The sequence below is a fragment of the Leguminivora glycinivorella genome, chromosome 27 (assembly GCF_023078275.1).
Source record: "Leguminivora glycinivorella isolate SPB_JAAS2020 chromosome 27, LegGlyc_1.1, whole genome shotgun sequence".
Lineage (NCBI taxonomy): Eukaryota > Metazoa > Arthropoda > Insecta > Lepidoptera > Tortricidae > Leguminivora > Leguminivora glycinivorella.
In genome coordinates this window covers 6,843,459-7,289,268 of record NC_062997.1, presented here as the reverse complement: position 1 = coordinate 7,289,268, position 445,810 = coordinate 6,843,459, and the positions used below count along the sequence as shown (strand labels likewise).

Genomic DNA, 445,810 nt, shown 5'->3' with positions numbered 1-445,810 from the left:
GACAGATTTTGGCATATCGAAAAATACCTTTACAGATTTCGATAAACTCACACCCATAGGGTGTGAAATGATCAAAAATCGCATTATTTTTGAGCTAGCTCTTACCGTTTCCGAGATAATACGAAAAATGTCATTTTTGCTTAAAATCTGATAAATTGCACTTTTAATATCGACTTATACTAAGCATGTTACTAAAATCATAATTTTCTACAAAAAATGTTAAAATGTCATTTTGAGCTTAAAATCTGTCAAAGGAACAGTCTTGTGTAAAAACTGTTAAAATTCCATGTCATTTGGCCAATAAATTGGAAAACGACACTTAGGCCAAAAACTGTGAATTTGTGTCATTTTGTAAAAATCTGTCAACTTCAAGACGTGATAGCTCAGAAACGATTAGAGATATCGGAAAATGGACTTCAGATTCGAACTGTCGGTGGTACTTTAGTACCACACGAATTATATGTTTCCGTATCAAAATGACTTTTTTTTTTTATTTTGGACAACTTTTTTTTTCAAAATTGACATTTTGACAGATTTTGACATATCGAAAAATACCTTTACAGATTTCGATAAACTCACACCCTATGGGTGTGAAATGATCAAAAATCACATTATTTTTGAGCTAGCTCTTACCGTTTCCGAGATAATATGAAAAATTTCATTTTTGCATAAAATCTGTTAAATTGCACTTTTAATATCACCTTATATTAAGAATGTCACAAAAATCATAATTTTCTACAAAAAATGTAAAAATGTCATTTTATGCCAAGATTTTGTCAAAGTAACAGTCTCGTGTCAAAACTGTCAAAACTCCACGTCATTTGGCCAATAAATTAGCAAGCGATACCTTAGGCCAAAAACTGTGAACTTGTGTCATTTTGTAAAAATCTGTCAACTTCAAGACGTGATAGCTCAGAAACGGTTAGAGATATCGGAAAATGGACTTCAGATTTGGACTGTCGGTGGTACTTTAGTACCACACGAGTTATATGTTTCCGTATCAAAATGACTTTTTTTTTTAATTTTGGACAACTTTTTTTTCAAAATTGACATTTTGACAGATTTTGACATATCGAAAAATACCTTTACAGATTTCGATAAACTCACACCCTGCGGGTGTGAAATGATCAAAAATCACATTATTTTTGAGCTAGCTCCTACCGTTTCCGAGATAATATGAAAAATGTCATTTTTGCATAAAATCTGTTAAATTGCACTTTTAATATCACCTTATATTAAGAATGTCACAAAAATCATAATTTTCTACAAAAAATGTAAAAATGTCATTTTATGCCAAGATTTTGTCAAAGTGACAGTCTCGTGTCAAAACTGTCAAAACTCCACGTCATTTGGCCAATAAATTAGCAAGCGACACCTTAGGCCAAAAACTGTGAACTTGTGTCATTTTCTAAAAATCTGTCAACTTTAAGACGTCATAGCTCAGAAACGGTTTGAGATATCTGAAAATGGACTTCAGATTTGGACTGTCGGTGGTACTTTAGTACCACACGAGTTATATGTTTCCGTATCAAAATGACATTTTTTTTTAATTTTTGGACAACTTTTTTTTTCAAAATTAACATTTTGATAGATTTTGACATATCGAAAAATACCTTTACAGATTTCGATAAACTCACACCTATAGGGTGTGAAATGATCAAAAATCGCATTATTTTTGAGCTAGCTCTTAACGTTTCAGAGATAATATAAAAATGTCATTTTTGCATAAAATCTGTTAAATTTCACTTTTAATGCAGTCTTATACTAAGACAGTGACTAAAATCAAATTTTTCTGAACAAAATGTTAAAAAATCATTTAGAGTTAATATCTGTCAGAATGACACTATGGGTTAAAAATGACAAAGAGTGTCAAACTGTTAAATTAACATTTTCTGTCAAAACTGTCAAAATGACATGTTTGATCAAAACTGTCAAAATGATATTTTGAGAAACACTGTCAAAATGACATTTTAGTTCAAAACTGTCAAATTGACATTTTCTGTCAAAACTGTCAAAATGATGTTTTCTGTCAAAACTGTCAAATTGACATTTTCTGTCAAAACTGTCAAAATGATGTTTTCTGTCAAAACTGTCAAATTGACATTTTCTGTCAAAACTGTCAAAATGATGTTTTCTGTCTAAACTATCAAATAGACATTTTCCGTAAAAACTGTCAAAATTACATGTTTGCTCAAAACTGTCAAATTGACATTTTCTGTCAAAACTGTCAAAATGATGTTTTCTGTCTAAACTATCAAATTGACATTTTCCGTAAAAACTGTCAAAATTATATGTTTGCTCAAAACTGTCAAATTGACATTTTCTGTCAAAACTGTCAAAATGATGTTTTCTGTCAAAACTGTCAAAATGATGTTTTCTGTGAAAACTGTCAAAATGATGTTTGGTCAAAACTGTCAAATTGACATTTTCTGTCAAAACTGTCAAAATTATGTTTTCTGTCTAAACTATCAAATTGACATTTTCCGTAAAAACTGTCAAAATTACATGTTTGCTCAAAACTGTCAAATTGACATTTTCTGTCAAAACTGTCAAAATGATGTTTTCTGTCAAAACTGTCAAAATGATGTTTTCTGTGAAAACTGTCAAATTGACTTTTTCTGTCAAAACTGTCAAAATCTGTCAATTATCATTAAGATAAATAATATTATGAAAAGAAATGACATCATTTATAACCAAAACCAAATATGACAAAAGTCTGTCAAATTTGACAGTTTGACAGATACTGTCAACAACAATTATAACATATTAATTTTACACCAATATATACATACAAAATATGAAAATTCCATCAAAACTATAAAAAAACAACTTTGTATGAAAATTGGTCAAGTGCGAGTCGGATTTTACGTTTTCCATACTAATCGCTCATGAGCGCCTGAATTTTTGAAATAGCAACCATTTGGTACAAAATAGTAAAAGTTTGCTATTTTTGGTACATTCATGACGTTATATCTCGGAAACGGTAAGAGATAGAGCAAAATGGACTTCAGATTTGGGCTTTCGGTGGCACGTTAGTGCCACACGAATATTATGTTTTCGTATATATAGACCTTTTTTGGACCGATTTGGACAAAAAAATTTTTATGAAATAATCTAACCCGGGTCTAAAATTTTTGTTTATTATCCGATTTTCATGAAAAAAATTGCATTCGATGCAAAATTACTTAAATTTTGGGGTAGCTATAAATCCAACACCCTTAAAAGAAAACCAAAGCGGAGAAAAAAAAAACAAAAACAAATGTATGGGAGGTACCAGACGCAGGATCATTTCATACCAAAAGCGAAAGACCAGAGATAGATCATGTAAAATAAAGCCCCTATACCAAGTTTGAAAGAAATCTACCGAGGACGGTACCTATAACCTAACCTAACCTAACCTAACCTAACCTAACCTAACCTAACCTAACCTAACCTAACCTAACCTAACCTAACCTAACCTAACCTAACCTAACCTAACCTAACCTAACCTAACCTAACCTAACCTAACCTAACCTAACCTAACCTAACCTAACCTAACCTAACCTAACCTAACCTAACCTAACCTAACCTAACCTAACCTAACCTAACCTAACCTAACCTAACCTAACCTAACCTAACCTAACCTAACCTAACCTAACCTAACCTAACCTAACCTAACCTAACCTAACCTAACCTAACCTAACCTAACCTAACCTAACCTAACCTAACCTAACCTAACCTAACCTAACCTAACCTAACCTAACCTAACCTAACCTAACCTAACCTAACCTAACCTAACCTAACCTAACCTAACCTAACCTAACCTAACCTAACCTAACCTAACCTAACCTAACCTAACCTAACCTAACCTAACCTAACCTAACCTAACCTAACCTAACCTAACCTAACCTAACCTAACCTAACCTAACCTAACCTAACCTAACCTAACCTAACCTAACCTAACCTAACCTAACCTAACCTAACCTAACCTAACCTAACCTAACCTAACCTAACCTAACCTAACCTAACCTAACCTAACCTAACCTAACCTAACCTAACCTAACCTAACCTAACCTAACCTAACCTAACCTAACCTAACCTAACCTAACCTAACCTAACCTAACCTAACCTAACCTAACCTAACCTAACCTAACCTAACCTAACCTAACCTAACCTAACCTAACCTAACCTAACCTAACCTAACCTAACCTAACCTAACCTAACCTAACCTAACCTAACCTAACCTAACCTAACCTAACCTAACCTAACCTAACCTAACCTAACCTAACCTAACCTAACCTAACCTAACCTAACCTAACCTAACCTAACCTAACCTAACCTAACCTAACCTAACCTAACCTAACCTAACCTAACCTAACCTAACCTAACCTAACCTAACCTAACCTAACCTAACCTAACATAACATAACATAACATAACCTAACCTAACCTAACCTAACCTCTAACCTAAAAGTGGGTAAAAAATGAAAAAGTGGGTAAAAAAAAAAAATGAAAAAGTGGGTAAAAAATGAAAAAGTGGGTAAAAAATGAAAAAGTGGGTAAAACATGAAAAAGTGGATCAAAAATGAAAAAGTGGGTAAAAAATGAAAAGTTGGGTAAAAAAAAATGAAAAAGTGGGTAAAAAAATGAAAAAGTGGGTCAAAAATGAAAAAGTGGGTCAAAAATGCAAAAATGGGTCAAAAAAAAAAAAAAAAAAAGTGTGTAAAATGAAAAATTGGGTCAAAAATGAAAAAGTGGGTAAAAAATGAAAAAAAAAAAAATGAAAAAAAAAAAAAAAAAAAAAAAAAAAAAAAAAAAAAAAAAAAAAAAAAAAAAAAAAGTGTGTAAAATGAAAAATTGGGTCAAAAATGAAAAAGTGGGTAAAAAATGAAAAAAAAAAAAAAAAAAAAAAAAAAAAAAAAAAAAAAAAAAAAAATGAAAAAGTGGGTCAAAAATGAAAAAGTGGGTCAAAAATTAAAAAGTGATTTAAAAAATGAAAAAGTGGGTGAAAAATGGAAAAGTTGGTCAAAAATGAAAAAGTGGGTCAAAAATGAAAAAGTGGGTCAAAAACGAAAAAGTGTCTAAAATGAAAAAGTGGGTCAAAAATGAAAAAGTGAGTCAAAAATGAAGTTCGGTGAAAAATGAAAAAGTGGGTCAAAAATGAGAAAGTGGGTCGAAAATGAAAAAGTGGGTGAAAAATGAAAAAGTGGGTCGAAAATGAAAAAGTGGGTGAAAAATGTGAGTGAAAAATGAAAAAGTGGGTCAAAAATGAAAAAGTGGGTCAAAAATTAAAAAGTGGGTCAAAAATGAAAAAGTGGGTGAAAAATGAGAAAGTGGGTCTAAAATGAAAAAGTGGGTCAAAAATGAAAAAGTGGGTTGGTTTGCTCACTGTCAACCTAACACGCTCCTCCTCGCTTCGCTCGTCGTCGCACCTAAACGGACTCTGTCACATATAAGTTTTCTGAGTAGCATGGGTATTTTATCTAATATAAAACATTTTTTCAATTTCCAAATTGTTATTTTGACAGATTTCGTTAAATCGATAGTCACATTATTTTTGAGCTAGCTCTTACCTTTTCCGAGATAATATGAAAAATGACATTTTTGCATAAAATCTGTTAAATAGCACTTTTTATGTCGTCTTGTACTAAGAATGTTACTAAAATCTTAATTTTCTACAAAAAATATTAAAATGGCATTTTGAAACAAAAATCTATCAAAGTGACAAAATTCCATGTCATTTGGCCAATAAATTAACAAACGGCACCTTAGACCAAAAGCTGTGATCTTGTGTCATATTCTAAAAATCTGTCAAATTCAGAATGTCATAGCTCAGGAACGGTTATAGTTAGAATAAAATGATTTTCACATTCCCACTTCTTATATGTTTCTGTATCAGACTGACATTATTTTTTTTCATTTTTGAACAACTTTTTTTTCAAAATTGATATTTTGACAGATTTTGGCATATCGAAAAATACCTTTACAGATTTCGATAAACTCACACCCATAGGGTGTGAAATGATCAAAAATCGCATTATTTTTGAGCTAGCTCTTACCGTTTCCGAGATAATACGAAAAATGTCATTTTTGCTTAAAATCTGATAAATTGCACTTTTAATATCGACTTATACTAAGCATGTTACTAAAATCATAATTTTCTACAAAAAATGTTAAAATGTCATTTTGAGCTTAAAATCTGTCAAAGGAACAGTCTTGTGTAAAAACTGTTAAAATTCCATGTCATTTGGCCAATAAATTGGAAAACGACACTTAGGCCAAAAACTGTGAATTTGTGTCATTTTGTAAAAATCTGTCAACTTCAAGACGTGATAGCTCAGAAACGATTAGAGATATCGGAAAATGGACTTCAGATTCGAACTGTCGGTGGTACTTTAGTACCACACGAATTATATGTTTCCGTATCAAAATGACTTTTTTTTTTTTATTTTGGACAACTTTTTTTTTCAAAATTGACATTTTGACAGATTTTGACATATCGAAAAATACCTTTACAGATTTCGATAAACTCACACCCTATGGGTGTGAAATGATCAAAAATCACATTATTTTTGAGCTAGCTCTTACCGTTTCGAGATAATATGAAAAATTTCATTTTTGCATAAAATCTGTTAAATTGCACTTTTAATATCACCTTATATTAAGAATGTCACAAAAATCATAATTTTCTACAAAAAATGTAAAAATGTCATTTTATGCCAAGATTTTGTCAAAGTAACAGTCTCGTGTCAAAACTGTCAAAACTCCACGTCATTTGGCCAATAAATTAGCAAGCGATACCTTAGGCCAAAAACTGTGAACTTGTGTCATTTTGTAAAAATCTGTCAACTTCAAGACGTGATAGCTCAGAAACGGTTAGAGATATCGGAAAATGGACTTCAGATTTGGACTGTCGGTGGTACTTTAGTACCACACGAGTTATATGTTTCCGTATCAAAATGACTTTTTTTTTTTAATTTTGGACAACTTTTTTTTCAAAATTGACATTTTGACAGATTTTGACATATCGAAAAATACCTTTACAGATTTCGATAAACTCACACCCTGCGGGTGTGAAATGATCAAAAATCACATTATTTTTGAGCTAGCTCCTACCGTTTCCGAGATAATATGAAAAATGTCATTTTTGCATAAAATCTGTTAAATTGCACTTTTAATATCACCTTATATTAAGAATGTCACAAAAATCATAATTTTCTACAAAAAATGTAAAAATGTCATTTTATGCCAAGATTTTGTCAAAGTGACAGTCTCGTGTCAAAACTGTCAAAACTCCACGTCATTTGGCCAATAAATTAGCAAGCGACACCTTAGGCCAAAAACTGTGAACTTGTGTCATTTTCTAAAAATCTGTCAACTTTAAGACGTCATAGCTCAGAAACGGTTTGAGATATCTGAAAATGGACTTCAGATTTGGACTGTCGGTGGTACTTTAGTACCACACGAGTTATATGTTTCCGTATCAAAATGACATTTTTTTTTAATTTTTGGACAACTTTTTTTTCAAAATTAACATTTTGATAGATTTTGACATATCGAAAAATACCTTTACAGATTTCGATAAACTCACACCTATAGGGTGTGAAATGATCAAAAATCGCATTATTTTTGAGCTAGCTCTTAACGTTTCAGAGATAATATAAAAATGTCATTTTTGCATAAAATCTGTTAAATTTCACTTTTAATGCAGTCTTATACTAAGACAGTGACTAAAATCAAATTTTTCTGAACAAAATGTTAAAAAATCATTTAGAGTTAATATCTGTCAGAATGACACTATGGGTTAAAAATGACAAAGAGTGTCAAACTGTTAAATTAACATTTTCTGTCAAAACTGTCAAAATGACATGTTTGATCAAAACTGTCAAAATGATATTTTGAGAAACACTGTCAAAATGACATTTTAGTTCAAAACTGTCAAATTGACATTTTCTGTCAAAACTGTCAAAATGATGTTTTCTGTCAAAACTGTCAAATTGACATTTTCTGTCAAAACTGTCAAAATGATGTTTTCTGTCAAAACTGTCAAATTGACATTTTCTGTCAAAACTGTCAAAATGATGTTTTCTGTCTAAACTATCAAATAGACATTTTCCGTAAAAACTGTCAAAATTACATGTTTGCTCAAAACTGTCAAATTGACATTTTCTGTCAAAACTGTCAAAATGATGTTTTCTGTCTAAACTATCAAATTGACATTTTCCGTAAAAACTGTCAAAATTATATGTTTGCTCAAAACTGTCAAATTGACATTTTCTGTCAAAACTGTCAAAATGATGTTTTCTGTCAAAACTGTCAAAATGATGTTTTCTGTGAAAACTGTCAAAATGATGTTTGGTCAAAACTGTCAAATTGACATTTTCTGTCAAAACTGTCAAAATTATGTTTTCTGTCTAAACTATCAAATTGACATTTTCCGTAAAAACTGTCAAAATTACATGTTTGCTCAAAACTGTCAAATTGACATTTTCTGTCAAAACTGTCAAAATGATGTTTTCTGTCAAAACTGTCAAAATGATGTTTTCTGTGAAAACTGTCAAATTGACTTTTTCTGTCAAAACTGTCAAAATCTGTCAATTATCATTAAGATAAATAATATTATGAAAAGAAATGACATCATTTATAACCAAAACCAAATATGACAAAAGTCTGTCAAATTTGACAGTTTGACAGATACTGTCAACAACAATTATAACATATTAATTTTACACCAATATATACATACAAAATATGAAAATTCCATCAAAACTATAAAAAAACAACTTTGTATGAAAATTGGTCAAGTGCGAGTCGGATTTTACGTTTTCCATACTAATCGCTCATGAGCGCCTGAATTTTTGAAATAGCAACCATTTGGTACAAAATAGTAAAAGTTTGCTATTTTTGGTACATTCATGACGTTATATCTCGGAAACGGTAAGAGATAGAGCAAAATGGACTTCAGATTTGGGCTTTCGGTGGCACGTTAGTGCCACACGAATATTATGTTTTCGTATATATAGACCTTTTTTGGACCGATTTGGACAAAAAAATTTTTATGAAATAATCTAACCCGGGTCTAAAATTTTTGTTTATTATCCGATTTTCATGAAAAAAATTGCATTCGATGCAAAATTACTTAAATTTTGGGGTAGCTATAAATCCAACACCCTTAAAAGAAAACCAAAGCGGAGAAAAAAAAAACAAAAACAAATGTATGGGAGGTACCAGACGCAGGATCATTTCATACCAAAAGCGAAAGACCAGAGATAGATCATGTAAAATAAAGCCCCTATACCAAGTTTGAAAGAAATCTACCGAGGACGGTACCTATAACCTAACCTAACCTAACCTAACCTAACCTAACCTAACCTAACCTAACCTAACCTAACCTAACCTAACCTAACCTAACCTAACCTAACCTAACCTAACCTAACCTAACCTAACCTAACCTAACCTAACCTAACCTAACCTAACCTAACCTAACCTAACCTAACCTAACCTAACCTAACCTAACCTAACCTAACCTAACCTAACCTAACCTAACCTAACCTAACCTAACCTAACCTAACCTAACCTAACCTAACCTAACCTAACCTAACCTAACCTAACCTAACCTAACCTAACCTAACCTAACCTAACCTAACCTAACCTAACCTAACCTAACCTAACCTAACCTAACCTAACCTAACCTAACCTAACCTAACCTAACCTAACCTAACCTAACCTAACCTAACCTAACCTAACCTAACCTAACCTAACCTAACCTAACCTAACCTAACCTAACCTAACCTAACCTAACCTAACCTAACCTAACCTAACCTAACCTAACCTAACCTAACCTAACCTAACCTAACCTAACCTAACCTAACCTAACCTAACCTAACCTAACCTAACCTAACCTAACCTAACCTAACCTAACCTAACCTAACCTAACCTAACCTAACCTAACCTAACCTAACCTAACCTAACCTAACCTAACCTAACCTAACCTAACCTAACCTAACCTAACCTAACCTAACCTAACCTAACCCTAACCTAACCTAACCTAACCTAACCTAACCTAACCTAACCTAACCTAACCTAACCTAACCTAACCTAACCTAACCTAACCTAACCTAACCTAACCTAACCTAACCTAACCTAACCTAACCTTTTTTTTTTTTTTACGTGGGGAATGCGTTTACGCATACCGCCGGGTCTGAGGTGGTGTGCGACCCGGTCGGTTATGTGGGGCTCGAGGCTGTAAAAGGGCCCCCTACCCACTAAACCCCACGGTGTCCTCTCACCGCTTTATGTGCGGGGTCCCGGGAAGCTGTAAAGGGCGTCCGCGACCCCGCAGCGGCCATCCTGGATCAGGATACGTCACTGGTCAGGCTATGAGCCGACCGATCCTCGCCTTGGGAGCGCTTCCCGGACACAGGGGTCGCGCTCTCCAACTCGAGAGCCAGCGTATTGGGCGAGGGCGCTCTCATGCGTCGCTCGCCCGCCGGCTGTCGTTAGGGTGGCAGGTTCCGCTCGTGAGCGGCACGTCTGCGGCCTGTGCGGCGGCGGCGCATCGGGTTTGCCTCGGCCTGGGTTTCCCGTTCGCGCTCCGCCGCCTCCTTCTCTTTGAGGACGTGCTCGCTGAAAGAGAGCAGAGCCTCCCACCCTTCTTCGCTAGCCACGATGGCCCGCACCACCGCCGGCAGCGACAGGTCTGGCCCCACCCGGGCCACCACCTCCCGCCGCTCCGCCCCCCATGCCGGACACTCGGCCAGCGTGTGCCAGGCCGAGTCCTCGCCAGCTCCGCACGCGTGGCACTCCGGTGTCGGCTCTCTCCGAGCGACTTTGTACAGGTACGAGCCGAAGCAGCCATGGCCCGAAAGTACCTGTACAAGCCGAAAGGTGAGCACGCCATGCTCACGGTCTAACCATTTTTGGAGCACTGGCCGTATCGCTTCGATGGTGCGGACTCCTGCGCTTGGGCGCTCAAGCCTGGCTGACCACCGCTCTACTGCTGCCTGGTGAAGTATCTCTCGCTGCGCTCTGATCTCCTGGGGCGCTGGCCAGAGATCGCGAGCTAGAGCCTCCTTACGCCATACGAATAGGGAAGCCAGGATTTGCGCCTCCAGATCCCAGGGTAGGGTTCCCGCTAGGGCGCAAGCTGCTTCAGAACCTATTGTCCTATACCCTCTTATCACTCGCTGCGCCATCACTCTCTGCGGTCGCCGTAGCTGTGATATGTTCTTATCACTGAGTGCGTCAGCCCACGCTGGGGCACCGTAGAGAGCCATTGAGCGCAGGACTCCCGTGTACAGGCGGCGGCATGATGCCCTAGGCCCACCCAGATTTGGCAGTATGCGCCCAAAGGCCGCAGCCGCTCGCACCAACCTGGGCGCCAGGCGCTCAAAGTGTGCTCTGAAGTTCCACTTGCTGTCAAGCGTGACACCGAGGTAGAGAAGTGTAGGCCTGACAGCAATAGGAACCCCCCCACCACTATCTCTGCGTCAGCAGGTGGCGCTCTTCGCGCTCCATAAAAGCAGACAGCTTCCGACTTTGGAAGCGCTACTTCCAGGCCTAGCCGTCGAATCCTGCTCACACAGTGAGCGACAGCCGCTGTTGCCAGCACGGCCGCGTCGCGGTAACTGGGTCCCATGGCCATCACGAGCGTGTCGTCTGCGTAGCAGATGACTGAGACTCCACGCAAGTTTTCCCCCTTAGGACCCAGTTATATCCTATGTTCCACAAGAGTGGTCCTAGGACCGACCCCTGTGGAACCCCACACGTCATTTCCCTTCTTCCCCACTCCTGTTGTGCAGGCCAGGTAATGCACCTCTCACTGAGGTACGCCTCTATGATGTTATACAGGTAGAGTGGGACCTGGTGGTACCGCAGCGCTTCTTTTATTGTCTCCCAGGGGAGGGTGTTGAAGGCATTGGCAATGTCTAGTGAGACTGCCAAGACCACGTCACCCTGGGACACGGCCTCCTTGGCTAACGTTTTTACCTCCAGTATCGCGTCGACGGTGGAGCGCCCCCTGCGGAATCCGTACTGTGAATCCGCTAGGTTTGGCCCTTCATTATCCATGTGTTTGATGAGGCGGGCAGCGATCACACGTTCGAACAGCTTGCCCACCTCATCAAGAAGGACTATGGGTCGGTAGCCGGAGGGAGAGTCAGCTGGTCGCCCCTCCTTTTTAAGCAACACCAGCTTGCCGGACTTCCACTCTTTTGGGAAACAACCCTGCTCCAGGCAAGCATTTAGGACCCGCAGTACCCTCGCCTCTAGGGCGCCCAAGGCTAAAACCCATGCACGGCCCGGAATGCCGTCGGGCCCGGGGGCCGTGTTCTTCCCGCGAAGCCGGTTGACCACTGCACCTAGCTCTGGAGGGAGTATTGGCGGAACGACTTCCTCCTCTGTGGGCCTCACCACTGGCGGCGCCATTGGAGGCGGCTGGTGAGGTCCCCTTTCAGGGAACAGCGCCGAGACTACGCGAGCAACGAGGTCCGGCTCAAGCGTCTGCGTCACCGGGGGAGCCCATGGCCGCAGTTTGCTCCTCACCAGTTTGTAGGGCCTTCCCCATGGGTCGGAATTGAGGGTCTCCAGGAATTCGGCACGACTCACCTCAATTGCCTCCCCAATGGCGACCGAAAGCCCTAGTTTAGCAGATTTGTATCTGTCGTACTGACGCTGCTCCTCGTTCTCGTCTCTTCGCCTACGCCTCCTGAGACGCAGGTAGCGGCGCCGAGCGGCTATACAGTTTTTTCGCAACTGCGCGAGCTCTTCGGTCCACCAGTAAACGCGTCTTTTTGGTGGTACGCGTTTTGCCCGGGGCATGGCCGCGTCGCAGATTTGCGTCATGGCCTCCCGGAGCCAAGAGGCTTCCTCCTCCACCTCCAACGCTCCTTCCGGCGCGGGCAGCCAAGCCTGCACAATGGCCGCCTCCTTTAGCAGCTCGCGGTCGAGTTTTGTCAATGCCCATCTCGGGCCGCTCTCGGCTGGGCCAGTACGCTGTGGGTTGTTCTGGGTCTGGGAGGGTGTCACATCGAACCTGATGTACCGGTGATCCGATAGGGTTTCCACCCCCACCAAGACTTCCCACCCCTGAACACGGCGCGCCAGGGGAGCACTCGCGAAAGTTATGTCCACGATGGAGCCCCCCTGTTGTCGCACGCACGTGTTAGCCGTGCCCTGGTTAATAACTGCCAGCCCTGACGCGACTGCCCACTCCTCCAGGGTTGCGCCTCGCGCATCTGTGGCCGGAGAGCCCCAAGCCGTGGACTTGGCATTGAAGTCTCCGGCAACAATTACCGGGCGCGGGGAAAGCTGGCCGACCCGAGCCCCCACCTCGTACAGGAATTGCTCGAAGTCAGCCAAGGAGCGGTTCGGCGAAAAGTACACCGCCACGAACCAAATCCCCCGTAGAGCGCTCCCACGTAGCCCTTTCCTTTGAAGGCACCGGAAGGCGGCGGTGGACCACCCGCCGCCGCCCGTGTCACTAGTGCCACGCTCTTGTCGTCGTCTCCCAACCAATCGTCACGGGGAGGGATCGTGTACGGCTCTGCCACTACTGCGACATTTATCATCCACTGTGCCAGGGACTGGAACAAGAGATCCTGAGCCCTAGCACAGTGGTTGAGGTTCGTCTGCAGAATCCGTAGGGCCATTTTTTATTCCGTGACCATTGGATCCTGCTCCTGCACATCCGGTGTTTGTGCTGGCTGGGGCGCGGCCTGGCGGCCAGCTCCAGCTTTTCTCCGTGGTGGCTTCTGGGCTTGTGATTTGCACACTTTTGAGTCCAGAGTGTGGTCCGCTGGTTTCCCTACTTTAGAGCAAATCACACAGCTCGGAGTTGCAGAGCAGGTCCTCGCCGTGTGGCCTGGTTTCCCGCACCGGTAGCAGGTGTCGCTGAGGTCCGTTTCGCTGGTGCATTGTGCCCTGACGTGGCCCGTTTCCAGGCACTTGAAACACCGCATGGGTCTCTTCTCCAGCAGCTTTACTGCAGCTCGTACCCATCCCACCTGGAGTCTTCCCTTGTCAGCCTCCACTACTTTTTTGGCTGCCGCGATTGGACAGCGGAGCCAGATAGATCCTAGCCCGGATGCATCCTGCTGGATCTCCCCGTTTTTATCTGGCTCACTTCACAGCCCCCAGTCTTGGCAACAGCAGCCACTACCTCGCTGCAAGAGACGGAGTCGTCGAGTTGCGTTAGGCGTAGCTCCGCGCAGATTGTGGGCCTGGATATTTTGACCAGGTCCTCCCCGAGCTTTTCGCAGAGCTCTTTTGCCAGGGAGTCGGCCTTTTCGCCACTATCGGATCCTGGGACCTCGAGGAGCCTGGCACCGGTTGCCGCCTTCTTGAACTTGATGGCGTTAATGCCCAGGCTCTTGAGGTCAATGTTCTCCTTGGCCCTGATGAGGACTTGTCCATACGTCACCCCTTTTGCTTCGGCCTCCGGCTGTAGGGTTAGGACTACAGCTGACGAACGCGGAGGTCGAAGTTTCCTACTCTTGGGCTTGTTTGGCTTCTTGGGCCGTGGCTGAGAGCCCACTTGCGTAATTGCCCCCTTACTTTTCTTCCGCGTCACCGCAGACCACTCCTCATTTGTGTTCGCGGGAGCCGGAGGCAGTGGCCGAGGACCTGGCGTCGCGGAGGATGGAGCCGCTGCTGCTGCCGCTGCTGGCGTTTTCCCCCCTTTTTTCTTCTTTTTATTTTTCCCCTTTTGGGGCTCCTCCGTCAGGTTCGGGGGACCTCGCTTCGGAGCCGATGCGGTACCCCGCTTGGAGGCCGGTGTGGGACCCGGACCTGGGGCCCGTGGGGGCTCGGGCTGTTCTTGGCGTTTCCGGTCAGCGTCCAGCGGGGGCCGCATTGGTTGAGACGGAAGTAGCCTACCTTCGCGCTCCAGGGCTCCCAACCTCTCGTCCAGCATCCGCCCCACCCTGGCCGCGACCGCACCGACCAGCTCGTCCACATCGGAACGTCCGGGGGGGCAGCGGCGGGCTGTGGTGCCTCTTTGGGTAAGGACGAGGGCGGGGCCTGCTTCTTGAAGTGGGCCCGGAGCTCCGTTTTCAGCTCCTCCACCTCAGAGCGCAGGTCTTTTACCTCCGCCCTCAAGTTGGCATTTTGCCTCTGCAGGCGTCGCGTCTCTTCGGAGGAAGTAAGCTCCTTCAGGTCTTCGACCGCTTCCCCGATTGACGCGACAGCCAGCTTGAGGGCCCGAACGAAGGTCCCCTTTAGGTTGGCGGACCCAGTGGCCACCAACTCCACCGTCCTTAGGCTGCTTTGCACCCTTTGGTGGAGCGACGCCGCACTGTTGTCCGCTCCGTCCGTGTCTGGCGGGCCCAGAACTGCCCCGCCACTCTTGGGGGGCTTGCCCGGCGCCAGCGTCCGCGTGAGGCTTGCCAGCTCCTCCTCGGCCTTGCGCTGGAGCTCCTCCCGTCTGAGGCGGTTGAGCTCCCGCTTCGCCTCGGCAAGTCCCGCGTCGTGCGTCGAGCCCCCACTTCGCCCTGAGTCCGACTCGGCACCCGCATTGGGAGTGTTGGCGCTCCCAGTGCCGTCGGTCACGTCCGTCTCCTGCGTTCTGGCTGTCGGCGAGCGCGAGCTGAGCCTAATACGCTCGATCAGGACGATAGGTGTTTGGCCCAGCGTATCAGGCTTGTTTCTGGGGCCGGTGCGGCGCCCCCCTCCTTTGCCTTTCTTGCCTCTTTTGGCAGTGGCAGTGCCCAGCAAGAGTCCCGCGTCGCTCTCTGAGCCGGAAGAAAGCGCGAGCTCATCCGCAAGTCGTTTCTCGGGCCTCGAGCCCCAGAACTTCGAGGGCATGTCTGAGGTCGAAGGCGCCGCGTGCGCCTTTTGGGGACCCATTTCCACCGAGCCTTCCGAGTCGCCGGTGTCGGTCGCCCCTTCGCCAAACAAGTCGCGTCTGTCAAGCCTTGATGGGGAGAAGTACTCCTCTCTCTCAGGCGACATGGACGCCTCCACTCCGCGGGTGCCGTGAACCTTCCCCGTGAAGATTCGCGTTCGGTTCGGCGTGGAAGGACGCACAAACTGCCTGAACCCTGTGGGTACAGGCGCATCCTCTGCCCCCGTTTGCGTGTCGGACGCGGGATAGCGAATATAACGCCCGAGCGCATCCCGCAGTGGGCGGTACCCCGTTGGGACGGGCTTAGGCGAGGGCAGGGCAAGCCCGGGTGAGGACGGGGTACCCACCGCCTCCTCGCTGACCGCATCTCCTCCTCCGTGTGCAGGCTTCGGGGAGGGCTCGGTCCCAGCCTCATCCACGTCACCTCCTCCACGTATCCTAAGCAACAAATCCGGTTCGTGAGCATCGGTAACCGTTGAACGCTTGCCAGTGTCGTTGGAGTTGATCCTAGAGTGGTGTGCCCCCCAGAATACGACGGGCGGCATGTCACCACAGTACGGGCATCTAGTACGGATGCCCGTTCTGTGGTGACACGGAGGATTGAGACCTCCTGGGGTAGTTGTACGCTAGGTTGACCACTCATCTTTTGCTATTTTTAAGGGGTATGCCCCCCTTTGTGCGGCGCTTGTGACTGGGCTCCCCCCAGCCACGCATCCCATCGGCACGCCGCAAACCTTGGGATTGGGGATTTTTATGGTGGTTTACTCCACTTGGCCTTCCTCTCAGTGAGGGAGGCCCCCGGTCCGCTCAGTGCGGGTTGCGGGTTGCCCGACGGTGGCCGTAGCCACGACGCCGCGCCAGGCGGCCTGGGCACGCCTCCGGTAGCTCATAGAGCCCCGACTCCATCCCGGGGGACACCTGGCAGCTCGCACTGTGCCCTCTGCTGACTTCAGAGGGACACGCGGAGCCGCCCCCGTGTGCTGCTCTTAGTCTGGCCTCTCGCCTCAGGCCTGTCCGGTTTGGGAGGCCCTGTCCGGCATAGCCCTGAGGGTCCTGGAGGCACGCAAGCCCCTTCACCACGGCAAGGTGGCAACACGTCGAAGGGGAACCTAACCTAACCTAACCTAACCTAACCTAACCTAACCTAACCTAACCTAACCTAACCTAACCTAACCTAACCTAACCTAACCTAACCCTAACCTAACCTAACCTAACCTAACCTAACCTAACCTAACCTAACCTAACCTAACCTAACCTAACCTAACCTAACCTAACCTAACCTAACCTAACCTAACCTAACCTAACCTAACCTAACCTAACCTAACCTAACCTAACCTAACCTAACCTAACCTAACCTAACCTAACCTAACCTAACCTAACCTAACCTAACCTAACCTAACCTAACCTAACCTAACCTAACCTAACCTAACCTAACCTAACCTAACCTAACCTAACCTAACCTAAAAGTGGGTAAAAAATGAAAAAGTGGGTAAAAAAAAAAAAAAAAATTAAAAAGTGGGTAAAAAATGAAAAAGTGGGTAAAAAATGAAAAAGTGGGTAAAACATGAAAAAGTGGATCAAAAATGAAAAAGTGGGTAAAAAATGAAAAGTTGGGTAAAAAATGAAAAAGTGGGTAAAAAAATGAAAAAGTGGGTCACAAATGAAAAAGTGGGTCAAAAATGCAAAAATGGGTCAAAAACGAAAAAAAAAAAAAAAAAAAAAAAAAAAAAAAAAAAAAAAAAAAAAAAAGTGTGTAAAATGAAAAATTGGGTCAAAAATGAAAAAGTGGGTAAAAAATGAAAAAAAAAAAAAAAAAAAAAAAAAAAAAAAAAAAAAAAAAAAAAAAAAAAAAGTGTGTAAAATGAAAAATTGGGTCAAAAATGAAAAAGTGGGTAAAAAATGAAAAAAAAAAAAAAAAAAAAAAAAAAAAAAAAAAAAAAAAAAAAAAAAATGAAAAAGTGGGTCAAAAATGAAAAAGTGGGTCAAAAATGAAAAAGTGATTTAAAAAATGAAAAAGTGGGTGAAAAATGGAAAAGTTGGTCAAAAATGAAAAAGTGGGTCAAAAATGAAAAAGTGGGTCAAAAACGAAAAAGTGTCTAAAATGAAAAAGTGGGTCAAAAATGAAAAAGTGAGTCAAAAATGAAGTTCGGTGAAAAATGAAAAAGTGGGTCAAAAATGAAGAAAGTGGGTCGAAAATGAAAAAGTGGGTGAAAAATGAAAAAGTGGGTCGAAAATGAAAAAGTGGGTGAAAAATGTGAGTGAAAAATGAAAAAGTGGGTCAAAAATGAAAAAGTGGGTCAAAAATTAAAAAGTGGGTCAAAAATGAAAAAGTGGGTGAAAAATGAGAAAGTGGGTCTAAAATGAAAAAGTGGGTCAAAAATGAAAAAGTGGGTTGGTTTGCTCACTGTCAACCTAACACGCTCCTCCTCGCTTCGCTCGTCGTCGCACCTAAACGGACTCTGTCACATATAAGTTTTCTGAGTAGCATGGGTATTTTATCTAATATAAAACATTTTTTCAATTTCCAAATTGTTATTTTGACAGATTTCGTTAAATCGATAGTCACATTATTTTTGAGCTAGCTCTTACCTTTTCCGAGATAATATGAAAAATGACATTTTTGCATAAAATCTGTTAAATAGCACTTTTTATGTCGTCTTGTACTAAGAATGTTACTAAAATCTTAATTTTCTACAAAAAATATTAAAATGGCATTTTGAAACAAAAATCTATCAAAGTGACAAAATTCCATGTCATTTGGCCAATAAATTAACAAACGGCACCTTAGACCAAAAGCTGTGATCTTGTGTCATATTCTAAAAATCTGTCAAATTCAGAATGTCATAGCTCAGGAACGGTTATAGTTAGAATAAAATGATTTTCACATTCCCACTTCTTATATGTTTCTGTATCAGACTGACATTATTTTTTTTCATTTTTGAACAACTTTTTTTTCAAAATTGATATTTTGACAGATTTTGGCATATCGAAAAATACCTTTACAGATTTCGATAAACTCACACCCATAGGGTGTGAAATGATCAAAAATCGCATTATTTTTGAGCTAGCTCTTACCGTTTCCGAGATAATACGAAAAATGTCATTTTTGCTTAAAATCTGATAAATTGCACTTTTAATATCGACTTATACTAAGCATGTTACTAAAATCATAATTTTCTACAAAAAATGTTAAAATGTCATTTTGAGCTTAAAATCTGTCAAAGGAACAGTCTTGTGTAAAAACTGTTAAAATTCCATGTCATTTGGCCAATAAATTGGAAAACGACACTTAGGCCAAAAACTGTGAATTTGTGTCATTTTGTAAAAATCTGTCAACTTCAAGACGTGATAGCTCAGAAACGATTAGAGATATCGGAAAATGGACTTCAGATTCGAACTGTCGGTGGTACTTTAGTACCACACGAATTATATGTTTCCGTATCAAAATGACTTTTTTTTTTTTTTTTATTTTGGACAACTTTTTTTTTCAAAATTGACATTTTGACAGATTTTGACATATCGAAAAATACCTTTACAGATTTCGATAAACTCACACCCTATGGGTGTGAAATGATCAAAAATCACATTATTTTTGAGCTAGCTCTTACCGTTTCCGAGATAATATGAAAAATTTCATTTTTGCATAAAATCTGTTAAATTGCACTTTTAATATCACCTTATATTAAGAATGTCACAAAAATCATAATTTTCTACAAAAAATGTAAAAATGTCATTTTATGCCAAGATTTTGTCAAAGTAACAGTCTCGTGTCAAAACTGTCAAAACTCCACGTCATTTGGCCAATAAATTAGCAAGCGATACCTTAGGCCAAAAACTGTGAACTTGTGTCATTTTGTAAAAATCTGTCAACTTCAAGACGTGATAGCTCAGAAACGGTTAGAGATATCGGAAAATGGACTTCAGATTTGGACTGTCGGTGGTACTTTAGTACCACACGAGTTATATGTTTCCGTATCAAAATGACTTTTTTTTTTTTTTTAATTTTGGACAACTTTTTTTTCAAAATTGACATTTTGACAGATTTTGACATATCGAAAAATACCTTTACAGATTTCGATAAACTCACACCCTGCGGGTGTGAAATGATCAAAAATCACATTATTTTTGAGCTAGCTCCTACCGTTTCCGAGATAATATGAAAAATGTCATTTTTGCATAAAATCTGTTAAATTGCACTTTTAATATCACCTTATATTAAGAATGTCACAAAAATCATAATTTTCTACAAAAAATGTAAAAATGTCATTTTATGCCAAGATTTTGTCAAAGTGACAGTCTCGTGTCAAAACTGTCAAAACTCCACGTCATTTGGCCAATAAATTAGCAAGCGACACCTTAGGCCAAAAACTGTGAACTTGTGTCATTTTCTAAAAATCTGTCAACTTTAAGACGTCATAGCTCAGAAACGGTTTGAGATATCTGAAAATGGACTTCAGATTTGGACTGTCGGTGGTACTTTAGTACCACACGAGTTATATGTTTCCGTATCAAAATGACATTTTTTTTTAATTTTTGGACAACTTTTTTTTTCAAAATTAACATTTTGATAGATTTTGACATATCGAAAAATACCTTTACAGATTTCGATAAACTCACACCTATAGGGTGTGAAATGATCAAAAATCGCATTATTTTTGAGCTAGCTCTTAACGTTTCAGAGATAATATAAAAATGTCATTTTTGCATAAAATCTGTTAAATTTCACTTTTAATGCAGTCTTATACTAAGACAGTGACTAAAATCAAATTTTTCTGAACAAAATGTTAAAAAATCATTTAGAGTTAATATCTGTCAGAATGACACTATGGGTTAAAAATGACAAAGAGTGTCAAACTGTTAAATTAACATTTTCTGTCAAAACTGTCAAAATGACATGTTTGATCAAAACTGTCAAAATGATATTTTGAGAAACACTGTCAAAATGACATTTTAGTTCAAAACTGTCAAATTGACATTTTCTGTCAAAACTGTCAAAATGATGTTTTCTGTCAAAACTGTCAAATTGACATTTTCTGTCAAAACTGTCAAAATGATGTTTTCTGTCAAAACTGTCAAATTGACATTTTCTGTCAAAACTGTCAAAATGATGTTTTCTGTCTAAACTATCAAATAGACATTTTCCGTAAAAACTGTCAAAATTACATGTTTGCTCAAAACTGTCAAATTGACATTTTCTGTCAAAACTGTCAAAATGATGTTTTCTGTCTAAACTATCAAATTGACATTTTCCGTAAAAACTGTCAAAATTATATGTTTGCTCAAAACTGTCAAATTGACATTTTCTGTCAAAACTGTCAAAATGATGTTTTCTGTCAAAACTGTCAAAATGATGTTTTCTGTGAAAACTGTCAAAATGATGTTTGGTCAAAACTGTCAAATTGACATTTTCTGTCAAAACTGTCAAAATTATGTTTTCTGTCTAAACTATCAAATTGACATTTTCCGTAAAAACTGTCAAAATTACATGTTTGCTCAAAACTGTCAAATTGACATTTTCTGTCAAAACTGTCAAAATGATGTTTTCTGTCAAAACTGTCAAAATGATGTTTTCTGTGAAAACTGTCAAATTGACTTTTTCTGTCAAAACTGTCAAAATCTGTCAATTATCATTAAGATAAATAATATTATGAAAAGAAATGACATCATTTATAACCAAAACCAAATATGACAAAAGTCTGTCAAATTTGACAGTTTGACAGATACTGTCAACAACAATTATAACATATTAATTTTACACCAATATATACATACAAAATATGAAAATTCCATCAAAACTATAAAAAAACAACTTTGTATGAAAATTGGTCAAGTGCGAGTCGGATTTTACGTTTTCCATACTAATCGCTCATGAGCGCCTGAATTTTTGAAATAGCAACCATTTGGTACAAAATAGTAAAAGTTTGCTATTTTTGGTACATTCATGACGTTATATCTCGGAAACGGTAAGAGATAGAGCAAAATGGACTTCAGATTTGGGCTTTCGGTGGCACGTTAGTGCCACACGAATATTATGTTTTCGTATATATAGACCTTTTTTTGGACCGATTTGGACAAAAAAATTTTTATGAAATAATCTAACCCGGGTCTAAAATTTTTGTTTATTATCCGATTTTCATGAAAAAATTGCATTCGATGCAAAATTACTTAAATTTTGGGGTAGCTATAAATCCAACACCCTTAAAAGAAAACCAAAGCGGAGAAAAAAAAACAAAAACAAATGTATGGGAGGTACCAGACGCAGGATCATTTCATACCAAAAGCGAAAGACCAGAGATAGATCATGTAAAATAAAGCCCCTATACCAAGTTTGAAAGAAATCTACCGAGGACGGTACCTATAACCTAACCTAACCTAACCTAACCTAACCTAACCTAACCTAACCTAACCTAACCTAACCTAACCTAACCTAACCTAACCTAACCTAACCTAACCTAACCTAACCTAACCTAACCTAACCTAACCTAACCTAACCTAACCTAACCTAACCTAACCTAACCTAACCTAACCTAACCTAACCTAACCTAACCTAACCTAACCTAACCTAACCTAACCTAACCTAACCTAACCTAACCTAACCTAACCTAACCTAACCTAACCTAACCTAACCTAACCTAACCTAACCTAACCTAACCTAACCTAACCTAACCTAACCTAACCTAACCTAACCTAACCTAACCTAACCTAACCTAACCTAACCTAACCTAACCTAACCTAACCTAACCTAACCTAACCTAACCTAACCTAACCTAACCTAACCTAACCTAACCTAACCTAACCTAACCTAACCTAACCTAACCTAACCTAACCTAACCTAACCTAACCTAACCTAACCTAACCTAACCTAACCTAACCTAACCTAACCTAACCTAACCTAACCTAACCTAACCTAACCTAACCTAACCTAACCTAACATAACATAACATAACATAACCTAACCTAACCTAACCTAACCTAACCTAACCTAAAAGTGGGTAAAAAATGAAAAAGTGGGTAAAAAAAAAAAAAAAAATTAAAAAGTGGGTAAAAAATGAAAAAGTGGGTAAAAAATGAAAAAGTAGGTAAAACATGAAAAAGTGGGTCAAAAATGAAAAAGTGGGTAAAAAATGAAAAGTTGGGTAAAAAAAAATGAAAAAGTGGGTAAAAAATGAAGAAGTGGGTCAAAAATGAAAAAGTGGGTCAAAAATGCAAAAATGGGTCAAAAACGAAAAAAAAAAAAAAAAAAAAAAAAAAAAAAAAAAAAAAAAGTGTGTAAAATGAAAAATTGGGTCAAAAATGAAAAAGTGGGTAAAAAATGAAAAAGTGGGTAAAAAAATGAAAAAGTGGGTCAAAAATGAAAAAGTGGGTCAAAAATGAAAAAGTGATTTAAAAATGAAAAGTTCGGTGAAAAATGAAAAAGTGGGTCAAAAATGAAAAAGTGGTCAAAAATGAAAAAGTGGGTGAAAAATGGAAAAGTTGGTCAAAAATGAAAAAAAAAAAAGTGGGTCAAAAATGAAAAAGTGGGTCAAAAACGAAAAAGTGTCTAAAATGAAAAAGTGGGTCAAAAATGAAAAAGTGAGTCAAAAATGAAGTTCGGTGAAAAATGAAAAAGTGGGTCAAAAATGAGAAAGTGGGTCGAAAATGAAAAAGTGGGTGAAAAATGAAAAAGTGGGTCGAAAATGAAAAAGTGGGTGAAAAATGTAAGTGAGTGAAAAATGAAAAAGTGGGTCAAAAATGAAAAAGTGGGTCAAAAATTAAAAAGTGGGTCAAAAATGAAAAAGTGGGTGAAAAATGAGAAAGTGGGTCTAAAATGAAAAAGTGGGTCAAAAATGAAAAAGTGGGTTGGTTTGCTCACTGTCAACCTAACACGCTCCTCCTCGCTTCGCTCGTCGTCGCACCTAAACGGACTCTGTCACATATAAGTTTTCTGAGTAGCATGGGTATTTTATCTAATATAAAACATTTTTTCAATTTCCAAATTGTTATTTTGACAGATTTCGTTAAATCGATAGTCACATTATTTTTGAGCTAGCTCTTACCTTTTCCGAGATAATATGAAAAATGACATTTTTGCATAAAATCTGTTAAATAGCACTTTTTATGTCGTCTTGTACTAAGAATGTTACTAAAATCTTAATTTTCTACAAAAAATATTAAAATGGCATTTTGAAACAAAAATCTATCAAAGTGACAAAATTCCATGTCATTTGGCCAATAAATTAACAAACGGCACCTTAGACCAAAAGCTGTGATCTTGTGTCATATTCTAAAAATCTGTCAAATTCAGAATGTCATAGCTCAGGAACGGTTATAGTTAGAATAAAATGATTTTCACATTCCCACTTCTTATATGTTTCTGTATCAGACTGACATTATTTTTTTTCATTTTTGAACAACTTTTTTTCAAAATTGATATTTTGACAGATTTTGGCATATCGAAAAATACCTTTACAGATTTCGATAAACTCACACCCATAGGGTGTGAAATGATCAAAAATCGCATTATTTTTGAGCTAGCTCTTACCGTTTCCGAGATAATACGAAAAATGTCATTTTTGCTTAAAATCTGATAAATTGCACTTTTAATATCGACTTATACTAAGCATGTTACTAAAATCATAATTTTCTACAAAAAATGTTAAAATGTCATTTTGAGCTTAAAATCTGTCAAAGGAACAGTCTTGTGTAAAAACTGTTAAAATTCCATGTCATTTGGCCAATAAATTGGAAAACGACACTTAGGCCAAAAACTGTGAATTTGTGTCATTTTGTAAAAATCTGTCAACTTCAAGACGTGATAGCTCAGAAACGATTAGAGATATCGGAAAATGGACTTCAGATTCGAACTGTCGGTGGTACTTTAGTACCACACGAATTATATGTTTCCGTATCAAAATGACTTTTTTTTTTTTATTTTGGACAACTTTTTTTTTCAAAATTGACATTTTGACAGATTTTGACATATCGAAAAATACCTTTACAGATTTCGATAAACTCACACCCTATGGGTGTGAAATGATCAAAAATCACATTATTTTTGAGCTAGCTCTTACCGTTTCCGAGATAATATGAAAAATTTCATTTTTGCATAAAATCTGTTAAATTGCACTTTTAATATCACCTTATATTAAGAATGTCACAAAAATCATAATTTTCTACAAAAAATGTAAAAATGTCATTTTATGCCAAGATTTTGTCAAAGTAACAGTCTCGTGTCAAAACTGTCAAAACTCCACGTCATTTGGCCAATAAATTAGCAAGCGATACCTTAGGCCAAAAACTGTGAACTTGTGTCATTTTGTAAAAATCTGTCAACTTCAAGACGTGATAGCTCAGAAACGGTTAGAGATATCGGAAAATGGACTTCAGATTTGGACTGTCGGTGGTACTTTAGTACCACACGAGTTATATGTTTCCGTATCAAAATGACTTTTTTTTTAATTTTGGACAACTTTTTTTTTCAAAATTGACATTTTGACAGATTTTGACATATCGAAAAATACCTTTACAGATTTCGATAAACTCACACCCTGCGGGTGTGAAATGATCAAAAATCACATTATTTTTGAGCTAGCTCCTACCGTTTCCGAGATAATATGAAAAATGTCATTTTTGCATAAAATCTGTTAAATTGCACTTTTAATATCACCTTATATTAAGAATGTCACAAAAATCATAATTTTCTACAAAAAATGTAAAAATGTCATTTTATGCCAAGATTTTGTCAAAGTGACAGTCTCGTGTCAAAACTGTCAAAACTCCACGTCATTTGGCCAATAAATTAGCAAGCGACACCTTAGGCCAAAAACTGTGAACTTGTGTCATTTTCTAAAAATCTGTCAACTTTAAGACGTCATAGCTCAGAAACGGTTTGAGATATCTGAAAATGGACTTCAGATTTGGACTGTCGGTGGTACTTTAGTACCACACGAGTTATATGTTTCCGTATCAAAATGACATTTTTTTTTAATTTTTGGACAACTTTTTTTTCAAAATTAACATTTTGATAGATTTTGACATATCGAAAAATACCTTTACAGATTTCGATAAACTCACACCTATAGGGTGTGAAATGATCAAAAATCGCATTATTTTTGAGCTAGCTCTTAACGTTTCAGAGATAATATAAAAATGTCATTTTTGCATAAAATCTGTTAAATTTCACTTTTAATGCAGTCTTATACTAAGACAGTGACTAAAATCAAATTTTTCTGAACAAAATGTTAAAAAATCATTTAGAGTTAATATCTGTCAGAATGACACTATGGGTTAAAAATGACAAAGAGTGTCAAACTGTTAAATTAACATTTTCTGTCAAAACTGTCAAAATGACATGTTTGATCAAAACTGTCAAAATGATATTTTGAGAAACACTGTCAAAATGACATTTTAGTTCAAAACTGTCAAATTGACATTTTCTGTCAAAACTGTCAAAATGATGTTTTCTGTCAAAACTGTCAAATTGACATTTTCTGTCAAAACTGTCAAAATGATGTTTTCTGTCAAAACTGTCAAATTGACATTTTCTGTCAAAACTGTCAAAATGATGTTTTCTGTCTAAACTATCAAATAGACATTTTCCGTAAAAACTGTCAAAATTACATGTTTGCTCAAAACTGTCAAATTGACATTTTCTGTCAAAACTGTCAAAATGATGTTTTCTGTCTAAACTATCAAATTGACATTTTCCGTAAAAACTGTCAAAATTATATGTTTGCTCAAAACTGTCAAATTGACATTTTCTGTCAAAACTGTCAAAATGATGTTTTCTGTCAAAACTGTCAAAATGATGTTTTCTGTGAAAACTGTCAAAATGATGTTTGGTCAAAACTGTCAAATTGACATTTTCTGTCAAAACTGTCAAAATTATGTTTTCTGTCTAAACTATCAAATTGACATTTTCCGTAAAAACTGTCAAAATTACATGTTTGCTCAAAACTGTCAAATTGACATTTTCTGTCAAAACTGTCAAAATGATGTTTTCTGTCAAAACTGTCAAAATGATGTTTTCTGTGAAAACTGTCAAATTGACTTTTTCTGTCAAAACTGTCAAAATCTGTCAATTATCATTAAGATAAATAATATTATGAAAAGAAATGACATCATTTATAACCAAAACCAAATATGACAAAAGTCTGTCAAATTTGACAGTTTGACAGATACTGTCAACAACAATTATAACATATTAATTTTACACCAATATATACATACAAAATATGAAAATTCCATCAAAACTATAAAAAAACAACTTTGTATGAAAATTGGTCAAGTGCGAGTCGGATTTTACGTTTTCCATACTAATCGCTCATGAGCGCCTGAATTTTTGAAATAGCAACCATTTGGTACAAAATAGTAAAAGTTTGCTATTTTTGGTACATTCATGACGTTATATCTCGGAAACGGTAAGAGATAGAGCAAAATGGACTTCAGATTTGGGCTTTCGGTGGCACGTTAGTGCCACACGAATATTATGTTTTCGTATATATAGACCTTTTTTTGGACCGATTTGGACAAAAAAATTTTTATGAAATAATCTAACCCGGGTCTAAAATTTTTGTTTATTATCCGATTTTCATGAAAAAAATTGCATTCGATGCAAAATTACTTAAATTTTGGGGTAGCTATAAATCCAACACCCTTAAAAGAAAACCAAAGCGGAGAAAAAAAAAACAAAAACAAATGTATGGGAGGTACCAGACGCAGGATCATTTCATACCAAAAGCGAAAGACCAGAGATAGATCATGTAAAATAAAGCCCCTATACCAAGTTTGAAAGAAATCTACCGAGGACGGTACCTATAACCTAACCTAACCTAACCTAACCTAACCTAACCTAACCTAACCTAACCTAACCTAACCTAACCTAACCTAACCTAACCTAACCTAACCTAACCTAACCTAACCTAACCTAACCTAACCTAACCTAACCTAACCTAACCTAACCTAACCTAACCTAACCTAACCTAACCTAACCTAACCTAACCTAACCAGTCACGTGCCACCCTGCGTCGTAGCAACATCTTTTTCGCAAAGCTCCGCAGTTAAAAATTCGTGGACGTGGCAATTTTCATCCGATCGGCCTCAAACAAGTGTCGCGTGGTGCGGAATTACAAGACCCATCGAACGGATTACAGTGCGTGAAGGTTTAAGTGCAGTGGAAACCAAAAATTGGCAAAAACCGTCAATTTTAAGGTTAGGACAACCTAAAAGAGTGCATAGAACAGAAACGGACTGTGACATCTACACGTGCAATATACCAGCAGAAGCAGCTTGCAGAGAGCTATCCAACGACACCTCAAACGCACCTGGGCACCGCAACACCGAGGCACAATCACCAGAAAAACAAGAACCACGTGGCCACGAGGTCAGCGAAATAGAGCAGCTGGGAACTTCACATTCAGCACAGGAAAACCTCTCATCGGACTCATCCAATTGGTACTTTGTTTTGAATTTTTGGACTTATAGTTTTGGAAAAAATTTAAAATCAAAATTGAAACTTTAAGTGTTAATAAAAGAAAATCTTCAGTCAGACCATATACTTTTTATTGTGATTCCTGTTGCGCGCTTGGACAAAGAACTGATCTTCAAAGTTCCAGAGACATATAGACATTAGTGACCAAGAATTTTGAGTTTTTCAAAAAATTTTGAAAAAGTGACCTCCTGTAAAATTTTTGTATAGGAAAAAGTCTGTTAGATATAAGGTAGTATAAGTCTCTAGATTTAGATATTTTTAGTAATTTTTCCGGATTTTTGCAGCTTACGGTTTTCGAGTTACAAATTTTTAAACATTTTTTTCAATTAAATCGAAAACAAATAGAAAAAATCAATTTTTTATAGTGTCAATAGCTTTAGAATCCATATTTCATCACCCCCAACCCCAAACGCCATCCCTCTAGCATTAAAATCAAAAGGAAACCAAATTTTCGGCCATTTTGTTTTTTGATACCAAATTTGAAAATTTAAATAACTCGGGAACCGTGTGACGTACAAGATCCAACTTTTCACAGATCATATTCATTTTTAAGGCCCTACTGGTTGTGTGTGGTTTTAACCTTGTATCTCCAAAAAATTTTTAGAGGCCATTTACCCCTCAAAACGCGTAGAGGAGATAGAGCCACACACCCCAGAAAAAGTCCGGTCCTTCTACGACCTTTGGTTGCAAAGTTAGAAGCCGTCAAAGTCAAGATCTGACAGTTGGGCGGCCATCTTGTTTTTACTTAGCCATCCATAGCTCGGCAACCGGAGGTCCTACGAAGACGGGATTTTCGAAACTGAATTAAGGGCATACAACTCTACCCCTCCACAACATAAAATCCAAAAAGGAGCTGTCAAAAAATCAGATCCGGAAGACCAGCCCGGCGGACAGAGCGGGTCCGACATCGCACCTTTGCCGAAGACCCGAGGTCGCTGCGGCCTCTAGAACCGGAGATATCGGCAATCAAAGTTGTACTTTGACAGTTCGGCCGCCATTTTGAAAATTTTTAAACCTAAATATCTCCGCTTCCCGTGGCCGCAGAGGGCAGCGGTTTTCTCTGTGGGGTCGACAGGACACTCCTCTTTACGCTTGGCAACCTTCCGGAAGTTTTTGGAAACTTTTGGAAATTGGAAATTTCCAAAAATTTCCAAAAATTTTTTGAAAACAAGCTCGGTCAAATTGTGGAGCTTGTTGAGCCTTGAAAAACGAGCCCAAGCACGAGTGATTTGGACCAAAAACGCCGGAGATATCCATAGATACCGAAACGGAAACCGGAAACCAGACCTGAAACCGGATATTTCAAACCACCCTAGCTCCGGCGTTTCAACTCACGGGTACCCCGTGTTTGGTATCGTTAGAAAGGGCTCGGGGAGAGCTATCCACTGGAGCAGACATTTCGGTTTCTACGTAGAGTCGAAAAATTTTCGACCTGGGAAAAACCGCCAGAAATCTTGTAGTGATAGTATATTAGTTAATAAGACTGAATTAAAGAGTCTGCGACTCTATATTAAGAAAAACCTCTGACTCTACTTTTTCAAAATTTTAGCTTTATTTTATTATTACTTTTTACAAACCTACCCATAACCTAGACAATTTACCTCCCCTTTACAGAGGTAAAAACTCCAACTTATCCCCTCGACATCCATGAGCAACAGCACAATGCTCAGAACACCAGCGAAAAACCCGGTCCCCAATGCCTCGCCTAAAAAACCGGAAAAATCTGAAACACGACCATCAGTAAGGCGAAGCATTGGGGAGTGGGAATTGGGTAAGACGTTCAGCATGTCACCAAGTCCGGAGTCCGCGGGGACGTCGGGAGCAGGCGACAAGGTGAAGCCAGCTCCAGAGGCCCCCTCGGCGCCGGCGGCGGAAATCACTACACCGGAAACTAAGAAAGCCCAAAGCATCACACAAAAGGCAAAAACAAAAGTGACCAAGCCGCCGGTGACAGAAACTTCCACCGTCCCGACAAAAAAGTACGTGAGTAGACTTTCAGAAGCCAAGGCCAATTTGGACAAAGCAAACGAGCGTCTAAAGGAATCGGGCAATATCAAAACAATAATTAAAGTGGAAGTAAAACAAGCCCTAGAGCGACTATACGCACTAGTAAAGGAGGCGGAGGCAGAACTGGCTAGAGAGAGAGGAAAAGGGACCAACGCGACAAAGCCGGCGACTCCAACAGAGCCAGAAGACAAAACCGCACAACCGGATCCCACGCTGGAAATAGAATCGAGAGAGAAGGATGTGAGAGAAAGATTTAACAAAATGGAAGAGTATATGAAAGAAAACGAAAGGAGAATGATAGAGAGTGAAAGAAGACAGAGTGAACACATAAAAAAGATGGATGAACTGAAGATAGCGCTAGAGGAGCACAAGGAGAACATGAAAGGGGCCACATATGCCAGCGTGACAGCGACGCGTCCAAATCACCCTCAACGAAGCACTCTGCACTCGGTTGTAGTCACATCAACCGATGAAACGGAAACTGGTGAGGCCGTACTGGAGAAAGTCAGAAAGACAGTCGACGCGAAAGACGGATGGATAAGAGTGGAGAAAGTGAGAAAAGCCAAAGACAGGAAAGTAATCATGGGATTCGAAACCACGGAGGAGAGAAAAAAGGCACTGGAAAGGCTTTCGAAAGAAGGAACAAACTTGTGCGTAGAGGAAGTGAAAAACAAAGACCCCCAACTGATCCTCAGAAACGTCCTACAAATAAATACTGACGAAGATATTAAAAAAGCCCTGAGGAATCAGAACAGGGGGATTTTCCATGACCTCAGCACAGAAGAGGACCGCGTGGAGATCAGGTATAGGCGGAAAACCAGAAATCCACACACAAGCAACATAATAATCAGTGTGTCGCCGTCCATATGGCGTAGAGTGATGGATATTGGCAGCGTACATATCGATCTCCAACGAGTCAGAGCCGAAGATCAATCCCCCTGGTACAGTGTACTCGCTGCTTGGGATTCGGGCACGGCAAAAGGTTTTGCAAAGAGGCGGTCGACCTCTGCAGCCATTGCGGTGGGCCGCACCTGAGGGGCGAGTGCGCTGACTACCTAGCTAACATACCCGCGACCTGTAAAAACTGCGCTAGAGAAAAACTCGATCATCAAGAGCATAACGCGTTCAGCAGCGAGTGCCCGTGTCGAAAAAAATGGGATATATTAGCACGAGCAAACGTAGCATACTGCTAAGGGCACCCAAACACAAGCCAACAAATATTTAATAGCCCAAGCAAACCTCCAACGGTCCAAATTGGCAACAACTGAACTGTTGATAGAAGCAAAGCGGCGGGGAGTTGCAGTGGCACTCCTACAAGAACCATACGTGGGGGCTGCCAGGGAGATGAGAAGTTACAGGGGCGTTAGGATCTTCCAAAGCACTGATATAGGAGAAGGAACTGTGAAGGCTGCAATAGCAGTCTTAGACCAGGACTTAGACGTCATTCAGTGTCCAAAACTCACCACGAATAACATCGTCGTGGTGAGGATCCGAACCAGTGCGTGGGAAGTCACGCTTGTCTCCATCTACCTGGAATGTCCACAACAAAACCACCCAATTGGACCAGACCTGAACCACCTCGCCCTGATAGCTCGAGAAACCGGCTCCAGGACATGGATCGTGGGAGGCGACGTAAACGCCAAAAGCATGTGGTGGGGAAGCCCGGTAAATGATTACAGAGGTGAAGAGCTGTCCGGAACTCTAGACGAGCTAAATATGTCTATACTAAATAGAGGAAACATACCGACCTTCGACACTGTCCGAGGGGGAAAAGGTATCAAAGCTTTGTGGACATCACGGCCTGCTCAACGGACATCCTCAGCTTGATGGGCGAGTGGAGAGTAGACGAAAGCCTCACGAGCTCGGACCACAACGGCATACTTTTTGAAATATACCTGCAAAAATCCAAAGGCATTACAATAAACAGGACTACTAGAATCTTCAATACAAAAAAGGCAAACTGGCCAGAGTTCTGTGCAAAACTCGGCGAACTGACACTTGAACACAAGCTAACACAAACTGAAATAGTAAAGATAATTAACACAGAAGAATTAGAAAAAGTCACACAAAAACTCACACAAATAATTACAGAAGCATGCAAGAAATCAATGCCACTAAAGAAAACCAAAGAAATACTCACCGTGCCGTGGTGGTCCGAGAAACTCGCAGAGATGAAGAGGGAAGTTGCAAGAAGAAAACGTAGGATCCGATGCGCAGCTCCAATCCGCAGAGCGAAGGTTGTTGAAGAGTACCTAGAACAAAAAGAAAAATATGAGACAGAGACAGCAAAAGCTCAGACAAACAGTTGGAAGGAGTTCTGCTGTAAGCAGGATAGAGAGAGTGTCTGGGATGGCATCTATAGGGTAATAGGAAGAACCATACAGAGAAAAGAGGACAGACCGCTGGAACAAAACGGCGAGGCACTAGACGCAAAAGGCTCTGTTAAATTGTTAGCAGAAACCTTTTACCCAGAAGACCTCACATCCAGCGACAATGCGTTCCACCAAAACATCAGGCAGAGAGCTGAAATGGTGAATGCACAGGAGCATGTGGGACCAAGCGACCCACCGTTCACCATGGAGGAACTAAAAACTGCCAGTGAGTCTTTCAACCCTAAAAAAGCTCCTGGAGACGATGGCTTCACCGCTGACATATGTCTTCAGGCTATAAGATGCGTCCCGGAACTATTCTTGCAGCTTCTGAACAAATGCCTGGAACTCAACCACTTCCCGGAAATATGGAAGAGAGCCACGGTAATTGTACTGAGAAAGCCTGGCAAAAGTGACTATACTGTTCCGAAAGCGTATAGGCCAATAGGCCTCCTGCCAGTGCTCGGGAAAACCCTTGAAAAAATGTTGGTGGCCCGCCTCAGGTTCCATCTGCTACCGAACATGAGTACCCGCCAGTATGGATTCATGCCGCAAAGAAGCACCGAAGACTCCCTCTATAACCTAATGCAATACATCCGCAGTAAAATCAATCATAAGGAAATTGTCACAGTGGTATCCTTGGATATAGAGGGAGCCTTCGATAGCGCATGGTGGCCAGCGATAAGAGTCCGACTGGCGGAAGAAAACTGTCCGCTGAACCTGAGACGTACTTTTGATAGCTATCTCTGCAATCGGAAGGTGATTGTCAAGTACGCAGGAGAGGAGTACGCCAAAAGCACAAACAAAGGATGTGTCCAAGGGTCAATCGGAGGCCCAATCCTTTGGAACCTCCTATTGGACCCCCTCCTAAAAAGCCTAGAAGCGAAGGGAGACTTTTGCCAGGCTTTTGCAGACGACGTGGTCATGGCATTCCACGGTAAAACGGCCCTGGAAATCGAAAGGCGTGCAAACTCTGCTCTTGAATACGTTCGGGCGTGGGGTGTCGATAACAAATTAAAGTTCGCTCCGCAAAAAACAAACGCGATGACGATCACTAAAAAATTAAAATACGACACTCCTCGCCTGACCATGGGAGGGATCGGGATAGACATGTCTGACGAAATAAAACTGTTAGGGGTTACTATAGACCGGAAGCTCACCTTTAATACCCACATTTCAAACGTCTGTAAAAAGGCTACTGGCGCGTATAAACAGTTGGCAAAGGCGGCAAAAGTGAGTTGGGGACTTCACCCAGAAGTCATAAAAACAATATACGTGGCTACCATGGAACCCATTGTACTGTACGCCGCCAGTGTCTGGGCACCAGCTGCCAATAAAGAAATGGCAAAAAGGCAGTTCGAGGCACTACAACGCGGGATAGCCCAAAAACAGTGCAAAGCCTACCGCACTGTCTCCATGAACGCAGCGCTTGCGCTGGCCGGGATGATCCCTCTTGACCTCCGAATCCGCGAGGCGGCCTTGTTATACGAGGCCAAAAAGGGAATATCCCGACCGGAGCTGGCGGACAGAGAAGTGGAGCGCATGGCCCCAGCAATGAAAGCACCTCACCCAGCCGATTATATCACGCTGGGATTCCTCAGCCTGGAGAACAGAGAAATGCTGGATCAAAACTGTAATTTTGATGTTCGCATTTTTACAGACGGGAGCAAGATCGAGGGCAGGGTGGGGGCCGCACTATCCATATGGAGTGGCGATGTTGAAACAAAAGCCCTCAAGCTTGCTCTCCCCAAGTACTGCACCGTATTCCAGGCTGAGCTCCTAGCACTATGCGAGGCGACTCGAGCTGTAGCGGGGCATAGCGCGACGTCCTTTGGTATATACAGTGACTCCAGAGCTGCTCTGCAAACAGTCATAAACCATCGTTGTTTCCACCCGCTAGCTGTAAAAACGAGAGATCACATCAAATCAGTATCTCTCCAGAATAAAGTATTAACCTTGTTCTGGATCAAAGCACATGCGGGATTGGAAGGCAACGAAAGAGCCGACGAACTAGCCAAAGAGGCAGCCTTGAGATTCAAAGGACGTCCACACTACGATCTTTGCCCGGTCTCCTACGTAAAGCGAGAGATTCGAGCTGAGACGCTTGAGGAGTGGGATCGCAGATATAAAACGGGCAGCACTGCCTCGACAACCAAGCTGTTTTTCCCGAACATAGAAGCGGCGTATCGGATAGTGCGAAAAATTAAACTGGATGGAATAACCACACAATTACTCACGGGGCACGGCGGATTCTCCGAGTACCTGAACCGCTTCAAGTGCAAGGACGATCCGTCGTGTTCATGCGAACCCGGGAAACCGGAAAGTTTAATACACATCCTAACAGAATGTCCCCAATTTGGAAAAACTAGACACAACATTGAAGCCGAGATAGACGAAATTATCAGCATAGAAAACTTCAGTAATATAGTATGTAGTGATGAAAAAAGGGACAAGTTTTTAAAATATTGTGTAAAAATAGTGACAATTGTAGTAAATAAAAATAAGTAGTTATAGATAAAAATATGATAGTCATATATTTTTTGATAAAAATATTAATACTGTCATATGCAAAAAATTGTAAATAAATAGAAATGTAAGTAAATTAGAAATAAAGGCAACCAATGTTAAATAAAAGAAATAAAAATACACCCCAATAAACTCCCGCAAATCCCCCAATGTCCTATATCTGACTGCCAACCGTTGTATTTTACTTACACCATTACAAAAGATAAATAAATAAAGATAAATATAGTTAGCTGAGAATCCCACTCAGAATAGTAAGAAAGATGATGTATGAATGAAAGACTTGTATGAAGCATAAAAGTGCGAGAAGAATAACTGCGAGAACTGGAATGAATGAACAATAGATAGAAAAAGACTCCGATAATGTTGGAGGAACAAGTTAAAAAAAAAAAAAAAAAAAAAAAAAACCTAACCTAACCTAACCTAACCTAACCTAACCTAACCTAACCTAACCTAACCTAACCTAACTCAAAACCTAACCTAACTCAAAACCTAACCTAACTCAAAACCTAACCTAACTCAAAACCTAACCTAACTCAAAACCTAACCTAACTCAAAACCTAACCTAACTCAAAACCTAACCTAACTCAAAACCTAACCTAACTCAAAACCTAACCTAACTCAAAACCTAACCTAACTCAAAACCTAACCTAACTCAAAACCTAACCTAACTCAAAACCTAACCTAACTCAAAACCTAACCTAACTCAAAACCTAACCTAACTCAAAACCTAACCTAACTCAAAACCTAACCTAACTCAAAACCTAACCTAACTCAAAACCTAACCTAACTCAAAACCTAACCTAACTCAAAACCTAACCTAACTCAAAACCTAACCTAACTCAAAACCTAACCTAACTCAAAACCTAACCTAACTCAAAAACCTAACCTAACTCAAAACCTAACCTAACTCAAAACCTAACCTAACTCAAAACCTAACCTAACTCAAAACCTAACCTAACTCAAAACCTAACCTAACTCAAAACCTAACCTAACTCAAAACCTAACCTAACTCCGAACCTTACCTAACCACTCTATTTGTAAAATCACCACATGATTCTGAGGAAAATTTTAATAGCGCCATTTATCTTAAGAGCGGTGCCATCTACCGGACAGGTCGTCGGAATTCCCATTCATGCGTTACCTTGGAGACTCCTCTTTCGGATATCTGTGATGTCTGACGGAATTATTGTCTACGATTACATCCTGTAATGCGATCAAAACATTTCTTTAAATCAATTAACGTTAGATTCCAAAACGTTTCGTTTGTTCCGCTATGTTTAACTATTTCGTTAGAATTCTGGATGATGTTATTAATAATACCTTTTTTTTTTATATAGTTTCGTGTTTCGTATATTGAATTTATGATGATTGTTTCAATTATTATTAAATAATAATTTATTGTATCATAATACCCAACCGGACGTGCTTACTACTAGCGCCCTCTAGTGACGAGTAGTAACTGAATTCCTCGAAAGATGTCTTTATCAACTCTGTTTTAAGTTTTTCCTAATTTAGCTAAGTCCCTCGGCTACCTTTTATGAATCGTAGGGATAGGTCGTCAGACATGCACATTATTCTGTAGTTATCGTTCGTTACCTTCGGTCCTACTAGATGGCGCTAGTAGTCTTCAATATCGAACTCAAACTAGCAGCATGTAAATTTTTCCTATAGCTTAACATTTCCAAAAGTGTGTTTTGCCCGACTGATGATGATGAATGATTTTTTTTTTCATTCGTCAATAATGTGTTAATCAAAATAAGTGGAATATAGTAAAGCTAATATAAAATAAATCATTAATGTATCGCTAAATGTCGCCACTAATCCCATAATATCTATAGAAACTACTCAGTTTTTTGTTACAACTTTTACAATGTCTGCATTTGGTCTGCATCGACGTCCTAAACGCCGCTGTGTCCTTTATATTATGACCTTTGGAACAAGTTTTCCAAAAAAAAAATCGTAATAGCTTACAGCTTCTCAACAAATTTTCATTGACATGTGCGGTTTTACAACAATTATGCCGCCTTGTAAATGAAACAAATAAGTAATTACAAACTATAGGAATGGAGTTGAATAGTATTGAAAGTTAATTTGTATTTCACTCTTTCCTTAGACCTGGATGGACATCTGTCCATCACCAGATCAGTAGCCCATTTCTCAAACCTGAAACTTACAAACTTCTTTCAACTTGTGACATTGGAGCTGTTGTTGAACTACTTGTAATTTCTAACTTGTAGCTTCTCTTTTCCGCACGTGTATCGTCAGGTATTACACTACAGCAAAAATTAAACCTCGATTTGGACACTAAATCCAAAATGAAACAACAACGAACATTTTGGAACTGGAATATTTATTAAAATATTATTTACAAGGTATTCAAAGTCTCATAACTACACTTACGGCAAACTAGAGTATGTACGACAGTAGGTACGTTATTGCTCGGCCGCGGCGCGGCGAAGGCAGTACGCAGCAATAACACATAGCTCCGCGCGTCCCTCCGCAAGCAGCAATCATTGCATTACTTAATAATACATACATTCGGAAACGCATCTACAGTTATGTACAAAGCATTTATTATTAAAAATACCTAAACATTATTTATTTTAATAAACTATATTTGGAATAAATTATTTTATTTAAACATCATATACAGAGTGCTTATATACATCGGTGAAGTGAACAAGGTTCAGTTAAACCTACGTATATTTATTAACAAATTAAACAGGCGTTTTAATTCGATAGATACAATACGTAGGAACGACCGAAGTCAATTCATTCAATCAAAATGTAAAAAAGATCTAAAGAATTCATTGAATGTTACACATTTGTAATAAATTGCATTTTGATATGTTTTCGCTGTAGATTGGTGCGCGTGTCAGTCGCAATCTCAGCACACTAACTATTAAGGACAACTCTCCCCGGTCTCCCCTCCCGCCGCGAGCGACACAGGCACTAAGCTATAGTAAAACGTAATATTAGGTACAATTTATTCACTTCGACCTTATTATGCTATCCTTTCATTGTATTACAGACAATCTTGGAAAAAAAAAAATAGTGAGACCAGTGGCCCATTTCTGAAAGCTGAAAGTTACAAGCGGAAGTCTCTTTTCAATTTGTCATATTAGACAGTGACTACTACTTGTAAATTGTAACTTGTAGCTCCGAGAAATGGGTCCCAGAGCACCGCCTATAGTATATCAGTAATTTTGATTTTAGATGTGGGTTTTATTTTACAAGGGGGCAATGTTGTTTAACCGCACGTGGCGTATTGATAATCGAGCAAACGAAAGATTCCAACATTGAAACGCGAGCGTAGCGACTGGTTCAAAAAGTGGAATCTGGTTACCAGGGTTTAAACGCAGGTTAAACAAAGTTTGCCGCCGAGGGGAAAAACAATATATAATATTAATTGAATAATCAACTGCAATAGGCGTTACTCTCACCTTTCACAAAACATCATTTTTGTAAAATCTCTAATAGATATCAAATTGTTCGCAATGTAGGAATCAAATTCATTTGGAATGCAAAATACAGGAAATATCTTTTTACAAAGTATAGGAATTTGGAGTCGAACAGTAAAAAAAAAAAAAAAAAGTTAATTTGAATTTCACTCAAATACCTCAGGACTAGGGTAGATCCATCGTCAGATCAGTGGCCAGTTTTCAAACGTGAAAGTTACAAGTTACAACTTGTCACATTGGATATTTGTAATTTGTAACTTGTAACGAAGAATGGACCGCTGGATGGTACAATTGTACTACATAGTCTCCAACTTACATCATGTATGTCAAGTTTGATCACAATAGAATAACGGATGGTTTCACCCAAACGTACAACTTACCGGGTGGGGTTACTCTAAAAGGTACAGTGGGGCAAATCTTGGGGGGGGGGGGGGGGGGGGGGGGGGGGGGGGGGGGGGGGGCAATCGTAACTAATCCATTTTTTCCATTATTACACTATGATGTTGAGATCTACATGTATCCTCTGAACACGCCTACCATATATAACCGGTGGACACTATTTAATAATACAAACATTGTAAAACATGGAAAAAATTGATCAATTACATTTGCCTCGGGATTTGCCCCGCCTAGTCCGCCTACCTTAACACGAAAAAAAAAACTTTGAACTCTTCAAACTGAACAAAATGTTTACAGTTACTTGCAAAAATTGATTTTTAGTTAGACATACCTATTGCGAATGTTTGCGTGTGTAAAGCGCGATAAGTAATAAAATAGGACATTGAAATACTTCATAGTGTTTGAAGTCATGAGACAAAATGATCGTCTGAGGAGTACAAATTATCTGAACACGCTTTTATGCTCATAATAATCTTATTTACATATGTTTGCTCTCGTAGATACAAACGAACGAACCGACACGCCCACCCGGTACATAGCGAGTTAAACAGTAGCTTCAAATGTGACGTTTTCAACTAAAAGGTACCACATAGTCGCTTACCGGCCGAAAGCTCGCATACCTAGTGCCGGTTATAGCGTCCTTATGTTCAAGTGAAATGGTGTAACCACATCTATCCGCACCGATTCTTATGATCTTTTATTTTATTCATGTATGAGAAATCGCTCCTTAGTATAAAGATGCTTACGCCCCGGTGTTTTCAGTCAAAGGAAATAGTAAATCCGATGTACTTAGTATATGTTTAGGAAACTCAAGGATAGAGGGCGTGAAAAACAATAGGCTAGTTTCCTACAGTTAAAATAATAAAATATTTTATACAGTGCATGAAATAAAGCAACACATAATTAGAAGAAAAATATGGACAGCAGTAGTTTAAACATAATTTCTATTTAATAGGTCAAAGTGTTATAAGGTGCTATAAGGAACCTTTAGGCATGGAAAGTCACATGAAAAGTTGTTGTAACTTAATAATAGATGGCGCTGCATTCGAAAATCTTGACTAATAACTCACATAGTATTGAATATACTCTATGGCTTACGCGTCGGAAAATTGAACGCATGCGCACGCATGTTTATAGTACCGAGCGATTTCTCATACAAAAATTAAATTAAAAATCATCATGAGACGCGAATTGATGTTGATGCGGATATATGGGTAACCAGTAACCACTCAAAGTGTGGTATCTTTCTGCCCTAGCTTCGAGCTCAGACGGTGAGGCTGGTGATGAGCTGCTGGCACAGCTTGCCGTACTCGCGCTGGTCGCCCGAGATCCTCCTCATCTTCAGCCCCTTCTTCTCGCACGCCTTGTTCTCGCACAGCACCAGCTCGATCTGGATCCCCCCCGAGTACTCCAGGCTCAAGCCGGGCCGCGTCTCGTCGTTCTGACTCTCCACGAAGATGTTCTGCGGGGGAACCCTCGTGTTTATAGCTTCTTTGAGTAACTCCACTATCCTCTGCGAGTCTAATTTAGAACACACCGTGGACAACATCACTTCGTAAGACTCCTGTATGCAGGAGACTTTTTGCGGACTTAATAATATAGGTATCTTATCATCCGGCCGGCAAATGTCAGTCAATCTTAAATCCATAGTGGATTTCTGCAGTTTATCTATCTCCTCCCCTTCATCGCATTTTTCTAACCTGTCCCTTGGGAAATACTCCTCCTGAACATCGCCTAAGATACCCTGATTTGAGAAGGAAGATCTAGGAGTCTCTCCTTTTTCTGAGAAGCTCCCGCGACCCAAATCGCTTCTCTCTGAAAAGGACGAGCGTCCGTAATCACCGCGCTCCGAGAAGCTTCCTCTATCTGAGAATGAGAATGATTCTCGATGCTCGGAGAAGCTCCCCCGGTTCTCACTGAACCCGGAGCTGACGGAGACTATGTTAGAGTAGATGGAGTGTACGTTCTGTTCGCAGTTGGGCGAGTCGTTGCTGAGTGAATCGTCGCTGAACCCTAAGCTCTTCTCGCTGTTCCTCCTGCTCTTTTCCTCTTTAGGACTCTGCATGTCTGCGTCCCTGTCCTCCTCGTGCGGGGCCTCGTGGCTGGGCTTGCGGCCGATGCCGCGCGTGATGGAGGGCTCCAGGTCGGAGGGCTCGGAGATGACGAGCTGGGGGAGGAGGGGGGGGTGGTAGATGGGGGGGCGGTCTAGGCTGTCGTCGCTGTCGTCGGAGGAGGCGACGAGCGTGACCTCGGAGCCGAGGCAGTCGGTGAGCGAGATCTGCGGGTGCGCGGACGCGTACGCCTGGAACTGCTGCTGCAGGTTGCGGCTCATCTCCTGCACGAGAAAAACACATACATAGGTAATAGGCTACTCGCCTCCTAGTCAAATCAGCTTCTTTTTAAGAACTCAACGAGGATGCGGTGTGCTGATGACGGGAGGACTAACGGAACTGACTTGTTCCGTCTATTGTCCTTTGAGTCGTCGGCAACCCGAACCCTCCTTGGAACTTGTACACTCCTGTTTACTGTGTATTTTACACAGCAAAAGAGAATGTACAAGTTTCTAATGGGGTGGCAACGCGCATGTGACACTCTTTGAGTTGCAGGCGTCCATAGGTTACGGTGACCGCTTTCCATCAGGCGGGCCGTACGCTTGTTTACCACCGACGTAATATAAAAACTGTCAAAACGAATTTGAACGACTTGCTAATATGGAATTAATATGAAATCGAATTGAGTGACGTCACGGTCAACTCGTTACTTTATATATTTTTACTTGACTTGTTAAATAGAAATTGGAATTAAAAACAACTTCTGTCGATGTTTTTCTTATAATTATCTGATGCTTTATTTCGTGAATGGTATCAAATATTTTCATTTTAACTACAGTCAAGTTCCCTATTGGTAATGGGTATTGGATACATACATGATACATACACAATTACACAGGTAATTTGATTTGTGTTTCTTGTCACATCTCCCGTAACCGAATAGCGTTTCAAACGCCGCAGAAACGTGGTCTGGCTCTGTCGCGCCAATACGTAAAAGCGATAGAGATAGATTGCATGTGATTTGGTGGGCACTAGTGGACTTTGCTTAGATGCCGGTTACACATTACGACAGGTTTCTGTAGGCCTAGCACATGATGGCCGCGAGAGTATGTCGCCGCGAGATCGATGACACGTCTACTTCTAACTGTATCAATGACATAAGGACATACTCTCACGGCAGTCATGCACTAACCCCGCTGGCGTAGTACGCCGTTTTGTTCAGGGACCTGCGACAGACACACACACACACACACACACACACACACACACACACACACACACACACACACACACACACACACACACACCTGCGTGAAGCCGAGCTGCGAGCAGCCGTTGTGGATCTCCTCCTGGATCATGTCGAGCGGGGAGCTGGGGTTCGAGATCGGACTGTTGTTTAAGGACCTGAGAACACACATATGTACATTTCAGAATTCGTCAAAAAAAATGTTAAAATAAACCCCGACATAGTGGACCGATTTTCATGAAACATGGCTAAGAACACTCCCGACTAACTCAGCTTTCAAACAAAAAAAACTAAATCAAAATCGATTCATCCGTTCGGGACCTACGATGCCACAGACAGACACACGCACAGACAGACAGACAGACATGTCAAACTAATAACACCCCGTCTTTTTTGCGTCGGGAGTTTAAAAAAAGTAAATCTCAATCGGTTCTTCCGTTCGGCAGCGATGATGCCACAAACAGACACACAGCCAGATGTGGCGGGCGACTTTGTTTTCTAAGGTGCAGTGATAGTCCCAGCTAGCGTATGAAACAGACCGGTGTTCACAAACAGCACCCGGCCACGAGTGAACTCGTGTAAAGGCCGCTGTACACATGGGCCAACGGTTGGACCAACCCTTGGACCAGCCCCTTGGCCAAGGTAAGAGTCGCTGTTTACACATTGGTGAACGAATCACTTGGCATTGACTCTTCATAAAAGATGGACGTAGAATGGAAAAGGCTAGATAATTCTAGGTCATGCACGTTGTCAGCAAAATTTAATTAATAAATAATAACCTCGTGATAAAATTAAATCATCTGAAATATTAACATTTTTTTTAATATTCTGATAAGGACAGTTTCATTTTCTTTCAACCCCTTACTTGCCAAGAGTGGTACTGAAGCTTTAGTAGTTTCATGTGCTCTGCCTACCCCTTTATGGGATACAGGCGTGATTGTATGTATTGTATGTATGTATGATAAGGACATTTATCTTTTTAACCCCCGACGCAAAAACGACGGGGTGTTATAAGTTTGACGTGTCTGTCTGTCTGTCGGCGTCTCTGTCTGTGGCATCGTAGCTCCCGAACGGATGAATCGATTTAAATTTTGGGTCTTTTTGTTTGAAAGGTGAGTTAATCGGAAGTGTTCATTATCTTAGTCATGTTTCATGAAAATCGGTCCACTCGGTCGGCAAATATTAAATTTCACTGCAGTCCGTCTGGATGACGACCAACTAAATGAGGCGCCAACGTGTGAACAAAGTTGGCCATGTGCTCTAATACTCTTTGATGTGTAGACAAAAACCCGGCACCAGTGGCGCCAACTGCCAACATACGGCCAAGTGCCCCAAGGGGCTGGTCCAAGGGTTGGGCCAACGGTTGGGCCCGTGTGTAGAGCGGCGTTGAGACATGGATACCTGTGCACGTGGTGGTGTGGATGCAGCGGCGGCAGCATGTGCGCGGCGTCCGCGTCGCCCGCGCCGGCCGCGGCGTGCCGCAGGTCCAGCGGCGTCGCCGTCGCCTGCGGCGTGCCTGCCGACATCACACGGTCACGTCTCCTGTCGGCTTCATCACTATACGACATTATACTACTAACGGCCATTTTCACTATTTGGGACCCCCATGAGGAGGCACACTCGAATGTTATGACAGATGGCGCCACCCTATTAGTCCATTGCACAGATAAAGAATTTCATACGTGAGAGCGAGAAGATAATATTTGTTTTCTTTCTCTCACATATGAATGACAGTGACATGCCTAGACACTGGCACAGGCGCCGCCTGGCGGGATAAAATGTCAGCGTGCCTCCTCATTACCGTAAGTTGTTAACAAAAATTAACTCACTGTCAGTTTTGTGACGATAACTAAGCATTAAATTTCAATAAAAATATGGTTTCTGTGTTAATTACATACAGTTTAAGCGATAATCTACATTCAGAATGTAAAAAAAGTAAATTTTTAGATCGATATTATGCTTAATTGTCGTCACAAAACTGATGGCGAGTTAATTTTGTTAACAACTTACGCTAATTGGGCGATCCCAAATTCTGAAAATGTCCAAACAACAAATCAAATCCGATGGAGCCGGTGGAGTGTGTCCCACACCTCACCCACATCACATGACGATCCTGCCAGTGCGGCCTCGCGCAGCACGGATCAAGATTTTTTGTGCAATATTTATGACTTTTTGGAGCGGTAAAAGTGTGTGTTACGAGTGTTAAAATTGCTAGTAAGGAGGTGTGTGCTGAGCCCCTCGGTGATCTGGCGGAGCGGGGAGCCGGTGTGTGTGTGTGTGTCACCTCTGGTGATGGTGCCGGTGTGCAGGTAGCTGAGCCCCTCGGTGATCTGGCGGAGCGGGGAGCCTGTGTGTGTGAGTGTGTGTGTGCGCGCGTGTGTCTCTCACCTCTGGTGATGGAGCCGGTGTGCAGGTAGCTGAGCCCCTCGGTGATCTGGCGGAGCGGGGAGCCTGTGTGTGTGAGTGTGTGTGTGCGCGCGTGTGTCTCTCACCTCTGGTGATGGAGCCGGTGTGCAGGTAGCTGAGCCCCTCGGTGATCTGTCGGAGCGGGGAGCCGGGCGGGGCGGGGGGCGGCGCGTACTCCCCGCCGTACTTCAGCCCCAGCCTCAGCGCCAAGTCCTGCGATCACACACGTTTACGTCACATTTGTGTCCACATACACTAGTTTTCTTTCACACGCGGAGAATAAATAAAAGATAAAGTTAAACAATAATTTAGATCATACATATGGAGGAATAAAACCAAAAAAATTATTAGAGTCGTACTGATGAGATTCATTGTACAGGGTGTATTTTGATAGCGGGTCAGTGAGGACAGCTACCAGATAACGTGCGGCTACGCGAAAACGGTCTGAGAAGGTTGCGGTTACAAATTTTAGAAAAAACATACAGAATGCGAGAAAAAGGTCATTTTTCACAAATTTTTTTTGACGCCATTCGATCCCATTCACATCAAGGATCAAAAGCTTGTATGGGACCAAAAACAAACGTTTCCCATCAGATTTGTATGAAAAAATATTTTGTTTTTATTTTCACATACATTTTAATGAACGAATGGAATCAAACGATTCCATTCCTATCCCGTAGTAATACTTTTCTAGCGGTCAACTTAAGGTAATATACTAAAAGGATACCTTACCTTACGAGCATGTACCTACTCTATATAACCGTGCCTTGTAGCGAACACACTTCAACTAGAGACATATTGGTTTTATTCATATCCTTCCCAACGCCCTCCGTACATGGCGACCGTGACAGGGCTCGAACCTGCAATCTTCGGTCTCTCTCGGATTCTACTGGCCTCCGTACAGGATCTCTCCCAGTCAACCTGCAGTGCTCCAGCGTACCTGTGTGAGCAGCATGTGCGGCAGCTCAGCGCGGGTCCTGGAGGGATCTCTCCCAGTCAACCTGCAGTACCTGTGTGAGCAGCATGTGCGGCAGCTCGGGCTCCGGCAGCGAGGACAGCTCCAGCGCGGGCGGGGACGCTCCGTGGACCGGCGAGTCTGCAGCACATTCATCAATCTTTATTCTCACACTTGGAAGGATCTTTTTGGAGGTTTTTGACGACCGGTATGTTTGATGTCAGGTTGTTTTACACGAACACTATTTTCACATGTATAAGTTTTCACATATATTTTTTAATTATGAATGGGCTTACTCTTGACCACAGACTAGCCAAAGACCTACGATGGAGTGAGCTCGCCCAGAAGATACCTGTTCACCCTTGATTTGAAGGTCACGGGGTTATAATAACACGTAGAACAAAATTACGCAAGTGTTCATCATGAAACGGACCCAACGCAGCATGATGCTAGCCAGCCATGTAGCCGGCGCTGATTTTCTACGAAATTAATACGCGATTCAGTCCCGTTTAATACTACAAGATCAAAATCAAAAACATTTATTCAGTAAGTAGGCCACCGGGGCACTTTTACATGTCAACATTACAATAACTAATACGGATTTAACAAAATTTAAAAGCTACTTTAAATTTAATATAAAAAATGGTGAAAAAAAAAATACAAGGGTGTGTAGGAGTGTTCAGGAGTGTGTAGGGGTTTGTAGGATTGTGTAAGGGAGTATAGGAGGGTGTAGGAGTGTGTAAGGGCGTGTAGGAGTGTGTAGGGGTATAAGAGTGTGTAGGGGTGATAAGGAGGATGTATTAGGGGTGTGTATGAGCTTGTAGGAATATGTAAGGGTGTGTAGGAGCCTGTAGGGATGTGTACTTTTACAAAAATATGAGAGGTGTGTATTCACTGGGCATGAAGGCCAAATATAGCTAAGCGTAAGTGTAGACGCAATTATTGAAGTCCCGTTTAACACTACAAGTAGGATGTGTAGGAGTGTGTAGGGATGTGTAACGGTGTGTAAGGGGTGTGCACTCACTGGGCATGGAGGCGGCGGGCGTGTGCAGGCGCACGTCGTGCGGCGGCGACGCCCCCGCGCCCGCCCCCGCGCCGCGCCGCTCCAGGCCACGCTGAAACACATACGCCGACATTAATAAACAAGTTACGAGCGATTTTCTGTTTCTCTGCTACGATCCTGACAAATCGCTACCACTTAACTCGCTTCCATTACGTTCCTCATACACGCTCGTCGGTTTCGGGTACTTCTGAGTTGGCCATTCGTTCGCCTGTCTTCAAATCCCAACTCTCCGTTCATAAACCTCTTTTCGTAAACCTTCGCTACATACACAAACCAACATTTTAACCCCAAACACTAACGTTACGTTGTTCGCAGCGTTCTTTAGACAAAATTCTGTTTCCATAGCGGCTCGAAAGAGCGAGTAGCGCTGAGTACCGTCTCGCGTGCTACAAACACTGTACTCACCTGTAGTTGCTGGTCACCTGTAGTCACTATACTCACGGGCGAGTAGCGCTCGGCGTGTTCGCGAGCTACACACACACACACACACACACACACACCTGCAGCTGCTGGTACTCGAGCCGGGCGGACGCGAGGTCGTGCGCGGCGCGTGGCGGCGAGCACTCGGCGCGCCGCACGGGCGAGTAGCGCTCGGCGTGCTCGCGAGCTACACACACACACACACACACATTATTGTATAGAGTAGGACTATAACTCTCTCTCAATGGACCAATGGGCTCAATGAGTCTCTGCCAATGGGCATTTTCGCGAAAAGACATAAAACAATATTTTTTTAAATGAATGTTTATTGTTTATCCTACTCAGAATCACGAACCCTATTTCTATCCTACTAGGTAAAAAGGCGTCCCAAATTTATTTTTTCCACTTCGTTACCATCTCAAACAGTTAGCGGTTACAAAGTGGAAAGTATACAAAATATAAAAAAAAACTTTGGGATTATTTTTTATCTCTTGTTTTTTTGTCCTTTATTTTCGTTTGTCATTTAATTAAAAATTATTGATTGCAATTTTATTTTTTCCACTTCGTTACCATCTCAAACAGTTAGCGGTTACAAAGTGGAAAGTATGCAAAATAATAAAAAAAACTTTGGGACCATTTTTTTATCTCTTGTTTTTTGTCCTTTATTTTCGTTTACCATTTAATTAAAAATTATTAATTGCAATTTTTAATTTTAAATGAATATTTACTAATCATGAAATGATTATATTATATGGTTACTAAAACATATCATTTTAGAGGCAGTTAAGTTACGGTGAAACTAATGTGTATGACACTATTTGAACATTAGTAGTTCTTTGTAACACCACAAAAATCAGGTAATGTTAAAAATACTGCTTCAATAATCTAAAATATAAAACCTAATAAGTGGTATATCCGAAAATATTTTATGGTACATATATTAAAGAAACTAGGGTAGGAATAAATAGGCACTATAAACAGCTTTTTAATTTTTTCTCTAATTTGTAAGAAATATTTTCGGATAAAACAGTTTAAATCAAAAAACTATTTAAAATAATCAATCGCCATGAAATAAGCTAGTTAAAAGCGAAAAATTAAATAAACTTGTGACTTTACAAACGTGCACACACACTAATGCAAACACTAGACACACACACACATCTAGCTACTGTGCCAAAACTGTGCTACATACTATTATAAACATTTTCGTTTTTCAACCTGAAAATTTTAAGAAAAACTTAAATACACTTACAATTTCGATTAAGTTTCCAAATACCGAAGAAATCGGCCGCGAAGTAAAAAAATCTTAATTCAGATTATCTTTTCGTATTTTCAAAATAAATAAAATCGATATAACAGGTATAATTGACAACGTTTCAAAATTTTCAATGTCCCTAAATCGAAACCGTTTCGAGATATACGCCTGTAGATCACATAAATAATTCTTTTTATTTTTTTTTCCGTATTCTTAGTAAAAATTCTTAAAAATAGTTTAAAGCGGAAGTGACGTCACATAGCTGATTCCGAGTTGCCACTATGTATAACCAAAAAAATTTCCACTTGGTATGTCACTTGAGTTTGAGAGTGACACTTATCACCATTCGTAGCAAAGCTATTAAAAAATTCATGGCTTAGTCTATGGCTCGTAGTCATTCACTATTACTATTTTTTTTATTGGTTGACAGTGACAATTGACAGTCAGACATACCGGACTGTTTAAGCTGACTGTTAAAACTTTTTTTTAGAAATGATTTTTAACCGACTTCAAAAAAGGAGGAGGTTCTCAATTCGACTGAATGTTTTTTTTTTTTTGTATGTATGTTCCTCGATATCTCCGAGAATTGTGGACCGATTTTCAAATTTTTTTTTTGATCGAACGGGTATAACCCCGAGATGGTCCCATTGGCACCAAGTCAAGGTCTGATGATGGGATCCTGGAGAAATCGAGGGAACTCTTCAAATGTTATAGGCACATGTAATGTTTTTAGTGTATTTTTCAAAGGTAAACCAGTATTTACGCCTGATGGTAATAATTTTATGTGGCTGAGCTGATGATGGAAGGTCAACTCCTCAATGGTTAGGAGTTAAAGGATAATTCTTTCACTAGTGTACATGTATTCGGACTGATACGTATAATATCAATAGGAACCACTAAAAATCAACAAATAAATAAACTTTTTAACAAAAAATAAAACCGCCTTCAAAAATAAGCGCGTTACAAAACACGGAGAAACTAAAAAGCAAAAAATAATAAACCTTTGAATTCAGATTTCTTATCGTATTGCAATAATCTAAACATCCAAATTATAAACAAATCAATTATTTTTGGAGTCGGTGCCAGCCTGCGTATGGTTGGGTGGGGCAAACAGGCAATAGCAAGGCGACGAACAGGTCTGGTACCGACTGCAAAAATAATTGATTTGTTTATAATTTGGATGTTTAGATTATTGCAATACGATAAGAAATCTGAATTCAAAGGTTTATTATTTTTTGCTTTTTAGTTTCTCCGTGTTTTGTAACGCGCTTATTTTTGAAGGCGGTTTTATTTTTTGTTAATTTAATATTGAGATCTTTCAAACCAAACAATAAAAACCGGCCAAGAGCGTGTCGGGCCACGCTCAGTGTAGGGTTCCGTAGTTTTTCGTATTTTTCTCAAAAACTACTGAACCTATCAAGTTAAAAACAATTTTCCTAGAAAGTCTTTATAAAGTTCTACTTTTGTGATTTTTTTCAAATTTTTTAAACATATGGTTCAAAAGTTAGAGGGGGGGGGACGCACTTTTTTTTCCTTTATCAGCGATTATTTCCGAAAATATTAATATTATCAAAAAACGATCTTAGTAAACCCTTATTAATTTTTAAATACCTATCCAACAATATATCACACGTTGGGGTTGGAATGAAAAAAAATATCAGCCCCCACTTTACATGTAGGGGGGATACCCTAATAAAACATTTTTTTCCATTTTTTATTTTTGCACTTTGTTGGCGTGATTGATATACATATTGGTACCAAATTTCAGCTTTCTAGTGCTTACGGTTACTGAGATTATCCGCGGACGGACGGACGGACGGACGGACGGACGGACGGACGGACAGACAGACATGGCGAAACTATAAGGGTTCCTAGTTGACTACGGAACCCTAAAAATAGTACTCAAAAATATGAAACGTTGTCAATTATTAAATTTGAAATTCCAGGCACATTTTAAGACTCGTTCGAGTTTAAACCGCCACCGCACCGACAACAGAAACAGATATTTACCCATGTTCTCCTGTACAGTGGCCAACAGCTGCAACTTGACTCGCTGCGGGCCCGAGTACTTTCTCTGGCGGTTATTGTGCGGCTGAGTGTACTGCGCTTGCGGCGCGGTGTTGGTCGCTTGGCTCTGGTAGGCGACGGGCGTCCCGCTGGTTATGGAGCCCGGTATGAAGCTGTAGTTGTACTCGAGGGTGGGGACTGGCGTCCCGCTCACTATCGACCCTTGGTTCGTGTAGTTGGAGAGTTGCGGCGTGATCGGAGTGCCGGAGGTGATGGAGCCGGGTTTGGGCGCGGGCTCGGGGGGGGGCGGGGCGCGGCGGGCTGTGGTACCCGGGGGGCGGGTACTGCCCCATGGAGGGGGGGAGGTAGTTCCGCTTCATGCGAGCTTCCACCTCCATCACTAACTCTGGGCTTATTACTACAAGTGGGTTTAGCCAATTAATATAAATAAAATGGCAGCCATGCGAAAATTAGCCGTCTATGAAATATTATTTGTAAATAACAAATTCGACTAAGACTTTCTAATTTAAGGTAGAAAATTAATCTAATATTCTACAGACGACTATGAAATGAATATCAGACTGAATTATCAAAAACATGACTAATACTTGATTGAATAATAATCAATTTCTCAAAAAGGCTAGCACGATAACTAATCTCTACAAATGGAGTGCAAAAAGCTTTTTAACCCCCGATGCAAGAACGACTGTCTGTCTGTGTATGTGTGTCTGTCTGTCTGTGGCATCGTAGCTCCCGAAAGGATGAACCGATTTGGATTTAATTTTTATGTCTGAAAGCTGCGTAAGTCGGGAGTGTTCTTAGCCATGTTTCATGAAAATCGGTCTACTACGTCGCGGTCGGGGGTTTTTTCCTTGATATTTGTCAGTGAACACTGAACTAGCGTGACGCGTTCGTGCGTTTCCGTAACAATACGAAGGAAAATCTTTTCGCACTACATCTGTAATTGTATTAAAATATTTAAAATACATTAGTTTTTTTTTCTGCTAGCCTAAAAATATGACAAATCATATATCAATATTTTTGTTGATATTCAGTTTGATAATAAAAAAAAAACAAGAATACATCTTGACTTTTAAGGTAATTACAATATTTACATTAAAAGTCCTAAAATACTCAAAACAGCAAAATAATTCAAGCAATAACTACAAAAAACTGTCAAACAACACAACTAGACAACAGACAAAAGTACCATATATTACAATATCAATTGAAGTGTATAGTCTAGCATCCCACGACGTATGGCGCATGTCATGAATCTTTTCGTATATGGGAAGATAGGTACAAGAAATCGAAGTTGGTTGCCACATTATTATTCATTCCTATTTTATACTTTGCGTACCACGTTTCCAGGTAAATCTTGTTAATACACAATTTTCTTAGACATAAAAACTTACTCCTGATTCAATATTTTCGAGCATCCAACAGAAAAAAATACGAGTCAGAATCGACATTAAACAAAGTATTATCTACGCCAAATCTTAATTAGGATCAGTTTTCAAGGATCTCGCGGTTCTCGAGCTGTGGCAAAATGCCTGGATAACACTAGGAAGAAGAAAAAGATTAATCCTCTTATTCATAAAAAAGTTACTACACTAATAGTTAAAAAGTGTTTGTCCCTTTCTCACAAAAACATAAGTCAGCAAGACAGAAGGGGACAAAACACTTTTTAACTAACCAGGCAGGCAAGCACGGTGGCGTGATAAACGATATAACGTCAGGCCGTCCTTTTCCCATTATTAGTAAGTGCGATAGGGACGCACCGAAGCGATAAAGTTTATCCAACTAGTGTGCTACACCCGCAGTTCTGTAACTTATTAATGAATAAAGGGGTAAAAATAGTCTAACATAAAATATGGCAATAAACTTCTATTTCATTACTCATTGTTAAAGCTCAAAATTATTTGTATATTACTTCGAACTCCTTGATAACAATCAGGGACCTCTTTACTAAACATCAATAGTTGTAGTAAACAAGTTGGTGATCAACGTGGTGGGATGGCAGTCTAGTTGTGGGTACCAAGCCGCGCTCGTCTTACCGGGCGGGCGCTCCGTGACGGTGAGCAGGCCGGTGCGGCGCACGCGCATGTTGGCCGACGACGCCGGCGACGTGGAGGGCTGGGGGTCAAACATACGTGTAACACACTACACTTCCCTTACTTACAGGGTTCGAGGATAGATATCAATGGATATATATCAAGATATATACAGGGTGCACGGTAATTAATGGACAACCTTTTAACCACCAAGAGGGCACCTTATACTGGTCCAGAAAATCGACTTTTAGGTTTAGTAAAAGTCGCCTGGTTTTCGAGATTTTCACACTTTTTAAAATTTTAATACTACCTAAATTTTTAAAAAGTGTGAAAATCTCGAAAACCAGGCGACTTTTACTAAACCTTAATGTCGGTTTTCTGGACCAGTATAAGGTGCCCTCTTGGTGGATAAGAGGTTGTCCATTAATTACCGGACACCGGACACCTTACACAGATCAACTTCGCCCCAAACTAAGCAAAGCTTTTACTATGGGTGCTAAGCGACGATATACATACTTAAATAGATAAATACATACTTATATACATAGAAAACATCCATGACTCAGGAACAAATATCTGTGCTCATCACACAAATAAATGCCCTTACCGGGATTCGAACCCATATCAACCGGGGTTCGACGATATATATCAATGGATATAAATATCCGATATTTATCATTTGTTTATAAATATTGCAATACAAAAATGATTTAAAAAAATGTGACATTGTTAAAAATATAGTTTTTTTTGTGTTTGTTACTGTTTTTCTACTAAATGTTATGCTTTTTTGTATTCATAAATAATGCAACAAAATAATACTATGCCTTCCATACAAAATGGATATACATATATCAAAGTTGATATATATCCGATATATATCATAAATATCCGATATGTTGATATTTATTATAAATATCGGATATTTTCGAACCCTGCTTATTCCTCTATGGAGCTAGTGAACTACGAGCTATCGGCTATAAAAACGAACACAAGATAATCACTCCCGTGTGAATAAAAGAGACACGGCGATGTTTGTAGCTACACAGCGGTGAGCTATCAATATCGTCTATCTAAGAGTAATATTAAGTTCAGGAATGTAATGTGTCTCACCATGGGCCCGGCGGCGGTGTTGGCGGCGTCCTCGGTCGTGGCCATCGTGTGCCGCTTGCTGCTGCCGCGGTTCATCATATACCTGCGCAAGTAAAAGTCGCGAGTTACGTCACGTCCATTTCCTATGTTTCTCATTTAATCTATTTAAGTAATATATATTGGCTTGGCACGCTACCGCGTGGCTAGATACTAACTTTTGCCCGCGGCTTTGCTCGCACTTGTGGAATGCTTCATGTAAATGTAATCCTCCCATTTTAGGGGAAGTGGGGGGTTAGAAAGATACAAAAGTAGTCTATGTCACTCTCCATCCCTTCAACTATCTCCACTTAAAAAATCACGTCAATTCGTCGCTCCGTTTTGCCGTGAAAGACGGACAAACAAACAGACACACACACTTTCCTATTTATAATATAAGTATGGATTATAGTACGGATTTGTACCTGCATATGTCTTCTGTCTGTTCCGCGTCTTCTTGCGGCGCGGGCGCCCCACTGTCCGACACCTGTCAATTAAAACATTCAATTTAAACTCTTTTTCATACATATTAGCAGAACAAGTTCAATGAAAGCTTGTAAAGATTTTGTTATGGATCAGCGGTGGTGGCAAGTTATTCCAGCAGTAGTGTGCCAGTTATCTGTAGTACTTACTGAACTAATCCCTAAATGGGATAATTTCGCCTTTGTACAAATGAGCGCTGGTGGCCTAGCGGCAAGAACGTGCGTCTTTCAATCCGGAGGTCGCGGGTTCGATCCCCGGCTCGTACCAATAAGTTTTTCAGAACTTATGTGCGAAATGTCATTTGATATTTGCCAGTCGCTTTTCGGTGAAGGAAAACATCGTGAGGAAACCGGACTAATCCCAATAAGGCCGATAGCCCACTTTCATATGTTTATCATATAAATATGATCATAGGAAACATGCCGTCCTTTTTGAAGAAAAAGGGAAGCATACAGACCTGCGATCATATTTCTATGATAAACATATGATAGTGTACTATCCGCCTATGGCCTAGTTACCCTTCGGGTTGGAAGGTCAGATGGCTGTCGCTTTCGTAAGAACCCAAAGCGGACCCCAGCCTCCCACGAGCCGTGGCAAATGCCGGGATAACGCAAGGAGGATGATGATGTGTGTGTGATTTTTCTCCAGTTTTTTGTGTTTTTTATAGGGTCGGTGGCGGGGGCGAGTTATTCCAGCAGTGGTTGTCTAGTTATCGGTAGCACTCACGTGGTGCGGCGGCGCGCTGTGGCAGCAGGCGCGCTCGCGGCCGCGCGGCACGTGCGCGCCGCCGTCGGACGCGCGCCGCCCGAACGTGGACGCTGCAACAAACACATGTAACGTTAACTATGGGACACTATGACCACATCTCGGACATTGGCGATCAAATATATCGTCACTACTTTTAAATAACTTGTATCTTCGTCTGTCAATGAAAAGAAAATTGTAGTAAGTACGTACGGAATGCATATAGACTTACTGCGTTTTAACTTTGAGAAGCAGCGTGAGATACGAGATTTTTTCAAAGTAGTGACGATATGAAAGAGGCGCGTTCCTAGCACACAGTCTAAGCTCGTGTAGGTGAACGCGTACCATGCTTGTATGAGTGAGATATGATAGGCCTAGCACATGATTGATGCGAGAGTATGTCGCCGCGAGATAGATGACACGTTTTCTTCTAACTGTATTAATGACATAAGGACGGGTAGTCCATCTCGAGGCAATCATGTGCTAACCCTGCTGGTACTGAATAATTTTTAGAGAGCTACCCACGAGCCTCATAATCAGATACATGGAGATGGTCAAGAAGCTCCTGAACAGCGGGAGGATATTAGGATCGTAGGGGGTAATTAGATGCTGGTCTTTGACACTGGAGGGTGCCACGCGGGGAGCGGCGGGCTAGTTGACACTGGAGTGGTGTCACGCGGGGAGACGCGGGCCAGTCGGACCTACCTTGGCTCTGCATGGCGATGGGCGGTTTCAGCAGGTGCTGGTCCTTGACGCTGAAGTGGTGCCACGCGGGGAGCGGCGGGCTAGTTGACACTGGAGTGGTGCCACGCGGGGAGCGGCGGGCTAGTTGACACTGGAGTGGTGTCACGCGGGGAGACGCGGGCCAGTCGGACCTACCTTGGCTCTGCATGGCGATGGGCGGCTTCAGCAGGTGCTGGTCCTTGACGCTGAAGTGGTGCCACGCGGGGAGCGGCGGGCTAGTTGACACTGGAGTGGTGTCACGCGGGGAGACGCGGGCCAGTCGGACCTACCTTGGCTCTGCATGGCGATGGGCGGCTTATTCATAATTCATAATTCATAATTTATTGCATAATAATCATGTGGTACAAGCAGGTGTTACAATAAGGTAAGTTCACACATGAACCCTGTTAGGGCACAGCAAGTATTCCTTAAAACTAAATTACAGCTAGGAAGTGCAGGTACATTCATAAAAATTACAATTATTATTCGCATTTACCACTTATGCTTAAAGCATAAGGCTAAGCTGGTTTTATATAGTTTTAGTACATTTTATAATTGCATTATATTCAATAATTATTTATCAAACGACTTCAAAAAAGGAGGAGGTTCTCAATTCAACTGATTTTTTATTTTATTTTTATCTACAATTATTATTGGTAATATTTTAAACTATTTATATTTAATTTCTCATGTACAGAGCAACTTTAATAGATTCGCAGGCCTTAAGTAGGTATGTAATTATATTGAATATAAATTAAATTATTAATTATTTATTTGGCTAAAGATTCGTCTTCTAGATACTCGTCTATAGAGTAATAGCATTTTTTGATGAGTAAGTCCTTTAGTTTGCTTTTAAATACTTTGTCTTCTTTTTCATTAATTATAATTTCGGGCAGTTTATTTGCTATAAGTATACATCGGTAGTACGGGCCTTTTTTAAACATTTCTAATTTTGATGGCAGGCTTCAGCAGGTGCTGGTCCTTGACGCTGAAGTGGTGCCACGCGGGGAGCGGCGGGCTAGTTGACACTGGAGTGGTGTCACGCGGGGAGACGCGGGCCAGTCGGACCTACCTTGGCTCTGCATGGCGATGGGCGGCTTCAGCAGGTGCTGGTCCTTGACGCTGAAGTGGTGCCACGCGGGGAGCGGCGGGCTAGTTGACACTGGAGTGGTGTCACGCGGGGAGACGCGGGCCAGTCGGACCTACCTTGGCTCTGCATGGCGATGGGCGGCTTCAGCAGGTGCTGGTCCTTGACGCTGAAGTGGTGCCACGCGGGGAGCGGCGGGCTAGTTGACACTGGAGTGGTGTCACGCGGGGAGACGCGGGCCAGTCGGACCTACCTTGGCTCTGCATGGCGATGGGCGGCTTCAGCAGGTGCTGGTCCTTGACGCTGAAGTGGTGCCACGCGGGGAGCGGCGGGCTAGTTGACACTGGAGTGGTGTCACGCGGGGAGACGCGGGCCAGTCGGACCTACCTTGGCTCTGCATGGCGATGGGCGGCTTTAGCAGGTGCTGGTCCTTGACGCTGAAGTGGTGCCACGCGGGGAGCGGCGGGCTAGTTGACACTGGAGTGGTGTCACGCGGGGAGACGCGGGCCAGTCGGACCTACCTTGGCTCTGCATGGCGATGGGCGGCTTCAGCAGGTGCTGGTCCTTGACGCTGAAGTGGTGCCACGCGGGGAGCGGCGGGCTAGTTGACACTGGAGTGGTGTCACGCGGGGAGACGCGGGCCAGTCGGACCTACCTTGGCTCTGCATGGCGATGGGCGGCTTCAGCAGGTGCTGGTCCTTGACGCTGAAGTGGTGCCACGCGGGGAGCGGCGGGCTAGTTGACACTGGAGTGGTGTCACGCGGGGAGACGCGGGCCAGTCGGACCTACCTTGGCTCTGCATGGCGATGGGCGGCTTCAGCAGGTGCTGGTCCTTGACGCTGAAGTGGTGCCACGCGGGGAGCGGCGGGCTAGTTGACACTGGAGTGGTGTCACGCGGGGAGACGCGGGCCAGTCGGACCTACCTTGGCTCTGCATGGCGATGGGCGGCTTCAGCAGGTGCTGGTCCTTGACGCTGAAGTGGTGCCACGCGGGGAGCGGCGGGCTAGTTGACACTGGAGTGGTGTCACGCGGGGAGACGCGGGCCAGTCGGACCTACCTTGGCTCTGCATGGCGATGGGCGGCTTTAGCAGGTGCTGGTCCTTGACGCTGAAGTGGTGCCACGCGGGGAGCGGCGGGCTAGTTGACACTGGAGTGGTGTCACGCGGGGAGACGCGGGCCAGTCGGACCTACCTTGGCTCTGCATGGCGATGGGCGGCTTCAGCAGGTGCTGGTCCTTGACGCTGAAGTGGTGCCACGCGGGGAGCGGCGGGCTAGTTGACACTGGAGTGGTGTCACGCGGGGAGACGCGGGCCAGTCGGACCTACCTTGGCTCTGCATGGCGATGGGCGGCTTCAGCAGGTGCTGGTCCTTGACGCTGAAGTGGTGCCACGCGGGGAGCGGCGGGCTAGTTGACACTGGAGTGGTGTCACGCGGGGAGACGCGGGCCAGTCGGACCTACCTTGGCTCTGCATGGCGATGGGCGGCTTCAGCAGGTGCTGGTCCTTGACGCTGAAGTGGTGCCACGCGGGGAGCGGCGGGCTAGTTGACACTGGAGTGGTGTCACGCGGGGAGACGCGGGCCAGTCGGACCTACCTTGGCTCTGCATGGCGATGGGCGGCTTCAGCAGGTGCTGGTCCTTGACGCTGAAGTGGTGCCACGCGGGGAGCGGCGGGCTAGTTGACACTGGAGTGGTGTCACACGGGGAGACGTGGGCCAGTCGGACCTACCTTGGCTCTGCATGGCGATGGGCGGCTTCAGCAGGTGCTGGTCCTTGACGCTGAAGTGGTGCCACGCGGGGAGCGGCGGGCTAGTTGACACTGGAGTGGTGTCACACGGGGAGACGTGGGCCAGTCGGACCTACCTTGGCTCTGCATGGCGATGGGCGGCTTCAGCAGGTGCTGGTCCTTGACGCTGAAGTGGTGCCACGCGGGGAGCGGCGCGGCCAGGTTGGTGTGGGGCAGCATGGACACGGCTGGCGCCTCGCGCGACGAACTTTGCTGCAAGTTCAAAAAAAATGGGGTTGCCTTAAATCTTGATAACCTCTAGCAAAAGACCCATTTATAGGTCTGATTAGTAAATAGGGATTTACCCAGTGTTATGAGAATATCATAATTAAACTGCAACTATAGGTATACAGGAACCCGCATAACTTGAACCACGCGTTTCTGAGGCCAAAAGAAAGAAAAAATGTTAAATGAATAAATTTATTATAATTTATATGAATTTTTTTTTTTAATTTATTGTCACATAAAAAGTAAATTTTATCCATAAGGTTGGCAATTAAAATGAGTTTCTTGATTTCTTTTTCTAAAAACCATCTTTTTTTTAGTTTTTCTTGTCACATTTTGACATCTATCAATGACTACTGTGAGACTATGCTCCACAATTGCGCATCAGCGCCGTTAAGAAGACCTTTTGTACTGAGTAACAATACGGAAAAGTTTTTTTTTTAATTGGCAATAACTCTGAAACTAGAAGAAATCTAGAAAAGTTTATAGGACATTTTAGTCTTAAAATGTGACCAAGAATATGCTGTTAAAGTTATTTGGGTTCCTCGTGAGCACCTTGTATATGGAACGGTATCTCTGAATAATAACCTCACCACTAAATTGAAATTTTGAAGAAATTCCCGACATAGTGGACCGATTTTCAAGAAACATGGCAAACACTCCTGACTAATTCAGCTTTGAAACAAAAAAAAACCTAAACCGGTTCATCCGTTCGGGAGCTACGGTGCCAGTCAGACACACATACAGACAGACAGACACGTCAAACTTATAACAACCCGTCGTTTTCGCGTCGGGGGTTAAAAGATCAAACTGAAAGTATATCACCGAAGCCTTCTGAATGAGTTCCGTTTCCATTTTATCGACAAGTAGGAACTGCTTTCACTCTAACGTTCTTAGAGAAATTAATTGTATTTGATGTAAAGTTGACGGAATGGGCTAGTTTCCTACTAGTCAAATCAGCTCCTTTTTAAGAGCGCTATGACAAAAAAAGGCGATATATTGTAAAATGCACAATATTTATCGACAAAATTGTACACTTTACTCATACTAAAAGACAGTGAAAGTACTTGTTTCAGTTAGAACATCTTATTAACTGTCGGTTAAATAAAAAACATATGAAAAAAAAAGCTTTTTCAATTAGTAATGATTGTTTTTCTGATGCTCGTTTAGGAAAAACCGCGTGAAGCACAGAATTCGGAGCTCTTATTATGTACAATTTGATAAGATCACTCTCATAAATGAGGTAAATTTAAGTTCCAAATATCTTGTACTTAAGGCCCATTAAACAATATTTATCATTTAATCCTTTGAAATTGAGAAATTGAAAGTAAAACGAACTCAATAATGTCTTGAAAATACATCGAAACAAGTGATCATTTCTCCGAAAATCTACATGTTATCGAAGTTATTTTAGTATATAAATAATCTGCACAATGTGCTTAAACTGCTGTTATCCATTTGTCGTTATAATATTTTATCATGATTTTTTGCCAATTTTTTGAAAACTAGCCTTCCTGTCGCTATTTTACCGGCGACGGACGCCTGCGATTTCAGTGCCGCGCCGGAGCTCGAGCAGGTGAGACGTATGTCGCTTTGGTCTCCGAGTTTTCATCGCAAACGTCGAGAATATTTATTGTTGTGTGGGTCGGACGCCTTGTTTCTACACGGGCTATCCTCGCATTGTGTGTGTGTAAACAGCGACCAACGAATTTGATCCTAGACCCGTAAATATTTGCTTTTGTAATACTTTGTTATGTTTGAATGTTAAATGTTAAACGTATTACAACGTTGTGATGATAAAAATGTGAAAATTACAATACGGTCAAGATGATAAGACACATCAAGATGGTACTCGGGATCTGATGATGGAGCCAGAAGGTGGTCACCAGTACCAGTGAACCATGTAAGTAAACGACTTCGTGTTTAGGCTCGTTGGGTTCGTCTCAACAAGACCTTTGACAAGAGGTGGTACTCAGGGTCTGATGATGGAGCCAGATGGTGGTCACCAGTACCAATGAACCATATAACTAAACCCAGAGATGGGGAAATCGTAATCGATTCCGGATTACACGATTACTTGATTTTACTTTGTAATCTGACACTACTGGGTGTCAGATTACTTGTAATGTAATCAAGTGAAACGGTAAATTACCATTACATGTAAAGGAATCACTAATCATCTATACAATCATTACTATTACCAATAATTCGGAATCATAGTCGATTCAAAATAACTGAAATTATTGACTTGATTACTTTCAGATTACGAATATGTAGTACCTCAGATGACTGTCACTTTGACACAAAAGTCATCATGGGTGTCGTAAAATAGGTTTTAGGGGTGCTGATTCCAAAATTAATGACCAATGTGGAATCTGACATTGCTGACTGTCACTTTGACACAAAAGTCGTCATGGGTGTCGTAAAATAGGTTTTAGGGGGTGCTGATTCCAAAATTAATGACCAATGTTCAATCTGACATTGCTGACTGTCACTCTGACACAAAAGTCGTCATGGGTGTCGTAAAATAGGTTTTAGGGGGTGCTGATTCCAAAATTAATGACCAATGTGGAATCTGACATTGCTGACTGTCACTTTGACACAAAAGTCGTCATGGGTGTCATAAAATAGGTTTTAGGAGGTGCTGATTCCAAAATTAATGACCAATGTTCAATCTGACATTGCTGACTGACACTCTGACACAAAAGTCGTCATGGGTGTCGTAAAATTGGTTTTAGGGGGTGCTGATTCCAAAATTAATGACCAATTTGGAATCTGACATTGCTGACTGTCACTTTGACACAAAAGTCGTCATGGGTGTCGTAAAATAGGTTTTAGGGGGTGCTGATTCCAAAATTAATGACCAATGTGGAATCTGACATTGCTGACTGTCACTTTGACACAAAAGTCGTCATGGGTGTCGTAAAATAGGTTTTAGGGGGTGCTGATTCCAAAATTAATGACCAATGTTCAATCTGACATTGCTGACTGTCACTCTGACACAAAAGTCGTCATGGGTGTCGTAAAATAGGTTTTAGGGGGTGCTGATTACAAAATGAATGACCAATTTGGAATCTGACATTGCTGACTGTCACTTTGACACAAAAGTCGTCATGGGTGTCGTAAAATAGGTTTTAGGGGGTGCTGATTCCAAAATTAATGACCAATGTGGAATCTGACATTGCTGACTGTCACTTTGACACAAAAGTCGTCATGGGTGTCATAAAATAGGTTTTAGGAGGTGCTGATTCCAAAATTAATGACCAATGTTCAATCTGACATTGCTGACTGACACTCTGACACAAAAGTCGTCATGGGTGTCGTAAAATTGGTTTTAGGGGTGCTGATTCCAAAATTAATGACCAATTTGGAATCTGACATTGCTGACTGTCACTTTGACACAAAAGTCGTCATGGGTGTCGTAAAATAGGTTTTAGGGGGTGCTGATTCCAAAATTAATGACCAATGTTCAATCTGACATTGCTGACTGTCACTCTGACACAAAAGTCGTCATGGGTGTCGTAAAATAGGTTTTAGGGGTGCTGATTCCAAAATTAATGACCAATGTTCAATCTGACATTTCTGACTGTCACTTTGACACAAAAGTCGTCATGGGTGTCGTAAAATAGGTTTTAGGGGGTGCTGATTCCAAAAGTAGTGACCAATGTGGAATCTGACATTGCTGACTGTCACTTTGACACAAAAGTCGTCATGGGTGTCGTAAAATAGGTTTTAGGGGTGCTGATTCCAAAATTAATGACCAATGTTCAATCTGACATTGCTGACTGTCACTCTGACACAAAAGTCGTCATGGGTGTCGTAAAATAGGTTTTAGGGGGTGCTGATTACAAAATGAATGACCAATTTGGAATCTGACATTGCTGACTGTCACTTTGACACAAAAGTCGTCATGGGTGTCGTAAAATAGGTTTTAGGGGTGCTGATTCCAAAATTAATGACCAATGCGGAATCTGACATTGCTGACTGTCACTTTGACACAAAAGTCGTCATGGGTGTCGTAAAATAGGTTTTAGGAGGTGCTGATTCCAAAATTAATGACCAATGTTCAATCTGACATTGCTGACTGTCACTCTGACACAAAAGTCGTCATGGGTGTCGTAAAATAGGTTTTAGGGGGTGCTGATTCCAAAATTAATGACCAATTTGGAATCTGACATTGCTGACTGTCACTTTGACACAAAAGTCGTCATAGGTGTCGTAAAATAGGTTTTAGGGGGTGCTGATTCCAAAATTAATGACCAATGTTCAATCTGACATTGCTGACTGTCACTCTGACACAAAAGTCGTCATGGGTGTCGTAAAATATGTTTTAGGGGGTGCTGATTCCAAAATTAATGACCAATGTTCAATTTGACATTTCTGACTGTCACTTTGACACAAAAGTCGTCATGGGTGTCGTAAAATAGGTTTTAGGGGGTGCTGATTCCAAAATTAGTGACCAATTTGGAATCTGACATTGCTGACTGTCACTTTGACACAAAAGTCGTCATGGGTGTCGTCAAATAGGTATCCGGAGGTGTTTGAAAACTAATGACCAATTTGGAATCTGACACTGTTGACTGTCACTTTGACACAAAAGTGATCATGGGTGTCTTCAAATAAGTTTTCATGGGTACTGATCTCAATATTAATGATCAATTTGGAATCTGACATTGCTGACTGTCACTTTGACATAAAAGTCGTTATGGGTGTCGTCAAATAGGTTTCCAGGGGTACTGTGCAATGTCAGGTTCCAAATCGGTCATTACTTTTTAAATCATTTCATTAATTTTGGAATCAGTACCCCTAAAAACTATTTGACTACACCCATGATTCCTTTTGTGTCAAAATGACAATTAGCACTGTGAGATTCCAAAATAGTCGTTAATTTTGGAATCAGCACCCCCGGAAACCTTTTTGACGACACCCATGACGACTTTTGTGTCAAAGTGACAGTCAGCAATGTCAAGATTCCAAATCGGTCATTAATTTTCAAATCAGCACCTCCGGAAACCTATTTGACGACACCCATGATGACTTTTGTGTCAAAGTGACAGTCAGCAATGTTAGATTCCACATTGGTCATTATTTTTGGAATCAGCACCCCTAAAACCTATTTTACGACACCCATGATGACTTTTGTGTCAAAGTGGCAGTCAGCAATGTTAGATTCCACATTGGTCATTATTTTTGGAATGAGCACCCCCTAAAACCAATTTTACGACACCCATGACGACTTTTGTGTCAAAGTGACAGTCAGCAATGTCAGATTCCACATTGTTCATTAATTTTGGAATCAGCACCCCGCAAACCTATTTGACGACACCCATGACGACTTTTGTGTCAAAGTGACAGTCAGCAATGTCAGATTCCACATTGGTCATTAATTTTGGAATCAGCACCCCCTAAAACCAATTTTACGACACCCATGACGACTTTTGTGTCAAAGTGACAGTCAGCAATGTCAGATTCCACATTGTTCATTAATTTTGGAATCAGCACCCCCGCAAACCTATTTGACGACACCCATGACGACTTTTGTGTCAAAGTGACAGTCAGCAATGTCAGATTCCACATTGTTCATTAATTTTGGAATCAGCACCCCCGCAAACCTATTTGACGACACCCATGACGACTTTTGTGTCAAAGTGACAGTCAGCAATGTCAGATTCCACATTGGTCATTAATTTTGGAATCAGCACCCCCTAAAACCAATTTTACGACACCCATGACGACTTTTGTGTCAAAGTGACAGTCAGCAATGTCAGATTCCACATTGTTCATTAGTTTTGGAATCAGCACCCCCGCAAACATATTTGACGACACCCATGACGACTTTTGTGTCAAAGTGACAGTCAGCAATGTCAGATTCCACATTGGTCATTAATTTTGGAATCAGCACCCCCTAAAACCTATTTTACGACACCCATGATGACTTTTGTGTCAAAGTGACAGTCAGCAATGTCAGATTCCAAATCGGTCATTAATTTTTAAATCAGCACACCCGAAAACCTATACTCGTGGTATATGCACTTGAAATGTGAAAGTGAAAATGCTAGAATGACATGTAAACCACGAAGTTGTATAGTCATATTGTTCATTGGTATTGGTGACCACCATCTGGCTCCATCATCAGACCCTGAGCACCATCTTGAAGTAATTAGAATTGTATTTGTCTTATTTTATCATCATATTAATATATACTTTACTCTAATACTTACCATATAACAAAAGCAAATATTTGGGGTGGGATCTACTTTTATAATTATTACTTTAATTTTTTAAATAAATTTTAACATAATTGATATTATTTCGCGCTATATTCTCGTATTTTCGTACAAAATAATGTTTATTAGAAACCAAAAGTTTATATCGAGATAGTAGATTAATGTGGTTGTTATCAAAATTCCATAGAAAGGATCAAGATTGTTTTGTCCATTATTGTAGTGCGAGCGAGTGATAAGACGTGCTAGAAAGGGTCGGCATATTGGGCTCGCGCGGTGGGTAAAATACCTAATTTCGCCCGACGCCGAAATGTTATAACGCTCTTAAGAACTGTCAAAACGATTTGCTAATATGGAATTACTATGAAATACTGAGGAGTGACGTCACCGTCAATTCATTCACTTTATATATTTCTCTTTGACTTATTAAATAGATATTATGTTTAACCATAACTACTGTCCATGTTTTACTTCTAATTATGTTGTGCTTTATTTCGTCCACTGCATAAAGCACTGCATAAGGGTGGACATGTTCAAATATTTAGGACACATAGTGACGGCAGATCTCAAAGACGATAAAGACATAGAGAGAGAACGGAGAGCTTTGTCGGTCCGGGCGAATATGATTGCCCGCAAGTTTGCGCGATGTACCAGGGAGGTGAAAGTTACACTATTTAGAGCATACTGCACCTCACTGTACTCATGTAATATGTGGCTGTCATATACGAAACGAGCCTACGAAGCTCTCCGCGTCCAGTATAACAACGCGTTCCGGGTGATGATGGGGCTGCCGCGCTTCTGTAGCGCATCAGGGATGTTCGCTGAAGCCAGGGTCGATTGTTTCTATGCCACCATCCGCAAGAGAGCAGCATCCCTGGTGCGCCGGGTGCGCGCCAGCCCCAACATCGTCATGAAGATGATAGGGGACAGGTTGGACTCCCCCTTTTTGCTACGCTGCAGTCGGCTACATGTGCCGTACTCAGAAAAAAGAAAATGTACATAGTTATAATTAATTATAAGTATTCTTAGGCTTAAGCACTAACACATATCTTAGAATTCAGTTATTTTTTTTTTTTTTTACTAACAAATATTATGAGTGTAACTTGCTCGAAATAAATGATTTATTATTATTATTATTATTTGTTTGTCTTTTCCATATCTCGGGACCATGGGGTCCCGGACCTTTGGGAGGCATGCGTGGGGCCGAAGCCAACAGCACAGAGGCCCTTTAAGACATTTTAATCTAAAGGCAAGGGATACACGTGGCGGATACCATCCCCGAGCGCACAATGTGATACACCCGAAGATGGTCCCCGCCAGGTGCAAAGACTATTGCAGTGCAACACTTTTGTGTTGCGATGGGAACTAAGATCATAAGGCTATTGTTTTGCAAATTGGATGGACTGGTTAATGGGCTATGGGAGGAGACTATCGGACACCTGCCGTGACAATTAGTCTCGGAATTGTAGAAGACAGGCGGTGACTTGCCAACTCATTGAGTGGGCCCTGCAAAACGGCCGCACGCACGGTGCGACAACAGAGCAACACTTGAAGAGAGGCTAAGAGGTTGTCGAGAGGTGAGACTGCGGTAGCCAGATCCCGGTGATCCGTTCAGCAGGCCGCCGGCGTTATGACATTTTACACTTCCAACCTGGAGCATAGGTCCCGCTCTTGCGAATCCACTCTGGCCGGCCGGTTAAGGCAAGCTCAGAGGCGAGGGCCATAAAAAAGGGCCCTCTGGAATAGGGGTCCGCGGTGTCGCCACTCACCGTCAGCTAGCCACAAGCTGCCCCCGCGGGCTTATTATTATTATTATTATAAAATATTTTTTAATACAGTTGCTCAAAAAGTGCCCGTTTTTTGGCTGTTTAGCGTGCGAGAAGTTGTATTTTACGAACTAGTGCGTAAAAAGTATACGTTCCATTTTACGACTACTGACCGAGTTGTTTTCATATAAATCTAGTTTACTACGACGGAATAAAACTATAAACATACTATTAAGTGATTAATATTTAAAACGTTAATATTTCATATGTAATTGTTTACTTTGAGTCATACTAAACATAATTTATAAAATGGTTTATACTTTGAAAAACCGGTCATAATGAGTCGTGTAAACAGAACATGATTGGAACGAAACGCGTCTTCTACTGTCAAAGTAGAGGCGTCTACCATGTTTTAACTTAATGCACGTTCAAAAACCTCAATATGTTACGCGATTTGGCATAATTATTTTACGTTATTTGCAATACGTCGGGGCATAAATGGATCGATTAAATTAAAATGTAGTTGTACATTAAACAATCGTCCCAAATCGTAAATGTTTATGTTTTTATGGCACCCAATGAAATAAATTATGTTAGATGAATAACAAACTCGAAAATATGCATGTAAGTTTAAAAGCTTCAAAAATACGCCTTTCAATTGTCAAATAATCCGTCAATGTCCATGCGAAAATTGATAGTTCGGATTGTTTTATTTTGTTGTTGTAGTGTTTTTTCGCAACTGTATTAAAAAACGTCGTTCGTCACACGTGCGAGAATGTCATGCTTCACTCGTCCCGAGATTTGCCACTCGCGTGCCGCTCGTGGCAAAATGTCTCGGGACTCGTGAAGTAATGACATACTGCTCGCACTTATAACGAAATGTACTATTATTTCAATTATAGGAAACTAGCCTATTCAATAAACACGGTGTAGTAATACTCACAGTGAACTCGGAGACGTATAGCGGCGCGTTCCGTCCGTCCGCCGACGCGGCCGAGCCGAGCGCCGAACCCACGTCCATCATCTGACAACATACCACCACTTCAATAGCCTATCATCTGGGCAGTTTCGCGAGAAGAATCACCAAAAAAATTTTTTTTATACGTAAATTTTATGTTTTTCCTACTTATAATCACGAGCCCTTTCGATCTAGGATAAAAAACGAGTGACAAAAAAATGGTCCCAAAATTGTCTATTATTTTGCATACTTTCTACTTTGTAACCGCTGAACAAAGTGTTTGAAAAATAGTAACGAAGTGGAAACATTAAATTTGGAACGCTTTTTTCTGACTAGTAGGATCGAAAGGGCTCGTGATTCTGAGTAGGAAAAACCTTAAATTTACCTAATTTGGAAAAATAAGTTTTTGAATCTTTTTTCGCGAAAATTCCCATCTGGCAACACATAAGAGGTCGTATGTAGGCCCGAACCCGATACCCTGTATATTAAAGACACCACCTTTGACATCCTTCCTAATAATAATAGATAGATGAACATTTCATTAAAGTGTCAAAAGGGCCTCTACGCGTTGGCTTCGGCCCCGCGCACGCCTCCCAAAGACCTGGAACACCATTGTTCCGTGATGGGATAGGAATAGATAGATGATAGCTTTATTTGAATGCTGCAACAACACACAATTACAAATACATGAAATCTGTGACCATAAGTATGTGTTTTCCATTCGCTTGTACAGCCGTCACAACAACCGATGTAGGCTGTAGACTGCCTACTCAGAATACCTACCTCTTTCGTCGCTGCAAGTGCTGCAACTATCATCTGGAAAGATGCTGTGGCCAATGATGATGATGAAATATGTCCGGTATGGTAAACCTCTTTTTTGTTTCTTCAGTAATATCTTTTTAAACTGGACTTTATTAGATTGCTTACTTTTTATTCGTCTTACAGGTCGGGTGGAGGGATGTCATTCCAGCATTCGGTCGCGAGATATCGGAAACGGGCATAATGTTTGTACGTCGCAGTGGTGTACAGAATACGCACCTGGTCGTGTCGCGGCTGCGGGCCCACCGTGTGGCGCCGCTGCGGGTCCGCGGGCCGCGCCGCCGCCGCCGCCGCCGCCACGCCGCCGCCCGACCCGAACTGCAAGGACAATACCACATTATTACTGATGCCGGGACAAAAGGGGTTGCGACCACGAAAATCAACAAAAATTAGTCACCAAAAGCGAGTAAACGATTAGCTGTCGGCGATAGAAGTGAACAAGAGATAGTCACTCCCGTGTGAATAAAAGAGACGTGATAATAGCGCTCACTCTCTCTTTTATTTACACGCGAGCGATTATCTTTTGTTCGTTTCGTGTGTGTAGCTGTCAGCTATCGGCTATAAAATTACTCGCTTTGGGTGGGACCGGTGCCATAGCTAAATAAAAAAAATTGGTTAAGTAATCATATAATCTGGTTACAACATTTCATGAGAAATAATTTCGGTTGGCAACAATGGAAACTGCGACCTGTAAAGAAGAGTATCCAAATACAGAATACGAATCAAATTAAACCGTAAACCTAAGGCTACCGGCTGTGGTCAATTAAAACGGGATTTAATCGAGTAACATTTTCATTTGTGTCACTTAATTTCAAACTTGGGTAAACCCATTCTGCTTTAAGGTTGAATATATTAAAAAATGATCTGAAAGATAATCAACCTTATAGCAAAATGGATTTACCCAAGTTTAAAGTTAAGCGACACATTTATATCTGCGTCCAACACCATGCACGGGCCAAATAAAAACTTAAATAGCCGTTACGCGATTAAATTCCTTTTAATTTAATATTACGAATAAAAATCGCATCATTCAAAACAATATTTAAAATTATACCTGCTCTAAGCTATCAGTCCGCTCCGACAAGTAATCCACAGCATCAGGTAACACCAGACAGTCTTGCGACGAATCTTCAGCGTCCATTTGCTCGTCTGTCCCACTCTAATAGATAAAAAAAACATTATGAATTACACAAATACTCATATGGTACGGCTACACACATCGCAATAACGCGAATATTCATTATAACGAGTATGTAACCGAATATTCGCGAACACTTCGGCACTTCGCCCGAAACCGCTGTGATCCTGACAGGGTTGCCATGTAATGTTAGATGATTGGGGTGTGCGGACACATGTAGAAATCGTAGAAATCGCCTATGTGATAAGATTCTAAATAGCAAAATGAGGTTATGTAGACAGGTTCTAGGTGCACTTTAAAGCTTAAGCATACCTTACAACTCGTGAGGTCTAGCGCCCCGCCGCCTTGGTCTTCCGTTGGCGACTCCAACGAGTCTGAAAACATACATCGGTCATAAACACACTATTTTTGTCTATTTTTAAGTTTGTCAAGTTTATTTTTGTCAAGTTTTTTGTCTATTTTTAAGAGTTTCACTACTATAATGTACTAGCTTTTGCCCGCAGCTGCGCTCGCGTTTAATTCTAAAATTGCGAAATGCTCTCCACACAAACATCCTTATTAGCTTGGTATTATGTGTTAAAATGTCAAATATTATTATTAGCGACATCTAGCCGAGCGTTCCCCAAAAGTGTAATGCCATCTAGGCCACCGTGCCTTTTTTTATGCTGTCGAGATACGTTTTTTTCTTAGACTTTATTTGTCTATACGGAGTTACATTGTCTTTGGTTATACTGTACCCCAGAGGGTTACAGGATTGAAGGCAGGAAGGAGTCACCTCTGTGTATCCGCTGGCTGCGCTGCTGCACCTTGTCCACGAGCAGGTGGTAGATGGCCGAGATGTGGTCGAAGCGCTCCTCCTGCACAGACTGCAGCGGGAAACCGCACATTATTATCATTTCATTTCGAATAACCTAACCACAAAATTAAACTTTTGAAAAAACCCCCGACTGCGACATAGTAGACAGATTTTCATAAAACATGGCTAATAACACTCCCGACTAGCTCAGCTTTCAGACAAAAAAAGACTAAATCTAAATCGGTTCATCCGTTCGGGAGCTACGATGCCACGGACAGATACACACACAGACAGACAGGCAGACAAACAGACATACAGACATACAGACAGACACGTCAAACTTATAACACCCCTTCGGTTTTGCGTCGGGGGTTAATAAAACAGGACATTCTTACATTTCTTACACAGATTGACCGAGTCCCACGGTAAGCTAAAGGCTTGTGTGATCAGATGATTCGAATCGAAGTTCGAATTCTGGCAGGATCGCCATGTAAGGAAACACGTTTAGGTTGTCGTGAGAGGGCGCTGTGTGAGGGGGAGCGCGGGGAGGATGGCTCGGGAGCGGTACCTGGTGTATGAGGGCGGGGGTGAGCCCTGGCAGGGTGAGCATGTGGGCCAGCACGGTGTCGTGTGAGGGCGCCGCCGTCACGCCGGCCGGGTGGCACGTGCACGCTCCCGTCGAAGGATCTGTCAACAGATAGACAAGTGTTAGCACCTTTTTTTTTTTTCAAAATATAAATGGGCTTACTCTTGGCCACAGACTTGCCAAAGGCAAAGACGTGGCCTACGATGGAGTGAGCTCGCTCAGAAGATGCCTGTTCACTCTTAATTTGAAGGTCGCCAGGTTATATGAACTCGGAAATATAGCCGCCGGCAAGGAAATCCACTCCTACCAGCAATATTCGCAGCAAAAGATAAGACTATCGCAATCTGTCTAACCCTTTAAGTACCGCATATTGTTCCGTATTTGGCCGTTATTAATTCGACTCTACTGACATACCTGTTGGTTTAGTAGTGTATAGTTTACATTTGAACAAGTATAGGGAACTTAACTGTAGTTAAAATAAAACATTTGATACCATGCACGAAATAAATCTGATAATTATAAAGAAAACATAGACAGAAGTTATTTTTAAATCCAATTCTAATTAATAAGTCAGGTAGAAATATATAAAGTAACTGAGTTGACCGTGACGTCATTCAATTCGATTTCATATAAATTCCATATTAGCAAGTCGTTCAAATTATTTTTGACAGTTCTTAAAAAGAAGCTGATTTGACTGGAGGAGGCAAGTAGCCTATTGCATGCGTCATAATATATGCGGTAAGAGGCGAGGGTGCGAAGAGCCTGTCCTTACATTCTGGGCATGAAAAGAGTAGAAATCATTATAGTGTCGTATCTTTTAAATATGTGTCAGTGAACGAGACAACACAGCGATGTTGCTACTTTTTAATTTCTACTCTGTTTTAGAGATGCATGTAGACCATGTAGTTTTGACTCCACATTTCATTTAATTTTAAAATATTGGTTCGGCCATCCCGATATTGTGTGCGTCCTCGATTATCAATCAGACAATATTTATATTGTAGAGGAGATTTAGGCACTATATTTGATCCTCTAATTCTCTATAGTTTAGTCTTAATACTTTGTTCAAACAACTTTGGAAAAAATTAAAACATTAATCAATAGAACAGTATTCATTGTGTTTTGTTCCATATTTGGACCAAATTCAATATATTTAAATTTAATTGCCAATCGCAATTCTCGTTCGCATATGCGCACATACACAGCCATGGAAATGATGCACAATAGCCCAATTAGACCCAGAGCCCAGGCCCGCCAGACCTTCCTCAAATTCTCAAGGATGAAACTTTGGGACAATGTAGAGTTCATATCGGCGGTTAATGTGTGCATATTTTCTAGTTCGGCCCATCGGCCAATTTTTTGCTATCAAGTGATGAAGGTGAAAAAAAAAAGTGCTTACTTTCCTTAAATTCTCAAGGCTGATTTTTATATATGTGTTAGAGCACGTTGTTAGAAATTGGTTATCATAAATGCCAGACCGTTTCCGCCGGCCATAACATTTACCAGACGCGACAAAGTTGGCAAAAAACGACTCTAACTTACCTCATTTTCTCAAGCCTGATTTTGATATATGATACGCAGGGACCTGTAACTAGACCGTTTGTAAGCAGCCAGACCAATCGGATGGACCCAACCATCCGCCAGACCGACTTAAAGTTTCGATATGAGCATTAGTAGAATTGAAATATTCCGGGTCTATAAAAGCTAAAAACTTGAATTTTCTACATTAAGCTACGTGTATATTGTATACTTGACGTAATAAGCGACTTTCAAAAATTTTACTTCTAAGGAAATAAAAAAATGAAAATTTATATGTGCAATGGTGCAAGATTAATTTTAAGCTATGAATTTTATTTACACTGCGTAAGTACATGTGTATTTTATTATAAATATAACTTTTACCAGACGCGACAAAGTTGGCAAAAAACGACTCTAACTTTCCTCATTTTCTCAAGCCTGATTTTGATATATGATACGCAGGGACCTGTAACTAGACCATTTGTAAGCAGCCAGACCAATCGGATGGACCCAACCATCCGCCAGACCGACTTAAAGTTTCGATATGAGCATTAGTAGAATTGAAATATTCCGGGTCTATAAAAGCTAAAAACTTGAATAACGAATTGAATTTGATATTATAAATAACGTAAACAAGGAAAAAACAAATTGGTACAGTGCATTATAAATTAAATATTTATAATAAAATACACATGTACTTACGTAGTGTAAATAAAATTCATAGCTTAAAATTAATCTTGCACCACATATAAACTTTCATTTTTTTATTTCCTTAGAAGTAAAATTTTTGAAAGTCGCTTATTACGTCAAGTATACAATATACACGTAGCTTAATGTAGAAAATTCAAGTTTTTAGCTTTTATAGACCCAGAATATTTCAATTCTACTAATGCTCATATCGAAACTTTAAGTCGGTCTGGCGGATGGTTGGGTCCATCCGATTGGTCTGGCTGCTTACAAACGGTCTAGTTATAGGTCCTTGCGTATCATATATCAAAATCAGGCTTGAGAAAATGAGGTAAGTTAGAGTCGTTTTTTTCCAACATTGTCGCGTCTGGTAAAAGTTATGGCCGGCGGAAACGGTCTGGCATTGATGATAACCAATTTCTAACAACGTGCTCTAACACATATATAAAAATCAGCCTTGAGAATTTAAGGAAAGTAAGCACTTTTTTTTTTACCTTCATCACTTGATAGCAAAAAATTGGCCGATGGGACGAACTAGAAAATATGCACACATTAAACGACGATGTGAACTCTACATTGTCCCAAAGTTTCATCCTTGAGAATTTGAGGAAGGTCTGGCGGGCCTGGGCTCTTGATCTAAATGGGGTCGTCCAGTTACAAGTGTGTGTGGGTTCAAGAAGTTGCGACAGTCGTATCAAATACAGATCGCGCGGCACGTCCGATCTCTTTCCTTCCTGTGGTATTGACGATAGGCGCGAGCGGGACGGGCTTCTGACGGTGCTGCGAGAGCCAGCGGTGCTTGGCTCCGGCTTCACCGCTTCATTTAAATCGCCGATTCGGCCATCCTGATATTGTATGCGTCCTAGGTTACCCATGAACAGTTCATATGAATCTTCATGGCTAATCAAAGGTCTATCTACCTTAAGTATAATCTACCTTTGATTGGCCATTTATTTTGAACTAGCGGCCCGCCCCGGCTACGTATGGGCATCAAATCATAAAACTGGTGATGCCATCGCGGTTTTTTTTGTAGACCTGTATAAGAGGTGAATTTACACAATACTTTGTTTTGTTATATCTCAATCGGTATGGAACGCTGTGGCCCATTTCTCAAAGCTAAAAGTTACAAGCGGAAGTCTCTTTTCAACTTGTCATATTAGACAGTGACTACCACTTGTGATTTGTAACCTGTAGCTTCGAGAAATGGGCCCCTGGGGCCCGTTACTCGAAAGGTACAAGCCTCGTCTTGCAAGTGCGCGATATGTCAAATCGTATGGGTTGTCATGGAAACACACTTGTAATACAAGGGTTGTACCTTTCGAGAAATGGGCCCCAGGTGACCCCTGGTGTAGTGCGAAGACAGTACAGACCTGTGGGCGCGGGCGGGCCTGGCCCCTGGTGGTGCTGCGCGAGCCAGCGGTGGCGGGCGACGCCGCGCAGCGACAGCCGCCGCTCCGGCTCCACCACCAGCATGTGCCGAATCAGCTGCTCGCACTCTGCAACACACAAACAGCTGTAGCCAATCAAACAACTTTATCAAATTGCTCACCTTTAGTCCGCTTTCACATTATACGATCCGATATCGAATGTCGGATGGATTCCAATGGAAAAAATCAAAGATGGCACCTATGGGATATCGGTCCTACATCCGAAATAATAATGAGTTGGGCAAAAGCGCATAGCCTTCAGAGATAACATATTACTTTAACATATTAATTTAATTTAGTTAATTTATTATGTTAATATTAGTAATAATCTATGGAATGTATTTCCGGCAATAAAATAATTTCATTTCATTTCATTACTGAAAATCAGCGTTGTGACACTAAGTTCTCTGACACGTACTGAGAAGCATCCTTTTTGGAACAGCAAATTGAACACATTAACCACTGTTTCTGCTTAAACGTAACGTGTTTTTTTGAATAAATTTCATTTCATTTTATTCTCTTCAATTTTCAACGGGCACTGCAGAATTTTTCAAACCAGGGGTAGAATTTTTCAAAATCGCTTCTTATCTCTTGTCTCTTGTAAACTTTATAAATGCAATCTATTTAGTGTGTTAATTTCAACTCTCTAGCACTGATAGTTTCGGCTCTGTGTTGATAAATCAGTCAGAGGTATGTATAAATTTATTTCAAGTGTAAAAGAGCTCTTGTGGCCTAGCTGAGTAAACGTTTGTATTTTCCCAAGTCCTGCAATGCAAACAGATACCTTGCGACATGAAGTAAGGGATCCGGAACTTGCCGCCCAGCACCACCGCGCGCAGCTCGTGCAGCGTGCCGCCGTCGAACGGCAGCGCGCCGCACACCAGCACGTACAGAACTACGCCCAGCGACTGCAACAGACACCACATATCATAACATTCATAACCTAACCACACAAGTTGAAATGATTTCCATCAAAGAACACTCCCGACTAATTCAGCTTTCAAACCAAAAAACTAAATCTAAATCGATTCATCCGTTCATGAGCTACGATTCCACAGGCAGACACACACACACACAAACACAGACACAGACAGACAGGTCCAACTTATAACATCCCCTCTTTTTTGCGTCGGGGGTTAATATAAGTTCGCAGTAAAATTATTTTTGGTACAGACGTCATCAAATATATCGGAGCTGCCACAACTGTACCTGATGGCGACTGTATCTGCCCCTCTAGCACAACTTGCCTTGTCGCACGCGAGTGCACACTTGAAGTCGCGCTTGATGTATGGACTCGCGCGCGACAAAGCAAGTTGTGCTAAAGGGTCTGATGGCGACTGCGTAAGCTTGTATCGCTGTTCGGTTTTCCACAGGCAATGAATATTCATATTATCTAAAAACCAACATAGATGTGTTGTTTTATCGTAATTGCAATGGCCACTTCTTTCCGCCTTTAAATCTACGCGTTACAAAACCCCACTGTCCCATAAATGGCACACACTCGCCCATATATCCTCCTTGGGACCATCGTATCTCCAGCCTTGTAATCGTCAAGGCCCTGCGTTGCATAAGGAGGACTACCTTCAGTCTGCCCACAGTCCCACATATGGCACACTCACCCATTTATCCGCCTTGGGTCCGTCGTGCCGCCGTCCCTCGAACAGCTCCGGCGCTGAATAAGGCGGGCTCCCGCACCACGTGGCCAACGCACTGTTCCACATATGGCACACTCACCCATATATCCGCCTTGGGACCATCGTATCTCCAGCCTTCTAATCGTCGAGGCCCTGCACTGCATAAGGAGGACTACCTTCAGTCTGCCCACTGTTCCACATATGGCACACTCACCCATATATCCGCCTTGGGACCGTCGTATCTCCTGCCCTCGAACAGTTCTGGTGCGGCGTAAGGCGGGCTCCCGCACCACGTGGCCAACGCACTGTTCCACATATGGCACACTCACCCATATATCCGCCTTGGGTCCGTCGTATCTCCTGCCCTCGAATAGTTCTGGTGCTGCGTAAGGCGGGCTGCCGCACCACGTGGCCAACGCACTGTTCCACATATGGCACACTCACCCATATATCCGCCTTGGGTCCGTCGTATCTCCTGCCCTCGAATAGTTCTGGTGCGGCATAAGGCGGGCTACCGCACCACGTGGCCAACGCACCACCGCGGACGTACTCGTTGCTGAACCCGAAGTCTGCCAGCTGAAACGCGAGACAATGTTAGAAGATCACCCGAATAACATAAAAAGTTAAAAACTTGTGGCTCTGAGTCTGTGCGCTGCCGACCATCGCGATATTCTTAGAAATCGCCAAAGTCCAAAACACTTTTACCCTCTGCTAAATTGGACACCGCAAAATATGAATATCGGAGTAATCGGAGTTACGTGACAATCAAGGTTTTTGTGGAAGAGATCTCTATCTTTAGCGATTGAAATACATATATGTGTTTCCATGTTTGTTTCTGCGGTTGCGCAATATAGTGAATTTGTATTGTATTGTATTTGTCTTTAGTCAGTTACTGCCTGGTATAAACTATTCCATCCCGCTCTCTCTACAGCTGTCTCACATACCTTGATGTTCATGTGTGTCGCGTAGAAGGTTCTCGGCCTTGAAGTCTCTGTGCTCTCTGTGCTCCCCCCCCCCCTACACTACCTGCTGCATCCCGCTCTCTCCACAGCTGTCTCACATACCTTGATGTTCATGTGTGTGTCAGCACTCAGCAGCAGGGCTCAGTGCACGCCCCCCCCCCCCCTCCGCACGTGCAGTCCCCGCTACACTACCTGCTGCATCCCGCTCTCTCCACAGCTGTCTCACATGCCTTGATGTTCATGTGTGTGTCAGCACTCAGCAGCAGGGCTCAGTGCACGCCCCCCCCCCCCCCCCTCCGCACGTGCAGTCCCCGCTACACTACCTGCTGCATCCCGCTCTCTCCACAGCTGTCTCACATGCCTTGATGTTCATGTGTGTGTCAGCACTCAGCAGCAGGGCTCAGTGCACGCCCCCCCCTCCGCACGTGCAGTCCCCGCTACACTACCTGCTGCATCCCGCTCTCTCCACAGCTGTCTCACATACCTTGATGTTCATGTGTGTGTCAGCACTCAGCAGCAGGGCTCAGTGCACGCCCCCCCCTCCGCACGTGCAGTCCCCCCACACTTCCTGCTGCATCCCGCTCTCTCCACAGCTGTCTCACATACCTTGATGTTCATGTGTGTGTCAGCACTCAGCAGCAGGGCTCAGTGCACCCCCCTCCGCACGTGCAGTCCCCCCACACTACCTGCTGCATCCCGCTCTCTCCACAGCTGTCTCACATACCTTGAGGTTCATGTGTGTGTCAGCACTCAGCAGCAGGGCTCAGTGCACCCCCCCTCCGCACGTGCAGTCCCCGCTACACTACCTGCTGCATCCCGCTCTCTCCACAGCTGTCTCACATACCTTGATGTTCATGTGTGTGTCGAGCAGCAGGTTCTCGGCCTTGAGGTCTCTACTGTGCACGCCCCCCCCTACACTACCTGCTGCATCCCGCTCTCTCCGCAGCTGTCTCACATACCTTGATGTTCATGTGTATGTCGAGCAGCAGGTTCTCGGCCTTGAGGTCTCTGTGCACGCCCCCCCCCCCCCCCCCCCCCCCCTACACTACCTGCTGCATCCCGCTCTCTCCACAGCTGTCTCACATACCTTGATGTTCATGTGTATGTCGAGCAGCAGGTTCTCGGCCTTGAGGTCTCTGTGCACGCCCCCCCCCCCTACACTACCTGCTGCATCCCGCTCTCTCCACAGCTGTCTCACATACCTTGATGTTCATGTGTATGTCGAGCAGCAGGTTCTCGGCCTTGAGGTCTCTGTGCACGCCCCCCCCCCTACACTACCTGCTGCATCCCGCTCTCTCCGCAGCTGTCTCACATACCTTGATGTTCATGTGTATGTCGAGCAGCAGGTTCTCGGCCGTGAGGTCGCTGTGCACGCCCCCCCCCCCCCCCCCTACACTACCTGCTGCATCCCGCTCTCTCCACAGCTGTCTCATATACCTTGATGTTCATGTGTGTGTCGAGCAAAAGGTTCTCGGCCTTGAGGTCCCTGTGCACGACCCCCCGCGAGTGGCAGTACCCCACCGCCGACACCATTTGTGAGAAGAGGCGCGCCGCTTGCGGCTCGGGCATGCGCCCTTTTGACACTAGGTGATCTGGAAGACAATTTCGCTTGTTGAATCGTTTTATTAAACCAAAATGTAGCCTACTAGCATTTTTCCCGCGGCTTTGCCAGCATACTAATCTAATCTTGTTTCCCATACAAACTTTGGACCCCCATTTCACCCCCTTAGGAGATGAATGTTGAAAAATCCTTCCTTAGTGCTCCTCTACACCGTATAAGGAACCTACGTACCAAATTTGGAATCTCTAGGACCAGCGGTTACGGTTCTGCGTTGATATGTCAGTCAGTCAGTCAGTCAGTCAGTCAATTTTGAGATACTGACGTGACGGTTATGGTTTAACACTTTCGCTACCAAGAACCCGACTGTCGGGCACACCGCTCGTAGAAGCGTAGCCGATTACATGGGTTTCCCCGTATGTAGCGAAAATGTCGTAGCGCCGCGTAGAGCCCGGTTTCGAAAGTGTTAACTTTTATGTACCATTATTATTATGTATAAAAGACATATTAAAATAATATTTAATTATAATTGAAACTGTATATTTTGGTTTAAAGAGGCAATAGAAAATGGGCGAATCAACTTTTTGACCGACATTTTTGGTGTCTCTGGCGTTACTCAAAATGTCTCTGGAGTTACCAAGAAATCGAACTTCTAATGAACAAAGTTTCAGTTTATTGGATTTAACAGTTAGGGTTATGTTTTAATATACAGGGTAAAGTAAAAATACCAATAAAATTCATTATTTAAGGGTGAAATTTCACAACTATGTTAGGAATGTGCGGACAGATTTGAGTCGGTCAAAAAGTTGATTCGCCCAAATACGTATAATATTATATTAATAAGAATCCACGGAACGCAGCGAGCACGGCATCTGCAGACTAAAAAGATATTTTTTAAATTTTAATTTAAAAGTGAATATAGACGTGGCATTACGTATAGGAGGAGGTATGTTGTTCCAGCATTTCGTAGCAGAGTAACGAAAACTGCCACGATTTTATATATTTAGACAGTGGAACTGTTGAAGACGTGTTTAATGTCACCATGCTTCATATGCTATAGTCCAATTTATTCCCGATGGGATTTCAAATGAAGGAACTCTTTCCACCAGAGATATGCTAGGTGGATGTGTTTGTTATCCACCAAGTAAGTTCATTGTTCCACAAAGCATAGCGCTAGTGGGAACTGGTTCGACTAAGCTGATTAGTGGATATCAGGAGCAACGTAGCGTAGCACATCTCTGGTGGGAGGGCACCCTAAGGCATAGAAGGTAAGCCAAATACACGCCATACAATAATAATGATATTGGGTCAGTATAAATATCTATGCATACTTAATATTATAAATGGCAAAGTGTGCGTGTCTGTTTGTTTGTCCGTCTTTCGGTAACGGAGCGACGAATTGACGTGATTTTTTTAAGTGGAGTTGGTTGAAGGGATGGAGAGTGACATAGGCTACTTTTTGTCTCTTTCTAACGCGAGCGAAGCCGCGGGCAAAAGCTAGCAATGTATATAACTTACCGAATATTTCCCCGTTCGGAGCGTATTCTGTCACTAGGTATATCGTGTGTGTGCTCTCCATCACCTGGAACAATAGCATAACGATCATCTATACTCTATAGAATCATCTCCTTAAATATTGTCTGTTATAAAAATTACACTATGTACAGTCGCCATCAGATATATAAGAGCGCCCGAGGTACTCAAAAATATCTGAACACGCCTCTAACGCCTAGGCAATAGAGGCGTGTTCAGATATTTTTTGAGTACCTCGGGCGCTCTTATATATCTGATGGCGACTGTATTAATATGGGTCACTAGTTAATGTGAATACAACGCTTCACAACGAAGAGCGTCAACGGTAACAGACGTTAGCTCTCTGTCGGTCTGGCTGATGCAGGGTCATCCAAACCCAGTACTGGGTCTCTCACCTGGTATAATCGGAATATTTATTTTTAACAAGCAGAAACGTCTACTAACGATTCTAAACATTTTTATATTATTTCATTTATTTATTTATTTGTTGTAGTCATGTACAATAAAATTAGGATGTTACATAATAAGGTACAAGTAAGGCCATGACACCCTGGAAGGGCATGCAACAGAAACTTAAAACTAGACTAAAAGCTAAACTTTAGGTATTTTTATACATATAATAACAATTAATTTAATGATTTAATTTGATCACATTCAATAAATGCAATTCATTTAATATTATAATATTATTTGAAAGATTATGGTATGCTATCCAAACTATTGTCATTAAGGAAATCCTTAACCGAGTAATAGCATTTATCAATTAGTAATTTTTTAAATTTGATTTTAAATAATTCATTTCTAGGTTCTAATTTGATTGTATTAGGAATTTTATTAAATATCAAAATGCATTTATATTGGGGACTATTTTTACACATTTCTAAATTAGTTTTTGGTAAAAGGAGTTTATTCCTGTATTGCGGTAGACCGCAATACAGGAATAAACTCCTTTTACGAGATAAGGAAAATACTAGAGTATTTTCCTTATCTCGTTTTAATACGAATAAATCTGAATTTTCCCGGGAAAAAAGCGCAGCCTGTAATATATAAATGCAGGGTAGGGTTAACAGCCTGTATTGGATAAAGTATGGGCGGCAACTGTTCGGGATCCGGATATTAGCTAGGATACGAACACATTTCTTTTGCATCACGAACAGCTGATCGGCCTCGGTGCTGTCCCCCCAAAGCTCCACGGCGTAGCGGAGCCACGCGAACGCATATGAGTAATAGGCTGATAACGCACATTTAAAATTTGTATTTCTTTTTAATACACTAAGTGCATATAGAAAACTAGACATTTTTGTTTTAATTTTTTGGATATGTCCTTTCCAATTAATTCCGGAGTCTATTGTTATGCCTAAAAGGTTGAATTCTGTGACTTCCTCTATATTACACGAATTGCTTTCTAAATTTAACTCAATAGGTTTTTTTTGTGCAGGTTTAAATTGTATAATTTTGGTTTTTTTAAAATAATTTCTAAATTGTGGTCACTGAGCCAGTTTTTTACCGTGAAAAAAATATTTTTAAGCTGATTATTACATTCTAAACTATTATTGCATTTAAACAAAAGAGAAACATCATCGGCAAACATAACGCAGCTCGTGTTCGTGTCTATGTTTTTTGGCAGGTCGTTTATATACGCCAAGAAAAGGAGACATCCACAAACGCTTCCCTGGGGGATAGAACAGGTTATATTTCGCATGTTTGACGTAACTGTTTTAATAGCTTCAGATTTTTCGTCATAAAATTCTATTTGTACGCATTGCATACGGTTTTGAAGGTATGATTTAAACCAGTTATGAGCGAGACCGCGTATTCCCATGCCATACAGTTTATAAAGTACATAATATTTCGTGGGATACTTTATCGTACGCTTTCGTCATATCCAACAGAAGCCCTACACTATATGATTTATTGTTTATATGCTCAAAAATGTTTTGCATATATTTATAAACCGCTAGTGACGTTGAATGATATTTTCTGAATCCAAATTGGTTTTTATCTAATATGTTAAATTTCTCTAAAAAGTTATAAACACGATTTATCATACATTTTTCGAAAATCTTTGAAATGGTCGGTAAGAGGGCTATCGGACGATATTGGGTAGGGTTTTTGCATCACCGCCTGGTTTTAAAATAGGTTTTATTTTTGCGATTTTTAGTACATCTGGGAATTTTCCTTCGTTAAATGATTGATTGATTAACCATGTAAGAGGGGTCGCTAACTCTGTTGTACATATTTTTAATAGGACTGGTGGTATTTCGTCCATACCGGAACTATACTTATTTTTGAGCTGCTTTATTAATTTAATTATTTCGTTTTCTGTGGCGGGTCGTATGAATATCGAATTATTAACGGGGGTATGCACACAATGCGCGCGCGACGGATCGGCGCCGGCTCCAAGGTCCGTCTCGCCGACCGACGCGAAGTACTCATTAAACACGTTAGTTATCAGCTCCGGCGATGTTACTAGCGCGTCAGCTGTTTTGAGAGACATGTTTTTGTACGCGCTATTCTTCTGTTTTTTTTTATATTATTTATTATGGACCACATAGTTTTCATTTTATTTTTTGATGTATTCATAGCTCTGGCGTAATTAATTTTTTTGGACATTTTTATACTACGTTTAAGAATCTTTTCATAATTTTTATAATGGTTACGAACTACTTCATTTTTATTTTTATTTGCCAAGACTTTGAGTTGCCTTTTATGTCTACAAGAGATACGCAAACCTTTTGTTAGCCATGGTTTGGCGCGGTTTGTAGTTGAACATTTAATGCGCTTTTGGGGTACATGTTCATTTAATAATGTTTGTAGCGTACAATGAAATAAATCATAGTTAACATTTATATTATTGTTTAGAGAAAACATGTTATTCCAATTGATCTCACGTAATGCTAGTCTAAATGATGACATATTTTTTTCGTTAAATATTCTTTTTGTGGCGTAAAAATTATTTTGGGTTTTTTTTACTTGCATGTTTTGAATTTTATACATAACACTTTTATGGTCTGATATGCCGTGGTCCGTAACTTCAATTGAATAAGATTTAGTGTTGGTGAATACGAGATCTATACAGGAACTAGAATTATTACTTTGTCGAGTTGGCACATTTACGACTTGTACTAAATTATTACTTAACATTTCATCCGAAAGTTTTGTCGTGGTGGTATTATTTAAAAGCATATTTATATTAAAATCTCCAACTATAAGTATGTTTCGTTTTTGTTCTTTCTGTTTAATTTTTTGAAGTATGCTATTTAGACAATCGAAGAATACATTAATGTCCCTATCTGGTCGATAAATATTTATTAAAATTATAATTTGTTCTAGAATTTCAACAGCACAACACTCAACTATACACTCCCGCGACATTTCTGCGATTTCTGGTATTTCACGAAATTTAATGTCTTTTTTTGTGAGTATTGCAACGCCGCCGCCTTGGTGATGTTGACGGTAGTAAGATGCCGCGAAGTCGTACCCGTCGATGGAAATCGAATCCTTCTGCATTGATGAGATCCAGGTCTCTGATAGACAGGCTATGTCGACGTTTTCATCTCGTAGGAATGTCTCTATGATATCACATTTTGTTTTGTTGATTTTGAACCTTAGTGCATGCATATTGTAGAATACTCCTGCCTTCCCTTTCTATAATGTTTGTCCTCTCAGTCGCTTAATAAACTCGTACAAGTTCACACGCATATTTAATTTATTAAAATCCAAAAACCCAAAATTAGTTAAAGTGCACCTTATTACAATCACCATATGGTCGCAATCGAACCGGATGACTGAGCGCATCGGACACCGGCGGGCTAGTGACGAGAACAAAAGGCAGCCGCATTCCAGAGATAAGAAGCGAGCAGATGCTAACGAATTGCACATCAAACTAATAAGATTGTTTCATTACTAACGAGTTTTATTGCAAAAAGTTGTAACAACGTTTTAAGTGACTTGTACGTGAACTTGCAGTGTTTTGCTAATGAAAAATGACTGAAAAACAAAAACAATTGCTTTCTGTGCTTGAGGATGGTGCTACAGTACTTAGAAAAACACAGATTAACTTGAAGAAATGCCCAAAGGAAAGATTAACCAAGGGTTACATCGAGTCTCGTGTTAAAATTATTGATGAATACTGGACTACGTTTAATAATGCACATCAAGAGTTGGTTAAGGTGACACCGACGGAACAAAAGGGTGTTTTATCATACTTTTTGAATGAAGAGTTTTTTGTTTACGAAGATTTATACAACGTACTCCGGGGAGATTTAATGGATAAACTAGCAAGTTTAATGCAAGAGACTTTGATGGAAACTTCAGTTGCTAACTCAAGCTATGCTATGGCAGGGACACAAAACAACTTTGTACGTTTGCCGCGGATCGAGTTACCTACTTTTAGTGGAAGTTATGAAGAGTGGCCCGCGTTCAAAGATTTATTCATTTCACTCGTGCATAACAACAAGATGTTAAGTGACGTACAAAGGCTACATTATTTGAAGACAAGTGTTACCGCCGAAGCTGCGTCGTTATTGAGGCACATCCAAATTACGTCAGATAATTATTCACAAGCATGGATGACTCTGAAAACAAGGTATGGCAATAAACGATTAATTTTGAACAATAATTTAAAGAAATTAGTTAACCAGCGCAAAATGACTACACAATCAGCTGTTCAATTGAAAGTACTCCTAGATACAACGTCAGAGTGTTTACACAACATTCAAAACCTGAATGTTTCTGTTGACTCTTGGGATCCACTTGTGATATTTTTGCTCGTTCAAAAATTGGACCCAGAGACGCATAAAGACTGGGAAGAGCATGCGTATAAGAGTGACTCTGAACCCTTACCGAAGTGGAATGATTTTAAGGAGTTTTTAGAAGCAAAGTTTCGTACGCTGGAACTACTGTCAACGAATACAAAAGAAGTTAAGACAAACAAGGAGCGAAGTACATGCCATGTTGCCACACCTACCTTTGAGAACAAGAGTTGTGTAATGTGTAAAGAAAGTCATACATTATGTCACTGCAAGGAGTTCACCAAGATGGAACCTAAGGAGAGAAGCGAATATGTCAAGAACAACAATTTATGTTACAACTGTCTAGTACCAGGGCATTCAGCAACAAAATGTCGAGTACCTGTGTCCTGTAGAATATGTCACCGACGCCATCACTCCCTTCTACATCAACTCAAGCAAGCTGAGCCTGTGGCCACCTCGAGCCCCTCACAACCACTGGCTTCATCATTACATGTTGTAGAAGACATAGAAGAAGTGCAAGCAAACACAGTGATCGCGTTACATCTCACTACTAGACAGAAATCAGCACTATTAGCGACTGCTGTGGTGGAAGCAAGAAGCAATCAAGGTCACATCATTCCACTGCGCGCGCTAATAGACCAAGGTTCCGAAGAATCATTTATAAGCGAAAAAGCGGCTCAACTGCTCAAGCTTGACCGACAACACGTAAAAGGAAGCATCACGGGCTTGGGGCCTATGAGAACAGAAATCAACCATGTCTGTGAGCTGCAAATCAAATCACAGTGGGACAAAACATTTGTCCTACCGGTCAGAGCTTATGTAATGTCGAAACAGCTGACCAAGAAGCTACCAAAGAAGCATATCGTTCAACAACCATGGCCTCATCTACAAGGATTACAGCTAGCGGATCCTAATTACAACAGCTCGGGACCCATAGATCTCTTGCTTGGAGTCCGAGTGTACGCTAGAATACTGCAGGCAGAACTAGTCAAAGGTCCACCAGGTACACCATGCGCACAAAGAACCGACCTGGGCTGGATTCTTTTTGGAGAGAGTGACAGCACACCACAAGAAGATTCTTACCTTGTTATGCATCATCAGGTCGATATAGAAGACACACTGAAATCTCTATGGGAAATAGAAACAGACAGTAAGAGAAAATACACCAAGGAAGAACAGCTATGTGAAGAAATCTATGAAAAAACAGTCACTCGAAACCAAGAAGGAAGATACATCGTCAAGCTGCCATTTAAAACTGAGAATCCTAAAGTACTTGATGGAAATACAAAAGAAATAGCTACAAAGAGATTTATGCAACTAGAAAGAAGATTTAAACGTTCGCCGAACCTGAAAACTGAATACATAAAAGGTATTAATGATTACATCGAAGAAGGACATCTAGAAGAAGTACCTGAAAAGGAAAAAGAAGATAGATCAGTGTATTTGCCCCACCACGCAGTAATTCGCGAAGATAAAGAAACTACGCGCACGCGTATTGTTTTTGACGCTTCCTGCAAGGGAACAAACAACGTCTCATTAAATGATGAACTAATGATCGGCCCACAGCTACAAGATGACTTAAGAAATCTTTTGATGAGATGGAGACTTAGACGCGTTTGCTTTGTAGCAGATGTCCAGAAGATGTACCGCCAAATATTGGTGACTAAAGAAGACGCAAATTACCAACGCATCCTTTGGCGACAAGAAGAGTCTGATGAGTTGAAAGAATATCGTATGCTCCGAGTCACTTTCGGCACCGCTCCAGCTCCATACTTAGCGGTCAAGACGCTTCAGAAGATTGCTATCGATGAAGAAGAAAAACAACTCAATGGACATAAAACTAACAAACACACCGAAGTTGCAATCAAAACTATAAAAGAAGACTTTTATATGGACGACTTGCTGTCAGGGGCAGCAACCAGTGAAGAAGCTATTGGAATAGCTAATGAAGTAGTACGTATCCTGAAACAAGGCGGATTCGAACTAACCAAATGGTCCTCTAACAACATCCAATTTATGAAATCCATTGATGAAGATAAAAGATCAGCGAATGCACAAATAGAACTGAACCTTGATGGAACTATAAAAGCACTTGGAGTTGTTTGGAACCTTGGTACTGATCAATTTCAATACAACCTGTCACTACCTCCTATATCAACGACTATAACTAAACGTGGGATATTGTCAGATGTGCAGAAGCTTTTTGATCCACTAGGCTGGATCGCACCGAGTACTGTTATGGCAAAGATGCTGATGCAAAAATTATGGCTTGAGAAAGTCTCATGGGATGAAAGTGTCAGTCCTGAGCTGGAAGAAGAATGGAAACAAATAAGAGATGATTTTGAGAATGTCAAGGATATCAAAATGGATAGATGGCTTGGAACGACAGATACAGAAGAAGAAAGTATACACTTACATGGATTTAGCGACGCATCTATGCGTGCATACGCTGCCGTCGTGTATATAAGAGTTAAAAGCAAGAACAAAGTAACAACCAAAATCATTGCTGCACGTACGAGAATTGCGCCCTTGAAAACAATCTCACTCCCGCGATTAGAGTTATGTGGCGCCTTACTCCTGTCTAAATTAATGAAACAGATTGGACAGGCGATGAGAATACCAACAACAAACATGTTCGCATGGACCGACTCTTCTATAGTCATCGCTTGGCTTTGTGGAGAACCCAATAGATGGAAACCGTTTGTAGCCAACCGAGTCGTAGAAATCGTCGAGAACCTGAACAACAAACACTGGTATCATGTGCAGTCTAAAGACAACCCCGCAGATATCGCTTCGAGAGGGATGAACCTGTCCACACTTAAGAACTGTGGTTTGTGGTGGCACGGCCCGAGCTGGTTATCTGAAAAAGAAATACACATTAGTAAACATGAAAACTATACAACAAATGAAGAAATGAAAGTTGAGAAAATTAAAACTTACCTGAACATTGAAGACCTGGAAAAACAAGAAAATGGAATAACTACACAATTTGAAGATTTTGATAACTTAACTGATTTACTGAAGACTATTATCTATTGTCGAAGATTTTTAAATTTCAAGAAAAATCCAGATGGCATCGATAAAGATATCACTGCAATGGAATTACAAGACGCCATGAATATATGCATTAAAAAGGTACAGCAAGAAGAGTATCAAGAAGAAATAGATCGATTGACATTAGATAAACAGGTGAAAAGAAAAAGCTGCTTAAGATCACTCGCCCCATATATAGATGAAAATAAAATCCTCAGGGTGGGCGGTCGCCTCAGACATGCAAATGTTGATGAAGACAGAAAGCATCCAATCATTTTGGGACACAAGAACTCATTAGTGCCACTAATAATTGCTGATGCACATTCAAGAACACTTCATGGCACTTTGCCTGAAATGCTATGCTACTTACGATCTAAGTACTGGATATTACGATCAAAGTCCTTAGCCAAGAGACACATACAGAAATGCCTTACCTGTGCAAAACAGAATGCTACGTCTAAGCCTCAAATTATGGGAGATTTACCGGAGGCAAGAGTCACTCCTGCGAGACCATTCCTACACAGTGGAGTAGACTTCGCCGGACCATACCAGATATTGACGTCTAAAGGCCGAGGAGGAAAAACTGTGAAGGCGTACATAGCCATTTTTATTTGCATGGCTGTCAAGGCTATTCACATTGAACTAGTGGGAGACCTTACCTCAGAGGCATTCATAGCAGCATTCAAACGCTTCGTCGCTAGAAGAGGAAAATGTACTCACCTGTGGAGCGATCAGGGTAGAAACTTCGTAGGCGCTAACAAAGAACTTGTAGAAGCCTGGAATGAAGCTAAATTGAAATTTACCGGACCAATAGCTGAGACTCTTGCTATCGAAGGCACACAATGGCACTTCATTCCTGCTTATAGCCCAAATTTCGGTGGCCTTTGGGAATCGGGCGTCAAATCGATAAAATACCATCTAAAGAGAGTTCTGACAACAAATCTGACGTTCGAAGAGATGACGACGGTACTTCACGAGATCGAAGCCTGTCTAAATTCACGTCCTCTATGCCCGATCGATAACTCAGATCCTGAAAACGCGGAAATTCTCACTCCAGGACATTTTTTAATAGGTGAAGCCCCTAATGTTGTTCCAGCAGCAGATTATAAAGAATGCAAAATACATACCCTGTCACGCTGGCAACTCACGCAGAAACTGTTGGCAGATTTTTGGCGTCGATGGCAAGATGAGTACTTATCCAGACTGCAACAAAGACCTAAATGGCTGAAAAAAGAGAATGACTTTAAAAAAGGAGATATAGTACTTATTAAAACTGATAACTTACCTCCAGGCAAATGGTCACTGGGCCGCATTATGGAGAAACACCCTGCTGAAGATGGTTTTACTAGAGTGTACAGTGTGAAATCTGGTAGTGCTATAGTGAAACGTTCTGTAACTAAATTATGTGCGTTGCCCGTTGATACTGATACATTGTAATGTCAATTTGATTCAATTTAAATTGTATTATTGCAAAGTTATGAAAAGGACATAAGAGTCCTTTTGGTGGGCGGTATGTTTTGTTGATTTTGAACCTTAGTGCATGCATATTGTAGAATACTCCTGCCTTCCCTTTCTATAATGTTTGTCCTCTCAGTCGCTTAATAAACTCGTACAAGTTCACACGCATATTTAATTTATTAAAATCCAAAAACCCAAAATTAGTTAAAGTGCACCTTATTACAATCACCACATTTGTTTTTAAGGCTTTGCGTATTCTGAATCAATATTTTGAATTCATGTGCGAAAGGAATTACGCGTGCCGCTGTTATTCGTTTCTGAGTAGGGTGGAGGAGTCAATGTATGAATGTAGGTATTGTTTCACTATTTATTGCTTTTTGAGTGTCGTCTGATTTGTTCCTTGTTATCTCGAGTTTTGAAGTATCCCTTTCAATATAGCTGTTATGTTCTGGGACGAATTCTTTTCCATTTTATTATTTTGCCTTATAATAGCGTAATGTCCTTCCCGGCGAGCTTTCACGAGTTCGGTTTTAAGGTGTCGTCTGTGATCCAGCTCCGTACTGTCCATAAACATAGAAACAGCAAATCCCGTATTCCTAAACAAATGGGAATTTTCAAGTATGTAATTTGTCATTCGCTTGCTTAGCAGTTCTATTTGTAGGGGGCGACGATATCCTTTTTTTCCTATCCGTGAAACTCCTTCAATGAAACCGTTTATATTTATGTTTAGCAAGTTGTAGAATACATCATCAAGTCGGTGGCATAACTCCGTCTCCGTTTCATATTTATGCTCATCCATTCCGAAAAAGACGATTTTTCTACTGTTTTTTTCATTGCTTATTTTTGGACATTGAATTTTCTCATTTAATTCAAGAAGTTCACGTTTTAATTCTAGATTTTCCTTCTGTATTTTCTCAATTATGGTAGTTGCATTATTTATCTCTGTTTTTAAGAACTCTTGTTGTGTATTTATGGTGTTTATTTTTGCTTCAACATCCTGTTTTAATGTATTTACGGTACTATTTATTGCCAATTGGAAGGTTTTTTTCATTTCTGCAAATATGGTCCTATTATTATTTTCCAGTTTGCTATCGAGTAATTTACTAATTTCTTCTAGAGTAATTTGCTGGCTGCTGCTAGGGGTCTGGACGGAGGGAATTCTATTTTCGGTTACATCAAGTTCAGAGTATTCTTCTTGATTCAGGAGCTCGTCTACTGACATTGTGGTATCATTTAGCTGCACTGTTGCTGGGGCTCGTATCGGGGCCCGTATAGGTGTACTGTCGTCTGTTTTCCTGCGCGTAATTCCTTGGTTGCATGTAGGACATCGCCAAGAGCCAATAAGCTCATGAGCGTGTTCTCTATAGTAGGCAGATGTCATATGGACGCACCTGTAGTGGTATGGTTCTTTGCAAGCTATGCATATTAGTACTTCTAATTGGCTTATTTGGTTGTGACAGCTGAGGCAATTCATTTTGACGAATAAATCTTTCGATTTCACGCTTTTGAACTTGGTTGATTGGTTTATTAGGCTTACGTCCCTTGCTCCTGTGTCAGTGTCCGCCTCGATCGTATGTCAGCGGCCGCAGCGAAGCGAACGGTAGCAGCGGCGTGTACCGGTTTCGTGTGACTCATCGACTTATCGCCGCGAATATTGCAGAAGACGTTACTTTTAAAATGTTTTTTCACATAACTTCAAATCTGTTAACTCTTTTTAAAAACTGTTTTTTTGCATTGTGTTCACTGGTTCACTGGCTTTAAAATAAGATATAATTTAGGTACGGCACTTGATTTTTTGTACTTAAATTAATTTAAAAGCAAAGGAGAGACGTATAACACGACTTTCTTGCGCTAGCGGCGGCGGACCGGAATTATATAATATTAAAGGAAAAAATGGAAAAATGTACGCTTCCGGCGGGACTTGAACCCGTATGCTCTGCAATCCGTGCAATGCTCTTAACCAATGGAGCTACGGAAGCCGCGCCGGACATCGCAAATCTTTCCATGCCTTTCCTTATGTACACACGTCTAGGGGTGACGTCTAGCGGCAGAGGATGCGGGTTCAAGTCCCGCCGGAAGCGTACATTTTTCCATTTTTTCCTTTAATATAAAAATCGGAATATTGTTTGTGGGTGCCGCAGTCTCTTAATAATTACTACTTGTGTATCGGTACAGCCTGGCCCGATGCAGGGTCACCCAGACCCAGTGCTGGGTCTCTTACCTGGTATAACCGGACTATGTGTGGGTGCCGCAGTCTCTTCATAATTGCTATTTCTCTGAAGGTCTTCTTCAGGTTGTCTTCGTCCAGTCGGCTTTTGTCTATTATTTTTATCGCGACCTGAAAATAATGAGGAAATTAGACATTTCGTTTTTGAGACCTTTATTAATCGAGAGTTTAATAAATAACTACATACTTGTTCCTGAGTCATGGATGTTATAGCACCCATAGTACAAGCTTTGCTTAGTTTGGGGCTAGATCGATGTGTGTAAGTCCCCCAATATTTGAGCATTTCTTTTTTTTTTTAATAAAATAAAAATAATTTCGCCACTTCTATGAAATGTGATATTTTTGAAAAAAATTGTGGTATTTCTACTCAGAATCACTAGCTTCTTCAATCCTAGTAGTTAAAAAAAATGTCCCATACGAGTTTTTCTTACTTTGTTACCATTTTCCATACATGTTGTGTGGGGTAACAAAAGAGGAAAGTAACAAAAAGGTATGGAAATTCTGGGACACTTTTTGTCTCCCTGTGAGATTGAAAGTACTCGTGATTCTCAGTACAATTGACCTAAAATTCCCTAAAAAAATCAAAACAAAAAAAATGGCAAAAAAAAGAAATGCTCATTTATTTATTAGTATTTTTAATTTTTTTGGAATTATTAAAGCAAACTATAGGTCTGGCTTTCTGTTGCTTATTTTTCTGTTATTTCCTGTATAATATGACTGCTTGTTTCTAAATAAAGAGAATAACCACAAAATTAAAATTTTGAAAAAACCCCCGACCGCGACATAGTAGACCGATTTTCATGAAACATGGCTAAGAACACTCCCGACAGTCCCGACTAACTCAGCTTTCAAAAAAATCGGTTCATCCGTTCGGGAGCTACGATGCCACAGACAGACAGACAGACAGACAGACAAACAGACAAACAGACAAACAGACAAACAGACAAACAGACAGACAGACAGACAGACAGACAGACAGACACGTCAAACTTATAACACCCCTTCGTTTTTGCGTCGGGGGTTAAAAAATAAATAAATATTGGAGGACACCTTACACAGATCAACCTAGCCCCGAACTAAGCAAATCTTGTACTATGAGTGCTAGGCGATAATTAATAGGATTAAGTAATCCATACTTAATATTATAAATTGGAAAGTGTGTGTGTCTGTTTGTTTGTCCATTTTACCGGCCGCTTACCATGAAGTGTTCTCGTAAACTAGAACTTTCCTTTGCTAATCCGCGAATAGATAACGTGCAAGTCAATCAGTGCTAACCTGTTATAATTACTTGCGTATTTTTTACATGCAATTAATTTTCCCACCCTCCCACCGCAAAAATAAAAATAAATACGCAAATAAATATAACAACCCACCACCAACAATACCAAACTCGACACGTGTTTCGCCTCTCTACGAGGCATCCTCAGGAGCTGATGTTGACGGTCCGAAGTCCCGCAACTGAATTAATTGCATGTAAAAAATACGCAAGTAATTATAACAGGTTAGCACTGATTGACTTGCACGTTATCTATTCGCGGATTAGCAAAGGAAAGTTCTAGTTTACGATTAACATGGGTTTCCGCAAAGTAACGCCTGATTCCATCGATTATATGTGTTCTGTCTGCTCGTTTGCCTCCTTATGGAATCCATATTATAGAAAAAGAAATTTTTCTTACACTTTGGTGAAGTGTAGCGATTATTAGGTCATGTCTGGCTCGCTAAGGTCTCCGTTTGACCTCGGGCCGGGTCAGGGCTTTACCGTGCCGAGGGGTGCATTTCGTTGCAGCCAAATAAAATATAACTTAACCAATACCGAGCTTATCATATACAGGAAGACTCATGTTATCAGATTTCCACCAGAGATGCGCTATGTGGATGGATATCCACCAATCAGCTTACACTGAGAGAAAATACAACCAGTTTTCATGTTCGTTCAACAAGTTTTTTGGTTAAAATAGCGCCTACGTGCTCTTTGGTTCAAACAAGCTACTTGTCATTTGAATCGGCAATATATTTGAATCAACAAGTCGATTTTATAAAAACAACCTGACACATATTGTTTTAAACATACGTTTGGCTGATTCAAACGGATAAACCGCAACAAGTCGAACTTGTTAAATTCACAATGCAAATTTCTCTCAGTGTACGAACCCGTTCCCACCAGCGTTAAGCTTAGCGGTTCGACTAAGCTGATTGGTAGATACCGAACACACTCAGCGCATCTCTGGTGGAATGGCACCCTGAAGGGGTTACCTCTATCCGTTTGTCAAAGAATATTTGGTCAGATAGTACTGTAGCGCTACCACGAATTGGACACGGATGTTTCGCTGGGCTGGGTAACTTGCCAACTAATATAAATCACTAGCTTTTGCCCGCGGCTTCGCTCGCGTTAAATTCCAAAATTGCAGAATGCTTCATACAAACTTCCACCCCCATTTTAGGGAAGTGGGGGGTTAGAAAGAGACAAAGTAGCCTATGTCACTCTCCATCCCTTCAACTATCTCCACTTAAATAATCACGTCATTTCGTAGCTCCGCTCCGTAGACGTTACGGACAAACAAACACTTCCCCATTTATAATATTACTAGCTTTTGCCCGCGGCTTCGCTCGCGTTAGAAAGAGACAAAAAGTAGTCTATGTCACTCTCCATCCCTTCAACTATCTCCACCTAAAAAATCACGTCAATTCGTCGCTCCGTTTTGCCGTGAAAGACGGACAAACAAACAGACACACACACTTTCCCATTTATAATATTAGTATGGATAGTAAGTATGGGTGTATTTAAAATCACATGGCATTTGTCGCACGGTCCGTACAGGCCTTAACACGAAAGCTCGACAAGGCCAGTTTGGGAGCTTCCGCGGCACAGACACACAGGTCAAGGCGAGCGGCGAGGCCGGCTGGAAGACATCCCTTCAAGGGTTAAGGCCGACTTTAATTTACACTGTTGCCCGGAGCGACGGCGTATAATCAAGGCAGTACGATAGCACTCTTTATTATAACTGTGATCAAAGTACCTATCAATATCAATATAATCACAAAATTTAAATTTTGTAAAAACCGCCGACATAGTCGACCGATTTCCATCAAACATGGCTAAGAAAAAAACACTCCCGACTAATACAGCTTTCAAACAAAAACAACACGAAATTTAAATCGGTTCATCCGTTGGAAAGCTACGATGCCACAGACAGACAGACACCAGGTCAAACGTATAACTAACATAACACCCCGTCGTTTTTGCGTCGGGGTGTTATGTAGAGAATTTTATGAAGAATATACTTCTCCCAGACATCGTGATGATAGCTTTCACGGTTTTCATGGAAATATTAAAAAACTGAAATCAGGGATACAAAAGTGGGGAAAAGAGGGGAAACATTGACACCTCGGCGTGTTTCTACTTCCATATTTTCTTATAAACCTATAAGCTATATACATGCCAAGTTTCATGCTTTCTGCCAGACCGGACTGTACATCTGGTTAAGAACTCGGACTAATATGCATTTTTTTGTAGCACCTACCATATTCGTGCATTAGCTTGTTGAAGTTCGATATAACTCAGTACTTAATGAAATAGTTAATACGTTTATCAGTGGTTTAATTTCTGAATTTGGTCAAAGTTTATCAAGCTACTGGTTTTTGCCCAACAGGAAATACCTTTTTACCAAGTTTCAAGCCTGTAGCTTGAAATAAAACTTATTCCCCAGAGGTACAAACTTCAGCCAGTCTCATTTTAACTCCCTTAAATGATACAAATATAAAAACTCTGAAATTAGTTTTATTCCATTTTAATATTACCTTTATAGTCTTTATACGAAGTTTCAACTTTCAAGCTCATATCCTCAAAATAAAAGTAGATCCTCATACCAACTTTGGACACCCATTTCACCCCCTTAGGGGATGAATTTTGAAAAATCCTTCCTTATTGCGCCCGTAGACCTTAAAAGTAACCTAAGTTCCAAATTTGGCTTTTCTAGCACCAGCGGTTTGGGCTGTGCCTTGATTTAAGTCAGTCAGTCACTCAGGACTTTGCCGTTTATATATATAGATAGATAACGTGAAAACTAAAAATAGTGCATGATATCAAAAAATATTATATGACCTTTTTTATTGGGAATTTCATGAGCAGTATTTATTTCATTGACAACCTTTTCTTAGGACGCTAGTGTGCGCAAAGCACCTTACCCTAAGGTACCAAACCGCATTTCTTTTTTTTTTGTTTCTGTTTGACCGAATCAATATGTTTGGGACTTCTTCCGGTCCTAGATTGACTTGTGGGTACCATCGGCAACACTGTTAGCTGTACATTTGTAGTCCTTATACAAGGACATAAAGTCTACCGATGGTTAGTTAAGAGTGTTGCTATGTGTACTAAACTGGGTACGCATCTTAGACAACATCCATGTCTCAGCAACAGGAACAAATATCTGTGCTGTGTCACACAAATTAATGCCCTATTACTAGGATACCAATTCAGAGAGCGCCGTTTTGCAGTCAGGGCCACTAACCACTAGGCCAGAGTAGTCATCGTGAGTTTTCAGTTGGTCTCGGTTGGATAAAATGGACATATTTTTCAGAAAACTGTACTAATATTTGTTCAATCATAACAGAGCACCTAAAAGTCCCAGCATTGAGTTGACTTGTATAGGAAACCCCTGAAAGTAAAGTTGGTAGTGAAACTCAGCAAACGTTTTTTTGTAGCAAAAGTTCTGAATGGCGAGTGTTTCGTTGGCGACAGTGGCAGTGAACGACCGCTGGAACCGCCTCGTTATACAAACGTACCCCGTTTTCCTTTCGGATGTTAATAATTTCATAACCAAAAAAACCGACATAGTGGACTGATTTTCATCAAAATGAAATCTAAATCGGTTCATCCGTTCGAAAGTTACGATGCCACAGATAGACACCGACAGACAGATAGGTACGTCACAAACTTAAACCACCCCGTCGTTTTAATTAATATTAATAACATTAATAATTTCACGGAAATTATAAACTGAAATAGATACCATACACTAAAGAAAAAGCGATCGAGCCCACTGGTGGCGAAACGGGAATTCACGGAAATTGTTTAACCAAAGCTTTAGCAAAGAATATGTCGTTTTTAGTCTGGTTTTAGTGTCACGCGGACCGAGCGCGTGGAACGATCCGCACTGGACTAATATTAGGGATTGCAGTACCGGTACTGTTTGAAAGAACCGGAATTTTCGGTACCGATGTAATATGGAACAGGGATTTCCCGGGATTTTCGGTACTTTCGGGACTGGTCTAATTACTTTGCTCTTAAAAATCGAAATAAGATATCATATATTAAAGAAAAAATGACGAGCACCACCAGTGGCGAAGGCCGGATTCGAACCGGCGTCTTTAGCAATCCGGGCTAACGCCATGAATGCCTAGGCCACCTCGCCACAGCGGAAGGCGTCGTAGGGGTTAACAAAAAATAAATATAAGGAACCACCAAAAATACAAAACTCGACTACCGACTAGCGGGGCTAGCTAGGGTACCTATCGTCGCGTGGCCACGGCTGTCAGGCTGCCACTGCCAGTCTGACACCCGCTAATAAATAGTGATAGGCGTGTGTTCTATGCCTATTTTTAAACTGTATGAATGATATAAACAGAATTAAATGTAATGTGTAGCAATGGCAACCTGTCACTGCAATGTCACAGTTTCGTTTTCTTTCAACCCCTTATTTGCCAAGAGTGGCACTGAAGCTTTAGTAGTTTCATGTGTTCTGCCTACCCCTTTATGGGATACAGGCGTGATTGTATGTATGTGTGTAGCAAAAAATGCCATTAAAAAGTATTTCACGAAAGTACCGGGATTTTCAACTTGATTTCCCGGTTCTTTGCTTGACTGAAAATCCCGGGAATTACCGGTATTTCCAGGGAGCGTTTTAGAGAGGCGCGGACGACAACATCAACCTCATACAGATCGGTCCCGCAGATCGCTCCGCGCGGACGGTCCGCGTGACACTAAAACCAGGCTAAGGCACTGGTCCCACCGCGAGCTAGTAAACTATGAGCTATCGGCTATAAAAACGAACAAAAGATAATCTCTCCCGCGCAAATAAAAGACACGGCGATACTGATAGCTCACCGCTGGCCGAGTAGCTATAAACATCGCCGTGTCTCTTTTATTTGCACGGGAGTGATTATCTTTTGTTCGTTTTTATAACCGATAGCTCATAGTTTACTAGCTCGCGGTGGGACCAGTGCCTAAGGGTTAATAATCCCACAACACAAGCCAAGCTTACGGTGGGACAAATCTATGTAAAATGGTCATATAATATTTATTTATTATTTATGATTGTTTAATTCTTGCGTCTCGGGCTAAGCTCTGAAGAAATGACTTCGAATAGCAGGATCCTTTTTAACCCCCGACGCAAAAACGACGGGGTGTTATAAGTTTGACGTGTCTGTCTGTCTGTTTGTCTGTGTGTGTGTCTGTCTGTGGCACCGTAGCTCCCGTACGAGTGAACCGATTTCGATTTAGTTTTTTTTGTTTGAAAGCTGAGTTAGTCGGGAGTGTTCTTAGCCATGTTTCATGAAAATCGGTCCACTATGTCGCGGTCGGGGGTTTTTTCAAAATTTTAATTTTTTATTGAGGTAATTGAGTTGCAGGCGTCCATAGGTTACGGTGACCGCTTTACATCAGGCGGACCGTATGCTTGTTTGCCACCGACGTAGTATTAAAAAAAAATGGAACCCTATAAATTAAAGGGCTGAAAGAGGCACAACAACATACAGACCAAAATCATTGGCGAGTGGCATCTTAAATTGGAAACATGTATCAGAATTCTGAATATATATAAGACATTTCTTACTTTACTGCATTATTATTATTAGGACTGCAGTAAACCGTGCAGATTGGAGAGCTTTGGTACACAAAATAGCGACTTCATTGTGGTCGCAACCCTCAGCCATGAGGAAGAGGAATTAAAAAAACTTTTTTTTTATTTACAAATGGGCTTACTCTTGGCCACAGACTAGCCAAAGGCGAAGACGTGGCCTACGATGGAGTGAGCTCGCCCAGAAGATGCCTGTTCACTATTGATTTGAATGTTGCCGGGTTATATGAGTTCGGAAATATGGCCGCCAACAAGGAATCCTAGGCGGTGCGCATAAGAAAAGAAGAAGCAAAGCGCTTCGTGCGAGTACTAAAACACCGTCTAATAAAAAAAAAATATTTCATGATACATATCGACGACAACAACGTACAAGGCGCAATCTGCGATTTTTTCTTGTAGCAGATAGCACCTTGTACGTTGGTGGGTAAGGTGCAATTTTCTGGAAAAAACAATTGCAGATTGTACCCTATACGTTGTTGTCGTCGATATCATGATTTGTCGGAAAGTCGGAATCCACCCTGTAATTATATTAATCAAATGCGGCTTTGAAGTGTGAGTTTTCCATGGCAATCTGAACTAATATTGCTTTTGAAAACATTTATATTGATACTGGCAGAGTGCACTGTTTATTTTCTTAGCGCCTGAGGCCAAGCTATTTATCATTACTACTAATATTATAAAGGTAAATGCTAAAATAAAACTGTATGCTTATCTGTCAACTCTACATGGTTGAACCGCTGAACCACACACACACACAATCACGCCTGTATCCCATAAAGGGGTAGGCAGAGCACATGAAACTACTCAAGTTTCAGTGCCACTCTTGGCAAATAAGGGGTTGAATGAAAACGAAATTGTGACATTGCAGTGACAGGTTGCCAGCCTCTCACCTATGCCATAATCTAAGTAATCTAACCCATATCCCACAGTCAACCTTTACGACACCCACGGGAAGAAAGGGGGTGGTGAAAATTTTAACCCGTCACCACATGGGACCGCTGTACCGCTGAACCACTTTAGATGAAATTTGGTATAGAGATTTTTTGATGCTTGAGCATGATGAGAAGGAAAGGCAGTCAAAATGGTGTGGAGGTAAGCATGTTAGCCACTATAGCCGGAGACCTGAGTTTGATTCCCGGCTTCACCAACAGTAGAAGTGGTGTAGTGATAGGGACGCCTGCCCGGAAACAGGCGGGCTGTCGACCGCACGGTGCTTTCATTCAGCCCAACTCTCCACCAGTGGACTTGATCACTTTTTCTTTGGTGTATGGTATCTACTTCCGTATATAAGGCGGGAGGAGTTTCATTTCTTCTTACCAGTTGTAATTCATTAGTTTCTAACCCCCGATGCAAAAACGATGGGGTGTTATAAGCTTGACGTGTCTGTCTGTCAGTCTGTGTGTGTGTGTGCCTGTCTGTGGCATCATAGCTCCCGAACGGATGAACCGATTTAGATTTAGTTTTTTTTGTCTGAAAGCTGAGTTAGTCTTGAGTGTTCTTAGCCATGTTTCATGAAAATCGGTCTACTATGTCGCGGACGGGGGTTTTTCAAAATTTTAATTTTGTGGTTAGTTTATATAGACCTTGAGACAAATGGAAGGAGTTAGGGGAGGCCTTTGCCTACAAAAGGCATACAGACAAAAACTAGGAAATATAATATATTATGAATGTCAACAACAAAATGAAATGTAACAAAACGTCTGAAATAAAGGCTATTTTATTTTATTTATTTTATATTTATATAGACCTTGATTCCCATCAACTTGCTAGATTTGAGTGAGTTGTTGTCGAAATTTTTCACACAACAAGTTTTTGGTGTTGTTGTGAAACAGGCAGTGGCTTGTTAAACATAAATAATAGTTATAATAAAAACATAAAAGAGGTTTATGTATACTTCGTTTCTTTTAAGATTAGAATTATCTGTCAAACGGGTAAACAAAGAAGCAGTGGTCGTAGACCTTCCTTCTTCGATTTCGGCCGATACCACTGATTTCTTGGAACTTATAACGTATAATGACTGAACTATGTACATAAGTTCCAAGAAATCAGTGGTATCGGCCGAAATCGAAGAAGGAAGGTCTGCGACCACTGCTTCTTTGTTTACCCGTTTGACAGATAATTCTAATCTTAAAAGAAACAAAGTATAGGTATACCCACAACACCCACACACATGCTTATGAACACAAAATTCCCTAATATTTTTCCAAATTTCATCTGTAATTAATCCTTGGGACTTTAAAAGAGTGCTATGAGGTGACTGTACAGAATATAGTATGGATTTTTAAATATCTTACCATAATGATTATAAAGTACAGTCAGTCAAAAATGCCACTATGATACATATCGTTTAAACAGTGTGATGAGCACATATTATATTTGTTCCTGATGTTACACATATGTATGCACATATTATGTTTGTTCTGGATGTTTTCTATGTAATATATATAAGTATTAATATATTGTGTATATCATTGTCTGACTACCCACAACACAAGCCTTCTTGAGCTTAGCATGGTACTAAGACTGTGCAACAATGCCCTATAATGTTTATTTTATTGATATTTCACATATAGAACAGTAAAGAAAATAAGTTTTTTTGCAAAAATGTCATTTTTGGCACAAGCTTTTATTGCCGACTGTACCTCTCTTCCAACAGTCATTTACTGCTCTCCGAGGCGTTTTTAAAAACCCCTTCTATGGGGATACGACATTTCCTAAAAGAGTGCCTGTGACCACCCAGCTCCATGATACCATAATATTGCATTGTTACATGATTTACATGTGTGCAAAATTTGAGCTCAATCGGAAACCGGGAAGTGGGTCAAATTTTATTTATCTTCTACGTTTTGACCCAAACTAACATACTAACAAGGCAAGTCGAATAAAAGCTTGTAAAAAATGTAAAAAACTACAGCAGATTTTGCACAGATAATCCCAGAACTAGTTCTGCGACTTGCAGACATGGATAATTGACGTAGACAGCACACTCGGACACTTAGCTGACAAGCACACCGAGATGTGGCAACCATGATAACTTGCAGAGCTTTGATAGACCCCCGCCTGTTTGACAAGTATGGGGAAGTGCTCCTACTTGTATGTTTAACAATACTTACATAAAGGCTGATACAGACTACAACTCACAAAAGTGGCAATATAATGGACAAACTTCCTTTACTGCACAATATTATATAATGCAGTACTGTACACATTGTTTGATATTGCATTTATGGGCTCACAATATATAAAGATAAACTTTTGATACTGTAAAATATTTTGTAATACCAAAATCACCTACACTTTCAATAAACACAACAGACAAATTTTAAACCAATTAATAACTAAATTCTCCAGTCTCACTATTATCTACTTCGTGGCACAATATACACATAGTGTTAATTAATAAGGAAAACATTCAAGTAAATTAAATCTCAGCAATGATCATTTGCAGGTTATGTTCTTTGACATACCAACAACAATCTTTTGAGAAAAAAAATAACAAGGAGTTTTGTTATTCTGATTTTTTCTTTATCAACCATAGATAAATGTAAAAGTGGTACACAATACTCGCATACTCAGTACAATAATTGACTTAGGACATTGAAGTAGTCAATTGACAATAATTGAGATCGTTTGCGAGGTCAAATAAGAAAAAACTGAGTGAATTTCCCACACTTTTTTTGAAGATACACTTTTACAGATTAGAAATGGCACTATTTCATTTAACAACCATGTCAAAAAGATGCTGCGGAGCAAAATAAAAAAGTAAACAAGGACCTAGCAAAACGAGTTGCGTAGTTTTTTTTAGCAACAAAAACCACGGTCCGATGTATAAAAGACAGTGTTTTGGATGGAAACCTGTTCCGATTGTCAAACCTGGCGAAGTTTTCTTGATGGAAAAAACCGAGCTCACGACACTTTACACTAAACTTCACATCGCACAAATATGTAGCAACAGCAGCTGAAACAGCGTAATAACACTAATTTAAACACTAAAAGAGCACTCGGAGACGATACGCACCTTACATTTCGTTATTACATGTGTAGCTAGTTTGACCACCGCGAAATTCCCCGTTCCTATTGTCTTTTCTAGATTGTAATTACCGACTCGGACTAGTTGATCTATCGGGAAATGCTTTGATTTGGCCATTGGTTCAAAATTGTTGGCCATTTTCGTGGAAAATTAAGAAAATCGCTCGGTGTCGCGACGTACCGAGCGATTCTTTAGCTACTGTCGTTTAGTTCAGCACTTCTACCACCGCGGCAGCACTGCCGCTCACGTCACCCGCCGAGGGAAGCTCAAGTGCGTAACAACACATTTCATTAATAAACACATTAATTTATTGTACAAACTTTACTGTATGCCACATTATCACTACTTTTTGACATTTTCACATCAGAAACACTTCTCCGCAGCATCAACGTCGTTAACTTTATTGAACACTAAACCCTTATCAGCTTGTTTGTTATCATTTCAATGGGTTGTACTTGAACGTCACTCAATTACGAAAAAAATAACTCGATTCACAACATTTACGCGCTACAGTGATCTCTTTCACACCCATTCATTTTTCATACGTTAGAAGGAGCAAGACGTTTGATGCCCAGTATGTGACGTCATGCGTCTCTGCTTACGTCATACGCGCCAATTTTCAAATGGTCGTACGTCAAAGAGAATATCGATTTTTAGGATGAACTGCACATTTTTTAAAGTTCAAAGCTCACGAGTTTTTTCTTTCGTTAAAATATTTGCATGTATTTTTTTAACCGACTTCAAAAAAGGAGGAGGTTCTCAATTCGACTGAATGTTTTTTTTTTAATTATTTTTTTTATTTTTTTTTTTGTATGTATGTTACTCGATATCTCCGAGAATCGTGGACCGATTTTCAAAATTTTTTTTTTGACCGAACGGGTATAACCCCGAGATGGTTCCATTGGCACCAAGTCGGGGTCTGATGATGGGATCTTGGAGAAATCGAGTGTGAGCCAAGCCAAGGCTCAAGAGCTCAGTCACAGGGTTCCATCATTTAATCTATTGCTTCCAGTTTCATGTGAGGGCATGTCCGTGGCCCTCGAGCTCCGGTATGGGGGTTTATCATTTAAACCACTGCTTCCAGCTACATTTGCTTTATTACATTGATTGCTTCAATTACAGTGTCAAATAATAATCAGGAATATAACATTAATCAAATCATTAATCATCTACTATCAGTAGTTACAATCCGTACAAAAACTCTTATAACCTAAAAAGTGAAGTGCCGCCAAATCTGACGTTTACTGTTGACATTCGTTAAGCCCATGCACAGATGAGCTACGATCAGTATAAGGCTATATATACAGAATGTTATTCATTGTGATGCTTACAGCTTCGGCCGTCCTTATTATAAAGTGAGCCCTCTCACTAAACATATTCACCTCAATAACAATGGTAACAAACGTACGGGTACCTATCTACGCTTAATGTCTACATTCATTACTACAGTATCAATCCACAGACATTCATTACTACAGTATCCTTCTCCTAAACCTTATTAAATAATCAGTATAACACATATACAAAATCTTAAATTCTTTCGTAACCTTATTACAGTTATTAAATATACAAGAGCTATCAGTTTAACACATATAAAATCATCAGCCTTTTAATCTCATAAAATCACAAATCAAGATCACTTTTAATCTGCAGTTACCTATCTTTCATTAATATATTAAGGAACTTAAATCATGCTCTTCTAGACAGTTTATGAGTAAGTAAAAATCAACATCAATACAGCCTGTCCTAATGCCTGCTCTAAACCTATGCATAACTTTTTTTTGTAATATTCAACATATTATAAACACTTGCATTACCTACATCAAGTAGCTGTAACAGCTTGCATTTCGTTGAAGTTTTCCAATCTAGCAACTAATTTACAATCATAGACTGCTCCAAGCAATTAATACAAGTAGGTATAAACGACCATTAACAACTGCAGCCTGTCTTCAAGGCCTACTCAACATTCTGGCAAATTAGATCATTATATTCAATGCGTGTCTTGATCAATCGCAACCCTCGGTCTTTCACAGCTTTCAGGAACTGTTCTTATCACATTAACAAAGTATATATATAAATAATAATCTCAGTCCGCTTTCAAAGGTCAGTTCTAAACATATTAACGAATTATGTATCATTAACAATGCCATAGGCAGTTTGAATTTTGTACATAATATAAAGTGATTAACACTCAGTTTTTCCACAAATGTTCTAATCATATGAACAAAGTATTATCATTAACTATTTCAGTCTGTTTACAATACCTGTTTTATAACCAGTATGATTATCCATTTTATCAAAGTATATAAAACATCATTATCAATCTCTGCCCACTAGGCTTGTTATTTAAGTATTGACTAAGTATAATATATCATTAATAGTCACATTCAGCTTACAAAGTCAATTCTAATCATATTATCGAGGTTTTTATATTATATCATTAACTATCTCAGTCTGCCTTCAAGGCCGGTTCCAAAGTATAACATATTAGCAAAAGTATATTTTCTAATTAACATCACAGTCTGCCTGCTAGACTAGGCCTGCTCTTATCATATTAATAAAGTATATTATATCACTAATAATCAGTCTGCTTACAAGCCTGTTCTAATTATATTAACAAAGTATATATCATTAACAGTCAACCTAAAGGCCTGTTCTGAACATATTAATAAGAGATATTATACCATAAACATCCGCAGTCTGCCTTTAAGGCCTGCTCTTTTCATCAACAAAATATAATTTGTTATGGCCCGTTCTTGACTAATCAAGGCGGTCTGCCAATCAATCAATTAAATTATGGCCTGCTCTAGACTGGTGTGGCCTAGACAGTCTGCCATATCGGCCTGCTCTAGAATGTCAAGATGGTATTATAGCCTGTTCTAGACAGTCTGCCTTCACGGCCTGCTCTAGAATGTCAGGCTACTACCCAAACCTGTTCCAGACAGTCTGCTCCTTCATTCAACCTAATCAATCAATATAATTTTATAATTTGGTATGGCCTGCTCTAGACTGGTGTGGTCTAGACAGTCTGCCATAACGGCCTGCTCTAGAATGCCAAACTGGTATCATAGCCTGTTCTAGACAGTCTGCCTTCACGGCCTGCTCTAGAATGTTAGGCCCAACCCAGTCAGGACCTGTTCCAGACAGTCTGCTCCTTCATTCATCATAATCAATCAATCAAAAGGTATTAACCTTTTCAATCTTATATGTTTGTTATGGTAAATAATATCATCATCAACAATCAGGGCCTGCCCCAGACAGTCTGCCTTTAAGGCCTGTTCTGAGCAGTTTTCCAACATAAATTTACCTATCAATATTTTGTTTAAAATTTGATTCACGCAACAAGCTTACATTACAAGAATCTTCGAATCGACATAAGTTACAATCTATACATAGCTTTGTTTGTTTTACCTACTATCATGGCCTGGTCTAGACTACACACTGCCATAACTCGGCACTCAATTAAGATTTTACAATATGTATATAAAGACTAGTATAGTCGTGCCAGCTATTAATCTTATAACATTGAATCTCGACACTCTCAATCAATACACATATAGAGAGATTCGCTTCCTTATCGTGTAAGTACACGGCACTGCAGTACGGCGACTCTGCGACCCTGATCACCAGCAGCTTAGCACTCGGTCCGCTGGCAGTGGCTCCACCATCTATCAGATTTAACCTTCTTTACATCAGTGTGCTCTTGCAGCGAGGCTCTTCCAAATAATCAATTTCATCCGATCAGCCATATTACCAGCGTTGGAACATAAAACAAATAGAAACACATTATACTATTGTCAGTACCTAATTCTCGTTCTAGCCACAGACATTAAAAATTCGATCAGACACAGTCGATCATCATCATTATAATTCGTCTAGGTATAAGATTATTACCATCATTATAATCCATCATCGATTTTATCTGGTTATTAACCCTGTTATATACATCGAAACAAACTTTCAGTCAACATAGAAAAGCATAGAAAAATCACCCTCAAGAGACCTGCTACTTATTGAGTATAGTACCTTAAAACCTAAAATTATCAGTATTGAAATTGAATCAGTAATCAGACGTCATGGACATCAGTCTCAGTAGATACTCTCAGTATTTTAATCAAAGATTCATATCATTAATTTAATACAATGACATTCATACTAATTTCATTTATCAACCTTGAATATATTTAGAAAATTAAGTATTATATTCACAATTTCCGTTACTTTTAACGCCTTAATTGCCAAATTGGCTTCGTAATTGCAGTTTCACGTGCTCTGCCTACCCCATTTTGAAATACAAACATGGCGTTATGTAAGTTTATCAGTAAATATTAATTAAATGCAACATCCCTGGGAATATTTTGGGTAGCTATTGAAATCTTGTAGCTATTAGTAACCTTTAATGAAACAAAACTTCTTAGGTACCTATACAAATATTCAATGAACTTTCCTACGTATTACATTCTCTCTCTCTTGCAGTTTTATAACGTTAATTGTTTATTAACCCGCAGATTCATAATGGCAATAATCAACTACTTATTGGAATCGGAAATTTCAGAAACATCTCTTCAACCTCTGGCTCTGCAGCGACTCACGAGGGCGCAACAAACAACATTATTCAGACAAAATCAAAATGAACCTCTGAAGTCTTTGGCCGGAGCCGAAAACGCTATTTGCATACCAGCCATATTATTTAGAATAAGTTCAGTTACTTATATCTTATTCATTTCTTCTTTTTGTTACATTGGTACAGCCGTCGAGCTCTATTTGGATGTAAACAGCACTCTTCTAAATAAAATGTAACCTTCAATTTTGTATTCGTTGGTTACCTTAATACGATTAAATTTACCTACTTATTTCTGGTCATCACTGAGTCTCCATCATACAATAATTAATTACACCAAATATTATGATCAAAAGTTGATTTCATGATGCTTTATGAAAAATTAAACCAACTCCAAATTCCTCCCTTTCTGGCTTATTTCGCAAGGTTTCTTTATATTAAAATGTCATTTACCGTTAACCACATAAGTACATTTAAGTCACTCTGGAAACTCTAGATTTTACCTTTTTTTGTATCATTGGACTAGGTACTAAGCCACCAAAGACAATGTACGGCATATCGACACCACACAATAAAATCACTGCAACAATCATCTGCTAAGATGCTGTGGCCAATGATGTATCAATACAACAGGAATCCGAACAAATAAATGTATTAATACCAAAACTTGGTAGTACCTAAACAATTTGAAGTAGATACTTCTATTTACCATTGTTACTTTTTTTTTAAAGTCCATTTTCAATGATAATTGAATAAAAAAAAGTTCTGCAAACAAGCATGGTTTTTTTGATATTTAATTTAAATTACTTATATAACTTGATATTTTTTTAAATTTTAATAAGTAGGTACCTACAGGTCACCTGCTTTTACCTTTACTAAGCACTGTATACCTTGAACTGGCTTGTAATTTTTACCTTTACTAGGCACTTGCAATTTTAAATATAGTTACCTAAAAGTTACGACCTGGTAGTTGTGTTTACTTAAAATACATCAATAATTACTCTGTCTATTAACCTGAATCTACCATACTATAAATTATTTGTGTTCTTTTCTAGAATAATTCCATAGAATTACTGACTCTCTAACATGTTGGTAGTGGGGAAAAGTAATGTGCATACTCAATCCCTTAAAACAAAAACTAAAAAAAGAACCGGGTTATCACTAAACCTTTTATACTTACATACATATTTGATCATCAACATAGATAAATATCACATGGTAATATTCAAAGGCATACTTTCGTGATGTACATTGTACAGTACCAAAATTCGAAATGGAATCAGAGGCCAATTGTCCTGGATGAAAATGATGATGCTTTAAAATTGTAACCTTTGTTTTTGGAGTAACCTTTTAGAAATTTAGTGTTAAAAGATAGTGACACCATGAAATGGTTGTGTGTCTCTTTTACACTCATGTACTGTTTATATCATTAGTAACATTACTTAACTACCTTTGTATGTAACCCCGTGATTAATCATGCCAGTTATCCATATCAGTCGGTCACAAAAATCATTAGTGAATCAATGAAGAATTTGAAGTAATTAATAATATCCATAATTGAGGAGTAATCAATTCAGGAAAACCCATTATATCTTTATATTGCATAAATATTACTCATACTTTCACAAAATTCAGGCTTGATAGTATAAGCGGACCTTTGATTAGCTTACTACACAATAGGTAATAGTCTGGAATAGAGATCTGATTCACTCTACCAGTTTTAATATGTCACTACCAGTACCGCTACACATTTGGAATTCTTATCATCTGTGATTTTATTTATTCACTTTTTACTTGCCTACTCTCCTTAAATTATTAAATAAAGCATTCAACATCAACTATGTACATTGTAGTATTCATTTGCCTAGATCTCAAAATATTTATAAATAAATATTGCGCTACGGAATCAAAACTAATTTCTTTGTACCTTATACCTCAAATAACTGATACATATATTTTATATATAATTATGTACATGAACTATCTATTGAGCTATGTATTCTGATTTATGAACCACAGTTTATATATTCTATGACCTGTGTGCCGCTTGGTAAAAATCTCTTTATATTGAAACCCGACATAGCCTGCTAACAATTTAATTTAGCATGCTACTGCTTGAAGCTCTTTTCTCATTTTTCATAATAGCTAAAACTTTGGATTGTTAATCTATATCATTATCTTTGTTATATTTCATCATACATATATATAGGTACTATATAACCAATGTGTCTGAACTAAAAAAAAAAACTTTTCAGTACTTTTCAGTAAACCATCCAAAAGAATAAATATACATTCAACTTACATGTGTTAATCAGTTTTCTCTGAGTACCTGCACTGCACCAGAATACTGTGTATTCTGTCCAATGCCATTCTTACCATCTAGCATTTCATATCCTTATCAACATGTTCAAGGCTTGTGCTGATGACATAGTTAGTTTCACCAAAGAGCTAATGCTTCAACCCTTAAGTTACCTCTCATCATACATCAACTGTTTGATTCCTTGAGTTGTTCCTTTGTGTATGGCAGCTTCTCATCTCACAGCCCAAAAACAAACAATACAAAAGAAATGGTTAATAATTTGATCAACTGAAAACAAAGTTATGCCAAACAAAAACCTTTTGGTTTTAAGTAAACAAAACGATCTGTCTTTTGCTCCTCTTATCGAACAAGTTAATGAAATCTTGTATCATTTATACACATATTTTCTGTAGTTTCTATTATCAAACCAACTTTTAGAAGGCCAAGTGACGTTTACGCACCTTGTGGACATTAGATCCTTTATCCAACTTCTGAGATGTGAGCCAAGCCAAGGCTCAAGAGCTCAGTCACAGGGTTCCATCATTTAATCTATTGCTTCCAGTTTCATGTGAGGGCATGTCCGTGGCCCTCGAGCTCCGGTATGGGGGTTTATCATTTAAACCACTGCTTCCAGCTACATTTGCTTTATTACATTGATTGCTTCAATTACAGTGTCAAATAATAATCAGGAATATAACATTAATCAAATCATTAATCATCTACTATCAGTAGTTACAATCCGTACAAAAACTCTTATAACCTAAAAAGTGAAGTGCCGCCAAATCTGACGTTTACTGTTGACATTCGTTAAGCCCATGCACAGATGAGCTACGATCAGTATAAGGCTATATATACAGAATGTTATTCATTGTGATGCTTACACGAGGGAACTCTTCAAATGTTATAGGCACATGTAATGTTCTTAGTGTATTTTTCAAAGGTACACCAGTATTTACGTCTGATGGTAATAATTTTATGTGGCTGAGCTGATGATGGAAGGTCAACTCCTCAACGGTTAGGAGTTAAAGGATAATTCTTTCACTACTGTACATATATTCGGACTGATACATATAATATCACTAGGAACCACTAAAAATCAACAAATAAATTAACTTTTTAACAAAAAATAAAACCGTCTTCAAAAAAAGCGTGTTACGAAACATGAAGAAACTAAAAACTTTTTAACAAAAAATAAAACCGCCTTCAAAAATAAGCGCGTTACAAAACACGGAGAAACTAAAAAGCAAAAAATAATAAACCTTTGAATTCAGATTTCTTGTCGTATTGCAATAATCTAAACATCCAAATTATAAACAAATCAATTATTTTTGCAGTCGGTACCAGACCTGTTCGTCGCCTTGCTATTGCCTGTTTGCCCCACCCAACCATACGCAGGCTGGCACCGACTCCAAAAATAATTGATTTGTTTATAATTTGGATGTTTAGATTATTGCAATACGACAAGAAATCTGAATTCAAAGGTTTATTATTTTTTGCTTTTTAGTTTCTCCGTGTTTTGTAACGCGCTTATTTTTGAAGGCGGTTTTATTTTTGACGTGATAACGTCTAATAACTCGTTACTACGGGCAGCATGCACGAAAAAGATGACGTCATTGTCCCGTTTCGCAATATAGCTTTAGCGCCATCTATTGGCGCGCGTTGGAACTAAGCGGCTGATCGATGCGCTCGGTATGGTTATAGCGTGTGGCCTGAGTAAAGCACCACAGCTGGGACAGATGGCGCGCCCGTGTGTTGTTCTCGTTAAGCTGAGTTTAGACCAGCAAGTTATTGCTGCAAGTTTTGAGACGCAACTATAGGTAAGAGTGAGTGGCAAATATCTGCATCTCTTTCTAGCATATACTTCTGTCTCAAAACTTGCAGCAATAACTTGCATGTCTAAACTCAGCTTTACAAAATTAATTATTTTAATTTATACGACTTTTTACAGAACATATCCCGTCTGAACTCATCATAGATTTAGAATTATTAAACTAGATTGTGTAGTTAGGTCAAAAAGTGTGTCCACATGAGAGGTCATTGTTTGGGCTGGTGTCCCTCTCGCACTTACTGACAATGTAAACATTATTCAGTGAACGTCGTTTTTAATTATACAAATCTTTGATTTATTGGCATCAAAATAATTACATTGTAATTTTTAACTTCTGATTAGCAGAAACGTCTGCAATCGATGCCACTAGGCTTAGAATAAATTTAAAAGTGGAAAATGTCTGCCTTGGGTGAGACTCACGGCCTCTGGATCGATACTCCAGCGCTCTGCCAACTGAGCCACCAAGACTTCAACCAAGCCAGCGAAATTTTCCACTACTAAGGTCAATGGGACCCGTAGCGACATCTACCGTAAGAGTGTTAAACTTCTTAAACGGCAACCGGAGTTCCAAGTCATATTGGAAATTCACCAGTTACGATGCGCTAACCATGCTAAATTTTTAACTTCTGATTAGCAGAAACGTCTGCAATCGATGCCACTAGGCTTAGAATAAATTTAAAAGTGGAAAATGTCTGCCTTGGGTGAGACTTGAACTCACGGCCTCTGGATCGATACTCCAGCGCTCTGCCAACTGAGCCACCAAGACTTCAACCAAGCCAGCGAAATTTTCCACTACTAAGGTCAATGGGACCCGTAGCGACATCTACCGTAAGAGTGTTAAACTTCCCGTACCGTAAGAAGTTTAACACTTAACACAAGTCTCACCCAAGGCAGACATTTTCCACTTTTAAATTTATTCTAAGCCTAGTGGCATCGATTGCAGACGTTTCTGCTAATCAGAAGTTAAAAATTTAGCATGGTTAGCGCATCGTAACTGGTGAATTTCCAATATGACTTGGAACTCCGGTTGCCGTTTAAGAAGTTTAACACTCTTACGGTAGATGTCGCTACGGGTCCCATTGACCTTAGTAGTGGAAAATTTCGCTGGCTTGGTTGAAGTCTTGGTGGCTCAGTTGGCAGAGCGCTGGAGTATCGATCCAGAGGCCGTGAGTCTCACCCAAGGCAGACATTTTCCACTTTTAAATTTATTCTAAGCCTAGTGGCATCGATTGCAGACGTTTCTGCTAATCAGAAGTTAAAAATTTAGCATGGTTAGCGCATCGTAACTGGTGAATTTCCAATATGACTTGGAACTCCGGTTGCCGTTTAAGAAGTTTAACACTCTTACGGTAGATGTCGCTACGGGTCCCATTGACCTTAGTAGTGGAAAATTTCGCTAGCTTGGTTGAAGTCTTGGTGGCTCAGTTGGCAGAGCGCTGGAGTATCGATCCAGAGGCCGTGAGTTCAAGTCTCACCCAAGGCAGACATTTTCCACTTTTAAATTTACATTGTAATTATTTTCCAATTCTTTGAAATGTATCGAAACCCTAGTTTGAATATAACACTAAAATAATATAAGAAGTTATAAAGTCAGGTAATATATATATATAAAAAAATACTACTATTATGGCTCATTAACACTGGCCACACGTGCGAGAGGGACACCAGCCCAAACAATGCCCTCTCATGTGGACCGTTTTCGATAGTTCAGAATAGCGAAAACGGTCACCTTTTTGTCTCAGTAATAACCCTTTAACGCTCAAAAATTTTTTTCTATTTTTTTCTGGTTTCAAGCACATAAATGAGTTCTTAGGGGTAATATGAACCACAGAAAAATAATAAAAAAAATATTTTGTGTGTTATGTTTTGGAAAACATATGCTAAGTATACTTGACATTGCCCAACTTTCAGCAAATAACTTTTCATAACCAATGTTCAGTATTCTTGACATTGCGAACGGATTAGAGAGATAACTAATTTTAAAAAAAAATGAGTTTTTATGTTAAAAGTATTTATGGAGTAACTTTAAACGTCGAAATACAATTTATATTCACTTCCAGAGTCAGACTAAGCTAAGTTGGCAGTAGTTTTGATAGATCCACATGTTCAAGGGTGAAGTAACCGTCATAATTTCATTGAAGTTTGACGTATAAATGACACTTGTGGAGTTTGTGCCATCAAAAGAGCTGTCAACTTACCTTGGTTTGATACGAGGCATAATCTTAATTTGCAATTTGAACCCTAAATGTTTGTTTTCCCAACTTTGCAATACCTACATTACATGTACCGTAAAAGATATACACCAGCAAGGGTCACGTCATGTACCATCGTACCTACTGAACTATAAATCATAAAACTCGTGTATTTTTTGCATTATTCCAGCATTTGGCCACGGCTCTTGAAAGCCTGGAGTCCGTTTTTTGCAACCAATCACAGGTTTTGGCGTAGACACTAGTTTCATGAAAGCGAATGCCTGTGCTTCCACTCCAGACGGTAAACTAGGGCTAGTTGGGATTAGTCCGGTTTCCTGAATGTGTCTTTCTTGAAAGTCTAGGAACTACCGTTTGCCTTTCTGACAAATGCAATTGGTTAGGCTTTGCCCTGTGTTTTATCAGCTTAATTGCTAGTTGTAATATCGGTAAAGCCTAGCGGTAAGAACGTGCGAATTTATTTGAATCTGGAAGTCGCGGAGACATAATCATTTGATATTAGCTGGTCGCTTTACGCTGAACAAAAAAATTTTTAAGGAAACCGAATTAATCCCAATAAAGTCTAGTCTGGTTTTCTAAAAGTTAATGCTTATACCAATCATTGAGATTAGTTGATGCCATAAACCACGATAGGTCAAGGATGATTATGACTGCTAGTTGTAATCTAAATTTCTTTAGGGGCATGGTATTTTCCGTAGCAGCGGCTTGTTTCCGATACAGCAACCATTCAGTGAAACATTGAAAATTTCAGATACGCCAGCACGTACAAATACAAAAAACTTTAAAAGCCTCATTTCTTTGTTTTGTTTTTCGGGAAACATTGATGTCTGCCTCGTATTCTGTCATTGAAAAAGAGTGTCAGTAAAATCGCTTTGAGTGTTTATGTTCTCGATCTTTGTCGGCAGAAAGTGTTCGTAGTGATAGAAAAGTTGATCATTTAAACACTGGCAATGAGATTTATTAGGGTAGTTCTCAAATTACAGGGTTAAAGTCGTTTTTTCACCTGAGAAAAAGAGAAGACAAGGTGCTTGACTTCATCATCTGAACTAAATTTAGTCCTTTAAGAACATAATTATGGTATGGTATCTTGTCTGATCTCGCAATTGAAATGTCAGATTGATTTATATGCTCTTCTTCATTATTGCTGCCAGATAAGGGGGTGTTACTCTAGAGGCTCGAACTCCAGAAGTTCTTCAATTCTCCATTTTATTTTGCTATAAGGTCAAAAACTAGACAAAAACACATGCATCATTCAAAAAACACCCACGCACAGTGTCAATATATAAAACACATTACAAATATATAGATTATATCGAAACAAACATAAAAATGTATATATGATACGTCTTCACTCATGGTAACTTTATCTTCGCAATGTTAAAATTACTTAACAGCCTAACAATAATGTACTTTGTTCATAGCGGCGCAATGCTAAGTATACTTAACATGCGTACCAATAAGTACATTTCTAAGAATCTCGCAAAGCTAAGCATACTTAACACGCATATTTGTAGCTCTGTCTAGTGTTCATTGGGCGTCTATATTATTAGAAATATATAATAACATAAAGAAAATATACCTAAGAACACATTGTAATGGTGTGTAAATAAATATCTTTGTTATAAATATTTTTTAGAAATTTATAATTTTCTAGTGTCCCAAGGCTGATTGCTGTCACTTCGTGATCCTGACAATAACTTTCGAAATATATGCGCCTGGGCAATGATTTCAGTTGTCGAAGATACGTTAGGGTTTACACTATTATTTTATTCATAAAAGTACTGAAATAAAGTGAAAATTATGTTGCAATAATTTTTTGAATCTCGTGTTAAGTATACTTGACACTGCGAGTTAAAGGGATAAGGTTCAATTTAGTATGGCAAAAAATGTGATTCCGCTGTCCCCTGTCTTTGGAACTCACTGACAATGACATTTGGGCCGCTAAACATGGTACAATAGGGACTGAGCTCACACTTTTTTGCCATACTAAATTGAACTTTATCACCGGTGCAGAAAGGCGTTCTTGTCAGACTAGTAAAAGTTTTTGGCTTAACAACTCAATCTAGCTTAATATATATAAATCTATGGCATAGAACAACATGTCGGGTCCTTATATATAGGTCTAAGGTTTTATTTGAAAATTGAAATGGTCATACAATGCCAAAAATTGTAAGTATTTGCAATATTACTTTCTATTATAGTAAAACATATATTTTTTAAGGATTATAATATATATACGTATGTTTTTTCATAGCCAAATCTGGTCTGCTTTGGCAAACATTGCCATCATTGCGGTAAATGGATGGAGCGAAGAGCTTTGAGGAAAGATTGTAAGTATTCACTTCTGATAATTGTGTTAAAGGTTTTTTATCTATCTACTCACACCAGTATTCCCAAAAGTTATTGGCAAATCACTAGAAAGAGTGCAGAGGAAGTTCTGTAGGCACATTTACAAACGACTGTACGGATATTACCCATATATGTATCCATCTCTATTCGTAACAGGAATGGTTGGTCTTCTAACTCTAGAAACCAGACGGAAACTGCTGCATATTATGCATTACCGCCAACTGTTTCACCATAGAGTAGATGACGCATCCGTGCTTGAGAGAATGGGGCTGCAATCGCCAAGAGCGAATGTGGTGGTTGGCATGCCGGGCGCGGTGCCGGCGCGGCGGCGGCGGCGCCTGTTCGCGGCGGCCGGCGCACCGCTCGAGCCCGAGCTGCTCTTAACCGCATCATGTTGGAGACAGACGATATTGACATATTTGCTGATAGTGTTGGTGTGTTTTACAGAAAACTCTTAAGGTTCATAGACTCTACACTCCTTAGGTGATTAATGTAATAACCATAGTTTAACTTTTAAGTGTGTTTGCTTTTATTTATGTCAATTTAACATGTATATAATTATATTACCACATAAGTGCTTTGGTGAAATACTGTTAACTTTTGTGTATTTTTAATAAATAAATAAATAAAAAAACGTGAAAAAAGTCCCAGAATCGGGCCCCTTTTGCTATACTCTGACCGCCCCTGTCTATACTACTGTAATGTTTGACGTTATCACGTTAAACTACCGTCCGTAAACCGACTTTACAGACAACCAATTTTTTTGTTAAAAAGTTTATTTATTTGTTGATTTTTAGTGGTTCCTATTGATATTATACGTATCAGTCCGAATACATGTACACTAGTGAAAGAATTATCCTTTAACTCCTAACCATTGAGGAGTTGACCTTCCATCATCAGCTCAGCCACATATAATTATTACCATCAGGCGTAAATACTGGTTTACCTTTGAAAAATACACTAAAAACATTACATGTGCCTATAACATTTGAAGAGTTCCCTCGATTTCTCCAGGATCCCATCATCAGACCCTGACTTGGTGCCAATGGGACCATCTCGGGGTTATACCCGTTCGAACAAAAAAAAAAAATTTGAAAATCGGTCCACAATTCTCGGAGATATCGAGGAACATACATACAAAAAAAAAAAAAACATTCAGTCGAATTGAGAACCTCCTCCTTTTTTGAAGTCGGTTAAAAAGCCAAAAATAATAAACCTTCGAATTCAGATTTCTTATCGGATTGCAATAATCTGAACATCCAAATTATAAACAAATCAATTATTTTTGGAGTCGGGGCCAGCTAGGGGCAAACAGGAAATAGCAAGGCGACGAACAGGTCTGGAACCGACTACAAAAATAATTGATTTGTTTATAATTTGGATGTTCAGATTATTGCAATCCGATAAGAAATCTGAATTCGAAGGTTTATTATTTTTGGCTTTTTAGTTTCTCCATGTTTTGTAACACGCTTTTTTTGAAGACGGTTTTATTTTTTGTTAATTCTAAATGTTTTATGTGTTCTGCTGTAAAAGCGCTAACAGACGACACAACCGGCCGCGCCAATTTGCCCAAATCTTGCCCAAATTTGCGCCAATCAACCAAGTGAGGTTGACTTTGAACCTGCCTATAAACCGACCACGTGGAAATGGCAGACCACCCACCACCTCGCTGACGACGGTCGAAAGAGACCTTAAAGAAGCTCAAATTGACACAAACGCCGCACAAAATCGTGCTCATTGGAGATTGCGGACGAGGAGGGCCGACCCCAAGTAAATGGGACTAACGGTCTAGGAGAAAGAAGAAGAACCGGCCGCGCCAATGTTCTTCCATAAGTGAGAGCGATAATAAGATTTATAGGTACTATGGATATACTTTTCTCGGTCTCATGTATGGAAGCATGTTGGCACGGTCCGGTCGTGTGTTAGCATAGCACAACAATGGTGCAGTGCTAGTATAGTATTCGCTACGCTCGCGGTTCAATGTTGGAATCTTTCGCTTGCTTGGGTATCAATTTTGGCACGTCCTGTTAGGCCGTTTTCACATTATCCGATCCGATATCGGTTGTCGGAAGGATTTCAATAAAAAAATCCAAGATGGCGCCTGTAATATATGGGATATCGGTCCTACATCCGATATCGGATCGGATAATGTGAAAACGCACTTAAACAACAACTTTGCCTGCTTGTAAAACACACACAAGTAAAACAACACCTAATTGTGAGGAACTTTATTGTAATATAATATGTGAGTGTGTTTAGTAAAACGTCTCACTTCGTCGGTTACCATTAAGGCGATATTTACTTGTATCTTTATATGAATAAACCAACAAAGCGGCTTTACAGCAATCGACAAAATGGACGTTTTCCCGTGCACACTCACATATCTTATTAAAAAAAATGTAAAAACAAATAATAAATGTACATAAATGTGTCCTTGAACAGAAAAGGGTCAATTTGCTCCCTCATGAATAAAGCTAGGAACACACTACGCGGACGTCCGTCGTAAATCGACCGCGGACGGGAATCTGGACAATGGAAATACACATAAAGCTAGGAACATACTACGCGGACGTCCGTCGTAAATCGACCGCGGACGGGAATCTGGACAATGGAAATACACATAACCGTGCAAACTATCGGTCGACGGACGCGGACGTGGCCTTGAGCGCACGGACGTCCGATCGAAATCTGGCTCTCTGGATGTTTTGTTCCGTGCACACTGATAGGTCGCGGTCGCGGTCGTTTTACGACGGACGTCCGCGTAGTATGTTCCTAGCTTAACCGTGCAAACTATCGGTCGACGGACGCGGACGTGGCCTTGAGCGCACGGACGTCCGATCGAAATCTGGCTCGCTGGATGTTTTGTTCCGTGCACACTGATCGGTCGCGGTCGCGGTCGTTTTACGACGGACGTCCGCGTAGTATGTATGTTCCTAGCTTAAGATGTAATTTCCGAATGGGTAAGGTATTAATTAAGTACCCTTTCCAAATGGGACTTTTCTGTCCCGAATGAGAGTCGTTTCATGATGGCCAAGCCTTTATAGCGCCATCTATGTATCCCCTTGACAGTTGCTAAAGCCATTCATGTGCCATTCATAAACTACTCAAACGTGGTCATCGTTGTAATTGTTGTAACTTACGTATCTAGTTCAGCTACTCGCCGTCAGATGGCGTTATAGTAAGAAAATTGGTTGTCTGTAAAGTCGCTTTACGGACGGTAGTTTAACGTGATAACGTCAAACATTACAGTAGTATAGACAGGGGCGGTCAGAGTATAGCAAAAGGGGCCCGATTCTGGGACTTTTTTCACTTGTTTTTTTGTTCTTATTTGAAAGAATGCATTAAAATAAGCATCTTTTATAAATTAAAGTTTTTTTTAAAACCTACTAATTTAGGAGTTTGAGTGGTGCAAAGTTGCAAAATTTTCCCGTAGCATTACTAAGGCGCCAGAGACAGAAAGCAATATCGACGGCGGAGCCCCGCTTATTACAGAAACTGCACAGAATAGGAGCCTTCGACCTTTTGAAGATACCTAACGAACCTAACCTATATAAAAGTCGTCATTTTGTATCCTAGACCGTTTGCGAGACACGCGTTAATTTTATTAAAGTGCTAGTGCCATTTACTAATCTTAGAACCCTAATATCTCAGTAAATATTAATGGAAAAGAAAAAGTTTATATAACAAAACATCCTTATTTAAACGTGTTCTATATGATTTATCAATATTAACATAGGTTATATTAGTAAAAAAAATCATCGTAATTTTTTTAAGTCTCTGGCGCCTTAGTAAATACTATGGGAAAATTCGCAACTTCGTAGGTACTGCTCTAACTCCTAAATAAGTAGGTTTTTCAAACAACTTCATTCTATAACAGATGCTTATTTTAATGCAATCTTTCATGTTTTTAAATTAAAAACACTCAAAAATAATAAATGCAAATTTTTAACAAAAATTTTCTAAGTCCTAAAATGGTCCATACACAAACCACTAAACTTGCTCTTGCTTGGTGGCCTTGAGGAACGGGACAATGACGTCATCTTTTTCGTGCATGCAGCCCGTAGTAACGAGTTATTAGACGTTATCACGTCAAAATGCTTACCTTTAAAACCGTGATATCGCCTATCATTACAATCAAGTATGTATTATTTATATAGGATTTACAATCTCTCGATTTTTTTTCGCCACCTATTAAATAATAAATATTATCATGATTCATAACTACACTGATGATGTCTAAAAATTTTTTTTAGTGTTTATTGACGAAAACACGCAACAATATATGGGGAAAATATGATTTTGGTCACTTCCAGGCTGCGAAACAGCGCCATCTAGTTTTAATCCTAAAAGGTCCATACATTTCAGGAGTACGCTTTTTTTGTATGGGCTTTGATTACAATGCTCATTTTGTGTCAAATGAAAAATAGTTATTTGTTTTACAAGGGGGCAAAGTTGTTGAGCCTTTAACCGCACGTGGCAATATTGAAGCCCGAGTCCCGAGCAAAGGCACGAAGGTTAAACAAACTATGCCGCCGAGTGAAACACAACATTTTTCACCACACCAACACGAACAAATACTGACTATAAAACATCAAACTAAATAAATCACATCCATCAATATATTCAATATTTATGATTCAAAATCATCATTTATAGGTACCTACCTAAATTCTACCTACCTGTCAGCTTAAGACATCAAGTTAAAATTTGTATGAAATTACTTTGCACTCTTGTGGATAAAATGCAATTTTGCTATCTGTTTTCGAATAGCAAAGTAAGCCTTTATCAGTTGGTGTGGTGAAAAAAAACATATCGTTGGTCGATTGAGTGAATTCGGTGTTTGATTCTCGTTTGATTCGGTGAATTTATAGCTGTTTAAGTTTATAGCTCCAAATAAAATTGCCTTGATATGGCCGCGATTTTACAATGATATCATAAATGATTCATATCGAGAAGAGGCTTAGTGCAGCGGGGCAAATCTCGAATGGGGGGCAAATGTAACTGGTCCATTTTTTCCATGTTTGCATTATTAAATAGAGTGTCCACCGGTTATAAAGTACATTATGGTAGGCGTATTCAGTGGATACATGTAGAACTCAGCATCAGAGTGTAATAATGGAAAAAATGGATTATTTACAATTGCCCCCCAGTCAAGATTTGTCCCGACTCCCGCTGTACGTTATTTGTATACCTAGTTGTTGTACAGTTTATCATGTAACTATATTTTTTGCTACAAACAGTTTTTCTTAAACTTTTTCTTAAGCACTAAGGCATCACCCATTCAGGGTCACTTGGAGCTGTCAGTGTCTCTCGGAAACATCTGTAAATAAATGCATACCACGCAGGTGCACACCGTAAAGCGAGATGCATGTGATAGACGTATCGATCTATTTAAAAATAAGCTCAGGTGTGAACACACCTTTAGACGTCAGCCCCTTGCTATCCTGAGTATCCTGCCTCCTGCCAGTCCTGACACGCGCTGACGCAAAAAATGTCAAACTTGAATGAATCAAGCAGCGCGTATTTTATAGGATTACTAGCTTTTGCCCGCGGCTTCGTTCGCGTTAGAAAGAGACAAAAAGTAACCTATGTCACTCTCCATCCCTTCAACTATCTCCACCTAAAAAAATCACGTCAATTCGTCGCTCCGTTTTCCCGTGAAAGACGGACAAACTAACAGACACACACACTTTCCCATTTATAATATTAGTATGGATGCGAGCATTTCTTTTTTTTGCCACTTTTTTGAAATGTGATATTTTTTTTTTAAATGTATGCTATACTCTGTGTTATGTTATAACCTAATATTATTGTTTAGACACTCCTTAAGTTCATTTATTGACTTAGTACTTTAGCGATAATGTAATGACCCAAACACATTAAGTAATTCTTTATTTACATATCTCATATTGATAAGCTACCGCTTCCGATCCAAACATAAACAAAGTAATTAGATAATTTAATTAGTTGTAAGTAATGTTTGTTTATGCCACGAACTCTGTCTTAGCCTAATGAGATTGTGCCCTATAAATATGTAAGTCATTTCCGAATTAAATCAGTTCACTCTGAGACATCAGACTGTGTTTTACTCCGCTACTCGTAACATCTGTCAGTAAATAAGAACAAAGAAAACTATAAGTATCCTTTTCTCTAGCACCCTAAAGAAAAGGATGCATATAGTTTTCTTTGTTCTTATTTACTGACAGACTTGTTTGACAAAATATATTTCTACTCAGAATCACTAGCTTTCTCAAACCTAGTAGTAAAAAAAATTGTCCCATACGATGTTTTCTTATTTTGTTACCATTTCCCGCACATGTGTGGGGTAACAAAAGAGGAAAGTAACAAAAATGTATGGAAATTCTGGGACACTCTTTGTCTCCCAGTGAGATTGAAAGTACTCGTGATACTGAGTACAATTGACCTAAAATTCCCTAAAAAAATCAAAATAAAAAAATGGGTTTTAATGTTTCTCAAATAGGTATATGTAGTATGATAAGTATTGAACTGTTGTCATTACGTTCGTTGAAATAGTCATCACATCAAAGTAAAGTAACACATTGCAGGCGGCAACTCGACCAAAGAACTGTAAGGTGCATTAGGGTAATTCCGAATGACAGAAATGCTCGGGTAATTCCGAATCGGAATCTTGATATGATGGAAATAATGGTGATTTTCATGCGACTTTCGAAATTAGACGACTTTCGGAATTACCCAAATGCAAGGTGCATTTTTCATACAATAAAGGAATTTCATACAATATTGTAGGGCAGCCCTAGGCCGGGAAGTAAGTATTTATTTTTAATTTCCAGTCTAACCCCCTTATTCATAAACGTACACTAAAGTTATCAAGCCGATAAAGTTCGTCTTTCCCTTTCTATCACACCAATACGTCGGAAAGGGACAAACGAACTTTATTGGCTTGATAACTTTAGTGAACATGAATACAAGGGTTAGTGATTTGTGATATAACAATAACATCTAGGTACTTAATATAAACTAGGTACTCAGCCGGCAACTTCTTATTTCTCGGCCTTTAATATATTAGTTAAGGTAAACTCGCCGTCAATAGAAATTGTCAACAATGTAAACAAACTTTTATATAAAATATCAATATTTTAGCACAATTATAAAGGTTGAGGATCATAATGTGAGATGATTTCATTAAATAACACATGGATTTAGCCAGTATCTGACAGGATGTAGGAGTTAGAGTGGAAATTAATAGTTATTTGTTATACAAGGGGGCAAAGTTGTATTTTAACGCCGAGTGTGGAATTGAAAAACGAGCAAGTGAAAGGATTCTATAGTTGAACCACGAGCGAAGCGAGTGGTTCGAGAATAGAATCCTGAACTTGCGAGTTTTTTAACACACGAGAAGTAAAATACATTTGCACCCGAGTGTAACACAAAACTTTTCCCCTCACTATAGCGAGAAAACTACAACGCAAAAAATGCGTTTATCACTGCTTCCAGTAGTTCCACAGGTGGTAAATCATCTTTTCCCCTCACTAGCTCGGAAACACGAGTTTTGTCCTTTAATACCAGCGGGTAAAAACGCATTTTATCCACTAGTGGGTAAAGTAATTTGACCTTGAATAAAGTCAAATTAACTGCTTTAAAATTGATAAAAGTAGGTGAATCTAGTAATAAAGATGATTTACCACCTGTGAAACTACTGGAAGCAGTGAAAAACGCATTTTTTGCGTTGTAGTTTCCTCGCTGTAGTGAGGGGAAAAGTTTTGTGTTACACTCGGGTGCAAATGTATTTTACTTCTCGTGTGTCAAAAAACTCGCAAGTTCAGGATTCTATTTTCGAACCACTCGCTTCGCTCGTGGTTCAACTATAGAATCCTTTCACTTGCTCGTTTTTCAATTTCACACTCGGCGTTAAAATACAACTTTGCCCCCTTGTATAACAAATAACTATTATTACTAGATTCACCTACTTTTATCATATTTTAAAGCAGTTCATTTGACTTTATTCAAGGTCAAATTACTTTACCCACTAGTGGATAAAATGCGTTTTTACCCGCTGGTATTAAAGGACAAAACACGTGTTTCCGAGCTAGTGAGGGGAAAACGAACTTTATTGGCTTGATAACTTTAGTGAACATGAATACAAGGGTTAGTGATTTGTGATATAACAATAACATCTAGGTACTTAATATAAACTAGGTACTCAGCCGGCAACTTCTTATTTCTCGGCCTTTAATATATTAGTTAAGGTAAACTCGCCGTCAATAGAAATTGTCAACAATGTAAACAAACTTTTATATAAAATATCAATATTTTAGCACAATTATAAAGGTTGAGGATCATAATGTGAGATGATTTCATTAAACAACACATGGATTTAGCCAGTATCTGACAGGATGTAGGAGTTAGAGTGGAAATTAATAGTTATTTGTTATACAAGGGGGCAAAGTTGTATTTTAACGCCGAGTGTGGAATTGAAAAACGAGCAAGTGAAAGGATTCTATAGTTGAACCACGAGCGAAGCGAGTGGTTCGAGAATAGAATCCAGGCAGGCAATTATGGTCGCGCGATAAGTGATAAAATAGCAGGCCATCCCTATCGCACTATTTGTAAGTGCGATAGGGACGGCCTGATATTTTATCGTCTATCGCGCGACCATGCTTCCCGTGCTGAACTTGTGAGTTTTTTAACACACGAGAAGTAAAATACATTTGCACCCGAGTGTAACACAAAACTTTTCCCCTCACTATAGCGAGGAAACTACAACGCAAAAAATGCGTTTATCACTGCTTCCAGTAGTTCCACAGGTGGTAAATCATCTTTATTACTAGATTCACCTACTTTTATCAATTTTAAAGCAGTTCATTTGACTTTATTCAAGGTCAAATTACTTTACCCACTAGTGGATAAAATGCGTTTTTACCCGCTGGTATTAAAGGACAAAACACGTGTTTCCGAGCTAGTGGGGGGAAAAGACATTTTGACTACAAGGTTTGTTTACATTGTTCACAAATTCTATTGACGGCGACTTTAGTTAATGTACTATTAGACACAAACATCCCGACAGGTAAGTACGGGGACTACGGGGTACTACGAATTAATTAGTCGAGTTCATAAATATGTGTACATTTCTTCACCTTAACTCGTTGCAATAAGGTGAAAAAATGTACACATATTTATGAAATCGACTGTACCAAAAACAAGCCCTCTGTCAGCCTTAAAAAAAACTCCAGGTAAAAAAAATACAAACTGCCACGTTTTTAAATTTGACAAATGTCACGAAGCGGAAGTGTTAACCTCTTTTGTGTTGGTTGCGTCGGCGGGGCAGTAATATCGGGCGTGTAGCCGCGGCCGCGGCAGACGTCAAGGGTAGTTCTATCATTTCGTGCAAATCATATGTTTGTTGATATAAAACATATACTAACTCCTAAATTCATTTCAAATATTTTTTATATGTTGCGTAAGGTTCATAGGTATACTTTGCATCTAAAATGAATTATATTATTGCAATATAAAATATATAAATAAAATATAAACATGCTAAAACTTCATTACCATTACCAGTTAGAACCTAGATTTATAGATTCGAGAGCAAATTACATAACTATTACATGTACTGCTTTAATTTAACCTCATAATTTAGATGAAGTACCTATAAGGGAAAAAAAGTTTGGTGGTTTATACAGTATTAACATTGATATTTCTATATCCACCGCTTCAAAATATTTTTGTACAGAAAATAATTTCATTACCATAAGTTTAATTTGCATCAATGGAATTGGCCAGTAGGCATTGCAAGTGTTATTCTATACGACGTTCGCTCTGACCGCGATCACCACGTCAGTCGGCCAGTAAACAGTGAACAGGACGAACGTGTGCCATTTTTTTATAAAAAAATATATCGCGCCGGAGATTTGGATTTGGTACGTTTTTTCTTCATTACCATTTGCACTGTTTTGCTATTTAATTGTTACGTGTTTTATTGAACTATGAATATTTAAATAATGACTATTCTATTCGGAAGCTTAGTGAATAAATATACCTAGAATAGCATTTGCTTTTAAAGAGTTAATCGACAAAAGGTAAAGAAAACTCATTACCATTCTTTTCATTACCGTAATTTACTGTTTACTATAATAAAGAGAATGGTAATGAACATAAAACGGTGGTAATGAATTGCAGTATTAAATTCATTACCATCATTTTATGTTAATTACCATTCTCGTTTATTAGCATGCTCCTGACTATTGAAAGTAACAAGTAAATATTCAAAACTACGTTTTCAGTAGGTATATTCAAAATAGAACATGTTATTATTAATTACTGTTTCTCTTTTTTTGTGTTTTTGGCTTTTTTATTTGACACTTCATTACCATCATCGCATTTTCATTCCCATAAATATCTATCATCATTACCATATTCTATACTTCATTACCATTTCTTTTGGAAAAAATCTTTTGTTAATAAATCGGTAAATTTTGCGTATAATAGAAAATGCATTATTGATAAATGTTTCTTTTTCATAGTTCTTACCATTACCACACAAAAAAATGGAAATTAAAAAATTCTCCCAAAATTTGCCGATTTGCACGAAATGATAGAACTACCCTCAAATTAGGGACTTCCGAGACTGCAAAAAAATGCAGGGGAACGCAACCCTTGGTGCGATGCAATTAATAACCTAACTTTTATTCGCGATTAGCGGGCCGTTCCGGCCTCGCATGGGGATTAAGGCACCATAAGGGTTATTTTTGTAACCCTAAAATGGGTATGAATAAAATAAAAATAATAAAATAAATAAATATTGGGGACACCTTACACATATCAACTTAGCCCCAAACTAAGCAACGCTTGTACTATGGGTGCTAAGCGACGATATACATACTTAAATAGATAAATACATACTTACTTACATAGAAAACATCCATGACTCAGGAAAGTCAGGAACAAATATCTGTGCTCATCACACAAATAAATGCCCTTACCGGGATTCGAACCCAGGACCGCGGCTTAGCAGGCAAGGTCACTACCGACTGAGCCAGACCGGTCGGTCGTCAAAATAGTAAGTTTCCTTAAAATATAGACATGCCATCGCAGAGTTTTCTAGCTCATCGTAGTCATCATCAAACACCGAACTTAGATATTAACCTGTAAAGCGACGAATAAATTCTGATTGATGCCATACGACTAATATAAATCATCAAACACGAGAACTATTGATTAGCGCAATGAAACAATAATGTTTTTAAGTTTACCATATATATTGAATAATAATTTAATTACTTTTTAAATTGGAGACCGTTTTATTAGACAGGCGTCCGGTTTTTTATCTATAGCCCAGTATTTATTCCATCACTTTCATCAAAATAGACCAGTTCATTTTAGATTCCATTAACTCTCAAATGCAGTAACGCAGTTAATGACCAACAGCACAAAACGTAGGGTCGAGGTAGACGGGCAGGTAATAAACTATGTCGACGAGTATCTGTATCTGGGCCAATTAGTCTCCTTCAGCCATAGACAGGACAAAGAAGTCTTTCTTTCTTTCTTTCTTTTCTTTATTCTTCAATTTAGGCATTAACATAATGCTCTTATGAAAGTCAAGGGTACATTTGTACAAACATAAATAAATAAATTAACCAATTATCCTAACTGAAAATACAATTTAAATTAAATAATTATGCATATAAAGCAAAATACATTATTTTGGTTTGTCACTTAAGTACATTTTCCATATATCCCGGTCTGTGATATAGTCCTTAACTTTATAGTATGCCCTAGCAATGAGCGCCCCTTTTACAACGGCTTTAAACTTTGCGTCTGTAAGATTACAAATTTCTAGTGGAATTTTATTGTAGAACTTTGTACAGTTTCCCAAGAAGGACTTTTTCGTTTTTACTAGTCAACAGGAAGAAACTTTAAGCTTACCCGAATTTCTGGTAACCTTTGCTTTCTCAGAGTTTGTTGGAAAAGCGTACAAATTTCTCCTGACATACATAATGACTTCGAAAATATATAGGGACGGCAACGTTAAAATGTCAATATTTTTAAAGATTTCTCTTAGTGAATCTCGTGTCTTTAAATTATAAATTGCTCTTAATGCTCGTTTTTGTAGTATAAATATTGTTTCTATATCGGCTGCAGAGCCCCACAATACAAGACCGTACGACATCAAACTATTAAAGTAGGCGAAGTAAACCAGTCGTGCCGTTTCTACATTAGTTAACTGTTTCATTTTTTTGACTGCAAAAGCAGCTGAGCTCAATCTATTTGCTAGTGTAGTTACATGAGATCCCCATTGTAATTTTGGGTCCAGCGTTATTCCTAAAAACACCGTTGTTTGCGCAAAGCCAAGAAGCTGACCATTAAGCTTGATATTCGAGACTAAATTTAGATTAGAACCAGTACATAAGGAGAATTTCATACACTTGGTTTTCTTTGGGTTCAACATTAAATTATTTAAGGTCAGGTGGGGTAAGGGAAACATACTTCATTTTTTATATTTTATATCAAGCTCTAATCACTTTATTTAATGTCGTATGTTCATCTTGACCAACACAAAGTATGCTTCTTTAAGTCTGCTTTCTAGGGTTAAATGAATTTTTAAACTAGCTTTAATGCATGTAGCTGAAAATTGATAAAATGTTTAGGCTGGTCCTGCCGTTTCCCTTTCCCGAGTTTTGGGGTAAGGGAAACACTTCTCTAAAATCTCAAAGTATTGGCGCTAGTGCGGATTATACTGGAAATGTGAATTAAAAAAAACATCACCAATCAAATGGAGATTTTGATTCTTTGACATATAGTTTAAAATAGAAAATATTTACGTAAATTGAAATTCGGGGTAAGGGGAACATATGGGCTTGAGACAGGGGTTGTTAACTAAAAAATATAATTATTTATAACGATTTTTTTTTACATGTTTTGTTCAAAAATTCAAATTTCAGAATTGCAAATTTCAAAAAGATTTTTACTTATTAGTAATTATTCGTATTTAAAATACTGAAGCTTGGATCAATACAAAATTTCTGTATTTATATAATATGTGTCTCTGAAAATGTTTATGACTCCTGGAATCGGGAAAAGGAAACATATGTTCCACTTAACCCGGCTATGGTAGTTCCCGTTACCCCGGTATGTCATTTGTAGGTTGTGTTATTAATCACGTTGAATTTACATATTTATAGTATAGTTTTCTCAAATTCAAATACATAACATGAAAATTCAACATATAAAGTAATATTTACAGATATCAAAAATCTTCGGACATAACTTTTTGCTTCACAAATCACTACATAAATAATACTCGTCCAACTCGTGGTCTTGTAGCACGACAACAGATTTTTTGTTTTTGTCAAGGACGCACACTCCTTAGACCTAGCGCTATTTTTGTTTTTGTTTTGTAACTAAATCCTAGGTAGTACCTTACCGACCAACAAATGACCCAGCTATAGTCAATGAATTCAGAGTTACCGATCAGTGTTTCCCTTCCCCCATAGTCCCCCTTACCCCACCTGACCTTACAGAAAACCAATGGCCTACCTCAGAGAGAGTGTTGTTCACCTCAACTAATTCGGTATCTCTTCTATTCACCTTAAAAAGTAAAGAAGTGTCATCGGCATACATGACAATGCCAGATTTTTGGCTCACCATAATATATGGCAGGTCATTCACATATACCAGAAACAGAAAAGGGCCTAAAATCGAACCCTGTGGCACACCCATCTCTACCACTTTATCTGTTGAAAAAGCGCCATTTACAGTCGAAAGACGAATCCAAAATGCATGGAGGAGCTATTGGTCCATGAAGGAACTGATGAAGGGCGACCTTCCTCTGACCTTGAAGCGGAAACTCGTTGACATGTGCATCCTGCCCGTCCTAACCTACGGTGCTCAAACGTGGTCACTCACCGAGGCGCAAAAGACCAAATTGAAGGTTTGCCCAAGAGCTATGGAGCGCAGCATCCTAGGAGTAAAACGGATTGACCGAATCCGCAACTCCACGCTGCGCTCAAAAACACGCATTACAGATGTTGGGGTTAAGACCGCTAAACTGAAATGGGACTGGGCAGGCCATGTCTGCCGTATGCACCCACAGAGGTGGGCTAAAATAGCCACCGTATGGGTGCCGCAAGACGGGCGGGGATCTGGCAGGCCCAGGCGGAGATGGCGGGACGACCTGGACGTGTATCTCAGCGACTGGCCGGAGATCGCTCATAACCGGGACGAGTGGAAATCGAAGGGGGAGGCCTTTGCCCAGCAGTCGTGGGACACGGTATAGGCTTTAAATAATAATAATAAGGGCAACTTGTGGCGAGCTGAATGGGAAGTGGCGTCCCTTGGGTCCCATGCCCCCGAGAGTCGGTCAGGCCCCTCCCTCCGGCTTGCCTTCACTGGCCGGCCGGAGTGAACACTGAGCAGGGGCCGCAGGACTCTCACCTCTGGCTTGCCTTAACCGGCCGTCCAGAGTGGGGTGCCAGAGCTATATGCTCGCAGGGTGGAAGTGAAATATGCATAAGACGCGAGTTGGCACAGTGGCTGTTTCGTACAGACTGGGTAGAAAGCGGCGCACACCTCTCCGCACCCTGAGCCGCTCACGAAATGTTGTCCCCTTGTCGCTCCGTGCGAGCGGCCGTTTTCGGGGACCCAATAGTGAGTTGGCGAGTCACCGCCTGCCTATTTTGTCATGTTTTATAACATATGAGCAAGGCAGGTGAAATAGTATTTCCGATAGTACCGGTTACCAATCCACCAGCAACTCAAGTCTCAACCTAATAGCCCGGTTTCTTTTTGTGCCATTTTCTTACAATAGTTCTACATTAACCGGGGCTTGTCCTTGCGTGCATTACTATAGTGCAGACAGGGATAATCGCCGGTTAGTGTCACATTACTTTTTAAATTAAACTGTCTTAAAGGGCCTCTGCGCTGTTGGCTTCGGCCCCACGCACGCCTCCCAAAAGTCCGGAACCCCATGGTCCCGGGAACTGGAAAGGACATACAAATAATAATAATAATAACTCTCAAATCAACACGAACAAAACACTAAGTAACTGTAAAACATTAAACTAAATCGATTTATTCAATATGATTCAAAATCATCATTAAATTCTACCAGCCAGCTTAAGACATCAAGTTAAAATGTGTATGAAATTACTTTGCACTTTTGTTGATAAAATGCAATTTTGCAATCCTTTTTTTTTTTTTTTTTTTTTTTTTATTTATTGAACATAGTGCAAGCTTACAGTCTGAACCAATACACCTACACATTAACAATACATGCAATATAATAAAAATAAAACATGCTTAGGTAAAATGTCGTATAAATGTCGAACAAGTCAAACTAATCAAATAAACAATTAAGACTTTACGAAGAATCAAGAGAGCCTTTATAACCAGTTGGTGTGATGAAAAATATTGTCAATCTTACAATAGAAATTTATTTCATACAAACTTAAATAAGTGCAATATAATACTAAGAGAAAGTTATTTCATAATTATCCAAAAGGTTTCGTAGCCAGGACTTAGTTAAAGTGCACGTGGCGTGTAAGCTGCAGTTTAACTTTTTTTCTGATCTCGTGTCCCTCCTCGTCGCGGGTCTAATCAGTAATGTGTTCATAGCAGCTTGCCAAGGAAGTGTAGACTTTAACTGTAAGCGGTAGTGAGTATATTTAAACAGAAGCTCTACCATCAAAAAACAATTTTTATTTATTTTTATTTTTGCTGTGTGCCCACAAGTAGGTATGTTACTAATTATTTACCTACTAATTTTTGGCAGAGTATAGAAACTAAATTAATTAGTAAAATAACTCTACATCCAACTACTCTAATTACTATACATGAAGTTCAAAAAAAAATCAGTCGTGTAAAAACGCCCTAACGTTCAATTATCAATAGAAGATCTGTCATACTACGTTACGTTTTTTTCGCAACTTTTGCGCTCTTTCCAAGACATGCCATTCAGTATTTAATAGCGTTGCAGTAATGTTCAAATTAGTATAGCAGCTTTGACTGCTTAGAAGTTTTTTTTTTGTCATCCCTTAAATACATCGTTAGGGCGTTTTTTGGAGTTATTTGCTAATTATGTTGGCATTTCCTGCACGGCATCCGGCTCACGGAGCGAAACTCGGCGGAAATGTGTCGGTAGCTTGACACTTTTGACAGCTAAGTGGTAATGGCGCGAACGCGGGCTTAACTGAAAGATTTATCATCTTTGCCCGAAATTTAACAAATTTTGAATGATTCACGGGTAGTGTAATAGTGTTTTCATCACACTAAATGTGCTATTGTAAGCAGGCGGAGCGTGAATAATAGAAAAATCGTCCTCCCAAGGGAGTTATGAAATTTCTATTACTGTACCACTGTACTTAACTTTTTTACATCTATTTTACATATTTTTTACATTGCGAGTGTGATGAAAAACTCGGGGAGTTACGAATATTGCAAACTCGAGTCTAAATCGCTCCGGCAAGCCGTCGCGATTTAACTTACTCTCGTTAGTAATGTTCTACTTCCTCCCCTTGTTGCACAATGTACTATTAATGTGACTAGACTTAGGGCCTACCTACATGGAGGCTATATACATGGAGTTGTCGGCTCGTAAGCTGTGCTCGTATGCTGTGAGTTACATTATACACAGCAGAATTTTGGGATTACATTAAGCTAATTAAACTCGCAAGCGAGATCTTGTATTGTATATACCATTTAAATAAGCCATGCATTTAAAAGGATTATTTGAAAAAGCCATGTGTAAAAGGTTAACAAGCTATTTCGAAAAGAAAAATATATTGAAACCAAATCAGTTTGGTTTTAGGAAAGGTCAATCAACAGAATTGGCTTGCTTTCACTTCATCAAGCATATATCAGAAGCCATAAACGATAAATTACCAATAACATCGGTTTTTCTTGACTTAAGTAAAGCCTTTGATACGGTTAATCACACTATTCTATTGAGAAAACTTGAAACATATGGAGTTAGAGGTTTTGTGCTTACTTGGCTAAAAAGCTACTTAGCAGACAGAAAACAGTGTACAGAAATTCAAAGATTCGTCAGTCAGGGGAAAAGTATTGAGAAACAAAGGTTCCGGTCTGAATTTCGTGAAAATAGATGGGGAGTTCCTCAGGGCAGTAATTTGGGCCCGTTGTTGTTTCTGATCTATGTTAATGATCTTCCCCAAGCTACAACACAAAAGTGCATATTATTTGCGGACGATACTACACTAATGATTAAGGGGGAGAACGCTTTAACATATGAAGCTGAAATAAATAAAGCCTTGGCTGATATCAGTACATGGACCAGCAATAATAATTTAAATATCAACCTGACAAAAACTGTATACAGGGTGTCCCAAGACCATGGGACATGAAGGGAAAGTACCTAAAATATCACAGATAGGATATATTGCTGAAAGAAGACTTTATTTTATTTTTAAAACTTGGTAAAACTGCATTCAAAAAAAAATTTTTTTTTTTTTTAATGTATGGACAAATTTTAAGGCTAAGGAGTCTGCCATGTAAAATGTTAAAATTCATGGTCTTCCTTTTATCTCCGACACTATGTTATTTAGAGAAAGATAATCTTTATGATGAAGCCTATCGATCGGTATGACAAAATTACAGGATGTTTTTTTTTTCTCGTGTAGCGGGTTTGATTCCCGGTTTAACCATGTAATTATTTAAAAATCTATGAATGGAGTTTTACTTAGTTTTAAAAATAAAATAAAGTCTTCTTGTAGCAAAATACCCTATCTACGATATTTAAGGTACTTTCCGTTCATGTCCCATAGTCTTGGGACACCCTGTATACACAATTTCATTCTTATCAAACTGATCCTGGCCAACTTGACATCAAATATAATGACATCGTAATAGAAAAATTGGATAATGTGAAATTTTTAGGATTAAATATTGACAAAAACTTAAACTGGAAACGACACGTCGAAGTAGTTTGTTCCAAACTTGACGGATTCGTATTTGCTCTAAGGAAAATTAGGAATACGGTATCTATAGAGGCTGCAACAACTGCCTACCATGGATATGTAGCGTCTGTACTTAATTATGGCCTATTACTGTGGGGTAATTCAGTCGACATTGAGAAAGCGTTCGTTCGGCAGAAAAAATGCATTCGTGCGATAGCCAATGCCTGGATCATGGACACCTGTAAGCCACTGTTTGAAAAATTTAATATTTTGCCTTTACCTTGTATGTATATAAGAAAAGCGTGTCTATTTGTAAAAAAACATCCAGAACTTTTTAGAAAGAGGTGTGATGTATTGCCAGGAAATCAGAGAGCGCAATATAAAGACTTATTATATCAGCCTCCCTCACATTCCACTATATACCACAGGAATGCATATAACATGTGTATAGTTTTATTTAACAGCCTTCCTGATGAACTCAAAAAAATTGATTGTAAACAATTTAATAATAAAATTACCAAATGGCTGTCCGAAAATTGCTTTTATAGTGTAAGGGAATTTTTGGAACATAAATTATTAAACAAGTAGTATATTTCACATTGTGTACGTTTCGTGACATTTAACTTTTATAATTCTTAATTATTAATTCATGACTTCCATTTTGCATATTTTTTAATTTTAACGACTAGTATTAATAACGTTTTGACAGTTGCATTTTTTTTTATAAGTGGATGCCTTTTTATTATGTAAAAAACCCACCAACCATATTATCTTGTTTTAATTTAAGTTTGGTATTATTGTTGTAAAATTTTAATATTGTAATATTGTCAATTATTTGCATGTCGTGTTTTCGACTGAATACTGATACTTTAAAAACCTTCTATCATCCTGTACCATACGTATTCTGGCAAATAAAGAAATTCTATTCTATTCTATTCTATTCTATTCTATTCTAAGCCTTTAAAAGCTGATTTAGAGCTTGATTGTCTTAGCTTAACTATCAGCTTCTGCTGAGACCTATAAGCTTTTTGACCAGACGGACCTCGTGACCCTGGCCTCTTAGCCGGTGGTCTTGTTTTTGAATGCAAGTGGTTTATTTGTGTGATGAGCAACTATTTGTTCCAAGAGTCATGGATGATTTTCTGAGTAGGTACCAGTGGCGTGGCGTGAAAATTTTCGTTGATAAAGCCGGAGAGGTTTTCAGGATCTGTTTTGTATGAACTTCTACAGATACTGGAGAATTTAAGGGAACCCGTAGGGAATCGAGTTGTATCGACGCCCCGCCACTGGTAGGTACGCACAACACAAACCTTCTTGAGCTTACTTTGGGACCCATGCAGTCAATCTAATAATCTCCTATTTAGTAATTTATAAATTATTTATTTATTTCGGGCAAAACCAACAAAACGAAAAGCATGATGCATTCAAGGGATACAGCGCGTGTGTCCGGGAAACGCCGTATGAACGAATTGTACAATAAAGAGGACGTCCGCGTCCGTCGGAGAAAGCGGGAGGACGGTTCGTATTCGTACTAAATACAACACCAAACGGCTATATATTATTATATTAGGTATAGACATGTTAACTCCATATACCTAGAGTATATACAGATAAAGTGTAAGAAAAACCGGCCAAGAGCATGTCGGGCCACGCCGTTCCGTAGTCTCTCGTATTTTTTTCAAAAACTGTTCAACCTATCAAGGTCAAAAGAATTTTCCTAGAAAGTCTTTATAAAGTTCTACTTTTGTGATTTTTTCATATTTTTTAAAGTTATGGTTCAAAATATAGAGGGGAGGGAGACACTTTTTTTTGCTTTTGGAGCAAATATTTATATCAAAATAGTACATTACGATACAAGTGCGTAAAAAAGGAAGTTCGAAACGAGTGGCGATAAATTAAAACACGACCGAAGGGAGTGTTTTAAATCGACACGAGTTACGAATTTCCTTTTTGCATGTGTATCGTACGACGTTTTTCAGTACAGATGACCCTCCGAAGTTTCGACCTGGCATATAATGAACCACTTCTCGCACTAGTGCGTAAAAAAAAACACCATCTGTACTGAAAAAATATTTCCGTAAACCCCTATTCATTTTTAAATACCTATCCAACAATATATGGGGGTTGAAATTTAAAAAAACACTCCCTACTTGACAATAATATTAAGGGTTCCCAGTTAACTACGGAACCCTAAAAAACGTACCTCAGGAGTCGAGTGGAACCATAAAAAAAATGTACGATCGACTAAATGGAGCTACACATTTGGCTGATTCTCGGACACACAATTTTAACACCTATCTAGTTAAGAATATGGGTAGGTATAATGTATAATATCCATCATGCTGAAATAAGTCAAAAATAATTCAAGATGGATTTTTACTACCTTTGACGACGAATAGTACGAAATTGGATCCCTGAATTAAAATAGTATTTATTTTTTCGATTTTGAGATTCTTGAGTAGTTAGGTACCTGCCGTTGTCTAGCCAACACAAATTCAAAATTGCCAGAAACAATTGTGAATGATCCATCAGATCGAATTTGATTTTTTTTTGCATATTATTAGACATAGGTAAGGTCACTAAGATGCATTAGGGCAATTCCGAATGACAAAAATGCTCGGGTAATTCCGAAAGGGGAATCTTAATATGATTGAAATAATGGTGATTTTTATGCGACTTTCGAAATTAGATGACTTTCGGAATTATCCTAATGCACCTTACTTACTTTAAATTCATTGAAAACCAGCGGTTTACTTTACACCATTGTTTACAGATTTTACAGTAACGAAACGAAATCAGGCTCGACTTAAAAAAAAAAAATTCAACAGCTCCTTACATCTTTCATCCAAGTGGAATTGTTGTTTTTTTTTAAGGAATAATAAAACTCCACTTTACGGACGACTGGCCACTAATAGAAACAGCTAATATCAACTCACAGATAAATGATAATACCAAAACCCAAAACTAAAGCCGGAACCGAAAAAATGCCCCATGATAGGTCTGTGCCCATACGTGACATCACAACTGACAAAATCACGTTTCCTTTTTTACAAAAAGGCGGCCTCAGACTAGCGGAAGCTGGACAATGTACCGGACATCGTGTGTAAACATCTTAATATCGTGGATTTATAACACAAATATCACCGTGTGTGCTCTATACCTGCCTTTTTGGTGTGTTCATATTACAAATATTAAGTATAATGTTTGATTCAATCAATTCAAATTTTGCTGATATGTGTTGCCATGCCTGCTCCATTTTTTTAATTGCCATGTTTTTGCGGGTTCAACTTTCATTCGTCAAACTCTACGAGCTATAAGTAGAGCATAATTAAGGCACGCCACAGACAGTCTTAAAAATTCAATCTTAAATAGTACATTACGATACAAGTGCGTAAAAAAGGAAGTTCGAATCGAGTGGCGATAAATTAAAACACGACCGAAGGGAGTGTTTTAAATCGACACGAGTTACGAATTTCCTTTTTGCACGTGTATCGTACGACGTTTTTCAGTACAGATGAGCCTCCGAAGTTTCGACCTGGCATATACACGGTGTTTCCGGTATCACTCAAAACCTCAGACACCCCAACTGATTTTTATTTTTTTAAACTCATCTAGAGTATTCATCTTTTAATCTGATTGTTACTTTTTTTTTAATTGAATTTTTAATTTTCTGTACAGCTCTACTTGACTTTTAGCTCTACACTCAATAAAATAATTGCTAACTACCATCATACACCATAAGACTATTTATTTGTGTACGTTACTGCAACGACATAAGGTTTACCAATAGACAGCTAAGATGTCACTGTAAAACACTTTAAAGCTTTGTCACAGTAAACTTCAAATTGGACAGGTAATCGCAGTAAGCAAATAAACTCAATATTCAAAATGACAAGGTTGTAATTAGGTACGAGTTCAATTTGTTATGACTTATGATAAACATTAAGATTAAACTGACAAACAACGTCAAACTAGTAGCGGAAAAAATAATCGTCCAAGTAACCGGCCAGTATTAATACCCCTAAATACTGAAAAAAGGTAAACAACCTCTAGCAATGCGATATACACAATGTTGTATTACGAGTACAATAGAATGGGCACGTAAAAAATAACTAATAATACTAATTTAAATAAAAATATTACCCCCATCAAGATATAGCTCAATCGATTCTACTCTCGATTCTGAACAATGTGTTTTCAGGTTTTTAGTGTTAAGTGAAACACGGTGTAATGAACCACTTCTCGAACTAGTGCGTAAAAAACCGACCAAATGTACTGAAAAAAAAATTGTATGCAACCTGTCAGTTCAAGCCTTGGTTCAAACTGACAGAATTTTTAGATTATAAATCTTCTAATTTTTTTATAGTACATTACATCAGAGGCCGGGAAAATGAGGATAATCCGTTTTCACGCCGAGGCATGTATAGTGCTTTTCTCAAACATACAATGAAATAAAAAAAAAATGCTCTAAAGGACAATATTTTACAAAAAAAAAGTTACTTTGCAGGCCTACGCCTAAAAAATAATATGAAATCCCTTTACAGTCCTCTCGAGTTGTTGCGTCCAAAAAGCGATACTTCCCAGCCCATTTTAAGGAACGTAAAGACAATATTTCATTGCATGTTTGAGAAAAGATTATGATTCCCAAGTTCTAGCTTTTTTTCTTAATATTTCGCATTTTCAGTGACGAAGTCGAGCGCTCGAAATTCAATAATTGTATCTCCCTGCATTGGCGCATTACATATACTTTACTATCGCCACCTTAAATAGGAGGAAGCAATAAAAAACAACATTCATAAAAACAAAACAGTGATTCATTGATCGGCTAAGCTTATAAAGAAACAAAACGCAGGATGAGGCAAAGGATGTAACTTTAACAGCCAGGATCACACTGCTTTCTTTACAAACCTCTTCCGCTTACAATAAAACGGACCAAAGACATCTATTATATTATGCCATTATTTTTTTAAACGGCGTCCGCCCGTCTCGGGAAGTCAAATTTGGTGTTTTGTCGCACTTCCGGTCCGCGGTATTGTAGGGTGCTTCCGGTTGGACTTCAATGGTGGATTGTTACATGGATTTAGGTATTTTGACCGACTTTTGTAGAGAATAATGAGCCATTCGGGACAGGATGAAGGTTTTAGCATATTGGAGGCACTTCCTAAATATTTATCTAAATGCAATCATTTATATTACGATAATTGGACCCTGTAGAAAATTTCTATCACTTTGATGCATCATTTTGACTGTCTAGAGAGCTAGACTAGACTGTGGAATGGAATATCTCTATGAACCTATATCTGAATTATACTTATGCATTTAGTCAAATTAAATTATAAAAAAACTCATTCAAATTTTTAATAACGGACGTTAAATTTCTAATTTTCCAAATTACCGCGTAAAAGAAGTCAATTTCGTAATTTCCGTGTCACCCGCCATTTTAAAAATACATTTGCGCGGGAAACCGAAATAACGCAGGAAACAACGTCCTTAATTATTTTCGCCGGAGAAACACAACACACATTGCGAATTGTATACAATTAAAATTAATCCCTATAAATTTACACGTTAAGACTCAACCTGTAAATAATTTTAAACGCAAATACGTCGTTTTCGAAAACGAAATGATCCGGAAACGATTAGTTTTAGAGCCGCACGCTGACAGGCAGGATGTAAGAATTCATTATCCTCTTCTTAAAAACAATTTTGCATCTCCCTCGCACTTGGTACTAATCTGTATAGAGTGAAAGAGCTGGAGCATCCCGCATCCGGCAGACGCTCGCAAATCCTTAACCCATACAATAAGGCCATATTTAACTACACCATAGTAAGTTATTGTATACATTAATCCCTAGAGTTAAGGTTTATTTTCAAATGTGTGGAGTGTAAACTTATACCGTTATAGAATTAGAATCGACTAGACTTTGGCTCCCATTGAATTTTGTGTTTGAATGATCGTAGCGTAGAACGAAATATCAAATCATTCGAGTCTTGAATGAGCCCGGGTGCGGACGCGTCGTCATTTTGAGAAAATATCGTTCGTAAATAGTTTCATTCAGTTTGATATATTGTTGAATGGTTTACACAACTGTGTTGTACTGGAATTATTGGTGAAGTGTGTGTTGAAAGGATTTTCTCGTGTCATTTTATTTGAATGGTGAGTTAGCTGAATTTGTTTTAATTTAACATATTTTATAGCCAAATTTTTTTTCGCCATTGGTCCCATAATAAAAGTATTTTATGTTGTTATAAATAAATTTCAGGACTGACCATTGAACTTGGCGCCCATGTTTTTCGATGAAGTGAACAACCAAGGCATATATAATATTATCATGTTATTGAACTTGGCTCTCATTTCACATTTATATTTTTGATGGACTCTCATTATTGTTGTTAAAATTGGGCGTTTAACATAACACCGGCAAAAACTAGGCACTTTACATCTGCAACTCTGGCTATTTAAGCTTTAGGCTCGCCGCACACAGTCTTAAAATTCATAATCTTAAAAAAGACTTGTATGCAATCTGTCAGATCAATCTGAAAATTAAAAAAAAACTTTCAGTACGAATTGAGAACCTCCTCCTTTTTTTGAAGTCGGTTAAAAAAAATCGACTTGTATGCAATCTGTCAGATCAATCTGAAAATTCATAATCTTAAAAAACAAGAGTGTCTGTGGACAGACGAAATTGTATGGAACTACGTGCACTCTATCTGATTTTTGTAAGATTATGATTTTTGAGATTATGATTTAAAGGATATAGGCGTATGTATGTATATATATGAATTTTAACTGTCCGTTGCCAGCCTGACTTTAGAAAGTCACTAAAGTATACTTCCAATTGTATTTTACACACGTAACAAGAACGAGGGAACAAATGTTTCCCGCTTACCTACACTTCTATTGTCTCTGGCCGGATGTAGAAAGCGCGGGAAACTAAGATGGCGGGAAAATGCGACAAAGGCTGAGCCATATTGAGAATGTCCAACACTTCATTACTTACATACTTATTAGGATAAATGAACTTACATGTCTGTCCCTATGTAGGCATAGATCTTTAAAACTATTACTTATAAACTGAAATAGATACCATACACTAAAGAAAAAGCGATCAAGCCCACTGGTGACGAAGCCGGGAATCGAACCCGGGTCTCCAGCTAACGCGGCTGACGTGATAAACCGCTACACCACCTCGACCGCCGCTCGGGCGGTGTGGTATCTATTTCAGTTTATAATTTACTAGCGTTTTGCCCGCGGCTTCGCTCGCGTTAGAAAGAGACAAAAAGTAGCCTATGTCACTCTCCATCCCTTCAACTATCTCCGCTTAAAAAATCACGTCAATTCGTCACTCCGTTTGGCCGTGAAAGACGAACAAACAAATAGACACACACACACACTTTCCCATTTATAATATTATTATAGATATATAGTGGTGTTACTACTTAAAAAAAACAATAATTATTTGTTATACAAGGGGGCAAAGTTGTATTTTAACGCCGAGTGTGGAATTTGAAAAACGAGCAAGTGAAAGGATTCTATAGTTGAACCACGAGCGAAGCGAGTGGTTCGAGAATAGAATCCTGAACTTGCGAGTTTTTTAACACACGAGAAGTAATAGTTATTTGTTATACAAGGGGGCAAAGTTGTATTTTAACGCCGAGTGTGGAATTGAAAAACGAGCAAGTGAAAGGATTCTATAGTTGAACCACGAGCGAAGCGAGTGGTTCGAGAATAGAATCCTGAACTTGCGAGTTTTTTAACACACGAGAAGTAAAATAGATTTGCACCCGTGTGTAACACAAAACTTTTCCCCTCACTATAGCGAGGAAACTACAACGCAAAAAATGCGTTTATCACTGCTTCCAGTAGTTCCACAGGTGGTAAATCATCTTTATTACTAGATTCACCTACTTTTATCAATTTTAAAGCAATTAATTTGACTTTATTCAAGGTCAAATTACTTTACCCACTAGTGGATAAAATGCGTTTTTACCCGCTGGGATTAAAGGACAAAACAGGTGTTTCCGAGCTAGTGAGGGGAAAAATACATTTGCACCCGAGTGTAACGCAAAACTTTTCCCCTCACTATAGCGAGGAAACTACAACGCAAAAAATGCGTAAATTTAGCACTGCTTCCAGTAGTTCCACAGGTGGTAAATCATCTTTATTACTAGATTAACCTACTTTTATCAATTTTAAAGCAGTTATTTTGACTTTATTCAAGGTCAAATTACTTTACCCACTAGTGGATAAAGTGCGTTTTTACCCGCTGGTATTAAAGGACAAAACACGTGTTTCCGAACTAGTGAGGGGAAAATCAAATTATTTAACCGCTTGACCGCCAAGAACGTTTAAAACGATCGATACTGCAGCCAAATACATTTTTTATTGCTGCTTTTTTTCTAGTGACGGATACGGCTTGACATACTATACTTGATTATATTCATGACTAACTCAGCCGCCGAAGGACCTGCCCTTAAACAGCGCCATCCGCAACTTAACGACGTTTACATAATGAATGCGGCCATATTTAATAAACAATACTCGGTAAAAACGTCTCGTCAAACGGAAGTCGCCGGACAGCATGACGCGGATATCCGGAGTCTGACGTTAAACGTCAAACTTTGGGTAAGGGTGTTAGCGCCCCTGGCAGGCAATTATGGTCGCGCGATAAATGATAAAACATCTGGCCGTCCCTATCGCACTTACTAATAGTGCCATAGGGACGGCCTGATATTTTATCGTCTATCGCGCGACCATGCTACCCGTGCTGGTTTTTGTGGTAAACGGTAAAATGGCGGATGCGAGGGATGGAAACGATCTATTAAGCATTAAAAAGTTAATAGATTTATGTACAATTAGTTCAAACAGTTTTTCAAATATGAATTTTGAGGTTTTTTCGCGATTCAGCAGTTTGCGCACGATTCCACGTTCTGAAACACTCGCGAGGTTTCAATATTGAAATCTTTCGCTTGCTCGGGTATTAATATTGGTACGTGCGGTTAAACAACCATTTTGCCCCCTTTAACAAATAACTATTCTTCGTACGAAACAAGTAGTCAGCAACTCGCGCGAACGTTCCATTCCACATTGAAATAGTTAAATTGGAAGGAAGCGCCACAAAAATCGGGAAGTGACACAACGGACCGGATCCGGAAGCCGACAGCGCTGTGTGATGTAATTACAGCGGAGGTATTATACCACTGGTGGCCGGTATGTGTGCCGGCCTTGCCTACCAAGTACAATAGCTATTTATTCAATACATACATGGATTTCGGTACTTATTCGAATAAATAAATAAATATTTAATTAGTTATGCTCACGTGTCGATATTAATGTTAAGTATGTATTATTATTTGGCATCAAATATGTTTGCAATATTTTGCAACTTTTTCATTAGTAGCTTGTGTCACAAGGGAACAAAATGACATTAAGTAATTATGTACAGTCTTTTACGACACGAAGGACGCTTTAATAAAGGTATGTGAGGATGAACCCAAGGTGAAATGATTTTGCTACCATGTGACACACTTTTTAATTAAAACTTTAAAAAAAAAAGTTAAAAATAATGTCCCAAAACAGCAAAAAGAGCCACCTTGATCCCTTCTAGCAAGTAAGAAAAGTACCATTTTGCTCCCTCTTAGCAGGGAAGAAAAGGCTTTTTTCCGAAATGGTGATGTCATAAACCTATGCTGGATGTTGGCCTGTTGGCGCTAATTAAAAAAAAACCCTTGTCAGTTGCCAGCTTCATTAGAAATGACCTGACGAAGAATTAAAAATCGCATGATTTGATCCGTACATACTACGTACTGTTAAAATTGTTGGAAATTTGTTTAAATATGGAAATGTATGTTCCAGAGCTGCGCACCGACCGCCATCATGCCGACGCACGCGCGCTGCGACCGCGTCCCCCCCGCCGACGGCACCCCCTGGGCCGCCCTCGACCTCACCCTGCAAGACGACGACCTGCCTATCGGTGCGTACCTTACTGTTCCACTCTGTGTCCACAGAACTGCAGGCTACAGTCTAGTCTAGCTACAAGAGCGCTGCGACTGAACCTGATGGCACCCAGGGGCGTCCTAGCATACAAGACGACCTGCCTATCGGTGCGTACCTTACTGTTCCACTCTGTGCTCCACAGACCTGCAGGCTACAGTCTAATCTAGTTACAAGGGCGCTGCGACTGAACCTGATGGCACCTAGGGGCGTTTAGACTTCACCATACAAGGCGACCTGCCTATCGGTGCGTACCTTACTGTTCCACTCTCCAGGCAACAGTCTAGTCTAATAGCTACAGCATAGAGGAATAAGTAACAAAAGAGTTGTAACTCCATACATCAGTAAATACAAGTTATTTGTAGTGACATCTAGCGTCATCCACGCGTCAATCTCACGCCAACTAGCGTAAATTATCAATACTGCTACTTGTCAATAGATGTCGCGACGAACAGAAAGTCTGCAGAAGATGCAAAGAAAATTCTCAACAATTTTTAGCTAATTTTACAATAGTATTAATCAGTACTCTGTTTTCAATTCCTTCTACACATCTTACTCAAAAATATGCCCCATAGCACCTTAGTCCGGTGTAATAAGAGCGTAATACCATATTTTTGAGTCGATTTCTTCGATACTTATTTTTGCACTTGACTGTAATATAACTCTTCTAAAATTCAGCCAAAAGCTTATTCCTATCCATTGTGTCCGCAGATCCCCGCCGCTGGAACCGCCAGCAGGTCGGGTCGTGGGTGTCGCGGCGCGGCGGCCGCGCCGAGCGCTTCCCCATGAACGGCAAGGCGCTGTGTCTCATGTCGCGGGACATGTTCCTCGCCAGGGTGCCCGGAAAGGGCCACGAGCTATACCAGGTAACCTCCCAGATGTTTACTATTGGTTACCGTGACAACAAGGCGCTGTGCCTCATGTCGCGGGACATGTTCCTCGCCAGGGTGCCCGGGAAGGGCCACGAGCTATACCAGGTAACCTCCCAGATGTTTACTATTGGTTACCGTGACAACAAGGCGCTGTGTCTCATGTCGCGGGACATGTTCCTCGCCAGGGTGCCCGGGAAGGGCCACGAGCTATACCAGGTAACCTCCCAGATGTTTACTATTGGTTACCGTGACAACAAGGCGCTGTGCCTCATGTCGCGGGACATGCTCCTCGCCAGGGAGCCCGGGAAGGGCCACGAGCTGTACCAGGTAACTTGCCTGATCTTTACTACTGACACCTGCTGTGCCAGGCAACCTCCCTGATGTTAACCATGACGATAAGGCGCTGTGCCTCATGTCCCGGGACGTGTTCCTCGCCAGGGTGCCCGGGAAAGACCGTGACCTGTACCAGGTAACCTCCCTGATGTCTACTATTGACTCCAGCTGTGTCAGGTAAAGTTCAAATTCAAAATATTTTTTACTGGCTTTTGCCAGCGGCTTCGCTCGCGTTGAATTCGAAAATTGCGGAATATTCCATATAAACTAACTTCCACCTCCCCATTTTAGAGAAGTGGGGGATTAGAAAGAGAGAAAACATAAGCCTACGTCACTCGCCATCCCTTCAATTATCTCCACTTAAAAATCACATCAATTCGTCGCTCTGCTTTGCCTTGAAAGACGGACAAACAAACGGACACACACACTCTCCCATTTATAATATTAGTATGGACAAAGCCGCTTAATAATCGTGAAATATTTCCTGTTCTATATATTTACCTTGTATGTTTTTCCGTCTCAGGACTTCAGAAGAAGGCTGGTGAAGGCTCTGGCGCTTCAGGACCTGCTTGAGAAGATGGTGCCCAAGTGAACAACTTCTAGTGAAGTCGAGGAACACATTTATTACGGTTTAAGAAAACCCTTTGTCAGAAAATAACAGTAAAATAATGTCACTAAGAAAGAAAATAGTAGATTGCGCCACACGGGAGCAAAATGACATTAACTATTCAATAAATAAAATTGATGGATTTGATTTAGTTTAATGTGGTAGTATTTCGTGTCGGCGTGGTGAAAAATGTTGTGTTTCAATTGGCGGCAAAGTTTGTCTTCGTGCCTTGAAACCCTCGCAACGCTCAAGATTCCACTTTGCTCTCTCGTAACAGGGAAGGAGAATCTCCTTTCCAAATGGTTGATGTGAAAATAATTTTACTAAAAAGTTCTGATATTAGATAATAAGTAAAAGTGTTAGATAAGTTAGTAAAACTTAAGTTCTTCCAACTTGACAGCTGACACAGATGTAGTGCGAAAAGATTTGCCTCCGTATTGTTACGGAGACGTACGAACGTGTCATGCTATTTCAGTCAGTCTCAGCATAGATTAAATAGGTATAAGATGATCATATTACCATCCCATACATTAAAATGCGACCGCCTAAGAACGCGCATACACTTCACCACACATAGCTGGCGCCACAAAAAATGCCTTGTTGCCATCGATTATTTGTAGATTGGCGTTAAGTGTCACTTTCAAGCCATAAATTTACAAGTATGATCGAAAGCTACAAGACATTTTTTTGTGGCGCCATATGTGTGGTGTAAAAAAAAAATCGTTGTCAATAGAAATTGTCAACAATGTAAACAAACCATTATATAAAATATCAATATTTTAGCATAATTTAATTATTTTAAAGGTTGAGGATCATAATTCGAGATGAATTGATTAAATAACACATGGATTTAGCCAGTATCTGATGAGTTAGAATGGAAATTAAAGACATTTTGACTACAAGGTTTGTTTACATTGTTCACAAGTTCTATTGACGGCGACTTTAGTGTATGCGCGTTTTTAGGCGGTCGTATTTTAATTTATGGGATGGTATGATCTTCTTATATTTAATCTATGGTCTCAGTATAAGATGCTGGCATTGTTTGAACTAGCACGACAAATACGAACGTTTCCGGAAAAATACAAAAGAAACCCATTTGGCACTACATCTGTATTGTCAAACATCATAGCACTAAAGCCTGACCAGAATTATATGACTACTGTCAGGAGAGCGCTGTTATTCTGATGTATGCGGTGACAGTATAGTATAGTATGAAAAAAATAGTTTTATTCAAATTCCGCAAGTAGTCATTATATTTCTGGTCAACCGTATCATACAACTCTACTTGAGTTGTTATTTGTGGGGTATTTTACATTTTCCAATTTGTATAACTCTGATTCTCACTTAGTACTAAAATAATGTTATATTTGTGCCGTTCCCGAGCAAAAGCTACCACTTGTCACTTGCTTTAAGGGCAAGGACAATGTTTTACTTGAAAACGTCACATTTTTCGAAAAATAAGGGTGATTTTTGTAACTAGACTAGCTGATGTTTTGTAACTATGTGCATCACACGAATAGTTCACACCTTATCATAAAGGAATAAGTATGAGAAGAGTTGAAACTCCATACACCAGTAAATGCAAGTTATTTGTAGTGACATCTAGCGTCATCTACGCGTCAATCATGCATCAAATAGCGAAAATTATCAGTACTACTACTTGTCAATAGATGTCGCGACGAACGAAGAGTCTAATGCTCACCAATTTTTAGCTAATATTACAATAGTATTAATCAGTATTATTTTCAATTACTTCTGCTTGTAATATAAGTTGTAAACTGTTTTAACCCTTCAATGCATAGTGATGTATATATGCATCATGTATTTTTCTCTATTATAATAATAATAATAATAATAATAATAATAAATCATTTATTTAAGACCAACGTGGATCATAGTGTTAGTAACATAAATAATCTTAGTCTAGTGTTAGTTTATACAGAAACTTAATAGCTAGGTTATCTATTCCTGCGTGCGTGCAACAAGCAGCAGGCATTCAAATATAGGCAGTCAAACCTATTCGCTAACATATTCAGAATACTGTTGGAGCTAGCCCGGACTCTTCGCACAAGCGATGTCGCTCGCTTGCGCATGGTGGTGTAGAAGCAGTCTACCCGCGCCTCCGCGAACATCCCCGATGCACTGCAGAATCTGGGCAGCCCCATCAGTACTCTGAAAGCGTTGTTGTATTGAACACGCAGAGCACTGTACCGTTTATGAGTATAATCAGCCCACAGGTTGCTTGTGTAGAAGGTTGTACAATAAGCCCTAAACAGGGTGATCTTAACATCTTTTGTGCAATGAGCGAACCTGCGAGCTATCATATTGGCTCTGACGGACAACGCTCTGCGTTCGCGTTCAATATCAACGTCGTCCTTAAGGTCAGAGGTTACCATGTGTCCCAGGTACTTAAATTGTTCTACGATTCGTAGCGGACAGGTATTCAGTCTGACGCATGGAAACTTGGGTGTAGGTTTACCTTTGACCCTAAAAATAACGCATTCGCTTTTGTTAACATTATACACCAACCCATGGCTAGAAGCGTATTTCTCACATATAGAAATGAGCCTAGCCAGTCCACACGCCGAGGCACTCAGCAACACCATATCGTCGGCGTAGCTCAGATTATTTACGCAAACTCCATCGATATGGCAACCGATACGGGTGTTACTGAGCTCCTCGATCAGCGCGTTGATGTATAAGTTGAACAACCTCGGAGATGTTAAACCGCCCTGACGAACACCACATTCCAGACCGTATGGCTGTGAAAATGAGTCCGACCATTTGACGACATTAACTTGGTTGTGGTACCAGAATTTAAAAATTCCACATATGTCAGGTGGCAAGTTAATGTCATCTAGTTTCTTCCACAAGACATTATAATGCACCAGGTCGAATGCCTTGGAAAGGTCTAAGAAACATGCATAAACAGCTGTTCGCCGATCTGTGTAGTACCTGACGGTCTGTTTCAGTGCCAATATAGCGGATTCAGTTGAAAGGCCTGGTTTAAATCCAAATTGATTATCATGAATATTCAGACATCTGTCAAGTTGGAAATTGAGCAGACCGTCAAGTACCTTAGCTATTATGGTGGCAAGCGAAATAGGCCTATAGTTACATTTATCGCTCACATCACCTGTTTTGTTTTTTACGATAGGAACCACTACCGTTTTCATCATGTCAGCCGGCAAGTAAGTGTGTCCTATGCACAGCGAGTAAAACATTGCGAGAACTCTACTCACGTGCGGGCCGGCATGATGCAGGTGTTCCACACTGAGACTGTCGTGGCCGGGCGACTTTCCTTTAGAAATAGAACCTAACGCCATATTTACATCCTTCGCTGTGATCTGAGCGGTCGCCTCCCGTCCACGAGTCCCCGAGTCGGTCATACAAGTCATTTGTGATGGGCCCAAAGGTGACTTAACTGTAAAGTGTTTCCTAAATACTTCAGCTATGGACCCACTTTCGCTCACCCCATCAACACTCACCGGCAGGCCAGGCTTACCGTTCAATCTGTTGGTGGATTTCCAAAAACTACGGAAATCGCGTTTAGAATGGTGTTCCGCAATAATATTCATCTTTATTTGCTCCTGGTGTTTTTGACACCATTTTAAGCGCGACTTGAAAACTTTTCGACTTTCTACCATATCATCGTAAATACGCCCCGACTTAGGTTCTCCGCACCATCTCCACAAATTAAACTTACACCTAGCCTCTCTGTGAGCCGCACTAACATATTTATTCCAACCTATTACACGTTTTTTATTTTGAATTAACTTCATATCATAAGAAATACTTGCAGCATCACTCATGGCGGTTACAATTTCTGTATAAAACTTGTCAATTATTGGTAAATGACTCGGGTTGTTACACAAATGGCCAGAACAATCCCGGAGTAATTCTGGAAAATCTATCTTTTTTAAATTATCATGACATCGATTGCTATACAATTTTATTTGTTCCGAGTTTCTTTCTCCCCATATCACTTTGTTTATTACTAAGTTTTTATGACAATTTATTTTAGGTTTAACATAATTAAAATTACACTCTATAAATAATGGAAAATGGTCGGACCACATGACATCGAGTTGAACGTAAACATTAGTAATAGAAGGCACGGCAGATCTAGTGGTTACACAGTGGTCTAACCACCTCTTCGATCCGTGCGCTTCACTTATAAACGTATAAGTCCCAGACCCCCGACCCAGGACTTCGACGTCCGCACAGACCCACTCTTGATCATCACAAAAACTTGCCAGTTCGTTGTAAAAGCGCTCACCTGGGTGTGCATTATAGTCTCCAAATATGTACACAGATTCGGCGTCACTATTATTAACAATAGCACTTACCAGAGCGAGACAGTCTGTAAATTCAGTCAAATTGTCCGGTTTGTCCGTTGGCATATAAACATTCAGTACCAGGAATGACCTTTGCCCGATCGACACACTAATACCACACACTCGCGGATTACCACATTGCACTATGGATACATTATGAAATACCGCTTTATTCCAAAGTAGCGCGACGCCTCCGTATGGCCGGCCCTGCAGCATACCGGCCGTCGCATCAATCGCCGATGTTCCAGTATAGCCGAAATTAATATCGATACTTCCTAGGAATGAGATATTGTCTGGCATAAGCCATAACTCTTGAAGTGCAATTATGTCCGAAGATTGACATAATTTTTGTACGCTATCGATTGACCGTTTAACTCCCTTACAGTTAAATGTAACTAATTTATTTTATATAAAGATTTATCTCCCATTTAATTGTTCATTTGCGCCGTCGGGGATCGTGCTGACAGTCCCCTCGAATTTTCTCTGTTTAAAATTTACAAATCTTCTAAAAATAATGCCTTGTGGCCATAGCGACTCATCCAAGAACAGGTCTAATTTACTTCTAGGTACCCAAAATTTATACGCGTTGTGATCCTTTCCTTTTCTAATCAAAAGTTTTTCGAGAGTAATTCGTTCTGTAGTCTTATCGTAAATATAATCCGCTATATTTTGCTCTGTTGTTTCCGGGTGTACCTTTGTTATGAATATTGGTAACTTCGTATCTGCGGCCTTGAACTTTCCTCCACTAGCGCTAATAGCACAGCCTGTTTTGCCTAAATACCTATAATTTGAATTAGGTTTCGATGCCTTGCCGGCTACTTGCCATTCACCTCCCTTCTTTAAAATGTCGGAAAAAGATTGTCGATCTGTTAATCTATTATCATTTTTGCACTCAGAGCTATTTGTTATGCCGGGTGTATGCGTTATCAACACCTGTTCGCGCGCTTGCGTATCAATAGGACCGCTCTCGCTGCCAGCCGGCACAGGCGGTGACGTCATCGTGTCCGCGGTAACTACCTGCGCGACAACCGTATTATTTTTCTGGCGGGCCGGCGTTTTTGTATGTTTTGGAGAGTTTAGATGTGATTTTGAGTTTGATAATATTTGTTTCTCAGTTCTCGCTTCGTCAGATTTCCCAGTTATCGATTTGTAACCAGTATTGTCTAATTTACAAGACGACTGTTGTAACGGTTCTTTAGTTAAATTAAGCGATGTCTGTGATTTCGAATATTCATTTTTGCCATCCATCGACTCTTGGCTAAAGGTGGATATACCGACAGGTCCACTGTCGTGCAACCATGCTCCTCGTCTTACATTTACATTTCCAAAAGGCGATTGAGGCATTGACGTATACTTCATGTTGTGAACATCATTTTTTAATTCCTCAAACCGTAGGTTGGTCACATAATTCGTTTTGACTAATTCCAGATCTCTTTGAAGCTTAGCTAGGTCCTTTAAGAGTTTCGTGCAGTCGAGATGATCCAAATTTAACGGTGGCAATTTCTCCAAGTTTCGAGCGACAAACACAGGCACCTTTTCACTTTCTACTGATTTAAGTAAGGACACAATGTCTTCCAGGTCTCGTACTTCCTTCCCCTTATCTTTCCGTGTGATGTTTCGCTGATCCGTCGTAATAGACTCGAATAACAAGCCTTTGGACTTTTTAATTTCCTCACTTGAAAACGCACTAACACATAGACGAATTAAAGTATCATCATCAATTAGAGAAAGTTTATTCTGTATGAATGCTAATAATTCATCAATCACGATGTTACAAACGTTACACTTTATAATATTCGACATTTTTCACGACGCTTCGTATCGTTAGCGTTCGCGCATCCAATCGCTACCGCTGCGCGCATGCGACTATTGACAGCATGTCAAAATTCAAATAAATCTTTGTCAAGGTCATGCATTTAAGGGTTAATATTACATTTTTTGGCAGACGAGACCCTGTTGAGACCTAGTATCGAGTAGCGGTACTGATAATTTACGCTAGTTGACGCGTGGATGACGCTAGATGTCACTACAAATAACTTGAATTTACTGATGTATGGAGCTACAACTCTTCCCTTGCTTATTCCTCTACGCACGTTACTAATGAAGTATTTGTTGTAGTTCCTATTAACATTGAAGTTTAAATGTTACTTAGTTTTAACTGTAAATGCATCAACGGCACTTTTGTAAGTAAAGCCTCACCAGTAATAGGTATATGACTATTGTCCAGAGGGCGCTGTTAATCTCATGTATGGGGTGACAGTTCAGTATAATATGAAGATTATAGTTGTAATGAAATTCCGCAAGATGGCGGGTAGTCATATATTTCTCGCCAGGCTTTGAAACAATGGGATTGGTAACTGTTAATGGTTTTTATAGATGGCGCCATCATAGCTTGTGCCTGTCTCAAGTTTTGTTTTATAAGGTTTGGCTTATAGAATTGGAATCCAGGTATAAAAACCGGTAAGAAGCATACATTTTGTCATTTTTCTAATAGGTGTTGACAGGGCAAACTATGTTGGTATGGTTCCACCTGCGGGCGTAGCATACTTCGATAAACTTTATCGCATCGGTACGGTGGTGCGTCCCTATCGCACTTACAAATAATGCGAAAAGGGCGGCTTTACGTTATATCGTTTATCACGCGAACGTGCTAGACTGTATTTAGACCGGCTAACCCCATTGAGTATAAATTGATTGTATATTGGATCTGTGTTTTATTTTCTTATAATGTATGATTTAGTGATATTAAAAAACACCAGGAAATAAAATCTGTCACTTTTTTTGGATTGACAGTTAAACCTATGCTGGTGACATCTGCATACTTTGATTTACACAGTATTAATAATTTTAGCGATACAATAATAATGTAATATTTAGTATGGCATCTAGTCAAGGCTGTAATATATTACTTTCAGTACATTTCTGTTTTATTTTATTTATTATGATCCAACTAGTGAATACCTTTTTTATTTAAACTTTATTGCACAATACAAGAAAAGCACAAATGGCGGACTTAGTGCCAGGTGGCATTCTCCTTTTATACGAAGTGAGAAAAAAAGCCCAATATTTGAAAAAACAGAATATATTTCTAAAAATACTCAAAAAGTTTACAATAAATAATCAACATACATTTATCTCATATCTTACATCTATTTTATCTCTCACGCATACTATCCTATTGCTAATTTTAGTCTAAAAAACCAATGTCAATAAAAAAAAATTCAAGTTTTTTTTTATTTGACGCCTTATTTATGGATATGTTCTGTGAGTTTATAGACTATTTCTAATTAAAAATTGTTTCTCATTTTTCTTACACAATTTTAAAATTAAGTATTTTAATCCGAAAAAATAAAAACATGAACTTATAATGTGGCCGTGTGGTAATATCTATTTACTAGAAATTAGGCGAAAACAAAAAAGGGTATCGATAAGACTTGACTTCACGGATTATTTGTTAGAGCCATCCTAACCTACGAGAGATTTGACGGTTTGACTGCGCAACTTTTAAAATGAACACTAGGTAATCTATAGTATTAAAATCACTGCGAACTTAGCCTGGCCTAATTATACGAATAAATATAACAATGGTGCACTCTAAGGTAGTTTATTGACTGTTTTTGCCAGTGGCGTGTTTAGATCTATATAGGTAATATTCCCCAGCTTTTCTGTACTCAACGGTTGAAAAAGTTTGTAAAAGCAACTAATAGTGTCAAGTAGTAAAACTGTCTCTTCCAGGTTTTTTAAGCATGATACATCGTCAGTAAGCACTGACTGACCACCTTCATGTATCTCTCCCAGACGCTCTTCAAATCCGCTTCTCTGAAAATATAAATAGTTGATGTGAAAAACTGTTCGGTCACTTATACACGGTGCTCGTGAGCATTGCGAGAGATTTTAACCACGCATTTCTGAGGCTAAAGGAAAGATTTTTTTTTAAATTCACATGAGGAAATTATTCCAAAAAATTTTTTTTTACTGTTTTCGATTGTATTTTCACATAAAAAGTAAATGTTATTCATAAAACTAGCACTTCAAATGAATTTTGACGTTTTTTTTTTCTAAAAACCTCATTTTTGAAAGCTTTTTTCGTACTTTTGGACATCTACCAATGAGGATAGTGAGACTAATTCTCCATAATGGGTTGATGCCATCCTTAAAAAAACCGGGCAAGAGCGTGTCGGGCCACGCTCAGTGTAGGGTTCCGTAGTTTTTCGTATTTTTCTCAAAAACTACTGAACCTATCAAGATCAAAACAATTTTCCTATTAGAAAGTCTTTATAAAGTTCTACTTTTGTGATTTTTGTCATATTTTTTAAACATATGGTTCAAAAGTTAGAGGGGGGGATGCACTTTTTTTTCCTTTAGGAGCGATTATTTCCGAAAATATTAATATTATCAAAAAACGATCTTAGTAAACCCTTATTCATTTTTAAATACCTATCCAACAATATATCACACGTCGGGGTTGGAATGAAAAAAAATATCAGCCCCCACTTTACATGTAGGGGGGGTACCCTAATAAAACATTTTTTTCCATTTTTTATTATTGCACTTTGTTGGCGTGATTGATATACATATTTGTGCCAAATTTCAGCTTTCTAGTGCTTACGGTTACTGAGATTATCCGCGGACGGACGGACGGACGGACGGACGGACGGACGGACGGACGGACGGACGGACGGACGGACGGACGGACGGACGGACGGACGGACGGACGGACGGACGGACAGACGGACAGACATGGCGAAACTATAAGGGTTCCTAGTTGACTACGGAACCCTAAAAAGCCTTTTGTACTGAGTAACAATAAGATTTTTTTTTCAATTGGGCATAACTCTGACGGCCTGGCCACGGACTTGGTCTAAGCGGCAAGCGGGGCGGCGCGCGGCGCGGTAGGGAAGCGCGGAGCGGGGAGCATGCCACGTACTTCGCAGTCGCGGCAGCGGCATCGAGCGGAGGGGACGGATTCAAAATGGTGTTATCCAAAATTGCTCGTCAGTTTCTCGAAAGCAGCACATATTTCAGGCAGGATATTTTAAATCTGAGAGAAGGAGTACACGAAACTAACAGACGTACACATGGCGAATTTACAATTTTGTATGAAGAACACAGAAAGTACCCGGAGAAATTTTACGAGTACGCCAGAATGAGCATCGAACCCTTCGATTACATATCTCAATACTAAAACAACTATAAAATTCTCAGTATCAAATATTTAAAATAACTAAAAACACTACTCTCTGTATATAATAATTAATGGCACTTACTAGTATGAAAAACAGCCTTTTGGTAACGTCAAAATCACATTCAAAAATGTATACCTAATCATAAGTTACCCATCTAATATTTCCGGGATAAGCGCTTCCGCGAGTCCATTTCGCGAGCGAATCGTCTAATATTTTTTGGTCGGAAGCGAACCGCCCGATACGTGCCGCTAATATCGCTGGTCGCGCCGCTGTAAGTCGTGGCGTCGTCCACTAGCCCGGTACGTTTGTTTCCCCCGCGCGTCGCACCGCGCGCCGCTGCCGCCCGCCGCTCGACAAAATTCGCGCGCGTTGTCGCCAGCGGCGGTGGTTCGTGGCATCCTAAATGCGTTTTTAGGCTTTTGTTTCTCCCGCTCACCGCTCGCCGCTGCCGCTGCCGCAATTCGCGCGTGTCCGTGGCCAGGCCGTGAAACTAGGCGAAATCTAGAAAAGTGTATATGACATTTTAGTCTTAAAATGGGATCAGGAATATGCTCTTAAAGTCTCTTGCAATGCTCACGAGCACCGTGTATACTTATATCAAGTAAACGATCTACTTAGCGTGTCAAATGAACTCTGTCAAATCCACTGAGATGTCCGTCTTTACTCCCAGCTTGTAGTTCGGGCGTCAATTTTTGTAAGTTAAAGTCAACGAACACAAAAAATGCCTCGTTACGTGATATTGAATTGCAACAATACAAAAATTATGAACACTAGGGCCGGAGACATATTTCCAAGCAAGTAACAACTTCAGTATAAAATCTGACACATTCAATATTGAAATTTGACACTGGCTGAATACAATAGCTTTCATTGACAGCGCTTTATTTTATAAGTTTAGTTCTCTGAATAGCCGTGTGGCGCTAGTCGTACGAAATGTCGACGTTGCTCACGTCTCACGTTTACTTACCGGTGTTAATGTTATTCCAAAATATATGATAGTATATCACAAAAAGTATTCCTGTTTTCTATAGAAATAGATGAACTTATTTCTTATATCTAAATATAGTCTTGTGCTGTGACACACACGCTGTGTCAGTGTTACCTGAGTACATCCATCTGCAGCGCGCACTGCTCGTACGCGCTCAGGAACTGAGCCAAGTCCGTGCGCGGCCAGCCGCCCGCCCGCAGGGGCTCCACACACCTGCCGGTAACATTAGAGTAGTGTCTGTGTGTGACACACACGCTGTGTCAGTGTTACCTGAGCACGTCCATCTGCAGCGCGCACTGCTCGTACGCGCTCAGGAACTGGGCCAAGTCCGTGCGCGGCCAGCCGCCCGCCCGCAGGGGCTCCACACACCTGCCGGTAACATTAGAGTAGTGTCTGTGTGTGACACACACGCTGTGTCAGTGTTACCTGAGCACGTCCATCTGCAGCGCGCACTGCTCGTACGCGCTCAGGAACTGAGCCAAGTCCGTGCGCGGCCAGCCGCCCGCCCGCAGGGGCTCCACACACCTGCCGGTAACATTAGAGTAGTGTCTGTGTGTGACACACACGCTGTGTCAGTGTTACCTGAGCACGTCCATCTGCAGCGCGCACTGCTCGTACGCGCTCAGGAACTGGGCCAAGTCCGTGCGCGGCCAGCCGCCCGCCCGCAGGGGCTCCACACACCTGCCGGTAACATTAGAGTAGTGTCTGTGTGTGACACACACGCTGTGTCAGTGTTACCTGAGCACGTCCATCTGCAGCGCGCACTGCTCGTACGCGCTCAGGAACTGGGCCAAGTCCGTGCGCGGCCAGCCGCCCGCCCGCAGGGGCTCCACACACCTGCCGGTAACATTAGAGTAGTGTCTGTGTGTGACACACACGCTGTGTCAGTGTTACCTGAGCACGTCCATCTGCAGCGCGCACTGCTCGTACGCGCTCAGGAACTGGGCCAAGTCCGTGCGCGGCCAGCCACCTGCCCGCAGGGGCTCCACACACCTGCCGGTAACATTAGAGTAGTGTCTGTGTGTGACACACACGCTGTGTCAGTGTTACCTGAGCACGTCCATCTGCAGCGCGCACTGCTCGTACGCGCTCAGGAACTGGGCCAAGTCCGTGCGCGGCCAGCCGCCCGCCCGCAGGGGCTCCACACACCTGCCGGTAACATTAGAGTCTTTATATGAGCTCTGTCTAGTCTAGCTGTCTTCACTTTCCATCAGGTGCGACTAGGGTCAACCGCCGATCAGTCCATAATAAAAAAAAATTATATAATCTCTAGACCTTATAAGACAAAGTCCCCCGCCGCGTCTGTCAGTGTGTATGTGTGTGTGTGTTCGCGATAAACTGACAGAGATATAGTAAAACTACCCTGAGACACTGACATATTAAACATGTAAAGTCGGGTAACTCACGTAAAATTGTCGAAGGTCGCTCGACATGTTTCGCTCCGTAACGAGGAGCATTTTTATTGAGCACGCGCGATGCCGACCCCCGCGTCGAGTAAATGGTCGCAGCGAGCTGCGGCCCGCAGTCTGCGTCGGGATACCATCGGCATCGCGCGTGCTCAATGAAAATGCTCCTCGTTACGGAGCGAAACGTGCCGAGCGATCTTCGACAATTTTACGTGAGTTACCCGACTTTACATGTTTAATATGATAGAGATATAGATAAATATGAGCAGAGTAATTCTTGAGGAAGGTTTAGGCATATATAATTTGTAGAGATTTTGTTTGAATTGGCTGAAATATGACGATATTTTCTAATCGAGTCGGACAAAATCCCGTCGGAAGAGCTTTAATCGAAAACGCTGCCCAAACCGTTTGAGCTATATCAAAACAATGTATGGCGAAATTGTGTCTCTTTTATAGATCTACAAAAAAGTTCTCGATGGCATATGCCTATCTTTTACGGATAACATACTATAACCATTTTTATCATGATCTCCGTGCGTAGCCGGGGCGGGCCGCTAGTTATAATATTTATAAACACACTAGCTTTTGCCCGCGGCTTCGCTCGCGTTAGAAAGAGACAAAAAGTAGCCTATGTCACTTTCCATTCCTTCAACTATCCCCATTTAAAAAATCACGTCAATTCGTCGCTCTGTTTTGCCGTAAAGGACGGACAAACAAACAGGCACACACACACTTTAACATTTATAATATTAGTATGGATAAGAATTAGGCTTGTGTCGTTAACGAACTATGAACTGTTAGGAATAAAATCCCATCAACGACCGAAATGAACTGAATCTTTCCAGGCTCTGAGATTCGGTCTTTGCTCATTTAGTTCAGTATAGGATCGGCGAGCGCGAGCGGTTTGGATCGAGAACGAGTGTGTGACTGCGCCGACCGAGAGCTAATTAGCAGAGCAACAAAAAAACGTCAAGTTTTCATATTAAACTTCGGTTACTTACAACCTTTGGGCCCGGAATGTTACTATCTGTGGACTATTCGTATCATTTTGACACTATTCGGTCTCATTCGTTCTGATCTTTCCGACCGCAGTGGTCGCTGGTCTGGCTGAACTAAATGAGCAAAAGACCTAAAAGAGCGAACTAGTTCGTGGGAGCGATTGAACGATATCGGAGCGCTCCGATCAACGAACGAAACGGCACAAGCCTAACAAGAATGAATAATGTCTTGTACCTCTCCAGCAGATCGATGAAGAGTGATCTCAGTTCCCTCCCGCGGTGCAGGTTGCACGCCAGACCCACCAGGGCTCGGGTGTATAACCTGCAAATAATAGCATGGAGGTAAGGGGGATATTAATAACGAGTGTTATAATTCACGACAGCCGCAGGCAAGGAATACGGCACATGTTTAAACAGGATTTTCAATGTTTTGGAGGTACATTCGCCATAGCAATCGGGTTAAAAGCTTTCGGCGACTGATTTTATAACAATTACTTCTTAATTAACCTAACCACAAAATTTAAATTTTGAAAAAATTCCCGACATAGTGGACCGATTTAAATCAAACACGGGCCACGGCTAAAAACACTCCTGACTGTCAGCTTTAACAAAAAAAACTAAATCTAAATTGGTTCATCCGTTCGGGAGCTACGATGCCACAGACAGACAAGCACGTGAAACTTACAACACTCCTTCGTTTTTGCATCGGGGATTAAAGATAGACTCATATTAACATAAACGCACATGTCTGTTGCTATTGCTAACATTTAATATTTACTTATAAACTGAAATCTAAGCACAAGGTAGTGCGCAGGCCAAGTTCCAGAAACAGGCCGTGCACTACGCATTAAAGTTCAAATTTAGAAGTATTAATTTTAGATATTTTCAACCAAGTACCTACGTATTTTCACAACTATACCATATTTTAAGTTGCATCTAAACGTGGCATTGGATTGGCTTTCAGCCCTATTTTAGGCGAACAATTATCCGATAGCGGAACTTGGTGCCCTTTTAACAGGTATGTTTTGGTGGGATATATCATACACGAAAGAAAAAGCGACCATGTCCACATTTAGTTTCATTACCTGAAGTTTAGCTCCAGCTCCTGATATGACTTCTCCAACAGCTTAGGTTTGAGACGCATACATATCAAGCTGAAACAAAGGATACAATATAAACAACACATATAAACTCATTATTTACATATTAATATTAAAATGTGACGTACTTCAGTAAAAGGTACAGATGTGGTGCGAAATGTTTTCGTTCGTGTTATCACGGAAATTCACGAATGTGTCATGCTAATTCAGTCGGTATCAGTACAAGAAGTACTGACGTTGACCGAACAAGCACAACAAATGCGAACGTTTCCGAAGAAATACGATGGAAAACTATTATGCACGACATATGTCTGATGGCGACTGTTCGACGATGTCCATTTTTTTGTTCGTGGAACTGTATAGATGTAACTGTACAGGTAAAGGAGTGACAGAGACACACTCACTGTTTGTGTTCTTTCTCCTTGTCCAGCAGGATCCTGAGCTCCCTGAGTTCTAGCAGGAACTCGCGGTCCATCTCCGTGTCGTAATACTCTGGGCCGGTGCACGAATAAGTCCAGCTCGTCATTATTGACTGCCGACAGAACACAATAGCGTTACACCTCAACAGATATAACAATAAAAACTATAGTAAATTGTGAGGGAGGTAAGGGGAATATTGCAAACGAGTGTGTTATGGCTGTCGTGAATCAAAGACTCGAGTTTGCAAAATTCTTACCTCCTGATGTTAGTAACGACATTGTGTCGTGAATGTTAGTGTAGTGAATTATTGACGTGTAAATTGATTTTATAAATAGATTATTATTATTATGTCCCGTTAACGCACCTGAGCGCAGTGGTAGAAGTCGTTGAAGCAGAGATATTGTAACTTCCGTTTGGTGGTCTCGAACCGCATACACGCTATGAACACTACGGCGCCGTACTTCCTGTGAACAGAATAGACGAACAAAACACACATTTATTCACTTCCAATTACTTCAAGGTTTCATCATGTGGTATACTGTGGTACGGTGTGGTATTTTCCAACAGTGGCACTGAAACTTGAGTAGTTTCATGTGTTCTGCCTGCGGGATACAGGCGGAATTGGACTTATATTGGCTTACGGTTCTGACAGTAAGAATGTAGACCTGATGTTAGCTACGATGTTGTCGATTTCCTCGACTCCCCTAAACACTTGATGCATTGTACAGCCGCCTCACAGCTACCTCTCGTCATGGGAGTCTCACTTTGCCAACGACTGCGACAGTAAGAACGTAGATCTGATGTTAGCCACAACATTGCCCGGCGTTTCCTCCACGCCCCTGAACACTTGACGCATTGTACTGCTCCCTCACAACTACCTCCCGTCGTGGGAGACTCACTTGGCCAACGGCTCCGACAATAAGAACGTAGATCTGATGTTAGCGACGACGTTGCCGGGCATTTCCTCGACTCCCCGGAATACGCGACGCACGTTATCGAACTGCCGCCGGCAGCAACGCAGCGGCGCGCCGGAGCGCTCCGCCACCTGGCGGCAACGGGGCGTTGTTAACATCAAGTAGGACATTCCACGAGAACGTCGCTTACGAAATGCTTTTGCCTTGTATGGCAGCTATTTCAATCAAATCCATAAAGCTCGAGAAAATATTCGAAGTATTAGAAGAATTGCATTTCGTAAGCGACAATGGGGCGTAGTTAGCGTCAAGTTGGTTTTGTAGCTTTGTTATTAGTTTTTATGCCACTTTAAATTAAAAGTTATCAATTTTACTTCCATTAATGTCCGTTGGACGTTATTAGAGACCGCCACTAGTATAAACGTGTAAAGGTTGTGTAAGTGTAAGGGAGCATTTTTTGGTATGGAGTTGGCGTTCTTCTCCTAGTGAGTATTATATTCTTTGATCAAAAGGCTACCTACTTATATTTATACAATAGGCGATATTTCAATATGAAATCGATGTTATCGAAAACCGACAATTTCATTGAGAACATCATAATTTAAAAAAGTTAACTATAGGTATAGGAAACAGAGTCACTTATACACGGATATTTACTCCTTCCAAAGACAACTAAGTTACATAGAATAGATAATACAAACTATTTAACTATTTACCTCGTCCAAGTCTTTCCGGTGCCGCGACGAGAGTTTTCGCCCGAGCAGCTCTCTGATCACTGCGTCGTCCAACTCGTAATACCTGTTCCACAGAACGGATCATATTTATTAACCAATTGGTTGAGTGTTTCATTTTCGAAAACGTTACTAACTCGATGTGGCGGCGAAAAACTTTGTCAATTTTAAAATGACACGCCTGGCGTGTCAAATGTCGCACGTAAAAAACCTTGATGACACGCCTCTCGTGTCATCCACACAGAAACGGTTAAAAAGTAAATTTAATATGAAGTCGACCTTTACGCTTTCTAAACAACTAGCCGGAAGAAACGGAGAATCGGAAATTATGGAAAGCCAGGGGAGAGGTTTTTGACCAGTAGTGGGACACTCCAGTGCGCTAAGAAAAAAGTCAATTGGTTGTTGGTTGTCATCTTCTATGCGTTATCCCAGCACAGTAAAAAGTGTGCAAAATCACCGGGTTGATTGTACTCACTTCTCAATGAGCATCTGTTTGGTGGCCTCGTCGATCTGGAACACCATCTGCTCGGACAGCTTGGTCGGCACTGTGAGGAGTCGCTCTAGAAGTGCGAATGTCCTATAAACATGAATTTTCATTATTTGTGGTGTGTACTATAGACTAGTGGTGAGCAATGTACCCACGAAGGGATTGGATCTGGTCCTTCAAAACAGTGTGTGATATGGCCAGATTAGGCCTATAATTTACGCTAGTTGATGCGAGATTGACGCGTGGATGACGCTAGATGTCACTACAAATAACTTGCATTTACTGATGTATGGAGTTACAACTCTTTCCTTACTCATTCCTCTAAGGTTATATGCAGGGCCGGATTAAGGGTAGAGCGAGTGGAGCGGCCGCTCTAGGCGCCACATGGTAAGGGGGCGCCAAAATCGAGAATGTGGAAATATCCATAAAAAAAAATATACGTTGCGTGGGCGCGCACATATAACAAAATGGCGAGAAGAGTCGGGAATTAATCCAGCTATTGAAAATCTAGAATTGTAATTCAGATTAAGTGGAAAGTTGCACCACATTGCCAATATATATTATCCCAACACTCAGGGTGCTGTTGCAAGGGCGGGCGCCGTAAATGGAGGATTCTCCCTTGACGAACCACAATGTTGAACGTTGTGCGGCCGAACAACAAAGTTACGTCACTATCCAAATGCAAAAATATGAATCTATCCGTTAGTCCAAAGCGGAGTTCCTCATAAAGCCAAAGGCGCAAAACGTCTCAGACAGGCGCAACTTTGTGTGTCATAGGAGATTTATATGGAACATATTTCATCTTCCCCCACCTTGTCTTACATATCTTGTAAAGTGTACAGAAAGTACTAATCTCAAAAAGTAGTTTAATAAAAGCACTAGTAGACCTGTAGTGATCCAGCACATCGCTGGCGATGAGCTCCACGGAGCGCCCATCTGCTTGGCGACGCGCGCTGGTGCAGCGTGGACACCGCTTCACTTGCTACGGATACAACACGGTTGCTGACTTCAGATTCTATTATTGACCGGAGCAACAGAGTGGGGATTTAACTAAGGGCCAGTTGCATCAACCATATTTGACAGACACAGTCACGCATCAGACATCTATGGAACTTCCTTCATAAAATTTAACGAACGCTTTAATGATGACAGACGGTTTGGTGCAACCAACCCTAAATATGATTCTGTATGTTCTCTTTTTCAGGTTGTAATTCTCTATATTCACTACCATTGTCACTACCAGTGAGTTCCTGTAATTGGCTTCCCGTATCTACTATGTTTTATATACTTATGTCATAGCTGTTGGATCTCCAAATAAATAAATATAAATATATATTCTCAATGATATTTTGTAACTAATTCAATGATCAACCAACATTTTTTTTATATAAACTTTGTTATAGTTACTTAAAGATGTTGACTATGTTTTTTTTTTATAAAAGCATCAAAAAATTTCATGATTTGTCCTAGGCAAAACATTAGGTAATATTTATTGATAGCGTATCTTCTTCGTTATACTAAAATCAGACTCTGATATGATCACCTGGTACTGTAAGCACTGATTTTATAAATAATCTACCATCTCCATGATTGCTGTAACTATTTATTAATAGATAAGATTGATGGAAATCAGTGATTAGAAAACCAGCTTAACACTTACATGAGCAACCTTCTATCCATAGCTGGTATATTTCAGGGTCTATTAGAGTGTAATTACTAACGAATACATCCACTTCTGTGTACATTTTGTATTTATTTTAATTTTTGTACGATAGAAAAACACGGCGACTTTGAAAGATCTGTCAAGTTGTATTTGACACATTGACAGATTACGTTGCGTTCCGATCACTCGCAAATTATCAAACAAACATTTTCCAATCATGTAAAACCTGGTCAAACTCACAGATTAAGATACTTCAAAGTTTAAAAAATTGGCGGAAAACTTTACAATTTCTTCAAAATTTTAATTTAAATTCATCAAATCTAATGGAATAAAATTCAGATAGTTATTGACAAGTATTTAAACGCATAACTTGTGATGTTGTGTTCTGAAACAGGATTGTTTGAATCAGTAATTATTATTCCTTTAATTTTATATATCTGGCAAATTATTTTTTATTTATATCATCAGAAATCAAAATATTTATGATAATATTTCCCTTAATCAAACAATATATTATGTAAGAACATTTAAATAAAAACAAGTATTATAAACAGATTACTGAGTGAAAAAAAAAAGTTGTGCGGCGACATATTTTTTTTTCGAACGTATTCATTCACAGCAAGCAATTGATTTCTTTCCGTGAACAAGAAAAATTACGATTTTTAATTAGGTTTATTTTGTAAATAGGCCCGTAAGTACTTCATTTCCGTACGTTATAATATATCTTACAAGCACACAACAACTAGTACATGAAAAACTTATTTTCATCGTGATTAATACGCCTTCAAACCCCGATGTTTTTGTGCCCAAAAATAGATGATCCTTACATGCATAGTATAGTGTTTAAAGGCCTCGGATCTCTACGAAAATTGAGTACGGCTACTAGACGACGGAGAAAGCAATTTTGTCGTGTTTGAAACATCTCAAAACTTTGCAGGTTTAGATATTTACACCGGGTTTTTTTTTAGATAAATCGAACTTTTTATGTGCTTGCCTCCAGTACGCGCTTTCTTTGTATTAGGCGCATAACATAACATAGAATATAGTTATGTTATCAATTTCAAATTACGCTTTTTTATAAAACCGGTGAGCTTTGTGTGTCTACCTCTGCCTGCTTTATAAACAGACCTTTACAAGATCCATGAACATGGTCAAGAAATGAATGAAATAGAACTTACCGCTGCAGCATAACAATCTGCATTGATTGTGGCCTCCAACACCTGAGAATGATTCTCTGTCCACAGCTGTTTCTATCTAGTCTGATTTGGAGTTGATTGTGGCCTTTTGTATCTTATAAGTATTAGGTGCTCACAGACGGTCAGCTAAATTGTACTCTACAATACAAAAATAGAAAAGAATCTAATTCAAATTAGATCCTACACTTTAATACACTCCTGTTCAGGTGCAACCAGCAATCAAGCCAGGCAGGCAAGCATGGGAAGAGCAATAGGGATGCACCAATGCAATTAAGTTTATCTCACTAGTGAGCCACGCTACGCCCGCTGAGTTCCAACAACATACCATCACGCCTGTATCCCATAAAGGGGGTAGGCAGAACACACGAAACTACTAAAGCTTCAGTGCCACTCTTGGCAAATAAGGGGTTGAAAGAAAACGAAACTGTGACATTGCAAATTATTTATTTCTAAACCAATATCAAACTTCTGTCCACAGAACAATGTCCGACTCACCCAGCCCGGAGGAAACGAAAGCTGCTCTAAAGCTGGAAGAAATGTCGCCACTATTTATAAAAACACAAAAGGAAGAACCAGTGACCGACGAAGAAATGATATCAGAAGACACAGATAATGAATCAGCAACGGAGAACATAATAAAGTCGGAGAAGTTGGAGCCGGAGGATATGTTAGAGAGAGAGGACGTGATGATGGAGAAGGAGGACATGATGAGTATGTTTGCGAGCGTGTGGGTGAAGGTTGAGGTGGAGGAGGCACGGGGTGAAGAGTTGCAGATCAATGAGAGTACGGAGAGGTGAGTTCAATACTGTCACTTAATAATCTCGTCATCCTCCTTACGTTATCCCGGCATTTGCCACAGCTCAGTTTGGGGTCCGCTTTGACAACTCATTTCAAGGTTTGGCGTAAGCACTAGTTTTTACGAAAGCGACTGCCTTCTGACCTTCCAACCCGAAGGGTAAACTAGACCTTATTGGAATTAGTCCGGTTTCCTCACGATGTTTTCCTTCACCGAAAAGCGACTACGTAATAGTGACTAATGACAATCGGGAAAGTGTGTGTGTTTGTCCGTCTTTCACGGCAAAACGGAGCGACGAATAGACGTGATTTTTTTAAGTTGAGATACTACTGAGATAGTCGAAGGGATGGAGAGTGACATAGGCTACTTTTTGTCTCTTTCTAAGGCGAGTGAAGCCGCGGGCAATAGCTAGTTTAATAATATATCCAAGTTGTGTGTAGGTTTTAATTTTTTTTCTGATTTCAGTCCCGAGCATCAACACCTCCCAAAGAAACGCCCAAAGAACCTCATGTGCGACCAATGCGACTATCGGACAGCTAACAGAAACTGCCTCGAGCTGCACCTCCTCAGGCACAAGACCGGCATGGAGTACTCCTGCCACGCCTGCGACTACAAGTCCAAATACCAAGGCGGTCTCCGGCGGCACGTGGCCATAAGACATCCCGAGATGAAAGGAGACATCCCCACGGCCAACGGGAAACCATTACCTCTACACCTCTGCTCGGAGTGCAACTACAAAACATTTTACAAGTGGAATCTCTCCAGTCACAAACGGAAACATAAACTTTTAAATCCATTTAAGTGTGACTTCCCGGATTGCAACTTTGAAACCTTTTACAGGCACAACTATATCAAGCATAGCCGGGCGCACACACAGTCAGTCGCTTTCAAATGTGACAAGTGCCCGTTCACAACCAAATTTGAAGGGCATATAACTAGACACTTAGAGAAGGTACATAATGAAGTGACAGAGAAAGCATATAAATGTGATATGTGCGATTTCTCTACTAAAAATAGATGGAGATTGACTATACATGTTAATCGAATGAAAAAAGGAGAAGCGTTGAAATGTGACTTTTGCGCGTACGAGACTTTATTCGTATGCGCGTATAAAAAGCATAAGGTAGAGCATTATGATGAAATTTCTGATAGAGCTAGGGCCAGGGCTAAGAAAGCTAAACAGCAAAATATTCAGGAAGCACCAGAAAACACTCAGACAGATTTAGACGACTTTGAAAATGATATAGAAGATGTACCAAGTGAACCGAATTATAAGAAATATAATTTAAATCCGAATTGCGTCGATTTTAAAAACATTCAAGTTTTAGAGACGGATGATCAAGAGAAACCTTTCCAATGCCACATGTGCGCTTACGCTTCTAAGTTTAAAGCGTCAGTGCAAAGGCATTTTCAGCGAAACCACACCGGAAGTCACAACAGACCGTACCAATGTGTGAACTGCGACTTCTCAACTAAAACTAAAGACCAAATCGCTTTACATAACAAGAGAAGTTTCTCCGATAAAAAACTTTGCTGTACCGATTGTAAGTTCAAGACTTCGTACAAATGCCAATTTGCTGTGCATCAAAAATGTCATTTTCTGTACCAATGTACCATTTGCAGCTACACTTGTAAGCGCAAATATGAGTTACAACGACATTATGGTATTACGCATCTCGGGATCGGTATCAAATGCAGATTTTGTGACTTTAAGTCTTCTAGAAAGGACAGCATACTGCGCCATGAGACGAGACACACCGGGAGCAAGCCGTTTCAGTGTGAGCACTGCGATTACAAGTCTGTAAGGAAGTCGCTGTTGGACAAGCATGTGAAGCGCTGTCATAGCCATGTGAAGAAGGTGACTATAGTCAGTGAGAGTAAAATACAGAATTTGAAAATACCGCTGGTGTTACAGAAACCTGTAGATGTCTGTCAGAAAAATGAGCTAAAAGACCTGCAAGAAGTGTCGCCATACATGTCCAATACCGATGAAATAGGGGGTATTACGCAAACCTCGATGTAGGGGGCGCCTCTAGAGTTACTGACCTACTCCATATCATGGCGTAAGGGCGCCTTTCCACGAGAGATGTGCTACGCTACGATGGATGCGTCTGATATCAAAGATTAAATATAACAAGATCATACCATCCCATACATTAAAATGCGACCGCCTAAGAACGCGCATACACTACACCACACATAGATGGCGCAACAAAAAAATGTCTTGTAGCTTTAGGTTAGGTACTTGTAGATGGCGTTAAGTGTCACTTTTAACTTAGAATTATGGCTCGAAAGTGACGCTTAACGCCAATCTATAAATAATCGATGGCAACAAGGCATTTTTTTGTGGCGCCATCTATGTGTGGCGTAGTGTATGCGTTCTTAGGCGGTCGCATTTTAATGTATGGTATGGAATGATCTTATATTTTAATCTATGCTGATATCCACAATCAGCTTAGTCGAACCCGTTCCCACTAGCGCTATGCTTTGTGGAACCACAGAATATATAATAGTAAATGGTCAAGGTGGAACAATGAACATGATTGGGGGATATCAAACACATCTACAAGGAAGGCACCCTAATGATCGCGTAGAGTTAGATAACTCTAGCGTTGGTTGAAGTTTAAACCTTTAGAATACTTTTGACATTTTTTCGTCACGTTGCTTGGTTGACTGCATCGATCTAAACTACCTAGATGCACCATCACGGCTTAGAATGTGTCCGCAGCAAATTGTGCTTGAAAATGTTCTAAGCACAATTGGGCGGTCAGTAGCGCTTCATCCGCCGTGTCGGCAACATGCCTAAGTGCTCCGTAAAAAAGTGCAAAAATAACACCTTATATACGTTAAAAAAGGATGACGTATCGTATTTCAGGTAAGTAATTGTTAATAATTTTATAATGTTATGCATTTGTGGCCAAAATGGCTTCCTAACTTACTAAAAACATTTATTTTCTAGAATAATTGAAGTAAATTCCTTGATTTGGTCTTACGCAGTTTGTCTCTTTCTCTCGCGCTATACTAGTAATGAGCGGACGGCGACAAAAGATGGTTGAAGTGGAACATAGTTAAAAATGGAATGATGGAGTCGCTAATTTATATTTTTTGTAAAAGAAGCCTATTTCATATTAATAATGTATGTATTTATTTATTATTATGGACCAATAAGTCTGAAATAAATGATTTCAATTCAATAACATTAATACATATCTTATAAATTACTTTAATTATAAAAAGAAACAACCCGGGAATAGCAAATTCGTTTTTAAGTAATAAAAAAGGTTTTTATTCCAGATTCCCAAAACAAGACGTTGAAAGGGAAAAATGGCGCAAGATTATAGCTGAGGAGCGGAGAGAAGATTTACCCACACAAATCTTTGAAAGAAATTACGTAGAATAATAAATTAATGTCATCATTCAATTCTTCTTTGTTTTAATAGCTACTTAATTCATATTCTCCAAGTGCACCATCCCTCACACACACCACATACAATCCCTCAACTGTTTACCTTCACATAATCGCTACACATCTCACTACACGCACACACACACATGCACACACGTATGTATATATATATATATATTATTATATACAGGGTGTCCCACGGTGATGCCACATGGAGGGAAAGTACCTTAAATATCGTAGATAGCATATTTTGCTGAAAGGAGACTTTATTTTATTTTCAAAACTTAGTAAAAGTGCATTCAAATTTTTTTAATTTTTACTATGAGGCCTTATACAGGGTGTATTTTGATAGCGGGTCAGTAAAGCCGGTATGAGATCCCGTAGTCCTACATGAAAATAATCTAAGGGGACCATCCATCAATTTCAAATTGATGAAAAATGGCATTTACAGATTTTGGAAAAAATATACAGGGTGCGAGAAAAAGGGCATTTTAACAAACTTTTTTTTTGGTGCATTGTCTTGAGTTGACTCCTAAGCAATTATTAATACTGAATAGGAGTGGAATCGATTGGCATCATAAAAATACCATGTGGAAAAAAAAATTCATACAAATTGTATGGGAAAAGTTTTTCGTGATTTGTGACTTTTCTAGCCAGACATTTTTTTTTGGTCCCATACAAGCTTTTGATACTGGATAGGAATGGGATCGATTGGCGTCAAAAAAAAAAGTTTGTCAAAAATGCCCTTTTTCTAGCACCCTGTATGTTTTTTCCAAAATCTGTAAATGCCATTTTTCATAAATTTGAAATCGATGGATGGTCCCCTTAAACTATTTTCATGTAGGACTACGGGATCTCATACCGGCCTTACTGACCCGCTATCAAAATGCACCCTGTATAAGTCCTCATAGTAAAAATTAAAAAAAATTGAATGCACTTTTACTAAGTTTTGAAAATAAAATGAAGTCTCCTTTCAGCAAAATATGCTATCTACGATATTTAAGGTACTTTCCCTCCATGTGGCATCGCCGTGGGACACCCTGTATATACCTCAGTTGACTCTATTTAATAATGCAAACATTGCAAAACGTGGAGATATTGATCAGTTGCAATTTTCCCCCAGTCCAAATTGTCCCGCCGTACCTTATATATTTTTTTGTTTGAGATAATATCAATAAAAATATCATACAGTAAAAACTCATTTTTTTTCGCTTAAAATACGCAAAATCTCGAAAAATGTTATACCAAACGTTTTGTTCCTTAAGAAATTTTCTATCTAATAGGATTTTTTAAAACAGTTTTTCGCAAAAATACCGCAAATTTCCTCATTCTCGCCTTTCATCTCATAGCGCGACTCCCATGATGCCTCTGTCCATCCTCGTTCCCAATGTAAAAATGGCGTTTAGATTGTTGCAGCGCGAACGAAATTAAACTTATGTTGGTTGCAATAAGACGTAGATTTGTTTAAAAATATGCACACCTGCGATCTGCGGTAATAAAATTTTATGGCTTTCGCGATGATCACATTCATTAATGTCATAACCGCCAATTGCTTGCGTTTGAAATTGAACTTAAGTACTAAGAAATAACGTTGTTTTTGTAAAAAAATGAAAGTAGTTTTTACTACATTGCGAAGTTTTCGTTTGTCAACTAGACGCACACATTTGCAACTTAGCGATCGGACACTTTTGAGTGTCAAATTTGTAGGTGATAGTGTATCTAGGAAAGTTTAAATCGATGGTTGACTGCTTCAAGTGTATTAGGGATTTTTTTATCAATAATTCCAACATGAAATCTGACAAAAAAAGGCCTGCACAAGACCCTTTGTGTGGTGGAAAGTCACATTTATAAAACACACAACAGTTTTATCTTTGTCGTCTATAGGCGACTGTGGCGCTTGAAACGGGGCTGTTCTCAGAAAGTATGTTAGCATGTCCTAGTGACACATTATATTATACATGCATTTTATAAGGAGTCGTGACCAATGTGAATTTGATGTTAATGATTGCCATATTTTTAACCGACTTCAAAAAAGGAGGAGGTTCTCAATTCGACTGAATGTTTTTTTTTTTTTTTGTATGTATGTTCCTCGATATCTCCGAGAATTGTGGACCGATTTTCTAAATTTTTTTTTTGATCGACCGGTATAACCCCGAGATGGTCCCATTGGCACCAAGTCAGGGTCTGATGATGGGATCCTGGAGAAATCGAGGGAACTCTTCAAATGTTATAGGCACATGTAATGTTTTTAGTGTATTTTTCAAAGGTAAACCTGTATTTACGCCTGACGGTAATAATTTTATGTGGCTGAGCTGATGATGGAAGGTCAACTCCTCAATGGTTAGGAGTTAAAGGATAATTCTTTCAGTAGTGTACATGTATTTGGACTGATACATATAATATCAATAGGAACCACTAAAAATCAACAAATAAATAAACTTTTTTAACAAAAAATAAAACCGCCTTCAAAAATAAGCGCGTTACAAAACACGGAGAAACTAAAAAGCAAAAAATAATAAACCTTTGAATTCAGATTTCTTATCGTATTGCAATAATCTAAACATCCAAATTATAAACAAATCAATTATTTTTGGAGTCGGTGCCAGCCTGCGTATGGTTGGGTGGGGCAAACAGGCAATAGCAAGGCGACGAACAGGTCTGGTACCGACTGCAAAAATAATTGATTTGTTTATAATTTGGATGTTTAGATTATTGCAATACGATAAGAAATCTGAATTCAAAGGTTTATTATTTTTTGCTTTTTAGTTTCTATTGATATCGTTTCTTATAGTTATGGAATGATTTTTTTTAATGAGATAAAAGCAAACGAGCGGCCACCCGAAACACCTGCAGAAACGATGGAGGTGCGTTGCCGGCCTTTAAGATGTGTATACGCTCTTTTCTTGGACCTTTGAAGGTCTTATATAAAAATAAAATAAAATAGCCTTTTATTTCTTGCTTTAAAAAATTGAACAATTTATAATATTTATATAGTTTTTATATCTTTTTAATATCTTGCAAGAACCCCGTCTTCGCAGGTGAAGGCCTCCTCCAGATTTTTCCATTCGTCGCTATCTTGGGCTATTTGCATCCAATTTTGACCGGCTATACTTTTTATTTCGTAACTTGAAGGTCTTATAATGTATAAATAAATGCATTTAAAGAGGTTGTGCTGGCACAGCCAGAAACATTAAGATTCATCGACTTGAACTGTAATAAATGCAGTATATACCTACATAATTATTATTGATTGTGAAATAGATATATTTTTACATTTAGGTAGTTAATGGACTGCATTATTTATAGTCTGCTTTGCCTAAATGTTGACTGGTAGAGAATGCTGTCTGGCATTAAGTCCGCCTTTTGTACTATAAGTTTTTTCTTTCTTTGTGTACAATAAAGATTAAATAAATAAATAGTCATAGGATGTTTCAAAAACAGAGTCAGATGATATATTTTCATTTGATTGTTGATTGAGTTACTTACCTTAAAATGTAGGATCGGGCAGCCTTCTGAATATCATATGTCCAGGAATATTAGTATGGATTTAATCATCAATAACTTCCTAATTATGTGAGATACAGCTTTACAAAAATGTAGAGTAAACCACAGAATATATAACAGTACAAGTACAGAAGGCTCACTCCTTTGATGTTCTCAAAATGCCGCCATTATAAATTCTAAATTAACAAAGGGACCGCGAGCAGCCGACATTAAATTCTATTGCGCCGCGCGAAGGTCGACACAAGTGAATGGGCCGCGAACTCGCGGCCACTGGCATGTACTTGTAGCGCGGCGATAGAATCGCGGAGTGAGCCGCCCGCCCCTGAGTAAACCAATATTATGTGATAATTTAATGATAATCCAGGATCTAAGTTCCATTCTATTGTAAGATCTGTTATTATAGGAACTAGGGGATCCTGTATTTTCACGAGTTGGGAAGTAGCGGCGAAGTTATTGAACTATGTTTCCAGTAGCCTGTAAATATCATAGGATGTATATTATTATATTACTGATAAATCGATGTCGATTTTGCCATAATTATTTTTATTGTTAATTTGGAAATAAAAGTATAGATATTATTCTCAAGGATTATTTTATTTATCTTCCTTGTTGCGTTGGTATATATCTTTCCCCGCATTTACCCATTTGTGCCGTGGTTTCAAAAACGATAGGTACTATCAAAGTCACTTAAGAAGAATTGAAATCTACGTCAATTTTAAACTTTAATACAGTATGACAAAGTCTCATATTGAGGTCAATCTTATGTCCAGTCTCAGTTGTGCCATTTTGAAAGTATACTTTTTGAAACCATATGCATCCAAATGTTAAAAATCGTGAAAACTACAGAAACCGATCCAAAGCCGGTCGTTATGGTTTTCCTAATTGAAATGAGAAGGGCTCTTTATTATTTTTCTCAAACATGGTATGAAATATTGATGTTATGTGCCTTATAATTGGCAGCGAAGTATGACGTTGCAGGTGCGGCTAGGACGATTGATAGATAATGGAATTTCATACAAACCTTGCAGGCCAAGGCCGGCAAAGTCCTCTTTTTTAATTTCCAAACACAGATAATTGTGACATAACATCCAGGTATTTAGCCAATTAAAAAAAAACTATAAGGGGCTTTATAGACGTGCCGACTGCAACTGGTACGGGCCCTAGACAATATTTGATTTTAGGTGCGTTTTCATACAAAAAAAATGTTTTTCGTTTTTTTTTGAATTTTTTTTAACTTTTTGTTTTTTATAAGCGTATACGGGGCATCAAAGGGGAACGAAAATTCGATTATTTTTGCGCTACGACGCACCGTTTAGGAGATACAGCCATCCAAAGTTACTATTTTCAGTAAACTTTATTTATTTCATACCATGTTTGAGAAAAGCACTATACATACCTCGGCGGGAAATGGGGTTGCCCGCCTCAGACCTATCCGGCCTCGCTTCGCTCGGCCGTCTATATATCTTCGGCCGGCAACCCCCTTTGTCCCGGCCTCTGTAGTAATGTACTATCACACAAACCTTTTGAAGCTTGGCCGCCACGACTGTTTTACGTAACCCTTTTTTCGACAAATTCACCAAAACAGAGTAAAATGCTCTTGGAAAAAATACAGCAAGAGGGGTTATAACTGCGTATCTCATTGCTAAGATCGCCGTGACAAAGACAAAGAGACAGATTAATTATAATTAATCCGTCCCGTCATTGGCTTCGATAAGTTTAGTTGTCTTTTATAGATGACTCTGGCGATCAAAGATCTTATCTTTGCCTTTTTTATAAATGAGTGCCAACATATTCAGGAAATACGTTATTAAAGTAATAAAAAATAAATAAAACAATAATGAAAGGACAAATTACCTTTTATTAAAATTTTATTGTGCATATTTCGGTAAATGTAAAAAAATATGGCAAAATAAAACGTTAACCGAGCGTGCGTCCATAAAAAACCGCTCTCAGACAATGCTTTAAAAAAGAGCCCTATAATTATTAACATTTTTATACATTTGACAAAAATAATGTCTCATTTTTTTTAATGATAAAATTTAAGAGACGGAAGCGGCCATAGACTAGAATTGTAATGCGTCGGTGTTGCTATACCACATTTATTATAACAAATTAGTGAAATTGGATCATTTAATCTGTTTTACACGTGAAAGCAACTTTAAAAACTTGTTTGAGAAATAACAAGTAGTATCCACAGATATAGCGGCATTAGAGAGAATATACAAGTAAATTGAAAAAGTTAAATGAGGTATAGCATAATATGAACTCATCTGTATTCTCAATCTACAACGACTTTTTTCATACATCTCGAATAACACTTTTAATTCATCATTCACAACTCAACACGTCGATTTGACACATTTTATTTCACAAGCAAATTGTCGAATATTTATTAAATGTCATACAGACATATTTGACGTGAATAGTTTTTTCCCGGGCAAATGAGTTCATAACTTAAAACAACCGATCGCGCCTTCAAAAGCGAATTTAAATCAGCAACATTTTTCGGACCTCACTACACTGGCAACATTATTCAGTTGCCAGTGTAGAACCGTCCAGGTGCGTCAACCTTTCTCTCGTTTAATATCATAATTAATCACTAAATATTTTTGTATTAATTAATTATTACATATATTCTCGTTCTAAATCTACGCAGCAAGACTAGAATTTAATGGCATCTACGTATAATTACTATATATCCATTTTTATACATATGTATAGATCGAATAATATTAAAGTATTTAAAAACAAATCATGCCAAATTAAAAGCAAGAGGAAATTATTCTCATTTCCATTTCAAACAGTTTGTAGTAAGAGTTAAGATGAAAATAATAGTTAGAAATGCATTGAAAAATAAGTTAAATGCTACCATGTGAAATAAATACTTTAATATTATTATTTTTAACTTTGAAAGAATAAAAGTGCAACATCGATACCTTGAGATACATTAAAAACCACAGTAGCGAAATACCTTCAATAGTCCACATTTTAAAAATATCTTTTTTTTTATACACTCCTTCAAAAAGGATACAAATTACTCATCCCTGCAATTTCGATCAAAATCCAACTTTCTATTAATGAAAGTTAGAATACTCCTTTTCTCAAACTTCTAGCCACTTCAATGAAAAGCAAAGTTTAATATTATGCAAGTTTTTTTCTCGGAAACTCGCTAACAATATATTCACTCTTAAGCCACGATAGATATTAAGTAACAATTTGATAATAACAATTTATTTTGAACATTACACCTTGTAATTAAAATAAATACTAATGACCAAATAAACCGAAAAATACTCAAATAAATAATCTCCTTTTTTAAATATTAAAGCAAACCTCTCTGTACATTTTTTCGTAAAAAGAACTGTCATTTCAACTGTCATGATTTTTAAATCAGTAGCACCTAAAATTAATTTTAGCATACAACTATTTTTATTTCAAAATATGCATCTCTTTCTAACCACATAATTATTAACGTACGCGCGAAAGAGACAAGACTAGGGGTTAATATGGACACCGAGTCAACAGCTCAAGGAAAAATTCGATTTGACATTTACTGTCAAAATCTTGACGAGAAGTTAGGCTATAGCTATACAAAACTAGCACCTGTCAAATAAATAATGAGCGATAAGTCTTAAAATTTAAATAAGCCAATTAAATTAAATTTAAACACTATATACATTTTGAGATGCGTGACATGTACTTGCATATCGTCACAACTTAAAAAAAATCTCGTATCTCACGCTGCTCCTCAAAGTTAAAACGCAGTAAGTCTATATGCATGCCATGCATACTTACTACAATTTTCTTTTCATTGACAGACGAATATACAAGTTTTTTAAAAAGTAGTGACGATATGAAACCATTATATTAAGAAAAGTACGGTTTATGCCGTCGAAGGTGGCGAAGGAATATCTACACGGACTATCTACACGGAATATCGTCACGGACTGGCAAAAGGTTTAAAATCGCTTGACATTTGCCAATCCATAAGTAGTCACAAAAACTTCGCACGAATGACGAAATAATATCATTGTAGGAAATATGTAAGAAATATTATTTCCATAAACAAGTACATGTTTACTTATATTTTAAATAATTGGTTTACAATAACCTCCGTGTGCCACTTTAGTCAATATATTACAATTGTTGTATCATGCAGATCAACGTAGGATTCACACAGTTTCGTATCACGTATAAAAACGAAGTTTTCACTTCATACATACAGAAATCACTGTTTATGCTCAGTAGAGATTGCTAAATGAAACACATAGTTTGTAGTTGTAATAATAATCACTAAAACGACGCAACTCACTTCATAGCGGCCCATTGTAATATCCGGCAGATCGAAAGTATGTATCTAATGTTTTGAAGGTCACATTGAACCAACAAATATAGTTGCTTACGATACCCGAAGGGCAAGCTACTCAGAAATAGGAGCCCAGCGTATCAGTGATCTACAGAATGATTTTCATCACGATTTGCCGCTTGCATATTGTAACAAATTAAGCGCATCGAAATCAAAATCAAGCTTCGGCTTGTGATTTTCAAATAATTACAAAACAGTTTGATTGCTGTATTTGTTTCCTGCCACAGAATCTCTAGCAAAACTATTTCAGTACCGCTTGATACCTTCGGTAGCTTCATCTTACCATTTTAGATTTTAAGTTTTTTTTGTACCAGGCTATAAATACATATAAGTATTAAAAAGTTGGCAAATCTTTACATTTTTTCTATCCAAACATCAGTGGCCTATTTCACAACAACAGTGACAATTCGTCACTACTTTGAAAAAATCTCGTATCTCATGCTTCTCCTCAAAGTTAAAATGCAGTAAGTCTATATTCATTCCATACATACTTACTACAATTTTCTTTTCATTGACAGACGAAGATACAAGTTTTTTCAAAGTAGTGACGAATTGTCACCCGACAATGCCACTTCGCCGTTCATTGCCCGTTCAACAAGGAAATATTGCTGCTGAGTAACAATGTTACTTATCAACCCAGAAATAGGCACAGAATTAACAGTGTCAAGGTCACTATGATGAAATAGCCTACAGTTGTCAAAATGATCCTTTTTGGATTAAGGCCCATCACGATAACTAAGAAATTATTACATTGCAATATAATATAGCTTGGGAAGTCAAGTCCTATATTACCTATAACTGCTCCACCGTGCAATATAAATATACATAGTTTCATAAACATAGGCGATCTAGAAGTGGTGAGAGCGTTTCTAATTATTAACTTTTCCTCAGAATTTAAATGTATTTGCGTCAAAAAAGGTTTTTTTTTAAATTTTATAAACTTGAAAAGAATTTTTGCCTTGAATACATACAGAAAAAAATAATAAAGTAATCAAATATGACCATTATGATATGTCTCTAATACACTGCAGTACCACTTCTAGAAACTAATCTTTATGTAGCCACAAACGCATATGCCATACTTAATACAGTTTTCAAAATATAAAAAATGCTTAATTTTTTTCATTTTATCTTTTTTATATTAAATGTAATAAAATTTGCATTCATAGCGTATTGGAAGCATATACAAATATTCCGAATAAATAATCCAAACGCTTAGTCGCCACTGTCAGCTATACATGACAAAGGGTACCTACAATTTTAAGTGAACCTTCATATTGTGACAAAAGTTTAAAATAAACCCCGAGCTTCTAACCGAAACGATTAATATTCATTAAAGAGAATTAGAGTTCAATTTTATCTTTTTTTTTTGCTATTTTGTAGAACCTTTAGGATGCCAAGAATTCTTAAATTCAGTCACTATCGCGCCAAAGACAACTATAGGTGACATGGCGGACGCTGTCAAAGTAAACTTTACAGGTTTAAGGGTCCACCCACATCTAGCATCTCGCGAGCGTAGCGCCGGGCCAACTGTATGAAAAAAGACGCGGCCCGACGCGGCGTCAGGCTTTGCTATACAGCTGGCCCGACGCTACGCTCGCGAGACGCTAGACGTGGGGGGACCTAAGTATTAGCTTACTTGCGCCCGAGACCTTTTAAAAAGTACGGGTTTCAAAAATCAACATGAGTGAAACAAGCCTTAAGCGTATGTTTGGTTTTATAGCAATATTTGGCGGTGACATTCGCTTGGAAGACCAATATAATGTAGATTAGCTTTTAAATTGCAAATATGTGACACATGTATCAAATATAGCATAAGCGTTGAATTCGGCTTTCCCTTATTAAGCTATTAATTAACATTAATAACGTAAGGTTTATCCTAACTTGAGGTTAGAGTCGATCACATTTTTATAATTTTAACATTTTATACCGTCGGCGGTACCAACTCTTAATTAACAGTAGTTCATTGGAAAATTATACTACTAGCATCTAGTACGTCATTCAGTGGTCCAACAATACTAATATTATAAATGGGAAAGTGGTACGTTGCTCATAAACATTTGAAATTCGCACTAGTTAAATCATGGATGTAGCAAACAATTGGTATTCTCCAGAGATGGGCATTAATCGATTAACTTTTTATTCGACTAATTGACAACGTTTCATATTTTTGAGTACTACTTTTTATTGTTTGGTTTGAAAGAACTCAATACTAAAAGATACACGTATTTTTTTATTTTTCCAAAAACTGCTATTTTAATGAGAAAATCCCTTCTTATTACTACTTCGAGCAGAAAGAGCGTAAGTTACAAACGTCAAGACAACAGCTTCGTGACGTCACATGTGTTGTTTCATGCACCTAAGAAAACGACAAAATCATTTCTAAAAAAAAAGTTTTAACAGTCAGCTCAAACAGTTCGGTATGTCTGACTGTCAAGTGACTCAAGTGTCACTGTCAACCAATAGTGAATGACTACGAACCATAGACTAAGCCATGAAATTTTTAATATCTTTGCTACGAAGAGTGATAAGTGTCACTGTCAAACTCAAGTGACATCCCAACTGGAAGATTTTTTTGTTATAGTGGCAGCTCTAAATCAGCTATTTGACGTCACTTCCCCTTTGAGCTATTTTTAAGATTTTTTATACTAAAAATACGGAAAAAAAAATTAAAAAAATTATTTATGTGATCTACAAGCGTACATCTCGAAATGGTTTTCGATTTAGGGACATTGAAAATTTTGAAACGTTGTCAAATTGACAACGTTTCAAAATTTTCAATTGATTTAATCGCGATTAACGTAACTATTTATCGTTTTTTTCAATCGATTAAAGTAATTAATCGTTAATCGATTCATTTTTGTCTAACTTTCGTAGTCTCAATCAAAAGAGTATTGTCAGTCGAGATTACTCTTATCGCAACTTACGTTTATTAGTTCAAAACGTAACAATTTAAGTTTGGAGTATAGTGTATACATTTTGATCATTTAGTTTATATATGGTCGTGACTGTACATAAAGGCGTTTCGCTGTCGAATCTCAGTGTCAATCTCAATACATAAAGAGTATATAACGATATACTGTGTATATGTTTCGACATATTGTGTATATATTACGATATACTGTATATGTTAGTGTTAGTTTTTAAAAGTCCTCCGCTGTGTCACAGCTGTTTATGGTGTCCTGAAATGAGAAACGATTATTAGATAGTGAATTATTTTGATTTTTATCATATATACCAAAGAAGTTAAATAATAATATTTAGAAATATGACCGTATTCAAAATTCAAGCATTATAAACATTATATAATTTAGGGCCAGTCGCATCGACCACGTTTGACAGACACATCATCGTCGCAGAGGTCTGTGGAACTTCCCATACAATCAAATTAAACGAACGCTTTAACGGCGACAGACGGTTCGGTGCGACCGGCCCTCAGCACGGAAAAGTAGTTTTATTACGGTTAAAATTAACAATAAATCCAATCGAGTCAGCGAGATCCGTCAACGGATAGCGATTCGCTTCACTATCTGTTGAAGGATTATTTGATTAGAAAAGGTTGTAAATGGTTGGGTTTGGTGATAGTGACCTATGGCGCGATAGAGAGAGGCCGGAACCTCCTGGCTCGCGCGGCGTTGTGCGGCGCCGGCTCGGCGGGGGCGGTGGGTGGGGCGGGGGGCGCGGGGGTGCGAGCGGGGGCGCGGGCGCGGGGGCCGGGGGCGGCGAGGCGGAGGGGGAGGACGCCGCGGAGCCGGGCGGCGACGACAGCAGCGCCACGCCACGAGACCCGCTCCTGGAACACACCACACACCCTTCATAACCTCCAAATTATAATTTTGAAAAAAAAAAAACTCGACATAGTAAACCAATTTGCATGAAACGTGGCTAAAAACACTCCCGACAGATACAGCTTTCAAACAAAAAAAAAAAAATCTAAATCGATTTATCCATACGACATACTACCATACCACAGACGGACACATAACAAACAAAGAAACAGACAGACAGACACGTCAAATTTATAACCCCGTCGTTTTTGCGTCGGAAACCAAAAGTACCTCCAGCTATCACCCCAAAACAAAATTACAGCTCGTGTCATCTATACGAGACGACTGACAAGCACTGACAAAAATGATAATATATTTATTTATTTATTATTTGGAGAACCAACAGCTTACAATTCAGAATAAATAAATATTACTATAGAAGCTGAAAAAAATAGTATTTCCAGCCAAGCGACGCAAATTCAACTATACTTATCATGTAATTAATTAATTAATTAATGTAATTTATTTTATGATATATGTAAAATATTAACCGTAGCACCACCTACAATATATCTGCTTTCAAAATCAAACTAGTAGATAATGCTATTTGACAATAAATTTACTTTTCTAACTATATTTTTTTCTTTCGTTGTGTACAATAAAAAATATATAAATCAGCGCTCAGCAACATATTAACATGGGACCATTTTGTTTTATGCATTATTTGTCGAGTCTATCTTCACAAATTAAAAATACTCTATTCTAATAAGAATACCTAGAATGCACGGTGGGCGGCTGCCGATGCCGGGGGCGAGCGAAGCGCAGGTTCAAGTCCCGCGCGGGATCCGCTGCGTACTTCTCACTGGCGTTCTGACGGCGGCGGCGGAGCGCTGAAAAACATTCGTCAATTGTATAATTGGTGCTGGGATAGTAGTAAATACTGTAAATAGTACAACTGGACAAAGGAAAATGATCTCTGTCAGAAAGACAATTCAATAATTTCAATGGCAAATTATAGAATATGGATTCTTTTTTCTATACTTGGTCAAACTTTTGCACAGATCCGCGCTTTTCGAGGCAATTTACCGATATATACCAACGGTAAAGGGGTATTTATAACATTTAAGTTGTGTACCTACTGTATATAACTTGCACATACCTGGCGTCAGGTCGTTAGGGTCGGGCGATAGAGGGCCGTCCCCGCTCCAGGAAGCGCACTTAGCTAGTCTGTTCTCGGCCATCGTTGCTATGGGGATGCGGGATGTGGTGGCGCTGGTGGTCGAACGCTGAAACGAACGGTGGAATAAGTATAGTTTAAAATTAAGTCCATTTTTATTATTTACTAGCAAGTCTACCCCGTTTACTAGCACTGCCCCGGCTTCTCAGGGGTTACAAAAATTAAATCTAAACCTTCTTCAAGAAACACTCTGTTGATAGGTAAAAACTCCGTGAAAATCTATTTAGTAGTTTTTGAATTTATCGAAAACACACGCACAAAGCAAACAGACGCGGTGAAGGACAAGGAAGGATTTATAACGATGAAAGATAAACGTAAAGCCACAACAAAAGTGATATCCAATATAATAAAACTTACATCTCTCAAACTCTGAGATCCATCGCCACCGGCGCTTGATACTTCTCGTTTCACTATTGGAGTTCTGTAATCATTAATCAAATAAGTTATGTTTAAATTTTAGGGAAGTGGGTTGTAAAAAGAGACATTAAGTAGTCTATATCACTCTCTCCATCCCTTCAACTAGCTCCACTTAAAAAATCACGGCGATTCGTCGCTCCTTTTTGTCGTGAAAAACGGACAAACAAACAGACACACACTTTTTCATTTATAATGTAATATATAGTATGGATAATAGTCGTCTATGGAAGACTGTGGGGATTTTTGTTTGATATCCACCAATCATGTTCTTTGTTCCACAAAGCATATCGCTAGTGGGAACGGGATCGACTAAGGTGTTAGGTGGATATCAGACGCATCCATAGCAACGTAGCGTAGCACATCTCTGGTGGAGAGGTACCCTTAAAAGGTTAAATGTAGTAAGTTTAATATTATATCCACAATTGACTTGACATACCTATCAGGTATAGTGTCTAGTCTGGTCCTCTCTACAGCCGAGCTTTGGCTCTTGTCTCCGCTCCGAGTTAGCGACCTGTAGCCACATAAACAACACTGTTAATAACCACAATACAAAATTAAAATTTTGGAAAAATCTCCAATATAGTGGACCGATTTCCACCAACACGCTATGAACACTCCCGAGTAATTCAGTTCTCAAACAAATCAAACTAAATCTAAATCGGTTCATCCGTTCAGGAGCTTTACAGACAGACAGACAAAATTATAACACCCCGTCATTTTAGCGTCGTATCTTTGTACGAATAACCCGTAAGAGGGTCTTTGAGCAAGACGTCTATTGTCTTTACTCTTTATCTTCGAACATCTAGTCCCGTCATCCGCCACAGAGAATATGGACTTTAATTAAATTTACTACCTTTATTTTTAATATTTTTTTAATTAAAAAATATTAAAAATAAAGGTAGTAAATTTTTTACATCGTCATTTCAGTGTTAATTGAGAAAGGTAGATTTTAAGCTGTTGTCGTGTATAACAGACACTGGCGATAGTTTCAGTCCTTACCGTTTGTCTCTATGGTCCGTGGCGTCATAGTAAACTGAAGCGTCCTCGTGGTTACGGATCGGTTCGCCGCCGCTCACCACTGAATGGTACACTTTAAGCTGCTGTCGTGTATAGCAGACACTGGCGATAATGTTAGTTCTCACCGTTTGTGTGTATGATCCGGTTCTCCATGGTTTGTCGCTATCGCTACTCACCACTGAATGGTACATTAACTGCCTGTCATGTATAGCAGACACTGGCGATAGTTTTAGTCCTTACCGTTTGTCTCTATGGTCCGTGGCGTCATAGTAAACTGAAGCGTCCTCGTGGTTACGGATCGGTTCACCGCCGCTCACCACTGAATGGATTTTCACTGCAACAATATTAACAGAGTGTATTTTTATAGCGAGTCAGTGAGGGAAGCTAACGGATTCCGTGGTAAGCGAAAACGGTCTTAGAAGACCGAGTCAATTTTCAAATTAATCAAAATTGGCGTTCTTACAGGTAGATGTCGCTTAAGCCATCCTTAGTCCGTTTTCACATTATCCGAAATCGGATGTCGGAAGGATTTCAGTGGAAAAAGTCCAAGATGGCGCCTGTAATGTATGGGATATCGGTCTTACACCCGATATCCGATCGGATAATGTGAAAACGCACTAGGACGTTTAAGAATTGAGGGAAAGGCATGGATAAATTCGCACACTTCCAGCAGCCCTCCGTGGCTTAGTTGGTGAGAGCGATGGTTCCGGCAAAGCCGCAGGTTCGAGTCCCGCCACAGGTGTTAATAAAAGCGTTTACAAATTTCGGAAAAAACATACATGGTTTGGAGATATTGATTTTTTTTTATGCAATTTCATGGCGCCACCTTCCGCGCCATGCGCCACGTGCGCCATGTTCCCGGTTGCCATGGCAACGGACTATAGGCTCTGAGCCTACCTGAGTGCCGACTGGACACGGTGGCGCCCTCTGTCCCAGGTTGCCATGGCGACGGTGTCTGGTTGCTATGATGACTGTTACCTGAGTGTCCCGGGGAGGCGGAGTCGGGCGGGCGCACTCGTATCTCGAGCCGACTGGAGACGGTGGCGCCCTCTGGTGGGTCCTGTTTCTCTGGTCGCCGCGGCGGCGCCGTGGTGGTTGACGAACTTGATAGGCTCTGCAAATATAAAAAAATAGGATAGCAAATAAAAATCATGTTTTTTTTTTTGAAGAAATAGCTCTTAGCGATAAGGCCACCTGTTGTTTAGCTTTAAGATAAGATAAGATAAGATGTTTATTTGTAAAAGTCATGTACATAGGATCTTAAAATTTTACAAATAGCTTCCATGACACCCTGTCAGGGCACACAAATTACTTATATCTAGCTTAATACTAAGTTTCAGGCCATGTAGTTAGTTAATAATTTGGATAGGTGAAATTATGATTTGTGTTGCTTCTTTATTTTGTATTGTTATATTTTATCGAGGTGTACAATAAATAGTAATTGTATTGTACTTAAAGAAAGCAGTTTTAGAATAAAAACCCTTTGGTCCACATTTCTCAGTTTCAAAGCATGATTCAATGGTCGTGGTCTCAGATAACTATGGCCTATTTCACAGTAATGACAATTGTCTTCCTACAGTGACACAGGTGACACTTGGCCGTTCATTGCCTGTTCAGCAAAGAAATTTTGATGATTGAAGGAATTTTGTGTCAACTTGTCAAGTGCCTCATGACATCCACCCTGTGTGTGTGTGTGTGTGTGTGTGTGTGTGTGTGTGTATACTCACGGGCGCGCTGTTGGCCCGCTGCAGCGGTGTGGGTGACGCGGGCCCCTCGTGCCTGCTGGCGACTCCTCGCATCACATCCACCCGGTACCGGAGCGAGCCGCCGCTGCCGCCGTCGAAGGACGCTTGTTGCAGTAATGGCGGCCGCAGCTTGCGCACGTGAGAGCCTGGAGGGGAACTCTTCGTCAGTCATGGGCGCCTGGTACTTTTGGATAATATTAGCAAAGAGGATCGACTATTATAGAGAGTTACTGTTAAAGTAAAATGTATAATCACAGTGACTGCCATCTCTCGACACAGGCTTTTGAACCTCAGTTTTGACAATTTAGTATATATTCTTAGCTTGATATGTGTTAAAAGTCAAATATTAATATTAGCGCACTCTAGCCGAGCGTTCCCCAAAGGTGTATCGCCATCTAGGTCACCGTACCTTTCTCTGTATGGTTCTGAGGTACGTTTTTTCTTAGACTTTACCTGTCTATACGGAGTTACATATGTCTTTGGTATTAGTGAACTTTTCAAGAGGAGGAAACTCTTTGTTAGTCATGGGCGCCTGGTACGTTTGGATAATATTTGTGACATTTTCAACTAAAATGTACAATCGCTATGGTCTCTATGGTCTATCTTGACAAATAATAATTATGCGAAAGCTCTCATAAATATTGGAACACTCACTCCAAGAGCGTTTCCACAACCACATTATCCATCGGCTTTAGGAAAGGATGTAAAAATATTAAAAATGGCGCTTTTTAGTCAGAAATGTGAAAACGCACTTAGTTATGGGTGTAAACAATTCAAACATGAGGACTTTTTATTCCTAGAAGTAAAATTCGCGGTCACCTACCGTAGTGTGTATGGTAAGGTGTATACTCACCTATAGTGGACAGGGTAAGGTGTATATTACAGAGGGTAGGGTAAGGTGTATACTCAGCTATAGCGAGTAGGGTAAAGTGTATACTTACCTATAGCGGGTAGGGTAAGGTGTATATTACAGAGGGTAGGGTAAGGTGTATACTCAGCTATAGCGAGTAGGGTAAAGTGTATACTTACCTATAGCCTTACCTTAATTATAGTGGGTAGGGTAATGTATATATTACAGAGGGTAGGGTAAGGTGTATACTCAGCTATAGTGAGTAGGGTAAAGTGTAAACTTACCTAAAGCGGGTAGGGAAAGGTGTATATTACAGAGGGTAGGGTAAGGTGTATACTCAGATATAGTAAATAGGGTAAAGTGTATACTTATACCTATAGCGGGTAGAGTAAGGTATATACTGAGTTTTGAATGATTCACGGTTATTTTCATTAGACTTATATTGCATATCGTATCGGAAGCTCGACAAAAGTCAGAGGTAATCACGGTCTATATAAGTGTAAGGTGTATAGTTCAGTTTAGAGATGGGCTGAATATTCGGTAAATATTCGGTATTCGGCAAGTTTTTCAATATTTGTATTCAGCCGGTTACATTGACGAATATTTATCGAATAAACAAAATAAATAAATAGCGTAAGTTGTTTCATTTTTCATCGGATAATATATCCTATTTCAGCATTCTGAGGAACCATCAAACGGAGTTAAAAATGCGTTAAAGTATAGTTTAAGTAGTTTAAGAAACAAAAACCAAAATTTTCATACACACTAAATTATAGGAACATTAACCCATTAACGGCTAGCGGTGCCATACGGCATCGCTTTTCCTGTGCTTAGTATTTCGCTGTCTTAGGTTACAATTATTGAAAAACTAAACAGATTTTTGATGAATTAGATACCTAAGGGTACCAGTTATCACTATAACCACATATATTGTAGCAATTTGAAAGATATTTGCTCTGCAAGTGTATAGAAATAATACCTCCTTCTACAACCCGATTATACGAATGTGCCGTCAGTACAACGACCTAGTATCAAAACATAGTCATATTGATATTTTCAACTCTAAGCTTGTAGTATTCCGGAAACAAGTTATGGAAATTCTCAGCCAAAAATCGCCATCACCATTATGTTAAGTTTGGTTTCTATTTTATTTTATTATATGTGTCTCATTTGTTCTCTAATGTTTTTTTTTTATTTTTATTATTTATTAATTTATTGTGTTTTATTGTGTAATTCAGTGTAGCTATAGTATAAGCTGTAAATAGTTATAGTTTTCGTTCCTTACATGTGTTTATTTCATGCTGCGCATACATGTTTTGGGTGGCATTCTAACTTAAAACCTATGTGTATACTATTTTATATCATGTTGTAAATGTCAGCTGTTTTGTGTGCCTAATAAATAAAATAAAAATAAAAAATAAATTTGGATTATATCTACTAATTTCGAGTACCCAAAAATATAGTATCTAAAAATGGGCAAATTCTTCATGTTCGGTCTGAGGAAAATGGTCAAAAATGGTTTTATTTCTAGTAAAGTATAAATTAAATGCATTTTATTATATTTTGGTATATATTATTGATCCGATGGTACTCAAAAACTATTAAATTTTAATTTCACTTTCCGTGTATAGCACGGCAAAATTTGCCGATGCCGTACGGCATCAGTAGCCGAATATGTTGTCTTTTCAAATGATATAATATTACATGTACTATGTTTTAATTCCTCTTATGTTTTAGCGTTTTGATTACAGTTTTAGACTATTATTGTCCTATTTCAACATATCTAGTGAAATTGCTTCAAGAAAAGTAAGGTTTTGAGTTATAACATCTATGTTGGTCCTCTTGCCCATACAGTATATCAAGGTTCAACCCACTTGGTTATAAATTAATTTCTAACAACACTGGTTGAGATTAAGATAGGATGATGGCGTGGTAGGATGATGCTTTTTACAGCTAAGAAATCTCAATACCGGTATCAATTTAATTAAAAGCTTCATCTAAATATATAAAAGAAGAAGCTGACTGACTGACTGACTGACTGACTGACTGACTGACTGACTGACTGACTGACTGACTGACATATCAACGCACAGCCGAAACCGCTGGTTCTAGAGATTTCAAATTTGGCACGTAGGTTCCTTATATAGTGTAGAGGAGCACTAAGAAAGGATTTTTCAAAATTCACCTCCTAAGGGGGTCAAATGGGGGTTCAAAGTTTGTATGGGGAAACAAGATTAGTTTGACTATTTTATTCGAAACTTCACAGAAAGATTCCTTAAGACATATGACTGAATACGTGTTTCAGGTTTTTTGAAAATTTAACCCCTAAAAGGGTGAAAAGGGGGTGATAAAGTCACAAAATCAATATGGGTATCGTTTTTATGGTTTATCGGGTCGCTGATCACGATAAATACAACGTTTTTAAAATCTAACGAGGCGGAAGTGAAATACCTTCTCCCCTGTTGTGGTGCAATGGGGTTTAAATATCAAAAAAATATATAAAAGGAAGATATTGACTGACTGACTGACATATCAACACACAGCCGAAACCGCTGGTCCTAGAGATTTCAAATTTGGCACGTAGGTTCCTTATATGGTGTAGAGGAGGACTAAGAAAGGATTTTCCAAAATTCACCTCCTAAGGGGGTCAAATGGGGGTTCAAAGTTTGTATGGGGAAACAAGATTAGTTTGACTATTTTATTCGAAACTTCACAGGAAGATTTCTTAAAACATATGACTGAATAGGTGTTTCAGGTTTTTTGAAAATTTAACCCCTAAAAGGGTGAAAAGGGGGCGATAAAGTCAAAAAATCAATATGGGTATCGTTTTTATGGTTTATCGGGTCGCTGATCACGATAAATACAACGTTTTTAAAATCTAACGAGGCGGAAGTGAAATACCTTCTCCCCTGTTGTGGTGCAATGGGGTTTAAATATATAAAAGAAGATATTGACTGACTGATTGATATATCAACACACAGCCGAAACCGCTGGTCCTAGAGATTTCAAATTTGGCACATAGGCGTAGAGGAGCACTAAGAAAGGATTTTTCAAAATTCTCCTCTTAAAAGGGTGAAATGGGGGTTCAAAGTTTGTATGGGGAAACAAGATTAGTTTGACTATTTTATTCGAAACTTCACAGGAGGATTCCTAAAGACATATTATGACTAAATACATGTTTGAGGTTTTTTGAAAATTTGACCCCTAAAGGGGCGCAAGGGGGGTAAAGTCAAAAACACAATATGGGTATCGTTTTTATGGTTTATCGGGTCGCTGATCACGATAAATACAACGATTTTAAAATCTAATGAGGTGGAAAATAAATTTTCTCCCCTGTTGTGCAATGGGGTTAAAATATCCAAAATAGCCATAAGTATAGCTTTAGTTTTTATCTTTACTTCTGGTTCAAGAGATTTCAAATTGACACGGAAGTTCCTTAGAGGAGCACTAAGAAAGGATTTTTCAAAGTTCACCTCCTAGCATGATAATTTGACAGGGGCAAGGACAGGGACAGGGACAGGGACAGGGACGGGATAGGGTTAGGGATAGTAGGGATAGGGATAGGGATTGGGATTGGGATAGGGATAGGGATTGGGGTTGGGATTGGGATTGGGATTGGGATTGGGATTGGGATAGGGATAGGGATAGGGATAGGGATAGGGATAGCGATAGCGATAGCGATAGCGATAGCGATAGCGATAGCGATAGCGATAGCGATAGCGATAGCGATTGCGATAGCGATAGCGATAGCGATAGCGATAGCGATAGCGATAGCGATAGCGATAGCGATAGCGATAGCGATAGCGATAGCGATAGCGATAGCGATAGCGATAGCGATAGCGATAGCGATAGGGATAGGGATAGGGATAGGGATAGGGATAGGGATAGGGATAGGGATAGGGATAGGGATAAAAATAGGGGACGGGGACGGGGATACGGCCCCTATCCCTAACCCCGTCCCCTATTTTTATCCCAGGGGCGGGGACAGAGACGGGACGGGAACGGGGACGGGGACAAAGATAGAGATAGGGACGGGGACAAAGATAGAGATAGGGACGGGGATAAGAATAGGGATTGGGGTCGGAATAATCGGTCGGCAATCGATATCTAGGCAGTGTAAAATACAGGTGGCTCAGTGGGAAGGTATTGGTAAGTAGGCATCGGCGAGTATCCTGCATCCGTAATAACTATTACATTCAATGTGCTGTAAGAAGATCGTTGTTTGCTTGCTTTTTATATGTTTACGTTTGCAATAAGTATAAGCAAAATGAAAAAAATTGTAAGCGATAATGCAAGGAAGTACTTTTTACCCTACCGACCATAGCGTCAAGATACTGGCTATGTGGGTTGTATGAAGTTTCCCCAGTATAAATATTTATATAGGTAAAATACATACATATTCGTACCTACTACCTACGCTGTGGTCGCTGTACAACAATTCTACAATCATTGCAAGAATTTCTTTAAAAACAATAGGTTAAGGTACAGTCAGCCAAAACCGGACCGTACAGCAAATAGATCAGTTACTATGACCCTCCAGTTGAGAATTGCCCCGCTTTACCTTAATCGAAATAATCGCGGACAGATGTACCTACAAAGAAACCTACGGATCCAAATGAAAATCTTATTTTTTGTAAACGTTTCAATAGGAATACTTTTATTACGCGGGCGAAGCCGCGGGTTAAAGCTAGTATAATATAACCTTACACCGGAGCTTCATATACCTCGTTTTTAGCCATTATAGAACAATTAGGATGTCAATGCTACATTGTGATGAAGATTTTGGTCACAGTGGTTACTAATAATATACAGATATATTCAGACTGTTTCACAAACAGTTTACAACAAAATTAGTGAGATCAATATAAAGCAGTTGGCTATGTCTGGAATCTACCTAAACAATCAGTCATTTTCTGGTACCATGCGCTGAGGGTGTACCTCCTAGATGGGTCTTATAATAGTGTAAAAAACAATCCAGATAACGTAGTTGCCAGTACGATTTAGGCCTTTATCCTTAATGTACGTAAAACTTACAAGTTACATAAATATTTAAAAAATAACAACTTGTAATTGTTGACACGGTACAAGGCTAGAGGTGCCATACGGCATCAGTATTTTTCTCCAAAACTATTGGTCCGATTTAAATTTTAACTTTCGGTCTCTGATCCTGGAAAGAAATATAGTAATATATTTAAAAATTATCAAAATCGGCGACATGAAAAAAAATCAGCCGTTAATGGGTTAAGAGCGTTAGTACCCATTACCGATCATTCAAAAGTTTTTAACTCTAAGCCAGGATTTAAAATATGGCGGAACCGAATGTTAGGTTCGGTAACAGGTGAACCGAATGCTCGGCCGAATATTTGTATTCGGCAAAGTCGGTATTCGGCCGATCTCTAGTTGAGTTATAGCGGGTAGGGTAGGGTGAGGTGTATAGTAGAGTTATAGCGGGTAGGGTAGGGTGCGGTGTATAGTAGAGTTATAGCGGGTAGGGTAGGGTGCGGTGTACAGTAGAGTTATAGCGGGTAGGGTAGGGTGTGAGGTGTATAGTTGAGTTATAGCGGGTAGGGTAGGGTAAGGTGTATAGTTGAGTTATAGCGGGTAGGGCAGGGTGCGGTGTATAGTTACCTATGGCAGGTAGAGTCCAGCTGCGCGGCAGGGCGGGCCGTAGTTTAGGGAAGGCTTCTATGCCGGGGATGTGCAGGCAGCGCGGCGCCCGCGGGGGCGCGGGGGCGGGGGCGGGCGGGGCGGGGCGCTCCGACGGCGGCGGGATGGGCACCGGCGCCGGCTGGAAACAAACACGACAATTATATTTGTATTATGGCCGCTGTAAACGTGGGGCCAATGGTTGGTCCAACTAGGGTTACAAATAGAAAAAAAAACAAATGTTTTTTTCAGAATTATGAAAAAATAACATGAAAAAAAAACCGAGCAAAATGTTTTTTTTTTTCTACATATGTTTTTTTTTTCAAATGAACAAATAATTCAACAATAACGGTTCTTCGTGAGTTGTAACGTGTTTCAATAACAATAAACGTTTATTGGGGAATCTCCGATACGGCGTGCAGCGTGGAGAGGCGGTGGTGTTGCCAACAGTAAATACTGATAACTACCAACTACAGATTTCGTAAATGTTTAAAATGTTACTTTTATAACACCAGAAATTAAAGTTATTAGATTAAATTGGTTTAAAAATTAACATTAAATTTAAAAACCATATAAAAGTATTACTGCTTTGCAAAATTTCATATTTCGTACTTTATGGTTTTTTTCATATTTTTTTTTTCAAGCCAGAAAAAACACCGTTTTTTTGCAACCCTAGGTCCAACCCTTAGTGGAGCCCCTTGGCCAAGCGTGTAGAGGGCTACTTGGCCGTAAATTGGTAGTTGGCGCTAGCGCTGGCCGGCCAACCGACTAGCGTCGGTTTTTTGTCCACACATCAAAGGATCTTGGCACACATGGCCAACTGCGTCCACACGTTGGCGCCTCATTCAGTTTGTCGTCAGCCGTCAGAAAAGACAGTAGTGAAAGATTCACGAAAATAATAAGTTTATCTATGCCAATTAAATAATAGTGTTGATTTTAGGAAATAAAATAACCTTGTAAATGATTAATGTATTGCCTAAAAAAAATAAATGTGCTTATCAGAATACTCAAAAAATTGTTAATATTTTAAATAATTTAATTTTACTACGGGGTTATTATTTTTTAATTAAATTTTGTTGACAACGTAAATGACATAGAATTACCTAGCCTTTTCCATTCCACGTCCATCTTTCATGAAGAGCCAATGCCAAGTGATTGGTTCACCAATGCGTAAAAACGACTCTTATGCCAAGGGACTGTCCCAAGGGTTGGACCAACCATTCGCCCCATGTGTACAGGGGCCATTAGACCAACAAACCATACAGCTGCGAGCATTGTTGACACTGTGGCGTGTATAATATACCTGCAGCGTGGGGGGCGGGTCTGTGTGTGTTAGATCAACAAACCATACGGCTGCTAGCATTGTTGACACTGTGGCGTGTATAATATACCTGCAGCATGGGGGGCGGGTCTCTGTGTGTGTTAGATCAACAAACCATATAGCTGCGAGCATTGTTGACACTGTGGCGTGTATAATATACCTGCAGCGTGGGGGGCGGGTCTCTGTGTGTGTTAGATCAACAAACCATACAGCTGCGAGCATTGTTGACACTGTGGCGTGTATAATATACCTGCAGCGTGGGGGGCGGGTCTCTGTGTGTGTTAGATCAACAAACCATATAGCTGCGAGCATTGTTGACACTGTGGCGTGTATAATATACCTGCAGCGTGGGGGGCGGGTCTCTGTGTGTGTTAGATCAACAAACCATACAGCTGCGAGCACTGTTGACACTGTGGCGTGTATAATATACCTGCAGCGTGGAGGGCGGGTCTCTGTGTGTGTTAGATCAACAAACCATACAGCTGCGAGCATTGTTGACACTGTGGCGTGTATAATATACCTGCAGCGTGGGGGGCGGGTCTGTGTGTGTTAGATTAACAAACCATACAACTGCGAGCATTGTTACACTGTGGCGTGTATAATATACCTGCAGCGTGGGGGCGGGTCTCTGTGTGTTAGATTAACAAACCATACAGCTGCGAGCATTGTTGACACTGTGGCGTGTATAATATACCTGCAGCGTGGGGGGCGGGTCTCTGTCTCGGTTAGTATTGGCTCGCTGTGTGCGGGGAGCGTTGGCTGAGCTGGACACGGCGCTGCTGCGAGCGTTGCTGGCGCCGGTTCGATGCTCGGGTGACTGTTGGAAAATATACAGGGTGAAAGTATAAATGGTTATTAAAAGCTACCTTAAGGCGTTTCATTAAAGAAATGAATAGAAAAAATTGCTCAAAAAAAGTTTTTTATTTTTAGTTTTTCTAAAATGTGATTTATTTTTTTTACACTCATAATCATGAGCTCTTTTGACCCTAATTTGGCAAAAGATTTTTTTTTCTACTGAGTTACGATTTCTCATACAACTTGTAAGACGTAACTCGGTGGAAAGTAAAAATGTATAAAATTTTGCCTCAAAAAGTATGAAAATATCCAAAAATATAAAAGTGAACTCGACAAAAAAATAAAATGTAACTTTAACTAAAAACTAGGTTTAAGTTTTAGGTTTTTTATATAATCCCAATGGTTGACTGGTAGAGAATGCCTTTTGGCATTAAGTCCGCCATTTGTACATGTTCCTTTGGTTGTGCAATAAAGTTTAAATAAATAAATAATCAACCATAGAGAATGCTCTCACCTGCAACTGTTCCTGTTTCCACTCGTTGTCTGTGGTTTCTTCCGAGTCGTCGAACTGAGATTTCCATAGAGACACTAGCGTCAGGGCGCCTCCCTTCGTAACCTAGAATAAAAATGACGTTATATTACACATGTGGAAGGTTGTTTGCGTTTTGGTCGTCAAAAATCTAATCCGCGTCGATAGATTTGGGGAAATTCTAACCCTTAGTCCGTTTTCACATTATCCGATCCGATATCGGATGTCGGAAGGATTTCAATGGAAAAAATCCAAGATGGCGCTTTTAATGTATGGGCTACCGGTCCGACATCCGATATCGGATCGGATAGTGTGAAAACGGACTTAGACCGGTACGCACTTTTCTTGACGGTTTTGGTAAATTTCTGTTAAGGAAATATTTAAAATGGGAATGTAAGGCCCACTTGCGCCAACCACTTAACTCAGGGTTTTGCTGTCATCTGTCAAATTACATATTAAATGGTGGGTTAACCCTCCATTTTCGTTGGCGCAAGTGGCACTTAAATTATAATAAATAAATAAATATTATATGACATTCTTACACAGATTGACTGAGGCCCACGGTAAGCTCAAGAAAGCTTGTGTTGCAGGTACTCAAACAATGATATATACACCGTGTTTCACTTAACACTAAAAACCTGAAAACCGTTTTTTCAGAATCGAGAGTAAAATCGATTGAGCTATATCTTGATGGGGGTAATATTTTTTGTTTTAATTTGTATTATTAGTTATTTTTTACGTGCCCATTCTACGAATTCGTAATACAATATTGTGCATATCACATTGCTAGAGGTTGTATACCTTTTTCAGCATTTAGAGGTATTATATTAATACTGGCTGGTTACTTGGACGAATATTTTTTCCGCTACGAGTTTGACGTTGTTTGTCAGTTTTATTTTAATGTCATAAGTAATAACAAATTGAACTCGTACCTAATTACAACCCTGTCATTTCGAATGTTAGGTTTAAATTTGCTTACTGCGATTACCTGTCCAATTTGAAGTTTACTGTGACAAAGCTTTAAAGTGCTTTACAGTGACATAGCTGTCTATTGGTAAACCTTATGTCGTTGCAGTAACGTACACAAATAAATAGTTTAAAGGTTTATGATGGAAGCTAGCAATTATTTTATTGAGTGTAGAGTTAAAAGTCGAGTAGAGCTGTACAGAAAATGAAAAATTCAATTTAAAAAATCAATAATCATCAGATTAAAAGATAAACACTCTAGATACGTTTAAAAAAATAAAAATCAGTTGGGGTGTCCGAGGTTTTGAGTGATACCGGAAACACGGTGTATAATATACTATTGGAGAGAAGCCTTACTAGATGGCGCTGATATGTCAAAGACCAGCTATGGGCATGGTTATTTCGAGCTGAACCAATAGATGGCGCTTAGCTACCTTCCGATTCGCTGCAACTTCGGCTCTTAAGAACTTCACGCGAATGATGGAGGCCATATTGCTTTCCCCGGGCGGACGACACTTTTGGCTCGACACTGGTGCGGTGTGGTTGTTCCGAAATTCGTCACTATTTTGTTCGCGCTTTTATTTGTTGAATTTGATTTAAAGCATCGATTTTTGTACTTTTGTCAATAAATTTAAACTACTTTCGTAATTTATGTGTTTTTTTCTGATCTCCTTGCTAAAATCAGAAAGCGGGATATTAAGAACTAACGCCTAGCCTTAAAGTAATATTGCATAAGCCGTCTTGATTACAATTTTAAATTTTCGAATAACAGCTGTAGTGTTACTTAGGTACTTCTTATTTTTTTACAATGAGTGGTAGGCGATCACGTACGCGTAGTAGGAGTCGTCATCGAAGTAGAAGTCGTTATCGTAGTGAAAGTCGGTACCGCGATGACCGTAGATGTAAAAATGTTGATTTTCAAAAAAAAATGCGAAAACTGTGTAAACGTTTGAATGCATTAGAAAGGCAACCACCCTTGCCGCAATCAGTGTCGCTGCCAGCCCTAGGTCACCGGGACGTCGGGCGCACGCCGTCGGGTACGCCACTGCATAGACGCAGCCAGTCTATGGCGCGCGCGCCTGACCACGTGGCGGACAGCGCCAATGCACGGGCGCAGTCTGCGAGCAGCGCAGTGGTCTCGGAACAAGCTACAACTGAAGCATTGGTGAACGCGATACTTTCTATCAATAACGCGGTGAGATCTAACCATTCTTATTATATCTCGAACTTTGACCCTAGCATACACGACATAGAAAGCTGGTGCGAGGAGGTAGATCGAGCTAAGGTAACAAACAACTGGTCTGACAATGAATGTTTATCTCGTATCGGCAATTGTCTAAAAGGGGACGCTCGGGTTTGGCTGAACGAATGGGTTACAAACGACCGCAGCTGGAGCAATTTTAAAAGGGAATTTAAACCTTTATGTCCTAAAAAGCCTAACGCGGCCAATATTCTCTTTGAAGTAATGAAAACCGATTCCGACCAGTATGATACATATGCTGACTATGCACGGCGTTCGTTGCTCCGCCTGCGGGTTGTAGTTGGATTAAGCGACGAATTAACTGCTGCTATTGTGATTCGTGGTATAACCGATCCCCAAATTCGAGCGGCCGCTACAAATGCCAAACTCCTGTCAAGTGATTTGGTTGAATTTTTATCAATTTACGTCAAGTCAAGTACAACCAAATCTGGTACTTCCTCATTACGAGGTAGTCGCAACGATACTAAAGGGGTGCAACACAACGACGTTATTCGCAAGCGTCGGTTTGAGGGTGGCAACTGTTTTTCGTGTGGTTTACCGGGTCATGTACAAGCTTCATGCAACAAAAAGTCGAAAATTGAGAACGTTAACACTACGAATTCTACTCAACCTGATGATATACCTGGCACCTCAGGAGCAGCAAAAGCCATAGTGTGTTCATTTTGCAAGAAGCTTGGACATAAGGTGGAAACCTGTTATGCCAAAATGAAAACAGAGTCCCGCAACCAGACAAACGTAAATTGAGCTCTTTCGTGGGCATAAGATTACTCTCTCTAAATCACTCATTGAATCTGGTAAGATCCTGGTTGATTGATGATTTTCTGTTTGATAGATGACGTGTTGATTATTCGATGAGTCCATTGACGAAGGGATTACTACCTACTTAACGAGAATTTCTTTCAATTCTGACACATCTGGGTTTTCTAGTAACCTCAAAAAATGCTCATTTTGTCAATAAAAGTAAAATATCCGTCTAGCAAAAATGTATCATGGCCCGAATCTTATATAACATTCCGGGAGGTCATGGGTCACCTACTGAGTCTCCTTCGCGTCTTTCATGACGAACATAACCAATACTGATGGTTACGACAAAACGTGACCTAGTTTTAAAACACTTTTGGATTTCGAAGTTTCGTTCCTTTGTTCGAGAGCACGTGTCATATTGCTTGAAATGCTTTTCTCAAAACAAAAAAGTTGCTACCACGTGCTCCCATCAGCCTTAAAATTTGGTATGAATAACCCTCTGTTCTGTTCCTTTGAAACCATTCGTGCCTAACCTAACCTAAACGAAATGGTCCACGTTATTATTGTGGACAGTTTTTCGAAGTTTTCCCTCTTTTATCCCCTAAAGCGCCTGGATGCTGCTGAGATAAAGCTACATTTCACAAACCCCGTGTCACTTAAATTGCCACTCCTAAGCTTATTGTTGTGGATCGTGGCCGCATGTTCCAAAGTACAGTTATCACTAACCGGGTTTCTCAGTTGATGAATCAAATTCATTTGACCGAATGGTCAGGTCAAACGATATTGTCAAGCTATCAAAATAGGGAAAGTCTAAGAGAGATGGCGAGACAGCGAGTCCTCGGTTGATAAAAATAGTGCGTGCCTTTCATATTCGATGTCATCGAGCTCCATGGCCTTTGTTATTAAAAAGGCTCAATCCACAGGAAGGATATCTGTAGTCAAGGCTCTGCCTCATGGGCGCGTGACACGTGGAGCTGCGAGTACTTGCAGGCTCCTACGGGAAGACCACTCAAGCTGCGGCCGAGTTTATGGTTCCTTGGAAAGGCGAGTGGACTCCGGACACATGTGCTGCCGTTTTCTTGGGTGAGCAACTCTCCTATATTGTTGATAAGTGAGCAGACCTCACTTTGCAAGCAGACCTTGCATACTTGTAACTTTATGTAGTGAGCAGACCTCACTTTGCAAGCAGACCTTGCATACTTGTAACTTTATGTAGTGAGCAGACCTCACTTTGCAAGCAGACCTTGCATACTTGTTACTTTATGTAGTGAGCAGGCCTCACTTTGCAAGCAGACCTTGCATACTTGTAACTTTATGTAGTGAGCAGACCTCACTTTGCAAGCAGACCTTGCATACTTGTAACTTTATGAAGTGAGCAGACCTCACTTTGCAAGCAGACCTTGCATACTTGTTACTTTATGTAGTGAGCAGACCTCACTTTGCAAGCAGACCTTGCATACTTGTTACTTTATGTAGTGAGCAGACCTCACTTTGCAAGCAGACCTTGCATACTTGTAACTTTATGAAGTGAGCAGACCTCGCTTTGTAGGCAAAACCTCTCATTTTTGTCCTTTGATTGTTTTGTGGTCTGACCCCCACTAATTTGTAAGCAGACGATGCATATCCCGTTTAATTATCATGAGCATCCCATTGTGTTTATTTTGACATGTTTGTTGTTTCTGTTACGCAGATGCAGACAATCTTGAACCGGAGCCTGTCGCCGCGGGCCCGATGACTTCCAGGTCTACGACGCTGGGTGATGGACTCGCTGCACCCATGACGACCGAAGAGTACCTACACTTCCGGTTCCGCTACGTCAACATCTACCATGAGAGATTAAGGAAAAGAGACCGAGACGTTCTCTAGTCAGGAAAGGCCGTATTGGAGAGAAGCCTTACTAGATGGCGCTGATATGTCAAAGACCAGCTATGGGCATGGTTATTTCGAGCTGAACCAATAGATGGCGCTTAGCTACCTTCCGATTCGCTGCAACTTCGGCTCTTAAGAACTTCACGCGAATGATGGAGGCCATATTGCTTTCCCCGGGCGGACGACACTTTTGGCTCGACACTGGTGCGGTGTGGTTGTTCCGAAATTCGTCACTATTTTGTTCGCGCTTTTATTTCTGTTGAATTTGATTTAAAGCATCGATTTTTGTACTTTTGTCAATAAATTTAAACTACTTTCGTAATTTATGTGTTTTTTTCTGATCTCCTTGCTAAAAATACAAATACTTATATACATACATAGACTTATAGATGATAGACAGATAATAGATAATGTTGATGATAAGTGAGTATTGTAGAGTACCTGTTGTAGCGCGGAGACGTTTTCATCGTCCATGACGGCGAACTGCGTGTAGCTCTGGTCGGCGCGCGCCCGCGCCGTGCGCCGCGTGCCTGCCGCAACAAACAAACATTACAAGAAATTATTATTTATTTATTTATTCAATTAATATACATGTGGATACAAGAACATTATTTTTCATCACACCCGCACTTTAAATGTGCTATTGCGCGCAGGCGGAGCGTGAGTTATAGAAAAATCGTTCTCCCAAGGGAATAATTAAATTTCTTGTACCGTACTTAACTTTTTTACATCTATTTACATATCTTTTACATTGCGAGTGTGATGAAAAACATTGTGTGTAACTCGGGGAGTATGAATATTACTAACTCGAGTCTTTAAATCGCTCCGGCAAGCCGTCGCGATTTAACTTACTCTCGTTAGTAATATTCAACTTCCTCCCCTTGTTGCACAATGTACTATTAAATATATTGCTCCACAAAACTATTTATATAGTTTGACTGTGGAGTCAGAGCTCGCTAATACAACAAAACAAAAATATTGTCTTCGGTTACCGCGATAGTTACGAAGCGCTGGTAGCCTAGCGGTAAGTACGTGCGACTTTCGTTCCGGAGGTCGCGGGTTCGAACCCCGGCTCGCACCAATGAGTCTTTCGGAATTTATGTGCGAAATGTCAATTGATATTTGCCAGTCGCTTTTCGGTAAAGGAAAACATCGTGAGTAAACCTGACTAATTCCAATAAGGTCTAGTTTACCCTTCGGGTTGAAAGGTCAGATGGCAGTCGCTTTCGAAAAAAACTAGTGCCTACGCCAAATCTTGGGATTAGTTGTCAAAGCGGACTCCAGGTTCCCATGAGCCGTGGTAAATGCCGTGATAACGCAAGGAAGATGATGGTTACCGCGATAGTTACTCATGAAATAAAACTATGGAAACGGATTAAATCGCGTATAATGAATTTACAATTCATCCCGACGTTTCGAACTCTTTACAGCGTTCGTGGTCAACACACACGTGGCCGTCACACACGTGTTCAGTAATTATTTTTATTTTTTTAATAACTCGGTAACCGTAAGAGTTAAGGCGCTAGTTCCTTAGAGAAAATCTAAAGAACCTTCCCTTAAAGTTAATGGAATTCAATAAAAACACGATGTATACATAATTGATTATAATTACCTCTCTTGAAATGCGTGTCCGAGTGAACACTGTCCACGTCGGCTAAGATCCTCGGACTCACTGCTTCCCCTGAAACATCAACAATACTTACAACCCGTTCATTTACCTTTTAAATTAAAATAACCTAACCACAAAATTACACTCTAAGAACAAATTAAATTACTTTCATAGAAAATATTTTAACTTGTTATTTTAAGTAGTAACAGAGGGCGCCACGAGCCTTCGGAAATGTCATATACTTAGAAATTTCGACCCTTGCTTTCGTGGACCGATAGCCGAGTGGTTCTGGCATTCGCCCGGTAAGCGGAGTACGCTGGTTCGATTCCAGCTCGGAGCACTGGAGGCTTTGGTCACTTTTTCTTTGTATATGACATTTATTTAATGTTCACAAAATTACAATTTTGAAAAAACTCCCGACCGCGACATAGTGGACCGATTTTTATGAAACATGGCTAAGAACACTCCCGACTACCTTAGCGTTCAGACAAAAAAATAACTATATCTAAATCGGTTCATCCGTTCGGGAGCTACGATGTCACAGACAGACAGACATACACGTCAAACTTATAACACCCCTTCGTTTTTGCGTCGGGGGTTAAAAATACTTTTCACCACACCAACGGGTAAAGGCTTACTTTGCTATTCAAAAACAGATAGTAAAATTGCATTTTATCCACAAGAGTGCAAAGTAATTTCATACAAATTTTAACTTGATGCCTTAAGGTAGCTGATAGAATTTACCTATAAATGATGATTTTGAATCATAGATATTGAATAAATCGATGGATTTGATTTAGTTTGATGTTTTATAGTCAGTATTTTGTTCGTGTTGGTGTAGTGAAAAATTTTGTGTTTCACTCGGTGGCAAAGTTTGTTTAACCTCCGTGCCTTGCAACCTTCGCAACGCTCAAGATTCCACTATTTGAACCACTCGCTACGCTCGCGGTTCAATATTGGAATCTTTCGCTCGCTCGGGTATCAATATTGGCACGTGCTGTTAAACAACTACTTTGCCCCCTTGTAAAACAAATAACTATTATTGTACTACTACAACGATAACAGCTAAACAAACAAGAACTTATTACGATATCGGATCTCGGAAGGATTTCAATGGAAACAAATCCAAGATGGCGGGTGTAATGTGTGGGATATCGTTCCGACACCCGATATCGGATCGGATGATGTGGGCGCGCACTTACCGGAGGCGGCGGTGGCGGTGGCGGGGTCGTGGTGCGCGAGCTCCTGCACGCAGCACGGCGGCGCCGTCACCACGCGCAGGCGCGCCAGCGTCGGCCCGCCTGCGCACACAAACTCATGAATATGCCACCTTCGACACCGAACCACTACACTAATACGAAAACACTGTCTGTACGTGTGAGTACAGGAGAAGTATACAGCGCGTAAACCTAATAAGGGCGATAAATGAAACCAGGCATATAATTCAATATTGTTATCATTAATTAAGAAGTGTTTTTGAGTTACTCTTATATTTCACCCCATAATGAATTTTTGAAAAATTTCCCAGCAGCAATGTACTGTAAACGTGGTTGCGATGACAATCAATGACAACTGTCAACGAGCGTTTAACGCGAGTGTGTTTGCATTACGTTGCGGGCCGAATTAATTCGTATGGATAAAAAAAACATCTACACAAAGGTCTATTCCCCAAAGCCAGCATCCGCCGGCTTTCGAAATTGAATCCGCACTATCGAAAAAACTGAAAACGCATTGTTTGGCTCTGTAACTATGGCAACGCTTTATAACGATACTGCACGCATGCGCGGGAATGCTTTGGGCAGCTGAGCTGACAGTGCAAACCTTTGCGTCAAAATACAGGAAACAGTGTGAATTTCACGAAAGATATTCAAGAAAACTATTAAAAACTAATATATTGTATGCAACGGTGTTTAACTGAGTCAAAAAATACTCGTGGCGTCTTAATAACAATTTTCAGCTTCGCCTCAAATTGTTACACACGCCACTCGTTTTTTTTGACCTCCTTTAAACACCTATTGCATAATAGTATTTTAAGCATAGGAGACTAGTCTATTGATCAAAATTTGGACAAGTGACAGAATACTCTTAAATAAGTTCATTGCGACATGTAACGAGAAATACCAGGATACCAGGAGTATAGGAGAGTTATAATACATACCGGGTCCTACGCGCGGCTTGCACGGCGGCACGCTTTGCCTCTCGGGGCGGTTGGCCGTCGTCCCGGTCACCACTGAAGTACTGGTTTCCTGCACAGGAATAGTTTAGTTTATTTCTCTCATTTATGAGCAGTTCCCGGCAACTTTGTACATAGCCACGTCAGCAAATTTTAATTGATCCTATTTTGTTACCAACATTTAGTAATATAAGTCGACTTTCGTAAGATATATACAGGATAATTGTTGTAATTAAGAAAATATAGACACTAGAGAACCTCAATTCATCAACAAAAACTTGGTAACAAAATAGGAATTAATAAAAATAAATTTAACTTTTTCCCTAATTTTTGTACATAATTTTCGAGAACTGCTGTTATACAAAACTAGCTTTTGCCCGCGGCCTCGCTTGCGTTAGGAAGAGACAACTACCAACCACAAAATTAAAATTTTGAAAAAACCCCCAACCGCGACATAGTGAACCGATTTTCATGAAACATGGCTAAGAACACTCCCGACTAACTCAGCTTTCAGACAAAAAAAAAACTAAATCTAAATCGGTTCATCCGTTCGGGAGCTACGATGCCACAGACAGAAACACACACACACACAGACAGACAGATAGACACGTCAAACTTATAACACCCCTTCGTTTTTGCGTCGGGGGTTAAAAACAGCCTATGTCACTGTCCATCCCTTCAATTATCTCCACTTAAAAAATCATGTCAATTCGTCGCTCCATTTTGCCGTGAAAGACGGACAAACAGACACACAAACTTTCCCATTTATAATATTAATATGGACTCACACAATTAAAATTTACATTTCAGCTTATATTACTATTCGTATAATTATCGTTACAAATTTTTAAGAAATAATAAAATAAAAATTACAAAATTGCGCCCAGCGGTTTTGGTTCCAAACCATAATCACATGAAGCCTCTTGAACAGGTACCCTGCACAAGGTTTCATCCCTCTGTTACCCCCTGGGGGTGAAAAACACCCGATTAACTCTCAAAACTGTTTTTTTTTCGTAAACTATGAAAGTGAGGATGAAAATCTAAGGCCATGTAATACAACATGTAATATTAGTATTGTGTAAACTGGCTATTACCTTGGCATGTCGGTCGGGCGACGGTGCGGGGGTGGTCCTGGGTTCAGGTTCCTTCTCCACCGTCGGCTTGTCCGTAGTTGACTGCAAACCAAATACAAATTAGACCAAAGTTACACGAGGAGCGTTAGCGCTGGTGGCCTAGCGGTAAGAGCGTGCGACTTTCAATCGCGGGTTCGAACCCCGGCTCGCACCAATGAGTTTTTCGGAACTTATGTGCGAAATGTCATTTGATATTTGCCAGTCGCTTTTCGGAAGGAAAACCGTGAGGAAACCGGACTAATCCCAAAAAGGCCTAGTTACCCTTCGGGTTGGAAGGTCAGATGGCAGTCTCCAAATCTTGGGGTTAGTTTTCAAAGCGGACCCCAGGCTCCCATGAGCCGTGGCAAATGCCGGGATAACGCCAGGAGGATGACAGGAGGGTCTGGCCTAGGGCGTAGTGACCCTGCCTGCTAGATATTTATTGTTCCTGAGTCATGGATGTTTTCTATGTATATAAGTATTTGTATATTATGTATATCGTTGTCTGAGTACCCACAACACAAGCCTTCTTGAGCTTACCGTGGGCCTCAGTCAATCTGTGTAAGAATGTCCCATAAAAAAAAGTTCAAGTGGTCCAAATACATTTTTAACTTCCGACTAGCAGAAATGCCATGCTTAAAAAAAAATGTGGAATATATTTTCCTTGGGTGAGACTTGAACTCACGACCTCTGGATCGATACTCCAGCGCTCTGTCAACTAGCCACCAAGACTTGAACCAAGCCAGCCAAGCTTTCCACCACTTAGGTCAATGGGGCCCGTAGCGACATCTACCGTAAGAGTATCAAACTACTTGACGCATTGGCAGTGAATAGTATCTCACGTAGCCGTTGACAAGTTTGTCCGCGTCTCGTTTGTCCGGTGTCCGTGTCCCGGCGGCGCAGTCTGCAGGCTGTGGCGAGGTGTGGCGGATACTCACGTAGCCGTTGACGTGTTTGTCCGCGTCTCGTTTGTCCGGTGTCCGTGTCCCGGCGGCGTAGTCTGCAGGCTGTGGCGAGGTGTAGCGGATACTCACGTAGCCGTTGACGTGTTTGTCCGCTTTGTCCGGTCCGGTGTCCGTGTCCCGGCGGCGCAGTCTGCAGGCTGTGGCGAGTTGTAGCGGATACTCACGTAGCCGTTGACGTGTTTGTCCGCGTTTGTCCAGTTTGTCCAGTACGGAGTCTGCAGGCTGTGGCGAGGTGTAGCGGATACTCACGTAGCCGTTGACGTGTTTGTCCGCGTCTCGTTTGTCCAGCTTGTGGGCCAGCAGCGCGGGCGCGGTGTCGGTGCCGGCGACCGTGGCTTCAGTCTCTAGGCGGCGGCGGGTCTGTGGACATACATACTATTAATGTCGAGAAACATTGATATGTGTTCCTAATCTCCGTCGTCTTTGGGTATACTTCGTATGATTCTTTACTCGTGCTATGGTCTTTGGTCTTATTCCAAGTTCATATAGAACCACGCTTAAGATAATCTAACCACAAAATAAAAAATTTAAAAATAACCCCCGACCGCGACATAGTGGACCGATTTTCATGAAACATGGCTAAGAACACTCCCGACTAACTCAGCTTTCAAACAAAAAAAAAACTAAATCTAAATCGGTTCATACGTTCGGGAGCTACGATGCCACAGACAGGCACACCCCTCTCAAAACTCTTATTATAACACCCCGTCGTTTTTGCGTCGGGGGTTAAAAAACATAAATTAGACAGAGATGCAGAAAAAAAATGGCGGCACTATCAGCGGGGAGCGGGAGTGGCCATACTGTACGATATTTATTTTTATTTTATTTTATTTTATTCTTAACAATAAACATTGTGTCGAATATTCATTCATGCATATAATAATTACATACAACACAATACTAAAATTACTACAAAAATATTCATCCTACTAGTATTTACTACACTAAATGTCCATAACTATAGCAATAAAAGTAAAAATAAAACAGAAGTAACAATCTATAACCACGTTATTTACATTGTATACAATTACCAAAGAAAACATAAATAAAATAAATAAGTAATTATCACAAACCAATTAAAACATGTCATTTAGAAAATCATTAATTGAGTAATAACATTTTTCAACTAGAAAAGCCTTTAACTTGCGCTTGAACAGTTTACAATCAGAGATCTGCTTAAACTCAATTGGTAGTTTGTTAAAAAGATGAACTGCCTGGTAGCTTGCTGAATGTTGCACAATTTTTAATTTAGGCACTAAACTATTTTTAAGGTCTTTTCTTCTCGTTGCAAATCTCGATGCTCTGTCATAATCACTTTCAGTTTCCTCCAAATTTTTGACAAGCCCTGATAGGAGAACCAAGATGTATAGGCAAGGCACAGTCAATATTTTAAGTTTTTTAAAATGCGGCTTGCACGATTCCCACTGCGGTATTCTGACAATAATTCGTATGGCCCTTTTCTGCACCAAGAAAGCACTTTGAGTGTTATATAGGTAACTGTTTCCCCATAATTTAATGCTGTACCGCAGTTTAGATTCAATAAGGGCGTAGTAGACCGACTTGAGTTGTTCAATATTGGTTTCTTCCCGTAAGCTTCTCAGAGCAAAACAACTTGAACTTAATGAATTGTTTAACTCTTCTAGTTGCGGCTGCCAATTTAGATTAGAGTCAATCAAAACCCCCAAGAATTTTACTACCTCAACTTGTTCTATGATATCGCCATTTATACTAAGGGATAAGGAATCGGTGCATCTAGGACTAGTATTAAATAAAATTGATTTAGTTTTGCTACTATTCAAGGTAAGATTATTCACTGAAAACCAAGAAGAAAATGCTTTAAGAGCGCTATTCATTATTTCATTTAGTTCTTCTATACAATCCGCGGACACTATAGCGTTGGTGTTATCAGCGAACAACACTAACTTCAAATTTGGAATGGAATCATGGATATAATTTATTAAATCATTAACAAATAAGACAAAAAATATAGGTCCCAAAATAGATCCTTGAGGAACACCTCGTCTTATATCAACCATACGTGATTTATGCACCGTCTCGTAATTGTTTTCAATGTGTCTTAATTCTATAAACTGTTTTCTATTTCCTAAATAAGACTGATATAATTTAAGCACATTTCCCCTCACTCCATAGTATTCTAATTTACTCAACAAGATTGAATGGTCCACAGTATCGAAAGCCGCGCTTAAATCCAAAAATACCCCTGCTACCTTCTTCCCACTATTAAGTTGAAGTACTCTTTATTGCACTGTGTTAATGTATAGATGTGCTTGGCCGTCTGTAGGCAGGCTGTAGGGTGGGTATTCTGTACTCACGTTGTCGGGCACGCTGTCGGTGGGCAGCGCGTGGTCGGGCGCCGCGTGCACGGCCGCGCGCGCTCGGTTCGCGCCCACGCCCGCCTGGAACACACAACCATGCTGACTATAATATACTGCCACAGTATAAGATCAATAATAATTCTTACTGTGTTATAAGGATGCCTTTAAGCATAGATTAAACTATAAGAAGATCATACCATCCCATACATTAAAATGCGACCGCCTAAGAACGCACATACACTACACCACACATAGATGGCGCCGCAAAAAATGCCTTGTTGCCATTGATTATTTGTAGATTAGCGTTAAGTGTCACTTTCGAGCCATAAATCTATGGCAAAAGTGACACTTAACGCCATCTACAAGTATAATCGAAAGCTACAAGACATTTTTTATAGCGCCATATATGTGTGGTGTAGTGTAAGCGCGTTCTTAGGCGGTCGCATTTTAATGTATGGGATGGTATGATCTTGTTATATTTAATTTATGCTATAATATACTGCCACAGTATAAGGTCAATAATCATTCTTACTGTGGTTAAACACTGGTCTCCCCGCGAGTTAGTAGCTATGAGTTATCGGTTATAAAAACTAAACAAAAGATAATCACTCCCGTGCAAATAACGCCGTGGTTTGCGTGGGCGACGATCGCGCGAAGGTCGCGCGACGGCGATGCGACGCATACGAAATCAAACCTTATCGATATGGAAGTATTAGACGCGACGTCGATGGTCGCGCGACGGTCGCGCGACCGTCGCCCACGCAAGACACGGCGTAAAAGAGACACGGCGATTTTGATAGCTCACCGCTGGCCGAGTAGCTATAAACATCGCCGTGTCTCTTTTATTTGCATGGGAGTGCTTCTCTTTTGTTTGTTTTTATAGCCGATAGCTCATAGCTTACTAGCTCACGGGGAGACCAGTGCCTTATGTCAGTTATGAACATCGCTGATCTCTTTTCCTTTCCTATTTTTTGCAAGTAAATCGTTCATATGTAAACCAATATTTCACATACAAAATTATACCAACTAAACTACCAAAAATCATAACAGAATAAACTCATTCACATATATAACATATAAACGAACACTCTTTGATTCAATAATGTAATAATGTCAATAAATATTGAACACAATTTAAGTAATATGAATGTGATGTCACTCTTTACAATTCATATAATGTAATATTAAACATTCGATTCGATTCGTAAAGCGATTCAAGTAATATGTGATATTTTCATGCCTATATGTATATTTTTAATGACTTCATGCCATTGTGCAGTATGATTTTTTTAACCCCCGACGCAAACACGACAGGCTGTTATAAGTTTGACATGTCTGTCTGTGTGTCTGTCTATGGCAACGTAGCTCCCGATTCTCCCGAACGGATTAATCGTTTTAGATTAAGTTTTTTTTTTACTGAAAGCTGAATTAGTCGGGAGTGTTCTTAGCCATGTTTCCAACCGATCCACAATGTCGGGGGTTTTTTCAAAATGTAACTTTTGTGGTTAGGTTAGTTAATGTGGTAATATGACTATACCTAGATAGTTTTCTGGCACGAACGAAGTACAGTTTCGTTTTCTTTCAACCCCTTATTTGCCATGAGTGGCACTGAAACCTGAGTAGTTTCATGTGCTCTGCCTACCCCTTCACGGGACACAGGCGTGGTTGTATGTATGTACGAACGAAGTGACACTAGTGACTTCCTTCCGACAATTAGTTCGTCGATAACTTACATTATAACATGTCATTAATTATTATAATTATGTCATTAATTATTGCCGTGGCACTGGATCTTGAGTAGTTTTATGTGCTCTGCCTACCCCGTTTAGGGAATATAGGCTTGAATTATGTCTATACAACATTAATGTTTTATACAAATGTCACATGTTTGAAATTAAATGGACAATAATAATAAATCGAACCATATTTTAATAATATTGTTCACTCACTATACTGCACTGCACTTCCTACCTTTTGTAAATAAACACTTTCTTGACAACTTAAAACTCGTTTATTCCATGATCAAACTAGCTACTTATAGTATTGCAGAAAAATCTTAACAGCGTGAGGCAGCTTTTATATGACAGTTTATCAACGACATCTAGTGGGACATTTGGAAGTATAATAAGTATAATATTACATTTAACAAATATTGTCTTCGATTACCGCGATAGTTACTCATGAAACAAAACTATGGAAACGGATTAAATCGCGTATAATGATTTTACAATTCATCCCGACGTTTCGAACACTTTATAGCGTTCGTGGTCAACGGTTGACTGGGTGTATGTGGGTAGCTTTTGCACATTGTAAATTTTCCTCAGTCACCCGTTGACCACGAACGCTGTAAAGTGTTCGAAACGTCGGGATGAATTGTAAATTCATTATACGCGATTTAATCCGTTTCCATAGTTTTATTTCATATTTTAATAGTTTACATAATTTATTACATGTTTATTAAATATTTTAGAGATTATTATTAGGGGTAATTAATAACCTTATGTAAGGCTATTTATCGATAAAAGGATTGTCGATATTTTTATTTTGCCAAGCACTAACAAATTGACGTTCGCGCCAGAAAAATATCTAGGTATAAATATGACACATTTCAGCCGAGTATGTAATATACAAGAGTACATCCAGAGAGAGCTACACTGATGTTGTCTCACCGATTGTGTTATTCTGAATAGTCTGAATCTGTATCGAAGATATAAGCCTGAAAACATATGCGTTGATTGATATGTTGTTATTGATGGTTTATTGACAGTTTCATTTTACCTTTAAATTCAAAATTCAGTCGAATATAAAATAAAATAAATATATTTGTTATTGGTTGAATGATAAGCGCATATACAAAGCAAACCTTTTTATAATCGATGGCAAGTAAGGAAGTACACTCAGTATCAATAAAATGATGCAATGGGGGATGTCTGAAAATTTTAAAATCGCCTGATATTTTTTCTGGTGATAGGAATAAGCATTTCTATTTACAGAAAAAAGTTACAGATTTTTTGGTAGCACCATACATTTTATAAAAATAAAAACGTGTTGCTCGACTGCGCGTACGACCCACTTCGGCAGTTATGAGATTTGTCTTAGTCTTTAAAAAATTCCATTTTGAATCTGTGCTGGCCATAGACACTGACAGTTGATTGTCAGCTTGACATTTTTCTCGGAGAATTCATAACCATATCTGGTGAACTATTTATTACTGTTTTCGACTCATTTTCTCTCCCTGGCCTCTGATTTTGCCTCCTTCTACGACTACCTTCGCTCTCGAACCCCGGACGTTGATTTTACTGGCTTAAAACGACGACCTTTGATATTAACCTCTGGACCTGATTCTGCTTGCATTAACGAAGACGTTTGCTTTTAAACACTGGACCTGATCCTGCTGAACTGTTTACGATCCGTTTTGCCTCCCTGACTTCTGATTTTGCTTGATATAAGGACGATCATCGCTTTTAAGTTCCGGACACTATTTGTTATAATGAATACAAGTACATAAACACGATATAAGGATCCCAAAACATGCTTTATACCAACTTGTTCTAAAACCAACCAGAAAAACCCAGATTTAAAATTGTTCATATTAAGAAAGGAGCTGAAGGAAAGTTGGTGTCAATAGGTTGGCAGGAACTGCCCAACCAGAGTGCGATTTTGCTGTGAAGACCACCTGAGTGTAAGATACCGTGTCTTGTTTACCAACCTTAAAATGCAGTTACATGCTGGCAATAATATCATAAAAAAGAAAGCCATAAATATCTGACACGGTGGTATTTTATAAAATGTGTATTTTTTGGATAGACCAATAGGAAAAATATGGTAAAATACATTTTTTTTATAATTTGCAATGTCCTATAATAAAATATAATTGATTTATTTTATTGTGTTGTTTTATTTTACTTCTGAGTTGTAGGTGTGTGTCATGTGTGTCGAGTTACTGTCAAGTTACTATCCAATTCAGTCGGCTATGGCTTTCCATATTCTTCTATGGCCCTCCATACTGTTAAAGCATGATTAACAGCACTATAGTAGATTGTGTTACGAGGGAGCAAAATTGCATATTTATAGCGAGGATATAAATTGAATCGTGAACAAAGTGAAGTATTCTATATGTAATTGAATACTGAGTGTAGTGACTGGGATTCGAAAAGAAAGGGTTATTTTCTTCCCTGCACTGCGAGGAGGGTGCAAAGAGGCACTTTTCCTCTTTGCTATTAGGGACCAAAGTGATACTTTTCCCTTCAAGGACACATTTTTTTTACATGGTTACATAACATACCATTTTTTATGTTCATATAACATATCATTATATATAAATTTCCTAAAAGTTGATGTTAATATGTGTAGCAAATTTAATTCCACCTTGTGTCTTAACACTTGAATCCCTCACTACGCTCAGGATTAAATTTAAGAATACCTTGCTACACTCAAGATATATATCTCATTTTTCTCCCTTGTTGCACAATCTACTATTGCTACCATTTGACACTTTTTTTTCATATCATATAAGCAAAATACTAAAATATGAATCAGGTCTGTTGTAAAAATATTATGCACTTAATCGACACAATTTTTTTATACATAATATTAAAATATGTTACAACATAAAAATGTTCTCATAGCAATATAGGTATTAAGATTTATAAGATTATAAGTATTAAGATTTTTAGTTATTAAGAACTATATTTGCAGTGCCCTTACAGGGTTCATAGCTGTGCTATACCTACTGAAATGTACCAACTTATGTACCTATGATAGCAATAAAGAATTACTGATTACTGATTATTACTTATGTGCAAACACTTTCCGTGGCGTTAATATTTTATACAGGCCAGACAAAGTTATTGAACAGAAAAGTGTCACTTAATTCCCTCCTAACAGGGCCGAAAAGTACCCTTTCTGAATGGATGATGTGAAAAGCAGTAGGCGTCACATCGCAAACTCATTTCCTTTTTGAGCACTAACTACTTAAAGCAGACAATAAACCAACAATCTAAAGTTATTTGTTTAGGGCACAGGTCCTTCTCTAGTTCTCATCTGTAGGCAGGTGCGCTTATGAATCACTACTAGGAGTTAGCCTGTTTTCACATTACCCGATCCAATATTGGATGTCGGAAGGATTTCAATGGAAAAAATCCAAGACGACGCCTGTAATGTATGGGATATCGGTCCAACATCTGGTATTAGATCGAATAATGTGAAAACGTACTTATGGGTGCTAAAATGAGTAATAATGTTAATATAGATCAAGACAAATTTATGTTTATTACACTCTAATAACATGTAGTTGCACTTTTCAAAATTAATGGGATACACATTCTCTGTCCAAAATATCTCTGCATCTTTCATCAATTTCTTCTTCACAGGCATTGTGTTTGTCGCTGTTCCACATTTTGGCAAAAAATTAGATGAACTAGCTCTTACAAAATCGCTAGTACCTATCCACGTTTTCCCAATTCAATGGGCTTAAAAATTGTAATCAGGTCCGGGGTTCAACGCAAAGGCCGTCGGCAGCAAGCAGGGCAAGCACACGTCTTCGGTAATGCAAGTAGAATCAGGTCCAGGGTTTAAAATCAAAGGTCGTCGTTTTAAGCCAGTAAAATCACGGTCCGGGGTTCGAGAGCGAAGGTAGTCGTAGAAGGAGGCAAAATCAGAGGCCAGGGAGAGAAAATGAGTCGAAAACAGTAATAAATAGTTCACCAGATATGGTTATGAACTCTCCGAGAAAAATGTCAAGCTGACAATCAACTGTCAGTGTCTGTGGCCAGCACAGATTCAAAATGGAATTTTTTTAAAGACTAAGACAAAACTCATAACTGCCGAAGTGTGTCGTACGCGCAGTCGAGCAACACGTTTTTATTTTTATAAAATGTATGGTGCTACCAAAAAATCTGTAATTTTTTTCTGTAAATAGAAATGCTTATTCCTATCACCAGAAAAAATATCAGGCGATTTTAAAATTTTCAGACATCCCCCATTGCGTCTTACTTCAATATTATACCCTCATCTACTGTAAACCGTTTAAGCAACGATGTTGATATTGAAGATACTAAACATACTGACAGTAATACTGATAGTACTGATACACTTACGTGTTTCAATCCAGTCACTGTGGTCGAAATCATAATAAACATCCATCCCCTAGACATCGTTCCTATCTACCATCCATATGGAAGATATGGTGCTATACACACTGTCAATAACTATTGATGCACTCACATCTTTCTCCCAGTCGTACTATCAATAATATTGATGAACTCACATCTTTCTCCCAGTCATACTATCAATAATACTATCAATCATACTATCAATAATATTGATGCATCTTTCTCCCAGTCACACTGTCAATAATATTGATGAACTCACGTGTTTCTCCCAGTCATACTATCAATAATATTGATGAACTCACATCTTTCTCCCAGTCACACTATCAATAATATTGATGAACTCACATCTCCCTCCCAGTCACACTATCAATAATATTGATGAACTCACATCTCCCTCCCAGTCACACTGTCAATAATATACAGTAGACTCACATCCTTCTCCCAGTCGTAGGGGTCGCTGTCCCGGATCCCGCGGCGCTTGCAGCAGCGCTTGCAGCAGCGCTCGAGCAGCGCCGTCAGCATGCAGTAGTCCGGGCTGTCCGCGTACTCACATCTCCCTCCCAGTCACACTGTCAGTAATATAGAGTAGACTCACGTCCTTCTCCCAGTCGTAGGGGTCGCTGTCCCGGATCCCGCGGCGCTTGCAGCAGCGCTCGAGCAGCGCCGTCAGCATGCAGTAGTCCGGGCTGTCCGCGTACTCACATCTCCCTCCCAGTCACACTGTCAGTAATATAGAGTAGACTCACGTCCTTCTCCCAGTCGTAGGGGTCGCTGTCCCGGATCCCGCGGCGCTTGCAGCAGCGCTCGAGCAGCGCCGTCAGCATGCAGTAGTCCGGGCTGTCCGCGTACTCACATCTCCCTTCCAGTCACACTGTCAGTAATATAGAGTAGACTCACGTCCTTCTCCCAGTCGTAGGGGTCGCTGTCCCGGATCCCGCGGCGCTTGCAGCAGCGCTCGAGCAGCGCCGTCAGCATGCAGTAGTCCGGGCTGTCCGCGTACTCACATCTCCCTCCCAGTCACACTGTCAGTAATATAGAGTAGACTCACGTCCTTCTCCCAGTCGTAGGGGTCGCTGTCCCGGATCCCGCGGCGCTTGCAGCAGCGCTCGAGCAGCGCCGTCAGCATGCAGTAGTCCGGACTGTCCGCGTACTCACATCTCCCTCCCAGTCACACTGTCAGTAATATAGAGTAGACTCACGTCCTTCTCCCAGTCGTAGGGGTCGCTGTCCCGGATCCCGCGGCGCTTGCAGCAGCGCTCGAGCAGCGCCGTCAGCATGCAGTAGTCCGGGCTGTCCGCGTACTCACATCTCCCTCCCAGTCACACTGTCAGTAATATAGAGTAGACTCACGTCCTTCTCCCAGTCGTAGGGGTCGCTGTCCCGGATCCCGCGGCGCTTGCAGCAGCGCTCGAGCAGCGCCGTCAGCATGCAGTAGTCCGGGCTGTCCGCGTACTCACATCTCCCTCCCAGTCACACTGTCAGTAATATAGAGTAGACTCACGTCCTTCTCCCAGTCGTAGGGGTCGCTGTCCCGGATCCCGCGGCGCTTGCAGCAGCGCTCGAGCAGCGCCGTCAGCATGCAGTAGTCCGGGCTGTCCGCGTACTCACATCTCCTCCCAGTCACACTGTCAGTAATATAGAGTAGACTCACGTCCTTCTCCCAGTCGTAGGGGTCGCTGTCCCGGATGCCGCGGCGCTTGCAGCAGCGCTCGAGCAGCGCCGTCAGCATGCAGTAGTCCGGACTGTCCGCGTACTCGAGCTGTTGCACGTGTTCGAGGAACTGCCGCAGCTCGGACGGCAGGTGCTTGAGTAGCAGACGGTGGTCGTACTTCTCCTTCATCAAGCCGACCTGGCGACAACACACCAAAATTGTATACTTTTGACCTTATGGCACTGGTCCCGCCGCGAGCTGGTAAGCTATGAGCTATCGGCTATAAAAACGAACAAAATATAATCACACCCAAAACAAAATATTTATAGTTACTCACCCGGCGAGCTATCAATATCGCCGTGTCTCTTTTATTTGCACGGGAGTGCTTATCTTTTGTTCGTTTTTATAGCTCATAGCTTAAACTTTCATGATTTTTACACATACTTAAATTACAAAAATTAATCGTAAAACTATGTTTTTAAAGCAACCGCCGACGTTTCAAAGACGACCGTGCGTGCGTGCGGCCAGAGTGGAGCCGGCTATTGACGATATTTACTGAACTACAATATGGGGTTCTTCAGAAAAGGAGTGTACAAGTTTCTAATGGGTCGGCAACACGCATGTGACGTACCTTGAGTTGCAAGCGTCCATAGTTTACGGTGACCACTTTTCATCAAGCGGACCGTATACCTGTTTGCCACCGACGTGGTATAAAAAAGAACACCTACCCCTCATCCTCGCTGACAAATTCTACCAGCATAAAGAACAGCAACCACAGGTCATCATTCTTCCAAATTCTTAATTTATTAACCATTTTTACCAAAATATAGACCGTTAAACAACCATATTGACCGGACCGAGTGAATTAAGGTCGGCATTGATAGTAATAGCATTAGCAATACTGATGTAATAATAGTAATATTGACATCATACGTGTTCCTTATTCTCAAACAACCATATTGACCAAGTCAGTATTGATGGCACGATTGATGTAATGACAGCAATATTGACAGCGTACCTGTTCCTTATCTTTGTCGGCAAACCGAACCCTCCTTAGAACTTGTACACTCCTTTTTGCTGTGTAGTTAACACACAGCAAAAGGGAATGTACAGGTTTCTAATGGGGTGGCAACGCGCATGTGACACTGTCAGAGTTGCAGGCGTCCATAGGTTACGGTGACCGCTTCACATCAGGCGGGCCGTATGCTTGTTTGCCACTGAGGTAGTATAAAAAATCCTTGATTTTCCTCCACGTTAGCTGCCCTTTGACGAACTTCACTAACATATAACGTATTGACAGTATCACTCATGTATTGACAGTATTACTCATGTATTGACAGTATTAGTGACGTATTGACAGTATTACTGACGTACCTGTTCTTTTTCCTTGATTTTCCTCCACGGTAGCTGCCCGTTGACAAACTCCACTAACATATAAAAGAGAGACCAGAGGTCGTACTGACAGTAATACTGAGGTATTGACACTATTACTGACCTATTTACAGTACTAAAGACGTATTTACAGTATTTCTGACGACATTACTGATGTTCTGACAGTATTACTGACATACTGACAGTCTTCCTCACGTATTGACAGTATTACTGACGTTCTGACAGTATTACTGACGTACTGACAGTATTACTGACATACAGACGATCTTACTCTCGTATTGACAGTATTACTGACGTACTGACAGTAGCACATACCTGTTCTTTATCCTTGATCTTCCTCCACGGTAGCTGCCCGTTGACGAACTCTACTAGCATATAAAAGAGAGACCAGAGGTCATCGTGGCGTCCCATCTCCTTGTTCTTGTGCGCGTTTATTGAAGCGTACCGGACTGTGCCTGGGGACAGGAAAATAAATAGTTAATTTTGTAAATATGGTTTCTGTTCAATCAACATTTTAAGGAATCGACTTTAGAATTATATAAATAATAAGATAATTTTTAAGAAAAAAAAACTGCCTTCCTTTGGGGTTCTGGTGATAAATACTTTCAAATGTTGGATTATGTTATCAATTCGTCTGTATATTTTTTAATGTTTGTTATTCGATATCTCCGTCATTTCTGAACCAATTTTGAAATATGGATGATTCTAAAGTACTTACAGATGAGAATGATTATCAGAACGGAACTCTAACCAGGGGCGGCTTACTCTTCATCAGCAGTTCCACTGCACCAAATGTCACTGTTCTGGACGTAAGTGCATGATGTTCTTATAAAAATACCAAAGTCACTATAAGTGTGCCGTTTAGATTTGAGGAGTTCCGTTCTGATCATCATCAGCAGTTCCACTGCACCAAATGTCACTGTTCTGGACGTAAGTGCATGCTGTTCTTATAAAAATACCAAAGTCACTATAAGCGTGCCGTTTAGATTTGAGGAGTTCCGTTCTGACCATCATCAGCAGTTCCACTGCACCAAATGTCACTGTTCCGTACGTAAATGCATGCTGTTCCTTAAAAAACACAAAAATCACCATATGTGTGCCTTTCAGATTTGAGGAGTTCCCTCGATTTCTCCAGGATCCCATCATCAGAACAGAACTGGGTTCTGAGAAAAATGGGACCAATCTGTATGCATATACATTCAATAAAAAAAAAATCAAAATCGGTCCAGTAACGACGGAGATATCGAGGAAAGAACATTAAAAAAAAAATAGACGAATTGAGATTTGAGAACCCCTTCCCTTGAGATTTGGAAGGCGGTTAAAAAATCGACATCGTGGACCGATTTTCATCGAACAGGGGAACACTTCCGACTAATTCAGCTTTAAATAAATAAAAATAAATAAATATTGGGGGACACCATACACAGATCAACCAAACAAACGAAATACATATAAATCAGTTCATCCGTTTGAAAGCTACGATGCCAACACACACTCACACACAGACGGGTCAAATTTATATGTATTTAAGATTATTATTATTAGATTGTTATCTCTTAGTACTTTAGCCCATCAAATCAAATAAATAAACACGTATCTTGCCCAAATACATACAAAAACACCTATGTAAATATTTACATTGATAACAATCAAATCAACATACTAAATTAACCATGAACTTCACATAATCATTTGTTTTTCATAATAGAAAACATGCTTCATAACCTAAAACATGATAAAAATCGTTAGGAAAAAAAAAAGCTAAATTTAAAATTAGAACATCATAAAACAACCAGCCAATGGTGTATATACGTCGTTTCAATACTGATAGGAACGGCCGATAGCAAGTGAGCGGTAATTTCGCGTGCTCACCCACAGTCCCTGTGGCGCAGAGGATAGCGCGTTGGACTTCTAATCCAAAGGTCGTGGGTTCGATCCCCACCAGGGATGCGCAAGCATTTAACTTTTTTGTTTTTATTATGTTTGTTTTTGAATTAAACGAAATTTATCGGCATAATTTACACCAGTCATTTGTTTTCCCAATAGAATTAGTTTTTTTTTGTTTTTGTGCAAAGCGCTAACGACATACCTAATTTTTTCTACTCCCGTACTGTTATTCGTGAGTTACAAGGTCGTGCATAGAACTTTAAAACCCTACATAAAAGATGTCAGGACAAGTCTATCTAGTCTATACCCTGAAAACATTTAGTAGCAGTCGCACGATATAGCTGTTACAGTTCAGTAAATACATTGCTACCAACTTAACAAACCAATTCGCAGAGTCGAGACTCCTTCGTTTTCTGCTGCGTTCATTGGCGACGCGTCGAATCGCATTCAAATGTATCAGAACTCGATTCAACTCGGCTCGATTCGTCTTAGTGGCCAGTTGGTGGCCAGGCTTCAAAGAACCATACCATAGACAGTTTTATTTTCATGTTTGCACTCAAACTGCATATTCAAAATGGTAGGCGGTCCACTAGATAACTAAGATGACTGAAAGTAGGTATTTGTTGATTTATAATTTTCTTTCAAAATAAGTGCTTGGTCGTAGAAAAAGTATTGTATGCAACGGTGTTTAACTGAGTCAAAAAATGCTCGTGGCGTCTTTATTAACAATTTTCGGCTTCGCCTCAAATTGTTACCCACGCCACTCACCTTTTTTGACCTCTTTTAACCACTAGTTGCTTAAAATACTATTATCACAGGTTTTATTATTATACATAAATAGTAAGTCCCATTTTATAGTTTTTCTACAAAAACATCTGAATATTGTTTTCTGCGCCAAGGTCACAGCTATTTATAACCTAAACACATAGTGCAGTGTTCTTAGTAAACATAAATTAAGAGTCATGCACTGGTAACATAACCTAACCACCAAATTAAAATTTTGAATTAACCCCCGACCGCGACATAGTAGACTGGATATTCATGAAACATGGCTAAGAACACTCCCGACTAATTCAGCTTACAAACAAAACTAAATCTAAATTGGTTCATCCGTTCGGGAGCTATGATGCCACAGACAGACACACACAAACAGACAGACACGTCAAACTTTTAACACCCCGTCGTTTTTGCGTCGTGGGTTAATAATATGGTTGTATATTGTTAATTTATTTTTATACAAGTGATGAATCTTATTTAGGCATTTGTTTTTAACTTCCGACGCAAAAACGACGAGGTGTTAAAAGTTTGACGTGTCTGTCTGCTTGTGTGTGTGTCTGTCTGTGGCATCGTAGCTCCCGAACGGATGAACCGATTTAGATTTAGTTTTTTTTGTTGTTTTTAGCTGAATTAGTCGAGTGTTCTTAGCCATATTTCATTGGGGTGTGTAATGATTGGTATAACTTTTTTTGGTATAGTGACATTTGATATAACAACATTTGGTATATTTTTAAAGGATATAATCACTCATTTGACATAATTAACATTTGGTATAGCCACAAAGGATCTACTTTTATTTTGTATAATCATTATTTCGTATAACAATTATTTTTAATAACCGCTATATGGTATAACTATTTATTCATATACGACTAGTATAATATAACTAGCAAACAGTATAAAACATTTCATGAATTAATTTTATTCTTTTTTTAAGGGATCACAGTTCTAACCTAACCTAACCTACTTTTCTGACAGTAGATGTGTTCAAGGGTCACAGTTCTAACCTAACCTAACCTATTTTTCTGGTAGCAGCGCGTTGTGTGTAGGGATCACAGTTCTAAGCTAATCTACTTTTCTGGTAAATGATGGATCTAATTTATTGTACAATTTTTTTTATTCTAACTGTGCTTTAAAAATAATTAGTTTGTGTTATACAATTTATTTATTATCGGAAATAAGCATTATACTAAAAGTATGTTATAATAAATGTTTTTCGAAAAAATGATCATTATATTAAATAAGAATTATACAATTTGTTAGTATATTATTTGTTGTTATATGATTCAATAATTATATCAAATGATCGTTATAACGACTAAAAATATATCAAAAAAAGTTATATCGATCGATACGCACCCATTTCATTGAATATCGGTCTACTATGTCGTGGGTTTTTTCAAAATTTTAATTTTGTGGTTAGGTTATGTTACCAGGGCACGGTCTACTGTGTCAGGGTTTTTTTTAAACTTTACACACCCAGTTCGCGTATACATGTTTATTTTTAGAACGTCCTCCTCTATAGTTTGCATTTAGGAACTGGGTTTCGCGAAACTTAGTGTGCAGTTTCCAAGAATATATGGCTTTTTTGGATTTAGTTTTTTCTTTTTTGTTTACAGACTGACGTCTAAAGTAAGCAGCGGCGCGATGAGGCCTGACTTGACTGTTCCTGGTAATCCTGGTGCTTATACTGTCTAGCCAGACCAAAATTAAAACTATACAGAGTTTAGACAAATCTGCCTTCGTTTTCGTTTTAGAAAAATTTGGAGTGACATCTAGCGTCAAATAGCGTAAATTATGTAAATTAGCGTCAATAGATGTCGCGACGAATGAAAAGTCTAATGCTGAACAATTTTTAGCTAATATTACAATAGTATTAAACAGTACTCTATTTTCAATTCTTTCTGCTTGTAATATGAGTTGTAAACTGTTTTTAATATTAAATTTTTGGCCGACGCGACACTGTTGACACCTACAGTCGGTTCATCTTTACTTGTCCTATCATGCAAAACAAACGAAACGTCAAATATGATCAAAGACAATTACTAGTGATTGGAAATGTCGGAAATGGAATGAAGTATTAACGATAACTTGTAAATAAACGCTGCTAACGTCATCTGAGGATTTTCAATTTTACGTCACACAATATCTGATCTATGTAAAAAGTGTAAAAACCAAAATTTAATTAGGTTTCGTCGCATTTGCAACAATCCTATGGAAAAGGCTAGTACAGTACAGTATTCATTTTATACTTAGTACCTAACATTAATACAACAAAAAATATACTGATAGTATAGTACATTACGATACAAGTGCGTAAAAAAGGAAGTTCGAAACGAGTGGCGATAAATTAAAACACGACCGAAGGGAGTACTGATGAGCCTCCGAAGTTTCGACCTGGCATATAATGAACCACTTCTCGAACTAGTGCGTAAAAAAACGACCATCTGTACTGAAAAAATATTATTTGTGCCGTTTGTATATCCGAGGTCTTTATAGAGAGAGTACGTCGTAGACGTCGCATCGGACCGATAGATGGCGCCATCGTTCGTTGTAAGTCGCTCCGGCGTCACACCGCCGCGATGTTGGTAGTCCCGTTTTCCCCACTTGCAACATAAGGCTCCTCGCGCCCCGACCCGCCACCAGCCACCCACATTGTTTCGTCGAACGCCGAAGTGACCGGTTGTCGCGTATTCCGTTCGAACATTTTTACAGCATGGTGTCTCGAAATTAATCTTTTAGTTTCTATTTCCTTGTTACTTCTGGTCAAACCAGAGTTATTCGTGTTTTTATTTAAAAAGTGGCTTATAACATTTCGGAATTATGAAATTTTTCAATTTCATCCGTCAATTCTTTCTTCCCTTTTAATTAACGCTCGTTCGTCTTGAATAATGAGATATATTATGCCTCGCTAGCGATCATTATTCATCTTTCGGGGTTCTCACGATAGAAATGAACGAGCGGTGCTTTATGATTCTACCCACTTTTTTTTTGTAAGAAAGTTCCATGCTGCAAAAATCGTTACCGTTAATCAGTTTTCTTTTTTAAACTATTCGCATTTCCGAGACTAAAGTAGGAAGTGTTATCCGCGTATTAAAAGTTTCGCGCGAGAATATAAGCGGTAACGTAGGTAAGTTGCTCCGCCGGGGACCACGTGCTCCGGGGACCACGTGCTTCGCGACCGCGGGCTGCGCGACCTGCGGGCTGCGGCGGCGGCGGCGGAGGGCGCGGTGGAGGAATACCGCGCTCCAAGGAGGTTTGAATTTCTCCGACGAATGGGTGAGCAGCTTCATATTATTTTAGAAAGAACATGTTCGGTTTCCGATTCGGTGCGGAGGACGGCGGACACGTGTCGGCGCCGAAACTTACTGTAGCGCTGCGATAGCGCCACTGACCGCGGCAGTGTTGTCCGCCACATCGGCGCCGCCGAAGTTGCGTAGAAGTTGCCTCCTCGTTAACGAGCCTCTGCGGTGCCGCCGAACAACGTTGTGGCTGCCGCATAGGCGTCGCGTGCGACGCTGTAAGTATGTCTGCTGCTGCCCCGACGCGAGCGCCGCGCCGTTAGTGATCAGTTCAGTCGTCAATACGCAGGCTACCAGCGCGGCCACCTACGCCGCGAGCCTGCTGAAGCTGTCCACCAATATCGCTGGCCGCCACGCTTACGCTGGCGCCTCGATGGTGATGCAGAGCGTGCGTCTGCCTTGACAACGCCGCGAGCCTGCTGAAGCTGTCCACCAGTATCGCTGGCCGCCACGCTTATGCTGGCGCCTCGATGGTGATGTAGAGCGTTCGTCTGCCGTGACAACGCCGCGATCCCGCTGAAGCTGCTGTCCACCAGTATCGCTGGCCGCCACGCTTATGCTGGCGCCTCGATGGTGATGCAGCGAGCTCATCTGCCGTGACAACGCCGCGATCCTGCTGTAGCTGTCCACCAGTATCGCTGGCCGCCACGGTTTTATGCTGGCGCCTCGATGGTGATGTAGAGCGTTCATCTGCCGTGACAACGCCGCGAGCCTGCCGAAGCTGTCCACCAGTATTGCTGGCCGCCACGCTTATGCTGGCGCCTCAGTGGTGATACGGAGCGTAATACTGTTAACCGCTGCACAGGCGTCGCAATCCTTCTGCTGCGTCTGCCGTGACAACGCCGCAAGCTACTTGAAGTTTTCCACCGGTGTCGTCGGCCGCCACGCTGATGCTGGCGCCTTGATGTCGCCTCGATCGCACGAGGTAAGATTGCAGACGCGGCGACCTTCATCGCGCCACCGAGCGCAATACTGCGGCTGCCGCGAAGCCGTCGCTAATTTTCCTGCCGCGTTTGCCGTGACGACGCCGCGAACTCTGTCGATGCTGTTCACCGATGTAGCTGACTGTCATGCTGGCGCCGGTGCCTCCCGCGCTGACGGCGGCGACCTCGAGAGGGCCACCGAGCATGATACTTGACGCGACAGGCTCATCGAAGACGCCTTTCGAGCTGACGACGGTGGTCTCAATCTCACCGCCGAACGTAACACCGTCTGCTGCAGTGACAAGCTGGTAAGATTGCTGATGTGCTCCCTTGGTGTCGCTGGCCGCCACGCCGACGTCGGCGGCTGCCGTCGCGCCTAAGATGTCACGCTCACCGCGAACACTGTCTTCCGCTACAATGGTGCCACGACCACGACTATCCAGGCCCCGTCTGCTACGGTATCGTTGCAGACTCTGTTGCTGACCAGGCTGATACTACCCTCCAATGTGACGCCGGGCGCCGCTATCAGCTGACATCCCGTACACTATGGTATCCACTCTTCTCTTTCCAGTTCCCGTGAAGTACTTTGACAGTATTTACACTCTATTTTGACCAAGGACTCCTCCGTCGCCGAAGTGAGAACAGATAAATTCTAAAGATGCTACGTCCTAACGTGGCTTGGCCACCCATAGTTGAACGAGGTAAGACGTCAATAACCGGACGAGGAGCCGCACTGCTGAGAGGGTGTCCTGACGATGTTCGCGGCTATCTAATCGGAGAGGCGCCTCGCGAGACGACCCTGTGGTTCCTGTACATCGCTCATTGTGTAGGTCAAAGACATCGTAAAGGTTTGCGGAATTAAAAATAAAAAAAAATCTTTTTCAGAATGCCCAGATCTGAATTCAAGCCAGCGTTCTGCATCCTGAGCGTGCGTCTGTTTACCGGGCGGACACCAAAACCGATCGGTAATCTGGCTGCGGGGGTTCCAATTCCAAGTACACGAGGATTTCCCGGAGGCTTGTGGCGCCCCCTGTCCATTCGAGAGATGAACTTGTTCGCCGAGCCTCTAATAAACAAATTGGGAAAAATAAACCCGCTTCGCCTTAGTGAACTTGAGATTCCAGCTCAAAGCGAAAGGGGTCAGGAACTCCAAGAGGACTTCAGTAGTTATCATCTGGCTCGATAATACTGAATTAATAGTGCTTGATTCGATCGTAGACCCTGATTTCATCAATTTCACAACTTTCGTAGTCTACAGAGGAAGACTGCACCGCTGCAGTTTCCAGCATTACCTCGTACAGCTGCCGATAGCTGTAGGCCAATCGCTCCTGTTTTGCTTGCATCTGCAGCCCGATAAGACCTTCAATAATCGTAACATTGTACGAAGTAAAGCTCTTCCGATGGAAAATAATCTTCAACAGGCGGTGGCGCTGGCGACTGAAGTGACATGCAGCCGGATTAAGGTTCGCATAGCACTATATGCTATGCACAGTTCGGTTGTATGTTATGTTATGCTGTACGATGGCAGGACTACATCTCTTCTGTTACGAGTAACTACGACAGTAACTGCTGACTCCAACAGACTGTCGTACGAGGTCAGTATGCACCCCCTGGGAGCCAAGTAAGTGACCATCGGTGACCTCGCCTTCTTCTGCTTCGCCCGTCATCGTACCTCTTCGTCTGCGAGAGCCCTGCATTACGCCGTACAACGGTACGTATTAAGCCTCCGCCACACATAAAGCGCATTCCGCTTCGCTAACGCTACGCTATCAGCGCGCTGAATGCGCGCGCATTCCACTCGCGTTGCGCTCGCAATCCGCGCTCGTTAGTTCCCGCTAGCGCCCACTAGGCGCAACGCCAACGTTTGTGCGGTGCACCGCCATTATTGCGCTCCGCCTACGCTCTCAAAGCGCGCATGTGTGGCGGTGTTTTAATTCACCCCTTGACCTGCTACCACGACGTGTTCAGCAACCACCAGCGATGCGACACGGACGTCACCTCTCAGTCTACGCTGTCGACCTTCATTGCACGAAGTAGAAATCCGTCGCATCGGGTTTTGGATTAGGTAATGGATTACCCTAAGAGTCAATGACTGACTTGAAGAAATCGACTGATACCTCCGTCCAGTGTAGTAGCAATCGACAGCGCTCGTACTTTTCATCTTCTAGGCTAGTTTTACCGAGCGATCAGTATCCTCAAATGCCCTCACTAAAAAGAGTTCAGAGTTGAGGAGTCTCGCTTGCAACCGCGCTCGCTTGACGCGAAATAGTCTGATCGAAAATACCAATATTGTAACAAATAGCCCTTGGGCGCGTGAGTGATGGCCTTTTTCTGTCTTTGATATGGACGTAGGACGTTGGACTTTAAATAGTCATATCAAAGCTAATATTGATTTTGATAATTTTTACGAAGGGTTGACAAAAGCAGTATCAATTACGTTACTCTGCTACAGTACAGATAGTTACACTACTTTTACAGTTAATTTCCACACTTTGTGTCTGAAATTGGGTTTATAACCTGATAAAATAACGTGTCTGTTAATAATAATAGTGTATCTAAAGTTTTTGTATCTTGTTCAAGTCAGCCTCGCCTACATCCTTTTTTTGGTTTTGATCTGCAATGTATAATAATGTCATTTCTCTAACTATTCGCTGACTAAAGCTAAACGTCATCACGAAAATCTCTTTAGGCGTTTCTGGCACCGAGATATTCGCGGATCGAAGGCGTTTTCGACTGATACATCTGTCAAATCGGTTCAACAACTGATTCACTTATTCTTCTATGCTATGCCAATAGGGCTACCAAAGGCTTGCGCGCCAGCTGACTCGCCACCAGGAGATAATAAACAGGTCTCTATAAAGACCTCGGATATACAAACGGCACAAATAATATAAAAATTTTACCTTCCAATAAAATTATTATTATTTTGCCTGGTATATCCGAGGTCTGAGTGATGCCTTCCTGGTAGGCTTAATATACCGTCGGCACTTCTCCTCAACATTGTGGGTGGCTGGTGGCGGGTCGGGGCGCGAGGAGCCTTATGTTGCAGGTGGGGAAAACGGGACTACCAACATCGCGGCGGTGTGACGCCGGAGCGACTTACAACGAACGATGGCGCCATCTATCGGTCCGATGCGACGTCTACGACGTACTCTCTCTATAAAGACCTCGGATATACCAGGCAAAATAATAATAATTTTATTGGAAGGTAAAATTTTTATATTTATTGTAAAGAGGTAGGAAATAAAACGTAACAAAGTCGGTTAATAAATCTGATAAATTATTGTAATTAATTTCAACGCATTTTTTCCAAGCTATAGAAACTCAAACGTTAATATCGATCGTTCATAACGATAAGTTGTTATCTCAACATTACGAGTCATAGACAATCTAGACTTCGTAATGTCAGGAGTTTTTGGTGTCATCCGTTCGTAATTACAATTACCGATGAAAATATTTTTAGAAATAATATTTTTCAGTGGTTTTTTGATTGATTTCAATACTTTGTGAGTTTATTTAAGTGTATAATGACATTTTCAGTGTTGGTTAATGTGCAATTCCAGAGAAAAGTGAGATAATGTTTTCCAGCAGTGTTTGTTTACATGATTGGACAAGTATGGTTGAACTGGGTATAGGTACGTAGCCGAATGGCACAAACGCTCACGAAACGAGACTATCGCTTTTGCGTATTGGCGCGACAGAGCCAGACTACCTTTCGATCGGCGTCTGGCGTCGCAGAAATGCCATTCGGCTAGCAGGCCTAGTGTCGAGTAGTGGTACTGATAATTAACGCTATTTGACGCGTGTTTGACGCTAGATGTCACTACAAATAACTCGCTTTTACTGATGTATGGAGTTACAACTCTTTCCTTACTTATTCCTCTATGCTCTGGACAGTGCCAGCAGGGGACTGACCTCTGAACCCGGCGGCTGCTCTGGGCGGCCGCACCTGGCCGTTGCTGGTGGTGTACTGTGTCCAGCATGTACAGTGCAGGTCTATGCTGGAGTAGTGCTGGACAGTGCCAGCAGGGGACTGACCTCTGAACCCGGCGGCTGCTCTGGGCGGGCGCACCTGGCCGTTGCTGGTGGTGTACTGTGTCCAGCATGTACAGTGCAGGTCTATGCTGGAGTAGTGCTGGACAGTGCCAGCAGGGGACTGACCTCTGAACCCGGCGGCTGCTCTGGGCGGCCGCACCTGGCCGTTGCTGGTGGTGTACTGTGTCCAGCATGTACAGTGCAGGTCTATGCTGGAGTAGTGCTGGACAGTGCCAGCAGGGGACTGACCTCTGAACCCGGCGGCTGCTCTGGGCGGCCGCACCTGGCCGTTGCTGGTGGTGTACTGTGTCCAGCATGTACAGTGCAGGTCTATGCTGGAGTAGTGCTGGACAGTGCCAGCAGGGGACTGACCTCTGAACCCGGCGGCTGCTCTGGGCGGCCGCACCTGGCCGTTGCTGGTGGTGTACTGTGTCCAGCATGTACAGTGCAGGTCTATGCTGGAGTAGTGCTGGACAGTGCCAGCAGGGGACTGACCTCTGAACCCGGCGGCTGCTCTGGGCGGCCGCACCTGGCCGTTGCTGGTGGTGTACTGTGTCCAGCATGTACAGTGCAGGTCTATGCTGGAGTAGTGCTGGACAGTGCCAGCAGGGGACTGACCTCTGAACCCGGCGGCTGCTCTGGGCGGCCGCACCTGGCCGTTGCTGGTGGTGTACTGTGTCCAGCATGTACAGTGCAGGTCTATGCTGGAGTAGTGCTGGACAGTGCCAGCAGGGGACTGACCTCTGAACCCGGCGGCTGCTCTGGGCGGCCGCACCTGGCCGTTGCTGGTGGTGTACTGGCGCGCGAGCCCGAAGTCCAGCATGTACACCTTGCGGCAGTTGGACGGGTGCCGGCCTATGCTGAAGTTGCTCTGGAAACAAAAAAAGATTTTTAAATAATACTTTACATTACATCGTCCTTAAACGTCCAAGTTGTACGCGAAAAATGTTGTAAAGCTATTAGGTGTCTTTTTTCTCATCTTAAGTAATTTCAAGCTCACTTATCAATACTAATCTTATACTTTTAAACGAGCAATTCTTGTATATTTATTTATTTATTTATTTATATATATATTTATTTACACTGACGATCTCGGAAACCGCTTTAACGATTTCGCAGAAATTTGTTATGTGGGGGTTTTTGGGGTGAAAAATCGGTCTAACTTATCCTTAGGTCCCGGAAAACGCGAATTTTCGAGTTTTCATGCGTTTTTCTTCGCGCGCCATCTCGTGTGCAGTAGTTGTACTGTTAAGACAGAATTCTTTCGGTTGATGTAAGTACTATTTATTGCAAACACTAGATGGCGACACAGGTCAAGGCTAAAACGAATAGAAAAATACACTATTTGAGTTTTTGTGGCGAAATGCGCGCCATCTCGTGTGGAGTAGTTGTGTTGTTAAGGCTGAGAATTCTTTCGCTCGATGTAGGTACTATTCATTTTTGAACTAGATGGCGACACATGTCAAGGATACGAAACAGAACCGAGCGAAGCTCGGTTGCCCAGATATTATTATAAATGGGAAAGTGTGTGTGTCTGTTTGTTTGTCCTTCACGGCAACACGAAGCGACGAATTGTCGTGATTTTTAAGTGGAGATAGTTGAAGGGATGGAGAGTGACATAGGCTACTTTTTGTCTCTTTCTAACGCGAGCGAAGCCGCGGGAAAAAGCTAGTTTCACATACTTTTATTTATATTTTAGTGTGAGACATATCTATTTATGCAAAAAAAAAACTCTTTATTTTGATTCGTCTAAACGAAAGTGTACGCAAAGGTGAAACGACCTAATGACAAAATGCATTTTTTTTAATACCACGTCGGTGGCAAACAGGTATACGGCCCGCCTGATGGAAAGCGGTCACCGCAACCTATGGATGCCCGCAACTCAAGGGGTGTCACGTGCGCGTTGCCGACCCATTAGAAACTTGTACACTCCTTTTTTGAAGGACCCCATACTGTAGTTCATCGGGAATACCTCGGCAGGGAGCTCATTCCACAGCCGGAGCGTTCGTGGGAGGAAATTCCTCTGAAACCGTACGGTACGCGACCATTTAGGTTGTAAGGTGTGTGGATGAGCGCCCTGTCTATTTTTCGCAGATACATTATTTACTATCGACATGCAGTATTATGATAATATTATCATACATTTTCAATTCAATATTTTTATCTTGCACCAGATAGAAAATGCCTCAAGGCGTTAAGTCCGCCATTTGTACTCTTTTTTATAAATTTGTGAAATAAAGTTTAAATCCATACTAATATTATAAATGGGAAAGTGTGTGTGTCTGTTTGTTTGTCCGTCTTTCACGGCCAAACGGAGCGACAAATTGACGAGATTTTTTAAGTGGAGATAGTTGAAGGGATGGAGAGTGACATAGACTACTTTTTGTCTCTTTCTAACGCGTGCGAAGCCGCGGGCAAAAGCTAGTTATCAAATAAAGGGTGCTCCTTAGTGTGTATTGACTTACTGGTTTAATATCCCTATGTAGAAATCCGACTGAGTGTATGGAATCTATCGCCTTGAGTATTTGCAGGCCCAACCTGGAAAAACGTAATTTTGATTAATTTCTGTACATGAGTGAATCAACTTGTGTCAACTTTTGTGTTAATATAGTTTATGGCCTGTTTATAACTGCTATTTTTGGTACATGAATAAATGTTTTTTTTTTTTTACTTTTTCTTGCCTGTATTGCCATGGTTACGGTCCCCTGAGTCACGCTGGTTTTATACAAAATTATGCTACTTAAACTATGAGAACATGCATTTTTCTAGTGTTATCAAGCCTTTTCCTTAATTTGCCACCTACAAACATGGACTACATGCATGCTTGCATAATTTCAGTAGCATAATTTTGCATAAAACAAGCGTGACTCAGGGGACAATAACCATGGCAATAACAGGCAAGAAAAAGTTGATTCACCCACATATGTATTTATTAATTTTGACTCAGTGGGTGCCACAACTTCGCCGGAAGTCTAATTTAGAGGGGACGACCTGCGGGCGTAGCACACCAGTGCGATAAACTTTATCGTATCGGTGCGCCACTGTCGCACTTACATATAGTGCGGAAAGGACGGCCTGTGGCCCGTTTCTCGAAAGGTACAAGCCTTGTATTACAAATGTGTTTCCATGACAACCCATACGATTTGACAGTTCGCGCACTTGTAATACAAGGCTTGTACCTTTCGAGAAACGGGCCCTGACGTTTAATTGTTTATTAATCTCGCGACCTTAACTCTGCTGTTTCTGCCTTGTAGTAGCATCACTACGTAGTCACTGTATCCTAGTAGATACCAGGGCACCATACTCACCTGAGTGTGGTGGACAATGAGAAAGCGCCGCTCGGTTGAGCAAGTTTCTGCCTGCAGTAGCGTCACTACGTAGTCAACGTATCCTAGCAGAGGTACCAAGGCACCATACTCACCTGAGTGTGGTGGACAATGAGAAAGCGCCGCTCGGTTGAGCAAGTTTGTGCCTGCAGTAGCGTCACTATGTAGTCAACGTATCCTAGCAGTGTTACCAGGGCACCATACTCACCTGAGTGTGGTGGACAATGAGAAGCCGCCTCTCGGTTGAGCAAGTTTGTGCCTGCAGTAGCGTCACTATGTAGTCAACGTATCCTAGCAGTGTTACCAGGGCACCATACTCACCTGAGTGTGGTGGACAATGAGAAGCCGCCTCTCGGTTGAGCAAGTTTGTGCCTGCAGTAGCGTCACTATGTAGTCAACGTATCCTAGCAGTGTTACCAGGGCACCATACTCACCTGAGTGTGGTGGACAATGAGAAGCCGCCTCTCGGTTGAGCAAGTTTGTGCCTGCAGTAGCGTCACTACGTAGTCAACTGTATCCTAGCAGAGATACCAGGGCACCATACTCACCTGAGTGTGGTGGACAATGAGAAGCCGCCTCTCGGTTGAGCAAGTTTCTGCCTGCATTAGCGTCACTACGTAGTCAATGTATCCTAGCAGAGGTACCAGGACCAGGGCACCATACTCACCTGAGAGTGGTGGACAATGAGAAAGCGCCCCTCGGCTGAGCCCTCCGTAGTTCAGCCAAGTTCCTGCCCTGCAGTTGCATGACTACGTAGTTGAACCGCGCGTTCCGACCGCAGCCTATGAAGCGGCACACGTGCTCTTTTCCTGAAAGTACGAAGATTACATGAGAATTTGCAATAGATTAGACAAGTGGGGAAAATTGGTTTGGATAAACAGCTATAATTTGAAAAATGCTCATACATAACATAAACGTCTGTATTCGAAAAACTGCGGGTCACAACTAGATGCGATTACCTGATCTTTAGTCATGAGAAGCCAACCCTAACTTCTAGTTCCTCAGATCCTCACCTTGCAATTTCTTCAGTACAGCCACCTCCATCTTCAGCACCTGTTTGGGCTGCCTTGCGGACTCCACCTTCAGAGCCACCTGTTCCTGGGTCACCAGGTCCAAACCCTCGTAAATCTCGCCGAAACCACCGCCACCGATCTTCTTTACCACCTGGAAGATGAGGAGTTGATGTTTATTATGTGGGATTAGCCATTTTTAACCTCCGACGCAAAAACGACGGGGTGTTATAAGTTTGACGTGCCTGTCTGTCTGTCTGTATGTGATGTGTGTGAACCGATTTAGATTAAGTTTTTTTTTTGTTTGACAGCTAAATTAGTCGGGAGTGTTCTTAGCCATGTTTCATGAAAATCGGTCCACAATGTCGGGTTTTTTTTTTTAATTTTAATTTCGTGGCTATGCTTGTAACTAATTGCCGAAACTTATCAGTGGGACTGCTGTTTTCCAGTGATCAGTGTCAATTTTAGCACAAATCAAAGGAGTTTACAAACTGGCACGTTCGCCAAGCGTGGGGATGCCGTGTTTCTGTCAGTGATGTGTCCTGGTTGCCACGTGTTAATGTGGGACACTGTGGGGCATACCTTCCATCTCTCCTTGACCACGTGTCCCGGCTGCAGTAGGTCCTCACTGGCCATGGTGATGTGGTGCGCCTTCCGCGAGGTGTCACACCGGGAGATGGAGCGCTCGCGGTTGCCACCGAAGTTTGGTAGAGTCCGGGACCTGAAATAGGTTAGACTTATATTGACCGGGATATAGACCGTGATTACCTTTCTGATTTTTCTCGAGCTCCCGATATTTCGACGCAGTTGCATGCATCATGATCACGGAAAACTGACGAAGGCATATGTTAAAGTTGCATAGACAGCGCGCGAACTACCCTCCTTCGCGCGCGTCGGCTGCGTTCACTTCTATTTCTAATGAAAATAACCGTGAATCATTCAAAACTCTGAAATAGGTTATGTTAGCATCTCTTATAGGCGGCGTATCGTAAAATCCGACCCGTCACGAGATTAGGCATATCGTGAGACTTGAAAATCATTTTCCTTTCTCATCCATACTATTATATTATAAATGGGAAAGTGTGTGTGTGTCTGTTTGTTTGTCCGTCTTTCACGGCAAAACGGAGCGACGAATAGTTGAAGGGATGGAGAGTGACATAGGCTACTTTTTGTCTCTTTCTAACGCGAGCGAAGCCGCGGGTAAAAGCTTGTAGATTATGTTAGCATCTTTTATAGGCGGCGTATCGTAATATCCGACCCGTCACGAGATTAGGCATATCGTGAGACTTGAAAATCATTTTCCTTTCTCATATTTTACATGTCGACATCCTTGGGGAGAGTCACGCCCAGAGAAGTCAAAAATTCGTTGGTATGATAACATTAAAATTAAAACAGCTGGTGGATAGAACAGCACACATTTAAAAAGGCCACGAAGTGTAGCTGAATATCCGAGTTCGTACAGTCAAGTGCAAAAATACGTATCGATTTTAGCCGCTCAAAAATATGTACCGAGACCTTATTCCGCCGACATAAAGTGTTATGGGACATATTTTAGATAAATTGTACGCACCCATATTTTTACACTTGACTGTATCGCCACCAGTGAACTTAATCGCTTTTCCTTTGATTTGATGTATGCAGTGGTAGGCAAACTACAGTGCTGGCCATATCACACACTATTTTGAAGAACCGGTGGAGTGGAGGGCTGGAAAACAACCTTTCGCGGACAGGATTTGCCCACCACCGATGTTCTATTATTTAATCCAGTACTTTAATTGTTTGAATAAAGAATATATACAAGAGTGCAAAGTTGTATTTTAACGCCGAGTGTAAAATTGAAAACGAGCAGGCGAAAGGATTCTATAGTTGAACCACGAGCGAAGCGAGTGGTTCGAGAATAGAATCCTGAGCTTGCGAGTTTTTCAATACACGAGAAGTAAAATACATTTGCACTCGTGTGTAACACAAAACTTTTCCCCTCACTATAGCGAGGAAAGTACAACGCAAAAAACGCGTTTATCACTGCTTCCAGTAGTTCCACAGGTGGTAAAACATCTTCATCGCTAGATTAACCCACTTTTATCAATTTTAAAACAGAAAATTTGCCTCTATTCAAGGTCAAATTACTTTATCCACTAGTGGATAAAATGAGTCTCATTTTATCCACTAGTGGATAAAATGAGTCTCATTTTATCCACTAGTCGATAAAATGAGTTTTTACACGCTGGCATTAAAGGACAAAACACGTGTTTCCGAGCTAGTGAGGGGAAAATTGTATTAATATTGTCAATAAACTATTTTTTTTAGTACACATACCTTAATAGTGGATTGGCTTGCACCCGCGGAGCGAGGGCGGCTTCAAATCGCCTCTCTTCACGCTGCAACAAACACAGCTCTCAAAACAAATGTCAGTGGACTATATTTCACAGCCTGTGGCATATTATGTAAGAATTTACCAAGCAAGGATAAAATAATGTATGAGGGTGAATCAACTTTTTCTTGCCTGCGGTTATTGCCATGGTTACGGTCCCCTGAGTAACGCCGGTTTTATGCAAAATTATGCAAGCAAGCATGGTCCATGTTTGTAGGTGGAAAATTAAGGAAAGGGCTTGTTAACACGAGAAAAATGCATGCTTGCATAGTTTAAGTAGCATAATTTTGCATAAAACCAGCGTGATTCAGGGGACCGTAACCATGGCAATAACAGACAAGAAAAAGTTGATTCACCCATGAGAATGTTTGAGAAGAAAATGCTATGCCATAACTATACACCGTGTTTTTTTTTTGTTTTCCGTTAAATTCCACACGACATTAGGTTCATTAACAGGAACCACCTGTATATTACTTTTAGTAAAATCGCAAAAAAAAAATCGTCGTTTTCATACATAATAAATGAATTTATTTGTGTGAGAGACCCTTAAGAATTACATTCGTGTCAAGTGATTGACGGCACATGTCAGTTAACAAATAACATTATGAATTGGTAAGGGCTGTTACACACGTATTCAGTAATTTTTATTTTTTTTACTCGATAACCGTAAAAGTTAAGACGCTAGTTTCTTAGGGAAATTAATTGTATTTGATCTAAAGAACCTTCCCTTAAAGTTAACGGAAGTCAATAAAAACAGGGTGTAGTACATAAAAGCTAAGTTTGTGAGGTATAAGTACTCTTGGGTCGACGCGTTCGTTTTTCGTCACTTTTCTAAGATAAAGATGACCAACGAAATTGACCGTAGTTGAGAAAGACCATAGACAATCGTGACGAATAAAGAATGGCTGACGGAAGCAGAATAGGACAAATTTAGGAACGTGACGAAAAACGGACGAGACGACCCAAGATACCAGCTCCCGAACGAATGAATTTGTTTTCAATAAATTAAATAACCTAAACACAAAATTAAAAATTTGAAAAATCCCCCAACCGCGATATAGAAGACCGATTTTCATGAAATATGGCTGAGAAGTGAGAACACTCCCGACTAACTCAGCTTTCAGATAAAAAAATTAAATCTAAATCGGTTCATCCGTTAGGGAGCTACGATGCCACAGACAGACAGACGGACACGTGAAACTTATAACGCCCCGTCGTTTTTGCGTCGGGGGTTAAGAAAAACGAGGAAGGGTTGATATGATGATGGTATATACCTGGGGCACATTGCGCTGCGGCCTTGCTTCTGATCCGGAGCCCTGGGAGTTGGTGTCGGCTGATGATGATGATGACTCGGACCTGTTCGACTGGTGAGGTGGCTGCTTGAACGAGGAGTCCCGCTCACAGGTAGGTTCTTTCTCCCTGTAACAACAGAAAAAAAAATCAATAAGATTTTTGGTAAAAATACTTTTTAACCCCCGACGCAAAAACGAAGGGGTGTTACAAGTTTGACGTGTCTGTCTGTCTGTTTTTCTGTCTGTCTGTGTGTGTGTGTCTGTCTGTGGCATCGTAGCTCCCGAACGGATGAACCGATTTAGTTTGTTTTGTTTGAAAGCTGAGTTAGTCGGGAGTGTTCTTTGCCATGTTTCATGAAAATCGGTTCTAGTGTCGCGGTCGATGGTCTTTTCAAAATTTTAATTCCAATTTTTTGGTTAGGTTAGTTTAGGTATGTAATAGACTTACATAGCTGCAGTAAAACGTGTCCCACTGTTGGGCCCACGCCAGATCTAATAAGCTAAGTATGAAGCCTTTGCATATCTCTCGCGGATTTCCACTTTCGCTGCCAAATTACTTCAGTGATTTTAGAGTTGATATTATGCACTTTTTAGTAACTTGATTATTTAACTAAAAAACCTGAACATAATGGTTTTTCGTTTTTAATGATAATATATCTAAGAAATGAGCAGACCACGAATCACCTGGGGCCCATTTCACGAAGCTACAAGTTAAGTCAATGTCTAATATAACAAGTTGGAAAGAGACCCGCTAGTAACTTGTAACTTTCAGTTTTGAGAAATGGACCCCTGATCGTAAGCGACCACCTTTGCCCATGGACAGCTACAGAGAGATTGAAAGTGTGTTTCCAGCTTTCAAGATGAGATTAAGGGCCGGTTGTATCATCTGTCACCGTTAAAGCACAGTATAATAAAGAGTACTAACTATCGTACAGTACGGCCACTCCCGTTCCCCGCTGAAAGTTCCACCCACCCCTCGTTACCTCAAAATACCGCCTGTCAAAAACGCGAACAGTCGACCTGTCATATTTCACTCATACAAGCATAGTACGCGTTCACCTACACGAGCTTAGACTGTGTGCTGGGAACGCGCCTCTTTCATATATTTGATCGCCAGGATATCGTCACTACTTTTAAAAAATCTCGTATCTCACGCTGTTCTTCAAAGTTAAAACGCAGTAAGTCTATATGCATTCCATACATACTTACTACAATTTTCTTTTCATTGACAGACGAAGATACAAGTTTTTTTAAAAGTAGTGACGATATATCGGTGTGGTTAAACCGTTCGATAAATATTGATGTATAAGAGGTTCCATAGACATCTGCTGCGTGACGATGATGTGTCTGTCAAATGTGGTTGATGCAACTGGCCCTAAGTATGTTTTCTCCCTCTCTCAATGCTTTTAGATACAAATACGAACCCAGTGGGCCTAAATACTAAAGTTTGTAGTCTACAAGTTTTACAACTCGTCTATCTGTTCTACACCGTGGTTTTTTTGTTTTCCGTTAAATTCGACACGTAGCTAGGTTCATTATCAGGAACCACCCTGTATATCACTTTAAGTTAAATACGCAAAAAAAAATTTTTCATCATTTTCATACATAATAAATGAATTTATTAGTGTGAAAAACAAAACGGATTTAGGTAGTAGGTAGGTTTATGTTTTTGCCAGTTGTATTTTCCCTGCCACCAAAAAAGGTCTAAAACTACGTAGTTTCGTAATTAAATCAACGACAACGCATATCTGAATGAGTCAGCACAGTTCTACTAAAACAGTTAGTCAGTTACGTGTAGCTAAATGTTAAACATTATACGGGTTCCCTTGTGAATTAGATACCTAATTATACATATGTATACAACCTGTTTTTATTGAATTCCGTTACACACAGTCAATTGAAACAGGCCTCGGATTATTTTTCGCATGGTAAGATGAAAGAAAACTATGGAGTCGATATTAAAACTAAACTTTAATTCATATTCATACTCATACTCACTAATTTTCTTAGTCCCGTAATACTTTTGTCCCTTGTGCAGGTTGACAGATCGAAAATGTTAATCGAAAATTAATCTTACTGAATGTAATTAAAATTATTTATGTGGTGTGATTTGGAAAGCCTTTTGCTTGGTAAAGGGTTACATTTACCCTGTAACTATATCAAATTAGTTACTATTTTGTTTGGTTCAGACTACTTTGTTGCGGTAAACGTAATGCTAAGTACTAGCTGATTTATCAAAAATCATTTGCATGTCAATGTCATGTCAATCATTCACGACGCGATGTGTCACTTAATTATTATTTATTGCGATCGGTGCGTGCAATAATTACGTAAACAATTATGTCTGATCCGCAAGTTTCTGCAATTTTATACTGGATAGAACCTTACAAAGTTCTAAAATACGATCATGAGAAATGTGTTACTAGTACTTAGCATTACGTTTACCGCAACAAAGTAGTCTGAACCAAACAAAATAGTAACTAATTTGATATAGTTACAGGGTAAATGTAACCCTTTACCAAGCAAAAGGCTTTCCAAATCACACCACATAAATAATTTTAATTACATTCAGTAAGATTAATTTTCGATTAACATTTTCGATCTGTCAACCTGCACAAGGGACAAAAGTATTACGGGACTAAGAAAATTAGTGAGTATGAGTATGAATATGAATTAAAGTTTAGTTTTAATATCGACTCCATAGTTTTCTTTCATCTTACCATGCGAAAAATAATCCGAGGCCTGAATTATATATACATATTATCAACATACCAATTACGCACACTTAGTATCAGATAACTGACTAACCTTTTAATACGCTTGACTAACTCCTATAACATTTATCTAACATCCATACCAAAGAGAATCGAGTATTATAGAGAGTTACTGTCAAAGTAAAATGTGCAAACACAGTGCACAGACTGCCATCTCTCAACACAAGCTTAAAACGTTTGAACCTCAGTTTGATATGTGTTAAAATGTCAAATATTAATATTAGCGCCATCTAGCCGAGCGTTCCCCAAAGGTGTAACGACATCTAGGCCACCGTACCTTTTTCTCTAGGGCTTTGAGGTACGTTTTTTTTCTTAGACTTTATCCGTCTATACGGAGTTACATATGTCTTTGAACCATAATAATATTATAAATGGGAAAGTGTGTCTGTTTGTCCGTTTTTCACGGCAAAACGGAGCGACGAATTGACGTGATTTTTTGAGTGGATGAAGAGGTGAAAATATTGGACAGTGACATAAGGCTACTTAACACCCGACGCAAAAAGGATGGGGTGTTATAAGTTTAACGTATCTGTATGTCTGTCTGTCTGTGTGTGTGTGTGTGTGTCTGTCTGTGGCATCGTAGCTCCCGATCCCGAACGGATGAACCGGTTTAGATTTAGCTTTTTTTTGTTTGAAACCTGAGTTAGTCGGGAGTGTTCTCAGTCATGCTTCATGAAAATCGATCTACTATGTCGGGGTAATTTTGTGGTTATTATCTCTTTCTAACCCCCAACTTCTCTAAAATGGGGGGTGGAAGTTTGTATGGAGTATTCCGCATCGAATTTAACGCGAGCGAGGCCGCGGGCAAAAGCTAGTAATAAATATTAGTAATCACAAATTCATACGTTCTTTGGGAATGTATAAGCAAAGACATATGTAACTCCGTATAGACGGATAAGGTCTAAGAAAAAAACGTACCTCAAAGCCATAGAGAAAAAGGTACGGTGGCCAAGATTGTGTTACACCTTCGGGGAACCACCAAGAACCACCAAGCTAAGAATATGGGCCAAATTATCAAAACTGAGGTTCAAAAGTTTTAAGCTTGTGTTGAGAGATGGCAGTCTGTGCACTGTGATTACACATATTACGTACACAGTAACTCTCTATAATACTCGATCCTCTTTGGTATAAGTAATATATGTCTCTTATCTCCTAACATTTTGCCCTTTTTATCAATATTGTGATAATAAATCAATTATTGACATAATGAAATGTTTGTTTACATTAAAACAAAATACAAGCCAAATTTTTCTTTGTATATAAATAAATAGCTACAATGAGAAAATCTTACTGAGAAATTAATCTGAGAAGAGCTGGTAGCCTAGCGGTAAGGGTGTGTGACTTTCGCTCCGGAAGTCAGGGGTTCGAACCCTGGCTCACACCAATAATATAGTATTGTGGTGGAGACCGGTCTGACCTAGCGTGCAGTGGCCCTGCCTGCTACGCCGCGGTTCCAGGTTCGAATCCCGGTAAGGGCATTTATTTGTGTGATCAGCACAGATATTTGTTCCTGAGTCATGGATGTTTTCTATGTATATTAGTATTAGTATATTATATATATTGTAGTCTGAGTACCTGCAACACAAGCCTTCTTGAGCTTACCGTGGGTTCCGACAATCTATGTGAGAATGTCCTATAATATTTATTTATTTAATCTTGTTGATGAACTGAGATGCTTTATCCATTCTAATAAGAATCTTTTTGGCAAAGTAACTGTCTCAATCAGATTAAATTTGTCTCCATTGCTAATTCAATCAGGATACGAGAATAACTTGATGTGACCTTTAACAGATTATTCCTCTGGCATTTACCAAGAAAAACCCAATGTACCTACTCTGAAACCTTCTTTTGACCTTTTAAGTACCTAGAAGTGCTAGTACCTACAATAAAACACCTTTTAAATAAAAATGCTTAGATCTTTCTAATCTATGGTTAGAGAAAAACATCGAACTTTTTTTTTAACTTATTTCGTAAGTCTTAATAAAGAAAGTAATTATTGATTTAATGAAAAACTGACGTTTTGCAAAGTTTTAACTCAAAATATAAATTAAATAAAGCGTATAAATATAGTAACAATAATAGTAGCAACCGCATATATTAATCTATTCAGAAATATAATAATTTATAGTAATTAAAAACTAAAATTATCGGCAAAGAAAAGTGGGACAGAAACAGTTAGCCGGCTGATTTAAACTGCGCTTTATTGTTCGAAACGCCGCATCGTTACGTCATCTTTGCCGCGGTCGGATTATAGTCGAGCGGGATAGCTATGAAATCTCCTAGCCCACCCACAAATCGATTTTGAAGGAATATGAACTATATTAATTTAAATATGATTACAAATACACAGTTTTCAATACTTACAGTATGAGTAAAACCAGTTTTCGAGGTTGCTAAGTGTATAAATAAGTTGAAAACTCACCCAGAAAAAGTGCAACTAGGTTCTCGTTAGACGAGAATAAAATTAGAATCCCTGAAAAAACACTGAAAAGCCACTGAACAAGCTAAACTACAGCACTAAAACAAGCGCAGTGCTACCGCTAATGATGTCGCATAGCGTTTATAACGTTCCGTGACATTTAGCGCGGCATATTTGCAATTTCCCCGACTTTTCCTAGGCACGGGCTAGCCATCGATCGCGATGCCATGACAGTTCTGTCCCGAGTGAATAGAGCCGCGTTCGCTCAGCTGACGGCGACTTTTTTTTAATTTTTGCCGCATTGAAGTTAGCCGTGGGCCGCAGCAATAAGGTCGACGAACTCCTTGGTATAAATTAGGGTTCCTTTTGACATTACGAGTACGCGGTTACATTAAGGGTTATTTATGTTTGGGAATTTAAATGAGGGAAAATCGTAATCGTTACTTTTATCTGCCCTTTAGCTTTCGTGATCAAATGTTTATCGTTTTAGTGATTTTCAGGCGAATGAATACGTAGGTAGCAAAGCGACTTTGTGCGACATAGCTTGCGGTTCAGAATACAAATTTTCGTATTGTAATGTAGGCAGGGATCCTTGCTTTGCATATAATTAATAGTCGTAAAATTAAAAAAAACTAACTTTATTTTCTGTTTTTCCATTTACGATCATGATTGTTGACAAATAAGTATTGATTGTGTTTTGTTTCACGTACATTTCAAGTTGCAACATCCACAGGCTAAGGTAACCGCTTACCAAAAATTCGTGTATTACCTATAAAATGAGTTACTACTTTTATATTGCCTAAATAGCTCTTATCTGCCTAGGTCATTGACTTCCACAGTGCACCAGCAATAATTATAAAGGTCGCATACTGCTGAGAGTGCTGAGTGCTGAGCAAGGTTAATATGGGAATTTAGGGGTATTTGGAGATCCTGTAGTATTCCTATAGTTTATGTTTAGCGATAAACATTATTCAAACTGGTTTAGTCGAAAAATGGTTTAAAATAGAAACGGACGTAACTTCTGCATGCCACACAAAACGTATAGTGATTCAATGCTCTTTGTGCCATATTATTCCATACATCACATTTTAGTTACTGGTATTTTGTTGCATCCCAATGAATCAAAGTTTAAATTTAAAATCGACTTTGAGCCGTCCGCAATTTAAAGGGTTAATAACAAACTTACTTTTCATAGAAAGTAGCGACATCTGTTGGCGAGTAGAGCTTTTTTAATTTTGTAATTTCAAGCAGTTGTAAAAATAAACATGTAAACAAATTCGTTTTACACAATGAAATCCGTTTCCGATTTATTTTTATGCTCGTATCAAAACAACTTTAGAGAACGAGAGTTACGGAATTGTACCGTAACTACGATGGCTACGATTCCACAGACAGACAGACACTTCAAACTTATAACACCCCGTCGTTTTTGCGTTGGGGGTTATAAAAGGGGCGCCACTGCCTATGCAATTCGTTTAGCACGTCAGATTTCACTTTTTAACGAGACCAGCACGGGAAGTATGGTCGCGCGATAGACGATAAAATATCAGGCCGTCCCTATCGCACTTACAAATAGTGCGATAGGGACGGCCTGCTATTTTATTGTCTATCGCGCGACCATGCTTCCCGTGCAGTTAAGTGTCAATGCTATGACAATAACCTAACCACAAAATCAAAATTTTGAAAAAGCCCCCGACCGCGACATAGTAGACCGATTTTCATGAAACATGGCTAAGAACACTCCCGACTAACACAGCTTTCAGACAAAAAAAAAAACTAAATCTAAACCGGTTCATCCGTTCGGGAGCTACTATGCCACAGACAGACACACACACAGACAGACAAACAGACAGACAGACTGACAGACAGACACGCCAAACTTGTAGCAATAGTTCAATTTCTACTCTTTTTTTGGCAAGCTGCATCTGTATTAACATTAACTGCCAACCGATTTGTCAATATAGGACGCAACGAGCAGACCAACATCCTGTAAGCGATCACAGTCGCCCATGGACACCTGTTTAAAACTCTTACCAAGGTATAATAGAAGGAGCCCAGTCCAACTGGACCCGCCGAGGCGCGACTAGCGACATCTTCCGTCCCTCTTCAGCCACCGTCGCTGTCTCGCTCGCACGCGCACACAACTTCACATAACATACACCCGTGCCATTTACTTTTAAACGATCACACGCGTTTGGATTCTAGTTGGTTTCTGCCTGTTTGTACCTGAAACAATAAAAATCGTGATTAATATAGTTTGTCAAGCAGTTTACGTCAGTTAAAAAAAGCGGGAAGTTTAAAAAACGTAGGCGTGAATGTTCATCGTCCCATGGAAGACTTGAAAATCGCGCCTTTTTCCAGTTATTAACTTAATCAAAATCTAGAACATTCCTTTGCTAATCCGCAAATAAATAACATGTTAATATAAATAATAAATAAATAATAAAAATAAAAATAGTTTATTTGCCAAAAAGTGTTACAAAAGATTTTACCTTTGACCACCACACTAGGCTAGGCCTGTCTCGTGGAGTCAGTCCAAACATTACCATTTACATATTACATTTACTTTTCCTACGCTGAAGAAACAATTCTAATGTAATATCAATCAGTGCATGTTCTAGATTTTGATTAACATAGATTGCCCCAAAGTAATGACGTCTCATTCCATCGATGAGTAATTAACTTGTTTAACCTATAAATTGAGCTATAAATTCCTAAACATACGAATATTTACTAATTATGTGTTTAACAAGAATACACTGTCACTTAATCTTGGTCACGGAAGAGACCTGCATTTCGTTCTTCAAAATCTATACTCCAGCACACCCACTTTCAATAATATTTAAATTTAACGCCTTTTACTACTGACAAAGTGGGTGTGTCAAAGTACGTGCTCACAGTGCTCACTACACTGGAGCTATTAACCGTCTTAACGCCACGCCTCTCGTGCGCGGCGTGTCATCGTAAACTTTGTCAGAACGCGCGAAGATTGACGCCACTGACGTCACGTCACTGATGTAAAATAAGTCGGCGTACGTCTGATATTCTTTCAATCAACATTTGAAGCCTTTTTAGTAGACAAGCCATGAATCGTGAGCAACATCCCGGCGTCAAGACCTCGTTTAGGATATGATAGAGTCTCAACCCTAAATTCCCAAGTACCCATTTAAAAAAAAAAAGTGAGCAAAGAAAATCTCGTCCGAGAGTCATATGAGAAGGATAGCAGGATAACAACATCATCAAAGAAGAAACTTTTTAACAATTTCGTTGCTAAGACTACGGTTGTTACCCACACGTGTAAACAATACTATGTGTGGTATGTTGCGAAAATCTAGCATAACATTAACAATGTGTCATACTTACCGCTCCTAAAGTAGCTTATATTTTAGATATAAGAATATAATATGTTTAAGAGGCCTTATTCCTAAAGACGAGCGTTTTTTGCAAAATAGAACCTTTTTCATTCAAAATTATAAAGAAACTATAAATGATTATTAAAAAAATGATAATGTTCCTAAAAGTACATATCTTAAGCTAGAAAGTCAATTGGTACTACTTTAAAATATGTCTTTTTATACTTCCGAAAAATCAGTTTTTTCGGAAGACGTTTTCAATTTTCATAGTGGGATAGCTCGTTTAGAATCGTGATTGTGCTGTTAAAAATGTTATTTGGGGTAATAAATGATCACAATCCTATTTGTTATATCCTGTACGAGTTAGCTAATACTTTGACATTTTAAAATTTACTTGAAATGGTGGATAAATAACCTTCCGTATCCTCCCCATTTTTTCGATAAAAAGAGGTTTACATTATGTATTTTTCCTGCGATTCCTGCATTTTTTGTAACTCTTAAATAATATTATCCTAAACTAGAACTTCTTATTGACCTATAAGAAAAAAATCATACATATAAGACATACCTTTCTGTCGATAGATATGTTTTTAAAACACCTAAAATTCGAATAAAAGACACTGTGCTAACGCGAGCCCGCTCAGTCTGCGCCGAGCGCTCGAAGACAATGGACCTGCGTTTGATCGTCCGGCGCACCTAGCTTTCGTAAGCAGCTCGATAGTTCCGAGAAGTGCCGTAAACTGCGACTAAACAAATCTTGATCCTTTTTACACCTTATGCAATTTTAGCATTCGACATGCTTTTCATATGATTTTGGATTTTAAGTTATACGTGAAGTTTGTTGAGAGTTTGAATTATTATTATATTTTGGGACCAGGATGAGGTTCTGGTTCTCATGATGATGGAGTCAGGCAGGAGATGTTCAACAGAACTGCTATTCTACTTATCATAACTCCACCATGTTTGGGCTCATTAGATTTGGGCTGATGAGCACCATCGATCTAGATGAGGTCCAAGGTCTCATGATGGAGTCAGGAGGTGGTCAACAGAACTGCTATTCTCCTCATCATAACCCCATCATGTTTGGGCTCATTAGATTTGGGCTGACGAGCACCATCGAACTAGATGAGGTCCAAGGTCTCATGACGGGGTCAGGAGGTGGCCAACAGAACTGCTATTCTCCTCATCATAATCCCATCATGTTCGGGCTCATTAGATTTGGGCTGACGAGCACCATCGAACTAGATGAGGTCCAAGGTCTCATGATGGAGTCAGGAGGTGGTCAACAGAACTGCTATTCTCCTCATCATAACCCCATCATGTTTGGGCTCATTAGATTTGGGCTGACGAGCACCATCGAACTAGATGAGGTCCAGGGTCTCATGATGGAGTCAGGAGGTGGTCAACAGAACTGCTATTCTCCTCATCATAACCCCATCATGTTTGGGCTCATTAGATTTGGGCTGACGAGCACCACCGAACTAGATGAGGTCCAAGGTCTTATGACGGGGTCAGGAGGTGGCCAACAGAACTGCTATTCTCCTCATCATAACCCCATCATGTTCGGGCTCATTAGATTTGGGCTGACGAGCACCATCGAACTAGATGAGGTCCAAGGTCTCATGATGGAGTCAGGAGGTGGTCAACAGAACTGCTATTCTCCTCATCATAACCCCATCATGTTTGGGCTCATTAGATTTGGGCTGACGAGCACCATCGAACTAGATTAGGTCCAGGGTCTCATGATGGAGTCAGGAGGTGGCCAACAGAACTGCTATTCTCCTCATCATAATCCCATCATGTTCGGGCTCATCAGATTTGGGCTGACGAGCACCATCGAACTAGACGAGGTCCAAGTTCTCATGATGGAGTCAGAAGGTGGTCAACAGAACTGCTATTCTCCCCATCATGTTTGGGCTCATTATAAATATGTGGAAGGTCGTTAATAATAATAAATGTTTTATTAGGGTACCCCTACATGTAAAGAGGGGGCAGATATTTTTTTTCATTTCAACCCCAACGTGTGATATATTGTTAGATAGGTATTTAAAAATGAATTAGGTTTTACTAAGATCGATTTTTGATAATTTCCATATTTTCGGAAATAATCGCTATAACTTTTGAACCATATGTTTAAAGATATGAAAAAAATCACAAAAGTAGAACTTTACAAAGACTTTCTTTGAAAATTTGTTTTGAACTTTATAGGTTAGTTTTTGAGAAAAATACGGAAAACTACGGAACCCTACACTGAGCGTGGCCCGACACGCTTTTGGCCGGTTTTTATTTTATTTTAATACTTTTCTGTGCTATTCATAAGCCACCCTAGGGGATTCAGTATTGACAGCTTCTTTTTTTTCTTTCTGCATATATTTGTTTCCGCTTTTAAGTTTATTGTAAATAAGACTGCTTGCACTTACATTGAGATTATAATTACATAATGCTATTAAATTAAATCTAATGAAGCGTTGTTTTATTTCCTAAATCTCAAAACCCTTTAAATCGAATATGTATAGTAATGAGCAAAAATTTTACCGCAGGCTTTCCAAACCGACGATGCTTGATCAGCTACTTTTAGAACGAACATGTACACCGTGTCCAATAAGTCCGAATACTCACATTTTACCTCAGTTCTAAAGATATAGGGATCACAGGCCATCAAATTCTTATTTAAACTGAAGAGTATATTCCTTTTAATAAAATACAAGCACTAAGTTCATGAAATTTCCGAAGTGTCTAAGAAAAACAAAGAGGTAAAGTGCCAACAAAATACTTGCTCGGCACGCAGGTGACGAGTTATTTTTTATAAGCAGAATCTGTATGTGATAAAACAGACGCCACGTGTCCAAAATAAACTATTATGGGTACCGAGGATAGATAACGATCCGGGCAACTAGAAAAATGTGCCTAGGTTCCAGAGCTCACCATCGGCCCAGGTGTGGGATGCAGTATGTAAGCGAGGTAAACTATCTTCAGTACTTACAGATAAAAGCGTTAAAATCAACGTTTTTTTCTTTAAAACCAAGGTTTTGGAGAAAAAAATGCCTTAAAGTTAAAAAGGATGCTTGGGAATGAGTATCATGTGTCCCAACAAGACGCACCTCCAGCACATTCGGCAAATGGTATTCTAGCGTAGTTTCAGACTAATTTGGCAGTTTTTTATCCGAAACATGAGTGGCCACCCAGGCCTCCAGGTTTAGGCGTATTAGACTACTTTGTATGGTCATACATGCTTTGAAGACTAAATTTTTATAAAATCATAAACCTAGATCATTTCAAAAAGATTATTGAGAGTATTTGGGATGAAATGTGAAGAAAACGGTGCGTGCCGCGTGTGATCCGTTTGAGAAGCGTTTGAGGCTGGTAAACAAGTTAATGCTGGAGTTATTCCAAAACATTTGTTGTGAATGTAGTAAATAAGAGTGCCATTCATAAAATATAATAATAATGTAGTAACTATTTGTTCATTTTGTTTTATTGGCTATTTGTGCTGTATTCAAACTTATTGGACACGGTGTACATATTTTGATTTTCACCCTTTAAAATGTTTCTAAGATGCAACGTTTTGCAAATTTGGTCACGTCATGCACAGTTAAACTGTGGAATGAATTGTCGCCAGCGGTATTTCCGGACCAATGCGACCATCAAACCTTCAAGAAAAGAGCGTACATCCATCTTAAAGGCCGGCAACGCACCTGGTGCTTCTGGTGTCCATGGGCGGCAGTGATCGCTTACCATCAGGCAGCCTATCTGCTCGTTTGCCTCCTATCCCATAAAAAAACGTTTAATATTTTTTAAGAAAAAAAAACCGCCGCCTTTCGGGTTGTGGTGAAAGCTACTTGCGAATGTTGGATTATGTAGAAATGTGTAGGTATTTTTTAAAACTGCTTTTAATGCTTTAATTATTTGATGGCAACACAAATCAATATACGTATAACGCTAAGGTTTGAGGAGTTTCTCAATTCCTCATGAATCCGATTATAAGAAATCGAAGCTTGACAAACTTTGACTTGAAAACTCAATAATTATGCTTAACAAACATAACTAAATAATGAAATTTGACGAAACGTTTTTCGGCGAAACGGCAGGACACCACCAAATGTCACTGTTCTGGACGTAAGTGCATGCTGTTCTTATAAAAATATGAAAGTCACTATAACTGTGATAATTTCCGAAAATATTAATATTATCAAAAAACGATCTTAGTAAACCCTTATTCATTTTTAAATACCTATCTAAAAATATATCACACGTTGGGGTTGGAATGAAAAAAAAATCAGCCCCCACTTTACACTAATAAAACATTTTTTTCCATTTTTCATTTTTGCACTTTGTTGACGTGATTGATATACATATTGTTACTAAATTTCAGCTTTCTAGTGCTTACGGTTACTGAGATTATCCGCGGACGGACGGACGGACGGACGGACGGACGGACGGACGGATGGACAGACAGACATGGCGAAACTATAAGAGTTCCTAGTTGACTACGGAACCCTAAAAAACAGAAATCACTATTAAACTATTCTCTAATTTCAAGTTCCTAACTAAAATTTTCCTAATAAAAAAAAAAACAAATTGATCCCGCTACAAACTTTCACCCCCTTTTTCCCTCTACTAGGGGTGTAAATTTTCATAATCGATTCTTATCTCTTCGAAATTTTGTTAATGCAATCTATACAAATTTCGACTTTCTAGCTTTCGTAGTTTCGGCTCAGCGGTGTTGGTTGTTGAATCAATCAATTAGGAAACCTGAATTTATATATGTACATGTAGACTAATACTATACTTTTACTACATTCATATACCTTATTTACTACTACCATACCATAAATATGAAATTAAATAAAGAGTCCCCATATAAAATTGAAAATTATGTTATTAGCAATTTAATTCAAAACTATCAAGATTATTCGTGTCTGCGTTGAAACGCGCGTTGAGTTGCCGGTGCTTGCGTACCGAGCGCCAACGCCATCTATCGATGGCCGTTTCGTGAAATTGATGAGCGCTCTAAGGAGTAAGGGGTCTTAGTTGGAGCACTCAAGATCATGTATTACCACGTTGTTTTTATGACTTTTGTTGCCTAAATAATAGTTATTTGTTATACAAGGGGGCAAAGTTGTATTTTAACGCCGAGTGTCGAATTGAAAAACGAGCAAGTGAAAGGATTCTATAGTTGAACCACGAGCGAAGCGAGTGGTTCGAGAATAGAATCCTGAACTTGCGAGTTTTTTAACACACGAGAAGTAAAATACATTTGCACCCGAGTGTAACACAAAACTTTTCCCCTCACTATAGCGAGGAAACTACAACGCAAAAAATGCGTTTATCACTGCTTCCAGTAGTTCCACAGGTGGTAAATTATCTTTATTACTAGATTCACCTGCTTTTATCAATTTTAAAGCTGTTAATTTGACTTTATTCAAGGTCAAATTACTTTACCCACTAGTGGATAAAATGCGTTTTTACCGGCTGGTATTAAAGGACAAAACACGTGTTTCCGAGCTAGTGAGGGGAAAAAAATGTATGGTGAATTTATCAATGAATTCATTCATAATTTCTCCATGCACTTTTGCTGCTGATGGTAAAGGTGTCTATGAGAGCCCCTTATCATAATAGAGAGCCATACGTCTGTAAGCAAAAGTATAGTTATGAAAATGACCCTTTTTAACCTCCGACACCAAAACGACCGCGTGTTGTTTGACGTGTCTGTCTGTGGCGTCGTAGCTCCCGAACGGATGAACCGATTTCAATTTTTTTGAAAGCTGAATTAGTCGGGAGTGTTGAAAATGAAAATGAAATATTTATTTTTCAAGTAGGCATATTACAATGCGCATATGAACGTCAAATAAAGCTGTTCTTAGCCATGTTCGATAAAAACCGGTCCACTATGTCGGGAGTTTTATCAAAATTTAAAATTAGTTGTAACTTACTGGTTCTATTTCACTCGAACACACCTTGTCGCAGGACCTTGTCAGATCGTAGATTTTGAAACGCGGATGAAAACCGAGCGACGTGGGAGTCACCTGTTTTACCAGAATACGCGGCCTAGATATCAGTGCCCCAGATCGACGTGTTAATGACACGTTTTGTTCGAGATCACTCAAACCCACTTAAATTAAAACATCGTAACTTTTGCAGCAATTTTGGTGCAGCATTGTCGCATTATAGGAATATATACACACACACACACACACATACAATCACGCCTGCATCCCATAAAGGGGTAGGCAGAGCACATGAACTACTAAAGTTTCAGTGCCACTCTTGGCAAAAAGGGGTTGATTATAGGAATATTATATGTCCAAAGCCAATTGGAATAGTTAATTAGGATTCATAACAGTAAAATGAAACTTAATTGATGATCTACCTAAAAACACATGTATGAAATCCGTTATTTCTACCATGAACTGAAATTGCTGGAAAAGCTACGATGTCCGATTATCAGTATTACGCAAGGTTGGTAACGCCATCTCTGTTTCATTTCAAGATACAAAAAAAGTTTAATACTCTGGCACAATGTCATTTCAGAGCGAAATGGTGATAAAAGATTTGGTTCACATGGAGAATGTTAGTTCCGTGCCTTTTCCAGAATTTAAGCCGTCTGTTCGTACTTTGATCGATGATGAAAAAAAAATTGATAATATTTTGTAAAAAAAAAGTTTTAGTTCTACTACTCATCACTAGATGGCGTGATTAGGAGAAACAAAAATAATAATAATCTATGCATTTGTAAAAGTTTTACATTGGCTAATAAATCCAAGAATCCAAATCATAATAAAAAAAAGTTTTACTTATACTATTCGACACTAGATGGTGTTAGGAGAAAAAAAATGGCCATAGAGTTGGTTTGTAAGTTTTATGTCTACTTGAACTTACGAACTGTCATACATGCCCGACAATTCCGGCGCCAAACTTTGTTTAAATTAAAGTTATTTTACGGCTACGCTTCAAATAAGTTTCCAAAGCAACGATTGTTTAGTCTATAATATGTGTGCAGCATTATAAATAAACGAGGTATTTCCTGACATGCTTTCCAAAACGTTTGAGCTTTCAAATAACATAACACGTTTTGTTTGATTTTTGCAGACGAGCAGTCTAGGTAGGTACTGGTAGTCTTTACTTCTGTGTTGTATAGCGGTGAAATAGTAAGTAGATGTTAATTTTTAAACATTGAAGAAACCAAGAAAAAAGTTTTTAATCATAATAACTAGGATATGGATTCTTTTATAGCAATTTGGGAGCAATTGGGGAAGCAGCGTAGCAAAACATTAATATTAAGTATTATTGTATTGATAGTCTTTCTCAAAACTTATCAAAGCCATATTATTATTTGTGGTCATGGTTCGTTAATATTTCTTGTATGTGGGTAGCTTTTGCACATTGTAATTTTTCCTCAGTCACCCGTTGACCAACGAACGCTGTAAAGAGTTCGAAACGTCGGGAGGTATTATAAATTCATTATACGCGATTTAATCCGTTTCCATAGTTTTATTTCATGAGTAACTATCGCGGTAACCGAAGACAATATTAAAGCCATATTATTATTGTTTTTGCGTATTACGAAGTGATATTTCGTCTTCAAATATAGGTCAGTACACACCTCTGAATTGCTTGAGTAGCTGTGGCTACATAGCGGAGTATTTAAATGTATGTTTTTTTTAAATTATAAATGGGCTTACTCTTGACCACAGACTAGCCAAAGGCATTGACGTGGCCTACGATGGAGTGAGCTCGCCCAGAAGATGCCTGTTCACTCTTGATTTAAAGGTTGCCGAGTTTTGATTAATTTTAAGTCGAAGCAATATGAAAATCCACATCATGTGAGTAGATTATCTGAACGCATAGTCAAGTAGCTAATCGTTAACTCCATCCCCATTCTAAAGTCACCCCGGTTGACGGTACCGTGAACGACTGGCGACTTGTCTACGCGTTGAACTCAAGAGTTCAAGTTAACAAAACATGTATAAATTCGCTTTTAAAACATGTATCAAGATTATCCCTGATTTTAATGATCTGTCAATTATGTGTTGAGTCGGTGCCAAGCCGACGAGGTAAGTAATTAGTGGACGAGATCGAGAGAGTGGCTCGGTCAGGTAATTGGTCATCAATTAAATGTGGAGGTAACCTTATCGATATCGGTTGCGATTTTTAGGTTTTTGTAGCCAAAATGGCATTAAAATAAAGTAATATCCCCCAAAACAGAGGGTGATTTTTGAATCTCGCATAATCGGATTTTGTCACTAGAATACCGGTTCAAAACGGTGACTTTCCTATTATTTTCAGTGACAATTTTCTGAATTCGAACGCGTGAGACTCAAAAATCGGCCCGCTGCCGGGTGGCAGAAATTTGCAGCAATAGGTAGGTATACTACATAGGTATCTTAGTGGGATTGGTAGGTATTAGCATAGTTGCCATACAAAGAACAAGTCATGCAAACGGACCCGGTTAACTGTGTTTTTACTGGGGCAATAGGTACATTACATAACATAAGGTACATTATTCCTTTATTTATCATACTTTTTAACCGTCGCCTCATATCTCTCAAGTAGGACGGTTATCAAGTCGTCTGTATGTTTTTTTTTTTATGTTTGTTCCTCAATATCTCCGTCGTTACTGGACCGATTTTGAATATTTTTTGATTGAATGTATATGCATACAGATTGGTCCCATTTTTCTCAGAACCCAGTTCTGATGATGGGATCCTGGAGAAATCGAGGGAACTCTTCGAATCTGAAAGGCATACATATGGTGATTTTTGTGTTTTTAAAGGAACAGCATGCATTTAGGTACGGAACAGTGACATTTGGTGCAGTGGAACTGCTGATGATGGCCAGAACGGAACTCTTCAAATCTGAACGGCACGCTTATAGTGACTTTGGTATTTTTATGAGAACAGCATGCACTTTCGTCCAGAACAGTGACATTTGGTGCAGTGGAATTGCTGATGATGGTCAGAACCGAACTCCTCAAATTTGAACGGCACGCTTATAGTGACTTTGGTATTTTTATAAGAACAGCATGCGCTTACGTCTAGAACAGTGACATTTGGTACAGTGGAACTGCTGATGATGGTCAGAACCGAACTCCTCAAATCTGAACGGCACGCTTATAGTGACTTTGGTATTTTTATAAGAACAGCATGCACTTACGTCCAGAACAGTGACATTTGTTGCAGTGGAACTGCTGATGATAGTCAGAACCGAACTCCTCAAATCTGAACGGCACACTCATAGTGACTTTGGTATTTTTGTAAGAAAAGCATGCATTTAAGTTCAGAACAGTGACATTTATTTAGTTATGTTTGTTAAGCACATTGAGTTTTCAAGTCAAAGTTTGTCAAGCTTCGATTTCTTATAAATCTTATAATATACTTAATCGGATTCATGAGGAATTGAGGAAACTCCTCAAACCTTAACGTTATATTCATTTGTGTTGCCATCTAATAATTAAAACATTAAAAGCAGTTTTAAAAAATACTTACACATTTCTACATAATCCAACATTCGCAAGTAGCTTTCACCAGAACCCGAAAGGCGACAGTTTTTTTTTTCTTAAAAATTATTTTGTACCTTCTTCTTTCCTTAGTTATTGCTCGATGCTTCTTAATAATCCACGTGCATAAACCCATTACATGATATCATTGTTTGGAAGAGATCCCGCGACCTAGGCCTCACATTTCAGCCTTCGCGAGTTGAACGCACCGACTCTTTTAAAAATAAACTTTATAGCGATCGTCTGACAAATGAATGTCATGTTTGATCCGTTAGACAATTTATGGACACCAATGTTTTGGCTTCAGATAGTTTGATCATTTAGATTTTTGTGGATTACTATAATGTAGGAGAATGAGTGAATTTTATAACTTGACTAGCTTTTGCCCGGGGCTTCGCTCGTGTTAAATTCTAAAATTGCGGAATGCTCTATACAAACTTCCACCCCCATTTTAGGAAAGTGGGGGGTTAGAAAGAGACAAAATGTAGTCTAAAGTAGTCTATGTCACTCTCCATCCCTTCAACTATCTCGACTTAAAAAATCACGTCTATTCGCCGCTCCGTTTTGCCGTGAAAGACGGACAAACAAACAGACACACACACTTTCCCATTTATAACATTAGGTATGGATTACGCCACGCTGTTTTTTTTTATAAATGGGCTTACTCTTGGCCACAAACTAGCCAAAGGCAAAGACGTGGCCTACGATGGAGTGAGCTCGCCCAGAAGATGCCTGCCTCAAAAGGTTATTATTCAAATCGGCTTCTTGATTTAGATTAAGTATAAAGTTCATATCAAAGGAGAATTCCAAACCTTCAAAGAGATGCATATATTTGCCACTCACTAATAGTCGCAATTTTGGAAACTTCTCCCAAGGCATTGCTGCCTACGGGTGCTGCACCTCCTTGCTACACAGTAGACTTTATAAAACTGGAACTAAGAAATCGCGCGGCCTCTAATTTGAATCAAGTTAAAAATTTGATCTGTGTACGATATGGTCATATGCATGGAATATGGGATCCCTCAGTATCAAAAGCTCTCCTGACCACGTCCACTTCGCTAAGGAGAGGGAATAGTAGGTATACATTACGATGCAAGTGCGGAAAAAAGGAAGTTCGAAACGAGTGGCGATAAATTAAAACACGATCGAGGAGTATTTTCAATAGACACGAGTTACAAATTTCCTTTTCGCACGTGTATCGTACGACGTTTTTCTGGCCCCGTAGCCGAATGGCATTTCTGCGACGCGAAACGAAATTGAAACGCAGAAATGTAGTCTGGCTCGTATAAATTGTTAAAGTTACAAAACTACGTATAAATTGGGGCTATGTGATTTGACAGATACAGCAGGCCAGTGGCGCCACGGCGTAATAATAGTTATTTGTTATACAAGGGGGCAAAGTTGTATTTTAACGCCGAGTGTGGAATTGAAAAACGAGCAAGTGAAAGGATTCTATAGTTGAACCACGAGCGAAGCGAGTGGTTCGAGAATAGAATCCTGAACTTGCGAGTTTTTTAACACACGAGAAGTAAAATACATTTGCACCCGAGTGTAACACAAAACTTTTCCCCTCACTATAGCGAGGAAACTACAACGCAAAAAATGCGTTTATCACTGCTTCCAGTAGTTCCACAGGTGGTAAATCATCTTTATTTCTAAATTCACCTACTTTTATCAATTTTAAAGCAGTTAATTTGACTTTATTCAAGGTCAAATTACTTTACCCACTAGTGGATAAAATGCGTTTTTACCCGCTGGTATTAAAGGACAAAACACGTGTTTCCGAGCTAGTGAGGGGAAAAATGACTGTTTGCTTTGCCTTCCCATAGCCTAACTATTTATTATTGGGTATGCATGATTAAACATACTACTGTCGAGTTCATGAGTATGTGTAAATTTTTTCACCTTATTGCAGTGAGTTGGGCTAAGGTGAAGAAATGTTCACATAATTAAAAACTCGACTGTACCTTAATACCCACTTACAGGATGATTCAATAACTACTGCTCATAGGTCAAATGATACCCGGAACCATAACAGAAACAAATCAAAATAACTATCCAAGTAGCCACCAGCACATAACGATATCTAAATGACTGTTCAGAACAACTACTGAGCCACTTATTATTGTAATAGTTCTGACAGCCGTCTATTTATTATTCTGAATAGTGAATAGTTGTAGTCATAAAGCTACTCTAATATTGTGTTGGTAGAGATGAGATTTGATAAACAAATGTATTGGATATGTATAGCATTTCTCCAAAATGATTTGTGTAGAAAAACAAGCCAAGTAGTTAACATTTTTTTTTGTTTTTATTTATAATAACAAAAAAGACAATGTACACAAGCCAAACTGTTTGTTATGTCTGCACATGGTTAGCAGCTCACATGTGTGCCGCGAAATTAGGCATGTCGGCGCGAGATGGACTACCCATCTCATTTAGTGAATAACAAACATAAATGTTAAGTTAGTTTGCGACGTCACCATTGGCCACAGCATCTTTCCAGATGATAGTTGCAGCACTTGCAGCGACTAAGTAAGAAGTAGATATTCTGAGTAGGCAGTCTACAGCCTACATCGGTTGTGATGGCTGTAGAAGCCAATGGTGGGTCGGCATTTACTGCCGCATCGATCACAGATGTGCCTTGACTCCTGGGGTGATCCAGCAGCTCTACGGAGACGCTTTTGGTCCAACGAAAGCTCGTCATGCTTTACCATACCCTCTCTGACGTACAAAAAAGACAACCTATGGGAATAACTACAAGGAACAATGTCATTTGAGTTGGGAAATACAGACATTGTGATCTGAGCTTTTTATTCTCATTTGCTGGACCAGCTAAGATTTACAATAATTATGCGGCACTTTCCCCGCAATGTGCTGAAATTTGTCGCCGTGCGTAACCCAAAAAATATTGTAAAATAATTCAGTAGAGTTAAGTACTTATCAAATAAAACTATAGTATGGTATAGTATGGACCCGTGTGGTGACGCGTCTATACTATGAGCATTTCAGCTCCCCCTTACTTCCCGTGGGTGTCATAGAATTCGACTATGGGATATGGGATATCCCGGTGTAGGCGAGAGTCTCCTGTCACTGCAATGTCACAATTTAGGTTTTTTTGCTACCCCTTATTTGCCAAGAGTGGCACTAAAAATTAGCAGTTTCATTTCATGTGCTCTGCCTATCCCTTTATGAGAAAGAACAGGCGTGATTGTATGTATGTATGACCTAACCACAAAATTACAATTTTGAAAAATCCTCCGACCACGACATAGTAGACAGATTTTCATGAAACAGGGCTTAAGAACATTCCCGACTAACTCAGTTTTCAGACGAGAAAAAACTAAATCTAAATCGGTTCACCTCTTCGGGAGCTACGATGCCACAGACAGACACACACACAGACAGACAGACAGACAAACAGACAGACAAATACGTCAAACTTGCAACACCCCGTCATTTTTGCGTCGGGGCAGGGGCGGCTCACTCCGGGATCCTTTCGCCGCGCTACGAGTACATGCCGGCGGCCGCGAGTTCGCGGCCCATTCAGTGGCGACGACCTTCGCGCGGCGCAATAGAATTCAATGTCGTCTGCACGCGTGCGGTCCGTTTGTTAATATAGGTAAGAATTTAGAATGGCGGCGTTTTGTGAACATCAAAGGAGTGAGCCTTCTGTACTTGTACTATTATATATTCTGTGGTCGGGGGTTAAAAACTATGGATGGAAATAAAATCATGACAATGAGTAACTAACGTTTAAATTGTCGGAATGTCTTATAATTAAATTAATTATGCATGATTCATCTGTTTCTTTTAATTTCTCCAGAACTTGGCTCACATATTCCATGCACTCGACTCGGCAACAGCGGTTTGGAGCCGCTCCAATATATTTGCATCTTCAAAACACCTGTATTCAATTAAAGTGGAAACGGACGCGGTAATTTGGCGAAATTCTCAGTTTTGAACGTATTCTTGGAGGTTTTATATGTCAAAGAGGTTTTATTTCCTATTGCATTGCATATACGTAGAGCTGATTCAACTCTCTACATACATACATATACATATATAATCACGCCTGTATCCCATAAAGGGGTAGGCAAAGCACATGAACTACTAAGTTTCAGTGCCACTCTTGGCAAAAGGGGGTTGACAGAAATCCAAATTGTGACATTGTAGTGACAGGTTGCCAGCCGCTCGCCTACGCCACAGTTTAACGCATATCTCACAGTCGACTTCTACGACACCCACGGGAAGAAAGGGGATGGTGAAATTCTTAACCCGTCACCACACGGGACAACTCTCTGTGTATTTATATAATTTTATGTGGACCAGCAACGGTACAGTAAGGGTACCTTTCCACTAGAGATGCGCTACGTGGATGTGTTCTCTCTGTAAGTCATGCGCGGATCCAGGGGGGTCATGGGGGTCATGACCCCCCCCTGGTGCCTAAGTTGGCCATACAAATAGACCACGTGACCCCCCTTGGGCCGCGGGCCTTTACCACGTGACCCCCCCCCTCCTCCCCCCTGGGCACGAAGCTGGATCCGCGCTTGCTGTAAGTCATCATCCTCCTTGCGTTATCCCGGCATTTGCCGCGGCTGATGGGAACCTGGGGTCCGCTTTGACAACTAATCCCAAGATTTGGCGTAGGCACTAATATTACGAAAGCGACTGCCATCTGATCTGACCTTCCAACCCAAAGGGTAACTAGGTCTTATTGGAATTAGCCCGGTTTCCTCACGATGTTTTCCTTCACCGAAAAGCAACTGGCAAATATCAAATAACATTTCCGAAGAGCTGGCGACTTCCTCGTACAACGTATCAGCATTGCGATACAGCGAGGAAATGTCGCCAGTATCCTTGGTATGCCCTCAAGGGCCTATTTTAGTCATTAGAATCATCATCAGCTTTCAAACAAAAAAAACTAATTCGAAATCGGTTCACCCGTTCGGGAGCTACGGTGCCACAGACAGACAGTCTGTCAGACACACACACATCAGACAGACAAACAGACAGACAGACACGTCGTCGTTTTTGCGTCGAGGTTTAAAAAAAAGGGTTTATAACTAAATTAGGTATATCAAAACCCTGCCAAGCCCTGCATTAAACTTTGACATTTTTAAGTCCACAAAGTTCATTCCCCATCATCTCACCCATTTCTCTGTTGATTTGGAGACGTCAGAGTTTAAGACATTTTGCGTTGCTTTACGCACGTGTCTTGGCAGATAGTTTACGTGCGTAGTACAGTCCACTATCAATTACAGCTGCCACTCCTAATTGCCTTACACTAGTGTTTCTTGATCTCAGAAGACGTAACGTATTCTTAATCTAAGATCATATTTATACTGGATTATTAAATTAAATAATCTTTTCCCCTCACTAGCTCGGAAACACGTGTTTTGTCCTTTAATACCAGCGGGTAAAAACGCGTTTTATCCACTAGTGGGTAAAATAATTTGACCTTGAATAAAGTCAAATTAACTGCTTTAAAATTGATAAAAGTAGGTGAATCTAGTAATAAAGATGATTTACCACCTGAGGAACTACTGGAAGCAGTGATAAACACATTTTTTGCGTTGTAGTTTCCTCGCTACAGTGAGGGGAAAAGTTTTGTGTTACACTCGGGTGCAAATGTATTTTACTTCTCGTGTGTTAAAAAACTCGCAAGTTCAGGATTCTATTTTTGAACCACTCGCTTCGCTCGTGGTTCAACTATAGAATCCTTTCACTTGATCGTTTTTCAATTCCACACTCGGCGTTAAAATACAACTTTGCCCCCTTGTATAACAAATAACTATTAAAACTAATGAATATGATCCACGTTGTGCTATTTATCTTCTGTACCTGGTGTCAAATAAATCTTGAGCAAATTTGGAGTCTACTGTCGCTATCAGATACATCGGTGCGACCGGGACGTTCAAAAACATCTGAACACGCTCTAACGCCGAGAATACAGGCGTGTTTAGATATTTGTGAGCACTTTGCCCGCGCCGATATATTTGATGGCGATTGTACACGCAAAATTTACGCTTATCAGTATCAAAACTAGTGAAACAAACATAGTGAAATATTCGACATACCTATAATACGAGTAGATGAATTCCATGTGTCTATTAAGAAATGTCTTTTGCCTTTTAATCATATCATAACTTTATTTACATGAACATATTTACATAATTAATTATATAAGAAACTAAGACTAAACTTAAAAGCTAGCTAATGTCTAAAATAGGCCCTTAAGGCATTGTACCAAGGATACTAGCGACATTTCCTCGCTGTATCGCAATGCTGATACGTTGTGCGAGGAAGTCGCCAGCTCTTCAGTCAACCAACCAGACACCTTTTGCCTTGTATATTATCAGCTACATCAATGGAATCCGTAAAGAGAAAATATTGCCATCTTGTTACCGATTTTGTCATGTCAGTCGCCTGCCCATTCATGAAACTGATGACTGATGCCTAGTCAAGAAAATATTGCCAGATACAAAATTACTTTCTTAACGTTCTCAGAAGTATTATAATCACATTTTTAAGGGAAATTCTCGTCTATGTAGACATTTATTAATGGATACGTTGAAATAAATAGTCGTTAGTTTCAGCGGTTCCTCTGGGGACGTCCCAAGATTCCTAAAAGAGTATTCAGATATCACGAACGCAAAACAGCGAAATATATTTCAACAAAGACGCGGCGTTTCGGTGAGTTGGACATTTTGGACAACTCCCCTTTGTGACGTTAAAGACAAGAATAGCTCAAGTCTGATATAAATATTCACGAATTTTATTCAAGATAGCCAACATATGTAAATGCGAACATACATATAAAGGGTGCCTTTCCACCGAGATGTGCTACGATACGTGGCTATTTGCTATGCATGCGTCTGATATCCATCAATTGACTTAACCTAATATCAGGATATTTTCATGTATTAAAATTTAATTTCAAATAAAAAGAATTGCTAAACCTTTGTGACTTGAGACCCTCGCAAGTCTCGCCACCCTCAAGATTCAACTGCCCGAATCACTAAGATAAGCCCATGGTTCTATATTAGATTATTTTGCTTGCAAGGGTACAGTAAACTACAAAGAGATGTATCCATTTTTTCACCTTATTGGTATTAAGGTAAAAAAATGGATACTTACATCTCTTTGTAGTTGACTGTACAAAAGTACAAAACAGTGTCGTAACTAGGACAGGAAAGTATCACTTCTCTCTGCGAGGAGAAGTGCCACTTTGCCTCCTTCTAGCAGGGAAGAACAGGCCCCTTTTCGAAATGGTGATGTGAAATAGAGATTGCGGGAATCGGCCGTAAGTTTGAAATTTTGCGTAGGCTTATACCTAATGTTTTTATAGTCCGCCAATGTTTACTCCAGTCCAGAGGAATTTGTACGAGTTCCTGGCATTTTTATGGCCAAACTGACGGATTGATTACCTACTCTTGATACCGGGAATTCCAAAACTGGGACATAATAATAATTCGTAAACCTTCCTTGATTATTGGTACTAGTAAAATATACATATGAGTTGTGAGATCTCCGTCCAAAAGATGAGGTCTATGTAGAAACCACCCAGAAGCTTTTTTGTCGCATCTGCTTTAAGTATTGCACACCGTGTTTTTTTTTGTTTTCCGTTAAATTCGACACGTAGCCATAGCTGGGCACCGTTAATCAAATAGTTAACTTCGTTAATCGCTAATCCGTTACTAAAAAAGTTAACTTCGTTAATCGTTAAAGCGATACATTTCGACAAATTTAACGTAAGTTAAAGTTAATCGTTAATCCACGTGAAAGAAAATGAACTTTTCTTTAAATATTTAGTTGCATCAGTATCCACTATAACGTATTATATTTCTGTAAAAGGCCGAAGTACAGCTAGCCTATTGAACGGAATTAATTAATTCCTATCTAGGCTGCACGTGGAAGGCAGTGATCGCCTGAGCTACTGCCAAGAGCTGTGTCAGGAGAGATGCTGGCGGTGACGGGACTGTTGTGGCACTTTGGGCGGCTAGGGAAGCGAATGTGGTCGTAAATAGGGCTCGAATTTGCTGCCCTATCACTACAACAGTCGCCATGGTAAAGCTTAGGATTCACCGAATCAAAGTTAGTAAAAGAAAATCCACGTGAAGAATACTTTTTTAGGTAATATTTCGGACTTTTAGCAATCGACATCGGTAAAACCTAGAATTTACTGGCAAATCATAGGATTTGCCGTACTTCGGGCTTTTATAGTAGCGTTCAGATTGTTCAGAACGTGTTTTTCGCAGCGCAGATGGCGCCTGTGCCCTACTAGATTAACGATTAACGGACTCGGAGAAATTTAACGGAAGTTAACGAGTCCGTTAACATTTTTTCAAGTTAACTTAAAAGTTAATCCGTTAATCGAAATGTTAACTTCGTTAATTAACGATTAACGGATTAACGAGTTAATGCCCAGCTATGCACGTAGCTAGGTTCATTATCAGGAACCACCTTGTATATCACTTTTAGTTAAATTCGCAAAAAAAATATTTCATCTTTTTCATACATTTAAAGAATTTGTGGCGGATAGCCAAGGGAGAGTCTGAACCATCGCAGAAGTTACGCAGTGTCGTCCCGTTTTTTCTTACCACATCCCCGTGTTGCCACTTTCGATTTCTATAAATTCTTATCGGACTGCAGTTACAGTGACCAATTTGGTTCTCTACCCTCCCCTCTACACAGCCCTCTAGAATCTAGATATACCCACGTCCATAGAAGTATTAAAAAACCTTCCAATTGTAGCCTTTTAAGTCACTTTATCCATCGATTCGAGCATAGTAGAGGTTGGCCGTTGTTTATCAGCGAAGCGCTCTAAACAAAGTGTTAAATGCTTTATTTTTAGATCAGCGTTGTGCGGACTTCAAGGGTGAGCAGCAGCACGGGAAGCATGGTCGCGCGATAAATGATAAAACATCTGGCCGTCCCTATAGCACTTACTAATAGTGCGATAGGGACGGCCTGATATTTTATCGTCTATCGCGCGACCATGCTTCCCGTGCAGCCGGCGTATCATGCTTCCAATTTTATCACTTATCCACGTGGATAAGACATCTGTCACTCTCACACTGACATGCTTGCCAAAGCGTGACGGATGCTTTATCCATGTGGATAAGTGATAAACTTGGAAGCATAATACGCCGGCTGGTCTATATGCTTCCAATTTTATTACTTAACGTGATAAGTAAGACATTGCAACTCTCACATTGACATATTTGCCAGAATGTGACGGATACTTTATATCCACGTAATTAGATAAGTGATAAAGTTTCAAGCGTTATGGGCCCCTAGGTTTTTTAACCCCCGACGCAAAAACGACGGGGTGTTATATGTTTGACGTGTCTGTCTGTCTGTCTGTCTGTCTGTGTGTGTGTCTGTGTGTGGCGTAGCTCCCGAACGGATGAACCGATTTAGATTTAGTTTTTTTTGTTTGAAAGCTGAGTGTTCTTAGCCATGTTTCATGAAAATCGGTTCACTATGTCGCGCTCGGGGGTCTTTACAAATTTTTAATTTTGTGGTTAAGTTACAGATAGTTTATCTCTTTCTTTAACGATGTTCCTTTACGTCGAGAGAGAATCTAGAATTCAAATATGTATATCGAACTTATATTATTAGGCTCTGAAAGTATAGGTCACTTAAATGTAGTTTTTTTTACTCTGTGAGCAAATAGGTATTTTGTTCACTTGTTTTAAGCTAGCGTACTTTGCTGGTTTTTGCTAACCACGCTTGATCTAGCTGCTAAAGGTGAATAAATTAACCACAAAATTAAAATTAAAAAAAACCCCCGACATAGTCGCCCGATTTTCATGAAACATGGTTAAAAACACTCCCGACTAACTCAGCTTTCAGACAAAAAAAAAACGAAATCTCAATCGTTTCATTCGTTCGGGAGCTATGATGCCACAGACAGACACACACGTAGACAGACAAACGGACAGACAGACACATCAAACTTATAACACCCCGTCGTTTTTGCGTAGGGGGTCAAAAATTAAAGTAACAACTGAGTCTTTCGTGTCAGTTAGAAGATTTGATTTGTCGGTGCCTGACTGTCTGTGTTGTACATCAAATGGTGTAAACATTTACAAATAAAAATATGAACAAGTCTGGTGCACACGAGACGAATCGTTACCGTTTTACGGAGGAGTGACGTGTGAACTGAAAATGGAGCGAACAATGGGTTTAAAATCCACTATTTTACCTGATTGCGTTGTCTGCGTAGGTTAGTTTGGGGCTGTTTGAGAATTAGGAACTAAGTAGTACAAATATTTTGACAATACCTTCTTGGCAAACAAACATATAGACATATTATGTGCTGTATTCTTTTCCTGTACAATAAAGTGTTTACTTACTTTTTCCCCTCACTAGCTCGGAAACACGTGTTTTGTCCTTTAATACCAGCGGGTAAAAACGCATTTTATCCACTAGTGGTCGAATATGGTCAAATTAAATTGATAAAAGTAGGTGAATCTAGTAATAAAGATGATTTACCACCTGTGGAACTACTGGAAGCAGTGATAAACGCATTTTTTGCGTTGTAGTTTCCTCGCTATAGTGAGGGGAAAAGTTTTGTGTTACACTCGGGTGCAAATGTATTTTACTTCTCGTGTGTTAAAATACAACTTTGCCCCCTTGTATAACAAATAACTATTACTTACTTACAAACAGATATATCTTAGGGATTCGTCGGTTTATTATTTGCCACTTTTATTTTACCCATTTCACACAATTAGGGTTATCCACTGTTGTTGTTACCTAAAAAATCCGCGTTCTGGCAGCGTTATTTTTACTCACAACCACTAATAATGTCTAATTTCCTCCTCCGAAAACATAAATAGCTCAGTCTCTCAAATCTCCAAAGGTTATGAAACGATATCAAACACAAGCACTAACGAAACGCTTTCCCGCCAAATTGCAAAAAAGAAAATGGCGGACGGCAAGGTCAATGCCGATAGGCGTTGAAATATTACGAGAATTAACTCTTTTGATATATTCGTTTTGTGAGGCGTAAAAATAAACTTTGTTTATTTTCACTGAAGGTTAGAAGTACTGATTCTTTGATACGAAAATAATTGGCACTCAGTTATATTGAAGTCGGAGTCGTTTGATTACGAATACTATTGAAAGACGGTGATCTGTACACGTAATGTATTCTTCATTAATTTATCAAGTTTATCGACTAAAATTAATAGTATATTGTGCAACAAGGGAGGTAAGGGGGGTTTCGTCAATGAGTGTTAATAACTCGCGACAGCCACAGGCTGGAGAGAGTTATAGACACGAGTTTACAAAATCCTTACCTCCTGAGTTACACACAATATTTTTCATCACATTTGAGAGGAAAACACAGAGAAAAAAAATCATAAGGCAAAACCTTCAATGAATGGCGGTGTTGTACTGTCCGTTGCTATGGCAACGCGGTCAAGCGCAAATCGAGATGGCCGTCACAATTTCCTGCATGAAACATGACTAAAAACACTCCCGACTAACTCAGATTTCAGATAAAAAAACTTAATCTAAATCGGTTCATCCGTTCGGGAGTTACAATGCCACAGACAGACACACACACAGACAAACAGACAGACAGACTCGTGAAACTTATAACACCCCGTCGTTTTTGCGTCGGGGGTTAAAAACGGACTAACACTAATGAAGAAGGAGAGACCTACTTTTGGAAATCTAGACCTACACTACAACAACAACCAGGTCGTCTTTGTTAGATCTCTGCCAAAATCTAACAAAGCATGTAAGTCTCGGTCCAATTCTCGTTTCCTTCTGGCCAAGAAAAATACTCTGAAAACGAGTAGGTATTTAGGTACATTCTTGTAGGTGATTCAAAAGGTCATTGGTCGGACGCCCTGGTTGGACCTAATTTGAGTAATTTTTGACAAGCACAGTAACCGGATAAAACAATTCTTGCAGCCCACGCAGGTGGACTACATTTTGGTCCGTGTCAACTAGCGTGACAAGATATTTTGTCAATGTTACCTAAATTGTGTCAGATAGTTGTTACCTACATTGTGGACACAGTTTTGCGTGCATGCACAGGCACTGAACAGCTAATTTATCTAGAATCCTAAATGGAATCAACAATCATGTATCAGGACATTTTCAGAATTTGGTACCCATCAAAATCAGCGTAAGTTGTTATCAAAAATTAACTCGCTGGCGGTTTTGTGACGATAATTAAGCATGAAATTTCCAATAAAAATATTGTTTATGTGTACATACATACACTTTAAGCGTTCACTTTAAGCGATAATCTAGGTACATTTTATAACATGAAAAAAGTAAATTTTTAGACAGATTTTATGCTTCATTGTCGTCACAAAACTGACACCGAGTTCATTTTTGTTAACGACTTACGCTCATTTTGGCCCCTAAATTTTGAAAATGCCCATCAATAGCGATGCCTTAATGTTTCTAGTACATGGAGTAATTGAGTGTTATAAAGCAACAAAGTATAGCACTTGGACAAATGACAATGAAAGAAGAGAAATATCTCCAAAAACGTCTCATTCAACAAGTGAAATATCACGATTTTGTCCCCAAACTCTCGGTCGATGACTTTATATACGCATTAGCTGCTTTTAAAACAAAATGCTTCGGAATACCTGTCGGCCAGACAAAGATGTATGGTATAATGTCGACACAGTTGGCGGGGGACAGTTTTCTCGAAACTTTACGACCGCATTTGAGGAGAGTTGAGCAACGGTCGGGGAAGAGAGTCATCAACGTTAAATTAAAACGTTTCAGATTTTCGTAAAAACATTTTTATGGATTATAATTTATAAACTATCATATCGTTAACTGGTGACCGGACTGAAAGAACTACAAAATGAGACTCACCGAAACTTTTTTACTGCACGATTTTCGATCACATGTTTAAGATATCTACTTATTGATCTAGAAAGATTTAAGCCAGAGCCTGTGCAGAAAAAGAAAAGACCATAGGAAAAGACATATTAATGAGGAGGCACACTCAGAGGTTATGACAGATGGCGACACCCTATTAGTCCATACGTGAGAGCGAGAAGATATGTTTTCTCTCTCTCACACATATGAATGCCAGTGACATGCCTAGACACTTCCACAGGCGCCGCCTGGCGGGATAAAACGTCAGCCTCCTAATTGGATTCCAACATTTGACGACTCTTCTCTGCAACATGAAATTGTGGATCTTGAGAGTTATGTATTGTATATGGCTGTAGGTGCAAAAGTGCATAAAGAAATTTGTGAATAAATTCATTGATAAATTCGCCATGGACTTTTGCAGCTGATAGTACATATACCGATACAAGTGTCGCTTATCCAATAGAAGCTTCATTCATTCGTCCATTTGCATTTATGCTAAGTTTCACCATATGTAGTATAATAAAGAGTTCTGTCGCATGTCGTAGTACAGTTTTGCCACGCCCGCTCCCCGCTGAAACCCCCGCTCTCGGTTACCTCACAGTTACCGCCTGTCAACACGACCAGTCGACCTGTCCTCACTCACACAAGCATGGTACGCGTTCGCCTATACACAAGCTTAGACTGTGAGCGTAGCAACGCGCCTCTTTCATATATGTATTTGAATTTGAACGCTATTGTCCGAGGTGTGTTTTCGTGAAACGATTATACTAGATCTATACAAACTAGTATTACTAGACACAATCTAGAGTATTTTGGTATGTTATTGAAATAGCTAGCGCGCGCGGTGTGTTAAGTGTATCAATAGATTTTACGATATTTCAGCAAACTCATTCGCCTTCAGACACGCGGAACGAATTTCTCGCGCCATTCCCCATATTTATAAGAGGGAAACAGATTCTTACTTATCACTTTGTAATTTATATGTCGAAGCATTTCAATTGTCAATTATCTACAACCTTTAAGTCCATCTAGGTAGGTAATCTATCGATCTAATTTTTTAGCCCCCGACGCAAAAACGACGGGGTGTTATAAATTTGACTTGTCTGTCTGCGGCATCGAAGCTTTCGAACGGATGAACCGATTTAACTAGATTTAGTTTTTTTGTTTGAAGGCTGAATAGCCGGGGGTGTTCATGTTTGATCAAAATTGGTGCCCTATGTCGGAGACTTTTTCAAAATTTATTTTGTATTGTTTGGTGGCCTAGGCGTGCGACTTTCGATCCGGAGGTCGCGGGTTCGAACCACGGCTCGTACTAATGAGTTTTTCGGAACTTATGTGCGAAATGCCATTTGATATTTGCCAGTCGCTTTTCGGTGAAGGAAAACATCGTGAGGAAACCGGACTAATTCCAATAAGGCCCAGTTACCCTTTGGGTTGGTAGGTCAGATGGCAGTCGCTTTCGTAAAAGTAGTGCCTACGCCAAACCTTGGGAATAGTTGTCAAAGCGGACCCCAGGCTCCCATGAGCCGTGGCAAATGCCGGGATAACGCAAGGAGGATGATGATGATGTTTATTAATAAATAAATATTATAGGACATTCTTACACAGATTGACTGAGGCCCACGGTAAGCTCAAGAAGGCTTGTGTTGTGGATTAATGTGGTGGAGGAACTGGTTGCTGTGCGTGAGACTCCTAACGAATTGGTACGGCGTCTGGGTATGTACGTAGTCGAATGGCACAAACGCTCACGAAACGAAACGCTCGTAGATATCTATTCCCTTGCGTATTGGCGTGACAGAGCCAGACTACCTTTCGCGGCGTTTCGTTTTCGTTTCGCGTCGCAGAAATGCCATTCGGCTACGGCACCTGGTCATGTCGAAACAAGATGAAAACTCAAACTAGTTTAGAATGCCGAATCGGCTTGTGTGATGTTTTGAAATACAACTTTCTGGGCCGATGTTTTGTTTCACTGGCGTTGGAACGGCTTCAATGTTTGTTCGCAAGGACTTTTCTTGTTTTTAATTATTATTATTATCTCGTGTCGTGCTTATTTCATCATTATCATCGACCGTATAATAATAAATGTTGTCATTGATTCAGTTTCGGATCGAAGGACCAATAATATTTTAAACTTAATTAGATTTAGAAATGCAAAAATTAAAGCCATTGGAATAATGGAAAAACTGATGTATTTATATTTTAACTATATGTATTAGATTCCATCTAAACAAATAATGCAACGATGTCATAGAACAAAACCCCATTTACATTAGGCAACTTTCTTGTACAATCAATATACTTCGACGACAACAATGTATAGGGTACGATCATGGACTTTAATTGTTGATCCACTTCTAGCTCATTTTATACTGGACAAGTTATAAATTAAATTAAAATGACTTTATTTCGACCAACTGGGATCATACAATTTAGGTACACACATAAAATATCACAAAATAATCACAATAAATAACAATAAAATTTACATTGCACAAATAAAATTAAGCATAGTTAAGCTATGACGTTCCAGTATAAAATGACCTAGAAGTGGATCAACAATTAAAGTCCGTGACTGTTCAATCTGCAATTATTTTTTTCAGAAAATTGCACCTTACCCACAACGTACAAGGTGCTATCTGCTACAGAAAGATATTGCAGACTTCGCCTTGTACGTTGTTGTCGTCGACTTGCCTTTCAATAATCTTAATATTCAATAATACTGTCGTTAATATCGCAGGAACAATAAATTTCAATATTCAAGAATATCACGTTAAAAAAAAAAATTTTGGGGACACCTTACACAGATCAACTTAGCCCCAAACTAAGCAAAGCTTGTACTATGGGTGCTAAGCGACGATATACATACTTAAATAGATAAATACATACTTATATACATAGAAAACATCCATGAATCAGGAACAAATATCTGTGCTCATCACACAAATAAATGCCCTTACCGGGATTCGAACCCAGGACCGCGGTTCAGCAGGCAGGGTCACTACCGACTGAGCCAGACCGGTTGTCTCAGCAGGCAGGGTCACTACCGCATTAGGTTTAGACTGGGCAACTTTTTATTGCCCTTATATTTATTGAATGGAATGTTCAAGAAAGTTGTATAATGTAAATGGGGCTTTAAGTGTGACGGAGTCATGTTTTCTGAAATGTTAACAGTGGGCTATTTTACGACAGTGACATTGAACAGTGCAGCGTCAATATTTCCTCGTTGAAGGTAATGAACGGGAAGTGTCACTGTCAGGCGACAATTGTCACCGTTGTGACACTAGTATGACTATGTGAAGTCAAGAGGACACAAAAATCTTTTTCTTTGCAAATGCGATTCAGGAGTGGGTTTCTCCGCCTCTGAATGATTCTACTGCCAAGCTTATTTGTAATAGAAACCCATTTATCATATATCTGACCCTTTTGGAAACACCGGCGTATTGGCCGAAATAGTAAGGTTATTAATAGTGGCGGCCCACATTTGGCGCGCTAAATATAGCCGGCCGTCGACCCATCGACGCCTTGTCAATCGGCCAGGAAATATATTCAATTTATTAATTGACTGATTCATTGAAAAATGTACAGTCTCACCCTCACCAAAAAGAGATTAAAAAAAATAAATAAATGGATTCAGTCCATTCAGTGTCAAGGTGATATGAGCTAAGTAATAATATTAATTAGTGATTTTGGTACGGTAAGTACGACAGTGTACGGTGAGTTAGCACTTGTAAATTGATAGCTAGATTTTACAAGAGCACGTGGACTACCCGCCGTTGACGACCAAAAAGAGGCTAAACGCGTTTCGAGATTAATTCTTCATCAGCTTCTCACTACAACATTAGTTTACTGCATAATGAGCTATCGATATTTTACTTTAAACAACATTAATGAGCAAAAGAAAAAAAAAACACGACACGAAATCGCTATATGATGGCGCTCGAACCGGAAGTTATGGAAATTATTTAGATAGCTTTTCTATTAACCTCATTCAAGATCACCATCCGGTTCAAGGTCACGTCTGTCACCATCTAACTGCGATTCCTGTAGATCACAATCTCTCTATCCTTGTTCCTCCCTATCCCTCTTCCTCCTCCACTGTTAGTGCGTTTTCACATTATCCGATCCGATATCGGATGTCGGAAGGATTTCAATAGAAAAAATTCAAGATGGCGCCTGTAATGTATGGGATATCGGTCCGACATCCGATATCGGATCGGATAATGTGAAAACGCACTTACCAGGCTGTAGAAAGAGTACAACAGAGGTCGTTCTTTTCATTTACGTCTACAATGTAGATGACGTCACGCAATACGATTGCCAAGTCGGCGACCATTTTAATTCATTGTCCCTACGGTTTTCAATTTTTCAGTCACATGATTTAAAGAGATTTATTGTGAAAAACTCTTTGTTCAAAGTTTTATTTTAATTATTAAACACTGTCAAGAAAATGTCGTTGGCATTTAGGAAAATAATCTATTTTATTCAGCGCAGGAAAATTAAAAGAATATAAAATAGTTGCTGATTTTTCAATACAGGTGGCGTTTTTTGCCCGCACTAGTGCGCAAAGTTCTTGTCAGGTCGAAACTTTAGGCCCTTTAGGGGGTCAATCTGTACTGAAAAACGTCGTACACACGTGTGAAAAGGAAATTCGTAACTCGTGTCGATTTAAAACACTCCCTTCGGTCATGTTTTAATTCATCGCCACTCGATTCGCACTTCCTCTTTTCCGCACTTATATCGCAATGTACAATTTTCTAGCCTATTTAATTTTAACAAATGGTTTCCTGTGGCCTGATCAGACATTCGGTAAAGAACGTGAATAGGTAGACGTTTGACCACGATCACACCTGATGGTAAGTGATGATGCAGTCTACGGTGGAGCACGCTTACCCATGAGATACCTATTCACTCTTGCTTTGAAGAGACCTGGATTGTACTCACATTCATCATTGTGGATTGACGGTGAAAACATTTAAAGAACCTGACACAATTGACTGAATTGAATAACACCGTGGTATTTCCGACAGAGATCTTTAAAATTGTAGACGAGACATCAGCAAGGCGTCACAGAACAAGCATAGTAAACATAAGCCAACTAGTTGCAACTACATAGTTGGTAGTGCCAACTTCCATAGTAAACATAATATTAATAGATAATTAAATACTTCAGTTATAGATTTAAGGATGCAAAAAGTTCATTTAGGAAAACCCCTGGCGACTGCATGTAATTCGTTTGAATCAGATCTAAGAAGAATGTTTCATAACACAATCAATTTGTAATTTCAATTTATTTAACCTGTTTAACCCTTTCAACGACAAGCGAATCCCGTGTCATGGACTCATGGTCTCATGATGAACGTTGTCGGAATACACGAACGTTGACTTGACATTGAGTCGCAGCAGCGTCAATTAACTTCTTAAGACGATACGATACAGGTCAAGTCTTCATACAAACGCTCTCCACTGTTTCCTCCCTGGTTTTTGGAGACAGCAATAATTTTTTCAACACAGATTATTATTATTTTATCTGTGTCGGACCATTTTGATTTTTTTGCTATTATATTTATTTTAAAAGTCGCTAGAGCAAATAATAAATTCTAAAAACCGGCCAAGAGCGTGTCGGGCCACGCTCAGTGTAGGGTTCCGTAGTTTTCCGTATTTTTCTCAAAAACTACTAAACCTATCAAGTTCAAAACAATTTTCCTAGAAAGTCTTTATAAAGTTCTACTTTTGTGATTTTTTTCATATTTTTTAAACATATGGTTCAAATGTTAGAGGGGGAGGGACACACTTTTTTTTCCTTTAGGAGCGATTATTTCCGAAAATATTAATATTGTCAAAAAACAATATTAGTAAACCCTTATTCATTTTTAAATACCTATCCAACAATATATCACACGTTGGGGTTGGAATGAAAAAAAAATGTCAGCCCCCACTTTACATGTAGGGGGGGTACCCTAATAAAACATTTTTTTTCCATTTTTTATTTTTGCACTTTGTTGGCGTGATTGATATACATATTGGTACCAAATTTCAGCTTTCTAGTGCTAACGGTTACTGAGATTATCCGCGGACGGACGGACGGACGGACGGACGGACGGACGGACGGACGGACGGACGGACGGACGGACGGACGGACGGACGGACGGACGGACGGACAGACAGACAGACAGACATGGCGAAACTATAAGGGTTCCTAGTTGACTACGGAACCCTAACTAGTTGACTACGGAACCCTAAAAACGGCCTTTTTCAATATGGCTCAAAAAAAGGTGTGATACTCAAGATCGGTAACAATTAGCCAAAAAATCTAAACGGTCCGACACAGATTATTTCATTGTCATTCAGATTCTCAAATTTCGTTCCGTTTAAATAAGTTTTGAAGGAGGTAACAGTCGAGAGCGGAACCTCGATTTTAAAGATTTCAAGTCTTATATCTTTTAACCGAGTTGTTTTTATGGCCTTTTTTTGATAAATCTAATTAATAATACTAGTATATTAACTGAAATTCCCAAATTGAAAGGGGGACTCCTTTCTATTTTAGCATTTTCGCTCCCGTATAGCGTCTTATATATATGTCGCAGTAAGATAGATAAAGCCGTTATATAGTTATAACCCTAGGGATATAATTATATGTCGTAACATAGTTAAACGAAAGCGATTTATTGCTATCTTACTAGGAAAATAACTATAATACGTTACTAGTTTAGTCAAATAGTTATATGACTGGATTCAGTTTAGTGAAATGATTGTAGACAGGAGTGTGGCGGTGCGGCGGAGGTATAGTTATAACCCTAGGGATATAATTATATGCGTTAAACAAACAAACCACAGTGAAGAATTGTTTAGGGCAAGAATTTGTTAATTATTTCCAATTCAATGTGCTTATTCTCTCTAAACACACAGACGGATGGACAGAGTCGCGACATAAGGGTTCCTTTTGATTTTTTTTGGTATAGAACTATAAAGAACCGGGACTCCTGGTTCCAGTCCCACTTAGAGACGTATTATAATTATATCCCTAGACTAAGTTTAATCCAGTGATATAATTATATAACTAAACTAGTACCTACCGTATTATAATTATATTCCTAGTAAGATGGTTATGAATCGCTTTTGATTAGCTATGTTACGGCATATAATTATATCCCTAGGGTTATAACTATACCTCTGCCGCACCGCCGCACTCCTGCCTACAATCATTTCACTAGACTGAATCCAGTCATATAACTATTTGACTAAACTAGTAACGTATTCTAGTTATATTCCTAGTAAGATAGCAATTAATCGCTTTCGTTTAACTATGTTACGACGTATAATTATATTCCTAGGGTTATAACTATATAACGGTTTTATCTATCTTACTGCGACATATATATAGCGTCCTGTGTGCATTTGTGCAATGTACCGCTCATATCCCGCGTGCAGGGGGGCGGCGTGCGGCGTGCATGCATGTCAAACAATTGAAGCTCATACAAGTCATACAATGTGTCCTGAGCCGACGCTACATAGGGTGTACTTTAAACTGTTACTTTAATTATAATGACTGACATGTACTAATTTTATAATTATCTTGACTACATTTATTTTATTTTAATTTGCATTGTAATTTTATTGTGATTTTTGCATTGACTGTAATTGTATTAAGGTATATTATGAAAATGCTATCGTGTTGATAATGTTTTCATGTTTTTATAATTTTTGCATGTCGTTCACCGACTGAATACTGTCACCTAATGTACCTCAACATCATGTACGATATGTTAATTTTAAGTATTCTAGCAAATAAACTATTCTGATTCTGATTCTGATTCTGATTCTGTACGCACGCTCATCCGCCATGCTGCACGGCCCTTCGAACGCTGCGCTCCGAGCGTCCACTCAAACCCTACATTTATGAAGTCCAAAAATTTAAATATAACGGACTTTAGTCACCTCTTTACATTGTATCGTCATTATCGCCAACATAACCTTATATAACTGAACTGTCAGAGAAGTTTGGACGAATACTAAATACAAACATGCGCTAAGGACAATCACTCAACACTCCGCGAAACGTGTGACGAATAATAGAGTTGCTGACTGATCCGATGTCCAAGCTCTGGCGCTTTGGCAATTTTGGCATCTAATGGGACTGTATTCATGTATTGGCTAAATGTATCTGTGAGTTGTCCAAATGGACCATGGGACTTGAGTCATACGATGTTATTTTACCATTGACATACATACATACATATATTCACGCATGTATGCCATAAAGGGGTAGGCAGAGCACATGAACTACTAAGTTTCAGTGCCACTCTTGGCAAATCGGGGTTGAAAAAAATCCAAATTGTGACATTGCAGTAACAGGTTGCCACACTGAGAGAAATTTGCATTGTGAATTTAACAAGTTCGACTTGTTGCGGTTTATCCGTTTGAATCAGCCAAACGTATGTTTAAAACAATATGTGTCAGGTTGTTTTTATAAAATCGACTTGTTGATTCAAATATATTGCCGATTCAAATGACAAGTAGCTTGTTGTTTGAACCAAAGAGCACGTAGGCGCTATTTTAACCAAAAAACTTGTTGAACGAACATGAAAACTGGTTGTATTTTCTCTCATTGCAGCCTCTCGCCTACGCCACAATTTAACCCATATCCCACAGTCGACTTCTACGACACCCACGGGAAGAAACGCCAATGAGGAGGCACACTCAAAGGTTATGACAGATGGTGCCACCCTATTAGTCAATACCACTTGCATTGCACAGATAAAAAATTTCTTACGTGAGAGCGAGAATCATCTCGCCTAATGTCCTACTGTCAGTTTTTTTTTGTTATTTACTAGTAATGAGGAGGCACTATCCCGCCAGGCGGCGCCTGTGCAAGTGTCTAGGCATGTCACTGTCATTCATATGTGTGAGAGAGAAAAAACCGGCCAAGAGCGTGTCGGGCCACGCTCAGTGTAGGGTTCCGTAGTTTTCCGTATTTTTCTCCAAAACTACTGAACCTATCAACTTCAAAACAATTTTCCTAGAAAGTCTTTATAAAGTTCTACTTTTGTGATTTTTTTCATAATTTTTAAACATATGGTTCAAAAGTTAGAGGGGGGGGACGCACTTTTTTTTCCTTTAGGAGCCATTATTTCCGAAACTATTCATATTATCAAAAAACGATCTTAGTAAACCCTTATTCATTTTCAAATACCTATCTAACAATATATCACACGTTGGGGTTGGAATGAAATAAAATATCAGCCCCCACTTTACATGTAGGGGGTACCCTAATAAAACATTTTTTTCCATTTTTTATTTTTGCACTTTGTTGGCGTGATTGATATACATATTGGTACCAAATTTCAGCTTTCTAGTGCTAACGGTTACTGAGATTATCCGCGGACGGACGGACGGACGGACGGACGGACGGACGGACAGACAGACATGGCGAAACTATAAGGGTTCCTAGTTGACTACGGAACCCTAAAAACATCAGTTTTATTGCTTCGACAGCGTCCGCGATTGGTGTCGTGGGCACGACAGCACACGACGCCTTTAGGCGTTCTTGGCGGTCCATGGGTTAAAAAGATGCGCTCTTTACAACAGAGAACTGTAAAGAAAATCCACACATCGATTTGGGACACGTTATAGTTCAAAATTCCAGCACTAAACACCCTAAAAATAAACCTCTTTACTATGAGCATAACTTTTAAGATGCGATAACGAAACGCCACAAGTTTTTTATAGTACACACCACACGGTGCATTCCGGAACAATGAGGACGCGCCCACGCGGATTCGCCACCAAAAAACACCTAAATATTTGGTAAAATAGCTAAAAATAGATTTCTAATGTAGTGAGTAATTTCAAGGCATCCCTTCACGACGCAACATTAAGCCGTTTTCACAATATCCGATCCGATATCGGATGTCGGAAGGATTTCAATGGAAAAAATCCAAGATGGCGCCTGTAATGTATGGATATCGGCCCGACATCCGATATCGGATCGGATAATGTGAAAACGCACTAAAGGTCTTCAACAGAAAAGAGTCATTTTGATGCCTCTCAATAGAAAAGAAAAGTCCCCTTTTGGAATGGGTGATGTGAAATACACTCAAATTTTTCCACAAAAATCACCAATTAACATTATCAGAATCACTACTACAACTACTACATATTAGGTTTACTTCAAATGTAGGTCGGACCCATCCGACCCATTCGTTGTTTCTAGAGGAGTGCGACAGGGCTGCGTTTTGGCTCCTACCCTGTTTGAAATTTACTTTTCGCTTATTTTACGATCCGCTTTTGGCGAAAACAAACAGGGTATCCATCTGCACACGAGAGCCGACGGAAAGATATTTAACATCTCCCTTCTCAAGTCCAAAAAATACCGTGAGGATCTTTTCGTTGATATACTTAGTCTTCTATATGCTGACGACGCAGCCTTTGTTGCTCACTCTGAACGCGAGCTTCAGTCAATGGTCAGTCAATTCTCGCAGGCATGTGCCCTATTTGCCATGACCATAAACATAAGGAAAACCGTTGTGCTAGCACAAGGAGCCTCCATAGTTCCAACCATTTCACTCGTTGGCACGCTGTTAGAGGTAGTTGACAGATTTTGCTACCTAGGGTCGACCGTAACGAACAACCTCTCGCTCGATGGCGGGCCCGAGCGGCGACCATGTTCGGAAAGCTTAGTACAAGAGTATGGTAAAACAAGCACCTTACATCAAAGACCAAGATGTTGGTCTTTCAGGCTTCTATATTAAGCATACTCTTGTACGGAGCTGAAACCTGGACGACGTATGCAAAAGTAGAACGTCGATTAAACTCCCTTTACATGCGGTGCCTTCGTAAGATCTTGGGAATATCATGGCAAGACCGTGTGACAAACAAGAGGGTTCTAGAAATTGCACAGCTGCCTAGCTTAACCGCGTTTCTTAAACAGAGACGACTACGTTGGTTAGGGCATGTGCACAGGATGGAACCCTCTCGACTACCTTGTCGTGTTCTTCTTGGTGCTGTTGCGAATGCAAAGCGTAGCGTTGGAAGGCCGTTGCTTCGTTTTAAAGACTGCGCAAAGAGGGACATGATTGCCTTTCATATTGACTATCGACTCTGGGAGAAGGTTGCAGAACAACGAACGGAGTGGCGCAAATGCATTGTGGAGGGTCGCAAAATTTGCGATGAGTCATGGTTTGCTGCACTCGCTGATAAGAGACAGAAGCGACGCCAAGGTGTTTCAGCGCCGATTTCCGCAAATTTCTCTTATCAGTCCTGCGGTAGACTATGTCGGTCTCGCATCGGTCTAATAAGTCATCAGAAAAGGTGCTCTTCGAATATTACACTATAAATCGTCTGCAACAGACGTTAAGGCCAATGATGATGATGATGATGAAATGTAGGTCAATCTGAGTAAAACTATAGAACAGGTAACATTGTAATATAGTGTTTAGAACAGAATCCCCATGCTCACCATTAATATAACGGTATCCTATGGACGTCATGGATAAAATCAGGTGTGTTAGCTGTCATCACTTCGTGCTGTTTTACGACTTTTCCCGCTAGCATAAATATCTGAGGCATCGTAAACGGTGTTATAATGCCGGTTATTTTTGAACTAAACGGACGGACGGCTAGATTACTAATCAGAATCCGACATAGTGACGTAGAGAGAAATGTACTTACATACATACATATAATCACGCCTGTATCCCATAGAGGGGTAGGCAGAGCACATGAACTACTAAGTAATGTACTATACCTACAAATATAGTGCGAAAAGCTTTTAATTCGTATTTTTAACCCCCGACGCAAAAACGAAGGGGTGTTATAAGTTTGACGTGTCTGTCTGTGTGTTTGTCTGTCTGTCTGTCTCTGTCTGTGGCATCGTATAGCTCCCGAACGGAAAGACCGATTTAGATTTAGTTTTTTGTCTGAAAGCTGAGTTAGTCGGGAGTGTTCGTAGTCATGTTTCATGAAAATCGGTCCAATGTCGCGGTCGGGGTTTTTTTAAAAATTTTAATTTTGTGGTTATTCCGTTTCGTTTTCGTTTCGCGTCGCAGAAATGCCATTCGGCTACGTCGCCTGTTATGAGTGAGCAAAGTAGCACTTTGCTGTGTAAAACCAGTGAGCAAAATACTCGTGCGAAAATTCGTAACTCGTGTCGATTTAATTATGCTATTAAACAGCTTTCCCCACAGACTGAATTTACGTTTGATGAGAAAATCTAAGCCACCGTGAACGGAACGCAATAATGGCGGTTATTTCTGAACCAAAGGGACTAGATACGCATCAGCCATGTTTTTGCCAAATCCCGCGCCCGCTATTAATCACCTTTTTGATGTTTGCTTGTTTATGCGATGTTTTAAATCTCTGTCTCGCTAGGACAATGTCCTGGACAGGTTTGTTCATAAATCAGACTCGTCATTATTAATTCTACCTAGATATCAAAGACATATGTAACTCCGTATAGACGGATAAAGTCTAAGAAAAAAACGTACCTACCTCAAAGCCCTAGAGAAAAAGGTGCGGTGGCCTAGATGGGGACGTTTGGGGAACGCTCGGCTAGATGGCGCTAATATTAATATTTTACATTTTAACACATATATCAAGCTAACAATATGAGCCAAATTGTCAAATCAAAACTGAAGTTCAAAAGTTTTATACTTGTGTCGAGAGATCACAGTCTATGCACTGTGATTACACATTTTACTTTGACAGTAACTCTCTATAGAATAGAATAGAATATATTTTTTTTTATTCGTAAGCACTTAACAACGACGATAACAATATAATATACTTACACAAAAATTACCGACACACAAACAAATAATCATACATCCACACAAAAGGCTAAGAGAGAAAAGTGCCACGAAATGGTCTCATCTCAGCATGTTGCTGCTCCAGCGCTGGTCTTCTGATGAGGCCATTCGGTGAAAACAATCACGACAGGTAACAATTTAAGAATACAATAATAATAAAAAAAATAGCAAAAAAGAAAGTATACAAAAGACTATAATACGCGTATTTCCGTACAGTCACAGATTAATAATAAGTTACTAACGTAAGTATAGTGGCTTTCATGAGATGTTTAGTCTTTGTTTACCAAATATCACGTGAGATGGCGCTGTACGGAAAGCGATGACATCTACATCACGCTATCTGAGTTCGGGATATTTTCTGTAAGAGATTGAGCATTTTCATAGTGAATCCTTCACGTTTACCCGTTTGAAGTTAGCTATGTTGACGCCCACTACCCACTACACTGAATCATATGATTTTGTTGATGTTTGTATCAAGTTGTACTATATAATGTATGTAGGGGCAGTAGGTACTGGACATTGCCCCATCAGCTGTCCCCGTCAATCTGAAATTGCCAGAATTTTAGAACAAGACGGGACTTAATCGCGTAAACACTTACATTTATATTTGGCCCGACGTTTCGAACATCACATTATGTTCGTGGTCACGGGTAGACTCAACCCGTGACCACGAACATAATGTGATGCAAAAAATATAAATGTAAGTGTTTACGCGATTAAGTCCCGTCTTGTTCTAAAATTATGAAATTGCCAGCTCGCAATAGATAGTCCCAACAACCTGCTTCAGCTCATCTCTGGGTATCCTGCCGGTACATTCTGGAGACACTGGAATTCCTTGCATATGGGTTCTAGAGGCGTGGTGTATAATTTAATGTAAATATCGGAATAGATTGAATAATTTTAATTTTTATGTTTTTTTTTTACTTTTATTTAATGTTTTGAATTTTTTTTGAATTTTTTTTTAAATATATTTAATTTTTTTATTGATGATTTTTTAATGTTTAAATTCTGTTGCTTTTATTGTATTTAATGTATTATTTTACTATGGGTTTTACCTGAAATAAAAATTTTGAATTGAATTGAATTGAATTTGAATTGAGGTGACGAGCGGGTTTACTTAGTACTTAAAGCAGATTTTGTCACAAGGGAGCAAAATTACTAATTTACGAGAGGGCGTAAAGTCAACCAATTGAAACCTAGTCACCACCACCACGTCAAAATAACAAGCAGTAAGAGATTTCATACAATCTGATTTATAACGTCACTATGACATAGTTTTACAGTGGCCTAGGGTTCCAATTGGTTGACTGTACCTACATTGAATCCTGAAGAAAGCAAAGTATTCACTTAATAAACCAACAATCGATTATACTATACTCTGTCAACCAAGTCTGTCAGTAAATAAGAACAAAGAAAACTATATGCATCCTTTTCTTTAGGGTGCTAGAGAAAAGGCTGCCTATAGTTTTCTTAGTTCTTATTTACTGACAGACTTGGTTGACAGAATATATGTTGCAAACTCTATTCGTTGAGTTAATTTTTTATACTGGCAACATAAAAGTTCTTAACGAGAAGCGCCACTTTGGATCCTGCCTAATATCGTCGCCATTCCAAATGATTGATTAATTTGAAAATGGAATTAACTAGGTTGTCACCTGACAAATATACTCTGTCAAACAAGTCTGTCAGTAAATAAGAATAAAGAAAACTATATGCATCATTTTCTTTAGGGTGGTAGAGAAAAGGATACCTATAGTTTTCTTTGTTCTTATTTACTGACAGGCTTGTTTGACAGAGTTTATGAAAGCGTGAAATTTTAATCAATACTCACGAATCACGAGATCACACGAGAACAAATCGAGAAAAATCGATGAGACGTAACTACAATAAATACCAGTATTATATACACACGATACAGGCCTAGCCTAGTGCGGGGACCCCTGAGGTATCGGTAAACCAACTAAGCTATGCGCGTAGGTAATTGTAAGCTATGTAAGAATGCATCTCATTTGTGTCTTTTTGTGCAATAAACATTTTTTTATCTTTTTATCTTTTTTATATTGAATATTAGATATAATAGATTCAGATTCAGATTCAATAGTTTTATTCATAGAACATTCTAAGCAAAATAAAAGCACCACAAGAATACTTTTTCCCCACGCGTTTACAATCAAAACAACAGGTGTCCCCTTTCGGGTGAATACACCAGAGTACGCCATCTTGGACTTTTATATTTCATTGGCTTTATTGCTACTATTTATGTTATAGGAATATTCTTTTTAACAGCCGAAAACGACGGGTTGTGATAAGTTTGACGTGTCTGTCTGTTTATTTGTCTGTCTGTATGTGTGTCTGTCTGTGGCAACCTAGCTCCCGAACGGAGTTTAAAAGCTGAATTAGTCAGGACTGTCGGGAGTGTTCTTAGCCATGTTTCATGAAAATCGGTCGACTATGTCAGGGGTTTTTTCAAAATTTTATTTTCTCAAACATGCTGGTATGAAATATTGATGTTATGTGCCTTATAATTGGCAGCGAAGTATGACGTTGCAGGTGCGGCTAGGACGATTGATAGATAATGGAATTTCATACAAACCTTGCAGGCCAAGGCCGGCAAAGTCCTCTTTTTTAATTTCCAAACACAGATAATTGTGACATAACATCCAGGTATTTAGCCAATTAAAAAAAAAAAACTATAAGGGGCTTTATAGACGTGCCGACTGCAACTGGTACGGGCCCTAGACAATATTTGATTTTGGGTGCGTTTTCATACAAAAAAAATTTGTTTTTTTTTTGTTTTTTTAACTTTTTGTTTTTTTATAAGCGTATACGGGGCATCAAAGGGGAACGAAAATTCGATTATTTTTGAGCTACGACGCACCGTTTAGGAGATACAGCCATTCAAAGTTACTATTTTCAGTAGACTTTATTTATTTCATACCATGTTTGAGAAAAGCACTATACATACCTCGGCGGGAAATGGGGTTGCCCGCCTCAGACCTATCCACCATGTCTATATGTCTTCGGCCGGCAACCCCCTTTGTCCCGGCCTCTGTAGTAATGTACTATTTTTTACCAGTGGAGTGACAGATTAAAAGTTTCACCAACCGCCCTTTCCTTTCATGCCGTGAGTGTCGTAGAATTCGACTGTGGGACTGGATTCAATTGTGGTGATGGGCTAGCAACTTGTCACTACAATGTCATATCGTTTTCTTACAACCCCTTAATTGCCATGGCACTGAAACTAAAGCAGTTTCATTTGGGACTTTTGGAAATACATGCTTGACTTTATGTACACATACATACATACAATCACGCCTGTTTCCCATATAGGGGTAGGCAGAGCACATGAAACTGCTAAAGTTACAGTGCCACTCTTGGCAAATAAGGGGTTGAAAGAAAACGAAATTGTGACATTGCAGTGACAGGTTGCCCAGCCTCTCGCCTACGCCACAATTTACCCCATATCCCACAGTCGCCTTCTACGACACCCACGGGAAGAAAGGGGGTGGTGAAATTCTTAACCCGTCACCACACGATTTGACTTTATGTGTCTAGAGAAAACCCCTACCTACTGGTAAAGTATAGTATACTGGTAGAGTTAGTATGGTGATACTGGTATGGTTCCTTGAATCTTCAAAAACGGATGAGAAACTTGCATTTTGTCCACAAGAGTGCAGTCATTTCATACAAAATCTAACTTGATGTCCTAAGCTGGCTGGTAGAATTTACCTTACTTGATTTGTCCCTACTTATTCTATAATATTGGCTGAAATCTCAATAGTTTTTCGGTAATTTTGGTAACTAACCTTTGACAAGAGTGGACAAAACAAACATTTAGTGAAAATGACAATGCGAGCCAATTTTTTCTACTGTTTGTAAGACATCGCTTCCTTGTGTTGAGATGAGACCACAATGTTATTGAAAGAGGTGTTTTAGCGTAGCAAATTAGCAATATCATGTTCTGTGTAAAGTTGTAAACTGTTTGGTTTTTTAAGTCACCTTATTTCTTGTAAAATGTATAGTATGTACAGTACAAAGCGCTGGTAGCCTAGCGGTAAGTACGTGCGACTTTCGTTCCGGAGGTCGCGGGTTCGAACCCCGGCTCGCACCAATGAGTTTTTCAGAATTTATCTGCGAAATGTCATTTGATATTTGCCAGTCGCTTTTCGGTGAAGGAAAACATCGTGATGAAACCGGACTAATTCCAATAAGGTCTAGTTTACCCTTCGGGTTGGAAGGTCAGATGGCAGTCGCTTTCTTAAAAACTAGTGCCTATGCCAGATCTTGGGATTAATTGTCAAAGCGGACCCCAGGCTACCATGAGCCGTGGAAAAATGCCGGGATAACGCAAGGAGGATGATGATGTATAGTATGTACAGTACCATGTTTTATTCATGTTAGTTGTCAAAGCGGACCCCAGGCTCCCATCATGAACCGTGGCAAACACCGCGATAACGCAAGGAGGAATGATGATATACAGATTCATGTTCATGATCTGGAACTACGTATCATATTCGTTCGACAAGTACATTTTATACACATATGTCACTCATAAAAATCTTGATGACACGCCTATAGTGTCATCCGCACAGTAACGGTTAATACAAAGTTTGATAGATTTTTGGCTACTTTAAACCGACCTATGCAAAGGCCGTTGCTTCGTTTTAAAGACTGCGTAAAAAGGGACATGATTGCCTTTCCTATTGACCACCACCAACACTGGGAGACACTTTGAAAACATTTCATTTTCAAATTCAAACCACCAAACAGATGGTACGAGTAATTTTTAATCGAGTGATAGCGAAGGTGTCCTTTTCGGCGTAGGCTATGCTTTCGTATGTTCTCCTCTAAATGTCACAATTCTTAACCGCGAAATTTTGTGCCTAATTCGAGATTAAATTGAATCTTTTGGTCCATTTTCTTTCTTTCATACAGACTGATTAGTTTTTAAACTTTAATTGTGCGAGATCTTTCGAGTCACTGATGTAAATAGTTAAAACTTAAAAAATAATACTTACCAACGAAAAATCATCAAATATCTCAAACCACAGATTTAGATATTCAGTAGATGAAGTAAATAGCACCATTTGTATGGGAACCAAGCGTGCCGACTTTTTAGCTGTCACTGAGACGTCACGGTCGGCATTTAGTGATGGGAAAACCTAAACGATTCAAAGACACCAATGCCCCTCCGCCCCGCAACAATGCAGCCGTCTCTCTCGTACACATAGATTTTATATCTGTGGGCTCGCTCGCTCACTCCCCGCTCCCCTGCAAACTATCCTTAAAATCGAGTAGTATGACAAAAAGATTCAAAGAGGGAGGTCACGCTCACGTCACGCTATTAAGCGGTTTCATTCTGTCCACGCTTTTGGATACCTTCGCGTAATATTAATATCAAGTAAGTATTTTAAATATATTTGTTGACATTTTATAGAAACAAGAAAGATTGTTACCATTGAAACGCATAGTAAGAGACATAATCAATTCAGATAACCTAAAAATCGCAAATCGATTAACATGAATGGTATCGATTTTCTGACAGACGAATGATTTTCAACGGAGTGATTGAATAATTTTTGAATTAAATTTCAGAAATACATTTATTTAGTCGAAAAGCGGTTTTATCTTATACTTTTCCTATATGTTTACAGTATAGGTTAGGTACCTATACAGTATCAGTTTTAACTTTGTAAGCAAGCAGAATCATATTTAACTTTTTGTAGGCTATGGAAACAGCAAAGTCTCAAAAGAAAACCAGGGAAGACATTTTTGAAGCTAAAAGAAAAGCTAGCCGAATACGTCATGAAAAAACAGTTTTTCCTTCCCGTGGCTGCAATCCATTTTTCTTTTACGACCGGATCATGTGGGAAACTATAAGAAAGAGTGTTTTTAAACGTTATACTTATGTTGTATATGATTAAAATTATAATATTTTCACCACACCAACTGATAAAAACTCTTGATTATTTGAAAACGGATAGCAAAAATTTCATTTTATCCACAAGAGTGCAAAGTATTTAAAAAAAAATGTAACTTGATGTCATAAGCTAGCTGGTAGAATTTACTAATATGTAAATGATAATTTTGAATCATACATATTGAATAAATTGATGGATTTTATTTAAGTAATTTGATATTTCATAGTGAGTAATTCGATTCAATTCGTGTTGGTGTAGTGAAAAATAATTGTGTTTTACTCGGTGGCAAAGTTTGTTCAACCTTCGTGCCTTGAAACCCTCACAACGCTCAAGATTCCACTTCTCGAACCACCACTTCGCGGTTTAATATTGGAATGTTTCGCTTGCTCGAGTATCAATATTGGCACGTGCGGTTAAACAACAACTTTGCTCCTTGTAAAACAAATACGTAACTATTTTATTAAAATTAGAACACGAGTATATTTTTATTAATAACTACTAAATTGTGTTTTGTAATAGACAATAGTGTTTATCATTCGTCTGTTCGATTATCGATTACAAACGATTATTGATATTTATTGTAGAACGAACAACACTAGTCGCTAAATTTGACGGACGAATGAGAAATGGGCTGTACTACGAAGTCGAAGCGATACGCGAGAGTATCGCTAGTCTCATATTCATCATCTCTTTAACACACATGGTCGATCAAACGCTTAAAGCAAACGCAGCAATGCAATGTAAACGCCGGTTTGTAACGTAATTCTATAGTTACTTAGGTACATCCTTGGACGCATAAATAAAAATACGGAAAAAATGATTAAAAATGAATTCACGCACAATATTATTTAAAAATTACTTACATGTGATGGGAAATATGTTTTTGTTTTTGTGCGCTGAAAATATTTGGGCTGGTGCAGTTAATTATCATGCAATGAGGCATTTTGTATTTTTTTTCTTACGTGCGGCTGCAACAGCTGACGTATGTGGACTGTCATTAGAAATGGCCATCTCAGTGGCTGCCACTGAGTTCGGACACGCGAAGTAGATACATTTGCTTCTTCTAGTGTATATTCATTTCTGTGTCTCAAACAATAAGTTACCTACAGAGTTTGCACACGGCTGTTGTATTTATAGTCCGTTTTCGACATCTATAACACAACACTGAAAACTGTCAACGCAATATCTACAAATACAATATATCAAGTTTATTGAACTTAATACTTACTTACCAATATAAAATCATGATCCACAACACAGAACTATATTTAGTAACACTGCAGAAACGAAACGCGGTATATTTTTAAATGAATTTAGCAATGGCGCGCGACAAGCTCGCCTCACGGCGGGTACGAATCTGAGTTGGAAATGTGGAATCGCTGCGGTTATTTTGGCAAGCGTGACGGTGATTACTAGTTTTTGTACGCGGAATCACTGTTTCTGGGTTCGGGTGAATGTTTGGCCCTGATGAGTTTAACCCCCGACGCAATCATTTGGTTTTCAAGCAAAAAAAAAAAACTCGTTTTCTTTTAACCCCTTAATTGCCAAGAGTGGCACTGAGACTTTAGTAGTTTCATGTGCTCTGCCTACCCCTTTATGGGATACAGGTGTGATTGTATGTATGTAAAAAAACAATCTAATCCATCATCCATCCATCCGTCCATCCATTCGGGAGCTACGATGCCGCAAACAGACTTGTCAGTCAAACATATAACACCCCGTCGTTTTTGCGTCGGGGATGGTCGGGAGTTAAAAACGATGGGGTGTTATAAGTTTGACGTGTCTCTCTGTGTGTGTCTGTCTGTGGCATCATAGCTTTCTAACGAATGAACCGATTCGAATGAGTTAATTTTTTTTGTCATTTTCTTTTTGCCCTGCCTAATTTTCAGAACTCTAGTCTCGTCTGAGTAGGTATATAATTAACACATGTAATGTTCGACCTTACCTCATTTTGTCTGCTTCCTTATACATTTCCAAGCCTAGTTCTCACTTCCGACTTCTCCTTGTGTACTGACACTCCTCTTCCTGTAAATCTCAGTGCTATTATTTTTTTTTATTATAAATGGGCTTACTCTTGGCCACAGACTAGCCAAAGGCAAAGACGTGGCCTACGATGGAGTGAGCTCGCCCTGTTCAGTCTTGATTTGAAGGTTGCCGGGTTATATGAGCTCGGAAATATAACCGCCGGCAAGGAATTCCACTCCTTGGCAGTGCGCATAAGAAAAGAAGAAGCAAAGCGCTTCGTGCGGATTCGAGGAATATCTACCAAGTAAGGATGGAGACCGGCCGTGCGTCTAAGAGTTCGATGGTAAAATGGGGACGGTGGAATAAGCTAAAACACAGACAGACTGGCGACTTTCCGCCGATGGGCCAAAGACTGTAGCTTGGCCGTTAGCTTCTTGTCGCCAATCATCCTCCTGGCTCTGCGCACCATGTATAACTTCGCAAAAATTTTTGGCATTTTGTTCAGCTATGCGACCAGAAAACCACCTAAAGTCAGGTTTCTTTTATACCACGTCGGCGGCAAAGAAGCATTCATATCCTTTTTCTACTTCTGAACTGTTATTCATCATTTACAGGGTAGTGTATAGATTAAAACCCTACATGAAAGTCTATTCCCCAAAGCCAGCACCTACCGGCTTCCGCGCACGCGCGCAGTAACGAAAAAATTGAAAAAACATTGTTTGGCTCTGTAACCATGGCAACGCAATGTTACGTTACTGCGTTAGCCGGCGGGAACTAAAAAGCCAAAAATAATAAACCTTTGAATTCAGATTTCTTATCGGATTGCAATAATCTGAACATCCAAATTATAAACAAATCAATTATTTTTGAAGGCGGGGCCAGCCTGCGTATGGTTGGGTGGGGCAAACAGGTCTGGTACCGACTACAAAAATAATTGATTTGTTTATAATTTGGATGTTTAGCTTATTGCAGTCCGATAAGAAATCTGAATTCAAAAGTTTATTATTTTTGGCTTTTTAGTTTCTCCGTGTTTTGTAACGCGCTTATTTTTGAAGGCGGTTTTTTAAATACCTATCCAACAATATATCCCACGTTGGGGTTGGAATAAAAAAAAATATCAACCCCCACTTTACATGTAGGGGGAGTACCCTAATGAATTTTTTTTTTCCATTTTTTATTTTTGCACTTTGTTGGAGTGATCGATATACATATTGGTACCAAATTTCAGCTTTCTAATAGTGCTAACGGTTACTGAGATTATCCGCGGACGGACGGACGGATGGACAGACAGACATGGCGAAACTATAAGGGTTCCTAGTTGACTACGGAACCCTAAAAATGAATACTGAAAACTATATATATATATATAATACTACGTATATTTATACTACGGCCCACCTGCGTATATTTCTTGGAAGCGTATCGTTTATTTTCGTTCGATTCACGGCGGACGCGTAAACATTTGTCGAGGAAAATGAAGACAATCACGATTATACACTTATTTCTCGCTTGCAAACGAGCACACATCGGAGAAAGCAAGTAAGCACTACCACCTGTCAACAAAAGCAATGTGTCACATGCATGTAGCTAAAGACATTGTAGATTGTAGGTAGGTGTGCATTGGGATAATTTCGATGCACAAAAATGTACGGGTAATTTCGAAAGGGGAATCTTGATATGATGGAAATTATGGTGAAAATGGTTTTGGCGTAGAAACTCTAGGTCCATGGAAACAAGTTGTTCACAGAAATCGCGAAGCGTCTGGTTGAGGTAACTGGTGACCGAAGAGCTGGCGACTTCCTCGCACAGCGTATTAGCATTGCGATACAGCGAGGAAATGTCGCCAGTATCCATGGTACAATGCCTCAAGGGCCTATTTTAGACATTAGCTAGCTTTTAAGTTTAGTCTTAGTTTCTTATATAATTATGTAAATATGTTCATGTAAATAAAGATTTTTATGGTGATGTTTAATATGACTTTCGAAATTAGGCGACATTCAAAATTATCCCAATGCACCCTATGTCCTACTTTTGATAAACTCCATGCTTCGAGAAAATATTTAACCGGAATTTAATCGTATATTAAATAACGTCATACATCTAACAAAATAATTCTTTGTGTAAACAAGTTGACAAAACAAAGTTATTATATTTTTAGTTGTGTATTAAGTGGCGCCATCTGTTGACGAGTAGGCATAGTTTCGGTGTTTGTGCTATTCGTCACTAGATAAGTTGAGCAAACTGGTTTTTTAAATTCGAACTATATGCAATTTCCACAATGTTGGTTATGTCAAGGACAAATTATCTCGATTTATCGGGTTTCACCAGTAAACCCTCGATATATCAAAACATGCTTTGGGACATAGAACATCTTGAATTGTGTTATAAACGTGGAGTATTTTTATAGAGGTATTCTTTCATTTAACCCTTTAAATGTCTATCGTGTGAGACGTGTGATCATAAAACTTGAATTGCAGAAAAGTTCATACTGTGGCCTGTTTCACTACAGTGACATTGACAATTCTGTGCCTATTTCTGGGTTAATAAGTAACAGTGTTACTCGAGCATTTCTTTTTTTTGCCATTTTTTTATTTTGATTTTTTTAGGGAATTTCAGGTCAATTGTACTCAGAATCACGAGTGCTTTCAATCTCACAGGGAGACAAAAAGTGTCCCAGAATTTCCATACATTTTTGTTACTTTCCTCTTTTATTACTTCATACAACATGTACGGAAAATGGTAACAAAACAAGAAAAAACCGGCCAAGTGCGAGTCGGACTCGCGCACCGAGGGTTCCGTACAAACCTGCAAGGTTTACAAAGTTCGTTCATTACGACAATCGGTTTTCGTAATTTTTCCTTTATCTATGCTATAAGACGTTGCTTCGTACCAAATTTCAAGATTCTGAGTTCACGGGAAGCACCCTGTAGGTTTTGATTCCCTTGCAAGTGTCGAAAATTTGCGGCATAAACGGCTGTATCTTTTGATTGCATTGGCTTAGAAGTTTGATTTTTTCACAGCTTCAAGGGACAGTAGACCTGAGTAATTGATATAAATTTCAGCTTCATACCTCCACGCGTTCCTGAGAAAAAGGGTCTTGACAGACGGACGGACGGACGGACAGACGGACAACAAAGTGATCCTATAAGGGTTCCGTTTTTTCCTTTTGAGGTACGGAACCCTAAAAATCGTATGGGACAATTTTTTTAACTACTCGGATTGAAAAAGCTAGTGATTCTGACTATTCTGAGAAGAAATAGCATTTTTTTTTTTCAAAAATACCTATCACATTTCATAAAAGTGGCAAAAAAAGGGTATACTCTTGGGTCGACACGATCGTTTTTCGTCACGTTCCTAAATATGTCAAATTCTGCTTTCGTCAGCCATTCTTTATTCGTCACGGTCGTCGATGGTCTTACTCAACTACGGTCAATTTCGTTGTTCATCTCTATCTTAATCCGTCTCGTTTTTTACTCGTCATAACCTTTCGTCATGTTCGCTGTTAAATCTATGTTTTTCGTGTTTTTTCGTAGTCTTAGGTCGGTACAAACTTAGAACCAAACCAAACCAACCAACCAAACCACCAAACCAAACCAAACCAAACCAAACCCAGAACCAAATTCGAAATGACGAAAAACAATTGAGTCGAAATAAGAATATTGTATTGTCATCAGAACTACATACAGCTGCCAATTTTCATTACGCTACGATCCTTGGAAGATGGTTAAATTAGCCTCCTTAGATTCCATTACATAGTTAGTTACATACACGACGACCTAATAAAAGCGTGTTAAAAAGGTCAACAACTCATTATGGTCAAAGACGATAATGACTGCAGTCTAAGTTGACGAATGAAGAATGGCTGACGAAAGCAGAATCGGACAAATTTGGGATCGTGACGAAAAAGGAACGTGTCGACCCAAGAGTATACCAAAAAAAGAAACGCTCACTCAGCGTTAATTCAGCGTTCCTGGTTGAACAGGCTATGGACTGCGAAGTGACATGTCACTGTGTTAAAACAGGGCACTGCTGTAGCCACAGTCGTTATGAGTTGCAGTTTTTGGAAATGAAAGTTCGATATTTGCGTCTCATAGAAAGTGAACGTGGGGTTTTTGTTACTTCTTGAACTAAAAAAAAAAGCGTGTTACAAAACACGGAGAAACTAAAAAGCCAAAAATAATAAACCTTCGAATTCAGATTTCTTATCGGATTGCAATAATCTAAACATCCAAATTATAAACAAATCAATTATTTTTGTAGTCGGTACCAGACCTGTTCGTCGCCTTGCTATTTCCTGTTTGCCCCACCTAGGGTTGTAAAAAAACGGTTTTTTTTCTGGCTTGAAAAAAAACATGAAAAAAAACAGTTTTTTTTTCTGGAGTATGTTTTTTTTCTAAAGTACGAAATCTCAAAATTTGCAAAGTAGTTAATACTTTTATACGGTTTTTTAGACTTAATGTTAACTATTAAACGAATTTAATCAAATAACTTTAATTTCTGGTCTTATAAAAGTAACATTTACGAAATCTGTAGTTTGTAGTTATCACTATTTACTGTTGGCAACACCACCGCCTCTCCACGCTACACGCCGCATCGGGGATTCCCCAATAAACGTTTGTATACTGAATTAAAATGTACGTTATTGTTATTGAAACACGTTACAACTCACGAAAAACCGTTATTGTCGTATTATTTTTTCATCTGAAAAAAAACCATATTTAGAAAAAAAACCAAGGTGCTCGGTTTTTTTTCACGGTTTTTTTCATAATTCTGAAAAAAAAACATTTGGTTTTTTTTCTATTTACAACCCTAGCCCCACCCAACCATACGCAGGCTGGCCCCGACTCCAAAAATAATTGATTTGTTTATAATTTGGATGTTTAGATTATTGCAATCCGATAAGAAATCTGAATTCGAAGGTTTATTATTTTTGGCTTTTTAGTTTCTCCGTGTTTTGTAACACGCTTTTTTTGAAGGCGGTTTTATTTTTTGTTAAAAAGTTAATTTATTTGTTGATTTTTAGTGGTTCCTAGTGATAGTATATGTATCAGTCCGAATATATGTACAGTAGTGAAAGAATTATCCTTTAACTCCTAACCGTTGAGGAGTTAACCTTCCATCATCAGCTCAGCCACATAAAATTATTACCATCAGGCGTAAATACTGGTGTACCTTTGAAAAATACACTAAGAACATTACATGTACCTATAACATTTGAAGAGTTCCCTCGATTTCTCCAAGATCCCATCATCAGACCCCGACTTGGTGCCAATGGGACCATCTCGGGGTTATACCCGTTCGATCAAAAAAAAAATTTGAAAATCGGTCCACGATCCTCGGAGATATCGAGTAACATACATACAAAAAAAAAAAAAAACATTCAGTCGAATTGAGAACCTCCTCCTTTTTTGAAGTCGGTTAATAAAATTAAATGAAATATAGCCATATACAAAGACATGTTTATTATCAAAATCACACGAAAAAATCTCTATACAAATATCTACGTTATACAAATACATAAATGCATCATAAATCACTTGTAAATGTACAAATTTTAGAATATAATTGAATTAAAATATAATATTTTTAAAACTCGATAGGTAACACCCAATATCAGTATAATTTAGCCGTTTTTAGGTTAAAATCTTTTAAATTATACACCCTGTTTTTATTGAATTCCGTTAACTTTAAGGGAGGGTTCTTTAGATCAAATACAATTAATTTCTCTAAGAAACTAGCGTCTTAACTGTTACGGTTATCGAGTTATTAAAAAAATAAAGATCATTACTGAATACGTGTGTGACAGCCTTTACCAATTCCTAATGTTATTTGTTTTGACATGTGCCGTCAATCACTTGACACTAACTTGAATGTTATTCTTAAGGGTCTCTCACACTAATTAATTCATTTATTATGTATGCTTTATTTTTTTTTTCCTAGCCTATAATTGTGTCCTACTGCTGGGCAAAGGCCTCCCCTTTCTTCCGCCACTCATCCCGATTTGCCGCCTGCTCCGGCCAGTCGCCGCAAAATGCGTCGAGGTCATCCCGCCATCTTTTCTTTGGCCTACCTCTGCCCCGGCTAATCTGTGGTGTCCAGTCGGTAGCCAATTTGGCCCACCGATCTGGATGCATTCGGCAGACATGTCCTGCCCAATCCCACTTGAGCCTTGCAGACTTAACACCCACATCTACAATACCAGTTTTGGAGCGCAGTTCGGTGTTCCTAACCCGATCGGTTCTGCGGACTCCGAGTATGCTGCGCTCCATTGCTCGCTGGCAAATCTTGAATCGGGACTTTTGGGCTTCCGTCAATGACCAAGTTTGGGCGCCGTATGTTAGGATAGGCAGGATACACATGTCGACGAGTTTGCGCTTTAGTGTCAGTGGAAGGTTGCCCTTCATTAGCGTCTTCATGGACCAGAAGCTCTTCCAGGCGTTCTCGATGCGTCGATCGATTTCTTTGCACTGCCTGTTTTCGAAGGATGCTATCTGGCCCAAATAGATGTATTCGTCGACATATTGGATATCCTGTCCATCAACCGTGACCGTATCTTTGTTATTAATGTTATTATGTATGAAATTGACAAAAAAAAACTTTTTTGCGAATGTAACTAAAAGTGATATACAGGGTGGTTCCTGATAATGAACCTAGCTACATGTCAAATTTAACGGAAAACAAACAAAACACGGTGTATAGTCTCCCATAAAAATGAGTTTCAATATAAATCGAGTATCACTCCTGAAATGGACTTTATGTAAAATAAACTGTCTTTTCTCAATCACATTGTGCGTTACATCAGACATAAGGTACAGGGGGGCAAATCTCGACTGGGGGACAATTATAACTGATCAATTTTTAACCCCCGACGCAAAAACGAAGGGGTGTTATAAGTTTGACGTGTCTGTCTGTGGCATCGTAGCTCCCGAACGGATGAACCGATTTCGATTTAGTTTTTTTGTTTGAAAGCTGAGTTAGTCGGGAGTGTTCTTAGCCATGTTTCATGAAAATCGGTCCACTATGTCGCGGTCGGGGGTTTTTTCAAAATTTTAATTTTGTACACTATGATGTTGAGTTCTGCGTGTATCCACTGAACACGCCTACCATACATAACCGGTGGACACTCTATTTAATAATGCAAACATTGTAAAACATGGAAAAAATGGACCAGTTACATTTGCCCCCCGTAGAGATTTGCCCCGCAGTACCATATACATATTATTAATAATAATAACATCTAAAGCCTCACCAGCACGGGAAGCATGGTCGCGCGATAGACGATAAAATAGCAGGCCGTCCCTACCGCACTTACAAATAGTGCGATAGGGACGGCCTGCTATTTTATCGTCTATCGCGCGACCATGCTTCCCGTGCAGAAATATATGACTATGCGTCATCTCGCGGAATTTCATGACAACTATTTTCTTCATACTACACTGAACTGTCACAGCACACATTAGAATAACAGCGCCCTCTTGACAATGAGGAGGCACTGACATTTTATCCCGCCAGGCGGCGCCTGCGCAAGTGTCTAGGCATGTCACTGTCATTCACATGTTAGAGAGAATAGTTATTTGTTTTACAAGGGGGCAAAGTAGTTGTTTAACCGCACGTGCCAATATTGATACCCGAGCAAGCGAAAGATTCCAATATTGAACCGCGAGCGTAGCGAGTGGTTCAAAAAGTGGAATTTTGAGTGGAAGCTTGCGAGGGTATCAAGGCACGAAGGTTAAACAAACTTTGCCGCCGAGTGAAACACAACATTTTTCACCACACCAACACGAACAAAATACTGACTATAAAACATCAAAATAAATCAAATTCATCAATTTATTCAATATTTTTGATTCAAAATCATCATTTATAGGGTAAAATCTAGCAGACATATTAAGACATCGGGTTAAAATTTGCATGAAATTACTTTGCCCCCTTGTGGATAAAATGCAATTTTGCTATCTGTTTTCGAATAGCAAAGAATGCCTTTACCAGTTGGTGTGGTGAAAAAAAAATAACATCTCGCTCTCACGTATGAAGTTCTTTATCTGTGCAATGGACGGTGCGGTGGCGCCATCTGTCATAACCTTTGAGTGTGTCTCCTCATAGTCAAATACATATCTCTGGTCAGGCATTAATGAACTAAAATTTTTTTTTTTAAACATGGGACTGAGTATCATTCAATTTGAAGCATATTTGTCTAATTTTCTAATTTAATCTTAAATAAGATGAAAATAAGAGCCATAGTATGCGTGTTCGTTAATGAAACGTTTTTAATTTGTCAAAAATTTTGATTTTAAATGATAAACATTTTCTTTTTCTTATTGAAAGAGATAATTTTGAATGAAAACAAAAATATGCTATGACAAATGACTTGTACCTACAGTCGATTACAATAAGGTGAAAAAGTGGATACATCTTTTAAGAGTATTGTCAAAATAATTTGGCAAATAAATAAGTATTTATGTATAAATAAAACTTTGGTGTAGTGCCTTAAACACTGAAAAAAATTTTTTTTTCAACATTTTGCTGGCAAGTTTTTTCTTTATGCTAATGAAAAAAAATAGTACATTACATCAGAGGCCGGGAAAATGAGGATTTCCGGCCAAGTGGGTATATACGGCCGAGCGAGCGTGCGAGCGAGGCCGGATAGGGATACGAGGCCGGGAATCCGTTTTCACGCCGAGGCATGTATAGTGCTTTTCTCAAACATACAATGAAATAAAAAAAAATGCTCTAAAGGACAATATTTTATAAAAAAAAAGTTACTTTGCAGGCCTAGGCCTAAAAAATAATATGAAATCCCTTTACAGTCCTCTCGAGTTGTTGCGCCCAAAAAGCGATACTTCCCAGCCCATTTTAAGGAACGTAAAGACAATATTTCATTGCATGTTTGAGAAAACGATATTTTTACATCTTATATCTTCAAATTTAAATCTCAATTTTATAAAAAAATATTTTATAGGACCTTTTATTTGATGAAAATAAATAGATTTCTGTTGTAATAAATAATAAACATTTTTTTAAAACTAATAATGAAGACTCAAATGATGACATAAAATTGAAAAAAAAAAAAAACTACCACTACACTACGCGTTCTAATAAAGTGATTGAAATAAAATTTAGCACTTTTCTAATACTTCATTACTATATAATAACTATAAATATATTACTATACAAAGATCTACGTCTTTGAACATTGTAATTCGGCACTACATCTTGTCGATCATTGTATTTATTGAAACGTATATTTTAATTTCAATAAAAATGACGTTTAAGACAATGGTAGATAAAATTGTCGCTAGATGTCGTTAGATGCCGCATTTACTGATGTACGGAGTTACAACTCTTTTCCGTACTTATTTCTCTATGATACTAACAGACTATCACTGCGCTTTATGCCTGTCATGATGGACATCTGAGTATCCACTGATACTTTTTTTATTATTATAAATGGGCTTACTCTTGGCCACAGACTAGCCAAAGGCAAAGACGTGGCCTACGATGGAGTGAGCTCGCCCAGAAGATGCCTGTTCACTCTTGATTTGAAGGTTGCCGGGTTATATGAACTCTTAAAAACAGCCGCGGGCAAGGAATAGGCGAGATGACTAAAAAAAAAACTAATTAGTCCGTCAGTTAGATTATCAAAGAATTTTAGACACGTATCTTTTTTCTCGTAAACGAAAAATGACGACGGTACAGTGCGTTGAAGTTTCGCGTGACGTCACGCCTAGGTACAATTTTTACTAAGTGACGTCACAAGCCCCCACTCCGGAACTTTGATGCTCTATATCTTTGTACTTTTTCATCAATTGGAAAAAGCGAAAAATATGTGTTTAGTATTTTTGGACGATCTAACTGACGGACTAAACAGAATGCCATGTTTTATGTAGTATAGTCAATATAGTCATCTCTATTCCACTCCACTTGATGGTACTATGTAGATTGGCAAGTGAGTCTACCTAGAGAGTTTCTCCTTAAGCCAGTCGGCGGTGAGTTCGTCTATCTCTCTCACTTCGAGGAGGCGCGGGGCGCCGACGGCGGCCGCCAGGGCGCGCTGCGTGCCTGCGTACATCACCTGGAGAAAAAAAAGCCTTTTAATTCTAATTGCAAGTAGGTATTACATTTTTTTTACATTAATTTTTTTTGTTTAATTACGCTGGTGCTTTGTTTAATTGAAAAGGTCTAGTGCACCAGCATAATTAAACAAAAATTAATGTTAAAAAAAACCGGCCAAGGTGTCGGGCCACGCTCAGTGTAGGGTTCCGTAGTTTTACGTATTTTTCTCAAACAAAACATTTTTACCCTAACAAACTTACTAACAAAACATTTTTTTCCACTTTTTATTTTACCACTTTGTTGGCGTGATTGATATACATATTGGTACCAAATTTCAGCTTTCTAGTGCTAACGGTCACTGAGATTATCCGCGGACGGACGGACGCACGGACAGACAGACATGGCGAAACTATAAGGGTTCCTAGTTGACTACGGAACCCTAAAAAGTAATACCTACTTCGAGAAAGATAATCAATAATAAATCCTTCCGACATCCGATATGGGATCGGATAACGTGAAAACGGATTCAGGCGGGCCGTGTGCTTGTTTGCCATCGTCGTGGGATGAAGGGAGGGTGTGAAAGAGAAGGGTATACCTGGAGTTCCATATGCGCGTCCCGGGGAGTGTAGAATATGAAGCACATTGGGAAGGATGTGCGGCCATCTTCGTGCTCCATCTTGTAACTGCAAAGCAAGTTTATTTTTCATCACACTAGCTCGGTAAGTGTGAAGGGCTGGTTTTAGTTTAGTTTATTTATTCACTAGCGACCCGCCCCGGCTTCGCACGGGTACTATACCTACATGTAAAGTTGTAAACCTTCCTCTACAATCACTCTATCTATTAAAAAAAAACCGCATCAAAATCCGTTGCGTAGTTTTAAAGATTTAAGCATACATAGGGACAGAGAAAGCGACTTTGTTTTATACTATGTAGTGATGAACAATTTGACATCGTGGTGGCCTAGAGGTAGAGATTCGTACCAATGAGTTTTTCGGAACTTATGTGCGAAATGTCATTCGATATTGCGCCAGTCGCTTTTCCGTGAAGGAAAACATCGTGAGGAAACCGGGCTAATTCCAATAAAGCCTAGTTACCCTTCGGGTTGAAAGGTCAGATGGCAGTCGCTTTCGTAAAACTAGTGCCTGCGCCGAATCTTGGGATTAGTTGTCGACGGACCCCAGGCTCCCATGAGCCGTGGCAAATGCCGGGATAACGCAAGGAGGACGATGATGATGACTTGCTCAGTAAGTGTACAATTGCATGCAGGCTCAGGGGGTGTTATAGATAAAGCTTTTCCCTAGGGAGTTATGAAATTTCTTGTACCATAATGAACTGTTAAACTTACTATCTTTCTACCTTTTTAACCCCCGACGCAAAAACGACAGGGTGTTATAAGTTTGACGTGTCTGTCTGTCTGTGTGTGTGTCTGTCTGTGGCATCGTAGTTCCCGAACGAATGAACCGATTTAGATTTAGTTTTTTTTTTGTTTAAAAGCTGAATTAGTTGGGAGTGTTCTTAGCCATGTTTCATGAAAATCGGTCCACTACGTCGCGGTCGGGGTTTTTCAAATTTTTTTCTACTCCCGAACTGTTATTATTCGTCATTTACAGGGTCGTGCATAGATCTTTAAAACCCTACATAAAAGTCTATTCCCCAAAGCCAGCGTCCGCCGCCTTTCCGCGCATGCGCGCAGTATCGAAAAAACTGAAAACGCATTGTTTGGCTCTGTAACCATGGCAACGCATTGTTATAACGATACTGCGCGCGTGTGCGGGAAGGCTTTGGGCAGCTGAGCTGACAGTGCAAACCTTTGCGTCAAAAATAGTCAAAATACTCGTGGCGTCTTAATAACAATTTTCGGCTTCGTTTCAAATTGTTATCCACGCCACTCGTCTTTTTTGACCTCCTTTAAATGCCTGTTGCATAAAATACTATTAATGTTGTGGTTAGGTTATTATTATTATATTCTTAAGCTCTTAAGGCACACCACACCTTGGACACTAATGATATATGAAAGAGGCCCGCTCCTACGCACACATTCTAAGCTCATGTAGGTGAACGCGTACCATGCTTGTATGAGTGAGATATGACAGGTCAACTGTTCGCGTTTTTGACAGGCGGCAACTGTGAGGTAACCGAGAGGGAGCGGGAGTGGCCATACTGTACGATAGTACTCTTTATTATACTGTGCTTAAGGGTTGATTTGTTTACCTGTATACAATGAAGCGTGGCTGGTGAGACGGCAGTATATCTTGCAGCTCTTCTAACTCAACACTCTCCAGTTCTTCGTCTACCTCCAGCATCTGCTTTTCTCTGTTTACCTGAAATATAAGTTTTTTATATGTTTTACATACACAACCGAAAAATCGTGATTTGAGTTTCTTTTTTTTCGCCACATGTGATATTTTTGACAAAAATTATGTTATTTCTACTCAGAATCACTAGCTTTTTCAATCCTAGTAGTTAAAAAAATTGGGGCGAGGTTGATCTGTGTAAGGTGTCCCCCAATATAAAAATGTATAAAAAAAAAATATCTCAATTTTTTTCTTTTGAGAACACAGATGTGAGTTTATGTGTGAGGAGTGTTACTGAATTGTTAAATAAATAAGAGCAATTAAAATAATTCAAAGTATTGAGCTGTTACAAAAATACCAGTTACAAACTCTGGCACTGGGACAAAAGATAGGCAAGTTCAACCAGGGAAAAAACCCTAAATTGACCTACTAATGAGGTGAACCGTGACGCATTTACGATCAGAAATGAATAAATCCATAATATTGTTACATGACTCATGTCGCGAGTTACCGCGCGTATCTCGCCAGATAATCACATCGACTTGTATGACGCCAAGCGATATATACTATCGACAGATGGGCGGCAACCCGGCGAAAAAAAAAAGTTTGGGTTGGGGTGTAGGAAAGGGTGGCCGTACCTGGGACTTAGAAAAATTTTGACCAAAATTTTTTTTATTTATTTTCCATTGTAATCATATTTTATATGTCGAAAAAACCATATTATTTCAAATAAACTTTTTTCTACGAGCCACCATTACGAAGTTATCACAGTATGAAGGGCGCAGGACTTAGAAAAAATTTGATGTATGTGGTGTCATTATGACCATTAGGGCCCCAGAGTAAGGTTAGGTTAGGTTGGTTAGGTTTCTTCCAAAATGCGCGAAGCGCATAACCACCCAGAATAGAAGCCCCCGCGCAGCGGGGGCTTCGTCGACCCTGTCACGGAATTTACTATCGGGTTCTATTGACAATTTTCCGATAGATTACAATCTGACTAGTAAAATTATAATCTAACGGTTTTTACAATCTTGCGGTGACATATATATTTCATTCATCCAAAATAGGTGTTATAATGACACCGCTCAGCGTGAAAATTTTCTAAGTGTTGAAATTTATAAAACTTTGTGTCGCTATATTTCGGCCATTTCTCAATTTAGAGAAAAAAAGTTCCAGTAAAAGATGCTTATTTTTACATATTCTTTAATGTTCTGATCAAAAAAGTAGTAAAAACGAGCAAAAAAAAAAAATTAAAATTTTTCTAAGTCCTATATATGGGCCACCCTTTGCTACACTCTGACCAAAGTTTGACCATATCAAATAGGTATTTTATACTGTATTTACTAATTAAAGTCATTTATTGTTGACAAAATTATGTTTAGTTGTTTATCTATTGAATGAGCGCCAAAAAAGCTAACAACTAAGTGCCATATGATGCTCTGTAGATAATATCCTGTCCATTGTAAACGTTTAATATTTTAAGGATAAATATGTACAGGAAACAAGATAATGCATCGTACCTTCAATATTAGCGCACAATTTTCGTTGTGTTTAGAGAAGCGGAACTTCTTCAGTTTTTCCTTTACGTCGTCTCCTATATCGCACACGTTTACATTGTGGCCGGACATGGTTATTTGTTTAGGTAGTAAATTGTAATTATTTAATTTCGATTGAGACGCTTCAATAGATCGACACGCGTCAATGCAGTCAACAGATCAACACAATTTTGACAGGCAGAAGCAGCCTGAGGCAGACTTGCACGAACTATGTTCATAGTGTACAAAACGGAATTATTTGATTTTGATAGATAATGTTTTAGAAATAATTTGATTGATTACTGATTTATAAAATCAGACAAAATACAGCTTTTATGTGATATTTTCTGTCTAATATTATCACTCAGATTAAAAAATGCTGGTTACCAAAGTTCTAAATTTCTAAATTCACTTTGCAAAAACAAAACGCGTTTTGACGTTTGGCACCGTTTAGGTAGATGCTGTTCTGTCTTAATATGCTATTGACAGTTATTCTTATTACGGTAATGACTCTTACTGCGTAAGTACACAGTTTACATTTTGGTTGGGTTAGTAAATATGTATTGAAATTACGTAATTAGTGTCAACCGTTTTTTGTAAAAGTAAAAGTGACAATCGGAATTTTCTGAGGTAGTTCCTGTCAAAGGTTAGAGCGATTTTCCGCTCATAAAACTGGAATATTTCACTTAAATTTAATATTAGTGACATAAAAATACTCCATGTTACCTGTGTCGATATAAGTTTTAGCGGAATTCGACTTTGTTTTGTGAATGCTGCGTGTTTTAGAAAGTGGTTTTCGTATGTAAGATGTTTTGTTTATCGACAATTGTGCTTGCTGAAGAGGTTTAGATGCCCTATTTAGAGTACAATAGTGTAATCTGAGACCTGAATAACTTGTGAGTATCTGCTCTTTGATAGTGCATGCATTAATTTGTAAATGTTGTATTATAGTTTGCCTTTGTCTCATTAGGAAGTACCTCGGTAGAGTGACACTGGGTGAGAGGCGTAGAATTGCGAGCGTAACGGATGAAGGATTTTTATCTCGTTTCAAAACCACTTTGCCTATATCATGTAACAATATTTACAGTAATACAAAACTATTCAGTTAAACATCAATGGGTCTGCTACATGAAATTTGAATATTTGATCTGCAGTTTTTATGATCAATTTTTACTGATATATTTACAATAAGTAATCGTAAAATAAGTAGTTTAGATTTTTGGGTTGTAAGTATACTTTATTGCAAATAAAGTGTAGATATACCACTTAGCTAAGTATTTATTTAAAACTTAAAACAGAAGTAACTATAGTATGATTATTTATTAAAAATTGTGATAAGGGCAAGAGAATGATGTATGTTTAATCAGGTTCAACAACATATCAAACTATGTTCCATTTGAAATGCAATTATTATATGATCAACAAAATTATGAGTGGGGTAGCCAACTTTTCGAACAATTTATGACACTGCCTTATTAGTTAAAAATAATTTGTGTTATGTATAACTAGGTTGTTTAGTCCTAACTGCCATTAAATCTAGGATAATTTAATCCTGTTTGTATAATTTCAACAATAGACTATAGTCACAGTATAATAAAGAGTACTATCGTACAGTATGGCTACTCCCGCTCCCTGCTGAAAGTGCCGCCCACCCTAGGGTGGAGCGAAAAAACACTTTTCTGGAATTAGCAAACCTAATAGTTATCAATCAATGCCCCTTAGTCTATGAAGCCTTTGTGCAAATTTTCAGCTTTTTAAATCAACATCTTCTGCCTCCGCATTTTGTTTGAAATTTTGAAAATCTCATACAAACCTGAAAATTCAACTTTTAGATAAAAAATGTTTTTCGGCAGTGTTATGTTCAGTATACATTATTGATACATATTATTACAAGAAACTACCAAAAATTGCGAAAATAGCGTTAAAAATCGCCAATTTTCAGTATTTTAGCGGCTATTTTGGCGAATGTACTGAAACTAGACAAACTTTGGCGATTCTTGACGCTATTTTCGCAACTTTTTGTAGTTTCTCATAATGATAGGTATCCATAACATATACTAAGCATAATACTGCCGAAAAATTTTTTTTATCTGAAAGTTGAATTTTTAGGTTTGTATGAGATTTTCAAAATTTCAACCCTAATGCGGAGGCAGAAGATGTTGATTTAAAAAGCCGAAAATTTGCACAAAGGCTTCATAGACTAAGGGGCAATGATTGATAACTATTAGGTTTGCTAATTCCAGAAAAGTGTTTTTTCGCTCCACCCTAGCCCACCCCCTCTCGGTTACCTCACAGTTACCGCCTGTCAAAAACGCGAACAGTCGACCTGTCATATGTCACTCATACAAGCGTAATACGCGTTCACCTACACGAGTTTAGACGGTGTGCTAGGAACGCTCCTCTTTAATATATTTGATCGCCAGTGTCCGAGGTGTGCTATAGTCTAGATAGTAATTTTGGCGCAGTATTTTATCTTCTTATTTCGAATATGAAGTATTTTGATGACCACTCTGGCGTAGCTGGCTTAGTGGGTATCTGCGCTTGTCACACAAATAAATGGGATTCGAACTCGGGACCGCGGCTTCACTAAAGTAAATAAAGAGTACTGATTTAAAAGTTTTTTTAACTATTTAAAATCTGTCACCTACCAGAGTATACATATTACATATAATTTATACATATTGCATTTACTAACAATTGATTACTACAAATTTTTAATTTTTTACTTTAACAATCTTGACATATTGATGTAATCAATACTTGATTTAAAATTACCTGATACTGTTAATCTCCTGTTAATTTATTAATTCTTAAATCAATATTGCATGCCACATAAAATGGTTATTTTATTAATACCAGTAGATTAAGTTTTATCCGGCTTTGATAAGTAATCTGTTGTACTCAGTAACAAGTGATTCTTTTTGGGCTTCTTATAATGCAATTGTATTTTAGAACTGACTAATATTGTATCTGATATGTCATTTTATTTATGAGAATATAATGTCTAGAGTAGAGATGGGCCGAATATTCGGTAAATATTCGGTATTCAGCATATTTCGTTTTTTAATGTTCGTATTTGGCCGAATAATTTGGTTGCTTTGCCGAATATTTACCGAATAAACAAAGTAAAAAAATAATGAAGATCTTACGTATTCCTTTGGATGATAAGCTCCTATTTTACTAGCTTTCTAAGGAACTACTAGAAAGAGATAATTGCCTATACATCAAAACACAAATACAAAGTTGGAAAAACCATAGTTTAAGAGTTGAGAAGACTTTAGAGTTGTTTTAACTAAGGTTTAGTTAAATTTACTAAATCGTAATAACATATGCAGTTCTAGTATACATATGTAACCATTATCAATCATTTAATAGTTTTTTCTTAACATCCGCTTTCTAAATAGGGCGTAACCGAATATTCGGCCGAATGTTCGGTTCGGTAAGAGCTGAACCGAATGTTCGGCCGAATATTCGTATTCGGCAAAGTCCATATTCGGCCCATCTCTAGTCCAGAGTAAACAATATGTGTAGGTTCAGTAGTAGATTACTTTTTATATTGATATTTTACCTGTAATTTTATGCAAAATATATGATGAAATTGCAGTCAATTTAATATTATGAATTACAACAGGACCATTTAGCATATTATTAAAAAATAAAAATTTTGAAAAAATCCCCGACCGCAGCATAGTCCCTAGACCGATTTTCATGAAACATGGCTAAGAACACTCCCAACTAACTCAGCTTTCAGACAAAAAAACTTAATCTAAATCGGTTCATCCGTTCGGGAGCTACGATGCCACAGACAGACAGACAGACACACTGTGTGTGTCTGTCTGTGTGACAGACACATCAAACTTATAACACCCCATCGTTTTTGCGTCGGGGGTTAAAAATTCGCTGTCACCATGTAAACTTGACTTAGTAAGTAGGGTGATGGCCTAGTAATCCACGGTCACAAGTTCAAATCTCATCTAGCACAGTGAATTTCTACATATATTTTCATTGAATCTGTATGTTTCATAACACAATTGTACATATCGTCACTACTTTGAAAAAATCTCGTATCTCACGCTGCTCCTCAAAGTTAAAACGCAGTAAGTCTATATGCATTCCATACATACTTACTACAATTTTCTTTTCATTGACAGACGAAGATACAAGTTTTTTTAAAAGTAGTGACGATATACATTTTATCGCAAGATTTTATTCAGCATATGCATATCTTTGTTGCAGGGGTCATTGGCCTGACAATGTCACGCGAGGACTGATTTGAATCGAGTAGAATACAGATAGCAACATGGCGGAAAGTAAGTTATCTATTGTTTATCATTTTATCTATGTCTATGATGCAAAGAGGCAGCAACAGTCGAAGAGGTGTAAAGTATTTTTTTTCCCCTTACTAGCACGGAAACACGTGTTTTGTCCTTTAATACCAGCGGGTAAAAACGCATTTTATCCACTAGTGGGTAAAGTAATTTGACCTTGAATAAAGTCAAATTAATTGCTTTAAAATTGATAAAAGTAGGTGAATCTAGTAATAAAGATGATTTACCACCTGTGGAACTACTGGAAGCAGTGATAAACGCATTTTTTGCGTTGTAGTTTCCTCGCTATAGTGAGGGGAAAAGTTTTGTGTTACACTCGGATGCAATAGTTATTTGTTATACAAGGGGGCAAAGTTGTATTTTAACGCCGAGTGTGGAATTGAAAAACGAGCAAGTGAAAGGATTCTATAGTTGAACCACGAGCGAAGCGAGTGGTTCGAGAATAGAATCCTGAACTTGCGAGTTTTTTAACACACGAGAAGTAAAATACATTTGCACCCGTCTGTAACACAAAACTTTTCCCTTCACTATAGCGAGGAAACTACAACGCAAAAAATGCGTTTATCACTGCTTCCAGTAGTTGCACAGGTGGTAAATCATCTTCATTACTAGATTCACCTACTTTTATAAATTTTAAAGCACTTAATTTGACTTCATTCAAGGTCAAATTACTTTACCCACTAGTGGGTAAAATGCGTTTTTACCCGCTGGTATTAAAGGACAAAACACGTGTTTCCGAGCTAGTGAGGGGAAAATGTATTTTACTTCTCGTGTGTTAAAAAACTCGCAAGTTCAGGATTCTATTCTCGAACCACTCGCTTCACTCGTGGTTCAACTATAGAATCCTTTCACTTGCTCGTTTTTCAATTCCACACTCGGCGTTAAAATACAACTTTGTCCCCTTGTATAACAAATAACTATTATCTGCCATTTCAGGATTTATGATCCCCTGTGACTCATATCGAATTTGGCACAATAAATGATTGTGTTCTGTAGTATTTGACATAAAAAAAAAACAATATTTGTATATTTTGGTTATTAAAAGTATATGATGACTACGCATTTTCGATTAAAAATGTGTGTATTTATTTATTTATTTTGGCCACCGAAAACGCTGTCAGCAATGTAGTGACCTCATGGAAATCGAACCTTACTGCATGTCAAAACAATCACTGACATATTGAACTTTATGCCTTCATACTTAAAAAGTTTTGCAAAATGTCGTTTTCGAGTAGAATGACCTGATGCACAGATAATCTATAATTTAACATGACTGTGTTGTTTTCGCCTGATTGCGTAAAAGTATATATACTTTAATAGTTATTTGTTATACAAGGGGGCAAAGCAGGGACCGGACAACCCCTTCCGCGCTACAAGCCTTTCATTGGGAATCCCTAACGTAAGGACGACCCAATCGAGAGACTCTCCCTTTCGAACTGCAAGCCCATTCATTTGACTAGCCCTTACAAAAAACTAAGCAAAACAATAAAGCTAGCCCTGTGCATTGGCTTAGCGCTATCCGATACGGCTTGCAAGCCTTTAATAAGGGTTACCCTTATTTTAAGCGCTATTTATAAGGCTTTCCCTTTTGTTAAAGCGTAGTCGAGCCTTGCGTAAAAGAGACAGGATTATGAATCTAAGCTATTGTAAGAACAGGAAGGAAAATGCGCTGTTGCCACTCCGCACTATGCGCCCCATTTTTAATTTTGCAACGAAACATGTTTTCGTTGGATAAAAGTAGATCACGGCTAGAAATTATTTTTAATGAACTGGGAGACAAGGAAGTGATGGATCGCCTGATGGTAAATGATCATCGCCGCCCATAGATCAGTATGTACGTTCGTACGTATGAATGTATGTAGGTATGTATGAATGTATGTAGGTATGTATGTATGAATATAATTATGTAAATATGTATGTATGCATGTAAATATACAGTGTTGGCCGAAAATCAATACAATTAACCATTAACATTACACATTGAAAACGTTAATTGCCAACATAAAAACAAGCCGTTTTCGTCATCCAACTCGCCTTGATGAGTTAATTGGGTGAGCAGTTCCTAAGATAAGATAGAGCTGATGCTGAACCCTGGCTTTTCCCAGGGGAACGCGGGTTTGGTTTAACATAGGCAAGCGCTGTTTTCGTCATCGGACTTGTTTTGATGAGTACTTGAGTGAGCAGTAACCAAGGTACAGCTGATGCTGAACCCTGGCTATTCCTAGGGGAACGCGGGTTTGGAGTAACATAGGCAAGCGCTGTTTTCGTCATCGGACTTGTCTTGATGAGTACTTGTGTGAGCAGTAACCAAGGTAGAGCTGATGCTGAACCCTGGCTACTCCTAAGGGAACTCGGGTTTCGTGCAACACAGGCAAACGCTGTTTTCTTCATCGGACTTGTATTGATGAGTACTTGAGTGAGCAGTAACCAAGGTAGAGCTGATGCTGAACCCTGGCTTTTCCCAGGGGAACGCGGGTTTGGAGTAACATAGGCAAGCGCTGTTTTCTTCACCGGACTTGTCTTGGTGAGTACTTGAGTGAGCAGTAACCAAGGTAGAGCTGATGCTGAACCCTGGCTTTTCCCAGGGGAACGCGGGTTTGGAGTAACATAGGCAAGCGCTGTTTTCTTCACCGGACTTGTCTTGGTGAGTACTTGTGTAAGCAGTAACCAAGGTAGAGCTGATGCTGAACCCTGGCTATTCCTAGGGGAACGCGGGTTTGGAGTAACATAGGCAAGCGCTGTTTTCGTCATCGGACTTGTCTTGATGAGTACTTGAGTGAGCAGTAACCAAGGTAGAGCTGATGCTGAACCCTGGCTATTCCTAAGGGAACTCGGGTTTCGTGCAACATAGGCAAACGCTGTTTTCGTCATCGGACTTGTCTTGATGAGTACTTGAGTGAGCAGTAACCAAGGTAGAGCTGATGCTGAACCCTGGCTTTTCCCAGGGGAACGCGTGTTTGGTGTAACATAGGCAAGCGCTGTTTTCGTCATCGGACTTGTTTTGATGAGTACTTGAGTGAGCAGTAACCAGGCTGATGCTGAACCCTGGCTATTCCTAGGGGAACTCGGGTTTCGTGCAACATAGGCAAACGCTGTTTTCGTCATCGGATTTGTCTTGATGAGTACTTGAGTGAGCAGTAACCAAGGTAGAGCTGATGCTGAACCCTGGCTATTCCTAGGGGAACTCGGGTTTCGTGCAACATAGGTAAACGCCGTTTTTGTCAGCGGACTTGTCTTGATGAGTACTGGTAAAGCTGATATTGAACTCTGGCTGTACCTAGGGGAACTTAGGTTTGGTGCAACATAGACAAACCCGGTTTCCGTTATAGGCCCTGCCTTTATGAGGACTTGGGTGCGCAGTACCCAAGCCACTGCTGTAGCTGAGACCTGGTGGTACCTAGGGGAACTCAGGTTCGGTGCAATATAAATAAACGCTGTTTTCTGTTCATAGTATGTTTCGTGTGAAATATCTTAGACTCGCCTTTATGACTGGTACTTGGTTGAGTTGAGTAGTACCATAGAATCTGTCAAACTATTTCTGTTGATTGTTGTGAATTCTATGAAGATCGTTTGAAACAGAAATACTTTTCTGGTGGCAATCAAGCATACAGCCCGTCTGATAGTAAATAGTTACCGCAGTCTATGGACGCTTGGAACTCCAGTATTCTCTTTATTCCCTGTGTTACTATTAGTGAAATCGACTGTACTTAATTTTGATATTCAAATGGATATACATACGTATTTTTTAGACATAAATAAAGTGTTTTAGGTATGGCAAATCAATAAATTTGTTCTAACTACTTGATGTTAATATTCAGTTCTGGTAGGATTTTTGTTCAGTTAATATTATGTTTTATGCCTAACTTGACATTGCATGAAATATTTCTATATTATAATGCACCGAAACCAGAGTTGCCCTAGATACCGCCAGGGCTCAGCTACAACGCTGTCTTGGCTATTGCGCACCCAAGTCCTCGTCAAGACAAGTCCGATGACGCAAACAGAGTTTGCCTATGTTACACCAAACCCGAGTTCCCCTAGGTACAGCCAGGTTTCAGCATCAGCTCTATCTCGGGTACAGCTCACCCAAATACTCATTAAGACAAGTCCAATGACGAAAACAGCGTTTGCCTGTGTTACACTAAACCCGAGTTCCCCTAGGTGCAAACAGAGTTCAGCATCAGCTACACTTCGGGTACTGCTCACTCAAGTACTCATCAAGACAAGTCCGATGACGAAAACAGCGTTTGCCTGTGTTACACTAAACCCGAGTTCCCCTAGGTGCAGCCAGAGTTCAGCAACAGCTGGACTTTGGGTACTGCTTGCTCGAGTACTCATCAAGACAAGTCCGATGACGAAAACAGCGGTTGCCTGGGTTACACTAAACCCGAGTTCCCCTAGGTGCAGCCAGGGTTCAGCATCAGCTGGATTTCGGGTACTGCTCACTTAAGTACTCATCAAGACAAGTCCGATGACGAAAACAGCGTTTGCCTGTGTTACACTAAACCCGATTTCCCCTAGGTGCAGCCAGGGTTCAGCATCAACTGGACTTCGGGTACTGCTCACTCGAGTACTCATCAAGACAAGTCCGATGACGAAAACAGCGTTTGCCTGTGTTACACTAAACCTGAGTTCCCATAGGTGCAGCCAGGGTTCAGCATCAGCTGGAATTTGGGTACTGCTCACTCGAGTACTCATCAAGACAAGTCCGATGACGAAAACAGCGTTTGCCTGTGTTACACTAAACCCGAGTTCCCCTAGATGCAGCCAGGGTTCAGCATCAACTGGACTTCGGGTACTGCTCACTCGAGTACTCATCAAGACAAGTCCGATGACTACACCGGTCAAATCTTACATGAAAATCGGCTAAAAAAACAAAGTGTGATGTAAAGCTGGATTTTTGGTATGTTATTTGGAGTCCTTGGGGGAATGTAAGACTATATTTTGCAAGCAAAAAAAAAGTGTGCTAACTTCGTAATTTAAAAAAAAAAAGAAAAAATCGGACTTTTTTTGGTTTTTATTTTTTTATTAAAAAACTATGCGTTTTTGGTCAAAAGTTGCTATGTAATATTGAAAGCGCATTAAATTTCAAACAGTTTGATATCTTTTTTATCAATGTGCGTCAAATAGTTTTCGAGATATGAAGCGTCAAAAAAGGTGAATTTTTGGCGCATTTATGAAATGTAGCGTTTTGCCAATATTTTTAGACAAATATCTGCAAAATACTTCATGATATGATATATATTGCAATATAACATTGTATAAAATTTATTTTGCTTTAGTTTTAGTGCAAATAAAGGTCAGTAAGACGAATAGTTACTTTGGTAAACAAAAAAAATCTATAAATAGAGAAGCCATGAGTCTGGTAGATTGGTTAAGGTAAAATAGTTTACGCTAAAAGTTTTAGGTTGAAAGTGCTATCTATTCGATCTTACTTTCTTTGATATCCGTTTATCTGAAAAAATTGTCTAAGCTAACTTTGCATCGATTTGATATTACTAATGAAGAAATAAAATACAGTAAAATTTTGAAGTTTAGTAAATTATAAAAATAAAAGAGAATTAGTTACATTTTACTTTTTCCTTTTTGAGGGTCCTGGTTCTGCATCTTGATGGCACAACTCCTGTAGTGATAAAAGGTCCGCTTGAGTTGTATTTGACCACCAATTGCTGTGGAAAAACTACGGGAACGGAAAGCGCCCACGCCAATTATTAAGATACTGAAGAAGTGGTATTCCCAGCAGAAGAACGTAGTAAGATGGAAGTCAATTCTGTCCACAGCCAGCGGGCTAAACTGTGGCGTGAGACAAGGAGGCAGTATGTCTCCGGCTCTCTTCAGCGTGTACATGGATGGGCTGTCGCAGTCTTTGACCAGTACCGAGGTTGGCTGCTCCATCAATGGGCAAATGATAAATCACATCGCATATGCAGACGATATGGTCCTACTAGCACCATCTGTGGGAGCTATGCGTAAGATACTTGCAGAATGCGAGAGATACGCCAGCCAGCATATCATGAGATACAATACGGACAAGTCTGAATTTATGCTCATGGAGGCAGCACATATGCCCACACATGTACCACCTCTTTTGCTTGAAGGAGTTCAATTGCGGAGAGTACACGAAGTCAAATATCTTGGTCACATCTTGTTGTCCAGTTTAAAAGACCAGGCAGGCAATTATGGTCGCGCGATAAATGATAAAACATCTGGCCGTCCCTGTCGCACTTACTAATAGTGCGATAGGGACGGCCTGATATTTTATCGTCTATCGCGCGACCATGCTACCCGTGCAGGAGGACATAGAAAGGCAGAGGCGAGCCACCGCAGTAAGGGCAAACATGTTGGCTAGAAGATTCGCCAAATGTAGTGACAGAGCGCAAAAAGACAGCTGTTCCTGAGTTTTTGACAAGCGTGTATACTGTCGAGTTATGGTCCGACTACACCTGCGCGGCGGTGAGAGACCTGCGCGTGCAATACAACACATACTATGTACTGATATTTCGTTAAACGGAGAATACTATGATTCGGGCACGTCCACGACAACGCTCGTGAGATTGCATCGATGTTATTGACCCTCAGTGATATGCTTTAAAAACCAGTCCGTACAATAACAATTTCGGAACAATCTGATTCAATTAATGAGGGTTTTCTACTCGTAAATATTTTTTTTCGCCAAGCGGCGATCCTGAGGTCTTTTTGACCGTAAACTTAACTTACTAAATAAATGTTGATTTGATATACGCAAATATGTGTCTGAGTAATACTTGAACAGCCCCCAAATAATAATTTAATTTAATTTAATTAATTTAATATCAGTACATAATAATTCGTTCTCCGCTACACCTCCTGTAAATATATGTAAACTATCCCATTTGGCCATTACCATCCACCGATTATTTTTGATCCAGTTATACTAGACTTACGATATAATCCTATTTTTTTAAATAACTGGCACACTTTTGGTCCTAAATGAAAGCCAGTGAAATTTTCTACATTTTTATTTTACAATTTATGTAAAAGCCTGAGTTGTTTTGCTGATATCTGTCACAAAATATTATCAAAACGAATGTTTTCATAGAAAGGGGAAAAATGCTCTTTTTTTGACGCTTCATATCTCAAAAACTATTTGACGGACATTGATAAAAATTATGTCAAACTGTTTGGAATTTAATGCGCTTTCAACATTACAAAGCAACTTTTGACCAAAAATGCATAGTTTTTTAATAAAACGGGAAATACCAAAAAAAGTCTGATTTTTTTACTTTTTTTTTTAAATTGCGAAGTTAGCACACCATTTTTTTGCTTGCAAAATATAGTCCTACATTCCCCCAAGGACCCCAAATAACATATCAAAAATGCAGCCTTACATCACACTTTGTTTTTTTATTTCTCTTTTTGACCAGTGTAGACGAAAACAGCGGTTGCCTGGGTTACACTAAACCCGAGTTCCCCTAGGTGCAGCCAGGGTTCAGCATCAGCTGGATTTCGGGTACTGCTCACTCGAGTACTCATCAAGACAAGTCCGATGAGGAAAACAGCGTTTGCCTGTGTTACACTAAACCCGATTTCCCCTAGGTGCAGCCAGGGTTCAGCATCAACTGGACTTCGAGTACTTCTCACTCGAGTACTCATCAAGATAAGTCCGATGACGAAAACAGCGTTTGCCTGTGTTACACTAAACCCGAGTTCCCATAGGTGCAGCCAGGATTCAGCATCAGCTGGAATTTGGGTACTGCTCACTCGAGTACTCATCAAGACAAGTCCGATGACGAAAACAGCGTTTGCCTGTGTTACACTAAACCCGAGTTCCCCTAGATGCAGCCAGGGTTCAGCATCAGCTGGACTTCGGGTACTGCTCACTCGAGTACTCATCAAGACAAGTCCGATGACGAAAACAGCGTTTGCCTGTGTTACACTAAACCCGAGTTCCCCTAGATGCAGCCAGGGTTCAGCATCAGCTGGACTTCGGGTACTGCTCACTCGAGTACTCATCAAGACAAGTCCGATGACGAAAACAGCGTTTGCCTGTGTTTCACTAAACCCGAGTTCCCCTAGGTGCAGCCAAGGTTCAGCATCAGCTGGAATTCGGGTACTGCTCACTCGAGTACTCATCAAGACAAGTCCGATGACGAAAACAGCGTTTGCCTGTGTTACACTAAACCCGAGTTCCCCTAGGTGCATCCAGGGTTCAGCATCAGCTGGACTTCGGGTACTGCTCACTAGAGTACTCATCAAGACAAGTCCGATGTCGAAACCAGCGTTTGCCTGTGTTACACTAAACCCGAGTTCCCCTAGGTACAGCCAGGGTTCAGCATCAGCTGGACTTCGGGTACTGCTCACTCGAGTACTCATCAAGACAAGTCCGATGACGAAAACAGCGTTTGCCTGTATTACACTAAACCCGAGTTCCCCTAGGTGCAGCCAGGGTTCAGCATCAGCTAGACTTAACTAAACCGGCCAAGAGCGTGTCGGGCCACGCTCAGTGTAGGGTTCCGAAGTTTTCCATATGTTTCTCAAAAACTACTGAACCTATCAAGTTCAAAACAATTTTCCTAGAAAGTCTTTACAAAGTTCTACTTTTGTGATTTTTTTCATATTATTTAAACTTGTGGTTCAAAAGTTAGAGGGGGGGGGCGCACTTTTTTTTCCTTTAGGAGCGATTATTTCCGAAAATATTAATATTATCAAAAAGCAATCTTAGTAAACCCTTTATTCATTCTTAAATACCTATCCAACAATATATCTATATATCACACGTTGGGGTTGGAATGAAAAATATTATCAGCCCCATTTTACATGTAGGGGGGGTACCCTAATAAATTTTTTTTCCATTTTTTATTTTTACACTATTGGCGTGATTGATATACATATTGGGACCAAATTTCAGCTTTCTAGTGCTAACGGTTACTGAGATTATCCGCGGACGGACGGACGGACGGACAGACAGACATGGCGAAACTATAAGGGTTCCTAGTTGACTACGGAACCCTAAAAAGCAGCGTTTGCCTGTGTTACACCTGAGCAAAGAAGGAGCCTATCATAACTATAAGTATTTGGTATTGAAAATTGAACCTTATTAGGGTTCCGTAGCCAAAATGGCAAAAACGGAACCCTTATAGTTTCGTCATGTCCGTCTGTCCGTCTGTCCGTCTGTCCGTCTGTCACAGCCGATTTACTCGGAAACTATAAGTACTACAGTGATGAAATTTGATGGGAATATGTGTTGTATGAACCGCTACAAAATTATGACACTAAATAGTAAAAAAAAGAATTGGGGGTGGGGCCCCCATACATGTAACTGAGGGATGAAATTTTTTTTTCGATGTACATACCCGTGTGGGGTATCAATGGAAAGGTCTTTTAAAATGATATAAAGTTTTCTAAAAAACATTTTTCTTAAAGTGAACGGTTTTTGAGATATCAGCTCTCAAAGTCGTAAAAAGTATGTCCCCCCCCCTCTATTTTTATAACTACGGGGTATAAAATTCTAAAAAAAATAGAGGTGATGCATGCTAATTAACTCTTTCAACGATTTTTGGTTTGATCAAAGTATCTCTTATAGTTTTTGAGATAGGTTGATTTAACTGTAATTTTGGTTAAGTTATTGGTTTATTATATTTGCTGCTACGGAACCCTTTGTGCGCGAGCCCGACTCGCACTTGGCCGGTTTTTTATCTACAGCCGTTTCCATCAAACAGAAACGCGCAAATATCACACACAGTGCCGCCGTAGGTAACGATCGTATGTTATTTCGTTCGGAGTAATGTGTGCTTTATGAGCGAGGTACAGGACTTAAACTCGCACGATATGCTATAAGGGAAAGCAAATAAAACCCAATATAAGGCTTACCCTTATGGCGTTAGGCTGAGCCGATGATAAGGGTTTTGAAAGGGTATTGGGCTATTTTAGGTAAGCGCTTTCGTTAGGGCTTTAAAAGCAAAATGAAAGGGTATCGCGTCAAAAGGGTAGGGTAAGTTAAGCCTAACGAAATACCCATACAAAACCCCGTATAAGGGATAGCGGGCCGGTCCCTGGGGCAAAGTTGTATTTTAACGCCGAGTGTGGAATTGGTGTGGAAAGTGGTTCGAGAATAGAATCCTGAACTTGCGAGTTTTTTAACACACGAGAAGTAAAATACATTTGCACCCGAGTGTAACACAAAAAATTTCCCCTCACTATAGCGAGGAAACTACAACGCAAAAAATGCGTTTATCACTGCTTCCAGTAGTTCCACAGGTGGTAAATCATCTTTATTACTAGATTCACCTACTTCTATCAATTTTAAAGTAGTTAATTTGACTTTATTCAAGGTCAAATTACTTTACTCACTAGTGGATAAAATGCGTTTTTACCCGCTGGTATTAAAGGACAAAACACGTGTTTCCGAGCTAGTGAGGGGAAAAAATATTTATTGCTATTTTTAAGTCATAAATATCTGGGCAACCGAGCTTCGCTCGGTTCTGTTTCGTATCCTTGACATGTGTCGCCATCTAGATCAAAAATGAATAGTACCTACATCGAGCGAAAGAATTCTCAGCCTTAACAACACAACTACTCCACACGAGATGGCGCGCATTTCGCCACAAAAACTCAAATAGTGTATTTTTCTATTCGTTTTAGCCTTGACCTGTGTCGCCATCTAGTGTTTGCAATAAATAGTACTTACATCAACCGAAAGAATTCTGTCTTAACAGTACAACTACTGCACACGAGATGGCGCGCGAAGAAAAACGCATGAAAACTCGAAAATTCGCGTTTTCCGGGACCTAAGGATAAGTTAGACCGATTTTTCACCCCCAAAAACCCCCACATAACAAATTTCTGCGAAATCGTTAGAGCGGTTTCCGAGATCGTCAGTGTAAATAAATATATATATAAATAAATAAATAAATATACAAGAATTGCTCGTTTAAAAGTATAAGATAAAATTGCCCGTGTGGTGACGGGTTAAGAATTTCACCACCCCCTTTCTTCCTGTGGGTGTCGTAGAAGGCGACTGTGGGATATGGGTTAAAGTGTGGCGTAGGCGAGAGGCTGGCAACCTGTCACTGCAATGCCACAGTTTCGTTTTCTATCGACCCCTTATTTGCCAAGAGTGGCACTGAAGCTTGAGTAGTTTCATGTGCTCTGCCTGCCCCTTCATGGGATACAGGCGTGATTGTATGTAATAAAATATAGCGTACACCCATCTTAAAGGCCGGCAACGCACCTCCAACACCTCTGGTGTTTCGGGTGTCCATGGGCGGCGGTGATCGCTTACCATCAGGCGACCTGTCTGCTCGTTTGCCTCCTATCCCATAAAAAAAAAAAAAAAAAATGGTACTTAATATGAAATTTTTGCAAAAAACTTATTATATTGGAATCTTTCGCTTGGCACGTGCAGTTAAACAACTTTGCCCCCTTGTAAAACAAATGACTATTTATCATTGAACTTTGAATGATGACTATGCAAAATATGGTAAGAATGTTTAGCTTGGAAATCTTGGAATATATTATTCTTTATTCATCATTGTGTTGTTCATGACAGGTAAAGAAATGCCAATGTAGGAATATTATTATAATGATTTATCAAATGAAACAGACAATGCTTCTTTCTCTCTCTCTCTCTCTGATGATCGATTATTTTTAACCCCCGACGCAAAAACGACGGGGTGTTATAAGTTTGACGTGTCTGTTTGTGTGTCTGTCTGTCAGTGTGTGTGTCCTGAACGGATGAAAGCTGAGTTAGTCGGGACTGTCGGAAGTGTTCTTTGCCTGTTTCATGAAAATAGGTCTATTATATCGCGGTCGGGGGTTTTTCAAATTTTTAATTTTGTGGTTAGGTTATTTTAATATTACGATACACGTCAACACATTTTGAAAAAAAAAATGTAGGCATCATGAGTGTAGTTATTATGATACTATTTAATAGGTGGCGCTAAAAAATGGAGGTATGTACGTCATCAGCCAAAAAAGTGGTCTAGCACTTTTCGACCTCATGTGTTTAAAATAGAGTCGGAAAATGGTAAACCACGTACGATTATTAGTGTGAAGATTTTCAATCCGTACTAACATTATAAATGGGGAAGTGTGTCTGTTTGTTTGTCCGTCTTTCACGGCAAAATGGAGCTACGAATTGACGTGATTTTTGAAGTGGAGATAGTTGAAGAGATGGAGTATATGTCACTTTCCATTCCTTCAACTATAACTGACTTAATAAATCACGTCAATTCGTCGCTCCGTTTTGCCGTGAAAGGCGGACAAACAAACAGACACACTTACCCATTTATAATATTAGTATAGATAATGCAAGCTTTCTAAAAGTTGTTTTTATTTTGTTACAGGCGAGACCACAGAAATGCTCGAGAAGCCCTTAAAGTGAGTATTTGAATAGTTAAGTCTTGAGATTTTAATCTTTTTGCAGTCATGGACCACGATCACAGTTTGAACACTTCCGTGGACCCCTGATAAATGTATTTTCCCCTCACTAGCTCGGAAACACGTGTTTTGTCCTTTAATACCAGCGAGTAAAAACGCATTTGAGCATTTCTTTTTTTTTTGCCACTTTTATGAAGTGTGATATTTTTGAAAAAAAAAATATGCTATTTCTACTCAGAATTACTAGCCTTTCCAATCCTAGTAGTTAAAAAAATTGTCCCATACGATTTTTTCTTATTTTGTTACCATTTTCCGTACATGTTGTATGGGGTAACAAAAGAGGAAAGTAACAGAAATGTATGGAAATTCTGGGACACTTTTTGTTTCCCAGTGAGATTGAAAGTACTCGTGATTCCGAGTACAATTGACCTAAAATTCCCTAAAACAATAAAAAAAAAATTATTGGCAAAAAAAAAGAAATGCTCATTGTTACGTATATAACTATGTGGGTAGTTATAAGTGCATGCAAACGGTGGCTGCGTCCACCGTCATTTTGAGAAATATATTAGTTCATAAATGGCTGCCTTGCGTTTGACTGTGTCCCCTGTCCAATACTTAACAGTGGCGGCGATTCGTGTGACCTACGCGTGTTTTCGAAGGAAATATGTTGTCTAATAACAATACTGTAGGATTGTTCGCGATTTTTGATCACCAACAGCAAGATTGGACAGTTTACAAAAACAGACTGAACCAGTGGTTTATCGCGAACAATATCAGTGTAGAATCGGACAAAGCGGGAATCAAGCGACGAGCAATATTGTTAAGCGCATTGAGTGAGAATACGTATCAGTTAGCGACTCATCTCGTGTTACCGGGTGTGTTAGAGGAAAAGAGTTTCGATGACGTGGTCAAGGCCCTGGATGGCCATTTTACGCCAAAGCGGTGCGTGTTTGCTGAGCGGTTCCACTTTTATTCGGCGTCGCAGCAAACAGGCGAGACCCACGCGCAATGGGCTGCGCGACTTAGGGGGCTCGCAGCGCATTGTGATTTCAAAGACATTCAAGACACACTTCTGGATAAGTTCGTCATGGGTATGACGCCAGGTCGCGAGCGAGAGAAGTTATTCTCCAAGGACGTCAGTGAACTCACGTTAGCGAATGCCATCGAGGTGGCAGAAAGCGTGCGGTGCGCGCGCACCGCCGCCAGCACGACCGCGGCGTCAGCGCCGGGGCCGTCGTCCGCCGGAGCCGAAAATGTGTTCAAGATCGCGAATGCTTCGGGAGCGGAGACAGATCGTGCTAAGTGTCAAGTGTGTGGTTCTGCCAATCACCAATCGAATAAGTGCAAGTTCGCGTCATATAAGTGCCAAAAGTGCAAGAAAAAAGGCCATCTTCGTAGAATGTGCAAAAATGTCAAGTACATGGAGGCGGGGGAGGTGAGCGAGGACGATGACGGTGGTAGTGGTGTCGCCGTCGTGGCCGACCGCGCGACATATATCAATTTTGTATTAGAGGGGAGTTCTTTGCCTGTTACGTTGGATAAATTACGGGAAGAAACCACTAATGACGAAACTTTAAATAAAGTTATTCATTTTATATTAAAGGGGTGGCCGTGTAAAACGAATGATTTCGCTATGAAACCTTATCATCAATGCAGGTACCAATTATCATTTGATAACGGTTGTATAATGCGTGGACACAAACTTGTTATTCCTCAGTCTTTGCAACGCCAAATTATAAATGAATTACACACCTCTCACTTTGGCATTGTAAAAACTAAAGCAGAGGCGCGCGCCCGGTTTTGGTTTCCGGGTATAGACTCGATGATCGAACAGCTGATTGGCGCATGCGCGGTGTGCGCGCAGCTGCGGCCCTCACCGCCGCGCGCGCCTATGTCTCCTTGGCAATATCCAACGCAACCTTTTATGAGAGTACATATTGATTTCGTAGGCCCAATAAACGAACACACTTATCTTATTGTAGTGGATGCTTTTAGCAAGTGGGTCGAATGCTACGACATGAAAAATAATATATCGTCAGTAAAAGTTATTGAAAAGTTGTATAATTTCATGTCACGGTTCGGCGTGCCCAAGACAATAGTCAGTGACAATGGTACATCGTTTGTTGCGTTGCAATTTAAAGCATTTTGTGCTACAAATGGTATCACTCATATAACTTCGCCAGTATACCATCCTTCTAGTAATGGCCAAGCAGAGTCGTACACTAAAATTCTTAAAAAGGTATAAAAAGTGCACTTTTATCTGCAAGCGCAAATAAAGAAAACACTCTATTAAAATATCTCTTTGATTACCGCAACTCGCGGCATAGTACAACGGGGCAGTCACCAGCGTACCTAGTATTCGGTAGGCAGTTGAGGACTAGGCTAGACCTACTTACGCCTCAATCATCGTCGTCATCGCCCTCGACCACTGAACTCGCCTCATTTGTTGAAAACAATCAGTGCTCGCAGCGTAATTATTACGGAGGTACCAGCAGAACACATTTCGCACCCAACGACGCAGTGTTATACAAATCGTATGCAAACAAAAATAAGTTCTGCTGGCGCAACGGATACGTTACCAAACGTATCGGGAAATTGTTATATCTTATAAGGGACAATTTAACTCAAGAAACAGTGAAAAGACACTTTAATCAACTTTTGAGACATACAATGCCAGCTATTATCACGAGTAATAGCACTAATCAAGGCCAAGAGCGATCGGGGTCTATGAAATCAACAGCACCCGCCCTGTTTACCCTTCCGACAGTATTAGAAGCTGGAACAGCTGGAGGGAGGAGAGGAGCCGAGTATACGCGATGTCGGTAATAATGTGCCGTCGGCACCCTCAGCTGAGCTGCCTCCGCCGGCCGTCCCCGCCGAGCCGGCCGCGCCCGCGCCCGCGCCCGCGCCCGCGCCCGCCGAGTCAGCGGCGCCGCCCGCGCCGCCCGCCCCGGCCGCGCCGCCCGCGCCGCCCGCGCTCGCGGCCGCCGAGAGCGCCGCAGCCGGGACGTCATCGCCACCGGCGGCTTCGATTAACCCATCAAACGTACAGGGACCCGATGCTAATGGCAAACAAAAAAGGGATCGTCCTAAAATTAATTATAAGGTTTTCTTTTAATGTTTATTTACAATGTGTTTCGATTTTATAAGGGAGGGATGTTACGTATATAACTATGTGGGTAGTTATAAGTGCATGCAAACGGTGGCTGCGTCCACCGTCATTTTGAGAAATATATTAGTTCATAAATGGCTGCCTTGCGTTTGACTGTGTCCCCTGTCCAATACTTAACACTCATTTTATCACTAGTGGGTAAAGTCATTTGACCTTGATTAAAGTCAAATTAACTGCTTTAAAATTGGTAAAAGTAGGTGAATCTAGTAATAAAGATGATGTACAACCTGTGGTACTACTGGAAGCAGTGATAAACGCGTTTTTGTGTTGTACTTTTCTCGCTATAGTGAGGGGAAAAGTTTTTACTTCTCGTGTGTTAAAAAACTCGCAAGATTAGGATTATATTCTCGAACCACTCGCTTTGCTCTTGGTTCAACTATAGAATCCTTTCACTTCCTCGTTTTTCAATTCCACACTCGGCGTTAAAATACAACTTTGGGGCCTTGTTCAAATAACTATTAATATAATTATATTATACAGTAGTTCCACCGAAACTTAGGACTCGCATTGTCTGAAGATTTCGCGCACCTCTTTGATTTCCAAATCCATCAGACCGTCTGAAACGAGTGCGCGTCGGTCCATTCAGACGAGTGTGCTAATATTGAAGCGCCTGTCACATTTCTTATAGCAATGTTTTTACAAACATTATTGCCATAAAAATATTTGTAGGCGTTGGTTTTTGTTGCTGCGTTGTAAGCTGCGGTATTTGAAGGTCAAAAGTACTTGCTAACTTATAAAAACCGAGGTCCGGTTTAAGTTATTGATCGTGATCATTATTAAAACTTAAATCTGACATTGAGTTGAATTTTTAAACAACTTTTGTTCACCGATATTTCGACACTTGACTGTCAGTACCGTATTTTTGTTTTTAATATTGGGGACACCTTACACAGATCAACTTATCCCCAAACTAAGCAAAGCTTGTACTATGGGTGCTAAGCGACGATATACATACTTAAATAGATAAATACATACTTATATACATAGAAAACATCTATGACTCGGGAACAAATATCTGTGCTCATCACACACATAAATGCCCTTACCGGGATTCGATTCCGGGACCGTGGCTTAGCAGGCAGGGTCACTACCGACTGAGCCAGACCGGTCGTTTTTTTATTTATTTAATATATATTTACATATTTATTTATTAATTAGGACGTCATTGTAGAATAAATTGAGAAAAATTTCGAGAAGGATCGGGGTTTGTCCAATAAACCATACTAAATTACTAATATTATAAATGGGAAAGTGTGTGTGTCTGTTTGTTTGTCCGTCTTTCACGGCAAAACGGAGCGACGAATTGACGTGATTTTTTAAGTAGAAATAGTTGAAGGGATGGAGAGAGACATAGGCTACTTTTTGTCTCTTTTTAACCCCCACTTTCCTAAAATGGGATGTGGAATGGAGCATTCCGCAATTTTCGAATTAACGCGAGGAAAGCCGCGGGAAAAAGCTAGTAATAAACAAGTATAGAGACATCCTGTATGACATATTTTTAACACCCGACGCAAAAACGACGGGGTGTTATAAGTTTGACGTGTCTGTCTGTGTGTGTCTGTCTGTGACATCGTAGCGCCCGAACGGATTCTGACATTGCGATATCTACTTTCATTTTTAACCCCCGACGCAAAAACGACGGGGTGTTATAAGTTTGACGTGTCTGTCTGTCTGTCTGTCTGTCTGTCTGTCCGTCCGTCTGTCTGTCTGTCTGTCTGTTTGTCTGTCTGTCTGTGTGTGTGTGTGTCTGTCTGTGGCATCGTAGCTCCCGAACGGATGAACCAATTTCGATTTAGTTTTTTTTTGTTTGAAAGCTGAGTTAGTCGGGAGTGTTCTTAGACATGCTTCATGAAAATCGGTCCACTATGTCGCGGTCGGGGTTTTTCTCAAAATTTTAATTTTGTGGTTATAATAACCACGATACGAAATTTAATCTTTGAGAAAACCCCCGTAGTGGACTGATTTTCATCAAACATGTGAAACATGCATGGATAAGAAGTAAGAACACTCCCGACTAATTCAGCTTTCAAACAAAAAAACGAATCTAAATCGGTTCATCCGTTCGAATGCTACGATGCCACAGACAGACACACACACACAGAGACAGATAGACAAACAGACAGACAGGCACAGTCAAACTTATAACACCCCGTCGTTTTTGCGTCGAGGGTCAAAAATGAATTAGTTACAATTGCCCCCCAGTCGAGATTTGCCCCGCTGTGCCTTATGTTTATTACGTTGATATTCAACTGCAGTAGGTAAGCAGTAAACACACAAAAACTCTAATTTATATTATCTACAATAACAACGAAAAACTGGTCACTAAATTACACCCGATTTTACGTCTTAACTACTTAATCTTAGAATTGACAATCAGTTTTATCACATTCCTATCTTAACAGGATAAAGAACCTAACAAATAATTTCCGACTCTAATTATATGTCAGTAAGTTATAATGTACCTTGTACAGTCAACCAATTGGAACTATGTCATAGTGACGTTATAAATCAGTCATGTCATTTTTAAACCCCGAAGCAAAAACGACGGGATGTTATAAGTTTGACGTGTCTGTCTGTCTGTGGCATCGTAGCTCTCGAACGATTGAACCGATTTACATTTAGTTTTTTTTGTTTGAAAGCTGAGTTAGTCGGGAGTGTTCTTAGCCATGTTTCATGAAAATCGGTCCACTATGTCGAGGGTTTTTTCAAAATTTTAATTTTGTGGTAAGTTAAGTTATTTTGACATGGTTGTAGAGTGGCCTAGGGTTCAAATTGGTTGACTTGACAGTAATAATCTAGGTATGAAATACATATAGATGCGCACAACAAAATATGTATGCACAACCTTAAGGGCGTTTTCACATTATCCGATCCGATATCGGATGTAGGACGGATATCCGATAAATTTAAGCAGCCATTTTTGATTTTTGCCTTTGAAATCCTTCCCACATCCGATATCGGATTGGATAATGTGAAAACGCACTAACGTATTAAGCAATAAGGTCGTGTATACATATCTTTGACACTTTGTCCGTATCTATTTTTTATACCCTGCCTGTAGAGTTATGTAGCTAGTTACGCTATGTTAAGCGAATTTGATAATTAAGTAGTGACAACAGAGTTGATATTGCGTTGTGAGATGTGTAAGTAGTAAGAAATTGTTAAGTGCTTCAATGAGTTGCGCGTAATAGTTTTAGTGATGTGACGGTTTTGTGTTTATCGATATTTTGTCGGGATCCGGTTATGCAAGTTTATGATAGTTTTTTATTTAATCTATATTGAACAAAATTAACATTTTGAAAAAACCCCCGACCGCGACATAGTGGACCGATTTTCATGAAACCTGTCTGGTCTATTTATTAGTAACAAAGAGGATCGAATATTATAGAGAGTTACTGTGGAAGTAAAATATGTAATCACAGTGCATAGACTGCCATCTCTTGAGTCTCTTGATACAGGCTTAAAACTTTTGAACTTCGGCTTTGACAATTTGGCCCATATTCTTAGCTTGATATTGTGTTAACATGCATGTCAAATATGAATATTGGCGCCATCTAGCTGAGTGTACCCCAAAGGTGCCATCTAGCTCACGTGATTAAAAAACAATTAGTTACTTTCACGACACAATGCATATTACAACCATAAATAATACATAGTATACACATACAAAAAATACAAAATACATAGTACTATACATAGTATAGTATTATGTGGAATCAGATGAAACTTACAAATCAATAACATCAACTATTTTCATCACCTACTGCCTGCAAAATACTCATTTCAGGGCTTTCTAAAAAGTAAACATGTTCGGACTAGGGAGTGTTCTTTTCTTAGCCATGTGTGATGAAAATCGGTCCACTGCGGCGTTTTCAAAATTTAAATTTTGTATCGAGGTCATTACACTTGATTGTACATTTATCAATCTAATAACATATTATCTTACACAATATCATGTCTTGTATCGATATGTCGACTGTGCTCAGCGCAGCCCTACCTCCATTGAGGCGGCCGCAGCCTCAGTTCCTTCGCTCGCTGGCGCCGTAACCACGTCTCGCTTTCTCGAGCGAAAGTTATCGAACTCCGAGACCGTTTTGAAATTTGAACGCGAAGTTTTCGAACTCGGAGACCGTTTTTAAATTTTAAAATTAGAACGTTCGTTTTAACGCCTGTGTTCTGTGTTTGTAAGTGTGTTTTTAACTTGTGGTGTCAAAAATTTAGTGTTTTGATAGTTGATATTTTTTTTTTTTTTAATACTACGTCGGTGGCAAACAAGTATACGGCCCGCCTGATGTAAAGCGGTCACCGTAACCTATGGACGCCTGCAACTTAAACAGTGTCACATGCGCGTTGCCACCCCATTAGAAACTTGTACATTCCCTTTTGCTGTGTTAAGTACACAGCAAAAAGGAGTGTACAAGTTCCAAGGAGGGTTCGGGTTGCCGACGACTCAAAGGACAATAAACGGAACAAGTTAGTTCCGTAAGTCCTCCCGTCATCAGCACACCGCACCCTCGTTGAGCTCTGATAGATTAGTTTAGATACATGGGTTTGTTGGACGAAAGTAAAATTGAAAAATAATTGGTTTTTAACTTTGTGTCAAGGTGTCCCAAATGTGGAAACGATTTCAGCTGCGTTACTGATAGATTTTTGTTACTTTAATTATTAAAGCTCATCCGAGGAAAGAAAGTAAGAGTGTTAATAATTATACTTATCGATATTGACATTGCTACACTTTGTCTTGGGGAATTATATGCAGAATTAGTTTGGCCCGGCTGAACTGTATGTTAAGGTACAGCGGGGCAAATCCCGACGGGGTGGGGGGCAAATGTAACTGATCCATTTTTTTTAACCCCCGACGCAAAAACGACGGGGTGTTATAAGTTTGACGTGTCTGTCTGTTTGTCTGTCTGTCTGTGTGTGTGTCTGTCTGTGGCATCGTAGCTCCCGAACTGATGAACCGATTTAGATTTAGTTTTTTTTGCCTGAAAGCTGAGTTAGTCGGGAGTGTTCTTAGCCATGTTTCATGAAAATCGGTCCACTATGTCGCGGTCGGGGGTTTTATCAAAATTTTAATTTTGTGGTTAGGTTAGTTCTTAGACTATTTACTTACCTGCCTGCGCTGATTTACCAGCAATCTATCATAACATCGTATTTGCGCAACTCTTGAGTACTATCAGCCATAGAGGAATAAGTACCTAAGGAAAGAGTTGAAACTCCATACATCAGTACATGCAAGTTATTTGTAGTGACATCTAGCGTCAATCACGCGTCAAATAGCGTAAATTATCAGTACTAATACTCGATACTAGGTGTCAACAGTGTCGCGTCTGCCAAAAATGTAATATTAAAACAGTTTACAACTTATATTACAAACAGAAGGAATTAAAAACATTGTAATATTAGCTAAACATTGATGAGCGTTAGACTTTTGTCCGTCGCGACATCTATTGACAAGTAGCAGTACTGATGATTTACGCTAGTTGACGCGTGGATGACGCTAGATGTCACTACAAATAACTTGCGTTTACTGATGTATGGAGTTACAATTCTATCCTTACTTGAGCAATTCTTTTATTTTGATTTTTTAGGGAATTTTAACTCAATTGTACTCAGAATCACGAGTACTTTCAATCTCACTGGGAGACATAAAGAGTCCCATAATTTCCATACATTTTTGTTACTTTCCTCTTTTGTTACCCCACACAACATGTACGGAAAATGGTAACAAAATAAGAAAAAATCGTATGGGACAATTTTTTTAACCACTAGGATTGAAAAAGCTAATGATTCTGAGTAGAAATAGCATTTTTTTTCTCAAAAATATCGCATTTCATTAAAGTGGCGAAAAAAAAAAAGAAATGCTCACTTATCAGGAATAAGTTTATTGTATGTCCCCTTTCTTCCCGTGGGTGTCGTAGAAGTCGACTGTGGGATATGGGTTAAATTGTGGCGTAGGCGAGAGGCTGGCAACCTGTCACTGCAATGTCACAATTTGGATTTCTTTCAACCCCTTTTTGCCAAGAGTGGCACTGAGACTTATTATTCATGTCTTCTGCCTACCCCTTTATGGGATACAGGCGTGATTATGTATGTATGTTATTTGCGCAACTCTTGAGTACTATCAGTAGTATCAGCTAATTATCTACTCTTCACTGAACATAATGTTGTAAAAGTTGGGTGTGGTGAAGACTGGTAACAGTAGGTACAGTCAACAACACAGTTATGAATACCAAGTGCCCAAAATATGTAATACACATCCTACTGTACAGGCGGGCCATTTTTAACTTATAAGTGTGACTTGTCTGTCTGTGTGTGTGTCTGTCTGTGGCATCGTAGCTCCCGAACGGATGAACCGATCTAGATTTAGTTTTTTTTTATTGAAAGCTGAGTTAGTCGGGAGTGTTCTTAGCCATGTTTCATGAAAATCGGTCTACTATATCGCGGCCAGGGGTTTTACAAAATTTTAATTTTGTGCTTAGGTTATTTTCAAAGCTGTCCACCCCACTTTTTTTTGGATTTGGAAATTTTTATGTGGTTTCCACTCAGAATCGCGAGCTCTTTCAATCCTAATGGTAGAAAAAAGTGTCCCAAGGTTTTTTTCCTATTCCGTTACCATTTTTTCATACATTTTATATGGCGGTAACGGAATGGAAGGTTAGAAAAATGTATGGAAATCTTGAGACATTTTTTTCTCCCATCGGTATCGAAAGACCTCGCGATTCTGAGTATGAATCGCGTAAAAAAATACCCATGTTACAAAAAAAGTGGGGTAGACAACCTTGAAAAAAAAATGGCCCAGGCAATAAAGTTCTGTATATATATTTTTGCCACTTTGTCTATTTACAGCTGTTTTGTTGACCGTACGTGTACCTACCTCTTGCTCATGGGCTTCTATTCCGGTAGTAAATGCATAATCGTGTATCGTAACCAATATTGCGCACTGATTCAATTAGGTATATAGCAATCAAAATATACATAAAGCCTGACCAGGCTATAGCCTAGTTTCCTACTAGTCAAATCAGCTTCTTTTTAACATACATACATACATACAGTCACGCCTGTATCCCATAAAGAGGTAGGCAGAACACATGAAACTACTAAAGCTTCAGTGCCACTCTTGGCAAATAAGGGGTTGAAAGAAAACGAAACTGTGGCATTGCAGTGACAGGTTGCCAGCCTCTCGCCTACGCCACAATTTAACCCATATCCCATAGTCGCCTTCTACGACACCCACGGGAAAAAAGGGGGTGGTGAAATTCTTAACCCGTCACCACACAGGCCTAGGCAGGCAGGTTCTTTTTAACCCCCGACGCAAAAGTAAGTGTCACTTCTTTGTCTATTCGAAATGACTAGTACAGTCAAGTGCAAAAATACGTATCGAAATAATCGTCTCATAAATATGGTACTACGCTCATATTACACCGCACTAAGATGCTATAGGACATATTTTTGAGTAAGATGTGTACACCCATATTTATACACTTCACTGTACAATTGTCACATCAAAAGTTCTAAACATTGTAAGGATGACAACACTTTATCATTATATTTTTTTTTTTTTTATGGGATAGGAGGCAAACGAGCAGACAGGTCGCCTGATGGTAAGCGATCACCGCCGCCCATGGACACCCGAAACACCAGAGGTGTTGGAGGTGCGTTGCCGGCCTTTAAGATGGGTGTACGCTCTTTTCTTGAAGATTTGAAGGTCGTATCGGTCCGGAAATACCGCAGGCGACAATTCATTCCACAGTTTAGCTGTGCGGGGCAGGAAGTTTCTGGAGAAACGCACAGTTGAGGACTGCCAGCCATCTAGATGATGACGATGGAAATGTTGTCGCGTAGGGCGATGGCGGAAAGAAGCGGTAGGGATTAATCCGAACAATTCCTCGGAGCACTCCCCGTTATACATGCGATAGAAAATGCAGAGCGAGGCCACATCTCTACGCAGCGCCAAGGGGTCAAGCCGATCGGAGATATGCTGGCAGTTGACAATTCGAGTCGCTCGTCGTTGGATGCGGTCCAGAGGGAGAAGCTGGTACTGAGGTGCCCCTGCCCATAGATGAGAACAGTACTCCATGTGTGGGCGAACCTGCGCCTTATAGAGCTGAAGGCGGTGGGCTGGAGTGAAATACTAAAAACTACTTATATAAGTAATTTAATAAAAATAAGGCGATTAGGCGGTGCTCCCTTATCTGAGGAGCGTATGAGCGTAAGGAATCAGTTTAGTTATCTTCCAAGACTGAATACTGTGATTATCTGATTATAGTGATAATTGAGTGTAAAGTGCAATGTAAGTATACCACAAACAACATTTTTCATGTATACGATACGGGCCATATTTTTTTCAAAGTTGTCCTCCCCACTTTTTTTTGGATTTGGAAATTTTTATCTGGTTTCCACTCAGAGTCGCGAGCTCTTTCAAACCTAATAGGAGAAAAAAAGTGTCCCAGTGTTTTTTCCAATTCCGTTACCATTTTTCCATACATTTTGTATGGCGGTAACGGAATGGAAGGTTTGAAAAATGTATGGAAATATTGGGACAATTTTTTTCTCCTATCAGGATCGAAAGACCTCGCGATTCTAATCTAAAAATAATTCTAAAAAATACCCATGTTACAAAAAAAGTGGGGTGGACAACTTTGAAATAACCTAACCACAAAATTAAAATTTTGAAAAAACCCCCGACCGCGACATAGTGGACCGATTTTCATGAAACATGACTAAGAACACTCCCGACTAACTCAGCTTTCTGACAAAAAAAAAAACTAAATCTAAATCGGTTCATCCGTTCGGGAGCTACGATGCCACAGACAGACACACACACACAGACAGACAGACAAACAGACAGACAGACAGACAGACGGACAGACAGACAGACACGTCAAACTTATAACACCCCTTCGTTTTTGCGTCGGGGGTTAAAAATAGCCCGTATCGTATTCATGAAAATGTTGTTTGTAGTATACATTTTTAACCCCCGACGCAAAAACGAAGGGGTGTTATAAGTTTGACGTGTCTGTCTGTCTGTCCGTCTGTCTGTCTGTCTGTCTGTTTGTCTGTCTGTCTGTGTGTGTGTGTCTGTCTGTCTGTGGCATCGTAGCTCCCGAACGGATGAACCGATTTAGATTTAGTTTTTTTTTTGTCAGAAAGCTGAGTTAGTCGGGAGTGTTCTTAACCATGTTTCATGAAAATCGGTCTACTACGTCGCAGTCGGGGGATTTTCAAAATTTTAATTTTGTGGTTAGGTTATAGATTTACTAAATTCGGTATTATACACTCAATTGTCACTATAATCAGATAATCACAGTATTCAGTCTTGGAAGATAAATAAACTGATTCCTTATGAAGATAAGCAAGTCGATTATGACATTAATGGCATACTTCTACTGGCCTAGAATCTAGATATGATATTGATTGTACTGACAAATAATTTAATTTTCCCCCCACTAGCTCGGAAACACCTGTTTTGTCTTTTAATAGTTATTTGTTAAATATCGGGGGCAAAGTAAAATACATTTGCACCCGAGTGTAACACAAAACTTTTCCCATAGCACAGTATAATAAAGAGTACTATTGTACAGTATGGCCACTTCCGCTCCCCGCTGAAAGCGCCGCCCATCCCCTCTCGGTTACCTCACAGTTACCGCCTGTCAAAAACGCGGACAGTCGACCTGTCATATCTCACTCACACAAGCATGGTACGCGTTCACCTACACGAGCTTAGACTGTGTGCTAGGAACGCGCCTCTTTCATATATTTGATCGCCAGTGTCCGAGATGTGCCCATAGCGAGGAAACTACAACGCAAAAAATGCGTTTATCACTGCTTCCAGTAGTTCCACAGGTGGTAAATCATCTTTATTACTAGATTCACCTACTTTTGTCAATTTTAAAGGAGTTAATTTGACTTTATTCAAGGTCAAATTACTTTACCCACTAGTGGATAAAATGCGTTTTTACCCGCTGGTATTAAAGGACAAAACACGTGTTTCCAAGCTAGTGAGGGGAATATAACTATGTTAACCCCCGAGGCACAAACGACAGGGTGTTATAAGTTTGACGTGTCTGTCTGTCTGTTTGTCTGTCTGTGGCATCGTAGCACCCTAATGGATGAACCGATTTAGATTTAGGTTTGTGTTGAAAGCTGTGTTAGTCGGGAGTGTACTTAGCCATGTTTTATGAAAATTGGTCTACTATGTCGTGGTTGGGTTTTTCCAAAATTAAAATTGTGTATATAATCACTAATAGCAACCTACATTTCATGAAGCTTCATCGTATGTTGTACAGTTGAGTTCATAAATATTTATACATTTCTTCACCTTAACTCATTGCAATAAGGTAAAAAATGTACACATATTTATGAACTCGACTGTACTATCAGTGACATCAGTGTTATCTATATGCATTCTATATCGGCTACTTAAAGTATGGTCGCTATCATGAGATAAGTATTCTGGTATCATTAAATCAATTAAATAGCTATAACCTAACCACAAAATTAAAATTTTGAAAATACCTCCGACCGCGACATAGTAGACCGATTTTCATGAAACATGGCTAAGAACACTCCCGACTAATTCAGCTTTCAAACAAAAAAAACTAAATCCAAATCGGTTCATCCGTTCGGGAGCTACGATGCCACAGACAGACACACACACAGAGACAAACACGTCAAACTTATAACAATTACAGCAATTCTCGAAAAGTTTGTACAAAAATTAAGGAAAAAGTTAAATTTGTTTTTATTAATTCCTATTTTGTTACCAAGATTTTGTTGATGAATTGAGATTTTATTAAGTTTTATTTCGTCATTAAGGTTCTCTAGTATCTATATTTTCTTAATTATAACAATTAACCTGTATATATCTTACAGAAGTCAACTTATATTACTAAATGTTGGTAACAAAATAGGATCAATTAAAATTTGCTGACGTGGCTATGTACAAAGTTGCCGGGAATTGCTCATTAACACCCCGTCGTTTTTGCGTCAAGTGTTAAAAAATATTATGCTCAGTCAAATAAATATCTATATTTTAATACCTATAGCCTGTACACAATTTTGGTTTTTCCTTACAAGCTATAAGACTGTTTTCCCTCATTATTTTTTTTTACGCTACGGAATTACGGAACTCATTTACTTATATAAATTTTCCACTACTATAGGGAATAATAACGATTATTCCTCAGTAAAGTTTTATTTATTTATTTATACTAGCTTTTGCTCGCGGCTTCGCTCGCGTTAGAAAGAGACAAAAAGTAGCCTATGTCACTCTCCATCCCTTCAACTATCTTCACTTAAAACAGCACGTCATTACGTCGCTCCGTTTTGCTGTGAAAGACGGACAAACAAATAGACACACACACTTCCCATTTATAATATTAGTATGGATATCTAGACATTCATGTTTGGCTTACAGGAGACCAAACGCCAAAACATGTATGTTACGGATATTAAATTCTCTTTAGCAAAATGCTCTAGTCCAGTTTCTGCGGTGTACAGTCAACTTTCAAGAATAGCGCGTACTCCTTAAACGCCGGCAACGCACTTGCACTCTCACGTTACAGCGCCATCTCTCGTAATATTTAGTAAACATCTTTGAATGAAGTACTTTGGTTCGACCTACAACTCAACATTTAGTATTTTAACTGCGTTGTCGAAGTATTGCGTCTAAAATCGAAATAGAATCAATGTAAGTCAACTGCGGGTTCAGTGAATATCATTAACTATTTAATTGATCATTGTTACGATTCTAAATTATTGTACTACGACAGAAGGTCTAGAATGTACAAGAAAATTCCTTAAAAAAAAAAGTCACTAAGAAAATTTAAATTATGAAAAGACCTCGACATTAGTGGACCGATTTTCATGAAACATGGCTAAGAACACTCCCGACTAACTCAGCTTTCAGAAAAAAAAAACTAAATCTAAATCGGTTCATCCGTTCGGTAGCTACGATGCCCCAGACACACACACAGACAGACAGACAGACAGACACGTCCTATTTATATCACTTATGTCGGAGGCTTTTTCAAAATTTAAATTTTGTATTATCAAAAGGACCTGTATCAGTTGGTGTGGTGAAAATAGTATATTGTGCAACAAGGGAGGTAAGGGATTTTGTCAACGAGTGTTAATAACTCGCGACAGCCGCAGGCTGGAGAGAGTTATAGAGACGAGTTACACACAATATTTTTCATCACATTTGAGAGAACAAAAATCATAAGGCCTAAAAAAATCATAACCTTCAATGAATTTCGGTGTCGCACTGCCCGTTTGCTATGGCGACGCGGTCAAGCGCAAATCGAGATGGCCGTCACAATTTCCTGCCAGATTGCAAATTATAACAATTGATCTACGTGAAATTTACAAAATAAATGTAATACACAGTGAAATAATTGCAAAACATAAATATTAGTACATTGTGCAACAAGAGGAGGAAGTTGAATATTACTAACGAGAGTAAGTTAAATCGCGACGGCTTGCCGGAGCGATTTAAAGACTCCAGTTTGTAATATTCATACTCCCCGAGTTACACACAATGTTTTTCATCATACTCTCAATGTAAAAAAATACGTAAAATATATAAAAAAAAGTTAAGTACGGTACAAGAAATTTCATTATTCCCTTGGGAGAACGACTTTTCTATAACTCACGCTCCGCCTGCGTGCAATAGCACATTTAAAGTGCGGGTGTGATGAAATAATAATTGACGCAATATTCTTCAAGTTTAATCACTCTAGTATTATGATTGCTTATCTCTATCTACCAATCTTATTAAGACTTATGTTTTGATTGATACCCTTTCTACCATGACAGGATTTTGTTGTTTTTGCACCTGTTTTCGATAAAATTGGTCGATTAGATGATTCGCTGTTCTGTTATAAAAAAAAAACAATATGTGTGAGTGTGCACGGGAAACCGTCCCATTGCTATACATCCGCTTTGTCAGTTTATTGACATTCATATAAAGATAACTAACGAAGTGGGACGTTTTACCAAACACACTCACATATTTTCATGTATAACCTAACCACAAAATTAAAATTTTGAAAAAACCCCCGACTGCGACATAGTAAGACCGATTTTCTTGAAATATGGCTAAGAACACTCCCGACTAACTCAGCTTTCAGACAAAAAAAACTAAATCTAAATCGGTTTATCCGTTCGGGAGCTACGATGCCACAAACAGACAGACAGACAAACAGACACGTCAAACTTATAACACCCCGTCGTTTTTGCGTCGGGGGTTAAAAATGTGGCCATGACGAGACCATAAGCCTGTCTGTTCTTCAAAAAGTTATCAGATCTCACGTAGAGCCGGGTTTCTAACTCTACAAGTCGTAACTTCACAAACTCTACACATAAGTCCAAGTAACTTCACTTTATATGATACTAGCGACCCGCCCCGGCTTCGCACGGGTACTATACCTACATGTAAACCTTCCTCTAGAATCACTCTATCTAGTAAAAAAAAAACCGCATCAAAATCCGTTGCGTGGTTTTAAAGATTTAAGCATACATAGGGACATAGGGACAGAGAAAGCGACTTTGTTTTATACTATGTAGTGACTAGCTTTTGCCCGCAGCTTCGCTCGCGTTAAATTCGGAAATTGCGGAATGCTCCGTACAAACTTCCATCCCCCATTTTAGGGAAGTGGGGGGTTAGAAACAGACAAAAAGTAGCCTATGTCACTCTCCATCCCTTCAACTATCTCCACTTAAAAAATCACGTCAATTCGTCGCTCCGTTTTGCCGTGAAAGACGGACAAACAAACAGACACACACACTTTCCCATTTATAATATTAGTATGGATGAAATGAAAAAATGTGAAATTTTCGTAATAACATCGAGGTACGAAACTCTGGGCGCGAGTTGGTCTGATTCGTTCGGATTTTTTTTTGGTAATAACTCAGCTTTCAGACAAAAAAAACTAAATCTAAATCGGTTCATCCGTTCAGGAGCTACGATGCCACAGACAGACACACACACAGACAGACAGACAGACAGACAAACAGACAGACAGACAGACGGACGGACGGACGGACGGACGGACGGACGGACGGACGGACGGACGGACGGACAGACAGACAGACACGTCAAACTTATAACAACCCTTCGTTTTTGCGTCGGGGGTTAAAAATCTAAAGACTTCAAAAATTGTTCGCACTGCGCAGTGCGCATGATCAGCTTCACATCGCATCGGGCCGCTTTTACCTCGTTCGGTAACGATAAAGAAACTTTCACCGCGAATTGGAGCGGTGACGCAACCGACTATAATCGTTTAGCGGCTTATTATCAGGGGTTTGCCACAGTATAATAAAGAGTACTATCGTGCAGTAAGGCCACTCCCGTTTCCCGCTGAAAGTTCTGCCCACCCCTCTCGGTTACCTCACAGTTACCGCCTGTCAAAAACGCGAACAGCCGACCTTTCATATCTCACTCATACAAGCATGGTACGCGTTCACACACGAGCTTAGACTGTGTGCTAGGAACGCGCCTCTTTCATATATTTGATCGCTAGTGTCCGAGATGTGGATTTACTTCTAGAAGTAGGTATGTTACGATATAATAATGAAGAGAGTGTATGAGTTCATAAAGAGTTGAAGGGGAAGACCTAGGCGAACTTTTCTCGACGAAATTGAGGAAATATGTATTGCAAAAAGGCGAGGGTAACTAGCTAACTTAAAAATCTAAATAAGATCGTCAGTCATATAATTACAGAGAAAATGACGGACACCAATATGAGCGGTACATTTTGCTGTTTGACCCGCTATCGACATAATCTGAGAGATACTCGCAAATCGTTGACATAGTGATAACTTATCACTCAGTTTGTAGAGCTCGTGCAACGGATAAAGACGTGTTACTTTATATACCTACGTAATATTCGTGTGTTTATCTGTGGAGTGTCAAATATACCTTTACACGAGTTAATGATATCCATCCTTAATATTATAAGATTTATTAGTGTCTGTTTGTCCGTCTTTCACGGCAAAACGGAGCGACGAATTGACGTGATTTTTTAAGTGGAGATAGTTGAAGGGATGGAGAGTGACATAGGCTACTCTTTGTCTCCTTCTAACGCGATCGAAGCCGCGGGCAAAAGCTAGTACGTAATATTCGTGTATTTATCAGTGGTGTCAAATATACCCTTATACGAGTCGTTGACATCCAATCTTAACATTATAAGTGTCTGTTTGTAGATATTTATTTGAACTAAACGCGGTAGCGGTGATTTAAGAGGGCTTTCGTGTGAAAAACATTGAAATCGCAACCGAGCGCTTGATCATACCGTGTGTGGTATCAAATTAAAGGGCTTTGCGAGTAGTTTACATAGTACATTACATCAGAGGCCGGGAAAATGAGGATTTCCGGCCAAGTGGGTATATACGGCCGAGCGAGCGTGCGAGCGAGGCCGGATAAGGATTCGAGGCCGGGAATCCGTTTCCACGCCGAGGCATGTATAGTGCTTTTCTCAAACATACAATGAAATAAAAAAAAATGCTCTAAAGGACAATATTTTATAAAAAAAAAGTTACTTTGCAGGCCTAGACCTAAAAAATAATATGAAATCTCTTTACAGTCCTCTCGAGTTGTTGCGCCCAAAAAGCGATACTTCCCAGCCCATTTTAAGGAACGTAAAGACTCATTGCATGTTTGAGAAAAATATATAATTATCACTTTATAGGACTTTTTCTACTTGGTCTAACAAAATATGAGAAAATGTCCAAAAGTGGTAGTAATTGTACCAGTGAAGACTCGTTTTCAAAAAATTGCCAAAAATAAATAATAGCAATTTATAATCACTAAGGCATAAAAGCAATTTAAGTAAACGTTGCAGATTCATTAAATACAAAAAATATTTCGATGTGATGTAGATTTTCAAAGAAATTCTCACTTAATTTTAGGTAATTTCTGAAAAAAATTGATTTCGTCTTAGCCTCGTTTACTCTTTTTAGGGTTCCGTAGTCAACTAGGAGCGATTATTTCCGAAAATATTAATATTATCAAAAAACGATCTTAGTAAACCCTTATTCATTTTTAAATACCTATCCAACAATATATCACACGTTGGGGTTGGAATAAAAAAAAATATCAGCCCCCACTTTACATGTATGGGGGGTACCCTAATAAAACATTTTTTTCATTTTTTATTTTTGCACTTTGTTGGCGTGATTGATATACATATTGGTACCAAATTTCAGCTTTCTAGTGCTTACGGTTACTGAGATTATCCGCGGACGGACGGACGGACGGACGGACGGACGGACGGACGGACGGACGGACGGACAGACAGACAGACAGACATGGCGAAACTATAAGGGTTCCTAGTTGACTACGGAACCCTAAAAAAGAGCGTCCCCCCCCTCTAACTTTTGAACCATATGTTTAAAAAATATGAAAAAAATCACAAAAGTAGAACTTTATAAAGACTTTCTAGGAAAATTGTTTTGAACTTGATAGGTTCAGTAGTTTTTGAGAAAAATACAGAAAAATACGGAACCCTACACTGAGCGTGGCCCGACACGCTCTTGGCCGGTTTTTTTTTTGTCTCTTGTTTTTTGTCCTAGATCGATAGGGCTCGTGATTCTGACCCCCGTCGTTTTTGCCGCTGGGGTTAGAAAAATGCAAAATTTTAATTTTGTGGTAATTGTGGATAGGTTATTATTCAAGATGATATACTTAATTACTTATCGTCGGTTGTCACACTGAGAAAAAATACAACCAGTTTTCATGTTCGTTCAACAAGTTTTTTGGTTAAAATAGCGCCTACGTGCTCTTTGGTTCAAACAACAAGCTACTTGTCATTTGAATCGGCAATATATTTGAATCAACAAGTCGATTTTATAAAAAACAACCTGACATATATTGTTTTAAACATACGTTTGGCTGATTCAAACGGATAAACCGCAACAAGTCGAACTTATTAAATTCACAATCCAAATTTCTCTCAGTGCAATAAGGCGGCAACTTTCTTAAAGCTTCAACTTTAAATCAACCTTATCAACAACCGACTATGTGATTCCTTTCAGTAGAAATCTCCACAAATGTCTATTACGACATTTGTACCCTCCCCCATTTTGCAGTCGGCACTACTTGACTTCCGCACACTGATTTCCTAGTAACAAACGTACTCATAATAAATACTACGTTTGCCCGCGACTTTGTCTGTTTGGAATTAATTTAATCCTCGTGTTTGTGTGGTGAAAAAAATTTGTGTTTCACTCGGTGCCACCGAAGTATGAAATGAAATTACTTTGCACTCCTGTAGGCGTAGCACATGATTGCCGCGAGAGTATGTCGCCGCGAGATAGATCACACGTCTTCTTCTGACTGTATTAATGACATAAGGACGGGTAGTCTATCTCGCGGCGACATATTCTCGCGGCCATCATGTGCTAACCCTGCTGTGGATATAACCACAAAATTAAAATTTTGAAAAAACCCCCGACCGCGACTTAGTCCACCGATTTTCATGAAACGTGAAGAACACTCCCGACTAACTCAGCTTTCAAACAAAAAAAAAAACTAAATCGAAATCGGTTCATCCCTTCGGGAGCTACGATGCCATAGACAGACACACACACAGACAGACAGACGCGTCAAACTTATAACACCCCGTCGTTTTTGCGTCGGGTGTTAAAAATCACGTCAATTCGTCGTCCCGTTTTCCCGTGAAAGGCGGACAAACAAACAGACGCACACTTTCCCATTTATAATATTATTAGTATGGATGTATATATGATACTGAATGTAAATAAATCCGTGTGCAACTGCCTACTGCACGTTTAAGTGCTATGAGTGTCTTATCAATCCTATTATCGACAATTTATATTTATCGCTTATACAGAGTGGGGCCTGTAACAAAGGCGAAGAATTGAACTGTAGGCTATTCTCCTTATACTGATCAACAGGGAGCGTACTTTTCATGCCGATGACATTAATCAGACGTCACGCTCCGTATAGGGTGATCCCAAATAGTTTTATTGTAAATTATTAATCATTAGTCGTCAATCATTTTAATCGTATACAAATTACTTCAAATACAGTAGTCCATTTACATGTGGCATAAATAATACCTACTTGAAATGTGAAACGTGAATAAAATTATTTGATTTGTTTTTATAAATAAATTTAATTAAATAGTATTGTTAACAACACATTACAATAAATACGTAGAAAAGAGAATTTCTCTCTAACGTAAAGCACACCATCCTTCTTGCATTCATTACCATGCAAAGAAATTATTGATGACTAATGATTAATAATTAACAATAAAACAATTTGTGATCACCCTATATGGAGCGTGACGTCAAATTGATGTCATCGGCACGAAAAGTACGCTCCCTGCTGATCAACATTTGTTAAGTGACTTTTAAAAATTATAAAGTCTTTAAATTTTTAATTTTTCATACAAAATAAATATTAGCTTCAATGTACGCCATTATTGTTGTCATTGACGTTGTCTGTCACACTTTAGACTTAGACTTAACAGAATTCGCAATACATTACCTCTTAGAAAAAACTTTCAAGGGTGATAAAAATCAAAATACAAGTTATTTATAAAAGTCGCCGAACAAATGTCGATCAGTATAAGGAGAATAGCCTAGAGTTCAATTCTTCGCCTTTGTTACAGGCCCCACTCTGTAGATAGTTTCATTCAACGACTCACGACGCGCTTTGGGCACTATTAAATGTTAGATTCGAAAAATCCGCGCTGTTTTTAGTTTTACTGCAACTGGTTTTTAGTGACGTCACTCTTTTAAGGGTCTCCCCAAATCTATCGACGCGGAACTGTAGCCAACCAAAGATCGGTCGTCAGTATGAAGACGCTTACGTTAATGTACAGTCGACTACAAAGAGATGTATATATTGTATATCCACTTATTCACATTATTACAAATATTACAATGCAATAAGGTGAAAAAGTGGATACACCTCTTTGTAGTCGACTGTACTTACTGTGAATAGTTGAATACAGACAGTGCCAAAAATATGTATACAGATTACAGAACTTAAGAAGAACGTTAAGGTGCGTATACATATTTCTAGCAGTTTGTCTGTATGTATACAAAGTTGTGTTGTTGTCTGTTCAATGTTTTTGATTAACGAGCGATTTTTGATCGGCGAAAGACGATTCAGCGTCGATAGGTTTGGGGAGACCCTTAGTGTCTTTTCACATAATCCGATCCGATATCGGATGTAGGACCGATATCCCATACATTACAGACGCTATCTTGGATTTATTCCATTGAAATCCTTCCGACATCCGATACCGGATCGGATAATGTGAAAACGGACTTACGGTGACTCTTTCTTACGGCTTCGTGAAGTTTACATTAATGTTATTGTGTTTAAATAATGATTTTAAATCCAATTACAAATAGCACTAGACCCATAGTGTTGTGTTCCTGCCGGTGAGTAAGGCTGCCAGAGCTCAACGAGGGTGCGGTGTGCTGATGACGGGAGGACTTACGGAACTGACTTATTAACCGACTTCTTCCGTCTATTGTCCTTTGAGTCGTCGGCAACCCGAACCCTCCTTGGAACTTGTACACTCCTTTTTGCTGTGTACTTAACATAGCAAAAGGGAATGTACAAGTTTCTAATGGGGTGGCAACGCGCATGTGACACTGAGTTGCAGGCGTCTATAGGTTACGGTGACCGCTTTACAACAGGCGGGCCGTATGCTTGTTTGCCACCGACGTAGTATTGAAAAAAAACCCACAAATTAATTTTGACACCACAAGTTAACAAAACCTTTTTCCAAGTGTAAATTAAACGACCAGTTAATTTAATGAAAGCGATAGAACAAGTGATTATAAAACATTCAGTGGATAGAGCTATAATGTGTGAGTGAGACATAACAGTGTGTGACAGGGACAGCAATATGTCGAGGAACGTCAAGTATCAGAGGCTGGATGATGTGGAGATCGGGTAAGTCCTATATGAAATCTTGTTTATATATACACCGTGTTTTTTATTTGTTTTCCGTTAAATTCGACACGTCGTTAGGTTCGTTATCAGGAACCACCCTGTATATCACTTTTAGTTAAATTCACGAAACAAAAATGTTTCATCGTTTTCATACATAATAAATTAATTCATTAGTGTGAGAGACCCTTAAGAATAATATTCAAGTTAGTGTCAAGTAATTGACCGCACATGTCAAAACAAATAACACTGGGAAGTGGTAAAGGCTGTCACACACGTGCTCAGTAATTATTTTTATTTTTTTAGTAACTCGATAACTGTAACGCCGTGGCTTGCGTGGGCGACGGTCGCGCGACGGTCGCGCGACGGCGATGCGACGCATACGAAATCAAACCTTATCGATATGGAAGTATGAGACGCGACGGCGACGGTCGCGCGACCGTCGCCCACGCAAGACACGGCGTTAGAGTTAAGACGCTAGTTTCTTAGAGAAATTAATCGTATTTGGTCTAAAGAACCTTCCCTTAAAATTAACGGAAATCAATAAAAACACGGTGTATAACCTTTTTCTCATGTCGTGTATGTTTATTTCTAAATTCTGTAAACGCCAATCTTCTAGCTCCCTCTATCGCTCCTTCGCTCCGTCTTGGCGATACTATTGTTTTAAAAATTTCACCCTGTCCAGGTACCGCTATTCCCTGAATGACCCAAAATGAAAATCTACCCTGTACCTCACCCTTACCTTCCCTTCCACCTACTACCTTCTTTTCTTTTTTATTACCTTCTATAACGTCATAGCGTGGGAGTTCAGAAATCAATAGTCAGAGGACGCCCACGCATTTCAGTTCTCTATTTATGTCTGAGCTTTGTGGGCGACGCTTTTAATAGTTCATTACATCAGAGGCCGGGAAAATGCGCGGATAGGGATATGAGGCCGGGAATCCGTTTTCACGCCGAGGCATGTATAGTGCTTTTCTCAAACATACAATGAAATAAAAAATGTTGTCGAAATTTAAAAAAAAAGTTACTTTGCAGGCCTAGGCCTGAAAAATAATATGAAATCCTTTTACAGTCCTCTCGAGTTGTTGCGCCCAAAAAGCGATACTTCCCAGCCCATTTTAAGGAACGTAAAGACAATATTTCATTGCATGTTTGAGAAAAGGATTATTTAATTTATAAATTACTAGCTTTTTGCCGCGGCTTCGCGCGCGTACGCGTACTAATCTAACTACCTAACTCAGCTTCGAAACAAAAAACAAACTAAATCGGTTCATCTGTTCGGGAGCTACGATGCCACAGACAGACACACACACACAGACAGACAGACAGACTGACAGACAGACAGACTGACTGACAGACAGACACGTCAAACTTATAACACCCCGTCGTTTTTGCGTCAGGGGTTAAAAAGGTTTATTAAGGTGATCTTCTGTGACCCATTTCATACATTCCAAGTTTTTCATTAAGTTCCGGATCGCGTCAAATGGAACGCGGGCGTTCAGGAATTCTATTTCCAACGTTCAGGAATAAATGTGGTTTTCCGTCACCAGAGGATCCTTATACATACAGGCATGTATGGTCCCGCAGACCGGTCTGGCGCAGTCGGTAGTGACCCTGCCTGCTACGCCGCGGTCCCGGGTTCGAATCCCGGTAAGGGCATTTATTTGTGTGATGAGCACAGATATTTGTTCCTGAGTCATGGATGTTTTCTATGTACATATATAAGTATTTATATATTATGGCTGGCTGGCTGGATGGCTGAGATGCGCGCCATATTCGTGAACGGGTGCTGTTTGTGAAGACCGGTCTGTTTCAGCTAATAGGGGCTATGCTATTCTATGTAACATTAATTTTGAATGAGATTACGTTGAGGCACTCTGTTCGGTCCTTGTTTGTTTATTTTTCTTTCTGACTCTTGAAGACCATATACATCTCCAAGGAAAAAAGTAGATTAAGTATACATATATTTTTTTTTCCTTTGCTTAAGACAACAAGAGTCTTTTACAACTCTAAAGTTATTTTAGTTATTCGGTTTTTTTCTTCATGTATAATTTTTTTAGATGTACTTTGACACTTAGAGACTCTATACATCTCTAACATCTCTTATTAATAATCATAATAGCTTTGTACTTTGTATAATTTCTTGTGTTAATATTTTTTTTTATGAATACTTTTGCTTATTAAATTGTATCTTGTTTTTTTTTAATGCATGTTAAATATAAGATGTAATGTTTTGAAAAGAAGTGGCCCGCCGAGTTTCTTGCCGGTCCCATAGTGGATACCCTCCTCCAACTGAGGGGGGACTGAAATCTTCTCGAGGCTGAGGCGTAGGGTTAGAGCCGGCGTAGTTTTATTTGACGTTCATAAGCGCATTGTAATATGCCTACTTGGAAAATAAATATTTCATTTCATTTCATTTCATTTCATTTCATTTCATTTCATTATATATATCGTTGTCTGAGTACCCACAACACAAGCCTTCTTGAGCTTACCGTGGGCCTCAGTCAATCTGTGTAAGAATGTCCTATAATATTTATTTATTATTTATTTATTTATGTATAGGATCCTTCGCCTGTATTCCTATAAGGGGTAGGTAGAGCAAACGAAACTACTCAAGTATCAGTGCCACTCTTAGAAATTAAGAGGTGGAAAAAAACAGTTGTGACTGTGTAGTGCTAATTGCTGAGTCACTGGTGTGAAATAGGTCACAGGCAGCCTGTCAGCACGTTGGCCTCCTTAAAAAAATAAAATTTTGAAAAAAACCCCGACCGCGACATAGTAGACCGATTTTCATGAAACATGGCTAAGAACACTCCCGATTAACTCAGCTTTCAGACAAAAAGCGAAATCTAAATCAGTTCATCCGTTCGGGAGCTACGATGGCACAGACAGACACACACACAAACATACAGACACGTCAAATTTATAACATCCCGTCCTTTTTAACCCTCGACGCAAAAACAGAGGGGTGTTATAAGTTTGACGTGTCTGTCTGTCTGTCCGTCTGTCTGTCTGTCTGTCTGTCTGTCTGTCTGTCTGTATGTCTGTATGTCTGTATTTCTGTCTGTCTGTCTGTTGGTGTGTGTGTCTGTCTGTGGCATCGTAGCTCCCGAACGGATGAACCGATTTAGATTTAGTTTTTTTTTGTCTGAAAGCTGAGTTATTGCGTTGGGGTTTAAAAAGAATTTAGATTATTTGAGCAAAAAGTAAATCCAAGCATTTCCTGCTTACAAAACGCTTTGTAAACAATGCGCGGTTGTTTTGTAAACATTTTCCGGCCATTTTACTGGTCGCGTGTGGAAAGTGCGCCATGGCATTTGACGCTGCTTGTATTCCGAGTAGTTTCATAATTTGACCCTTGGAAATTATCACCCTGTAATGTCGATTAATCGGATTTTTCTTTAACTTTTTTTGGATTTTGTTGTTCATGAGCAGAGGGCGGAATTACTCATGGCAAAAATCAAACGTCAATAGAGTTGGAACGTAAAATTTTATCGACTATCGATTAAACTGAAATTATCAGTATATATTGTTGAGTTGTTTTCGACGTAAGTAAGACAAGGATACTTCTTTATCCGTTTGTTGACTGTTTTTCGTTTTGGATTAACCATTTTTTTCAAACGTGAATTAGTTGCAAAAGGACTAGTGACAGAAATGGTAATTAAATGTCATTCAATTTACTTTTAATCTAATCAAAGAGGTCAAAATCAAATGGTCGACTAGCTAATCAAAGAGGTTAATGTTAACGTCAGAAATGTAAAAGGTGACTGAATTTATCGATAGCTGAATATGTCGATAAAATTTAACATTCAACTCTATTGACGTTTGATTTTTGCCATGAGCAATTCCGCCCTCTGTTCATGAGGGTTACTAAAGGGTTAAAAGGTCAAATTTAAATTATTTGTACACTGAGAGAAATTTGCATTGTGAATTTAACAAGTTCGACTTGTTGCGGTTTATCCGTTTGAATCAGCCAAACGTATGTTTAAAACAATATGTGTCAGGTTGTTTTTATAAAATCGACTTGTTGATTCAAATATATTGCCGATTCAAATGACAAGTAGCTTGTTGTTTGAACCAAAGAGCACGTAGGCGCTATTTTAACCAGAAAACTTGTTGAACGAACATGAAAACTGGTTGTATTTTCTCTCAGTGTATTTACGAGTTATCCTCATGGTGAAGTCAGTTGCAGAAAAAGTGTCCCTTTTGCGTAGAAACTTGTGTAAGTTGATAAGTGTAGTATTGTTGACTGTACATACAAATGACTGTACATACAAATAAACCTAGTGTTGGTTATTAAGTGGGGGACATAAGACCACAAAGTGGGTGTTTATTCGATTTCTTCGGAGGTGATTTACGATGACAATAAGTAAGTTATCTATTGTTAATATTTAACCTCCGACGCAAAAACAACGGGGTGTTATAAGTTTGACGTGTCTGTCTGTCTGTTTGTTTGTCTGTCTGTCTGTGTGTGTGTAGTTTTTTTTTGTCTGAAAGCTGAGTTAGTCGGGAGTGTTCTTAGTCATGTTTCATGAAAATCGGTTTACTATGTCGCGGTCGGCGGTTTTCTCAAAATTTTAATTTTGTGGTTAGGTTATTAAAAATACGTCAAGAACCTGATGACAGCGTTTTTCGATAAACGGCAATTAGATTCCATCAATGTGTATACATTAATGGAATCTAATTGCATATAATTGATATATGAAAATAAATCCAATGATTTTCAGCTAAATATGTACAGACAAGGTCTAAATTACGTCAGGAAGTACTTGCATAGGTACCCTATAATTAATCACCACCGGTCAACACATAAATGTCAACGCAGGTACGAACTGGACTAACACATACAAATTTCTGTCATATCTCAAGGGTATTCTCAAATGCCTATTAGTTATTACGAGAATAGACTTCTTCTAATTTGAATAAGCTTTTTTGCAAAAATTTCATTTTTGGCACAAGCTCTTATTGCCGACTGTACCTTTCTTTCAACAGTCATCTACTGCTCTCCGAGACGTTTCTAAAAACCCCTTACTCGATGGAGATACGACGTTTCATAACAGAGTTCCTATGAGCACCTTTCCGCTCCATCATCACCATAATATTGCATTGTCATGTGATTTACATATGTGTGCAAAATTTCAGCTTAACCGGAAACCGGGAAGTGGGTCAAATTTTAGCTTCTAAATACTTCTACAAGGCAAGTTATTTAAAAAAAAAAAAAATTATGAACGCAAGAGCGCAACGCGTTCAGCCTTAAACCCAAACTTGAATCGAAACTCAAAGGCTTATAATCCAAATTGCATACGCTTTGTTGCATAAGCAAACCACGTGGTTTAAACTGTCGCAAGGCTGTCCTTTCTCTGGCCGGTGGCCATATTGTTTTAATGTTTGACCTCATTGACCACATGAAGTTAGCCATGTGACTTGTGAGGTCAAATAGCCACGACTTTGACTTTGAATAGATTGAATATTGGCTAGCGGCCGCGTGATTTTTTTAGGGTTCCGTACCTCAAAAAGGAAAAACGGAACCCTTATAGGATCACTCGTGCATGTGTGTGTCCGTCTGTCACAGCCAATTTTCTCCGAATCTACTGAACCGATTAACTTGAAATTTGGCACGCATATGTAAACTTATGACCCAAAGACGGACATGTAATTTAAATGAAGAAAATTTAATTATAGGGGCCACTTTTGGGGGATGAAAGTGAAAATTAAAAATCAAAGTTTCTAAGTTAAGTTGAACAACTATATTGTGTTACATGTTACATATCAAATGAAAGAGGTTTTTATGAGTATTTCAAAAATATTTTTTTAATAATCTTTAGTAAGGTAATTACAATCTATATATACTACAGGAAAACCTATTAAAAATCTACAGTAAAGCGGAAGTCGGAATTAAAAGAAAAAAAACTCAAATTACGAAAATTACGAATTTCACTCACTGCCGCTGCAAGGAGTTACCAAATCTCTTGAAGATATCATATCAATTATTCGCAAAAATGATTTAATTTTCTACTAAAAAGGAGGCGGTTAAGCCCTTCTTGTAGTGTACGGAACCCTTACAACGCGAGTACAACTCGCACTTGGCCGGTTTTTTAGGGTTCCGTAGTCAACTAGGAACCCTTATAGTTTCGCCATGTCTGTCTGTCCGTCCGTCCGTCCGTCCGTCCGTCCGTCCGTCCGTCCGTCCGCGGATAATCTCAGTAACCGTTAGCACTAGAAAGCTGAAATTTGGTGTCAATATGTATATCAATCACGCCAACAAAGTGCAAAAATAAAAAATGGAAAAAAATGTTTTATTAGGGTACCCCCCCTACATGTAAAGTGGGGGCTGATATTTTTTTTTATTCCAACCCCAACGTGTGATATATTGTTGGATAGGTATTTAAAAATGAATAAGGGTTTACTAAGATCGTTTTTTGATAATATTAATATTTTAGGAAATAATCGCTCCTAAAGGAAAAAAAAGTGCGTCCCCCCCCTCTAACTTTTGAACCATATGTTTAAAAAATATGAAAAAAATCACAAGAGTAGAACTTTATAAAGACTTTCTAGGAAAATTATTTTGAACTTGACAGGTTCAGTAGTTTTTGAGAAAAGTACGGAAAACTACGGAACCCTACACTGAGCGTGGCCCGACACGCTCTTGGCCGGTTTTTTTTTACTTACTACATGAGGAAACCGAATGATTTTAACAGCGTATTCCTCATCATATTAGGAGAGTAAAATGTCATATAAACTTTTCCGGATTCCTTTTCTGTCTGTGGCATTGTAGCAGTGTAGCTCTCGAACGGATGAACCGACTGACATTTTTTTTTTGTGAATTAGTCGGGAGTGTTCTTAGCCATATTTCATGAAAATCGGTTCACTATGTCGCGGCCGCGGTTTTTTTAATAGTTATTTGTTATACAAGGGGGCAAAGTTGTATTTTAACGCCGAGTGTGGAATTGAAAAACGAGCAAGTGAAAGGATTCTATAGTTGAACCACGAGCGAAGCGAGTGGTTCGAGAATAGAATCCTGAACTTGCGAGTTTTTTTAACACACGAGAAGTAAAATACATTTGCACCCGAGTGTAACACAAAACTTTTCCTCTCACTATAGCGAGGAAACTACAACGCAAAAAATGCATTTATCACTGCTTCCAGTAGTTCCACAGGTGGTAAATCATCTTTATTACTAGATTCACCTACTTTTATCAATTTTAAAGCAGTTAATTTGACTTTATTCAAGGTCAAATTACTTTACCCACTAGTGGATAAAATGCGTTTTTACCCGCTGGTATTAAAGGACAAAACACGTGTTTCCGAGCTAGTGAGGGGAAAAATAAATTACCAATAAAATAGTATAAAAAGGATCTTTGTGGCCCCAGTAGTTTCTGAGATACACTTAGTTAAAGTTTTCACAATTTCATAAAAACACACTGTATAGTCATATACTGAGGGTGAGTTAATGTTATGTCCTTAAACTACTTAATAGGACACGGGCATGTCCTTAAATTACGACAACCAATGTTAGTAGGTCCCGCAAGGGGCCATCTGGTCTGCTACCACCCTGCCGCCGAAATCCAGGCACCAAATAGTGGAAAACTCGGATTTGACATCACTATTTCATCCCTAACAATATGTATAAAAAATTAGAACTACCTCATTTGATGCAAGGCTGAATGTACGATTTCAATGGATCATTAGCCATATTTCATGAAAATCGGTTCACTATGTCGCGGCCGCGGTTTTTTAATAGTTATTTGTTATACAAGGGGGCAAAGTTGTATTTTAACGCCGAGTGTGGAATTGAAAAACGAGCAAGTGAAAGGATTCAATAGTTGAATAGAATCCTGAACTTGCGAGTTTTTTTAACACACGAGAAGTAATTTAAATACATTTGCACCCGAGTGTAACACAAAACTTTTCCCCTCACTATAGCGAGGAAACTACAACGCAAAAACTGCGTTTATCACTGCTTCCAGTAGTTTCACAGGTGGTAAATCATCTTTATTACTAGATTCACCTACTTTTATCAGTTTTAAAGCAGGCTATTTGACTTTATTCAAGGTCAAATTACTTTACTCACTAGTGGATAAAATGCGTTTTTACCCGCTGGTATTAAAGGACAAAACACGTGTTTCCGAGCTAGTGAGGGGAAAATTTTTTAATTATGTGGTTAGGTTATGTAAACATCGAAGCAGTGAGCCTTCTGTACTTGTACTATTATGTATTCTGATTCTGTGAACTCGGTTAGTAGCGGGATTAGTCATTTGTATATGTTATAGTTGAAACGTTTCGGCCTAATGAAATCAATAGTACAGTTCGTTTGTAAACATGGACACAATGATGTTTGGCTCACGATACAATTTAAATAAATCAATTATACACCGTGGACTTTATTCGGTGAGTGAGCCTCGTAGGTGTAATAGTGGAATAGTTATTTGTTTTACAAGGGGGCAAAGTTGTTGTTAAACCGCACGTGCCAATATTGATACCCGAGCAAGCGAAAGATTCCAATACTGAACCGCGTAGCGAGTGGTTCAAAAAGTGGAATCTTGAGCGTTGCGAGGGTTTCAAGGCACGAAGGTTAAATAAACAAACTTTGCCACCGAGTGAAACACAACATTTTCCACCACACCAACACGAACAAAATACTGACTAATAAAACATTAAAATAAATGAAACCCATGAATTTATTCATTATTTATGATTCAAAATCATCATTTATAGGTAAAATCTAGCAGCCAGATTAAGACATCGAGTTAAAATTTGTATGAAATTACTTTGCCCCCTTGTAGATAAAATGCAATTTTGCTATCAAAGAAAGCCTTTACCAGTTAGTGTAGTGAAAAAAATGTATCATACTGCTTGTACACCTTGTTTCTGTTGAATTCCGTTTACTTTACAGTCTTTACAGTTTATCAGTTTGACATATACTTACAAATAAAACATTTTGGACTTTGGACTTTAAGGGAAGGTTCTTTAGATCAAATACAATTGATTCCTTTAAGAAACTAGCGCCTTAACTCTTATGGTTATCGAATTATTAAAAAAATAAATTTAATTACTGAACACGTATGTGGCATCTCTTACCACTTCCTAATGTTATTTGTTTTGACATGTGCCGTCATAAAAGTTTATACACTGAAACGTCTATACTTATACAATAGATAATCATTCTGTAAGCATTCCTATAATAAAAGCTTAAAACAAAACTCATACCATATTATATACATTATACATAATCTAATCATGTCATAGTTTATCTTAGTGGTCTATAAACACCTATATTTAATCAATACGGGCGTTAGGGAACTAAAATACTATTGTCCCAGACTCTCAACAATAGTTCGATCGGAACTTTCAACAACACCATTGGTGTCGGGGCGGCAGGCGCTTTGACACGTAAGTTGTCTTTTACATGCTTTGCTTTGTTACCATCAGTGGCTTATTTCACAATAGTGACAATTGTCACCCAACAGTGACACTTCGCGGTTCATTGTTTGTTGAACAAGGAAATATTGATGCTGAGTAACAATGTTACTTATCAACCCAGAACTAGACACAGAATTGTCAGTGTCAAGTGTCAATGTCACTGTGGTGAAATAGACCATAGGGCGCGTACATTTCCTGACGTTATGGCACGTGAAGTGTATTTCTATTTGTACCTACGTTACGTAATTAAAATTTTGAAAAAACCCCGACCGCAACATAGTAAACCGATTTTTATGAAACACTAGCTTTTTCCGGCTTCGCTTGCGTTAGAAAGAGACAAAAAGAAGCCTATGTCACTCTTCTCCCCTTCAATTATCTCCACTTAAAAAATCACGTCAATTCGTCGCTCCGTTTTGCCGTGAAAGACGGACAAACAAACAGACGCACACAATACCCATTCCCATTTATAATATTAGTATGGATGGCTAAGAACACTCCTGACTAACTCAGCTTTCAAACAAAAAAAACGAAATCGAAATCGGTTCATCCGTTCGGGAGCTACGATGCCACAGACAGACAGACAAACACACAAACAGACACGTCAAACTTATAACACCCCGTCGTTTTTGCGTCGGGGGTTAAAAATAGGCAAAATAGCTATATCAGATTAAACATCAGTATGACCAATTGACCATTGGCCGATATTGTCACAGGCGCTCTTTAATGATACTCCTGTCTGAATTCTCCGGCCCTGGATAAATGAATGAACACTGACAGCTGCTACACGCTAATATCTGAATTATATTTATTCAGATATAATGGAAATATCAATAGCTTTCGAACGGATGAACCGATTTAGGTTTGGTCCATTTTGTTGGAAAGTTGAATTGTTGATTAAAATCGGTCCACTTTGTCGAGATTTTTTCCAAAATTTTACATACATACATACATACATACATATAATCACGCCTGTATCCCATAAAGGGGTAGGCAGAGCACATGAACTACTAAGTTTCAGTGCCACTCTTGGCAAAGAGGGGTTGAAAGAAATCCAAATTGTGACTTTGCAGTGACAGGTTGCCAGCCTCTCGCCTACGCCACAATTTAACCCATATCACACAGTCGACTTCTACGACACCCACGGGAAGAAAGGGGGTGGTGAAATTCTTAACACGTCACCACACGGGAAAAATTCTTAACCCAAAATTTTAATTTTGTATTTTCTCACGACATCATTCATTATCAAAATCTCTTGTTTAATTGCCCACTTTCTTGTATCAAAATAACGTCATGTGAACGTTGTCCATAATATTTGTACACAAAGAGGAAAATCCACATAATCTAGAAACAAAGTTAAGCAAACACTTGTACAATACGTCATTTCCTACATTTTATTAAGACAAATACCGAAAACAGCCGCAAATATAAGATTGCACTTCGCTTACTTATCCGCTTACTCGTTTAAAACCAAATAGCCTTAACTCTAATAACATATTTATTGAATTTTGAACTTTAAACCTTTAAATTTCGACTCAAAATGAAACAAATATAACTCTTCACTTGTTTCATATTAATTTTGAACACAGTTTGCACTCGCGAATCGTGCCGTGTGTACGATGAATGCATTAAAATGATTTTGAGTTTTATTTTCATATGGTTATAGTTCAAATTGGAATGTAGAACAGATTTTACTTTTTAAACGATTTCTGCAATAGCTCAGTCAAATCGGAATCTCAAGCAACTGTGAACGTGTTGTATTTCGAGATTTTATATTGAATCTTATGTGTTTGGTTATAAAGTTGAATATGCTTTGTTAGGAACCGTGTGAATTTTTAAGAAGTGAACGAAATTGTACCATAACTTTATTGTACTGAAGTTCTTTTTTTTAAGTATTTGTGTTAGTGATGATATGTTTACTGATTGGGTGAGTCAATTCTACATGTAATAATGTAGACATACATTATCTAGGGGCACGGTAGTGCCCCCGCCAAGTTGAGCGCGAAGCACTTAGGCACTGCTGTACCATCCTTTACTGGAACCATTTCGCCGCATTTTCAGGCCCCTATTTGAGAACCTCTGGATAAGACCAGAATGCAGACATTTTCGTCAACTATTAAGCTATAATCACATACTTAAAATCCAAAATTTCAAGTCTGGTCAACCTTCAACGGCCAAGTCTAGGGATGTACCGACTAGTCGCCGACTAGTCGGGAAAGCCGACTATCCGGCCACATTTCTAGTCGGCGATTAGTCGGCGACTAGTCGGCAAAAAAAGCCGATTAGTCGGCACTTTATTACTGATAGAAAAACAGTACAAAACTAAATTATCAGCTGAAAATTATGGTTGCATTATGTACCTATTCGTAAAATTCCTTTCTTTGTCAAAACAACAAATGTCTGTAATCATCACAGAAATAAATTTCCTACCTAGGATTATACACCGTGTTTCCGGTATCAATCAAAACCTCAGACACCCCAACTGATTTTTATTTTTTTAAACGTATCTAGAATGTTCATTTTTTAATCTGATGATTATTATTTGTTTAAATTGAATTTTTAATTTTCTGTGCAGCTCTACTCGGCTTTTAACTCTACACTCAATAAAATAATTGCTGGCTAACATCATAAGCCTTCAAACTGTTTAATTGTGTACGTTACTGCAACGACACAAGGTTTACCAATAGACAGCTATATGGCAATGTAAAGCACTTTAACCTGTCTCACAGTAAACTTCAAATTGGACAGGTGACTCATTAAGCAAATTTAAACCTAAAATTCAAAATGACAAGGTTGTAATTAAGTACGAGTTCAGTTTGTTATGACTTATGATAAACTTTAAATTTAAACTGACGCACAACGTCTATTTCGTAGCAGAAAAAAAAAATCGTCAAAGTAACCAGCCAGTATTAATACCCTTAAATACTAAAAAAGGTATACAACCTCTAACAATATGATATGCACAATGTTGTATTACGAATTTGTAGAATGGGCACGTAAACAATAACTAATAATACAAATTAAAACAAAAAATATTACCCCCATCAAGATATACCTCAATCGATTCTACTCTCGATTCTGAACAAACAGTTTTCAGGTTTTTAGTGTTAAGTGAAACACGGTGTAGATTTCATAGGCAGGATCACTACCCACTAAACCAAGCTGCTTGTTAAAAATGGAAAATGTATATAAATATTGGCATGAACCTTTGAACCTGTAAAAAATCATAAAAAGCGCGAACGATGAACCAAAAATGACATTCAAAATGTGAATTTAGTTGAAAATTATGTTTTGGCCGACTAGCCGACTAGTCGGCCGACTAATCGGCCACTCAAGCGCCGACTAGTCGGTAGTCGGCCTAGTCGGCCAAATCAATAGTCGGTACATCCCTAGCCAAGTCACACAATTATTCGTTATTTATAGGGTGCATAGATCTTTAAAACCCTACATAAAAATCTACACCCCAAAGCCAGCCCCCGCCGGCTTCCCGCGCATGCGCGCAGTAACGAAAAATTGAAAACGCATTGTTTGGCTCTGTAACCATGGCAACGCATTTGTTATAACGATACTGCGCGTGTGCGCGGGAAGACGGCGGGGGATGGCTTTGGGCAGCTGTGCTGGCAGTGCAAACCTTTGCGTCAAAATACAGATGACAGTGTGATTTCACGAAAGTTAATCTAGAAAACAATTGAAAACTAAGGCATGATGGTCGTAGAAAAAGTATTGTATGCAACGGCGTTTAACTGAGTCAAAAAATACTCCTGGCGTCAATTCGGCTTCGCCTCAAATTGTTACCCACGCCACTCGTCTTTTCTGGACCTCCTTTAAACGCCTGTTGGATAAAATACTGTTTCCATAGTGACGTTTTATCTCCGAGTATTGACATATACCCACAAATAAAAAGTACCTACTATACAATTCACAAGGTCGGAGATGGAGGTTTTCCTTATCCGAGACACCTTGAGTGAGACAAAAGTAACTCGTGACGTCATTTACTAAACTAGATGTGCCCGCGGCTCTCCCTGAGAATGCCTCGTCCTACCATTTGATGGGTTGACTCCTTAGTACAGACGCCTGATATATTAGAGCTCCCGAGGTGGTCAAACTATATCTACACGTGCTCTTCCCTGGGTCTAAAACGCTAATAAATTACTATTTTTCGGTATACTCTTGGGTCTTGGGTCGTCTCGTTCGTTTTTCGTCACGTTCATCTCTGGTCTGCAGCACCGAAATACCAACTTCTTCCACTTGTCTCTATCCAACATCGGTCAGTTCGTATTGTTGGCGTTTCCGATCTCACAGCCGGTTTAAATCCTCTTAGCCTTCGGAGAGATGTTGGCTCTCTGTGCTTGTTCTACCGTCTGTACAACGGGGAATGTTCTGATGAACTCTTTGACTTGGTGCCACCGCGCTTTTATCACCGCACCTCCCGCCAAAGAAACAAAGTTCATCCTCACTTTCTCGACACGTGGCAAACCAACAAATGGGCCTATCGCTCGTTTTTGCCCAGAACGTGCAAGTTGTGGAATGAGCTGCCTTCTGAGATGTTTCCGTTGCGCTAAGATATAGGGTTCTTCAAGAAGCAGGTATTTAACACAACCTATCAAATACTAGGAATTCCTTATCGAAACTAAAATGAAAGGCGTGTCATTAAACGATTACTCGTAGAAATTCGAGGAAAAAACACCTATAAAAACAAAACATTGTTAGAAAATGTTCAATTAGCGTGTGAAGTTGACAGGCGTAGTTACTGATAACGCTAATAAATATGCATTTATGTTAATGTATACGATATACGTACTTAAATAGTTACGTGCAGGGACTTAATGACATCGTGTGCAAACGCCGTGTGCTAAGTTTAAAGGCCGATTTATTACTGGCCTTCGCGTTATTTCAGACAATTTGTGGTGCAAAGTCCGAGATACATCGCTTTTGATGACTAAAGAGACCTATGCGAGAGCGACATATTTTGCCACATAGCTGACAAGGGAAGCTTGCAGCCGATTGCGACGTTTCGCTATGGTGTCTTCTTTCCATTTTGTCAGCAAGTGCCGCAAACCAGGTCTCATCGACGAACTTGCGAGTCTTGCGACCATCTCCAACGCGCTTTCGCCACTCCGTCCGCTTCTCCGCAAGCTTCTCCCAGTTTTGGTAGTCGATTTTAAAGGCTGCCATGTCCCTCTTGGCGAGGTCTTTGAAGCGAAGCAATGGTCTCCCAACATCTCTTTTGGCATTCGCCTAGAAGAACACGACGTGGTTAACGGGAGGGTTCCATCCTGTTCACATGCCCCAGCCAACGCAGTCGCCTCTGTTTGAGAAGCACGGTCAGACTGGGTAGCTGTGCGATTTCTAGGCCGACTTACACGATGCGATTTTCATGGCATTGAGGTATTTGATTGGTGTGCTGACAGTCCTCAACTAAAATCGCATGCGATTTCTCGCGACGTGTGAATGGGACCTAATAATATGTAGAAGTATTTAACGAATGAAACGATCCAAGACTGTACCGCACATACAGTAGACCCCGCTTAATACGATCGCGTTTAATGCGATTTCCCGCATATTACGCCGGTCCCAGCAACTTCTGGTTTATCTGCACTTTTAATTCGACTTTTAATCCGGAGGTTGCGGGTTTGATCCCCGGCTCGTACCAATAAGTTTTCCGGACTTATGTGCGAAATGGGGGCCAAATTTCACCTATACCCACCTCAAGGAGATCTGCCAGTTCTGCCACAGAGTAGGTAAATAATAGTATTACCAGGCCCCGTAGCCGAATGGCATTTCTCCGACGCCAAACGAAAGCGATACGCCGCTGGCTCTGTCGCGCCAATACGCAAGCGCGATAGAGATAGATATCTACTAGCGCTTCGTTTCGTGAGCGTTTCGTGAGCGATTGTGCCATTCGGCTAGCCACCCTGAAAGGAAACCTTCAAAACCGATGTTTGACAGCGGTTCAGGGGACCGAGTTTTGAATCTTGAACGCATAAATTCGCCGTTCGAAAGTCTGTGGAAAACGACGTAACGGCGAATTCATGCGTTCGAGATTCAAACCTCGGTCCCCAGGATCGAATCGTGTTGTCCCCACAAAGCATGGCACTATAACATTCGGTTAAGAGGATACGGTAGCGAAAATGCTAAAATGGAAAGGAGCCCCCCTTTCAACTTGGGAATTTTAGTAAAATATACAAGTGTTATTAACTATATTTATCTAAAAAAAATTGTCCATTAAGATCAACTCAGTCAAAAGATATTTCAAAAAAATCTTTAAAATCGAGGTTCCGCTCTCGACTCTTTCCTCCTTCAAAACTTAATCAATCGGAACAAAATTTGAGAATCTGAATAACAATGAAATAATCTATGTGGGACCGTTTAGCTTTTTTGGTTAGTTGTTACCAATCTTGAGTATCACACCTTTTTTTGCGCCACAATGAAAAAGGCCGTTTTTGGAAAATTTTGATTGGCTCTAGAGTCTTTAAAAAGCAGAATATCAAAAAAATCAAAACGGTCCGACACAGATAAAAATAATAACAATCTGTGTTGAAAAAATCATTGCTCTATCTTCAAAAACCAGGGAGGAAATAGTCGAGAGCGTTTGTATGGAGAATTGACCCCTACCGTATCGTCTTAAGCTTGTCAAAATTCAAGTAATTATCATATGTTTGTGGTTGTGCACGCAAACGGACGCCAAGTTACGCAAAACATAATAAAATTAATAAATAATAACTCGTTGCAATGCCTAGCCGTATATGACGTGCATGAACGGATGCCACACCTATCCGCCAAATTCGGAAGTTTTTTTGCAGAGAACGTAATACCTAACAGACATGGAGTCTCCCGTTTGAATAGTCAACAGTACTGATGTGCCGACGGAAAGTTTACAAAATTCTGAAATTTCCACATAGGAAAACTTCGGAAACTTTCCACACTTTGTATGGACAATTGTATACCAACGTATGAGACGGAAACTTTTCATTTCATAAATTCAAATTCTCTTTATTTTTCTTGAAAGCGTCGTGAATTTTTCAAGAGATTTAAGATTTTACGTACCTCGGAACCATAGAGAATAACCTAACCACAAAATTAAAATTTTGAAAAAACCCCCGACCGCGACATAGTAGACCGATTTTCATAAAACATGGCTAGGAACACTCCCGACTAACTCAGCTTTCAAACAAGAAAAACTAAATCGAAATCGGTTCATCCGTTCGTCGGGACCTACGATGCCACAGACAGACTCACACACAGATAGACAGACAAACAGACAGACAGACTCACACAGACAGACACGTCAAACTTATAACACCCCGTCGTTTTTGCGTCGGGGGTTAAGAATTAAACTAGCAGTAGAACTCTCGTAACACCACAAACGTTATCGACTGCGGAAAACGATAGGACACACTTGAATGGATTTGACAATGAACCTGCTTGGTGACAAAAAGTAGGTAAATATTACGATACTTACGCGTAACACTGAAAGTTTTAGGTTTTTACTTTATTTATTTCCGTCTCAAAAACCGAAAACCTTGACATCTTTATTGAGGTCAAATTCGCTTAATGTGATAGCTAATGAGATGTCCTTATACCCCTTTTTATTAACCCCCGACGCAAAAACGAAGGGGTGTTATAAGTTTGACGTGTCTGTCTGTGTGTTTGTCTGTGTGTATGTCTGTCTGTGGCATCGTGGCTCCCGAACGGATGAACCGATTTAGATTTAGTTTTTTTGTCTGAAAGCTGAGTTAGTCGGGAGTGTTCTTAGCCATGTTTCATGAAAATCGGTCCACTATGCCGCGGTCGGGGGTTTTTTAAAAATTTTAATTTTGTGGTTAAGGTTATACAGGGTGGCCCAAAAATACGTTGACAAACGTTTGTATAATTATTTTTCTGTCCTTATACGAATGATTGTCCAACAAATTAAAATGTGAAACCTTAATAATTTTTGACCAAATAAATCGAATCGCCTTCAAAATGCCCTCCTTTGGCTTTGAAGTACAAACGCAAATATAAGAAAAAAAAAATAACGATATGCCGCTGCACCTCTAGTATGACTTTCGTCTAACTTATTGCACGTTTAGCTTTTTAAATATCCTAACTTTTGTAATCGATAAACGGGCTAGGGTTTTAAGATTGATTACAAACTATAATTTATAGTTTTAAGTGAGGTAGGCTGAAACGTATCGAACGTATTGTTAAAGGGGAAAACACCAGACATCATCAAATACAGGTTTTAATACATAACACTTAGAAAACAGAGCGTAGCTTGGGACAATTCATAGCACGACGCGGTAATGGCGGACGATCCTCTGACAGCTCCACCCGCGCCAACTAGTGACGCGACACCGACCGTAGGGCTTGACATAGCAAGCACCACAATCGGTTATTAGCTCGGCCTCCCTGATGAGAATTCTTCGCCCACGAAGACCAGCAGCAGCACCACAGAACTCCTGCACCTTCTGCGCCTTCCAAGTCGTTCCATCAGACTTGTGTCGCAGCCGATTGGAGCTCAGCATATCCGATAGCTTCTAAGACAAACGAAAACGATACCAATTGGCATCTCTCACTTCGAAAGTAATCTCCTAATGTTGAGGCCACATCAGAGTTACGATTTTATTACTGTTGGCCCTTTAAATACTACAGTGTGGTATTTTTTTTTCAACTGATGCGCTATTATCCACTGCCATGTGTTTGGCCTAAAAGGAAAACATCATGTAGGCGAATATCGCACTCACAGCCAACAACTTTTAAGGAAGGATCATAGACATTTAAAACAACTTCCTATTAAATCAAATATCAAAGTCTAAAGGATAACATCACGACGTTAGACTAATGGCGGCTGTCTTAAGGAAAACATCATGTAGATAATACTCTGCTTTTAGAGTAAGCTTCATGTAGACAACTATTATTATTTCATCAAGAAACATAATTAAAACAAAAACAACCAGCAAAAGAACTTGTGCTCTTTAAGTTGCTATACAAACAGTTTTGTACAACAATCTCTTTAAAGTTATTAAGATCACGGGCTCTTTAAGAATTTGTATCATAAGCTCTTTAAGCTGATAACTCACATCTCTTTAAACTAAATTATATTTATGGGAGCTCTTTAAGCATTGGTATAATAGCTCTTTAAGCTAATTTAAATATATGGGGCTCTTTAAGCATTAGTATCATAAGCTCTTTAAGCTGATACCTCATATCTCTTTAAATTAAATTATATTTATGGGGCTCTTTAGGCATTGGTATCATAGCTCTTTAAGCTGATACTTAACATGGGCTCTAAGATAATTTTATTTATTGGGCTCACTAAGAAATATTCGTATCATGGCTCGTTAAGCATTGGTGTCATAGCTCGCTAAGCTGACACTCCTCACAGGTTTGTTAATCATTCGTATCATGGCTCCCTAAGCTGATACGTCTTACAGGCTCGCTAAGCATTGGTGTCATAGCTCGCTAAGCTGACACTCCTCACAGGTTTGTTAATCATTCGTATCATGGCTCGCTAAGCTGATACGTCTTACAGGCTCGCTAAGCATTGGTGTCATAGCTCGCTAAGCTGACACTCCTCACAGGTTTGTTAATCATTCGTATCATGGCTCCCTAAGCTGATACGTCTTACAGGCTCGCTAAGCATTGGTGTCATAGCTCGCTAAGCTGACACTCCTCACAGGTTTGTTAATCATTCGTATCATGGCTCGCTAAGCTGATACGTCTTACAGGCTCGCTAAGCATTGGTGTCATAGCTCGCTAAGCTGACACTCCTCACAGGTTTGTTAATCATTCGTATCATGGCTCGCTAAGCTGATACATCTTACAGGCTCGCTAAGCATTGGTGTCATAGCTCGCTAAGCTGACACTCCTCACAGGTTTGTTAATCATTTGTATCATGGCTCGCTAAGCTGATACGTCTAGGCTCGCTAAGCGTTTATCCTCACGGGCTCGTGGTACGTGCAGACTCACACTGCCTCGCAGGCGAGCAGACTCACACCGCCTCGTAGGCGAGCAGACTTGCACCGCCTCGTAGGCGAGCAGACTTGCACCGCCTCGCAGGCGTGCAGATTCACACCGCCTCGTAGGCGAGCAGACTCACACCGCCTCGTAGGCGAGCAGACTCGCACCGCCGCATAGGCGAGCAGACTTGCACCGCCTCGCAGGCGTGCAGACTCGCACCGCCGCATAGGCGAGCAGACTGGCACCGCCTCGTAGGCGAGCAGACTCGCACCGCCGCATAGGCGAGCAGACTTGCACCGCCTCGCAGGCGTGCAGACTCGCACCGCCGCATAGGCGAGCAGACTGGCACCGCCTCATAGGCGAGCAGACTGGCACCGCCTCGTAGGCGAGCAGACTCACACCGCCGCATAGGCGAGCAGACTGGCACCGCATCGCAGGCGTGCAGACTCGCACCGCCGCATAGGCGAGCAGACTGGCACCGCCGCTCAGGCGTGCAGACTCGCATCGCCGCATAGGCGAGCAGACTCCTGCCAGTATATTCTGTAACCACAATTCTTAGGCAATAACTGTGTTCGCCATAACATTCTATGTTTAGATTAGTCGCACGAATTTAGGTAAGGTACAACCCTTACTATTTTTTTTTTTTTTAATGTAATTTATCTGTCTCTTTAGAATTAATTATATATATGAATTTCGAGGAGAGAGACCTGTGCTCATCTATGAAGCATTTTATAGGGGTAATAATGATGACAGCTTCGAACAGACTGATACCTATGCAACCCGATGAACGACCATGAGATAGGTACTCAAATTCAGATACTCTATCAAGAATATTGATATCTTTTTTTTTTTAAACATGTGCTCACAGTGTTGACTTTAGGTATTCCAACATGGTTTAGCTATACCAAGATATCAATTGTTCTATTAAAATCACTTCCATTTCAAGACATGTAATTGTTCTATGCAAATTGATACATCAATATTTTATTGTGTATTTATCTTTTTACCAGTTAGTAGTACATTCGTTGCACTTGTCCCATGACATTGACAATTTTATACTTCAAATTATTCAAACAAAGAACTTTAGTTAAAAATACTCAACTTGTGTCAGTCTTTGATGCTGTATCATCAAACTTGGCAACCATTAACATTTTACCTTCAGTTGCTTCTCATCAAATATTTACTTCACAGCCAATAATTCCTTGCACCATACAGTTTGGTGACAACTCCCATCATGCAGCTGGAGCAATGTGAAGCCATTTTGAATTCTAACAACATATAACATTTCACATAAATTAGATACAAATATAATTTGTCAAAATTAAATAAGTAACATTATTTCCCTTCACTCATTAACTTGATTCTCTCATGAACGCTTGAAGCTGAACTTAGATGTATCATCTAACCTGGGGCAATGTGATTATAGATAACCCAATAATTTTCATCACTAATCAAGACTTTGCTCTCATACAAAAAGGAAATAATAATTTTCCATCACATCATATGACCAACAATTAAGGTTTAGATGTTCTGCAAAAATCATAACATAATCATGTGCCCTGTCTATTTTATTCATTCATATTACTGCCTGATATAGCACTGTCAACATTAACAGTTGGTACCTGACTCAAAGATGACAAAAGTGAGGATAAGTCAACTCACACACTCTTTTATATCCGTATGCCACATTCTAGCAAAACAGTATAATAAATCAATGACATGAGTGACATGATCTTGTTAACAATACATATCACCTCAATCCTTCTACTTGGACATCACAGGCCCTTGGTGGTCATGCTAGCCTGTTCTATTTTATTTCTAAAACATTGACACATTAGCTCTATTTTAGTTATTCAGTGTCCATGTCCACTCATATCTCTTGGGAAGTCCAAGAGGCTCATATAATAATTTGTATGTGAGTTTTATATTTGATCAGTAATAAATTGACATTATTTTAACCATGAACTACTATTTATTACTTCAAATTACATATGTGAATATCAATCACATAAAAGTGAAACCTCATATGATATAATTTGACCTTACCATGTTCAATTTTGTCCCGCTTACTATATTTTATGTACCTCCATTTACACACAACAATATTACACATATTTGTGCAATCGTTTTGCAGGAACTAAGCTTCTATTATGGGTGTGCAGATTGGCAGACACCCATCCCTCTTGTTCATCTCTCTGGTAAATAATAACCTCAGAATAACATGTTTATTCTGTGAACATACAATTGAAGCAACAACTTTTTCTGAAATTACATTTATTACCAACATGCCTGCATAATTAATAATGCCACACTTCACACAACACTCAATTTTGTGAAAAGAGAAACATGCTGTTCAATAACCCATGACAGCAATGCCGGTAATGCATAAATAGGTATTTAAGATTCCATTATATTATTAATTGCAATAATAACATCCAAGGAGTAATATTCACACACCACACAGGTAGTTCTCAACTAATTACCTTCATTCAGTGCTTAAAATATTTTTAGCGACAATAATAGGTACTCAATATTAAATCACCAAACTCTCATAATGGTAATCCAGTAAAAACCATTAGGTATAGACAAAGTGTTCTAATAAAGCTCAATAATAAATCAAAAACCTTAACTGATAAAATATCATAAGCATTTCCAATGCAACTACAGAACTTTCTGCGCTGGTTACCGATGAATGGATTTTATATGATTAGGATCCAGGGCAATTATTATGGTGCCTGACTATGATGTTATTGTAGTCATCTAGCTGCCATAGTTGGCATTCATAGTCCATATTATTATTACTGTTCTTTGAATATTTTGAAGAGTAGACTAAGAGTCAATGGCAATAAAATTATTAATGACATCAGTCCATGTCAATAAAGATAAGAATTAAGACTGCTGCTTATGCGCAATAGGTAAAAACTCTTCTTTAACAAGTGTATAACATAACATTTCACAAGTTGTCCTTGATTCAAGATCTCATACAGTAACATTCAGTTCTTGAACTTGTCACAACATATATAAATTATAACTTACGTGACTTGAACATAGTTCCAATAATTGAAACGACACGATAAAGCTTACCATAGGTACTCTGTAATTCTACCACCTTTTTGTATTGTATCCAAGTCGTATAACGACATGGCCTTCAATCACGTACTGGATCATCAGTAACTTACTTAACCTTTTCTTCTCGAAAATATGCCTTACCAAGGCTTTACCGATTATCTGTTTTCAGTATTCAATGATGAATGGTGCCAGAAGTATAGTAAATTCACAAGAACCGGCGTTACTTTCGTGAACAATAATGAGTAGGCAAATACGGCTTTTACGCCAATTACAATATATCGCACGTGTAGTTCACGGATCTCACTTCTGACCTGTTAAAAGGGGAAAACACCAGACATCATCAAATACAGGTTTTAATACATAACACTTAGAAAACAGAGCGTAGCTTGGGACAATTCATAGCACGACGCGGTAATGGCGGACGATCCTCTGACAGCTCCACCCGCGCCAACTAGTGACGCGACACCGACCGTAGGGCTTGACATAGCAAGCACCACAATCGGTTATTAGTATGAATTTGAAAAAATCGCCGTTTTACAATTGGTCTACATAGCAAATCTTGCGAAATGGACATGAATGCTGTTGAAATATTCATGGTGAATGTAGAAATATACAATAAATATAGGCTCAAAAAATATTTTCGGTAACTTCGATATTTTGGTTTATTTCAACATTTTACTATTCTTTGTCAACTTAATTTTGGGCCACCCTGTATTAACCCCCGACGCAAAAACGAAGGGGTGTTATAAGTTTGACGTGTCTGTCTGTGTGTTTGTCTGTGGCATCGTAGCTCCCGAACGGATGAACCGATTTAGATTTAGTTTTTTTTGTCTGAAAGCTGTGTTAGTCGGGAGTGTTCTTAGCCATGTTCATGAAAATCGGTCTACTATGTCGCGGTCGGGGGTTTTTTCAAAATTTTAATTTTTGTTGGCGTTGGTTTTAGGGACCCCAGTAATCCCAGTATATGTCCTGTTTGATTTGTGTTTACAAAAAAAAATCTGTTCTTTTTTTCAACCTAGCGTTTTTCCGGCTTAGCGCCAGGGTAGCGGACTCTGATAATTTACGCTATTTGACGCTAGATGTCACTACACTCGCATTTACTGATGTATGGAGTTAAAACTCTTTCCTTATTTCTTCCTCTATGATTCTATACAAATCGTACAAATCCTAACAAAAATATGCTCAGATACTAGCCTCGTGTACTTAACCGTCTCAGTTCTGACAAATTGGCATGAAATTGGCCGATGTGGAACGAATGTGTTTACCGACGGTGATTCAGATTGATTTGCCAACTGCACGATCACTGACAGGTTGCAGTCCGATTGCAGTCCCTCGGTACCGGCCGTTTAAGTTCGGTTTATACCTGTACTAGCTTTTGACAAACTTCGAGTCCCGAATTTTAGGCAGTGGGTGGTTAGAAAGAGACAAAAAGTAGCCTATGTCACTTTCCATCCCTTCAACAATCTCCACTTAAAAAATCACGTCAATTCGTCAACAAACAGACACACAACAGGAATTATTTTGTCATGCATGTGACGTCATTAAGTTGATGTTTGACGTTTATAACTTACGCTGTTTCTGCTCGATGTAACAATAAAAAGGGATTTTCGCATTAGAATAACAGTTTTTTTTTAAATAAAAAAATACGTATCTTTTAATATTGAATTCTTTCAGACCAAACAATAAAAAGTATTATTCAAAAATATGAAATGTTTTCAATTGTGTTGGGGGCGATAAGCGAAAAATCTGTCACACTTTTAATGTTTTTTATGCTGTCTGTCTATTATAGATACCTGGTCCCGCAATGAGAACCGTTTTATTCGATTTCGCGAGTCGACAACTACACACTGAAACATGCTCTATTAATTAAGCACATCAATCGAATACTATAATGAAATGAAAATTACATGCAAGTTCTCTCAACGTGTATATGGGTCCTTATTCTATGACTTTTTAAACAGAATACTAAACATCACTTCTCTTTGTCCACAGGGAGACGGAGCAGGCCCTGGTGGCGGTTCGAATCCCGATCAAGGGCATGACTTGCCAGTCCTGCGTTCGGAACATTGAGGGCACTATCCGTGGACTGCGGGGCGTCGAGTATGCTAAGGTGAGCTTTAAATAACTACGGTCTACTGGAAAGACCGATGGTCTACTCGAAAGACCAAAGGTCTACTCAAAAGACCAAAGGTCTACTCGAAAGACGAAACGTCTACTCGGAAGAACAAAGGTCTACTCGAAAGACCAAAGGTCTACTCGAAAGACCATAGGGCTTTTTTATACCACGTCGGTGGCAAGCAGGTATACGATCCTCCTGATGGAAAGCGGTCACCGTAACCTATGGACGCCTGCAACTCAAGCGGTGTCACATGGTGCAACTGCAGAGTTACATCAACGAAGACGTGCATTGTATGCCTTGTATGAGGAACGGCGGTTTAATACGAGTGATGAATTTAAAGAACATGTCAAACAATTTTCGAAACAGTTTAAATTAGATTGTCATACCGCTAAACGTAATTATTTAAGCAAGAAAATTAAAAGTAGTTCCGATATAATTAAAGCAACGTGGAAAGTAATTAACGTGGAGACTGGTCGATCAAAGCAAAGAACAAATGAACTGAAATTAAAAATTGATGGCAAAATTGTAGATTCCAATTTAGAAGTAGCAACAGAATTTGAAAAGTTCTTCACTGATATACCAGTTTCCACAACTAGGCACTTAAATTCATCACCTGCATCTGCCGTTACATTGTTAGAAGATAATGTCACAGAATGTAGTAGAGACCTTGTATTTGAACATGTTAGTACCTCAGATATAATTAAGGCATTTCAATCAATTAATGTTAAAAAAACTTGTGACCTTTGGGGAGTCTCTGTCCATGGTGTTAAATCTTTAATAGAAATTGTAGCGCCTGACTTGGTAGTTATCTTTAATAACAGTGTTGATTGTGGTGAGTTTCCTGATCTTATGAAACACAGTAAAGTCATTCCATTATTTAAATCTGGTAGCACATCCGACCCCACTAATTTTAGACCGATATCAGTGTTACCGACATTCAGCAAAATTTTTGAAAAGTTAGTGTTATTTCAGCTATTGCAACATTTTAACATCAATAATCTAATGCACAATAAACAATTTGGTTTTACACGGGGTCGCTCAACAACCGACGCTGGTGTTGAGCTAATCAAACAGATTTTCGATGCCTGGGAGGAGTCACAGGATGCCTTGGGTATCTTCTGTGATTTATCTAAGGCTTTCGATTGCGTCTGTCATGAAACACTGATCAGGAAATTGCACTACTATGGAGTGAGAGGATCGGCACTGAATTTAGTCAAATCTTACTTACACGATAGAATACAAAGGGTCGACGTGAATGGACAGCGCTCACCGGGGTCACTAGTCTCTATGGGTGTACCGCAGGGATCAATATTGGGGCCTTTCCTGTTCCTTATCTACATTAATGACCTGCCATATCTTGTAAAGACCCACCATGATATAGTATTGTTTGCAGATGATACTTCCCTTATTTTCAAAGTCAAACGTCAGCAACAAACTTGTGAAAATGTAAACAATGCTATTTCCGAAGTAGTTAATTGGTTTAGTGTTAATAACTTATTGTTAAATGAGAAAAAGACTAAATGTATTAAGTTTGTAACGAGTAATGCTAAAAATGAACAAGCAAGTGTCGTTGTGAAGGATGAGGAATTGGAACTGGTAGATAGTACAGTTTTTCTTGGCATAACTTTAGATTCTAAACTTCAGTGGGGTCCCCATATTGCTACCCTCTCGAATAGACTGAGCTCTGCAGCATTTGCAGTGAGCAAGATCCGTCAGTTAACAGACGTGGAAACAGCTCGATTAGTTTATTTTAGTTACTTTCACAGCATTATGTCATATGGTATTTTACTATGGGGCAGTGCTTCAGAGATAAATACCATATTTGTTCTGCAGAAGAGGGCTATTCGAGCAATATACAAAATGAACCATAGAGACTCACTTAGAGATAAGTTTAAGGACATTAATATAATGACAGTGCATTGTCAATATATTTATGAGAATATTATGTATGTACATAAAAACATTTGTAAATTTAAGAAAAACTGTGATGTACATAATATAAACACTAGAAATAAGCATAAGCTTGCAGTGCCCTTCACTCGGCTCCATAAAATTAAAAAATCATTCATGGGTAATTGTGTAAGATTTTATAACAAACTTCCTAATGCCATCACTGAACTGTCTTTTAATCGATTTAAACATTATGTAAAGCGTATACTGATCTCTAAAGCCTACTATAGCACACAAGACTACATGAATGATGAAACACTGTGGGATACAAGTATTGCTGAAAACCATTAATTATATAGCTTATTAATGATGATATTGATAATTCAATGTATTTTTACACAATTTTTTTGACATTTAGAATTTATTCTAGAAGTTTTTATACTAGTATTTTTTTATACAATTTAGATTGATATCATTTTATTAAATCAATGTAGTTTTAAAACAATATTGTTTATTGCACCAATAAATTGCTCTGATATTTAGAATAAGATGAATATTGTACACTGTTGACAATTTAAAAGTGCTTATTGTAAGCCTATTTGAATAAAGAATATTTTGATTGATTGATTGATTGATCATGCGCGTTGCCGACCCATTAGAAACTTGTACGCTCCTTTTTTGAAGAACCCCATACTGTAGTTCATCGGGAATACCTCGGCAGGGAGCTCATTCCACAGCCGGGGGAGGAAATTCCTCTGAAACCGCGCGGTACGCGACCATTTAGGTTGCAAGGCGTGTGGATGAGCGCCCTGTCGATGGCGAGTGGTACTCAAGGGCTACTCGGAAGATCAAAAGAAGTCAATGCGAAGCTGCGAAGTACAGGTAAGACATAGTGAGTCGTTTGATCGTCTCAAAAGACAAAGGTCTATTATATTACCGGAGTCCGCGAGTCTACTGGTAAGACACTTGTGACACAATCTACTGTTTCGTAAGCGTATCGTAGATATATCGTCTCTCGTCAGCTCATCTGTAGTGGCCGGATAGAGCCCGATTGAGCATTTCTTTTTTTTTTGCCAATATTTTTTTTTTTATTGTTTTAGGGAATTTTAGGTCAATTGTACTCAGAATCACGAGTCACGAGTACTTTCAATCTCACTGGGAGACAAAAAGTGTCCCAGAATTTCCATACATTTTTTTTACTTTCCTCTTTTGTTACCCCATACAACATGTACGGAAAATGGTAACAAAATAAGAAAAAATCGTATGGGACAATTTTTTTTTACTACTAGGATTGAAAAGGCTAGTAATTCTGAGTAGAAATAGCATTTTTTTTTTTCAAAAATATCACAATTAATAAAAGTGGCAAAAAAAAAAGAAATGCTCGACCTGCGTTTCGAACGCCACGTGCCTGTGGCCTATTTCAGAATAGTGACAATTGTCGCCCAACTGTGATACTCCGCCGTTCATTCCTGTTCATGCGTGTTCAACAAGGAATTATTGGCGCTGAGTAACAATTCCTCTTCAGGCCTTAGTCCTATTTGGGGTCGGCTGTCCTAGTCCTAAGTCTCCAGAGTGGTCTTTTCTAGATCGTCTCTGTGTTCGTGTTGGAATTCTTTAGGTCTTTCTACAGACATCCATATAGTTCGAGATCCCCCGCGAAGTCTTGCACGGGAAGCATATCAGGCCGTCCCTATCGCACTTACAAATAGTGCGATAGGGACGGCCTGCTATTTTATCGTCTATCGCGCGACCATGCTTCCCGTGTTGGTTTCGATTCCAGTTCCAGCAGGTTTCGGGTCATGTGGTTGACGGGCCTCCTCATGACATGGCCGTACCAGCGAAGTCGTGTTTCATCCAGCTTGTCAGGTATTGGCCTTATTTTAAAGCTGCCACGGATATACCGGTTTAGGTACCCTGTCTAGTAGTGTGACCCCTGATGACCACCTCAGCATCTTCATTTCAGCAACGTGCAGCTTGTCGGTCTGTTGCTTTTTCAAGGGCCAGCATTCGTATGTCATCGCTGCAGTAACAGTGTTACTTATCAACCCAGAAATAGGCACAGTATTGTCAGTGTCAACTTTACTGTCAATGTCACTGTGGTGAAGTAGCGAGCGGGTGTTAGTAAAAAGATAATATTACATTTCTATTATAACTTGCTAATCAATTGATGTTAACCCACGCAAAAAGTGAAACTGATTACGCGGTGGGCGGCAATCGATATTAATTAGAATATTATAACATTACTATATCGCGGATGTCCGCAAAGCAAAACTAATTTAATAAAACTCGAGTTTAATCGGATGTTAGGTACTAACACTAGTACATTACATCAGAGGCCAGGAAAATGAGGATTTCCGGCCAAGTGGGTATATACAGGGTATATCTCATCTCAAACATACAATGAAATAAAAAAAAAATGCTCTAAAGGACAATATTTTATAAAAAAAAGTTACTTTGCAGGCCTAGGCCTGAAAAATAATATGAAATCCCTTTACAGTCCTCTCGAGTTGTTGCGCCCAAAAAGCGATACTTCCCAGCCCATTTTAAGGAACGTAAAGACAATATTTCATTGCATGTTTGAGAAAAAATAATTTATTCGATCTAATAGTCCACAAGGGCACTTTTCCACGAGACTAACGGCCCAGCCACGACATTGGTCTAAGCGCGACAGCGGTGAACGGCAGCTATACGTGCGAATGAAAAGTCCCATATCTGTGTCTCGCTCCAATGTATGGTCGCCGCTCATCGCTGTCGCGCTTAGACCAATGTCGTGGCTGAGCCGTAAATGACTTAAGAATACATTTAAAAGTGGAAAACGTATGCCTTGGGCACATCTCGGAGTTCTCGGACACTGGCGATGAAATATATGAAAGAGGCGCGTTCCTAGCACACATTCAAAGCTCGTGTAGGTGAACGCATACCAAGCTTCTATGAGTTTAGATATGACAGGTCGACAGTTCGCGTTTTTGACAGGTGGTAACTGTGAGGTAACCGAGAGGGGGTGGGCGGAACTTTTAGCGGGGATCGGGAGTGGCCATAACGTACGATAGTACTCTTTATTATACTGTGCCTTGGGTGAGACTTGAACTCACGGCCCCAACCCAACCAACTTGGGTGTCTGTCACCCAAGGCAGACATTTTCCACTTTTAAATTTATTCTAAGCCTAGTGGCATCGAATGCAGACGTTTCTGCCAATCAGAAGTTAAAATTAACTTTTACATTATAAAAAAAATATATATAAATGTTACAGGTGGAGCTATCAGAGAACGCGGGTTACTTCCGTTATGTGCCGCGAGAGTGCAGCGCGGAGGCGATCCGCGAGCGAATAGAAGACATGGGCTTCGACACGCAAGACACCGCGCAGGACGAGACTAGGTAAGATAGTACTAGGTACTCGAAATAGCTTGGTCTACTGGAAAGACCGTTGGTCTACTGGAAAGACCGTTGGTCTACTGGAAAGACCTTATGTTACCTCCGTTCTGCGCTGTGAAAATACTGTGTGGAGGCGATCCGCGAGCGAATAGAAGACATGGGCTTCGACACGCAAGACACCGCGCAGGACGAGACTAGGTAAGATAGTACTAGGTACTCGAAATAGCTTGGTCTACTGGAAAGACCGTTGGTCTACTGGAAATACCGTTGGTCTACTGGAAAGACCGTTGGTCTACTGGAAAGACCTTACGTTACTTCCGTTCTGCGCTGCGAAAATACTGTGTGGAGGCGATCCGCGAGCGAATAGAAGACATGGGCTTCGACACGCAAGACACCGCGCAGGACGAGACTAGGTAAGATAGTACTACTCGAAATAGCTTGGTCTACTGGAAAGACCGTCGGTCTACTGGAAATACCGTTGGTCTACTGGAAATACCTTCTTATATTCTGCGCTGCGAAAATACAGTGTGGAGACTCCACCTATCCGCGAGCGAATGTTTTGGGTTTCGATACACAAGACTGCGCTCAAAATACTATTGTCTACCATAGAGGAATAAGTAAGGAAAGAGTTGTAACTCCATACATCAGTTAATTCAAGTTATTTGTAGTGACATCTAGCGTCAACCACGCGTCAATCACGCGTCAAATAGCAAAAGACCTATATTTAGATCTCAATCATTTTGTATTTGAATTCAACAAAGCATAATTGCATATCCTTCCATTCTCACATTGGTGTTACGTAACTGTAGTTTTCTCTTTCCAGAAATCTCCTACCGAAAGAAATCCTAACAGATCTGCTGATCGACATGTCAGCTGCCGAGGAAAGCGATGTCCTCATCATGGTTGGCGGCATGACATGCCAGTCTTGTGTCAACACTATAGAAGGTACCTCCATTCTTCTTACTGCCTTGTAATCTGCTTGAAACAGAACGAGCCTAGGTAAGATATGCTCTGGTCTACTCGAAATACTTTGGTCTACTGAAGAGACCTTTGGTCTACTAGAAAGACCGTTGGTCTACTTAAAAACCGTAGCTGACTTAGTCTCTTAACTTCCATACCTTACTCCTGCCCTCTTCAGAAATATCAGGCCTTTCATAATCTCGAAATATGACAGATAGTTTTATGGTCCTTCTTAAATCTGATTTAATGGCTACTACAATCCTCTTTATCATATCAACGTTTTATTGCCTACTGCTGAGCATAAGGGCCTCCTTTCTAGTACGCCACTTGTCTGGGCCTTAGCTAGTCTCATCGACTAGGCTAGGCCCTGGGGCCGATATTTGAATCTTGGTCGTTCGATTTTGTGAAATTCGTTCAATAATATCTCCACTACTACCGATTTAAATTCTACTAACAGAATCGAAAACGAGTGGTCATTACCTCTAGTTTTAAAATTACTAGCCGTCCTTTTTCAAAAATAGCATTACGTCGTTTTCCACAGACTTTCGAAGGGTGAATTCGTGCGCTCGAAATTCAAAAATCGATCCCCAGCACTCGTAATTATCATAATCATAATCAAATTTATTCGTAATAAACTTAAAAACTACACATTATGCAAAAAGTATACTGACTATAACTACAAATCTACAAAGGTATGAGCATAATGCCGACCCGGAGGTCAGAGCTGATCTTCCGACGAGACCGTTTGTGAGACTACGAACAGCCGTGTCGTATGGCCCTACTGTAAGTTGAACGCATCCTTACTGAAGGCGCCATTTTGTCTACTGTCTATGCTATACATTGACATTTGCATCACTTACAATAAGGCTATGCCGCACAGCACAATAATAATGAATTAATTACATTTCACTGCTATGGCCTAAAAAAAAATTAAATAAATAAATATTATAGGACATTCTTACACAGATTTACTGAGTCCCACGGTAAGCTCAAGAAGGCTTGTGTTGTGGGTACTCAGACAACGATATATGTAATATACGAATACTTACATACATAAAAAACATCCATGACTCAGGAACAAATAATCACACAAATAAATGTCCTTTCCGGGATTCAAAATGAATGGATTGATGTAAAATATTCCTTTTTCAGGTGCTCTAAAAGAAACCCCAGGCGTAATCCACGCAACAGTAGACCTCGCGTCCGGCACAGCCAGAGTCAGAGCTACCAGGTCTGCTCTCACGCCGCAACAGATCGCAGATATCATCTACGAACTAGGCTTCGACACGTCCATCAAGAGTGTGGATGGAGTGGAAACCAGTGGTGATAGTGGTAAGAATGCTTCTTGTCTATTAAATATAGCTTTGGTCTACTATAAAATCATTAGTCTACTCAAGAGACACTTGGTCTACTCGAAAGACCATTGGTCTACTGGAAAGACCATTGGTCTACTAAAAACCACAGCCAGAGTCCGAGCCAGTAGGTCGATTCTGACGCCGCAACAGATCGCAGATATCATTTACGAACTCGGCTTCGACACGTCCATCAAGAGTGTGGATGGAGTGGAAACCAGTGATGACAGTGGTAAGAATTGTTTATATCTATATTGATTTAAACTAACACGATCTTCACTCATATTATTAAATTAAAACGGGACTTAATCGCTTTTGTTTATATCTGTTAAATATATCGTTGGTCTATTATAAAATCATTAGTCTACTCAAAAGAACATTAGTACTCGAAAGACCATTGGTCTACTGAAAAGAGACTTAATGTATGGGATGGTATAATCTTCTTTTATTTAATTTTATGCTATAACTGAGTATTTCTTTGCAGAACCGAATTCACAAGGCAAAGCCAACCAAGAAGCTTCAGGTGACGGCGTGCTAGTCAGACCTTCGCCGGCTAAGAATAAAACACAAACTAATGTAAGTCTGTTGACAAGATCATAGAGGAATAAATAAGGGAAGAGGTGTTATTTGTAGTGACATCTAGCGTCAACCACGCGTCAATCACGCGTCAAATAGCGTAAATTATCAGTACCGCTACTTGTAAATAGATGTCGCGACGAACAAAAAGTCTAATGCTCAACAATTTTTAGCTAATATTACAATAGTATTAATCGGGATACCCCCATTTGCCAGAATTTCATTTGCCATAATTTTATTTGCCACCCTATTCAACAATCATAAAATTGTTTCTCATAACATCTTATGCCATAATCATTGTTTACTATATTAATCAAGTGCCAGAAACTTTGTTTTCCATAAAGTCAGTTTCCATAATGTCACTTGTCAGAATCATCGAAATCAGTAATTACCACATTCCATACCATCATTTGTCATCCAAATTAGCGACCAGAAAAGTCAATTTCCATAATGTGATTTGGCAGAATCATCGAAATGCGTAATTATCACAGAGACGACACTACTAGAAGTATTAGAGAATGATACTGCTATCAGAAAGTAGGTTAGGTTAGGTTAGAACTGTGACCCCCCGGGAAAATGAAACTGCTTGAAAAGTAGGTTAGGTTAGAACTGCGACTCCCTGGAAAATGAAACTGCTATCAGAAAGTAGGTTAGGTTAGGTTAGAACTGTGACCCCTCGGAAAATGAAAATGCTATCAGAAAGTAGGTTAGGTTAGAACTGCGACCCCCTGGAAAATGAAACTGCTATCAGAAAGTAGGTTAGGTTAGGTTAGAACTGTGACCCCCTGGAAAATGAAACTGCTATCAGAAAGTAGGTTAGGTAATAATATGGGCAACAATTAATATGGCAAGAATTGCTTATGGCGTTTGAATATTATATTAAACCATATTATTCCACTTAATAATATGGCTAACAAATAGTATGGCATTGTATGATTATGGAAGGTAATTTTCGGGTAAACAACCAGTATGTCATACAATTTTTATGGTAAACAAATCATTCGGGCAAATGAAATTCAGGCAAGTTAGATTCGGGCATATGAATATTATGTTAAATGACTGTCGGGCAAACAATAGACAACCGTATTAATCAGTACTCTGTTTTCAATGCTTGTAATATTAGTTGTAAACTGTTTTAATATTACATTTTTGGCAGACGCGACACTGTTGACGCCTAATGTCGAGTAGTGATACTGATAATTTACGCTAGTTGACGCGTGATTGACGCTAGATGTCACTACAAATAACTCGAATTTACTAAAGTATGGAGTTACAATTCTTTTATTACCAGAGATCGGATTTTTGTGCGTCATCTCATACTAAAAGTCATTAAAATGACGTAAGTCACTAAGAATGTCGCAAATCCGTCCGATCTCTGTTCATTACTTATTCCTTTATGTTCGATGCGTAGGTTAAATTGGTATATGGGTGAATCAACTTTTTCTTGTAGGGGGCAAATTAAGGAAAGGGCATGATAACACCAGAAAAATGCATGTTTGCACAGTTTAAGTAGCATATTTTTGCATAAAACCAGCGTGACTCAGGAGACAGTAACCATGGCAATAACAGGCAAGAAAAAGTTGATTCACCCATATAAATAAATAAATAAATAAATATTATAGGACATTCTTACACAGATTGACTGAGGCCCACGGTAAGCTCAAGAAGGCTTGTGTTGTGGGTACTCAGACAACGATATATATAATACATAAATACTCATATACATAGAAAACATCCATGACTCAGGAACAAATATCTGTGCTCATCACACAAATAAATGCCCTTACCGGGATTCGAACCCGGGACCGCGGCGTAGCAGGCAGGGTCACTAGGTCACTACCGACTGCGCCAGACCGGTCGTCATAATACTCACTTTGTCGGTCGTCATAATACTCACAATTGAGAGTCAATTCGCTCAAAGGTTTACTGGAAGAGATCCCTTATAGGGATAAGTTCGCATTTGTAGACCATAACTATACTGTATTTCTATGTCCTAACTTGTCTTATGTACAATAAAGTGTTTACATACATACATACATACATAACATTATACTCCACTCTAATAGTAAACCTGAATTTATTGAAAAATTATTGTTTTCAGGGCAAAGTACCAACAGAACCGGAGTTAACGCGATGTACGCTAGAAGTTAAAGGCATGACCTGTGCGTCCTGCGTAGCAGCTATTGAGAAACACTGTTCAAAGTTATATGGTAAGCGTTTGGTATATAAATAAACACCTGTCTTATTGAAATATCGCTAGCTCCTACAAAAATACCCTTAGTCTACTAAAAGACTATTGGTCTACTGAAAATACCAATGGTCTCTTTAGATCAAAGGTGTTAGCGCTAGTTCCTATACAAAAAAATACCCTTGGTCTACTGAAAATACTAATGGTCTACTGAAAAGATAATGGTCTACTGGAAAGACCAGAGCAATCGTGTTTTAGTAGACTGAGGGTGTTAATGTTAGTTCCTACACAAAAATACCCTTGGTCTACTATAAGACAATTGGTCTACTGGAAAACCATTGGTCTACTGAAAAGACCAGACCAATGATGTTATAGTAGACTAATGGTCTTATAGTACTATGTACTACTTTACTGCTTTAAGACCATTTTAAGACACAATAGTCTACAAAAGAGACCATTGGTCTACTAAAAAGACTATCGGTCTACTGAAAATACCAATGGTCTCTTTAGTAGACCAATGGTCTTATCGTAGACCATGTGTGTACATACAGGATGTGTTTTGATAGTGGGTCAGTAAGGGCAGCTATGAGATCCCGTGGTCCTACGAGAAAAACACGCTGAGATGAGGCCATTTCGTGGCACTTCATTACTTTCTGTATTGTTGTTATTATGTGTTCTTTGTCTTGTCTGTGTTCACGAATAAATGTTTATTCTATTCTATTCTATTCTAAAATGGTCTAAGGAATTGGAAGTGGAAGTGGAATTCCTTGCCGGCGGCTATATTTCCGAGCTCATATAACCCGGCAACCTTCAAATCAAGAGTGAACAGGCATCTTCTGGGCGAGCTCACTCCATCGTAGGCCACGTCTTTGCCTTTGGCTAGTCTGTGGCCAAGAGTAAGCCCATTTATAATATATAAAACCGGCCAAGAGCGTGTCGGGCCACGCTCAGTGTAGGGTTCCGTAGTTTTCCGTATTTTTCTCAAAAACTACTGAACCTATCAAGTTCGAAACAATTTTCCTGGAAAGTAAAGACTTTCCAGGAAAATTGTTTCGAACTTGATAGGTAGAACTTTATAAAGATAAAGTTCTACTTTTGTGATTTTTTTCATATTTTTTAAACATATGGTTCAAAAGTTAGAGGGGGGAGGGACGCACTTTTTTTTCCTTTAGGAGCGATTATTTCCGAAAATATTAATATTATCAAAAAACGATCTTAATAAACCCTTATTCATTTTTAAATACCTATCCAACAATATATCACATGTTGGGGTTGGAATGAAAAAAAATATCAGCCCCCACTTTACATGTAGGGGGGGGGCAACCTAATAAAATTTTTTTTTCCATTTTTTATTTTTGCACTTTGTTGGCGTGATTGATATACATATCGGTACCAAATTTCAGCTTTCTAGTGCTAACGGTTACTGAGATTATCCGCGGACGGACGGACGGACGGACGGACGGACGGACGGACGGACGGACGGACGGACGGACGGACGGACAGACAGACAGACAGACATGGCGAAACTATAAGGGTTCCTAGTTGACTACGGAACCCTAAAAAGGAGACCTTCCCTCGATTTCAAATTAATGATAAATGGCATTAGAGGGCACCCTTGCTTTTAACTACGACTTTTAAAAACGTGATTTTCTGGTGTTTCTCAGGTGTGGACTCCATTCTAATAGCCCTCCTGGCAGCCAAGGCGGAGGTCAGCTACGCCCCCAGGAAGATCTCTGCGACGGACATCGCAAACAGTATAACTGAACTCGGCTTCCCTTCTGAAGTCATCAGCGTGGACGACGGCACCGGGCTCAAGGAGATACAACTCACGGTATGACTGCTCTATGTACTAGGTGTTTCTCAGGTGACGGCAACATCTTAAGTAAGGTGAGTAAGGCTGCCAGAGCTCAACGAGGGTGCGGAGGACTTACGGAAATAATTACTACATATGACTATTTGACTTGTATGTATCAGAGATGGGCATTAATTGATTGAATTTTTAATCGATAAAAAATTTTTTCGACCTAATATACGATTGAAATTGATTTAATTAGTATCTTAAACGATTGATCTAAAATTCTAAAATTAATCGAGAAAATAAAATTCGAATAATCAATCGATTGATGAAATTAATCGCTGGAAATTATTTGACGATTAATTTAATCGCGATTAACGTTAATCGAACTGATTATTCGTCGTTTTCAATCTATTCAAACTTTTTAATCATGTAATTTTAATCGTTAGTCGATTTTTTGTTGCCCAACTCTGGTATGTATACCAGGTGTCCAGGTGTGGACTCCATTCTAATAGCCCTCCTGGCTGCCAAGGCGGAGGTCAGTTATGCCCCCAGGAAGATCTCTGCGACGGATATCGCAAATAGTATAACTGAACTCGGCTTTCCTTCTGAAGTCATCAGCGTGGACGACGGTACCGGGCTCAAGGAGATACAACTCACGGTATGACCACTCTTAGGCCCGTCTGCACGGCGTGAGAAATCGCCTGCGATTGTTGAATGATATTTTGGATCATGTTGCAAAACTATAAGTTATTGCTTCTCCAATACACCGTTTCATTGGAATTTGTTGGAGATAATCCTGTTTGGTTTTAAATAATTGAGTGTAAGGTACAGCGGGACAAATCTCGACTGGGGGGGGGGGGGGGGGCAAATGTAACTGGTCCATTTTTTCCATGTTTTACAATGTTTGCATTATTAAATAGAGTGTCCATCGGTTATATATGGTAGGCGTGTTCAGTGGATACATGTAGAACTCAACATCATAGTGTAATAGTGGAAAAAATTCGAGATTTGCCCCACTGTACCTTAATTGGTTAATTTTACTTTACACGCTGGCTCTGTGGATTAAAGGAGAGGTCTATATTGGTATGTTTCACGATTCTCATATAACTTACACGCAATTATACTGTTCAGGTTGCCTTACTTGCTTTACCTTAAAAAATATTAACTTTGATTGTCTGAATTTTTTGTTTCAATTAAAAATGTTATACTCATACAATCACAAATGTATTCGTTCAATCATAAATATAATCGTTCAATCATAATTGTTTCCTTTAATTAAAATTTATTCGTTCAATCGTAAATGTAATCAATTAATCATTTAATCGTATCGTACTTAGTCATTCAATCACAAATGTATTCGACAGATACGCGGCATGACGTGTGCGTCGTGCGTCAACAAAATAGAGAAGACTGTACTTAAACTGACCGGCGTGGCGTCCTGTTCCGTGGCTCTCACTACTAGCAAGTAAGTTCATTTATAGTCTTACCCCCGTATTCGTAAAAGAGTTACCGAACTCATTAGTTAAAAGGTGTTTTGTGCTTTTCTTACAAATACATACTCGTAAGTCAACATGACAGAACTTTCTAATGAATAAGGGTTGAATAAGGGTAAAAAAATTGAAAAGAAAAGAAATAATCAAGAAATTTCATAGAGGCAACGGTAGTAGTGTCCGTTGAAATAAGTACCTATTGAACTTAAGAACGCGAGACTACGCTACAATATTGCCTTTTTTTCGAAATGTATTGCTAAAAAGCGTACGGTTCACTGGGGATTTCATTAAATTCTTTGGATTTGGAGTCAGTTAAGTATGCTAAAACATAAACATAATTATTAAAAACAAATCAAGTATTGCATATTTACATTACATCGAACAAATACTTAAAATTAGCGATGGTTTACGTTTGCCCGATCTAGGATAGGTACCCTGTGTTTCAGGCGAGATAGCGATAGTAGCGAGTTCGAAATCGTTTTCGAATGAATAACCGGTGCGTTATTTCGTTACGGACGTTATTGACGGCACATGTCAAAACAAATAACATTAGGAAGTGGTAAAGGCTGTCACACACGTGTTCAGTATTTTTTTTAATAACTCAATAACCGTAAAACTTAAATCGCTAATTTCTTAGAGATATTAACTGTATTTGACCTAAAGAACCTTCCCTTAAAGTTAACGGAGTTCAATAAAAACAGGGTGTATATGCAGGTAGGATTAATTATGTAATGTAGCTTACTGTAATGTTTTCAATAAAATTTAAACATTAATTGAATCGACGTTCTTTTACAGAGGAAAGGTAAAATACGACGCAGAGGTTATAGGCCCCCGGACGATATGCGAGGCGATCAACAACCTAGGTTTCGAGGCGACCGTGGCTAATCCGAACAGCAAGGGCGCTTCCAACTATTTAGAACACAAGTAAGTTTAGATTATGACTGGAAAATCAATCGATCACTCATTCCATTATTGTTTTATTCGTTCACTAGCTTTTGCTCGCAGCTTTGCTCGCGTTAGATTCGATAATCACGGAACGCTCTATACAAACTTCCACCCCCATTTTAGGGAAGTGCCGGGTTAGAAAGAGACTAAAAGTAGCCTATGTCACTCTCCATCGCTCCGTATTGCCGTGGAAGGCGGACAAACAAACAAACACACACTTTTTCCCATTTATCTTAGTTTGGATTACAGAGACCGTAGACAAATGTACAATTGATTGAAAATTCGAAATCACGTTTTTTTTTGAAACTCCAATGCTATCGCTTTTAATCTTAGAAACCTTGATATTAGACTGTAAACCTTGATATTAGACTGTAAACGTATTCGTCAATTGATATCTTTCAAAAAACATTTCGTAGTGCAATCCTTAATGCTTAAAATAAGTTGTAAAATTATTTGTATCTTACGACCATTTCTTCCTACGATTCATTTTGATTGAAATATTGAAATCAATTAATCAATCAACATATTTCAATCAATTATTGATTTATTGACTGAAATATGTAAATAATGTGCAATTGTGCACTTGTCGTTATATTGTGCACTTGTCGTTATAAAGGTAGTCTTATCTTAGCTACCCTAAGGTTGTCTGGAAGAGATCGCTTTTTAGCGATAAGTCCGCCTGTTTTTACCTAATTGTACTCTCACTCAATATTCTGTATAATTTTACATGTAAAATGGTGCAACAAAGAATATTTACTAACTTACTTGTTTGAGTGACCTAGTGGTATGGAGGCGTTAACCGCCTAAGACCTGGGTACGATTCCCGGCTCTGTAGCCGGTTTTTCTTTACTGTATGATATCTATTTTAGTTAACAACTTAAGCCGAGTTTTTTTTTTCAGGGAAGAAATAAAAAAATGGCGGAACGCGTTCCTAATATCCCTCCTGTTCGGTGGGCCTTGTATGGTGGCCATGGCCTATTTTATGGCCAATATGGGCCACCACCATGACCCGAGGGAGATGTGCTGTGTACTGCCTGGCCTGAGCTTAGAAAATCTCATTATGTTCCTATTGGCTACTCCCGTTCAGGTAATTACTTATTTAATCGTTTATTCATGAATACATTTATACTATTCATTAAATCATTGTCTTTAATCAGTCTCATTTATCCATAGTTTTTATGAATTCACGTAATCATTTCATATTATTATTTTATTCGATTGATAAGTTGGTCGTTGTTATTCATTCCTTAGTTTATATTCGTTTTAGAAAATCTTATTATGCTCCTACTCGCCACTGTGCAGGCGTTCATTCGTTCATCTGATTTCTTATTCATTAATACTCATTCTCATTCGAACATATTTATTCGTATCCATTCTTTAACTTATTCATTCACTTTTGTACATTTTTCGTCCTTAGATTCTTACATAATTTATTTTTAATCATTAAATCAATCATTCAATCATTCAATGTTTATTTTCATTCAACCATTCTGTTATTTTTATTTTATTAATAAACGAGGTTTATTCTTTGAATGATTTTATGCACTATTCTGATAATGTAAATGTATGAATTTAAATTAATTTTGGAATGCTATTTTAATGCCATTATTTAAGGTTTTCTTTTTGTAATTTCATTTAACTTTTCTTATTAATTGCGATTGCGTATTATTATTATTTATTAAATGTAATTATGGTTAGTTAAATGTGTTTATAATGTATTTATATTGAACTCTGAATTGCGTGTGATTATGTACAATCTTTATATTTTAGATTTAAGTTAATTTGCATGCCATATTTGTTTTGGCTAAGCATGTGATACAATTTAATTAGTAATTACTTTAAACATCTGTATGCAATTACCAAGTTTAAGCAAACAAATATTTTCTCTTTCTCTTTATTTTAGTAATTTGTTAATTTTTGACCCCCGACGCAAAAACGACGGGGTGTTATAAGTTTGACGTGTCTGTCTGTCTGTCTGTGTGTCTGTCGGTGGCATCGTAGCTTCCGAACGAATAAACTGTTTTGGATTTCTTTTTTTTTGTTTGAAGCTGATTTAGTCGGAAGTGTTCTTAGCCATGTTTGATGAAAATCGGTCCACTATGTCGAGGTTTTTTTCAATTTTTTTTTGTACGTTTGTTTCAGTTCATCGGCGGCTGGCATTTCTACAAGCAAGCTTACAAGGCGTTAAGCCACGGCACTTCCAACATGGACGTACTCATCTCTATGACCACCACTATAAGGTACACTTTTTTATACCACGTCGGTGGCAAACAGGCGGTACGGTCGATAGAAACCGGTCACCGTCAATCTATGGACACCTGCAACTCAAAGCGTGTTACATGTGCGTTGCCGACCCATAGGAAACTTTTGTATCTACTCGCTCCCTTTTTGAAGAACCCCATACTGTAGTTCATCGGAAATACCTCGGCAGGGAGCTTCCACAGCCGGAGCGTTCGCGGGAGTTTATTTTGTATTATTTATCGTTTGTGTCTTGATTTGTATTTTGTAGTTTCACAGTGCCTTAGTGTAAACTGTATTGCTGTGTTACTTTTTAACCTCTGACGCAAAAACGTCTGTCTGTCTGTCTGTGTGTCTGTCTGTGGCACCGTAGCTCCCGAACGGATGAACCTATTTAGATTTAGTTTGTTTTTGTTTGAAAGCTGAGTTAGTCGGGATTATTCTTAGCCATGTTTCATAAAAATCGGTCCACTATGTCGCGGTCGGGGGTTTTTTTCCAAATTTTAATTTTGTGGTTTGGTATTTAATTAAATAAATAAATAAATTCCCTTTTGTTTCAGTTACGCGTACTCTCTAGCCGTGGTGGCGGCGGCGATGGCGCTGCAGAAAGACACGAGTCCCATGACGTTCTTCGACACGCCGCCCATGTTACTGGTGTTCGTGTCTTTGGGACGGTGGCTCGAGCACATCGCCAAGGTAACTTGTTTTAATAGCATTGCAAAATTAATCATTTATTCATTTATTCACTGTGACTGTGTAAGTACCGTAAGAGAGACGGCCTATTGGTGAACGGCATCCATACATTTAAACCACTCTTTAACTCACACTCACAAACAGCTACTCCCAATCGCTGCTTCTAATTGAATGCCCCGTCAAGTGTTCGTTTTCCTTGACGTTTATCTATTATTCCAAATTCAAATCGGGGACTGCCAGTCAACTAACATCAAAATGCTGTAAAAGGTTTCATTCTGTATATGAAACCTCTTACAGTACACAAGCTGATAGTGCGACTAGAAGACGCACAGGGCAGTAAGACCCCTATACGGGCATTTTCAGAATTTGGATCTCCCCAATCAGCGTAAGTCGTTAACAAAAATGAACTCGCTGTCAGTTTTGTAACGACAATTAAGCATGAAATATGTCTAAAAATTTACTTTTTTGACATTTTGAATGTAGATTATCGCTTAAAGTTTATCTAATTAACACAAAAGCAATATTTTTATTGAAATTTCTTGCTTAAAAAAGACACGAGTACTATGACGTTCTTTGATACGCTGCCTATATTACTAGTGTTCGTGTCTTTGGGACGATGGCTGGAGCGCATCGCTAAGGTAACTTGTTTTAACAGCATTACAAAATTAATCATTTATTCATTTATTCACTGTGACCGTGTAGCCTTACAAAATTAATCATTTATTCACTGTGACTGTGTAAATTTACAAAATTATTCATTTATTCACTGTGACTGTGTAAGTACACAGCTGATAGTGCGACTAGAACACGCACAGAGCAGTAAGGCTCCTATACAGCGGTTGATACTATAGCGGGGTAAGATTAGTAATATTTTAATCATTTATTCATCACATGACGACAGGTCTGGCCTAGCGTGTAGTGACCCTGCCTGCTAAGCTGCACATTTTATTTGAAGGATTGTATTTTTTATTTATTTTTTACATGATTCTACCAGTGTTTGACAGTGTATGATTAGTACCAATCTATATATCCATCTATCTATCTATCTATCTGTCTATCTAAGCCGTGGACCCGGGTTCGAATCCCAGTAAGGGCATTTATTTGTGTGATGAACTTAGATATTTGTTCCTTGGTCATAGATGTTTTCTATGTATATACACCGTGTTTCACTTAACACTAAAAACCTGAAAACAGTTTGTTCAGAATCGAGAGTAGAATCGATTGAGCTATATCTTGATGGGGGTAATATTTTTATTTAAATTAGTATTATTAGTTATTTTTTACACGGCACGCCCATTCTATTGTACTCGTAATACAACATTGTGTATATCGCATTGCTAGAGGTTGTTTACCTTTTTTCAGTATTTAGGGGTATTAATACTGGCCGGTTACTTGGACGATTATTTTTTCCGCTACTAGTTTGACGTTGTTTGTCAGTTTAATCTTAATGTATATCATAAGTCATAACAAATTGAACTCGTACCTAATTACAACCTTGTCATTTTGAATATTGAGTTTATTTGCTTACTGCGATTACCTGTCCAATTTGAAGTTTACTGTGACAAAGCTTTAAAGTGTTTTACAGTGACATCTTAGCTGTCTATTGGTAAACCTTATGTCGTTGCAGTAACGTACACAAATAAATAGTCTTATGGTTTATGATGGTAGCTAGCAATTATTTTATTGAATGTAGAGCTAAAAGTCAAGTAGAGCTGTACAGAAAATTAAAAATTCAATTAAAAAAAAGTAACGATCAGATTAAAAGATGAATACTCTAGATGAGTTTAAAAAAATAAAAATCAGTTGGGGTGTCTGAGGTTTTGAGTGATACCGGAAACACCGTGTATATATAAGTATTTGTATATTATATAATATGGTTGTCTTGAGTACCCACAACACAAGCCTTGAGCTTACCGCGGGACTCAGTCAATCTGTGTAAGAAGTCCTATAGTATTTATTTATTTTTTTACTATTTATGTGTAAAAATCTTTAATTGTCTTGTTTTTCCTATTTCCAGGGTAAAACATCAGAAGCCCTATCGAAGCTGCTGTCTCTAAAGGCGACGGAGGCCGTCCTGGTAAACCTCGACGCGAACGGACAAGTCCTCAGCGAGAAGAACATTCCCGTAGAGCTGGTGGAACGAGGGGACGTGCTGAAAGTGAGTTTTATTCGTAAAATCATTAGATTTTTTACATAGTTGTTAATTTTCTTAAAACAACCTTCAGAAATATGTTTCTATGCTGTTATTCTGGTGCAGTATGTATTTACCTATGTATATAGTACGTAAGCACTGCTTATATAGTGGTGTACCTTGCCTAACATCCATCAGAATAAAGTATATATATAAGCTGTTTCTCTAATTGATGCCATCCATACATGGCGATCCTGCCAGGATCCGAACCTAGAATCTTTTGATCTAAACACTGACTAACTAATATTGCCACACGGAGCGATGGATATTGAAGGGATGGAGATTGACATAGGCTACTTTTTGCCTCTTTCTAACCTATTTTAGAATTAAAGGCGAGCGAAGCCGTAGGCACAAGCTAGTATTACAAATAACTCAAGGGGTCGAACGATATTGTTTGTTGCGTTTAGTCATGTCTAAACTTTACTGTGTTTCTCCTCAGGTAGTGCCCGGAGCGAAAATCCCAGTGGACGGCAAAGTGATATCCGGACAGAGCACGTGCGACGAGTCTCTTATCACTGGGGAATCTATGCCCGTCGCCAAAACTAAAGGTAACTTCACAATATAAACGTATAATGGTTTATTCGTCACTTTAGTGTCAAAAATCTACGATTGGTATACAAAACTTTGTCCTGAAACAAAGCTGGTAAATTATTAACTTAGATTTAGTCCGTTTTCACACTATCCCATCTGATATCGGAGGTCGGAAGGATTGAAATGGAAAAAATCCAAGATGGTGCCTGTTATGTTTGGGATATCGGTCCGACATCCGATATCATCCGACATCAGATAATGTAAAAACGTATTTAGGTATACACTTTTGAAGACAGTGCAGTCGTGATGTGATTCTAATCGAAATTTATTACCACTCCTTCGCGGCTCATATTTTTAATCCCCGACGCAAAAACGACGGGGTGTTATAAGTTTGACGTGTCTGTCTGTCTGTCTGTGCGTGTGTCTGTATGTGGCATCGTAGCTCCCGAAGGGATGAACCGATTTCGATTTAGTTTTTTTGTTTGAAAGCTGAGTTAGTCGGGAGTGTTCTTAGCCATGTTTGGTGAAAAACGGTCCATTTTAATTTTGTGGTTAGGTTATATCCGAATAGCCTATGAGAGCGACCTTATGCTGAACACCTTCGCCACCATCCAAGTAACACACATTTGCGGTATAACAGCTGAATAAAGGCATTTTTAACCCCCGACGCAAAAACGACGGGGTGTTATAAGTTTGACGTGTCTGTCTGTCTGTCTGTCTGTCTGTATGTCTGTCTGTTTGTCTGTCTGTGTGTGTGTCTGTCTGTCTGTGGCATCGTAGCTCCCGAACGGATGAACCGATTTCGATTTAGTTTTTTTCATTTGAAAGCTGTGTTAGTCGAGAGTGTTCTTAGCCATGTTTCATGAAAATCGGTCCACTAGGTCGCGGTCGGGGGTTTTTCAAAATTTTAATTTTGTGGTTAGGTTATTAACGCTTTAGGCTGTACTCACCGGCAGGAACACAACACTATGAGTAGGGTCTAGTGCTATTTTGCAGTAACTTTTTTATAGAACGCCACATCCTTACTAATATTATAAATGGGAAAGTGTGTGTCTGTTTATTTGTCCGTCTTTCACGGCCAAACGGAGCGACGTATTGACGTGATTTTTTAATTGGAGATAGTTGAAGGGATGGAGAGTGACATAGGCTACTTTTTGTCTCTTTCTAACGCGTGCGAAGCCGTGGGCAAAAGCTACTATACTTATATTTGTATTGTTCCCCAGATTCCCTGGTAATTGGAGGCAGTATCAACCAGCACGGGGCTTTGCTCGTATCCGCCACTCACACAGGCGAATGCAGCACTCTGGCCCAAATAGTGCGACTGGTAGAAGACGCACAGAGCAGTAAGGCCCCCATACAGCGTCTGGCAGACACTATAGCAGGGTATGTTTAGTTATTTAATCGTTTATTCATTTATTCCCTGTGACACTCATAATGAGACTGATAAGAAATTAACAAAGCAGGAAGGTCCCTATACAGCGTCTGGCTGACACTAAAGCAGGGTAGGTTTAGTTATTTAATCATTTATTCATTTATTCCCTGTGTCACTCATAGTGAGACAGGTAGAAAATGCACAGAGCAGTAAGGCCCCCAAACAGCGTCTGGCAGGCACTATAGCAGGGTATGTTTAGTTATTTAGTCATTTATTCACCGTTTTATTCATTTATTCCCTGTGACACTCATAGTGCGACTGGTGGAAGAAGCTCAGAGCGGTAAGGCCCCTATACAGCGGCTGGCTGACACTATAGCAGGGTATGTTTAGTTATTTAATCATTTATTCACCGTTTTATTCATTTATTCCCTGTGACATTTATAATGTGACTGATATAAAATGAACAAAGTATTATTAAATTAAAACGGGACTTAATCGCGTAAAACTTACGTTTTATATTTAACCCGACGTTTCGGACATGACATTACGTCCGTGGTCACGGGTAGACTGGCTGGGAGTTGTATCAACATCTTCTAGCTGTACGAGTTTTTCGAACTACCCGCACTTGATTGTCATCAGTCACTTTTACGCTAGGGTTGCCACTCTGCCTACATACAACACTCACGACATCCGATGGTATGAGACGGGAAGTTTTCTCACGTTTACACTTGCTAATCACTGGATTCCACGAAGATGAAATCCCTTGCCCTTCATTTTGATTGGAATTGAAGGACCGAACCACTGGATTGAACTGCATAATCCCAAAGTCCTTTCAACTGAACGTCTTTACTATAGCAGGAAAGTACGTGAAGCGATTGAAATCAGGAAACATCGTAATTTCAATCAAAATGAAGGGCAAGGGATTTCATCTTCGTGGAATCCAGTGATTAGCAAGTGTAAACGTGAGAAAACTTCCCGTCTCATACCATCGGATGTCGTGAGTGTTGTATGTAGGCAGAGTGGCAACCCTAGCGTAAAAGTGACTGATGACAATCAAGTGCGGGTAGTTCGAAAAACTCGTACAGCTAGAAGATGTTGATACAACTCCCAGCCAGTCTACCCGTGACCACGGACGTAATGTCATGTCCGAAACGTCGGGTTAAATATAAAACGTAAGTTTTACGCGATTAAGTCCCGTTTTAATTTAATAATATGAGTGAAGATCGTGTTAGTTTAAATCAATATATGAACAAAGTAGTAAGGCTCCTATACAGCGGCTGACAATCACTATAGCGGGGTACGATTAGTTATTTAATCATTTATTCACCGTTTTATTCCTTTATTCTCTGAAGCACTTCTCGGAACTTTTCTCTGTGACGAATTTAAAGGTACCCACGATGCAAAAACAACGGGGTGTTACAATACAAGTTTGACGTGTCAGAGTATGAAACATGTTTATTTGATTACAGGTACTTCGTCCCGATAGTAATAGGGCTATCTCTCCTTACTTTGGTGTGCTGGATCATCACGGGGGCTATAAATGTGGACGAAATCAAAAAGATCATGCCGGTAAGTTTTAAGAGCATTTTTCCATTGTTTTATCTGATTTCATAGTCGCAATGTACCTTGCGCTGACTTTCAATCCGAAGGTCGCGGGTTCGAATCCGAACCCCGGCTCGTAGCAATGAGTTTTTCGGAACTTATGTACGAAATGTTTTTTGACATTTGCCAGCCGCTTTTCGGTGAAGGAAAACAACGTGAGGAAACCCGACTAATTCCAATTAGGTCAGATGGCAGTCGCTTTCGTAAAAACTTGTGCCATATTTTGGGATTAGTTGCCAAAGCTGACCCCGGGCTCCCATGAGCCGCGGCAAATGCCGGGATAACGCAAGAAGGGTGATGATATAAATTCTAAACCAATTAGTTTATAATTTGTAATTAAAATCTTAACTTTCTATCTGTCCACAGGATTCCTACTTAAATTCTGGCTTTTCCGACTGGGAATTAATCGTACAAACCGCGTTCCACTTCGCACTGAGTGTACTAGCCATAGCGTGCCCCTGCGCGCTGGGGCTAGCGACGCCCACGGCCGTCATGGTGGCTAGCGGCGTCGGAGCGAGGAACGGACTGTTGGTTAAGGGAGCTGAGCCGCTTGAGAACGCTCATAAGGTATGTATAACAAAAAAAAATTGAAAACCTCCCGATATAGTGGTCGATTTTCATGAAACATGGCTAAGGACACTCCCGACTAATTCAGCTTTCAAAAAAAAACAAATATAAATCGGTTCATCCGTTCAGAAGCTACGATGCCACAGACAGACACGTCAAACTTATAACACCCCGTCGTTTTTGAGTCGTGGGTAAAAAATATCGTGTTTTGATATTTGTTCCTAAAATTAATCAAGAAGAAATTATTCGAATAATCAATCGATTGAAGAAATTAATCGCTGGAAATTATTCGACGATTAATTTAATCGCGATTAACGTTAATCAAAGCTCTTCGATTAAAACCAATTAATCGTTATTTTCAATCGATTAAAATTAATCATCTAATTTTAATCGTTAGTCGAATACTTTTTGCCCAACTCTGGTATCTCTAGAGACAGATAGAGCATCAAACATGGCTAAGAATACGCCCGAATAATTTAGCTTTCCAACAAAAAAAAAACTAAATCTAAACCGGTTCATCCGTTCGAAAGCTACGATGCCACAGACAGACCCACACACAGACAAATAGACAGACAGTCAAACTTATCTTAACCTTATAACACCCGATCGTTTTTGCGTCGGGGGTTAAACATGCAAACCCACAGAAGACTAATTTAGTTTTTTAGTTATTAATTGTACAATAAAGAGTTTAATACTACTGCTAATTTTGCATTTTTGACTGTGAAACTGTTATTAAACTACCTGCCTTGCCTTGCCTGTGTGGTGACGGGTTAAGAATTTCACCACCCCCTTTCTTCCCGTGGGTGTCGTAGAAGGCGACTATGGGATATGGGTTAAATTGTGGCGTAGGCGAGAGGCTGGCTACCTGTCACTGCAATGTCATAGTTTCATTTTCTTTCAACCCCTTATTTGCCAAGAGTTGCACTGAAGCTTTAGTAGTTTCATGTGCTCTACCTACCCCTTTATGGGATACAGGCGTGATTGTATGTATGTATTAAACTAAACTTTCTTCAACCAGGTGAAAACGGTGATCTTCGACAAGACAGGCACCATAACATTGGGCCGCACCGCCGTGGCGGCTGTGTCGCTGCTGACCGGCCGCGCCGACTCGTTACACGAGGTGCTGTCATGTATACTGGCGGCCGAGCTCAACTCGGAGCACCCTGTGGCTTCTGGTGAGTGGACTTGGTTATGAATAACCTAACCACAAAATTAAATTTTTGAAAAAACCTCCGACCGCGACATAGTGGACCGATTTTCATGAAACGTGGCTAAGACTCCCGACTAACTCAGCTTTCAGACAAAAAACAACTAAATCAAAATCGGTTCATCCGTTCGGGAGCTACGTTGCCACAGACAGACACACACACACAGACAGACAGACAAACATACACACACAGACAGACACGTCAAACTTATAACACCCCGTCGTTTATACGTGGGGGTTAATAATTAAAATTTTGAAAAACTCCCGACCCCTACATAGTAGACCGATTTTCATGAAACATGGCTAAGAACACTCCCGACTAACTCAGCTTTCAGACAAAAAAAAACTAAATCCAAATCGGTTCATCCGTTCGGGAGCTACGTTGCCACAGACAGACACACACACAGACAGACAGACAGACAGACAGACACGTAAAACTTATAACACCCCGTCGTTTTTGCATCGGGGGTTAAAAATACAAACAAATATAAAAAACAGTATAAATAATGTTTACCACGAAATGGTCCCGGCTCAGCATATTGCTACCATAAGGTCAGCGCGGGTCTTCCGGCGAGACCATTTGTGGGCCACGGTCGCAAACGTGCAGCACGGCCTTAACAGTATCCTGAACGCGTCCATTAGGAGCGCGCCATCTTGTATTTGGTCTGAAGAACACTTGTGTATCTTATTATGAAACTGGCCTTTCGAGTTTCGGCTCATTTAATAGAGAACTGTCGTGTTTTAATGCTCACTATGCACAAATCACATAAATGGGCCATTTTTTTTTTCAAAAGTTGTCCACACCACTTTTTTTTTGGATTTGGAATTTTTTATGTGGTTTCCACTCAGAATCGCGAGCTCTTTCAATTCTAATAGGAGAAAAAAAGTTTCCCAAGGTTTTTTCCCCATTCCGTTACCATTTTTTCATACATTTTGTATGGCGGTAACGGAATATAAGGTTCAAAAAATTTATGGAAAGCTTGGGACATTTTTTTTCTCCTATCAGGATCGAAAGAGCTCGCGATTCTGAGTATTAATCGTGTAAAAAATACCCATGTTACAAAAAAAGTGGGGTGGAAAACTTTGAAAAAAATGGGCCAAATATACTAAAACCACAGAATATTATAATAGTACAAGTACAGAAGGCCCACTGCTTTGATGTTCACGATATGCCGACTTTTTAAATACCTACAAAATTCTAACAAAGAAACGAGCCGCACGTGCGCGGCGCCCGGCGATAGGGTTGCCTACGGATTAAAACGATTTAATACTCAGATAAAATGTTATACTATATTATATTCAAGTTTTGGGTACTTTCTAGGTATATATATATTTTTGTTTAAGTTCCAACATCACAAGCCTTATTGAATCTTTTCGGGGGACTTAATCAATAGTAGATCTGTGTAAACATGTCCTATGGTATTTATTTTATTCATGATATCTATTTAACTAAGCATTATTAGCCATTCCACACGCGGACATAGCATATGAACCTTAAAAAAACTCGCGACGTAAAGTAACATTAGAAAGTGCGAACGTGCGTTCCGTGAGAACACGCGCCACCCCTGATTAGGCCGCGAGCTCGCGGCCGCTGGCATGTACTTGTAGCGCGGCGATAGAATCGCGGAGTGAGCCGCCCCTGCTAAAACTGGAGTTAGAAACGCCTATTCAAAACAAGTTTTGTTGCAGCGATCGTGAAGTTCTGCCGTAGCGTGTTAGGCGATGCGCCACCCGCGCCGTGCGCCGGTTTCGTGGCCGCGCCCGGCTGCGGTTTACGCGCTAGAGTCACTCTCCCTCCTCGGCCGCCTGTTGACATGCCCAGATACGAGTGAGTACACACACAGCACAGTATAATAATTACATTGTGCAACAAGGGGAGGAAGCTGAATATTACTAATAAGAGTAAGTTAAATCGCGACGGCTTGCCTGAGTGATTAAAAATTAAACTAACTTATACTGGTTGAATTGAAATAAGTCAATATGGGTATATGATTTATTATAAGTATTACAGGCTCTAGAAACATATTTATTGTTTACATATTTTTTACTACTAAACGGGATAGAAAACAAATTAGTGAATTTGTTTTCTATCCCGTTTTTGATGAACATTGTCCGAGGCACATCTTTTGTGTGATTTACATCGATCCTTTCTTGTTGATCAAGATTTGTTTTGGTTTTTATGACAGTTTTTCTCTATTCAGGGCCGGATCTACGTTCGTCGTGGCCGGGGTGCCGGTAGAAGTGGTGGGCAGCGAAGGCGACGCGGCGCTCAGCTCAGCGCAAGCGCAACACAGGCTCAGCGCGCTCATACCTACTGACGAACGGGTGAGACATTAGTGTATAGGTTACTAGTGGCCCCCCAGAAGGGGATAGTGAGGGTGACGCGGCGCTCAGCTCAGCGCAAGCGCAACACAGGCTCAGCGCGCTCATACCTACTGACGAACGGGTGAGACATTAGTGTATAGGTTACTAGTGGCCCCCAGAAGGGGATAGTGAGGGTGACGCGGCGCTCAGCTCAGCGCAAGCGCAACACAGGCTCAGCGCGCTCATACCTACTGACGAACGGGTGAGACATTAGTGTATAGGTTACTAGTGGCCCCCCAGAAGGGGATAGTGAGGGTGACGCGGCGCTCAGTTCAGCGCATGCTCAACACATACTCAGCCCGCTCATACCCACCGACGAAAGGGTGCGAGAGACATTAGTATATATTAGTTCACTAGATTTTGCTCGCGTTAAATTGTAAAATTGCGCAATGCACTATAAAAACTTCCACCCCCCCATATTAGGAAAGTGGGGGGTCAAAAAAGACAAAAAGTAGGCTATTTCACTCTAGTTCACTCTACATCCCTTCAACTATCTCCACTTAAAATAATCACGTCAATTCGTCGCTCCGTTTTGCCGTGCAAGAAGAACAACAGATACACATACTTATTTTCTCTTATTTTTAATATTAGTATGGATTTTTAATCGACTTATTTATGCAAAAACATACTTAGTTAAAATCCACGAATATTAGCTTCTACTGATATGCAGAGATGGGCATTAATCGATTAACTTTTTATTCGACTAATTAGTCGATTAAAAAAAAATCGTCAAAATTAGTCGACGATTAATTTATTCGCGAAAAACGTTAATCGAAGATCTTCGATTACAACTAATTAATCGTCCTTTTCAATCGATTAAAACTAATCTATCGTTATAAACTGAAATAGATATCATACACGAAAGAACCTAACCTAATTAGCCGCGTAAGCTGAACACCCGGGTTCGATTCCCGGCTCGGCCACCAGTGGGCCTTGTCGTTTTTTCTTTCGTGTATGATATCTATTTCAGTTTAAAATTTATACAAGGTGCTCGCGAGGAACCCGCATAACTTGAACCACGCGTTTCTGAGGCAAAAAGAAAGAAAAATGTTATATGAATTTTAAAATTTTTCGCCAAAAAAAAATTTTTTTTTGTTTTTTTTTTTACTTTTTTGGACGTATTTTCACATAAAAAAATTTTTTATCCATAAAGTTGGCCATTAAAATGAGTTCCTTCATTTATTTTTCTAAAAACCAAATTATTTGGAAGTTTTTCTTGTCACATTTTGACATCTATCAATGACTACTGTGAGACTAAGATGCTCCACAATTGCGCATCAGCGCCGTTAAGAAACCTTTTCTACTGAGTAACAATACGGAAATGTTTTTTTTTAATTGGCAATAACTCTGAAACTAGACGAAATCTAGAAAAGTTTATATGACATTTTAGTCTTAAAATGTGACCAAGAATATGCCGTTAAAGTTATATGGGTTCCTCGCGAGCACCTTGTATATAGTAGTGTGACTACTTGAAAAAAACAACAAATCAAAAAATATTCAATAAAATAATTTGATTTGTTCCCTAGTTCTAATCTATCGTCTTATTTTAATCGTTAATCGTTAGTCGATTACTTTTTGCCCAACTCTGCTGATATGGTCATGTTTTTATTTTTCTTTATTTTTGGCAGGAAGTGGTAGTGCTGATAGGGAACAGAGAGTGGATGGCTCGCAACGGCGTGAAGGTCGGACGGAAAGTTCAGGAGAAGCTCAACGATGACGAGCAACTGGGCAGGACTGCGGTCCTCGCCGCCATTAATGGTAAGAACTTCGTCAAATCTAAATGGTACACCTCGGACAATAGGCTAGTTTCTTGCTAGTCAAATCAGCTTCTTTTTAAGAATTGACAAAACGATTTGCTAATATGGAATTTTTATGAAATACTGAGGAGTGACGTCACGGTCAATTCATTTACTTTATATCTTTCTCTTTGACTTATTAAATAGAAATTATGTTCAAACATAACTACTCTCTATATTTTTCTTTTAATTATTTGGGGCTATATTTCGTGCACTGCATACAATATTTTATCTTAAGTATAGGTAAGAAACTAGCCTATTATGATATTGAATTATAATTAATTGATGGGTTTGATTTAATTTTATATTTTACAGTTAGTATTTTGTTCGTGTTGGCGTGGTCAAAATTTTACTGTTTCATTTGGTGGCAAAGTTTGTTTAACCTACTTACCTTGAAACACCCGCAACGCTCAAGATTCCACTTTTTGAACCACTCGCTACGCTCGCGGTTCAATATTGGATTTCGCTTCCTCGAGTGTCACGCACGTGCGGTTAAACAACAACTTTATCCCCTTGTAAAACAAGCATTCCAACAAGCAACCGGTCTGGCGCAGTCGGTAGTGACCCTGCCTGCTACGCCGCGGTCCCGGGTTCGAATCCCGGTAAGGGCATTTATTTGTGTGATGAGCACAGATATTTGTTCCTGAGTCATGGATGTTTTCTATGTATATAAGTATGTATTTATCTATTTAAGATATTTAATCTATGATTTAAGTATGTATATCGTCGCTTAGCACCCATAGTACAAGCTTTGCTTAGTTTGGGGCTAAGTTGATCTGTGTAAGGTGTCCCCAATATTTTTTATTTTTTTATTTATTTCCCTATATTAATGCCTATTCAAATGTTTATATTGTTCACAGACCAACTAGTATGCACGATAGGCATAGCGGACGAAGTGAAACCAGAAGCGCATCTAGCCGTGTACTGCTTAAAGAAGATGGGGCTCGAAGTGTGTCTGCTCACTGGCGATAATAGGAAGACTGCTGTCGCCATAGCGAGACAGGTAAACTAGTGTCATCATAGCGAGACAGGTAAACTAGTGTCATCATAGCGAGACAGGTAAACTAGTGTCATCATATAAGTTAGGTCCGTTTCCTCTTTAACTATGACATTATAAATATCAAAAGAATATGAACTGTTTTTTAGGTGGGAATCAACAAGGTTTATGCGGAAGTGCTGCCCTCACACAAGGTGGCCAAGATTCAGAAACTGCAGGAGCAAGGACAAAAAGTCGCTATGGTGAGTGCTTTTAAAATATTCGTGTGTTTATTTATCACAAGTAATAAATGTAAGATACAAAGACGCGATTTTTCACTAAAATTTTGAATTATTTTATGTTATTTTTTTGCCCCCGACGCAAAAACGATGGAATGGTATAAGCTTGACGTGTTTGTCTGACTGTGGATGTGTCTGTCAGCGGCATCGTAGCTTTCGAACAAATGAACCAATTTAGATTTAGTTAATTTTGTATGAAAACTGAATTAATCGGGAGTGTACTTAGCCATGTTTTATGAAAATCGGTCCGTTTGAAAAACCCCCGACATAGTGGTTTTTCAAAATTTTCAAATTATATGACGACCGGTCTGGCGCAGTCGGTAGTGACCCTGCCTGCTACCGCCGCGGTCCCGGGTTCGAATCCCGGTAAGGGCATTTATTTGTGTGATGAGCACAGATATTTGTTCCTGAGTCATGGATGTTTTCTATGTATATGAGTATTTACCTGTGTGGTAACGTTTACGGGTTAAGAATTTCACCATCCCCTTCCTTCCCGTGGGTGTCGTAGAAGGCGACTGTGGGATATGGGTTAAATTGTGGCGTAGGCGAGAGGCTGGCAACCTGTCACTGCAATGTCACAGTTTCGTTTTCTTTCAACCCCTTATTTGCCAAGAGTGGCACTGAAGCTTTAGTAGTTTCATGTGCTCTGCCTACCCCTTTATGGGATACAGGCGTGATTGTATGTATGTATGTATGTATGTATATATATCGTTGTCTGAGTACCCACAACACAAGCCTTCTTGAGCTTACCGTGGGCCTCAGTCAATCTGTGTAAGAATGTCCTATAATATTTATTTATTTATAAAGATGTTTGGTTACAGGTGGGTGACGGAGTGAACGACTCGCCAGCTTTGGCGCAGGCTGATGTTGGTATCGCCATCGCGAGCGGCACTGACGTGGCGGTTGAGGCGGCTGACATCGTCCTCATGAGGGTAAGCACATTATAGACCACACAGGGCTTTCAGCACATGGGGCGAAAGCGCGTAGTACTGTCACCGGCATAAATATGTGATCATTTCTGTACCTTGTCCAAAGACATATCTCTAAGAAAGGGACATTTCTTTTCTCCTATCAGGATCGGAAGAGCTCTCAATTCTGAGTATGAATCGCGTAAAAAATGCCCATGTTACAAAAAAAGTGGGGTGGACAACTTTGAAAAAAAAAAATGATTTATATTGACCGGGATATAGACCGTGATTAACTTTTTTGTTTTTGTCGAGCTCCCGATATTTCGACACAGTTGCATGCATCATGATCACGGAAAACTGACGAAGGCGGGTGGATGTTAAAGTTGCATAGACAGCGCGCGATCTACCCTCCTTCGCGCGCGTCGGCTGCGTTCACTCAGCGTTACCACTGGTCGCATTCACACTCGATGGTCTGTCCAAACACACTACACTCACAGTGTCACTACGTTTGTTCAATTCTGACTTCACCGGTTTTTTACACAAACAAATCACTGGATTCCATACATTAGATAGTTTGAAGCCATCCTCACGATTGAAAAATCACGATTGGTCAATATACGAGTAAGTCTAATGAAAATAACCGTGAATCAAAACTCTTATTTGAAAAAAATGGCCCAAATAATGTAAAATTCGTTCATATCATAAAAAGCATGGATGAGAAGCCATTTTTTTTAAAGTACGTGTAAATTGATTTATTTAATGGCTCATATCTATCTTCTTTCTTTCCCACAGAATGACCTGCTAGATGTGTATGCGTGTCTGTCTCTGTCCCGCGCGTGCGTCAGACGCGTGCGTCTAAACTTCCTGTTCGCGTCGGTCTACAATCTACTCGGCATACCGCTGGCGAGCGGCGCGCTGGCGGTCTTCGGTCTACAAGTAAGGTCTACGTGTGTCTGTCTGTCTGTCCGTGCGTTTGAACTTCCTGTTCGCGTCGGTCTACAATCTACTCGGCATACCGCTGGCGAGCGGCGCGCTGGCCGTGTTCGGTCTACAAGTAAGGTCTACGTGTGTCTGTCTGTCTGTCCGTGCGTCTAAACTCCCTGTTCGCGTCGGTCTACAATCTACTCGGCATACCGCTGGCGAGCGGCGCGCTGGCCGTGTTCGGTCTACAAGTAAGGTCTACGTGTGTCTGTCTGTCTGTCTGTCCGTGCGTCTGAACTTCCTGTTCGCGTCGGTCTACAATCTACTCGGCATACCGCTGGCGAGCGGCGCGCTGGCCGTGTTCGGTCTACAAGTAAGGTCTACATGTGTCTGTCTGTCTGTCCGTGCGTCTAAACTTCCTGTTCGCGTCGGTCTACAATCTACTCGGCATACCGCTGGCGAGCGGCGCGCTGGCCGTGTTCGGTCTACAAGTAAGGTCTACGTGTGTCTGTCTGTCTGTCCGTGCGTCTAAACTTCCTGTTCGCGTCGGTCTACAATCTACTCGGCATACCGCTGGCGAGCGGCGCGCTGGCCGTGTTCGGTCTACAAGTAAGGTCTACGTGTGTCTGTCTGTCTGTCCGTGCGTCTAAACTTCCTGTTCGCGTCGGTCTACAATCTACTCGGCATACCGCTGGCGAGCGGCGCACTGGCCGTGTTCGGTCTACAAGTAAGGTCTACGTGTGTCTGTCTGTCTGTCCGTGCGTCTAAACTTCCTGTTCGCGTCGGTCTACAATCTACTCGGCATACCGCTGGCGAGCGGCGCGCTGGCGGTCTTCGGTCTACAAGTAAGGTCTACATGTGTCTGTCTGTCTGTCCGTGCGTCTAAACTTCCTGTTCGCGTCGGTCTACAATCTACTCGGCATACCGCTGGCGAGCGGCGCGCTGGCCGTGTTCGGTCTACAAGTAAGTTATTTTTATTCACTTTTAGGGTTCCGTACCTCAAAAAGGAAAAACTGAACCCTTACGGCCCAGCCACGACATTGATCTAAGCGCGACAGCGGTGAGCGGCAGCCATACGTGCGAATGAAAAGTCCCATCGCTGTGTCTCGCTCCAATGTATGGCCGCCGCTCACCGCTGTCGCGCTTAGACCAATGTCGTGGCTGAGCCGTTAGGATCACTCATGCGTCTGTCTGTCCGTCTGTCACAGCCAATTTTCTCCAAAACGACCGAACCGATTATCTTGAAATTTGGCACACATATGTTAACCTGTGTCCCAAAGACAGACATGTAATTTAAATTAAGAAAATTTAATCATAGGGGCCGCTTTTGGGGGGTAAAAGTGAAAATTAAAAATCAAAGTTTTTCGAACTGTGTTACATATCAAATGAAAAATCTTTTATAAGTATATTTTAAATCAATTTTAGTCAAATAATTTAAGAAAATAGGCAAACAAATACCAGTTAGCGAAATTTTTATAGCCGTTCTTTTATGGTTCATTTTTATAGCTCATAGTTTACTAGCTCGCGGTGGGACCAGTGCCTTACCGACACCGTGCTTTATTGGCCATAGAAGTCACTTTCGACTTCTGTGAAAAGGTTTTATACAGTGGCCTAGGAATCAAATTGGTGGGCTGTAGGTTTAAAATAGATAAATAAAATAGGATGTTACGAATATTTGCATTCGCATTCGCATACGCGAAAGATTCGCATTCTTTTAAACATTTGCATTGACATTCGCATTCGCTTCAAACGATGCGAATGTTTTGCGAATGCGAATATGTGCAAGTCGCAGCTTGTTCCTCGCCCGCGCCGGCCGCTCCAATTGCTACTTATCGACTGTCGACTCGCGCATGCGCAGATAGCTCAAATTCGTGCGGCGTGAAGTTCGTACTCGGCATTTTGACCAATAGTAAGCATTTTTACCTAGCGGGTTGTTGGTGATTGCTTGGTTTTTATTTTGTTTTTTATGAAATTCAGCGATATTCGCATTCGCACATTCGCATTCTGAATATTCGCATTCGCGAATGTGACACATGCGACATTCGTGACATAGTTTAAAATGTGATTTTATTTCAGTTGCAACCATGGATGGCGTCGGCGGCGATGGCGATGAGCTCCGTGTCTGTAGTCTGTTCCAGCCTGCTGCTGAAGACGTGAGTATATGATATAATGATACGAGTATATGATATGATGGGATACAGGCGTGATTATATGTATGTATGTAAGTAAGTAAGTAAGTAAACACTTTATTGTACAGAAAAATAATACAGCACATAATATTTAAAATAAAAAGTTTCAGTACAAAGGCGAACTTATCCCTTTAAGGGATCTCTTCCAGTTAACCTTTGAGCATTTGAGGGAGAGTTTAAGACGGTAGACATCCACATAATACAAAAACTACAAAATAATAACAATACATTTTTCATTCCTTAGTCTAACACGCAGTATATATTAATAAATATATAAATAATCAATAAATATTTAATATATATAAAATATATATATACTACTTACAAAACCGCATACAATCCCTGTCTCAGTTTTCGTCCGATAGCCACAGTTTCTTTAGATTCGCCTTCAGCGATGCGACCGATTGACACTGTCGAAGAGGAGGTGGTAAAGTATTCCGCAGTTTGACCGAGTACACCGTAAACGAATTATTATATGTATCATCAAAACCATACAGAAAAGATACGATGGCCTAGATGGCGTTCCACTTTTGGGGAACGCTCGACTAGATGGCGCTAATATTAGTATCTGACATTTTAATACAAATCAAACTAAGAATATGGGCCAAATTGTCAAAACTGAGGTTCAAAAGTTCTAAGCTTGTGTCGAGAGATGGCAGTCTTTGCATTGTGATTACACATTTTAATTTTGATAGTAACTCTGTATAATACTCGATCCTCTTTGGCTTAAGCATAGTATTGATCTGACGACCGATTTGGCCTAGTCGGTAGTGACCCTGCCTGCTACGCCGCGGTCCCGGGTTCGAATCCCGGTAATTATTTGTGTGATGAGCACAGATATTTATTGTTCCTGAGTCATGGATGTTTTATATGTATTTAAGTATTTGTATTATTATATATATCGTTGTCTGAGTACCCATAACACAAGCTTTCTTGAGCTTACCGTGGGACTCAGTCAATCTGTGTAAGAATGTATTTATTTATTTATTTATTTTATTGCCTGTGTGGTGACGGGTTAAGAATTTCACCACCCCCTTTCTTCCCGTGGGTGTCGTAGAAGGCGACTATGGGATATGGGTTAAATTGTGGCGTAGGCGAGAGGCTGGCAACCTGTCACTGCAATGTCACAGTTTCGTTTTCTTTCAACCCCTTATTTGCCAAGAGTGGCACTGCTTTAGTAGTTTCATGTGTTCTGCCTACCCCTTTATGGGATACAGGCGTGATTGTATGTATGTATGTATGTATGTATGTATGTATGTATGTATGTATGTATGTATGTATGTTATTTTATTGATCTGTGATACGGGATGATTTACATACGATGTTATATCTGTACGTGATTCCCACTACCCTCGATATTATAATCGGACGTATTTATCCTCCCCAGTTGAGCCCAAGTCTTAAATGAAGCGATTTTTTTTAATATTTTCCCCCTATGCGTAAAAAACTTCACCTTTCCTTCTTGACTCTCAGGAGGTAATGATATTGCAAACTCGTGTCTATAATTCACTCCGGCCGGCGGCAGTTGCGAATTATAACACTCGTTATCAATATCCCCTTACCCCCCTTGTTGTACTATTGTACGTTTTATTACAGATTCAGGAAACCAACGATAGAAGAGCTTCGTACGCCCGAGTACTTACAGTCCATAAGGTTAGAAGACTTGGACAGCGTCTCTGTACACAGAGGTTTAGACGAGAGAATCGACATCGGGGACCGAGGGAACTCGCCTATTGCCAAGTAAGTTCATTCATTCACTCAATAACCATTCGTCCATTCACTCAAACATCGTTAATTCAGTCATTCACTCAGTCATCATTCATTCAATCTTTCATCATTCATTCACCCATTCATTCATTCATACACTCAATAATTTATTAATTAATTCATTTTGATTTTGATTTTTTTTTTATTATTTATCCCTTTACTCATCCATCATTCATTCATTTATTCACTCATCATTCACTCAACACCCGAGTACTTACAATCTATAAGGTTGGAAGACTTGGACAGCGTCTCTGTACACAGAGGTTTAGACGAGAGAATCGACATCGGGGACCGAGGGAACTCGCCTATTGCCAAGTAAGTTCATTCATTCATTCACTCAATAACCATTCGTCCATTCACTCAAGCATCGTTGGTCATTCACTCAACCATCATTCATTCAATGAAATTTCATTCATTCATTCAATCTTTCATCATTCATTCACTCAATCATTCATTCATTCACTCATACACTCAATAATTAATTTATTCATTCATTAACTTAATCATTCATCTATTCACTCAATCATTCATTAATTTATTCATTCATTAACTTAATCCATTGAATTTAATATCTGCGTATGCCCCACAGATAGGATGTTCAGAAGTAGAGAAATCTCAATTCTGGGAAGATTTTGATGACTTGATCAACCAGATACCATCGCCAGAAAGTAAATATATAGGCGGTGATCTAAACGGCCATGTAGGCGCTTCCGCTGACGCATACCCGGGAGTACATGGAAATCGAGGCTTTGGAACTATAAATAAACAGGGGGAAGAAATCTTGGAATTTGGGATGAGACATAACCTCGCCATTATTAACACCTTCTATAAAAAGAAACCTGAACACCTTATCACGTATAAAAGCTCAAGACACGGTACCTACACAAATAGATTATATTTTGGCGGATAGAAACATGCTTCGGAACTTTAGAGATTGTAAAGTCATACCGGGAGAAGCGCTTACTTCACAGCATAGAATATTAGTTGCAAGTCTAAAATTACCCAGGCCTATTAAGACCACCGTTGATAAAACCCCAAAAATTAAATGGGGACTACTTTACAGCCCTAAAGGTGAAGAGCTTATTTCCACTCTCAGACAGTATATGGAGAATGATATCAACAGAGAATACAACAGCAATGCCGAATCTATGTGGTCAAATTTCTCACACACTTGCAAAATTCAGTCTTCTAAAATCCTAGGAGTCTCAAAGGGAATACTAACGAATAACAAGGACCCAAGGTGGTGGAATGATGACGTTAAAGGAGCTATAGCTGCCAAAAGAACTCTATTCAAACTATGGCAGACTACTCATCTAGAGGAGGACCGCATAGAGTACAAAAAGGCCAAACAAGAAGCGAAACGGAAAGTAGCCCAAAGTAGAGCCCAATCTCAGGAGTGTTTTTACAGTAGACTAGAAGAAGCCAAGAATGACTCAGAAGTTTTTAAAATTGCTAAACAGCGTCATAAGTCCACATTGGATATCAAAGTCAATAAATACATCCGCGATGAAAATGGTCTACTTTTGACAAATAATGAAAACATCAACCAAAGATGGCGTCAGTACTATGAAAGGCTACTTAACGAAGAATTCCCAAGTCAACCGCTGCCCTTAATAAAGCCCTCTGCGGGACCTATACTAGAAATAAGCATATCAGAAGTCAAACTTGCGGTCTCGAAAATGAAGAACCATAGAGCTGTAGGGCCAGATGAAATACCCGCTGATATATGGAAACAAACAGGCGCCATAGGACTGGAATGGCTTACAAAATTATTTAACGGAATCCTCAGGTCAAATAAGATCCCAGATATATGGAGAAAAAGTTCTATCATTCCATTTTTTAAGAACAAAGGCGACGTCAGCATCTGTGAGAATTACAGAGGTATAAAACTCACATGCCACACCCTCAAAATATGGGAAAAAATACTACACAACCGCTTTTTGTCCCACGTTGTTATCTCTGAAAATCAGTACGGCTTCACATCAGCCAAATCTACTATTGATGCTATACAAGCAGTACGAATCGTCGTGGAAAAGCATCGGTCCAGCCGGGAAGACTTGCACCTCGTTTTCATAGACCTTGAGAAGGCGTTTGACCGGGTACCACGAAATCTGGTATGGCAAGCGATGAGAGCGCAAGGAATACAAGAAGGATATGTTGCTCTAGTCCAAGATATGTACTATAAATGTAACGCAAATGTGAGAAGTTTGGCCGGAGAAAGCAAGACCTTTGAAGTGAACGTAGGTGTGCATCAAGGCTCAGCGTTAAGCCCGCTACTTTTCAACTTAGTAATGGATTACCTCACCAAAGACATCCAAACTTCCCTGCCTTGGTGTATTTTATACGCGGACGACATCGTACTCATTGATAAAAGCGCACAACAACTGCAAACGACTCTAGAACAATGGAGAGAGGCCCTGGAAAGAAATGGACTTCGCATAAGCAGGAGCAAGACTGAGCATCTGGAATGCAGGTTTAGCAATGATACCACCATCTCAACCAACATCTACATCGAAGGGGATCAACTCCCAAAAGTATCCCAATTCAAATATCTCGGAGCGATGCTGACGGCCGATGGTACCATTGAATCTGATGTCACTCACAGAGTTAACGCTGGCTGGCAAAGATGGAGAGCCCTCTCCGGTGTTCTTTGCGATACAAGAATGCCAATCAAAGTGAAAGGCAAAGTATACAAAACAGCCGTAAGACCGGCAATGATGTACGGTGCGGAATGCTGGCCAATTAAAAAGGCACACGAGCAAAAAATTACATGTAGCCGAAATGAAGATGCTGAGGTGGGCGGCTGGAGTAACTAGACTTGATAGAGTGAGGAATGAATACATCAGAGGTAGTTACAAAGTCGCCCCCATCGCAGACAAAATCACCGAAAGTAGGCTTCGCTGGTATGGGCACGTGATGAGACGCCCTGAAGACCATGTAGTGCGGCAAGCCTTGGCATTACCGAACAGGGAAGCGAGCAGACAAGGAAGACCTAAAGCCACATGGTGGTCTACAGTGACCCGCGACTTGGAACGAACCCAACTTACTCCGAAGACAACTCAGGACAGACGGTCCTGGCGCTTAAGAACGAGGAGGGCCGACCCCAAATAATGGGATTAAGGCAAAGAGAAAGAAGAAGATTCATTAACTTAATCATTATTCATCTATTCACTCAATCATTCATTAATTTATTCATTCATTCACTTAATCATTATTCATCCATATACTCAATCATCATTCAATCATTCCTTCATTTATCCATTTATTCACTCATCATTCACTCAACACCCGAGTACTTACAATCTATAAGGTTGGAAGACTTGGACAGTGTGTTGGTACACAGAGGATTACGGCTCAGCCACGACATTGGTCTAAGCGCGGCAGCGGTGAGCGGCGGCCGTACATTGGAGCGAGACACAGCGATGGGACTTTTCATTCGCACGTATGGCTGCCGCTCACCGCTGTCGCGCTTAGACCAATGTCGTGGCTGGGCCGTTAGACGAGAGAATCGTCATCGGGGACAGAGGGAACTCGCCTATTGCCAAGTAAGTTTCATTCAACATTATTCTTTTATGCCTTCATTCGTCATTCATTCATTTACTCATTCATTATTCATTAATAATTAAATCAACATTCAACATTAATCATTCACTCATCATTCAACATTATTCATTAATTCATCATTAATTTCAATCATTCCGTAATTTAATACGTAAAAAGAGAGCATGGTTTTCAAAGTTTTTTTTTTTAATTCTTGCTTCATTTTATTTAATTTCTAGAAAAAATCTAAGATTATCAATCAGAAATAACTCAGAGTGATTCTATTATAGATCTGGCCTCGTTCATATATGGTTAAAATATTTGCTTTGTTGGGTATAGATTTGGTAGCTCAGTTGACAGAGCACTGACCTTGACATCCAGCTCTGGGTTCAAGTTCCAATTCTTTTTTTTTTATAACGTATCAAATGTTTTGAAAAACGTTTAACAGATATAATCCTTACTTCTGCAGGTGTTTAGAAGACGAAACATTTTGCGAAATGGCTCTTTTACAAAAGGGATATTAACAGAACTAATATATGTATTAATACATAATAAATTTAAAACTAAACAATATATTTCATAACTTCAAGTAATTTTACATACATATGTATATTTATTCACAGTATTTTGATAGTAGATATGTGTGTATTTAGAAATAACATAGAACCTAGTTAACTGCATGCCCCTTTAAAATCTTTAGATAACGTCAAACGTTGCAACTTTACCTTCTTTGGTAACTTTGCCTTAAATTATTACATACTTACCCCCTTATTCATATACGTTCACTAAAGTTATCAAGCCGATAAAGTTCGTTTGTCCCTTTCTATCACACTAATACGGCGGAAAGGGACAAACGAACTTTATCGGCTTGATAACTTTAGTGAATGTTTATGAATACGGGGGTTAAAGAATACCTAAAAACTAACCTAATAAACTTAGAATTCTATGTGCTATGAGGCACTAGTCCTACCAATTTACCAAAAGCGAATAAGCGATGAACTATCTGCGATAGAGACGAATCGGTGTTTATAGGCCATTTTTTTCAAAGTTGTCCACCCCACTTTTTTTTTGATTTGGAATTTTTTATGTGGTTTCCACTCAGAATCGCGAGCTCTTTCAATTCTAATAGGAGAAAAAACTGTCCCAAGGTTTTTTTCCCGTTCCGTTACCATTTTTAGGGTTCCGTAGTCAACTAGGAACCCTTATAGTTTCGCCATGTCTGTCTGTCCGTCCGTCCGTCCGTCCGTCCGTCCGTCCGTCCGCGGATAATCTCAGTAACCGTTAGCACTAGAAAGCTGAAATTTGGTACCAATATGTATTTCAATCACGCCGACAAAGTGCAAAAATAAAAAATGGAAAAAAATGTTTTATTAGGGTACCCCCCCTACATGTAAAGTGGGGGCTGATATTTTTTTTCATTCTAACCGCAACGTGTGATATATTGTTGAATAGGTATTTAAAAATGAATAAGGGTTTACTAAGATGGTTTTTTGATAATATTAGTATTTTCGGAAATAATCGCTCCTAAAGGAAAAAAAAGTGCGTCCCCCCCCCTCTAACTTTTGAACCGTATGTTTAAAAAATATGAAAAAAATCACAAAAGTAGAACTTTATAAAGACTTTCTAGGAAAATTGTTTTGAACTTGATAGGTTCAGTAGTTTTTGAGAAAAATACGGAAAACTACGGAACCCTACACTGAGCGTGGCCCGACACGCTCTTGGCCGGTTTTTTCATACATTTTGTATGGCGGTAACGGAATGGGAGGTTCGAAAAAATGTATGGAAATCTTGGGACATTTTTTTTCTCCTACCAGGATCGAAAGACCTCGCGATTCTGAGTGTTAATCGCGTAAAAAATACCCATGTTACAAAAAAAGTGGGGTGGACAACTTTGAAAAAAAAAATGGCCCTCATATCGTCCTACATAGTAACTTTTTTTGGTAAAGTTACCACTGAGTAAAGTTGACACGTTTTTCGGTAATAATATTTAGATATAAAACGTAACCAAGTATTATCTTACACTAGCTTTTACCCGCGGCTTCGCCCGCGTAATAAAAGTATTCATTAAGATTTTCATTTGGATCCTTAGGTTTCTCTGGTATATTTATCTGCGATTATTTCGATTGCACATAATACTTTTGCTTGAAATGATTGTAGAAATATTACACATCGACCACAGCGTAGGTAATTCTATATACGCTGGGGAAACCTTTATAAACATCCCACATAGCCCGTATTTCGACACTATATGATCGGTGGGTAAAAAGTACTTTTTTCTATTATCCCTTACAATTTTTTACATTTTGCTTATACTTATCGCAAACGTAATCTTCAAGCAAGCAAACAACGATCGTCTTAGAGCACTTTGATTGTAAGAGACCGCCGACCGGTTATCCGTATCGTATCCCTCTAACGATACCCATATTATCCGTATCCGTATCCGTTTCCGTATCCGTATCCGTATCCCTATCTCTATCCCTATCGCTATCGCTATCGCTAACGCTATGGCTATCGCTATCCCTATAAGATAAGATAAGATAAGATAAGATATGATTTATTGTATAACTGTGTACAAAGATATTTACAATACTACAATTTGAGAACCAACAGCCCTCGCTATCGCTATCGCTATCCCTATCCCTTATCAAGATAACACTAAGTTCTCGCGCTTTGTACACATATTTAAAGTCACATACAGGTCGAAAGCGATTAATTAACATTATTTTTATCTTTTTTCCCAACGTTTCGGCCAGGTTGCACTGGCCGTGGTCGCGGAAGACTGACGTTCCAGCAAAATGTCACCGGAGATGTAAACAACACAAAACTACCCGATATTAATTTATATAAATGTTCGGGGTAGACAAATAAATATAATCTACCCGCATGTAATTATTTACGACATCACATTAGAAACCTCAAAAATAACAGTACTTCTCCACTATTTAATGGATGTTATTATACATATAAACCTTCCTCTTGAATCACTCTATCTATTAAAAAAAACCGCATCAAAATCCGTTGCGTAGTTTCAAAGATTTAAGCATACAAAGGGACATAGGGACAGAGAAAGCGACTTTGTTTTATACTATGTAGTGATATCGCTATCCCTATCGCTATCCCTATCCCTTATCAAGATAACACTAAGTTCTCGCGCTTTGTACACATATTTAAAGTCACATACAGGTCGAATGCGATTAATTAACATTATTTTTACCTTTTTTCCCAACGTTTCGGCCAGGTTGCACTGGCCGTGGTCGCGGAAGACTGACGTCCCAGCAAAATGTCACCGGAGATGTAAACAACACAAAACTACCCGATATTAATTTATATTTTCGTTCGGGGTAGACAAATAAATATAATCTACCCGCATGTAATTATTTACGACATCACATTAGAAACCTCAAAAATAACAGTACTTCTCCACTATTTAATGGATGTTATTATACATATAAACCTTCCTCTTGAATCACTCTATCTATTAAAAAAAACCGCATCAAAATCCGTTGCGTAGTTTCAAAGATTTAAGCATACAAAGGGACATAGGGACATAGGGACAGAAAAAGTGACTTTGTTTTATACTATGTAGTGATAAACATTTTTATTTAAACACATAAAATAATATGTTTTCGTGAATTCGTCCAGTTCCTTACATAGTTAAGAGTAAGTCCGTATTGTAAGCTTTAGATCTCACAAGCAATGCTGTATAGTCGCTTCTCACTCGCACTTACACTAATGCTAGTCTGTCTGTTCCACTCTAGCAAAAACGGCGACTGGAAGGCCCTTTTAAAGGTGTAGTTGGTGTGTAGTTTTTTTTTTGCGATTTTTCTTGTTTTTTTTTGTGTTTTTTCGTCAGTTTTTAGTCTTTTTTGTCGGTTTTTCGAGGTGAAGATATCTATTTCAAGCATAGAGGAAAAAATAAGGAAAGAGTCTCCATACATCAGTAAGTGCAAGTTATTTGTAGTTACATCTAGCGTCATCCACGCGTCAACAACCGTAAATTATCAGTACCACTACTCGACACTAGGTGTCAACAGTGTCTCGTCCGCAAAAAATGTAATATTAAAAACAATTTACAACTTATATCAGAAGTAGAAGGAATCGAAAACAGAGTACTGATTAATACTATTGCAATATTAGCTAAAAGTTGAGCATTAGACTTTTCGTTCGTCGCGACAGCTATTGACAAGTAGCAGTACTGATAATTTACGCTAGTTGACGCGTGATTGACGCGTGGTTGACGCTAGATGACACTACAAATAACTTGATGTATGGATACAACTCTTTCTTTACTTATTGCTCTATTATTTCAAGTAAATATTAACAAATTGTTTTCGTTTGTCTTTTATTTTTGGTGAAGGCTGTTTTGCTGTTTACGTGTGTTGTTGTTTTTTGTTGCTTGAAAATGCGTTTGATCATTCACTAACCTTAATCCATGCATTCAAAAAGAAACTATTTACATCATAATTCATAATTATTTACAATTAGTTGTCCTCTATAGAGTGATTATGAATAGAGAATGAAAATTTGTTCAAAGTACAAATCGGGGTTAAATATTTCATCCCTTGGCTTACGGGTACGAAAATTATATTCGTATTACGTCGGTGACCAATAAGCATAAGGTTAGGCTGATGGTAGGTGGTTGTGGTAGCTAATAGATGTGTGCAACCACAGGATTTATGTAATATAAACATATGCTTTTACACTTTGCATTCTTGCCAGTTTGGTTTGAAGACTTTTCATGTGGGTTTGCTTTTTGCGTGTTAAATATGAGTTCAAAAATATTTTAGAGTTGAACGTGTACAATGTGTTTATACTTCCATACACAAAATTTTCCAAAAGAAACACAAATATGGCTTTTTATGACAGAAGGCTCTCTTGTTTCAAGAGCTTTATGTACATTTCTATCTAAAATTCCGTCAAAAATTAGACTTTATTGCGTATGTAACAAAAGGTTTTCTCTATTGTAGAGAACCACTAGTGTTATTTTATGCTAAAAGTGAATATATAATATGTCGTGTGCCATTTTTTCCTCCTATAGAAAATCACAAGTCATAAGTCAATAATTTTGGAGACAAATATTTACAATCTATGTAGATTATTGTAGAATATTGAAATGAAAGAAGTGCCTCTTTTCAACATTTTCTCCTGCACCTTGTATACGTAATTAATCTTACATTTCGCGTTCCAGATTGTTCAACAGACACAAAATAAGTGACGGCTGCCTGTTGCAAGAAGAGGACGATCTCACTGTCTCTTTCATTCCCAAGAGGCCCACTAAAGAGCAACCCAGTCTCAACGATTGAGCGTTTCACGCGAGTTGATCGTGTGAATCGGACTGACATATTATTAAACTGTTATAGATATCATATATTAGAGAAACAGTTCTGTTTTTAACAAAAAAGACACGGATACTGTAGTTGCTACGTATAAGGCGAGACGACTAAACAAAACTAATTAGTCCCGTCAATCAGATTATCAAAGAATATTAGACACGTATTTTTGCTTTTTTTCTCGTAAACGACAAATGACGGTACAGTGCGTTGAAGTTTCGCGTGACGTCACGCCTAGGTACAATTTTTACTTAGAAGTGACGTCACAAGCCCCCACTCCGGAACTTTGATGCTCTATATCTTTTTATTTTTTCATTAATTAGAAAAAGCGAAAAATATTTGTTCAGTAATTTTGGACGATCTAACTGCCGGACTAAAAAAAATACCATTTTTTTAACGGCCATCCAAACCTCAAGGAAGGAGGTTATCAATTCGTCTGTGTTTTTTTTTTAGTATATGACATCTATTTCAGTTTATAATTTATATACCTACATATTTGTAGTAGAATAACTGCTTATAAAAACAAATTTGTCTATTACAAGTTTTTATTCGTTAGATAAAAAAATCCATGCTTGTTTGAATCGAATCTTGAAAGTTAAAATTGGCCCCTTTCCCGATTCCGATAAAAAGTTTATATACATATATAAATCGGATGACAATGCAATATTGCGATGAGCTGATCTCTGATGGAGCTCCGATGATCAGGTCAGGAGATGGCCATGGGAACTCTGCGATGAAAAACTCAACCGGGTTTTTTTTGTTTCACTTCCTGACTGTATATAATTGTAGCCTTAGGGCTAGTACCATCAACCACAGTTAAATGGAAATTCTAATAGGTATTTACAAAAAAATGACTAATACGGTGACAGGCGATTTGATGCAACCGACCTTAAGGGTCTCCCCAAACATATTGTCGCTGAGTTTGACAGACACCGATATTTTTGCTAACGCCTGCGTACACGCTAGCAAATCGTCACTACTTTAAAAAAATCTCGTATCTCACGCTGTTCCTCAAAGTTAAAACGCATTAAGTCTATATGCATTCCATACATACTTACTACAATTTTCTTTTCATTGACAGACGAAGATACAAGTTTTTTTAAAAGTAGTGACGAAATACTCCTGATAAGGCTGGTGAGTTAACACGCTTAAAAATGCATAGAGTCAGGTTTTTGTCAAGTTGTATAAAAATATGAAGACATATTTGTTACCTATATTACCTGAGTATTGTGTGTACAAATACATAATTTGTTATATTTTATTATAAATTGTTAACTATATCGTACAAATAAGATAAGTTTTTTATGTAACATAACATATATTACTTGTGTGGTTTTTTACACATAATAGTACATTACGATACAAGTGCGAGAAATAAGAAATTCGAAACGAGTGGTGAAAAATTAAAACACGAACGCAGTGTTTTAAATCGGCACGAGTTGCGAATTTCCTTTTCGTACATGCATCGTACAACGTTTTACAGTACATTTAAATTTTTGACATAGTCGCGTAATGTGCTTATTACCTAACAAGTGCTGTAATATAGCGTCATATGTACTGTAAAGGATCTTATGGTCAAGCTACCTTTACGATTATTTATTTGAGTACAGTCTACCAATTAGAACCCCAGGCCACTCGACAACCATGTCAAAATGACAAGCAGTAAGAGATTTCTTACAATCTGATTTATAACGTCACTATGACATAGTTCTACAGTGGCCTAGGGTTCCAATTGGTTAACTGTACATTTCTTAACTTTTTATTTGTACGATGTTGTTTTAAAATCAGTGATATTAATAATATATGTAGAAAATTAAATGAAAATAGTTATTGAACAATATGAAGCTATTTGTCAGTATTTTCGAAAATAAGCTTTTGAAGTATTTAATGTCGTTTATAATATATATCTTAATTCGGCTAGTACAATATCTGTTTTTTTTTATAAAAGTAAAATGTTGGAATTACTATTAAAGGAAATACTGACACGATTCCTTAATTTAAATGTATACATACAAGTATTCGCTGGTTACGATCGTTTCATTTTCATTTTCATTTTTTCAATGTATCCCTTATTATTTAAATTTGTTTCATAAATGTTCACAAAACATTCTCATTTAATAATATGAAAATATCAGTACGAAACTTCTATTCGACGTTACTGGTACAACGTCAAACGAGTCAACTTTTCTTTCTGTGACAACATTGCCAAGTAATAAATTGGTATGGTAATGTTGCCACGTTTGATGATATTTAACGTATGATCGCCATTATAAGTAAATACTTTTCTAATTTTCTTAATAAATAATTAAAATAATAATTTCTAACGATTATTTAAAAGTTTGATTGAAATTTAAACGGAAAAGTTGCCATTTTAATGCGATTTTTAATTTAATACAAAATAGGATCTAAGGTCTGTTTCGCTTTGTAATGTACAGATCTATATGACAGGCGACACACTGCGTGCAGCTACTGGCACGCTGTCGGTGTGATCGAGTTCCATTTTTACATATAATCAAGGATGATTTATATAAGATTGACAATCTTCATATTAAGAATCGGACCTCAATTTTTTAGCGCCACCTATAAAATGCCTACCTACAAATTCTTTTTTTTTATTTCACCCATTCATTTTTGATATTAAAATACAGAAATCTGTCATTTGTTCTTATAAAAAATAGAAACACGCAAAAATATTTGCGGTCAATATGATTTTTGCCACTTTCAGGGGTACGCTTTTCTGTATGGGCTTTGTCAGTATATACAGGGTGATTCATGAGTCGTGAGCAGGAGTGAACAGGGTACTGGGGAGGGTCACACTGAGCAACTTTCATAATGGGGCAACACTAAATTGTGATATTTTTTTTTCTTAACTATGACTTAATTGATAGCATCAATTAAGTCATAATTAGAACGTAATTGATAATTAGCTATCAATTAAGTCATAGTTAAGAAAAATAATCACAATTCAGTGTTGCCCCATTATGAAAGTTGCTCAGTGTGACCCTCCCCAGTACCCTGTTCACTCCTGCTCACGACTCATGAATCACCCTGTATATCGTCTTGATAAAATACAAAAAAATGCTTTACGTTTTTGTAGGTTATCCTATATTTTCTATAAGAATTTTAGATAATCTTATTAATCTTCCAAAGATTTGTAAATATTTTTATTTGGCCATCGTTTCTAAGAGTTTATTTTAATATGTAATTTAATTTGTATTGTCTTATGTAAAGTGAGAGGCATATGCGGTCTCTTTCGCACTTTTTATATATTTCGCTATGTGTGAAAGAGATAGCATGTACCTGCTATCTCACTCTTTATTACAACATTTAATCAGGGATCTCTTTGTAAAGCCTATAGTCACAATTAAAAACTGATACAGTACAGAGACTCCTCAAAAACGATCTTTATTAGGTCTTATTTTAACTAGGCATACCATGATTTGTTTTTTATCATGCAGAAACGTCTGCGAGCGATATTACATATTTTTAAGTTAAAGGAATAATGGAAAAATTCACACCTCCGGCAGGACTCGAACCTGCGACCTTTGGCCTTGCCGGGGCATTTTTCCTTTAATTTAAAAATAGGTATACCTTTTTTATTGGTAATTCAACTAGACCTAAAACATTCTAGTTTTATTTTATAAATTATAAGATCAAAAATGATTGCTCAAAAACATGATACTTAAGTAATGTTAGTTACACAATGATATGTAGGCATTTTCAGAATTTGGGTCCCTCCAACTAGCGTAAGTTGTTAACAAAAAAAATTATCTCACTGTAAGTTTTGTGGCGACAATTAAGAATAAAATCTCTCTAAAAATTTACTTTTTTCGCACTCTGAATGTAGATTATCGCTTAAAGTTTATGTACCTATTGAACACAAAAACAATATTTCTATTGTTTCATGCTTACCTAATTATCGTCACAAAACTGACAGTGAGTAATTTTTGTTAACGACTTACGCTAATTGGGGGGTCCCAAATTCTGAAAATGTCCGTCTAGTTGATATAACTGCCTCTATGTACTATTATTATATATATAAAAAATAAAAAATAAAAATATTGGGGATACCTTACACAGATCAACTTAGCCCCAAACCACATCTCGGCCACTGGCGATCAAATATATGAAAGAGGCGAGTTCCTAGCACACATTTTAAGCTCGTGTAGGTGAACGCGTACCATGCTTGTATGAGTGAGATATGACAGGTCGGTTGTTCGCGTTTTTGACAGGCGGTAACTGTCAGGTAACCGAGAGGGGGTGGGCGGCACTTTCAGCGGGGAGCGGGAGTGGCCATACTGTACGATAGTACTCTTTATTATACTGTGCCCAAACTAAGCAAAGCTTGTACTATCCTCGTGGCGCCCAATATACTTTCTAAAGTACATAATGGTTTCAATGGAATTTTAACTTTCATGTAAACCAATAAAACCTAATTTCTTTTGTTTTTAACATTTTTCGAACAAATGAAATTGAATTCAATCTCAAGTATAATAAGAATCAAAATTTCCTAGCAAAAATTTTGTATGGTGGGCGCTACGAGGCTATGGGTGCTAAGCGACGATATACAAATTACAATACTTACACGCTCACTTACTTTCTCAGGAAAAACATCTAACATAATATGTATCAAACATCTGACATTAGGTCAGTTCACAAGAGCTCAATGGAACGAATGCCTGAATAAGAAGGTCTGTGTGTGACAGATCAACCAATAAAATATCTCTTGACAGTAACTACTGTACAGATGTAGTACGAAAAGGGTTTCCTTCGCATTTTTCCGGAAACGTTCGTATTTGTCATGCTAGTTCAATCAGTGTCGGTACATCTTGTACTGAGACTGACTGAAATAGCATGACACGTTCGTACGTCTCCGTAACAATACGGAGGCAAATTTTTTCGCACTACATCTGTGTAACAATACAGGTGTCACTCATACCACATCTCGGACACTGGCGATCAAATATATGAAAGAGGCGCGTTCCTAGCACACATTCTAAGCTCGTGTAGATGAACGAGTACCATACTTGTATGAGTGAGATATGACAGGTCGACTGTTTGCGTTTTTGACAGGTGGTAACTGTGAGGTAACTAAGAGGGGTGGGCGGCACTTTCAGCGAGGAGCGGGAGTGGCCATACTGTACGATAGTACTCTTTATTATACTGTGCTCATACAATCAAAGTCGGTTCATGCCAACCGTACCAGCTTTCATGAAACAATAAGTATTTATTTTGACCTGTGTTAAAGTATTATTTTCTCAATATCTAGTTTTATCCAACTATTGTATAAAAGCATCTCTTCTGTCACTCACGGCTTGCAAAATATGTCGTCGCTCCATCTTTTTTAAACCGACTTCTATAGGCTACTTGACCCTTTTTCAAAGTATGTCTTATATTATTAATTAGTAATTACTGTCTAATTAAACGAAAAAAAAATAGTACCATATTTTATTACGACTTAAAAACCTGCAAAAAAAAATTTAAAGTTTACTTTTACGTGATCAGGCAAAAACAACATCAGCCATATTAATCTATAGAATATCTATGACATGACGTCAGTATATTTAGAAAAAATATTTGACACTGTCACAGCTGAGCAACGACTATGAATTTTAATACAATAGAGGTTGCTTCTATGGAGATTAGATTAGTACCTCTAATTTCCATAGTTGATTTGAATTATGTGACGTCTCTCCAATGGCCAACACCGTTTTCGGAGTCCATAATTAAAAAAAAAACATACACTCATCTTTAATTAAAAATACGAAATCATCACGCACTTTTAATCCCCGCAAGCTATAAATATTGATTTCTTAAGTCAAATACTACAGAAAACAATAACTTGATGTGCTAAATTCGATACGAGTTTAGTAGCCTATTGTTATTATATCGAGCAGTGTCACAGTTTCGTTTTCTTTCAACCCCTTATTTGCCAAGAGTGGCACTGAAGCTTTAGTAGTATCATGCGCCCTGCCTACCCCTTTACGGGATGCAGGCGTGATTGTATGTATGTTATTATATCGAGCGTTTTTCTGGAGTCAATGTACTGTCTAGTTATTTTGTGGTAGTCATATATCCCAGCTTATCCATCGATGTATCGTAAATGTACTCTAGTTCAAGTATTCTATTTTTTTATTATACTGAATAAAAATGTATACTTTTTAACGAAAATCTTTTATTTAATTGTATTTAACTTAAACGACATATCGTTAGTGCGTTTTCACATTATATACACAGTAAAGGCGGGTTATTTGTATAGGCATAGTTAAGTGACATCTAGCGACAATCACGCGTCAATCAAGCGTCAAATAGTGTGAATTATCAGTACCACTACTCGATACTAGGTGGCAACTGTGTCACGTCTGCCAATAAAATAATATTAGAACAGTTTACAACTTATTACAAGCAGCCGGCCTACCATGCTTCCAATTTTATCACTTATCCACGTGGATAAGACATCTGTCACTCTCACACTGACATACTTGCTAAAGCGTGACAGACGTCTTATCCACGTGGATAAGTGATAAAATTAGAAGCATGATACGCCGGCAGGAATTGAAAACAGAATACTAATTAATACTATTGTAATATTAGCTAAAAATTGGTGAGCATTAGACCTTTCGTTCGTCGCGACATCTATTGACAAGTAGCAGTACTGATAATTTACGCTAGTTGACGCGTGATTGTCGCTAGATGTCACTTGACTAAGCCTGTACAAATAACTCGCATTTACTGATGTATGGAGTTACAACTCTTCCCTTACTTATTCCTCTAAGTGCGTTTTCACATTATCCGATCCGATATCGGAAGTCGGACTGATATCCCATACATTGCAGGCGCCATCTTGGATTTTTACTACTGAAATACTTCCGACATCCGATATCGGATCGGATAATGTGAAAAAGGACTAAGGCGTTGATTAAGTGTAAGGCACATTATTCACCCTGATATAATTTAGCACTTCTTGAATAATCAAATCTTTAACACTATCAAATTTATTCACAAAAACCTTCATATCTTGCTTAGTTTCGCGCGCCAAAATCGACATGAAAATTATGAACTCACTCAAACTGAGCTGGACGAAGTTTGGATCTAATCTAGAATAAGCCTTTACAAAATGGTCTTCTGTCAACATTCTTCCGTCTATAATATTGCACTGGTTGAACCATTTCTTTATGACGGAAAATTTTGCGCCATCGCTGTGGCTAACAGCTCTCAAAACTGTGTGTATTTCTTCCAAATGAATTGCCATTGTCACTATAAACATATTCTGTAGGCCGATTTTTGAATGACGGCCATTCGATTTCGTGAATTTCGTTGAATAATATCTCAACTGTACGAGAGACGTATTTTGGACTTCGATAAGTATGCTTCAGTAAACTTATGGATATTTAGATCTGCATTTCATTGTAAAATACAATACCAACGTAATCAAAAAGTAAGTGTGTATTTTCACAACTAGACTTTAAGTTGCGAACGATAGATACAGTCGTATTACAATCTTATTTCCATAGTTATAACGTTGCTAATATAATAAATCTAAAGTAGGTATATCTATCTATACAGCCATGATTTTCATACGTAAGTAGCCTACACGATTTTAGTTCAAATATACTTAAAATCCCTAAAAAAACTTAATGTACCTCTAAATTCTTGCTTATTTCCTTCCACCCCCTCACCCGATTCCGTAAATTCGTTCATAGTTCCAAAATTATCAATATTAATTATATATATAGAATGGAAATGTTCAAAGAACTGACTGGAGAGAGCCAGAAACTGCTAAATGAGCTGAAGAAATGGACCGCAGACTGTAAGAACTCACTTTTATATGGCCAGAGCCTCAAGAAGTATCAGTTTTGATGTTTTAGGCACAGGTGCCGTAGCCGAATGGTATTTCTGCGCCGCGAAACGAAAACGAAACGCCGCGGAAGGTAGTCTGGCTCTGTCGCGCCAATACGCAAGAGCGATAGAGATAGATAGCTACGAAAGAGATATTATTGTGAGCGTTTCGTTTGTTGTGTCGTTTTCGGTGAGATGAAAACAAAAGACCTAGGGGACAGCGCAATCACGTTTTTTGCCATATTAAATTGAACCTTATCACTGAGACGGAAAGGTGATCTTATCAGACTAGCGAAAACGGTCCACATGAGAGGGCATTGTTTGGGCTGGTGTCCCTCTCGCACGTGTGGCCAGTGTTAATGAGGTTACCATAGTAGTAGTATTTTTATCTGTATATTACCTGACTTTTATAAATTAGGGTTTCGATATATTTTAAAGAATTGGCAAATAATTATAATGTAATTATTTTCATGCCAATAAATCAAAGATTCGTATAATATATTGTTTAATAATATAGTTAAAAATATATCTGTTAGTAACCTAATAACTTAAGTCTTGTCTGAGCAATCACAAATGTTATTAGTTATAAGTGGAAACTGTTTTGGCTATGTATTACCTAAATTATCTTTTTTGTTGATGTAATAGTTTGCTTGTTTGTTTCCCAAGTTTAAATAAAATAAAATAAAATAAAAATAATTAAAAAATATCTTCAATTAGGTATTAGTAGATTTGGTAGTAACTTTGAAAATTGACTGGTATCCCTAATTTATGACAGTGATGACGTCACTGAATAATGTTGACTTAAAAATCAAAACACAAAAACCAAGAGTCTGCATTAATAAGGAGATAGTCACTGAAGCAGAACACGCGAAAAATCTAGGACTAATCATTGATGGAGAATTGCGTTATATAGAACATGTAAATATAAATATTCGGAATGCATTATACAGACTTAAGGTGCTATACAATATCCGCAAATATCTATCGGTTAAAGCCAGGGAAATTCTAGTAGAGTCACTAGTTCTCTCACTGTTCAACTATGCCGACATTGTTTATGGACCGAGACTACTAGCTATAACAAAGAAGGCCATACAGCGGGTGCAGAACGCATGTGCTCGATTCTGCTATACAGTTCCATGCAGATCACACATCACTCCATTTCTTAACAAATACAATGTTCTGAACATGGAAAATCGAAGACGACTGCATTTGGCTTGCGCCGTTCGGAAAGTGTTAGACCTTGAAAAACCTCGTTATCTGTTTGATAAACTGAAATGGGTAAACGATACGCGCTTAAGGTCGCTCAGAAAATGCTTGAAACTATTAACCCCACTTCACAAAACTGCAGCTTTCAGAGGGAGTTTTAAATTTGCCGCCAGTAAGGTCTGGAATGACCTTCCACCCCCATTGCGAGAACCGTCAGCATTTTTAAAATACAAACAATTAGTTCGAACACATTTCTTAAATATCCAAAGTAAATTGTAAACTCCAATTATTATTTAATTATTTATTTATCTATTAATTTACTCATTGGTACCTTTTTCCGTCTTATTTATCTATTTATATATTTATCTTCTCTATGTAATGTCAAGACACAATTAAGTACGCTATTACACACACATTACACCACATACACTACACATACAAACACCACGTACCCCAAAAAGCACAGAAAACCCTACTTTACACATGTTAGCAACGACCGTCCCCACCCCGTCCGGGACCAGTCTGAAAACCAGCGCAGAGCCATTGGCGCTGCACACGCTGAGACTGGGACCCTTTGCCTCATCAAATATACTTGTATAGGTTAACAATAGTTCTTACGTTAAGTTAATAAGTTTAAGTTTGTTTTGTTTGTTATCTTACTTTGTTTGTTATTCTTTCCTTTAAACTGTATAATGTAATGTTTTGTATACTTAGTATTAAGATGTGGCAATAAAGATTATTATTTTTTTTTTTTTTTATTGTCAGTAAGTGCGAGAGAGACACAATGCCCTCTCATGTGGACACACTTTTTGACCTAACTACTCATTCTGGCTTAGTTAAAATAATTCTGTGGGTGAAACATAGTAATTTGTCACAGCGGGGGCGGAGCTGGCTGCCGTGTACGGGAAGATGAAGAAGACTGGCAAAAACAGCGTCGATGGCATCTTGCAGTGGATGAAAGACGGTAAGACTCTGTACTGTATACCTAGATACCTAGTACAAACTTAAACTAAATATCTATAGACACACAATCCCGAACAAAAAAGTCGAAAAAAATGGCCTCAAATGACATTCCAACTTTATTCAGATAGGTGCAAATAACGCTAACTTAAACCTAAAATCAAAATATATCTGTTTTTTGAAAACCGAATTTGTTATGTAAGCCGTAAGAATCAAATTCGTAAACCGTTCGATACGAGTTTTCAAATGAGTAACATATAAACCAAGCGCGGATCCAGCTTCGTGCCCAGGGGGGGGGGTCACGTGGTAAAGGCCCGCGGCCCCAGGAGGGGGTCACGTGGTCTATTTGTATGGCCAACTTAGGCTCCAGGGGGGGTCATGACCCCCATGACCTCCCCCCTGGATCCGCGCATGATATAAACCGTTTTCGTCCGATCACCGCGATGCTGGCAACTACTGAAACGTCATTAGAAAAACAATCAATGTCAAAACTACAAGTCATCAGAATATCGGATGCATGGAGTCGCATAAATAATATTAGGCACGTTGAGTAATAAAAAACCTCGTATAACAAAATAAGTTTATTTTCACTTTTTACATTTTATATACAATTAAGGTTTGACTTAAGACATCTATTATAATAAACAAATTCACTTGTTTGCCAAATTGGCAGTATACCTAGGTTTTCATTGTAAATATAATCTTTTTTTATGGTTTCGTACCCAATGGGTAAAAACGGTACCCTATTACTAAGACTTTCCGTCTAGCCGTCCGTCTGCCTGTCTGTCTGTCACCAGGCTTTATCTCAAGAATCGTGATAGCTAGAGAGTTGATATTTTCACAGATTATGTATTTCTGTTGCCGCTATAACAATGTAACAAATACTAAAAACAAAATAAAATATGTTTTTAAGGGGGCTCCCATACAACAATCGTGAAAACCTTTAACCACCTGTAAAACCGGCAACAATATTTATTTCGATAAATACAACCCAAATAATAGATTGTGTCTCAGGGGAGCAAAATGATAAATTTACGGCGAAGGCGTACATTGAATCCTAAAGGTAGCGGAGGATTATATAATAGAATCCGGAGCGTAGCGAGGGATTCTAAAATGGAATCCTGAGCTTAATGAGGGATTCAAGTGTTAACGCCCAAGGTGAAAATAATTTTGCTACCGTGTGACACATACTGCTTTTCACACAACCCAAGAGAAAAATGAAGGAACATAGAGATGAAACAGATTTATTTAATACTATTAGATAATAACTCAGCAAAGCGGACCCCTAGGCTCTCCCTGAGCCGAGGCATAGGCCGGGAAAACGCTAGGGGGATGATGAGATAATAACTCAACAAATCAACAAGTTTATCAAAGAAATATATTTTATACCGGCAAATAAGGTAACGGCGGCTATCAACGCGGGTATCGAAATCGACGTCCATTACCGCCGCATTTGCAAATACGCATTTTATAGGCAAACCGACCTATTTCTTAAAAAAAGTTACTCACACAAAGGAAGCCTGTTTAGTTGACTAACGCACATATAGGCGATAGAGAGTGTGAATGAAAGAAGACGCTCGCTATTTGACAGTTTTTGCCACGGGGCCGCGAGAAGAGATTGTGTCATACTGACGTGTGACGCTAAACCTAAGTGAACTCCAATCTCATTTAGTAGTTTACTTAATAATTATGGCAAACAGGTGAAAGTTATGCATTTCAAATTATTGTTTATAGTTTTCTACATGACTTCTGAGTACTTTTTACGTATTGTTTAGCCTGGAAATGTGTTTAAAGTGGAAATTAAAAGACAGCGGTGAAAGGCGCCATTTCGTGAGTAGATTCTATTACTGTGGTATACCACAGTAATAGTTAAAGTAGTGATATTAGTTCTTTTTGCTTTATTTTAAGTATATGTGATCAGTTATATAATGTCTTACAGTTGTTTCAATCTTGATCTATTCACGCTATCAAAGAACTATTTACGCGGTATGAAAATTATTCAACAAAACCTTAATTTTAGCAAAAACTTCATGACTGATTTCGTAGTTTCTATGAAAACCGTTAATTTGTCAATTTTTTTAAACATTGACATAAAGTCTGATGCTTACTTACCAGTTATGTAAACTTGGTTTTAATATAAGGTTGCAATATTTTATTTTGATTTGTAATGAAAATACATCTGTATGACTTTGTTTTTATGGGTCGGAATTAGATTTTATAATACTCCAATTTATGCCTATTACCGATGGTACGATCAGATAACCCTCGGTAATAGAATATATAAGAATCTATTACCGATCCATGCAATATTTGTTTGGGTCGGTAATGGGTTCCTATAGAAGTATCTATTACCGAGTGACATATTAGTCTTGTATCAAAAATATGACATTTAGTGTACCGTAAGTACAGATTTCTTAAGTGAAACTGAGTCTTCTGTGGGTATTCATAAAGGAGGATAGTATTGGTATATGTATTTGTCATAGTTTGTATATTCAACCGTCGGTATTAAGCTCCGAATTTTGAGATGGGTTTCTATTTACCGATGGCAGAAAAACACTGTCATTCATACCCTCGGTAATGAAATCTCAATTCGCGTTAATAGAACTGCAGCCTGTTCATTACCACGGTAATAGAAAATTTAGGTATGTTGGCTTCAATAATCATTTTATGACATATAATAAACTAAAATGATCCTAAAACTCTTCAAAACTAATAGTTCAATAAATACTCTTCCATAAAAAAAATATTTGTGGTCGTTAATGAGCTTTGATACCCTTAATTTTTTGGTATCTTTTGAAATCTTCCTTAAGTACCACGTTAATAAGCGCCATTACCTTAAATGTCCTTGAACAGAAAAGTGCCACTTTGATCTCTCCTAGCAGGGAAGAAAAGTACCACTTTGATCTCTCCTAGCGGGGAAGAAAAAGTCCATTTAAGGACGGAAGGTGATGTGAATAAGTAATTTGTGCACTGGTAGGTATACTTTCTTCCAATTACGATAATGAAGGGATTCGGGATAGCAAGTAGACATGAGTCTTGAAACTAATACTTCCTGACAAAATAGATACAGAGTAATGTTGTTCAGATATTTTTGAACATCTCGTTCGTTGCCATATATCTGATGGCTACTGTACACTGCCTACCTACTATTTCGTCAATAGGCACATGTATAAGAAAACGCATGTAAGTAGATGTAAATAAAATAATAGCGACTCCGTACCTTTTTGTTCCATGAAAATCCTTTATTTTTGCAATTAATTAAATTTATTCTAAAACACGAAATTGCATCGAGTTTATACATAATTTGTCAATACATTTGAATTACTTACGTAAAAAAACTCATCCCACTGTCTTTCTTGTGTTTTTTTGTGCTATTTTTACAATTCTTAACCGAGCACGACGACATTGTCATTCGACGACGGTCGGCGAATGACTAAGTCACCAACTCTGTACTTTTTCGTAAGATCTAGAGTTTGACTGTAGCCATTTTTTTCGCCTGACTGTGTATCTAGTACTAATGATACATCAATGAGTACAAATATTTGGCCCAAATCAAATTATTCCGTTCTGTCTATATATAGCCTAGATAGATTAATCATGGGTTCGAATCCCGGTAAGGGCATTTATTTGTGTGGTGAGCACAAATATTTGTTCTTGAGTCATGGATGTTTGCATATAAGCAAGAACGAATTAATACTGGACTCACAAAGCCCATACAAAAAACCGGCCAAGAGCGTGTCGGGCCACGCTCAGTGTAGGGTTCCGTAGTTTTCCGTATTTTTCTAAAAAAGTATTAAACCTATCAAGTTCAAAACAATTTTCCTAGAAATTATTTATAAAGTTCTACTTTTGTGATTTTTTTCATATTTTTTAAACATATGGTTCAAAAGTTAGAGGGGGGGGACGCACTTTTTTTTTCATTTAGGAGCGATTATTTCCGAAAATATTAATATTATCAAAAAACCATCTTAGTAAACCCTTATTCATTTTTAAATACCTATCCAACAATATATCACACGTTGGGGTTGGATTGAAAAAAAATATCAGCCCCCATTTTACATGTAGGGGGGGTACCCTAATAAAACATTTTTTTCCATTTTTTATTTTTGCACTTTGTTGACGTGATTGATATACATATTGGTACCAAATTTCAGCTTTCTAGTGCTAACGGTTACAGAGATTATCCGCGGGCAGACGGACGGACGGACAGACAGACATGGCGAAACTATAAGGGTTCCTAGTTGACTTGTAGTGTGAGTGCAACACCTCACTCACACTGCTTCACCTTACCCTATATATAAGAAGCTACTCTGTAACATAAGACAGAATAAACCTATATTCCATACAATCGACTTGTCCTTTAGTCCCGACATCACATGGCGACCCTGCCAGTGCGGCATCGCGCTGCACTGGCGGCGCGCCGCGCCAGCGATGGAAAAAATCATAATTATAGGAATTTAATGGACAAATGTGCGAAACATAAATCAAAAGTGATATTGACAATGTGACAGTGCTGCATAGTGGACAGTTGATTTAACTATGTATTCTTATAAAGTACGTCGGACTGATAATAAGCACTCGGTGAACTACTTGTGTTACTTTGATAAAAAAAAGGAAGTCGGAAAAGTGAAATACATAAAAATGGACTTATGCAACATCGGTAAAGGAAAAAGGCGGAAAGCGTAAGGATGGTTTGGAGCAGGGAGTAGTTCGTGTCCTTTGTCGAGAAACTCGAGAATGACGTCTACGGGTCCAGGAGCAGCTGTTGCTGCTGCAGCAGTGTTTACAAAAGTTAGGAAGTGTAAGAAATCAAAAACTTAAGGAAGTGACGTGAGTGAACCGTGCCAGAACTGAATAAAAAGGACATTTTATAAGTTAGTTATCTACAGTATGTATAAGTTTTAACGTCGGAACTTATTAATTATTTTACTTGTTTATTAGTTTGTAAACTAATATTTTAATATATTCGCCTTCGGCTTAAAAATAATATACTAGATAATATAACTAGCAGGACAATGTAACTTGCTGACAAAACTAATATTAGTGGTTAAAGGTCATATTGCAATGTATTTTTGATGAAATCAAATCAATTCGAATATTTTTAAACTGTATTTTTCACCTTAAATGTTTTTTATTTCAAATTTATCATTTCATAAAATGTGTCAATGTTTTAAATCGATCCCGAATACATTGCGCAAGTTACTTAGAGGTAATTTCAACAGCTTAGTCACGATGCCACCGCGATGGTAAGGTATGCGCCTTCTGTAATTACAGATCAAATTTCGGTAAATGTTGTGTCATTATTATGCACCTGTTTAGATACTTTAGGTCCAATATAAATTTTAAAGTATGGGTTAATGTTTTAGTTTAATATTATTAATTAAGATAACAATGTTATAATTAGTTTTTTTTTAAGATGACTGATATCATATGAATATGTGTAATTATCGGATATGAGATATTTTTGTAATAATGGATATGAAATTAGAAGCAATCATTTATAACAATGCATATAAAGAATAAAATGAAAATAGAAACGGGAATATGATGTATGATTTGTTTTACGGTGTAGGTATAGGTGTGCTACGGTCAGATTTGCTTGAACGTTGGATTTTATGCGTGGAGGTTTTAAGTTTGAAATTGAATGTGTGTACTAATATGAGACGATACGGAAAGTAATACTTATTATGTTTATTTGAGTTTTGAAATTTAGATGGAATATAAATGAACGAGAATGAAATTGTTTGCTTAAAAGATGGTATTTATTAGTGTTTGGGTAAACTTCAAGCGCATAAGTTTTTCAATAAACGATTGGCCTGATCAACTAAGAGTTTTTGAATTTCTTATGTGTTGAAGTTTTCACGGTGTTGAGTTAGTGTTTGGATTTTGAATGTTTTTTTTGTGAGAGGGTAATGTGAAAGGAATTAAGTAAAAAAAATATGCCTATCGCATCAACGATGGCCCGAGAGGCGGTGTTGTGCGATTAGGTTAGCAAGGGTACGCCAGGATACAAGGCAGGTAGGGAATCCTTGGCCGTCTGACCATGATTCGGTCGAGCATCAATCGTGGGGACACCTTGGACACGTGGAAGGTTTTGATGTAAGGATGTGTGTTAAAAGAACTGCCTGTATGTGTAAAAAAAATGTATGTGTGCGCGCTTAAAATAAATATACTTGTATCCTGAGCTAATAAATAAATAAATAAAAGGTCGGCCGACCAAGTAAATGCGTTGTACCCTTGCCAAGTATTGCACGCTTAAGATGCACAATTAAAGAAAATATTGTGATGAGACGTCCATAAAGTAAATGACTTGCAAGTGATAACGATATGTGGTACCAAACAAAAAGAATCTATTGAAATACCTACCTGAATTGACAAATACACGTGGTGTATTGACGAATACACCACGTACCTACTTTAAAATTAAGTTATACTTATTTTAATTTTACTTTTGGTTAGGACTTGAATAATTTTTTCACGTTGATTTCAACAATATAACTACCTATAAGTAATGTTTTAAAGTTTTAATATAATCTTAGTTTTTTTTTCGAGTTCCATTTTGTCATAAAAGTGCTCATAAATTGATTTCTACCTAAAATTTTCAAAAAAAAAACGTGTTTTTTTCTCATTATTGTTAACACTTTAGGAGTATACAATGTTTTCCCCTTAGATTTATATTGGAAATTACTTTGTAATTAATACTGTTTATAGTGTGTATTTGCTATCAAATTACATTTCTCCAAATTTTATAAGTACTTATCATTTGAATTAAGTACAAAAGTTTTTTTAAACCATCATTAAAAATGAATTTTCTAGTTTAGTTTAAAAATGTATTTAAGACAGTGCATATGTTACAAATAACATTTGCTAAGCATTTAATTTTTTCAAATTTAATATTTACAGTGTTTTTTTTAGGTCATATTTGTCCTTTTCTTTTTCATGATTTTATTTCTGTAAAGTTACCTATATGAAAAATGTACAGGAGAATTCTGATTTAATTTTCCGAAATTTAACAAGTGTTTTTTTCGAAAAAATACGTAGGTTCAATTTTTTTATATAGGAATAAACAGTTAAGTATTTGATTTTATTTAATTTGAACTTTTATGCATTGTCTTTCTTTCTTTAATTTACTTTATGCTTGAAAAAAAAAAGATTAATTTCAATATTTAACAATAAAATTAATCTTTTTTTCATTAAGGAGGGAGATGTAGTGTGAGTGCAACACCTCACTCACACTGCTTCACCTTACCCTATATATAAGAAGCTACTCTGTAACATAAGACAGAATAAACCTATATTCCATACAATCGACTTGTCCTTTAGTCCCGACATCACAGACTACGGAACCCTAAAAAGCGTACCCCTGTTGCGCTGTACAGTGTACGCAGCCTGGAAGTGGCCAAAACCATGTTTTCCCCAAATATTTATGTTAGCATGTTTTATATTTTATAAGAACAAATGACATAAGGTACAGCGGGTCAAATCTCGACTGGGGGACAATTGTAACTGCTCCATTTTCTCCATTATAATGTTGAGTTCTACATGTATCCTCTGAACACGCCTACCGTACATAACCGGTGGACACTCTATTAAACATTGTAAAACATGGAAAAAATGGACCACGTTATATTTTCCCCCCAGTCGATATTTGCCCCGATGTACCTTATTTTTTTTATTTTCAATAATCATGATATATTAACACGTCAATACACATTAAAAAAAAATGTAGGCATCATCAGTGTTAGTATTTAATAGGGGCGCTAAAATATCGAGGTATGATTCTTAATCTGATCTCCACAAGAGAAACAGAAGAGAAAGTCCGCTCGGAACTAAACAAGAGCCCAGACAAGAAAGACGTTGGTTTCCAGCAGTTCAGGAATACGGTCTTCCAGGTGGTGGAGGAACACAAGAAGGTACGATGAACATTAATAAAATAATTTAAATAATTATGTGAAACATGTCAAAACTAGGGTTTGAGATCCGGATATTGGTTGAATTTGAGATCCGGATGCAAGATCGAATAGGACCGTCGCGACGCCGCGAACGCGAGTGTGGAACTTTCTGCGTATGGAATCCACACTCGCGTTCGCGGCGTCGCACCGGATCCGGATCCGTGTAATACGGATAATACGGATAAAACGGATAATACGGATTTTTGCTTTAGTTGTATGTAATGTTGACATGTAAAAAGTGCCCCTGTGGCTTACTTCACTAAATGTTTTGATATTTGAAGGCATTTGCGGAGGCGGCAGCGGCGGTTAAGGAAAAGGGGGGGCAGTTGGCGGAACTGGGGGCGGCGGTTAAGGAGGAAGGGGGCAGGCTGGCGGCGGCGTTTCAGGCGGGGACGAGTGCTGTGCAGGAGGCGTTGGGCAAAGATGAGAAGACGACTCAAAGATAACGAGGTACAAGTACTATCAGTTGCCAAAGTGCATGATGAATTTATCAATGAATTCATTCATAATTTCTCCATGCACTTTTGCAGCTGATCCATACTTTATACAAGGTGCTCGCGAGGAACCCATATAACTTTAACGGCATATTCTTGGTCACATTTTAAGACTAAAATGTCGTATACACTTTTTTAGATTTCGTCTAGTTTCAGAGTTATTGCCAATTAAAAAAAAAACATTTCCGTATTGTTACTCAGTAGAAAAGGTCTTAACGGCGCTGATGCGCAATTGTGGAGCATAGTCTCACAGTAGACATTGATAGATGTCAAAATGTGACAAGAAAAACTTTCAAAAAAATTGGTTTTTAGAAAAATAAATTAGGAAACTCATTTTATATGCCAACTTTATGGATAAAAATTACTTTTTATGTGAAAATACGTCCAAAAAAGTAAAAAAAAAAAACAAAAAAATTTTTTTTTCGCGACAAAATTTCAAAATTCATATAACATTTTTTCTTTCTTTTGGCCTCAGAAACGCGTGGTTCAAGTTATGCGGGTTCCCCGCGAGCACCTTGTATACTTACTAATATTCATCATCATTTTAGCCATTAATCGCCCACTACTAAGCATAGGCCTCCCTTCGTGTACGCCACTTATCCCGGTCCTGGGCTAATCTCATCCAGAAGTGCCCCGCAGTTTTTCGAATGTCGTCCACCCAACGAGCCAACGCCAGGCTTCTTACATCCGATAGCGGCCACCATTCGGTCAACATTTTGGTCCACCTGCCATCACTCTGCCTGGCAACATGCCCTGCCCAATTCCATTTGAGTTTGGAGTTACTATAAATGGGAAATGTTTATTATAAATGGGAAAGTGTGTGTGTCAGTTTTTTTGTCCGTCTTTCACGGCCAAACGGAGCGACGAATTGACTTCATTTTTTAAGTGGAGATAGTTGAAGGGATGGAAAGTGACATAGGCTACATTTTGTCTGTTTCTAACTCGAGCGAAGCCGCGGGCAAAAGTTAGTAGTACATGAACTCAAGCTTAATTCGAAAAACCTGCCAAGAGCGTGTCGGGCCACGCTCAGTGTAGGGTTCCGTAGTTTTCCGTATTTTTCTTAAAAACTACTGAACCTATCAAGTTCAAAACAATTTTCCTAGAAAGTTTTTATAAAGTTCTACCATTGTGATTTTTTTCATATTTTTTAAACATAGGGTTCAAAAGTTAGAGGGGGGGACGCACTTTTTTTCCTTTAGAAGCGATTATTTCCAAAACTTTTGATATTATCAAAAAACGACCTGAGTAAACCCATCTTCATTTTTAAATACCTATCCAACAATATATCACACGTTAGGGTTGGAATGAAAAAAATATCAGCCCCCACTTTACATGTAGGGAGGGGTACCCTAATAAAACATTTTTTTCCATTTTTTATTTTTGCACTGTGTTCATTTATTTAAGGTAATGGCGCCTATTAACGTGGTACTTCAGGAAGATTTCAAAAGATTCCAAAAAATTAGGGGTATCAAAGCTCGTTAACGACCACAAATATTTTTTTATGGAAGAGTATTTATTGAACTATTAGTTTTGAAGAGTTTTTGGATCATTTTAGTTTATTATATGTCATAAAATAATTATTGAAGCCAGCATACCTAATTTTTCTATTACCGTGGTAATGAACAGGCTGCGGTTCTATTAACGCGAATTGAGATTTCATTACCGAGGGTATGAATGACAGTGTTTTTCTGCCATCGGTAAATAGAAACCCATCTCAAAATTCGGAGCTTAATACCGACGGTTGAATATACAAATTATGACAAATACATATACCTATACTATCTTCCTTTATGAATACCCACAGAAGACTCAGTTTCATCTCAGAAATCTGTACTTACGGTACTCTAAATGTCATATTTTGATACAAGACTAATATGTCGCTCGGTAATAGATACTTCTTTAGGAACCTATTACCGACCCAAACAAATATTGCATGGATCGGTAATAGATTCTTATACATTCCATTACCGAGGGTAATCCGATCGTACCATCGGTGATAGGCATAAATTGGAGTATAATAAAATCTAATTCCGACCAATAAAAACAATGTCATACAGATGTATTTTCATTACAAATCAAAATAAAATATTGCAACTTTATATTAAAACCAAGTTTACATAACTGGTAAGTAAACATCAGACTTTATCTCAATGTTTAAAAAAATTGACAAATTAAAGGTTTTCATAGAAACTACGAAATCAGTAGTGAAGTTTTTGCTAAAAATTAAGGTTTTATTGAATATTTTTCATACCACGTAAATAGTTCTTTGATAGCGTGAATAGATCAAGATTAAAACAACTGTAAGACATTATATAACTGATCACATATACTTAAAATAAAACATAAAGAACTAATATCACTACTTTAACCATTACTGTGGTATACCACAGTAATAGAATCTACTCACGAAATGGCGCCTTTCACCGCTGTCTTTTAATTTCCACTTTAAACACATTTCCAGGCTAAACAATACGTAAAAAGTACTCAGAAGTCATGTAGAAAACTATAAGCAATAATTTAAAATGCATCACTTTCACCTATTTACCACAATTATTACGTAAACTACTAAATGAGATTGGAGTTCACTTAGGTTTAGCGTCACGCGTTAGTATGACACAACCTCTTCTTGCGGCCCCGTGGCAAAAACTGTCAAATAGCGAATGTCTTCTTTCATTCACACTCTCTAGCGCCTATATGTGCGTTAGTCAACTAAACAGGCTTCCTTTGTGTGAGTAACTTTATTTAGGAAATTGGTCGGTTTGCCTTCAAAATGCGTATTTGCAAATGCGGCGGTAATGGACGTCGATTTCGATACCCGCGTTGATAGCCGCCGTTACCTTATAAACAACATAAAAATAATACAATAAACACTTAAATTAAAACTTACAATAAAACTTATAAATAAAATATTTGGCCCAGGTCTTGCTCGTTGGGTAAGGTGCCCAGAAGGCTGGCCGCATTGCCCCGCTGGATAGCAATGCTGATCCGCTGAGCAAGGTATTGACCAGCCCTCTGGTCACCAGAAGCGTCTATAAGGCGCTTAGATAGCTCCTTGTAGAGGCAACGCGCACTTGGCCCCCACGGCCCCATGGTTTCGACCCCAAACGCCGCAAATATGTAACTACTGCCGAGGGTGACATACTTGCGACGCTTGAGGTCTTCAGCCAATGATGCAGCCGCCCCAGCACCAACTTTGGTGCCTGGAACATGGGACGGCGCCAGGGTATCTACACAAGTAGCATCCCAGACAAGCGGCCGACCCATACTCCAAGGCACCAGCGTCATTCCGTCAGGCCTCTTGCCGTCAACCCTGGCCAGTCCATTGGGTTCGAGGACGGCCGGCACTTTTGCACTAACAAGGGCCCTCCGGATGACATCGTTGAGGCTGGCGTGGCGAGGAATTCTCCCAGCACTTCGGCTGCATGAAAGGCCGTGGTGGCCAAGATTATCCACCATAACTCCGCACTGACACCGATGGGGCACATTTGTTGATGCCCCTATTCTAAGGCAGGTATATAGCCAACCGGAATGTGGTATTGTCCAGCAATGTACCTATTGTGATGGATGGTAGAGTCTGCAGCCACAGACCCGACTCCCATTCCGCAGTAGCGAGGAGGCGAGCCCGATCTGTCGAATCAAGAGCCGTCTCTAGAAGGCGGTCCCTTGTTAGACGACAGAGAGGTTCGTCCCATTGCCTCTGCGAACATGGGTTGACAGGCGGGTCTGTGTTGGGGCATGTTAGCTGCCAAACATTCTTGGCCTCGGTACAGTGCGCAGCCTCCAGGACCCCAATGGAAGGGGCTAAAATTTTCCCGATGAGGATTTGAGCACCGTGTACCGAAGCCAAGAAAGCAGGCAGCGCCACACTAGAAATTTTTCGGATGCCTAAGCCGCCCAACCTGATGGGTAGGCTAGCCTGGGTCCATGTTCTTTCGCCAAAGGATATATTGAAGATGGTGGTGAGAGTTTCCAAAACTAAGTTATCCAAATTTGAGATCAAAGAAGGGTGTTTCCAGAGGTGTGAACCACGGAGGATGTATGTAAATTTTGGTACAAATAAACAGTGTTTTATGATGCAATATGCCGAATGTATGTTAATTTGAGCCAGACGATGTGTAGATGCTTTAAAATTTTCGATTTTTGTGTCTATGAAATTATTAAATGATTGGTCCATGATGGGGCAACCAAGGAGGTGAAGCGTTTCTTTGTTAATAGTTTTTATTCCAGGAGCTACTTGTTCGAACTGTTCAAATACTTGCTCTTTGTTTGGACAAGTCTCTGAAACAAAGAGTTCGCATTTCGAAAAGTTGAGGGATAAGCCAATGTTTTTTAAGTCAGTTTTTAATTTTTCTAAATCATCAAGAACTGAAATTGCTTCACCACCGAGGGTGCCATCATCTAGGTACCATATGTTCAATTTAGAATTTAGATTTTTAATTATGGGATGAATGGCGAGACTGAATATTGCTGGACCGAGAGGGTCGCCTTGTTGACAACCTACGGAAGAAAACAAAGGGTCAGTTTGGTAGAACAATTTAGAGGGGGAACTGTAGCACTGCCAGAGAAAGTTATAAGTAGATGGAATTTTATCCTTTATTTGTGTCAACAAGGCGCCCCTGTCTACTGAATTAAAAGCATTGGAGACATCCACCTTCAGAATAACATCTCCTGCTTGGCGCTCTACATATGTCCGTACAGCGTGGACAGCAGCTTCGCAGCCGCTCTTGGAGCCGAAACCGAGCTGTATAGGCTGCAGTTCGGAGGCAAGGTCCTTAAGTATAGCGCGGCATGCTATCTTGGCTGCGAGTCGACGCAGAGTGGAGCCAACCGCAATGGGCCGAATGCCGCCGTCTTTTTTAGTCAAGGCGCATAGGTTGGCGCCATAAAGGATGTCTGTAATCTCTGGAGGGACTTGACCAGCCAACATGATGTTTACAAGGGCCGTCAAGTCCTTCAAGAGATTTTCCTTTGTGTCACCGCAACCACAGTACAGGAGGTCTTTGAGATGCTGTGGAGACAAACCGTCAAGGCCTCCTGCAGAGCCATTGGGAAATGATAGTATGGCTCCGAGAACATCCTCGGCGGAGGCGGTCAGAGCGGGATGGTTGGCTTGAGGGGGATCTGGAAGATGAAGGTTCGGGTCTGAAGGTGGATGTTTAGCGGCGAGAGCTGCGAGGGTTTCCGAATTGGCCGGTGCCACTGCATCATCAGAAAACAAGAGGCGGGCGGCTCCTTTAATGTCACCATCAGAGATTTTAGTTTCAAAATTTTTGCACTTTGTTGGCGTGATTGATATACATAATAGTACCAAATTTCAGCTTTCTAGTGCTTACGGTTACTGAGATTATCCGCGGACGGACGGACGGACGGACGGACAGACAGACATGGCGAAACTATAAGGGTTCCTAGTTGACTACGGAACCCTAAAAAGGGTAGGCAAACTGTTCAAATTTCAGTACCGCTTTTAGCAATTAAGGTACACATAATGCTGTATGCCATAAAGCGGTAGACGGGGCACATGAAACTACTCAAGTTTCAGTGCCACTCTTGGCAAATAAGGGGTTGAATGAAAACGAAAGTGTGGCATTGCAGTGACAGGTTGCCAGCCTCTCGCCTACATTCGACTTTCACGACACCCACGGGAAGAAAGGGGGTGGTGAAATTCTTAACCCGTCACCACACGGGCGACGGAGCAATTAAGGGACTGAAAGAAATTATTATTTTCAGTACAGATAGTGCTTTTTTACGCACTAGTGCGAGAAGTGGTTCATTATATGTCAGGTCGAAATTTCGAAGTGCCATCTGTACTGAAAAACGTCGTACGATACACGTGCGAAAAGGAAATTCGTAACTCGTGTCGATTTAAAACACTCCCTTCGGTCGTGTTTTAATTTATCGCCACTCGTTTCGAACTTCCTTTTTTACGCACTTGTATCGTAATGTACTATTATTTTTAACCCCCGACGCAAAAACGACGGGGTGTTATAAGTTTGACGTGTCTGTCTGTCTGTCTGTATGTCTGTATGTCTGTCTGTCTGTCTGTCTGTCTGTTTGTCTGTCTGTCTGTGTGTGTGTCTGTCTGTGGCATGGTAGCTCGCGACCGATTTAGATTTAGTTTTTTTTTGTCTGAAAGCTGAGTTAGTCGGGAGTGTTCTTAGCTATGTTTCATGAAAATCGGTCTACTATGTCGCGGTCGGGGGTTTTTTCAAAATTTTAATTCAAGTTCCCTATACGAGCCAATACTTATTATATACTCTGTCAACCAAGTTTGCCAGTAAATAAGCACAAAGAAAACTATATGCATCCTTTTCTTTAGGGTGCTAGAGAAAAGGATACCTATAGTTTTCTTAGTTCTTATTTACTGACAGACTTGTTTGACAGAATATACATATAGTTTGTGCATTTGGTTATGCACACTGATCTACCTCTTTAGATCCCCTCATAAGCAACCTTTTTCATCAAAACTGATATCTATGTTTAGATTACTCTATATTCTATTTAATTTGTATATCCGACAGCTGTCACACCAGTATTTTTTGAGTATCTTTACCTATTTACATTTGTTATGTAGGTATTTACAACCACAAGAAAGTAAAAGATTTTAGAAATAATTTATCAGTTATCAATAAAATATGTAGGTAAACCAAAGTGACGCTTGTGCCAATAATTTATAATAGATGATAGCAAGTTTCAGGACTATAACCAGTATTCTATAACCCGGCTTCATGCATCTAAATGTTCATCAATTCCGTAGCTGAGAATCAACCTTAGTCAAGTCAGTCAAGTTGAACAAATTCTTGATAATAACTGTGTGATTCCTTAAAATGGCCGCAGAGAACTTTAAACACGTGAAAGACTATAAGATAATAAAATAGTTGGTTACCTACAAGGGTAATGTCACTGCAGAAACGTTAGAAACCTCACTTACGTCTGTTTTGAAACTTGGGTCAGATGGCTGATCAAGGTACGTACCATTTACGATATGAGGGTGCTAAGACAATGTCGCAATTGCTTACACTCCGGAGCGAATGAAATGAAATCGCTACTGGGTCTCGAAAGTCTCGAGCCGAACGTAAGAAACGCAACATAGATGCGATATGCTACGGGTTGTAAGCCATTGAGACGTTGGCTAACCCTGATGTTGGGCTAATATTTTTAATGTCGCTTTAAGATATATTATTAGGTTAGCTATAGGTAAACTACGTAATAAGTTATGGCAGAACGTTCTTTAAGTAGGGACTGAATAAATTAACCGACTTGGTATTACATGGACTAAGATTATAAATAAATAAATATTAAATATTGGGGACACCTTACACAGATCAACTTAGCCTCAAACTAAGCAAAGCTACTATGGCTGCTAAGCGACGATATACATACTTAAATAGATAAACACATACTTATATACATAGAAAACATCCATGACTCAGGAACAATCTGTGCTCATCACACAAATAAATGGCTTTACCGGGATTGGCTTAGCAGTCAGGGTCAGTACCGACTGAGCCAGACCGGTCGTCGAATTGAAGTGTGGACATCTGTCGTAAGCTTTGTATTGTCAACAGGACCGCCGATTCCCCCCGAACAAGTCCCTCAGTCCAAACTAGGGTGGCTCGGAGCCAAGTTGCGACAGTTGGTCAACCCAGAATCCGGACAAAGTAAGTCTTTAATACTTATAATAATAATATCGAAGGTCTCATAGCGAAGAGTCTCGACCAACATCTTAAGAGACTCTCGCTAGGTGGCTGGATCAAGGGCCAGATGCAGAAGGCGGTGATCTTGGACACAGCGCGGATAGTCCGACGGTTCCTCTCTCTGCAGCCCTAACCACCGGCAGCTTGGGCCCTGCCCCGCTGCTGGCGGCACCCTAGGTTAGGTTTTTTATAATGTGTTTATATATTTTGTATTGTTTTGTATGTGGTTTTGTATTTTACTTTTATAATCATATTATAAAACCTAGCCTAAGAATTAAAATGAATAAAGAGGAATAATAATATCGAAGGTCTCATAGCGAAGAGTCTCGACCAACATCTTAAGAGACTCTCGCTAGGTGGCTGGATCAAGGGCCAGATGCAGAAGGCGGTGATCTTGGACACGGCGCGGATAGTCCGACGGTTCCTCTCTCTGCAGCCCTAACCACCGGCAGCTTGGGCCCTGCTCCGCTGCTGGCGGCACCCTAGGTTAGGTTTTTTATAATGTGTTTATATATGTTGTATTGTTTTGTATGTGGTTTTGTATTTTACTTTTATAATCATATTATAAAACCTAGCCTAAGAATTAAAATGAATAAAGAGGAATAATAATATTCTTTATTGTGCATCATACAGAAAAAGAAAATACACAAGAGGGATCACGCTTAATAACTAGGTAACAACAGGCAACTTATTTGTTTTACAAGGGGGCAAAGTTGTTGTTTAACCGCACGTGCGACGCTCAAGATTCCGCTTTTTGAACCACTCGCTAAGCTCGCGGTTCAGTATTGGAATCTTTCGCTTGCTCGGGTTTCATTTCAAGGCACGTAGGTAGGTTAAACAAACTTTGCAACACGAAATTTTTCACCACACCAACACGAACAAAATACTGACTATAAAAATAAAATATCAAACTGAATCAAATCCAACTATTCAATATTTTTGATTCAAAATAAATATTTATATACGTAATAGGTAAATAGATTAGATTAGGTTAGATTTTCTTTATTTCTTATTGAAGATTAGATGATATTTTAACTTAAAAATAACACACATTCAACAAAAGATAGTCGAATGTGTACATAATAATAAAAAAGTACATTTTAATCATGAAACAATAAATAAGAAAATCGATAAGGATGTCAACAAAAATCTACCAGTCAGATCAATGCATCAAGTTAAAATTTGTATGAAATTACTTCGCACTCTTGTGGATAAAATGCAATTATGCTATCCGTTTTCGAATTTCAAAAAAAATCTTTACCAGTTTGTGTGGTGAAAAATAATTTAAGCGGGTTAAGTACTCACGATTTAATTGAGTAAGTCGAAAAACGCTCGACACGTTTCGATCCGTTTTTGAGAATCTTTTTCAAAGAGTATAACGACCCCGCCTTCACTTGTCACACTTCACAGTTTTATACTTAAAACTAGCTTTTGCCTGCGGCTTCGCTCGCGTTAGAAAGATACAAAAAGTACTTACCCTATGTCACTCTCCATCCCTTCAACTATCGCCACTTAAAAAAATCACGTCAACTCGTCGCTCCGTTTTGCCGTGAAAGACGGACAAACACACTTTCCCATTTATAATATTATATAATATGGATATCCTTTCTGTACGTTGATACTAAACCTACTTCGTCAACGAGAAGGCCAACTGTCACTTGATCGCGCTAGGTGGCGCCACTATGCTATTATATACTATGTTTGTATTTAGAAATGGACCCTCCTGGTTCGTTAAGAACATATTAAGGCTTCAAAGTTCATTTTACAAGCTTTTATAGATGTAATGCGAAAAGATTTGCCTTCATATTGACGTGTCATGCTATTTCAGTCAGTCTCAGTACAAGATGTATTAGGCTTGTGTCGTTCACGAACTATGAACTGTTAGGAATAAAATCCCATCAATGACCGAAATGAACTGAATCTTTCCGTGCTCTGAGAATCGGTCTTTGCTCATTTAGTTCAGTATAGGATCGGCGAGCGCGAGCGGTTTGGATCGAGAACGAGTGTGTGACTGCGCCGACCGAGAGCGAGAGCTACTTAGCAGAGCAACAAAAAAACGTCAAGTTTTCATATCAAACTTCGGTTACTTGCAACCTTTGGGCCCGGAATGTTACTATCTGTGGACCATTCGTATCATTTTGACACTATTCGGTCACATTCGTTCTAATTTTTCCGACCGCAGTGGTCGCTGGTCTGGCTGAGCTAAATGAGCAAAAGACCTACATAAAAGAGCGAACTAGTTCATAGGAGCGATTGAACGAGATCGGAGCGCTCCGATTAACGAACGAAACGGCACAAGCCTAACTGATGTATTGACATTGACTGGACTAGCTTATATCATTATAGCTTGACCATGTTTATCGCAATAAAGTAATTCATTCATTCATTCATTCATTCATTCAAATACGAATGTTTCCCTATACGAAATACGAAACCCTTTTCTCAGTACATCTGTACTTACTTTCACCTATCCCGCTGTCTATCTGTAATCAAATAAATAAATATAAAATAAATATTGGGGACACCTTACACAGATCAACTGAGCCCCAAACTAACAAAGCTTGTAGGGTAGACCGGGGACAACTGAAACAATTTATACTTAATCGCTTGTAGCATTTTAATTTGAATAGTTAGGAAGATAAGAAAGTTATTTTTAAGAAGGAAATTTATTTGGCTTTTAAACAAAATTAGTTTTAAAGGTACGAGTATATTGCCCATGGTTATCTTGTACTATGAAATTAAAGAGGAAGCGGGAGAGTGGTTCAATTGACCCCATATGGTTGTCAATTGAAACACTATGCGAGGTCATTTGAAACACCCCTTATAAATTTGGGAAAAATAAAGAAATGTTTCTATTCATATCTTTATTAATGACTGCCGTGTTACAAAAACAGACCACCAAAAGATCACTTTTGTAGAAGACACTATACAATAAATATCAGCGCCTGAAGATTCTTTCAAGATCTTGACATAAGAAACGTATGTAAAAAAATAAATAATTGACTTTTAATCTTCTTTGTTTCGGTAACTTCTTACATATAAATTTAACATTTTGGTTATTATGAAACAGTAAGATATAATTCTATGGAATAGTCATAAAAAAATATTAATGTGTTTCATACAAAAGTGGGTGTTTCAATTATAACCTTGTTTCAATCATAACCAGTCCGTAGAACAACGGTGTGCAGTGTATGTAGACATTTTTGAAGATCTGTTGGTCACATTCTTCTGTTTTCAGGCCAGAGTTAAACGTAGATATTGCTACTTTCATTCGTGGAATTTGCACGCTGTTATACTTACAAAAAACAGAACCCGATTGCATTGATAGTTGGTTACTTGTGGGGACGATTAAAACACAGGGACATTTGAAACGTTTCAATCGTCCACAAGGACGTTGGACGTTGTTTCTATTGTCACCACAACACATGTTTGATTTCAAAGTCAATTATTTACCAATTAATGACACTCCATCACTGTTTCATGGCACTTAAAATATTATAGAATCCACACTCATATCACTTAGCGAATTAAAATTTTCATACTACACGGGTACACAAAATTAGACAAAAATATACGAAAGCACCAATAGTTACTTTTTTGGTCGAAAATTTTCATCGGCTCCCTGTCACTGCCACGTCACTCGCGTGCCCGATCGTTATTGGTTCAAACTTGCAAAATGGTCGACCTCGTATCGTGAGTATTGCGTATTCCACGTAGGTATTGTAGTTTTCGAGAAATTTGACTTGTTTCAACCGTAACGTGTTTCTATTGTCCCCGGTCTACCCTACTATGGGTGCTAAGCGACGATATACATACTTAAATAGATAAATATCTACTTATATTCTTAATTATATTCTAAATAGCTTATATTTTAGATAAGAATATAATATGTTTAAGTTAGGGCACTCAAGGTCTATTAACACATCATGTATTTCACATCATTGTTTGTATGACTGTTTGTTGCCTAAATAAATTAAAAAAAAAAAAAAATTACTGTTCAATGGAGAAATTCTTTATTTACATGAACATATTTACATAATTATATAAGAAACTAAGACTAAACTTAAAAGCTAGCTTATGTCTAAAATAGGCCCTTGAGGCATTGTACCAAGGATACTGGCGACATTTCCTCGCTGTACTGTATCGCAATGCTGATACGTTGTGCGAGGAAGTCGCCAGCTCTTCGGTCACCAGTTACCTCAACCAGACGCTTCGCGATTTCTGTGAACAACTTGTTCGCGCTGGGGCCCCATGGACCTAGAGTTTCTACACCAAAGGGTACAAAAAGGTATTCTTTGCCAAGACTTTTGTACCCTATATCTACTTATATACATAGAAAACATCCATGACTCAGGAACAAATATCTGTGCTCATTATACAAATAAATGCCCTTACCTTGATTCGAACCCAGTACCGCGGCTTAGCAGGCAAGGTCCCTACCGACTGAGCCAGACCGATCGTCAAAATATTGCAAGTTAAATTTGACCCACTTCCCGGTTTCCGATCGAGCTGAAATTTTGCATACATATGTAAATCACGTGACAATGCAATATTATGGTATCCTGGAGCAGATCTGTAATTTTAACTCTGATTCATATTACATTAGGACACTTTTTTCGTTTCTCGTTTGTTTCTTTTCTTTGAGTGAATATTTTAATCGCGTGATTTTGACTCTTGGAGACCCTATACATTTCTAAGAAGAATTAGATTAAGTATACATTTTATCTTTAGTTGTGACATTTAGAATTATAGACCGTCAACCAAACCTTGTCACTAGAAAAAGGCGGCAAATTTGAAAAATCGCGCGCTAGCAACACTACTTTTGAAAATCGGTGGAAATTCGCGTGTCATTTGTATCTTATCTGTGGAAATCTCCACCCTACCTAAAAAAGAGAAATAACTAGCACATATCCGTCCCTTTTTAATACATTATCTAATTCGTAAGGAAGGAGCGAGCCCCTTGAAAAAAAAATATCTGTGGCTGTTCGACGTACATTGCTGGTTTTTGTTCGTTTCATAGGGATACCATACTTTAGTTTGATGTACATTGCTACTGCCAAAATTTGGTTGACAGGCTATATTTGCACCTCTAAAGTAATTTTAGACTTTTTTGTATTTATACTTCTTATTTTAAGTGTAGTTTAACGTCGTGGCTTGCGTGGGCGACGGTCGCGCGATGGTCCCGCGACGGCGATGCGACGCATACGAAATCAAACCTTATCGATATGGAAGTAGACGATGCAATGAAGCCGCCATCTTTGAGTTTTGCCTTTCAAATCCTTCCGATATCGATATCGGATCGGATAATGTGAAAACGCACTAAGTCTAATGAAAGTAATCGTAAATCATTCAAAATTCACGTATTAACTCACACTTTTTTGATTCAGGTCCAATCGCGGGCTTTTTACTCAACTTATTGCCTTGCGGGCGTTCTGGGAACCCTTCACCATCTGCCCCGGCAGCCCCGACTGCCCCTGCAGCTCCGAACCCCGGTATCAAGGCAGACTTCGTCGTCCGACCAGTCAATCAGCCACAATACCCCCACTACCCGTAGATCCGCCGCTAGTCAAGGCACATACGCCCAAGACACATGAAGAAAAACCAGAGAATAAACCTACAGAAGCGAAAGCCAATGAAAGCCCTCCCAGCCCATCCACTACAAGTACCTCTAGTTCTAGCTCAAGTTCTTCTACTACTGAGACAGAAACTGAGAAACATAAAGAATTGCCCGATGAGGCGAAACATAGTGAGAAACGTAAAGAATCGTCCGATGAGGCGAAACATAGCCAAGTGTCGTTCACTGAAAAGCGTAGCGAATCGGTCACTAGCAAGAGCAGTAAAAGCAAAGAGAGCGTTCTTAGTAAAAGCAGTGATAGTAGTAAAAGCAGTAAAAGTCAATCTTCCCTGGACAAAACTAAAAAAGTATCGCCGGCTCAAAAATAAGAGGACGGATCATAATTGATAAAACCCCCTCACCCCCTTTTAAGCTTTTATTACCTTCAAAATTATGTAGTTTATTTGACGAATATAACTATTTCATACTAAGAATTTGTTTCATTTTATGGGTGAATCAACTTTTTCTTGTCTGTTATTGCCATAGTTACAGTCTCCTGAGTCACGCTGGTTTTATGTAAAATTATGCTACTTAAACTATGCAAACTTGCATTTTTCTGGTGTTAACAAGCAACTTCCTTAATTTATTTATTTATTTAAACTTTATTGCACAAATTATCAATAAAAAGTACAAATGGCGGACTTAATGCCTTAAGGCATTCTCTACAAGTCAACCATTGGGCAAAACAGAGATAGTTAGTTTGGTGCACAAGATTAATTAATTAATTTATTAATTTGCCACCAACAAACATGGACTACCTACATGCACGCTTGCATAATTTCAGGAGCATAATTTTGCATAAAACCAGCGTGACTCAGGGGACCGTAACCATGGCAATAACAGGCAAGAAAAAGTTGATTCAGCCTTATACCTATACGATATAATACCGGAATAGACAAAGGCCATACAAAAAAGCAAACCCCTGGGTACGTATACCCGAATGGCACAAACGCTTACAAAACGAAAATCTCGTAGATATCTATTTCTATCGCTCTTGTGTATTGGCGCGACAGAGCCAGACTACCTTTCGTGGCGTTTCGTTTTCGTTTCACGTCGCAAAGTGCCATTCGGCTGCGGCACTGTATAGGCCTTTAAGGCTTAAAACTATGATAGGTGGCGCTGTTTCGCAGCCTGCAAGTGGCCAAAATCATATTTTCTCCAAATATTTAGCCCAGCCTTTGCCCAGCAGTGGGATACCATTATAGGCTAGATAAAAAAAAATTGCCATGTTTTTATTTTTTGTAAGAACAAATGACATGCTTCTTTTATTTGTTTTAATATCATGATACAACTAGGGAACAAATTATTTTATTTTATTGAATATTTTTTGATTTGTTCTTTTTTCAAGTAGTGATACTAACTATTTATAAATTATAAATTGAAATAAGTAGATATCATATACGAAAGAAAAAACGACAAAGCCCACCAAAATATTCAATAAAATAATTTGATTTGTTCCCTAATCGTATAGATGGCAGCACCATCTCTCTAGCTATATCGTAATCCTGCAAAGGATTCATATAGGAAGGGCAAGCTCTAATTGCTCGCCCTTAGAGTTGGTCAAAAGGCGCCTAGCCTTATCAGAGATAAGGAGATAACATACACTAGAGAAATTTCGTCGGGTACCACGGTGGGCGGGTGGTCTAGTGGTAAAGACGTTAGCCGCGTAAGCTGAAGACCCGGGTTCGATTCTTGGCTCGGCCACCAGTGGGCCTTGCCGTTTTTTATTTCGTGTATGATATCTATTTCAATTTAATATAATGATATCACGTCAATACACATTTAAAAAAAAATTGTAAGCATCATCGGTGTAGCTCTGATAGTATATAATAGGTGGCGCTAAAAAAATAAGGTACGATTCTCAGTGTGAAGGTTATACATCCATACTAATCATACTAATATTATAAATGGGAAAATGTGTGCGTCTGTTTGTTTGTCTTTCACGGCAAAACGGAGCTACGAATTGACGTGATTTTTAGGTAGAGATAGATGAATGGATAGAGAGTGACAAAGGCTTCTTTTTGTCTCTTTCTAACGCGAGCGAAGCCGCGGCCAAAAGCTAGTCCTATACAGGGTGTCCCACGGCGCTGCCACATGGAGGGAAAGTACCTTAAATATCATTAGATAGCATATTTTGCTGAAATAAGACTTCATTTTATTTTTAAAACTTAGTAAAAGTGCATTCACTAATTACTCGCGCACTCACGCTTTTTTTTTGACCCAGATCCACTCGTGGGCATGATCTACAACTTATTGCATATCGGGCGGCCCGGAGACCCTGCAACAGGCCCTCCAGGCTACCCTATGCCACCTGGCGGATACCCCAACGCACCCATGCCACCTGGCGGATACCCCAACGCACCCATGCCACCCAATGACCCCCACCTTCCTCCCTACCTTCAACCCTCGCTGGTCCCGTCGCCAACGCTGTTCTCAGCGCCGCTGTCGGCGCCTTCAGCGGAGCAGCATCAGCAAACACAGCTCCGAATCCTGTCGTAAACGCAGACACCGTCGTGCGACCAGTCAACCAGCCAGAATACCCCCCACTACCCGTAGACCCACCTCTAGTAAAGGCACATACGCACGAGAAAAAAGACGCGGAAAATCCGGATAACAAATCGACAGAAGCGAAAGCCAATAAAAGCCCTTCTACTACAAGTTCTAGTTCTAGCTCGAGTTCTACTACTACTGAGACAGAAGCTGAGAAACGTAAAGAATCGTCCGATGAGGCGAAACATAGTGAAGCATCGGTAACAAGTAAGAGCAGTAAAAGTGAATCTTAGCTTGACAAAGCTGGCAAAGTATCGGCTCAAATCAAAAATAAGAGGACAGATAATTAATAAAAAACCCTCCCCTTTCAAGGTTTTATCATCTATGTTCTCAAATTATGTAGTTATTATTAGACGAATATAACTATTTCATACTTCAGGAATTTGTTTCATTTTAACCAGACGAATTTAATACGCGCTGCGTTTAGTTTTTGTCATTGCGCTGCGTTTTTTTTTATTGGCTTCCTAATGATTTGCCAGTGTCATGTCGATTTTTTAATTAAATAAATTTTGTTCGAAGTAATATGATGAAGTACAATTTACACATAGCTATCAATCCATTTCACTATCTCACAGGTCCGCGTCGTACAGCTGCGTTCGTGACCAACAAAATGGTCCTGGCGGAAGACCAGCGCTAACCCTCGGGTTAGCATTTTATGCTGAGTCGGGACCATTTCGTGGTAACTTATATGTTTAATTTCTTTTATTTGCTGTTTCTGTTTTCTTATTTGTGTAATCACGAATAAATAATTGATTGATTGATAATACCGGGGCAGGCAAAGCCAATACAAAAAAGTGTACTCTTGAAATGTATGGCCCTTTAAAACTAGGAGCTGTCTCGCAGCCTGCAAATGGCCAATATCATCTTTTCCCCAAATATGTTTATCCCTTCGGGCGTAGCTCCCACAGACAGACAGACAGACACGGCAAACTTAACAGTAACACCCCGTCGTTTTTGGATAGGCATGACGAAAATCAGAGTTAGAATTTTTAAACATTTTCTTTTTTCAGTTTCGTTTTCTCTCAGCCCCTTATTTGCCAATAGTGGCACTGAAGCTTTAGTAGTTTCATGTGTTCTGCCTACCCCTTTATGGGATACAGG

The 445,810-nt window shown here is 39.5% G+C and overlaps 10 protein-coding genes, 1 long non-coding RNA gene and 1 other non-coding gene across 24 annotated transcripts; 6 read left to right on the top strand and 6 right to left on the bottom strand.

Annotated features, from left to right (window-relative positions):
* Positions 1–30,073: 30,073 nt before the first annotated feature.
* Positions 30,074–31,330, top strand: LOC125240223 (golgin subfamily A member 5-like). The gene has a single exon (XM_048148046.1). The coding sequence runs from the start codon at positions 30,074–30,076 to the stop codon at positions 31,328–31,330; it is 1,257 nt and encodes a 418-aa protein (XP_048004003.1).
* Positions 31,331–39,758: 8,428 nt separating this feature from the next.
* Positions 39,759–103,014, bottom strand: LOC125240230. The gene is given in 27 exon segments (XM_048148056.1): positions 39,759–41,385; positions 42,409–42,505; positions 43,749–43,863; positions 44,840–44,966; positions 45,764–45,849; positions 46,733–46,823; positions 47,272–47,378; positions 48,384–48,409; positions 50,457–50,871; positions 52,511–52,589; positions 53,618–53,699; positions 54,058–54,119; positions 54,842–54,933; positions 58,531–58,666; positions 67,612–67,692; positions 68,665–68,763; positions 69,500–69,604; positions 69,896–69,957; positions 70,359–70,449; positions 70,948–71,066; positions 74,541–74,666; positions 75,382–75,505; positions 76,676–76,807; positions 78,631–78,785; positions 80,270–80,333; positions 91,751–91,867; positions 102,629–103,014. Coding segments are annotated over 27 exon segments (4,011 nt in total). The 5' UTR covers positions 102,779–103,014; the 3' UTR covers positions 39,759–40,314.
* A 704-nt stretch (positions 103,015–103,718) lies between these two features.
* LOC125240313 lies at positions 103,719–110,317 on the bottom strand. Its single transcript, XR_007178602.1, has 2 exons — positions 109,504–110,317; positions 103,719–106,356 (listed from the first exon to the last, which is right to left on the bottom strand). It is a non-coding gene; the product is annotated as an uncharacterized LOC125240313 (long non-coding RNA).
* Positions 110,318–139,786: 29,469 nt separating this feature from the next.
* Positions 139,787–146,063, top strand: LOC125240370 (ets DNA-binding protein pokkuri). Its single transcript, XM_048148277.1, has 4 exons — positions 139,787–139,935; positions 143,635–143,752; positions 144,484–144,638; positions 145,501–146,063. Exons 1-4 carry the CDS (start codon positions 139,933–139,935, stop codon positions 145,567–145,569), a joined length of 345 nt encoding a protein of 114 aa, XP_048004234.1. The 5' UTR covers positions 139,787–139,932; the 3' UTR covers positions 145,570–146,063.
* A 6,922-nt stretch (positions 146,064–152,985) lies between these two features.
* Positions 152,986–163,938, bottom strand: LOC125240274 (acidic fibroblast growth factor intracellular-binding protein). The gene is given in 12 exon segments (XM_048148136.1): positions 152,986–153,740; positions 157,146–157,244; positions 158,735–158,821; positions 159,585–159,653; positions 160,004–160,131; positions 160,384–160,483; positions 160,919–161,064; positions 161,647–161,728; positions 162,137–162,238; positions 163,036–163,095; positions 163,097–163,130; positions 163,809–163,938. Coding segments are annotated over 12 exon segments (1,071 nt in total). The 5' UTR covers positions 163,894–163,938; the 3' UTR covers positions 152,986–153,661.
* Positions 163,939–164,378: 440 nt separating this feature from the next.
* Positions 164,379–168,011, top strand: LOC125240284 (zinc finger protein 142-like). Its single transcript, XM_048148152.1, has 3 exons — positions 164,379–164,502; positions 165,486–165,800; positions 166,269–168,011. Exons 2-3 carry the CDS (start codon positions 165,490–165,492, stop codon positions 167,824–167,826), a joined length of 1,869 nt encoding a protein of 622 aa, XP_048004109.1. The 5' UTR covers positions 164,379–164,502; positions 165,486–165,489; the 3' UTR covers positions 167,827–168,011.
* Positions 168,012–180,736: 12,725 nt separating this feature from the next.
* Positions 180,737–286,500, bottom strand: LOC125240221 (tau-tubulin kinase homolog Asator; the record flags this gene model as incomplete). Its single annotated transcript, XM_048148045.1, has 30 exons — positions 286,383–286,500; positions 242,745–242,936; positions 235,500–235,644; positions 234,171–234,232; positions 232,437–232,575; positions 231,858–232,008; positions 231,512–231,653; positions 229,984–230,056; positions 228,260–228,389; positions 216,910–217,049; positions 215,203–215,400; positions 207,436–207,519; positions 205,352–205,462; positions 204,120–204,200; positions 203,011–203,098; positions 202,055–202,153; positions 200,856–200,924; positions 199,685–199,773; positions 194,389–194,490; positions 193,774–193,896; positions 191,741–191,900; positions 185,245–185,408; positions 184,496–184,631; positions 183,802–183,851; positions 183,500–183,543; positions 182,937–183,011; positions 182,441–182,504; positions 182,006–182,132; positions 181,622–181,736; positions 180,737–180,872 (listed from the first exon to the last, which is right to left on the bottom strand). Coding segments are annotated over exons 2-30 (3,156 nt in total), but the record flags the coding sequence as incomplete, so codon positions are not given.
* Positions 218,472–218,544, top strand: Trnar-ucu. The gene has a single exon. It is a non-coding gene; the product is annotated as a tRNA-Arg (tRNA).
* A 10,554-nt stretch (positions 286,501–297,054) lies between the features above and the next one.
* Positions 297,055–301,180, bottom strand: LOC125240291 (glia maturation factor beta). Its single transcript, XM_048148161.1, has 4 exons — positions 300,980–301,180; positions 299,380–299,489; positions 297,764–297,851; positions 297,055–297,187 (listed from the first exon to the last, which is right to left on the bottom strand). The coding sequence occupies exons 1-4, from the start codon at positions 301,085–301,087 to the stop codon at positions 297,068–297,070; spliced, it is 426 nt and encodes a 141-aa protein (XP_048004118.1). The 5' UTR covers positions 301,088–301,180; the 3' UTR covers positions 297,055–297,067.
* A 428-nt stretch (positions 301,181–301,608) lies between these two features.
* On the top strand, positions 301,609–410,617 carry LOC125240252 (copper-transporting ATPase 1). Of its 9 annotated transcripts, none has more exons than XM_048148091.1 (31): positions 301,609–301,890; positions 305,231–305,304; positions 317,646–317,679; positions 365,211–365,328; positions 370,479–370,603; positions 371,424–371,545; positions 372,713–372,892; positions 373,397–373,488; positions 375,590–375,698; positions 377,341–377,507; positions 378,839–378,939; positions 379,760–379,888; positions 380,810–380,996; positions 382,052–382,149; positions 382,708–382,843; positions 384,858–384,998; positions 385,471–385,579; positions 386,786–386,945; positions 388,404–388,503; positions 388,903–389,103; positions 390,122–390,278; positions 392,000–392,138; positions 392,512–392,635; positions 394,303–394,432; positions 395,331–395,473; positions 395,617–395,709; positions 396,567–396,677; positions 397,446–397,589; positions 399,651–399,727; positions 401,360–401,503; positions 410,259–410,617. In XM_048148091.1, exons 2-31 carry the CDS (start codon positions 305,295–305,297, stop codon positions 410,371–410,373), a joined length of 3,696 nt encoding a protein of 1,231 aa, XP_048004048.1. In that variant the 5' UTR covers positions 301,609–301,890; positions 305,231–305,294; the 3' UTR covers positions 410,374–410,617. The 9 variants fall into 9 exon arrangements, with proteins under 9 accessions (XP_048004048.1, XP_048004049.1, XP_048004045.1 ...); XM_048148095.1 differs by lacking the exons at positions 301,609–301,890; positions 305,231–305,304; positions 317,646–317,679 and adding exons at positions 340,590–340,793; positions 401,759–401,845; positions 408,829–408,868 and having other exon boundaries at positions 401,360–401,416; positions 410,259–410,394; XM_048148092.1 differs by lacking the exon at positions 305,231–305,304.
* Positions 358,389–362,338, bottom strand: LOC125240254. Of its 5 annotated transcripts, XM_048148097.1 has the most exons (3): positions 362,196–362,338; positions 360,289–361,417; positions 358,389–358,726 (listed from the first exon to the last, which is right to left on the bottom strand). In XM_048148097.1, exons 2-3 carry the CDS (start codon positions 360,652–360,654, stop codon positions 358,475–358,477), a joined length of 618 nt encoding a protein of 205 aa, XP_048004054.1. In that variant the 5' UTR covers positions 360,655–361,417; positions 362,196–362,338; the 3' UTR covers positions 358,389–358,474. The 5 variants fall into 5 exon arrangements, 3 of the variants coding, with proteins under 3 accessions (XP_048004054.1, XP_048004055.1, XP_048004056.1); XR_007178597.1 differs by lacking the exon at positions 362,196–362,338 and having other exon boundaries at positions 360,159–362,189; XR_007178596.1 differs by lacking the exon at positions 362,196–362,338 and having other exon boundaries at positions 358,389–358,723; positions 360,159–362,189.
* A 23,159-nt stretch (positions 410,618–433,776) lies between the features above and the next one.
* On the top strand, positions 433,777–442,588 carry LOC125240220 (putative protein TPRXL). The gene is made up of 3 exons (XM_048148044.1): positions 433,777–433,955; positions 436,417–436,509; positions 441,933–442,588. Exons 1-3 carry the CDS (start codon positions 433,777–433,779, stop codon positions 442,486–442,488), a joined length of 828 nt encoding a protein of 275 aa, XP_048004001.1. The 3' UTR covers positions 442,489–442,588.
* The last annotated feature ends 3,222 nt before the right edge of the window (positions 442,589–445,810 follow it).

Coding starts and splice junctions, on each gene's coding strand:
- LOC125240370 (XM_048148277.1), top strand. Junction 143,753..144,483: donor AGACGACGACCTGCCTATCG/GTGCGTACCTTA, acceptor TTGTGTCCGCAG/ATCCCCGCCGCTGGAACCGC. Junction 144,639..145,500: donor AGGGCCACGAGCTATACCAG/GTAACCTCCCAG, acceptor TTTCCGTCTCAG/GACTTCAGAAGAAGGCTGGT.
- LOC125240223 (XM_048148046.1), top strand. CDS start 30,074: ATGTCACCAAGTCCGGAGTCCGCGGGGACGTCGGGAGCAGGCGACAAG.
- LOC125240252 (XM_048148088.1), top strand. CDS start 340,747: ATGTCGAGGAACGTCAAGTATCAGAGGCTGGATGATGTGGAGATCGG. Junction 365,329..370,478: donor GGGGCGTCGAGTATGCTAAG/GTGAGCTTTAAA, acceptor TAAATGTTACAG/GTGGAGCTATCAGAGAACGC. Junction 397,590..399,650: donor TGGCGGTCTTCGGTCTACAA/GTAAGGTCTACG, acceptor ATTTTATTTCAG/TTGCAACCATGGATGGCGTC.
- LOC125240291 (XM_048148161.1), bottom strand. CDS start 301,087: ATGTCCGGCCACAATGTAAACGTGTGCGATATAGGAGACGACGTAAAG. Junction 297,852..299,379: donor CCACGCTTCATTGTATACAG/GTAAACAAATCA, acceptor CTTGCTTTGCAG/TTACAAGATGGAGCACGAAG. Junction 297,188..297,763: donor ACGCGCATATGGAACTCCAG/GTATACCCTTCT, acceptor TTTTTTCTCCAG/GTGATGTACGCAGGCACGCA.
- LOC125240254 (XM_048148097.1), bottom strand. CDS start 360,654: ATGCGAGTCTGCACGCCTGAGCGGCGGTGCCAGTCTGCTCGCCTATGC. Junction 358,727..360,288: donor CTGCTCGCCTACGAGGCGGT/GTGAGTCTGCTC, acceptor CGTTTGTCTTAG/AAGCTATCGGATATGCTGAG.
- LOC125240284 (XM_048148152.1), top strand. CDS start 165,490: ATGTCCGACTCACCCAGCCCGGAGGAAACGAAAGCTGCTCTAAAGCTG. Junction 165,801..166,268: donor ATCAATGAGAGTACGGAGAG/GTGAGTTCAATA, acceptor TTCTGATTTCAG/TCCCGAGCATCAACACCTCC.
- LOC125240220 (XM_048148044.1), top strand. CDS start 433,777: ATGATGTTTACAAGGGCCGTCAAGTCCTTCAAGAGATTTTCCTTTGTG. Junction 433,956..436,416: donor GAGGCGGTCAGAGCGGGATG/GTTGGCTTGAGG, acceptor TATTGTCAACAG/GACCGCCGATTCCCCCCGAA. Junction 436,510..441,932: donor CAACCCAGAATCCGGACAAA/GTAAGTCTTTAA, acceptor TTTTTGATTCAG/GTCCAATCGCGGGCTTTTTA.